Genomic DNA, 487,587 nt, shown 5'->3' on the forward strand with positions numbered 1-487,587 from the left:
ACCTTTCATGAAAGATTTCTCTAGCATGCGATGTTGCTTGATAGCACTTTATCCATAGTAGAACTTCTTTCAAAATTGGAGCCAATCCTCCCAAACCCTGCTGCTGTTTTATCAATGATGTTTATGTAATACCTAAATCCTTTGTTGTCATTTCAACAATGTTCACAGCATCTTCACCAGGAGTAGATTCCATCTTGAGAAATTACTTTCTTTGCTCATCCACAAGAAGCAACTCCTCATTGGTTCAAGTTTGATCATGAGATTGCAGCAATTCAGTCCCATCTTCAGGCTCCACTTTTTTTTTTTTTTTGAGATAGAATTTCACTCTTGTTCCCTAGGCTGGAGTGCAATGGCATGAACTCGGCTCACCGCAACCTCCACCTCCCAGGTTCAAGCGATTCTCCTGCCTCAGCCTCCCGAGTAGCTGGGATTACAGGCATGCACCACCATGCCTGGCTAATTTTGTGTTTTTAGTAGAGATGGGGTTTATCCATGTTGGTCAGGCTGGTCTTGAACTCCCGACCTCAAGTGATCTGCCCACCTCGGCCTCCCAAAGTGCTGGGATTACAGGCATGAGCCACCATGCCTGGCCTCCACTTCTAATTCTAGTTCTCTTGCTTTTTCCACATCTGCAGTCGCTTCCTTCACGGAAGTCTTGAACCCCTCAAAGTCATTTGTGGGGGTTGGATCAACTTCTTCCAAACTCCTGTTAATGTTGATATTTTGACCTCCTCCCATGAATCACATATTTTTTTAGAGATAGGGTCTCACTAGGTTTCCCAGGCTGGAGTACAGCGGCTATTCACAGGCACAATCATGGCACACTGCAGCCTTGAACTCCTGGCTTAAAGTAATCTTCCTGCCTTAGCCTCCTGAGTAGCTAGGTGCATGCCACCGGATCTGACTTATGAATGTTCCTAATGGCATCTAGAATGGTGAATCCCTTCCAGAAGGTTTTCTATATACTTGTCCAAATCTGTCAGAGGAATCACCATCTACGGCAGCTATTGCCTTATGAAATGTATTTCTTAAATAAGACTGAAAATTTTGAAGTAAATCAAAATTACTTTTTTTTTTTTTTTTGAGACGGTGTCTCACTCTGTCACTCAGGCTGGAGTGCAGTGGTATGATCTCAGCTCAGCCTTGACCTCCCAGGCTCAGGTGATCCTCAGCCTCCCTGGCAGCTGGGACTACAGGTGCACACCACCACTTCTGGCTAATTTTTGTATTTTTTGTAGAGATAGCTTTTTGCCATGTTGCCCAGGCTGGTCTTGAGCTCCCGGGCTCAAGTAATCTGCCTGCCTTGGCTTTCCAAAGTGCTGGGATTACAGGAGCGAGCCACTGCACCCGGCCCCAAGTTACTTCTTGATCCATGGGCTGCAGAATGAATGTTGTAAGCAGGCATGAAAACATTCATCTCCTTGTACATCTTCATCAGAAGTCTTGGGAGACCAGGTGCATTGTCAAGAGCAGTAATATTTTTAGAATAATATTTTTTTCTTAGCAGTAGGTCTCAACAGTGGGCTTAAAATATTTAGTAAACCAGGTTGTAATCATATGTGCTGTCATCCAGGTTTTGTTGTTCCATTTACAGGGCACAGATAGAGTAGATTTGGCATAATTCTTAATTGCCCTAGAATTTTCAGGCTGGTAGATAAGCATTGGCTTCAACTTAAAGTCACCAGCTGCATTAGCCCCTAACAAGACAGTCAGCCTGTTTTTTGAAGATTTGAAGTCAGGCATTGACTTCTCTCTATCTATTAAAGTCCTAGGTGACATCTTTCCCAATGTAAGACTGTTCTGCCTACCCTGATAATCTGTTGTTGGCTAGCCGTGGTGGTTCACGCCTGTAATCCCAGAACTTTGGGAGGCCAAGGCCGACAGATCGCTTGAGTCCAGTTGTTTAAGACCAGCCTGGGCAACATGGCGAAACCCTGTCTCTACAAAAAAATGCAAAAATTAGCCAAGCATAATGGTACGGGCCTATAATCCCAGTTACTTAAGAGGCTGAGATGGGAGGATCACCTGAGCCCAGGAAGTTGAGGCTGCCGTAAGCCATAATTGCACCACTGTACTCCAGCCTGGGCGAGAGAGGGAGACTCTGTCTCAAAAAAAAAAAAAGAAAGAAAGAAAAGAAAAGAAAAAGAAAAAAGAAAGAAAGAAGAGAAAAGAAAATTTGGGCTGGGCCCCGTGGGTCATGCCGCTAATCCCAGCACTTTGGGAGACTGAGGTGGGCGGATCACTTGAGGCCAGGAGTTCAAGACCAGCCTGGGCAACATGGCAAAACCCTGTCTCTATGAAAAATACAAAAATTAGCTGGGTGTGGTGGCTCAAGCCTGTAATTCCAGCTACTCAGGAGGCTAAGGTGAAAGGATCACTTGAACCTGGGAGGTGGAGGTTGGAGTGAACTGAGATTGCGCCACTGCACTCCAGCCTGGGCAACAAGAGTGAAACTCCGTCTCAAAAAAAAAGAAAAGAAAAGAAAATCTGTTGTTTAGTGTAGTCTTAGATCTTTGCTAGATCTTCTAGATAACTTGCTCAGCTTCTACGTCAGTGGTTACGGCTCCACCTTGTGCTTTTATATGATGGAGGTGGCATCTTTAAACCTCACAAACCTCATGAACTAACCTCTGTTAACTTTTCTTCTGGAGCTTTCTCATCTCTCTCACCCTTCATAGAATGGAAGAGAGTTAGAACCTTGCTCTGGATTAGGCTTTAGCTGATTTAATCTTCCATCCAGATCACTAGAGTTTTCTCCATATCAGCAATAAGACTGTTCTACTTTCTTACCATTCATGTGTTCACTGGAGTAGCACTTTTAACTTCCTTCAAGAACTTTTCCTTTGCGTTTACAACTTGGCTAACTGTTTGTGCAAGAGGCCGAGCTTACAGCCTATCTCAGCCTTTGACATTACTTCCTCACTAAGCTTAATCATTTCTAGCTTTTGATTTAAAGTGAAAGACCTGTGACTCTTCCTTTCACTTGAACACTTATAGGTCATTCTAGAGTTATTAATTCACCTAATTCCAATATTGTTGTGCCTCAGGGAATAGAGAGGCCCTAAGAGAGAGAGACAGACAGGGGAATGGCCAGTTAGTGGAGCAGTCAGACCACACATAACATTTTTGGATGAAGGTCTCTGTCTTATATGGGTGCAGTTCATGGTGTCCCAAAACAATAACAATAGCACTGTAAAAGATCACTGGTCACCGTAACAGATATAATAATAATGAAAAAGCTTGAAATATTGCCTGAATTACCAAAATGTGACACAGAGACACAAAGTGAGCACATGCTGTTAGAAGCATTGTGCTGGCAGACTTGCTCAACACAGAGTTGCCACAAACCTTCAACTTGTAAAAATCACAGTATCTGCAAAGTGCAATAAAACAAAGCATGCCTGTGCCTAATATGTCCCCAGTTGTCAATAAAAGAGAAAACTTAGGGGCTAGTTTTGGTCCTTGAGCAGCATCTTACAGGGCCAATTTAACTAAAGAATTAACACTACATTCACAGCAAATCACATGAGAAGAAATAATAAATAGTGCACATATAAAAAAGATTCACACTCTGAGTTCTAATTAGGAAAATAATTATTAAAACAAAAGGAGGCTGGCTGGGTGTGGTGGCTCATGCCTGTTATCCTGGCACTTAGCGAGGCCAAGGTGGGCAGATAGCTTGAGCCCGGGAGTTCGAGACTAGCCTGGGCAACATGGTGAAACCCCATCTCTACAAAAAAATACAAAACAGCCAGGAGTGGTGACACATGCCTGTAGTCCCAGTTGCCCGAAGGGCTAAGGCAGGAAGATCACTTGAGCCCAGTAGGTTGAGGCTGCAGTGAGTTGTGATAGGGCCACTGCATTCCAGCCTGGGTGATAGAGTAAGGCCTTGACTCAAAACAAAAACAAAAACAAAAAACAAAAGGAGGATACATATATTGTAATATACTATTGTGAGAATATAAATTGGTACCATGTTTGTAGAGAAAAATTTTCTAATATAGGTTGAGCTTCCATAATCTAAAAATTTGAAATCTAAAATGCTCCAAAATCTGAAATGTTTTTGCGCATTGACATGAAGCTTATAGGTCATTCTCAAAGGAAATGTTGATTGGAGCACTTCAGATTTTGGATTTTCAGGTTAGGGATGTTCAATTGATAAATACATGCAAATACTAAACAATCCAAAATCTGAAACACTTCTATTACCAAGTATTTCACATAAGGGATAGTCTACCTATAACTACCACAATTTAAAATGCATGTATCTTTTGACCAACAATTTTATTTCTAAGAAACTGCACTCTAGAGTTTAAGGGGATACACAAAAGAATATTCACTAAAACATGATTTGAACAAGTGAAAATTGGAGTCAATGTAAAATATTTGTTAATAAAAAAGCTTCAGTAATTTGTGGTGCATTCATGTGATGGTACATTTTTATAATAATTTTATAACAAGATCCTTTATAACTATGGCCCTATATTTATTATAAAACTGTTATAAAAAATAGAATGACCAAGACTGGCTGATCACCTGAGGTCAGGAGTTCAAGACCAACCTGGCCAACATAGTGAAACCCCATCTCTACTAAAAATACAAAAATGAGCTGGGTGTCGTGATGCATGCCTGTAATCTGAGCTATTCAGGAGGCTGAGGCAGGAGGATTGCTTGAATCCAGGAGGGTTGGTTGCAGTGAGCCAAGATTGCACCACTGCACTGACAGAGCAAGACTCCATCTCAAAAAAAAAAAAAAGAATGAATTTAGGTGGTAGCATATAGGTAATATAGCGTAAAATGAAAAGAACAAATTATAGAATGAAATATAGAATATAATTTCATTTACTTTCCTTTATTTAAACAATACACATATATAGAATCTGCCAAAATTGGGGATTCCTCATCTCTCAGAGTAGGACTCTATTTTCATTTTTTAAAGAAGTCAGGAGATGAAAATTGAAGGATACATAGAGAGTGTTATGAGGGTTTTGGGGGGGGTTGTTTAATTTAAAATACACACATACACACCCACACACACACACGTCTATTTTTAGTGAGGGTGGGGGTTGCTTTGCAGTTAGACCTGGCAATGTCTTGATACCCACCACAATTACCCCTGCCCTTCTGCCTGAAGGTGGGCTTGCTCAGTGATCTGAAGAGGACTGGGCCCCACAGTGGGATCTGCTCACTAGGCAATGAGCATCAATCAACAGGAGGAACATCTCTACTTCTGCTCAACCTCCACCAAACTGAGTGAACAAATGCTCCAAGACGAAATGTTCTCATGCCTTCCATTAATTCTTTCAGGGCATAAATTGTGACCCCCCATGGTGATGGCCAACTTTGGCCTCTTACCTCATTTGGGACCCTGAAGGACAGGCAGGTTTCTGCCCAGTCTTTTGTAGAAACACAAAAAGCAGGGCTGCTTTCTATTTGAAGCAGCTTAAAGTAGAGAATTTACAGATGCTCCAGAAATTCTCCTTTATTGGCCGGGCACGGTGGCTCACGCCTGCAATCCCAGCACTTTGGGAGGCCAAGGCGGGCGGATCATGAGGTCAGGAGATCGAGACCATCCTAGGTAACATGGTGAAACCCCGTCTCTACTAAAAACACAAAAGAAATTAGCCGGGTTTGGTGGCGGACGCCTGTAGTCCCAGCTACTCAGGAGGCTGAGGCAGGAGAATGGCGTGAACCCGGGAGGCGGAGCTTGCAGTGAGCCGAGATCGCACCACTGCACTCCAGTCTGGGCGACAGAGTGAGACTCCATCTCAAAAAAAAAAGAAAGAAAAAAAAGAAATTCTCCTTTATTGCAGATTATGAGCCCCATCTTCTTGGCAGGACCACACGGATCTTGCTGTACCTTGCTGAAGAATAATAGACAATAGTTATGGCCTGCTCATCTCACCTGCTCTGTGGAAAAACAGAATCATTAAGTAACAATATTAGGGATATCATGGCCCCCCCCGAGGGGATTTCCTTAAAGATACACATAGACAAAGGTCTAGAAGGAGACACAAGAAACCATCCTTGAGGTTACCAAGAAGGAGCAAGAATAGGGAGGATGGGAGTAGGAGGGCTTTCTGTGTGTTTGAATAATTTACGAGTGATTATTACTTTCATAATTAAAACTCTTTTACTTCCGGCTGAGAATTCATGTTACATGCTCATTGTGTATATGTTAGAATGAACCCAAAAATATAATCTAAAGAAAATCTTTGCCCTGCATTTTCCGGTTCACCCCCATGGGGAAGTTGGGTGGCTTTCTATTTAAGTATGCATACTGGTTAGGTGCTTTCCTTTCAGAAAGGGCATCAATTCTCAGTTAATTATGCTTTACTACATCTTGGAACTTCCACACTTCAAGTTCTCAGAAAATATAATCTTGAATTATCTGGTGTTGAATTACTAGCAAACATTTACTTGTAAAGATCATGTTGAGGAGAACTGCCTGATAGGATGGGCTCATTCCATAGTCATCCCAAATTTTGTCAGGCTTGGAGATAGATCCTTGGAGAGATTTCTTGGATTACATTGTCTCAATATCAATACCCACCTTCCCCATGACTTGGCCCTTTGCTGACCTACATTTAGCATTTGTCCTTGAATCTATACTGAGAGGTGTTTTAAGAAATACATGGCCAGGCACTGTGGCTCACACCCATAATTCCAACACTTTGGGAGGCTGAGGCAGGCAGATCACCTGAGGTCAGGAGTTTGAGACCAGCCTGGCCAACGTGGCAAAACCCTGTCTCTACTAAAAATACAAAAATTAGTCAGGTGTGGTGGCACGTGGGAGCCTGGGAGTTCGAGACCAGCCTGGGCAACATGGTGAAACCCCATCTCTACCTGACTATAGTCCCAGCTACTGGGGAGGCCAAGGCAGGAGAATCACTTGAACCCGGGAGGCAGAGGTTGCAGTGAGCCGAGATCATGCCACTGCACTCCAGCCTGGGCAACAGAGTGAGACTCTGTCTCAAAATTAAAAAAGAAGAACAACAACAAAAGAAATACATTACATTCACCATTGTATAAACTGTAGGATAATTGTTGAGAATAATGGAACACACTACAGAGTTGGGCACAGTGGTATGCACCTGGAATCCCCGCTACTTGGGGAGGCTGAGGTGGGAGAATTGCTTGAACCCAGGAGTTGAAGTCCAGCCTGGGTAACATAGTGAGAATTTGTCTCTAAAAAAAAAAAAAAACCACCACACACTATTCCAAAATATGGCAACTTGGCATAATGAATATTTTAAGCTGAAGGAATTTGAGAAACAACATGTACAGGAAGGATATTCTGGCCTTCCCTTGAAGCAAGTCATAAGATCCTCATGTGAGAGATGCCCTCCCATACTTGGAGAAAAGGAGCATCCCTATCTCCATTGACACAGGAACACCAAAGGGAATCTGGGTGAACAGGCCATGCCATCTCCCAGTTTATTACACTTAGCTAGCTCACGCTTTTTCATTATCCTTTCACATTTCTCCATGACGCTTTACTCTTCATCAAACGTAGCATAAAAACTCTCAACCGCTTCTTCAGCTCTCATTTCCTTATGAAGTCACCTGTGTCATGTAAAACTTATATTAAATAAATTTGTGTGCTTTTTCTCTTGTTAATCTCTCTCATTCCACTGGTCCCAGCCAATGAACCTAAGATGGGTAGAAGGAAAAGATATTTTTTCTCCCCTACAAGAACATTGTCTACATATCACAATAACACAAGCAAAGCTGGTTTCTGTTCGAAAGTATCTGGTCCTCTTTTATCTTACAGACACTGTGAGTATTGTAATAGCTTTGTTTTTCCCTGGCCAGTGGGAAATTCATTCATTTATTTAAATATCTGTAATAAGTTTCCTTTGTACCAGGCATCCAGCTGGGTTCTGCAGATAACAATGATAAACAGAAATGAACATGGCCTGTGTCCTCATAGAGTTTATTATCTAGAAGTGAAGACAGACATCAATCAAATAATCACATAAATATAGTTACAGGCAATTATCAATGATGATGAGTGGGTTGGACTGCAGAGGCATCAGAACTTTTCTTGGAAGTCAGGGAAGACTTCTCTGAATTGAGATCTGCAGGATAATTAGAAGTTTGGTAGAGGATGGGGAGAGGCAAGAAGCATTTTGGGAAGTGGGAACAGCATGTGCATGAGCCATGTGACAGGAGGGCATATAGGCACTGGAGGAACTGAAAGAAGAGCCCTGTGGCTAAACGCAGAATATTTGAGGGACAGTGGCATTAGCTGAGGGTGGGGCAGAAGACAGGTGCCACTAAACCACTGAACTGTTTTAAATGACAAACCACATCAGCTATGATAAATAACTCAACCTTCCAAAGACTGTTTTCTAGGGTGAAAAGCTCTGTTCCTTAAGCACACGGTGATGCTGAACTACCTACTGAGCTACCATTAAAGCTACAAACAAACGGCCAGGCGCGGTGGCTTATGCCTGTAATCCCAGCACTTTGGGAGGCCGAGATGGGCGGATCACGAGGTCAGGAGATCGAGACCATCCTGGCTAACACGGTGAAACCCTGTCTCTACTAAAAATACAAAAAAAAATTAGCTGGGCATGATGGCGGGCGCCTGTAGTCCCAGCTACTCGGGAGGCTGAGGCAGGAGAATGGCGTGAACCCGGGAGGCGGAGCTTGCAGTGAGCCCATCGCACCACTGCACTCCAGCCTGGCGGAGATCACGCCACTGCACTCCAGCCTGGGCGGCAGAGCGAGACTCCCTCTAAAACAACAACAACAACAACAACAACAACAACAACAACAAAAAACCTACAAACAAATTTGAGCTAAACTTTCTCTAGGGAACAGCATATTGGAAATTTCCACTTACTCAGGAGGAAGGCTACAGAAAAAGGGCCTTTTGGGAGTTTTCTACATCAGTGGGGTGCAGTGTCAGGCCTGTAGTTCCAGCCACTTGGGAGGCGGGGGACAGAGGACAGGAGGATAGCGTGCGTGTAGGGGTTCTGGGATGTAGTGCACTGTGGTCACTGGGTCTCCACACTGAGTTCGGCATCAGTGTGGTGACCTCCCAGTAGTAGGGGACCACCAGGTTGCCTAAGGAGGAGTGAACTGGCCCAGGTCAGAAACAGAGCAGGTCAAAACTCCCATGCTGATCAGTAGTGGGATTGCACCTGTGAATAGCCACTGCACTCATAGTCAACATAGTCAGAACCTGTCTCCCAAAATAAAATTAAAAAATAAAATAAAAACCAAATTATGGGCTGGGCATGGTGGCTCACACCTGTAATCCTAGCACTTTGGAAGGCCCAGGCAGAAGGATCACTCGAGCCCAGTAGTTTGAGGTTGCACTAGCTATGATTACATCACTGCACTCCAGCCTGGGCAACAAAGCAAGACTTCCTCTCTAATTAAAAAAATAGGCCAGGCGCAGTGGCTCACACCTGTAATCCCAGCACTTTGGGAGGCCGAGGCAGGTGGATCACGAGGTCAGGAGTTCAAGACCAGCCTGGCCAACATGGTGAAACCCTGTCTCTATTCAAAATGCAAAAATTAGCCAGGTGTGGTGGCACGCACCTGTAATCCCAGCTACTTGGGAGGCTGAGAGGCAGGAGAATGGCTTGAACCCGGGAGGCAGAGGTTGTGGTGAGCCAAGATCCTACCACTGCACTCCAGCCTGGGTGATAGAGCGAGACTCCATCTCAAAAATAAATAAATAAATAAATAAATAAATAAATAAACAAATAAAATAAAAATAAATAAATAAAATAATGCACTGTGAAAGAACAGCCTCAGGTGTAAATAGTCCTATGATTGGTAACCTACAGGGAGCACTGTCCGCCCTACCTTCTTAAGGATTTTGTTAACATGCACAGAATACTTACAGACAATACATAAGGCACTTTCAGATATATTATTTTGTTTAATCTGCACAACGAGGTTGGGATATATTATTTTTTTCTATTTTAGAAATGAGAAAACTAAAGCCAGAGAAATTAGGTATATGACTTATTCAAAGTCATATAGCCAGAAAATCATATAACTGGGATTCAAATTCAGGTAATCTGATCCAAATTCATACAAATCACACCAAAGAGGTCTCAACAAGACTGAATGTGGCCCAGAATTGCCTATGAGACCTTCAGCTCTTCATTTCAGCCCCATGGTGGGGAGGTGGGGACTGGACCCCCCAATCCTCATTCATGAACCCAATGTAAAAGAAATCTTATCTTCTAAGAAAATGCCCTCACTTCTGCTATCAACACAGTCAGGTGAGACAGGAGAAGAAAGTAATTTACTTATTAAAGAAACTATCTCAGAAGGTCCTCAGCTTAAAAGAAGGAAGTAAAACAGATAAACCCTTTTGCCTAGAGAGATAAAAGATTCTACTTCCCCAGATGGCCTTGACAGGGAGTGGGTTCTGTGAAATCCACACTTTATAAAGAGAAGGGAAATGTCACCAGACTTTCATATCTGTAGAACTTTGTTAGAGTCTGTAAAGAGGAAAAATATAACATGGGACCAACTGTCAATACTTCTGTTTTTAAAAAAGAAAACCACCTTTGGAACAAAATGAGACCACACTGGAATAGGACATCTTAGACATGACGAGTTCTAACTTGGTGTGCGATTATTAAGAGGCAACCCCCCAATCCTGCTGAGTCAATGGGCAGAATCTATTTTCAGTTTCCAACTTGTCCTGAGACGCTCTAAGTCTCTTGCCAAGTTGAATCAGTGCAGCATCTGTGGGTACCGATTAAGAACTCTACATTACCTAGGAAGAGAGCAGCAGAGAGTGTCAGGATAAAAGCATCCAAAAGTGAAGAAAATTCGCCAGCTATCTAGTCATGGAGCCAAATCATTTGTTAACAGTAGGAAAAGGAAAGACCTGCTCTGGTCGGTCCAAATTCATATTCCCTGGGCAACTAGGTGTCTTTTTCTACTTCTTCTGACAGTCCCAGGCAGGACACTGTTTAGCCTGAGAATCAAGGTCTCCTTGGAGGCTTCTTTGCACGGGTGCTTGACTTCTGCTGCCCCTACCTCTTGCTGAGACTGCGCTCTTACCTCCTGACCACCCCTTTTACTCACTGGGTCCCTAACCCTGCCTGACTTGTGGCATGCCTAGTCTCCTAAAGCATTCTCTTTTGGGATTTCTGATCTCTTTTGTTGCTATCTGCATGCCTAGTTTCTGGCATACTCTAAATTCTGCCTGCTTTTGGCTTCTAGGTCACTAATTTGTCCTGCCCTTTGGTTCTTGGGTCTTACTCGACTCCTGTTTTTCCATCTTGCTGGCCCATTGCCTGGCCAAGACCCTACTTGCAGCTTCCTTCACCTATTTGATATTTTTAAACCTGTTTTTGCAAAGCACCATCATCATTCACAGTCCCAGAACTGACATATATTTAGAGCTTGAAGTGGAGTAATCAAGAGGAAATGCCTTTTTGGAAAGAGGAAATGCAGGATTAGAGTGGAGGCAAGTTTAGTCTTCTTTAGAACTGAATCTCAGGAAGGCAATAATGGAGAATACAAGGTGAAAAATACCTGAATTCAAATAGAAATCCTTTTATTGTTGGTAATTTAAGTAACAAAATAGTAATCATCTAAGAATAATTTAAAGTAAGAACCTGAGAGATCATTGCTTTTTTTTTTTTTTTTGAGACAGTGTCTCACTCTGTCACCCAGGCTGGAATGCAGTGGTGTGATCTCGGCTCACTGCAACCTCTGCCATCTGGGGTTCGAGCGATTCTCCTGCCTTAGCCTCCCAAGTAGCTGCGATTACAGGCGGCTGCCACTGTGCCTGGCTAATTTTTTTTGTATTTTTAGTAGAGACGGGGTTTCACTATCTTGGCCAGACTGGTCTTGAACTCCTGACCTCACCATCCACCCACCTTGGCCTCCCAAAGTGCTGGGTTTACAGGCATGAGCCACCACACCTGGCCTGATCATTGTTTCTTAATAATATTCTGTGTTTTTTTTTTGAGAGTCCGAGGATGAGGAAGAACAAAAGTTCTGTTTTTCTTTTTTTTTTTTTTAATTTTTTTTTTTTTTTCAATCAATGTGGACCAGGTTGGCCTCGAACTCGTACCCTCGCCTCCCCGAGGGCCTGAGGGCCGGTGCAACCGGCCGGAGCCACAATGGCTCCAAAGTTCTGTTTTTCATATCATGAAAATGTAGTTCCTTTGAACTGAATGTTTTTAGCTCATTATCAAATTTTGAATATATGGATTTAGGTTTTTTAATAGGTAGAATAATTTAAAATTCACAGTTATAATAATTTATTTTTAGTATCCCAAATTTGAAACCAGTGTTTAATTTAAATCTAATTGAACTGTGCTATTTTCATAGCGATTCACTGGCTCCTTTTGAAAGGTTTAATTTTAGGTTGTAGGAATTTAAGACAGATAATTCTTAAGGTACCCCTATAGTAATCAGTTCTATAACAACAACATATTTTTCTTATAGATAAATATGTAACTCACTCTTGTCCCTCCAAAAATGAATTATATGACTCTGGAGTTGTATAGTTGGAATTTTCCTTAGAATCAGAAAAACAAATCCAGTCATTTCTACATTTGCCAAAATAGTAAAATGTTTGTTTTATTTTAAAATGAATAGAGCGAAGTAGCAGAGACAGATAGGGAGTTCGCCTGTGATAGAATTCTGGGCGTGCACCTTCACAGTATGACCTTGGGCAAGTTACCCAACCTTCCCCGCCTGAGAAAGATTTTTAACCAACTCCAGCCACATACTCTGTGACTTTGAGCTCTTTCTGTGAGTCCTTATTCTTATAACTAGAGATAACTGTGCTGTGCGGGCAACTGGAAATTAAATTTTGCCTTCATACAAGTGGTGGCTATAGACCCTGACAGTCTTTGAATGGACTTCCCAGTTACCACCTCCAACCTGCTGGCCTGAATTTCAGAGTCTCTCCTTCTGAAGTACTTGATTCTGTGTCAGCTTGACTCTATCCAGCTACTGCCTAATCCAACACTGACAACTGCTTTCACGAACTATAACCTGATAACTGGAACTATTTTGAACACCTGTTGGCCCTATCAGCATCACCAAGTTCCAGTCCATCCCAGCGGATGTGTTCAATGCTGGTTTTCTTCTCCTCTCTGGTATTAGCAGGCCATACTTGGCCCACTCTGAGATGTCAGATATGTGATTCTGTATTGTATAATCCTACAGCATCAATAAATAGTTAGATTATATTCATTACAGAGTTTCATAAAACAGAGACATGGGTGTCATAGTTCAAAAAGATCTCTATTAATGTAACAATGGTCAACAGTTTTACAAGAGTTGGTGCCTTAAAGGGACTAGTTTTGTTTACTAAGAAAATTAATTTGTGTGGAAAAGCTCATTTCCCTATAACTCAAAAATTAATTTTTACCTAAAGCTTTTTGAGAAGGTTTGTTGAAGATGCTGGCTCTCCATTGATTTGTTCAATAACAAGAGTAATCAGGCTGGGCGTGGCAGCTCACACCTTTAATCCCAGCACTTTGGGAGGCAGAGAGAAGCGGATCACCTGAGGTCAGAAGTTTGAGACCATCCTGGCCAGCATAGTGAAACCCTGTCTCTACTAAAAATACAAAACAATTAGCGGGGCATGGTGGTGGGCGCCTGTAATCCCAGCTACTCAAGAGGCTGAGACACGAGAACTGCTTGAACCCAGGAGGCAGAGGTAGAAGTGAGCCGAGATAGAGCCCCTGCATCCCAGCCTGGGCAACAGAGCAAGACTCTGTCTCAAAAAAAAAACAACAACAAAAAAAACAGTAATCATATATGGCCTTATAGCAGGACATTTTAGACAACTCTTTCAGACTTCTACATGAGTCCAGTGCCTACTCTGTGCTAAGCATCATGCTGAGCACTTTATAACACATAACCCCATTTAATCCTCTTGTTGCTGAAGATGAAACTGAGGCATAGAGATTTTAAATAGCTGGCCCAAGGTCATACAGCTAAAAAGTGGCAGAACTAAACAAAGAGAGCCTATCTGTTTTCAGGGGTTCTTGTAGAGCTCCTAACCACTATAATGCAACAAAGAAACATTGAAAAGCAGGAAAAAAACTCAGGAAAAGATGAAGAATATGCTCCACAAGAAGTTTGGAATCCTTATTACATTTTCTGAACTTGTTGGTTCTAACTGGATTTTACTGGGGGTGATCAGCAAGGAAACATTTGGGTTCTCTAAGAACCTTTACTGTCATCTGAGAGAATCGAATGTTTCCTGGACTTGGATGGTTATTCTTGTGCTCAAGAAAATTGGGGAGTGCTTAGGGTTAGTCATCAGAAGGAAGAAAGCACTAGAAATCACCCAGTAAACAGTGCTCTTGTAGTGCCACCAGGTCATCTCTTGCTGCGTTATGTTTCTACCTGATTTTCCTCTTCTGTGGAGAACATGGCATATTCTTATACACAAAATTAAGAGAGTAGGGAAACCCTATTGTGAAATACTATTTTAATATTATGACATTGTCATGCTCACTTTGACAGCTCATATACTAAAAATGGAACCATATAGAGAAGAGTATCATGGCTTCTGCACAAGGATGACATGCAAATTCGTGAAGCATTCCATATTTTTAAAATCTGTATATTATGCCATTGACAGTTTATACAAAATCCCAGAGACTATTGTCAGAGACTAAAAATGTCATCAAATGGTCTCAGGACAAGTTCATATCCTCCTGAAGTCTAACCCATCACAATAAGGTGACTCCTTCAGTAACTTCCATGTGATAGGTCTCGTAAGATGTTCATTTCTGACATTATTGCTGCAGTCACTGTGAATTCTCAACGTAAGTCTTTTAGTGCAACATTTTCATTAGGAGGAATTTCAAGATCCAGAATTAAAGTGTTATGCCTTAAATCAGACAAAATCTTAGCACCAAATTATTATAGGTATTTCATTTTCTTGAAGAACTATTCCAAAAAAAAACCCAGCACTTCTTCAGGGAATGTACTGATAAGAATAAAGAACAAAATAAAGATTGTCATTCATGACTGTTTCAGATTTTGAACGCTGCTTTCAAGGTAAAAGCTCTTTTTAAAACCTATTTTATTTTTATACTTCTTATCTTCTTGGAAGCCTCACTTATTCATTCATTCTTTTATTCTCTTAAGAAATGTTTATGGATTACCTTCTCTAGGCCAACTGTTAAGGAAATAACAATAAATTATAATTTCCCTTCAAATTCTTATCATTCTTCCTCTTTTTTTAAAGCACTGTATTCTATATTAAAAGCAGATACACAAAATACCTGCCCTACTTTATAAGTTTCTTTTGTTCCATACTCTGAACAGCATTTTATAAAATTTTGGACACAATAGATTCTTAATATTTGGTGGTAGTGTTAGTAGAAAGTTAGGGAACCACTGTATTTTTAAATTCCAATGTCCAATGGGCCTTTTCATAGAAGATAAAAAAGAGCTCTGTCTCTCATTTCAGTCTATGTTCTCATGATTCAATCACAATAGATTTCATTTTTCCTGGGGTGCAAATTCAGTCACCACCTTGGCTTATCAATACTCTGCACCATCTAGTGGCCTGAGAAGGTGAATACAGACTACACAGTATATGGAAAGAATTCACTTGTCCTGTTATCTGAGGAATTTCAGGTAAAACATAGGTTCTTTTTAATGGAATCATTAATCCAGAGCCTAATCTTTCTCTATTCTCTTCACTTGCTCCTTTCTTGCTTCCCATTCTGAAGCTTCAAAGAAGCTCCTCTTTAAGTGTACTTTCCCAAGTCACTGCTATGATTTTAACTCAGAGGTCACTAAGTCAAATACCTACAGGGACCAGACGGGAAAGATAAATAAATGCTGAGGGCTGAAGCAAGAAAACTAGGAAGTGAGAGGGACTATAGCAGACCGCAGGACAAGTGCAACACAGAGGTCACACCAGCCCACCATTGGTGTGTGTGAGAGGCTTGGTTAGCTGATCTAATTTTCAAAAGCGCCAGAAATCTAGATGTTTATGTAAAATGTCCCAATTTGTAAATATTGGAAGAAACAAAACACAATCTGCCCAGGGCTGCCATTAGCAACCTGTGTTCTCATTGGTATTGAATTCAAAGCACTGAAAACACCACAGGTTTCCGAAATGTCCTTGAAGAATGTCAGTTGAGTTCTGTGATCTAACCTTACTGTCAAGGCAAAAGAGACGGGAAAGATTCTTATCAGGAGTGTGATTTGATGTTGGTCTAATTAGTACATTTTCATTAGTCTAATTAATAGGTTTCCATTCTGCAGTTTTAAAAAAATGTAATAAAGTAACTTCTTTTAGGTAAGAAAGGGGGAATGAAACAAATATATATTAAATTTTAAAAATACATATTCAATTTTGCTTTTATTTATATAAAAAATTGGCACTGGAAGGATAAATTTAAAATTAATAAAAGTGATTACCTATGAGGGGTAAGACAAGGGAGAATAATAAAATTTCTCAATGACTACTTTTAATTTAGTTTTTATTTTTGATCCAGATGAAAATATTACATATTCAAAAATTACAATAAATTTAAAAATAAAAATAAAAAACATTAAAATCACATTTTTAAAATTACCTATCATACAGAGAAGTACGATAGGTTGAAAAATAGAGACTGGGCACTGTGCCATGTATCTGTAGTCCTAGTTACTAGGGAGGCTCATATGGGAGGATTGCTTGAGCCCAGGAGTTCTAGATTATGATGAGCTATGATCATACCACAGCACTCCAGCCTAGGTGACAGAGCAAGATTAAATAAATAAATAAATTAGAAAGCATAAAAATAAAAAACTATAACGCTGTATGAGGGAAGCAGAATTATAAAAGTTCAAGAAGAAGAAAAGGGAACAATGTTATATTTCTGATAGCTAAATAAATAATCTTGTAACTTAAAGGATGATACTCTTTAAATGGTATCAAGGTGCATGGTATTTATATATATTCCACTGGATACACTTAAGAGTTGTGTGACAGTTTTTTGGGGGTTTTTTGTTTTTTTTTTTAGATGGAGTCTCGCTCTGTCGCCCACGCTGGTGTGCAGTGGTGTGATCTCGGCTCACTGCAACCTCCGCCTCCCAATTTCAAGCAATTCTCTGCCTCAGCCTCCCGAGTAGCTGGGATTACAGGCACCCACCACCACGCCTAGCTAATTTTTGTATTTTTTAGTAGAGATGGGGTTTCACCATCTTGGCCAGGCTGGTCTTGAACTCCTGACCTCGTGATCCACCTGCCTCGGCCTCCCAAAGTGCTGGGATTACAGGCATGAGCCACCGCGCCCAGCCACAGTTTTATTTTTAAATGCCAATATTTACAACACAAAACTGAAAATTACTTCCTTTACAATTGTTTAATTTTATGATAAAAATTTTGGATGTTGATATAAAACATCAGAGAATTCATATCTTTTTCAAAATTCTTTTGAGAATGTGCAAACAAGAAAGTTCAAAGACCACCAATCTTGATTTTCCTGTACTGGAACCCACTGGAGTAATTTCTTTGTCTCTGGAAGACCAAAGTTACATTACATATGATGACTAAGAGGCCACAAATTAGCACCTCTGAACACAACCATATGAATTAGTTTTGGATTAGCTAGCTTTTACTTAGAAAAACCTAAATTTTTAAGTGCCATAAGAACAGGCACCAGCACAAGTACATTTGGATGTTTGTAAAGTAGGTCCAGTGTATGATATAAAGGATGGCCAGGCCTCTGCAGTGAGAGTTCAGGAGAACATCAGACCAGAGGCAGAAAGGATCTTGCCTAAATTTGCCAAGGCCAACGTGCTTGGATCCATCTTGGGACTCATCCAAGTGGATTTATAGCCAAACTGCAAGTTCAGTGGTACAAGGGCTCACCGTACCCACCTGTATGCAAGGTCCTCAGGATGGGCCCTGGAGGGCCAGGGTCCTGGGGCATGTGAAGACAAGGGAAGCAACTCAAGTTGGAAATGAAAATCTTCTAAACTACTTTTCTCCATTCAAATAAAACATTAATTTCATTTAGTCTTGGGTGACTCTAAAAGGAAACCCGAATAACCATTTCTTCTCATTTGGTTCAAATTTTGTCCTTGGTATCCTTGTTTATATCTTTTACCGTGAGAAACACCAGACCACCATGCCTCCCTCACTTCCCACCTGACCCTCTCAAGGCTCTTCACATCACCTATTCTGAACTCTTCTCAAGACTCCCCAGTTTTTGAGGCTTTTCCACTGTGCCCTCTGTCTATCATCAGCAAAATCCTCTATATCCTCCAACGCTTCTCTAAATATCTCCTGCACCTTCTTGTCCTAACACCAACCTGGCTCATCCCTGTGGATGCTGTTGTCCCTGCAGCCTTCCCAGCGCCCTCATACCACTGGAATGGGAGGTAGGAGAGGGCTCTTCCATGCTTCTTTTAAGATATTCTTCCTCCCTCCTCTCTAATTCCTCCCCCTGCCCATTATCTTAAAACTCATGTCCTCTGATGTTGTCACTCACCTTCCTCATTCCTCACCTACTCACTCACAGATCACTGTCTTATCAAGGACTTTAGCTTTTGCTACTGACATCTTCCCCAGCACCTCCCGTCCTAAGTCTTACTGTTTTTAATATGCACGCATATAATCTGTATGACAATCTGTCCTTGACTCTCTTCCAATGATCCTGCCTCCACATCCCTTAGCCATTCACTGCCATGGTGGCATCCCACCCTAGGTTTAATCACTCCTCCATAGTCTCAATTTCATGGATCCCACTAAAATTACCACATTGTTGTGGTCACCCTGCAGAAGCCAGATGGGCTCCTCCACCTAAAATTTAATTTGGACGTTGAGACTGATGATGTTACACTTGCACCAAGAGGGTGTGAAAAGGTTTATTCACATACTGCAGCTTTCTGGGGAGAGCAGGGCAGGCTCCCAAACTGGTTCAAAAATGGCTTAAGGGAGCAAAGAAAGGAGACTATCTTAGGATGTCATGGTGGTTAAAGGGTAGGACCACGGTGAGGGCTCTCACATGGGCTGGGTCTTGCACGGTTTGAACTTCCTGCTGGCATCAAAGGCATCTAGGCTTTCTTATGTTTGCACAGAGGAAACAGGAGTGGCAGGGCTTCAAAGCTGTCAGCACATATAAGAAATGGAGTCAGACTTGCAATATAGATATATATTTAGAGACAGTGTCTCACTCTGTTGCCCAGGTTGGAATATATGGAACGATCATGGCTTGTTGCAACCTCCACCTCCTGGTCTCAAGGGATCCTCCTGCTTCAGCCTCCGGAGTAGCTGGGACTACAGATGCACATCACACTAAAGAGTTTTGTGACAGTTTTTTGGGGTTTTTAGCCATGCTTGGCTAATTTTTAAATTTTCTGTAGGAATGGGATCTCGCTATGTTGCTCAGGCTGGTCTTGCGCTCCTGGCCTCAAATGATCCTCCCGTCCCAGCCTCCCAAAGTACTGGGTTTACAGACATGTGACACTATGCCCAGCCTCAGACTATTATATACCTCCTATCTTTCCAGATCATTCTCTCTTTTCCCTAGACTCCTACAACCCCTCAACCCCAGAAGGACTTGCAATTCATCGATCCTACCACCTTTTCACTGTCCTTAAACTCTCCATATCCACTCTTCCCTCTTTAATCATCTTAAGTTCCATGGTGAATCATAATCATGCCCTTGCTTATATCCTCAACTTCCTTGTTCTCCTCTCCTTGCTCTTGCTCCTTTAGTAAAATGTGATTAAACAGAATTTCAGCCTACTCTGGACCTGCTTCCCAGGAGCTAATTATTGCTGGAGAAAGAAGCACACTCATACTAACTTGTCTCACTTAAATTCATGACCATAAACTGAAGTGGGCCCTACATGACACTCAACAAGCACACAATTATTCTCTGGTCCATTGTCTTCTCATTCTCCTAGATGACATTTCACACCTTCTCTTCCCTTTTCACATAATCTTTCCCACCTCCTCCCAGCTGATAGCATTTCTTTCTACATCTCTAAGAAAATTGAAGCAATCAGAAGAGAACTTCCAAAGATTCCTATTTACCATGCCTATCCACCTGCCTGCCTGTTTCCATAGATCAACAGTCTGTACTCGTCTACAAATGATCCTTCCACTTGTGTGTTAGTTTTCAAACGCTTTTTCCCTCTCAAGGACACCACTCCAGCACTTCTCACTTCTTGTTTCTACATGAATTTTCCCTTTTCTTCCGGATCATTCCCATTAAAAACAAGTATTTCTCCCCCCACCACCTTCTCTTTTTTTTTTTTTTTTAAAAGAAACAGGGTCTCACTCTGTCACCCAGGATGGAGTGCACTGATGCGATCATAGCTCACTACAGCCTTGACCTCCTGTGCTTGGCCTCTCCCCATTTTTTTTCAATCTTCTTTTGACTCTGCTTCTACTGTCCCAGATTTGGGCTCCCCTTTGTAAGAGAACTTCTCAAAAGAATTGTTTGTATTAGCCATCTCCAGTTTCTCTCCTCTCATTTTTTTCTTAAACCCACTCCAATCAAGTTTTTCCTCTATTGCTCCACTGAAGGGTTATCAATGGCCTCCATGTCACTAAATCCAACAGTCAATTCTCAGTGCTCACTCGCAGAGGAGCACTCCCTCTTCCTAGATCCACGAGCTTCACTCGGCTTCAGGGCACCTCACTCGGGTCTCCCACTTCACTGGCTGCTCCCTTTCAGTCTCCTTGGCTGGCTCATCCACTACCCTGTCTTAAAGCTGCATTGGTCCCCAGAGCTCCATCCTCAGTCGTCTTTTATTTACACTCACTTCCTTGGTGATCTTAGGCAGTCTCATGGCTTTAAACGCCATCTAAATGCTGATATCTCTCATATACCTCTAGCTTGGACCACGCTCCTTAATCCTAGACTCATTCATACATACAACTGCCTAATCAAGATCTCCACTTCAATTTCTAATAGATACCTTAAAATGGAACTTCTCCAAAACTGAACTCCTTTTTTGCCTCAAACTTCCTCTATTTGTAGTCTTCCCCATCTCCCTTGGTGTTTTCCCCATAACCTTTCTTAGCATTCTTATCCAATTTGATTTTATTGATTACATTTATTATTTATTGCCCCCCTCTCACATCCGCAAGCGCAAGGATTTTTGTCTGTTTTGTTTATGTAACCCAAACAACTTGAATGGTGCCTGGGTACTCATAAATCTTTATTAAATGAATGAATGAAACCACTAGGATTCATCCTTATCTTACTCAGAAATTACCGTCTCTTAACCCAAACAAAATCAATGAAAAATTGGTTTATCTGCAAGCAATAAAATAAGACCAAGTAGCTGTAGTTCCAGCTACATGGGAGGATGGCTTCAGCCCAGGAGTTTGAGTCCAGCCTAGGCAACATGGTAAGACCCCTCTCAAAAACAGAAAGAACCACCACCACAACAAAAATCACCTAGGTTTAAAACCTGTGTCTGTGTGTGGGTTGAGGGAAGGGGCAGACATGAAGGTATCTCTTCGGAACAAGGCACCTGAACAAGGCTTATGCAAAAACCAAGTGAGAATGAGTAATGGTTTGCTTCTGGGGAAACCACTTCTCAGAGCAACAGGCCGGAATGAGCTCTAACGGGCCACCTAAACTTTGTTAGCATCACGCTTAAACGTGGTAGGTGGGGTAAAAAGCAGCCAAAAAAAAAAAAAAAAAAAAAAAAAAGCTGCTTCTTCCATTACAAGTCACTTGGATCAACAGCTGTTCTCCCACTAGGGTGGCTCTTTTTTCCCTTATTTGGAACTCATTGTCAAAAGAAGGACACCACACCCTGTGTTATGTAGCCTTAACCAAGCAGCAGGCCACGTCCCAGGCTCCCTGCCTTCAGGACTGTATTTAATTCGGTGTTTTTGTTTTTGTTTTCTTTTGAAATCAGTGTTCCAGGATGGGGCCAGGAAAACTCTGAAGCTGTCTTAAAAACAATATAAACCAAAAAAGTCGGAATTTTTTTAAAAGTACATTTTTAAAAAAAGTTGTAGGCCGTTAGAGGCGAACTGGAGCGTGGTAAGGGGGCACCGAGTTCAGCAGCGGGGCGCCCTGTCCGCGTTCGAAGCTGAGCCCAGTCCTGGGGGGATGCCCCGGTCTGCGTCTCCAGCCGCGGCAGACGCCCCCTTTCCCCGACCGCCACCAAGGGCGAGGGAGGACGAGCCAGTCCCCAGGGAAGGAGCCCCAAGCTTCCCTTGAATTTCGAAACAACCCGTCCAGACACGTCCTGACTCCAGGAGAAGAGTCCATGGGGAGCGTCGGTGCTGCCGGGGCGGGTGGCGGGACGCGCAGCTGGGCGCAGCGCGGGGAGCCGGAAGCCGGAGCAGACTGCGAGGCCAGCGCGGTCCGGGGGTCGCCGCATCAGCCAGCGAGACGCACGCCCCAATCCGCGCCGAGCGTGCGACACCCCCGCTCCCGCGGCGCCCCCTCCCGCCTCCGCGCGCCTCCCCTTTAAGCTCCAGGCGCAGTCGATTTGTGTCGGCGGAGGCGAGGTGCGACTCCCCTTTATGGCGGAGTCGGCAGCAGCCTCTCTGACAGCCGCGGCGGCCGGGCGAACAGGGCAGGAGGCCGGGCCTCTGGCCTCTCGCCGCCGTCACTGCAGCCGGGCCGAGGGGAGCGCAGCGCGCGCCGCGGCGGGGGCGGGGGAGTGGGCGGGCCCGGCCGGGCAGGGGGCGGGGAGGCGGGGGGAGGCGGGGGGAGGCGGGGAGCCCGGCCGCCAGCGCTCGGGTCCGCCTCTGACTGCAGCGCGGCGGGGCGATGTGTGATTACCATGGCGAGGAGTCTCTGTCCGGGGGCCTGGCTAAGGAAACCCTATTACCTCCAGGTAGGCCGGCGGCCGCCCAGCCACCAGCTGCGGGAGCACCCGGCCGTGTGCCCTGCCGCGCCGCGCGGGACTCGCCCGCTCCCCTCCTCCCTCCCTGGGTCTGTGCCCGCCCGAACCCCGCTGCCCCCTGCCGTCCGGCACCTGGCGGCGCGCCCTCCCCAGCCCCCTCAGCGGCTCTGCCGACGCCCCCCACCGCGGCCCTCGCGGCTCCCGCGCCGCGGCCAGCCGGGCTCCAGGGCCCGAGTCGTCCCGCCCGGGTTCGCCCTCGCATCCTGAGAGCCCCGAGACGTGACCTGGGTACGACCCCGCGCTCCGGGCACTGCCCGCAGCCCTGCGCCGCTCCAGGCGGAGCTCGACGGGCCGCCTTCTCCCTGGTGTTTTCGGGGCTTTCCCCCCTCCCCCGTGGGCCCCCGCAGGTCGGCTGCCCTTGACTCAGTGTCTTGGGTCTTAAGTCGGTGGTAGGAAAGGTGGTGTAGCATTCCTCCGTGTCTTAGAAAATTATGACAATTTGTCACACCAGTGTTTCCCCAGGCTCTAAAAAGCAGCGTGTGCCTCGTGCCGAGCCCCTTGGTTGGGTCTTTCCATCACACCCAAGATTTAAATGGGAGATGGAGACCGATGAGCCTGAACCAGGCGGATGGGTGTTTGCTTTTTAAAGGAAAGGGGCTAGTGGCTGGTCTGTGGATCCCAAATACCCTAGTAATGCAAACGTAATTCTCAGTCATGTCGTGTGTACTGTTCGCGTGTTAATTTTTCATGATTTCCCGTTCCACCCTCTGTTCCGCTGCCAGTCTGTGCCTTGGAACCCTACTACTGCCTAAGTGTACTGTTTGGTCACCAGGGGGACCTAGTAGACACCGCGAGTAGCTGAGCGCAAATCCATCACTCCGATGGAAAAACAACTACAAATCAATGCCTTGCGTGGGTCAGCAGTGTTAGCCAACGCTGCATTCAGAGGACAGTATTCCTTTACCGCTTACATTAAAAGGCCAAAAGGTAGATGATTTGGGGTCAGCTGGTGCTTTTATAAATTATGAAAAAAGTTGAGAAGGTAACCATCATGAGGCAACTAAATCTTACATTTTTGTTTGAAAATTGTATGTGTAAGTCATTACCCTGAAATGAGTGACGTACTGCAAATTGGAAGCATGATTTGACAACCCATGATATTAATCGTGTACGAATAAAACTGAGTCTTTGTAGCAAGCACCACCAATAGTAATTGTGCACTTGAGTAACACTGTCACAACCCCTTCTAGAATTCAACCCAGGCCAGGTACCTCTGTGTAATCTTTTATGTGAGTTAAAAAAAAAGCTTACCGGCCAGGCGCGGTGGCTCACACCTGTAATCCTGGCACTTGGGAGGCCGAGGCAGGCTGATTCCTTGAGCTCTGGAGTTTGAGACCAGCCTGGGCAACATTGTGAAACCCCGTCTCTACTAAAAATACAAAAAAAAAAAAAAAAAAAAAAGTTGGTTGGGTGCCTGTGGTCCCAGCTACTCCGAGAGGCTGAAGTGGGAGTATGGCTTGAGCCCCGGAGCGGAGATTGCAGTGAGCTGAGATCACGCCACTGCACTCCAGCCTGGGCAACAGAGTGAGACCTTGCCTCTTAAAAACAAAAACAAAAAAACGGCCAGGCGCAGTGGCTCATGCACTTTGGGAGGCCGAGGCGGGCGGATCACGAGGTCAGGAGATCGAGACCATCCTGGCTAACATGGTGAAACCCCGTCTCTACTAAAAATACAAAAAATTAGCCGGGCGTGGTGGCGGGCGCCTGTAGTCCCAGCTACTCGGGAGGCTGAGGCAGGAGAATGGCGTGAACCTGGGAAGCGGAGCTTGTGGTGAGCCGTGATCGTGCCACTGCATTCCAGCCTGGGTGACAGAGTGCGACTCCGTCTCAAAAAAAAAAAAAAGTGTTTTACTGTGGAAATTTGTATACCTTCAGAAAACAGAAAACAATAATGAACTGTCATATGCCCATCAGCCACCCTCATCAGTATTTTATTTCATTTCACCTCCCCCTACTCCCTCTTCCAACCAAACTTATTTATTTATTTATTTATTTATTTATTTAGAGACGGGTCTCCTTCTGTTGCCCAGGCTGGAGTGCAGTGGTGCCATCTGGGCTCACTGCAGCCTGGACTTTCCAGGCTCAGGTAATCCTTTCACCTCAGCCTCCTGAGAAGCTGGGACTACAGGCGTACACCACCATGCCCAGCTAATTTTTGTAATTTTTGTAGACACGGGGTTTCGCCGTGTTGCCCAGGCTAGTCTCAAACTCCTGGGCTCAAGCAGTCCTCCTTCCTTGACCTCCCAAAGTGATGGGATTACAGGCATGAGCCATCAAGCCTGGCTGAACCAAAGTATTTTAAAGTAAAGCTCAGGCATCACATCATTTCATCTCAGTACCTCAGTATGCATTTCTAATAGATAAGGATATTTTCAGACATAATCATAATACCATTATCATGCCTAACAAAGTTAATAACAATTTATTTTTTCCCACCCCCTTCTAGATATGCATCAACCTGAGATTACTAACTAAATTTGATTTGCCATGGAGTGGGTTTACTGTGATTTGAATGGGTCTCTCTGCAAAAAGCAAAACAAAAAACCCTCCTCTTATCAGCTCATTCATGCCACAAATTCTTATGAGGGAAACTAGTTTGATTTCATGTTTTGAAAGAATGTCTTAGAATACAGATGTCTGGTTTAAGTAACTTTTCCTGTGAATGAATGTATTATTTTAATTTGGAGTGAGGGTATAACTATTCAGCAGGTATAAGAGATCTTGTTCTGTTTGGGGGGAGGGGAAGGGTAAGAGTACAGGAAGAAGTTGGATTTATTTCACAGATAGAGGGAAGAGATGGAGGGCCAGGAAGAGGAGAGAAAGGTTGCAGAGACCAGCTTTGTATACTTGCAGTTATGCTGTTTGTCTTTAACTGGATGGGGTCAAAGACCAGTTATGTCCTGAGGTGTTCAGGCCTTAGGAGCTGTGAGTTCCCTTTTTTCTGCAGTGTACAGGAGAAAACTTTTAAGCAGTCAGCTTACTTGTAAAGGAACTTCATTCTCAGTATTTTTATTAATCCAGATATCACTGTGGCATTTGGTAACGCTTTTGGAAAACTGTGGCATTACACAATTAATGATATATTTTCAGCCATAATAGACATTCATGAGCTAATGCAGGCAACTATTCACTGTTTATAGCTTTGCTTATATAGCAGAAGAGATTCTACTGCCTGTGAAGAAAAGAACTTGTGTGGTATATGCATACAACAGAATATTATTCAGCAATAAAGTGAAATGAAGTTCTGATACACACTGTAACATGGATGAACCTTAAAAACATTAAATATATGAAACTAGTCACAAAAGATCACGTATTATTTCATTCATATGAGATGTCTAGAATGGGCAAATCTATAAAGACAAAAAGATAGATTAGTGGTTGCCTGGGGGGAAATGGGGAGTAACTACTGATGGATACGAAGTGTTCTTGAGGGGGACAGAAATGTTCTAAAATTGATAGTGGTGATGGTTGCCCAAGTATGTGAATATACTAAAACCTACTGAACTTTATACTTTAAATGAATAAATTGTAGGATATGTGAATTATTAGTATATCTCCATAAAACAGTTGAAAAATAAATGAACCGAGTTTATCTCATGAAAGTCGTCCTTCTTCTCTCTGCCTTTTGCTGCAGATTCCACCAAGGTCAGCTTTTTGGTGCAGGGAGCACTTCTTCCAGGGGAGCTGGGCAGGCACACTGTTAGTCTGTGCTGCCTCTCTGTGGGCTAGAAGGACTTGTGACCTGCCTGGAAGGGCCAACAGACGTTTACCTGAGCAACAAGCTTCTCATGGCAAGGCATCTTGCCCAGAGCAAGCAAGCTAATTTACAGTTCCATGTTTTCCAGATATTTTGTTGAAACATTACTTGGGAAATAACACTTCCTGGACTGGCTAAATGATGCAGCACATTGAACAGAGTAGAATCCTGCCTCTGAGATCAGAAACTGTGGGTGTATTAACTGCTTAAACCATTTTTAGGCAGTATTTTCTTCCACGTGCCATTATGGTGCATACTACTTGTGGCCTGCTTGGGTGTGATAACCCAGAATGACACCTGCATTTGTCTTTTTTTAGCAGTGTGTTTTCTACAAACTAGGATCTACTTTGTTTAGGGTTTACTCATAGTCTGAGTGAAGCTGATAACACAGCAACCCTATAATTTGTTGGTTTTGGTTTAAAATACCTTCTTCCTTCTCACCATCGTTAAGTCCTGAAAGAATGAAAGTCAAGACAATTCAGCGTAATTCTCTGTACTTAGATTATACACATTTTCCATTCCAATCATTCTGCCTATGTGTTCTGTTGCATATGAAAAGTTGGTGCAGTTCTAATGGAATTTGAAGTCCCATGTACTTGGGTCCTTTGAAGGTTTTCAAGCCGTTTTGCTTGTAAGGGGCTTAAAGTTTTAGAAGTATCCTCTTGAAAATGACTGCCCCAGCAATTTCAGTATGTGTTCAGTAGGGTTGTTATGAGTGAATGGGTAGATGGCATGTTCTAGCTAGGGTGTTTGCACTTGTTAAACTTTTCTGATACCTGGCACTTTGGCTCATATTAGTACAATTTTTCAAACATGACTGCTGTGGATGGTTTGGTTCCTTATGAGTTAATGTGGATATTTTGTGAGATTTAGTGCCAGACAGGGTTACTGATACAGATTAACTGGTAATAGTAGTAATGTTGCCAAATGCTGTAGTAAAAATGGGCTTTTTGCCCATTTTCAGTCTCCAGGATTATTTTAAATCTAAGGATAATTAGAGCCTATGGTTGTTCTCTATCCTCCAAAGACAATAGAGGGAGAAGATCTGTAGTTTGTATAGTTCTCATTAACTTTATTAGACCTGCTGTTCAGAGATTAGCTTTTGCCTTTGCCTGAAATTTAATCTCCAGAACTATGATTAGCTTTCTGAGACTGGTATGTGTACAGAGAGCCACTTGATATTACCATTAGTTGCTTTTGAACCTTTGTTAGAAGCTCAAAGAAATGGTGAATTCTCAGGCAGATTGCATCGTTACCACATTTCTTTCGAACTGGACCATACAGTAAAAGTGTTTCTTCATTGTAGTCTTCTCAGTGCCTCAGATTTTTTTTTTTAAGTTAAAGACTTAAAAGTTTTTAGAGCCATTTTAAGTTCACAGCAAAATTGAGAGGAATGCAGAGAGATTTCCCATATACCCCTTGTCCTGACACATGAATAGCCTCCCTCCTTTTCTTTTCTTTTTTTTCCCCCCTTTCTTCTTTTCTTTTCTCTTCTTGATACAGGATCTCCCTCTGTCACCCAGGCTGGAGTTCAGTGACACAATCATGGCTCACTGCAGCCTCTACCTCCCATACTCAAGTGATCCTACTGCTTCAGCCTCCTGAGTAGCTACAGGCACATTCCACCAAGTCCAGCTAATTTAAATATTTTTTTAAGAGACAGTGGTCCCACTGCATTGCCCAGGCTGGTCTTGAATTCTTGGGCTCAAGTGATCCTCCTGCCTTGGCCTCCCAAAGTGCTGGAATTATAGGAATTAACCACTGTGCCTGGCCCCTCCCCTATTTTCATTTTTTTTTTCTTTTTTCTTTCTTTTCTTTTCTTTCTTTTTTTTTTTTTTTTTTTTGAGACAGAGTCTCGCTCTGTCACCCAGGCTGTAGTGCAGTGGTGCGATCTCAGCTCACTGCAAGCTTTGCCTCCCAGGTTCATGCCATTCTCCTGCCTCAGCCTCCCAAGTAGCTGGGACTACAGGTGCCCGCCACCACTCCTGGCTAATTTTTTGTGTTTTTAGTAGAGACGGGGCTTCACTGTGTTAGCCAGGATGGTCTCGATCTCCTGACCTCGTGATCTGCCTGCCTTGGCCTCCCAAAGTGCTGGGATTACAGGCGTGAGCCACCGTGCCCAGCCCCCTCCCCTATATTTAACATCCCCCACATAATGGTACATGTTTTACAGTTAATGAACTTACACTGACGTATTATCACCCAAAGTCCATAGTTTTACATTAGAGTTCATTCTTTGTGTTGTACATTCAGTGTGTTTGGATAAATGCATAATGACATGTATCCATCGTTATTGTATAGAGTGTAGTTTCACTGCCTTAAAAATCTGTGCTCTGCTTATTCATCCTTCTGTCCCCACTGAGCCCCCAAAAGCCACTGGTCTTTATTGTCTCCATAGTTTTGCCTTTTTCTAAAATGTCTTCTAGTTGGAATCACGTAGTATTTTAGGTAGCCTTTTCAAATAGGCTTCTTTCACTTAGTAGTATGCATTTACGTCTCCTCTATGGCTTTTCATGGCTTAATAGCTCATTTCTTTTTAACGCTGAATAATATTTCGTTGTCTGGGTGTACCACAGTTTATCCATTCACTTACTGAAGGTCATCTTAGTTGCTTCCAGTATTTGGCAATTATGAATAAGGCTGCTACATAAACATCTGTGTGCAGGTTTTTTTGTGGAGTGCCCCAGTTTTTCATCTTGATGGATTATAGTATTATTTTTTATTCTCCATAAAAGTTTTCTTTTTTTGTAGCAGTTAGGTACATTTTAATGTTTTTATTTTTAAAAGTTGTTTCTAAAAGCAACACTATATCATCCTGTTAAATACCATCATTTTACATTGTCTGATTGAAGAGGTAAGGTGTTGTCGGCTGGGCACGGAGGCTCACGTCTGTAATCCCAGCACTTTGAGAGGCTGAGGCAGGTGGATCACTTGAGGTCAGGAGTTTGAGACCAGTCTGGCCAATGTGGCGAAACCCTGTCTCTACTAAAAGTACAAAAAATAGCCGGGTATGGTGGCATGTGCCTGTAGTCCCAGCTACTTGGGAGGCTGAGGTGGGAGAGCTTGAACCCGGGAGTTGGAGGTTGCAGTGAGCCAAGATCATGCCACTGCACTCCAGTCTGGGTGACAGAGTGAGACTCTGTCTCAAAAAAAAAAAAAAAAAAAAAGAAAGAAAGAAAAGGTAAAGTGTTAATATTTTTAACATATCCATTTCTTTTATTTATTTATTTATTTATTTTTTTGTGAGACAGGGTCTTGCTTTGTTGCCCAGGCTGGTCTCAAACTCCTGGGTTCAAGTGCACCTTCCCACCTTGGACTTCAAAAATGCTAGGATTATATGTATGAGCTACTATGTCTGGCCATATTCATTTCTAGATGTTCAAATCATTTGCAAATAATTTTCCTTTAAAACTTTTTAATCTACGAAGTATGCGAGTTTAGAAAACCAGGATATTGCAATGTGCATGTTTTAATAACCCAAAATATTAGTAAATGAATTTATCTTTGAAAATAAGCAATTCCTTTTTTGTTGTTGATTGGGTATTTAATGAAATTAAATAGTTATCTTTCTTAGGTGTGATCATGGAATGGTGGTTATTTTTTTCTGTTTCATTTTTTGTTTTTTTAAATTATGGTCAAAAGCACATAAAATTTGCTATCTTAACCATTTTTAAGCATATAGTATAGTAGTATTAACTATTTTATGCACTTTGTGCAGCAACAAAGATCTGTGCAGCAGATCTCTAGAACTTCTTCATCCTGCAAAGTCGAAACTCTACCCATTGAACGACTCCTCATTTCCTCCTGCCCCTGGCCCTTGGTGACCACATTCTGCTTTCTGTTTCCATTAGACTGCTTTATACTTCATATAAGTGGAATCACACAGCATTTGTCTTTTTGTGACTGCCTTATTTCACTTAACATAATGTCACCCATGTAGATTATGACAGAATTTCCTTCTTTTTTAAAGGTGAATAGTATTCCATTGTATGTATATTCCACATTTCCTTTATCCATTCATTAGTCGATGAACATTTAGGTTGCCTCTACCTCTTGGCTATTGTGAATTGTACTACAATGAACATGGGAGTGCAAATATCTCTTAGAGATCTTGCTTTCAATTTTTTTGTATATCCAGAAGTGGGATTGTTGGATCACATGGTAATTCTATTTTTAATTTTTTTAGCAACCTTCATACTGTTTTCCAAAGTGGCTTTACCCTTTTACATTCCCACCAACAATACACAAGGGTTTCAATTTTTCCACATCCCCGTCTGCACTTCTTTTCTTTTTTTTTTTTAAGAGTGACCATTCTCACGGGCGTGAGCTGATACCTTGTTTTAGTTTTTATTCACTTTCCTGATGATTAGTGGTGTTGAACATCTTTTCATATGCTTTTTGGCCATTTGTATATCTTCTTTGGAGAAAGTTCCTTCTTGATTTGTTGTTTCAGATTGATATTTATTCAACAGGGTTATGTGTTATTGTGAGCAGAGTTCCCCTTTCTTAAGAACAGGGTAAACATGTTTGAAGATATTCTTCCAAGAGAGATTTTAATGTATTAACAAGCTTCTGAATTAGTACATCCATTTCAGATGTAGCATAGTATCAGAGTCATAGACTATTATTAGATCTTAGAGCTAGTGCCACAAGTTTTACTCCCTGTCCCCCACTGCTTGAAAATTGGGACTCCTTATTTATTTTAAATCTAGAATGTTGATCAGGCTGCCATCCTATGTACCTTTCATTGGATCCTGTATTTTTTTTAAAAAAAAGCCATAAAGGATTTTTTTTAGATTACGGGGAAATTTGAAAATGGACTACATATTGGATAGTAGTATTGTATCAATGTTAAATTGTGCTGTATGGGATAGTGTTCTGGTTTTTAGAAAATATAAACTGTAGTGTTTTTTTCAGGCAAAGTCTTGCTTTGTTACCCAGGCTGGAGTGCAGTGGCGTCATCATGGCTCAATGGTTCACTGCAACCTAGCCTTCCTGGCTCAAGCGATCTCCCACCTCAGCCTCCCAAATAGCTGGGACCACAGGCCTGTGCCACCACACCTGGCTAGTTTTTGTATTTTTTGTAGAGACCAGGTTTCACCATGTTGCCCAGGCTGGTCTCGAACTCCTGGGCTCAAGCAGTCGGCCCACCTTGGCCTCCCAAAGTCCTGGCATTACAGGCGTGAGCCACTATGCCCAGCCAAAACTAAAGCCTTTAGGGTAAAAAGTATCATAATGTCTGTAATTTACTTACAAATAGTTCAGGAAAAAAATGTTTGTATATACATATACAGAAAGCAGGGTTTCTTAATCTCAGCATTACTGATATTTTGGGCTGGATAATTGTGTGGGACTTGGTGTTGCAGGATGTTTAGCAGCATCCGTGGGCTCTACCCGTTAGATATCAGTAGCATTCCCCCAGTAGTGACTATCAGATATGTCTCCAGACATTTGTGTGTTTTTTTTTTTTTTTAAAGAGTGGCCATTCTCATGGGTGTGAGTTGGTATTTCATTGTAGTTTTAATTTCATTTTCCTGATGATAAGTTGTCCTCTGGGGGGCAAAATCATCTACAGTTTAGAATGCCTGATACAGAGAAGGAGAGGGTGGGGGGCAGGGGAGTATTTATGTACATTTAGGAAGAGTGAAAAGGCAAAGAAATTAGAACAATGTTAGCAGTTGATAAATATAGGTAGGTATAGGGTATAAGAGTATTCATTGTATTAGTCTTTTAAATTTTCTGTAGGTTTAAACATTTTCAAAATTAGTTTGGGGAAAGTAAATTAGACTGGATTTTATAGTAATTGAGTATGACTGGAAATGTATGAACTCTGTTCAAAGTTACATCTCTTAATAGAAAAATGAGATTTGACAGAGCATATTTGAAGTCACTGATTAAATAAAGAGTATTAGTTTTCCAGTGCTCCTGTAACGAATTACCACAAATTTAGTGGCTTAAAACAACGCCCATTTGTTTGTACCCTGATCTCAGAGTTTTGTTAACTTAGAAGTCAGGGCACAGTGTGACTCAGCTGTTTCTCTGCCCCAAGTTTCACAAGGTTGAAATCAGTGTCACCAGGGCTGAGTTTCTTTCTAGAGTTTTGGGAATGATTCGGCTTCCAGATTCTTTCCAGTTGTCAGAATTCAGTTACATGTGGTTGCAGGACTGAGTCTCCATTTCCTTGCTGGCTGCTGGCTGAGGATTGTTCTCAGCCTCTAGAGGCCACCTGCATTTCATGGTTCATGGTTCATGTTTCCCTTTCTCCAACTTCAAAGCCAGCAACTATGGGTGGAGTCCTTTGTTTCACATCTCTCTGCCTCCCTCTTCTGCCTCATCTTACTAACTCCTCTGCCTTCCTCTTCTGCTTTTAAGAGCTCGTATGATTGCGTTGGATCCACTCAGATAATCCAGGATAATCTCTATTTTAAAGTCATCTGATTAGTAACCTTAGTTCCACTTGCAAAGTCCCTCCTTCACAGCAGTACTTGGATTAGTATTTGAAATAACCAGAGGGTGGAAATGTTGGTGGATATCTATAGAATTCTGCCTCCACAGGAAGATATAATTGAATTCTAATAGTAAAAATAAAGTAATTATTTCTTAAAATACTTTGTTTCTTTCCTATTAGTATTAGGTTTAACGGTGGTACCAAAGCAGAGATTTTTATAAGAGAGCTATGATTATATTAATCCTTCTGGCAATAACTATGAAAGGAGTCTTGGATGTTTATTAAAGGAAGGAAAATGAAAACAGCTGCTAACAATTACATTTGGAAATACTTGTTTTTACCATAAACACTATTCTTTTTTGTTTGTTTGTTTGAGACAGGGTCTCCCTCTGTTTCCTAGACTGGAGTGCAGTGGCACAATCATCGCTCACTGCAGCGTCGTCCCAGGCTCAAGCAAGCTATCCTCCCGCCTCCCAAATAACTTTTGAATGCATCATCTCATCTTCATTCTTCTGCTGTTACTGTAATTCACATCTCCTTTTGTCTAATTAGGCCCATTGTAATAGCCCAGTCTAACCCTTTCAGATCTATCCTCCACATTGCTTCCAAAGTAATTTGTTCAGGTCTCCCTTCCTGCAGGTGAAATCCTTCAGTGGCTTCCCATTGCCTTTAGGAGTCTATGCAGAGTTCTGAGCACCGCTCTTCATTTCTTGCCCCTTCCTATATTGTCGTTCCATTCCTGCCACTACCACCTTGTGCACCATTTGCTCTATCAATCCTGAAAAACTTCCAGTTTCCAGACAACATGCTCTCTCTCATGTGTCAACGTGTCTACCCCACCTTTCCTCTTTGCCTTAGAATGTCCTTTCCCCATTTGCTCTCCATACCCATTCATCTGGTTTATTGTCTTTTTTTTACTTGTCCTTTAAGTCTCAACTCAAAGAGGAAGTGACCTTTCAGCAGTCCCTCCTTAATACTCCACAGTATTAGTGTACCTCTTCTGTGACCCAAACTGCGAGTGCATGATACCTGGCATGCTCTTCTCTTAAGCACTTAGAAGACTGAAATGTTGTCAGTGGTTTCCATATCCTTCTTCCATCCCAGACTGTGATCTCTTTGAGAGCTAAAATGTCAGTTTTCTCTGTCTTTTGTGGCTAGGGCAGAGCAGATGAGGAAAAAATATTTGTTGAATGAAATGAATCAGCATACATAATTGTAAAGATACAGAGTTTTATAGAACTGATTAGATAAACTAATTCCTTATCTGAAAGAATGTGTACACAGCAAGTCAAATAGTATAGATGAGCTTATGATACAAACTATGTTTCTCCTTCCACTTCATCCTGCCCCTAGCTTTATTCCCTAAAGGTAGCCTCTCTTTAACCATTTATATTTTTGGATTTCCTGGTTACTATGCCTCTAACTTCTATAGCTATATCTCTAAAGAAAACTGTACACATCCTGGGAGGTTCATAAGATTCTTAATTTGAGTACTGAAAGAAATTATTGCTGGGCACAGTGGCTCATGCTGGTAATCCTAGCACTTTGGGAGGCCGAGGCGGGTAGATCACCTGAGGTCAGAAGTTCGAGACCAACCTGGCCAACATGGTAAAACCCCGTCTCTACTAAAAATACAAAAAAATTAGCTAGGTGTGGTGGTGGGTGCCTGTAATCTCAGCTACTCAGAAGGCTGAGGCAGGAGAATTGCTTGAACCTGGGAGGTGGAGGTTGCAGTGAGCTGAGATTGCGCCATTGCACTCCAGCCTGGGCAACAAGAGTGAAACTCTGTCTCAAAAAAAAAGAATTATTTGAAATTTTATTTATTGTATACATTTTGGAAAGTATATTAACTTTATTAAGTTTTTTAAGTTCCCCAAATACTTCCTGAAGGAAGGTGAAGTTCTAATTTTGGGGGTGGGAGTGGGAGGGTAGAGAAGTGGGTAAGAAGAATGTCAAATCGTTGGTTCTTTATTTGTATGCTGCTTTAAAAAAATGAAGTTAACTAATCCCAGTACTTTGAGAGGCTGAAGTGGGTGGATCACCTGAGGTCAGGAGTTCGAGACCAGCCAGGCCAATATGGTGAAACCCCATCTCTACTAAAAATACAAAAAATTAGCCGGGTATGGTGGTGGGCATCTGTAATCCCAGCTACTTGTGAGGCTGAGGCAGGAGAATCGCTTGAACCTGGGAGGTGGAGGTTGCAGTGAGCCAAGATCGCACCATTGCACTCCAGCCTGGGCAACAAGAGTGAAACTCCACCTCAGGGGGGAAAAATATATATATATACACACATATATATATACACACACATATATATATACACACACACGTATATATACATATATATGTATATATACATATATATTAAATATAAAAAATATATCTGTATATATATACACATATGTATATATACGTATATATATTAAATATAAAAAAATAAAATAAATATATATATATGAATATGAAGTTAACTACCTTTTAGCTGGGTGTGGTGGCTCATGCCTGTAATCCCAGCACTTTGGGAGGCTGAGGCAAGAGGATCACTTGAGCTCAAGAGTTCGAGACCAGCCTGGGCAACATAATGAGACCCCCGTCTCTATTTTTTAAAGAAAAAAGTTAATTACCTTTTTAGAAAAGTTTTTAAAAATTATTTTTAGTTGACACATAATTGTACATATTTATGGGGTACAATGTGATATTTCAATACATGTTCCATTCCTGCCACCACCACCTCATGTACCATTTGCTCTAGCAATCCTGAAAAACTTCCAGTTTCCCAGACAACATGCTCTCTCATGTGTCAACATGTCTACCCTACCTTTCCTCTTTGCCTTGGAATGTCCCTCCCACTTTCTGTCAGCTACACTTTTACTTTTATACTGCCAAAGTTGATAACATTTATATTTTTTCCTATTGTACAACCAAGTCTCCATGTAAGTATAATGATCAAATCAGGATAATTAGCACATCTATCCCCTTAAACTTTTATCATTTCTTTAAACTGGGAACATACAAAATCCTCTCCTAGCTATTTGAAAATATGCAATAAATTATTGTTAACTAGAGTCACTCTACAGTGCTGTAGAATACTAGAACTTATTCCTCCTATCTAGCTGCACTTTTGTGTCGGTTAACCAATCTTTAGCTATTCCTCTGTCCCCCGTACCTTTTCCTACCTCTGGTAACCACCATTCTACTATCTATTTCTATGAGATCAACTGTTTTAGTTTCCACATATGAGTGAAAACATGTGGTATTTATCTTGCTGCGCCTGGCTTGTTTCACTTAACATACTGTCCTGCAGGCTCATCCATATTGCCGTGAAAGACAAGATTTCATTGTTTTCTGTGGCTGAATAGTATTCCATTACTTTGATTGATTCCCTATCTTGGCTATTGTGAATCATGCTGCAGTAAACATGGAAGTATAGCTGTCTCTCCATACTGATTTCCTTTCCTTTGGATAAATACCCAGTAGTGGGATTGCTGCATTATATGGTAATTCTGTTTGTAGTTTTTTTGAAGAACCTCCATAATCTTTCCCATAATGGCTGTACTAATTTATATTCCCACCAACTGTATATAAGAGTTCCTTTTCTCTGCATCTTTGCCAGTATTTGTTATTTTTTGTCTTTTTGGTAATAGCCATTCTAACTGGGGTGAGATGATAGCTCATTGTAGTTTTGATTTGCATTTCCCTGATGATTTTCTTATCCTTGTTTTGACCATTTGTATGTCTTCTTTTGAGAAATGTCTGTTCAGATCATTTGCCCAGCTTATATGCTTTTTAAAAATATCTTAAAATGTTTATTTTTGTATAAGAATAACTGATGATTTTCTGTATTTTGATGTATTATTATAAGTATTTCCCCGCCTTGAAAAATGCATTCAAAATTATTCTTACATACTTAAAACTTTTATTTTTGTGTAAATTACTATATACATATAATAGATGAGTATAGTCATAGTTTTACATAGAATAGAAATAACTAAATATAATTATATCAGGGATTTGTGCTTATTACTATTTTCCTGAAAGGATTGCACTATCAAAAAAATTTGGAGATCACTGCTCTACATAATAGACTTTTATGTCTGTGTGGTTTTTTTTTTTTTTTTTTGAGACAGGGTCTCACTCTGTCACCCAGGCTGGAGTGCAGTGGCACAGTCTCAGCTCACTGCCGCCTCAACATCACAGGCTCGGGAGATCCTCCCACCTCAGCCTCCCAAGTAGTTGGGACCATAGACAAGTGCCACCAGGCTTGGCCAATTTTTGTATTTTTTTGTAGAGGCAGGGTTTCACCATGTTGCCCAGGCTGATCTCAAACTCCTGGGCTCAAGCAATCTGCCTGCCTCAGCCCCCAAAGTACTGGGACTACAGGCATGAGCCATCGGGCCCAGCCTACCTCTGTTTCTTGATTTATCAAGTTTAGTTAATATTTGCTAACTTGGTGTTAAAAAATGAATATTTAGTTTTCTCACATCATTATCCCTCTCCATTGTTTGATAGTTGTAATTTTAATTTAACTTATTCTGTTGCTTAACTTGGTAACCTCAGAAATAACAACTGTTTCTTATTTTATCCACTTTTGACAGTCTTTCTTGACTCTCCTCTTTTTTAGAAGGGACATGAGAACATGTGCTCCTTTTTCTACCTGTTTTTTCCTCTCTTCTACTTCCCACTTTCTGTCAGCTACTTTTAATTTTACACTGCCAAAGTTGATAACATTTATATTTTTTCCTTTTATACAACCAAGTCTCCATATAAGTTGAATTTTGAATATGAAAACTATAAATAATATTATATTATTATGACTTGTTAATTCTTCCATAAAGGAAAATCTCCCTTATAAACCTGAAACCCATTGTCTGCAGCTTATAGTTATTTTCCTTTTATTATAGGAAGCACGTAGAATTAACAGACCTCAACAATTGCCCCTTGTTATTTAGCACATTACTACAAGGATTTGTCCCTTCCCAGAAGCTAGACCATATTTCTGCCAATAGGGAAAAGAACATGTGATGTTTGTAAATTCCCTATTAAAAAGTCCCTTGTATTTAGAAATCATGCTTGTTTGCTTTTTGACGTTTCTATTAAAAAATAATAATTTAAAACCTAGCCTTTGGGATCCCTAATGAAGTAACAGAATTATGATTTGAAATCACTGTCCATCGGCCACAGTTTCTCCCCTGAACAGTCAATATGCAGTATTTGTCTTTTGCAATAATTACCTGGTTACACTTAGCTGCAGAAAGTGGACATTTCTTCTGTCATCCGCTCCCCAAATCCAAGTGAACTGAGCTTGTTCTGGAGTTCTGGACCATTCAAATAATGAAAATGACTCTCACCTTCAGGGAGTTAATTGCAGGAAGGAACTAGGTATCATTTGATTCTGTGTTTATAGAAAATAGAAAAGGAGTGAGATACTTTTGGCCACTCTTTCTCTTAGGATCCTGAAGTTTATGTCTTGAGACCAAATACATCAAAGTTAGTTCTTGCCTAAGATGAAAGACATTTCTAATTTTAGTACCCCCTAAAATATGATTCTATAAATATTATTTAGTGCAGAGCCAACTCTATGTTAGGACTACTTTTTCTTCTTGCTAGGGCCAGGGTAATGACCCTGGGCTCTCAAAACTTCAACATTAATAGTAACTGGATCCTCTTTTCTCACACTCTATCAGTTCCTTGTAATCAGGGTACATATAAGCTTGTTTCCTGTTTGAAATGTAGCTTTTTAATGCTATTTGTCTTTTTTCCTTCCTTTTTAAAAATTTTTGCAGGGAGTTTCTAATTGCCTTCTTTTTCTGGCACCATCTTCCTTTATCATAGCCTTATTTTTTCTGTACTCTCACTTATATTTCATATTCTGTGGTGGAATCCTTCTTTTTTTTCTTCTTACCAGAAACCTCCCTCCTCCATGCTTGCGTTCCCATGGTGACCGGATGCTTTTCTAGGCCTACTACACAACTGGCTTCCTAGGATTTCCCTCTCTTCTTCTCATTGGTTGGTGTCACTGTTCTCAGGACCCTAAGTCTTTCCTTGTCCTAATCTGTGCCATCTTCTTCTTTGGCAAGGATGTGTGGGAAGTAAACTTTTTGAGTGCTTTCATGTCTAAAACTGTCTTTGGCCAGGCACAGTGGCTCACCCCTGTAATCCCAGCACTTTAGGAGCGCAAAGCAGGAGGATCACTTGAGCCCAGGAGTTTCGGCCAGCCTGTGGGGTTTTGCCATGTTGCCCAGGCTGGTCTCAAACTCCTGGGTTCAAGTGATCCTAATACAAAAATTAGCTGTGCTCCCAGCTACTTGGGAGGCTGAGGTGGAAGAATCCCGTGAACCCAGGAGGTGGAAGCTGCAGTGAGCCAAGATCGCACCACTGCACTCCAGTCTGGGTGACAGAGTGAGACCTTGTCTCAGAAAAACAAAACAAAACAAAAACTGCCTTTATTGTACCCTGGTACTTGTTCGTAGTTGGGCTCAGTGTAGAATTCTGGGCCAAAAATAATCTTCTTAGAAAATTTGCAGATGCGGCTGCTTTGACTTCTGATATCCCCTGTTGCTGACAAGAAGCTAGTTTGATTATCAATCCTTTGTGGGTGACCTGTTTTTCCTGTTCAGGATCTCTGTTTTATATTTTTATTTTGAAGTTTCCAGAGAAAATGTATAAATAGGGGTCTTTTATCAGTTGTATGGGTACTCACTGAGCCCTTTGAATCTTAAGACTTGGATCCTTTCTCAGCTCTGGGAAATTACATTATTTGTTGAATAGTTTCTCCCTTCTTTTTCCTCTGTTTCTTCCTTCTAGAGCTCTTCCTAGTCAAATGGTGGAGCTATTGGATTGGTTCTTTATGTCTTTTCTAGCTTCTCTATTATTTTTATCTTTTATTCATGTACTTTCATTGTTGAGTTTCTCAATTTTATTTTCCAGATCGTTTGTTGATTTTCTTTCCTTTTCTAACCACTTTTTAAACTCTAAGGATCTTATATTTAATTTAAAAGTTATTTGTTTCTTTTTATGGTTTCCTATTCATAGTTTATGTGGATGCACCATCCTCTTCAGTATTTTGATTATAACAATTTTATTTTTTAATGTTTTCTTATGCTCTGTAATTGTCTTCATTCCTTTCAGAGATTTTATTTTCTATATGTTTATCTTAGCTCTTCTTTTTCATGCTGCTGGACTTTCTCATGTGCTTGGTGATTGTTGGTTGTCTGTTCATATTTTAGAAAGAAGGACTAGGTAACTGGTGTGGCTTTCCTCTGCTGTTTTAAAAGTTAGTCTGTTTTCCCATTAGACCTATCACCGGAATGGATGCCTGACTGAGCCCTGTATGTAGGATGGGATGCCTTGGCTGGCCTGTTTGCTCTAGGTTGAGCCTATGCTGGGCTCTGGGGTCCCTCGTGCCAGCGGAGTACTTTACTCTTGTTGGACTATACATACCCACACTAGAAGCCTTGGCTTTCTGCAGTTTGTTCTTTCAGCTATCTGGTTTTTCGAGTAAGGGTTAATGCTAGGCTGCCTATGATCTCTGTGGGGTCGGGGAGGTGGTTGGGGGTGCCAACCAGTGCAGTTCCAGGTACAGATCTTCAATTATTCCCACCGTCTTCAACCTCACTTCTCACTGCTGCCCTCCCTTGTACCTGTTGGCTCGGAGCCCAGAGCCATCAGGTGTTCCAACTGACAGATTGGCTCTCTAGATTCCCTCTAGCATTCCAAGAAGCAGTTTGGCTTCCAGCTCCTTTTAGGTTGCCTGGTAGAGTATTCTGGGCTGTGGCTTTCTCTGCCTGCCTCATCCATCAACACAATTCCATTTGCTTTTTGAAACTAGAAATGTGTTGGATCTTTTATCCGCTGGTGAATTTCCTACTTTTCTTTCTTTCTTTCTTTCTTTCAGCTGTTAGAGATTTATTGCTTCTTTTGCCTTCCTTATTTGAGTGTGGTTTTGCAAGCTGTAAGTAGCAAACATGTATCTTTGGTCTACCATCTTAAACTGAAAGTCCTGATGTGAATTTTAAACTGCAGCATCTGTTTTCTAATATTTACCTACCCTATTTATCTTCATGACTGCAGTGTCTATTTAAGCATTACATAATTAACAAATTAGCTGGGCGCAGTGGCCCAGGCCTGTAATCCCAACACTTTGGGAGGCCGAGGCGGGCGAATCATGAGGTCAGGAGTTCGAGACCAGCCTGACCAACATGGTGAAACCCCGTCTCTACTAAAAATACAAAAAATTAGCTGGGCGTGGTGGCGGGCGCCTGTAATCCCAGCTACTCGGGAGTCTGAGGCAGGAGAATCACTTGAACTCGGGAAGGAGGCAGAGGTTGCAGTGAGCCAAGATCGCGCCACTGCACTCCAGCCTGGGTGACAGTGCTAGACTCTGTCTCAAAAATAAATAAAAATAAAAAACCTAATTAACAAATTATTTCAATAAATAAGGCGAGATAATTAGAGTAAATAACTTGAGAGGAATAAAAATAAGATGGAACTTTTTTCCCCAGAAAATCTTGTATACAGTTCATTTTGATAAAAAAGAAAAAGAAAAAGAAAAAAACTGCTAAAAGATTAGCATCTTAAATTAGAATCAATTTTGTGGTTGAGTTCAATGGGTTTTAAGTAAACAATATCCTTTCCACTTTACTCATAATGCTGTTCATACTTGGTTTTGATAATGCTTTTGTCCTATAAAAGATCTTTATATTAATGTAATGAATTGCTTAAACATTTCACCAGCTTTTAAATAGCAATTTGGTAAAATAGAAAGACTCATGAGATAATTTATTCCCCTAGGACAGAGAAGGGATAAACAAGCCTTTTCAGTCTGTGATAGCAGAATGGTTTGGTGAATTTAAAAGCCTTAATTATTATGCTTTAAGCAACAACTTAATTTGCTTCTGTCTGATTCTTAGTTTTTGAGTTCTTCCTTTCATAAACTGTATCATGTTGCTATTTTGCTGCTCATCATTTTGCTGTTTCTCTTTTCCTCATCAAAAAGTATTTACTGCTCATGTCCATATATTCCCTGTGCTGGCGGTGTTGCTGTGGGCTGTAGATGCACACTGGCTTTTTTTTTTTTTTTTTGAGACAGAGTCTCCCTCTGTCACCCAGGCTGGAGTGCAATGGTGTGATCTCAGCTCACTGCAACCTCCGCCTCCTGGGTTCAAGCAATTCTCTTGCCTCAGCCTCCTGAGTAGCTGGGATTACAAGCACGCGCCACCACTCTTGGCTTTTATCTGTACATTTGAGTGCACTTTTGGAGTATAGAGTGTGGATAGTTAAGGGAATCAATTTCTAGATTTTTGAATTCCCGATGTAGTTTTTCCTAACATTGCTCTGCCAGAGAATGTGTTTGGAATGGAGGTGCGTGCTCTGCTTTCCCACCTTCTCTTGCATCGTTATCCTTTCTCACTTTTAGAAAGGAAAGGCACACTGCTAATCCATTTTAGATATTACAAAGGTCCATTGCCCTGGATGTAAAAACTACCAGGACACCAAACAAAGGGCAATTGAAAATTTGGTGTCTGTGTTAAGATAGTGAATGTCGAGAAATACTGTCTCAGGGAATGACTAGATAACAGTTTTTTGCAATATTAGTTTCCAATATTTTGCTGTCAACAGAACTGAAAGAAGGCCTGATAGAGTTGTCTGCTAAGTAACTAATAGATCAGTAAGTATATTTTTGATGGTAGGTTACTGTTATTTTTGTCACATAACTCAAAAGATTTCCAAGAATTGAGAGATAATTGCTACAACAAGACTTCCATTTTTATCTTTTCATTTATGTGAAAAAAGTTTCTCACCACTTAAAGTTATAAAAACAAAAAATAGGGATAATTCTGTTTTTTAATAGCTGAGTCCTATTTCATTCTGGCAAGAAATAATAGTTACTGCACGTTCTTAGATGACACCAAAAGCATGGTTCATAAAGGAAAAATTGATAAATTTGATCTTATCAAAATTAAAATCTTTTTCTCTGCTAAAGACCCTGTTAAAAAGATGAAAAGACAAGCTACAGACTGGGAGAAAATATTTGCAAATCACATATCTCACAAAGGACTAGTATCTGGAATATACAAAGAACTCTCAAAACTCAGTTTTAAAAAATAATCCAGTTAGAAAGTGGGAAAAAGACACGCATAGACATTTTACCAAAGCTATATAGATGGCAAGTAAACACAGATGAAGACATTCAAGCTTATTAACCATTAGGGAATTGCACATTAAAACCGTGATGAGATATCATCAGAATGACTAAAATTAAAAATAGTGAAAACACCAAATGCTGGCAAGGACGCAGAGCAACTGGATGATTCATACATTGATGTAAAATGATACAGCCATGGAAAGCAGTTTGCAACTATTTAAACTTATGGTGAAAAATTGTAGATGTCAACTTAAAAATATGCAAGGGGGTATATAGTTTTCAAATTATTTGTGGGATCCACAAACAAAAATGCTAGAGTTTAAAACCATAATACCTCCATTGCTGAAAGGGCTACATTCCAAAAGAATGCCTTTTAAGAAATCAGAATCTTAAATATCAGAGGTAGTTGAAATATTAAGGAACTTGGCATTTGTCTGTTAAGGGGTAGAATTGTAGTACCAAAAGTCCCTTAATTAAATGATAATCACATAAAATATGGCACTAGTAAGAGTAAGAAAAAGAAGTGTTGTACTATGTTAAGATGATGTTATTGGCTTTAAATGCCTATTTTTTAAATCAAGGTCAAGGGATGTGCTCGGACAGATGTGTACAATAGCCATGTTCTAAACAGGCAAGAGAGAAAAAGGAAAGGCAGGTCAGGGGAGAGTTGTGTTTTTAGCAGTCTGTGTTGGGTAGGGCAGAGTGATGTCGGACACTCATCTCTACTCCCAGAAATCACCCTGAAAGGACTACATCAGGTTTACCTTTAGGTAATGCATGATTTCAGATTTCCTATTTCTAGCTCCCCATGTATGGAAAATCTCTATATATGCTTGTCTTCTTAAGTGGGGGATTAAGCCTTCCATTTCACCATTAGCCAGCTTAATATACAGGTACTTAAAGGATTAGTTATAGTATAAATGAATTTCAGTCATTTGATAAATATAGTTTTTTTTTTTTTTTGAGACAGGGTCTCACTCTGTCGCCTAGGCTGGAGTGCAGTGGCGTGATCTCAACTCACGGCAACCTCTTCCTCCCGGGTTCAAGTGATTCTCCTGCCTCAGCCTCCTGAGTTGCTGGGATTACAGGCATGGGCCACCACTGGCTAATTTTTGTGTTTTTTGTTAGAAACAGGGTTTCACTATGTTGGCCAGGCTGGTCTTAAATTCCTCACCTCAAGTGATCTTCCTGCCTTGGCCTCCCAAAGTGCTGGGATTACAAGCATGAGCCACTGCTTCCAGCCCTGATAAATGTAAATTTTCTATGATCATTTTTTAGTTGACAGAGAAGAATGTGGGAGGAAAGGGGTATCATTGGGTGGAAGGGGGCATATGGGAAGGTGGGGAAGCAGAGGGTTAAGCTTTGAAGTCTACAGATAGAAGCAGAAGTGAGGTATTTTAGTCTTGCTAATGTATTACTTCACATGATTTAGGAATGTTTTGGTTAATTTTTAAAAATACTGCTGACTGCTCTATTAAGAAATTTATATCCCTGAAGATTAATTAACCTAAAATATATCCTATTAAATTAGACTAATGCAAAAATGGCCTATAGCTAGATCTACCCAGTGAATGTAAAAGTCATTCGGTTATGTAGACTTCCCTCCCCAAAGGTGATAGAAATTCAGTGTACAAAATGATAGTATTTGGTTATAAATGTCTTATGTAGCAAGTATTTTTATTGAAGTAATTTTGAATTTAAAGAAAAATGGAAGGCCAGGCGTGGTGACTCACACCTGTAATCCCAGCACTTTGAGAGGCTGAGGTGGGCAGATCACCTGAGGTCAGGAGTTCGAGACCAGTCTGTCCAACATGGTGAAACCCCGTCTCTGCTAAAAATACGAAAAATTAGCCAGGCGTGGTGGCGGGCGCCTGTAATCCCAGCTACTTGTGAGGCTGAGGCAGGAGAATCACTTAAATCTGAGATGCAGAGGTTGCAGTGAGCCGAGATCACACCACTGCCTCCAGCCTGGGTGACAGAGCAGGACTCCGTCTAAAAAATAAATGATAAAGAAAAGTAGAAAGAATTCTGACATTATCCAACTTTAAGGTGAATAATATGCTTTAGCATGAGATTTCAAGTATATGATTTGACTTGTGTCAAGCTCCTTTGTCCTTCTGACCCTTATTTTTTTCATTTACCGGTGAGGTGATGATTGATAGGACAGTTTTTTCTTACCTCCCTAATAACAATTCTGGGAGAATTAATTCATTATTGAAAAAGGAATTCTTTAGCTTGCTCATAAAATGATATATCCAAAAATTATACATTTTTGAATGACTTTCCAAAAATATATTATGGCTTTCTATGTTGGACTCTTGCTATTTTTAGAATTTTTTGAAGTCAAATTAGTGAAATGGCTAGTTTCTCCTTTCAGATTAATTGTCTGTCTTTGGTATATGTTTATGAGTTGCCTTAGAGGAATCAACTTTTTTTTTTTTTTTTTTTTTTTTTTTTTTTTAGTAAAGGTCTCGCTCTGTTGCCCAGGCTGGAGTGCAGTGCTGTGATCACAGCTCATTGCAGCTTTGACCTCCCTGGGCTTAGGTGATCCTCCCACCTCAGCCTCACCTCAGCCTCCAGACTAGCTGGGACTACAGGTGTGCACCACCATGGCTGGCTAATTCTCCTGGCTCAGCCTCCCAAGTAGCTGGGATTACAGGTGTGCACCACCATGCCTGGCTAATTCTTCTGGCTCAGCCTCCTGAGTAGCTGGGACTACAGGTGTGCATCACCATGCTTGGCTAATTCTTCTGGCTCAGCCTCCTGAGTAGCTGGGACTACAGGTGTGCACCACCATGCCTGGCTAATTTTTGTATGTATTGTAGAGACAAGGTTTCACCACGTTGCCCAGGCTGCAGTTACATTTTTACTTGAGGAACGGGCCTAGATAGAATAACACAATTGAGATTTAATAGATATTATGTATATTTACTAAAGAGAGCCATATGTGATTTTTCCTCCTGAATCTATACTTTCAAGAGGCAAGTTAATAAATATATATCTAGATGGGATACCTTAATCTAAGCCTTACAGCAGGTGGGTATAGCTTAGAGTCAAGCATTGAGCCTCCTCCATGCAGAAAGTTGTAGGGATTCTAACACCACCAGCAAGCTGCTTCAACTGTATGTATATTGGCAGGGGTGCAAGTAGAAGTATCTGTAGTTCATAATTAAAGATTATGACTTTGTGTTCCTGGCCAACATGGCAAAACCTCATCTCTACTAAAAATACAAAAATTAGCTGGGCGTGGTGGTGCATGCCTGTAATCCCAGCTACTCCGGAGGCTGTGTCAGGAGAATCGCTTGAACTTGGGAGGCGGAGGTTGCAGTGAGCCAAGATTGCGCCACTGCACTCCAGCCTGGGTGGCAGAGTGAGACTCCGTTTCAAAAAAAAAAAAAAAACCTCTAACATACACATCAAGTATAGAGTTCTATAATATGGCAAATATATTTTTCCTCTATTATAAAGAATAACATTTAAATTTTAAATGACTTTTGATATTGAGTGGTTCAAAAATAAACTTTGGGTTGGGCATGGTGGCTCACGCCTGTAATCCCAACACTTTTTGGGGCCATGGCAGGAGGATTGCTTGAGCCCAGGAGTTCAAGACCAGCTGGACAACACTGGGAGACCCTGACTCTATAAAAAATAAATTATTAGCTGGGTGGTCCCAGCTACTTGGAGGCTGAGGTGGGAGGATCACTTGAGCCTGGGAGGTCGAGGCTGCAGTGAGCCATGAATGCACCACTGCACTCCAGCCTAGGCAACACAGTGAGACCCAGTCTCAGTTGATCAATCAATCAATAAACAAATAAACTGTGAAATTCCTTTTATGAAGGATGCTGTGATTGTACAACAAAATCTCAGGTCAGGGTGTGATTTTTAACTATGAAATTGACCTTTCACACAACCTGGAAGTTACTTTTTAAGTTTAGAATTTTCCAAAGTAGATGAGTAAAAGTGCTTAGTTTTTCTTTTTTCTTTTTCTTTTCTTTCTTTCTTTTTTTTTTTTTTTGAGACGGAGTCTAGCTCTGTCTTCCAGGCTGGAGTGCAGTGGCGCAATCTTGGCTCAACCTCTGCTTTTTGGGTTGAAGCGATTCTTCTGCCTCAGCCTTCTGAGTAGCTGGGATTACAGGTGTGCACCACCACACCCGGCTAATTTTTGTATTTTTAGTAGAGACGGGGTTTCACCATGTTTGTCAGGCTGGTCTTGAACTCCTGACCTTGTGATCTGCCCGCCTTGGCCTCTGAAAGTGCTGGGCTTACAGGCGTGAGCCTCCGCACCCGGCCGTGCTTAGTTTTAATTAGGTACTAGATCTGCAACTTGGGAAAGTATCTGCTAACTTAATGAAATATCTGATTAAAGATCAGAAGCTATTTAAAAATCAGTAGTCTAGTCAGTCATATTTTTCTACCAACCTAAACTTTTATTAAAGCTTTAATAGCATCCATATTAAATAATAAATACTTGTCAGGATAACTTTTGAAAAAAATAATATACCCTAGAAGAAGATTTAAAGAAATGCAGATACCTGTGCACAGTTAAGCACCTGCTCATGGCCGGGTGTGGTAGCTCACACCTGTAATCCCAGCACTTTGGGAGGCTGAGGCAGGCGGATCATGAGGTCAGGAGATCAAGATCATCCTGGCTAACACGGTGAAACCCCTTCTTGACTAAAAATACAAAAAATTAGCCTGGCGTGGCAGCGGGCACCTGTAGTCCCAGCTACCCGGGAGGCTGAGGCAGAATGGCGTGAGCCCGGGACGTGGAGCTTGCAGTGAGCAGAGATGGTGACACTGCACTCCAGCCTGGGCGACAGAGCGAGACTCAGTCTCAAAAAACAAAACAACAACAACAACAACAACAAAAAACCTGCTAAGTACCTGATCATTAATCCTTATTTTTAACAAAATTGCATAGTGTATCCATGGTTCTTCCACTATGGCCTAAGGAAAACACTCATCCTAAATTGTTGGTTCATTTGAGACCGATCTGCTGAGAACTCCGCCAAATTTCCCATGTAGCCAGTTGTTAAAAGCAGTCAAACACTTTTATTACAGGCCTATTGGTGGCATGGGCTCTCTGTTATTAATGTCCAGCTTTCATTCCATAACAGTCCAACTCCTCTATGGGTCTTTATAAAAAGAGGTGGAAAGAGTTTCTGTTCAGACCTGGCCTTCTAAAGTGACTAAACAGAAGCTAAAGAAGATGATCATCACTCCATCCTGCACAGCCCCCAGTATAACAATGAGGCAGTATAAAGTAGTAAAGAACAAAGTTTGGAAGTCAGACAAACCAGGATTCAGATCCTGGCTCTACTACATATGTGCTGACTGATCTTAGACAATGTGCTTAACCTAAATCTCTTTAACTATAAAATTATGAAAAATATAAAAAATATTATTTCATGGAATTATTATGAAGATTAAATGAAATAATATGTGATGTACTTTGTGTATAGTTCATAACAATAAGTAGGAGGAAGGAAGAAAATCGTTCATTTCTAATGCCTTTTTAATTTTTTAAATCAGAAAAGAACAAATTTGTTCTGCCAGACTATTATTAGGTTCCTAATTCTGTGAAGCTGTGACCTGGGGTAAAGGTTAATCTGTAGTTAGCTTAAAACCAGTTTCATTACTAGCCTTTACAGTATACTTTGGTATTTATCCAAGATCGGGGTGCTGGCTTTTTATGTGAAAGGCCAGAACCTTAACATTAAGTAGCAAGAAAAAGTAGTCCTTAACTTTTCATTAAAGTATAACATGAATATTGAAATGTACATTTATGCTCAAGGAACACCATTTTACCAGCATGCTAGAAGCCCCCATCATTTCTTGTCCTGTCTTCTAATGGAAGTCTAGTTTTGCCTGATTTTGTTTTTGATATAAGTGGACTCATATCTTTGGGGTCTGGCTTCCGTTGCTCAGCATTATGTTTGTGAGAATATCCTTATTGTCACATGTAGTTACATATCCTTCATTTTCATTGCTGTCTAGTATTCCACGTGTGAACATACCTCAATTTATTTATTCATTCTACTGATTTTTGTTTTTAGAGACAGTCTCACTCTGTAGCCCAGGCTGGAGTGCAGTGGCATGATCATAGCTCACTGTAACTGGGCTCAGGTGATCCTCCCACCTCAGCCTCCCAAGTAGCTGCGACTGCAGGTGCATGTCACCACACCTGGCTAATTCTTTCATTTTTTTTTTTGTAGGGACAAGATCTCACCATGTTGCCCAGGCTGGTCTCAAACTCTTGGGCTCAAGTGATGCTCCTGCCTTGACCTTCCAAAGTGCTAGGATTACAAGCATGAGCCACTGTGCCTGGCCCTCTCCAGGTTTTAGCTATTACAGATATTGAAGCTATGGATATTCTAGTACCTGTCTTTTGGTGAACATACATAAGCATTTCTGTGGAATGGAATGGCTGGGTCATAGATATACCTATGTTCTGTTTTTAAAAAATTATTTCACTTATTTTTTAAAAATTGATGTAAATTGCATATATTTATAGTGTACAATACGAAGTTTTGAAATATGTGTACATTGTGGAATTGCTAAATTGAACTATTAATAATTTACATATGCATTACCTCACATTTTTTTTGTGGTGATAACACTTAAAATCTACTTTCTTAGCAATTTTCAAGTATATGTATATTGTCATTAGTTATAACCACAATGTTATATGATAGATTTCCTGAACTTATTCCTTCTGTCTAATTGAAATTTTGTATCCTTTGCCCAACATCTCCCTCTATGTTCAGTTTTTTAAAAAATGCCCATCTTTAATTTATTTTATTTTGTTTTTAGAGATGTGGTCTTGCCATGTTGTACATGGTAGAAGCAGAAAAAAAAGATGCCAACTGCTGTGTGAAACCATTTTTTTAAAGGACTTAATATCGCATTCACCAAGGTGAAGTCTTCATGACCTAATCACCATCTAAAGGCCCTACCTCTTAATACTGTTGCATTGGAGATTAAGTTGCAACATGAATTTTGGAGGGAACACAAACATTCAAACCATAGCAAGTAGTGTATGAGAGTTTCAGTTGCTCCACGTCCTCCCCAATACTTGGTATTTCACATATTCATTTTAGATGTGCTGATGGGTGTAGAGTGATACCACGTTGTGGCTTTTTGGTTCATTGGTTTGTTTTTGAGATTGAGTCTCACTCTGTCCGCAAGCTGGAGTGCAATGACGTGATCTTCGCTTACTGCAACCTCCGCCTCCTGGGTTCAAGTGGTTTTCCTGCCTCAGCCTCCCGAATAGCCAGGATTACAGGCGCCCACCACACCTGGCTAATTTTTATATTTTTATTAGAGAGAGGGTTTCATCATGTTGGCCAGGCAGGTTTTGAACCCCTGACTTCAAGTGATCTGCCCACCTCTGCCTCCCAAAATGCTGGGATTATAGGCATAAGCCACCAGGCCCACCATGTTGCAATTTGAATTTGCATCTCCTTGATAACTAATGAAGTTGGGCATCTTTTTAGGTTTATTTTCCATTTGGATATCCTCTTTTATGAAGTCATTCAAGTTCAGGTATTTTGTTCATATTTCTATTGGTGTTCTGTATATATATTTTTAATCAACTCAGGAATTCTCTGTGCAATCTCTATGTAAATAAACCCTTTGTCAGATATATTATTGCCATATCTTCTACTTTTGTTGTCATTTTGTTCTAATATTGTGTTTTGGTGAGCAGAAGTTCTTTTTTTAAAATTTTATTTATTTATTTATTTATTTTTGAGATGGAGTCTCGCTGTCACCCGCCACCACGCCCAGCTAATTTTTTTGTATTTTGGTAAAGACGGGGTTTCACCCTGTTAGCCAGGATGGTCTTGATCTCTTGACCTCGTGATCCACCCGCCTCAGCCTCCCAAAGTGCTGGGATTACAGGAGCTACCGCACCTGGCCGAACAGAAATTCTTAATATAATCAAGTTTATTGTTTTTTTCTTTTATGATTAGAGGTTTTGTGTCCAGTTTAAGAAGACACAAATACTTTAAATATTCTAAGGTCATAAAGATATTCTATTGTTTTTCTCTGAAAGTGTTATTGTCCTATCTTTCGCATTTAGATCTGCAGTCAGTTAGGAATTGATTTTTGTATATGGTATAATTACAGTTAAAGATACATGTATTTTTTCCAATTAGATATTCAAGTGACCTGGTACTGAGATTTTTTAAAAAGCAGCATTGTCCAAAAAAGCAACTTTGGCAATAGTTGGTTCATTCACCACTAGAATGAATTCCAATCCTAGCCCAAAAGGAGGCTGAAAGATGTGTCAGAGCCTCTTTTTCTTTCCGGATCACCATTTAGTCTATAAAAAATAAAGCATGTGGGGATTTCTGTTGTGATCCCCACAAATTGAAAGTCACATCTGCAAAAGTTAGATAGAAGTATATCATGCAGTATCTGTGAAGTAATACTTGCAAGGTATTTATGATAGGTTAGTCACCAGTTAATGTGCTAGGAAGAAGTCACCATGCCCAGCTATTTTTTTAAATATTTTTTAGTAGAGACAGGGCTTCACCATGTTGGCCAGGCTGGTCTCAAACTCCTGATCTCAAGTAATCTGCCCGCTTCAGCCTCCCAAAGTGCTGGGATTACAGATATGAGCCACCATGCCCAGCCTTGGATTAGCTCTTTATGATTCCTTAATCCTTTTTTCTAGTACCTTACAAATTAATTTTTCTGTTTTACATCTGTTAAGAGACAAAGGACTTAAGTGCAATTAAATTGGACATAAAACTGGTAAGAATTTATTACATAGTAAAACTCATGATCCTATTCAATTGTAAACTCTTGGTAGCTAGTGGGTACAGGGACTATGTTTACACTTTTTGGATTTCCATAGAGTGAATGAACAGTGAATTGCATGTAAGGGTATCTGTATCTTTGTGAATTCACAGTTGTCTCAAGTAGTAGAAAAGCAAAAGTTGTTTTTACAGTTGATTTACAGTTTTCACCAAAGATCTAAATGACCTGTGTATTAAACAGGATCAAACTTCATCATCCAGGACCATGTATAACAGCACTCAATAAAGCAATAGATAAAGGGTCTTCATGTCTGATAGTGCTGTGTGGTACTTGCTATGGAGGGTCTGGCAGAACTGGACTAAAACAGCTTCTCTGAGCTTCTTTCTTTCTTCTTTTTCTTTTCTTTTTTTTTTTTTTTTTTGAGACAGAGTTTTGCTCTTGTTGCCCAGGCTGGAGTGCAGTGGTGTGATCTCGGCCCATCGCAACCTCAGCGTCCCGGGTTCAAGCAATTCTCCTGCCTCAGCCTCCTGAGTACCTGGGATTATAGGCATGCACCACCATGCCTGGCTAATTTTTGTATTTTTAGTAGAGTTGGGGTTTCTCCATGTTGGTCAGGCTGGTCTCAAACTCCCGACCTCGGGTGATCTGCCTGCCTCGGCCTCCCAAAGTGTTGGGATTACAGGCGTGAGCCACCATGCCCAGTTTCTCTGAGCTTCTTTTATGTTCTTCTGTTTTCCCTTCAGAAAAACTATACTTAGGTTTTCAAAGCCGCCTATGTAGTTAAATGAATGCAGAAAGATGTGATCCAGATTTCCATAACTTCAACTCTGTACTGCATTTTTCTGACATTGTTTTTCTTGCTGACTCTATGCAGAGCCAAATCTACAGCTTTTTTATAGTAGAGATGATGTTTCCTGTGAGGTTTTTTTGTTGTTCTTATTGTTGTTCTTTTGTTTTTCTTTTTGAGATGAAGTCTCTCTCTGTCGCCCAGGCTGGAATGCAGTGGCGTGATCATAGCTCATTGCAGCCTTGAACTCTTGGGCCCAGGTGATCGATCATCCCACCTCAGACACCTGAGTAGCTGTTCCAGCCACCAGAGTAGATGTTCCAGCCTGGCTAATTTTTATCTTCCTATTTTTTGTAGAGACAGGGTCTCGCTTTGTTACCCAGGCTGGTCGTGAACTCCTGATCCTCCCGCCTCAGCCTTCCAAAGTGCTGGGATTACAGACATGAGCCACCATGCCCAGCCATTTCCTGTGTTTTAATGTCTTTAGTTAGTTAGTTATAGAATAGTGAGGGATTTTTTTTTTTTTTTGCTCAATTACTTGAACACGTTATAATATAATAAGGATAACATAAAGATCTTATCCTTGAGTTGTCTGGAACTGTATTTTAAATGATAAAACTAATTTCAGCGACCCTGATCGACCCTGTTGATTTTATAGATAAGGAGGAAACATGTTCAGGTCACGCAGCTAGTCAGTAGCAGGGATAGCACTTAAATCCTGGTCTTGTGACCTTGATTCCAGTACCCCTCTCTGCTTTTAAATATATTGAGCCGTAATTTTTAAAGAATCTCCCCAAGTTTAAAGATTCAGAATTTATTAATTGTGTTTTAATAGTTTTAAAACCATTTCTAATCTCATTTTATTTTGGTGACTCTGGGACTTAAAATACATAGTTCTTTAAAAAACTGTTATATTAATATATAGTATCTCACAAAATAAAAGTATATTGCAATTTCCAGCAAAATACTGAACGGGAATGTCAAGTTATGAAATGACTTAGATTAAAAGAGTTTAAGACATGAGCAACACGTTCTTTTTAGTATTATTTAGACAGTAGTGTTGCTCAATAGAGAGGTGGAAATATTGAACTGGGAATCTCAAGACCTGTGTTTTGTCCTGTCACCGACTAGCTGTATGATTCTGAGCAAATGACCCACCTTCGCTGGGCTTCAGTTTGCTTGTCTGATACATAAAGGAATAGAGCTAGAATTAGAACTATCTCTTCAGTAAATAACTCTCACTGTTGCTGAATGTGAGAAGTCAGGCAGAGCACATTTGTTGTCAGAAAAGTCTTTGGACATGAAAATGATCTGTGCCTAATATTCTTCATCTTGACGCTAGTAAGTAACCACAGGCCCGCCAGCCAGCCAGCAATCAATCTCCATCTGTAGAACTTCCATTGTTGTCCATGTATAGCAGTCTGGAGAAGGGCCAGGTTTTATTTTTGCCAGGAACTCTCTTGGCAAATCTGTATCCCTAGGGATGTCTGTTTAATTTTGTGGTGCAGAGCACAGTTTAGTGAAAAAGAAGAGGAATGCTGAGCTATTTGATTCTGAATGCTTTCAGAGATAGATCATTTTCATTTGTTTCCATAGTATCTATGTTTCAAGATGTTTTGAGGGAGAAGGTGAGCCAAAATAAGATGAAAAGAGGAAGGTGAGAAACCTTCCAGTATATGCTGACTCAGGAAATACATTTGAACTATGCAAGTATGTGTCTTTCCACAAATAGAAAACTTCTGATATACATATCCAGATTTGTCATTTTAGCTTTTCTCATGCATAACTTTTTGATTTTAAACTAGTCTCCTAGATTTAAACTGTTAAGAAAAAAAAACTTTTATGGAAAATTGGCATATTCTACTAGATATTTCAAAACTGTCCCATTATCTTGCCTTCTGGAAATAAATATAAAAGTATTTGCATTTGAATAAATTCTCCACTTTTAAAATTCATTTATAAAGATCTCAGTTTACATCTAGATTTAACATTCATTTGTTCAAGAAAATTTATTTTGTGACCAAAAGTTGTATGATGAAAATTAAATACCTGAATTTCTTAAACCATAGAAATAGATCAAGTTGAGGTTGCATTTAGTTAAAATGCCAGTGTGTGTTACCACTGACCTTCGTTTTTTATTATCTAAAGTTTTTCAGTCTTTCATACCTTTAACATCTTTTTCTTCTAACTTTCATATCCATTTGTTGACAAATCCTAAGAAGTTTACTTTCATAATGTCTCTCAAATTTCACCCTTTATCTTCACTGCTGTTGGCCTATCCTAATCCAGAAGGGCCTAGATTGCTGCAACAACTTCCTAACTAGTCTCCCTTTCCTCAGTATTACCTTTAAAAGTCTTAAGCTAACATCCAGATTAATCTTCTTTAAACATCAGACTGTATATCTGTTTAGAAATCTTAAAACTTCTTCATTTAAGTCTCAATACTGTCAAGCATTTAAAGCCCTTTATGTGTGGTCCTTTCTTTTCCATCCAACTGAATTAATTCAGCAAATAGTGTTGCAAGCAGCGATATGTGAGGCACTGTGCAAAGATAAAGATAAATCAAATCTAGCTTCTTGCAGATACAGGTCAGCATTAATGTCAACACATCTGGGATTTTTTTTTCCTTTTAGAAACTTGTTCTACTTCATTCCATTCCACTTAAATTATTCTTGCCCAAGATATCAGTGATCTCCTCATTGTTAGATTGGGCAGTTTTCTTTTCCTTTTTTTAAGAAACAGGGTCTTGCTATATTGCCCAGGCTGGTCTCAAACTCCTGGCCTCAAGCAGTCTTCCTGCCTTGGCCTCCCAAAGTGTTGAGATTATAGATGGGAACCACCCCACTGGGCAGTTTCCAATATGAATTTTACTTTACTTTGTTATGGCATTATATACTGTTGACCATGCCTGCCTCCCTGATACTTCTTCCTTCTGTAGTTTTTAGGTATAGAAACTATTCACCTTTTCAGTTTCTTCTTAGAACTTTTCAAAGGAACAAAGTTTTAGTTTTGTTGATTTTTATTTTAAGTTATGTTCTGTTTCATTAGTTTCTATCTTTATTATTTCTTTCCTTCTACTTCTTGGGTTTTGGGGGTTTTTGTTTGTTTTTCTGTTCCTTCTTCTTGAGATGTATGTTTAGCTCTTTCATATTTTAAAAAATATACTTTAATTTTTAGAGCAATTTAAAATTTGCGGCAAAATTAAGCAGAGCATTGTCATATACCCCTCTGCCCCACACATGTACAGCCTCCTCCACTATCAACATCCCTCACCAGAGTGGTACATATGTTACAATTGACAAACCTACACTGACACATCATTATCTCCTGAAGCCCTTAGTTTACATTAGGGTTTACTCTTGATGTACATTCTTTGGGTTTTGACAAGTGTATAATGGCATGTGTTCACCATTATGTTATCAATCAGAGTAGTTTCACTGCCCTAAAAATCCTCGGTGCTCCACCTGTTCATCCCTCCAACCCCTAGCAACCACAGATGTTTTTACCATTGTCTTTTCTAGAATATTATATAGTTGGAATTCCACAGTATGTATGTAGCCTTTTCAGATTGGCTTCTTTCACTTAGGAATACACATTTAATCAGGTAGGGTATGTCTGACAAATAATTTTCTAAAATCTTAAAATGACTACAAAAGGAATACACATTTAAGATTTCTCTACATCTTTTCATGGCTTGATGGTTCATTTCTTTCTCTTTTTTACATTTTATACTTTAATAAAATGATAAACACTGTTACAGGTAAAAGACAGTTCAGTACATTTAGTTGGATAAGATTTTTAAAATTTTTTAATTTTTTTTTTGAGACAGAGTCTCGCTGTGTTGCCCAGGCTGGAGTGCAGTGGCATGATCTCAGCTCACTGCAACCTCTGCCTCGCAGGTTTAAGTGATTATCCTACCTCAGCCTCCCGAGTAGCTGGGACTACAGGCATGTGCCACCACACCTGGCTAATTTTTGTATGTTTGGTAGAGATGGGGTTTCACCACGTTGGTCAGACTGGTCTCGAACTCCTGACCTCAAGTTATCTGCCCGCCTTGGCCTCCCAAAGTGCTGGGATTACAGGCATGAGCCACTGTGCCCAGCCTAGTTGGATAATATTTAAAAATTTACATATTTGCGAGCTCGTAGATTCTTTACCACCATGGTATATTTTAATCTATGTAGTCAGAGTCTTCTGGAATTCCAAAAGTTTTATCAATTTTATTTTCTTCAAACCCAAATTTTCTTTTGGCCCAAGATTTTATTGCAAATATGTTATCAGTCTATCTGTTAGCAAGTACTTTATTTGCCTGATGTATTTCTTCAACAACTCGCGGGTCACATTATTTGCATTTTTCAACTTCTGCCTTTGATCCAAGAGTGAAGAATGCTCTTTGGCTAACACGGTTCACTCCTTCATCTCATGTTGGCCAATTTTAGTTTTTCTGATGCTTTTCTGTAAGTTTGCATGCTTTTGGCTTCCCTGAAACAACTGAGATTTCAGAACCTCCAATTTATATGTTCTTGCATGAAGAATTTTACTTGGAAAAGACTGATAAAAATTAGAAGTTCCAGTTCTCTCACAGTCAACCATATCATTATCAACTAAACTTTGAAGGACTTTTTTCTTTTACTAACACAGCAGTAATGCCTTTCTCTTTGGGAGCAGTCCTCTCCATGTCTTTTTTTTTTTTTTTTCAAGAGATGGCGTCTTGCTATGTTGGCCAGGTTGATCTTGAACTCCTGGCCTCAAGCAGTCCTCCTGCATCAACCTCCCAAAGTGCTACTATTGCAAGCATGAGCCACCGCACCTGGCCTTCTCCATGTCTTTTAATTGAAATACATCTTTTGTTTTAAAAAATGTTTCCATCATGCAGGCTCTCTTTTCTTCTGCACTCAGTCCTTTTTTCTTTGATATGGTATGGGCACCAGGCCTTCCAATGATGGGGTCTGCACATGGGGTGAGGGGCCAGCTCATTTCTTTTTATTGCTAAATAATTGTCCATTGTCTGATGTACCGCAGTTTATGTATCATCCACCTACTGAAGGACATCTTGGTTACTTCCAGGTTTTGCCAATTATATGAGAACTTTGTACTTTCTGTTCAGTTTTTCTGTAAACCAAAAAAAATGCTCTAAATAATAAATCTATTAATTTAAAAAAATAAGAAAAAAGAATCTGTCTCTCCATTCATTCAACAAACATTTGTCAAATATCTAATATGTGCCAAGCAAAGAATGAAGTACTAGAAGTAATCAATTACATAAGACATATTTCTTTCAAGGAGTTTAGTCTAGTGGGAAAAGTAAGTCAACAATTGGAGTGATATTTGTATTTCAGAAGTGTGTATAGAGTGTTACAGGACCCCAGGAAGGGACCATCTTAGTCTTAGTTGGTATAGGGGAGGGAGAGACAGAAAAGGCTTTTAAGAAGCCATGTTTATTGGAGACTTTTAGAATGAGTATCAGTTGACTAGATCAAAATTTGTGTGTGAGGGCATGGGCACCTTGAGATAATATTCTGTATAGAGTAAACAGTATCAGAAAAGGCATAGAAAGAAGAAACAGCGTGGCCTGAAGAGAGAACTACAAAAAGTTCTTTCCTTCGCAAAAGAAAAGATTGCGTTTGGGGGTATTCAGGTCATGAAACTAAGAGGGTAAATAATACCTTGAAGGGCCCTCTGTGTTAAATGAATTAGAATTGGTTCTATATCCTGAAGGCTAAGGAAAGTTACTGATGGTGGATTTAGTTAATATGAGAAGATTCCTCTTTTTGTCTTCTGCAAATACATAGAAATGCTGGATAAAATATAAGCTCCCTTTCTCAGTTTTTTTTTATTACTACCTAATTAAGTTTGAAAGCAAGCAAAGGAAATCTCCAGATACCAGAAATGACAAGAAAACTCAAACTCAGATATGAAAGAGAGCTAAAGCCAAAATGGCCAATGGGGACTGGGAACCATAGTTTCAAGGGCTATATGAGGTGAGGAGAAAAGACTTCAGGCTTCTGAGAGTCAGAGAATTGCAATTGACCTGTGTCTTTAAAATTGGGAGCCACAAAAGGCCATGCTGCCTTTGAGGAAGAGTATTCAACAGCATCACTCCCCTGGCTTACAAAAGCAACAAGGACCTGTAAGTGGGGTTGTAGGCCTTCAGGGAGTCAGAAACAAGGAATAAGGCTAGAGGGAGAAGATGACCAGTGACCCAAGCCTAAGCCAGTCAGCTCATAGCATTCTACTGGCCACAGTGCTTGGTTCAAGGGTGGTTATGTTTTCTAAAAATTTATTTAGTTGGAGTGAAGCCCAGGACCACGTTTGTTGGTTTGACTCTTTCTTCCTTCTCTGGTTTTGAAGATGGAAGCATGTAGCTCTGAAAGCTGGTGGTTCCATCTTGTGACAACTTGGAAAGTCAGCCAGGATGAAGATGAACCTCTGGAAGGTGGATGAAGAATCAAAAAAATTCACCCAGTATGAGACACTGAATCAAAACAACATTGATTATTTCAGCTGCTGGTGATAACATAATAGATTACTCACACTAACCTCCCAAAGACAAAGATTATTGAAATGTAGATTTAACAATTACATATATGTATTTATATATTTTAAACAGCTATTTAAAGGCACTGGAAAGGAAGTGAAAAAAAAGATAAACTCAATCTGAAAGGAAGGAACTTGCCCCTGAAGGTACTCCCCAGTCTGTGCCTGGCTCCAAAGGCAGAAATCTTAGATAACAGGGCTCAGGACTAGTAGAACAGCCAGAAACTTAGGCAAAAAATCGTGGAAGGGGAGGAGATGCAGAAAGATTAGTCCCCAAACCTGCATTTAACATCTGCCCAACTCCTTCATATGTGTGGGGAGGCCCAGGAAATGCAATGAAAAAGCAGCACCTGGAAGCTAAAAGAATGGAGAAGAGCTTTCAGCAGATGGTGATGGCAGGAGAGACAGAATTTGGAAATTGAGGCTCACCGAATTAACTGCCTGCTAGAACAAAGATCCATCTTCAGAGGAATGTTACAGAATCTAGAGTCATGACAACATATTATGCATAATGTGTAATAACCAATCCAAAAATCACTACACATGTGAAGAAACAGGAAAATGTAACCACGTTCAAGAGAAAGTAGTCAATAACAAAATATCTTCAAGATGACCAAGTGTTCATATTCGAAGTCAAAGATGTTAAAGCAGTCATTATAAATATGCTTGAGGACTATGAAAGAAAATATGTATAGTAATTGAACAAGTAGGAAACCTCAAACAGAGAAAGAGAAATTTTTTCTTTTTTTCTTTTTTTTTTCTTTGAGATGGAGTCTCACTCTGTTGCCCAGGCTGGAGTTCAGTGGTGCGGTTTTGGCTCACTGCAACCTCTGCCTCCCAGGTTCGAGCAATTCTCCTGCCTCAGCCTCCTGAGTAGCTGGGATTACAAGCATGCACCACCACGCCCAGCTGATTTTTGTATTTTTAGTAGAGTCGGGGTTTTGCCATGTTGGCCAGGCTGGTCTCAAACCCCTGAGCTCAAGCGATCTGCCCACCTTGGCCTTACAAAGTGCTGGGATTACAGGCATGTGCCACCATACCCAGCCTCTAGAATTTCATATCCAGAAAAACTAGTCTTCAGGAATGAAGATTAACTGAAGACATTTTTCAGATAAAAACAAGAATTCATCACCAGCAGACCTGTAATATAAGAAATGCTAAAATAAATACTTCAGGCTAAAGAACTAATACTAGAAATAACACTAGAAATGACACTAACTGGTAACTCATATCTTCAGAAATGAATAAAGATCAATAGAAATGGCAAATCAGTGAATAAATTTGAAAGACTGTAGATTATTTTATTAATTTCTTCAAAAGACATATTAGTGGTTAAAGAAAAATTAAAGCACTGTATTGTAGGGTTTATAACAGTAGCACAAAGGATTGGGATAAATAGAATAATGCTGTTACAAGATATCTGTATTTAGTGTTTAGTAGTACAGCATTAACTCTAAGTAGATTGTATTAGTTATGGATGTATATTTTAATTTCTAAAGCAACCAGTAAAACAAAAATGCAAAGAGTTCAGCAAAGGACAATAGAGGCCCACAAAATACTAGTTTACATCCACTAGGATGGCTATAATAAAGATAGAACAATAACAAGTGTTCACAAGGATGTGGAGAAATAGGAAATCATACACTGCTGGTGGAAGTGTACAATATTGCAGCTGCTTTGTAAAATAGTTTAGTAGTTTTTTAAGAAGTTAAATGTAGAGTTACACAAGACCCAGCAGTTCCACTCCTAGATATATACCCAATGGAAATGAAAACCCACATCCACAGAAAAACATACACATGGATGTTCATAGCAGCCTTATTTAAAATAGTAAAAAAGTAGAAACAATCCAAATGTCCATCAGCTGACGAATGGAAAAATAAAATGTGGTATATCCATACAGTGGGATATTGTTCAGCAATAAAAAGAAACAAAGTACTGATTCATGTTGTAACATGGATGAATCTTGAAAAGTTAAGTGAAAAAAGCCAGTCACAGAAGACCACATATTGTATTATATCATTTACATAAAATGTCTAGAATAAGCAGATCTATAGAGAAAGAGAGTTGATTCATGTTTGCTTTGGGCTGGGGAAATGAGGGGAAGGACAGCTAATGAGTACGGGGTTTCTTTGAAGGGGATGAAAATGATCTATAATGTGATTGTGGTGATGTTTTTCCAAACCTATGAGTATATTTTTTAAAACATTGAACTGGGCCAGGTGCAGAGGCTCATGCCTGTAATCCCAGCACTTGGGGAGGCTGAGGTGGGAGAATTGCTTGAGCCCAGGAGTTTGAGACCAGCCTGGGCAACACAGTAAGATCTCATCTCTGCAAAAAAAAAAAAAAAAAATTGGCATGGTGGCATGCACCTGTAGTCCCAGCTATTTGGGAAGCTGAGATGGGAGGATCACTTGTGCACAGAAGGTCAAGGCTGTGACCTTGTGGGACTGTGATCGCCACTGTACTCCATCATAGGTGACAAAGCAAGACCTTGTCTCAACACAACAACAACAACAAAACATTGAATTCTATACTTTAAATGGGTGAATTGTATGGTATATGAGTTATATTTCAATAAAGCTGTTTTTAAAAGACAATAAGAATACTAAAATTTTTTTTTCAGTTCACCCCAAAAGAGGAACAGAGAAACAGCAAACAGATGAGACAAATGCAAAACACTAAAATGGCCAGTCCAGCCGAATCCAGCCAAATCAAATGTAAATCAACTTAACATTACAATTAAAAGATAGAGATTGTCAAGTTGGATAAAAGCATTGCCCAACTTTAAGCTGTCTGCAAGGCATGCACTTACAAAAGATACAAAGCTTCAAAGTAAAAGGATGGGAGAGGATATACTGTGTAAACAAATAATTCGAGAGTTAGAATAGATAATTTAATAATGGAAAAGATGGACTTCAAGGAGTACTACCAGAGATAAACAGGGACATTTTATAATTTTAAAAACTCAATATATCAGAAAGACATAATCCCAAATGTATGTATGCCTAATTAGCTTCAAAATACATAAACCATAAAACTGACAGATGGAAGAAAGGATTCAAGTCCACAGTCATACTTGGAGATTTTCATATCCCTTTTAGAGCAATTAGTAGAACAACTAAGCCAAAAGTCTGTACAGATATAGAAGATCTTAATAGCCCTGTTAACCAGCTTGCCCCAGTTAATATTTATAGAACCCAATACCCAAAAAATACAGAATAAACAGTCTTTTTAGGTACCATGGAACTTTTACCAAGATAGACCATATCCAGGGCCATGAAACAAGTCTTAATAAGTTTTAGAAGATTGAGATCTAACAGAGTATGTTTTCTGATTACAGTTGAATTAAAATATAAGTCAGTAACAAAAAGATATTTGGAAAACCCCCAAAGATTTGGAAATTAGATAGTGTATTTCTGAAAATATTTTGAACTGAATGATAATAAAAAATGTGTTAGCATTTTTGGGATGCAGTTAAAGCACTGCTTACAGAGAAATTTATAGCTTTAATTGTTCATATTAGAAAGGAAGAAGTGTTAAAATGTAATATTTAAGTTACCAGAAGGTGGAAAAAAATAAGCAAATTAAACCCAAGAAAGAAGAAAGTAAAGACAATAGCAGATATCAATTAACTAGAAAATAGACAACAGAGACAATAAACAAAACCAAAATGGATTTTTTCAAAAGATCAAAAAAATTGAAAATGCCTAGAAAAAGCTTATTATATACCAATACTGATAATGAAGGAGGAGCATGATTATGTATCTGTAAACTTCAAAAAGATAATCGAATTCTAAAAACAACTTTACGCCAATAAATTTGATGCCTTCGATGAAACAAATTCCTGGAAAAATGCAGCTTTCCAAAACTGACACAAAATTAAATTTAAAAACTGAATAGTCTTGGCCGGGCACGGTGGCTCACACCTGTAATCCCAACACTTTGGGAGGCCGAGGAGGGTGGATCACGAGGTCAGAAGTTCAAGACCAGCCTGGCCAACATGGTGAAACCCCCCATCTCTACTAAAAATACAAAAATAAGCCAGGCATGGTGGTGCATGCCTGTAATCCTAGCTACTTGGGAGGCTGAGGCAGGAGAATTGCTTCAATCTGGGAGGCGGAGGTTGCAGTGAGCCAAGATCGTACCCCTGTACTCCAGCCTGGGTTGCAGCGCGAGACTGTCTCAAAAACAGAAGCAAAAAACAAAAAAACCCCAAAAAACTGAATAGTCTTTTATGTGTCAAGGAAATTCACTTTGTGATAGAAAACATTCCTACAAAGAAAACTTCAGGCCCAGAGAGTATCAAAAGTGAATTCTCAAACATTTGTGAAAGACACTGTAAAATCTAACAAACAGCTTCAGAAAATGAAGAAGAAATAACTTCTCAACTAATTTTGTGAGGCTGGTATAATTCAGATACTAAAATCTAGTAAAGACATTATGAAAAGTTAAAAATCTCTTATGAACATACATAAAGCTGTTTAACAAAATATTAACAAATTGAATCCAGCTATAAATAAAAGGATTAATACAACATGACCAAGTGGGTTTTATCCCAGGAATATAAAATTGGTTTTGTATTTGAAAATAAATAAATGTAATCCACCATATTAATGATAAGGAGAAGAAATGTAGCCATCTCAATAGACACAGAAAAAGCATTTGACCAAAATCAGCATGGGGCTTAAATAAAATCCAGCAAACTGGAATTAGAAGATAGTTTCATCAATCTGATAAAGGGCATCTACAACATGACTTCAGCTAACATCATTCTTAGTAATAAGCCCCTGAGGACTATGCCTTTAATATCTGGAACAAGGCAAGTGCAGGGAGCCGAAGGCCCATGGGACATGACCAACTCAGCATTCCACTGGAAGCTATATGATCAAACAGCAAACTGTTTATCATGAATGCAGGATATGAGCAAACTCACAAGTGCTCCTGCCGACAGAAGATTTGCTGGACTCAATCACTCCCTGACACCGACGTTATCTACTGCGACATCTAGAGCCTGTTGTTCGAAGAATGCAGTCTTGAAAGCCTACTCTGGACCGAGCAGCTGACCCCTTCTTCCACCCACCTTCTCACTATCTCTTTTGCCTAGAAATACGGAGGGCTGTGTAGAGCTCAGGGCCCTTGTCCACTAGAGGCAAGGTGCCCCCTGACTCCTTCTTCCAAATATACTGTTTTGTCTTTGTCTTTTATTCCCGCATTGACTCCCTCTTTTTTCAGTTCCCCTTGATCCGTGCGGGTTATATAGTGGCGCCCTGAACAGCGACAGAATTGGGTGCTACACAGGCAAGGATACCATTCTCAAAATTTCTACTCAACATTTTTCTGAATGTCCTTGCCAATGCAATAAGGCAAGGAGAAGTAAAAAAAAAAAAAAGATTAAAAAGGAAGAAGTAAAAGCTCCCTATTCTCAGATTATTTATATAGTAGAATATCCTGAGGAATCAATTTTAAAACTACTATAAACAATAAGTAAATTTAACAAAGTCTTGAGATACAAGGGCAATAAAAAATTAACTGTTTTTACTTAAATAAGATTTAAAAACCAATTATCTTTTAATAGCATCAAAAATACTTAAGAATAAATTTAACAAACATGCACACCTCTACACTGAAAAGTATAAAATACTGCTGAGAGAAATTTAAAAAGATTTAAATAAATGGAGAGGTATGTTATTTGAGTCCCTAAATTCTGTTTCAGTTGAAGCCAATTAGAGATAGATTTTCCATGGACTAATAACGAAAAGAGTCTCAAGTAATATGCTGGAGATTGTAGTTTCGTTTTTGTTTTGTTTTGTTTTGTTTCTAAATATTCCATCATTTCTGTGTAACACTAAGCCTGATGGTTGGATTTGAGTTTAGCAGACCTGCCCCAGATGGAAGCCTGTTAAGACACTGGGAATTAGATTAGAAGTTATGCTCATCAACTATGCAGCTGTAGATTAGAGCAGACGATTCCACTAGTACATATGTTGACAGAATGGGGCCAGTGGTGGTTCATATACCTGTTTGTTGTCAAATACCAGGTCTAGATGTTTTCCTCATCCTCAAATGAGAGATCACATAGCAATATGGGACTTATAAAACTTTCAGAACAAAGGGAACATCATTATGAAGATTTAGAGGAAGAGCAACTCTCTGAAAATTATTTATTATAGAAATGTAAGAAATTTTGAAACTTTTCTAGCATCCTTAGTTGATTCAGGAAGATATAGCCTCTGTGGAACTGAAGTATAAAAGTATAAGGAACAGGCTGAGTGAGGTGGCTCATGCCTGTAATCCTAGCACTTTGGGAGGCCAAGGCAGGCAGTAAGAAGGTCAGGAGTTCGAGACCAGCCTGGCCAATATGGTGAAATCCCGTCTCTACTAAAAATACAAAAATTACCCAGGCGTGGTGGTGGGCGCCTGTAGTCCCAGCTACTCGGAAGGCTGAGGCAGGAGAATCACTTGAACCCAGGAGGCAGAGGTTGCAGTGAGCCGAGATCGTGCCACTGCACCCCAGCCTGGGCAACAGAGTGAGACTCCATCTCAAAAAAACAAAAACAAACATACACACACAAAAAGTATAAGGAGCAAATAGGCTGAGATGAAAAGGGAACAATAAGCATGGAAAGCTACAGGTAAACTGGACATGAAATAGCAGTGAAGATATAAACTGAAGACAGTGTTAAAAGCAGGATTCACCCTGAGGTGTACTGAAGCAATGATGTGGAAAACACATTTGAGAAATTTTCTCAGAATGCAGAGGAAAAAAAGAAAGGAGATGAAAACTGTGAGGGAGATGGTAGCTATGGATGACAGACTTTTCTACAGCACCAGTGCCAGAACTTGTGAGCCAAAGTTTTCAGGGGAAAAGGTTGTGACTAGAGAGTGTTGTACTGGCTGCATTTTGTTTCATTCTCGAAGGTTACAGACATTCATGTATGCCAGGGTTCAAAATATGCTGTGCACATAGCCTTGTTGGAGAACTAAAACAAATGAACAAAGTTTTAATTGACTGAAAGACAAATCAAAATTAACTTAAGAATAGGATTTATGTTACTAAACACCTTCAGACTTCCAGAGGACTGCCAGCAAGTATAGGGCCCTCCCGAGTTCTTAGAATCCTCATCTTAGCAAACCGCATTGATTGAACCATGTCCATGGATGAGTCTACAGAAATATGGGTCGTGTTGGCATCTGGATTACACTTAAAAGCAAACAGTTCCCTCATGAGTTATTCTCCCCGGACGAAATTGTGTAGTTGGGTGCAAATAATTCGTCTGGAAAACCCTCTCCCTGAGGCATTATTTACCACAAGATCCAGAAGTTCAATTAAATAAGATTACAGTACAATAATGCTAAAAAAAAAAAAAAAGAAAAATTTCTCCAAAAAAACTGAAAAGAAATATTTCAAATGTTAAAAAATTAAATGACTACTAAGTTGTTGTGATTTTCAAATCTTCTGCTTTTGAAATGAGCATGTATTTTTCAATAAAAAAAGCTATAGATAAAGGAAAATTGATTAAAATGCTGTTAACTAAGCAAAAGGGCATACAAAATAGTGAAACGAAAGCCAAAAACAATTAAGATTTTAATTAAACAGTTAAACTAGAGAACATAAATATTATTTAAATAGTATTCGCTTAAACAATGTAAAAAGGAACATTTAAAACACTAACCTTTTTAGATTTAAAATTCTTAAATTTTAAAAACAGACATTAAGTTCTTTGTGACTGCTCTACCAGAAAAAATAAATAAATAAATAAATGTGAGGTCTTAATTTCTTTGTGCAGTAACCTCCAATCTGAGGCAAACAATTAGAGCACATTCTGATGACCTTCAAGCTTGAGGGCTTTCCAGGTAATTGTTTTTTAGGTGGAGAGCCAAGGGCTGAGGATAGAACTCCTGGTCCCTTTCCTTGTACCTTTTATAGATGACTTGCTTTCACTATCTTACTGACTACCCTGGTTTGGTACTTGAAAATAGAGGCAGGATCAAACTTTTAGCCTTCACTTTGGATCCTGTTCTTACCTACTGCCCAACTCCGAGGAGCTGGTCTTTCTCCAGACAGTACTTCCACTCCAGAGATGTCCTGCCCAAGACTGACGCACAGTTGCTCTCCCACTGAGCCAGGTTCCTCAGGTCCCACCGTCCTCCTGTCCTCAAAAGCACTTAGGATGTAGCAAATTGTCTTATTTTTTTACTCCCGACTAGCAAATTCTCCTTTCTAATTAGTAAGCCTATATATGCTACCTTATACTTATGTCAATTTTTTTGCAACACATTGCATTTTCTACATACTTCCTCTGGATTTGGTCTGATATGGTCATCTTTGTGTTCTCTCCTTTGGGCTCTCCTTTTCTGGGACATCGTTCACAATTTGTCCATCCTGAGTGTGTTTCTATAGCAATTGAAAACCAAAACACAATTGCTTTCTCAATACAGTTATAAACTCCTGAAATAAACAGTGTCTGAGGGCTGAAATTGTGTCTCACACTTTTCTTATGCAACCTAGAACAAAGCAACTTGAGATTAAAAAAAAAATACGAAAGTGTCAGTAACAGCAGCAAGTAGCATTTCTTTGGCTCTGCATTACCCTCCTAACTGTGGAAACCGGCTTCCTCCAACCCCTTCCCCAACTAGTTCAGGGAGTCCCAGGGATAGCTCAAGTTTGCCTTTGACTACAATTCTCTAGACTACTCTGTGGGTGGCCATTTCCCCCAGCCTGTATTCCATGAATGTTTTTCTCTGAGATACCATGCCCCACACCTCTTTCCTTCCTCTTACTCTCTGGCTCCTATGCAAAAATCTACTGCCACCCCCATGCTCTGATACCCAATGTTCTCTGAGACTCAGTTCTTTGGTTTGGTTCTTCAGCTGGTCTAGTTCAAGCGATGTATTGCCCTGCCTCTGCAGTACCAACCCATTGTCTTTACCCTAGCTTATGTGCTTAGATTCACTTTCCTTTAGAATGAGTTTTTTCCTAGGAGGATGCTGGAGCCACAGAACAAGTGTTCCCTGCTTCATGGACTAACTCACCAATCAACCATGTTAAAACATCTGTTAATCTTCTAAGGTAGAGTTAAGAAACTATCTTCTCCAAGAAATCCTTTCAGAATTCCCTCTGCCTGTATCACCTCCAGCTAGATATGTATCTCTTCTTTGTACCATGGTTACTCTGAACATGTCCTGGTGTATTAGTCCCTTCTCACACTGCTAATAAAGACATACTCGATACTGGGTAATTTATAAGGAAAGAGATTTAATTGACTCACAGTTCCACGTGGCTGGAGAAGCCTCACAATCATGGTGGAAGGCAAAGGAGGAGCAAAGTCACATCTTACATGGTGGCAGGCAAGGAGAGCTTGTAGCAGGGGAACTCCCATTTATAAAACCATCAGATCTCATGAGACTTATTCACTACCATGAGAACAGTATAGGGGAAACTGCCCCCATTATTCATTTATCTCCACTGGCCACGCCCTTGACACATGGGGATTATTACAATTCAAGGTGAGATTTGGGTGATGACACAGACAAATCATATCACTTGGATATAGTTTTTATCATATTAGATGGTAATTATCTTTTTACTTACCTGAGTCCCCATCTAAAGTATGAGTTGATTGAGGGAAAGTATCATGTCTCATGCATCTTTGAATTCTGAATGTTTAGCTTAGTTCTTGTCAGTTAGTAGGTTCTATAGGGTCTCAAGTTGAGCCTGTGATATACTTGTGTACAACACAATAGATTTGGCTCAAATATTACATGATGTCGATTAATGGCAGTTTTCCATTTGATAAGAATTATCTGCCAAGGCGTTCGTTTTCCTTTAAGATTGATGTCAAATCAATTTATCAAACATTTTGATGAGCACCCATGTATCCTAAGTACTGCCTTGTCCCTTAGATATATGGAAATGAGTAAGACATGGTTCCTGTGCAGAAGAAACTTCCCTGGGTCTCCCTCCCTCCATTTCTTTATTCTTCCTTCTCATTCATCCTTGTCTGGATAAATTTTTACTGAGCCTGGATTTGCATCTAATGGAGTAAATAAACGTACGGAGGTTAATTATAGCATAGTATACTCAGAGTAATAATCAAAGTGTGTTCCAGATATAGAGATAGCACGGAGGAAAGCATGATAGAATTCTTAGGGTGTACGGGGTATTCTGGAGGAGGTGACTTCTGAGTGAGTTATCAAGGGTGAAAAGACACTCTCCATGCTCAGGTCAGTGAAAGGTACTTCAAAAGAAGAAAGAGAATATGCAAAGGCCTAGAGAAGTGAAAGGACCATGTCTTCCAGAAACAATAAGTATTTTGGTATTGTTGCAGCATTAAGTTCAGTAGAATGATGATACAAGCAGTGGTGAGAGATGAAGCTAGGATAGTAGGCAATATTTTAAGTGCCAAAATATTTCTTTTATGTTTGGGTGACTTTTTAGTTAAGAGAATGGTAAGGTCTCTAATATAGCTGATGATATTTATAATCCAAACATGAAGCCGTGTATTGCTTTATACAAAGTTCTGTGGTCATCTAGCTGTATTTTAGTGTTTATTGTATAGGTAGATGAGAATAAAAAAGAAGATGCTCCCTGGAGTTTATAGTCTTGTTGAGGATACAGAATATATCCACACAGAGAGTTTAGAGCAGGGGTTCCCAACTCCCAGGCTGCAGACCAGTACCAGCCCATGGCTTGTTAGGAACCAGGCTGCACAGCAGGAAGTGAGTGGTGGGCCAGCAGCATTACTGTCTGAGCTCCGCCTCTTGTCGGATCAGCGGTGGCATTAGATTCTCACAGGAGCTGGAACCCTGTTGTGAACTGCACATGCGAGGGATCTAGGTTGCCCCCTCCTTATGAAAATCTAATGCCTGATGATCATAGGTGGAACAGTTTCATCCCGAAACATCCCCCCACCTCACCCGCACTCCCCACCCCATCTGTTGAAAAACCGTCTTCCACGAAACCCGTCCCTGGTGTGAAAAAGTTTGGGGACTGCTCGTTTAGATACAGCACTTACCAAGCAATCTACAGACTGCTGCCAACCAAAATTGTAAAGGTGGGGTATAAGCACAATCTTGATGGAGTTATAGGAATGATTAGGAGAGTGCGTAATTAGAAAGAGACAACCTGATTTTTGGCTTAAGAAAAACAAGTTCCATAAGAGCTAGCTGAGCATGGAAAATGCAAAATTGAGGAATGTATTTATAAATGAGAAATTTCTTGATGTTCTGTAGTTTACAGTAAAGAAATGGCTCCTGGCCAGGCACAGTGTCTCATGCCTGTAATCCCAGCATTTTGGGAGGCCAAGGCAGGCGGATCACCTGAGGTGAAGAGTTCAAGACCAGCCTGGCCAACATGGTGAAACCCTATCTCTACAGAAATACAAAACTTAGCCAGACATGATGGTGGGTGCCTGTAATTCCAGCTACTCTGGAGGCTCAGGTGGGAGAATTGCTTGAACCTGGAAGGTGGAGATTGGAGTGAGCTGAAATCACGCCATTGCATTCCAGCGTGGGCGACAGAGTGAGACTCTGTCTCAGAAAAAAAAAGAAATGACTCCTTACCTAGATCAACAAGTAATCATCTTTAAGCCTTGTAATATAAACAAAAAACAAATGTATTTTTCTTTATAATAAATACATTTATTTTCTTATTCTCTACTAAGGATGGGAGCCTATGTGTTATGTCTTTAGTTAACACTTATTTTCCACTATTTTTATTTGTATCTTTAGATACTCAGTTTGCCTTAGAGATTGTTTATTGTTTATATAAAATTGGTCTCTGGATTTCTGCCAAACTACTCTCAGTCCATACTACACAGGGACTGTCTTAGCCTGTCCTTTCATCTCTTTATTCTCAAAAATCCACCACAGCTTCTGCCTTTTTCCTTATGGAATGTAGGAACCCAAACCTTCTCCTTGCTCCACTAGTTCCTCCCATTCCCACAGCTCTCTGGTTGGGTATTCTTCTATTGAGCTAGTGTGGACTTTTGGCAGACCATGGGAGTTTCTATGCATACCTTCCTAGAGCCTTTGATCAGTAAATACATTTTACACTTATGTAAATTCAAACTTAGGAGGAGGTGTGTTTTAATCCTCCAAAAGAAGAATGGGGGAACCTTTCACTTTCTATTTATATAGTTTATAAATTGTTTAAGTTTGACAACGAGCATTTGCTGTTTTTGTAACTGAAAAGTAAAGATGGTTCAATTTTGAAAAATGAAATCAGGAATAGAGCCTTTTCTAACATTTCAGGTCTATTAAATGAACCTATCTATCTATATGTGTACATACTCGCACACACCCCACTACTGACGTAGTGCAAAGTAGTGTTGAAAAACTCATAATAATTTGGAAAGCAAAAGCCATAAAAATGTTGATACTGTATGACCTGAGAACTCTACTTTTGAGAAACAACTTAAGGAAATAATTCAAAAGAATGAAAATCTAAAAAATCTATATATAGCCTTGTCTAGATGCAGAAAAGTTGGGGAAAGAAAACTTTAAAGTCAACATAGGGGGAAGAGTTAGGTAAATAATGATACATCAACTAGTTAGAATATTATTGCAACACTGAAAATGACTATTATAAAAACTATGTTAACAACATTGAATGTTTACAGTACAGAGAGAAAAGAATACACAATTATATGTACACTGATTACAGCTGTGTATAAAATGAATTGCATGTGGACAACTAGAAAGGAAAGTGGATAATGAAAACAGCTGTTCTAGTGTATTGGAATTATGGGGAAGTTTTGACATTTTATTGAATGCTTTTCCAGTACACAGGAAAAATTTGAGTTTCAGATTGTCAGTTAATTTAGATTATCGTTATTCTGAGAGTTTTGCAGCAAAAAGAAGGAAGAACTCTGGAATCTGAGCCCCTTTCTTCTCATGGACCAAAATAATTACATTGTAGGAAATAAGGAAACCTCTACTTTCTTAGAGACTTATAAAAATGAACATTATCAGGGTAAATGATACTGGAATGGCCTCCTGGGGGAGATTGCAGACTCCATTTTCAGAGATTGTTAAGAAAAATCAGAAAGTGGTATTGATTGATTTATTCATATTACAAAAGATGGATTGGCCGGGTGCAGTGGCTCATGCCTGTAATCCCAGCACTTTGGGAGGCCAAGGCAGGTGGATCACCTGAGGTCAGGAGTTCGAGACCAGCCTGGCCAACATGGTGAAACCACATCTCTACTAAACATCTGAAAATTAGCTGGGCATGGTGGCGGGCACCTGTAATCCCAGCTACTTGGAAGACTGAGGCAGGAGAACCACCTGAACCTGGGAGGTAGAAGTTGCAGTGAGCCTAGATTGCGCCATTGCACTCCAGCCTGGGTGACAACAGCAAAACTCCGTCTCAAAAAAAAAAAAAAAAAAAAAAGGATCAAATCTGATCATTTTTATAACAGCTTTATTGAAATAAAATTCATATACTATAAAACCCTTTTAAAGCACACAATTCAGTAATTTTTAATATATTCACAGTTCTACAACCATTGCCACTATCTAATTTTAGAACGTTATTATTAAAATACCCATTAGCAATCATACCCCATTGCTCCCTCCCCCAGCCTCTGACAACCACTAATCTACTTGCTGTCTCTATGGATTTGCCTGTTCTAGACATTTCATATAAATGGAATCATACAGTATGTGGCTTTTTGTGCTTGTCGTCTTGTACTTAGCAAAACGTTTTCAAGGTTCATCCATGTTGTAGCATGTATCAATACTTCATTTCTTTTTATAGTTAAATAATATTCCATTGTATGGTATACCTTTTTTTTATCTACTTGATAGACATTTGGATTGTTTCTGTTTGGGACTATTATGAGTAATGCTGCTGTGAATATTTGTGTACAGATTTTTGTGTGGACATATATTTTTAGTTCTTTTGAGTATATACCTAAGAATGAAATTGCTGGGTCATGTTGTAAGCCTATGTTTACCTTTTTGTGGAACTGCCAAACTGTTTTCCAAGGTAGCTGCACTATTTTACATCCCAACTAGCAATGAAGAAGAGTTCCCAGATGATCTTTTGACATCCCCTTCCAGTTCTTAACACAGTGCTTGTTAAACAGGAAACCCAAGAATAGATGCTAACTATTCTTACTGATACTGTCCTCACTATCATTAGGGAAAGCTGATAATTACCCTGAGATACATTAACTGTATGTAAAATGAAGTTCCTGTATTATTTCCTTTACTACACTGCATCTTGCCTTTGTTATTCTCATTGATTGGTAATGGTATATATTTTAATTATATTTTATAGAGAGAGACTGTAACTGTATGTGTATAAATTTCCTCCATTTTCTGCAAATAAACTACTCGTTCATGGATCTGAAGTCTGTAAATATTAAATACACGGACTCACATGTTTAGGGCATGCCATTTTGTCCTCCTTAGTCCTGAATTGTGTGGTAGTGGAGAGAGATCTACAGATATTGCTGTGTTGTAGCTGCAGGCTATGAGAGCAAGGGAAGATAAAGAAGGAAAATGGAAACCTGGACCTTAAACACCAGGATCACTGAGGTTAGAAGTACAGGAGGGTGTGTGTGTGTGTGTCCTTTTTTTTTTTTTTTTTTTTTTTTTTTTTTTTTGACAGTCTCGCTCTGTCACCCAGGCTGAAGTGCACTGGTGCCATCTCGGCTTACTGCAACCTCCACCTCCCAGGCTCAAGAGACTCTGGTCCCTCAGCCTCCCGAGTAGCTGGGATTATAGGTGTGCACCACCACTCCTGGCTAATTTTTTTGTATTTTTAGTAGAGATGGGGTTTCACCAGGTTGGCCAGGCTGGTCTCAAATTCCTGGCCTTAAGCAATCCCCCCACCTCAGCCTCCCAAAGTGCTGGGATTACAGGTGTGAGCCACCGTGCCCAGCCCTAAGTGCCTACTTCTTTTTTTTTTCTTTTTGAGACGGAGCCTCACTCTGTCGCCCAGGCTGGAGTGCAATGGCACAATCTTGGCTCACTGCAACCTCTGCCTCCTGGGTTCAAGCACTTCTCCTGCCTCAGTCTCCCAAGTAGCTGGGACTACAGGTGCCCACCACTGTGCCCAGCTAATTTTTGTATTTTTAGTAGAGACGGGGTTTCACCATGTTGGCCAGGCTGGTCTTGAACTCTTGACCTCAAGTGATCACCCACCTCGGCCTCCCAAAGTGCTGGGATTACACGCGAGAGCCACCGTGCCTGGCCGGTGCCCACTTCTTATGTATGATCTCTCTTCCCTGTCCTCACCTCCTGTGCTGTATTTCTTCTTCCCTACTCCCTTGTTGCCTCCCTGATGTCTTCCTATTTCCACTTTAAGGGGAAGCTCATATAAAAGAACTTCACATGTGATTAATAATTAAAATGTTGATAATACAAAGACAACCTAGAACAAGCTGTTGTTTTACACTGTGGGTTTTTTTCCCCACTGTTACATTTTTTAAATGTTTTCTTTCCTTTAATGCTCATTAATCCAATTCATCTGACAGATGTCTACTGATAATCTAGTATATGTCAGGCACTGTTTTAGGTACCTGTTTCTCTTCTCCATTGCCTTTTGCTCCTAACTTTTTCTATACCCTTAGATCCTTTCCTGTCCCAAATTGGATGTCAGAGAGAGAAACAACTGAGAAAAAGAAATTGCAGTGATGGAGTGTCTATGTATATTATATTCTCTGCATATTCTAATAATCATTTCACTGATTTTCTTTGATTTCAAAATATTGTGTGCTTTGATTGAATGAATGCCTCAGAGTATGTATGGCAAGACATCCCATTTGTTTATACATTGGGTTTAAGGACTTCTTGCTGATTAGCTTACCTTTTTCCAGAATGGTAATATTGATCTATTCTTGATTTTCTAAGTCTGACAAAATGGGAAGAAAGCTCTGGCAGGAGGAGAAAGAAAGATACAGATCAGAGGAGACAGGCAGAGAGGGCCAAAATAAAAAGCTTTGCTAGAGGGAGAGCTATGAGGCAGAGAAGTTGGCTAAGGCCCCCAGGCACATAACGTATCATATACAGTATATTACTTACTGCTGCCCTCTGTGTGTCAGTTCAATAAAATACTTCAGTTACAGCTCATGGAGCAAGAAGGAACTTTAGAGATTATTTAATTTGCTTATAAAGAATGTGTCATGGAACATGCAAAGAACTCTATTTTCACCCTAATTAATACAAAAGGAGCCAATAATAGGAAAGATAAAATGGATATTTTTGCCATCTTTTATTTATTGACTGAGAATCTGTCTTCTCGAAGCAGAAATGTTCTCCAACTAGGTACACAAATGAATAGACCAGTATTTCCCCCCCCTTTTTTTTTTCACATCATGGTATAAAAGAATGATAATTTGTAAAGTACTAGAGCAAACATACAGGGCTGCTGTCAACTTAGGTGACTGACCTGGGGTTGAAGCAATCAGTAGCTTGGGAATAAATTGTGTAAACTACAGTATTGTAGTCATTAAATATTGAATTTTATCCTGCAATTAGAAAGCTAACATCTCATCTTGGTGACTTGATTTTAAAAAAGGAAGCTAACATGTTTTGGCATGAATAAGATAGCTGTAAATAATGGCCTGATTAACTCTGTTATCTTTTTTTTTCTCTCTTTTTCTTTTTCTTGGTCTTACTCTGTCACTCAGGCTGCCCACTGCAGCCCCGACCTCCTGGGTTTAAGCAATTCTCCTGCCTTAGCTTCCTGAGTACCTGGGTATACAGGTGCATGCCACCATGCCTAGCTAATTTTTTTTTTTTTAATTTCATAGAGACAGGCTCTTGCTGTGTTGCACAGGCTGGTCTCAAACTCCTGGACTCAAGTGATCCTCCTTCCTCGCCCTCCCAAAGTGCTGGGATTGTAGGCGTGAGCCACTGTGCCTGGCCTCTATGGCTTATATATATAGATACATGATGTTGTGGCTGGTAGTCTAATGTATTAGGTATAGCTCCATCAGGGAAAAAGAAGTGCATATTTTAGATTATTAAATCTGGCCTCTGACTTTTAGTTTTTTATAACCACTTGGGTTTTGGAGAAAATTTGAGTGAGAATGTTGGACTCTAAGCTCTAGATCTTTGGACTCATCAAGCCTTGGATAAGAGGGTATGTGGGGCTTGAAAGTGATCTAATATGTTTTTTATAGGTATCTAACATTCTATAGTATTTTGAAAATTACACCTATATTTTCATATAACACTTTAGTTCTCTGCATTTTCCCCTTTAGTTCTAAGGGAATTTTTTGGACCTATAATGAGAGCTCTTCTTTTAAGATTACATTAATGTTTGGCATATATATTATATATATGTTATTTGTAAGTTATGAATATAATATTTGTAAGTTATGAATCATATAAAAAACTAACACCCACGAACCTATCACAACTTTAGTGTTAAGTTAGTCTGTGTTAGTAAGTGCTGGGGATGGGGCAGCAACTTAAACATTCTCGTAACAAGTCCAGTTCTCTTCCTAATAAGTATCCTTATATCGATACATTTCATTCCTTATTTTTAAAATGTGTAGTGTTGTGATTAAAACAAATTGAAACCAATGACAACAAATGTTGGTAAGGATGTGGAGAAACTGGATCACTCATACATTGCTGTTGAGAGTATAAAATGGTATAACTACTCTGCAAAATAGTTTGGCAGTTTCTTTAAAAACTAAACGTACCCTTTTTTTTTTTTTTTTTTTTTTTGAGATGGAGTCCTGCTCTGTCACCCAGGCTGGAGTGCAGTGGCACAATCTCAGCTCACTGCAACCTCTGCCTCCTGGGTTCAAGTGATTCTTGTGCCTTAGCCTCCCAAGTAGCTGGGATTACAGGCACCTGCCACCACGCCCAGCTAATTTTTTTTGTATTTTTAGTAGAGATGAGGTTTCACCATGTTGGCCAGGCTGGTCTCAAACTCCTGACCTCAAGTGATCTACCTGCCTAGGCCTCCCAAAGTGCTGGGATTACAGGCATGAGCCACTGCGCCTGGCCTAAACATGTAAATTTCATATGACCCAGCAATTATACTCCTGAGCATTTATTCCAGAGAAATGAAAATTTAACATAAAAACCTTCATATAAATATGCATAGTAGCTTAATTTGTAATACCCCAAAAGTGGAATCAGCTCAGATGTCCTTCAGTAGGTTAAACAAACTATGGTACGTATATAATATAGAATACTATTTAACAATACCATGCAAGGAACTGTTGATACGTGTAATGTCTTAGTCTCTTCAGGCTGCTGTAACAAAGTACCATAAATTGGGCGGCTCATATAAACAACAGAAATTTATTTCTCAAAGTTTTAGAGGCTGGGAAGTTCAAGAACAAGGTACCTGCAGATTCAATGTCTGGTGAAAATCCATTTCCTGGCTCATAAAATGGTACCTTCTAGATGTGTTCCCACAGGGTGGAAGGAACAAGACAGCTTTCTGGGGCCTCTGTTATAAGAGCATTAATCCAGTTAATGAAGGCTCTGCCCCCATGTTTTAGTCACCTCCCCAAAACTCACTTCCTCATACAATTACAATGGACATTAGGTTTTAACATTAATTTTGAGAGGGCCACAGACACTCAGACCATAGCATACAACAACTTGAATGAATCTCCAGGGAATTACGCTTGCCGAAAAAAGCCAGTCTCAAAGTTTACATATTGTATGAATCCATTTATTTAACATTCTTGAAATCATAGAGATGGAGAACTGATTAACGGTTGCCAGGGAATGGGGGAGGTAATAGAGGTGGATGTGGCTATAAAAAGGCAACATGAGGGATACTAGTAGTGATGGAGTGGTTGTGTGCTTGACTGTAATAGTGGAGACATAGACCTACACATGATAAAATTGTATAAAAATAAATACATCCCCTACACCCCCCTGACAAGAGTACAAGTAAAACAGGAAGTCTGAATAAAATCAGTAGATTGTATCAATGTCAATATGGGGAAAACTGTGCAAAGGGATCTCTGTATTCTTTCTTACAGCTGCATATCATTGCACCATTATCTCAAAATAAAAAAAAATGCAATTTTAAGTAAAATTACTGGTTCAAATTTTTAAGAACTATAGCATATTTATTTTAATAATAATTATTTATTATTAAATTATTTATAAAGGAATGAAATCTTGGAATGGAAAGGACCTTTGAATGATGCACTCTAGTCACTGGCACTATTGTTGGTAGATGTTTGCTACAATCTCATTTTAGTAAACTAGACAGGTATTTCTGAGAGGTGCCTATTTAGCTTTTGTCTATACACTTTCCCCCTAAATTTAATGTGAATAACCTGAAGAGCTTGTAAGATGCATGTTCTCAGGCTTACTCCCTACGGATTCTGATTCAGTAGGTCTAGGGGTGGATCCTGGCAACGTACAGTTAAAGAATGTTATCAGCTGACTGTGATTCAAGAGATCAGTCCATTGAATTCTGACTCAAGAGATCAACAATTATGAACAATAAATCATACTTGTTATGGTGAGTAAATAAGAACCCTTTAAATTTCTCTGTGGCATAGAGGATTTGTAGTTAGGTGAGAATTTTAATAGCAAAGTACTGATAAAATTTTCCAAACACCCATGTGTTGAAGAAAGAATGTTTGACCAAACTGAAGGTTTTACTTGCTCGGAATCAACAAGAACTTTGAACACAAAGAGCTTGCCCTAGGTTCTTAGGTGGAAGGAGCCCTTCTTGTCTCTTAGCTGCCTGACCACTCGTGATTTATTTGGTACAAAGAAGGCAAAGACTCCTGCTTTAGACTGTACAAAGGGAAAGATACTAATGTGAAGAATGCCAAAGCACTTTATAAACTCTGAAAATAATCTATTCATTTAATTCCTTATGTTTTGTAAATGAGGTTCCAACTAAAGCACTTGGCCAGTCCTTTTATTCCCCCCTACACCCTGGTAGTCAAGTTACTTAAAATGATTGCTGTTATTGAAAAGCAGATACAGAGAAATTCTGTTCTACCTTTTGGGATGCCTAGGTTGCAGCTTGTTGAAATCTGAGTGACACTCTCTGCTCTACACCTAGGGCCAATAATCAGAACATCTTCGCTTGGGCTTATGTCAGAGTCCAGTCCTACTGTTTCCCCAATTCCTGGATATACATATTGAGTTGGTGAGTTGTCCTGTGAAAGCCACTCTTTCTGGGCTTGAGGCCAGGAAGCATCTCCCAACTCCTTCCTTTCCAGAGTGATCACAGGAGAACAAGTACATCTGTCCAAAGAAACCTCTGCAAATCCTCCCTCCTCTTGACCCCAGATATGACTCAGGGATGGTGAGGCATCGGAGAACCAGCCTGGACCCGTTTGGCTTTTATTGTGTGTATTTTCTGGGCACCTCATTTTGATGTACAGCTTTTATTTTATCTTTGTGCCTCATAGCACAAAGCACATAGCATTTTGTGTTTTATGTAAGTTGGTATTTTGTGTAGTAAAGACACAAAAATATATATAGAATGAGACACACTGAATTTCAGGTATTCTTCTCTGCAGATGAAGGAAAAGATGGGGAATTTATGGAGAGAGGGTTTAGGTGTAGTCATAACATTTTATTTCCTCTTAGAAAAGAGTTTTAATGTAGCAAACTGTTGACATCTGTTTACATTTAGTGGTGGGTACAGAGCTGCCTTTTATATTACTTTCCTAATTTTCTATATGGATATTTTTTCCTGAATTTGGAAATGTTTTATAATTTAAAATTATTAATAGATGGAAAAATCGATCTAGGTTACAATACTTTTTCTGCTTTAAGTTTCTCTCTCTTAATTCTGAAAGACAGAGAAAACAGAAATCATCTGGTAGAAGCTGTCCCACCTCCCCACCCTCAGATGTGCATCCATCCTTACACCCTTCCTTCTGCTCTAGGGACAGCGGAGTTGGTGTCTTTCCTTGAGTCCAAGTCCAGCCCCTTTGTCCCCTCTTTGGATCTCTCCCTTCCAACCTCTCAGGAACCTTTGTGCTATTTAGCTGTCAACACCTCACTTTTCTGTCAACATTTAAACATGTGCTAGTTTCTCTTGGCTTTAAAAAACCTCTGCCTCAAGCCTCCTAATGCTCTATGTCTGTCCACCCCTTCATAGTCTAACTTCTCTTAAGAGGTATCTACCTGGTTGTCTTTAATATCACACCTCCTACTCTTCAGCGTACTCCAGTCTGGCTTCTCTCCCATGAAGTTGCTCTTATCAAGGTCAACAATGACTTCCATGTTACTAAATCCAATGGATATTTTCCAGTCTCCAACCTTTGACACCATTGACCACTCTCTTCTCAAAATCCTTTCCATGATTTCTGTGTTACAACATTCTCGTTTTCTTCTACCCTATCTGATCTTCCATGCTCTCTTTTATTAGCTTGTCTTTTTTTTACCCAACCATTAAATAGTGAAGATTCTCAGGGGTCAGTCCTAAACCCTTTTCTCACTCTAATTTTTTTCCTCAGGTGATGACGACTACTCCCATGGCTTGTTACTTTCCCTGTGATTCCCACACCTCTACCTTCAGTTCTGACCTCTGTTTTTCCTGCCATAGACCTGTACATACAGCTGCCTGCTAAATATCACTTGCATGACTCATAGACACTTCATTCTCAACATGTTCAAAACTGAACTCATCCTTCCCCAATGTTTTTGTCCTTCAGTGTTTTTGAAAATGGCACTAGAATCCATCTAGTTACTCAAGCCAGAAACTTGGGGGTCCTACTTGATTTCTTCCTCACTATCATCCACTGAGGTGGGAGGATCATTTGAACCTGGGAGGCAGAGTTTGCAGTGAACTGGGATCATGCCACTGAACTCCAGCCTGGGTGCTAGAGTAAGACCCTGTCTCAAAAAAAAAATTTTTTTTTTAATTTTCTTATCAAGATCGAATTTACATAAAGTGAAATGCTGAGATTTTAAGTTGTACAGTTTGTTCAGCTTTGACAAATGCATTCATTAGTGTAAGCCTCATCCCTATTAAGATACAGAACAGGCTGCGCATGGTGGCTCATGCCTGTAATCCCACCACTTTGGGAGGCTGAGGCAGGAGAATCACTTGAGCCCAGGGGAGTTCAAGACAAGCCTGGGCAGCATAGCAAGACCCTGTCTCTACAAAAAAATAAAAAGTAAGCCAGGCATAGCGGGGTACACCTGTAGTCTTAGCTACTCAGGAGGATGAAGTGAGGGGATCCCTTGAGTCTAGGAGTTCAAGGTTGTAATAAGTTTTGATTGTGCCACTGTACTCCAGCCTGTGCCACAGAGCAAGACCCTGTCTCTAAAAAACTTTTTTTAATTAAAAGAAAATTAAGGCACAGAACATTTCCATCTTCCTAGAAATTTCTCTTGTGACCCTTCCCAGTCAGTCACTCTCCAAAGCAACCACTGATCTGATTCAATTTTTAAAATATTTTAATGTATTTTTAAGATAATACTGCAGAATAAAACACAAAAAGATGCTCTAAACCTTAAAAATAATTTATTGGTAGTATTCAAGTGGAGCTGCTCTAAAATATAGGACCTGTGGCATGTGATGATTAACTTTAGTTGCCCTGTTTTGTTCAACTTTAAAATTTTTACTTAGCATTATGGACTGTGCTATGGCAACATCTTCCCATCTCCTTATTATATTATTTCCCCAATTAACTTGTTTAAATCATACCTTAAGATTCCAGCAATTAAAAATATTGATTAGAAATTTTAGATTATTTTGTCATTCATTTGAATATTAAACATTTAAAGAGCCTAACTGAACCCAGACACTGACTTCTTTTGTTTATTTATAGGATAGGTGCAGTAGAGGCAGTTAAATGTGAGCTTGTTTATAATGGTCCACAATGGATTCAGTTCTAATTCAGAGGTACAATCTTTAAAGATAAGAGGTAATTTAGGCTCTCATACAAGTAGCTCAGCCCTTTCATTTACAGGTAGGCTGGTTTTAGGTCCATAGATTCTCTACGGAATTCCATGGCATCGTGAAAAGAGCAAGAGTACTAGGTATTACACTTACCTGGGAGAAACAAACACTACCAGGCCCCACATACTGTGCCTTTTTTTCACTCATCTGCATGCTTTTTTGACTGTGCATCTCTACTGGGAAATTTTTTGAGTATATCCCCCAATGTAGGTATCATTGTATTCATATTATATACATTATCATACTTATATAAATAGGAATTTTAAAATATATATTTTGTACATGATTAAATTTTATATCTGCATTTTATTGATGAAGACACTAAAACTCAAAGAAGCTTAATAACTTACTCAAGGTCACGTAACTTACTAGTTGGATGATAGTTGACAAATTCCAAACCATTTTGGGGCCTCATTTATAAAGTTACTCCAACTATGTTATCTTGAAGGCCTCTTCTAGCCCTTAACAACTTGCTCTTCTATGCTAGCTAACACTCATCTGTCTAAGACTTAGTCTCTGATTTAATATTTCTTTGCAGATATGGCCCTATTATCCATATATTAATGGCTAGTAATGTTAGGAAATAGTGGGTGGAAGAAGAGAAACTTACATTTAAAACAGTATCAAGCTAGCTTGTTCTTTGGTATAATTTTTTAAATCCTTCACAGAAATAGAAAAAAAATCCTAAAATTTATGTGGAACCACAGAAGACCCAGAATAGCCAAAGTCATCCTGAGCAAAAAGAACAAAACTAAAGGAATGAGATTACTTGACTTAGAATTATACTACAGAGCTATTATAACCAAAACAGCATGGCACTGACATAAAAACAAGCACAGAGACCAAGGGAACAGGATAGAGAACCCAGAAATAAATATATACATCTACAGTGAACTCATTTTTGACAAAGGTGCCAAGAATATACATTGGGGAAAGGACAGTGTCTTCAATAAATGGTTCTGAGAAAACTGGATATCCTTATGCAGAAGAATTAAACTAGACCCCTATCTCTCACCAAAAACAAAAATCAAATCAAAATGGATTAAAGACTTAAATCTAATACCTGAAATTATGAAACTACTACCAGAAAACACTGGGGAAATTCTCCAGGAAATTGGTCTGGGCAAAGATTTATTGATTAATACCCTAAAGTACAGGCAACCAAAGTGAAAATGGACAAATGGAATCACGTCAAGTTAAAAAGCTTCTGCACACCAATGGAAACAATCAACCAAGTGAAGAGACAACCCACAGAATGGGAGAAAATATTTGCAAACTACCCATCTGACAAAGGGATTAATAACCAGGATATATAAGGAACTTAATAGGAAAAAAATCTAATAATCTGATTTTAAAATGGGCAAAAGATCTGAATAATGTTTCTTAGAAGAAAACATACAAATGGCAATCAGGTATATGAAAAGGTACTTAACATTGCTGATCATCAGAGAAATGTATCTCACTCTAGTTAAAATGGCTTCTATCCAAAAGACAGGCAATAACGAATGCTGGCAAGGATGTAGATAAAAAGGAACCCTTGTATGTTTTTGATGGGAATGTAGATTAGTACAGCCACTATAGAGAATGGCATGGTTGTTCCTCAGAAAACTAAAAATAGATCTACCATATGATCCGGCAATCCCACTGCTAGGTATACATCCAAAAGAAAGGAATGAAGTATATAAAATAGGTTTCTGCATTCCCATTAGATTGTAGCACTATTCACAATAGCTAAGATTTGGAAGCAACCTAAGTGTCCATCAGCAGATGAACAGATAAAGAAAATGTGGTACATATACACAATGGAGTACTATTCAGCCATAGGAAAAAAAAATGAGATCCTGTCATTTACAACAACATGGATGGAACTGGAGGTCATTATGTTAAGTGAAATAAACCAGGCATAGAAAGACAAACTTCACATGTTCTCACTTATTTGTGGGAGCTAAAAATTAAAACAATTGAACTTGTAAAGAGTAAAATGATGGCTATTAGAGACTGGGAAAGGTAGTGGGGTGGATGGGAAGTGGGGATAGTTAATGGGTATGAAAATATAGTTAGAATGAATAAGATCTAGTATTTGTTAGCACAACAGAGTAATTATAGTCAACAGTAATTTATTGTACATTTAAAAATAACTAAAAGGGTATAATTGGAATGTTCATAACATAAAGAAAAAATAAATGCTTGAGTTGATGGATACCGCATTTACCCTCAGTTGACTATTATTCATTGCATGCCTGTACAAAATCTCATGTACCTCATAAATATATACACCTATAATGTACCGACAAAAATTAAAAAATTAAGAAAAATTCCATTGCCATCTTTTGCTTATAGGTATATGCTGCGTATTTAAGAGATTTATAGCAACATTCACTTAAAACATAATTTACCAGATACCTATTACCCTAAACACCATAGGTAATTCTATCAGTATATTTTCATGAGGATCTTTGGGTAATTATTTTTCAGCATTTTCCCATATGGCAAGGTGAAGCCTATTATTTTTCTCGGTACTTGTGTTGCTGTAAGTAACCACCAGTATGGAAGGTGCCTCAATTCCCTGCAATGCCACAGCAAAAACACTTTTATTTAGAAATAGCCTCAGTGCAATTTCTTTGTAAGTCAGCTGTTTCCTTCTAAGTAAAAATTGCTTTGACCAAAAGATCTGTCATTTGTCTCTGAAACATTTTCTATAAGTTTTGTTTTGGTTTTAGCCTTCTTTGGAATTTAAGAGAGAAATGAGAAGACAATTTTGGATTAACACCTGTCTGAGAAATTCCAATTAGAAATGGCCATCTGGTTTACATGTTTTGCAAAATAGGGTTTTACCATTCCAAAGAGATTTTTAGGCTCTTCTAAAAACTGCTTCAGCTATCAACATTTTACTATCAAACTGAAAACAGAATAGTTAAATAGGTGTTGGTGATGTTCATTCTAAGAAGGAAAGCTACAGTAACAACCTTTCTCTGTTCTCTGAGACACTTAGATGGGCAGTTTAAGGCCATATTTCTCATTGCCTGGGCCCACATAACCTGACGGCCTATCTTAGATTTCACTGTTATAATTATTTTAGGTCAAGCCCAAAGAATTCAAACTTGGTAGCTCTTACGATACCTGAATTTGACCTAGGTCATCCCTATGTTGAGGTTTCTTTAGATTTTGACTAGCTCTCCTGCCTCCTATAATCACTTTGACATACATTTCCTAGATAAATTCCTGAAATTCTGCATTTTAGAAGTTCTGAGTTGGTCATTCACCAGCTCTTATCAGTGCCTCACAGGTCTAAGTATAACTGGACTTTTACCAGAGTTAGTACTTAACATTAAGAGCATATTTTCAAAAATGTCAAGGCCACTGTCAAGGAAATGAAACTAAAACTGTAATTGCCTATAGAATTGGATGCTGGAGAAGGTAAAATGCAGTGAATGCTAATTGTTACAAGCATTTTAGAAAGCAGTGTAACATTAGGCTGGGGATAGTGGTTCACCCCTGTAATCCCAGCACTTTGGGAGGCCAAGGTGGGAGGATTTCTTGAGCCCAGGAGTTCAAGACCCACCTGGTCAACATGGCAAAACCCTGTTTCTACAAAAAATACAAAAATTAGCCTGGAGTGGTGGTGTGTGCCTGTAGTCCCAGCTACTTGTGAGGCTGAGGTGGGAGGATCACCTGAGGTCCTGGGAGGTCAAGGCTGCAGTAAGCCACTGCATTCCAGCCTGGGCAATAGAGTGAGATCCTGTTTCAAAAAATAAATAAAAAGAAAGCAGTGTAACATTATGTTTCAGAAATTTTTTAAACTGCAGTGCATACCCTTTGACCTAAGAATTTTACTTACTGAATATGTCTCCTGAGGAAATAATAAAAAACTCAGGCATGCTCCAAGTGACATCAGCAAGATGGCCGACTAGAAGCCCCTCGTGGTCATCATCCTCACAAAGAACCAAAACAATAGCTAAACCACATTTTAATGAAAATAACTGAAGGAGGGTACTGGAGTACATTGGAGAAATCAAAGAAACAGGTGAGCACAGGAACTTGGTAGGGCCACATAGAGAACGGAAGGAAACATCGTCCTCCACCACCCCACCCCCCAATCAGGATCAGCTGGAAACCAGGGGAAATTTCTCCCTGCAGTGAGGAGGTAAGCAAGAAGATCTTAGCAACCCCTATCAACACCTTGGCCAACTATAGTCCTCACCAATAGGGTCCCCTGCAGTTTTCACAGACACTAAGGCCAGCTGAGGGAGCCACCTAGAGTCCACATAGCTATGGTCTCCCTATAGATGAAGAAGTAGACACTGTGCTCCACTCCTTGTGGGCCTCATGGCTACTGCACTATGCCATCTTGGAACCGGTACTGTGTCTGGAGTGTGTCTTCCTCCATGGGTGAGTAGCCACAGCTCCCCTTCATCCCTGAGGCTGAGCCACTGCTGAACTACCCCAGCCCAGTGGCCACACATCCCCAAGCCAAGCTGTGATTAGCTTTTACACTCTTCCCTGTGGGAACAAGTGGAGGTGGAGCTACTCCACCTACCCCTTACCCTGCCCTTTGGGCCAGAGCTGAAGTAGTAACCTGTCTCTTGGGAAAACAGTACTTAGGCTGCTCAGACCTCCCCAGTGCCTAAGTTGAAGCAGCACTCTGCATCCCAGAAAACAATGCCTTGGCTGCCCAGAGTGGTCACGCACCTCGGTACCTAAGGTGAAGTGGCATCCTGCATCCCAGGGAAATGGTGCCTGGGCTTCCAAGAACATTCACACACTGCCCTCCCGCATCCCCCACCAGCCAATCTGAGCTGAAGTGGCACTTCACCCCCTAGGTAATCAGTACACTGGCTAAGCTGAGCAGCTGTGCATCCCAGGGCTGAGCTGATGTAATATCCTGTGTCCTGGGGAAACAGAGCAGTGGCTGAGCTGAGACATCCCACCTTATAAGCCAGACAACTTTAGTACCCTGCTTCCCTGGAACTGGACTAGCTCCCTAGAGTCTGAGCTGCTGACACCCCTCTCCTTGGGGTATATAGTCATTGCTGTGCATTCCCTGCCTCCCAGGGCCCAAACAACAGCTGTGTTCCATTATTCTGGGATATTTGCTGCCACTGCACCTGGCATCACAGAATCTGAGTTACTTCCAAATCCCACCATCTCAGGGTATACAGTCACTACTACACAGTGCCTCATCCCCTGGGACCTGAGTTGTTACTGAGCCGTATTGGCTCAGGTTTCCAAGTTGCAGCCATACCCTGCTCCTGAACCCCAAATCTCCAAAGCACCCCTTCCTCCCCAGAGTGGTTCAGTGCTATACTGTGACCCCTAGGGGTACAATCACAGCTGCAGCCTAGCTCCGTGGGCCCAAGCTGCTAGGGAGTACTTCACAATCACAGATCCTAGCTCAGTAGGCAGCCTACATCCAACCTGCCACAGAAAATGAACCTGTGCCCCAAGACCCAGCTGCTGCAATAGGTTGGCAAAACCCTGCACCTAGGACCCTGGCCTCACAGCTGCTCTGAACACCTGCTCCCAGAACCCAGCACTGCTACATCTGCTTGTAGGCCATGTCAGACCTGACACAAAAAAGGATCCCCTCAGCTAAGTCTCCCCATTCTGGGGAAAATAAGAATAGAAGGACCCCAAAGGCCCTTGATACTGAGGACATTAACAACGTATGCTGCCACCCTGCCACAACCACAGATTTCTATAGCCTATGCCATTGAGGTGTCTGCAGTTATTGCTAACATTGAACACAGCTGAAGAAGCTACACAGAGACTGTACCACTACATTTATCTGGACAGAGTCATTGTACTCTTCCTAATCAGCACACTAAGTTCCAACTATAGGTGAAAGTTTTTCTCTATGAAAACCACTTTAGAAAGTTTTCAAGAGGCAGTTGTTGCTCCAGCTGCACAAACATCAACACATGGACATAAAAAAAAAAAACATGAAAAAGCAAGGAAAGCTGAAGAAAAGCAAGGAAAGCCAGTTTTACCAAGCCAGGATCTGTATGATATACCCCTTAGCAGCTTGGGTCCACAGGGCTAGGTTGTAGCTGTAATTCTACCCTAGGGGGCAGGGCACAACACTGGCCACACTCTAGGGAGGAAGGGGTGCTCTGAAGATTTGGGCCTCAGGAGTAGGGTAGGGCTGCAATTTGGAAACCTGACACTGCCAAAGGAACATAACTCTCTAGTGACAGACCCCAATGAAAAGGAAATCAGTGAATTTCTAGAAAAGGAATTTCAAAATAATGATCTTAGGGAAACTCATTGAGATACAATACAAGAAAATACAGATAGACAATGAAATCAGGAAAACAATTCATGATATGACCAAGAAATTCAACAAAGAGATAGAATCATAAACAAGAACCAAACAGAAAATTTGCAGCTGAAGAAGTCAATGAATGAAATAAATACGTTAGAGAGTTTCAACACCAGACTTGATCAAGCAGAAGAATCTCTGGATTTGAGGGCAGATCATTTGAAATTACCCAGTCAGGGGGAAAAAAAAGTAAGAATGAAAAACAGTGAAGAAAGCCTGCAAGACTTATGGGACACCATTAAGTGAACAAATATTTGTCTTATGGGAGTTCAGAAAGAGAAAAGAAGGGAAAAGGTGTAGAAAACCTACTTGATGAAATAATAGCTGAAAACTTCCCAAGACTGAGGAGAGGTATAGACATCCAGATCAAGGAAGCTCAAAGATTCAACCCAAAATGATCCTTCCTGAGGCACATTACAGTCAAATTGTCAAAAGTCAAAAACAAAGACAGAATTCTAAAAACTCCAAGAGAAAAGTGTCAAGTCACATATAAGTGAACCCTCATTAGACTAACAGCAGATTTCTCTGCAGAAACCTTACAGGCCAGGAGAGAATGGGATGTGCTGAAAGAAAAAAAAAATAGCCAGCCAGGAATACCACACCCAGCAAAGCTATCCTTCAGAAATGAGGGAGAAATAAAGTGTTTCCCAGATAAGCAAAAATAAAGGGAATTCAACACCACTAGACCAGCCTTACAAGAAATACTTAAGGAAGTCTTATCTCTGGAAGTGAAAAGATAATCATCACTATGATGAACACTCAAAAGTAAAAAACTTGTAGAGCACGTTCATGAAGGAGAACAAGAAAAGAATCAAACCATAGCACTACAAAATACCACCAAATGACAATGATAAACATTAAGAGAGGAAAAAAGGAAAAGGAACAAAGGATATACAAAACAAGCAGAAAACAATTAATAAAATGAAGAAGCGAGTTTTCCCCTATCAATAATAAGCTTTAAGAGAAATAGATTAAATCCCCCACTTAAAAAGTATGGACTGGCTGAATGGATGAAAAAGTCATTACCAGCTATATGCTGCCTACAAGAAACTCACTTCAATTGTAAAGACACATATAGACTGAAAGTGAAGGGATGGAAAATGATATTTCACACAAATGGAACCTAAAAGTGAGCAGAAGTAGCTATGCTTATGTCAGATAAAACAGACTTTAAGTCAAAAACTATACAAAGAGGCAAAGAAGGTCATTACATAATGTTAAAGGGATCAATTCAGCCAGAGGATATAACAATTATAAATATATATGAACCCAACACTGTAGTACTCAGATATATATAAAGCATATCTTATTTGATCTAAATGGAGAGATAGAGTCTGATACAATAAAAGTTGGGGGTTTCAGCACTCCACACTCAGCATTTGGATAGATCATCTAGACAGAAAATCAACAACAGAAATGAATATAAAGTACATTTTAGGCCAAGTGCAATTGCTCATGCCTGTAATCTCAACACTTTGAGAGGCTGACATGGGAGGATATTTGAATCCAGGAGTTTGAGGTTAGCCTGGGCAACATAGGGTGACCCCCGTCTATACAAAAACATTAAAAGCAAAATAGCCAGGCATGGTGGCACACGTCTGTGGTCGCAGCTACTCGGGAAGGTGAAGTGGGAGGGTTGCTTGAGCCCAGGAGGTCAAGGCTGCAGTGAGCCATGATTGTGCCAGTGCACTCCAGCCTGGGTGACAGAGTGAGACCCTATCTCTAAATAAGACAGACTCATACCTGTAATCCCAGCATTTTGGGAAGTCAAGGCAGAAGGATCACTTGAAGCCAAGAGTTTGAAACCAGCCTGGGCAACAAAACAAGACCTCATCTCTACAAAAACAGTAAACAAATAAAAATTAGCAAGGTATGGTGGTTCACACCTATAGTCCCAGCTACTCAGGAGGCTGAGATCAGAGAATCCCTTGAGCCCAGTAGTTCAAGGCTGCAGTGACTATGTTCATACCACCGCACTCTATCCTGGATGACAGGGTGATATGTTTTGTGATATGGTTTGAATGTTTGTCCCCTCCAAATCTCATGTTGAAATGTAATCCCCATTATTGGAGATGGGGTCTGGTGGGAGGTGTTTGGATCATGGGGGTGGATCTCTCATGAATGGCTTAGCACCATCCCCTTGGTGATGAGTGGGTTATTGCTCTGAGTTCATGTGAGATCTGGTTGTTTAAAAGTGTGTAGCACTTCCCCCTTCCCCCGTTGCTCTCTTCACCATGTGACAGGCTGGCTCCCTGTCAATTTCACCATGACTGTAAGTTGCTGAAAGCCCTCATCAGAAGCTGAGCAGATGTTGGCACCATGCTTCTTGTACCTTTTACAGCCTGCAGAACCATGAGCCAATTAAACCTCCTGTTTTTTTTGTTTGTTTGTTTTTTGTTTTTTTTGAGATGGAGTCTCGCTCTGTTGCCCAGGCTAGAGTGCAGTGACACAATCTTGACCCACTTCAACCTCCATCTCCCAGATTCAAGCAATTCTTCTGCCTCAGCCTCCCAAGTAGCTGAGACTACAGGTGCACGCCACCACGCATGGCTAATTTTTGTATTTTTAGTAGAGATAAGGTTTCACCACATTAGCCAGGCTGGTCTTGAATTCCTGACCTCAAGCGATCCACCTGCTTTGGCATCCCAAAGTGTAATCCTTTTTTATGTTTTTATACATTATCTAGCCTCAGGTATTCCTTTATAGTGACACAAAACAAATTAATACACCTTGTCTCTTTAAAAAAAAAAAGGAACTTCTGATATGTTACAAACAGGAAATTAAACAGCATGCTCCTGAGTGACCAATGGGTGAATGAAGAAATGAAAAAGGAAATTTTTTTTTATTATACTTTAAGTTTTAGGGTACATGTGCACAACGTGCAGGTTTGTTACATATGTATACATGTGCCACGTTGGTGTGCTGCACCCATTAACTCGTCATTTAACATTAGGTATATCTCCTAATGCTATCCCTCCCCCCTCCCCCCACCCCACAACAGGCCCCGGTGTGTGATGTTCCCCTTCCTGTGTCCATGTGTTCTCATTGTTCAATTCCCACCTATGAGTGTGAACATGCGGTGTTTGTTTTTTTTGTCCTTGCAATAGTTTGCTGAGAATGATGGTTTCCAGCTTCATCCATGTCCCTACAAAGGACATGAACTCATCCTTTTTTATGGCTGCATAGTATTCCATGGTGTATATGTGCCACATTTTCTTAATCCAGTCTATCACTGATGGACATTTGGGTTGGTTCCAAGTCTTTGCTATTGTGAATAGTGCCACAGTAAACATACATATGCATGTGTCTTTATAGCAGCATGATTTATAATCCTTTGGGTATATACCCAGTAATGGGATGGCTGGGTCAAATGGTATTTCTAGTTCTAGATCCCTGAGGAATCGCCACACTGACTTCCACAATGGTTGAACTAGTTTACAGTCCCACCAACAGTGTAAAAGTGTTCCTATTTCTCCACATCCTCTCCAGCACCTGTTGTTTCCTGACTTTTTAATGATCGCCATTCTAACTGGTGTGAGATGGTATCTCACTGTGGTTTTGATTTGCATTTCTCTGATGGCCAGTGATGATGAGCATTTTTTCATGTGTCTTTTGGCTGCATAAATGTCTTCTTTTGAGAAGTGTCTGTTCATATCCTTCACCCACTTGTTGATGGGGTTGTTTGTTTTTTTCTTGTAAATTTGTTTGAGTTCGTTGTAGATTCTGGATATTAGCCCTTGGTCAGATGAGTAGATTGCAAAAATTTTCTCCCATTCTGTAGGTTGCCTGTTTACTCTGATGGTAGTTTCTTTTGCTGTGCAGAAGCTCTTTAGTTTAATTAGATCCCATTTGTCAATTTTGGCTTTTGTTGCCATTGCTTTTGGTGTTTTAGACATGAAGTCCTTGCCCATGCCTATGTCCTGAATGGTATTGCCTAGGTTTTCTTCTAGGGTTTTTATGGTTTTAGGTCTAACATTTAAGTCTTTAATCCATCTTGAATTAATTTTTGTATAAGGTGTAAGGAAGGGATCCAGTTTCAGCTTTCTACATATGGCTAGCCAGTTTTTCCAGCACCATTTATTAAATAGGGAATCCTTTCCCCATTGCTTGTTTTTGTCAGGTTTGTCAAAGATCAGATAGTTGTAGATATGTGGCGTTATTTCTGAGGGCTCTGTTCTGTTCCATTGGTCTACATCTCTGTTTTGGTACCAGTACCATGCTGTTTTGGTTACTGTAGCCTTGTAGTATAGTTTGAAGTCAGGTAGTGAGATGCCTCCAGCTTTGTTCTTTTGGCTTAGGATTGACTTGGCAATGCGGGCTCTTTTTTGGTTCCATATGAACTTTAAAGTAGTTTTTTCCAATTCTGTGAAGAAAGTCATTGGTAGCTTGATGGGGATGGCATTGAATCTATAAATTACTTTGGGCAGTATGGCCTTTTTTATGATATTGATTCTTCCTACCCATGAGCATGGAATGTTCTTCCATTTGTTTGTATCCTCTTTTATTTCCTTGAGCAGTGGTTTGTAATTCTCCTTGAAGAGGTCCTTCACATCTCTTGTAAGCTGGATTCCTAGGTATTTTATTCTCTTTGAAGCAATTGTGAATGGGAGTTCACTCATGATTTGGCTCTCTGTTTGTCTGTTATTGGTGTATAAGAATGCTTGTTACTTTTGCACATTGATTTTGTATCCTGAGACTTGGCTGAAGTTGCTTATCAGCTTAAGGAGATTTTGGACTGAGACGATGGGGTTTTCTAGATATACAATCATGTCATCTGCAAACAGGGACAATTTGACTTCCTCATTTCCTAATCGAATACCCTTTATTTTCTTCTCCTGCCTGATTGCCCTGGCCAGAACTTCCAACACTATGTTGAATAGGAGTGGTGAGAGAGGGCATCCCTGTCTTGTGCCAGTTTTCAAAGGGAATGCTTCCAATTTTTGCCCATTGAGTATGATATTGGCTGTGGGTTTGTCATAGATAGCTCTAATTATTTTGAGATATGTCCCATCAATACCTAATTTATTGAGAGTTTTTAGCATGAAGGGTTGTTGAATTTTGTCAAAGGCCTTTTCTGCATCTATTGAGATAATCATGTGGTTTTTGTCGTTGGTTCTGTTTATATGCTGGATTACATTTGTTGATTTGTATATGTTGAACCAGCCTTGCATCCCAAGGATGAAGCCCACTTGATCATGGTGGATAAGCTTTTTGATGTGCTGCTGGATTCAGTTTGCCAGTATTTTATTGAGGATTTTTGCATCGATGTTCATCAGGGATATTGGTCTAAAATTCTCTTTTTTTGTTGTGTCTCTGCCAGGCTTTGGTATCAGGATGATGCTGGCCTCATAAAATGAGTTAGGGAGGACTCCCTCTTTTTCTATTGATTGGAATAGTTTCAGAAGGAATGGTACCAGCTCCTCCTTGTACCTCTGGTAGAATTTGGCTGTGAGTCCATCTGGTCCTGGACTTTTTTTGGTTAGTAAGCTATTAATTATTGCCTCAATTTCAGAGCCTGTTATTGGTCTATTCAGGGATTCAACTTCTTTCTGGTTTAGTCTTGGGAGGGTGTATGTGTCAAGGAATTTATCCATTTCTTCCAGATTTTCTAGTTTATTTGCATAGAGGTGTTTGTAGTATTCTCTGATGGTAGTTTGTATTTCTGTGGAATCAGTGGTGATATCCCCTTTATCATTTTTTATTGTGTCTATTTGATTCTTCTCTCTTTTCTTCTTTATTAGTCAAGCTAGCGGTCTATCTATTTTGTTGATCTTTTCAAAAAACCAGCTCCTGGATTCATTGAATTTTTGAAGGGTTTTTTGTGTCTCTATTTCCTTCAGTTCTGCTGTGATCTTAGTTATTTCTTGCCTTCTGCTAGCTTTTGAATGTGTTTGCTCTTGCTTCTCTAGTTCTTTTAATTGTGATGTTAGGTGTCAATTTTAGATCTTTCCTGCTTTCTCTTGTGGGCATTTAGTGCTATAAATTTCCCTCTACACACTGCTTTGAATGTGTCCCAGAGATTCTGGTATGTTGTATCTTTGTTCTTGTTGGTTTCAAAGAACATCTTTATTTCTGCCTTCATTTCATTATGTACCCAGTAGTCATTCAGGAGCAGGTTGTTCAGTTTCCATGTAGTTGAGCGGTTTTGAGTGAGTTTCTTAATCCTGAGTTCTAGTTTGATTGCACTGTGGTCTGAGAGACAGTTTGTTATAATTTCTGTTGTTTTCCATTTGCTGAGGAGTGCTTTACTTCCAACTACGTGGTCAGTTTTGGAATAGGTGTGGTGTGGTGCAGAAAAGAATGTATATTCTGTTGATTTGGGGTGGAGAGTTCTGTAGATGCCTATTAGGTCCGCTTGGTGCAGAGCTGAGTTCAATTCCTGGATATCCTTGTTAACTTTCTGTCTCATTGATCTGTCTAATGTTGACAGTGGGGTGTTAAAGTCTCCCATTATTATTGTGTGGGAGTCTAAGTCTCTTTGTAGGTCTCTGAGGACTGGCTTTATGAATCTGGGTGCTCCTGTATTGGGTGCATATATATTTAGGATAGTTAGCTCTTCTTGTTGAATTGATCCCTTTACCATTATGTAATGGCCTTCTTTGTCTCTTTTGATCTTTGTTGGTTTAAAGTCTGTTTTATCAGAGACTAGGATTGCAACCCCTGCCTTTTTTTATTTTCCATTTGCTTGGTAGATCTTCCTCCATCCCCTTATTTTGAGCCTATATGTGTCTCTGCACGTGAGATGGGTTTCCTGAATACAGCACACTGATGGGTCTTGACTCTTTATCCAATTTGCCAGTCTGTGTCTTTTAATTGGAGCATTTAGCCCATTTACATTTAAGGTTAATATTGTTATGTGTGAATTTGATCCTGTCATTATGATGTTAGCTGGTTATTTTGCTCGTTAGTTGATGCAGTTTCTTCCTAGCCTCGATGGTCTTTACAATTTGGCATGTTTTTGCAGTGGCTGGTACCGGTTGTTCCTTTCCATGTTTAGTGCTTCCTTCAGGAGCTCTTTTAGGGCAGGCCTGATGGTGACAAAATCTCTCAGCATTTGCTTGTCTGTAAAGGATTTTATTTCTCCTTCACTTATGAAGCTTAGTTTGGCTGGATATGAAATTCTGGGTTGAAAATTCTTTTCTTTAAGCATGTTGAATATTGGCCCCCACTCTCTTCTGGCTTGTAGAGTTTCTGCTGAGAGATCCGCTGTTAGTCTGATGGGCTTCCCTTTGTGGGTAACCTGACCTTTCTCTGTGGCTGCCCTTAACATTTTTTCCTTCATTTCAACTTGGTCACTCTGACAATTATGTGTCTTGGAGTTGCTCTTCTCGAGGAGTATCTTTGTGGCGTTCTCTGTATTTCCTGAATCTGAATGTTGGCCTGCCTTGCTAGCTTGGGGAAGTTCTCCTCGATAATATCCTGCAGAGTGTTTTCCAACTTGGTTCCATTCTCCCTGTCACTTTCAGGTACACCAATCAGACGTAGATTTGGTCTTTTCACATAGTCACATATTTCTTGGAGGCTTTGTTCGTTTCTTTTTATTCTTTTTTCTCTAAACGTCTCTCCTGGCTTCATTTCATTCATTTGATCTTCCATCACTGATACCCTTTCTTCCAGTTGATCGAATCAGCTACTGAGACTTGTGCATTCATCACATAGTTCTCGTGCTGTGGTTTTTAGCTCCATCAGGTCCTTTAAGGACTTCTCTGCATTGGTTATTCTAGTTAGCCATTCATCTAATCTTTTTTTAAGGTTTTTAACTTCTTTGCCATGGGTTCGAACTTCCTCCTTTAGCTCGGAGTAGTTTGATCATCTGAAGCCTTCTTCTCTCAACTCGTCAAAGTCATTCTCCATCCAGCTTTGTTCCGTTGCTGGCGAGGAGCTGCATTCCTTTGGAGGAGGAAAGGCACTCTGCTTTTTAGAATTTTCAGTTTTTCTGCTCTGTTTTTTCCCCATCTTTGTGGTTTTATCTGCCTTTGGTCTTTGATGATGGTGACGTACAGGTGGGTTTTTGGTGTGGATGTCCTTTCTGTTTGTTAGTTTTCCTTCTAACAGTCAGGACCCTCAGCTGCAGTTCTGTTGGAGTTTGCTGGAGGTCCACTCCAGACCCTGGGTATCAGCAGCAGAGGCTGCAGAACAGCGGATATTGATGAACAGCAAATGTTGCTGCCTGATCATTCCTCTGGAAGTTTTGTCTCAGAGGAGTACCCAGCTGTGCGAGGTGTCAGTATCTGCCCCTACTGTGGGGTGCCTCCCAGTTAGGCTACTCGGGAGTCAGGGACCCAGTTGAGGAGGCAGTCTGTCCGTTCTCAGATCTCAAGCTGTGTGCTGGGAGGACCACTACTCTCTTCAAAGCTGTCAGACAGGGACATTTAAGTCTGCAGAGGTTTGTGCTGCCTTTTGTTTGGCTATGCCCTGCCCCCAGAAGTGGAGTCTACGGAGGCAGGCAGGACTCCTTGAGCTGCGGTGGGCTCCACCCAGTTGGAGCTTCCTGGCCGCATTGTTTACCTACTCAAGCCTCGGCAATGGCAGGCGCCCCTCCCCCAGCCTCGCTGCCGCCTTGCAGTTTGATCTCAGACTGCTGTGCTAGCAATGAGCGAGGCTCCGTGGGCGTAAGACCCTCCAAGCCAGGCGTGGGATATAATCTCCTGGTGTGCTGTTTGCTAAGACCATTGGAAAAGCGCAGTATTAGGGTAAAGTGACCCGATTTTCCAGGTGCCATCTGTCACCCCTTTCCTTGGCTAGGAAAGGGAATTCCCTGACCCCTTCCTCTTCCCGGGTGAGGCAATGCCTCACCCTGCTTCAGCTCAGGCTCGGTGCACTGCACCCACTGTCCTGCACCCACTGTCTGACAATCCCCAGTGCGATGAACCCAGTACCTCAGTTGGAAATGCATAAATCACCTGTGTTCTTCATCGCTCACGCTGGGAGCTGTAGACTGGAGCTGTTCCTATTTGGCCATCTCGGCTCCACCCCGAAATTTTTTAATTTATTGAAAGAAATGAAAATAGAAACACAATATAACAAAACCTGTGGGATACAGCAGATTAAGAGGGAAATTTATAGCAATAAACACCTACATCCAAAAAGTAGAAAGATTTTAAATAAATGAATTAACAATGTATCTCAAGGAGCTAGAAAAGCAAGAATAAACCAAACCCAAAATTAGAAATAAATAAATAATAAAGATCAACTAAAAAAAAAAAAACCACAAAAGATCAATGAAATGAAAAATTGGTTTTTCAAAAAGACAAACAAAATTGGTAAACCATTAGCTGGACTAACCAAGAAAAAAGAGAAAATACCTAAATAAATAAAATCAGAAATGAAAAAGGAGATATGACAGCTGATAACACAGAAATACAGAGTATCATTAGAGACTTTGTATCATGAAGAACTGCACACCAACAAATTAGAAAACTAGAGGAAATGGATAAATTTTTGGACATAAACATTCTACCAAGATTGAACCAAGAAGAAATAGAAAACCTGAACAGACCAATTACAAGTAATGAGATTGAATCTATGAATTTGTAATAAAATGTTTCCTATCATAAAAAGGCCCAGGACCCAATGGCTCCACTGCAGAATTCTACCAGATATTTAAAGAACTAATACCAATTCTCAAACTCTCCCAGAAAACTGAAAAGAAGGGCATTCTTCCAACTTATTCTATAATGCCAGTGTTACTTCAATACCAAAACCAGACAAGGACACCAGAAAAAAAGAAAATTATAGGCTAATATACCTGATGAACATAGATGTAAAAATCCTCAGTAAAATAGTAACAGACTGAATCCAGCCGCACACTGGAAAAATAATTTACCATGATCGAATGGGATTTATTCAAGAGATGCAAAGATAGGTCAACGTACACAAATCAGTAAATATGATACATCACATTAACAGAACCAAAGACAAAAACCTTATGGTCATTTTAATAAATACCAAAAACTATTCAATAAAATTAAACACCTTTTCATGATGAAAATTCTCAACAAATTGGATATAGAAGGAAAATACCTCACCATGATAAAGGCCATCTATGACAAACCCACAGCCAACAGGATACTGAACAAGGAAAAGCTGAAAGCTATTTCTCTAAGATCTGGAACAAGACCAGGATGCCCACTTTCACCACTTTTATTCAACATAGTACTGGAAGTCCTAGCTAGAGCAATTAAGCAAGAGAAAGAAAGAAAGGGCATTCGAGTTAGAAAGGAGTGAGTTACATTGTCCCTGTTTGCAAATGACATAATCTTATATATAGAAAACTCTAAAAGCTCTACCAAAAAACTCTTAGAACTAATCAATGAATTCAGTAAAGTTGCAGAATACAAAATCAATATACAAAAATCAGTAGTATTTCTATATATCAACAATGAACTAGCAGAAAAAGAAATTAAGAAAGAAATCCCATTTACAATAACTACAATAAATAAATAAATACATAAAACCTAGGAATAAATTTAAGGAGATGAAAGATCTCTACAAGGAAAACTATAAAACACTGATGAAAGAAATTGAAGAGGACACACAAAAAAATGGAAAGACAGCTGGGCATGGTGGCTCACGCCTGTAATCTCAGCACTTTGGGAGGCCAAGGCAGGCACATTGCTTGAGCTCAGTAGTTCAAGACCAGCCTGGGCAACATGGCAAAACCCTGTCTCCACCAAAAATACAAAATAATTAGCTGAGCATGGTGGCACATGTCTGTAGTCTCAGCTATTTGGGAGGCTGAGGTGGGAGGATTGCTTGAGCCCAGGAGACAGAGGCTGCAGTGGGTCGAGATTACATCACTGCACTCCAGCCTGGGTGACAGAGTGATACCCTGTCAATTGTTGATTTCAAAAAAAAAAAAAAAAAGGAAAGATATCTCATGTTAATGGATTGGAAGAATGAATATTGTTAACTTGACCATACTACCAAAAGCAATCTACAGATTCTGTGCAATCCCTATCAAAATACCAATGACATTATTCACTGAAATATAAAAAAGCAATCCTAAAACTAATATAGAACTATAAGAGACCCTGAATAGCCAAAGTAATCCTGAGAAAAAAGAACAAAGCCTTAGGCATCACACTACCAGATTTCAAAATATACTACAAAGCTATAATAACAAAAACAGCATGGTACTAGCCATAAAAACAGACCAATAAACCAGTGGTACAGAACACAGAACCCAGAAATAAACAGCTATCTGATTTTTGATGAAGGTGCCAGGAACATTTATTGGGAAACGGACTATCTCTTCAGTAAGTAGTGTTGGAAAAACTGGATAGCCATATGGAGAAATGTGAAAATAGACCTCTATCTTTCACCATATTAAAAGTCAACTCAAAATGGATTAAAGACTTGAATAGAAGGCATGAAATTATGAAACTATTAGTAAAAAGCATAGGGGAAACACTTTATGACAGTAGTTTGGGCAAAGATCTTATGGAGAAGACCTCAAAAGCACAGGCAAAATAGACAAATGGGATTATATCAAACAAAAAAAGCTTCTGCACAGCAAAGGAAAAAAATCAACAGAGTGAAGAGACAACATGCAGAATGAGAGAAAATATTTGCAAACTATTCATCTAACAAGGAATTAATATCCAGAATATACAAAGAGCTCAACGGCAAACCAACAACAATAACACATAATTCTATTTAAAACTGGGCAAATGAGCTGAATGGACACATCTTTCAAAAGAAGACAGGTACATGAAAAAATGCTTAACATCACTAATCATCAGGGAAATGCAAATAAAATCCACAATGAGATATCTAAACCCAGTTATAATGGCTATTTTCAAAAAGACAAAAAATAAATGATGGTGAGGATGTGGAGAAGTAGGAACTCTCTTACACTGTTTGTGGAAATGTAAATTAGTGTAGCCATTATGGAACTCAACATGGAGGTTCCTCTAAACACTGCAAATGAAACTACCATATGATCCAGAAATTCCACTACTGGGCATATATTCCAAGGAAAGGTAATCAGTATGTTGAAGAAGTATCTGTACTCTTATATTTATTGTAGCACTATTCACAATAGCCAAGATATGGAATAAACCTAAGTGTTCATCAACAGATGAATGAAGAAAATGTGATATATATACATAATGGAATACTATCTAGCTATAAAAAGCAATGAAATTTTGCCATTCACAGCCACATGGATGAGCTTGGGGGACATTATATTAAGTGAAATAAGCCAGGTACAAAAAGGTAAATGCTGCATGATCTTACTCACATGTGGAAGTTTAAAAAGTTGAGCTTATAGAAGTAGAGAGTAGAAGAGCGGTTACTAGAGGTGGGGAAGGGTAAGGGGAGGAGGGCAATAACCAAGGATTGGTTAACAGATAACAAAAGCACAGCTAGATAGGAGGAGTAAGTTCAAGTGTTCTATAGTAATATAGGGTGACTATAATTAACAATTCATTGTATATTTTCCAATAGTAGAGGAGAGGATTTTGAATGTTCCAAATACAAAGAAATGATCAACGTTTGAGGTGATGGGTAAAAAAAGAATAGTGTTCCATACTAGATTGTTATTTAATAAATTCTTACCTAATTAAAAAAAAAACTCAGGTAACTATTTATATATTTAATGCAATAGGCAGTAGAGTAGAGTGAGTGCAGGCTCTGAAGCCAGACTGCCTCCATTCAAAGCCTGCTTCTCCTAGTTATGACTAGTATGGCCTTGCTTATCCTCTGTATGTTCTCAGTTTTCCCATCTGTAAAATGACGAATAGTCCCCTACTCATAGAATTCTTGTAAAGGGATAATAGTAGTCCCCTCCAGTATCAGTTAGTTACCCCAGCAACGCTGCATAATAAATTTCCCCAAAACTTAGTGACATACCATAAGCATTTATTTCTCAATCACACATCTACAGGTCAGCTGGAGTTCCACTATTCTAGGCTTGGCTTGACTTCAGGACATCATTTTGGTTCAAGGGGCTACAGTATCATTTATTTTTGTGTGTGTCAGTAGACTAGTAGGGATCTGTTTTACTGGCAGTATCTGACGTGAAAGAGAGCAAGTCCAGTTGCATAGTTTTCTTTTTCTTTCCTTGTCTTTGCTTTTGTTTTTGAGACAGGGTCTCCCTCTGTCACCCAGGCTAGAGTACAGTGGTGTGATCATAGCTCACTGCCGCCATGACATCCCAGTCTCAATCAATACTCTCACCTCAGCCTCCCAGGTAGCTAGGATTACAGACACATGCCACTATGCCTAGCTAATTTTTTTTTTTTTTTTTTTTTTTAGTAGAGATGGGGTCTTCCTATGTTTCTCTAGTTGGTCTCAAACTCCTGGGCTCAAGTGATCCTCCTGCTTGGCCTCCTAAAGTGCTGGAATTACAGGTGTGAGCCACTACACCTGGCCCAATTGCATACTTTTATTTGCATCTAATGTTTGCACTTAGCAAACATTGACTAAAGCAAGTCACATGGCTGAGCCCAACACCAATGAGGCAGGGAAGGTGAGGCAGTGGGAGAGAATGAGTATTTGCTGAACAGTCCAGGGGTCAGCAAACTATTTCGGTAAAGAGCCAGATAGTAAATATTTTTTGCTTTGTTGGCCATATTGTCTCTGTTACAACCACTGAACTCTGCCATTATAGCATGAAAGCAGCCTTAGATAATAATGTATCGACAACTAGAGTAACTGTGTTCCAATAAGCTATATTTATAAAACCAAGCAGCAGACTGGATTTGGCTCATGGGTCATAGTTTTCCAACTCCTGACTAATTTACCACATCAGCTCATAGAGTTTTTATAAGGATTAAGTATATTAATATATAGAAAGTGCTTTTAACATTCCTCTACAGAGTAGCGCTAATAAATATTGGCTTTCATTAATATTGTTTGTTATCACTATCCAATATTATAGCACAATATTGGAAATGATAAAAATGTTCAACAATACAGATAGGGTTAGATAAGTTATGGCACACCTGTGCTGTAAAATGTTATACATCCATTTAAATACCAAAAAAAATTGATATTTAAGTGGATGTATAACATTTTACAGTATGGGTACAGTGGCTCACGCATATAATCCTGGCACTTTGGGAGGCTGAGGCAGGCCAATTGCTTGAGCCCAGGAATTGGAGACCACCCTGGGTAACATAGTGACACCCTGTCTTTATTTAAAAAGAAAATTTTTTTAATATCAATTTTTTTTTTAGACAGGGTCATGCTCTGTCGCCCAAGCTGGAGTACAGTAGCACATCATCACTTACTGCAGCCTCAATCTCCCCAGCTCAAGCAATCCTCCTGCCTCAGCCTTCCAAGTACCTGGGACTACAGGTGCAAGCCACCGTGCCTGGGTAATTTTTTATTTTTTGTAGAGACAGGATCTCACTGTGTTATCCAGGCTGGTCTCGAACTCCTGGACTCAAGCAATCCACCCACCTTGGCCTCCCAAAGTGCTGGGATTACAGGCATGAGCCTCTGTGCCCAGTCTTAAATATCAATTTTTTGAAGATATATCAAGACTATATAATGGCATAAGAACATGTTTATGTTAAATGAGAAAAAGAGATAAGTAATATGTATCATATGACCCCAACTTTATTTTTCTTAAAATATAATATATTTTTAACATGGAAAACAGCTAGGAAAGGTATATGTCAAATGGTATCATTTAGTTTTTTAATATAATTCTTTATTGTCCATTTTTTCTCCACTGGGCATAACAATCTGGCATTATTTCAATAAGAAGGATGGAATCTGAGTTCACTGAAAACTCTTCTAGCTCTAATGTATTTATCATTTTATATTCCACTTATGTTTTAATTGCTTAACAAACTAAGTATTTACCTTCAGAGATGGCTGATTAGAATGGATTAGATGGGCTGGGCATGGTAGCTCATGCCTATAATCCCAGAACTTTGGGAGGCCGAGGTGGGCGGATCACCTGAGGTCAGCAGTTAGAGACCAACCTGGCCAACATGGCAAAACCCCATCTCTACTAAAAATACAAAAATTAGCTGGGTGTGGTGGTGCACACCTGTAATCCCAGCTACTTGGGAGACTGAGGTAGGAGAATCACTTGAACCTAGGAGGCGGAGGTTGCAGTGAACTGAGACTCCAGCCTGGGAGACTGAGTGAGACTCCTTCCAAAAAAAAAAAATGAATTAGGTAGTCACTTTCCAATTTTTGTTGTTGTTGTTGTTAAAGAAATGTTGTTCTGTTCTGGGACTCCTGGAAATCTATGTCAGAGTACCAATCAATGGGAATAGCATCTCCTCACTGATTCTCAGGCTGTATCAACAGTAGCTCCTTTGGGGCCACATTCCCTGAGCAACCACAGTCCTTTCAGTGATAACAAAGGCAGAATACTGACACTTGGAGGTGAACAACCTCTTCCACCCCTCCCTGGTCTCTTCAGTATTTGGACATATACCTCTGCTTTTTTTATGTATCAAGGGGAGATTATGTTGCAATATTTAATTACCATGTGCCTAGGAGTCACATGAATAAAGACTGGAAAGGAAGCTTCAGAAACCCGTAGCCTCTTTCACCAATCTCACAGAATATTAGCAATTAAAGTTAATTATTTTTTAAAACCCTTTACAGTAATAAAGTTTTATCTAAATTAAAATCAGCCCCTGGATACTCCAAGAGTCTAAGCTGTGTTGAAAATTGTTATATTAATAAGCTTGTAAGTCCTTAGAAGTAACTACTCCAAGTAAATTTTGCCCTAAAATATGCTTTAGAATCTGAAGTATAAAAGGACCATGCATTCTCATCTCCAAGTTTAGGTAAAAGAGTTAAACTTTATTTTTAGTAATTGAATCATTAGTGAGTTTAAGTGCCAATTAGGATTCCCATCAAAGATTTGTGTATGGCTATTGTATGTTTTAGTAAGCACTAGATCCAATGTGGCATGTTAGGCCTAATCAGAGGGAGAAATGGACACCTGATTTGCCCATTAATCTTAACTGAATCTTCAGTTAAGATTCTGATGCTGGAATCTTTACTGAAATAATAAGGTAATATGAATTCTATTATATCCATATCTCAAGGAGTTGTGTTTTTTTGTTTGTTTGTTTGTTTTAAGACAGGGTCTTGCTCTGTCACCTAGGTTAGAGTGCAGTGGTGTGAACATGGCTCACTGTAGCCTTGAACTCCTGGGCTTAAGCAATCCTCCTACCTCAGCCTCTTGTGTAGCTGGGATCACAGACGCGTGCCATCACACCCAGCTAATTTTTTATTTTTTATTTTTTGTAGAGATGGGGTCTCACTTTGTTGCCTGGGCTGGTCTCAAACTCCTGAGCTCAAGCAATCCTCAGCCTCCCAAAGTGCTGGGATTATAGGTGTGAGCCACCGCTCTTAATATCATGAACGATTTCTAATACTTTGGAGTTCTTTATCATGGAACTTTGTGTACACAGCAAAAGATTTGCTGATAGTTATTGAGCCCATCATATGGAATGAGAACTGTTTTCAGTCAACTTAGGCATAAATACATGTGACTACAAATACTATTAATGGATTCTAATAGCAACTTCCAGTTCTCCTCTAAGGCAGAAGGAAGAACCCTTAATTAGAATGGCTAAGAAAGCTGTCTATTCTGGTTGAGATGTCCCCATTGCTTTTCTCCTTACCCCTAGACCCTGCTTTGCTGATCCTCTTCTGGGGTGGTAGCTAGTCTCCAAAGAAGACCCCTCAGTGAGCCATGCCTACTAGTAGTCATGCCCTTATGTGGTCCTCTCCTATATTAATTGTGAGCTGGCCATTTCTAACCAAAAGAATTCTACAGAAATGATGCAGCCTCCCCTTTGCTGTCTTGGAACACTCACTCTGAGCAAAGTCAGCCATCATGTAAGAAGTTCAATTACCTTGACACCACCAAACTTTGAAGAATCCCAGCTAGCCACATAAAGCTGTTCCAGCCACCTAAGTTGAGAGGTTGGACATGTGAATGAAGAAGCCATCTGTCTGCCCATCCAACCCACATAGTCCTTCAGATGGCTCCAGTCTTGATCACAAATGCATGAGAACCTTAAAGAGCTTAGCTTAGTCATCATCCCTCAGAACCATGAGAGACAAATAGATAGTTATTTTAAGCCTCCAAGTTTTTAGATGGTTTGTTATACAGCAATAGAAAATCAAAACACTTAGTTTTTTTACTTATCCTTGTCCTTCTGCACTGGGATGTTGAAGATCCCTATGATGAGTTCTTTTTACCTGCAATTGCAAATGCCAACATTCCTTTTATATATAGATTGCTAGTAGAGGTTGCACCTTCCTCCTATATGCTCTGTAAGATACTGGCTGTCTAATTGTTAATTAAAAGCCATCTGCATGCCTGCTTTTTTAACCCTAGAGATGCCTTTTATGTTTTCTTAGCCTTGAAGCTCTTTCAATATGTGCTTGGCCTGTGTTCTCTAAAGCAGCAGCAGCAAGGGAAAGGATTATAGTCTTCAGCTTTTGCCAGGAGAAGTCACTTCCTCAGTGGCTAAGACCTAGAATTGCACCCACCCCAGGGCATGTCTGTGACACTTCCTGTGTAAAATCTTTAGACTTCCTCCTGGCACAACCAAGTTAGAGCCAAAGCTGTTTAACATTCTAAGCCTAATATCACATCAGCATGTGGTTGAATTATATGTTTCCAAAGTCTCTTTCAAACATTCTAAGTCTATGATTTTCAGGAACATTGTATATAATATGTGGGATACACAGAGTGTCTCCTGCGGTGACTGGCACAGAATGCAGCTCCATATTATGTGGATTTTTTTTCCTTACAGAAGTTGAAGAGAAAAGTATACATTTTTAAATCTTTATATTGTTTGTATATAAAAGTATAAAGATTGCTTACTGAAAAATCAGTGGAATACTCTACAGCAAAGAAAATGAACAAACTGGCTATATGTATCAGCATGGTTAAATCTCATGATATAATGCTAAGAGAAGGATGCAAGTCGAAATAGAATATGCTTCTACTTGTGTAAAGTCCAAGCAATCAACATCAAACTCTGCATTATAGGGTTACATGATCAGTGGTTAAACTACTTAGAAAAGCACATAAACAAATGATTATCATGGTAGTCAAGAGCATGTTGGGAGGATAGGGGTCAGTGAGGGTATTAGAAAATTCTGGGGGTTTTATTTATTTATTTTTTTGAGACGGAGTTTTGTTCTTGTCGCCCAGGCTGGAGTGCAATGGCACGATCTCAGCTCACTGCAACCTCTGCCTCCCGGGTTCAAGTGATTCTCCTGCCTCAGCCTCTCAAGTAGCTGGGATTACAGGCGCATGCCATCATGCCCAGCTAATTTTTGTATTTTTAATAGAGGTGGGGTTTCACCATGTTGGCCAGGCTGGCCTCGAACTCCTGACCTCAGGTGATCTGCCCGCCTTGGCCTCCCAAAGTGCTGGGATTACAGGCATGAGCCACCACACCTGGCCAGAAAATTCTGTATTTTTACCCAAGTGGTAGTTATTTAGATATTTGCTTTATAATTATAATGTAAGCTATATTTATATATTTTAAGTAATTCTGTGTTAATATTTTACAGTTAAAAAGATTTTAAAGCATCAAGAGACTTGTAGATCTTAGAGACATTTAAATATGTACATTAAACATATATATACAAATAGTTTTTTCTAACTAAAAAAGTAATACATATTTGTTATAGAAAATTAAGAGAAGAAAAATAAAAATTATCCATAATCCCACCACCTCTTGACATTTTGAGATAACAATCCTTCATGTTTTGTTTATTTCCTTGCAGTTTCTAAAGTTTTTTGGTGATTTTCTAAAAGCCAAATTGGGAACATATCATACATGTGATTTTGAAAGCGAATTTTTTTTCACTTAATATATCATGAGCTATTTCTTTTACTTTGACACTTCTTTGAAATAGTGTTTTACCATTGAGCCTAGTCACAGGCTTGAGAGTCACCCCATGCAATGAATTCCCTAGTTGTTCTTGGCATTTTGTTTTGCGATCAGCCTCTAAGCATGTGAAAATTATCTGCTTTTTATTGAAACTTTATTTCTAGAGTTTTCATAAAATCAAAACACAGAATATGCTCCTGCAAATAAAATCTTTAAACTTGAGATCAAAGAATAATTCAGATTCTTTCTATAAATCCTAAAATTCACCTCTTAAAAAGATTAAGAATGCTAAAACTCTGACCAGTAGACTCATAATGCCTTTTTTTTTTTTTTGAGACAGAGTCCCCATTCTCAAAATTAAGAACATTTGTGTATGGAGTATTTAGGGGTAAAGTAAAAGGACTTTGTGCTTTACATGTTTATGAAAGATGCAGAGTATTAAAAATAGATAATAGAAGTAGCCTTTTTTTTTTTTTTTTTTTTTTTTTGAGACCGAGTCTCGCTCTGTCACCCAGGCTGGAGTGCAGTGGCATGATCTCGACTCACTACAACCTCCACCTCCCGGGTTCAAGCGATTCTCCTGCCTCGGCCTCCCGAGTAGCTGTGATTACAGGCTCCCGCCACCACACCCAGCTAATTTTATGGATTTCACTGTGTTGGCCAGGCTGGTCTCGAACTCCTGACCTCATTATCCGCCTGCCTCAGCCTCCCAAAGTGCTGAGATTACAAGCGTGAGCCACCGCGCCCTGCCAGAAGTAGTTTTTTTGTTTGTTTGTTTGTTTGTTTGGAGACGGAGTCTCGCTCTGTTGCCCAGGCTGGAGTGCAGTGATGCGATCTCAGCTCAAGGCAACCTCTGCCTCCCGAGTTCAAGCGATTCTCCTGTCCCAGCCTTCCAAGTGGCTGGGATTACAGGTGCACGCCACCACGCCCAGCCAATTTTTTTTGTATTTTTAGTAGAGACAGGGTTTCACCATGTTGGCCAGGATGGGCTCTATCCTTTGGCTGCATGATCCTCCCACCTCAGCCTCCCAAAGTGCTGGGATAACAGGCGTGAGCCACCGCATGGCCAGAAGTAGTCTTAAATGGCTAAATTTTGGTATGTTGCCTCTTTCTGCCTATTTTTAAAACTTAATGTAAAGTTACAAACAAGATCAAAAATTTTCAGATTTGTTTTGAAATAAGTTATCACAATGAAATCAAACGATATTTTAAAAGAAGAAAAACTATTACTATTTTTTAGAGTAGAATTGGCATTTTGTGTCATCGTGGGCTTACAATAAAATATTGGCAATCATTTACTCTAGTGATAACTGCTTCTGTTATTTCCAGACAGATGTTATTATATTTTTAAAATTACTAATATTTTATGCATTAAAGGCTAATATAAGATAAAATGCTAATGTCATACAAATTTAGCTCTTTCAACCCCACAGTTTTTGTTTTCATTTTATTGTGTAACTGTAAGTTTCTCAAACACATTTTGGGCCTGATAATGCTTTGCTGTGGGGGGCTACATTGTACATTGCAGGATGTTTAGCAGCATCTCTGGCTGCTACCCCACAAGATTTCAGTAGCAGCCTCCAGTTGGGAAACCAAACATGTGTCCAGACATTGCCAAGTGTCCCCTGTGGGGCAAAACTAAGTCCATTTGAGAATCACTGCCATAGTGTATTTACAAAAATTCTTATCATGCTTTTCAGGAACAAAATTAGGAAAAAAGCAACATACCATTACTAGCTAGGCACACAATCTGCCGAACAAAAAACTGCTGGGCAGTCATTGTGAATAGTTCAGCATAAATAAAAAGGTCAGACTACATTTCTTAATCAAAGACTACATTATCTAGGTAATTGGTACAGAACAGACCACTAGAAACATTTTAGTGAGTGGCACACAGGGAAATTAAATTGGTTAATAGCTACAGATGTAATTTATGGCTCTTTCTTCAATCATTATTTTTAAATGTGAGGCTGCAGGATCTGCAGATATTAAAGGACGCATGAAGGTCCTTTTACTACTTTGTGTTACTCCCAAATCACAGCAATTCTCAATGGCATGCTGAAAGAAAAATGTGTCTCACTCCTTTTATCATTTTGTCTACAACAGGTGATGCCCAGTGCCCTGCTGGGAACATCATCAATCTAACTTCCTCTCAAAAATGTTTGGCATTCTTTGTCATGACAAGTAGGCATCGGGCAGTCCAGTTCATAGGGTTTTTCTCCATTTAAACATATGCCAGAGGAAGTAGAAAAACGTAGCTATTTGATAGGTAGAGAAAAGAAAAATATTTAAATATTGTCACAGAACCATTATCACACCTTAAAAAACTAAAATAATCCTTTACTATCAAGTATACTGTCATTCTTAAAATTTTCAATTGTCTTATAAATGTCATTTTTTACAGGTTTTCATTTGAATCAGGACTCAAAAAAGATACATGTGTTGTAATTATTTGATATATTTCTCTCTTTTTTTGCAACAGGGTCTCTCTGTGTCACCCAGGCTGTAGTGCAGTGGTGCGATCTTGGCTCACTGCAACCTCTGCCTCCCAGGCTCAAGCAATCCTCTCACCCTAGCCTCCCAAATAGCTGGGACTACAGGCATCAGCCACTATGCTTGGCTAATTTTTATTTTTATTTTTATTTTTTGAGATGGAGTCTTGCTCTGTCACCCAGGTTGGAATGCAGTGGCACAATGTCGGCTCACTGCAACCTCCGCCCCCCAGGTTCAAGCAGTTTTCCTGCCTCAGCCTCCTGAGTAGCTGGAATTACAGGTGCATGCCACCACACTCGGCTAATTTTTGTTTTTGTTTGTTTGTTTGTTTGTTTGTTTGTTTGTTTTTGAAACAGAGTCTCGCTGTCGCCCAGGCTGGAGTGCAGTGGTGCGATCTCGGCTCACTGCAGGCTCCGCCCCCCGGGGTTCACGCTATTCTCCTGCCTCAGACTCCCGAGTAGCTGGGACTACAGGCCCCCGCCACCTCGCCCGGCTAATTTTTTGTATTTTTAGTAGAGATGGGGTTTCACCGTGTTAGCCAGGATGGTCTCGATCTCCTGACCTCGTGATCCGCCCACCTCGGCCTCCCAAAGTGCTGGGATTACAGGTGTGAGCCACTGCGCCTGGCCTAATTTTTGTATTTTTAGTATAGGCGGGGTTTTACCATGTTGGCCAGGCTGGTCTTGAACTCCTTACCTCAAGTTATTCGCCTGTCTTGGCCTCCCGAAGTTCTGGGATTACAGGCGTGAGCTCCTGGCTGGCCTTGGCTAATTTTTAAATTTTTTCATAGAGACAATGTCTCACTATATTGTCCAGACTGGTCTCAAATTCCTGTACTTAAGTGATTCTCCTACCTCAGCCTCCGAAAGTGCTGGGATTACAGATCTAGCCTAATATATATCTTAAATGATTTTTAATCTTTAAGTTTCCCCTTGCCTTTTTTTCCCTTCTTGTAATTTATTTGTTGAAGAAACTGGATTGTTTGTATTGCAGTGTTTCCCACAGCCTGGAGTTTGCTGATTATATCCTTATAGTGTCACTTACTTAAGTGTCACTTGTGTTTCTCTGTCTCATGTATTTCCTGTAAACTGGTAGCTGGAGCTAAAAGGCTTGATCAGATTCAGATTCAGTTTTCTTTTTGGCAAGTCCGAAAAGAAGATGATAGCCACTGACAGTATTGTTGGCTTCTTGCCCAGTGACTTGCAAATTGATTTAGCTAACATTTGCTGAATACTTACTATGTGCCCAGCAATATGCTTATGTTTTATAGGCATTATGTCATTTAATCTTATTTAGGTTCACAATATTAGTACATGTCGATTTCTGTCTGATGACCAAACCTCTTATTAGAGACGAGTCATCTTAAATATCTTTCAAACAAACCCCATGGTATATACCCCATTGTCTTTTATGTGATTTAATTTGGAGTTTAATCTGAACTTTCTTTTTACTTAGAGCAATACAAAAGTATCTTGCATTAAGGCACTTTTTCATTTTAATAATAAAGCTCAGAGACCTACAATTTTACTGAGAACTCATTGTACTCAAGCCTTTTGGTACAGGGATTCACCATCTGTTAACCTCACAAAGATATCTAAACCACAAATAGGGCCAATAGAATTCAGTATTTCCTGAGTCTCTTTTTCCTTTGCACTCATTGTCTTCTGCAGGTGTGCTTATGTCTCTCTCATCTCTTTCTGCTTCTTTGCATGCTCACAATGCTCACAATATCCTACTGTTCCCAGTGTGAGAAACTGGCTCGTGATTGTAAAAGCAAAACTAGCTTTTCATTGTTTGTTTACATATCTTTAATTTATTCTGCCGAATTCTCTTCATAGTCCTCAGTTCTGCTGTTTATAAAACCAGACCATGGGTGCTACAGACTCAAAAAATAAATGTCAAATAGTCTTGATCAAGTGTCACTTTTGAAGATGAAACTGTTTGATATGTAATTGATGGAAAAAAGGCATCAACCAGCCCGAGTTGCAATTAGATACAAGAGCACTGGAAACAAAACAATGCAAAGAGGATCCTATTGTGCAGCTTTACACTTTGCAAGTTGATATGCAAAGAGTAACTTATTTTTAATATATCTTAACCCTTCTCCAGTCATTTCTCCTTTAACAATTGTTAGCGTCTCCTCAGTTTCCAGAATATCTATTAGGTGAAACATTTGGTTCACTGAACAAAAGGAACATAAAGCGCTGGTGAATACAATAGGGAAATAGAAATGACGGTAGAGCTTAATTTCTTGTTCTGGTTGTCAGTATGAGACATTAGACAAATAGCCAGATTTTCTGTTCTTATTTCTTTAAAACAAAATTATTTTTATCATGATTTTCCTAAAGACCTTTAAGATTCTTATGTGAAAGAGTCTTTTGTAAGCTTCTAGTAAATAGGAATTGTACCTCTCTTTGCCTGATCTCACAAGGTGCCCAGGGTAGCATGGTACATGTGCTTGTGCCTAAAAAGTAGCTTTGGATGATGGTGGTATTTGAAAGGTTATACATCTTAAAGGATATTTTGTTCCCTTTTTCCTTGGCAGGACCAAGGAGCTTCCTTTTCTAAGACCAGTGCTGTTTGGACTCAGTGAAAGTGCACTTTGTTCTAGAATTGCCATATAAAAGCCTGGAATATATATTGAGTTGTTCCAAGAAGGGTGAGAAGTCGTGTTCTAGGACATTGAATGCTGATTTGGTGCTGAATGAATGATCGTTATGTTCTTTTTTACTCACAGGCTCGCTTCTCATATGTGCGGATGAAATATCTTTTCTTTTCCTGGTTAGTGGTTTTTGTTGGAAGCTGGATTATATATGTGCAGTATTCTACCTATACAGAATTATGCAGAGGAAAGGACTGTAAGAAAATAATAGTAAGTATTTTAAATTTCCTGCTTACTAAAAAGCCTCTTCATAACACTATATTTACTGCTTACATACTTACTAATGATGTTTTTAAAAATAAAAGTTAATTTGACATTAGAATTGTGCTAATCTTCTTAGCTTTTTGACATGACCCGTTAGTAAAGTTTTCCCCACTTTGAAAATTCCAGTGTTCAGAAATTTAAATATATAACACATAAATAAGTTAGTGTGGGGGCATCCTCAATACAAAGAAGGATTTTTATTATATATATATATATTTTTTTAATATATTTAAGTTTTAGTTTATTTCAATCAGATGAGTTTTTTAATGTTTAGACTATAAAAGCGTATTTACAGGCAGACTTTCTAGAACACATCTTTTACTCTTGAATACCAAAATTTATCTAAAAAGATTATTATTCTGTTTCTATCCTAGTGATTGGATGTATCTCAGAAAAATGACTGTATCAGTCTAAGATTTCTAGTAGTGATCATTAATTCTATAGACTTATATTTTAAAAATTTGAGAATTTCAAGTAAATTTAACTCCTTGTTTTCTACCAGTACTTTCTCTCTTTTTTTTTTTTTTTTTTTTGAGACGAAGTCTTGCTTTATTGCCCAGGCTGGAGTGCAGTGGTACAACCTCAGCCTACTGCAACTGCCTCCCAGGTTCAAGCAATTCTCCTGCCTCAACCTCCCAAGTAGCTGGAATTACAGGCTCGCACTACCACGCCTGGCTAATTTTTGTATTTTCAGTAAAGACGGGGTTTCACCATGTTGCCCAGGCTGGTCTTGAACTCCTAGCCTCAAGTGATCCGCCCTCCTTGACTTCCCAAAGAGCTGGGATTACAGGCATGAGCCACCGCACCTGGCCTCTACCAGTACTTTCTAATATAAAGAATATTAAAACACTCCATCTCAGAATTATATTTGAATAGTAATGATTTGGAGGGTTCCAATTATTATAACTTGTTAAAGATTCTATAGTTATTGAGTAGCTACTCTTTACCCAGGCCAGTGGTGTATGCATATAACAGGGAGCAAAATATCTTTGACCTTATAAAACTTACAGTGGATCAGGAAAGAAAATGAGTAATTACAGTAAGGTAAGATAAATAAGATAGCAACTGTTATGGGAACATAAGACGGAAACCTGGAGCTTCCCCAAGTTCTAAGAAAATAAAAACCAGTTTAACACGAGGTGCTTCATCAGTTAGGATACAAAAACACGTTATTCCACAGGAGTGTTACAGTCTTTTAACTAGGCAAGAGAGGGGAATGAGTTAGTAAAGAAGAGTCCTAAGTCAAGGTTCAAAGATAGCAATCCTGTGTTCATTCCAACTGGCCATTCTAGATCCTTAAGGAATTTTAAGATAGGAGGTATCTCTGGGGCCAATGTACTGGGTACTTTACATGTTCACTAATCCTTAGCATAATAGTGTACAGATAAAGAACTATGACCCAGAGAGACAGGAGAATTTGCCCAAGATGATGGAACCAGAATTTGATCCTAATTCTGTCTCTCTATGAAGCTCATACTCCTTCTGCTACCCTACATCAGAAAAGACTGACAGAAGAAGTTACAGTCTAATAAAGCTAATAAAACCCCACAAAACTCAGTTTCTAACCTTCAGTGAAGAAGGAGGAAACAGGAGGTAGATAATCAAGTTAAAAAACATACAAATAACCGAAACTATTTGAAATGTTTATTTCTCTTTCTCTAGGCCACCTTTCTCAAACTAGGTACCTTGGAGCACATTAATAGATATTCCATGGATAAAATATGTCCCTGGTCAGATGTATTTGGAAACAGAGGGTTAAATAAAGATAACAACTGACTTTACTAAGGACTTCTTAGGTTCTTTTAAATACTAATATGTGTTATGCATCTCCAAGAGAGAGCAAATATACTTGATCAGAAAAAACCATATCCCCACCACAGCCCTCCCAGGAGGACCTGTTAACATCATCTGGTAATGTTAGAAATCTAAGAGATTAAGACAAAATGAAGTGGATATGCTTTTAAATATCTTGTATCATTACAGTATCCTTCAAATGTAGGGCAAATATAGGTACATATTCTGTCATGAGTAAATTAGAGTTGAAGTGCTTCATTACTTTTCACTTTAGTTTAATTTCCCTTTAATTTATAAGAAAGGAAACCAGAACATAATTCTAGCATAATTTAATGGTTATTTTATCAAACCCTGAAGATAATGAAAGAGTTTTCTGAGTCTAAAATACATCATTTTCCTAAGACTGGCTTTTAAAAAATTATAGTTATTCTGCATTTGGGATTATGTTGTTAAAACCTATCATAAGTAGTAGTACTAAAGTCAATAGTACTAAGCTAAGATAGTACTAATATTGTATCACAATTGTGGGATTAGAACTAAAAAGCAAGCAGAAAAAATATTGTTAAAGTATATTTTAGCCAGGCATGATGGCATGCACATGTAGTCCCACCTACTTGAGAGGCTGAGGTGGGAGGATCCCTTAAATCCAGGAATTTGAGATTGCAGTGAACTATGATCCTGCCACAACACTCCAGCCTGGGCAACAGAGCAAGACTTCATCTCAAAAATAAAATAACTTCTTTAAAAGTATATTTTAAAGCCTCAAAGTGCTAACAAGATAGGGAGGAATTACTTGATCAAGACCTGGGAGAGGATAAGATTTTTTTTTTTTTTTTTGAGACAGAGTTTTGCTCTGTCACCCGGGCTGCAGTGCAGTGGTGCAATCTCGGCTCACTGCAACCTCTGCCTCCCGGGTTCAAATGATTCTCCTGCCTCAGCCTCCCAAGTAGCTGGGACTACAGGTACCCACCACCACACCTGGCTAATTTTTCTATTTTTAGTAGAGATGGGGTTTTGCCATGTTGGCCAGGCTGGTCTCAAACTCCTGACCTCAGGTGATCCACCTGCCTCGGCCTCCCAAAGTGCTGGGATTACAGGCGTAAGGCACCACGCCCAGCCGAGAGGATAAGATTTGAAAGAGGTGAGCCTAGTTTTTGTGGCTGCTTTTCACTGGTGATGTATGATCTAAAATTGAAATATACAGTCTTAAGGGGCTAGGGTAATAAAAATCTACTACATCCAACCAAGGATGGGAACACTGGCACACCATGCTTTGTGCTGAGACCTTAAAGGAATGAACCCCAGGAGTAAAGGTAAACTAAAAGAATCTCAGAATGGTGAGCTGACTTTTATGGCCTCTTTTGCCCTGGGGGGAATTTGCTGATTCTGGGCATGGGCAGGGATCTGAGAAGCAGAAACCTTATGTTGGCGGAAAGCCCCTACTGGGGACAAGAAATCAGCAGAGGCTTTGTAGAAAACCAGGGGAACCTCATGCATATAGCCAGTTATCCCGTTGGGATATTTGCCAATTCCCGGGGCTCTGCAGAATGAGAGGTTAAAAACCTCATTGGAAAGCCTTTGAAAAGCAGAACAGACTCTTTGGCAGTCTCACAAGATACAGATTAGAGTTATGAACTTGCCAGAAGGAGAAGCCCCAATGAATACCAAGCTCTCAGTTAAAAATCCTAGAGGGCTATATACCCTTGGACATAAGTAGCTAGAGCTTTACCCAGAGCTACAACCAAGTCTCAACTTCAAACAGCTCCTGATTTTGTTAAGGTGATCAGCTACCATTACCTTTGTCTGCTAGACAGAAGGAAACCCTCTCTGGAGACATTATGTAAAAATACAAAGAATGCCAAAAGACAAAATAAAATGACCAAAAACAAAGAGATAAACACAGATACTAGAAGCAGATCTCCAGATGATCCAGATATTAAGAGTTATTCAAAAAGAATGTAGAAATAACTTTATATTCATGTTCAGTTAAATAGGAATAAAGGTAGAAGAAATAGGTAAAACAATGGATAATTTCAACAGAGAATTGTAATATATAAAAAAGAATCAAGGCTGGGCATGGTGGCTCGTACCTGTAATCCCAGCACTTTGGGAGGCCAAGGTGGGCAGATCACTTGACTCCAGGAGTTTGAGACCAGCCTGGCCAACATAGCAAAAACCTGTCTCTACTAAAAATACAAAAAAATTAGCCGAGTGTAGTGGCACACATCTGTAATTCCAGCTACTCAGAAGGCTGAGGCACAAGAATCACATGAACCCAGGAGGCAGAGGTTGCAGTGAGCTGAGATCACATCACTGCACTCCAGCCTGGGTGACAGAGGGAGACTCTGTCTCAAAAAAAAAAAAAAAAAAAAAAAAGATTTAAAGAAAAAGAATCAGGAAAATAGTATGGAGGGTTCTCAAATTGTTAAACATAGAATTACCCTATGATCCAGTAAATCCACTTCTGGGTATACATACCAAAAAAATTGAAATCAGGGATTCAAATGGATTCTGGCACACCAATGTTCACAGTAGCATTATTCATAGTAGCCAAAAGGTGGAAACAAGCCAACTGTCCATCCACAGATGAATGGATAAACAAAATATTGTATATAGATACAATGGAATATTAGCCTTTAAAAAGAGTAAAATTCTGATACATGCTACAACATGGATGAATATTGGAAACATTATGCTAAGTGAAAGAAGCCAAACACAAAAAGACAAATATTGTATGATTCCATTTATATGCTGCAATACCTAGAATAACAATTACATATAAAATGGGAGAAGGATAAAGGAAGTTAAAGTGTTTAAGTCCTTACAATATTGCAGAGTAGGATAAAAGAATCAACCAGTTAACTTTAGACTTTGATAATTCAAGGATGCATATTATTATTTCTAGGATAACCTATACAATAGAAAGAGTGTACCATTTCCAAACTAACATAGAAAAAATGGAATAATAAAAGAATAAAAGAGGCCGGGCGCAGTGTCTCACACCTGTAATCCCAGCACTTTGGGAAGCTGAGGCGGGCAGATCACCTGAGGTCGGTAGTTCGAGACCAGCCCAACCAACATGGAGAAATCCTGTCTCTACTAAAAATACAAAATTAGCTGTGCGTGGTGGTGCATGCCTGTAATCCCAGCTACTCAGGAGGCTGAGGCAGGAGAATCGCTTGAACCCGGGAGGAGGAGGTTGCAGTGAGCCAAGATTGTGCCACTGTACTCCAGCCTGGTCAACAAGAGCGAAACTTAGTCTCAGAAATAAATAAATAAATAAAAGAATACAAGAATAGTCAGTCCAAAGGAAGGCAAGAAAGTAAAGAAAAAGAAACAGAACAGGCAGGATAAGTAAAAATAAATGCATAAGATGAAAGATGTCACAGATTGAATTCCCTGGAAAGCAGACTTAGAGACTAAGATTTGCCTGCAGCAAGTTGATTAAATTCGGCTCTTGGGATTAACATCTGTAGAGAGTGAGGAAGCAGAGTTAAGTCAGAGGGAAAAGTTGAACTACACTGCAGTAGTAACAAAGGCCTTAAAGGTCAACCCTACAGGGAATTCTGGAGCTGGGATGACCTTGCAAAGGTCCAGACCTTTATCCCCCTCACTGACCAGTCAGTGGAAGCAGATTCCCACCTTTACCCCAATCCATGCCAAGGAGATATGACCTTGAGCAAGGCTGTACTCTAGCTGAGGGCAGTCCTAAAGGACTCAGCTGAGAGCTGTTTACTACCTGTACTCCCAGTGCTGAAGGAATAAGTGCTCCAGTCCTGGAGAAGGAGATTTGGGTGGCTTACCATGGCATCAGATGTAGTATATTTAAACCCATATATGATGGTAATTGCAGTATGTTATCAGTGGACCAAATGATTTAGTTGAAAGACAAAGATTGTGAGGCTGTACTTAAAAATCAAAATCCAGGCTGGGCGCAGTGGCTCACGCCTGTAATCCCAGCATTTTGGGAGGCTGAGGCGGGTGGATCACCTGAGGTCAGGAGTGTGAGACCAGCCTGGCCAACATGGTGAAACCCCGTCTCTGCTAAAACTGTAAAAATTAGCCGGGCGTGGTGGTGGGTGCCTGTAATCCCAGCTACCCAGGAGGCTGAGGCAGGAGAATCGCTGGAAACTGGGAGGCAGAGGCTGCAGTGAGCTGAGATTGCACCACTGCACTCCAGCCTGGGCAACAGAGCAAGACTCTGTTTACAAAAAAAAAATCAAAATCCAGCTATAAGAGAGACATCTGAAATATATAAAGATGTTGAAAGTAAAACAATGTGAAGCCACTTATGCAAATATGCAAATTCTTGGATGTTTGGAGGAGAGCAACAGATATGTGTGTGTGTGTGTGTGTGTGTATATATATAATTCATGTAAGTTTTTTATTGCAGATTATACCTTTTTTTAAAGTCTAATCAGCCCTTCCTAACTTGAAATGTAATATATTTTAAATTGGCTTCTCCCATGGTTCAGTTTTACAATAGCTGCCTAAGTAATTACCTGGCCATTTCATGAATTATGGCAATATCCACACATACTTCTGGTCCTGGTCATTACTGTTTTGAAATGTGGAGTCTAAACCGATTGCCTCTCTCCCTCTGTATTAGTGCATGGACTGTTCTTTTTTTAAGTGGATTGAAGAGAACCAAAGCGTATAATAAAATTGCTAATTTTGAATTTTAGGTATATATATATATAACTGCATAATCTTAAAGTCATGCTTAGTAAACACATGCTCATCAAAGGATTACAATATCCTGTGTATAACCTTTGAACAGATTCCGTTCAAAATCTTCAGTCAATTTCATCTTTGTCAACTAAAGAAGATTATAAAGAGACACAGAAGATCCAAAAGAGGTTCCACAAATATTATTTGCTAAAGTTTTAAGTTTTAAAGTGTGGGTTCTTTTATTCTCTTCAAAAGTTGGCAAAATCTTTCCTTTAGCTTATTTTTCCTATTCTTAATAATTTAGTCAGCACCAGGCATGGTGGCTCACATCTGTAATCCTAGCACTTTAGGAGGCCAAGGTGGGAAGATTGCTTGAGCCCAGGAGTTTAAGACCAGCTAGGCAACATAGTGAGAATCCATCTCTACAAAAAATAAAAAGTTAGCTGGGCATGGTGGCATGCTCCTGTAGTCCCAGCTACTTGGAGGCTGAGGTGAGAGGATCACTTGAGCAAAAGGGGTCGAGGCTGCAGTGAGCCATGATAGCACCACTACACTCCAGCCTGGGCAACAGAATGAGACCCTGTATCAAAATAATAATAATAATAATAATAATAATAATAGTGTAATATTTATTTTCAAGGTAACTGTCATATAGCAATCATATAAAAAGTATAATCCATTTTAGAAGAGGTATCTATCAGTCAGTTAAATATTTATTGAACATCTACATCTAAGTTATTTTTCTAGGTGCTAGGGATATTGTGGTAAGCAAGATAGAATGCCTTAGGAGCTTTTTTTTTTTTTTTTTTTTAAGATTGAGTCTCACTCTGTCACACAGGCTGGAGTGCAGTGGCACGATCTCAGCTCACCGCAACCTCCACCTCCCAGATTCAAGCAATTCTCCTGCCTCAGCCTCCCAAGCAGCTGGGATTACAGGCACCTGCCACCATGCCCGGCTAATTTTTTTGTTTTTAGTAGAGACAAGGTTTCACCACGTTGGCCAGGCTGGTCTCGAACTCCTGACCTCAGGTGATCCACCTGCCTCGGCCTTCAAAAGTGCTGGGATTACAGGTATGAGCCACCGCACCCAGCCAAGGAGCTTACATTCTTATTGTGGAATGTGTATAATAAAAACAAAAACAAGTAAATAAATAAGGTACTGACAAGTGCAATGAAAACATATGTAATAGCAATATTTCGTAGAGAATGGCTAGGGCATGCTGTCTTAACTGGAGTGATTGGGAAAAACCTGCCTGAAAAGATGGCATTTTGAATTGGAAGGTGATGAGAGGAAGCAATTGTGTGAGAATCTAGGCAAAAAGCATTTAAAGAGAAAGGACAGTGAATGCAAATGCCCAAAGAGGGGAGCTTGAGGAACCTGATTGCTTTCATATATGGCTTATGAAAATCTGTCTTATTACTTTAGTAACACCATGTACGTTTTAAAATGTTAGATATTAGTGGTACAACCAACGCACTGTGAAGAACTTCTTGATTACTAGCAGCTAAATCATATCATGTCAGCCTGTTGGAAAAAATGCTAGGCTGAAGTGAAAGCCCCAGCCTCACTTTTTCTTGTGCTGTACTGTGTAGCTTTGAGTAAGTGATTTTATTTCATTGGCTTGCTTTAACTACACTATACAGGCTCGAGAAAAGTATCTCTGTCCTACCTGCATCACAGATTTTATGAAGATAAAGTAGAATTGAACCAATTAACCTGATAATCTAACACTGATTGATGCTCTGACATATCCGTTGAACATAGAGAAGGTTCTCAAGTCCTTGACTTTTTTCATTTGATCTGAGACAAGTACCCCATTACTTGTCATTGCTGTAACATAGCATTGTAATTCAAAAATTTCCTGGAAGATTGCTGTAGCTGTTCCATTGAGAGCATTGCCTCCAAGCTGAAATCATTGCTTAGGAGTTAGGGAGGACAGATTATCAACAAAGTGTAATAAGCAGTTTACGGCCGGGCACGGTGGCTCACACCTGTAATCCCAGCGCTTTGGGAGGCTGAGATGGGCAGATCACTTGAGGTCTGGAGTTTGAGATCAGCCCGGCCAACATGGTGAAACCCCATCTCTACTAAAAATACAAAAATTAGCCAGGCGTGCCAGTGCATGCCTATAATCCCAGCTAGTCAGAAAGCCAAGGCAGGAGAATCGCTTGAACCTGGGAGGCAGAGGTTGCAGTGAGCTGAGATTGTGCCACTGCACTCCAGCCTGGGTGACAGAGCAAGACCCTGTAACAACAACAACAACAACAACAACAACAACAACAACAACAAAGTTTATATCTGTTTAACAGTTGTGGTCTATCTTGTGTTCCATAGCTTTCTTCTCTGCATGCCTCTGTCTTTTTCTCTCTCTCTCCATTTGTGTGTGAAGGGTCCCATCCATTGTAGTAGTTAAGAGCATAAGAATTGGAGTAAAAGGGCCAGGCGCAGTGGCCCATGCCTGTAATCCCAGCACTTTGGGAGGCCGAGGCGGGCGGATCACGAGGTCAAGAGATCAAGACCATTCTGGCCAACACGGTGAAACCCCATCTCTACTAAAAAAAAAAAAAAAGAATTGGAGTAAAAGAACTTTAGGTTTCAGTTCCAGCTTTGCCATTTCTGAGCTGTATAAGTTGGGCAAATTATTTAGGCTTTGTAAATGGAGATTAATAATACTTTCATATCAGGTGGTCGTAAGGATAAAATGAGTTCATATATTGAAAGACAACACTGTGTCTGACACATGGTAAATGTACAGTAAGTTATTATTGTTATATTCTCAAGTTCCTGCCCTTCAGTCTGACTGGGAAGATAAGACACACACACACACACACACACATTATTTAATCAGGTGTATCAGTCAGGATTCAATCAGAGAAGCAAAAGTGATATAAAGAGATTTATTGTAAGGAGTTGGTTTATACAGTTGTGGGAGCTGGCTGGGCAAATCTAAAATCCATATGGAAGGCTATCAGGAAGGGCAGGCTGGAATTCTCAGGCATTGGCTGAAGCTGCTGTCTACAGGCAACATTTTTTCATCAAGGAATCCTCAGTGGCGCTCTTAAGGCTCTTCAACTGGTAGAATCAGGCTCACCCAGACTGTCTAGGATACTCTCTCTTAAAGTCAACTGATTATGAATTTTAATTACATCTGCAAAATACCCTCACAGCAACACCTAGATTGTTTGTTTTGATAACTGGGGACTATGGCCTAGCCAACCTAGTTGGCAGATCAAAAGACCATCACATCAGGTTGAAATGATTTAGTTTGTACGGTAAATAGTTGTACTACAAAAATGTAAAGAAAGAAAGGATCTATGAATAGGGAGATTATTTTAGATAGAATAGTGGGGAAAGGCTTCATAGAGGAGGTAGAACTTCTACAGGGCCTTCAAGGCCAGGTGCGGTGGCTCATGCCTGTAATCCCAGCACTTTGGGAGGCCGAGGTGGGTGGATCACCTGAGGTCAGGAGTTTGAGACCATCCTGGCCAACATGGTGAAAACCCATCTCTACTAAAAATACAAGAATTAGCCGGGCCTGGTGGCACATGCCTATAATCCCAGCTACTCAGGAGGCTGAGGCAGGAGAATCACTTGAACCCGGGAGACGGAGGTTGCAGTGAGCTGAGATCACGCCATTGCACTCCAGCCTGGGTGACAGTGAGAGACTCTGTCTCAAAAAACAAACAAACAAAAAAACCCCAGACTTTTGGAGGTTTCTTTTTATATCTGATTAACACTAGACCAGAGAATTCCCGGAACTATGTATTAGTAGCCACTGAACCACAGCCTTGGTTGGGGCTTTTAATTGCCTATAAATTAATATATTTTTCTCTTTTGTCTTTTTGTAATAAATTCTAAAAACAAACAGAATGTTGAACAAATTATATATGCATTTCGTATAAATTATGTACAGTGCGTATTAATCTATTAATCAAGTATATCGTTTCAACATTGGAAATCACTATAGAATATTAATATTATTTTCCTGAGATGTTTTCTCTAACCAATGGATAATGTTTGTTAAAAGATTTAGGGTAATGCTATAAGGTAGGAACCAGAACTGAGATTAATTTTGCACACTGTACATTAGTTTGCAATTTGAATTCAAGTTTACTGTTTTCAGTTTTAGTAAAAATATGAAACTTTCCACTGTCATCATCCATTATTTAGGGCTTGACTCTAGTGAGATGGATAATAGGCTTTTAAAACTCCAAGAAGGGAAATGGAGTGGGAATGGTACACCCAGAAAAGCCAATGTTAACTTATGAAAGTTGTAGGCAATGAGAACTGTCTAAAAATGAGAGCAACAACTAACCCCAATTAGATGGGCTTGGAAAAATCCGTTTTTTTTTCACTTGTGCTTTTTTCTTTTTCCATCAAGCTAATTATATAATATGGTGGAGGAGGGGTTGCTTTTTTTGTTTTGTTTGGAGACAGGATCCCTCTCTGCCACCCAGGCTGGAGTGTAGTGGCAGGATCATAGCTCACTGCAGCCTTGAATTCCTGGGCTCCAGGGATCCTCCCACCTCAGCCTCTCAAGTAGCTGAGACTACAGGCATGAGCTACCATGCCCAGCTAATTTTTAAAATTTTTATTAGAGATGAGTTATCACTGTGTTGCCCAGGCTGATCTCCAACTCCTGCCCTTAAGTGATCCTCCCACCTAGATATCCTGAGTAGCTGGGATTACAGGTGTGAGTCAATGTTCTTGGCTATATAGTATGTTATATCTTTTTTTTTTTTTTTTTTTTTTTTGAGACGGAGTCTCACTCTGTAGCCCAGGCTGGAGTGCAGTGGCGCAATCTCAGCTCATTGCAACCTCTGCCTCCTGGGTTCAAGCAATTCTCTTGCCTCATCCTGAGTAGCTGGGATTACAGACACACACCAGTATGCCCAGCTAATTTTTTTGTATTTTTAGTAGAGACAGGATTTTGCCATGTTGGCCAGGCTGGTCTCAAGCCCCTGATCTCAGGTAATCTGCCCACCTTGGCCTTCCAGAGTGCTAGGATTATAGGTGTGTGCCACTGTACCCGGCCTTGTTATATCATTTTTTTTTACATTTTCTCTGATTATAGAAATCACTAATTTATTCATTATTTCAGCAAATCCTATTTGGTGTCTACCCATAAAGAAATTTTACAGTTTGACTTTGTAAGTAAGATTTGTAGGTAAGATTCTCTTGACATAGCATATTTTGTTTGTTGGGTTCTTTCATAAAGGGAAAAAAAGAAGCAGAAAAGAATATTTCCCTTCTATACATTTCTCAGGACCATATTGTTTAATATTGATCTCTTCTGACATATTCCTCTATGCAAGCAAGTTCTAAGTTCCTACCTGGGTAATAATGAGGAATTACTCACTACATTACTCTAGCAAACCTTTGTGGCCATTATATGAGCACATCCTTTAAATGGAAGTATTACAAAATAAAAGGGCCTCTAAATGTTATTACAGTCTCTTATGAAATTTGATTTGTTGGGTAATGGTTTATTGCTTAAAGCAACTAACATAAGATATACTAAATTTAAGATATTTGGAACCATGTTTTCAATTAGATAGTGATATATAGCTAGCTGTATTTCATTTAGCTTTGCCTTTGCTTAGGATCAATTATTATTTAACTTGAAAAGTTTCTTTTCTGCCATTATCCTGTGTTTTTTAAATATACTGAACCAGTCCTACTTGGAACATACTGGGTTTTTTTGTTGTTTTTTTGTTTTTGTTTTTTGGTTTTTTTGAGATGGAGTCTCGCTGTGTCACCCATGCTGGAGTGCAGTGGTGCATCTCAGCTCACTGCAACCTTCACCTCCTGGGTTCAAGAGATTCTCCTGCCTCAGCCTCCTGAGTAGCTGGGATTACAGGCATGGGCCACCACACCCGGCTAATTTTTTTGTATTTTTAGTAGAGACGGGGTTTCACCATGTTGACTAGGCTGATCTTTAACTCCTGACCGACCTCAAGTGAGCCTTTCCTCGGCCTCCCAAAGTGCTGAGATTATAGGTGTGAGCCACTGCACCTGGCCGGAACACACTGTTTTAAAGTACAAGCTTTTTTCCTTTTAAGAAAAGTATAGCCCTTTTCCCTTTATACCAACTTAAGTCTTTATGAACTTATAAAAAATCTATTAAACAGATTTATTTGAAATCTTAATACACATAAACCCTATTCTAAGGAAATCTCTATTTTATTTTAATTTTTGTGGGTTTTTTTTTTTTTTGGTAGAGACAGGGGTCTTTCTATGTTGCCCAGCCTAGTCTTGAACTCTTAGCTTCAATTGATTTCCCCCGCCTCAGCCTCCCAAAGTGCTGGGATTGTAGGCATGAGCCACCACTGCCCGGCCAATCTTAAATCATAGTAGCACTTCTGGTGGCCTTCATGTCTTATGCTACACTCTCTTATATTTTGTGATATTTCTTGTAATCCTGGGACAGGCAGTATCACTGTTAGGATTAGCTCATTCCTGTGAAGCAAGAAAGAGACTAAGGGTTAAAGCCAACTTAGAAAAGACAAGCCAGCAATAAAACATTTGATTTCAGTTAAATATTTATTGTCTGCTTACTGCACTGTGCTTGAGCCTGGGGATGCAGAGATGAGAGGTATCCCTGCCCTGAAGATGCTTACAGACTAGTAGGGGATATGGAAAAATAAAAAGGAGGAGCACATAAGTGAGACTGGGATTAGGGTTGCTAGATGTAGCAAATAAAAATAAGGATGCTCAGTTACATTTGAATTTAAAATAAACTAGGACTACCTTGAGTATAAGTATATCCCAAATATTGCCAATAAACAACAATAATTTTTCAGCATAAGTGTATCCTAAGCAGTATTTTGCTCGGCATCCCTAATGAAGAAGGTCCCAGAAGGCTTTCTGGAAAAGGTTACATCTGAGCTGAATTTTGATGAATGAGCATTGCAGACAGAAGGAGGCATGTGCAAAGCTACAAACACGAGAAATAATGCTACATTCCAGGCATAGCATAGCTAGAGCAGAGAAGATGAATGGCAGTTTGCAGAGGTGAAGGAAGCAGGGTCAAACTCATAACAGACCTTGTATCTCATGGTAAGGAGTTCGCCTTTTACCTTCAGAGCAGTAGAGAGTCAGTAGAAGTTTTTAAGCAGGGAAGTGACTGATCCGATTTATGTTTTAGAAAAATTTTGCTACTTGTAGTGGAGAGGGTGGATTAGACAGGAGACAGCACAAGCAGGGGGATCTGTTTTATGGCAGTTGTAATAATCCAGGCACAAAGTGACGAGGGTTTAAACTATGGCATTGACAGTGGGAATGGAAGGGATGAAACACCCTCAAAGGATATGAAGGAAATAATTTGATTGCCAGCAATTGGTGACCAGTTGAGTTTGGGGAAATTGGGAAGAACAAGAAATTTAGGACAACTCACTGCTTCCTCTCTCGGTGCCTAGGTAGTTGATGGCACCTTCCACTGAGGCAGGCCATGAAGGAGGACAACCTTGGGACAGAGGAGGGAAGGGTGTGATGGGTTCAGTCTTTGATAGATTGAGTGTGAATTGCTTTTAGGTTATCCAAATCGAGGCAAGAGATGTTCAGGTAGCACTTGGATATTTAATTCACGAAAAAGGCCTAGGCTGGGATAGAGCCAGGATTCCTCAGAGCTATGGGAATGTCACTGATGATGGTATACAGAGAACATAAGGAAAATGGAACAAAACCCTGGAAAACACTAATACTTAAGATGGTGAGAAAGGAAGAGAATTCCATAAAGAACACTCATAAAGAGTTGCCAGACAGGTGGTTCGCTTGAGCTCAAGAGTGCAAGATCAGCCTGAGCAATATGGCGAAACCTCGTCTCTACAAAAAATACAAAACTTAGCCAGGTGTGGTAGTGCGTGCCTATAGTCCCAGCTACTTGGGAGGCCGAGGTGGGAGGATCACCCGAGCCCAGGGAGGTCGAGGCTACAGTGAGGCATAACGCCACTGCACTCCAGACTGGGCGGCAGAGTGAGACCCTGTCTCAAAAAAGATTGAAAAGAGTTGCTAGAGAAGGAGGAGGAAAATATGAAGAGAGAAGCCATAGGAAAGAGTTTTAATACAGTGTGGTCAACCAGGACAAATGCTGAAGGAGGTTAAATAATATAAGGACTAAAATTTGCAAGTCAGAGATCATTGTTAAAACTGTTATGAGTATTGGCTGAGGGCAGCAGCTCACACCTGTAATCCCAGCACATTGGGAGGCCAAGGTGGGTGGATCACTTGAGGCCAAGAGTTAGAGACCAGCCTGGGCAACATGACAAAAACCCGTCTCTACTAGAAATACAAAATTTAGCCATGCCTGGTTGTTCTTGCCTGCAATCCCAGCTACCCGGGAGGCTGAGGCACAAGAATTGCCGGAACCCAGGAGGCAGAGGTTGCAGTGAGCCGAGATCACACCATTGCACTCCAGCCTGGGTGACAGAGTGAGACCCTGTCTCAAAAAAAAAAAAAAAAAAAGAGAGAGAGAGAGAATAGAAAAGCTATTAATATATGATTATCTGAATAGATGCATTTGGCAAAATTCAATCAATTCTTAGCAAACTAAGAATAGGAGGGAACTTTCTTAACCTGATAAAAGACATTTATGAAAAACCCACAGCCAACATCATATGTAATGGTGAAAGTCTGAATATATAATCACAGATATTAGGATCAAAGCAAGGATATACATTGTCATTTCTATTCCACATATTACTGAATATCCTAGTCACTGTAATAAGTCAAGAAAAAAAATAAAAGACATAGAGATTGGGAAGGAGGGAGAGAAGGAACAGAATCCACCGATGTTTGATGTAAGTGAGGATTAAGTACCCCCATGCAACCTTATTACTAGGTTGTAATGAAAGCAATTTTTGCTAGACATGTAGACATTTATTCAGTCATAAAACATTTTATTTGCAATAAATAAATTTATTTTCAAGCAATCATGAAACATTTCATATAATCTGCCTGTAAACTTTAATAAGTTCTAACCCTGCCTTTTTTTTTTCTTTTTTTTTGAGATGCAGTCTTGCTCTGTCGCCCACGCTGGAGTGCAGTGGTACAATCTCGGCCCACTACAACCTCCTCCTCCTGGGTTCAAGCAATTCTCCTGTCTCAGCCACCCCAGTAGCTGGGACTAAGGTGCACACCACCACACCTGGCTATTTTTTTTTTTTTTGTATTTTTAGTAGAAATTGGGTTTCACCAAGTTGGCCAGGCTGGTCTCGAACTCCTGACCTCAGGTTATCCACCTGCCTTGGCCTCCCAAAGTACTGGGATTATAGGTGTGAGCCACTGTGTTCGGCCCCCAAGTCTGCCTTTTTAAGTGCTCTATCAACTTGCATGAAAGATTTAGTCAAGACAAAACCAATGATACTTCAAAGGCAGGCTTGTGTTTCCTTATAATTAGCATCAGGCCACTAGAAATTCTGAACCAATAATTCTCAGTACGCGGTCTCTTAGGCCAGCGTGGGCACTTAAAATTAATGCATATTTTCAGCCTAATCCAAGACCTACTGAGTCCAGAAACTCTGAGACAGGTCCAGCAAACTGTGTTTTCATCAGCCCTCCGTGCAATCTGAAGCTCTCTAAAGTTTGAGAACCTCTAACTGTAAAACTGTTAGCTCCAGGTACCTCCCTAAAGGTAAAGATTATAGCCTCAACTAGTTCTTAAAACCTCTTCATTAAAAGCTATGGAATATCTCATATTTCAGCCAATCCACAATGCATATCTTAGATACCTTTAATTTTACCAGTTATCATTCATTTGTAATATTTATCCATCCATTTATCATGCTATTTAACAAACCACAGGCCGGGTGCAGTGGCTTATGCCTGTAATCTCAGCACTTTGGGAGACCAAGGCAGGCAGATTGCCTGAGGCCAGTAGCTTGAGACCAGCCTTGGCAACAAATTGACACACCATCTCTACTAAAAATAAAAAATTAGCCAGGGTGGTGGCATGCACCTATAATCCTAGCTACTTAGGAAGCTGAGGTGGGAGGATTGCTTGAGCCCAGGAGGTCAAGGCTGCAGTGAGCTGTGATCATGCCACTGCACTTCCAGCCTGGGCGACAGAGTGAGACCCTGTCTCGAGAAAACGACAAATTTCACCAATAAAAGCCAGATTTCCTAATTAACAAGTCTCAGAAATTGACCAATCTTGATCAAAGTAAGGAGATAAGGAATATAGAAGCGCTTGGAGTAGCTGCCTCGAGCATTGGCTTCCTGATTACAGCTCTAGCCAAGCACCTGTGCATTCCTGATTTGGATATGAGAGACATCTGGACTATAACTTACACACATATATTAAACTGTGTGTGCTGAGGAATTTTAAAATAAATTGCAGACTCTATTATAACCGAAGGAAGGAGTGGAGAGGATGTGTGTGTTGCGGGCAGGGGGGAGAGAGATTTGAGCACTTTTAATGGCTGAGAGAGAGAGAGGATGAGAACGCGAACATGAAGAGCAAGTCTAGAAAATGGTGAAGATTTAGTATCGTTGATACGGGGAACGGGAGAGGGTGTTGACGAGAGACGTGGAAGATTTTCAGGCATTGTTAACCCAACTTAGCTATTTTTTTCCTTAGGAAAAATTGATGAGTTTGTCTGAAATACATTTTTAGAACACACATCTTAGAAAATTACTTAAAACCTAGTAGTATACATCTGTTCATTGTTATTGCCCCCTTGTGGTATAGTTTCCATAGTTCATGAAATTATTCATTCAACTCGGGTGGGTTTCGTCAAATAAGACTAAAGAGTGCCATCTCCTGGTTTGATGAGGTATGTGCAGGCAAGAGAGGCATTTAGGAGAATCACCGGAGTAAAGAACAATCTTAGGACAGGAAAAACCTTTGATGTTTTCGCTGATCATCCTATGGTAAAGTGAAACATTCTCTATAATTTCTGTGTCTTTTTATTTAGAATATCGTTTTACTGACAGTAATTACAGTTTGTGTCTGTGGCTGTGCCTGAAAAACAACACAACAAAACAAAACAGTACGTGGCCAACCATCCTTTCTATACAAGCATGTGGGAAATTTGCTTTTGGTTTTTGATGTAAGCCACAAGTGGAAGAGCCTGCTCATTGTAACTACCTCTTTGATGAAGGGTTGGCTTGAGATTTTTTCTTAGAGCTAGAATTTGTCTTGTAGCTGAATGCCAGACTAGTCTTTACTGCTTCCCAATAAGTTTACTAATGAGCTACCTGGTTTGTGCTTTAAAAAAAAAAAGTATTAAATATTATAGAAAAGTATGCACTTTAATCCTCAATGAGATTTTAAAGCCAAAGCCACTATTTATGTTGGTTATTTAATAAACATTTATGGAACACTTAAAGACCAAACTGTGCTGTGTGCTAGAGAGGAGGGGAGGTTTGAAGATGAATGTAACCAAGTATCTGCCTTCAAATCATCCAGCTTTCCACAAGGGAAGATAACTTGGACACAAATAATGTTAGATTTCAGAATATACAGAAAGAAGGGAGGAAGAAAATAGTGTCAGGAAAGAAATATAAACTCCCAAGATGATTACTGAAAGATGGTTGTGGAAAGAGTCATGTTTAAATCCTGACATTGAACAGAGTTAAGATGAAGTGTTTCTTAAGATTCAGGAGCCCAAGATCAGGACAGTGGAAGGATATCACTCTTTAAGTCCGATCCCATGAATTGTTCATGACAGAGGGCCCTACTTCCGGATAAAAACCCAGCATACACTTCATTCATCCATTTGGCAAGTGCTTTTTTATCTGTATTTGATTATGTGTCAGGCATTGTACAAAGTCCTCAGGAAATAAGGATGAAAGTCCTAGCCCTGTTGTGAGTTGCTTGTATGGAGGGAATGACCAGAGACACCTTTAGTGGGTGCACTCGGGAGGGGTATCTGACACAGTTGGTGCTAAACCTGCTCTGCATGCTCCTCTCCAACATAAATAATCCTGGTTCTGTTACTTTAGTGGTTAAAAGAACAGGCTCTGGAGGCAGACTATCTGGGCTCAGGTTCCAACTCTGCCATTAACCTGCTCTCTGTAAATTTCTTACCCTCTTCTTAACCTCTCTTGCCTCAGTTTCTTTATCAATAAAATGGAGATAATGGTAATACCTATTCCATAGGGAGATTTTGAGAATTTAAGATATATACATGCAAATCTCATAGAACAGTATTGGCATATAAAAAACAATATGACAGCCGGGCACGGTGGCTCACTCCTGTAATCCCAGCACTTTGGGAGGCCAAGGCAGGCAGATCGCCTGAGGTCAGGAGTTCCAGACCAGCCTAGCTAACATGGTGAAACCCCATCTCTACTAAAAATACAAAAATTAGCTGGGCGTGATGGCAGGTTCCTATAATCCTAGCTATTCGGGAGACTGAGGCAGCAGAATCACTTGAACTGGGGAGGTGGAGTTTGCAGTAAGCCAAGACCACGCCACTGCACTCCAGCCTGGGTGACAAAAGCGAAACTCCATCTCAGAAAAAAAAAAAAAACAATATGACAAACGCTGTGTAGCTACCACCTTCTTAACAAATCTTAACCTTTTGCCATATTTGCTTCATTTTTAAAAAGAAGTAAAACATTACAGGTATAGTTGAAGCTCTCTTATCCTGCCTGATATTCTCCTTCCTCCCTCTTTAGAGGAACCACCATCTTGAATTTGGTATGAGTTTTTGCCATGATGTTTTTCTACTTTCACTGCATGTGGCAGGGGTACATAAATACTATGTTTATGTTTGCATATATCTAAACTTTAATAAATGGTACTAAACTGCTCACGTCATTCTGAAATTGTTTCTATTTCACATTATGTTGATATGTCTGGGCCTATTTATTTCATTTTAATGACTGCATAGTATTTCGTACTATGAATATACCACTTTATTCAACCGTTCTCCTGTTGAGGGGCATTAACGTTCTTACCCATTTTCCACTCTCACAAACTGCATCTGGATGGCAAATCTCCCAGTACTGCACCTAGATGGCATGCTGCAGTCCTTCCAAGACGGTACCCTGGCCTGCATCACATCTTGTCTTGTCTTTTCTCTTCTTTTCCTTTTCTTTTTTTCCTTCCTTAAAACTAATCTCTCAAGACTTGGCGCAGTGGTTCACGCCTGTAATCCCAGCACTTTGGGAGGCCAAGGCGGGTGGATCACCTGAGGTCAAAAGTTCGAGCCCAGCCTGACCAACATGGAGAAACCCCATCTCTACTAAAAATACAAAATTACCTGGGCTTGGTGGTGGACACCTGTAATCCCAGCTACTTGGGAGGCCGAGGCAGGAGAATCGCTTGATCCCAGGAGGCGGAGGTTGCAGTGAGCCGAGATCGTGCCATTGCACTCCAGCCTGGGCAACAAGAGGAAACTCCGTCTCAAAAAATAATAATAAACAATAATAAATAAACTAATCTTTTATAGAGTTATTGGCCTGCTTTCTTTGGAAGGAAATATTTTTGGTTATTGATTCAATTTTTTATATGTATTAATCTAATTCAGCTTTTTTGTTTGTTCCTGTATGACTTTCTATTATGTATATTTTTCTAGAAAAATTGTTTATTTCAAATGTATTACCATAAATTGTTTCTATTTTTTTGCCACCACTACTCTTTTCTTTCCTAATAATGTTTGTTTCTCCTCTTTTTCTCATAATCAGTCTTGCTAAAGGTGTATCTTTTTTGGTAAAGTTTTCAAAGAGCTACCTTTTTATTTTTATTTATTTATTTATTTTGAGACAGGGTCTCACTCTGTCACTCAGGCTGGAGTGCAGTGGCACAATCACATTTCACTGCAGCCTTGACCTCCAGGGCTCAAGCCATCCTCCCACCTCAGCCTCCCAAGTAGCTAGGACACAGGTGTGCATCCACACCTGGCTAATTTTTGTATTTTTTGTAGATACAAAGTTTTGCCATGTTGCCCAGTCTGGTCTGGAACTCCTGGACTCAAGTGATTCACCCTCCTCAGCCTCCCAAAGTGCTGGGGATTATCGACTTGAGCCACCACACCTGGCCTGATTTTTTTTCCATTTATTTCTTCATTTATTATTTCTTTTCTCCTACTTATTTTGAGAGTTTATTTTCATTATTGTTGGGTTTTCTTTTTTTTTTCCTTAGAGACAGAGTCTCACTTTGTTGCCCAGGCTGGAGTACAGTGGCGTGATCGTGGCAGCCTCAACCTCATGGGTTCGAGGGATCCTCCTTCCTCACCCTCCTGAGTAGCTGGGACTGCAGGCACACACCACCATGCCTGGCTAATTTAAAAAAAAAAAATTTTTTTAGATATGAGGTCTCACTATGTTGCCTAGGCTGGTCTTAAACTTCTGGCCTCAAGCAGTCCTCCTGCCCTGATCTCCCAAAGTGCTGGGATTACAGTTGTGAGCCACTGAGCCGGTCTGTTGGGTTTTTTTTTGTTTGTTTGTTTGGTTGGTTGGTTGGTTTTTTTAAGTCTCTTTAGTTGAGCGATTATTTATATTCAGTATCTTGGTTTTTTCGTCATTGCGTTTAAATTTGGAAATTGCTATAATTTTCACTGTAAGAACTGCTTTGGCTGCCTCCCACAAGTTTTGATATATACACTTGTATTGTTGTTCACTTCTAAATATTTCTGCATTTCCATGGTAATTTCTACTTTAACCCACAAATTATTTAGGAATGTGCTTTTTAGTTTCCAAACATATGTTTGTTTTTTTGTTTTACTTTTTACTTTTTAAAAAAATTGTACAGTTTTTTGGTCATTTTTTTTTCTCTTTTCTTTTGCAATGGGCCATGTTTGAGCTATGGGACTTCAACTTGGCTTGTTTTCTTCCACTTATTTTTTATTTATTTGTGGTCAGAGAATGTAGTCTATATGATATAACTTCCTTGGAAACCCTAAACCATACCTACAGGAGCTTTCACTCAAGCTCCTCCTAATGAGGCCTCAGACTTCCCATCACCTTTGCATCAAGGAAGAAACATGCCAATGAAATTGCTGGCCATCTGCTACCAGGCAGATATGCCTAACAGATGGTTCTGCATTTTCTAAAATATCCCCAGAGGTTGACCAGATGGAAGAAAGGCATTGGGCCTCTCCCAAGTGGCCTCCCAAACTTGAGTTTAAGAACTAGATTGCTTTGCTCCTCTCCTGAAGATGAAACTTAATATTCTTAGCTACAGACAGATCTGAAAGAGAAACCAGGTGATAGCCAAGGGCTTGTCCAGGAACTTCTCCACTACTACTAGCTGAAGGGCAACAGCGCCTTGGTGTTGACACTTAACTCTGCACATGGGCAGGGCTCTTGATCTCTATCAGGACTGCCCTTATCCTCAAAGCAAACTGTAAGGAGTATTGGTAGGAGGGTACAGGAGGCAGGCCTGTGGAGCCTGTGCCATTCTGAGCAATATACAATAGTCATTAAGAGAGTGGGCTCTGGAGCCAAACTGACTGGGTTAGAATCCTGGCTTTATTATTTTGTAGTTGTGAACAAATTACATAACAGATATTTCTGTTTCTGTTTTCTTATCTTTTAATGGATATTAGGTTCCACCTCCCAGGGTTGTTGTCATGGTAATAAATGTATAGTGCTAGGAACAATGCCTGACACATAAGAAGCACCTACTATCAGGTATTATATTAACAGTTTTTATTGGCAGGCACAGTGGCTCATGCCTGTAGATCTAGCAGTTTGGGAGGCTGAAGTGGGAAGCTTACATGAGCCCAGGGATTTGAAACCAGCCTGGGCAACAAAGTGAAACCCCATCTCTACAAAAAATTAAAAAATTAACCAGGCATAGTGGCACATTCTTGTAGTCCCAGCTACTCGGGAGACCGAGGCAAGAGGATCACTTGAGCCTGGGAGGTCGAGGCTGTGGTGAGCCATGATTGTGCCATTGCACTCCAGTCTGGGCAACAGAGTGAGACTCTGTCTCAAAAAAAACAAACAAACAAAAAATCAGTTTTTATTAATTCAGTTACCTGAGCTGTTTTCATTCCAGTCCATTTCAACTGGCTTTCATGTTCCATTTCTCCATTCATCTCTTTGTTGGCTGAAATTCCTTCTCTAATCATTTCTTCAAGAGATGCTCATGGAAATTATATTTTCTGAACCTTATGTGTTCAAAAACATTTGGTGCCTACTGAAGGAAAGTTCAGCTATGTAAAATAATAATAGCTGTGATTGAGCACTTTTTAAAGTCACAGGTGATCTATACTTACACTATTTAATCCTCATAATGATGCTGTAAATTAAGACCTATTAACATCCCCTTCACAGATGAGACTATTAGGACACAGGCGAGTCTCACTTCCTTCCCCAAAGCCTCCGCTGGCATTGCACCACTGTTGTCTACTATTGAATGTGGCTATGGAGAAATCTGGGGCCAATCTGATTGGTTTCCCCTTAAAGGTGCCTTGATCTTTTTGCCTGGATGCTCAAAGGATAACTTATTTTTGAAGTCCAGTGAACCTCAGTGGGATATGTCACAGGGGTCATTCTTGTCAGTTTTTCTTGGGACATTCATTGTATGTCCTTTCAATCTATAGATTAAAGTGTTTTAATTTATGTGAAGTTTCCCTTGAATTCTACTTTGAATATTTTTTCTTTTCCACTTGTTCCCATTCTCCTTCAGTTCCCATTCTCCTTCATATGCACATGGTGGATATACTTTGTCTTTTATATCTATACATTTATCTTAAATTCATTTTATTTATTTTTAAATTTCCATTTCATTTTGCTTGCATTTCTCAACCTTGTCCTCCAAAGTTTTTTGTTGTTGTTATTGTTTTTGTTTTTTTAAGACAGGGTCTCACTCTGTCACCCAGGCTGGAGTACAGTCGTGTGGTCTTGGCTCACTGCAACCTCTGCCTCCCAGGCTCAAGCGATCCTCCTACCTCAGCCTCCCAAGTAGCTAGTACTACATATATGTGCCCCCACACCCAGCTAATTCTTTTGTATTATTTTTAGAGATGGGGTCTTGCTGTATTGCCCAGGCTGCTCTTGAACTCCTGAGCTCAAGCGATCTGCCTGCCCAGCCTCCCAAAGTGCTGTTATTACAGGGATGAGCCACCACGCCTGGCCTAGTCCTCCTAAATCTTACTGTGTTTTATCCCTGTCTGTCTTTCCCCTCATTTATAATGTGGCTTTTATTTCTAGATGTTTTATTTTCCTTCCTGTCTGAGTTCTGTTAGCTTATTTTAAACTTCCTTCTATTGCCTCATCATTTCTTCTGCTTTGAAGTCTTATTTTAAACTGGTTCAGTAAGTCCTTTAAATTCATAACAATATGTTTGGTCTGTTTCATAGCAACATTCTTCTAGAAATTTTTTTCTTTCTTTTGAGACGGAGATTTGCTTTTCTTGCCCAGGCTGGAGTGCAATGGTGTGATCTCGGCTCACTGCAACCTCTGCCCCCCCGGGGTTCAAGTGACTCTTCCACCGCAGCCTCCTGAATACTTGAGATTACAGGCATGCGCCACCACGCCCAGCTAATTTTGTATTTTTAGTAGAGGCGGGGTTTCTCCATGTTTGTCAGGCTCGTCTCGAACTCCTGACCTCAGGTGATCCACCTGCCTCAGCCCCCCAAAGTGCTGGGATTATAGGCGTGAGCCACTGCACCCTGCCTAGAAAATTTTTTTTATCTGACATTTGCTTTTCCTATTCCATTCTTCCTAATTCTTGTAGATTTGCTGTATAGATCTTTTGCTTGTTTGGTTTTGATTATTACTCATTACTGAGTGAAATGAGGTCTCCTTCAGCCAGCCATGTGCGGGAAGCAACTGGGCAGTGAACTGAGCTGGTAGTGAAGCTGCTTGTGGCCCTCTCTCCCAACTGTAGTTCATCAACAGACTGCCTCCAGCAAATAGAACATTTCTGAGGATTTTGTCATTCAGGCCTGTCTTATCTTACTATTTCATGGTGCCAAATAGAGTTCTGGGAAGTTCCCACAGCTTGTGCCCCTTAAACCTTTGTTGCAACCAGGATAATGGTTGTGCTCTGCAGATGTACCACCTACTTGGTGCTCTGCCAACTTTGTCTGAGAGTGGGGACCACAGCAGGTGTTTAATCTCAGCATACTTGTAGGCTCTGGTGTAATCTTCACTGAATTTGGCAGGTCATCCTCATTTATTGTGCCTAGGGTTTCATTGGTACCATATTTTTTCAGAGAGTGGATGGATTTTTTTTCCCTTTCTTGTTTTTGGGTGATCTCAAGGATGACAACGTGACAGAGGTAACTTTATTTTGTTATTCTAAACTTTATTTATTTTAAAACCAGACTTTTTTTTTTTTTTTTTTTTTTTTTGAGATAGGGTCTCACTCTCTCACCCAGGCTGGAGTGCAGTGGCATGATCTCGACTCACCACAACCTCTGCCTCCCAGGCTCAAGTGATTCTTCTGCCTCAGCCTCCCGAGTAGCTGGCATTACAGGCGCCCGCCACCACGCCTGGCTCATTTTTTTATTTTAGTAGAGATGGGGTTTCACCATGTTAGCCAGGCTGGTCTCGAACTCCTGACCTCAAATGATCCACCAGCCTCGGCCTCCCAAAGTGCTGGGATTACAAGCGTGAGCCACGGTGCCTGGCCTAAAACCGGAACCATTTTTAAAGATAGAGTGCCTCTATTCTTGGAAGGAGTAGGTAACATACCACCTTAGACCATGTCATGTGGGAAAAATAGTTTCAAAATTCTACGCACACCCCAGCAGCAACAAGCCTTCTCATAATCATATAGGTATAAGTAACAGAGCTTAGATTAAATCCAGGTCTGTCTAAGTCCAAAGCCTCAGTTCTTTTTGTCATAGAACTTACTCATAAAGGATATAGATATCTCTTTATGCTTCTTCTTGTGAATATTTTTCTATTAACTACTTTTTTATTTCCTGGTTTTTAGTGTGACAAGTACAAGACTGGAGTTATTGATGGGCCTGCATGTAACAGCCTTTGTGTTACAGAAACTCTTTACTTTGGAAAATGTTTATCCACCAAGCCCAACAATCAGGTATGGACATTATGAATAAACATTCCAGAATTATAGTGTACTCTAATTTTACCAGAAATTAAAGGCATTATTAAAAGAATTCTTGAACCAAAGCTTTGAGACATTATAGGTATTTCAATTTTGTATGCTTTGATTCATTCATTAAACAGACATTTATTTTATTTTAATTTTTTGAGACAGGATCTGTTGTCCAGGCTGGAGTACAGTGGTGAGATCTCTGCTCACTGCAACCTCCACTTCCCAGGCTCAAGTGAGCCTCCCACCTCAGCCTCCCATGTAGCTGGGACTACAGGCTCACACAACCACACTTGGCTAATTTTTTGTATTTTTGTAGAAACAGAGTCCCGCCATGTTGCCCAGGCTGGTCTCGAACTCCTGAGCTCAAGCAATCCACCCGCCTTGGCCTTCCAAAGTGCTGGGATTATAGATGTCAGCCACCGCACCTGGCCAGTCAAAAGATATTTATTAATCTATCCCCAGTATATTCCAGACACTGTTTTGTTTTGTTTTTGTTTTTCTGTCAGCACTTTGATGTTAGATGCTGTTTCAGTTAATGGTGATTAAGGCAACCTGGTGCGGTGCTTAATCAGTTAATGGTGATTAAGGCAACCTGGTGCGGTGGCTCACGCATGTAATCCCAACACTTTGGGAGGCTGAGATGGGAGGACCACTTGCGCCCAGGAGTTTGAGACCAGCCTGGGCAATGTAGTGAGACCCTGTCTCTCCAAAATTTAAAAAAAATGCCAGGTGTGGTGGCACACACCTGTGGTTCTAGCTACTCAGGAGGCTGAAGTGGGAAGATTGCTTGAGCCCAGGAGGTTGAGGCTGCAGTGAGCTATGGTCCCACCACTGCACTCCAGCCTGTGTGACAGAGTGAGTGAGTGTCTCAAAAAATAAAAATAAAAAAATACAAACAGCCGGGCCCGTGGCACGGGCCTGTAATCCCAGCACTTTGGGAGGCCAAGGTGGGTGGATTGCTTTAGTCCAGGAGTTTGAGGCCTACCTGAGCAACACAGCAAAACCCTGTCTCTACAAAAAATACAAAAATTAGCTGGGTGGCCAGGCACAGTGGCATACACCTGTAATCCCAGCACTTTGGGAGGCTGAGGCGGTAGGTCACTTGAGGCCAGGCATTCAAGACCAACCTGAGCAACATTGCGATACCCCCTCTCTACTAAAAACACAAAAAATTAGCCGGGTGTGGTGGCGCATGCCTGTAATCCCAGCAACTCCAGAGGCTGAGGCACAAGAATCGCTTGAACCTGGGAGGCGGAGGTTCCAGTGAGCCAAGATCTCACATCACTGCACTCCAGCCTGGACAAGACAGCGAGACTGTCTCAAAAAATATATATGTATTAGCTGGGTGTGGTGGCACACACCTATGGTCCCAGCTACTCGGGAGGCTGAGGTGGGACGATCACTTGAGCCCAGGAGGTCAGGGCTGCAGTGAGCCATGTTCATGTCACTCCAGCCTGGGTGACAGAGTGACACCCTGTCTCAAAAAAAAAAAAAAAAAAAAAACCAGACAAGATTGCTTCCCTTACAGACCTTACATGATCCCAGAGGGACAGGAGGTACAAACAGTTGATAAATAAATAAATAAATAAATAAACAAACAAAATGATTGTAGAATATGGTGTGTTCTGTAGGAGACACAGAGGGCAAATTGATAGAGAATGCAGTGTAAGGGATGGTGAGAAGTGCTTTAGAGGATGTGATCAGAGAAGACCTTTCTGAAATAATATTTGAACTTATACCTTACTAAAAAATTCATAGGCATGGGAAAAGGACAGGATGAACTAAATCACAAAAGAACTGCAAACAGCTGATGAACATAATGAAAAAAAATTCTACCTTACTTTTCATCAGAGAAACAAGAATAAAACAGTAGAATATCTAATTGGGGTAGAAGAAAATACAACGAAACATCTGGAGCAGTGGAAAATTGCATTTCAATGTTCATCTTATGGTTCCTAAATTTTCCTATATAAATATGCATTATTCTTATAGAAATTTAAACTAATTTTTCAGTTGACAGTATTAATCATGTTAAAGACAATTTCTAAAACAAAGTCCAACATTTGAGTGTCTCCTGCATGCCAGGCACTGTTTGAGGCACTGAGGGAGACAGATAAAGCCTCTGGCCTCGTGTTCTAATGTGAGATGAGACAGATAGTAATGAGCTGATAAATAAATAAATATGATAATTTTAGACAGTGCAAAAGGCTATGAGGATAATGAAACAGGGTTAGAGGTGACCTGGGGGTGGAAGAGGATCTCTTCTAGACAGGGGGTCAGGGAAGGCTTTCTAAATGCAATGTCTAATCTGAGACTTGAATGATGTAAAGGAGCCAGCCACGTGAAGATCTGGGAGAGTACATTCCAGGCAGAGCCAGCAGCAAGTGAAGCAGGTCAGGAAGCAGAAACAAGCTTCAACCTGTCACAGAAAGACCAGTGTAGCTGGGACTTTGAGAAACGGAGTACGTGGTACAAGATCAGGTTGGAGACATAGGCGAGGCTAGCTCAAATGGAGCCCAACCGGTCATGGAAAGGACTTTGGACTTTAATTGAAAGGGGAATTTATTAGAGGGTTTGGAGCAAGGCAGTGAAATAATGTTTTCTTTGGATTAATATTAAGAATTAATATGATCTTATTTATTTTTTTATGTAGAAGAGGGGCAACCTATCCTAGTGGTAAAGACCTCAGCTCTTTTCAGCATGTTACTTCACCTGTATCTGCTTCAGTTTCCCCATCAGTGAAATAAGTATAATGATAGTACCTACCACCTAAGATTGGTACAAGGATTAAAATAATAACATAAATCAGTAAAAGCCAGGTGTGGTGGCTCATACCTACAATCCCAGCAACTTGAGAGGCTGAGGCAGGTGGGTCACTTAAGGCTAGCAGTTCAGGACCAGCCTGAGCAATACAGCAAGACCCCATCTCTACAAAAAATGTTTTTAATTAGCCAGGTTTAGTGGTACATGCCTATAGTCCTAGCTACTTGGGAGACTGAGGCAGGAAGATTCCTTGAGTTCAGGACTTTGAGGCTGCAATGAGCTATGATTATGCCACTGAACTCCAGCCTGGGTGACAAAGCAAGACCCTGTCTCTAAAATAAATTAGTAGACCATAGGACATAGTTAACACTATATAATATTAGTTTGATAAATAACTAGATACTTAAATAGTAGTTAATTCTGGGGAAGTGGGATTATGGAAGTAGAATGTCTGGGAACTTTGCTTTTGCCTTACATCCTTCTCATTGGACTTTTTGAAAAATATATTTAGGCATGCATTACTCTTATAATTTAAAAAATTAGTTTAAGGAAAAAATCTTGAGTGTGATTTCAAGTTTGCAGTTCAGAAATAAAGTCACACCTTAACCTCAATGTTTGATGCTTGTTTTGTTTTGTTCAGAGGAGGAGGACCCTAAAAATATAGTGGTATATTTTTTAGAGTTTTCTACTCAGTATAATACATAACTTGCCACTCTTTTTTACATAGATGTATTTAGGGATTTGGGATAATCTACCAGGTGTTGTGAAATGTCAAATGGAACAAGCGCTTCATCTTGATTTTGGAACTGAATTGGAACCAAGAAAAGAAATAGTGCTATTTGATAAGCCAACTAGAGGAACTACTGTACAAAAATTTAAAGAAATGGTCTATAGTCTCTTTAAGGTAAGCATACCCATTCATATGTTGCTAGTGTGAAGTGGGACTCTTTAGAGGAATTGGCAGGACCTCATCCTAAGCCATTAAAGTGTTGATATTCTTTGACCTCTATCAGATTCTCCATCCTGAGGAAATAATTATAAGAGGCCGGGCGCGGTGGCTCACGCCTGTTATCCCAGCACTTTGGGAGGCCAAGGCAGGAGGATCACTTGAGCCCAGGAGTTCAAGTCCAGCCTGGGCAACATAGTAAGACCTCAGCTATATATATATATATATATATGCCAGGAGTGGTGGCATGTGCCTGTAGTCCTAACTACTTGAGATGCTGAGGTGCGAGGATTGCTTGAGCCTGGGAGGTCGAGGTTGCAGTGAGCCAAGATCTCACCACTGCACTCCAGCCTGGACGACAAAGTGAGACCCTGTTTCAAAAAAAAAAAGAAAAAGAGAAGAAATCTGTGTTGGAGAATGTTTACTTTAACATTATTTATGATAGCTAAAAATGTCCAGATATGAGGAGGGAGTTCATTAATTAATTGGAGTGCTGTACAGTTTGACATGAAAATTAATTCAAAAAAAGGTGAAATAAAATGAGTATACTCTTAGAATTGTGGCTATTAGAGGCTGGGAAGGGTACAGAGGAGAGGAGGATAAGGAGAGTTTGGTTAACAGATACAAAATTACCGCTAGATAGGCAGAATAAGTTCTAGTGTTCTATAGCACTATAGGGTAAAGGGATTAATAATTTTTGGTTATTTTCAAAAAACTAAAAGGATTGTGAATGTTCACAACACAATGATAACTGAGACATAAATATGCTAATTACCTTGATTTGATCATTACACATTGTATGTGTGTATTGAAATATCACTCTGTATCCCATGAATTTTTTTTCTATGTGCTCCCGTTCACAATACAGACAAGGCGCAGGGCCTGGGCTGAGGTGTACATGGGAGTTTACCTCCCCATTCTATACAGTCAGTATAAGAACACAGCCTGGGGTAAGCACCAGGAGGCCTGGGGATTTTTTTTCTTTCTTTCTTTTTTTAAAAGATGGTTGGTTTTTTGTTTTGTTTTGTTTTGGCAGGGTCTTGCCCTGGTGCCCAAGCTGGAGTGTGCAGTGGCATGATCTCGGCTCATTGCAGCCTCAGCCTTCTGGGTTTAAGCCATCCTCCTGCCTCAGCCCCCCAAGTAGCTGGGATCACAGGCGCACCACCGCACCTGGCTAATTTTTTTTTTTTTTTTAGACGGAGACTCGCTCTGTTGCCCAGGCTGGAGTGCAGTGGCATGGTCTCAGCTCACTGCAACCTTGCCTCCCAGATTCAAGCAGTTCTCCTGCCTCAGCCTCCCGAGTAGCTGGGATTACAGGCACCCGCCACCACACCTAATTTTTGTATTTTTAGTAGAGATGGGATTTCACTATTTTGGCCAGGCTGGTCTCGAACTCCTGACCTCATGGTGATCCACCCGCCTCAGCCTCCCAAAGCGCTGGGATTACAGGCGTGAGCCACCGCATCCAGCATTTTTTTTTTTTTTTTCAGCAGAGACGGTTTTTTTTTTTTTTTTTTTTTTTAGCATAGACACGGTTTCACCATGTTGCCCAGGCTGGTCTAGAACTCCTGAGCTCAAGCTATCTGCCCACCTTGGCTTCCCAAAGTGCTGGAATTACTGGCTTGAGCAATTGTGCCCATCAGTATCCCATAAATTTGTAGTTATTACATGTCACTAAAACTAATGGGAAAAAAAGCATAGCAGTTCTTCCTATGCAAAAAAAAAAAAAAAAAAAAAAAAAAATGGTACTCTGCAAATTATTTTTTTAATTTAAAGAAATACCAATATAGGCCGGGCACGGTGGCTCACGCCTGTAATCCCAGCACTTTGGGAAGCCGAGACGGATGGATCACGAGGTCAGGAGATCGAGACCATCCTGGCTAACATGGTGAAACCCCGTCTCTACTAAAAATACAAAAAAAAATTAGCTGGGCGTGGTGGCAGGCACCTGTAGTCCCAGCTGCTCGGGAGGGTGAGGCAGGAGAATGGCATGAACCTGGGAGGTGGAGCTTGCAGTGAGCTGAGATCGCGCCACTGCACTCCAGCCTGGGCGAAAGAGCGAGACTCTGTCTCAAAAAAAAAAAAAAAAAAAAAAAACTAATATATAGATTAAATAGAAATAAAACAAAGTTTTAGAAAAAAGTTTTATTTTCATTGCTCTTCTATTTTCACTCAAATTTTTTATTTGGCCATTTTACATGTATTTCAGACTAACGGAAATACTTTTTAATCTTCATTATTGTAATACTACTATTTGAACAAAATAATTATTGTGATAAATACAAAATAGGATAAAATAATTAGGCCAGGCATGCTGGCTCATGCCTGTAATCCGAGCACTTTGGGAGGCTGAGGTAGGAGGATCACCTGAGCCCAGGAGTTTGAGACCAGCCTGGGCAACATAGTGAGATCCCCATCTCTAAAAAAAAAGAAAATAATTTTTAGTTGACCCTTATTGTAACTTTGATGTAAGTACATTACAGTACAATTTTTCAAGTCCACATATGAGGCGGTGGTTTTTTAACGTATGAATGAGGAATAATTACATTGTTGGTTAACTATCTAAAGGGCCTGAAGGGGACAGGGGAGTTAGTGGCCATTTCCTAACAAACAGACAAGTATTTTAAAGTGGGTTTTACTGCAGTTACATAAAGCATGGTTCTAGTTCACTTACGAAGTATCATAAATATTTGGAGATATAATACATTAAGTTCCTGTATGGGGATTCAGTACCAAGATTATTTCTAGCATGGTTAATAATGCCCGTAAAGAAACTTAGTATGTTGCATGGCAGGTATTTTTCATTCCTTCTGTATAACTAGCCAAATTCTTGACAGGCAAAATTGGGTGACCAAGGAAACCTCTCTGAACTGGTTAATCTCATCTTGACGGTGGCTGATGGAGACAAAGATGGCCAGGTTTCCTTGGGAGAAGCAAAGTCGGCATGGGCACTTCTTCAACTGAATGAATTTCTTCTCATGGTGATACTTCAAGATAAAGAACATACCCCCAAATTAATGGGATTCTGTGGTGACCTCTATGTGATGGAAAGTGTTGAATATACCTCTCTTTACGGAATAAGCCTTCCTTGGGTCATTGAACTTTTTATTCCATCTGGGTTCAGAAGAAGCATGGATCAGCTGTTCACACCATCATGGCCAAGAAAGGCCAAAATAGCCATAGGACTTCTAGAATTTGTGGAAGATGTTTTCCATGGCCCCTACGGAAATTTCCTCATGTGCGATACTAGTGCCAAAAACCTAGGATATAATGATAAGTATGATTTGAAAATGGTGGATATGAGAAAAATTGTGCCAGAGACAAACCTGAAAGAACTTATTAAGGATCGTCACTGTGAGTCTGATTTGGACTGTGTCTATGGCACAGATTGTAGAACTAGCTGTGATCAGAGTACAATGAAGTGTACTTCAGAAGTGATACAACCAAACTTGGCAAAAGCTTGTCAGTTACTCAAAGACTACCTACTGCGTGGTGCTCCAAGTGAAATTCGTGAAGAATTAGAAAAGCAGCTTTATTCTTGTATTGCTCTCAAAGTCACAGCAAATCAAATGGAAATGGAACATTCTTTGATACTAAATAACCTAAAAACATTATTGTGGAAGAAAATTTCCTACACTAATGACTCTTAGTTCATTTGGACATCATTACCATTTTAAGAAACCTGCCACTTTTAAAAGAACAATTTTGAGCATTAAAAAAAAATGGCTTCAGATTCCTGCCAGTTACACAAAACTCCTTCCCCCCAGGCCTGAGAAGCCATCAGTATGTGATTACTGAAGTAATGGCAGGTGTAGGATCAACAGGTCCCCAAGATGTCATTCCTGCCCTCTTAGAAGCCCTGTTACATCTCCGAAGTACATTCATTGTGTAACTATTTTGACTGACTTTAAAAACCAATGCTGTGAAAAGCTTCATTCCATAAACATCAACAGTGAGTGATTTGTAGATTTACCTTAGCCAAAATACCAATGCTGGAAGCATTGTGTTTGCATTGAAGCTGCTGTTCAACAAGATTTATAAATTTACTAATGTCTTAGCATGGTAAAGTTTGCACATTAACAGAAATTAAGACTGCAAAGCAGGTTAAACTTGCTTCTTTATAAACAGATGTTGGGTTAATAGCATGGTTTACTGTATTAAAGACTTATACACCCATTTTTAACCTCATTCAGACATCAACTGTTATGTGTAGCTTCACAATGGTTCAAGTGGCTTACTTCAAGAAATCTTATACTTGACAGTACACCAATTTTATTGACTAAAAATGGATGAACTTTCCTAAAGATTCAAAGGGCCCATCTTAGTATCACGCAGCTGACTGAGCCCTTCAAAACTGACATCTTAAGGCCCAATCAAGATCCACATATCCTGATTTTGAACTATGTGAAAGTGGGACTGTAAGTGCAAGACTAAAATAAATTATAGCAGACTTTTTAGTAATAACTTTCCATTTTCAAACAGTGTATCCTGTGGGCCAAAGGGCTATTTCTTAAAGAGGCATGTAAATTATTTATCTAATGTTTTTTTCCCATGTAAACTTGATATACAAGGTTTAGTATTTGCTCCTCTTTCATATTATTTTCACACGTATACTCAGATTTGGCATGTACCTTTCAACATCTCCATAAAATTAAACACCTTTTGGAGAAAAGATCCACTATTTTCTGCTCAAAGGTTTCACTTACCTAAAGTGGAACATGTTAAAAATCTATGTGACCATCACTGGACAGCTTTCTCTCAAAACTTTCCTTCAACGCCATGGATTAGCACCAGTTTTGTTTACTTTAAGGTACTTTTCCCATTAATCATCTGGTTATAATAAATGGATGGAAGAAATATTTCCCAGTGATGGTTGGTCTGTTGCTGCCAAATTTTTAGGGAGAGCTGTTCATCATACAACATAAGGGATAATGACTCCTGTCAGGTAAAACAGAAGCCCAAGAAATAACTTTTTTTCTTAAAAAGTTACACTTCTTTTCTTGGAGAAAAAAACCTGTCAACTCCTTTGCTTTTCCAAAATATTTCAGGGTATTTCCTATAAGGTTCATAAGAATAAGAGCTTAACACAGAAACAGTTGCTGTTCATAAGTTTATTATCTATATCTGAAAAAATCATAGAAAATTGTTGGGTTTAGCTCTCAGCAGCCCGCTCCTGAGCTCTGAGGAAGCTTGCCTTCTTTTGAGCTACCCGATCCTTCTTCTGAGCAAGGGACATTTTGGGACGGTTCCACCTACAAAAGATAGGAATATATATTTTTTAAACTATAACTGAAGAGAACAGAATATTTAATTTAAAATTTTAATAAAATTCAATTTTGATAGAGAATATTTAAGACTTTGCAATCAGAAGGAGGTTAAATAATCCAAGTTCAAATACATTTACTTATGTATGATCTTAAGCTAACTTTCCCAAACCCCAACTTCTGTGATGTCCTACTACCATAGGGCCAAAAGTCAAATAGAAGACATGTTAGATTCAGTAATCCCACTTCTAGGTATTTGCCCAAATGTTTTGAAATCAGTTTGTCCAAGAGAGTGGCACTCCCATGTTTATTGCAGCACTATATATTAATAGCAACAGATAAATGGATAAAGGAAATGTGGTATACATATACATAATGGATTATTACCCAGTCTTAAAAATGATGGAAATTCTGTCATTTGCAACATGAATGAAGTGGAGAATATTGTGCTCAGTGAAATAAGCCAGGCACAAAAAGACAAATACTTCATATTCATATAGAATCTAAAATAATGGAACTCACAGAAGCAGAGAGCAGAATGGTGGTTACAGAGGCTGGTGGGTGCAAAGAATGGGCAGATGATAGTCAAGTATAAAATCTCCAACAGGAGGAATATGATTTTGTTTTTAGTTCTATTGCACAGCATGATGAATATAGAATATCGTACATTTCACAAGAGAATAAATTTCAAATGTTGTTGCCACAAAGTGTTAAGTATTTGAGGTGAATATGTTAAATACATTGATTTAATTACTATACATTGTATTTGTGGGCCATCACATCACTTTATGCTTACATGTTCATTAAGTATTACTTTCTATTCCATTTAAAGATCAAAACATGAAAGATCAACAAAAAGCAACTTGTCAGCCAATAAAAAAATGCAGTAACCAGTACTTAGACTGTACTAGGATAGAAAGAACCACCTCAGTAGTGTCTGAGGCTAACACATTTCCATCACCACAGTTACTTTTGCAAACCTGGTTCCCTTCGCTTCTGCCACATCACGCAGAGCTAGTGATCGAGTTTGCACAATTACACCAACAGTCTGCCCCACGTGGGAACCATTCCCAACCTGTTTTCTTGAAAAGACAAAAAAAAAGACGACATACCTCTTCTTTTTAACTTCTTTCTTGGGCTTCTTTTCATAGACTGGATTCTCTCGTATAGCAGCATGAGCTTTCTTATACATCTCCTCCATCTGAAACAAAGGAAAGCAAACAGTACTTGGTTTCATTTCATGTGCCCTACTATATTAATGCAACCATAACTTATCTTGTCCTTCTAAGCCAGATTCTCATAAGGAACTAAACTAAATCAATGTTGGTAAACACTTTAACTTCTAAATGTAACTCACCTTTTCCTAACAAATTCCCAATTTTCGCCTTATGCAATGTGAATTATCACCATAGAACTCCATCTTACTCAAGAAAAAAATCAGGCCAGGTGTGGTGGTTCATGCCTGTAATCTCAAGCACTTTGGGAGTCTGAAGTGGAGGATCACTTCAGCCCAGGAGTTTGAGACCAGCTAAGGCAACATAGTGAGACCTGTCTCCATAAAAAAACTAATTAGCCAGGTGGCAATTATTAATGGTGGCATGCACCTGTAGTCCCAGCTACAGGACTACACTTGAGTCCAGGAGGTCAAGGCTGCAGTGGCACAATCACAGCTCACTGGACCCCAGCCTAGGTGACAGAATGAGACCTCATCTCTACCAAAAAAAAAAAAAAATTAAAAAAAAAAATTAGCAGGGCATGGTGGTGCACACCTATAACCCCAGCTACCTCGAGAGGCTGAGGTGGGAGAATTGCTTGAGCCCAGAAGTCTGAAGTTGCAATGTGCTATAATTGTGCCATTGCACCCCAGCCCGGGAAACAGAACAAGATCCTGCCTCAAAAAAAAAAAAAAGTAAGAAAACAAAAAGAAAAATCTGCATGTACTTCTGAGAAATTCAGCCACACTTCTTGAGTCACTCTAAATCAAATTTTTGTCTGCAGAAACAAATATTGCGCTTCTCATTTTAAATACTGTCTGACCTAGATTCTTTCATTCAAGAACAAGTGCCAAAAGTATTAAGATATTAAGATGATGAACGTATGGGACCAAGAGTCACAACACTGACATAGCTTAACTGAGACCAAGGACTGGACACAGGCCAACAAGCAAATTCATCTGTCATCCCACAATCCCTAGACTTTTGTTTTCCATCTTTATCTCACAGGCCTTTAAAAGTAATTCCCAGCATTATGTACCAAGGACCTCTCTACCTTTCACTACCACCAATCTATCCCTAGTATCTAGTGGTAATATAAGGCCTCTAGACCAGAAAGATGTCAGAAGTTTTCCTGAAAAGCCAACCGATCAGATATTTTATTGGGCAATTTTTTGTTTTTTGACATGAAGTCTCGCTCTGTTGCCCAGGCTGGAGTGCAGTAGCGCGATCCCAGCTCAGTGCAACCTCCACCTCCAGGGTTCAAGCAATTCTTCTGCCTCAGCCTCCCGAGTCGCTGGGATTACAAGAGTGAGCCACCATGCCCAGCTAATTTTTGTATTTTTAGCAGAGACAGGGTTTCACCATAGTGGCCAGGCTGGTCTCGAACTCCTGACCTCAGGTGATCTGCCCACCATGGCCTCCCAAGTCCGGGGATTACAGGTGTGAGCCACCATGCCCCGCCAGGGCAATTTTGTTCTAAAACTCACTGAAAAAAAGAAAAAAAAATGCTGCAACTCTCTGAATATCTAATAATTATAGCCCACTACAGACTATGTCACAGTAATCCAGGTCTCTAAAATTATTCAATCCATGTGGAGATGTGATTACTACATGCATTTGCATAAAGATTATTAAAGGAAAATAATGCAAAAATGCTCACTGCATTTGAAACCTCAACTACCTATACCCATTTTGAAAGTTAATTTCCCTACCTCTTTTAGCACTCTATTATAGCTAGCTGTTCACTAACAAATAACAAATCCATTTGATGACTTCATATATAGTCATTCAACAAATCTAAGCAACCCAGTTCCTTCCAAGACATCAGACAAGCAGACATGTAGATAATGCCTGAATTGAGGTAAAGACCACCTCCTGTTGGAGACACATCAGATGTCTGCACAGGATTTCAGCAGGCACACAGGAGGATAGAGGCCACTGTAGATAAAATTAATGAGCCAGCTAGAAAAATACATTAGCCAAAAAGTAGTCTAGCTGAAGGAAGGCACATATACAGGAAAGCATTAGGAAGTAAACATCTGAAAGCACAAACTGGGAGTCTGAAAAGTTCTGAGCAAGTATGACATGACTACATAAAGATATAGGTTAGGAAGTAAATTTTGCAAGACTAGTAGAATCATAATCCAAAAGTAAATGACCTCTTTACCAGGATGAAGTCATAAGTAACAAAGAAATATAACGCAGTAAAAATTAACGTGCACCTACATTACTGATAAAAAACTACTCCTTTTCCTAACTCAGAAACTCAAGCTATTTGTTTATTCAGCCTTTATACTGTGTCCAAAGCATAGAAATAACAGAAAGTGATCATTTCCCAACTACTGTTTTTAAAATTTTTCCTAACCAATAGCTATGCGAAAATAGAAGCTACTACACACTAACGAAAAAGAACCTGGGTCAGGAATGGCTCTCATCTGTAAGCCCAGCACTTTGGGACTCATTCTTGCAAACATGGCTCCCCTCATTTCTACAACATCACGCAGACCCAGTGATCAAATCTCTTTTCCTGTGTACATGTCTGAGATAATGGGAAAGTCCAGAATATAGCACACATATGCTATGAAGAGCTTTCCTCCCAGATGGTATCAAAATAAGTGAAGTTTATTATCTAGCACCTCCTATCAAACAAAGCAGATTACAACTATGATTACAGAAATGACAACTACAAATACAGAACAGCCAAAGCATAAAAGGTAGCCAAATCTTCAGATGCTTGAAGTCTCCCACACTTGAGCATCTAAAAGATTACTAAAAGAATGTTGACAAGTCTAGCTCATGTTGTCAAGAAACACACCTATATAAGAATGTTACCTGCCCCCAAAACATGTAATAAACCTATTTCCATAAATTAACCAATACAGGCATTTTTAGGTAAATGTTTTACCATGTCTGGAGTTACGCTGTTCTTTATGTATTGAGAGAACTGTTTCTTGTAAGCATCTTCATCTTCTTCCATTAAGTAGCGCATGTAATCTGCAACATTCTGGCCCATGATGTGCTTCCGATGTACTTCTGCATTAAATTCCTTGCTTTCAGAATCATAACCAGGGAATCGTTTGGTACTAAAATAAAGTTATTCATATTTTAGTATATACTCACTTAACTTAGTTTACTAGTAAGAATTTACTTTAGTAGCTGCCATCAGTCCCGTCTTGAAACAATTATCGCATCATATGCAACCAAAGGACCAACTACTGACTGCTCAGTTAGTGGGATATCATCATTCAGCAGCTCATCTCTGAATTCCAGGACAGAAAAGAAATTCATGCTACAAAAACCTTTAAAAGCCATTACCAAGGCTTTCTACCACTACAAAATTAGTTATCCAGCACATCAGCACAGGAAGGAGTTTCAAAACTTATACTCTAAATCCTTTAATTTTCAGTGGGTACATGGGAATAAGTGATTTGTCCAAGATCACAGTTAATGAAATTGTCAAGTGAGAATGCTCTTGGTGTACTTGCAACTAACTCCCCCCACCCACCTCCACATCATAAAAGCAAAATTTCAGTTGGGTTGTATTTTAGGCTTACCAAAAATTACTATTTCTTGGTTAAATCACCAAATGCTAAAATATTCCTAAGAAGTTAATAAATCAAGATGCACAGACTCAACAACAAAAAATATCATTAAACCAATGGAACTACAAATTAACCTACTTAACTTCCCAAAATGGCCTACAATCTTATTCCTAGTTGCAGGTTTAGAAATCTTTCATAAGCCTTTTCCTCAAACTTCTTATAAAATTCTAGGATCCACCTTTTTGCATAATTCAGTAAATCATTTTTATTCTGATTGAAAAAAGAAAGTGCATGGGGAAAGAGGATGGAGTTGCTCATTTCTAATAAGAATTAAGTCATATGCAAAAGGTAGTGGTTTCAATCCCATCTCTTTCAATAACTGGCCCGAAAAACTTGGGACAAATAACTCTGGGCCTCAGACTCTTAATTTATAAAATGGGCTATAATTCCTTCCTGCCCTACTAGGTTCCTCCTGCATGGTACCTAGGCATACAGCAGGCATTCAATTGATAGCTACTTTAATTCGGTTATCTCCACAGTCCAACTAGTTAAAAACAGGGAAGTACCATGGTCCAGGCACCAAGGTCTTAAATAGTATTCTTACCTGTGAGGGATAGACAAGCCTCCATCCACAGCTCCCTTCAGGGCACCAAAAACTTTATTGCCAGTGGTAGTTCTGGCAAGGCCCGCATCCAAATAGCAGGTGAAGGCACCTGGCTGACCATCAATGCTTTCCACATTGTATTCATCACCAGTCACCTCCACTTGGCCTTCATAGATCTTGTCCATGCCAAACCTATTGAGAAGCTATTCAAGAAACCAATGTAAATGCTGGTTTCAATTATTCAAACTGCTCTAAAATTAAAATAGCTTATGTCATAAACGTAAGGACCACTGACATCTGGAAAAGAAAATTTCCTTCCACACCCACCCTTTCACCAGATCCACTTGCTCATGAATTTTTAAATGCTATTAAAAAAAAAAAACTTAAAACATTCAATTTCACTTGAAACAATTGTTTTATGACTTTTGCATCTTTGCTACATGTCCACACTTGACTTATGCAGCAATCAATGAGAATGCATAAACTTGATTTATACTTACAATGTTCCCTCCATTAAAACATGTTTATAACCAATGATGAGTGGGTTGTCATCAACCTTGCTGCACATGCTTAACAATTCCATTGCAAAACAAGGTAAAAAACTCAGATAATAAAAACAAGGCAAAATCCCATCTTCATCTACCAGGAAAAATGTTTAAAACAAAAATGAATCTTCCCGTCAATGGCCACTCTCCAAAACACTAAGATTCTCATTTTTTTTTTTTTTTTTTTTTTTTTTTTTGAGACACAGTTTCGCTCTTGTTGCCCAGGCTGGAGTGCAATGGTGTGATCTCAGCTCACTGCAACCTCTGCCTTCTGGGTTCAAGTGATTCTCCTGCCTCAGCCTCCCAAGTAGTTGGGACTACAGACACACACCATCATGCCTGGCTTTTTTTTTTTTTTCTGCTTTTTTAGTAGAGACAGGGCTTCACCATGCTGGCCAGGCTAGTCTCAAACTCCTGACCTCAAGTGATCCACCCTCCTCGGCCTCCCAAAGTGCTGGGATTATAAGTGTGAGCCACCGCGCCTAGCCAAGATTCTCCAGTTTTAATGTGCATATAAATCACTTGGTACATACTATCAAAATACAGATTCCAGAAGGTCTAGAGTGGAGTTCCCACGAGTCTGCATTTTTAATGTTTGCCAACATTCAGAATGTATACCTAAGTAGCAAGGGTCTTCATTGTCCAATTAAGTAGTCACTAGCTACAAGTGGATTTTCAAATTCAAGTTTACATACTGCTGGAACTCAACAGCTGCAGGTCGCTAGTGGCAAAACCACTGGACAGCAAATTACAGATTTGTGTCATTGCAGAAAATTTTATTGGAAAGAGCTGACCTAGATAGATCCATTAACAAAGCAGAAAACTGGAAGCAAGCACTCTCCTGAAGCACAACTGAAGCTATCTTATCCATGTACAAACATCTTGCAGAAAACTCTCCAAGCAATCAGCCACAAACTACATCAATTAAAGTCATCTTGTACATACCCTGCGGGCCAGCAGCAGGCCAGTACAATATGCTGCAGCATAATTTGTCAGGCCAACCTTCACACCATATTTTGGCAGTTCGTGTGCATACGCTGCGCAGACTATCATATCCCCCTCTATACGGGCATAAGCAATCTATAGTAAGAGAGAGACTAGGTTAGTAATCTGTTGCTTTCACTGTCTTACTACATCTTAATTATTTTTCAAGGGAATAAAAAAACATTGATGGACACAGATGAGCACCACTTAAAATGCTTAAGACTCTTAGCTGGGTTACCAGTAAATTAGAGGTGCTTAAAAAGTCAAAGAGGAATATCCAAATATTTCAATCATCTTTTGAACTAAACATAACTAAATTCAGCAAAGTCTCAGGAACCAAACGTTTAGTTATCTGAACTTGGGTACGGAGGAAGACAATGCCTTCACAATCAACAAACTATTTGCCCAGGAAACAGGTGTGCCTACCTGCTGCAAAATATCAATAAATCTTAACTCTCAGAATTTCTCCTAGTTGTAAAAGCCCAGGATTCTAGCTTTCAGAGTCCAGTGAGAATGCTCTTAGTACAAGAGCAAAACTGACACTTCCTAAAGGTCTTTCATGCGGGAGCCACCTTTGTACATTTTATTAAAACCTATTTCAAAGAATAAGCAGAACAATCTTAAAGCCCTGTTTAACTCACAACTACCTTTTCAGTGGTTAAGTGGCATATAAGGCCATATAGGAAAAATCAGGACAAACCCTATTCTTCTACTGGAATTGGGATGGGCAAGAACTTCTTACTTACTTCTAATCTCCCCACCCCACACACATAAACTAGGTTTCAGTCTCTTGCTCTGTCACCTAGGTTGGAGGGCTGGGTGTGATCTCACTTCACTGCAGCCTCAACCTCGGGGCTCAAACAATCCTCCCACTGAGTAGCTGGGACTACAGGTGCGCCCCGCCATGCCCAGCTAATTTTCTTACATTTTTTGTGAAGACAAACTCTCACTATATTGCCCAGGCTGGTCTCAAACTCCTGGGCTCAAGCAATCTTCCCGAAGTGCTGGGATTACAGGCATGAGCGCAACCAAGAGCATTTTTTAAAGTACCAAGTTCCCAGGTTCCAATTCTAGACCTACTAAAAGGAAAAATTATTCACTGGATGCTTTTGGAGGTGCTAGACAGCCCTTCTAACACACACACCATGTGCTTTGCTTCCCAAGCACAATTTCTCTAGCAATAAAAAAAGGGGAATGTCTAGAATACAACTTACCTGACAAATGATATCTCTGTTTGTTACACGAACTATCATCCTGTATTTGGGTGTGTTGTATTTATTTTTATCTTGTATCACCAAGCGTTTCCGAGCATAATAATCAGTTTTACCCTCTGAAAGAAAAAAATAATTGTAGAAAGGACACTCCACTGCATCTGCAAAGCAGATTAATATTGTAAACACAAAAAGGTGACAGTACCTCGTCGTCTTCTAAATTTCACTTGGTATCTCTTAAAGTAGGCCTTATTCTTAACAACTTTAACAAACCCCTTAAAGAAAAAAGAATGTTATTAAAACTTTGATGTCTTAGCCTATGATACTTTTGACATGAATTAACCATGTAACAAAGTAACACTTGAACTTCAAGAGTAAACAGACAACTGTCACTTGTAGAATCCCAGGTTTCACAAGCAACTAGGGTCAAGAATCTTTTTCCTCTACCTTCCATGTCACAGACTGGTAGTTTCATAAAACAATAAAAATGAATCCTTAGAGAAATATGGAATAAAAGAAACATACAAAATGCAGGCCCCAATTTATTACATTTAACAGGTATAAAATTATTGTTATATTGCTTTCAAAAGGTTTTAAACGCTTTCAATTTCCATATTTGTTTCCTCAAGGACCAGCACCGGTAATTGTGCCAAACTTTTGCGAAGCACTGCTCTAGACAGCAGTCAGTGGTGCCAAACGTCGGTCTGTTCGGAACACGCTATGTCCCACTTCGAAAACCTAGCCTCAAGTAACAACTACGTACCTCTCTCGCTTCCCACGTTATGTTTTTCAAAAGCCTAAATTACCTGCCACAAAGCTTAACTGGGCAAGAGCACATTCAGCAGTAATTCCCCCACTAAAACAGCACTGTTCCCCATCAGCTAAAGCAACATTTCATCCCACCCTTGGGGCCCTACCCCAATAATTAAAAACTCATCCGGCGACGGACTCTAGAGGAAGAGGCAGGAGGCACGTATTCCATGTTAAAGGAGCTTCCGGGGCCCAAAGACCCCTCGGCCTCCAAGCTCCACTGACAATTTTGGCTTAAAAGCCACTTGCTCGGCCCACGGGCACAAGCTTCCTAAATCTAAGACTCGCCGGCTCCGACATTCTCCTGGAAAACCCACGAAGTACTCGGTACTCGGAGGTCGAGTGGGACCCGAGGACCTGCGGCCCCTCCATTCTGGCGTTCCCCAGCTAGGCTGAGGTCGACTGCTTGCGACCTCTCACGCCCGGCCGCTTGCCAGCGCCACCTCACACTAGACGGCAGTATCCCCACTCAGGCTGTCTACTAAACTCACCCTTCTCCCCAATCCGCCATCCAAGCTCACGCAACCCTTCTTCGCCAACCCCTCCCCCAAAGTTCGCGCACCGGGCGGCAGCCATTTAAGGCCACGCTGGGAACTGCACCTAGACCAAGTCAGAGCTAGCAATCTAACGCCATCCGGCCCCTGCGACGCGCGAGACGGGCCCTAGGCTGGCATACGGGCAAGAAAAGGGAACCTCCATGCATCTAAAGCCCCGAGACCGAGGCATCCACTCACCATCCTGCGGAACAGAGACTGGCGTCCGCGGCTCGACAGAGACCTGCAGGCCCAGCGGCGCTAGGGGGTGGGAAAAGGGCCACAGCCCTTGCGCAGGCGCAGTATGTAGCGCGGACGGTCACGCCAGTGACGTGTGGAAGAGAGAGGGCGTCGGCTACAAGGCGTTTTACGTTCCGCCCCCTGCTGGAAGGAGGGTGAATGCCTGCCCAAGCTCTCAAGGTTCCAGCGCTCGGGGTATCTCACAGGATCCGTGCGGTGAGGAGGAGCAGGGAGGATTACTGGAGACTTTCGCTTTCTTTGCTACAGCGTTTTGTTTTGTTTTGTTTTGTTTTGTTTTGTTTTGTTTTGTTTTGTTCATAACAAACGTATTTTGCTTTTCTAAGCAGGAAAATAAAATAAAATTAAATAGGACAAGTTTGCTTGGGAGCCCTCTTGCCTTCTCTGGGCTACTCATCCTGGTCCAAGAGCATACGGACCCACCCTCCCATCTCACCCCCAGGAAGCCTTCCCTGAGAGCCCCAAGCCTGGGATAGGGGCCACTCCTGTGCCTTCCTACAGCAGCTTTCTACTGGCTTCAGCCCACCACAGACTGTCAACTTTTGGAGGTAGGCCCTGATGTCCACCTCTGACTCTCCAGCACCTAGCAGGGTATCAGCTGCTCACCGTTAGAGCTGGGAGAAGGGACGGCCAACCAGGATGACAGGGTTAAGTGACTCCAAAACACTGCCGCTAGAATAAATCAGAATTAGGATGCCAATTACTTCTGATTCCAACTTGTAATTCCTTATATAATAGGAAAAATAAACAGAGTTCGCTATGGCCGACGTCAACAGAGCTCTAGAGGAGAAAACTTAAAACACTTTTCACAGGAAGTGTGATTCTACTTTTGTGGAGCCACCTTTGAAAGGGTGAAGAAAGAGGTATTCAATTCGTATTTATAGAAAATATTTAAAAACCTTCATTTTGGTGGATTATCAAGTTATTAGCCTACCAAAGGTGCTCCATGTCTTGGTCAGGCCCTGCTTACACTGGAGGCAAAAGCATCAGGAAGGAAAGTCTGCCTGGAAACAGGCCGACTCCTAACTTTTGCATGTTTTAGGGCAGGGGTTCATAGGAAGACCCACATACCATTCATCTGAATATTTAGAAGTCGTGGGCCGGGCACGGTAGCTCAGGCCAGGTGCGGTGGGTCACGCCTGTAATCCCAGCGCTTTGGGAGGCCGAGGCAGGCGGATCGCGAGGTCAAGAGATCGAGACCATCCTGGACAACATGGTGAAACCCCATCTCTGCTAAAAATACAAAAACCAGCCGGGCATGGTGGCACGCACCTGTAGTCCCAGCTACTCGGGAGGCTGAGACAGGAGAATCGCTTGAACCCGGGAGGCAGAGGTTGCAGTGAGCCGAGATCACACCACTGCACTCCAGCCTGGCGACAGTGAGACTCCGTCTCAAAAAAAAAAAAAAAAAAAAGAAAGAAAGAAGTCATGAAGCAGGCTGGATGTGCTGGCTCAGGCCTGTAATCCCAGCACTTTGGGAGGCCAAGGCAGGAGGATCACTTAAACCCAGGAGTTCGGGACCAGCCTGGGAGACTTGGTGAGCCCCTGTCTCTATAAAAAATAAAATCCAAAAAAAGAAGTTACGAAACAAACAACATGTTAAATTAAATATACTTTATCATCCTTATCCCTCTCCTTCTTACCTTATAAATCCATAACAAGAAAATTAAAAATATGTATACCTATTCCCCTTGGTCACAGTCAGGGGTCTGTGGCTAGCATGGCTGGTTCAGCCAGTGCAGTTGGTGACACCAGGAGCTAGGGGGTAATTGTCCAGCATCCTCAGCCAACAGCACCTTATTCAAGTGGTAAAAGTTAAAAATCACCAATAGTGGGACGAATTAACATTATAGGTTCACACCTGTAATCCCAACATTTTGGGAGGCTGAGCCAGGAGGATCGCTTCAGCCCAGGAGTTCGAGACCAGCCTGGGCACATAAGAAGACCTCTATCTCTAGGGGAAAAAAAAAAGGAAAGGAAAGAAAAAATAAATTAACATTATATGCCTCCTGATGCACTGAGAAGAACACAAAACACTTCCTACCAAATTTACATAATCTAATCTAAAATAGTTATCTAATATGTACCAACCAAATCTAGTCATGATAAAACTACACGTAAATCCAGATTTAGATAATTCTACAAAGTAACTGGCCTGTACTCTTCAAAAATGACAAGATCATGAAAGATAAGGAAAGCCTAAACAATATTCCAGACTGAAAGAGACCAAAGTGACATGACAACTGTATGCAATGTGTGATTCCATATTGCATCCTGGACAAGAAAGGAAAAAGGGAAATAAGAAGTCTTTGTATTTCTTTTGTTCAAAGGACATTGTCAGAACAATCGGTGAAACTTTACTGAAGTCTGGATTAGGTGATAGTAATGAATCAATGTTAAATTCTGATTTTTTTTTTGAGATGGAGTTTCACTCTTGTTGCTGAGGCTGGAGCGCAATGGCGCAATCTCGGCTCACCACAACCTCTGCCTCCTGGGTTCAAGTGATTCTCCTGCCTCAGCCTCCCGAGTAGCTAGGATTACAGGCATGCGCCACTACGCCCAGCTAATTTTGTATTTTTAGTAGAGACGGGGTTTCTCCATATTGATCGGGCTGGTCTCGAACTCCTGACCTCAGATGATCCGCCCCCCCACCTTGGCCTCCCATAGTGCTGGGATTACAGGTGTGAGCCACCAAGCCTGGCTAAATTCTGATTTTCATAGGTAGACTGGTTATGAATGAGAGTTCTTTTTTTTTTTTTTAAGATAATACTCACTGAACTATTTTGGAGTAGTGGGCATTATTTCTGCAACTTAGTCCCAGTAAATGGCTTAGGAAAAAAATTACATGTGTGTATATACATATACATATATGTGCATGTAAAGAGAGAGATTAATAAGGCAAAAATGTGTTAAAATGGTGACAGTGGGGAACTTGGGAGAAGAGTATATGGAAATTCTTTGTACGGTTCTTAACCCAAGCAGTGGTTTTGAAATTATTTCAAAATAAAAAATAAAACGTTGGCTGGGTGTCATGGCTCACCCCTGTAATCCCAGGACTTTGGGAAGCCTAAGCAGGTGGATCACTTGAAGTCAGGAGTTTGAGACCAGCCTGGGCAACATGACGACTCTTCATCTCTACAAAAAATAAAAATTGTAGCTGGGCGTGGTGGTACGTGCCTGTGGTCCCAGCTACTCGGGAGGCTGAAGTGGCAGGATCACATGAGCCCAGGAGGCAGAGATTACAGCGAGTCATGATCTTGCCACTGCACTCCAGCCTGGGTGATACAGTAAGACCCTGTCTTGTAAAACCAAAAAACAAAAAACCTGCGCTAGAATGGGAGCTATTTGTTATTTATTATTCCTTCTAGAATATAGCTTTTGTTATTTGAAATGAAAGTGAACTCAGATTTGGCTGGGCACAGTGGCTCATGCCTGTAATCCCAGCACTTTGGGAGGCCCACGCAGGCAGATCACAAGGTCAGGAGTTCGAGACCAGCCTGGCCAATATGGTGAAACCCCATCTCAACTAAAAATACAAAAATTAGCTGAGCGCGGTGGTGGGCACCTGTAGTCCCAGCTACTCAGGAGGCTGAGGCAGGAGAATCTTTTGAATGTTGGGGGTGGAGGTTGCAATGAGCCGAGATCACGCCACTGCACTCCAGCCTGGGTGACAGAGCGAGACTCCATCTCAAAAAAAAAAAAAAAAAAGAAAGTGAACTCAGTTTCATCAAATATGTCAACCATACATTACAAATAGAAAATAAATCAGCAGCTCTGTCTGCTCTCCACCATGTGAGGACACAAGGAGGAGTCAGCAGTCTGCAGCCCTGAAGAGGCCTTCACCAGAACTGAACCATGCAGGCACCTTGATCTCGGACTTCCAGCCTCCTGGAACTGTGAGAAATAAATTTCTGTTGTTTATAAGTTTAAAAAAAAAATCAGCAATTTTTTGTTCTGTCACTGATGATTTATTTGATGATTTAACACAAATATGTGAAAAGATTTTAAGATATTAACTACATAGTATGATTTTGAGGTGCCTACTTACTGCCCTAATTAGCTGGTTATGTATTGAAACCAGCAACTTTCATGATTATGATCAAAGAACATCTTAATACAAAATTTCAGCTAGGGGGAATAAGTTCAAGAGATCCATTGTACAATATGATGGCCATAGTTAATAACAATGTAGAATATATTCTTGAAAATTGCTAAGAAAGATTTTAAGTGTTAAAATCTTAACACTTAATAGATTTTAAGTGTTCTCATCAGAAAAAAAAATAAGTATATCAGGTAATGCATATATTAATTAGCTCTATTTAGCCATACCACAGTTTATATATATTTCACAACATGTTGTACACAATAAATGTGTCTAATATTTATTTGTCAATCATGATATTTTAAAAATATCATGTTATTTACAAATTTTTTTTGTAATTGATTTTTGCTTTACAGGAGAGTGTATAGGGCCGTCTACTTTACAATTGAATCTTCTTCATAGATATTAATCCAGTGGAAAAATTTGAAACGTTTTCTGATACAGGGTCTTGCTCTGTTGCCAGGCTGGAGTGCAGTGGCACGATCCTGGCTCACTGCAATCTTGAACTCCTGGACTCAGGGAATCCTACCACCTCAGCCTTCTGAGTAGCTAGGACTACAGGCCCATGCCACCAAACCTCACCAATTTTTTGTTTTAAGAGACAGAGTCTTGGGCCAGGCACGGTGGCTCACGCCTGTAATCCCAGCACTTTGGGAGGCCGAGGTGGGCGGATCATGAGGTCAGGAGACTGAGATCATCCTGGCTAATACGGTGAAACCCCGTCTCTACTAAAAATACAAAAAATTAGCTGGGCATGGTGGCGGGCACCTGTAGTCCCAGCTACTCGTGAGGCTGAGGCAGGAGAATGGTGTGAACCTGGGAGGCGGAGCTTGCAGTGAGCAGAGATGGTGCCACTGCACTCTAGCCTGGGTGACAGAGCGAGAATCCACCTCAAAAAAAAAAAAAGAGACAGAGTCTCACTACATTGTCCTCGCTGGTCTGAAACTCCTGGCCTCAAACAATTCTCCGATCTCAGCCTCCCAAAGCACTGGGATTAAGGCATGAATCACCATGCCCCGCTGAAACATTTTTGTTTGTTTGTTTTGAGACAAGGCCTCACTGTCTCCCAGGTTGTAGTATAGTGGCTAAATGAAAGCTCACTGCAGCCTCGAACTCCTGGCTGGACTCAAATGATTCTCCCACTTCAGCCTCTGGAGCAGCTAGGACCACAGGCACACACCACCATGCCCCGCTAATTTTTAAATTTTTTGTAGCAACAGAATGTTGCCACGTTGCCCAGGCTGGTCTCGAACTCTGGGCTCAAGTGATCCTCCAGCCTTGACCTCTCAAAGTGCTGGGATTACAGGTGTGAGCCCCCTGACCCCGCTGAAACATTTTTAAACCTGTACTTTTATCTAGGAAAAATTAATTAGCCAAAGAAAGAGTAAATTTTGTTTCTTTTTTAAAAAATGTGTAAATCAGGCCGGTGCAGTGGTTCACGCCTATAATCCCAGCACTTTGGGAGGCCGAGGCGGGCGGATCACGAGGTCAGGAGATCGAGACCATCCTGGCTAATACAATGAAACCCCATCTCTACTAAAAATACAAAAAATTAGCCGGGTGTTGTGGCGGGCGCCTGTAGTCACAGCTACTTGGGAGGCTGAGGCAGGAGAATGGCGTGAACCCGGGAGGCAGAGCTTGCAGTGAGCAGAGATGGTGCCACTGCACTCCAGCCTGGGTGACAGTGACACTCCATCTCAAAAAAAAAAAAAGAAAAAGAAAAAGTGTAAATCTATGGTTTTTAATGGGACCGAAAGTCAGCAAAATATCAATGACAATTATGATTATGACTGGGTGTTCTGCTAATAGGCTACTGATGTTTGGATGACTAATAAAATAAAGACGTACACAATTCATAATTATAATACATGCATGTCATAAAAATTCCTTTTTGTGTCTTCATTTCAGCAAAGTTTCTTTGTTGTTATCATTAAGATATCACATAATTTATGTTCTACAGATAGTAATGCCAAATTAGATAATGTTTCTTGGGTCATTGTCATTCTTTTTGCCATGTTGCCCAGTCTGGTCTCAAACTCCTGGGCTCAAATGACCCACCTGCCTCAGCCTCCCAAAGGGCTGGGATTACAGGCGTGAGCCACCGAGTCCAACCTATTGTCATTCTTAAATAGTTTTATTATTTCCAATAAATTTTGTTCTGCCGAAGCAAGAGAAACTGGAATTTTAAATAAAATTCTTAAAGCAATACTTAGATTTGGAAACGAACCATGATTTTTATATATCACATTTAAACAATGTGATGGTATCACATACGATCATTCATTGTTTTCACAGAAACTATTACTTTATATTTTGATATTGCCATGTAAATCATTGTCACTTTGATTGCTATTTTCTTTCTTTCTTTTTTTTTTTTTTTTTGAGATGGAGTCTCACTCTGTCACCCAGCCTGGGAGTGCAGTGGCGTGATCTCGGCCCACCGCAACCTCGGCCTCCCGGGTTCAAGTGATTCTCCTGCCTCAGCCTTCTGAGTAGCTGGGACTATAGGCACGCAACACCACACCCAGCTAATTTTTGTATTTTTAGTAGAGATGGGGTTTCACCATGTTGGCCAGGATGATCTCGATCTCTTGACCTCGTAATCCGCCCGCCTCGGCCTCCCAAGGTGCTGGGATTATAGGCATGAGCCACCGCGCCTGGCCTGATTGCTATTTTCACTGTCTTGTAGTTGTATCTACATCCATTAAGGTTTTGGTAAATTCTTCTCCTTTCCAATATTTCAATGCTGGGGTATAATAAAGAAAAACAAAACTAGCAGTATGTTGCTTGATTTGTTCAAATGTCTTTTCAATTAGACTATACACTAATTTATCAGGTTCAGAAAACAATATAAAAATTAGTTTTAGGTTTATTTTTACATACGTTTTCTTCCTTACAGTTATGTAAACTTTTGTCTCCTCATTCTAATTCCCTTGTATTGAATTGGAATGTCACTTTTGTTGGTTTTCATTCAGTTTCATTCACTTCAGAAAAAAAATTTCTCTAAAAAATGTTAATTCTTTTACAATTTAAATTTATTTGAGTTTTTGAACACTTTTATTAACTTTTTTTTTTTTTTTGAGATGGAGTCTGGCTCTGTCACCAGGCTGGAGTGCAGTGAGTGGCGTGATCTCGGCTCACTGCAACCTCCACCTCCTGGGTTCAAGTGATTCTCGTGCCTCAGCCTCCCAAGTAGCTGCGATTACAGGCATGCACTACCACACCCAGCTAATTTTTGTATTTTTTGTAGAAACGTAGTTTCACCATGTTGGCCAGGATTGTCTCGATCTCTTGACCTCATGTTCTGCCCGCCTTGGCCTCCCAAAGTGCTGGGATTACAGGCGTGAGCCACCGTGCCTGTCTGTATCAACATTATTAAAAGCAAGCAAGGCTGGGTGTGGTGGCTCATGCCTGTAACCCCAGCACTTTGAGAGGCCAAGGCAGGAGGATCACTTGAGCCCAGGAGTTCAAGACCAGCCTAGGCAACATAGTGAGACCCCGTCTCTACACAAAATAGAAAAAATTAGCCAAGTGTGGTGGCGAGTGCCTGTAGCCCCAGCTACTCAGGAGGCTGAGATGGGAGGATTGCTTGAGCCCAGGAGGCCAAGGCTGCAGAGAGCCATGATAGTGCCACTGCATTTCAGTCTGGGTGACAGAGTGAGACCCCGTCTTAAAAAATAAATTAATTAAAAAGAGCAAGCAATGCCACATATCAAAAAACTAGAGAGTACACACTCAAAAAAAATCATTTTCTGCCTAGGCTCCTGATTTGCTCTTTACTTGAGCACCTTCCGTTATTTCACATTACTCTTCTAGATCATCTCATATCTTGTCTAAATCAAATCTGTTTCAACATGTTGAATGCCCTTGGAACCAGGAATTAGAACATAAAGACAAGCAAGAAAATGAATATGCTTTCTTCATTACTCAAGGCATGCTACTTTGTTATTAAAGAATCCTTTGCATTCCCATTATCAGAAAGACAGGATTTGGTAAGTTAATTTGTTTTTTCCCTATTAGGTAAAAAACTTTCCATTACTCAAACCTCCCTGCTTTCCAAAACAGCGTCCATTTCAAATGTCAACTGCAGCACAACTCCAAAATCTTCATGACATTCAGACACAGTCGCCTTTTGTTTTCAGGTCACAGCATGAGAAATGAGAAGGAGCATATCCCTAGAGCCTGGAAGGTGTTGATTTCCAGGGCAGATGCTTAGAGTTTCTGGTCAGAACTGAGTACCAAGTCCTAAGTGACAGAGGCAACCATAGCCATGCATTGTTTTTGTTTTTGTTTTGTAGCCATGCATTCTTCTTCTTCTTTTTTTTTTTTTTTTTTTGAGATGGAGTCTCACTCGTCATCCTGGCTGGAGTGCAATGGTGCGATCTTGGCTCACTGGAAGCTCCGCCTCCCGGGTTCAAGCTATTCTCCTGCCTCAGCCTCCCAAGTAGCTGGGATTACAGGGGCCTGCCACCAACCCCGGGTAATTTTTGTATTTTTAGAAGAGACGGGGTTTCGTCATGTTGGCCAAGCTGGTCTTGAACTCCTGACCTTGTGATCTGCCTTGCCTCAGCCTCCCAAAGTGCTGGGATTACAAGCATGAGCCACCGTACCCGGCCTGTAGCCATCATTCTTTAAACTTACTTTTCTGTGTGTTTGTGACATGAAGAGTTTTATAAAGTGCAGGGTCAGAGGAAGTTTCCCTCTTGCCCGGGTCAAAGGGAGATACTTCATGGAAACTTCACACCCTACAAAGATCACAATGCCTGAGCCTCTCCCTGCCGGTCTGCTGTGCTGGACTTCTTTTGTCGTTTTTTTTTTTTAGACAGGGTTTTACTCTGTCACTCAGGCTGGAGTGCAGTGGTGCAACCACGGGTCACTGCAGCCTGAACTCCTGGGCCCAAGCAATCTTCTGGCCTCAGCCTTTCCACCAGCTGGGACTATAGGTATGCACCACCATGCCTGGCCTGGCTTGTGCTAGACTTTCACTGGCTTCCACTGATCTGTTGTTGATGACTCAGACTTGATTGGGACAGTGCATGGGGAAAAGAAAGGGGGCTCCCAGATTTCTATATATTAAAAATAGTGGGCTGGACACAAATAGTGACTCGTGTCTGTAATCTCAGCACTTTAGGAGGCCAAGGCAAGAAGATTGCTTGAGTCCAGGAGTTTGAGACCATCCTGGGCAATATAGGGGGACCCCATCTCTGCAAAAAAAAAAAAGTTGTTTTTTTTTTTGAGACAGGGTCTCACTTTGTCACCCAGGCTGGAGTGTGGTGGTGCAATCTTGGCTCACCACAATCTCCGCCTACTGGGTTCAAGCGATTCTCCTGCCTTAGCCTCCTGAGCAGCCTTGTTTGAATGAGACCCTGTCTCAAACAAACAAACAAACAAACAAACAAAATAAAGATGAAACTGTAGCTAGGAAGCTGATTGTTATCTCCCAGGTCATCAGGCTTAAACTGAAGCATTACAAATCTTCCAGAAAATGAAGACTTTCAAAACTCTGATCAGTATGAACTAAGGGACATAGTCCTGTTACCAGATGAAAGCCCCTATGAATAGAAAGAAATGCCAGGCCAGGCGGTGGCTCACGCCTGTAATCCCAGCACTTTGGGAGGCTGAGGCGGGTGGATCACCTGAGGTCAGGAGTTCAAGACCAGCCTGGCCAACATGGTGAAACTCTGTCTCTACTGAAAATACAAAAATTAGCCGGGCGTGGTGGCGCACTTCTGTAATCCCAACTACTCCAGAGGCTGAGGCAGCAGAATCGCTTGTACCCGCGAGGTGGGGGTTGCAGTGAGCAAAGATTGCACCACTGCACTCCAGCCTGGGCGACAGAGTGAGACTCCGTCTCAAAAAAAAAAAAAAAGAAAGAAAGAAATATGAGGGAAGCCCTGCAAACCTAAAGAAGGCGGTCTCAGGACAACTCTGGGAAGTTAAACATCAATTTTTCAGCTACCTAATATACAAAAGTCAAAATATTTAAGTAATTCTATAATATTTAGATGGCTTCCTAGAGGTGAAGTTTACAACAAGTCATAAAAAAGAAAGTTGGAATGCCCAAGGATTGCTAAACTTTAGAGGTCAATGCCACTTTAAAAGCAGTTTTCAGCCAGGCACGGTGGCTCACACCTATAATCCCAGCACTCTGGGAGGCCGAGGCGGGTGGGTCACGAGGTCAGGAGTTCGAGACCAGCCTGGCCAACATAGTGAAACCCCGTCTCTACTAAAAATACAAAAAATTAGCCAGGCGTGGTGGTGGACGCCTGTAGTCCCAGCTACTCAGGAGGCTGAGGCAGGAGAATCGCTTAAACCCAGGAGGCGGAGGTTGCAGTGAGCTGAGATCATGCCATTGCACTCCAGCCTGGGCGACAGTGAGAGACTCTCTCAAAAATAAATAAATCAGTAAATAAAGTAGTTTTCATTCACCCTGCTTGTCTAATATATATATATATACACACACACGTATATATACGTGTGTATATACGAATATATATACGTATATACACACGTATATATACTTGTATACATATATACAAATATATATACGTATATATACACGTATATACACACGTATATATATACGTGTGTGTATATATACGTGTATATATACGTGTGTGTATATATATACACGTATATATATACACACGTATATATATATGCACACACGTATATATAGTGTGTGTGTGTGAGTTTGGGAGTGTGTTACAAGCTAGGAATCCTACCTGAGAACTAAAATTGTGAGTCTACATCTTTTCTGGAATTATTGAAAGTGATCATGGTCTTATTTTGCCAGTTCATCAAGGTTTAAAATATATGACTAATGACAAACTTTATAAATCCTTTTGAGAATCTACCTGTTAAATTACACCAATGTCTGTCTCCCTCTTCAATTATTTGGGCATATAAAGAGGACCTAAGATATATACATGAAAGCTCACCAAGTTTTTGGGAGAAACAACATAAATTATGGATTTTTCCCTTAGCACATGACAATAAAGCCAACTTCTTCAAGGAAATATTGCAAACATAAAGGTGTAATTATATTTGTTATAGACAACCTCAAAGTGATGCTCATAATGCTCTTAGTCATTTTCATGTTTCTGCATGGGGTCAGCATCTTAGAGAGTCTGTGCTTAAAGGAGTCATCGGAATGGCACTTAGCACTGACAGCACAGCCATCAGATGAGTGTTTGAATACACCGAATGACTCCAGGAGCTCCGATGGAAGAGGCAGGACAAGTACATTAAGAATACTTGATAAAGAGCAAATAACACCAGAAACCCAAGTCACCCTTGATGATTCTCTTTTTCTCAAGTTCCACATCAATATCCTAGTGGCTGCACTTTAAAATATGTATATATAAAATAGCCAACCATTTCTCATGCCCTCCACTGCTACTGCCCGGGTCCAAGCTACCATCATCATTGCCCAGGTCATTGCATTAACTTCAACAGTTCACTCTGCTTCGAACTTTGCCCTTCTACAGGTTATTCTCCACACAGCCTGACTGATATTTTAAAAATACAAGTCAGAGTATGCTACTCCTCTGCTCAAAATTCTCCAGTGGCCAAATTCCTCATCACAGCCCACAAAATCCTACATGCTCTGGACTCCACATGTTTCTCTGACCTCACCTCTTCTCCTTTCAACCTTTCCTCATTCCATTCCAAATACTGGCCTCTAGGCGCACTCCTATCTCAGAGTCGTTGTACTAGCTGCTCCCTCTGCTTTCACTAGTCAGCCACCAAATATTCATCTGGTGTGCTGCTTTACTTCTTTAGGTCTTCTTTTCAGGAAGGCCTTCCTTCATCATTACATCTAAAATAAAATACCCCATCACTCTCTCTTCCCTGTATCCTGCTTTTTCTCCACAGCATTTGTTAGAACCTAGGAATTACACATTTGTTAATTTGTTTAGTGCATCTACCCTCCCTACCCCAAACAGTCTGTGAAGTCAGGAAAGGGACATTATCTGTTGCAATCACTGCTGTATTCCCAGCATGCATAGCAGAGTTTGGTATAAAATAAATTTAATGAGTAAATGAAATGGGTATACTATTATGGCAGGCATATTATAACCTCTCACCATTTATTTTAGTTGTTCCATTTATCAGTATATAACAATCTACTTGAAAATATAGAGGCTTAAAATAATAACACTTATTTATTTATTTTGAGATAGGGTCTCACTCTGTCACCCAGGCTGTAGTGTAATGGTGCTATCGGAGCTCACCACAGCATTGATCTCCTGGGCTCAAGGGATCCTCCCACCTCAGCCTCCAGAGTAGTTGGGACTACAGATGCATGCCCCCATGCCCAGCTAATTTTTTATTTTTTGTAGAGATGGAATCTTGCTATGTCGCCCAGGCTGGTCTCAAACTCCTGGACTCAAGCAATCCTCCCACCTCCCAAAGTGTTGGGATTACAAAGTGTAAGCCATTGCATCTGGCCTTTTAAATTTTTTTGTAGAGACAGGATCTTGCTATGTTGCCCAGGCTGGTCCCGAACTCCTGGGCTCAAGTTCTCCTTCTGTCTTGGCCTCCCAAAGTGTTGGGATTACAGACGAGAGCCACTGAGCCTGGCCTTCTAATTTTTTTTTTTTTTTTTTTTTTTTTTTTTTAGACAGGGTCTCACTCTGTTGCGCAGGCTGGAGAGCAGTGGTGCGATTTCAGCTCACTGCAATCTTTTCCTCCAGGATTCAAGCGATTCTCCTGCCTCTGCCTCCCAAGTAGCTGGGATTACAGGCACACGCCATCACGTGAACCCAGCTAATTTTTGTGGGTTTTTTCTTTCTTTTCTTTTTTTTTTTTCTGAGACAGAGTCTTGCTCTGTCACCCAGGCTGGAGTGCGATGGCACAATCTCAGCTTACTGCAACCTCTGCCTCCCAGGTTCAAGCAATTCTCCTGCCTCAGCCTCCCAAGTAGCTGGGACTACAGGCGCACACCAGAACGCCTAGCTACTTTTTGTATTTTTAGTAGAGACAGGGTTTCGGCATTTTGGCCAGGCTGGTCTCGAACTCCTGACCTCAAGTGATCCGCCCACCTCGGCCTCCCAAAGTGCTGGGATTACAGGCATGAGCCACTGCTCCCAGCTTAATTTTTGTGTATTTTTATTAGAGACGGGGTTTCGCCATGTTGGCCAGGCTGGTCTCGAACTCCTGACCTCAGGTAATATGATGTCCTTGGGCTCCTAAGGTGCTGGGATTACAGGCATGAGACAGCAGGCCTGGCCTCTAGTTTTATTTGAGGTGTTTTTGTTGTTGTTGTTGTTGTTTTGTTTTGTTTTGACAAATACAGGTTTGCAGTGGATTAGGGGTAATTTGGTCTTGCTTGCAGTGCTTCTACTCACCAGAAGGAGGAGTGTGGCCAGCAAGCTGCCAGAAGATGAAGCTGTATTTCTAGGGGCAGAAAGAAAATTGGGAAATGAACAAATGACCTACTTCTTTCCATCTAAGTATACCTGAAGAAGGGTGCAGCTACTGGCTGCTGGCCTAAAATTTGGGAAGGGAAGGAGGGTATTGGTGAAAGCCTGGGAGAAGCTTGCCAAGATTCATCTGTTTCCAGTAACAGAGGGGCAGGAGCAGGTGAGTTTGAGTTTGTGTGTTTGTGGGTGTTTGGGGCAATGCCTCAGAGAGAGAAGGCGGCTAATGACAGGGTCATTAGATGTCAGTAAGTGACTTTGCAATTCAAAGTGTTGCTATCCTAAAACCAGGAAGTAAGCACAGGACCTCATGGATTGTACACAGGTCATATTCATGTGCACTTCTGAGTTTGGTCCAAAAATATGGTATAACCTGTATGTGTTCCACAACTGTCTTTTGCATTTTATCCTCTATAATACATAAATGGCCATTCTTCCTTCAGCTATGAAATTGATTTTATCTCCTAGACCCACTACCTCCTAATTCTTGCCCCTCTCTTTAACCCATGAATCCTTGCTGCCAGTCTTTGGTTGAGACAAAGACCAGCCTTGGGTGGGGACTCCTTTTTTCAAGAATGTCTGAGGCTATCAGTAGTAGTGAATTTATATATTCTCAATACCAAAAGGGGCTGAAACAATTCTTGGATGGCTTCAAGTTTGAAACTAACAAGTCAGAAAGACTCCAGACCATTTCAGCCCCCAGGGCCATGGGTAGCACCAAAGGAGAGAATGGGCTTTAGTATCCTTACAGTCTTCATTAGCACCCCCATCAATGATACAGACGATTAGTATTTTCTCAATTTTTATAAAGTGCTATGTACATGCACCTTCAAGACCTGTTCTCTCACCCTACCTCTCCACCTAGAAAGCTGCTATATGCTCCTGCTGTGTAAAAATCCTAAAGCTGTCCCTGGTTGGTCATCTGCAACGACTCATAACACTCGGCTTCCTGGAGTAGGTGCAATTGAGATTCTTTGAACTTTGCCCAATTTTAAGTGTAACACAACCAGTGTAGTTGCAGCATTTACATTGGAAAAACAGGTTCTGATCAGCATTAGTATGGGCAAAGTGGGTATAGTTTTAACTTACTTACTAAACTAGAATGTTTGCCTTTAGATCACCATGTGTACTTTCTTTGGTCATTTATTGCTGAAGTAATCATTAAACCTTGGTGTTGTCCCCATCAAAGATTAAGTAAAGGCCCAGGCAAGAAAATCTCTAGATGATTTTTTCCTTTAAAACTCACCCAATTTAGAATAATTTTTCATTCACCAATAATTTTTCATTCACCAAAAGTAGAAACTTAACATGACTTCCTAGATGAGACTTTTTAAATTTTACTGTCACCATTATTTACACACTTGTTGAAGAATATAGAATAAGTCCTCTTTTCCAGAATAAAATAAGCTTTTTTTTTTTCTATAATAGAATAGCTATATTTTTTCTTTTTTCTACTAGAATCCTCTGCTGGAGGAAATACTTGGATAAGGTGCTGCTGTGGAGGGTGAGGCCTCAAGGACTTGCTGAAGCATCAGGCTTGAAAAACTGCTATGCAGACAGCCAGGCGAAGAATTTGCTTTGCACACCTGTAATCCTAGCATTTTGGGAGCTGAAGTAGGAGGATCACACAGCTGTACTCCAGCCTAGGCGACAGAGTGAGATCTCGTCTCTCTAAAAAACAAACAAACAAACCAGGTCAACATAGCAAGACCCTGTCTCCATCAGGGGCAGAGCCGGGGGAAGAATTTGCTTTGCTTCTAAAAGGAAGTCATATGAATGAGAAGGGGGAAAGGAAAGAGAGGAGAGTGAAGCCACCGTGATGACTTTCTATGAATTGACTCTTCTCCATGATCCCACTATCTTCAGTGAAGTCTACTTAAATCCGTAAAATGTTGGTGGAAATGAATTTCCTTTGAAAAGTCATGTAGGGCTAAATTCTGGGCTGGCATGAATGAAAGAGGAACAAAAACAGCACGCCCCAAAATATGAGCTGAAGGCAGAAATGATCATGAAATTATAAGTCACTGGGAATTAGCAGGAATCCTGGTTAGGACATTGGATTTTACAGACCTCAGAAACTGAAAGATTGAGTGGAATTTAACTGCTTTTCTGAGGGGAAGAGCTTCCCTAGTTGACATCTGAAATAATTCTCAAAGGGAATTATTTTGGGAAGGTGAAGCACTGCCTAACACAAATCTTCAGGCCTGAAAATTCACGTCGCAAGGAAGGGTAACTAGTTTCTAACTTTATTATTTGGAAATTTAAAATCCATATAATAAGAATTGGTAGCCAAGCACAGTGGCTCATGCCTGTGGTCCCAGCTCTTTGGGAGGCCAAGGCAGGCAGATCACTTGAGCCTAGGAGTTCGAGGCTAGCCTGGGCAACATGGTGAAACCTCATCTCTACATACACAAATACACACACACACACACACACACACACACACACTCAAACTGAGAGTGTGTGCCTCAGAGAGAGAAGGTGGTGCCTGCTCCTGCCCCTCTATTATTGGAAACAGAGGAATCTTGGCAAGCTTCTCCCAGGCTTTCTCTATATCCTCCTTCCCTTCCCAAATTTTAGGCCAGTAAAATCGCATATTTATATACAAAAAACAATTCGCTCTGTATGATGGCATGTGCCTGTAGTCCCAGCTACTTGAGAGGCTGAGGCGGTAGGATCAATTGATCCTGGGAGGTGGAGGCCGCAGTGAGCTGTGATCACACCACTGTACTTCAGCCTGGGTGACAGAGTGAGACCCGGTCTCAAAAACAAACAAACAAACAAAAAAACCCAAACAAACAAACAAAACCAGGATTGGCTTTTCCATATCACCTTTAAGAATCTACTGGTTGTGGCTGGGCACGGTGGCCCACACCTGTAATCCCAGAATTTTGGGAGGCCGAGATGGGCGGATCACCTGAGGTCAGGAGTTCGAGACCAGCCTGACCAATAGGGTGAAACGCTGTCTCTACTAAAAATACAAAAATCAGCCGGGCATGGTGGTGAGCGCCTGTAGTCCCAGCTACTCGGGAGGCTGAGACAGAAGAATTGCTTGAACCTAGGAGGAAGAGGTTGCAGTGAGCCAAGATTATGCCACTGCACTCCAGCCTGGGCGACAGAGCGAGAGTCCATCTCAAAAAAAACCAAAAACCAAAAAACCAAAACACTCTCTCCCATCCCCAAAACTTTGCAGAAATATATCTCATTTTAAACTAATTAACTGTTAGAAAATGAGGCTTAAGACTGAAATTTCGATAAACTCGAGTCAACTTTGAGAAATCCCCCCAGAGGTAATTTATGTCATTTTCCTGCTCTATCCCTCTGCATCCTGTTCTTTGGGATGAATGTTAGCTGTACCTGTTAAGGCCTGAGCTTGAGAGTAAACAGGTTCTAGGTTTCTGCGTGGCTCCAACACTTACTACCTCCCTAAGCCCCCAATTTTTTACCCATAAAATGGCAATAGTAATAGTACTACCTCCAAGAATTATTGTGAGGATTAAATAAATGCTCAATATTCATTGTTAGAAGTAGTATTGATGGAAATAGATATGTCTTGATCTATTTTCTGCTGCTATGGCAGAATACCACAGATTGGATAACATAAAGAGTAGAAGTTTATGTGGCTCATGGTTTTGGAGACTGAGAAGTCCAACAGCATAGTCTAGTGTTTGGTGAGGATAATTCATGGTGGAAAGTGGAAGACAAGTGAGCATGTGAGACAGAGAGAAAAGAAAGCCAAACTCTCACGATAACTAACCCACTCCCACAATAACAATGTTAATTTAGTCTGGGCATCATGGCTCACGCTTGTAATCCAAGCACTTTGGGGGGCTGAGGCAGGAGGATCACTTGAGCCCAGGAGTTTGAAACCAGCCTGGGCAACACAGGGAGATCCCATCTCTACAGAAAATAAAAAAATTAGGCCAGGCACGGTGACTCACACGTGTAATCCCAGTACTTTGGGAAGCCAAGGTGGGCAGATCACTTGAGGCCAGGAGTTTAAGACCAGCCTGGCCAACAGGTGGTACCCCCGTCTGTACTAAAAAAAAAAAAAAAAAAAAAAAAAAAAAAAAGAAAGAATTAGCTGGGCGTGGTGGTGGGCACCTGTCATGCCAACTGTGCAGGAGGCTGAGGCACAAGAATCCCTTGAACCCTGGAAGTAGAGGTTGCAGTGAGCCAAGATCATGCCACTGCACTCCATCCTAGGCAACAGAGTGAGACTCTGTCTCAAAAAAAAAAAAAAAAATTAGCCAGGCACTGTGGTACGTGCCTGTGGTCCCAGCTACATGAGAGGCTGAGGCAGGAGGATCACTTGAGCCCAGGAGGCTGCAGTGAGCTGTGTTCACACCACTGTACCCCAGCCTAGGTGACAGAATGAGACTGTGTCTCAAAAAAACCCAAAAACCCAAAACATTAATTTATTCAGGAGGGCAGAGCTCTCATGACCTAGTCACCTCTTTTAAAAGAAATACAATTGACACACAATAATTACACTTATTTATAGGATACAATGTAGTATTTAGATACATATATAAATTACTTAATGATCAAACCAAGGTAATTACCATATCCATCACCTCAAATATTTATCATTTTTTGTGATAAGAATATTTTTAAATGTTTTCTATTTTGAGATATATATTATTGTTAACTCTAGTCAACCTACTATACAATAGACCATCAGAACTTAATTCTTCTATCTAACTGTAGCTTTGTACCTATTGACCAATCTCTCATCACCCCCTCCTCCTTCTTACTCTCTCCATCCACTGGTAACCATTATTCTACTCTGTACTTGTATGATAAAAACTTTTTAGATTCTAAATATGAGTGAGATCATGTGGTATTTGTCTTTCTATATCTGCCTAATTTCACTTAATATAATGTCCTCCAGGTTCATCCATGTTGTCACAAATGCCAGGCTGTCCATCTTTTTTAAGGCTGACTGGTATTCCATTGGGTATTATTTACCACATTTCCTTTATCCATTCATCCATCAATGGACACTTATCAAAATCAACTTATGTTGATTTCACATCCTATTATGAATACTGCTGCAGTAAACATAGAAGTAAAGATATCTCTCTGACATACTGATTTTCCTTCTTTTGGATATATATCCAGTAGTGGGATTGCTGGATCTTATGGTAGTTTTATCAGCAGTGTGTAAGGGTAACCTTTTCACCATAACCTTTTCAATACTTGTTATCTTTTTATTTTTTGATAGTAGCCATTTTGACAGGACTGAGATGATATTTCATGGAGTTTTGATTTGCATTTTCCTGATGATTAGTGATGTTGAGCATTTTTCACATATATGCTGGCCATTTGTATATCTTCTTTTGAGAAATGTCTATTCAGGTTTTTTGCCCATTTTAAAATCAGATGATTTGTTTGTTGTTATGGTTGCTGAGTCGTTTGAGTTCCTTACATATTTGGGTTATTACACCTTATGAGATGTATAGTTTGCTAATGTAGTCTCCCATTCAGTAGGTTATCTCTTTTCTCTGTTGATTTTTTTTTTTAAGATGGAGTCTCACTCTATTGCCCAGGCTGGAGTACAGTGGCACAATCTCAGCTCACTGCAACCTCTGCCTCTCTGGTTCAAGAGATTCTCCTGTCTCAGCCTCCCCAGTAGCTGGGATTACAGGTGCCTGCCACCACACCTGGCTAATTTTTGTATTTTTAGTAGAGATGGGGTTTCACCATATTGGTCAGGCTGGTCTGGAACTTCTGACCTCAGGTGATCCACCTGCCTCAGCCTCCCAAAGTGCTGGGATTATAGGCGTGAGCCACTGCTCCTGGCCTGTTGTTTCTTTTGCTGTGCAGAAGCTTCTGAGTTTGATGTAATCCTATTTGTCTACATTAGCTTTTGTTGTTTGTGTTTTTGAGTTTTACACACACACACACACAAATCCTTGCCTAGGCCACATAACACAGAGCTTCCCCTTCTGTGTTTTCTTCTAGTAGTTTTGTCATTTTGGGTCTTACATGTAAGTCTGTAATCCATTTTGAGTTAATTTTTGCATATGGTGAGAGATAAGGGTCTAGTTTCATTCTTCTGCATCTGGATAGCCAGGTTTCCCAGCATCTTTTATTGAAGAGGCTGCTCTTTCTCCAGTTTGTGTACTGGGCACCTTTGTTGAAAATCAGTTGACTGTAGATGCATGAGTTTATTTCTGGACTTTCTGTTTTGCTCCATTGGTCTATTTGTTTTTATGCCAGTACCATGTAGGTTGTTGGGGTTCAAGAGGTTCTTGAAAATGCCAAAGGAGTAGAAAGCTTCTTCAAAGAGATAACAGAAAGCTTCCCAAATTTAGAGAAAGATACAAATATCTTACAGGAAGGTAAAATATCACTAACCAGATCCAACCCAAATAAGTCTACCTCAAGACATGTGGTAATCAACCTCTTAAAAACCAAAGACAAGGAGAGGATTCTAATCACCTCTTAAAGGTCTGACCTCTTAATACTGTTATAATGCTAATTAAATTTCATTTTAAAAAATATTTATTTTAAATGGAAGCTGCCACCTTCCTTCCTTCCTTCCTTCCTTTTCCTTTTCTTTCCTTCCTTTCTTCCTTCTTTCTTTTTCTTTTTTTCTTTCCTTCTTTCTTTCATTTTTTGAGACAGGGTCTCATGTTGTCCAGGCTGGAGTGCAGTAGTGTGATCTCGGCTCACTGCAGCCTTGACCTCCCAGGCTCAAGTAATCCTCCTACCTCAGCTTTCCAAGTAGCTGGGACTACAGGTGTGTGCTACCACACCCTGCTAATTTTTGTCTTTTTTTTAGGGATGGGTTTTTGCCATGTTTCCCAGCTGGTCTCAAACTCCTGGGCTCAAGTCATCAGCCTGCCTTGACCTCCCAAAGTTCTGGGATTATAGACGTGACCCACCACGCCCAGCCGACAATTAATTTCACCATGAATTTTGAAAGTAACATAAACCACAGCAACATATAAGCCTAATTCCTACCTTATTATTTCACTATCATCTTAGTTTCAAGTTTATCTCTTGAAATGGATATGGGGAAAGTGTCAGTACTTGAACACAAAGAGAGTTTCTTCCGAATAGGGCTAGACATAAACAAGGCAGGCAGTGATAACAAAGAATTTCTCAGAATGACCTCAACTGGAAGGTTCCATAGCTACTAAATGCCTCCTTGGCTAATGCCTAACATCCCATAATTAGAAATCTAGTCATTTAAATGAAGGTTTTCCTTCAATGCAAATGCAAATGCTGCTAGGAGAGATAACCTTGGGATGAATAATTATTCACACAGTGGAGTGAATAATTTTAAACATTCTTTTCCTAAGAGGAAAGGTTTTGAATGAAATTAGGAAGGAGAAAGTATGGGACAATGGGCTTTTGATAATGATAAAAAGAGAAAAAACAAATAGAAAAAAGAGGAGGGTTGGCCGGGGGCGGTCAGGAAGGCGCGGTCTCGGTCAGGAGATCGAGACTATCCTGGCTAACGCGGTGAAGCCCCGTCTCTACTAAAAATACAAAAAATTAGCCGGGCGTGGTGGGTGGCGCCTGTAGTCCCAGCTACTCTGGAGGCTGAGGCAGGAGAATGGCGTGAACCCGGGAGGCGGAGCTTGCAGTGAGCCGAGATCGCGCCACTGCACTCTAGCCTGGGCGACAGAGCAAGACTCCCTCTCAAAAAGAAAAAAAGAAAAAAAAAAAAAAAAGAGGAGGGTCCCAAAGGCAAACTTGAAGAACTTGAAGGATTTAGTGATTAAAATGTTAGGAATTAAGAGAGTCCATCTTCAAAATCTTAACAGTATAGTAGATGATGAATCTGGACAATGTTAGATAAGCCAAAATGGAGAGTGGAAACTTCCCTCTGTGGGTATTGCCTTCAAAACCAGAGTAAGTGGTTAGGCTTGCCTACCTGCTTTTCATTCTTATGTTGCTTAACCATACTGTTGGAATTCCTCTGGGCTAATATCTCTGGAAGCTCACGTGGTCTTGAAGGCTAAGAACTAGAACTAAGAATCACAGTGTGTTGGCCACTCTCAGGCTTGTGGCTCTCAGCTTTGAGGCAGTTTCAGTGATTTTACTGGAGATTTGGGAACTAAGCACAGGAGATCTATTAGTTATAAAGAACTTCCTAGAACGTGAACTCAGGAATTAGACAGACTTAAGTTTGAGTACTGACTCAATGCCTCACTCATTGTGTGACTTTAAGCAAATTGCTTAACTACTCTAACCCTCAGTTTCCCTATCTGTACAATGGGATTAATAATACTACTTACCGCCGGGCACGGTGGCTCATGCCTGTAATCCCAGCACTTTGGGAGGCCGAGGCGGGCGGATCATGAGGTCAGGAGATCAAGACCATCCTGGCTAACACAGTGAAACCCCATCTCTACTAAAAATACAAAAAATTAGCTGGGCGTGGTGGCAGACGCCTATAGTCCCAGCTACTCGGGAGGCTGAGGCAGGAGAATGGTGTGAACCCGGGAGGCAGAGCTTGCAGTGAGCCGAGATTGGGCCACTGTACTCCAGCCTGGGTGACAGAGCGAGATTCTGTCTCAAAATAATAATGATAATAATAATAATAATAATGGTAATAATACTTACCTCTTCGGTTTGTTGTGAGTATTATTAAAAAATAATGATAATGATAATAATACTTACCTCTTGGGTTTGTTGTGAGTATTTAAGTTCAACTGAACTTAAATAATATAGTTCATTTGAAGTGTTTAGCCTTACACTTGGCACATAGTTATTTTTGTAATTCTTTTTATGTTAGGTATGGTGGTTAGCCTTATGTGTATTAACTGGGCTAAGTTATAATACCCAGTTATTTAATCAAGTGCTAATGCAGAAGTTGTATGAAGATATTTTGTAGATGTGGTTAACATCTACGATCAGTTGACTGAGGGTGAAGGAGATTACTCTCTGTAATGTGGGTAGGCCTCATCTAATCAGTTGGAAACCTAAAGAGTAAAATAGATCTCCTAGAGAAAAAGAAATGCAGCATAAAATTCTGCCTGGGTTTCTACCCAACCAGTCTGCCCTACAAATTTCAGACTCAAGACTGACGCATCGATTCCTACCTGATTTTCTATCTTGCCAGCCTATCCTACAGATTTCAGACTAACCAACCCCCACAATCGCATGAGCCAGTTTCCTAAAATAAAGGAATTGTGTGTAGGGTAGGCTGGATGTGTGTCTTATTGGTTCTGTTTCTCTGATACATGGGGTATACTTTGGGCATAGGTCAACACAATGTCAACAAAATCCAGTAGAGACACTAAAAGGAGGGAGATAATGCAAGAAAAGTTCTAATAAAAATAGGACCCGAATGAGAACTCCCACAGGAAATGGGAGACCCTCAACTAGTGCTCAACGCAAAGTGGCTACACAAAGCTGGGCCTGGTCCCTCCAGAGAACTTTCACTGCACTGTTACTGAGAACATTTGTCCACTATGAGTTGCTTGTTCTGCCACCTTCCTCTGTGGCCTCTGGGATCCCCAGGGAGGAGCTGTGAGAGATGCCTCTTTTCTCGTGGCTTAGGGACTTTACAGTTAGACTGCGGATCCCACTGTACCAGGATCACTGCAGGAAGACTGGCCCTCTTAGCATCCTATTCCTTACGGACAAAAGGTAAAGACAAAAAAAAAAAAAAAAAAAAGCATAGGGAACAGAAATAGCCTCCAACCTCTAAAGATTTCAAGTGATAGACCTTTCTTGGCTTATGTCATATATCAGCCATTATACGTTTCCAAAACTACTATAGATATAACATATTGATTGGGATCCAAGTTAGAAATTGCAATTTTGGAGTCCCAAAGGGCACCCAGCTATTGATTAAAACTCAGATAAACTAATTGTTACACCTGGGAAAGGAGCAGTTATGTAACCAGGATTTGTTCAGACATTACTCATATTAATGATTCAGATTTTAAAAATTGAACTTGCCAAATGATTCAAAAACTACTCACTTCACATTCTTAAAAAACACTTACAAATCAAAGCATTACTATGCTTTGAGGACCATTTGAACAAAGGAAAACCTAATAGACATAGTAGTAGTGTGGATGGTCTCAGTGAGAAACATTTTTTTGGTATTATAAATATTAAATGGCTGTCTGATTAAACATGACCAATTAAACACACTTCTAGCCTGAGCAACATGGCAAAACTCTGTCTCTACAAAAATTAGCCAGGCGTAGTGGTGCGGGTCTGTAGTCCTAGCCACTTGGAGGGCTGAGGCAGGAGGATTGCTTGAACCCAGGATGTGGAGGCTGCAGTGAGCCATGATCACACCACTGTACTCCAGCATGGGTGACAAAATGAGACCCTGTCTCAAGTAAATAAACAAACAAACACATCCTTTTATCTCACTTAAATTACTGCACCATGGATAATTTTCCAACTTATGACCAGCATTTTCTTCCTCCATCTGTTCTCCATGCTTCCATAAGTTTCACTTTTCTAAAACTCCACTTTTATCAGATCATGATTAATAATGAGCTTCCTCTAACTTCAAGTACATAAAACAGTAAGCAATATTTATTCATATTTTCTGATTAAAAATGAAATTTTCTTCCCATTTTAAAGGCATTTCCAAAGATGGTGCAAAATCATTGTAATGACAGTGGTATTTATCGGAAATTATGTTCGGAGTTGGAAAAATTACTTCCAAAAAAGTTTAGCCTAGCCGGGCGCAGTGGCTCACGCCTGTAATCCCAGCGCTTTGGGAGGCCTAGGCAGGTGGATCACCTGAGGTCAGGAGATTGAGACCATCCTGGCTAACATGGTGAAACCCTGTCTTTACTAAAAATACAAAAAAATTAGCCGGGCATGGTGGCAGGCGCCTGTAGTCCCAGCTACTCGGGAGGCTGAGGCAGGAGAATGGCGTGAACCCGGGAGGTGGAGCTTGCAGTGAGCCAAGATCGCGCCACTGCACTCCAGCCTGGGTGACAGACTCCGTCTCAAAAAAAAAAAAAAAAAAAAAAAAAAAGGGTGAGGTGGTGCAGCCTGTAGTCCCAGGTACTCGGAAGGCAGAGGCAGGAGGATTGCTTAAGCCCACGAGTTCAAGGCTGCAGTGAGCTGTGATCATGCCACCGCACTCTGCCCTTGCTGACAGACTTTATCTAAAAATAAATAAATAAAATAAAATAAATTAGCTGGGCATAGTGGCATGTGCCTGTAGTCCCAGCTACTTGGGAGGCCAAGATAGGAGGATCCCTTGAGCATGGGAGGTCGAGGCTGCAGTGAGATGTCATCATGCCACTGCACTCCAGCCTGGGTGATAGAGCGAGACTCTTTGTATTAAAAAAAAAAGAAGAAAGAAAGAAAAATAATTTGGGGAAAAATGCAGTTTTAAAGCCACAGAAAAATATTGTTCATTTGACCAAAATCTGAGTTTTAATCTTATTTGTATCTTTGCCTACTATATTATATTTCTCTAGTGAATTTCCCTTTTTTTTTTTTTTTTGAGACAGAGTTCTGCTGTGTCGCCCAGGCTGGAGTGCAGTGGTGTGATCTCCACTTACTGCAACCTCCACCTCCCAGGTTCAAGCGATTCTCCTGCTTCAGTCTCCCGGGTAGCTGGGATAACAGGTGTGTGCCACCACGCCTGGCTAATTTTTGTATTATTAGTAGAGACAGGGTCTCACCATATTGGCCAGGCTGGTCTCGATCTCCTGACCTCAAGTGATCCGCCTGCCTCGGCCTCCCAAAGTACTGGGATTACAGGCGTGAGTCACCAAGCCCAGCCTGCTTTTTCATTCTCCTAGTGTTGTAGTCCATTCTGACTGCTATATCAAAACACAATAAATTAGGTTGCTTATAAACAACAGAAATTTATTTCTAACAGTTCTAGAGTTTGGGAAGTCTAAGATCAAGGGGCCAGCGGATTTGGTGTCTGGTGTGGGCCCACTTTCTTGTTCATAGATGGTGTCTTCTAGTTGTGTCCTCACATGGTGGAACAGACAAAACCGGTCTCTGGGGGCCTCTTTGATAAGGGCATGAATCTCATTATGAGGGCTTTATCCTAATGATCTAATCACCGACCAAGGGCCTTACCTCCTAATACTATCCCATTGGCGATTAGGTTTTCATCATATGAACTTGGGTCAGGGGAGGACACAAACTTACTGAGACAACAATTTCATACCTTCTGTTTGCTCCTCAAACTGCCAATATTTCCTCTACCCTCAATCTCAGATGATGACCTTTCTTATTTCACTGAGAAATTATAAGAACAATCAGAAAAGAATGTCTACAAATTCTCAGCATATCCACACATCTACATGCTTTTGTGTACATATATCCTGCCTTCTTTCTTGTAATAACAGAGGAATTGTCCATGCTCTCACATGAGGCTGTGAGGCTAACCCTTCCACCAGTGTACTAGATCCCATCCCTTCTCACTTACTCTGTGATGTTGCTCCAGTAATTCTCCCCCTTTTCTACTGCACCCTCAATTCCCCCCTCTAATGGATTTTCCTATCAGCATGTGTATTAGTCTGTTTTTACGCTACTGATAAAGACATACCTGAAACTGGGAAGAAAAAGAGGTTTAATTGGACTTACAGTTCCACATGGCTAGGAAGGCCTCAGAGTCATGGCAGGAGATGAAAGGCACGTCTTACATGGTGGTGGCAAGAGAAAATGAGAAAAAAGCACAAGTGGAAACCCCTGATAAACCCATAAGATCTCATGAGACTTATTAACTGTCACAAGAATAGCATGGGAAAGACCAGAACTCATGATTCAATTACCCCCACCTGGGTCCCTCCCACAAGACATGGGAATTCTGGGAGATACAATTCAAGTTGAGATTTGGGTGGGGACACAGCCAAACCATATCAGCATGCAAACATGCTGTTATTTATCCCACTTTACAAACCAACAAAAAACACTCTTCCTTACAACTAACCTTCCATTTTTCTCTTTTCCTGTACAACAAAATCCTTTCAAAGATTTGTCTGTTCCTTGGACTCTACTCTCTCTCCTCCTGTTTTCTCCTGGATTCACTCCAGTCAGGCTTTTGCCTCTACCATTGCACGAAAATAGGTCCTATCATGGTCACCAATGACTACTGTGAAAGTTGCAGATAGCAGGATGAAATCACTTTTGTTATATCCAAACAAACTAGGGCTGGGAAGCCCCAGAGTAGAGGCAGTTCATGCCTACATGTCTGAGACAAAAACTGTTTCCAAGCCCTTTTTTTTTTTTAAGAGACAGGGTCTTGTTCTGTCACCAAACCTGGAGTGCTGTGGCAAAACAGGTCACTGCAGACTCAAAATTCTGAGCTCAAAGGATCCTCCTGCCTAAGCCTCCTAAAGTGCTGGGATTATAGGTATAAACCACCATACAGGCCTCTAGTACTTTCTAAAGACCCTTTCTGATCCTTTATGCATCTCCTACTTTTTTTGATTTTTAGTAGAGATGAGGTCTCACTATGTTTCCCAGGCTAGTCTTGAACTCCTGAGCTCAAGTGATCCTCCCATCTCAGCATTCCAAAGTGCTGAGGTTACAGGCGTGAGCCACCAGGCCAGCCAGCACATCCTGTTTCGATAAGGTTTATCACTAGACATTCTTTAGAACTGCAGTAACTCAGATAAGATGTTCTTGAAAGAACACTTGCCCGGCAACGGCATCTCCACCAATGAACTGACAATAACTCTGGCTTTGAACCTCTGGAACCAATGAACTCTGTTTCTAGGCAGTTTATGTAAATCTCTATTTTGCTAATAAAAGCTCCTTTCACTCGTCTCTCACGGAATGCACTGGTGGCTTGCCATTCTGTGCATTCCAGATTAGAATCCTTATTTATATTCCTGCGTAAACTCAACATATTTAGAGATCATTTTCTCTAGTGTTTTTTTCCTTTGGTTGACATTTCCATGTTGCTGAATCCAATGGTCATTTCTCTTGACCCATCAGTAGCAATGATTTTATTTTATTTTATTTTATTTGTAGAGATAGAGTCTCACTATGTTGCCCAGGCTGCTCTTGAACTCCTAGCCTCAAGCAATCCATCTGCCTCGACCTCACAGTGTTGGGATTACAGACATGAGCCACTGAACCTGGCCAACTCAATATTCTTGTAGTACCTTTTTCTGTGTACCTTTTTCTGTGTGTCTTCCCAGATACTACACTCTCCTGATTTCCCTTCTACTTCACTGGCCATTCAGTCTGTTAGCTCCTCTTTCCTCCAACCTCTGATTGTGCTCTAGTTGAGACTCAGCCTTTGAAATTCTGTTTTCCATCTATACTCATACCCTTAGGGATCTCAGATCTCATTCGATTTAATAGCTTTAAATATATCAGAAATGGCCGGGCACGGTGGCTCACGCCTGTAATCCCAGCACTTTAGGAAGCCAAGGTGGGCGGATCACCTGAGGTCAGGGTTTCAAGACCAGCCTGGCCAACATGGTGAAACCCCGTCGCTACTAAAAATACAAAAATTAGCCAGGCATGGTGCCCTGGGCTTGTAATCCCAGCTACTTGGGAGGCTGAGGCAGGAGAATCACTTGAACCCAGGGGGCGGAGGGTACAGTGAGCTGAGATTGCACCACAGCACTCCAGCCTGGGGAACAGAGGGAGACTCTGTCTCTCTCTCTCTCTCTCTCGATCTCTCACTATATATATGAGGAAGTATTATGTATTATTCCATTTTTTCATTATCCCATTTTTTGTAAACAAATAAATTATACATATGTATATACTCAGAAATGAAATAGAAAGGAAAAAGACCAAAACATCAATAGTGATTATCATTTGGTGATGAGATTAGAAGTGATTTTTTTTTTTGGAAATGGGGTCTTGCAATATTGCCCAGGCTGGAGTGCAATGGCTATTTACAGAAATGATCATAGCCACTGTGGTCAACTCCTGTGCTCAAGAGTTTCTCCTGTTTCAGCCTACCTAGTTGCTGGAACTACGGGCACCCGCCATTGGCTCAGCTAGGTTACAAGTGATTTTAATCTTTGTGCTTTTCTGTAATCACATTTTACACAATTAATATGTAATATTTCTTTAATCAGACTAAAAAAACAAAACAAAAATGATGTATGGCTGGAAGAGTGCAGAGAAACTTACCCAATGAACTTTGAAACATTTCCTTCCCACCCTAAGCATCAGAACACTTTGGAAATGAATGCGAAGCACGCAGAGTTGAAGCAATTCCTTAAAGTTGGGAGAGAAAAAGCTTTGGTCATCAAAAACTCTGCCAATTTGCGTGCATTTTCCAGGATGGGGCCTACTTATATTTCCCAGGCATTGAGTAACTGAGAGTTAGGGGCATTCCCTAAGGAAAGACAATGGGAGAACCTGAGATTCGAGAATCCCCAGTTTTGTTTTATTTTGTTTTGTTTTGTTTTGTTTTGTTTCTGACAGGGTCTCATTGGAGTTCAGTAGTGCGATCTTGGCTCACTGCAGCCTTGACCTCCCAGGCTCAAGCAATCCTCCCACCTCAGCCTCCCGGGTAGCTGGGACTGCAGGCATGTACCATCACACCTCGCTAATTTTTGTATTTTTTTGTAAAGACAGGGGTTTCACCATGTTGCCCAGGGTGGTCTTGAACTCCTGAGCTCAAGCCATCTGCCCCTCCCCAGCCTTCCAAAGTGCTGAGATTACAGGCATCAGCCACTACTCCCAGTCTCACATTAATTTTTATAAATGTTCTATGTGTGCTTTAGAAGAATGAATATTTTCAAAATGTTGGATATAGGATTCTATCTTCACATAATAAATTAAGGCTGTTAATTACTGTGTTTACAAAAATTTTAAGTATTAACAGGTGAAATGATATGCTGTCAGAATTTGCTTTAAAATACTCCAGTTCCAGGCTGGGCGCATTGGCTCATGCCTGTAATCCCAGCACTTTAGGAAGCTGAGGCAAGCAGATCACTTGAGGTCAGGAGTTCAAGATCAGCCTAGCCAATATGGTGAAACCCGGTCTCTACTAAAAATACAAAAATTAGCCAGGCATGGTGGCGCACGCCTGTAATCCCAGCTACTCAGGAGGCTGAGGCTGGAGAATTGCTTGAACCCAGGAGGCAGAGGTTGCAGTGAGCCAAGATCACGCCACTGCACTCTAGCCTGGGCAACAGAGAAGAATCCGTCTCAAAAAAAAAAAAAAAAAAAAAAAAAAATCCAGTTCCTTTCACTCACCACCTCCACCCTCTGAAAAAAATTGGGGAAATATCTGAAACAAGATTGTCAAAATGGATGGTAATACCTAGAGGTTCATCATCATATGAGGGTTTCTGAAAGTGTGGTCTTTCAACCATTAGCATCAACATTACTTGGGAACTTGCTAGAAGTGCAAATACTTGGATCCCACCTGACACCTACTAAATCAGAAACTCTGGGGACAGGACCCTGCAATCTGTGTTTTAACAAACTCTCCAGGTGATTCTGATGCATGCCAAAGTTTGAGAACCACTGTATTATACTATTCTCTCTATTTTTGTGTATGTTTGAATATTTCCATAGCAATGTTTTAAAAATAGAGTTGCTATATTTGTTCTTGGTGAATTGGTAGATTTTCATTATGTAGTTACTCTCTGTTGATTTATTGTTTCCAGTTTTTTAGTTTTTTCTAAATCCTCCAAATTAGAAATGTTTATTGTTATATAGATATTTGTTTAGGTTTAATACATGCTTATCTGTACCTTTGCTCATTAGTTCATCTCCTACCTTCCAACTAAGTGTTTTCTTCTTACCTCTTTTGCTGCTCTGGCTCTAAGGCCAGCAGCGTTGGCATCACCTGGTTAATTATGAGAAATGCAGAATCAGTATCTGATTTTAATAAAATCTCCAAGTGATTTGTATGTACATTAAAGTTTGAAAAGCACTGTCCCAAAGTATTCCTTTTAGAAATTCTCTTAGTGCAGATCTCTTGTGGTTGTTATTTATCCAAAAAGGTCCTTATTTCACTATTCTTGAATGGGCACACAATTCTACATTAACAATTATTTTTATTTATTTTCATTTCTTTCTTTTTTTTTTTTTTTTGCGACAGAGTCTCAGTCTGTCACCCAGGCTGGAGTGCAGTGGTGCAATCTCAGTTCACTGCAACCTCCACCTTCCAGGTTCAAGTGATTCTTCTGCCTCAGCTTCCCAAGTAGCTGGGATTACAGGCGTGCGTGCCACCACACCAGGCTAAGTTTTGTATTTTTAGTAGAAACGGGGTTTCGCCATGTTGGTCAGGCTGTTCTTGAACTCCTGACCTCAGGTGATCCACCTGCCTTGGCCTCCCAAACTGCAGGGACTACGGGAGTGAGCCACCATACCCGGCCTAACAATTACTTTTTGTTTTTCTTTTCTTTTTTTTTTTTTTGAGACGGAGTCTTGCTCTGTCGCCCAGGCTGGAGTGCAGTGGCACCATCTCTGCTCACTGCAAACTCCGCCTCCCGGGTTCGCGGCATTCTCCTGCCTCAGCCTCCCAAGTAGCTGGGACCACAGGCGCCCACCACCACGCCCTGCTAATTTTTTGTGTTTTAGTAGAGACGGGGTTTCACCGTGTTAGCCAGGATGGTCTCGATCTCCTGACCTCGTGATCTGCCCACCTCGGCCTCCCAAAGTGCTAGGATTACAGGTGTGAGCCACTGTGCCCGGCCAACAATTACTTTTTCTTAGCATTTTTAATGATCTTACTTTATCGTCTTCTAGCTTGCTTTATTTGCTCTTAAGTCTGCTATTCATTTATCTCAGGCTGCTGTTGAGATATTTTCTTTGATATTCTTCAGTTTTATTACAATGTTTCTAACTTTGGATAGATTCAGAATTTTTCTTGTGGTATAGGTGTGGGAAGATCTAAGATAAAAATGTAAAAGAAATAGTTATAATTAAAAAAAATAGGCTGGGTGCAGTGGCTCATGCGTGTAATCCCAGTGCTTTGGGAGGCTGAGGCAGAAGAATTTCTTGAGGCCAGGAGTTTCAGGCCAGCCTGGGCAACATAGTGAGATCCTGTCTCTACAAATAATAAATAATAAATAAATAAATTGGCCGTGTGCGGTGCTCACACCTGTAATTCTAGTACTTTGGGAGGCTGAGGTGGGCAGGTCACGAGGTCAGGAGATGGAGACCATCCTGGCCAACTTGGTAAAACCCTGTCACTACTAAAAATACAAAAATTAGCTGGGTGTGGTGGCTCGCACCTGTAACCCCAGCTACTCGGGAGGCTAAGGCATGACAATCGCTTGAACCCAAAAGGCGGAGGTTGCAGTGAGCTGAGATCGCGCCACTGCACCCCAGCCTGGCGACAGAGCAAGAGAGCGAGACTCCGTCTCAAAAAAAAAAAAAGAATGCCGGGCGCGGTGGCTCACACCTGTAATCCCAGCACTTTGGGAGGCCGAGGTGGGTGGATCACCTGTGGTCTGGAGTTCGAGACCAGCCTGGCCAACATGGTGAAACCCTGTCTCTACTAAAAATACAAAATTAGCCGGGCGTGGTGGTGTGCGCTTGTAATCCCAGCTACTCTGGAGGCTGAGGCAGGAGAATCGCTTAGAAACTGGGAGGCAGAGGTTGCAGTGAGCTGAAATTGCACCACTGCACTCCAGCCTGGGCAACAGAGGGAGACTCTATCTCAAAATAAATACATAAAAATAAATAAATGAAAGTTTAAAAAAATAAGTGGGTAGAGTGGATGGAGTCATAAGTGATCATTTATAAATGATTGTCAATTTATTGGCTACATGCAGGTGTTGGTAACTCAGATCTGTTGGGCATTCAGGCAAAATGTATTAAGTGAATTACATGGTGTTCAGAATTATTTCTAGATGTTCAGTGTGATGTGAATTAGACAATGAGACTCACAAAGCTACAGCTTTTGCTCTTTATTTATTTTTTATTTATCTTTTTAAAATTTTTACAATATTCCTGTCAAGGCATTAACTTTTTTATACTTAATTGTACTTAGGTATACTTAATTACCAGGAAAACTTTGTGGATCATACCTAAGTAAGTGTTAAGTCATTTAAAGGGCTGATGTGATGTGATATAGACAATAGTATTCTACACAATAATTTCAGGTCTACATTGATTAGATTTTCTTTTTTTGAGACAGGCTCTGTCACCCAGGCTCAAGTGCTGTGGCGTGATCCTGGCTCACTGCAGCCTTGACATCCCAGGCTCAAGCAGTCCTCCCACCTCAGCCTCCTTAGTAGGTGGTACTACAAGCATACACCACTATGCCCGGCTGATTTTTTATTTTTTGTAGAGACAGGGTCTTTCTATGGTGCCCAGGCTGGTTTCAAATTCCTGGGCTCAAGTGATCCTCCCACCTTGGCATCCCAAAGTGTTGGGATTACAGGTGTGAGCCATCACACCTGGTCATTTTAGGTTTCTTTTTTTTTTTTAATGAGACAGAATCTTGCTCGGTTGCCAGGCTGCAGTGCAGTGGCGCGATCTCGGCTGAGATCACAACTTCCGCATCCCAGGTTCAAGTGATTCTCCTGCCTCAGCCTCCTGAGTAGCTAGGATTACAGGTGCACACCACCACGCCCGGCTAATTTTGTATTTTTAGTAGAGACAGGGTTTCGCCATGTTGGCCAGGCTGGGGCTACAGGCGCATGCCACCACACCCAGCTAATTTTCGTATTTTTAGTAGAGACAGGGTTTCACCGTGTTGGCCAGGATGTCCTCGATCTCTTGACCTCGTGATCCGCCCGCCTCGGCCTCCCAAAATGCTGGGATTACATGCGGGAGCCACCGTGCCCGGCTGGCCATTTTAGTTTTAATAATTTTTATATTTTTCTAACTTAAAAAAAGGTACTAAAATCTCTTACAGCTATTATTTACGAATATAGCATTCATTATTGTTATTGTGATTATTTTGTATGTGTTTAATCTCATTTTCAATATAAGCTCCTGGAAATCAAAGATTTTGTCTATCTTATTCACCACTCTATTCTCAGTACTTGACCTTGTCTTGCATGAAACAGATATCGAATAAATATTTGTTAAATGAATGAATGAATGAAAATACTGATACCACATTTAACAATTCTACAAGTATTATAGGTTTTACCATCTAACAAATAAAATAGATTGTGTAGGGCAGAGTCACAGCCAACCTGTCATAAAAGAAAATGCAAATGAAAAATAAACCTTTGTACGTATAGCTGCTAAGATTTTGGGGCTTTTGTTAATGTAACATAACCAGCAAAAGCTCAATGATACAGCATATAGAATATACATATACAGATGGACCAGCAGATGAGATTCCAAAGATAGTTCAATAAGCATTAACTACACCCACACACTTCATTCCCTAACAGAAAGAATGGAATTCTTGTTCACTAAGATCTGCCTCAAACATTACTTACTTTGTTCCTCTGGCTACTCAAGTATTTAGTCAGAACTCTTTTCTTTCCTTTTTTTCCCAGGCTGGAGTGCAGTGATGCCATCATAGCTCACTGAAACCTCTAACTTAAGGCCCAGGGAATCCTCCTGCCTCAGCCTCCTGAGTAGCTGAGACTACAAGTGCCACCTTGGGTAACAGTCAGACTCTGTCTCAGTAAAATAAAATAAAATTAGCCACCATGCTCAGCTAAATTTTTATTTTTAGTTTTTTTAGAGACGGGGTCTCACGTTGTTGCCCAGGCTGGTCAGGACTCTTGATTGCATATGACAGAAACCCAACCCAACCTTTCAACCTGCTCCTCCCTCCCAGTCTCCGTAAATGGCAACTCCATCCTTAAAGTTGCCCAAGCCCCAAATCTCAAAGTTAACCTTGCGTTCTCTCTTTTATCTCATAGCCAGTCTGAAGGCAAATCATGTTGGCTGAAAATATATCCAAACTTAATCACTTCTCATCACTTGCACTTTCCACCATAGTTCAAGCAATCATCATCTCTCAATATCTTCCAACTGGTCTCCAGGTTTATACTGCTACCCCCTAGAGAATTTACTTCACAGCAGCCAATGCTTTTAAACATAAAACATGAATCAGAAAGCTGGGCACAGCTGCATGCACCTGTAATCTCAGCTACTTGGGAGGTTGCAGTGTGCTTTGATTGCATCTGTAAAGAGCTGCTGCACTCCAGCCCAGGCAATATAGCAAGACTCTGCCTCTTAAAACACAAACACACACACACACACACCATAGAAGTCAGATGTCACTTTGCTTATCCATCCAATTTAGAATAAAAACCAAAGTCCTAAAAAGGCCTATAGGGCCTTCTATGTAATCTGATTCTGTTTTCTCTGATTTCATATCCTAGTATTTGTCTTGCTTACTCCATTCTAACCACACCACTGGTCTCCTTGTTGTTCCTTGAATATGCCCAGTGCATTTCTGCCTCAAAGCCTTTGTACTTGCTCTTCTCTCGGTTTAGAATGCTCTTCCCTAGATATGGCTTGCTTGCCCACCGTCACCTTTTTTTTTTTTCTTTTTTGAGACCGAGTTTCACTCTTGTTGCCCAGCTGGAGTGCATTGGCACGATCTCAGCTCACTGTAACCTCCACCTCCCAAGCTCAAGCCATCCTCCCATCTCAGCCTCCCAAGTAGTTGGGATTACAGGCATGCACCACCACACCCAGCTAATTTTTGTATTTTTTGTAGAGACTAGGTTTTGCCAACTTGCCCAGGCTGGTCTTGAACATCATGAGCTCAAGCGATCCACCTGCCTTGGCCTCCCAAAGTGCTGGGATTGCAGGCGTGAGCCACTGTGCCCAGCCCCCACCACCTACTTTGTGAGGTCTTCCCTGACTGTCCTGTTTAAAATTATAATAACCACCAGGTACAGTGGCTCATGCTTGTAATCTCAGCACTTTGGGAGGCTGAGGCAGTTGGTCACTTGAGCTCAGGAGTTCTAGACCAGCCTGGGCAACATGGTGAAACCCTGTCTCTACCAAACAAACAAACAACAACAACAACAAAAACCCAAAAAATAAAAAAACCCAAACAAATGAAAAATAAAAGTTAGCTGGGCATGGTAGCATGTGCCTGTAGTCTCAGATACTTGGGGGCTGAGATGGGAGGATTGCTTGAATCCAGGAGGTTGAGGCTGCAGTGAGCTCTGATCTCATTCCACCTTGGGCAACACAGTCAGATCCTGTCTCAATAAAATAAAATAAATTTGTAATAACCTTTCTTCATACTCCCTTTCTCCTTCACTCATACCATCTCATATCATATATATTATATATGTATTTATTAATGTGTTCAACTTATTTTTTCGACTAAGTCAAATCAAGATTATTTTTCTATTTTATTTTTCTTTTCCAAGATGATCTAAATTCCCAGAAGGTATCATTTTCTTTTTTCATGTATATTTTGTTCATAGATATATTTTTAATGTATATTTTGTGGAAAAATATACGTAACCTGAAGTTTGCTGATTTAACCATATTTAGGTGTATAATTCGGTGGCATTAAGTATATTTACAATATTGATAACCACCATCACTACTTAGTTGCAAAACTCTTTTATTGCCCCACCAGAAACTGTCCATTAAGCACTAACTCCTCATTCCCTGTTCCCCCAGACCTTAGTAATCACCATTTTACTTTCTCTCTTTATGAATTTGACTACTCTAGATACCTCATATAAGTGGAAGAATATAATATTTGTCCTTTCACGATGGATTTATTTCACTTACCATAATGTTTTCAAGGCTCATTCATGTTATAGCATGTAGCAGAACTTCATTCCTCTGTATGCCTGAATAATATATTTAATTGCATCACATTTTCTTTTTTTTTTCTTTTGAGACTGAGTCTAGCTTTGTCACCCAGGCAGGAGTGCAGTGGTGCGATCTTGGCTTACTGCAATCTCTGCCTCCAGGGTTTAAGCGATTCTCCTGCCTCAGCCTCTTGAGTAGCTGGGATTACAGGTGCCTGCCACCACGCCTGGCTAATTTTTTTGTATTTTTAGTAGAGACGGGGTTTCACTGTGTTGGCCAGGCTGGTCTCGAACTCCTGACCTCAGTGTATCACTTTTTCTTTATCCATTTATTTTTTGATAGACATTTGGATTGTTTCCCCCTTTTGGCTGTTGTAAATAGTGCTGCTATGAATATTGGTGAAGAAGTATCTATTTGAGCTCCTGTTTTAAATTCTTTCAGCTTGGAGTGGAATTACTGAATCATATGGTAATTCTATTTTTAACTTGAGGAACTGCCAAACTGTTTTCCACAGTGGCTGTATCAGTTTACATTCCCACCAGCAATGCACAAGGTTTTACATTTCTCCACATCTCACCAACATTTGTAATATTCTGCTTTTTTCATAACAGCGTTCTAGTAAGTGTGAAGTGGTGTATCATTTGGTTTTGATTTGCTTGTCCCTAATCACTAATAACGCGGTGCATCTTTTCACGTGCTCATTGCATATCTTCTTTGGAGAAATGTTCAAGTCCTTTGCTACCCCCTACCCTTTTTAAATTTGAGACAGGGTCTCACTCTGTTGCCTAGGCTAGAATGCAATGGTGCACTCACAGTTTCTATGTAATAGGAATTTAGCAGCAGCTTGCTGACTGGTTCTGGCTTTTGGTTTTTCATGAGATTCAGTCTGATGTGAGCTGGTACTGAAGTAATCTGAAGGCTTGACTGGGGCTGAAAGATTTGCTTTTGAGGTGGCTCATTGGCATGGCTGTCAAAGTTGGTCCTGAATGTTGATGGGAGGCCTTAGTTCTTTTCCTTCACAGAGCTGTTCACACATGGTGGCTGGCTTCCCCTAAAGCATGCAATTTAAGAAAACAAGGCAAAAAGTGCAATAACCTAGTCTCAAAGGTTATAATTGGTCACTTTTTTTTTTTTTCTTGAGACAGAGTCTCGCTCTGTCGCCCAGGCTGGAGTTCAGTGGCGTGATCTCGGTTCACTGAAAGCTCCACCTCCCAGGTGCAAGCAATTATCCTGTCTCATCCTCCCTAGTAGCTGGAACTACAGGGGCACACCACTATGCCCGGCTGATTTTTGTGTTTTTAGTAGAGATGGGGTTTCACCATATTGGTCAGGCTGGTCTGGAACTCCTGACCTCAGGTGATCCACCTGCCTTGGCCTCCCAAAGTCCTGGGATTACAGGCATGAGCCACTACACCCAGCCATAATTGGTCACTTTTGCCATATTTTATTGGTCACACAGACAAGCCTTATTCGATGTAGGAGGGATTACACATGGATACATAAATGAATACCAGGCAAAGAGGATCACTGGGGGTCAAAAGCAAGGATCACTCAGGGTCAAATCAGAATGGCTACCACCTGTACCTATTTCCAGTGCCTAGAACAATGCCTGGTACAATATGTTAAAAAAAAGTTTGATAAGTACATGAGTCCTTCCTTCTTTCCTTTTTCCCTGCCTCCTTCTCTCCTTCCTTTGAAGGTTATGGGGGTGGTCACAGCATTAAAGAAAGATTAGAACAGCAAAGGCTTAGTAAAGGCAGGATTACTGGAACCGGGGATTTTAATATCCTCAGGATATTCTCCATCTCATTTAGCTTCTCTGAGTATAGCCAGGATCTCCTTAGAGTTTCATCCTTAGAGCTTTATAATGAGAGGGCACAGGGCTTTTACTTTTCCAGCTCTGGTTTGAAAAACCCCAGGGCAGGATTCTCCCAGGCATAACCCCTTGAATCAATCAGTATGATCAGGGAGTTAAGGTAATGTGACTGGCTTTGTTTGAGTCAGGCATCTACACCTGTTAATGGAAAAAGATGGAAGGGGGTATGGACAATAAAAATAGTACAACTCAGCCACGCTAGATACTCCCCTTTCTCTATGTTCCCACCATTATATCTTGGTACAACAGAACATATAATGTTATTGTTCATTTACTTGTTCATATGTTTGTCTTCTATACTAGACTACACATTCTTACACTAGAATGTGAACACAGGTACCACATTTTTGTAACTCCAAATGATATAGGTTTTGTAGTCAAGAGAGACTCATGGTTGCATTTTTGCTTTTTCCTTCTACTAACAATGTGACTTTGGACCAGGCATAGCTTCCCTGTCTTTTAAATGGGCCAAATAATAGTTGTGTCATGTGGAAGCACATAACATTATTTCTGACATGCTGTAGGAGCTGAAAATGTTAATTACTGTCCTTCCTCTTAGGAAAGTAGCTGACATAGTTGAATATCTTTAATATATTTGTGAATAAATGAAGGAGTAAATAAATTCAGCATTCTTGGCGACTGGCTTGGGGATTCACTTGTAAATGGGGATAACAATAGGATTATGATAAAGATTAAGTGAGATGATAGATGAAAAGCGCTTCCACAGTGCCCAGCTATGGTAAGTGCTTTAAAAGCATAAGCCATCAGCAACACGGGGGTGTTCACCTACAGTCCCAGCCATTCAGGAGGCTGAGGCAGGAGGGTCACTGGAGCCTAGGAGTTCAAGGCCAGCCTGAGAAACATAGCGAGACCCTGTCTTTAAAAAATGAAACAAAATGGGAGCCATCATGAGAGAGGTAATCCTTTAAAACCAATATATCAGATCTCCTAGAAAAGAATTGAAGAAGTGGCTTTCTCTCTATTTAGGTACCTCTCACAAGCTATATCACTTGCTTCTGTACTGCATAGTAAACTCTCAATAGCCCCTGAGTAACAAACTGCAACATCCATTAATAGAACACAACATAGCCTGCAGAATTCCAAAACCTCAGGTAAAGAATGAGAAAAAAAAAAAAAGACAAAGAGGAAAGTTCTACCAAATTAATAATTTTGTCTAGTGTCAGAAAACACCTAATTATAGAAGTTTCTAGCCAATGCCTCAGCGTCGGCACTCAAACACAATAACAATTGTAACGTCATTCTGAGATAAGTCATAGAAGGAAGGAAGGAGGGACAGAAGAAGGAAGATGGAAGAGGGAAGGAAGGAAGGAAGGGAGGGAGGAAGGAAGGGGAGAAAAGAAGGAAAGAAGGAATGAAAAACCAAAATCAATTAGCATACCTAAGACAAAAAGGCTTTGGTTTCAGCATTCCTAGTCCTCCACATTCCCAGCTCCCTACTACCTAACAAGTGTATAAGGTGGAACTGAAAGGGTGTTAAATGGGTGGATCCCAGTGGCAATGTCTTTGTTAACACTGCCTATGAGTCAGCTATAAATTCAATTCAAATCCCCAGTCTCTCTGTCTTCTCTGCTTATCATGGTTACCAACAAAATGACTGCTGCCTTTAGAAACCCTAGTGGGAAACAGGTAAATGTGTAAAACGATGTTTGATTTTATATTAAAACTTATAAAAATGTAATTGCTGTAACAGAAAGTAATTTGTTATTGAGTTAGGATTTGTATATTTCGCTTACTCTTCAAAACACAGGAACAGCTTGTTAACATTTCTTCAGTTTTATTTTAAGACTGTTATCTCATTGTACTGCAGCCATTCGAGTGATGAACAAAATTTATGAAGTGTTAGGTTTAATTCCATACCTGCAAGAAAGGTATTTTAGTAATTGGCTTTTTGTAATTCAACACTTGCCGCAATTCTCTCCTAGCTGTAATTGGCTGCTGTTTACGTTTCTTTGAATATACACATTCACAGAGGAGACCTAGCATGTCTGTATGGGCTTCACATTTCTCATATGGAGAAGAAGAAAATGACTGGTTACCATAGCATTTGTTCACAAACTCTATTTGGTGACAGTGTTGATGGTTGCATGGCCTCTCAATGATTTCAGAAGTGTTGCCTCCCGTCGTGTTTGGGAACACAGTTCATAATAAAAGCTACATAAATTTTTCTGTAAAGTATCATGTTCCTAAAATAGTTTCCTCACCTCATCCTTTTTTTTTTTTTTTTTTTGGTGGAGGTGGGAGAAACTGCTAATTAACATTAGCTAATGTTTGTACCTGGCTTTAATTAGACAATTTCACACGAAATCAAAACACATCTCACGTCGCATCTATGATTGGGACTCTTATTTTTATTTGCTTGATGAAGAGACTGAAGCTTACAGAGGTTAAAAGCCAGACTATTAGCAGGTGTCAAAATCAGGATTCTTCTAATTCAGTCTTTTTTATTTGTCTTTTTGTTTTTGCACATTGGTGTTTTGTGGCTTTGGAAAATAGCAATTACAATAGCTATTATTTTTGAATATTTGTTATACACATGGCATATATTATTCCACTTAACTGTCACTTCAGTGCTTAAGTAGATATTATTATCTCCAGTTTATGAATGAGAAGATTGGAGCTTGAAGAGCTCAAAGGGGTTGATCACGTTTTTGGCAAGAACACTTGAAATTTTAGGTCACAGTCTAGTCACTTGCATGAATGTAGAAGTTACTAGTTCCCAGATAATTGGATAGTTTAAGGGGAATTACTAACTCTAGTTCCACCAAATTTTCTCTTGCTTTAAAACAAGTATTTTGCAAAGTCAAGAAATGAATGAATTTCTCCTTTTGGTGGGTAGGCTAGAAACTGGCACACTATTGATGTCCCATTCTGGTGACTCAATTTCGAAAGTTTTTTGGGCTGACAGTGTTAATGTGTAGTATCACATATAGAAATGATGTCTGAGCTGTAGCTCCAGAGAGCTTGTTCTTTCCCATAGTCATGGCAGATCTAGTCTCCACCTGTGCACAAGTATCAAGAGATAAACAGAATTGTGTGTCTCTTAATAATGTTCTTTCCTAAGATGATGTCAGAGTCTTCTAAAGAATGCATACAGTGGAGGTAAAGTGGTAAAGTGGTGAGGTTAAAGCTATTATTTCCTTTTTTTTTTTTTTGAGACAGGATCTTGCTCTGTTGCCCAGGGTGCAGTGCAGTGCAGTGGCGTGATGTCAGCTCACTGCAACCTCCACCTCCTGGGCTCAAGTGATCTTCCCACCTTAGCCTCCCTAGTTGCTGGGACTACAGGTGCACGCCACCATGCCCTGCTAAGTTAAAGCTATTCTTATAACTCCAGTGCATGGAGGCCATAGCTTTTTATTTGAGTACCTTTCAGATTCATATTGTAGAAAGTAATGAGCCTAGTAATGAATAGCTGTCACTATTTCATTGTGAGCCTTCATTTAAAAAACAAAAAACAAAAAACCAGTTTTGAACATTAGTAGGAGTTGAAATGGAGTGTTATGTCTCCTTTTTCTTTAATAGTGCTACCAATAGGACTTTCTGATGAGTGGAAATGTTCTATATTTGTGCTGTCAGACAGTAGCCACTAGCCACATGTGCTATTATTGAGCACTTGAACTATGTGAGTGTGACTATGAAACTGAACTTTTAAGTTTATTTATTTTTGAGACAGGGCCCCACTCTGGCACACAGGCTGGAGTGCAGGGGTGTGATCTTAACTCACTGCAACCTCCACCTCTTGGGCTCAAGTGACCCTCCCACTTCAGTCTCCAGAATAGCTACAGTTGTGCCAACACACCTAGCTAATTTTTTTATTTTTATTTTTCTACAGATAGGGTCTGACTATGTTGCTCAGGCTGGCCTCAAACTCTTGGCCTCAAGTGATCCTCCTGTCTTGGCCTCCCAAAGTGCTGGGATTACAGGCATGAGCCACCATGCCTGGCTTAATTTAAGTTTAAATGTAAATAGTCACATGTTGCTAGTATCTCTAGTGGTTGCTGTATTGGACAGTGCAATCCTAGAATGTAACTGAGATGGTCTAGTTCTCTAAAAAGCTCCCAGCGTGAGGGAGGAATATTGTTCACAGTGGGTTTGACTTCTCTGGTGAGTTCCTTCTTTGTACCTTGGGTTGTTTTTTGCCTTTCAGAGGACTGTCTCCCTTGCATTTCCTTTCTGTGAACAATGGAGCTAACATGACTGACTTAAACACCTTTGGCAGTTTAGAGCACGGTGTTCCAGGGTTTAACCCTTGCCAAGTTTAGAGGGGTTCCCCTCCCAGACAGTGACCCAAATCAATGCTAAGGCTGTACAGTATCAGAACATAGAAAACTTTGAATTGCTCACTGAATTTACCGCAAATAAAACTATCTGAAGGCCAGGCGTGGTGGCTCATGCCTGTAATCCCAGCACTTTGGGAGGCTGAGGTGGGTGGATCACAAGGTCAGGAGATTGAGACCGTCCTGGCTAACATGTGAAACCCCGTTTCTACTAAAAATACAAAAAATTAGCCAGGTGTGGTGGCAGGCGCCTGTAGTCCCAGCTGCTCGGGAGGCTGAGGCAGGAGAATGGCGTGAACCCAGGAGGCAGAGCTTGCAGTGAGTCAAGATCTTGCCACTGCACTCCAGCCTGGGCGACGGAGCGAGAAAAAAAAAAGAAGAAGCTGAGGCAGGAGGATGGCTTGAATTCAGGAGTCCAAGTCCAGCCTGAGCAACATAGTGAGACCCAGTCTTTTAAATTAATAAAATAAAATGAAACCACAAACCTCAAACAAACAAAAAGACAAAACAGGATTTCAATCATTGTGAAGCTCTTGATCTAGTAGATGAGTAATGTATATAAACCAAAATATTACAATTTCAGAGAAGTGCTACAGGGCCTAATGTTTAACCACTTCTGGCATTCAACTGACTGTGTTAAAAACTCTGCCACCACTTTCCAGGGGTATAAATTGAGGTAAGTTATTTGGTATTTATTAAATTTCAGCTTCTTCATATGCAAGGGGGTTATGATAATAATACCTACCCCATGAGGACAATATGAGGATTAAACGAAATAGTGTATGTATATAGCCTTAGCCAATACCCATACATGTTGAGTGCTCAACCAGGTGTTAGCTATTAGATTTTAAAATTTTATTTAATTTTTATGGGGTTTTTTTTGTTGTTGTTGTTGCTGTTGAGACAGAGTCTTGCTCTGTTGCCCAGGCTGGAGTGCAGTGGCGCGATCTCGGCTCACTGCAAGCTCCACCTCTTGGGTTCAAGCAATTCTCCTGCCTCAGCCTCCCGAGTAGCTGGGACTACAGGCACACACCACCACGCCCAGCTAATTTCTGTATTTTTAGTAGAGATGGGGTTTCACCATGTTGGCCAGGTTGGTCTTGAACTCCTGACCTTGTGATCCACCACCTTGGCCTCCCAAAGTGCTGGGATTACAGGCATGAGCCATCATGTCCTGCCTAGTTTTTTTTTGTTTTGTTTTGTTTTTGAGATGGAGTCTCTCACTCTGTCACCTAGGCTGGAGTGCAATGATGCACTCTCGGCTCACTGCAACCTCCGCCCCCCAGGTTCAAGTGATTCTCCTGTCTCAGTCTCCCGAGTAGCTGAGATTACAGGCACACGCCGCCATGCCCGGCTAATTTTTTTTTTGTATTTCAGTAGAGATGGGGTTTCACTGTGTTGTCCAGGCTGGTCTTGAACTCTTCAGCTCGGGCAATCCACCCACCTTGGCCTCCCAAAGTGCTAGGATTACAGGTGTGAGCCACCACGCCCCGCCACTATTTTTTATAGTTTTTAAGGTAAAATGTACATTCACTGAAATGTTACCTGCATATTTTTTGATAAGTGAATATACCTATGTAACTCACATCCCTATCAAGATAGAGACCATTTTTACCACCCAGAAATTTCACTCATGTACCATCCCAGTCAATCCCCTGCCACAGGGAACCACTGTTATGATTTTTTTCACCACAGATTAATTTTGTCTTTTCTAGAATTTCAAATAAATGGAACAGTATGACACTCTTTTGTGTCATTTATTTATCTTCACATAGTTAATTCACATATTTTAAGATAAAAAAGGTACAATTTTAAACCTTTTGGGCATGCAGTAAAAATCTCCTTCCCACTGGTACCCACCAGTCACCCAGTCTTCCTCTCTCTCTCTCTCTCTTTTTTTTTTTTGAGACAAGATCTTTCTCTGTCGCCCAGGCTGGAGTGCAGTGGCACGATCATGGCTCACTTCGGCCTCACCCTTCCAGGCTCAAGCAATCCTCCTGCCTCAGGCTCCCAAGTAGCAGGACTACAGGTGCCTACCATCACACCTGTCTAAATTTTTTTTTGTATTTTTTTTTGTAAAGATAGGGTTTTGCCATATTGCTCAGGCTAGTCTTAAACTCCTGATCTTAAATGATCTGCCGGCCTCAGCCTTCCAAAGTGTTTAGATTATAGGCGTGAGCCACCGTGCTTGGCTCAGTCTTCCTCTCTTGAAGCAATCAATGTTATTAGTTTTATGTGGGCCATCCCATGTCTTACCATTATTAATTCAGGTGCTTACAAAAGGCTCTTTGAGAACTGTTTTAAAGGTTACCCAAAGAATCTTGTGACAACCCAGCTAAAATGATATAAAATCAGTTTTAACATAACTGAAGTTTTTAGATTCTGATTCCAAATGTCAGATGGTGACATTTTACCTTTCTCTGACTTTACGCCAAATTTAGTTTAAGTTCTAGCATCTATAATTTTCATTTACTGAACAAATATATATTTAACAAATATGAAAATACAACCATGAAACAAACAAAATCAAATCCTGGACTTAAGGAACTAATAGTAAAAAATTCACCAATATAACTACCCAATTACAGTTTCATGCGATGTGAAAGGAGTAAGAGACCACCATAGGGAGGTCAGAAGATGCTTCTCAGAGGTGGATACTAGAGCCGTTGTCAAAGGATGAGGACTGGGAGAACTTTCCCGGCACAGAGCAAAGCATGAGTAAAAGCTCTGTTGAGGCCAGGAAGCCGGTAAATAGGGAATAAAAGAGGCTAGCGTGGCTGGAGCACAGACAGCAGGGTGGAATTGGTCTGAGCAGTGAGAAGAGGTGGAGAGGTGGGCAAGGCACCTGGCCATTCAGGGCTTGGTTAGTTAGGAGGGTTTTTTCTAAGAGAATGGGAAGGTGTTTAAGTGGTTTAGGCTGGGAAGTGACAGGGTCACACTGTTATTTTGAAAAAGTCACTCTGCCTGTTGTGTTGAGATTAGAGAGGGGATAAAGGGAATATGGGTAAACCACAAGAAGACTAGGTCAGTAATCCCTCCACCCCCACTCCCCAGGTGAAGGTAGCCTAGACTAGGGTGGTGATGGAGGAAATAGGAGAGGACAGATTCAAGGACCATTTGTAAGGGAAAAACCAATAGAATTTGCTGACGGATGGAATATAAGAGGGGAGAGGTACATTATCAAGGATGTAGCTTAGTTTTCTTATACAAGGATTGAGTTGCAATAAAATTGTTAATTGAAATTTCTTTAAATAATGGCACAACCTAAAGTTATGCAAACATTTGCCTCAGATAAAAGTTCAAGTTTTCAAAGTTTTTAGCTGGGTGGAGGGCATGGCTTTACTTCCTATTTCTTGGTATTTCCTAATCTTGTTGAAAAAAAAGTAAGGTTTTTTTTTTTTTTTTTTTTCTGAAATGCTTAGTTCAGTGGAAACCCATCTGCGAATTCTGTCTTATAAATTTAAATTTAAAAATAGGGATATCTAATTTCTAGACAAATAATTCTGGAGTTTCTTGTGCTGCTAATTATTATAATTTTTGTCCCTTTTTTTTTTGAGACAGAGTATCGTTCTGTCGCCCAGGCTGGAGTGCAGTGGCGCGATCTTGGCTCACTGCAACCTCCACCTCCGTGGTTCAAGCAATTCCCCTGCCTCAGCCTCCAGAGTAGCTTGGCTGGGAGTACAGGCGCACGCCACGACGCCGGGCTATTTTTTTTTTTTGTATTTTTAGTAGAGACGGGGTTTCACCATGTTGGCCAGATTGGTCTCCAACTCCTGACCTCAGGCAATCCGCCCGCCTCGGCCTCCCAAAGTGTTGGGACTACAGGTGTGAGCCACCGCGCCCGGCTGTCACTTCTAAACATATAATGAAAGTAATCTGTATTGCCTTTTTACTTTTTCTTGCCTGCTTTTCCTGGACCAGAAATTAATAGGCTGTTTCCGTCCCAAAGTACTTTCCTTCTAAGAATGTCTTCGTTGACGCTGGAGGGCTGCCCGGCTGAATCTTACGTATTCGTGCCCATGTTCTGCCCCCTGCAGGAGTCTGCATAAACCCAGTGCGAAGACACGTGTAAGAGTACATTACAATTACAAGTGTCATTTACGCGTTGATTATTGTTTTTGCGAGTGCCCTAAGGCCACCTCTGGGGGAGCTCGGGGCTGCCTTCCGAAGCATGCGCGTCAGCACCGCGTGCCAGGGCCCTGGAAGTCAGGCTCCGCGTCGGTGCGGCAGCGCGAGGCCTGCAGTCCTAAGCTCGGGGTCGCTTCGGGCCCCCGAGGGGGTGTGTGTTCTACCGTTTTAACATGGAAGGGGCGGTTCAAGTGGCCGGGAAAATCGGCGACTTCCAGGACTGAGGGCTGGTGCTTTGAAAGAGAGGCGGAGGGAGAGAGCGATTTCCCCGCCTCCTCTGCACTCCGTCCAATCCCTTCGCCTTCTCCTTTTCTCGGCCGGCCCGCCCGGCCCCTAACCTGCTCCAACCCATTCTGCGGTAGAGGCTGCCGGGTCTCTTTAAGGCCCTGCCGCGCCTGCGCTTTGGGCTCTCCTGACGCGGCCGGGCCGGACCCCGGAGGAACCAGCTGGTCAGCTGGCAAGGGGCTGGCTGCGGTTCCGACAGCGGCGGTGCCGGGAGGGGTAGGTGAGGGTCGCGAGGCGGCCCTGAGCTTCTGAGTGAGCGTGGTGCTTTTGGGAACGCGGGACGGGCGACCCGTGGAGCCAGGAGCGGGGCCGAGGCGCTGAGACGCGGCGGCGCGGCTGCCGGCTGCATGGGAAGTTAATGTTTACGGCGAAGTCTACTCAACGTTTCCAAGGTGAGGGGCGCTGCGCCAGGCCGGGCGGGCCGGGAGGCCGGGCGGGCGGTGAGTCCGTGTTCCGCTGGCGCACAGCTGGGCCGAGGCGCGGCGGGCGGGGGCCGCCGCAAGTTTTGCTGTGCGAGCGGGGCGGGCGCGCCTGGCCCCGCCAGGGCCTAAGTTCCCTGCACTCGCTTCCTCGCCTGTCGCCGCCGCCGCCGCCCGCAGCCCTCCTTTTCGTGGGCGCTGGGGAAGAAACTCGTCGGCGGGTCTAACTGTGGCGTCCCAGGGCGGTGGAGGGACGGAGCAGCTTCGGGGGCACGTCCTCGTAAATCCCGTGGAGGACACTGACCCTGCACCCCACCCTCGAGGCCAGAAGTCGGTTCCCTTTGGGGACCTGAGGGGCGAGAGCGCTCGCCCCCCTGACTTGCAAAGTTGGCGTCTTTACTTGGCCTCCGGGATTCTGCGCATGGCGTGTCTCCAGGCTGCTGATGGGCAAGACAGATGTGCCAGGTCCAGAATGCACTTGAGAAGAGTTTGTAGCCATTCCTGAATCACCTTATGACTAGTGGGGCAAGCCTCAAATTAACCTCAGGATTTCCGGTAGGTTGGATTGTGGTGTTGGTGTTTGCACTCAAAAGAGTTGCTGTGATTTCCCTGTGTCTGTGTGTCTGTCTGTCTTTGGGGCTTCTTAGATCATCTCATTTGGCATCCTTTCACCCAAGCGTTAAACCAAGCCTTTTGGAATGGTTTCCTCGCTTTCCTCCTATCTATTGCTGGTAGAGCTGCTTTCGAAAAGAAGTATTTTCTTGAAGTGGTATCTTTTCTTTGGGTTACAGTGTTGAATAATAAACTCCTTTCTTTGCCGAAAGAATGAATTCCAGTGCTTACTGAAGTTAAAGAAAAGTGATCTGCTGGTAGTTTTTAATCTTTGTTCTGAGCTGATGTAAGTAACTTTTTTTGTTTTAAAATTTTGTTAGTAGAATTTCACCAGTGTACCGGAAGCTCTTTTTCTTTTTCTTTTCTTTTCTTTTTTTTTTTTTTTGACAGGGAGTCTCGCTCTGTCGCCAGACTGGAGTGCAGTGGCGACCTTGGTTCACTGCAACCTCCACCTCCTGTGTTTAAGCAATTCTCCTGCCTCAGCCCCCCGAGTAGCTGGGACTACAGGCGCGCCACCACTCCCAGCTAATTTTTGTGTTTTTAGTAGAGACGAGGTTTCACCATGTTGGCCAGGATGGTCTTGATCTCTTGACCTCGTGTTCCACCCGCCTCAGCCTCCCAAAGTGTTGGGGTTACAGGCGTGAGCCACCGTGCCCGGCCTTCTTTTTCTTTTCTTTTCTTTTTTGTTTTTTTTAAGGCTGAGTCTCACTTTGTCGCCTAGGCTGGATATATTCTCCTGCCTCAGCCTCCCGAGTAGCTGGGATTACAGGCGTACATCACCACGCCCGGCTAATTTTTTTTTTTTTTTGTATTTTTAGTAGAAACGGGGTTTCACCGTGTTGGTCAGGCTGGTCTCGAACTCCTGACCTCAAATGATCTGCCCGCCTCGGCCTTCGAAAGTGCTGGGATTACAGGCGTGAGCCACCGCACCTGGCCCAGGTGGTCTTTTTTTCTGTTCTAAAATGATAACTACGATTTCCGAGAACTTTGTGTCAAATAAATCTTAGAACTAAGTTATTGAAGTATAGAGAAAAAGTTCACAATTCTAAATGTGCAGGTGGTCTGGGTGCGGTGGCTCACGCATGTGATCCTAGCATTTTGGGAGGCAGAGGCAGAGGCAGGTGGATCACTTGAGCCCAGGAGTTTGAGACCAGCCAGGGCAACGTGGCAAAACCCCATTTTCTACTAAAAATACAAAAATTAGCTGGGTGTGGTTGTGTGCGCTGGTAGTCCGAGCTACCCAGGAGGCTGAGGTGGGAGGATCACCAAAGCCGGGGAGGTTGAAGTTGCAGTGAGCCTTGATCATGCCACTGCACTCCAGCCTGAGCGGCAGAGTGAGACCGTCTTTCAAAAAAAACAAAAACAAAAAACATTGCAGGTAATGAATTTTTACTAAGTGAACCACCAAAGATCAAGAAATAGGACATTACTAGATTGGAGTATGTATGTAGGAGTGGCATTGTTGGTTTTATAGGTACGTGGGTGATAAAACTCTAGTATTAGATATTGTTGAACATTTTCCCAAAGTGGTTCTAGCAATTAGCAGGGAATGTTCCGGTTACCCCACATCCTTGCTGGTGCTTGTCAGTTGAAATTTTTTTTGCTAGTCTAGTAGAGGTACAGTAATATATCAGTGTGGTTTCATTTTGCATTTTCCTGGTACTGAGGTTGAGTATCTTTTGTTGACTATTTATATTTCCTCTTGTGAAGTGCCTGTTAAGTCTTTTTGCCCAGTTTTCGTTGATATGCTTATTTTTCTCTGATTTATAATACTTTATTCTGGATATGAGTCCTTTCTAGGATATATATGTATTGCATTTTTATTTTTTTCAGTCTGTATTTTGCCTTTTCAGTCTTTTAATGGTGTTTTTTTCATGCCTGGAGATTCTTAATTTGTGTGTGTGTGTGTTTTTTGTTTGTTTGTTTTGTAAGATGGAGTCTCACTCTGTTGCCAGGCTAGAGTGCAGTGGCGCGATCTCGGCTCACTGCACCCTCGCCTCCCGGGTTCAAGCAATTCTCCTGCCTCAGCCTACTGAGTCGCTGGGACTATAGGTGTGTGCCACCATGCCCGGCTACTTTTTGTATTTTTAGTAGAGACAGGGCTTCACCATGTTGGCCAGGATGGTCTTGATTTCTTGACCTCATGATCCATCCACCTCGGCCTCCTAAAGTGCTGGGATTACAGGTGTGAGCCACCGTGCCTGGCCTTTTTTTTTTTTTTTTTTTGAGACAGAATCTCACTCTGTTGCCCAGGTTGGAGTGCAGTGGCACGATCACGACTCACTGCAATCTTGATCTCCCAAGGCTCAGGTATTCCTCCTGCCTTAACCCCCAAGTAGCTGGAACTACAGATGAGCACCATCATGCCCAGCTAATTTTTGTATCTTTAGTGGAAATGGGGTTTTGCCATGTTGCATAGGCTGGTCTCGAACTCCTGGGCTCAAGTCATACACCTACACCAGCCTCAGCCTCCCAAAGTGTTGTGGTTACAGGCATGAACCACTGCACCCAGCCTGAGATTCTTAATTTTAATGAAGTATACTTTATCAATCTTGTCCTTTATGGTTACTGCTTTTTGTGTCCTATTTAAGAAATCAATGCCTAACCTGAGAATATGAACATATTTTTCTGTGTTGTCTTATAGCAATTTTATTTTACTTTTTGCAAAAAAAAAATTTTTTTTTTCAGACAGGGTCTGAAGTGCAGTGGTGCAGTCTCAGAACACTGCAACCTCCGCCTCCTGTGCTCAAGCATTCCTCCCACCTCAGCCTCCTGAGTAGCTGTGACTACGACTACAGGCATATGCCACCATGCCTGGCTAATTTTTGTATGTTTTGTAGAGACAGGGTTTCAACATATTACCCAGGCTGGTCTCAAACTCTTGGGCTCAAGCAATCTGCCCTCTTCGGCCTCCCAAAGTGCTGGGATTACAGGTGTGAGCCACTGTACCCATCCCCTACTTTTTGCATTTAAGGTATATAATTTAGAGTAAATTCTTGATGAATCGCAGGGGTCAAGATTCACTTTTTAGGCCGGGCGTGGTGGCTCATGCCTGAAATCCCAGCACTTTGGGAGGCCGAGGCGAGCGGATCATGAGGTCAGGAGTTTGAGACCAGCCTAGCCAACATGGCAAAACCCTGTCTCTACTAAAAATACAAAAATTAGCTGGGCGTGGTGGCAGGTGCCTGTAATCCCAGCTACTCAGGAGGCTGAGGCAGGAGAATCGCTTGAACCTAGGAGGCAGAGGTTGCAGTGAGCCGAGATTGTGCCATTGCACTCTAGCCTGGGCGACAGAGTGAGACTCGGTCTCAAAAAAAAAAAAAAAAAAAAAAAATTTACTTTTTTTTTTCTTTGAGACAGGGTCTCACTGTATCACCCAGGCTGGAGTGCAGTAACATGATCTCCACCTGCTTTGACCTCCCAAAGTGCTGGGATTTAGGCATGACCCACTGCACCGGGCCAAGATTCACTTTTTACTATATAGACGTCTGTTTGATCCAGCACCATTTATTGCAAATACCATCCTTGTCCATCTGCACTGTGTGGCACTTTTTTTCATAAATTAGATAACAGTATGGTCAGCTAATTTATGAAATTAGTGTGGGTCTGTTTCTGGATACTTTGTTCTGTTTTATTTGTGTATTTGTCATCCTTGCACTAATATCACTGTATTAATTAATGTAACTTTATAATAAGCTTTGATATGTGGTAATATAAGCTCTCCAACTTTGAGAGGTGGGCAAAGAAAGTGGGCTGTGGGCAGGGGCTGCTTTTCATCAAACACACTTCTGTTTAACCCCTTGGCTTTCAGCCTTGAGCCTTACTTTACTTTTCTTGAGTCTGGAGTCTCACAGGTGTATTAGTCTGTTCTCATGCTGCTATGAAGAATACCCAAGACGGGGTAATTTATAAGGAAAAGAGGTGTAATTGACTTACAGTGCCATATGGCTGGGGAGGCATCAGAAAACTTACAACCATGGTGGAAAACACCTCTTCACAGGGGAACAGGAGAGCGAATGAATGCCCAGCAAAGGGTGAAGCCCCCTGTAAAACCATCAGATCTGGTGAGAACTCACTCACTATCACAATAACAGGGTGGGGGAAATTGCCCCTGTGATTCATTTATCTCCACCTGGTCCTGCCCTTGACATGTGGGGATTATTAACAATTTAAGGTGAGATTTGGGTGGGGACACAGAGCCAAATCGTATCACCAAGTCAGAGTTTCTAGAAAATAAATTTATGAGATAGGAATGGTGGCGGAGGAGGGAACCTAGACTAGAGTCCAACTGTACCTTACATAAACTTTAAACCATTTACTTTCTCTTTAGCCCCATGCCTCTCCACTGACCCTATACCTGGGAACTCCTAGGCTCCTAGATTCTGAGCCTTTCTGGGATTCTGTGAGTTAGCCAAATCAGCTTGCTTCTTTTTATTTTTTAAATTAAAAAAATTTTTATATCACTTTATCTGGCAGCCTTCTGAGCCAGAATAGGCTCAGAGAGACTCCTCAGCTTGTTTCTTGATTGTATTCCCTTTTGCAGGCCAGTAGGTTCAGCCTCCTCTACTCAGTCACTTATTTCTCCATCTCTTCTTGTTTCATGGGTGCCATATCTGTTCTTATCTCTCTGAGAATGTTAAAAATCGTTTTTTTAAACCTTTCTTTTTTTTTTTTTTTTTTGAGACGGAGTCTCAGCCACCCAGGCTAGAGTGCAGTGGCGTGATCTCGGCTCACTGCAGCCACCATCTTCCGGGTACAAGCGATTCCCCGTCTCGGCCTTCCAAGTAGCTGGGATTACAGGCATCTGCCATCATGCCCAGCTAATTTTTGTATTTTCAGTAGAGCTGGGTTTTCACCATGTTGGCCAGGCTGGTCTTGAACTCCTGACCTCAGGTGATCCATCCACCTTGGCCTCCCAAAGTGCTAGGACTACAGCTGTGAGGCGCTGCACCTGGCCTAGACCTTCTTTTCCTTGCATAGTTTCTTCCAAGTTACTTTTTTTCCTGTTTGGTATAGTCTTATTAGTAGAGGCCCTCCTCGGAAGACTGGTAATCCTTGGTTGTCTGTTCATGATTAACAGTGGGCTACTGAAAGCTGATGGGAAGTCCTGAACTTGTAAGTAGGACTTAAGGACGTGTTGTTTTACCCTGTATTCTAGAGTCTAAAGCAGTGATTCTCAGCTTCGGCTGCACATTATAATCACATGGAGAATTAAAAAAAAAAATCCCTGCTGCTAATACGTCAGAATCTCTGAGACTAGGTCCCAGGTAGCGATAGTTAAAAAAAATTAGGTGTGGCTACATACAGTAAAATGCACAGAATTTAAGTGTATAGTTTGATTTTTACCATGTAACTGATATAAGATGTAGAGCATGGCAAAAAATTCTAGAAAATTCCTTCATATCCCTTTCTTCTGTTGTCTCACTCCCAGCCTAGAGGTGACCACTATTCTGATTTCTATCTCCGAAGATTAGCACCAGTATTTTTTAAAGCTGCCAAGATAATTCCAGTGTGTAGCCAAGATTGAAATGATTGATCTGGGTGGATTGTTTGAGGCTGTCTCCACTGTATTTATCTTTCCTTTTGTCCCAGTCATATTTTCCAGAGAGTATCTTCCAGTTTTCTGCTTGGAGAGTTGAGGTCTGGTTGTCAGTATCTGGGAACTCAGGAAAAGAGGGTTGGGTAAGGAGCCATAGAACATTTAGTATATTGGGCTCACACAATCTGTCTCTATTAGGATGCCTATGTCTTCCACCTTGTATGGTTTACCCTCTTGAGAAGAGAAATCTGTCACCTGCCACATTGAGGGTGGGGCCACTCAGCAGCTTGGAAGAAATCTGGGATTCTAACTGTTCAGCATTCACTTGCTCCTTTCTTTTAGTCCCCCTTCCACTCGTTGTTCTGGCAGTTCCTGAGCCTTTTGAGGAATCTATGGCGTAAACCGGTTTGTTCTTAGTTGTCAGCATTGCTGGCTTAGAATTTGGCCATCTTTGGCGGGGTGCAGTGGCTCACCCCTGTAATCCCAGCCCTTTGGGAGGCTGAGGCAGGCAGATCATGAGGTCAAGAGATCGAGACCATCCTGGCCAACATGGTGAAACCCCGTCTCTACTAAAAATACAAAAATTAGCTGTGCGTGGTGGTGTGTGCCTGTAGTCCCAGCTACTCAGGAGGCTGAGGCAGGAGGATTGCTTGAACCCAGGAGGTGGAGGTAGCAGTGAGCTGAGATTGCGCCACTGCACCTCCAGCCTGGCGACAGAGTGACACTCCGTCACAAAAAAAAAAAAAAAAAAGATTTTGGCAACTTTGACTAGGTCAGTTATCCGGCTGCTTTCCAGCTTCCAAAATTTTGTTGCTATTGTCTCATTCTCCCTGTCGTAATGGCTTGTGTCCTAAAAACAGAACAAACAACAATAACACAACTTTCTTTATCCTTGTTTTAGTAACGTTTTGGGAGGAAGCAAAATTAGATGTGTGTGTGTTCAATCTGCCATCTCACCTTGGAAGTCCACTGTCTGCTTTCCATTATACAGAAACTTGTTGCCACCTGTCCTCCATTGTTGTCTCCTCCTTATGGGGTTATACCTTTTAAATTTCTTCATAGTTGTCTGAAAAGAGTGTCAGGAGGTAGAGGACCTAAATATTGGTCAAGCTGTCATTTCTTTAGGAGTCTCAAAATTCTTTTTAGAAGTACTCGTTGTCCCAGGATCTTATAATCTCAAGATTGGAAGTGATTTTGAAGATAATCCGGTTTAACGAGCTGTTTGATACCTTCTCTAAAGGAATTGTCCAGCCTAAAATGTGAGAAACTTGTGGTAGGAGGAGATGAGTGCCTGGAGAAATGGATTGGGCTGTAGATCTCTGCAAGGGGTCTGGAAATCCATGTGTGCATTAAATGTTGCATGAATAATAGTTCTTGCATATTTGTAATATATAATAAAATTTATTAAAAAGTCATAATGGGCCGGGCGTGGTGGTGGCTCACGCCTGTAATCCCAGCACTTTGGGAGTCTGAGGCAGCTGGATCACCTGAGGTCAGGAGTTTAAGACCAGCCTGGCCAACATAGTGAAACCCCATCTCTACTAAAAATACAAAAAATTGGCTGGGTGCAGTGGTTCACACCTGTAATCCCAGCACTTTGGGAGGCCAAGGCGGGTGGATCACGAGGTCAGGAGATCGAGACCATCTTGGCTAACATGGTGAAACCCCGTCTCTACTAAAAATACAAAAAATTAGCCAGGCGTGTTGGCGGGCGTCTGTAGTCCCAGCTACTCAGGAGGCTGAGGCAGGAGAATGGCGTGAACCCGGGAGGCGGAGCTTGCAGTGAGCTGAGGTCTTGCCACTGCACTCCAGCCTGGGCGACGAGCAAGACTCTGTCTCAAAAAAAAAAAAAAAAAAAAAAAAAAAAAATTAGCTGGCTATGGTGGTGTGCACCTGTAGTCCCAGCTACTTGGTAGGCTGAGGCAGGAGAATCACTTGAACATGGGAGGCAGAGGCTGCAGTGAGTCGAGATCATACCACTGCACTCCAGCTTGGGTGACAGTGAGTGAAACTCCATCTCAAAAAAAAAAAAAAGTCATGATGGTGTTTTCATTTAGTAATGCTTAAATCCAATCATGGGGAGAGGTAGTACTCAGAATTTTTTATTTTGAAAAAAGCTTCTAAACTAGAAAAAGTTATGAGCTATTATTAAAGATTAATAAAGTTGTGGAGATTTTAGTGTATAGTTAACATAAAGTGAATGATAAAACCACCCATTAAAGTCTCTATTTTAAATATCTCTAATAGCTTTGTTATTCTTTGACATTCTATATTTTTATTTTCTTTAAAACACTAAGTCAGTAGCTTCCCAAATGTTGCTCTTTGAGTTAGAATTTTTACCATGAAGTTCATGATGAAATAGAAATGTTATCAATGTTTATACAATTTATTCACCTTTAAATTATATCCATCCTTTTTCTGTGTTAAAATGCCCTTTTTCTTACGAAGTTGTGATTCTAGATAGTAGATAGATTTTTTCCTTCTAATATTTGGCAAAAAATAAAAACCTGCGAGCTCTACATATTGCTCTTCAAATTAATTTTTTTTTTTTTTTTGAGATGGAGTCTTGCTCTGTCGCCCAGGCTGGAGTGCAGTGGCGCAATTTTGGCTCACTGCAACCTCCACCTCCCGGGTTCACGCCAGTCTCCTGCCTCAGCCTCCCAAGTAGCTGGGACTACAGGCGCCCACCACCACGCCCGGCTAATTTTTGGTATTTTTAGTAGAGTCAGGGTTTCACCGTGTTAGCCAGGATGGTCTCGATCTCCTGACCTCGTGATCCACCTGCCTCGGCCTCCCAAAGTGCTGGGATTACAGGCGTGAGCCACCGCGCCCGGCCTCAAATTAATTTTTAACAAGTTTTATAAAATACAGAAGCCTGCTTCTCAACTGCACAAAATCCCCATTGGCCTTTTCTTTCTACCACAAGTTAGTAACAGTCAGTCATGTGTTGCTTAACAATGGGGATATGTTCTGAGAAATGAGTTGTTAGACAATTTCACTGTTGCATGAACATCGTAGAATACACTTAGACAAAGCTAGATAGTAGAGCCTACTACACACCTAGGCTATATGGTATAGCCTTTTGCTCCTAGGCTACAAACCTGTACAGTATGTTATTGTATGGAATACTGTAGGCAGTTGTAACACAGTGGTACTTGTGTATCTAAACAGCAAAGATACACCAAAAGTACTATATTATAATCTCATGAGACCACCCTCTTTTTTTTTTTTTTTTTGAAATGCAGTCTCGCTGTGTCTCGCAGGCTGGAGTGCAGTGGCGCTATCTCAGCTCACTGCAACTTCTGCTTCCTGGGTTCAAACTATTCTCCTGCCTGAGCCTCCCAGTAGCTGGGATTATAGGCACACACCACTACACCTGGCTAATTTCTACATTTTTATTAGAGATGGAGTTTCACCATGTTGGCCAGATTGGTCTTGAACTCCTGACCTCAAATGATCCACCTGCCTCAGTCTCCCAAAGTGCTGGGATTACAGGCGTGAGCCACTATGCTCAGGCAGGGACTACCCTCTTATATGTGGTATCCATTGACTGAAATGTTCTTATGCGGTGCATGACTGTATTTTACTTTTGTGTTTGTATATAAAATTCAAGATATCAATCAGATGACATGGGGAATTTTTACTATCTCTCATGGTGTTACGATAGTCCTTCCTCATTGGAAGAATGTAGATTAATTAATTGTTGTTAGAACCTGTTGATTGTGACCCCCTAAGTTTGCTTGCAAAGTGTCATCTCATTTCTCACTAGGTATTGCTATTAGCCTGGTATGTTTATTTTGCATTTTTAGCTGTTTACTTCAAGAGAGCTTTCTCTGCTTGTACTGTTTGCAGTTTATCCTTTTAAGTGGCCAAAACCAATGTGGGTTTAGTGCCTTGTTCATTGTTCTTTGTGCTCATCCAACTCACACAGTTAAACTCTCTGAAAAGTGTTCCCTAAAGTTAGTTAAACTGGCTATTATCTGGGTTTTTGTTGTTGTTTTTGCTATTTAGTGTCTTGTAAGTTTGTTATCAGGAATCCTCTTAAGTAACTGCTAGCTCCTTTGTTCTTGAAAGGGACCTTGATGAGAGATAGGAACAAAACTTGCTTTATTATGGATAATGCTTTTTTTGTTTGTTCATAGGAAAGCCTAAGCACTGAGATAGAAGGAAGGATGGGGATTTTGTCTGAGTTGGTGCTCAAATGATTATTTGCTGTTGTCTTTGGCCTGAATCTTTTGTATGTCAGAAATGAATCCAGTATGCTCATAAATTATGCTAGTGACTTTATCAGAACAGCGTTAGCAGATACTGTATAAAAGTGTAGCTTTAATGATTAATTATATAATATATTTGAATGAAATACATGAGAAAGGTAGAAGAAAAATGTCATATCTTCAGGCATACCAGAAATCAGGATAGTTTGGAAAACTGAGCATAATTTGATGGTGAAAGGACCTTGAAGTAAATTGAAAATGAATTTTGGGGATAAGTCATGAATAATGTAATATCTTTGAATACAGTAGTCCTCCCTTATCTGCAGTTTTACTTAACTGTGGTCAATTACAGTCTGAAAATATTAAATGGAAAATTCCAGAAATAATTTGTAAGTTTTTTTTTGTTTTTGTTTTTTTTTTTTTTTTGGAGACAGGGTCTTGCTCTGTTGCCCAGACTGTAGTGCAGTGGGGTGATCATGGCTTACTGCAACCTTGACCTCCTGGGCTCAAGCAATCCTCCCACCTCAGCCTCCTGAGTAGCTGGGATTACAGGTATGTGCTGCCACACCTGGCTAATTAAAAAAATTTTTTTTCTCATAGAGATGGGGTCTTGTTATGTTGTCCAGGCTAGTCTCGAATTCCTGGGCTTCAGTGATCCTCCTGCCTCAGGCTCCCAAAGTGTTGGGATTACAGGCGTCAGCCACTGCACCTGACCAATTTAATGAGTTTTGATAAAGTTATACACCTATGTGAATCATTCCTATTGTGGTTGCTGTAGTTAATCCCCATTGTTGTGATTTTTTTGTTTTGTTTTCAGAGATGAGGTCTTGCCCTGTTTCCCAGGCTGGAGTGCAGTAGTGTGATCATAGCTCAGTGCAGCCTTGAGCTCCTGGGCTCAAGCGATCTTCCTGCCTCAGCTTTCTAAGTAGTGGGGACAACAGGGTTTGTGCCACCGCACTTGGCTAATTTTTGGGGGTCTTGCTCTGTTGCCCAGTCTGGAGTTGTGATATCTTTTACCATAGATTAGTTTTTCTTGTTCTTGAACTTCACATAAGTAGAATAACAGTGTGTTTTCTTTTGTGTCTGCTTCTTTTGGTCAAAATAATGTTTTTGAAATTCATCCGTGATCTTGTACATATCAGTAGTTCTTTTTAATCCATGCATATTAATACATTGTATGAATATAATACAGTTTATTTGTCATGTCTCCTATTTGGCTATTATGAATAAAGTAGCTATGAAGTTTTTTTTTTTTTTTTTTTTTTTGAGACAGCCTGTTGCTCAGGCTGGAGTGCAATGGCACGATCTCGGCTCACTGCAACCTCTGCCTCCTGGGTTCAAGAGATTCTCCTGGCTCAGCCTCCCGAGTGCTGGGATTACAGGCATGTGCCACCACATCCGGCTAATTTTGCATTTTTAGTAGAGATGGGGTTTCTCCATGTTGGTCAGGCTGGTCTTGAACTCCTGACCTCAGGTGATCTGCCCACCTCGGGCTCCCAAAGTGCTGGGATTACAAGTGTGAGCCACCATGCCTGGCCCTTTTTTTTTTTTTTTTAAGATGGGGTTTCGCTCGTGTCGCCCAGGCTGGAGTGCAATGGTGCAATCTCGGCTCAGTACAACCTCCACCTCCCAGGTTCAAGTGATTCTCCTGCCTCAGCCTCCCGAGTAGCTGGGATTACAGGTGCCTGACACCATGCCTAGCTAATTTTTGTATTTTTAGTAGAGACAGGGTTTCACCATCTTTGGCAGGCTGGTCTTGAACTCCTCCTGTCCTCAGGTGATCCACCTGCCTCGCCCTCCCAAAGTGCTGGGATTACAGGCATGAGCTACTGCACCCGGCCGCTATGAAGTTTTGGCTGTGAGTCTTTTTGTAGACATACACTTTCATTTATTTTGGATAAATGAATAGTGGTGGAATTACTGAGTTGTAGGGAAGATGTATGTTTAACTTTAGAAGACAATGCTAAACAATTTTCCCCAAGAAATTACACCATTTTACATTCCACTCTGCCATCTATAAAAGATCTAGTTGAGTGACAAATCAGAATTGAGTTTTAGAAAGATTATTCTGGTACAGTGGGCAGGCCGGGTGTGGTGGCTCACGCCTGTAATTCCAGCTCTTTGGGAGGCCGAGGTGGGCAGATCACAAGGTCAGGAGTTTGAGACCAGCCTGATCAACATGGTGAAACCCCGTTTCTACTAAAAATAAAAAATTAGCTGGGCGTGGTGGTGTGCGCCTGTAATCCCAGTTACTCAGGAGGGTGAGGCAGGAGAATTGCTTGAACCCGGGAGGCGGAGGTTGCAGTGAGCTGAGATTGCACCATTGCACTCTAGCCTGGGCGACAGAGCGAGACTCTGTCTCAAAAAAAATAATAAAAAGAATATTCTAGTACAGTGGGGTATAAGACTTGGAATAGGTAAAATACACAGTAAAGTAATACACTTGAAAATTGATGTATTCCGGGCAGGCGTGGTGGCACATGCCTGTAATCCCAGCTACTTGGGAGGCTGAGGCAGGAGAATTGCTCGAACCTTGGGAGGTGGAGATTGTGGTGAGCCGAGATCGCGCCACTGCACTCCAGCCTGGGTGACAGAGGGAGACTCCGTCTCAAAAAAAAAAAGAAAAGAAAATTGATATATTCCTTATCCAAGGAATTGGTAGGGAGGTAGATAAGCTTATGGATTCTAGCGCTGTAAGGACATGGAATCCTTAGACTTGATATATGGGGTGAGGATAAGGTAGGGATCAGGTGACCCCTATGTATCTGTTATAGGCTGCTGGATGTTGGTATGACAATAGAGTGAACACTGTGGAGGAAAAGATTTAAAGGGAAGGAGTGATGAGTTCCATTTTGTTTGTAAGTAGTAATTGGGAGTAAAGGAAGTATGAGATATCTCTGGGAGTGTGTGTAGGAAGGATGGAATGGAATTGGAATGTTGGGGACCAGTAACATTTAAGAAATGAGCTGATGAAGAGTCTGCATAAGAACAAAAGGAGTAGCCACTATAAAAGGAAACCAAGGAAAGTGATTTAACAGAAGTTAAAAGAATAGAACTTTGAAGAGGGAGGAAGGGGCTGGAATGTTGTTAGTGTGAGTAAAAATACAGACTTCTTGCCAGGCGCTGTGGATCTCTCCTGTAATCCCAGTACTTTGGGAGGCTGAGGTGGGTGGATCACCTGAGGTCAGGAGTTCAAGACTAGCCTGGGCAACATGGTGAAACCCTGTCACTACTAAAAATACAAAAATTAGCCGGGAGTGGTGTCAGGTGCCTGTAATCCCAGCTACTTGGGAGGCTGAGGCAGGAGAATCACTTGAACCCAGGAGGCGGAGGTTGCAGTGAACCGGGATCGGGCCATTGCATTCCAGTTTGGGTGGCAGATCGAAAAAACAAACAAACAAAAAAACCCAGACTTTTGGAGGTTTCTTTTTCTTTTTTTTGAGATGGAGTCCCGCTCTGTTCGCCCAGGCTGGAGTTCAGTGGCGCGATTTCGGCTCACTGCAACCTCCACCTCCCGGGTTCACGCCATTCTCCTGCCTCAGCCTCCCAAGTAGCTGGGACTACAGGCACCTGCCACCACGCCCGGCTTATTTTTGGTATTTTTAGTAGAATCAGGGTTTCACCGTGTTAGCCAGGATGGTCTTGATCTCCTGACCTCGTGATCAGCCCGCCTTGGCCTCCCAAAGTGCTGGGATTACAGGCGTGAGCCACCTCGCCTGGCCAGTTTCTTTTTATATCTGTTAAAACTTGTAGTATTATGTTACTTGTCCCAGTAGTTATACTTTATGGAATAAATCCTAGAGAAACGTACACATGTGGAGAAATGTCTTTAACATATATTAATAATAGTAAAAAATCGGAAGCACTCCAAGTATCCATCAATAGAGGATTGGTTAAATCAAGTATAGTACATTTATATTTATATGATGGAATGCTATACAGCTGATGGAGTATGGTGTCTATACTGTGTTACTTTCCTGTGCGGCTGTAACAAATTAGTACAAACTTAGTGACTTAAAACAAATTAGTCTCTCACAGTTCTGAAGGTCAGAGTTCAAAATGTTTCACTGGGTTAAAGTCAAGACTGTAGCAGGGCTGGTTTCTTCTGGAGGCTCTGGGGGAGAATCTTCTCCAGCTTCTCGAGCTGCGTTCCTTGTATTCCTTACTTTGCATTCCTTGTCTCCATCCTCCATCTTCAAACCCAGCAGCATAGCATCTTCAAATTTTTTTCTGTTTGTGCCTTCACATTGTTTTCTCTCTCATAAAGACTTTTGTGATTATATCAGGCACAACCCAGATAATTCAAGATAACCTCCCTTCTCATGATCTTTTTTTTGTTGTTGTTGAGATGGGAGTCTCACTCTGTCACCCAGGCTGGAGTGCAGTGGTGCCATCTCGGCTCACTGCAAGCTCTGCCTCTCGGGTTCATGCCATTCTCCTGCCTCAGCCTCCTGAGTAGCTGGGAGTACAGATGCCCACCACCACACCCGGCTAACTTTTTATATATTTTTTTTGTAGAGACGAGGTTTCACCATGTTACCCAGGATGGTCTTGATCTGACCTTGTGATCTGCCTGCCTCGGCCTCCCAAAGTGCTGGGATTACAGGCGTGAGCCACTGCGCCCAGCCTACCTCAAGATCTTTAACTTAATCATAGCTGCAAAGCACCCTCTGCCGTATAAGATAACATAGTCACAGGTTCCAGGTATTAGGATGTGGAGCTCTTTGCCTGGGGCAGGTAGGGTGGCAGGGGGCGTGAGAGGAGGGAGGGAATTAATCTTCGTACCACAAATACTGACAAGGACAGAAGATCAAAGTACTTTAAGTAAAATAAATTGTCAAGGAAATATGTAAAATTTTCTAATTTTGTAAAATTTAAAACATTACATATATACCTAAATGTCATATGTATTATTAGAAAAGAAATCTTGATGAATATATACCATATTGTTAACTGTGACTGTCTTTGATAGTGAGATTACAGAGTACTTGGACTTCCATTTTCTTCTGTGATATTTGGGTTCTTAACATGTATTTTCTAATCAGAAAAATCAGAATAAAAGGAGAGAATGGTACTGGGGCGTATGTTGCAGAGAGATCAAGTTAAGATAAGGACTGTCAAGTGTTTACTTGATTTAGCAACAAAGAGATTCTTGGTAAGTAACCTCGGTTAAGTGTGGTTTCAGAAAAATGGCAGAATAGAATTTGCAATGAAAAAGTGGGAGGTGAGAAAGGAAAGAGTGAAAAGCTAAACATTTTTTGTAGTTGCTTAGCTATGGGGAAGGGAGAATACAGTGAGACACAGGGTACTTAGGGGGATGTAAGATTCAGCGAGATTTTGTTTTTGTTTTGTTTTTTTGAGACAGGGTCTTGCCCTGTCGCCCGAGCTGGAGTGCGGTGGTGCGTTCATGGCTCACTGCAGTCTTGATCTACTGGGCTCAAGCAGTCCTCTCACCTCAGCCTCCTGAGTAGCTGGGACTACAGGCATGTGCTGCCACACCCGGCTACTTTTTGTATTTTTTGTAGAGATGGGGCTTCATCTTGTTGCCCAGACTGGTCTTAAACTCCTGGGATCAAGCAGTCCACCTGCCTTGGCCTCCCAAAGTCCTGGGATTACAGGTGTCAGTCAGTCACCACGCCCAGCCAAGATTTTTAAATATGGCAGAGGAGCAGGTTTAAAAATTGAGAGCAGAAACTGGGAAGAAGGGAGCAATCACCTGAGCTCTAGGAGAGTCTAAAGAGCATAAGCTCTGACGGAAGTCTTCTGACTTTAGACAGAACACCTACTTGCCTATGGCAGGTGAGAACTAGAAAGGTGTGGATGTGTTGGAGTTGAGTATGTAACACTTTAGATTCCTTTAATATTATCAGATTTTAAAAAACCTCTTGCAGTCCTAAATGCTTTTTTGGCGTCTTCTGAAAGTCTTTTATTGTGTAGCTGTGTATCTTTAGTCTTGCTTATGTACTCTCATTGTATTGACTTGTCCCAGAAATGTCTGATTGTTTCTGTAACCTAGTATATGGAGCTCAGGGAATTAAGACCTTAGTTTTCTATTATAGTGCAGCATTTTGAGGATTTTTTTTTCCTGTTATATTTGAAACTAACCATTGCATAAAAAATTTGCTTATATGAGTTCTCTTTTTTTTTTTTGAGATAGGGTCTTGCTCTGTTGCCCAGGTTGGAGTGCAGTGGTGTGATCTTGGCTCACTGCAACCTCCGCCTCCGAGGTTCAAGTGATTCTCTTTCCTCAGCTTCCCAAGTAGCTGGGATTACAGGCGTTTGCCACCATGCCTAGCTAATTTTTGTATTTTTAGTAGAGACAGGGTTTCGCCACATTGGCCAGGCTGGTCTCGAACTCCTGGCCTCGAGTGATTCACCCGCCTTGGCCTCCCAAGGTGCTGGGATTACAGGCGTGAACCACCGTGCTCTGTCAAAAAATCTGCTTATTTGAGTCTGTATAAATTTCCTGGAATGTTACAACAGTAAAGCATTAGAATTATTGCTTAATTCAAGGAAACCAAGGTTCAAAGAGCTTAAATAACTTGTCAGAGCCATACATCTTGTTAATAGAACATGGTGCTTTACCTGGTGAGATGCTGAAGACCTTTAAAAAATTATTTTATTGATATTTAGTATATTTGTGCCAGGATTCCCTGATTTTTCACATGTATCTTTTTCCAGTTTTGATTAAGAGAACATTTTTTCCACCTCATAATTTCATCACTCTTTTCTTTTACGTATATAGTAGTTCCCCCTTATCCTCGGGAGATACATTCCAAGACTACTAGTGATACCTGAAACTGTGGATGGGACCAAATCCTATGCGTAGCATGTATTTACCTGATCATACCTACCTATGATGGAGTTTTATTTATAAATTAGGCACAGTAACAGAGTAAAGACAACAATTAATAATTATTACTAGTCAAATATTATTAAGTAAAATAAGGATTACTTGAGCACAAGCACTGTCATACAGCAACAATAGTGGATCTGATAAATGAGATGCCTACTAAGTAACTAACAGGTGGATAGCATATACAGTATGGATACACTGGGCAAAGTGATGGTTCATGTCCCAGGTGGAACAGGGCAGATGGCATATAATTTAGAATTGATGAATTGGATTTTTTTTTTTTTTTTTGAGAGGGAGTCTTGCTCTGTCTCCCAGGCTGGAGTGCAGTGGTGTGATATCAGCTCACTGCAACCTCCGCCTCCACAGGTTCCAGTGATTGTCCTGCCTCAGCCTCCCGAGTAGCTGGGATTACAGGTGTGTGCCACCATGCCCAGCTAATTTTTGTATTTTCAGTAGGGACAGGGTTTCACCATTTTGGCCAGGCTGTTCTCAAACTCCTGACCTCAAGTGATCCGCCTGCTTTGGCCTCCCAAAGTGCTGGGATTATAGGCTTGAATCACTGCGCCTGGCCGAGAATTAATGAATTGTTTATTTCTGGAATTTTCCATGTAATATTTTTGGACCAGGTTGATGGCAGGTAGCTGAAACCACGGAGAGTGAAACCTCAGATAAGGAGGAACTACTGTGCCTGTGTAGTTAAAGTAACTAAAATGGCTAGCATTAAAATAGAGTTTTTAGGCCTTTGCTATGATCTAGGCACTATTTACCCTTTTGGAGGATTATATTGAGATTCTTATTGACATTTTAGGATTTTTCAAAACAGTGGTAATTCATTATTTCACATTGGGCAGGGAATGATAGTGCTGTTGAGCATACTTAACATAGTGCTCGATATATTGTGTATACTGAAATTTAAAATTCATATAATATATGCTATATTTTAAGAGTTACTTGTTCTGAATTTGTATTTTTAAGGACTAGCATGAAACATAAGGAAACAGGTATTTTAATACCTTTGCTGCTGTCAAGAAAAAATTGTGTGTGGATATCCTTTTTTTAAAAAAACAAAATGAAACAAAACAATTTTGTGTTTGTGGCATTGGAAGGTTGAGGTTAGGGAATAGGCTTAGCTCCTCACTTGCGAGCTTGAACAGCTTAGGTATAACAATTTTAGGTGCAGCTTAAATAATCAAATTTCAGTTTTCCAGTGTTCTTATTCAATATATTTTATTAATTATTATTATTATTATTATTATTATTTTGCAGGGCCTTGCTCTGTCACCCAGCCTGGAGTGGAGTGGCATGATCATAGCTCACTGTAAACTTGAACTCTTGGGCTCAAGTAATCCCAAGTGTCAGACTTCTGACACTTGGGCAGACTCCTGAGTAGCCAGGACTACAGGCACATGCCACCATGCCTGGCTAGTTTTTAAAAGATTTTTTTGTGGATATGAGATCTCAATATGTTACCCAGGCTGATCTCGAGCTTGCAGCCTGAAGCGACCCTCCCGCCTTGGCTTCCCAAAGTGTTAGGATTACAGGCATGAACCACCATGCCCCGCCCTTTCCCCCCAGTTTTAATACAAAAGAATTTGTGAGGAAGTCAGTAATTTGGTAATACAGCAAAGTGGTTCATGTAATAATAATTCCTTCTCTATGAAGGAAGACAACTTTAGGTTTGGTAGGGAATACAGCAAAATTCTGTGTTGAAAAGAATTTGATTATAAAAAGAATTGATGCCTGGGAAATAAAGTGGCATGGTGTAGTAGAGCATGGGTTTTGTTTCGTGTCTTTGTTGTTTATAACTTTTCTGGGTCTTTTTTTTTTTAATCAGAAAAATACGTGTCTTGATATTTACTGTGTAAAGTTGGTCATGAGGAGTGGAAATAATAGCATGTAGTGCCTATAACAGTACTTGCTATATGTTTTGGTGGTCAATATAAATAGCAGCTATATTAATTTTGTGATTATGATATTAAAGGAAGGCTAAATGCATAAAGCAGCCGGTCTTGGTGGCTCACGCCCGTAATCCCAGCACTTTGAGAGGCTGAGGTGGGAGGATCACTTGAGCCTAGGAGTTCAAGACCAGCCTGGGCAACATGGTGAGACCCTGTCTCTATTAAAAAAAAAAAAAAAGAAGGAAAAAAAATGCAGAAACCTCAGATGAAATTGAAGATATATATAAGGAATGTCTGGTAGCAGAATTGATTTCAATTTTGTTGAATTACCAAATGGTTAAGTATATTACCAAAATTACCTATATGACAGTTTTCTCATGTTAATATGGAGGATTATATTGTACGCCTCATAAAACTGATGTATGTGCTTAAAAATATTAATTATTCTATTTGTTGGATGATTTAGGTTGGCCTAGTAGCAGAAAAGGTCCTGGGTTTGTATAATTCTTTTATAGATTGTGTTTACCGAAGCATATAACATTAAATAAGACATAATTTTTTGGCATGTAGGAAACTTATTTCAGATACACAGACCATGGTAATTTTCGTTATTTGTAACAAATAAATTGTAATTTGTTATTTATAGTTTTAAGGTCATTATTTCTTCATAAGAAATAAGTATAACCTAGCAATGACTATACTGGACAAATTAACTTGAAAAATCTTTTAATACTAGGTAGTAGATTAAATGGCTGGTTAAAGTATTTCATTAATTATTTTTGAATGAAGTTGCACTTGTATAGTTCAAAAGGTTTCAAATGCCAAATAAATCCTAATTCTTCAAGGTAATTGCATGCTGTATCTTGTACAGTTTTGGGTATCTTGAAATAAGTTTGGTAATCAGTATCACCAGCTGCTAACTCTGGTTTTATTGAGTCTAAGGATATGGCTGGTATTTTTCGTTACATTGGACCAGGGAGAGGAAGTTTAAGTGTTCTGTCTCAGAGTAGAAACGGAATTATGGAAAGAATTCTTGCCACACCTGTGGTCTACTATCATTTTAAATATTCCTAGATTAACAAACATTGAAAATGCTAAAACTGAGTAATACTTCATTTATTCACGTGAAATGTCTTGATGAGATAACACAAAAATATCAGCTGTACTCAGATGTTTTGAACTGTTGCAAAAATGAGTGTAGGTATGTGTGGTAACTTTGTATGTAGCTTAAGATATTTCTGAGCTGTTTAGCTGATTTAGGGGGTTTTATTTAGCTGGAGAGCAGTGCATGTGGTACTATTTAGTAAAGTTCTCTAGCAGTGAATATAAATATGTATTTGCAGCTAAAACACAAACTCATACTACTGGAGCATTAAATATAAAAAAATTAACCACAAACCTGACATTTTATATTTAGATTTTTTTTTAAACTTAAGCCCTGTAACCAACTTAGATTAGTTTGGTGTTTCTCTTACCCTTCGTAAACTTCCATTTGCCTCTGATTTAGGCATGTAATTATGATGTGGTAGCCATTGGATGCTTTTTCTCTATTAATTTTCTCTCATTTTCTCTTCTTTTCTTCCTTTCTTTAGAAACTGTTGCTTATAGTTTATGAAGTTGGAAGGTTTCCTTTCATGTAAATTTTATTTATTTATTTTTTAAGAGACTCCCTCTGTCACCTAGGCTGGAGTGGAGTGTCACAATCATAGCTCACTACAGCCTCAAACTCTTGGCCTCAAGTGATTCTCACTCCTGGGCCTCCTAAAGTGCTGGGATTCCAGGTGTGAGCCACCATGTCCAGCCCCAAATGTTTAAATTAAATTAATTAATTTAGTTTTAAAGACAGAGTCTTGTTCTTTCACCCAGGCCAGAGTGTAGTGGCATGATCATAGCTCATTGCAGCGTCAAACTCCAGGGTGCCAGTGATTCTCCTGCGTCAGCCTCCCAAGTAGCTGGGACTACAGGCACACACCACCATGCCCAGCTAATTTGGCCTCCGAAAGCACTAGGATTACAGGTGTGAGCCACCGTGCCTGCCTCAAAATGTTAATTTTAAAATCAGGAAAATTTCCGATGTTTCTGTTAGGGTTTATAGGGTTTATATTTAATATAAAAATTATCAAAATTGTTATTGATATTCTTGAGACCTTTAAACATTTATATTTTATATATGTATTTATTTATTTGAGACAAAGTCTCACTCTGCTGCCCAGGCCAAGTGCAGTGGTGTGATCATGGCTCACTGCAGTCTTGACCTCCCAGGCTTAAGCAGTCCTCCCACCTCAGCTTCTCAAGTAGCTGGGACCACAGGCATGTGCCACTACACTTGGCTACTTTTTAATTTATTTGTAGAGACAAGGGCTTCCTATTTTGCCCAGGCTGGTCTCGAACTCCTGGACTCAAGGGATTGATCCTCCTACCTTGGCCTTCAAGGTGCTGGGATTACAGGTGTGAGCCACCATGCACAGCCCCTTTTTTTTATTTTTACAGATTTAGGGGTACAAGTGCAGTTTTCACTACATGGTTATATTGTGTAGTGGTGAGGTCTGGACTTTTAGTGTAGCCATCACCTGGATAGTGTATATTGTACCCAGTAAATAACTTCTCCTTCCTTACCTGCCTCCCACCCTCCCACTCTGAGACCTTTTAAAAAATACTGGTTTTACTACATCGATGTAGCAGAAAAAGATTGAGTATAGTCTATAATAGGCTGTTTTCAGAGGAGTTGGGAATTTTCATGTGGTATGTTGATAATTTCATTTTCAAATATAATTTCTGCCTTAATATTTTAGTTAATAGAATTTCTTAAATAGGTAATAAGATTAGTTTTAGGCAGGCAATAAAATCCTCAGGGTCATGACGTATTCTGATATGCTATGTTTTGACTTTTATGTTCTACAGTTAGTTTTAGCTTACCTTCTTAGCAGTAATTTATAGTTGTCAGAACATTTAGGGCTGAATGTTTAGTATCTTGGCTCTATCATTTATTAATTAGCTAAGGGATCTTGGGTAAGTTGTTTAACCTCTATAAGCTTCAGTAAAATCTATCTCAGGGTTATGGTGAAGATTAAATAAGATAATGAATCTAAAGTCTTGTCACAGTGCCTGGCTCATAATAAAACATATAGTAAATGATGGTGGTAGCAGCAGCAGTAATGTGTCATTGTGTACATGTTTTGCATTCCTGAAATTTAGCTGTAAGGCAGGAAGGATCAGAGAGAGATAGAAATATGTTATATGCCTACAGATAATATTAACTTGGAGAAACATGCCATATAGACATCTAAGAAAAGATAATTGTCGTGTTACCATTATTTCCTCTTTTTTCCCTTTTTCTGTAATTCCTACTCTTGTGTTTTTTTATTTCTTCTGAAGCCAGTGCTCTGTGTATCTTTGCAGCTTCCATCTCTCTCTGATAGTTGTTAGCTTAAATAAGTGAAAGACATAACTTGAAATTCTTCTTTTTGGATATGTTTTAAAACCTATATTCCATTTTAATATCAAGTATTTTGATAATACTTATAATATGCAAGACATTGCATGGGCGTTTATTCCCATTTACAGAATTGGAACAACAATTCTTATAACCTGTTAAAAGATTGAAGATAGGTATTACATTTGTACTAGTCTTAAATCCTACTGTAATAAGATATTTGTACCAACCTTAAATCTTACTGGAACTAAGCCATTTGTGATAGCACACATCTGTAGTCCAAGCTACTTGGGAGACTGAGGCGGGAGCATTACTAGAGCCCAGGAGTTTGAGACCAACCTGGGCAATATAGCAAGACACCATTTCTTAAAAAAATCTTACTGGAACTGGTGTAAATATTATTTTTGACTCTCCACATATTAATTCAGTTGTATATCAGGTTTTTTATGGGCTCAGAGTTTCTAACTCCTTGAAAACTCCTTAAAGTGGGAGACATAACGATGTATGCAGGTACAAATTAATGACCTTTTATATTTGCATTGATACAGCATTTTGAAATTTGAGCAAACATTTTAGGATGTACTTCTCAGTTTGATATATTGCTATTTATTTTGGAGGCAAATAAGAAAAGAACTGTGGATGCATTTGGCGTTACAAATACTTAGACAAATACCCACTAAAAAAAATCGTGCTATAAGTCTGCACACTCTGGTTTGTAATTTTGTTTAAGCAAAGTTGCAGTTTAAATAATGATCCCTGAGATATAATTACCTGTCATTCACCTACCTGCCAATTTCCCCGAGTGTATGGTTTCTATAAAACTTACTATGAAACTTGAGGTACTTGTAATAGTCAATTTGAGACTAAAAATATAAATAATTTAAAAAAATGACATAGGTGGTAGAGCTTAGAGGTCTGTAGAAATTACCTATTCATTAATTCTTTTTTTTTTTTTTTTTTTGAGATGGAGCCTCGCTGTGTTGCCCGGGCTGGAGTGCAATGGTGCTATCTTGGCTCACTGCAGGCTCGGCCTCCCGGGTTCATGCCATTCTCCTGCCTCAGCCTTCTGAGTAGCTGGGACTACAGGCGCCCACCACTACGCCCGTTTAATTTTTTGGATTTTTTTAGTAGAGATGGGGTTTCACCGTATTAGCCAGGATGGTCTCGATCTCCTGACTTCGTGATCTGCCCGCCTCGGCCTCCCAAAGTGCTGGGATTACAGGCGTGAGCCACTGCGCCCGGCCTATTCATTAATTCTTTATGCCACCTTTTTTTTTTTTTTTTTTTTTGAGACGGAGTCTCAGTCTTCGCCCAGGCTGGAGTGCTGTGGCGCGATCTTGCGTCACTGCAACCTCCGCCTCCTGGGTTCAAGCAATTCTCCTGCCTTAGCGTCTCAAGAAGCTGGGATTACAGGTGTGTGCCACCACACCCAGCTAATTTTTTTGTATTTTTAGTAGAGACAGGGTTTTACCATGTTGGCCAGGCTGGTCTCGAACTCCTGACCTCAAGTGATCCTCCCGCCTCAGCCTCCCAGTGTGCTGGGATTACAAGCATGAGCCACTGTGCCCCGCTTCTTTTAGCCAACTTTTGTTGTTTAGTGTATACTAGCTGCTGTGCTCGTCATTATGGAGGGAAGACTAGTACCCTCTCTTATTCAGAACAGGAAAAAAGAAAAAAAGATGCTTTTAGGCTCCAGGTCAGCTCCCTTCTCAGCTGTGCTGCTAACCTGCAATCCTGACCTCAGTAATGATCTCCTGATATCTTCAGCATTGTGTTGCTCTCTCCCTTTTATTTCCTTACTTTGTATCTTTTCAGATTAGAACATATTTTTCTTGTCATGACAAAGGACTCTCCAAAAATTAATTTCCCCTCATTTATGCAAAATAAAACATATTTAACAAAATTTGGAAAACGAAGTATAAATAATATTAAAAATCACAAAGTTAATGTCTTATATTGAATTTTATTGTGGTAATTGCTTTTGGCAGTTTCTGTTACTTCTGTTCTCTTTATAGTTTAGCCAGAGCAAACTATTAAAACTCACTTTGGTACTTGTATGCTCATGTTTATAGCAGCATGATTCCCAAGAGTCAAAAGGTGGAAATAACCCAAATGTCCCTCAGCATAGAGATGAATGCATAGACAAAATGTATGTGGGGGGGGGGTATTTGTATATGTATGAATATGAATATTATTTAGCCACAAAAAGGAATGAGGTTCTGATACATGCTACAACATGGATGAACCTTGAAAACATTATGCTAAGTAAAATAAGCCAGACAGAAAAGGCTAGTTTTACATATAATCATATAAGTATGATCCCACCTATATGATATATATAGAATAGGCAAATTCATAGAGTCAGAAAGTAGATTAGAGTTTACCCAGGGATGCAAGAAAGGGAAATGGATATAGTATTTCTGTTGGGGATGATGAAAAAGTTTTGGAAAGAATGCTGATGGTTGCACAAGATTGTGAATGTATTAAATGCCATGAATCATACATTTAAAAATAATGAGAATGGCAAATTTTATATGTTTTACTATAAACATACTTTTAAAAAAAGTCTATTTGAAACCGTTAAGGACTTGTAGCTAGTTCACAGTTTTACTTCTGAGTGAGGCTTAGGTGTCTCTCTATATATTGTTCATGCTCCATCATTTTTTCAAAAAAAGTACTGATTATGTGAGTGGTGAGTTTGTTGACAATTAAATTTTCTTCTTGGTTTTCTTTTTTTCCATAAATAATGGATCACTTATAATGAAAACATTTACACATAAGAATTACTTTTTTTTCTTTTTGAGATGGGATCTCACTGTTGCTCAGGCTGGAGTACAGCGGCATGATCTCGGCTCACTGTAACCTCTGCCCCCTGAGCTCAAGCAGTTCTCCCTCCTCAGCCTCCTAAGTATCTGGAACGCACGCCACCACACCCGGCTAAGTTTTTGTATTTTCGGTAGAGATGGGGTTTCACCATGTTGCCCAGGCTGGTCTGAGCTCAAGTGATCTGCCTGCTTGGGCCTCCCAAAGTGTTGGGATTACAGGCGTGAGCCACTGCGCCCAGCTAAGAATTACTTTAAAAATAAAATTACATTAGACAGTATTTGTCTTCTTCAGGCTGCTGTCTAGTGTCTTTTTTTTTCTATCTGCTCTTGATCATCTTTCACCTTTTTTTTTTGATGCGTAGGTCTCATTCCTTAATTATGAGTTTTATGTAACCATATTGGAGATAATTAGAAAAAAGAGAAAGAACTCTCTCTGACCCCAAATTTAGTATTCTGACATAACCTTTATTTTAATTTTGATGTATTTTCTTCATGTCTCTGCCTATATCTTTGATCTAATTTGAATATATGTGTAATTTGAGTTCTTTTTTCACTTTTTGTTGCATTAACATTTTGCATGTGGTCTGCCTGATTGTTGTCTTAACCAGATTTTTTTTTTTTTTTTTTTTTGTGAGACAGGGTCTTGCCCTGTCACCCAGGCTGGAGTGCAGTGGCTGAATAATGGCTCACTGCAGCCTCTGACCTCGTAGACTCAATCAATAGTCCTGCCTCAGGCTCCTGAGTAGCTGGGACCACAGGTGTGCGCCACTATGCCCGGCTAATTTTTGTATTTTTTGTAGAGACAGGGTTTTGCCATGTTGCCCAAGCTGGTCTTGAACTCCTGGGCTCGAGCAATCCACCTGCTTTGGCCTTCCAGAGTGCTGGGATTACAGGTATGAGCCACCGCGCCCAGCCTTAACCAACTTTTTAAAACAAAATTACAAAAGGCTTACATGATACTAAAAAATTTTAAATACAGAAGTCGCTAAAGTAGGAAAGTTTTCTTTCTCTGTTTTTATTTCCCTTGCTACATTCTCACTATCTTGAGGTAGCTGTTAATAGTTTCATAGCCTATCAAAATATGATATTATATTGTATGTATATCCTATTCTTTACCTATATTTGATTGGCTCCATCAAATTGGGAACCATGTTATTTTTAATGGCTGCATCACATTCTGTTGTATGGTAGTGTCATAATTTATTTGCTTATTTTCTGATTGATGAACATTGTGGTTATTACCAGTTTTTTCTTATAAATAATTCTGTGATTTTTTTTTTTTTTTTTTTTTTTTGAGGCAGAGTCTCGCTCACTCTTTTGCCCAGGCTGGATTGTGCAGTGGCTCAGTCTCGGCTCACTGCAACCTCTGCCTCCCGGGTTCAAGTGATTCTTATGCCTCAGCCTGCTGAGTAGCTAGGATTACAGGTGTGCACCACCATGCCTGGCTAATTTTTGTATCTTTAATAGAGACGGGGTTTTGTCATGTTGGCCAGGCTGGTCTCAAACTCCTGGCCTCAAGTGATCCACCCACTTTGGCCTCCCAAAGTGCTGGGATTACAAGTGTGAGCTACCATACTTGGCCTGATTTTTTTTTTCTTTTTAAAAATAAGAGATCTACTCCAGCCTTAATTTTAGTGCATAAATCCATATACCTATACTATTTATAATAGGAAGTTATGTAGAATCATCTAAATTTTTTTTATTGTACAGATTGCCACAGCATAGGAATTCATGACTTTAAACTTACTCAAAATTTCTTCTAGAGAACAAAGATAAAACTCAAAACTGTAGAATAAAAAAAAAACCTCTTCAAAAATTAGTACTTTACATCATAAAAGACTGTTTGGCAAGCCCAAGATAAACGTTTGTTTTTGACTTATAAGCCAGTGTTAGGCCCATAATCTACCATAGGTCAAATCTCAAAATGGCAAATTGGAGTCTGTCCAAATTTTCTGTTGTATTGAATATTTTTGAAATATTTGAACTATTAGCCAGGACGTGAGCATTTTTGTCATACACGGATTTGTTGTAACTAAATTTGACACACGCACCGTCAAAGTGTTTGTTTAGTCCTCGCAGGTGTTCATGGCATATTGAAAGAGATATTCAGTCTTCCTGGTGCTGGTACCTGAAGAGTTCTGATGTCATTTGGATCTCTTTACTTTTGAATGGAAGTTTACAAAAAGCTTACCCAGAGCTTCAAGTCACAGAGCAGTCTGGGTCAGTTATTACCCTTACACATAATCACCTTTCAAAGCATGAAGTAATACAAGGGTAATGTTCATTTGTCTGAAAGCTCTGGTTATAAGAAACATTCAGACAGGGCTTAACTTCTGCTACTGTTGCCAGTGAGGGACAGCCCAATACCAGTGCGCATGTGCCCAAGGCCCTGAACACTAGTTTGGAAGCCAGGAGGACACATCTGTAGCTTGTAAGATGAGGCGTGCATAGTAGATACCATCTGCTAACAACAGCTTGGTTGATGTAGGATGGCGATACAGTGGTGAGGTCTATGTGACTGTTTGACATGCTGAGGTTGCTGAAAGTGAACTGGCTGTGAGGGCTGGGAGACTGTCTAGAACACACTTAGTTGTGCCATTTGAGGTCCTGCTTGTCCTCTCTTTGCTTCTTTCACATCATTATCATGAGCAGTCAATAGCTGTTCAGTACACGGCACTAAGAAATACCAGGAGTAAGCAGTAAGATGATGTAATGATGTAGTCTTGTAGGCCATGTTGGAGAAAGACGAAGTATAATCCTCGAAGAAGCCATACATGTAGCAGCTACTGAAGAAAGTGCATAATTTAGAAAGGGGTAATTTTGCAACAGTACTTCCAGGAAATCTGCATATTTGGCTGTGTAGTGTTTAATCTTTTCCAGGCAAATCGTTGGCCAGCCATCGTGAAGATCTGTTTTGTGTACTACTTCAGAGAGAACAAATTCAATGAAATGGGCAGCTGTTGGAAGGCGGAGGTCCATTCCACTGATAGGTTTCTAATGATAAGAGTTACACATGTAGCAAATTTTGTTTTGCTACATTCATATTAGTCATAACACGTAGGCTGTTGAGCTGTTCCAGCTTAGGCACACTATCTTCTTTTTCTTCAGATTTACTTGCTAGAAGCAGATGGGAAATTGCAGCTAAATACAGCTGCTAGATAGAGATGTCATAGCAATCCATAAATAGTTCTAGTAAATAGCAAGATGCTGGCGTAGAAAGAGCGTGACGTGATCGCTCACAATGGCAGTCAAGTCAGCAAAATACTGGCTGAGACCCAGTTGAGGGGACTGGCCTTTGTATGAGGGCAACTTCAGCTCTTTGTACCAAGTGCTCGGTGAATATTGGCAGCCAGCTCTCCTCGCCATCACTGCCTCTCCAGCTCCCTGGGACCCTGAGGTGCATGCAGCCAGACACAACAACTACAGTCCCGCCCCAAGGCCCTCACAGCCTCAGTCCCCTTGGCGTCGGCCCCACTGGTGCTGCAGACAGTTGGCTGCGAAGCGCCAGTCTCAGCTCTGGCCAAGCTCCCCCCATTGTTAAAGGACTGGCAGGCGGCTCCCAATTCTGTGATTAATTTCAGTACGTAGGTCCTTGCTTATTTGAGTATTGGGACAGATTTCTGAGTCAGCCCATCGACATGTATCATGGATACTTCCAAATAGTCGTTCTAAACAGCTGTATGAATGAATGTATTCAGCAATAATGTCTTTAAAAATACTAATTTCCTTTAGACAAATCATTAGTTTTTTTGTTTTTGGGTTTTTTGGTTTGTTCGTTTTGTTTTTAAGACGGAATCTTGCTCTGTCGCCCAGGCTGGAGTGCAGTGGTGTGATCTTGGCTCACTGCAATATCTGCCTCCTGGGTTCAAGTGATTCTCCTGCTTCAGCCTCCTGAATAGCTGGGACTACAGGTGTGTGCCACCCACGTCCGGCTAATTTTTATATTTTTTAGTGGAGACGGGGTTTCAACACGTTGGCCAGGCTGGTCTTGAACTTCTGACCTGTAGTGATCCACCCACCTCAGCCTCTCAAAGTGCTAGGATTTCAGGCATGAGCCACTACAGCTGGCCCAAAGCATCAGTTTTTTATAATGAATATTTCAGATGCAAAAAAAAAAAAAAATACCTATGTTCACATCACCCACCTTAAGAAATAAACATTATAAATGTACTTGTAAACATAATCCCCATCTTCTTTAAGATATAACATTATACTTATATGTATGTTTATAAACAGTATATCATATAAACATGCCCTTTTACATTTTCATTATTGCCCAACTTTGTGTGTTGAACATAATATGTCACATGAAGTCATTAGCCTCCAGGATGGCTGTCAGTGGTCTCCACTTCCTTATATTTATGCTGTTATGCGCTTTCTTCCCATGTTGAATAGGGCTGACTTGTGTAACCAATTGAATATTACAAAAATATCAGAGTGACTTATGAAGCTAAGTCATGTAAGCATTTTCTGTCTTGCTTTCTTGTTCTGGGGGAAGCCAGTTGCCACAAGGTGAAGATACTCAGCAGTCTTATGGAAAGGTCCACATGGTGAGAAACTGAGGACTTTTGCCAATAACTATATGAGGGAGCCATCTTTGAAGCAGCTCTTCCAGCCCCAGTCAAGCCTTCAGATGACAGCAGCACTAGCCAAGATCTTGTCTGCAAGCTCATGAGAGGCCATGAGCCAGAATCGCCCAGCTAAATTGTACTGCAGTTTCTGACATACAGAAACTGGGAGATAATAAATATTTAATGTATTAAGCTACTAGGTTTGGTAGTAATGGATGAGAGAAAGAGACTTGTAATTGTTTCCATGTTTGCCTCCCCATACTTCATTACTAGTGAGCAATTTGAAGACAGGACAGGAACCATATGTCTTACTTATTTTCCCACTCAATGCCTAGCCTTATGCCTATGTTTAGTAAGTATTTGTTGAGTGAAATTGATAGTATTCTGGTGGAGGTAAAAAATTTAGAAGGGATATTAAATCCCTAAAACTGAGATAGCCTGATGTTTGAATCATGAGTCATTGTTGGATAGCATGTAAAGACCACATTGTTTCTTCTGAATAGTAGTTAAAGTAAGCCTCTCAGCTACTAATGCTACCCTGGCTATGGGAGTATGGCATTGATTTTGAAGTTATGGCATCTGGCTTTTACTTTACTATTCTCTGGGGCTTGGGTTAGGATACAATCTTTTCTAGACGACTTTCATTTCAGACTTCCTTCTAGGCATATTAACTGAAGCTAAATTTTTTTCTTTTTCTTTTTCAAAATATGGAAGAATGTAAAAAACCTAAAGTCCTGTCAGTTTAGGATTTTGCTGGTATATGTAGCAAGAGACAGTACTTAACTATATCCTAGTGGATTGTTTTTATAGATTATGGAGAGACAGTATTACTACAGAGGATTATATCTAATTATATTCAGAAAATATATTCCAAAATTAGATTCCAAAATTAGGTATAATTTTGAGTCACACATTTGATACTTTTTAGTTCTTGTAACCTGTGTTGTTTAATATGGAGGCCCCTAGCTACATGCGATGAGTGAGCTCTTGAACTGTGACTAGTCTGAATTGAGATGTGGTGTACATGTAAAATTCATACTGAATTTCAGACTTAATATTAAAGAAAGAATGTAAAATATTACACTAATAATTTCTTCATATTCCTTATCTATTGAAATAATGTTTTGAGTATATTGGGTTAAAAATATAATTTCATTTGTTTTACTTATTTTTACTTTTTAGAATATAGCTACTAGAGAATCTTAACTGATATGGCTTGCATTTGTGGCTTGCCTTATATTTCTATTAGAGAGTGCTTTTCTATTGATTGATTGATTGGTTGATTGACTGTTTGATTGAGATGAAGTCTCACTGTGTAGCCTAGGCTAGTCTTGAACTCCTGGGCTCAAGTGATCCTCCTGCCTTGGCCTTCCAAGGTGCTGAGATCACAGGCCTGAGCCATGTCGACTGGATCAGAGTGGTTTTTAACCCATCAAAATATTCAGTTCTTCAGGGCCTTTGTACATTTTCCTTCTTTTTTTTTTTTGCCTGACTCTTTATCTGGCTTCTTCCTGCTCATTTCATAGATCTTATCTTAAACGTTGCCTCCTCAGAAAGGCAGTCCTTATCCACCCTATCAAATTAAGTTCTTTAGTGTTTTGCCCTCATGTCATGTATCCTTCTCTGCATTTATTTATTCACTATTTGTCTGACTTCTTAACTAGCTCTGTGAGGGAAAGGACCATGTCTATTTTGTTTATGATGACACTTTTAGCACCCAATAAAGTGTTCTTTTAGAAAGTAGATTCTAAATAAATTCTTGTTCAATGAGTGATACTGGTATTACTAAGCAGTGGGCTCACTGCTCGATGCTCATAGAACCCAATACTATGACACCAGCTTTTGAGAAAAGAAAAAGGGCTTTATTGTGAGCTGACTGGCAAGGAGACAGGAGTTTCAGAAAGAAAATATGGAGGAGGATGTCATAAAAGAAATTAGGAAAACAGGGCTGTGCTGCACCGCTGCCCCTCGTCATGCGCAGGTCGACTCCCCGCTCCCCACAAAGAAGGAAAAGTTCCCAGAACTGAACAACCTGCTGTGCTTAGCACTCCGATTGGTCCTTTTCTAAATTAAAAGGGCCCATTGGAGTGCTAAGCACAACAGGTGAAAAAAATATCTGTATTAAGACGTTTCATTAGGCTGGGGGCAGTGAGTGGCTCACGCCTGTAATCCCAGCACTTTGGGAGGTCGAGGCGGGCAAATCACTTGAGGCCAGGAGTTCGAGACCAGCCTGGCCAACATGGTGAAACCCTGTCTCTACTAAAAATACAAAAAGTAGCCAGGCATGGTGGCACGTGCCTGTAATTCCAGGTACTCAGGAGGCTGAGGCAGGAGAATTGCTTGAACCCAAGAGGCGGAGGCTGTAGTGAGCTGAGATTGTGCCACTGTACTCTAGCCTGGGCAACAGAGCGAGATTCCGTCATTTTATTGAATTTTCACAACTAAGGGGCTAAGGAGAAGATAGAGAAGTTCCCAGAGGTAAAGGAAAAATGGGTTAGTTAATAAAATTAGAGTAGTTACAGGCTCTTCAACAAGAATACTGGAAGCAAAAGACAATAGAGGGCAATATCTTAAAAAGTATAAGGGAAAATTATTATTATTATTATTTTAAGACAGGGTGTCTCTCTGTCGCCCAGGCTTGAGTGCAGTGGCGTGATCTTGGCTCACTGCTACCTCCGCCCCCTGGGTTCAAGCAACTCTCCTGCCTCAGCCTCCCAAGTAGTTGTAATTATTATAGGCGTGCACCACCACGCCCGGCTAATTTTTTGTGTTTTTAGTAGAGATGGGGTTTCACCATGTTGCCTAGGCTGGTTTCGAACTCCTGAGCTCAGATGATCCACCCACCTTGGCTTCCCAAAGTGCTGAGATTACAGACGTGAGCCACTGTGCCCGGTTGGGAAAATTATTTGTAATCTAAGAGTTTATAGTGCAGTCATTTTCAAGTGTAACAGTAGAAAAAGCATTTTCACATATGCAGTGTCTCAAACTCACCTCTCATGCAACCCCTTTCAGGAAGGTAGTAGAGGAGGTACTCCACCAAAATAAGAGTGTTTTGAGCAAAGGGAAGACATAGTGTTTAGGAAACAAATGATCCAACCCAAGTGAGGTGAAAGGAATACCTGGGAATCACAGTTGTGTACCAGGTGTAGAGCAACTAGTCCAGAATGGAGCAAGTCAGAAGGTTGCAGAAAGGACTTGTACAAAAATATAAGATTGATAGCACATGTGATATGCTCGAATATGTTGAGGAGATTTATATAATTGGATGAATTGGGGGTGAATTTATAAGTACAAATAAAGCTAAACAATTAGACATTTATTAACTCCAGGGAAAGTAAAAAATTGGTCCAAGAAAGTAAAAGTAATCACAGTATACCTCATAGAACAACTGTGACTAAAGTTACATAGTCATGTTAATGCATACACTGAATATTGGTGTAACCAAAAATATGTTTTTTATTTATTTTTATTTTTTTTGAGAGGGAGTCTTGTTCTGTCGCTCAGGCTACAGTGCAGTGGTGCGATCTTGGCTCATTGCCAGCTCTGCCTCCCGGGTTCATGCCATTCTCCTGCCTCAGCCTCCTGAGTAGCTGGGACTACAGGTACCCGCCACCATGCCTGGCTAATTTTTTGTATTTTTAGTAGAAACGGGGTTTTACTGTGTTAGCCAGGATGGTCTCGATCTCCTGACCTCGTGATCCGCCCGCCTCGGCCTCCCAAAGTGCTGGGATTACAGGTGTGAGCCACCGCACCCGGCCCAAAAATATGTTTTAATTACATAGGGATAATGGAATGTATGAAGTGTTTGTATGTTATGGTGGGCAAGGTTGATGATATGGATGATGGGGAAAGAACTAATTGACCTTTTTCACAGGAAGAAGTCAACAGATAAAGTATTACTTTTTTTTTTCTGGTCATAACCTCATGTAAGTGGTAAAAATTAAAAGTAAGGGGAAAAAGGCAATGGGGTAGACATTTATTATAGCCAAAGGAGGGTCAGGAATTCTACTTCTGGATCTGGGGATGATAGGAAAGTTCAAAAATTATTTGCAAAATTTTGTTCATATGTGCATGAATTTCTCAAAGGAGTTTGTGACCCCTAAAATGTCTAAAGAGTATAGTGTAGTGTGATGATTGTGGTGTTTTTCAGCGTGTTCGTGAAAGTGTTAGTTTTAGTTTTGATTCTTGATTTATTTTTATGTTTTCATGTATTCATTATCTTGTTATATGAAAGATGACTTAGTTTGGTAAAGCAAATACCATTTTTTATTTGGTTTTATATTAAAATAAACCTCTTAAGTATTGATTTGTATCTGTGCTGCCTTCTGAGTTAATGTCTTCGGCTCTTCTAGTTCATTGATTTTCTGTTTATGTCTGTTTAATTCTCTATCCCTCTGTCTTCCCCACATCTCACCTCCCTTTTTTTCCTATTTCATTTATTAAATTTTTTATTTCTATAAGTTCCACTTGGATACTTCAAAAATTTGCATGATCTTTGTTTGTATCCTATTCCTTGCTCATTTAAAAAATTCTTTTATTGCTTTAAGCATTTTAAAAGTAGTTATATATTCTGTATTTGATAATTCCAGTAGTTGAAGTGCTTGTGGGTCTAATTCTATGCTCAGCTGTCATTTATTGAGTTTTGTCTCTTGTGTGAGTTATATTTTTGAGTGGTGAGCTTATTTTCATCTGTGTCAACTTTGGTGGCTTGATTGAGCATTTTAAGAGACTTAGAGAGCAGTTATGTGAACATGAATTAGTATGGATATTTGGAAATCTGAGGCTGTGGGCCCCCTTTTAGCAGGATGTAGATTATGTGTGATAAGGTTGGATCTACATTTTAGTGACTCTTCGAGTGCTTGGCAAAGTACATTATTTTATAACACTTTCTGTGCTCTAAATGGGGAGGGAGTTTTTCCTTGTCTGAAGTTAGCATGATTTGGCTAATTAAGTGAATACTCATATTCAGTAGTTAGTACTCTCCTGCTTAACTAGGTATATATATTTATTTACATATATTTATAGATACTATATATATATGTAGAAATTACCCTTTATTCCACAGAGACATTTATTGAGCATCTGGTTTATGATAGACAAGATCTTTGATACTGGGGATATAGAGGTATTCAAGGCAGTCTCTCCTGTTGGAAAGTTAAATAGTAGATGAAACTGAACTTTGTATATATTATTAAAGATGTGCTAGAGTATCCATATTAAAAGCTTCTGAATGCCCAGGCTTATATGTTCATATTGTAGAATGGTTGCCTTTTAAGAAGTTAAAAATTAGGAGCTCCAGCTGAAGGAGGAGGTTAAGTAAGGAGAGCTCTATACCATGGCTGGTACAAAGCTAACTGCCAGCAGATGCACCAGTGGTAAAACACCCAGGAAGCAACTGGCTACAAAAGCTGCTTGCAAGAGTGTGCCCTCTACTGGAGGAGTGAAGAAGCCTTATCATCATGACTATAATACAATTTATTTGTCCTATCTCCTATCTATTTGTCTATTAAGAATAAAGTAGCTATGAAGGTTTTCTTTTTCTTTTTTTTTTTTTTGAGACAGAGTTTCGCTCTTGTTGCCCAGGCTAGAGTGCAATGGCGCGATCTCGGCTCACCGCAACCTCTGCCTCCCAGGTTCAAGTGATTCTCCTGCCCCAGCCTCCCAAGTAGCTGGGATTACACATATACGCCACCACGCCCAGCTAATTTTTGTATTTTTAGTAGAGATGGGGTTTCTTCTGTTGGTCAGGCTGGTGTCAAACTCCCGACCTCAGGTGATCTGCCCGCGTCGGCCTCCCAGAGTGCTGGGATTACAACCATGAGCCACCGTGACTGGCCAATATGTATTTATATTTTCTTAGTGTACTTGTACCTACTCATAGCACACTATAGACAAATGAAAAGATGTTTTTTTCTCAATTATTTGAAGCCTCTGTCTCCCCAAAATAAAAATAAGACTGGTATGCTGTCTTTACTGATACTCTATACTTTTAGTTTCTTGGTTTTATTTCAAGCACTGTTAAATATTTTAATTTTGTTTTGTGGGATAATGTGATATTGTTCCAGTTACTGTAGCGGTGTAACAAACCACCATGAAACTTAATGGCTTCAAATAATCATTTTAGTATGTGCTTAGATTCTGTGGGTCAGGAATTTAGACAGAGGATTATGAAGAGGACTTGTCTCTGCTTCACGTCTTTGGTCTCAGCTGGGAAGACTTAGAGTCTGGGGCTGACTCTTCACTTAGGGCCTAGAATCAGTTGGGGGTATGTTCACATTTGTGCCTGGTGGTTGAGGCTGGAACCTCAGCTGGACTGTTAGTGAGAATGCCTGTACTCTCCATGTGGTCTCTGCGTGGGCTAGTTTGGGCTTCTTGAAAGCATGGTAGCCAGATTCCAAGAGTTAAGCTCAGTAATCACTTTTGGTACCCACTTTTGGTTGAAGCAGTCAGCGAGCTTTGCTTGGGCTCAAGGGGAGGGGATGTGGACTTTACCACTCTATGGGAAGATGTGGGATGGGAAATGTGGCCGTGTTGCAGATTGGATTGTGTCCTTCAAAAAGATATGTTGAAGTCCAGCTATCACAGTACCCTTGTACCTCAGAATGTGACTTTATTTGGAAACAGGGTTGTTGCAAATGTAATTAGGGAAGATACAGTCACTGGAGGGGAGAATGTCATGTGATGATGGAGGCTGAGATCCAAGTGCTTGAAGTGCTGCAACTGCAAACCAAGAAATGCTGGTCATTACTGGCAAACCACCCAAAGCTAGGAAGAGGCAAGGGAAGATTCTCCCTACAAGTTTTAGAGGGAGAATGGCCCTGCTGACAACTTGGTTTTGGACTTCTAGCCTCCAGAACTGTGAGACAATACATTTCTGGGTGTTTTTTTTTTTTTTGGTGAGATGGAGTCTGGCTCTGTCACCCAAGCTGGAGTGCAGTGGCGTGATCTCAGCTCACTGCAACCTCCGCCTTCCGGGTTCAAACAATTCTCCTGTCTCAGCCTCTCAAGTAGCTGGGACTACAGGCACCCAACATCACGCCTGGCTAATTTTTGTATTTTTGGTAGAGACGGAGTTTTGTCATATTGGCCAGGCTAGTCTCAAACTCCTGATCTCAAGTGATCCACCTACCTCGGCCTCCCAAAGTGCTGGGATTACAGGCATGAGCCACCACACCCGGCTTATTTCTGTTGTTTTAAGCCACTCAGTTTGTGGTACTTTGTAACAGCAGTACTAGGAAACTAAGATAACAATTAGTTTTCTTGCTGCATCTGCAGGGGATTGGTTCCAAGATCACTGCCCTCATACTACCATGGATGCTTAAATCCCATATATAAAATAGTGCGGTATTTGTATATAATATACACACATCTTCCTGTATACTTTAAAATCATTTCTAGATTACTTATGATACCTAATACAATGTAAATGCTGTGTAAGTAGTTGTTATACAGTACTGTTTTTAAAAAAATCTGTATTATTTTTAATTGTATTATTATATTTTGAGTATTTGTGATGCATGGTTGGTTCAGAACCTGCAGATGTGGAACCTGTGGACTATATAGGCCATCTTTGGGAAATACAGACTTTTACAAATGTGTCATAAAAATTATTCTATAGCTTTTCCCCCGTTACTTGTATTGGGTAACAATATATAATAATATATGGTTGTTTTGCTCACTTATACTTCTTTTTTAAAAAAACTTTTTTTTTTTTTGAACCAGAGTCTTGCTCTGTTGCCCAGGCTGGAGAGCAGTGGTATGATCACAGTTCACTGCAGCCTTGACCTCTCAGGCTCAAGTGATCCTCCCGCCTCAGCATCCCAAGTAGCTGGGATCACAGACACACGCCACCATGCCTGGCTAATTTTCTTTTTAATTTTTTGTAGAGACAGGGTCTCGCTCTATTGCCCAGGCTGATCTTGAACTGCTGGACACAAGCAGTCCTTCTGCCTTGGCCTCCTGGGCTCAAGTCATCCTCCCACCTCAGCCTCCCAAGTAGGTGAGACTACAGGCATGCACCACTACACCCGGCTAATTTTTGTATTTTTAGTAGAGACAGGGTTTCACCATGTTGGCCAGACTGATCTCGAGCTCCTGACCTCAAGTGATCCACCCACCTCGGCCTCCCAGAGTGCTGGGATTTCAGGCATGAGCCACTGTGCCCAGCCAGTACAGTACTTTAAAAGTTATTTTTAGTGTGTATAGCTGCAAAGGGAATTTTGAATAGGAGATACCTTCATTGAAATGTGCTGTTTAACAATCAAAATTAATCAAAAGTCATTGAGAAAGTATTGAGTACTCACTGGTAAAAAGGAAAGGCCTTAGACACATTAAATTTAACAGAGTTTAATTGAGCAAAGAACGATTCACAACTCGGACAGCCTTCAGAACCAGAACAAGTTCAGAGAACTCTGACCTGCAATGTGGTCAAGCAGCATTTATGGACAGAAAACAGAAGCGAGGTAAAGAGACAGCTCTTTTGGTTACAGCTTGGCATTTGCTTTATTAGAACATGGGTTCAATGTTGGCTGCCTAAAGCTTGGTTGCTATGATTGATTGAGACTCAGCTATTTATTACGTAACCCAACTTAGGCTTTCAGTTAGTTTGCCAACTAAGTTAGGTTGCTCTTTGTTATGTAAGGACTCAAATACATGGGCATCCTTAGGCCAAGTTTAGTTTAACACTATTCACCAAATTTGTTTTCAGGTCATCAAGAAGATTCATGAAGAGTGTAATGAATGGTCTGTCTTTGACCTACAGGAATATATATGAAATAATGTTTTTGTTTTATTTTTCAGACAAGCTCTCATTCTGTTGCCCAGGCTAGAGTGCAGTGGCATAATCATGGCTCACTGCAGCTTTATGCTCCTGGGCTCAAGTGATCCTCCACCTCAGCCTCACAAGTGCCTCTACTACAGGTCTGTGCCACCACACCCAGCTAATTTTTTTTGTAGAGATGAGGTCTCATTATGTTGCCCAGGCTGGTCTTGAATTCTTGATCTCAAGTGATCCTCCTGCCTCTGCCTCCCAAAGTGTTGGGATTATAGGCCTGAGCCACCATATGTGGCCTGTTTTTCTTTCTTAAGGTACTGAGAGGCAGTAGTACATCTAATGGTTTATAATATAACAGTGTAAGCATAATATGGCACATATAGCACTGTGGAGATGAGGTGATAATGTATCTGAAAGTACTCAGTGAATATTATCATTATTAATGAATGTCACAATATTTAATATAAACAAGAAGTACCATAGAAGTGAAGAGAAACATGACACAGAGCACACAAACACCTTAAAGAATGAGTACCGTTGGCAACTGAGCGGCATTTCTCAGAATTTGTTTTGCAGTAAAGAGTGAAAAAGGCTGGGTGGGTGGTCCACGCCTGTAATCTCAGCACTTTTGGAGCCCGAGGCAGGTGGATCGCTTGAGCCCCAGGAGTTTGAGACCAGCCTGGGCAACATGGTGAAACCCTGTCTCTACCCAAAAAAAAAAAAAAAATTAGCCTGGCATGGTAGTTGTGTGCCTGTGGTCCCAGCTACTCAGGAGGCTGAGGTGGGAGGATTGCTTGAGCTCGGGAGGTTGAGACTGCAACAAGCCATGATTGCACCACTGCACTCCAGCCTGGGTGACAAGACCCTGTCTCAAAAAAGAGAAAAACGATTCCTGACTAGTCAAGTTTGGAAAGTAAATTCCTCTACCTTCTACTTTTGACAGCGTATAATAATGTCTGAGAATTGCTGTAATAAAAAAAGTTTTACTTAGGGACTTCAGCTTTTAATGATGTGATTCACTACATAGCTTGGAAAAACTCTTCCTCTATAAAGCACCTCAAAATGCAAACATCCTTTTAAATGCAAAGCTGTATTTTCAAGAATGTAAGAGAAATGCCCCTTCTCCAAAAACAGAGCCACTCTAGAAGCCACCAGATTGTCTTCAAGTCTGCCGTCCTCTGTGTGTGTGTGTGTGTGTGTGTGTGTGTGTGTGTATATGTGTGAGATATTTGGCATAACTATATTAATTTCAAACAAAGCAAACTTAAGAAGGAGAATTATCAGGGATAAAGACAGGCATTACATAATGATAAACGGGTCCGTTCTCAAAGAAGACAAAATAGTCTGTGAGGCAAAAACCAATAGCAATGTAAGGAGTAATAGACAAATTCACTATTATAGTTGGATGCCTCAACACCTCTCAGTAATTTATAGTGTAGCAGACAGAAAATCAGTTAGGCTATAGCTGAATAGCACCATTTATCAACTGGATTTAATTGATATATATAGACTGCTTCATCCAACAACAGCAAAAAACACATTTTTCTCAAACTCATATGGAACATTCGCCAAGATTAACCACATTCTGGGACATAAAACACATCTTAACTTGTATTCTCAGACCACGGTGGAATTAAGTTAGAGATCACTAACAATTATCTATACAACTTGTGTTGTATAGTTAGAAAGATATTTGGAAAATCTGAAAATACTTGGGAATTAAAAAACACACTTCTAAGTAACACATGAGTTGAAGTCTCAAACTAAAAATATTTTGAACTGAAGGAAAATGAAAAGCAGCAAAAGCAGTGCTTAGAGTTTGATTTATATTGAATCATATAGTAGAAAAAAAGATTCAAAAATCAGTGATTAAGCTTCTACTTTAGGGAACTAGAGATAGAAGAGCAATATAAACCTAAAGCAAGCAGAATAAAATAAATAATAAAAATTAGTAGAAATCAGTGAAATAGAAAACAGGAAAACAATTACAAAATTAATGAAAGAAAAACTGTTTCTTTTAAAAGGCATTGAAAGTGACGGACCTCTAGCCAGGGTAACAAGAACAAAAGAGAGAAGACACAAATTACTAATGTCAAGAATGAAAGGGGTAATTTCTTCCCCCAGATTTCATTGTGATAAAGTATTCATAACAAAATTTACAGTTTTAACCATTTTAAGTCTATAATTAAGTATATTCATATTGTTGTACAACCACCATCACCATCATCTCTATAATTTTTTCATCTTTCCAAAGAAACTCTGTGGCCACTAATCAATAACTCCCTATTTCCTCTTCCCATGGCAACCACCATTTTACTTTCTGTCTCTGTGGATTTGACTATCTCATAAAAGTGGAATCACACAATATTTGTCATTTTATGGCTGGCTTTTTTCACTTCGTATAATGTCCTCAGGGTGTGTTCATGTTGTGGTATGTCAGAATTTCCTTCCCTTTTTTTTTTGAGACGGAGTCTTGCTCTGTCGCCAGGCTGGAGTGCAGTGGCACGATCTTGATGCACTGCAACCTCCGCCTCCTGGGTTCAAGCGATTCTCTTGCCTCAACCTCCCAAGTAGCTGGGATTACAGGCGCTCGCCACCGTGCCCAGCTAATTTTTGTATTTTTAGTAGACACGGGGTTTTGCCATGTTGGCCAAACTGGTCTCGAACTCCTGACCTCATGTGATCCGCCCACCTCAGCCTCCCAAACTGCTGGGATTACAGGCGTGAGCCATCACGCTTGGCCCTCCTTCCTTTTTAAGGCTGAATAATAGTCCATTGTATAGAGATAGCACATTTTGTTTATCCATCAATCCATTGATGTACACTTGGTTGTTTATCCCTTTTGGCTATTGTGAATAATGCTGCTATGAATATGGGTATATAAATATCTAAGTCCTTGTTTCAGTTCTTTGGATAAATAACCAGAAGTGGAATTGCTGGATCTTATAATTCTGTGTTAAATTTTTTGAGGAACTGCCATACTGTTTTCCACAGCAGCTGTGCCATTTATATTTCCATTAACAATGTCAAAACTTGTTATTTTCCTTTTTGATAATAGCCATCAAAATGTGTGTGAAATGATATCTCATTGTGGTTTTGGTTTGCATTTTATTTAATTTTAATTAAAATTTTTTTTTTGTGAGACAGAGTTTTGGTCTTGTCGCCCAGGCTGGAGTGCAATGGCACTGTCTCGGCTCACTGCAACCTCCACCTCCTGCGTTCAAGCGATTCTCCTGCCTAAGCCTCCTGAGTAGCTGAGATTACAGGGACCCGCCACCACACCCAGCTAATTTTTGTATTTTTAGTAGAGATGGGGTTTCTCCATGTTGGCCAGGCTGGTCTCGAACTCCTGACCTCAGGTGATCCACCTGCTTCAGCCTCCCGAAGTGCTGGGATTACAGGCATGAGCTACCGTGCCTGGCTGATTTGCATTTTATTAATGATTGGTGATGTTAGCTGGGCACAGTGGCTCATGCCTATAGTACCAGCTACTCAGGAGGCTGAAGCAGGAGGATTGCTTGAGGCCAGGAGTTCAAGACCAGCCTGGGCAATATAGCAAGACCTCATCTCTTAAAAAAATTAGTAATGTTGAACGTATTTTCAAAAGCCCCTGTGATTATTGGCCATTTATATATCTTCTTTGGGGAAATGTCTGTTCAAATCCTTTGCTCATCTTTTAATCAGATTATTTGTTTTTTTTTGTGTTATTAATTTGTAGGAGTTCTTTATATATTCTAGATATTAAACCCATACAGCTATATGATTTGCAAATATTTGCTTTCATTTTTCTGGGTTATTTTTACTCTGTTGATACACAAAAGTTTTTAATTTTGATGGAGTCCAATTTATCTTTTTTTTCCTTTTGTTGCCTGTGCTTTTTGTGTTAGTCTAAGGAATCATTGCCAAATCATTGTCATGAAGTTTTTCCCTTACGTTTTCTTCTAAGTTTTATAGTTTTAATTCTATTATTTAGGTCTTCAATCCATTGTGATTTAAGAGGTCTTTTAAATGAGCTGAATCTTTGATTTCTTATCTCTAAAATGGAGACATTACCTACTTTATAGAATTATGAATGAGCACTAAAATGAGTTAATATGAAATAATGTGAAAAGTCCTAAAAAAATAAAATACTGAGTTGTCAGATCAGCCTTTATATTATAAAACAAGCTAACTCCACAGTGACAAAGAATAACCCCATCAGCCCCGTTTTCTGAATTGTACCAGTTTTTTTTTCTTTTTAAAATAAAATCAAATGAAGTTACTGTCTGTTTGAAGGCCTTTTTCGAAAATAGGGTTTGTTATGTAATAATATCCTGACTATCCTTTTGGAATCTCCAGGCTTTAGGAATTAGTCTGATTCAAGAAATCTCAAAAATAAAGGTCATTGTGGTAGGAATGGGAATATTTTGCAGCCCTTATTTCTGTATCTCTCAGATACTCCTCAACTTACTATAATCTGGTTTCTGCCTTCTTTTGGTGAAATGGACTCACTGAAGTCATTAGTGACCACATCCATTGCCAACCTTTGGTCTTGCTCATTCTTGATAGTGGTTAAGAGCAAGGAATCTCCAACCAGATTGCCTGTGTTTGACTTTTATTAGCTTTGTGACCTTATGTAAGTTGTATAGCATTTTTGTGTCATCATTTCTTCACTTGTAAAATGTGGAAAATAGTAATACCTACTTTATAGCATTTCAATAATTAAATAGATTTAATACATATAAAGTGTTTACTACAGTACCTGGTGCGATTTAAATGCTGAAAAAGTGTTTGCTGATATATTCCCCTCCTTTTTGAAACTTTGTTTCCAAACCTCTGGCACCATACAGTGGGAGTTGCATAGAATCTACGTAGAGTTTAGGTAGCGCAGAAGGCTGGTCAAAATTTCATATCAGAGTCCCTAAAAACCATACCACGTGGAAACTGTTATACTGGCTTTCAGTACTAAGTCTAAGACTGCCATACAATTAACAAAGATACTGAAGGGAGTGATAGGGATACTATTTTAGATACTTTTCTATATGACTATAAGAAATACAGGAATAATGACAGGGTAAGGTACTATCTTTAATTATAACAGTCTCCATGCTTTGCATAGTGACTTACACAGAATACTCAGTAAATATTAGTTGATTTTATACATACATGTATACAGACACACACATACACACATATGTATATCTGACATAGTAAAAGTGAGCCCAATAAAAAATAAAACCAAAATCTTGACCTGTGTGTCTTTGGTCCACTCATCTCAAGGAAGGAACATGAGATGTCTGGTTGGCAGTCCCTCATAATGGCCAGTTTTGTGAGAATCAAAGAGTGTAAGAAAATTGTCAAGAGACAAGAAACCAGAAAAGAAAAGAAAAAGCGGAGATAAAAATGAGTGTAACACAGATTAGAGGGGTGGGGATAAACAGCAGGTACTTTGGAGAAGCTAATAAGAGACGGAAAATAAAGCAGTTTTGCATTGTGGTGTGGTGGTGGAAAAGTCTCTTAGTCCTCAATAGCCCTTGAAAGTGTTTGAGCTTCTGTGTTAAAAGCTACTTGTCTCTGGTTCCTGTACTTTTTGAAGGAAGATTGTAAAATGATAATAGATAGTGTAATGTTTATATAAGCAAGCTGTATGTACACTAATGGTAACTATATTTAAAAATCATCTCATGTGTTCATTCAGTAAACAGATATGAAAAAGTATTAGGAAATATTCCCTGGCTCTAAGGAAGGGTAAAAAGATAGAACTGCAAAAATTATTGGTGAATCTTTGTGACATCTGTATATAGCTGAAGTCCTGACATTATGAAATGTGTTCTGCCGCACTGCCCTTTTTTTTTTTTTAAAGGTAACTTGACTTTTGACATTTAAAGATCTGTTGGGTTTTTGACTCTCAGTGATGGCACAGGTACCCATACTCATAGTTCCTCTTTACCCACAATAGTACCCTTTACCCAGGGGGGAATATTATACTCTAGAAATGTGATTCAGTTTCACAGTATGATTCAGGAAGTAATTAACCATAGCCATGTCCTTTTCTCCCTCATGATTTTTTGATCTAAAATCAGAATCTTTAAAAATAGATCTATTTTAGGGAAGTTAAGAGCATCCTTTTAATAAAATATAAAGTGATATAATCATGTCTGTTTCTCATGGGAGATTGTATTCAACTATTGTAATAGTATGTAACGCTTTTACTACACTTAAAAAATTGAGATATAATTTATATACCATAAATTTGCCCCTTTTAAAGTGTATAATTCAGTGGCATTTATTATATTCACAAGGTTGTGCAACCTTCACTACTGACCAATCCCAGATTATTTTCATCACCCCATAAAGAAATCCTGTACCCATTAGTAGTCATTTTCCATCCCTTTTCCCAGGCCCTGGAAATTACTAATCTACTTCTGGATTTGCCTGTTCGGAACTTTTATGTAAATGGAATCATACAATATGTGGCCTTTTTTGTGTGTGATTACTAAGCCTTTTTAATGATGGTTTTAGCATTTTCAAAGTGTGTTCGCTTTTTTTTTTTTTTTGAGACGGAGTTTCGCTTTTGTCGCTCAGGCTGGAGAGCAGTGGCGTGATCTTGGTGCATTGCAACCTCTGCCTCTCGGGTTCAAGTGATTCTCCTGCCTCAGACTCCTGAGTAGCTGGGATTACAGGCGCCCGCCACCATGCCCAGCTAAGTTTTGTATTTTTAGTAGACACGGGGTTTTGCCATGTTGGCCAAGCTGGTCTCGAACTCCTGACCTCAGGGTGATCTGCCTGCGTTGGCCTCCCAAAGTGTTGGGATTACAGGTGTGAGCCACCGTGCCCGGCCAGTATGTTCACTTTTTAAAATAAATGCATAACACCTCTATGAGATAGACAGGAACTTTGTGACATATTTGCATTGTCAGATTTGTTTATATTTATTTATGTGACCTCAATTTACCGTAGGTTGAGGAAAAGAGATTCAGAGGTGGCAGGGTGGAAGTTTGGAAAAGTAAAATTAAAGGAAAAATAGTACATGATGATATATGAAAAAATAATTTAGCCCTGTGGGATTTCTAGATTCTATGAATATTAAACTTTATTAAATTGCAGATGCAATTAAATACTCTATATTTAAGAACTTAAAACTTGAAGTTGAGTCTTTAGTAGTTATAGGCTGAATTCCATTTCAGTGAGGTCTAAAGCATGTCAGAATTGTGCTTTTGATTATTTCAGACTCTTTAAATCGAAGCCTGTTGCTACAGTGTGCAGAAGGGGTATGATATAAATTTCTTTTAATAAAGCAATTAATAGGTGTCTTTTGCTTTTGCAGCAATTAACTTACTGAGTAGGGGAGTTTAATATAATGAAAATGTAAAGCATTAATTATTGAAAATTGTAAGTATATTTGAAATTAATGTATTGGTAAAGTGTACCATTTTTCTATAAATTTTATACATTAGGTTTTCTTCCGTTTTTCTGTAAATTTTATACATTAGGTTTTCTCTTTTTAAATATTAGAGTGTGCTTTGGGGATGCGAATTTGTGCCATTTTCACAATTGAGTTTATAGTTGTTATCCTAAGATCGATAGGATAACAAATCACACAGTAGGCTATCTTAGTGCCTACTATGGCTTCTGTCATTTCGTGGCACAAATAAAGTTTTGGCTAAATTATTATTTGGTTCCTATATGGCCTTTTGCCCTGATGAGCTGTTTTCATCTATGAGTTGACAGGAAGGACTTCTTTTGCCTGGAAGCAGGCATAAACGATCACCTCATGCTTCTCTTTCTTAGGTCTCTTATGCCATTCAACTTTTCTTTCTTGGGATTCGTCTCTCAACGGTAACAGCCCACTGATCCTTTCTATAATATCATTTCTAAAGGAAGTAAGTTCTAAAAGGGGAAAATTATTGGCAAATGGAAAGAAAATGAGAGGCATCTTGAGTTTAATAAAACTCTTGCCCCTATTCAGCACTTGTAATGGAATCTTTGTCCTTTTAGATGCTCCATCCTCAGGTTAAGTGGCTTAACTATGTCCTTAGAATTGCTTTTCCATTTTATCCTTTCTGTACATGGAATTTTCCTGCTAAATTGAAGTGGAGGAAGTGGAGACAGAGAAAAAGCCATGTATATATTGAGGGCAGGAGGAAATGCTTGGGTAACCAATGAGGAGAGTGGTACCTACTACCAGGACCTGGACAGGATTTTTTTTTGTGTGTGTGTACATATGTTCATATGGATTGCCATATATAAACCAGTGTTAGCTTTGAACAGTATGTACATTTTCTTTTTCAGCTGAATTTGTTGTATACATATCTGCTTAGGAGGTTGGCATGGTTTATGACAAATATGTGAGCATATGTATAATTCGTTGAATCTTAGAAAAGAGAGGAATCTTAAAGGCTTTTTTCTTCCTGGTTAGCCACCTAAAACAGAAACTTAACCCTTAACCAACGCTTGACATTTGGCTTTTACAATTGCCACATTAACGTAGCTATTGGTAGAGAATGTACTACTCTTTCCTAGGCATCCCATTCTATTTCTGAATAAGCCAACTATTAGAAATTCTACCTTGAACCCCTCTCGTTCTATTAACCCAGCCATTTACCATAATTTTGTTCCTGGGGTGCTAGTCCCTCTTCTATAACAACACTCTTTAGTGGTTTGAAGAGAGATCAATCAAGGGCCTCACTACATTTTATTTATGCTAAATACACCCAGTTTTTGTTGAATTGTTAGTCATGTTACAGGATTTCCCTGATCATCTAATGGACATGTTTTAATTCCTTGACTTGCATATGTTTTTGACTAAAACCCCAAGAATACATTTTACATCCTCACTCAATACACCCATATACATACATACATGTAGGATGTATTTTTAAAATAACAAACATATCTTTAATTTGATATTTTTGCTCTTTTTCATTTTTGAAACATGCTGGTTGATTTTTGTCACTCCTGATGGGTCTCAGTTTGGAACACTGTTCTGATTTGTTCATGCTGCAGAACTGAAATAAACAGTTTGCAAAAGCTGGATATTAGGGTATTGTTGCTAAAACAGGTTTTACCTTTACTTCCTCAAAGAGAATATTCTGATGATGGTTATTAAGTAAATCCTAACAGAATTATTAAGTTCTCGGTAATGAATACAGTGTAACTAAAGTATATGCAACTTTTATTTTTGTCCTTAGGTGGCGACAGACAAAGTTGCAGAAAAGCTGAGCTCTACTCTCTCATGGGTGAAGAACACAGTATCGCATACAGTCAGTCAGATGGCCAGTCAGGTGGCAAGTCCATCTACTTCATTACATACCACATCCTCATCTACCACACTATCAACACCAACCCTTTCACCATCTTCCCCATCACAGTTGAGTCCAGACGACTTAGAACTCCTGGCTAAACTGGAAGAACAGAATAGGTGAGTGAGGTTGCTTGGCTTTTTTCTCTCCAATTATACAAATCCAGCCATTCATATTTACTTACACTAGAATTTTTTTTTCTATTTTTTGGTTTCTTATTTATCAAAGTTATTTACAGAAGTGTTCGTCTTTTTTGGGGGGAGATTGGTCTCAAAAGAGACTAACATTTTCTTCTGGCTCAAATAGCTTTAGAGATTTGTTTTCTTAATATAGCAAATTCCCTAAATCTTTCTTGAATTTTATCAATTTTTTAAAAAGTAAATGAAACTATAACTTTATAATTTTAAACTCTTTGAACAGTCTCCTTTGGTAAAAGCATAAAATAATTTAATCCAGTATAGATATCTGATTTGTGGTTTAGAGTGCAAAATCTTTTCATAAATTATTCATAGAAAGCAAAATATCCTTTTCTCCTAATGGTATTAAATAGAATAGTTTTCTGCTCTGCTAGGAATGCATATTCCGGACTCTGTTTGTTTCCTTACCATGTTATTGTCAGAGGCTCTTTAGGGCATCATCTCTTTTATACATTTATTTATATATATAAAATATATTATTATAATAGATTATATTATAATAATATATAATATATAAAATGTATAATATACTTTATGTTATATATAACATATATTATATTTTAATGATTATATTATAATATATATAATATATTATTGTATATTTCAATCATATAATATATATGTTATATATATTTTTGTTGAATTATAATATAATTATGATATATGTCATATATATGATAATATATGATATATATGATATATATCATATATCATATAATATTTATATATAATATATAATATAATATATACATTATATACATATGGAAGAGCACCCTTTTGTGCTCAGTCAAGCTATATAATGCTACTGGCTTAAAATCATAACAAAAATAACTTTTAACAGGTTTTTTGATGTATTGTTGTAATCAACTATGCGTACTTAAACTGTACAATTGGATACATTCTGACATATGTATACACCTGTGAAATTGTCGCCAAAATCAAGAAAATGAACATCTCCATTATCCCCGTCGCTGTCCCCAGGCAGCCACTGTAGTTTGCATTTTCTAGAATTTTGTAGAAATGGAATCATACAGTATGTAGTTTTTTTGGTATGGATTATTTCACTCAGCATAATTTTGAAAGTCATGTTATAGCACATATTGATAGTTGATTCCTTTTTATAGTATTCCATCATGTGGAAATATCATAGTTTATTCACTCACCTGTTGCTATTAAATGCCATAAACATTTGTGTTTAAGCCTTTGCATGGATATATGCTTTCATTTCTCTTGGAATGGAATGACTGGATCATATGGTAGGTATATGTTTAACTGCCAAACTGTTTTTCAAAGGGCCTGTACTTTTTGATATCCCGCCAGCAGTGTATGAAATTACCAGTTCTTCTACATCCTTGTCAACACTTGGTATGATCAGTCTTTTTAGTTTAAGCCATTTTATTAGGTATTAGTATCTCTGGTTTTAATTTGCATTTCTCTGTTGGTTTTGAGCATCTTTTTATGTGTTTATTTGTCATCTGTATATATTCTTTGATTTTTTAAAAAAAATTTGATTATTTGCTTTCTTATTACTATGTTTGGAGAGTTCTTTATATGTTTGGGGTAAAAGTCTTTTTTTTTTTTCTGTCTCTCTCTTTTTTTTTTTTTTTTAATTGATCATTCTTGGGTGTTTCTCGCAGAGGGGGATTTGGCAGGGTCACAGGACAATAGTGGAGGGAAGGTCAGCAGATAAACAAGTGAACAAAGGTCTCTGGTTTTCCTAGGCAGAGGACCCTGCGGCCTTCCGCAGTGTTTGTGTCCCTGGTTACTTGAGATTAGGGAGTGGTGATGACTCTTAAGGAGCATGCTGCCTTCAAGCATCTGTTTAACAAAGCACATCTTGCACCACCCTTAATCCATTCAACCCTGAGTGGATACAGCACATGTTTCAGATAGCACAGGGTTGGGGGTAAGGTCACAGATCAACAGGATCCCAAGGCAGAAGAATTTTTCTTAGTACAGAACAAAATGAAAAGTCTCCCATGTCTACCTCTTTCTACACAGACACGGCAACCATCCGATTTCTCAGTCTTTTCCCCACCCTTCCCCCCTTTCTATTCCACAAAACCACCATTGTCATCATGGCCCGTTCTTAATGAGCTGTTGGGTACACCTCCCAGACAGGGTGGTGGCCGGGCAGAGGGGCTCCTCACTTCCCAGTAGGGGCGGCCGGGCAGAGGCGCCCCTCACCTCCCGGATGGGGCGGCTGGCTGGGCAGGGGGCTGACCCCCCCCACCTCCCTCCCGGACGGGGCGGCTGGCCGGGCGGGGGGCTGATCCCCCACCTCCCTCCCGGACGGGGTGGCTGGCCGGGCAGAGGGGCTCCTCACTTCCCAGTAGGGGCGGCCGGGCAGAGGCGCCCCTCACCTCCTGGACGGGGCGGCTAGCTGGGCGGGGGGCTGACCCCAGCACCTCCCTCCCGGACGGCACGGCTGGCCGGGCAGGGTGCTGACCCCCCCACCTCCCTCCTGGACGGGGCGGCTGGCCGGGCAGAGGGGCTCCTCACTTCCCAGTAGGGGTGGCCAGGCAGAGGCGCCCCTCACCTCCCGGACGGGGCGGCTGGCCGGGCGGGGGGCTGACTCCCCACCTCCCTCCTGGACGGGGCGGCTGGCCGGGCAGAGGGGCTCCTCACTTCCCAGTAGGGGCGGCCGGGCAGAGGCGCCCCTCACCTCCTGGACGGGGCGGCTGGCCAGGTGGGGGGCTGACCCCCCCACCTCCCTCCCGGACGGGGCGGCTGGCCGGGCGGGGGGCTGACCCCCCCCACCTCCCTCCCGGATGGGGCGGCTGGCCGGGCGGGGGGCTGACCCCCCAACCTCCTTCCCGGACGAGGTGGCTGCCAGGCGGAGACGCTCCTCACTTCCCAGACGGGGCGGCTGCCGGGTGGAGGGGCTCCTCACTTCTCAGACGGGGCGGTTGCCGGGCGGAGGGTCTCCTCACTTCTCAGACGGGGCGGTTGCCAGGCAGAGGGTCTCATCACTTCTCAGACGGGGCGGCCAGGCAGAGACGCTCCTCACATCCCGGACGGGGCGGCAGGGCAGAGGTGCTCCCCACATCTCAGACGATGGGCGGCCGGGCAGAGACGCTCCTCACTTCCCAGATGGGATGGCGGCCGGGAAGAGATGCTCCTCACTTTCCAGACTGGGCAGCCAGGCAGAGGGGCTCCTCACATCCCAGACGATGGGCGGCTGGGCAGAGACGCTCCTCACTTCCCAGACGGGGTGGCGGCTGGGCAGAGGCTGCAATCTCGGCACTTTGGGAGGCCAAGGCAGGCTGCTTGGGAGGTGGAGGTTGTAGCGAGCCAAGATCACGCCACTGCACTCCAGCCTGGGCACCATTGAGCACTGAGTGAACCAGACTCCGTCTGCAATCCTGGCACCTCGGGAGGCCGAGGCTGGCGGATCACTCGCGGTTAGGAGCTGGAGACCAGCCCTGCCAACACAGCGAAACACCGTCTCCACCAAAAAAATACGAAAACCAGTCAGGCGTGGCGGCGCGCGCCTGCAATCGCAGGCAGTCGGCAGGCTGAGGCAGGAGAATCAGGCAGGGAGGTTGCAGTGAGCCGAGATGGCAGCAGTACCGTCCAGCTTCGGCTCGGCATCAGAGGGAGACCGTGGAAAGAGAGGGAGAGGGAGACCGTGGGGAGACGGAGAGGGAGAGGAGAGGGGAGAGAGGGGAGAGGGCTACAATTGTTTTTCTTATATTGATTCATGTATCCTGCAGCTTTGCTAAACTCAGTTATTGTTTTGGTAGTTTTTTTTTTTTTGGTTTTTGTCTAGATTCCATTAGATTTTCTATGTAGATGAGCCTATCATCTGTGAATAAGAGCACTTTTGCTTCTTTCCAATCTGGATGCCTTTTATTTATTTTCTTGACCATTGCTACTAACTGGGAACCTCCTGTATAAATTTGAATGGAAGTGGTGAACAGACATACCTGTTCTTTTTCTGATCTTAAGAAGAAAGCATTAAGCTTGATGTTAACTGTATTTTTTGGATATGGCCTTTGTCAGATTGAGGAAGTTCCTTTTTTTTTTTTGTGAGAGAAGGTCTTGCTTTGTCACCAAGGCTGGAATGCAGTGGCATAATCATGGCTTGCTGCTGCCTTGGTCTCCTGGGCTCAAGTGATCCTTCCACCTCAGCCTTCTGAGTAGCTAGAATTACATGCATGCACCACTACACTTGGTTAATTTTTTTTTTTTTTACTATTTTTGTAGAGACGAGGTCTTGCTTCGTTGCCTAGATTAATCTCAAACTCCTGGCTTCAAGGACTTGGGTTCCCAAAGTGCTGGGATTACAGGCGTGAACCACTGTGACCAGCCGCTTTCCATTTCTTTCTTTCTCCATTTCCTTCTTTCTTTCTTTTAGAGATGGGGGTCTTGCTCTGTCACTTAGGCTGCTGTAGTGCAGTGGCACAATCAGGGCTTGCTGTAGCCTTCTCCTGGGCTCAAGTGATTCTCCAAGCCCTGCCTCCTGGGATTACAGGCACGTGCCATCATGCCTGGCTAACTTTTGTACTTTTTTTTAGAGACGGGGTTTTGCCATGTTGCCCAGGCTGGTCTTAAACTCCTGGGCTCAAGTGATCCTCCTGCCTCTGCCTCCCAAAGGCTGGCATTACCGGCATTAGCTATTGCACTTGACACCTCTTTCTATTTCTTGTTTGCCGAGGATTTATGTAAAACAGATTTTGGATTTTGTCAAATGCTTTTTTTGCCTCTACTGAAATGATCATTAATGGTTTTCTTCTTTCAGTCTGATAATATGGCAAATTACATTGATTTTTCAATGTTAAACCGACTTTACATTCTTAGGATAAACCCCACTTCATATATCTTTTCTTTGTAAAGTATTGGATTCAATTTGCTAAAATTTTGTTTGTGATACAGTCTGTGCTCCATATCCACAAGTTCTGCATTTGCAGAACCACAGATGGAAAATATGTTTTAAAATAAGAAATAACATACAACAATAAAAATAATACAAATAAAAAAATACATGTAACTATTATATAATGTTTACATTGTATTAGGTACTAAAAGTCATCTAGAGCTGATTTAAAATATAAGGAGAATGTGCATAGGTCATATGCAAATACTATACCATTTGATCTAAGGACGTCACCACCCACACATTTTGGTATCTTTGGTATCTTTGGTATCAGGGAACCAATCCCTGAAGGATACGGAGAGTTGAATGTATTTGCATCTATGTTCATGAGGGAAATGGATATAAAGTTGTCTTCAAAAGTCCTTGACCTTTATCGGTAATATGTTGTCACCTTGTAATGTCTGTGTGACCTTTCTTTTCTAATAAAGTCATTTAGTGCTATATGGTAGTCCCCCCTTATGTGTGCGGGATACTTTCCAAGACACCTAGGAGATACCTGAAACTGTGGATAGTTTCAGACCTCATTGTCATCAACTGAAACGTATTTCTGTTGATGACTTCTACTCACAAATTTAATGCTGTTTTCATCTTAATTAAGCATTTATCATACATTGTGACCATAACTTTTGTAGTTTGAAGTGCAAGAATAAAATCAGTATAAATTTATTTTTCCTTCACAGTTTCACAGATAGAAGATTTATTCTTACCACAAATCTTAGCAGCCTCAGCATTCAATTTTGTTTGTTTCCTTATTAAGTAGAGAACTTTCACCTTCTCACTTGAAGGAAGCACTTTAACAGCTTCCCTTTGACATATTCAAATTGCCAGCATCACTACTTTTGTGGTTTGGGGCCGTTATTAAGTAAAATAAGGGTGGGTTGAATGCAATCACTGTGATATCGCAATAGTATATCTGATAACTGACTCAGATGGTTACTAAATATTAGCCAGCTGGTAGCACATACAGCATGGGTACACTGGGCAAGGGGATGATTCACTTCCCAGGCAGGACGGAGTAGCATGGCATGAGATTTCATCGTGCTGCTCAGAATGGTACACAATTTAAAACTTTTGAATTATTTACTTCTGGAACTTTCTGTTTAATATTTTTGGACTACAGTTGATTGTGCATAATTGAAACCATGATTCGCTGGGCCCGGTGGCTCATGCCTGTAATCTTAGCACTTTGGGAGGCCAAGGTGGGCGGATCACCTGAGATCAGGAGTTCAAGACCAACCTGGCCAACATGGCGAAACCCTGTCTCTACTAAAAATACAACAATTAGCTGGGCATGGTGGCGGGTGCCTGTAATCCCAGCTACTCCAGAGGGTGAGGCAGGAGAACTGTTTGAACCCAGGAGACAGAGATTGCAGTGAGCAGACATCGCGCCTCTGTACTCTGCACTCTAGCCTGGGCGACAGAGCGAGACTTTGTCTCCAAAAAAAAAAGAAAAACAGAAACCATGGCAAGTGAAACTGTGGATAAGGGGTGACTATTGTTGGTATATCTTTGTTGGCTTTCTGTTTACATGTTATATCAGATATTGAGAGAAGAGCAGTAACTTCAAATTATACTTGTGGATTTATCTATTTCTTTTTAAATTCTGTCTTTCATGTAATTTGAAGTTCTATTTTAGGTATATAAACATTTAGGATTGTTATATCCTCTTGTAAAATGACCTTCTTTATCTTTGGTAATGTTGTTTGCTTGGAAATCTACTTTATCTTATATTAATATAGTCACTCTAGCTTCCTTTTGAATAGTGTTAACATCTTATATATTTTCCCAGCCTTTTGCTTGTATTCTATTTTTTTTTGTTTATCTTTAACTTTTTTTTTTTTTGAGACAGGGTCGCACTCTGTCACCCAGGCTGGAGTGCAATGGTATGATCATGGCTCACTGCAGCCTTCATCTCCCAGACTCAAGCAGTTCTTCCATCTCAGCCTCCCAAGTAGCTGGGACTACAAAATTTTATTTTTTTTTTAAGAGATGGGGTCCCACTATGTTGCCCAGGCTGTTCTTGAACTCCCGGATTCAAGCAATCCTCTCACCTCAGCCTCCTAAAATGTTTGGATTACATGTGTGAGCCATCATACCTAGAAAAAATCTTTGGAGTTTGTCTGTTAGTAGCATTTAGTTGGGTTTTGCTTTTAAAAATACAGTCTGACAATCTTTGTCTTTTAATTGGGTTATTTAAACCATTTTATTTTTTTTAAAAATTAAAGTTTTATTTTTTGCTCACATTTACATTCATCTCAATTAGTAGGTTGGATACATCTTTGCTTTACTCTGCTTTGTTCTGTGACCGCAGCCGGCATCTATCTGGGATAAATCAGACTCATGACAGACAGAAAAGAGATCTAGTTGAAATACCTTAAAGCATCCCCTAGGGAGTGGTATACATAATTTCTACTTAAATTTTATTGGCCAAAGTAAGTCAGATGGCCAAACCTTTTATGAGCAAATCTAGCAGGGATGGATCTAAAATTCACACTTTTAAAGGGTACAGTTTAGTGGTTTTTAATATGTTCACAAATTTGTGCCATTATTACTACTATCCAAACTCCCATTCAGAATATTTCCATCACCCCAAAAAGAAACTCTGTACCCATTAGTCTCCTCATTTCACCTTCCTTCCAGCCCCTGGTAACCACTAATATATTTTCTGTCTCTGTGGATTTGCCTATTCTGGACATTTCATTATGATGGATACAATAAGTGGCCTTTTGTAACCGACTTCTTTCACACAACATAATGTTTTTTAGATTTTTGAGGAAAATAGATTATTTACATTTAAGGTGATTATTAATATTGTTATATTTAAACTTGTCATCTTATATTGTTTCCTTTAATTCTGCCATCTTTGACTTTATTGAATATTTTTATGATTTTGTTATAGTTCATTTATTGATTTATAAGCTATAACTGTTATTTTGGTGGTTGTGTTAAGATTTATAATATAAATCTTTAACTTATCAGTCTGACTTTGAGGGTTATACCACTTCACATGTACTGTAAGCACCTTATAATAGCACACTTGCATTTCTCCTGTCCAGTCCTTTGTACCAGTTTTGTCATGCATTTTACTTTTATATGTGTTATAAACTCTATACTACATTATTTTTTAACTCAACAGTCAATTATCTTTAAATGAGATTGAAATAATAATAAAAAACTTTTATGTGTTTACCTATTTAGTTACCATTTCTAATGCTCTTCTGTCCTTTCTTTAGATCCAGATTTCCATCTGATATTTCCTTGAAATACTTTTTCTTTAACATTTCATGTAGTTGGTGGTATTGGTGATGAATTATTTAGCTTTTGTATGTCTGAGAAGGTCATCATTTTGGCTTTGATTTTTACATATATTTCTTTGACTATAGAATTCTATTTAATAGGTTGACAGTTTTTATTTTCCAAATATTTTAATGTTGTGATTTCATTGATTTCTCTCTTGTGTTTTCAGTGAGAAATTCAATGTGTTCCTTGTCTTTTTGTTTGTTTGTTACTCTCAAGCACATTTGTTTCTTTGTATATGTCTCTTTTCTCTGCTTTATCACTGGTTTTAAGCAATTTGATTCTGAGGTGTCATTGTTTTTTCCATGTTTCTTACATTTGTGATGTGTTGAACTTATTATGGATTTATAGTTTTCTTCAAATGTGGAAATTTTGGAGCCAATGTTTTCTTCAGATAGTTTTTTGTCCCTTTCTTGCCTCTTCTTTAGAGACTCTAAGTACACACATATTAGGCCACTTGAAGTTGTTCCACAGCTCCCTGATGCTTTGTTCATTTTTTTGGAAAGTTGCTACGTATTCAAATTCACTAATACTGTCTTTTGCCATATCTAAGTTGCTATTAATCCCATCTAGTGTATTTTTTATCTCTCACATTGTGTTATAGTTTTATCTTTAGAAGCTAGAGCTGAGTGTTTTTTAATATGTCTCTATTAAACTTTGGAATATATAGGATACAGTTATAATAACTTTTAATAGGCTCTCTGGTCATTCTAACATTTGAGTTAATGCTGGTTTGCTTTTGATGGATTGATTTCCCCCCCACCTCATTATTGGTTATGCTTTTCTTCTGCTTTGCATGCCCGATTTTTTTTTTTTTTTAAACAAAATCTCACTCTGTCACCCAGGCTTGAGTACAGTGGCGTGACCACGGCTCACTGCAGCTTTGACCTCCTTGGCTCAGGTGATCCTTCGACCTCTGCCTCCCAAGTGGCTGGGACTACAGGTGTGTGCCATCATGCCCTGCTAATTTTTGTATTTTTTGTAGAGATGGGGTTTCACCGTGTTACTCAGGCTGGTCTCAAAGCCTGATAATTTTTTATTGAATACCTGAGATTGTGAATTTTATCTTGTCGTGTTTGACTATTTTCTATTTTCCTATAAATATTCTTGAATTTTGTTCTGGCATGCAGTTAAATTACTTCAAAAGAATTTGTTCTGGAGTAATACAGAACCTAGGACTATTGTTCCCCCCTACTGAGGGGAGACCCTTTTGTGTACTCTTCCCAATGTGTCTTGAAACAGTAACTTTTCCAGTCTGGCTGGTGAGGATAGGTATAATTCTCTACCATGTGTGAATGTTAGCCATGGTTACATCTAATCTTTTCTGGTGGTTGATTCTCTGGCCATGGATAGTTTCCTTACATGAATGCATTGATCAGTTCCCAGCTGAATATTTGATGGAGATCTACCTATCTCTGAAGATCTCTGTATAGTTCTTTCATCTCTGGTCGTGACCTGTGAACTCTAGACACCTTGGTCTCACTGCCATTGAGTACCTGAAATATGGTTTATCTGACTTGCAATGACTCTTCTCATCATCTCCTCAATTCAGGGAGCACACAAGACTGTATCTCAATTTTCCCCACCTGTTATAGGGCCCTGAAACTGAATTTCAAGGTGGTTAAAATGGCAGTCACAGAGTTTACTTTACTTATGTCCCGAGTCTCAGGAATTCTTCTCCAATGCTGCCTGTTGTCTAAAGTCTTTATATATATATATATATATATATATATATATATATATATATATATATATTTTTTTTTTTTTTTTTTTTTTTTTTTTTTTTTTTAAAGACAGGGTCTTACTCTGTTGCTCAGGCTGGAGTGCAATGGTGCCATCACAGCTCACTGCATCCTTGACCTCCTGGGCTCGGGTGATCCTTCCACCTCTTCCTCCCGAGTAGCTGGGACTATAGGTGTGTGCCACCATGCCCAGCTAATTTTTGTACTTTTTATAGAGATGGGGTTTCGCCGTGTTGTCCAGGCTTGTCTCGAACGCCTGGGCTGAAGCAATCTGCCCACCTTGGCCTCCCAGGGTGTTGGAATTACGGGCATGAATGAGTGTGCCAAGCCTAAAGTCTTGAAAATCATTGTTCGATATAATTTAATGTATTTTGTTCAATATTTTTTGGTTTCAGGAAAGAGGGTAAATCTAGTCTCTATTATTTAATCACGGCAAGAATGAAATAATTTTTCATATAAAGTTTTATATTTTCCTTTGGCATGGTATCGGAGGAACCAGCCCCCAGTATTTCAACGTAGGTTCTTTTCTATTTTCCCTAAGTGTCGGCCGGTCTGAGAAATAAAGAGAAAGAGTACAAAGAGATAAATTTTACAGCTGGGCCTCAGGGGGTGTCATCACATATTGGTAGGACCTTGATGATGACCCCGAGCTGCAAAACCAGCAAGTTTTTATTAGGGATTTTAAAAGGGGAGGGGGTCGAACAGGGAGTAGGTCACAAGGATCACATGCTTCAAAGGGCAATAAAGATCACAAGGCAAGGCAAAATTAGAATTACTGATGAGGGTCTATGTCCCGCTGTGCACGCATTGTCTTGATAAACATCTTAACAGGAAACAGGGTTCGAGAGCAGACAACCAGTCTGACTAGAATTTAACAGGCTGGAATTTCCCAATCCTAGTAAGTCTGAGGGTACTGCAGGAGACCAGGGCGTATTTCAGTCCTTATCTCAACCGCGTAAGACAGACATTCCCAGAGCAGCCGTTCATAGACCTACCCACAGGAATTGCATTCCTTCCCCAGGGTTATTCCTTGCTGGGAAAATAATTCAGCGATATTTCTGCTACTCACTTTCTGCAAGAAGAAAAATATGGCTCTGTTCTGCTCGACCCCGCAGGCAGTCAGACCTTATGGTTATCTTCCCTTGTTCCCTGAAAATCGCTGTTATTCTATTCTTTTTCAGGGTGCACTGATTTTATATTGTTCAAACACACATATTTTACAATCAATTTGTACAATAGTGATCCTGAGGTGACGTATATTCTCAGTTTACAAAGATAACAGGATTAAGAGATTAAAGTAAAGACATGCCTAAGAAATTATGAGTATTGATTGGAGAAGTGATAAATGTCCATGAAATCTTCATAATTTATGTTCAGAGATTGCAGTAAAGACAGGTGTAAGAAATTATCAAAGTATTAATTTTGGGAACTGATAAATGTCCATGAAATCTTCACAATTTATCTTCTTCTGCCTTGGCTCCAGCCGGTCCCTCCGTTCAGGGTCCCTGACTTCCTGCAACAGCATGGGAAGAAGTCTGAATAGAATTAGAAAAATTGATTTATATTATTTGACAATTAGATATTGGAGTTAATATCATGTATAAATATATTGTGAATGTTACTTCTGCTTAGCTTTAAAAAAATGTACTGCTGAGGTAATTATTGAAGTAATTTTATAATTTTACTGCTGAGATAATTTTTACTTTAAATAGACCTGTCCTCAGACTTGGTCCCTTCCTATTGAGATGGAGACAGACAACAGTAGCTTGAAGGAAATTCACAGGGAACAGGATTAGGAACTATAGATTTTGAGTCTGGCCTAATTGAGCCCCAGGAATAGGACCTAATATCAACTCATGCAAACCTGGTGATAGAAAATACTGCTTTCTTATCATTTCTTAGGAAGCCCTTTTAAAGGTTTTCTTTGGCTCTCAGCACTCAGTGGGTAAGGTAGAAAGCTGGGTGTGCCACATAACTTTTTGTGGGTTTAGTGTGTGTATATGTGTTTTGGTTTTAACTTTTTACCCCTTTGTTTACTACATTTGAAAGATTTTGAGCAAATCCTCTGGTCAGAAGTTTTGGGAAGAGATAATCTTTTAAAATAATATGTAGATTCTGAAAGTTTCTTGGATAAGATGAAATTAGAAGAGGATCTTGAAAGATCAAAGTGGAGTGTTAGGTTGTGTGAGGGCTGTTATGAGCAAATAGGTTCTCAGAAAAGGAAATGAAAGGGACTATTAAATAGAGCAAAAGGAGATATGTGATAGAAAAATAGTGGGAAAACCAAACACTGCATGTTCTCACTCATAGGTGAGAATTGAACAGTGAGAACACATGGACACAGGAAGGGGAACATCACACACTGGGGACGGTTGTGGGGTGGGGGGAGGGGGGAAGGATAGCATTAGGAGATATACCTAATGCTAAATGACGAGGTAATGGGTGCAGCACACCAACATGGCTCATGTATACATATATAACAAACCTGCACGTTGTGCACATGTACCCTAAAACTTAAAGTATAATAATAATAAAACTAAAAAAAAGATATTGATCAAAGGATATGAAATTTCAGTTAGATAAGAGGAATAAGTTCAAGAGATCTATAGTATAATACAGTTGCTATTGTTAATAACAGTATATTATATTCCTGAAAATTGCTAAGAGAGTAGCTTTTGTGTTCTTACCACAAAAAAAAGTATGAGAGGTAATGAGTATGTGAATTAGCTTGATTTAGCCATGTGGTACATGATAAATATATACAATTTGTATTTGTCAGCATAAAATATAATTTTAAGTAATTAAAAAAATAGTGGGACATGAAGTTGGGGCAGGACTGACAAAGTAAAGCACTTACAGACAGTGCTAAAGGGTATAAAAGATTTTTAAGTGTTCAGTTGGTTATTATATACAAGGATGAAGTAGTTTCCAGTAAAGATAACTTCTGGTATAGATTTTGTAAGTGACCAAAGTTGAATTTATTTTTATGGTTGTGATCAGTAATTACTGTGCAACTAAAATACACAAAGCATTATATTAAAATTGTTGTAGGTAAGGTGTGGTTGTAGATGAATCGCTTATTCCCATACAATTCACAATTTACCCCAGAATACCAGATGTGTTTAATATATATGTTGACAACTAAGGAATAATTACTGGAGTTTTAAAAAAAATTATTGTTATACTTTAAGTTCTAGGGTACATGTGCACAACGTACAGGTTTGTTATATAGGTATACATGTGCCATGTTGGTTTGCTGCACCCATTAACTCATCATTTACATTAGGTATTTCTCCTAATGCTATCCCTCCCCCAGCCCTCCACCCCTTGACAGGCCCCAGGGTGTGATGTTTCCCTCCCTGTGTCCAAGTGTTTTCATTGTTCAATTCCCACCTATGAGTGAGAACATACAGTGTTTGGTTTTCTGTCCTTATGATAGTTTGCTCAGAATGATGGTTTCCAGCTTTATCCATGTCCCTACAAAGTACATGAACTCATCCTTTTTTATGGCTGCATAGTATTCCATGGTATATATGTGCCACATTTTCTTAATCCAGTCTATCATTGATGGACATTTGGGTTGGTTCCAAGTTTTTGCTATTGTGAATAGTGCCGCAATAAACATACGTGTGCATGTGTCTTTATAGTAGCATGATTTGTAATCCTTTGGGTATATACCCAGTAATGGGATCACTGAGTCAAGTGGTATTTCTAGTTCTAGATGCTTGAGGAATTGCCACACTGTCTTCCACAATGGTTGAACTAATTTACACTCCCACCAACAGTGTAAAAGCATTCCTATTTCTCCACATCCTCTCCAGCATCTGTTGTTTCCTGACTTTTTAATGATTGCCATTCTAACTGGCTTGAGATGGTATCTCATTGTGGTTTTGATTTGCATTTCTCTGATGACCAGTGATGATGAGCATTTTTTCATTTGTATGCTGCATAAATATCTTCTTTTGAGAAGTGTCTGTTTATAACCTTTGCCCATTTTTTGATGGGGTTGTTTGTTTTTTTCTTGTAAATTTGTTTAAGTTCTTTGTAGATTTTAGATATTAGCCCTTTGTCAGTTGGGTAGATTGCAAAGATTTTTTCCCATTCTGTAGGTTGCCTGTTCACTCTGATGGTAGTTTCTTTTGCTGTGCAGAAGCTCTTTAGTTTAATTAGATCCCATTTGTTAATTTTGGCTTTTGTTGCCATTGCTTTTGGTGTTTTAGTCATGAAGTCCTTGCCCATGCCTGTGTCCTGAATGGTATTGCTTAGGTTTTCTTCTAGGGTTTTTATGGTTCAGGTCTAACATTTAAGTCTTTAATCCATCTTGAATTACTTTTTGTATAAGGTGTAAGGAAGGGATCCAGTTTCAGCTTTCTACATATGGCTAGCCAGTTTTCCCAGCATCATTTATTAAATAGGGAATCCTTTCCCCATTTTTTGTTTTTGTCAGGTTTGTCAAAGATCAGATGGTTGTGGATGTGCGGTGTTATTTCTGAAGCCTCTGTTCTGTTCTATTTGTCTATATCTCTGTTTTGATACCAGTACCATGCTGTTTTGGTTACTGTAGCCTTGTAGTGTAGTTTGAAGTCAGGTGGCATGATGCCTCCAGCTTTGTTCTTTTTGCTTAGGATTGTTTCGGCAATGTGGGCTCTTTTGGTTCCATATGAACTTTAAAGTAGTTTTTTCCAATTCTGTGAAGAAAGTCCATTGTAGCTTCATGGGGATAGCATTGAATCTATAAATTACTTTGGGCAGTATGGCCATTTTCACAGTATTGATTCTTCCTATTCATGAGCATGGAATGTTCTTCCATTTGTTTGTGTCCTCTTTTATTTTGTTGAGCAGTGGTTTGTAGTTCTCCTTAAAGAGGTCCTTCACATCCCTTGTAAGTTGGATTTCTAGGTGTTTTATTCTATTTGTAGCCATTGTGAATGGGAGTTTGCTCATAATTTGGCTGTCTGTTATTGGTTTATAAGAATGCTTGTGATTTTTGCACATTGATTTTGTATGAAGTTGCTTATCAGCTTAAGGAGATTTTGGGCTGAGACAATGGGGTTTTACAAATATACAATCACGTCATCTGCAAACAGGAGCAATTTGACTTCCTCTTTTCCTAATTGAATATCCTTTATTTCTTTCTCTTGCCTGATTACCCTGGCGAGAACTTCCAACAGTATGTTGAATAGGAGTGGAGAGAGAGGGCATCCCTGTCTTGTGCCGGTTTTCAAAGGGAATGCTTCCAGTTTTTGCCCATTCAGTATGATATTGGCTGTGGGTTTGTCATAAATAGCTCTTATTATTTTGAGATATGTTCCATCAATACCTAGTTTATTGAGAGCTTTTAGCATGAAGGACTGTTGAATTTTGTCGAAGACCTTTTCTGCATCTATTGAGATAATCATGTGGTTTTTGTCGTTGGTTTTGTTTATGTGATAGATTACGTTTATTGATTTGTGTATGTTGAACCAGCCTTGCATCCCAGGGATGAAGCCCACTTTGTCATAGTGGATAAGCTTTTTGATGTGCTGCTGGATTCGGTTTGCCAGTATTTTATTGAGGATTTTCACATTGATGTTCATCAGGGATATTGGTCTAAAATTCTCTTTTTTTCATCGTGTCTCTGCCAACCTTTGGTATCAGGATGATGCTGGCCTCAGAAAATGAGTTAGGGAGGATTCCCTCTTTTTCTATTGATTGGAATATTTTCAGAAGAAATGGTACCATCTCCTCTTTGTACCTCTGGTAGAATTCGGCTGTGAATCCGTCTGGTCCTGACCTTTTTTTCGTTGGTAGGGTATTAATTATTGCCTCAATTTCAGAGCCTGTTATTGGTATATTCAGAGATTCGGCTTCTTCCTGGTTTAGCTTAGGAAGGTGTATGTGTCCAGGAATTCATCCATTTCTTCTAGATTTTTCTTGTTTATTTGCACAGAGGTGTTTATTATATTCTCTGACGGTAGTTTGTATTTCTGTGGTATCGGTGGTGATATCCCCCTTATAATTTTTTTATTATGTCTATTTGATTCTTCTCTCTTTTCTTCTTTATTAATCTTGCTTGAGGTCTATCAATTTTGTTGATCTTTTCAAAAAACCAGCTCCTGGATTCACCGATTTTTTTTGAAGGGTTTTTTGTGTCTCTATCTCCTTCAGTTCTGCTCTGTTCTTAGTTATTTCTTGCCTTCTGCTACCTTTTGAATTTGTTTGCTCTTGCTTCTCTAGTTCTTTTAATTGTGATGTTATGGTGTCAATTTTAGATCTTTCCTGCTTTGTCTTGTGGGCATTTAGTGCTATAAATTTCCCTCTACACACTGCTTTAAATGTGTCCCAGAAATTCTGGTACATTGTGTCTTTGTTCTCATTGGTTTCAAAGAACATCTTTATTTCTGCATTCATTTTGTTATTTACCCAGTAGTCATTCAGGAGCAGGTTGTTCAGTTTCCATATAATTGTGCGTTTTGAGTGAGTTTCTGAATCCTGAGTTCTAATTTGATTGCACTGTTGTCTGAGAGACCGTTTGTTGTGATTTCTGTTCTTTTATATTTGCTGAGGAGTGCTTTACTTCCAACTATGTGGTCAATTTTGGAATAAGTGCCATGTGGTAGTGAGAAGAATGTATATTCTGTTGATTTGCAGTAGAGAGTTCTGTAGATGTCTATTAGGTCTGCTTGCTCGAGAGCTGAGTTCGAGTCCTGGATATCCTTGTTAATGTTCTGTCTTGTTGATCTGTCTAATATTGACAGTGGGGTGTTAAAGTCTCCTGTTATTATTGTGTGGGAGTCTAAGTCTCTGTAGGTCTCTCAGGACTTGCTTTTTGAATCTGGGTGCTCCTGTATTGGGTGCATATATATTTAGGATAGTTAGCTCTTGTTGAATTGATCCCTTTACCATTATGTAGTGACCTTCTTTGTTTCTTTTGATCTTTGTTGGTTTAAAGTCTGTTTTATCAGAGACTAGGATTGCAACCCCTGGTTTTTTTTTTTTTTTTGCTTTCCAATTGCTTGGTAGATCTTCCTCCATCCCTTTATTTTGAGCCTATGTGTGTCTTTGCACGTGAGATGGATCTCCTGAATACAGCACACTGATGGGTCTTGACTCTTTATCTAATTTGCCAGTCTGTGTCTTTTAATTGGAGCATTTAGCCCATTTACATTTAAGGTTAATATTGTTATGTGTGAATTTGATCCTGTCATTTTGATGCTAGCTGGTTATTTTGCCCGTTAATTGATACAGTTTCTTCATAGTGTCGATGGTCTTTACAGTTTGTCATGTTTTTGCAGTGGCTGGTATCAGTTGTTCCTTTCCATGTTTAGTGCTTCCTTCAGGAGCTCTTGTAAGGCAGGCCTGGTGGTGACAAACTCTCAGCATTTGCTTGTCTGTAAAGGATTTTATTTCTCCTTCACTTCTGAAGCTTAATTTGGCTGGATATGAAATTCTGTGTTGAAAATTCTTTTCTTTAAGAATGTTGAAGATTGGCCCCCACTCTCTTCTGGCTTGTAGAGTTTCTGCTGAGAGATCAGCTGTTAGTCTGATGGGCTTCCGTTTGTGGGTAACCCGACCTTTCTGTCTGCCCTTAACATTTTTTCCTTCATTTCAACCTTGGTGAATCTGACAATTATGTGTCTTGGGGTTGCTCTTCTTGAGGAGTATTTCATTAATTTCAACTTCAGTCACTGATATCCTTTCTTCCCCTTGATCGAATCGCCTATTGAAACTTGTGTATGCATCACGTAGTTCTCATGCCATGGTTTTCGGCTCCATCAAGTCATTTAAGGTCTTCTCTACACTGTTTATTCTAGTTAGCCATTCGTCTAATCTTTTTTCAAGGTTTTTAGCTGCCTTGTGATGGGTTTGAACATCCTCCTTTAGCTCGGAGAAGTTTGTTATTACTGACCTTCTGAAGCCTATTTCTGTCATCTCCTCAAAGTCATTCTCCATCCAGCTTTGTTCCGTTGCTGGCGAGGAGCTGCGATCCTTTGGATGGGAAGAGGCGCTCTGGTTTTTAGAATCGAATTGGCTATTGAAGCTTGTGCATGCGTCATGTAGTTCTCATGCCATGGTTTTCAGCTCCATCAAGTCATTTAAGGTCTTCTCTACACTGTTTATTCTAGTTAGCCATTCGTCTAATCTTTTTTCAGGGTTTTTAGCTTCCTTGTGATGGGTTTGAACATCCTCCTTTAGCTCGGAGAAGTTTGTTATTACCGACCTTCTGAAGCCTATTTCTGTCAACTCCTCAAAGTCATTCTCCATCCAGCTTTGTTCCGTTGCTGGCGAGGAGCTGCGATCCTTTGGAGGGAAAGAGGCGCTCTGGTTTTTAGAATTTTTAGCTTTTCTGCTCTGGTTTCTCCTCATCTTTGTGGTTTTATCTACCTTTGGTCTTTGATGTTGGTGACCTACACATGGGATTTTGGTGTGGATGTCCTTTTTGTTGATGTTGATGCTATTCCTTTCTGTTTGTTAGTTTTCCTTCTCACAGTCAGAACCCTCAGTTGCAGGTCTGTTGGAGTTTGCCAGAGGTCCACTCCAGACCCTGTTTGCCTGGGTATCACCAGCAGAGGCTGCAGAACAGCAAATATTGCTGCCTGATCTTTCCTCTGGAAGCTCTGTCCCAGAGGGGCACCTGCCTGTATGAGGTGTCAGTCGGCCCCTACTGGGAGGTGTCTCCCAGTTAGGCTACATGGGGGTCAGGAGCCCACTTGAGGAGGCAGTCTGTCTGTTTTTAGAGCTCAAACACCATGATGGGAGAACTACTGCTCTCTTCAGAGCTGTCAGACAGGAACATTTAAGTCTGTGGAAGTTTCTGCTGCCTTTTGTTCAGCTACGCCTTGCCCCCCAGAGGTGGAGTTTATAGAGATAGCAAGCCTTGCAGCACTTTGGTGGGCTCCGCCCAGTTTGAGCTTCCCGGCCGCTTTGTTTACCTACTCAAGCCTCAGCAATGGTGGACGTCCCTCCACCTGCCAGGCTGCTGCCTCGCAGGTCCATATCAGACTGCTGAGCTAGCAGTGAGCAAAGCTCTGTGGGTGTGGGACCCACCGAGCCAGGCGCGAGATATAATCTCCTGGTGTACCATTTGCTAAGACTGTTGGAAAAGCACAGTATTTGAGCAGGAGTGTCCCGTTTTTCCAGGTACAGTCTGTCACTGCTTCCCTTGGTTAGGAAAGGGAAATCCCCCGACGCCTTGTGCTTACTGGGTGAGGTGACGCCCCGCCCTGCTTTGGCTCGCCCTCTGTGGGCTGCACCCACTGTCCAACCAGTCCCAGTGAGATGAACCAGGTACCTCAGTTGGAAATGCAGAAATCACCCGTCTTCTGCATCGATCACGCTGGGAGCTGCAGACCAGAGCTGTTCCTACTCAGCCATCTTGGAACACGCCTCCTTACTAGAGTTGTTGAAAGATGTTCAGAAAAGAGATTTTGACAAGAACTTGAAGAAATAAAAGGAGCAGAAGTTTAAGTCACTCTTTATTCTTGTGTGGAAGTACTAAAAAATTTGAACTTTTGGGTTCAAATTTTGAGTCGCGTGTGTGTATTTTTAAAAATCATTGAAACTGTCAGGGCATGGTGGCTCATGCCTGTAATCCCAGCACTTTGGGAGGCCGAGGCGGGTGGATCACCTGAGGTCAGGAGTTCGATACCAGCCCTGACCAATATGGTGAAACCCTGTCTCTACTAAAAATACAAAAAAATTAGCTGGACATGGTGGCAGGCACCTGTAGTCCCAGCTACTTGGAAGGCTGAGACAGGAGAATTGTTTGAACCTGGGAGGCAGAGGTTGCAGTGAGCCGAGATCGTGCCACTGCACTCCATCGTGGGCGACAGAGCGAGACTCCATCTCAAAAAAAAAGAAAAAAAAATCATTAAAACTCAGAATCCATGGGAAGGATTTATATGTAGAGAATGAGTCTTGTTTTGCCTTGGGAGAACAATCCTGGTGGAAAAACATCTCTCTGACTTTAGTTAAAAGTAAAGGTTAGGTGCAGTGGCTCATGCCTGTAATCCCAGGATTTTGAGAGTCCGAGGTGGGAGAATTGCACGAGGCCAGGAGTTCAAGACCAGCCTGGGCAACATTTGCAAGACCCCATCAGTACAGAAAATAAAAGAATTAGCTGGGTGTGATGGCATGTTCCTGTAGTCCTAGCTACCTAGGAGGCTGAGGCAGAAGTATTGCTGTAGCCCAGAAATTCAAGGTTGCAGTGAGCTCTGATCACATTACTATACTCCAGCCTGAGTGACAGAGCAAGACCCTCTCTTTGAAAAATAAGATTAAATAAAGTAAAATGACAAACACTAAGCTTTAGTGCTCTTCTTCCTGTTCTGTCCTGTCGCCCCACCAACTAGTAAGTCTGGGGAAAAATTGCAAGGATAATAATTTGAATTCTCTCTACTTCTGTGGTTTGTAATATAGATATGTAAGTTATATATCTAAAGTAAAAATTATGAGATACAACTTACACTTTGTAGCATAACAAAGTAGATGCTTTTATTTAGGATTTATTCTTCCCTTCCCCAAATGTAGATGATTCTCTGGTTGTGTTCACTCTCTTTGATTCAGAAAGTATAAAAATAACAACATTTTAGAAAATTAAAATTTAAGAAACATGAAAATATCAAATTCTATGAAGAAACTTTTTTCTTTTCATAGTTTTACTGCAGCTATTACTTTTTAAAAATAAGTGCATGTAGCAACCCCAGAAAGATGTGAAGAAATGGTTTAATGTAATGTCAAAGATCTATTTGATGAAAGTTAATAATTGATAGCTTTAAAGTTGAAATCGGATAGTTTTTTTTTCCCCTTGTGTGTTAAATGTGCTTTTCTTTTTTCATTTTAAAATCACAAAGGCTTTGGCAGAGATGAATTTATGGAGGTAAGTCTCAAGTATAATAGGATTGCATTTTAATTAAGGAGGGGAATGTTGCTAATTTAAATTTTGAGTGAGCCATTATTTGCGTGGTTTAAAACTTTGGCATTGCAGCCATATTTGTTCCGTTTTATATTCTGTTATTTGGAATCATATTTTGCTTTTTAGCATATTTTGGGGGCTGAGATATGAGAATGAAGAAAAAGAAGTGGTTTATTGATTTATGAGACAGGGTCTCACTCTGTCGGCCAGGCTGGAGTGCAGTGGTGCAATCTCGGCTCACTGCAACCTCTGCTTCCTGGGTTCAAGTGATTCTCTGACCCCAGCCTCCCAAGTAGCTGGGATCACAGGCATGCATCATTGTGCCTGGCTAATTTTTGTAGTTTTTGGTAGAGATGGGGTTTCACCATGTTAGCCAGGCTGGTCTCAAACTCCTGACCTCAAGCGATTGGCCCGTTTCAGCCTCCCAAAGTGCTGGGATTATAGGTGTGAGCCACTGCGCCTGGCCAGAAAGGGTTCTTTTTAAACTAGCAAATGTATTTTATGATTTTTAAAAATATAGTCAACAGGAATCTTTGAAGACTTAATTTATGTATCTTTATATCCTACCAAAATCTAGATCTAGTATGGTCTAGTATGGTCGACCATATTGTCTACCATAAAATGAAAAAAGAAAAGGCAATACTAGACAATACTAGTATTGTGTAGTATGGTAGCCAGTAACCATATGTGGCAATTGAGTACCCAAAATCTGGCTGGTTTGACTTGTGATATACTGTAAGAGTAAAATATGTACTAGATTTTAAAACTTGATTTGAAAAAGAGACTATCTTGGTAATTGAAAAAATTTTGTTTACCTGTTGAAGTGACATTTCAACTGTATTTGATAAAATAAATTATTAAAATTAATTTCAGGCTGGGCCTGGTGGCTCACTCCTCTAATGGTAGCACTTTGGGAGGCCTAGGTGGGAGGATTGCTTAAGCCCAGGAGTTCGAGACCAGCCTCTCAAGACCCCATCTCTATTTAAGATATATCTTAATATATATATCTTATATATATATTTTTCATCTTTTTTTAAAAGCTTTTAATTGTAGTGATTAGAACATTTAGCTTTGCATAAGTGAACTGCATTATATCTCTTTTGGACAGGCTGATCTAGATGACCTAATGTCCATCTTATATTTATAATTTTACCACCATAGCATTACCTCAGTTTTCCTGAGGATACTCTCCATAAAACATCCAGCAACACCAAGGAAGTGAAGAGCTTGCAAGCAAAATAGATATTTTCAAGGCTCTATTTAAAAATTCATGTATTTTTAATCATAGGAAAGGTCTGTAGATCTTCATTTGAAGTCTTTGTTCTTATTATTTTCATTGAGGATTGTTTTAAATTTTTTTATCAGTTCTCTGATTTCCTAAAGAATTTGATGGTGTAATTAATTAAACAATTTATTATATTACCTTTTCTGTGGCAACTAGCTTAGCCTAAGATAGTCTCTTGAAATTAAGAAATCTTAAGACTGAAGTCGGCTAGGCTTGTTTTTCTGGAATGTCTGTATAAAATAATCTCCATACTATTAGTTTCTGATCATAATATTTGGGAGGAGCCTATAAACCTTCTCCAAGCCCTGATCTTAAACACAGAAAAAAAAAAAATCTATTTTTCAGAACTAGAGAAATCCCTGTCATTTAGGTATCTTTCTTCTGTGTTGTCTCTGAGTTGTTTCCTGTCCTAATTCCTTGTGTCTTCTCTGAATTCTCTCATTGTTACAGTATTTCTATTGCTCTGAGACATGAATTTGTGCTTGGTTTTGTTGATGTGAAAGGATGTGATTCCTCTCTGGGTTAGGCATGTAGTTTTGCTATGGTCTTTTTGTTACCCTCTAAAATTCATGTGTTGAAAGCTAATCCCAAAGGTGATGGTATTAATATATTGGGCCTTTGGGAGTCTGTAATCCTCATAAATGGGATTAGTGTGGTTATAAGAGGCTTGAGGGAGTCCTTTGCCCCTTCCACCATGTGAGGGCCCGTAAAGGCCTCCATCTGTGAGGAATGTCCTTATCTTATGCCAAACTTGCTGGTGCCTTGATCTTGGGCTTCCCACCCTCCAAACTGTGAGCAATAAATTTCTGTTGTTTAAAAATTACCCAGTCCAAGATATTTTGTTATAGAAGCTCAAATGGACTGAAATAAGTTTTTTGTTAATCATTTTCCATTCTTTTACCTGGCAAGTTGCTGCACATTCATATCTTGTTTCTTTGGTGTTACATTACAAAGAGATGTTTGAACCTTGTGTTTGAAAAGTTGCCTCCTCCGTAATAAATCTCTCTGCCTTTTTTTTGAAACAGGGTCTTGCTCTGTCACGTAGACTAGAGTGCAGTGGTGTGATCCTGGCTCACTGAAGCCTTGACCTCCTGGGCTCAAGCAGTCCTTCTACTTCAGCCTTCCAAGTAGCTGGGACTACTGCACTTTTAAGTGCCAGTGTATTTAGCTTCCCAGGTGTTTGTATCATACAGCGTTTTTCTTCCTTAGATCCTTTCTTAGCTCCTTATAAATTATCTTAGCAGTTTATAAATTACCAACTGGCATGTTGACCAGTTGCTGTTGTATCCTGCTTTCTGAGTTCTGGTATCCATAGGAAAACATTATGCTGAGTACAATAGGATACTCAAAAAGTTTAATATCAACTGTTTTCAGATAATTACCAGATTTTTGTTTGTGGTGTTCACCTTGCTTATGAACTTCAGATTTGTCTTTTCAACTGCTGTGCTTATTGTCTACATGGATTTTCCCCCAAGTACTTCAAACTCCAAATACTCAAAAGAGAACTCATTCTTTTCCCTTTCCTCCTTTGTATTTTCAAATCATAGTATTATAGATAAGCCTTTTTGGGGGGCTGTTTATCATCTGCATGCTGCCATACACAAGCTATTCTTTTTTCTTATATGGCCATCGTGAAGTCTGTACTCTGTCATTTTCCTTACATAGGTGGCATCTCGATAAGAAGTTTTGATTCTCAGAAGCAAAGATACGGTGAAGGTCATCTGTCTAAGATAAGACCGAGGCTATTCTCCATGCTGGAATATTTTCTTGTTCTCAACTTATTCCCCAGTCCCACCCATTAGGGAACTGGAAATGCTTTCTCCCTACAAAGTCTACCAAACTTCCAGAAGCAACCACTCCTAGACTCTCCATCTTTAATACTGTTTGGAGTCCAGTTGGTATATTGGCACCCCCCACCCCACCCCAATTTCACTATTGTGTGGCTGTAGCCAGTTTCAGTGGCTGCCCTTGGATCAGGAGCTACTCTAAGAGAAACCTGTAGTGACCCAGTTAGGAGACAGGATTGTGTGTTCCCTTGTTGATAGAAAAACAATGTCTTATGTCCTAGTCTGTCATTCTGGGAGAATGAATGAATTTAGGCCTGTGAATTATTTACTGTATAAAAGTGGAATATTAGAAATGGCCAGGAGGCTACACAAACCTATAGGGACACCTTAGATTACAATGTACAATATTCCTGCTTGGACAGTATTCTTTTTCTTTAATCTGTGATAGTCAGAATTCTTGTGTTAGAAGGAGATTATGATGGGATGGGATGGGAAGTGAGGTGAATTATTCCCCCACCATCCCCCCTGCTTTTTTATCGAGACAGGATCTCACTCTGTCACCCTGGCTAGAGTGCAGTGGTGCAGTGCGATCATGGCACACTGCAGTCTCAACTTCCGGGGCTCAGGAGATTCTTCCACCAAAGCCCCCCAGTAGCTGAGACTATAGGTGTGCGCTACCACACGTGGCTAATTTTTTGTATTTTTAGTAGAGATGGGGTTTCTCCATGTTGCCCAGTTTGGTCTCAAATTCCTGGGCTCAAGCAATCCACCTGCCTCGGCCTCCCTTTTTTTTTTTTTTTTTTTTTTTTTTTTTTTTTTGCTTTGCAATAAATCCATGTAAGGCAGTGCACCCATGTGATCTGGGAGGAGGAAAATATGTGAAAAAGTTTTAGATATACTTCTCACTAGCCCACAGACCTATGAGTAATGCTGTATTACCATTTTCCCAGCTGCCAAGCTCAAGGCTTTGTAAATTGTTGACTTTCAGGCAGTGCGCCCCTCCCCCACCATGCCAGACTACCTTAATTATACAGAAACTAGGTGGAAACCTGTTTAAAAGCCTTCTTGAGTTGTTCATCGTCACGTTTAGCAATAAGGAATAAAAATGCTTGATTCTAACTACATAGTCTATAAAGTTTACATATTCTTGAGGAACACGTAAATTATTTTTCTACATGCTATAGGAAAATACATGCTATAGTTCACTGGGGAGAGACTTCATGGTATCAATTCAAGTGTTACTACTTCTGCAAAATGTTCCGACTCTCTCACAGAGAAAGACTTCTTCATTATAAAAATTCTAAAGTTTTTCTTTAGAGAATTTTAAAATTTGCTGGAATGACCAGGAAATTTGAAAAGGCAAATATGAAGTCATGTTTATATCTTCCTTTATTTATAAAATATACCCAAAATAATCTTTTACAAAAAGTAATAGTTACGGTTTTAAAAAGTTCAGAAGGGCTTACAATAATAAAATGCAGTCATTTCTCACCGAATTTTTACTATCCCTAGTGCCATTAAATAGATAATATTTTTCACAAATATTGATGAAGTGATAAAAATTGATGAATAATATGCAGAGAAATGTGTAGTTCTTAAGTGTAGAGTTCGAATTTCAAAGAATGTATATACCTATGTATAACCCACATACCTATTAAGACTTAGAAAGTTTCTATCATGTTAGAAAATGTCCATCATCTCAGAAAATTCCTTTGTGTCCTTTCTAGCAACCCCACCCTCTGTCAAAACTTCTCTTCTACCTGTTCTTTTTTGTATAATGGCTTTATTCAGATATTCATATACCATATATTTAATTCCCCCACTTAAAGTTTACAGTTCAGTTGTGTTTTGTCTACTCACAGAATTGTGCAGTTGTCAACACAATCAATTTTAGAATTTTTTTCATCACTCCAAAAAGAAACTGCACACACATTAGCAGTCTATGTTTTCCTGACTACCTTCACTCCTACTACAGCCCTCAGCAGCTGCTGATCTATTTTCTTTCTTCTAGATATTTCATATAAATGTATTCATGGAATATGTGCCCTTTTGTGACTGGCTTCATTAACTTAACATCATGTTTTCAAGGTTCATGGATGTCATAGTGTGTATCAGAATATAATTCCTTCTCGTGGCTGGTATTCCATTGTTTGGGTATACCATGTTTTTTTAATCCATTCATCAGTTGATGGACACTTGGATTTTTCTTTTTTTTGATATCATGAATAATGTTTCTATGAATGCTTATATGTAAGTTTTTGATGGATATAAATTTTCATTTCTTTTGGATATATACCTAAGAGTGGAATTGCTGAGTCATGGTAATTTTGTGCTTATCATTTGAGGAACTGCCAGGCTGAAGTGCTTGTACCATTTTACATTCCCACAAGTAGTGTATGAGAGTTCCATTGTCTCCATATTCTCACAAACACTTAACTGTTTGTTATTTGTCATCTCGATTGTAACTATCTTAATGGTTGTAAACTATCTCATTGTGTTTTCAATTTGCTTTTTCCCGATGACTAGTGGTGTTGAACATCTTCTTATGTATTTATTGGCCGTTTTCTTTGGAAAAATGTTTATTCGGATCTTTTGTCCATTTTTAAATCACGTTATTGTTGATTTGTAAGGGTTCTTTATATATTCTAGATACAAGTCCCTTATGATTCGCAAGTATTTTCTCCCATTCTGTAGATTGTCTTTCCACTTTCTTGGTGGTAGCCAATAAAGTACAAAATGTTTTTAATTTTGATGAATTCCAGTGTATCTGTTTTTTCTTTTGTCACTTGTAGTTTTGGTCATATTTAAGGCTTTACCTAACTCAAAGTCATGAAGATTTATTCCTGTATTTTCTTCTATATTATGCTTGTTCTTGAACTTTATATAGATGGAATCATATTGTATGTACTCTTTTGCACCTGGCTTCTTTCGTTCTAACTAATATCTATCAGATTCATCCATGTTGATGCACATATCAGCAGTTTATTTCTTTTTATTGCTGAGTAGTATCACACTGAATGAATGTACCACAATTTGATCACTTATTTTTCTGAACATTTGGATTGTTTCTGGTTTGGGGCTATTGTGAATAAAGCTGCTATGAACTTTCAACTATGTCTTCTTTGTACATATGATTTCATTTTACTGCTGGACCATATGGATATGTATTTCAACTGTATGAGGAATTATCAAACAGTTCTCAAATGTGTTATACTATTTTGTACTTTTAATATTGATAGAATTGCTTCCATCCTGGCCAACATTTGGTATGGTCAGTCTTTAGAATTGTAGCCATTCTAATATGTATATAGTTTGGTTTTAACTTGCATTTCCATTGATGACTAAAGATGCTAACATTTTTCAAGTACTTATTGACCATTTGATTATCTTGTTTAGAAAGTATCAGTTTACGTCTCTTACTCATTTTTTAAAGTGTGGTGTTTGGTTTCTTAGTTATTGACTTTAAGAGTGGTTCATATATTCTGTATACTATCTTTTGTCAGATACCTGTGTTTAGACTTTTTTTTTTCTTCTTACTCTCTGGTCTGGCTTGCCTTTTCATTTTTAAAATAGTATCTTTTGAGGAGCACAGCTCTTTAATTTCGGTGAAGTCCAGTTTTTAAATCAATTTTTTCTTTTGTAGTTGCTGTTTCCTTATGTCCTGCAAACAAATTTTTGCCTACCCCAAAGGCTGTGAAGAGGTTTTCTTGTTTTTTTGTTTTTTTTTTTTTGAGACAGAGTTTCGCTCTTGTTGCCCAGGCTGGAGTGCAATGGCACGATCTCGGCTCACCGCAACCTCCGCCTCCCAGGTTCAAGCGATTCTCCTGCCTCAGCCTCCCTAGTAGCTGAGATTACAGGCATGTGCCACCATGCCCGGCTAATTTTATATTTTTAGTAGACAGGGTTTCTCCATGTTGGTCAGGCTGGTCTCGAACTCCCAACCTCAGGTCATCCGCCCGCCTCGGCCTCCCAAAGTGCTGGGATTACAGGCATGAGCCACCACGCCCGGCTATGGTTTTCCTGTATTTTGTTTTTAGGAGTTTTATAGTTTTGTTATATTTAGGCTTATCTATTTTAAACCATTTTATAAGATAAAGCAGGGACAGTATCTTTAAATAGTGTAATGTCTTGAGATATTTTATTTGTAAACGTTCCTCACAGCTTTGTATAATTGGATGTGCTATTTCAATGTTCTCGGAAGGTTAACTGCTTAATCTTCTCTAACCCACGAATGCCATGAATTCACTTGATATTTGTGCCTATCCTAGAAGTTGTATTAATAACTCAGCAATCCAAGACTTTTTGACTCTCTAAAAGCCTTCTGTTTAGGTGCTTCTTCATCTATACTTGGATTACACCTCGAACTTAGGTTTAACTTAGGAAAACCATTATTTTCTTTGAACTGCATGTCTCTGTTGATAGTGATGCAATTTAATTGAGATGTAGCAAGCAGTCAGTAAATAAGTATGGCAAATAACTAGGATTCAGGTTATTTCAGTAAAATTTGTTTCTTTATTGCATTTACAATTCTTAGGGTTTAGAATCATGTGGAAAATTACCTATGTAAACTAATTTTTCCATAAGATATATTACGGACTTACTGAAATAATATGTATTTTAAAACAGTATTTAAAGTAAAACATCATCATTAATTCTTTTTTTATCTTTTTATTTTCCTCAGAGACCTTGTTCTGAAATAATTTTTTTCAAATAAAATTATTTAGAATAATTAGTTGATGCTCACTTTGGCTGTTTGGTATGTTTTTATGTTTTTAGCAATATTTGGGAAATTTTATTTTAATTATTGTTGCCATGAAAATATATTAAATTTTCCTTCAGTAAGGATAGAATTTGTTTGTTCAGTTTATACTGTTGTGTTATTGAAAATGGCATACCTGGAATTTGGAATTTTAAAATTTGGACTTATGATTTTATTTCATTTTGATAATATACTTTGCATTGAGCTAAATGTTCTAAGGGATATAAAGATGAGTAGCATATAAATCTGGCTCTCAAAGGGTGGTTCTATAATCTGTTAAATAGGATTTGACCTCTATATGTTTATTTTCTTTCTCAGCTTTTGTATTTTATGAATTAGTATTGTGAGCTTTTGTTGTAGCCTAAGCAGACGACTTTTCCTGAAGAATTACTGGAAGTGAGTAGTAGCTATATTAAATAGTGATAGAGCTACGTTTTCCACCTTCCTTTTAGAAATAAAAGACTTAATGTAGTGATTAGTCATGGATTGGATCTTGGAAATTATCTTAACCCTTCTTTCAACAGATACGGAGGAGGCCTAACACAGGGTTGCAAGCTCAAAATTCAACAGGGACCTTATGAGTGAGGAGGTCCCAGTTTAACAGTGTAAACCTAGTAATAAATAGCAGCTGTTAGCTGGCCTGAGTTTTAGGGGAGACTGTAGGGATTATGGAAAGTGAGCAGATTAAAGTCCTTCTGCATTTGAAGGAAGAAGCTCCCACGCAGCTATATCCTGTTCTTACTGTGCAGGAATATGGACCGGTTTTGCCTTATCTTTTTATTTTTCAAGAGAATCTAGAATTATAAATAAAGTATAAATGCATATAAGCAAATATGTGAAATCCTCCAATTTTAGTATATTAGTAATAGCTCAGTTTTTACACAAACACTGCATAGGCCAAATAAATACTTTTTGTTTGGGCAGATTGGTTATGCATGTGTGAAGCAAAATGAAAAAAGAGAAGTGATTTGGTTAATTTTGGGGGCTCTGCCTTACTTTTAAGCCTTAGACACATTGTAAACGTTTTAGGATTGGTTATTTCATAGATTTGTTGTACCTCTTCCAAGTATAAGTTCTTTTTTCCTGAAGCCTACCCAAATACTTTTCTCATCAGATTTCCCCTAATTTGAATTTTTAATGGAGACGAAGGGAAATTATAATGGGGCTAGTAGCTCAAAAATTTTTAACGTAATTTGCTTTTTCAAATTTTCAAACTGCTATAATAGGTGAAAAAAATATAGCAGTAATTTTATTGATGTGACCAAAATTTATTTAAATTATGTATATTATTAAAACTATATTTTAAAACAATGGTTAAATTGCAGTAATAAAGCTCTAAGTATCATCAACGCCTCTTCTAATATCACTGTCCGATTAGATCTTGAACAGTTTTTAATTATATTTTAGATTGTTAGAAACGGATAGTAAGTCTTTAAGATCTGTAAATGGGTCAAGAAGAAACAGTGGCTCTTCTCTTGTGTCGAGTTCATCAGCCTCTAGCAACCTCAGTCACCTTGAAGAAGATTCTTGGATTCTTTGGGGAAGAATTGTTAATGAATGGGAAGATGTACGCAAAAAGAAGGAAAAGCAAGTTAAGGTATTCATGTTCTTTGTTGAAGTTCTTATTCTTATTCCATAGTGCGTCAGACATAACTTAATAGAGGATTAGGAAAAAAACCCCAAATACAACTTCCAAGCTATATATTAAAGAGGTCTGCTTTATTTGTTTTCACTTACTTGTACCACTAAAAGTTTTAATTTGTAGACATCAGTTGTTACAGAGGTCCTGATCATGTAGAAATATATAACTGAAAATTATTTTATTTACTTATTATTATTTTATAAAGACTCACTTTGTTGCTCAGGCTGGAGTGCAGTGATGCAGTCATAGCTCACTATAACCTCGAATTTCTGGGCTTAAGCTGTTCTCCTGCCTCAGGCTCCTGAGTAGCTATGACTACAGTTGTGTGTCACCACACCTCGCTAATTTTTTATTTTCTTTTTTGTAGAGATAGGGTCTTGCTTTGTTGCCCAGGCTGGTCTCAAACTCCTGGCCTCAAGCAGTCTTCCTACCTCCGCCTCTCCAAGTGTTGTGAGCTACTACACCCGGCCCGAAAATTGTTTTAGAAATTAAATTCTCTCATTTTATTGATTCAGAAATGAAGTTGTGATATCCTGCATTCTTGAATAACAGTATTTTACTTTTTTTTTTTTTTTTTTTTTTTTGCCTTCAACAGCCCTTTGAATGTTGGGTACTGTACCATCATTCACAGCTCTGCAGGTTTCAAGTCCATTACCTTAAGAGGCCACACACTGAGGTGAAATGATCATTATTAATCCCCTGACTAGAACAGGATACACCCAGGGCCCAATCTTACCCTTGACTTACAGGGTTCCCTAGTCTTATTATAAAGCTAGCTTTGTGAGTTACAAATTTAATGATGTCTTCTACTTCATTCCAACCCCCTAATAAGTCTTCCTTGGCTTGCAAGATAGGACACTTAAATAATTCATTTTTGTAATTTTATTTTATTTTTAGGAACTTGTTCATAAAGGGATACCCCATCACTTTAGAGCAATAGTTTGGCAACTTTTATGCAGTGCACAAAGTATGCCAATTAAGGATCAGTATTCAGAACTCCTGAAAATGACCTCGCCTTGTGAAAAATTGATCCGAAGGGACATTGCTAGAACTTACCCTGAACACAACTTTTTTAAGGAAAAAGATAGCCTTGGACAGGAGGTTTTATTTAATGTAATGAAGGTAAGTTTTATTTATTCATTTTTTGAAATGAAATGAATTCCTGGAAGATTGAAATTATACATTTTTCATGATGAAGCATGACCTCCCACCACAATAATCAGTTGCTTTGGCAGTGAAATTGGTTTTAGCATCATTTTTGCCTTAATTCTTATGCTGCATTACTGTCTAGTATAGAGAACTTGTTAGAACATTTACTACGTTATTTAGCATTAGTTGATGGAAATGGAATAGCTTATAAGTCACATATCATAGAGGGATCCTCATGAAAAGGAATAATTCACCATCTGTGAAGTTCAAAACCTGGGATGTGGGTTTCTCCTATCATATCTGTGTTCCTACAGTGAGCAAATTTTTCTGCTTTCTATGGCCAGCACTGTTAAGAGCACTTAGCCCTTGAAAGGTGTACCATTGTCATTTTTTCTTCAATATTGCCATTTCCCTTCCCACAGTTACTTTTTCTTTTAGCTACCTCTTTGAAATACTGATTTCTTGTTAAATCATTTCAATTTCGCCAGTCCTTTGCCTTAAACCTAGTCTAGTTTTATATACATCAATATAAATTTTACTTGAATTTTTTTTTTTTTTTTTTTTTTTTTGAGATGGAGTTGCACTCTTTTTGCCCAGGCTGGAGTGCAGTGGTGTGATCTCGGCTCACTGCAACCTCCACCTCCCAGGTTCAAGCAATTCTCCTGCCTCAGCCTCCCTAGTAGCTGGGATTACATGCGCCCGCCACTACGCCCAGCTAATTTTTGTGTTTTTAGTAGAGACAGGGTTTCACTATGTTGGCCAGGCTGATCTCGAACTCCTGACCTCAGGTGATCCGCCTGCCTCTGCCTCCCAAAGTGCTGGGATTATAGGCACGAGCCACTGTGCCCAGGTCAATTTTACGTGATTTTTAAGCCCTGTTACAAATTCCTTTATTTTATTTTATTTTATTTTATTTTATTTTAGTCTTTAGGAGCTAGCAAGTTTGGATTGGGAAATTGTCAAAATAAAATTTCATGTAATAAAACATTTGCTTTTTAAATATGTATAGGATAACATCTATAACAAGCAAGCAAGAGCTTTTCTCAAAAATAAATGGTTTTTAATCTGCCTGTCTTGCCAATTTTAGGTTTTTTGGAGAAGGAAGGTATAACTTACCATGTATTTTGAACAACTTTTTTTTACTTTTTAGGCTTACTCTTTAGTAGATCGTGAGGTTGGTTACTGTCAAGGAAGTGCTTTTATAGTTGGATTGTTGCTTATGCAGGTAAGTTAATATAAGTATTAAATGTCCAATGAAATTTTTTATTAAGTTGGATTGGAGAGTTTAAAAAGCATCTTTGTTTTATTAAATATAAGTGGATATGGGTATTTTTTCCTAGGCATAATTTGAATACAAATATTTAGTTTGCATTTTAAAAGATTAAACATGTTAAAATAACATACAGTAATATCTTCACCAAATGAAATTTCAACTTCATGATAGATACATTTTTACTATAATATTCTACTAAAGCTTGTATCTACAGTAGTTTAAAATCTTATTTGTTAACATTTAATGAAGAGTAATCTTTTTCTAACCAAGGAGGAAATAATTAAAGTGTTGGTAAGAAAATCTTATATTGTACAACATCTTTAGAGATTTATAGAGAATTTAATTTATCATGGAGCTAAAAGCTTGTTATGCATACCTCACTGCATGCCCTAAAATAGTGGTACTCAGCCACTTTTACCCCCTAGGGATATAACTTTGTTATTGAGTGTGCAGTGGGTTTGGGTGGAATGTTTTCAGAATTCAGGGGTAGGATAATCATAGCTTTGAAGGGAAATGGCATATAGTATTATCTCTTCAGCTTTGTTGAAATGTTAAGTCCGTCTTACTCTTTATTTAGTCTCAGATTTTAGTCCTGAAAAGGAATCATGGAGATACTTGGTTTGAGTCATATAGGGTGGTTTTGCAACTCAGTTCTGCACATGCTGTATGAATTTAGGCTAGATTATTTAACCTCTCTCTGAGCCTTAGTAAGATAATACTATCTACTCAGATTAGTTGTGAGGGTTATTTGAGGTAATGTATGTAGAAGCCTAGCATGGTGTTTGGCTCATAGGAGATAGGCAGTGAAAGTTCAGTGGCTTACCCAAGATCACACATCCTGGTAGATAAAAGCAAAGTAGGAATCAGAAACCGTTTCCTGATGCTTTGCTTCAGCTTCCCAACTGCTTTGAGTTTTAAAGCTCTTGTTGCTGTCAGGAGTATACGCTTTTCTAAGTAGAATAGACCTGATGTCAGAGACACTGATTTATAATAAAAATAATTTTTACTTTGTGTTACAGCATATATAAGAACACATAAGAAGTGCTCCCAGTGGTTATTGATTTCTAAGTGGAATTAGGTTATAAATAATACAATGCAAAACTAGATTTGTTAATGTTAAGGTATAGTTGTTTGACAAAATTATGATTTTCCAGCTTTGCGCAGTGGCAGTATTGTAGCCAGTGAGGTTTATCCGAGGCGCAATTATTGCTAATTGAAATTATGATTTTCCTACTTTATTTAGTATTGGTAGATCCTTCATTATTGAACTCAGACATCCTTATTATCAGTCTAGTGGTTTTTGCTGCTGTTCTATTCCTTTTATTTTCCTGTTAGCTCCACAATAACCTTTTAGTAGTCATTTCTCTTGGGCATCTAAAGAGCAGTTTTTCTCTGCTTGAGGTCTGAATCTCTCAACAGCTGACCTAGCTCTCTCGGAATCCTGTGGATCCTGTGAATCCTCTAGGAATCACAGTTTCCTTCAAGACAGGGCAAGCAGTGGTGGTAGAGATACTAACTTCAATAAGTATTATTACCAACATTGGAGTAATAAATAATATTTTGGTGATTGATCTACTTAGCTGTTGTCAGTGGCAGCAGTATATTAACACAACAACAGTAGTCACTTATGGCCCAGGGCCATAAGGTAGAAAAGCTCCTCTTTTTGTTTCTAAAGTTTATGCCCACACCTTATGCTATATTCTCCCATAACTTCAGTTTAGAAATGTAACTCAGAGAGTCTGATAAAATTTGCAAAATTAGTACATACTTTATCAAAATGGTTAGAAGTATGTATGTTTTGTATATATCTCACTCCTATAATATTAGGTATATTGTCTGCATTAGACCTTTGCAAAAGACATGGATTCTTATCAGCTCAGAGTCACAGAGAAAGTATGTAGCAGCACATTGCTCTAGGACTCAAGTGTCTTGATTTCTTTCTAATGGAAAGGAATGACTATAAAACAACTTGGTGTATGCCACTCCGTGTCACATTTTTTCATTTTGTCACCATGGTTTCAATTTTTTTGAGAAGGACCTAGTGATACTTTTTCTGTCTCCTTTTCCTCTTTTGTCAAATTACCTCAACTTATTTTTTAAAATGTTGCCATTAAAAAAAATTCTCCTCTAGTTCCCATATCAATGCTATTGCAAAGAGGAGAGGGAATGAAACTTGTTTTGATATGTTCAGAAGAGAAGAAATTGTTGTAAGACAAAAAGGGAAATTATAATTACATACTGCATAATGACATTTTGGTCAACGGTGGACTGCATGTGTGATGGTGCGCCCATAAGATTATAATACCCTATTTTTACTTTGCTTTTTCTATGTTTAGATACACAAACATGTGCCATCATGTTACAGTTGGCCTACAGTATTCAGTACAGTAACATACTATACAGGTTTGTAGCCTAGGAGCAATAGGCTATATAGCATATAGCCTAGGTGTATAGTAAGCTATATGATATAGGTTTGTGTAGGTGCACTCTATGATGTTCGCACAATGATTAAATCGCCTGAGGACATATACCTCAGTAATCTCTGTCCCCTTCCAGTGCTGTGGGAGAGAAAAGAGAAAACAACTACCTTAGGAGTGAGCCAGGTTTCAGTGTTGAAATATTCTCAGGGGAGATACAGATTTCAGCTAAAGAAAGAGAGGAACATTTGGAAAAGAGATTGAGGATATAGGTAGACTATTCTGTTGATGGTAGGATATGGGTTCCAGAAAATGCTGTGGAAAAGATTTAGGAAAGATTGGAAATGGGGTCAGATTAGGAGAACAGTAAAATCATTTAGGATGAGAGTCCTGGGATTTGGGGCTTCTCGTAGTGACTGACATAATTCAGTGGGGCTGTGGGGCTTGATAGAATTAATAGAGATAGTCTCCTAAGTAGAATTGTGGCCATCTGTGTTGAGAGGAAGGAAGAAGTGCAGGTTTTGCCAAGAGTGACTCTTGGCCCCCTGTCCGTGGCTGTGTCAAGGCCAGGAAAAATGTCTTGTTATTAGCAGCAGTCTTCAGTAAGAAGAAGGCCTGGAGATCCTTTGGGATGTTCTCTTTTGAAACACACTGGTATAACGGGAATGAATGAGAATTAGCAAATTTTATTATTTTGAGAAAGATGGTTTAACAATTTGGATAGTTATTTGCCTAAGTATTCTGAATATCTTTGTAGCTCTTTACAGAGCTTTCACATTCATTATCTTATTTGATATGATTTCCTAGTGGTTTACACATAAAATGTGAAATTGGTACCTTTAAACCCCAATTTCAGATAATGTGAAAACTTAATTTATATGTCCTTTTAATACTTGTACTATGTCATATGATTTTTTGCTCAGAATCCTCAAAAATCCCTCTCTCTCACTTAAGGTAAAAGTCGAAATCCTTACAGTGGCCTCTACAGTCCTCTGCATTTTGGTTCCCTGTTATTTCTCCTCCATGATGTAACCTTCACTCATAGTATTCTAATTTAGTAGTTCTCTATTTGCTGTTTCTTGAGCATGCCAAGTGTGATTCCATTTTAGGACCTTTGTACTCTTTGGTCTTCTGGAACTGTTCTTTCCTCAAATGCTCCCTTGCTTTCTTCAGGATTCTGCTTAACTGTTACCGTATCAGGGGACCTTTCCTGATCTATATCAATAGCCATGTGTCTCCCCAGCATTCCCTACTTTATTTTATTTCTGTAGCATCCATCACCATCTGACATATATATTTGTTGATTTATTCCATGTCTTGTCTGTCTCCCTCCATTAGAAATTCAGGTTCCTTGAGAATAGAGATTGTGTTTATTTTGTTCACTGGTGTATACCCAGAGAGAGAAAAGTATCTGGCCGTAAATCAGTATTTTGGGTTGAATTAATGAATGAGGCAAGTTGAGGCAGTTGGTTTCAGAGGTTGTAAGATTTGTTTAACTTCTCATTCTTGGTGATAGAATGGGAGACTAGAACTTTCTGATTCTTACCTCATTGCTCTTAACATTGCAGCACACAGCCACTCAAACAATGTTTATGGTTGGCTGGGTACTTAGTTTAAATATCATTGGTTTATTTGTGTATCAGAGAACATTAACCTATGTTGTTTTTTTTTCTTCCAATGTAGATGCCAGAAGAAGAAGCTTTCTGTGTATTTGTTAAATTAATGCAAGATTATAGACTTCGTGAACTTTTTAAACCAAGTATGGCAGAATTGGGCCTTTGTATGTACCAGTTTGAATGTATGATACAGGTAAAAGTGCAGTGTTGATAAAAAGGCATATTGCCTTTATATTTTTTATATCTTGTTCTGAGTGCCAACTAAGCAAATTTAATGTTAAAAGCATTAAAGCACTTGAAGAAATAAGTGTTTTAATTACATGATTGTTTTTTGGTTGGTTAATGTACAATTTGACCCTTCAAATTAGGTAGATCACAGTCTAGGACTTGACTCCAGTTTTCATATTCAATCCTTAAGCATTTCTGCCAAATGTACTATACACCCCTTACCTAAGCACATGAATTTCCTTATTATATACTATTATTGTTACGTAGTCTAAGCTCTCTTACAGGAGCTTTATGATATTACACTGACATCAGTCTATTTACTTTGAGACTGTCTCTTTGAGTCCTGTCCTCTGCCTTTTTACTTTTATTTTATTTTTATTTTTTGCTAGCCCGTAATTTTTTTTCCTGTAATGTTTTCTTATGTTGCTAGTTTAAGACTCAGGTTATCTAGTGACTGTATGAAGGTGGAGAGAATAGGAGCAGAAACAAAATCAAGGGAAAAATACCTTTGAAGTATTTTACCTTTCTGGATTTAATTTTTATATTTTATATATTTAAGTTTGCTATAATGTAAATATTTTCATTTATTTCAATTTCAATTTCAATTAAATGAGCAGAATTTAAGAAAATAGGTGAATGAATCAGCTGGCATGAGAGCCATTTTTATTAGTTTCCTCTCTCCTGGCAGCCTTATAAACTCCAGTTTTTCCCATCTGTGGTGGGAGCAAGGGGATATGTAAAATGTTCTTATATTTTATTTTTTATTTATTCATTTATTTATTTTTGAGATGGAGTCTCGCTCTGTGGCCCAGGCTGGAGTGCAGTGGTGTGATGTCGGCTCACTGCAAGCTCCGCCTCCTGGGTTCATGCCATTCTCCTGCCTCAGCCTCCCAAGTAGCTGGGACTACAGGTGCCTGCCACCACGCCTAGCTAATTTTTTGTATTTTTTTAGTAGAGATGGGGTTTCACCATGTTAGCCAGGATGGTCTTGATCTCCTGACCTCATGAACCGCCCGCCTTGGCCTTCCAAAGTGCTGGGATTACAGGCGTGAGCCACCACTGTGCCTGGCTAATTTTTTAATTGACATACAATAGTTGTACATTATGGGGTACATATTTTTTGTTTTTATATATTTTAAAGAAAAAGCCAGAATAGGTTTTGAGATGATTTTTTTTTTTCCTGAGACAGAGTCTATCTAGCTCTGTTGTCCAGGCTGAAGTACAATGACACAATCACAGTTCACTGCCGCCTTGACCTCCTGGGCTCAAGCCATCCTCCTCCCTCAGCCTCCTGGATAGCTGAAACTACAGGTGTATACCACTGCACCGGAATAGTTTTTTATCTATTTTGATTTTTTATTTTTTAATTTTTGTAGAGACAGGGTTTCACTCTGTTGCCCAGGTTGGTGTTGAACTCCTGAGCTCAAGTGATCTTCCTATCTCAGCCTCCCAAAGTGCTGGGATTACAGGCATGAGCCACTGTGCCTGGACTTGAGATGATTCTTAATTAATTCTTTTCTGAAATAGTAAGCTTGTTTTTAGCAGCCTTAAACTCTCTTAATGTTATATTTTCAATTAATGTGTCATTTATGGCTGGACGCAGTGGCCCATGTTTGTAATCCCAGCACTTTAGGAGGCTGAGGTGGACAGGTCACTTGAGCCCAGGAGTTTGAGACCAGCCTGGGCAACATGGCAAAACCTTGCCTCTACTAAAAATAAAAAAAATTGGCTGGGCATGGTGGTGTGCACCTGTAGTCCCAGCTGCCTGGGAGGCTGAGATGGGAGGATTGCTTGAGCTTGGGAGGCAGAGGTTGCAGTGAGCCAAGATCACACCATTGTACCCTAGCCTGGGTGACAGAGTGAGACCCCGTCTCAATAAAAAAAAAGTCTCATTTATGTTTTGAATTACTAGAGTTGCTGAAACATCTGTATTTTGAATATTTTTCCTATTCTTTAGGAAGGTAAGAATGGGTGATCAGTGGTAGATAGTGCCTGAAAGTATTTTAACATACCATTTATTTTCTTTTTAAACGTCTTTTTAAAATATTATAGTTGATAGAAGAGTATAGAAAATGTCAGTCACTCTTGTATCCACCAACAGGATTAAACAAATATAATTTGTTATTCAGTTTCTTTTTATTAATAAATTAAATGTTATACTCAAAATTCCAACTTCACATTCTTTCCCCCTTCTTTCTTTCCTAGATACTAGCCACTGTCCCAGATGTTTCAATGTCTATGTCTTACCTTTTCCATATGATGCTTGATCTAATCTGTGTTTGGTATAGGCTAATCTAGTATAAATATAATCTAATTTAAAATACTCAGTTTTACTGTGTTATAACTAATTATTTTCTTCTCTTTAGGAGCATCTTCCAGAGCTCTTTGTACATTTTCAGTCTCAGAGTTTTCATACCTCAATGTATGCATCATCCTGGTTTCTGACTATCTTTCTTACAACTTTTCCACTACCAATTGCAACAAGGATATTTGATATCTTTATGTCTGAGGTAAGCTAATGGGCAGACAAAGAGCAGGAGCTGAGCAAAGGGGTCACTGAGTTAGTGAGAGCAGGGCAATGAGGAGAGCAATGAAGGAAAGCCATGTGTCCCATGCAAAACTGCTTACATGGATAATCTCATTTAAACCTTATAATAACCCTATCAGGTAGATACTGTTTTTATTCCATTTGTTAGATGATAGATGAGGAAGTTGAGACTTAGAGAAAGGTTAAGTAGCTTGTCTATGGACACACAATACATAAGTGGTGTTGTAACCAGGATTCAAACATAGGCAGTTTGGAGCCTACACTGTTAATCATACCTCTTTATCACCTCCTAACTCATACAGTGAAAGTTAGTGAGAGGTAAAATTTGTCTTACAGTTAATACTGTTGAAATGCATCTGTCATCCAAAGAGTAAGAAGTAATAAGCATGTTTCTTCTGTGAACACATTGCAGGTTGTTGTCCTTTTGTCAGTAGCACATAGAGGTAATCCTTTGTTTTCTAGTCTGTGAACTCAATTACATCTTGGGAAAATCAATTTGTATTACCTATCTAAATTAGTTCAGATCACAGTTGGTCAGCTGTGATTCATGTACCAGTCAGATGGACAGATTTTTGTGCGAAATCCATTCTTCCACACCTGTTTTTTATAAAGTTTTCCTAGAACACAACCCTGCCCATTTATTTATATGTCGTGTATGTCTGCTTTAGGGTTGTAGTGGCAGAGCTGAGTAATTTTGACAGACAATATAGCCCACCAAACCTAAAATACTTGCTTTCTGACTCTTGACAGAAAATGTTTGCCAGCCCCTAGTTTAGATCCCTAAATGTTTACCTTAGTATTATTTCAAATGACTCGTTTTTGTTGATGGAAGAGTAACATAAATTTGGATTTATTTAATTTGTTTCCTCAGGGTTTAGAAATAGTGTTTCGTGTAGGATTAGCACTTCTTCAGATGAATCAGGCAGAACTGATGCAACTTGACATGGAAGGAATGTTACAGGTAAGTTCATAATTTATTTTCTTTTTTTTTTTTTGAGACAGAGTTTAGTTCTGTTGCCCAGGCTGGAGTGCAGTGGCGTGATCTTGGCTCACTGCAACCTCTGCCTCCCAGGTTCAAGTGATCCTCCTACCGCTTCAGCCTTCTGTGTAGCTGGAATTACAAGCATGCACCACTACACCTGGCTAAGTTTTGTATTTTTAGTAGAAACAGGGTTTCACCATGTTGGCCAGGCTGGTCTTGAACTCCTGACCTGAAGTGATCCGCCTGCCTTGGCCTCCCAAAATGCTGAGATTACAAGCATGAGCCACCACGCTCAGCCCATAATTTCTTGAATGTCTTTGGATTTCACTATTAACAGCACTAAGTCATTCTTATGTTTTTTTTTTTAATTGTATCTTAGCACTTTCAAAAGGTCATTCCACATCAGTTTGATGGTGTCCCAGACAAGCTAATCCAAGCAGCTTACCAAGTCAAATACAATTCAAAAAAAATGAAAAAGTAAGTATTTTATATTTTTGTTGGAAATTCAGTGGAAGTTGCAAAACATTCTAGTGATACAGTTTTCCTCCTTAGGTTATAGAACTATATTATTTTCTTCGGTGGTATTGGTTTCAATATAGCATAAAGCTAATGTTGGAATATACTGCTTTTAACAGTGGTGCATGGGACTAGCATGTACTACCTTTAAAACTTTCCTCCTTTTCCACGTTGACTAGAATTAGGAGCCTGGAATGGATATACATATATGAGGATGCTGTTATTTTTAAAACCACTTTTCTGGTGTGGTCCCATTCATTGACATTCTTTTCCTCTTAGTTTGACCCCACAGTGTCACTTAAGTTCAAAATTAGCATAACCAGCAAGATAGACATGAGGTATGGATTGAGAAATTAAAATTTTATTTATTTATTTTAGAGACAGGCTTTTGCTCTGTCACCCAGGCTGGAGTACAGTGGTGTGATTATGGCTGCTCACTGTAGCCTTGAAATCCTAGGCTCAAGTGATCCTCCCACATCAGCTTCCTGAGTACAGGAAGTACCCTGTCTCTACTAAAGCACAGGTGTACTACAGGCACACACCACCATGCCTGGCTAATTTTAAAATTTGTTTTGTAGAGACAGAGTGTCACTATGTTGCCCAGGCTGGTCTCGAACCCCTGGGCTCAAGTGATCCTCCCACCTCAGCCTCCTAAAATGTTGGGATTACAGGTGTGAGCTGCTGCACCTGGTCAAATCTTATTTTTTGTGCTACTTTCTAATGAAGCTTTTTTTGACATTCATGTCCTAAAAGTTCAAAATAAAGTCTCTGCTCATTAGTTTTATTTTTGAAACAGATAAAGTGTATTAATTAAAATAATAGCTGTGATTTCTCTAGCTTCCAGTACTTAATTCTTAGCCTGCGGTCATAGTTAGCATTTCTGATACTGTACTTTCTATGGTATAAAATGCTTTAAAATGATAACAGTACTGTATGCTAGCAGTTAGCAGTTTTTCTGCTGCAATATGAAATTACATTAACATGTACAACATACTACTCCCATGGATATTCCTACTCCACAAAGTATATTTAAATATGAGTGAGAATTAATGTTATTAAAATTAGTTAGCTTTTCCATGCACAATGATGTGTACCTGTAGTCCCAGCTACTCCGGAGGCTGAGGCAGGAGGATTGCTTGAGCTCAGGAGTTCACAATCAGCCTAGGTAACGTAGTGATACCTTATCTCTTTTAAAAAAATTAAAAAGTTAGCTCTAATTGACAAAAGCAAGCCAAGCCGATTTTTGAGCTTCAGCTTTTATTAAGTTACTTGTGATGTTTTAAATAACCACCATCATGTTGATACATTTTAAATAACTACCATGTGTGGAGACATCATATAGACAAAAAGCCGCTGTGCCTTGTAACTGATAAAAACAAATTATCTCAATTTTTGTCACCTGGTAAAACCACATTGAACTCACACTAGCCAGGCAGAGAATTTATTTTACTTTAAAAGTCTGATAGAGAATGAGGTTCCTTAACCTTCTTGGTAACTAATTCTCCTTGCATAGATCTTGTCATATGTACAATCCATTTCTGAAATTTCAATTAATCCTGTTTACTTATCAGATTTCTGGCCCTCTATTTCTTTCACTTCCTTATTCGTGCTCTCCCCATTCTGCTTTATCAAGATCTCTAGATTGAGGTTTAAAAGCCTTCTTCTGATATGAACAACTGTGCTTCCTCTGCCCTTTTGTTTCCTGTATTCATGTATCCAATTGTTATTGCATAGTTACTGAGATTGCTGACAGTAAATTATGTTTCCAGTGGCCTTCCATGTATATTTATATTGACTTTGATTAATTATCTCATTCCTCACAGTGGTTACTTCAAACCTTACCATTCTTCCCAAACTCCCATCCCCTTTTTGCCATATGTAACTCTCACCAGATTACCTTATTCCTAATTCAGCAGTCATTTCCAAACTTCCTAAACTTGCTGTCTTCCAGCTTGTAGACTTAGCTATGTTCTTTTTCTTCTCTTTTTAGAATACAGTATTTTTTTTTCCTTTATAATGCTAATTCAGAATACGTGATGTTACTCATTTCCATCTCTTCCAGGTCTTTGCTCCATTAATTATTCTTTCTCTCCTCTATCTTCAACCTCTCTCTCTGTTGTTTCATTTTCTTCAATCTAAGAAGATAATTTTGAGTTCTGACTTAGAAGCAACAAAACAAAACCTTCCTCAACATAGCATTTCATTTTCCTTTTATGAAGCTTAGCTGTGAAGGAAAGAATAGATTTTACTCATTAGCTACAGATCACATTCTATTTGCTTTTTTTCACTTGGGAAAATTTTCAGACATAACAAAAATAGAATAATAAATATCCATTGCTTATTGTCTGTATTTAACAACTGTTAATATTTTGTCATATTTATTTTTTTCAAAGTATTTCAAAGTAAATATCATTAATATTTTGTCATATTTATTTTTTTCAAAGTAAAGCTCAGAAATTGTGACACTTCACTCTTTAATACATCAGTATTCATGTCCATAAAGTAATTTGCCTCCTTTACCACATTGCTTCCACCACTTAACAGTAGTTCCATAATACTGCCTAATACTCAGTCTATGTTCACATTTCCTCAGTTGTGCCAAAAATGTCTTTGCCATTGATTTCATTGTATTCAGTTGTTCACTTACATTTTTAAAAATTTAGATCAGCACCACCTATTCCAATCTTCTTTTTTAATATATTGGCTTGTTGAAGAGACCAAGTCAGTTTTACCGAGAATATCCAACCTGAAGGATTCATCTGATTATTTCCTTGTTATCTCATTTAACTTCTGTATCTCTTGTGTTTTCTATAAACTGGGAGCTAATGTGAAGACTTAATCTAATTAAGTGCAAACATTTCTGGCAAGAATACTTAATAGGTGATACCATGTACTTTATTCATCTTAAAAGATGCATAATGTCTGTCTCACTGTTATTAGAGATGCCATGATTGGTGACTAGATTAAGGTAATGACAGATTTCTTTATTATGAGGTTATGTTTTCCCTCTTGGCACCCAGTAAGTACTTTGTAAGTTGATACTTTGGCATTGTAAGAATATCCAGTTCATTATGACCTTCCACCTCTTGGCTCAGTCTGCTCAAAAGTTATTATTGAGGGCCAGGCACAGTGGCTCACACCTATAATCCCAGTACTTTGGGAGGCCGAGGTAGGCAGATCACTTGAGGCCAGGAATTCAAGACCAGCCTGGGCAACATGGTGAAATCCTGACTGTATAGAAAAAAAAAAAGACCAAAAGTTAGCCAGGTGTGGTGGTGTACACCTTTCGTTCCAGCTACTCAAGATACTAAGTTGGGAGAATCACTTGAGAAGTCTAGGATGCAGTGAACTGTGATTGCGTCACTGTACTTCAGCCTTGGCAATAGAGTGAGACCCTGTCTCCAAAAAAAAAAAAAAGTATCATTGGGGATACTTTTCATGTTAAATTATTTCATTTAGGATAACAAAAGCATGATTTTAAAAATGTTATTCTTCTTAGATTTATCAGTTAGCTTTCTTCATAACCTTTTCTTCTTTAACTGCAGCTAACTTCATTCTACTGGAAACACATATAAACACTTCATTATTTCAGCCAGGCCTGGTGGCTCACACCCACAATACCAGCACTTTGGGAGGCCCAGGCAAGAGGATCGCTTGAGCCTGGGAGTTTGAGACCAGCCTGGGCAACAGAGCGAGACCCCATCTCTGCAAGAAATAAAATAAGCTAACCAGGTGCCTGTAGTCCTGGCTTTTCCATAGGCTGAGGTGGGAAGATTGCTTGAGTCTGGAGTTGGAGGCTGCAGTGAGCTGTGATCACAGCACTGCACTCCAGCCTGGGTGACAGAGTGAGACCCTCTCTCTTAAACAAAACAAAACAACTTCATTATTCCCTTTAATTACCAATTTCCAGAGAAAAGAGTTAGTGGGAATGGTGTTCTTTTAAATTAGTCTATTCTTTTGCAGGTGGCATTATTAACGACTTACAGCCTATATTCAGAATGTTTTAAGGTTGCAAAGTAAGCTGTGTTCAACATCACAAAATTTTGCCAAAGTGACACTAATCTATAGTCTAACCCGGCAGTGTATGAGTTCTTATTGTGGCCACGTGCAGTGGTTTAACACCTGTAGTCCTTTCACTTTAGGAGGCTGAGGCAGGCAGATTGTTTGAGCCTAGGAGTTTGAGACCAGCCTAGGCAACATGGTGAAACTTTGTCTCTACAAAAAAAGAAAAATTAGCTGGATGTGGTGGCGCCAGCACACCTGTGGTCCCAGCTACTCAAGAGGCCAAGGTGGGAGGATCACTTGAGCCTGGGCAGTCCTGGCTGCAGTGATCCGTGATTGTGCCACTACACTCCAGCCTGAGTGACAGAGTGAGACCCTGTCTAAAAAAAAAAGTCTCATTGTTCTACTTTGTCATCAATGCTTGGTTATTCTTAATTTTTGCCAATCTACTTAATTTTTACCAGTAGCAGGGGGCATTATTAAGGACTTACAGGCTTATATTCAGAATGTTTTAAGGTTGCAAAGTAAGCTGTGTTCAGCATCACAGAATTTTGCCAAAGTGACACTAATTTATAGTCTAACCCAGCAGTGTATGTGTTCTCATTGTGGCCAGTATAAAATGTCTCATTTTCCACTTAATTTACATTTCCCTGATTGTTAATAAGAGTAAGCATCTTTTCATATGTTTATTGGCCTCATGTTTTTCTTCTATTTTTTTCCTCCCTTTTCTACTGCAGTGTCTACTTCATACTGCTTTGACTTGTTAGTGATTACTAGTTGTTTATAATCTGGGTTGTAATCTTTTGTCAGCATTAAAAGATAAGTCTTGTCCATTTCTACTAAGTATCAATTTTGGAATATATAATAAACTCAACAATTGGACCTACCTCTCAAAAATGCTCAAGCTTCCTGTTGGTTGGAGGGTAGCAGCACAGAAAAGTAAATGGCTTGTTAGATGCAAATATGTAACAGATTATTAAAATTATATGTTAGAGATACCTAACCCGTATGTCTTCAGACTGGCATACACAGTCTGCTGGGTGTCAGGAAAATGTTCAGAGCTTGGTTAAGTAGACTTTCAATTTCTATCTATAGTCTTTCCTACAATTTATCTTTCTGATAACATTTCTGTAGTAGAGGTGCCTCGGTTCTTCTTCGCACCTTCCTTTTTACAGCATACCTTCTCCCACTTTATTAAAGGAAGGAAGGAAAACCTGTCACCCAACCTAGATCTTACTATGGTACCTTACTTTAGTTTATAAAAAATCTCTGTGACTCCAAACAAAATGAACAATTTCAGAAAGACTTGCTCCTGAGGGAGTATCCCCTGAGAGAGCAAAGCAAGAAAAATGGAAGTTTTCTTTATTATTATTATTATACTTTAAGTTCTAGGGTACATGTGCACAACGTACAGGTTTTGTTCAGCTCCCACCTATGAGTGAGAACATGCGGTGTTTGGTTTTCTGTCCTTGCGATAGTTTGTAGAATCATGGTTTCCAGCTTCATCCATGTCCCTGCAAAGGACATGAACCCATCCTTTTTTATGGCTGCATAGTATCCCATGGTGTATATGCACCACATTTTCTTAATCCAGTCCATCATTGATGGACATTTGGGTTGGTTCCAAGTCTTTGCTATTGTAAATAGTGCCGCAATAAATATACATGTGCATGTGTCTTTATAATAGCATAATTTATAATCCTTTGGGTATATACCCAGTAATGGGATTGCTGGATCAAATGGTATTTCTAGTTCTAGATCCTTGAGGAATTGCCACACTGCCTTCCACAATGGTTGAACTAATTTACACTCCCACCAACAGTGTAAAAGCATTCCTATTTCTTCACATCCTCTCCAGCATCTGTTGTTTCCTGACTTTTTAATGATCACCATCTAACTGGCATGAGATGGTATCTCATTGTGGTTTTGATTTGCATTCTGTGATGACCAGTGGTGATGAGCATTTTATCACATGTCTGTTGGCTGCATAAATGTCTTCTTTTGAGAAGTATTTGTTCATATCCTTGGCCCACTTTTTGATGGAGTTGTCTTTTTCTTGTAAATTTGTTTAAGTTCTTTGTAGATGCTGGATATTAGCCCTTTGTCAGATGGGTAGATTGCAAAGATTTTCTCCCATTCTTTAGGTTGCCTGTTCACTCTGGTGATAGTTTCTTCTGCTGTGCAGAAGCTCTTTAGTTTAATTAGATCCCATTTGTCAATTTTGGCTTTTGTTGCCATTGCTTTTGGTGTTTTAGTCATGAAGTCTTTGCCCATGCCTATGTCCTGAATGGTACTGCCTAGGTTTTCTTCTAGGGTTTTTATGGTGTTAGGTCTAACATTTAAGTCTTTAATCCATCTTGAATTAATTTTTGTGTAAGGTGTGAGGAAGGGATCCAGTTTCAGCTTTCTACATATAGCTAGCCAGTTTTCCCAGCATCATTTATTAAATAGGGAACCCTTTTCCCATTTTTTGTTTTTGTCAGATTTGTCAAAGAGCAGATGGTTGTAGATGTGTAGTGTTATTTCTGAGGCCTCTGTTCTGTTCCATTGGTCTATATATCTGTTTTGGTACCAGTACCATGCTGTTTTGGTTTCTGTAGCCTTGTAGTATAGTTTGAAGTCAGGTAGTGTGATGCCTCCAGCTTTGTTCTTTTTGCTTAGGATTGTTTCGGCAATGTGGGCTCTTTTTTGGTTCCATATGAACTTTAAAGTAGTTTTTTCTAATTCTGTGAAGAAAGCCAACGGTAGCTTGATGGGGGTGGCATTGAATCTATAAATTACCTTGGGCAGTATGGCCATTTTCGTGATATTGATTCTTCCAATCCATGAGCATGGAATGTTCTTCCATTTGTTTGTGTCCTCTTATTTCATTGAGCAGTGATTTGTAGTTCTCCTTGAAGAGGTCCTTCACATCCCTTGTAAGTTGTATTCCCAGGTATTTTATTCTCTTTGTAGTAATTGTGAATGGGAGTTCACTCATGATTTGGCTGTTTGTCTATTATTGGTGTATAGAAATACTTGTGATTTTTGCACATTGATTTTGTATCCTGAGACTTTGCTGAAGTTGCTTATCAGCTTAAGGAGATTTTGCACTGAGATGATGGGGTTTTCTAAATATCCAACCATGTCATCTGCAAACAGGGACAATTTGACTTCCTCTTTTCCTAATTGAATACTCTTTATTTCTTTCTCTTGCCTGATTGCCCTGGCCAGAACTTCCAACACTATGTTGAATAGGAGTGGTGAGAGAGGGCATCCTTGCCTTGTGCAGGTTTTCAAAGGGAATGCTTCCAGCTTTTGCCCATTCAGTATGATATTGGCTATGGGTTTGTCATAAATAGCTCATTATTTTGAGATACGTTCCATCAATACCTAGTTTATTGAGAGTTTTTAGCATGAAGGCTGTTGACTTTTGTCAAAGGCCTTTTCTGCATCTATTGAGATAATCATGTGGTTTTTGTCGTTGGTTCTGTTTACGTGGTGGATTATGTTTATTGATTTTCGTATGTTGAACCAGCCTTGCATCCCAGGGATGAAGCCGACTTGATCATGGTGGATAAGCTTTTTGATGTGCTGCTGTATTCGGTTTGCCAATATTTTATTGAGGATTTTCACATCAGTGTTCATCGGGGTATTGGCCTAAAATTCTCTTTTTTTGTTGTGTCTCTACCACGCTTTGGTATCAGGATGATGCTAGCCTCATAAAATGAGCTAAGGTGGATTCCCTCTTTTTCTGTTGATTGAAATGGTTTAGGAAGGAATGGTGCAAGCTCCTTTTTGTACCTCTGGAAGAATTTGACTGTGAATCCATCAGGTCCTGGACTTTTTTTGGTTGGTAGGCTGTTGATTATTGCCTCAATTTCAGAACCTGTTAATTGGTCTATTCAGAGATTCTACTTCTTCCTGGTTTAGTCTTGGGAGGGTGTATGTTTCCAGGATTTTATCCATTTCTTCTAGATTTTCTAGTTTATTTGCACAGAGGTATTTATAGTATTCTCTGATGGTTGTTTATTTCTGTGGGATCGGTGGTGATATCCCCTTTATCATTTTTTATTGCATCATTTGATTCTTCCCTCTTTCCTTCTTTATTAGTGTTGCTAGTGGTCTATTTTGTTAATCTCTTCAAAAAACCAGCTCCTGAATTCATTGATTTTTTGAAGGGATTTTTGTGTCTCTATTTCCTTCAGTTCTGCTCTGATCTTAGTTATTTCTTGCCTTCTGCTAGCTTTTGAATGTGTTTGCTCTTGCGTCTCTAGTTCTTTTCATTGTGATGTTAGTGTGTCAATTTTAGATCTTTTCTGCTTTCTCTTGTGGGCATTTAGTGCTATAAATTTCCCTCTACACACTGCTTTAAATGTGTCCCAGAGATTCTGGTACATTGTGTTTGTTCTCACTGGTTTCAAAGAACATCTTTATTTCTGCCTTCATTTTGTTATGTACCCAGTAGTCATTCAGGAGCAGGTTGTTCAGTTTCCATATAGTTGTGCGTTTTGAGTGAGTTTCTGAATCCTGAGTTCTAATTTAATTGCACTGTTGTCTGAGAGACCGTTTGTTGTGATTTCTGTTCTTTTACATTTGCTGAGGAGTGCTTTACTTCCAACTGTGTGGTCAATTTTGGAATAAGTGCCATGTGGTGCTGAGAAGAATGTATATTCTGTTGATTTGGGGTGGAGAGTTCTGTAGATATCTAGTAGGTCTGCTTGGTCCAGAGCTGAGTTCAAGTCCTGGATATCCTTGTTAACCTTCTGTCGTGTTGATCTGTCTAGTATTGACAGTGGGGTGTTAAAGTCTCCCATTATTATTGTGTAGGAGTCTAAGTCTCTTTGTAGGTCTCTCAGGACTTGCTTTATGAATCTGGGTGCTCCTGTATTGGGTGCATGTATATTTAGGATAGTTAGCTCTTCTTGTTGAATTGATCCCTTTACCATTATGTAGTGACCTTCTTTGTCTCTTTTTATCTTTGTTGGTTTAAAGTTTGTTTTATCAGAGACTAGGATTGCAACCCATGCTTTTTTTTTTGCTTTCCAATTGCTTGGTAGATCTTCCTCCATCCCTTTACTTTGAGCCTATGTGTGTCTTTGCATGTGAGGTGGGTCTCCTGAATACAGCACACTGATGGGTCTTGACTCTTTATCTAATTTGCCAGTCTGTGTCTTTTAATTGGAGCATTTAGCCCATTTACATTTAAGGTTAATATTGTTATGTTTGAATTTGACCCTGTCATTGTGATGTTAGCTGGTTATTTTGCCCATTAATTGATTCAGTTTCTTCACAGTGTCACTGGTCTTTACAATTTGTCATGTTTTTGCAGTGGCTGGCACCAGTTGTTCCTTTCCATGTTCAGTGCTTCCTTCAGGAGCTCTTGTAAGGCAGGCCTGGTGGTGACAAAATCTCTCAGCATTTCCGTGTCTGTAAAGGATTTTATTTCTCCTTCACTTCTGAAGCTTAGTTTGGCTGGATATGAGATTCTGGGTTGAAAATTCTTTTCTTTAAGAATGTTGAATATTGGCCCCCAATCTCTTCTGGCTTGTAGGGTTTCTGCCTAGAGATCCGCTGTTAGTCTGATGGGCTTCCCTTTGTGGGTAACCCGACCTTTCTCTGTGGCTGCCCTTAACATTTTTTCCTTCATTTCAACCTTGGCAAATCTGACATTTATGTGTCTTGGGATTGCTCTTCTCGAGGAGTATCTTTGTGGTGTTCTCTGTTTTTCCTCAATTTGAATGTTGTCCTGCCTTGCTAGGTTAGGGAAGTTCTTTTGGATAATATCGTGAAGAGTGTTTTCTAACTTGGTTCCATTGTCCCCATCACTTTCTGGTACAGCAATCAAATGTATATTTGGTCTTTTCACATACTCCCATATTTCTTGGAGTCTTTGTTCATTTCTTTTCACTCTTTTTTTCTCTCATCTTGTCTTTTCGTTTTATTTCATTAATTTCATCTTCAGTCACTTTCTTCCACTTGATCGAATCAACTATTGAAGCTTGTGCATGTGTCACGAAGTTCTTGTGCCATGGTTTTCAGCTCCATCAGGTCATTTAAGGTCTTCTCTATAGTGTTTATTCTAGTTAGCCAATCATCTAACCTTTTTTCAAGGTTTTTAGCTTCCTTGTGATGGGTTAGAGCATGCTCCTTTAGCTCAGAGAAGTTTGTTATTACCAACCTTGTGAAGCCTCCTGTCAACTCGTCAGACTCATTCTCCGTCCAGTTTTGTTCCCTTGCTGGCGAGGAGCTGTGATCCTTTGGAGGCGAAGAGGTGCTCTGTGTTTTGGAATTTTTAGCTTCTCTGGTTTCTCCTCATCTTTGTGGTTTTATCTACTTTTGGTCTTTGATGTTGGTGACCTATGGATGGGGTTTTGGTATGGAAGTCCTTTTTGTTGATGATGCGATTTCTTTCTGTTTGTTAGTTTTTCTTCTAACAGTCAGAACCCTCAGCTGCAGATCTTTTGGAGTTTGCTGGAGGTCCACTCCAGACCCTGTTTGCATGGGTATCAGCAGCGGAGACTGCAGAACAGCAAATATTGGTGTTCTGAATTAGAATTCAGAAAAAATTTCTGAATTAGAATTCAGAAGTAGAATTGTGATCATGGGGCAGATTATTAACTCATGTTTATTTGAATTGAAAAGTGAAGGCAACACTTTAATGACAGGAAGTAAATGTAATTTGGCTCATTGGTTTAGTAATAATGACTGCCTTTGCCAGTTAGGTCCTAGAGTAGACGTCCATAAATAAGATAAATGTCACTTAAGTTGCAGTGGAAAAATTTTAAAGTACATATAAATTACAACTGTATGTCCTTTTTAACTATATTTACACTTGAGATAAAACAAAATTTAGAAGTCTTTAAAATGTATATGAGGAAACATTCTTTTAGCAGATACATGAGCAGAAAAATAGGACCACAGGATGGCATAGGATGATGGCAGAGGAGGAAGTTTCAGGTAGTTCTCTGAAGGAGATGATACCTGAGTACAATTTTGAAGACCTTTGTTTCTTTTTTTTTGAGACGAAGTCTTGCAGGCTGGAGTACAATGGTGCGATCTTGGCTCATTGCAACCTCCTCCAAGGTTCAAGCCTCAGCCTCCTGAGTAGCTGGGACTACAGGCGCATGCCACCATGTCCAGCTAATTTTTAAAAAATTTTTAGTAGAGACTGGGTTTCGCTATGTTGGCCAGGCTGGTCTCGAACTCCTGACCTCAGGTGATCCACCCACCTCGGCCTCCCAAAGTGCTGGGATTACAGGCATGAGCCACCATGCCTGGCCAAAGACTGTTGTTTCTAATTGCTAGAGTTAAATTATGCCTGCAACAGAAAATCCCTGCTGATATGGAACTTACTGAAATACAGAAGACTGACAGAATGATATACAGTGTAACATCCATCAGTGAAAGTGCCATGAAGAAAACAAAGCCAGATAAAGGACATGGAGAGATGAGCACTCTTTTAGACAGGGCACGCAGAGATAGGGCTCACAGGCCGGTAAGATACTATTTGAGCCGACACCAGAGGGAAGTAAGAGTGCGAGTCATGGGATTATCTGGGGGAAGTGTGTCCTACAGTACAATAACAGTAAATGTAAAGACTGAGGCAAGAATGTGATTGATACATTCAAGGAATAGAAAACCAGTGAGAGGCCGGGCACAGTGGCTCACACCTATAATCCCAGCACTTTGAGAGGCTGAGGTGGGAGGATCCATTGAGCCTAGGAGTTTGAGACCAGCCTGGGCAACATAGTAAAACCCCATCTCTGCAAAAATGAAAAGGAAGAAAACCGATGGGACTGTAGTAGCATAGGCAAATAGGAGTGTGGTGAGCAGTGAAGTCAGAAACATGGTAGGGTGCTAGGGGTATTTAGAGCAATGCCACCTACTGTGGTAGCCATTACCCATATGTGACTATTTAGTCTAAATATGATTAAAATTTATTTCATCAGTTATATTTCAAGTGCTAATTAGTCACTCACATGTGGCTAATGGCTACTCTATTGGACAATACAGATCTAGCACGTTTTCGTCATTGTCAAACGTTTTGTTGGTTATTGTCCTCCTCATGGGTCAGACTTTTTCCACATCTGAGGGGAAACCAGTAGAGGATTTTGAGAAAAGTGACATGATCTGGTTTTAAAAGTTTTACTCTTTGCTGTAATGAAGGTTGGCCAGGTGAAGAGAAGGAGGGCATTTTAAGAAGAACGGTAATAGGTACAAAGGCTCATAGGTTCCCTTACTACATGACAGTTCTAAGAGTTGAATCTTAGCCTTTGACTTTTTTTTGATGAATTTTTATGTTGGTATACTTTTAAACTTAAGGGGGTACGATATACTCTTTACCAAGATTCACCAATTGTTTACATTTCATCCCATTTGCTTTATTATCCTCTCTCCTCTGTATGCGTATATAAATATAGTGTGTGTGTGTAAAATCCATTCCCATTTTGGGGGAGGTCCATTTGAGAGTAAATTGAGATATTGTGCCCTTTATCTGTAAATACTTGAATGTGTACTTCCTATGAACAACAACTTTTCTCTCCTTTAACATAAACCCAGTAGTTAATCAAAACAAGGAAATTATATTAGGTTGGTGCAAAAGTAATTGCAGTTTTTGCATTACTTTCAACGGCAAAAACCAGTTACTTTTGGACCAACCTAATAGATACAATACTATTATCTAATCCACAGTGTATGTTCAGATTTTATCACCAATATATGCTGTATATATGCTGTCCCAATAATATGCTGTATAACTATCTCCCCACCCCTCTGTCCAGGGTCCGCTCTAGGATCATGTGTAGGATTTAGGTGTTAATACCTATTTGGTTTTCTTTAATCTGATATATTTCCTCAGTCTTTGTGTTTCTGATATATTTAAAGAGTGTACAGGCCAATTATTTTGTAGAAAATCTCAAAGTCTGAGTTTTTCTGGGATTTCCCCAGGATTAGATTCAGGTTGTGCATTTTTGGCAGGTATACCCCTGATATTATATCTTCTCATTTCACCATACGATATAGATGATATTACTTTCTCTCAGAACTGGTAATGTTAGCTTTGGTCACTTGATTAAGGTGGTGTTTGCTGGGTTTTACTACTGTAAAGTTATTATTTCCCCTTTTGTAATAAGTAATTTGTGGCAGGCTACTTTGAGATTATGTAGTAACCTCTTTCTTTACCAAACTTAACCATACCAGTTTTATATCCATTTATGATTTTCCCATTCCCTCATTCTTTATTTATTAATCAGCATTCTACTGTAAGGAAGAGCTTTCCCTTCACCCTCATTTATTTATTCATTTATTTCCATCAGTGTGAATTCATGGATTATTTTATTCAGTGAGCTATAATCCATTACTATTAAATTATCCCTGATTTGTCCAGTGGGAACCCTTGCAACCTGGGTGCTTTGTTCTTTTGATATTTTTCCCATTATTCTTTGGGAATTTCCTTTCTTTGGGGCAATAAAATATTCCAGGTTCAACTTATACCTTCTTGGCTCCTGCGCAGTAATGAGCTATTTCTCCAGAGAGCTTTGATTACTTTTTTGTAAGCCTTTGAAATTTAGTCTGAAGGTGATGAGTAACCACTGACACGCTGGGTGTGGCATGATCCAAATCAACATTTTAAAAAAAGATCACTCTGTTAATAGTGTATAGAAAACATTGAGTTATGAAACTGGCCATAGAAAGAACAATTATATTTTCCAGTAATTTAGACAAATCATAATGCGGGTCTAAAAACACTATCAGTGAAGGGGGAACACATAACTTTACACTGGAAAAACCTGGTGTGTACTCCTTCAGCCAGGTGATCAAGGTCAACATCAATAGTGATGTTCTGTTGATAGTTTGTACCCCTAGTATGAGATAATGAAAATGGCATTTATGTCTGTGGTCTTCCTCCTGAAAACCCAATAACCCCAGTATAATCATGAGAAAAACATGAGACAAATCCCATTTGAAGGACGTAATGGTCCCTTTTGAAGATCACATAATGATAACTACAAAATACCTGACCAGTACTCCTCAAAACTGTCAAGGTTCTCATCAAAACTGTCATGGGCTTTAGGTAACAGCAATGTGTTAATATTGGTTCATTAATTATAACAATGTACCATACTACTGTAACATGTTAATAATAGGGGAAACTGGGATGGGATACATGGAATCTCTGTACTATCTTCATAATCTTTTTGTAAACCAAATATTTCTTTTTTAAATTAAGTTTATTGAAAAACACTATCAGTGGAGTTAAATAAGTAGGGTTTATTTTTAGGTGTATAAATGAGTGATATTTTTACATAATGCATAATGATAACTACTTCAGAGTAGTCATTTGTGAAGGCTATAAACTTATTTCAGTAGTGCAGCTGTTGAAAATGTTTTGCAGCTCTTTGGAGTCTTTAATAAATTCTGTCGGCTATCTTATAGTCTTTTAAGACAGTGGTCCCCAGCCTTTTTGACACTAGGGACCGCTTTTGTGGAAGACCATTTCTCCACTTATGGGGGCTGGGGGTATGGCTTCAGGTTGAAACTGTTCCACCTCATGTCAGATCATCAGTCATGAGATTCTCATAAGGAGCCCGCAGCCTAGATCCCCAGCATGCACAATTCACAATAGGGTTTGCACTCCTTTGAGAATCTAATGCTGCCACTGATCTGACAGGAGGTGGAGCTCAGGCAGTGATGTTCACTTGCCTGCCGTTCACCTCCTGCTGTATGACCCAGTTCCTAACAGGCCACAGACTGGTATTGGTCCACTGCCCAGGGGTTGGGGACTGCTGTTTTAAGATACACTTTAGTGAGAGACAGAGTAATGTAGCAGTCAAATCTGTGACTATACAGAAGTTTCTCAAGCTTTCTAAACCCCAGAGTGGGTATAACAACTTATATTAAAAAGTTGTTGTGAGCTAAATGAGATAAGTAATAGATTTCTGTCCTTTGAGGGAGAATTTTATTTTTGAAAGCAGCTGTAAGTTATTTGGAGCCTGGTCTGGTTTATATTTGGAGTAACCTTGGTATTGATATTTTTTGTCAAGAGCAAGATAAAAAAAATTTGGTGGTACTAATTTTTGTGTGGCCTATACATTTTTATAAGGTAATTTTAGACTTACCATAGAGTTGCATATCGTGCTTACTGTCCTCCAATCAGTGACAGACCACAGAGGTGATATGCCCTTTTCAGGACATCTTTTTTCTTTTTAAAAAATGGTTTATCACTTTCTGGGCGTTGGGGGGAAGGGTCCCAGGCTGGAGTGCAGTGGCTAGATCATGGCTCACTGCAACCTTGACCTCCCTGGCTCAAGCAATCCTCCCATCTCAGCCTCTGAGTACCTGCAACTACAGGCATGCACCCACCGCACGTGGCTAATTTTTGTATTTTTTGTAGAGACTGGGTTTCACCATGTTGCCCAGGCTGGTCTTGAACCCCTGGCCTCAAGCAATTGGCCCCCCTTGGCCCCCCAAAGTGCTGGGATTAGAGGCATGATCCACCGTGGTCAGTGTAATGTTTTAAATTATTTTTACTTTTTAATAATTTTGACCTTTATTTTAAATTCAGGGGGTACATGCACATATTTATTTCATGGGCATATTGCATGATGCTGAGGTTTGAGATATGAATGATCCCATCACCCAGATAGCAAGCATAGTACCCAATGGTTAGTTTTTCAGCCCTTGTCCCCCTCCCTGCCTTCGCCTTCTATTAGTCCTCAGTATCTGTTGTTCCCATCTTTATGTCCATGAGTACCCAGTGTTTAGCTCCTAGTTGTAAGGGAGAACATGGGTTTTTGGTTTTCTGTTCCTGTGTTAATTCACTTAACTCAGTACATCTTAACAGGGGTGCATGATGTCAGTATGTATTACTGGTGATGTTAACCTTAATCAGTTAGTTCAGGTGCAGTCTACTAGGATTCTGTACTGTAAATTTAGTATTTTCCTTTAACACTTACTAAATATTTTAGGAGAGATAATTTGAGACTATGCTTAAACTTTCACCCACTAATTTTAGCATCCATTAGTGGTTCCTCCCGCAGTAGTTATTACTGTGGAATTCTAATGGTGATTTTTATATTAACCTTATTCCTCCTATGTCTATTAATTGGAATTCTATAAGGAAGAGTTGTCCCCTTTCCCTCATTAAAATTTTCAAAGTCAATGTTGGTACCAGGATTTTTAAGTTAAGAGCCAGTTGAACCTACAGGTGTGTTTTAATTTGAGAAATAAGAATAATGGTTCATTTGTAAGTTTAGGGCTGAAAAGAATCTGTAAACTAAGTTGCATTTTGTGCTTTATACATTTCAGTTTGTAAATTTTCTTTTTGTGTGGTTTTTATTTTTGTCATTTGTAAAGTGAGTTTTTAATAAGAACTCATGAAGCCACATGATTTTTCTCACATCAAATATCTCCAAGTTATAAGCTAGAAGAAACTAAAGAAATTGTATTTTATGTTCATATGTATTTTTAAATTTTGTAAATTAATAACTACTTTTGAATGAAAACATTACCTTTAACTCTTTTTTTTTCCTTTCTTAGGCTTGAAAAGGAATACACTACAATAAAAACGAAAGAAATGGAAGAGCAAGTTGAAATTAAAGTAAGCAGTTGGGGGCTTTTTAAAGTACTGATTGATTGAAATCAATTATTGGACAGTAGATGTTTAAAGTTTGTACTTCTTATATTCATAAATGTATTTACCATCCTACTAGATTATAGTTAAAAATAGACATTTCAAAAAAGCAGAATAATGCGACTGAAGTGGCTTTCATTCCAGTGTGAAGGAGAGCAAGCTCTTCCCTTTTTCTAGATTTGTTGGTGGCTCATCAGGAGAAAACACTTCCATGGAGAAGAAAATTATCATTCCATTTAAGCATGTTTTTTAAAGTTGCGGAGAAGACAATCTATAATAACACTTTCCATGCTGAGACCAACAAGAGTGTAATCTCAGGCAAACATTAAATAGAGCACATATTACACTAGAACTAATTATGGTTGCTCTAGAGCTGCAGAAAGCTTTGACTGATACGACTTTTTCTTCTCTAAGCAAGGGTTATACTTTTGAACTACTCCTCTCCAGAAAATCAAGCAGATTTTCAATTCGAAGGGCATATAAATACCCTATATGTACCCTAAAAATATAAAATTTGTACCCCCCTCCATAAAACACGGAATTCTTGAGTTTAGGGTCTGTGGCACTGTTGGAGCTGGGACTTGAGAAAAATTGTGTTGCCTTTTATGCTGATATTGTAGGATGGGGTTGATAAGTGGAAGCATGAGTCAAAGAACTTAGTGATTGGCCAATTCACTTTCTAATCTCTTTATTCCCCTCCACCCCCTACCCCCAACCCCTTGAGAAAGGGTTAAAAGTAAAATAATTTTAATGGAGTGACTCCCTCCTCCCTTTTTAAACTTTGTGTTTGAATGTGTCTGATTTTTGACTTGGATCTGGCGAGACATTATATGACCACCTTATTTTTCTCCTTTTACAAGGAAATGGGTTCTGTTAAACTAATACTCTTTCCTGCCTTGGTCCTCCTCAAAAGCCTCTAGGGAGACAGTCTCTCCAGTTTTCTTATGTTAACTCTCTCTTATCAACTCTCCTCCCTTTTCTAGAGGTTCTATTCCCATTTCTGTCACCTTTTCCTTATCAAATGGAAGTAGATACTTACACATTTTTTATATATATAGAAAAGACCCCTGTGGATGTTTTTTCCTTCCTTTTTTTTTTTTTTTTTTTTAATTCTGTCACCCAACTGCTGCTCTGCTATTTGCTTTGCTTTTTTTCTTTTTCTTTTTTTTTTTTTTTTGAGACGAAGTCTCGCTGTGTCGCCCAGGCTGGAGTGCAGTGGTGCGATCTCGGCTCACTGCAAGCTCCGCCTCCCAGGTGCATGCCATTCTCCTGCCTCAGCCTCCCAAGTAGCTGGGACTACAGGCGCCCGCCACCACGCCCGCCTAATTTTTTGTATTTTTAGTAAAGATGGGGTTTCACCGTGTTAGCCAGGATGGTCTCGATCTCCTGACCTCGTGATCCACCTGCCTTAGCCTCCCAAAGTGCTAGGATTACAGGCGTGAGCCACCGCGTCCAGCCCTATTTGCTTTTCTTTTAGGTACTATGAGTAAGGGTACTTTTACTGCAAGTAAAAAGTACGTCATCCTGATGAGTGGGGAGAGAGTATGGGTTTTCACATACTACGAATATTCGGAACTGCAAATCAAGAATCTGAGGATGGGGAAGCCATCCTGTTCATTTCACCACACTATATTATTGAAAAAAAAATCACAGTTCTATGAACAATCCTTACTCTTGAAGAAATTTCTTATAAAATTAAGTACATGAATATAGGAATACCAAAAGGCATTTTCAGAAAACAGATTTTTAGCAGACTTTCACCTATACCTGCAGTATTTTCTTTTCTTTTCTTTTAGACAGGGTCTCCCTCTGTCACTCAAGCTGGAGTTCAGTGGCACGATCTTGGCTCATTTGCAGCCTTGACCTCCCACGCTCAAGCGATCCTCTCACCTCAGCCTTCTAAGTAGCTGGGACTACAGGTGCACACCACCATGCCTGGCTAATTTTTTGTATTTTCGGTAGAGACAGGGTTTCACCATGTTGCCCAGGCTGGTCTCGAACTCCTGAGCGCAGGCGATCCACCTGCATTGGCCTTCCAAAGCGCTGGGATTACAGGCATGAGCCACCACGCCCAGCCATTTGCAGTATTTTCTATACTTTGTTTTTTGAGGAAATATATAGTTCATATGCCTGAAGAAATGTTTTTGAATCTAGCTCCATGTGTCTCAGGCAGTTGGCATAAAATTGTCTATAGAGAAGAATTGGAAAAAAGAGTTTAGAAAGTTAGTGGAACATATCAGGTAAATAAAGTGCTGATCTCAAAGGTAGTCTGTTCTCTTTTTATAATATTGTTTCCATGTAGTTCTTTCTTATACCATTTTCATCTCTTTCTTCACTCCCCAGTTCTACCAGATAGAAAAACCAAAACAACTTTTGAATGACTATACTTTTTTTAAACTTCATATTTAGGGGTGTCTGATTTCTTTTTTCAACTGAATACTTTTTTTTTTTTTTAATTATACTTTAAGTTCTGGGATACATGTGCAGAACATGCAGGTTTGTTACATAGGTATACACGTGCCATGGTGGTTTGCTGCACCCATTAACCCGTCATCTACATTAGGTATTTCTTCTAATGCTATTCCTTCCCTAGCCCTCCACCCCCTGACAGGCCCCAGTGTGTGATGTTCCCCTCCCCTGTGTCCATGTGTTCTCATTGTTCAACTCCTGCTTATGAGCAAGAACATGTGGTGTTTGGTATTCTGTTCCTGTGTTAGTTTGCTGAGAATGATGGTTTTCAGCTTCATCCATGTACCTGCACAGGACATGAACTCATCCTTTTTTATGGCTGCATAGTATTCCATGGTGTATATGTGCTACATTTTCTTTATCCAGTCTATCATTGATGGGCATTTGGGTTGGTTCCAGGGTGTCTGATTTTTTTACTTAGACCCTGACAACTCATTCTAATCATGATCAGATGACCACCTTATTTACAATTCATTAGCCAGGTATAATATTAATTGAGCCTTGCTGTAAAATGGGAAATGCTACTTCTTACACACACTCCCTCCCTCCCGCAAAAGTCTCTTTTACAAGAGAATGGGTTCTGGTTGTAAACTAGTACTTTCTTGCCTTGGTTCTTTTTAAAAGTCCATGGGAAGATAGTTTTGTGCCATTATTTTTACAGCCCATTGGTATGATCATCAAATTGTTTGATGTTTTGATATGGAAGTATAAAATTAGCCTTTGATGTTGTGAAATGTGTTTATAAGGTCTCTGTTGTTTTTACTTTAATTAAATTATAAGACCTTTGAGGTGATGACCTTCTATTCTAAGAACTATATCTGTCAGTGAGCCCCCGGTTAAGATGCGACTTTTAAATATTTTTTCACCTCTTCCCTGAAAGTGTTAGAGGAAGATTTTGATAATAATGTCTTCATATGGAAAATCTTAAATTTTGCGTGTGAAATTTTTTGTTAATAGAAACATCTTTATCAGTATCTTCTTCCAGTCTATTGATGTTCTACCTGATTGGGAGGAGGTGAGAAATATTAAAATTCTAGTTTGGCCTGGCGTGGTGGCTCACGCCTGTAATCCCAGCACTTTGGGAGGCCGAGGCGGGCAGATCACTTGAGCCCAGGAGTTTGAGACCAGCCTGGACAACATAGCAAGACCCCATCTCAATTTTAAAAAAGAAAAAAATTATAAAACTAAAATTCTAGCTTATATTAGGGTAACCCACAAATCTTTAAAAAGGAAAAAACTTTGATTCTGATAGACATACGAACAGATAATCTAATTTTTATATTTAAATTTGTGCTTCGGGACGCAGAGATCTAAAGCCCTAAAATGGGAAGTATGAGAAATTCTGGCCAGTTTTTAGTCAAAAGTAAAGTATTTTTTCCTGTTTAAAAACTATGGTACATTTCAGATATGCTGAAAGCCAGAAAATAATATAAAAGTGCTCACATATTCACTGCCTGGCATAAAAATGAAAAAAAAAAAAAAAAAAAAAAGAGAAGTGTTATGTAAGTTGCCCAGGAATTACATTTTAACAATCAATGTGAAGTATTAGAATTGAAACTCACATTTATTTAGCCCTTAATATATGATGGGTCACTTACATGCATTATTTCCCCTTATTCTTAAAACAGCATTATTAAAGGGTTCTTATCCTTACCTGTGAAGAAATTAGGCTTCAGAAAGCTCAAATACTATGCCAGTGGTCACATTGCGAGGAAACAGAGTCAAGGATTTGAAGTCTGATTTGTGTTATTCTAAGGCCCATGTGTATTCTTCAGTATATACACTGTGCTGCTGCTGCTTTCCAAGAGAGACTTTGATATATTTGTGATGTAAGATTTGGATGCCCATTTTTGTCTGGCATATCAAACTTTTCGTTAAAAAAACTAATGGCTACATAATATCCAAGGGAGGTATGCTAGCCTGATTTATTCAATAACACTTCATTTAACAGATAATTCATAGTGCCTCCTAGATGCCCAAGCACTGTTCTAGGCACTTGAAATGTGGTTATGAAGTAGACCATGATCTGTCCTCATGGAGATTATATTTTAATATGGAAATAACAATAAACAGAAAAGTCAAATGTATGGTATTTTGGATGGTGATAAAGTCTTAAGGAGAAAAAATAACCTCAGGGAAAGGGAATGTAAAACGGTAGTGTTTGGGTGGAAAATTTAGAGAAGTTAACCAGGTGATTTTTGAAAAAAGACCTGAAGGAAGTGATGGGACTAGATATGTGACTGTCTGGAAGAATGGCAGAACCTATTCGGGGTGTGCCTGGTGAGGAGCAGTAAGGTGGCATTGTGGATGGGACAGCATGAATGATGAGAAAAGTGGTAGGAAGTAAGATGGAGCAGGTTGCAGATAATGTAGGATGTTGTCGACAGTGGTAAGGACTTTGGCTTTTACTCTGGTTAGATGGCAGTTTTCAGAAGAGAAGGACAAAATGTGATTTAAGTTCAGTAGATCATTCTGGTTGCTTTGTTAAGAGTAAATTGCAGGGATTGAGAGCATTTCTGATGAACGCTGATGTGGTAATGCGGACAAAAGATGATGGTGGGCCAGGCATGCCTACCATCAGGGTGGCTTATAATCCCAGCACTTAGGGAGGCCAAGGTGGGCGGATTCCTTGAGCCCAGGAGTTCAAGACCAGCCTGGGCAACATAGTGGGCCCCTGTCTCTACAAATTTTTTTTTTCAAATTGCCAGGCATGGTGGTGCATGCCTGTAGTCCTAGCTACTCAGGAGGCGGAGGAAGGAGGATCACTAGAACCAGGGAATTTGAGGCTGCAGTGAGCTGTGATCATGCCACTGCATTCCTTCCTGGGTGACAGAGTGAAACCCTGTCTTAAAAAAAAAAAAAAAAAAAAAAAGATGGTGGTGGCTTGGACTGAGGTAAGAAGTAATTGGATTCTGAATAGATTTCAAATATAAAGTGGACAGCTAGAATGTAGAGGTGTGTGAGGAGGAGGAACCAAGCCTTGTGGTCTGAGCAGGTAGATAAATGGTGTTCCCATTACCTGAGATGGGAAAGACTCCAGAAGGATTTGGTTTAGTGGGGATACCAGGAGCCCAATTTTGGGTATCTTGGGAATGAGATGCCTAGGAGATGTCCAGTTAGCTTCTTAAATATTCAGATCTGAAATTAAAAGAAGCCAAGCTCAAAATATAAATTTGGCAGTTATTGGCGGGGTCATAGTATTGAAAGCCATGAGAATGGGTGAGATTACTTGGGAAAGGAGTGTAGATAAAATAGAGAAGAATTCAAGAATTGAGCCTGAGAATAAACCAACATTTAAAGATGAGGAAGACAAGTAGAAAGTAGCAAACTAGGAGAAAACCAGGTAGGTGTAGTTCCTAGAAGCCAAGAGACAGTGAGAAAGAGAGAAGGATTTACCATGTCAAATACTGAAGATAGTTTTTGTGAAATGAGGATGGAGAAACAACCATTGCATTTTCCAGCATGATTATAATTTATCCTAGAAACGAGTGGAGCAGAATGGTAGGTACTAAAACCTAACTGGAATAGAAGAAGAAAAATTAGAGATATTTTTCAAGGAATTTACTATAAGGATAAAAGAAATGGGACAGTAGCTAGAGAGGGTAATTATGTTGAATTTTTTGTTTCTGTTTTCTGTTTTTTTTTAAGATAGGAGAAATAACTGCATGCTTTTATGGTGATAATCAAGTAGGAAAAATTGATCATTAAGAATGGGGGATAATTACTGGAGTCAGGAAGATACGGAATTTAGTGCAAAGTTAGAAGATGTAACTTAGTATGCTAGCATGAGTAGTTAATCCACAATAACAAGAAATCAAAATATATGGGCAAAAATGCAGGTAGGATGTAGGATGTGGTTTTGGAGCTTGTGAAATTCTCTTCTAATTGCCTCAGTTTTTTTCAGTGAAATCATAGGCCAGATTATCAACTGAGAGACAATGGATTGGAGGGTTGCTGGTTTGAAGAAAGAGGAATAGGTATGAAATAGTGACCTAGGGGGATAGAAGAAGGACATTATTATTGCTAAGAACCATATTGAATTTAGTGATCAGTAATTTAAATAAACGTCATGGTTTTGTTTTTGTTCAGTCATATTTACTGGCATAGGTACAGACTCAAAATTGTCAGATAGTTGATCCAGAGTAGTGTTTTTTTCCAGGCAGTTACACTACGAAGGGAGAGAAGGGCAAGGGGGCTTAAAAGCAAGGGAGCCGTATAATGATTGCAAATTAAACTTTGTCAAGAAGGAAGAGAGAACATCAAGGATTGAGGGACAGTGAAAAGTTGTTGGGATCACTAGACTGTCTCAGTGAAAACAATTGTTGGGGTTGGGTTACTTTGTAAACTGAGTAAGCTGGAAAGAATAGGAAATAGTGATTGAAGAGTGGGTTATTTGAAATGAGATTATCCTATTTCAGGATATAAGGTTTTCAGTTTTTCTTATTAAAAATAATGCTAATGGTTAACATCTTTGTATATAACAAGTTTTTTGTCTCCTATTATTATTTCCATAGCCAGTTATAAAAAGTAGAATTAATAAGTTACAGGATATTAGCATTTTAAAGACTTTTGATGTGTAATACGTAAATTTCCTAAAGAATGTGTCCAGGGTATGTTTGTCTTAGCAACAAGTTTCCATTTCATGACTACTTTGCCAACACTAAGTATTTCATTCTTGCTCTCACTTTTAGTCTCTTTTTTTTCTAATTTGGTAGGTCAAAAAATTGTCTCTATTTTCTTTTTCAATGTACAAGATAAACATTTGTATGTAGCTATATCTAGGTATCTTCCTCTCTGTGGTTTTCACTTTAAAGTTTAGGAAGCACTCTATTCTAGAAAATGTGAGGAAGATATTGAAGAATTATTGAGAATCAATCAGGTGGTAGATTTTAGTTATTAACCTTTCTATGTATCATCAATAAACAATTCAAAAATATACTGGAAGAAGTTCCATTTGAAATAAAAATAAAAGTATATCTAGGAGTAACCTAAATGAAAAATAGAATAGGACCTAACAAACACTGGAAAACTTTACACACAGACATTTTAAAAAGATAACTAAAGATAGACAAAAATAGCTCCATGTTATATAAAGATATGAATTTCCCAGTGATTTTTTTTTTTTTTTTTTTGAGACAGAGCCTTGCTCCGTCGCCCAGGCCGGAGTGCAGTGGCGTGGTCTTGGCTCACTGCAACCTTCACCTCCTGGATTCAAGTGATTCTCCTGCCTCAGCCTCCTAAGTAGCTGGGATTACAGGCATGCGCCACCATGCCAGGCTGATTTTTGTATTTTTAGCACAGATGAGGTTTTGCCATGTTGGCCTGGCTGGTCTTGAACTTCTGGCCTCAAGTGATCCACCTGCCTTGGTCTCCCAAAGTTCTGGGATTACAGCTGTAAACCATTGTACCTGGCCCTCAAATTCAGTGAAATTTAATTCCTTGTAAAATTCCAGGGCAATAAAAAAATCTTAAGAATAATTCTAAAAATAGACAAAAGTAGTAAAATAATATTCATGCCTAACTTCAAAACTATTGTGGGCAGTGCTTATCATTAACTGAGTATTTGGCATATATTAGGTGCTATGCTATCTCATTTAATTTTTCAGTTCCCTGTAGGTTTGATTACTCTTAATTTCTGGATGAGGAAATGGAGATTCTAAAACATTGAATGTCATGTGCAAGTGTTAATTGTAGAATGAGAATTTGAACTTAAATCTGCCTAACTTCAAAACCTAGTCTCTTAGCTACTTTAGTATACTAGTATTTGGGGTTTGGGAACAATAAACAAATGTAAGAACAGGGGATATTAGCTCTACTAGGTATTAAAACAGATAGCAAAGCTATAATTACCAAAATACTGTGATATTAATTTTAAAAAAAGAAGACAGTAACACTTGAAACGTAAAAGTAACCCTGAAATGGTCTGTATTAACTGAAAAAGTCTATTCTATTGATCAATTCCTGATGTAAATATTATACAAATGAGGAAGTGGTGATTTATTTTTTAAATGGTGTTAAGCATTTGGTTAGTTGTTTGTGGAAGAAAATCAATTTAGATTTTTATTTATAATGAAATAGATTTCAGAAGCCTTAAAAGGGGTTGGGGAAGGAAATCCAGATGAGTGTTTTCAGTTCTAGATTTTATTTTAGCATGATTTCTGTCATAACTTTATTCACTCAGTTGTCTGGTGGGAACTTAGTTTTCTAAATCTTTTAAGATAAAACATTACCTTTTGTTGATGAAATATGATTGAGAACATTTTGAGAATCCCATTTATTTCTTTGGCTCTCTAGACTTTAGCAGCATTTAATAATTGCTTATTTGTGTAGACTACTATGCTGCACACAGTAGGAGGAGCCAAGACATAAGAACATTTTCTACTTCTCAAGCTGTTATTTTGTCTGAGATTAGTTATTAACTTTCCTGTATATCATAATGTCTATTTCAGATCATCTGAATTTTAGTGAATAGAACAAGAAATCTAATTTGCCAAGTATCTTTGTAATAACTCTAAGATTTGTTTCAATTTGTGATCCACTTTAATAAGATGCAGTAATTCATAGAGTCTCTCATTTCCCTGAACTAATACTTTATATGTTATATAAAGCCATATTTAAGTCTTTACTGGCAAAATAATAGGTTGAATTGATGGAAGAATTTTCTGAGACAGACATTTTTTAGCAGAAATTTATAGGAAGGTGGGGCTGGAAGAAGGCTTGATTGAGTTCTGGAACAAATTGGTACAAAAAAGTAAGTTATCACCTTGAGGCCGGGCACAGAGGCTTATGCCTGTAATCCCAGCATTTTGGGAGGCTGAGGCGGGCGGATCATGAGGTCAGGAGATCAAGACCATCCTGGCTAACACGGTGAAACCCCCTCTCTACTAAAATACAAAAAATTAGCTGAGCGTGGTGGCATGTGCCTGTAGGTCCAGCTACTCAGGAGGCTGAGTCAGGAGAATCGCTTGAACCTGGGAGGCAGAGGTTGCAATGAGCTGAGATCGCACCACTGCATTCCAGCCTGGGCGACAGAGTGGGACAACATCTGAGGAATTTGAAAATGAAAAGATAACTTATAAAGGGGATTAATAAGCAATTATATTGGTGGATATGCAAAAATAACTTTTTAAAAATGTAGAGTGACTTGGATTTAATACTTAATGACAGTAATTAGACAAGTTTTTTGGGAACCAGGCATTGAATAATTAGGTAAAGTGCTTTTCAAAAAAATCTGGTTTTACTTTTTGAACTATGAGGAGATACTAGTAATTGGAGTTGTTTTCTCAGAAAAAATTAATAAATTCTTTGTATTTTCAGAATTTTGCAACTTGTCATCTATACTATATAATAAATGGAGACTATTGAAGTCTAAATGGGCAATTTTTTTTTTTTTAATTTGAGACAAGGTCTTGCTCTGTTGCCCAGGATGGAATGCTGTGATGTGATACTGGCTCACTGCAACCTCCACTTCCAGGGCTGAGGCCATCTTCCCCCTGAGCCTCCTGAATAGCTGGGACTACAGGCACATGCCACTATGCCCAGCTAATTTTTATATTTTTTGTAGAGACAGGGTTTTGCCATGTTGTCCAGGCTGGTCTTGAACTCAAGCTCAAGTGATCCACCTGCCTGGCTTCCCAAAGTGGATTGCAGGTGTGAGCCACTGAGCCAGGCCCTAAATGGAAAATTTGATGTTTAGCCTATGAACGTGCATTTTTTAGATCTCTTGTTTCTTCATTCAACTGACATTTGAATATTAATTATATAGGTAGGCTCTGTTGGAGGTAGGCAAGTTAGAATCTTTTTTGTCTAATGAGGATGTTAAAACACATAAGAAAATATTTGATTATGAGTCATTATGGTAAGTATAGAAATGGAAGGGCTCATTTCTATATGTACTGTAGAGTGTATTTTAAATTTAATCACAGCTGGAATGATGAATGTGAGTATTTCCTTTGCTGTGGTGTATTTATTTCTCTTTCTTTATCCCTTTCCTTTCCCTTCCTTTTCCTTTTCTTTTTCCTTTTTCCTTTCCTTTCTTCTCCCCTTCTCTCCCCTCCCAACCCCTCCCTTCCCCTCCCCTCCCCTCCCTTTTTTGGACACAGGGTTTCACTCTGTCTCCCAGGCTGTAGTACAGTGGTCCAATCTCGGCTCACTGCAACTTCCACCGCCCCCACCTCAGCCCCCACCTCAGCCCCCACCTCCCGGCCCCCACCTCAGCCCCCACCTCAGCCTCCCAGGTAGCTGGGACGACAGATTCGCACCACCATTCTGTGTGTGTATGTGTGTGCATGCGTGCGTGTGTGCATGTGTGTTTTTCATAGAGACAAGGTTTCACCCTGTTGCCCAGGCTCATCATCACCATTCCTGGCTAAATTGTGTGTGTGTGTGTAGTTTTCATAGAGACGAGGTTTCGCCATGTTGCCCAGACTCAGGCTCATCTGGAACTTCTGAGCTTAAGCCATCTGCCGGCCTTGGCCTCCCAAAGAGCTGGGATTACAGGTGTGAACCATGGTGCCCTGCCTTCTGTGTATTTCTTACTCTGAGTCTTTGACATTTGATAATGTAATCATTCCTTAGACTCCTTTCTTATTTATAAAAGGTGATACATTTTCAGGACTGTGATTTAGAAATCTTTTTTTTCCCTCTCAAAAATGCTTGCAAATAAAACTTTTTTTTTCTTGGCAGAGGTTACGCACAGAAAATAGACTTTTAAAACAGCGCATCGAGACATTAGAAAAAGTAAGTAAGTGACTACTTATGCAAGCTTCTGTTGAATGCCTAGTGTTTTTTCTGTATATTTATTAAAAATCCTCAAAAATTCTGGCACATGTCTCCTATGTTGTAGTATTGACTGCTTAGCTTGCTTACCTTACTATTTATTTAGCCAGATAACTTGTTACTAATAAAAATTGATCAGTTGTACTGGTTCTTAAACTTTAGTGTTCAGGTTTTAACTGAGATTAACAGTAACATATTGATACTATTTGTTTTCTTTACACATAATTTCTAAAAAGTATGTTCTTTTATAATTTAGTTGGGAGTCCATTCTGATATAGCATTTTAAAGATGAGTTTCAAATGTTGCCCTGGACTTTCTAGCATATTGGAAGTGTGGCAGTGATTCCTTTAAGGCCTAGGATTGCTTTTAGTCGAAGTGACTGATTCCTTATATAAAAATTCACTCTCATGTTGATTTTCAACACAAAGGAATTGTGCATAAACTTTTAGTTCTTATAATTATTTTAGTATCTACTTGTTACATTTTCTCTGTTTTATATAGAGTAACTGGGCAAATATGGAAATTTTGCATTATTTTTCATAGTGTGCTTTTGATGAAAAATCTTTTGTAGTCATTTACAGATGCTATAAGAATGAATTGAGTAGTAAAAGTATGGTTTAAGAATTTTGCTTTATTAAAAGAAAGACATCTGAATTCACAAACTCTTTTGGTGCTTTTTTCTTTTTCTTTTTTCTTTTTTTGAGACAGAGTCTTGCTCTGTTGCCCAGGCTGGAGTGCAGTGGCTCAATCTTGGCTCACTGCAGCCTCCTCCTCCCAGGTTCGAGGGATTCTCCTGCCTCAGCCTCCTGAGTAGCTGGGATTATAGGCGTGCGCCACCATGCCTAGCTAATTTTTGTATTTTTGGTAGAGACAGGGTTTCACCATGTTGGCCAAGATGATCTTGATGTCTTGACCTTGTGATCCGCCTGCCTCGGCCTCCGAAAGTGCTGGGATTACAAGCATGAGCCACCATGCCCAGCCACTTTTTTCTTTCTTTAACTAGAGATAAGAGTAAGTAGATTTAAACATACCCCTCATCATATTGCCAAGGATCTTAAAATCTTCCCTGAAAATCTACAATCAAGAAATAAATAAATGGAAATATGGATATTTTGCAGTATTTGTCGTTTGTTTGAAAAGTATTGATGATTTCATATTAAATAGAAGTGCGTAAGGACAGGATATTTATTACATGTCTGCCTTTGTTGTATAATAATTGCAGATACATCATATTAAGTCAAAAATAGTTTCCCTGTTTTTCTCTCATCATGTTAGGGTTGCTATGAGAGTAATTCTACTTTTGGTGACTCCACAGGAAGATTGAGCTTGCTTTTAAGTTGTTTTAATTATATACTCTTTTTTCCCACTAAATATCTAGCTTACAGTCAAATATGCATCTTCTTAGTTTTTTTTTTTTAAATCTTTGGAGTAAGACATTTAAACTGGGAAAGGATTATAATATTTCATTGAACCTTCGGAATGAGAATGATGCTGTAAGAAAGTGTTAAGTTTGGATTTTGCTTCTAGAAAATTAAGTTCCTTTTTTTATTGGCTTAGATGGCCCAGATGTGTCACTTAGCACTTAGAATTCTATAAATACTGTGTATCAATTGAATTCTGTAATTAAAAAGTATACTTTCTCAGTTATTGCTAAAGTTTAAGTTTAGCTCATTAATTTTATTTGTCATATTTTCCTTGCTTTGTTTCTTTGAAAGTTGTGGTTGCACAAATTGCTGTCACACTTTATAATTGGAATTGCTTACTCAAATTCCTTCTCCCTTTCATGTAAGTGGGTTGACAATATGGATTAAGTCTAAAAGATGTAAATATATCAAAAGAGGAAGAGGAAATATTTGACTGAGTGCAGTGGCTCACGCCTATGATCCCTGCACTTTGGGAGGCTGAGACAAGAGGATTGCATAAGGCCAGGAGTTCAAGATTGGCCTGGGTAACATAGCAAGACTGTATCTCTACAAAAAATTTTAAAACTAGCTACATGTGGTGGCACACACCTGTAGTCCTAGCTGCTCAGGAGGCTGAAGCAGAAGGACCAACTCCTTGAGCCGAGGAGTTGGCAGTTACAATGAGCTACATGATCATGCCATTGCATTCTAGCCTGGGTGACAGAGTGAGACCCTGTCTCTATTTTAAAAAAACAAAACAAACAAACAAAAAAATTTGCTTGTTCCAGGTAATGAAAACCCACTTGGAATTTGTGTTTGGTATCTTCTGGAAACACATGATTTTCAACCACCTATCCTTGTTTTTATATATTTTTCTTAAGGTTTAAAAATAAAAACATTCAGTAAAAAATGGTTTTAAAATTTAAATGTCCCTTTTAATTAGCAATGAAAAGTAGATGGAATTTGGGTATATTTGTTTCTTTTTTCCTAATTTTATCACTTTTATTTCTTTCTCTTATATTTCTATCTGAATTTTTCCTTTTGTAGGAAAGTGCTTCCTTGGCAGATAGATTGATACAGGTATAGTTTTTGTTTTGTTTTAGTTTTTTAAAACATCTTCTCTAACTTCTAAGGAAAGTCCTAAACCTCGAAATTCATATTTTAATGCATGCAATTTTACATGCGTTTTTCTAGAAATAATTTTTTGGGTGGTATATGTGAGTATAAATTTAATTTTTTGTAACAAGGTGTTATCTTGGTTTATTTTTGCACGTTTTAAAGCTAACCTTATTTTTTAAAGTATTTATTTCAAAATGGCAATAAGTGGATTCTGTGAAATTAACTACTATTCATTGAAAATTTTAGTCCTGCATGTACAACTCAGTAATATTGCATGAATTAAATTTTTATTGACTGAAAGAATTGTTCTTGTCAGGTGAATTTTTCGTTTAGTTTCCGAAAATTTGCTGGAGCAATAACAAGCTGCTAGCTAATGATTATGTAGGCTGTTCTATTTGCTGAGGTGACTTTTTTTTTTTTTTTAACATGTCAAAGTAAATAACTAAACCTCACAAAGGCAGTCTTTCTTGAATCTATCCTAAATTGCTTTACACACACAAAAATTATGTCCTAAGGGACAAGTGACAAGAGCCCAGGAGGCTGAGGAAAACTACCTCATAAAACGGGAGTTGGCCACCATCAAACAGCAGAGTGATGAGGCCAGTGCTAAGCTGGAGCAAGCTGAAAATACCATCAGGAAGCTCCAGCACCAACAACAATGGGTAAGGAGTCTGGTAGTGCTTTTCTCATCTTTCTCATCCCCCTTCCTTTCAATTATTTTTTTTTTCATAGCACAGATTTTGTGCTGTTGTTTTAAATAATTTTGTTTTAGACTTTGATTGAACTTTTAAATTATACAATTTTATGTTCTGTGATATTTAGGGGTCTTATTGTGGCCTAAGGACTCCTGTTCTAATTTTTTTTCTGTCTACATAGTTTTGTTAGAAATAGGTAATATTTTCTTTCCTTACACTGTGTTTTAAGTAATGGGAAATAAGCAGTGTATGTCAGAATTGCTTTTAAGTTTTTAGAAATCTGTTTTCATAATAGGTATCATTTTGCTAACAGTAATTTTTAAATCCCAACTTCAGCTAGTTTTTGTTCATTGTACAGATGAAATATTATCCAGCATGCAGAATATATGCAGTTATCTCATTTAAAGCTTCGACAGTGTGGCAATTTGTGTCTTACGAAATACTGTTGCTTAGACTTCCTACATCAAGACATTGAATTATGGGTTAAGGTGTATGCCTATATTTCAAAGGGAGAGAAGTTGCAAAGATGAAAAAGATTAACCCTTTAAAAATTATCTTAATTAACCTAGGGTGTATTTCTAATTATCTTAATCAACCTAGGGTGTGTACTAAACAGCTACTAATTGTACATCTAGCCTCAGGTATCTTTTGCAGCTTAGACATTTTCCATTGGCAAATTCAGACAAGGGCGATCTTAATCAGGAATATGAGGGTAAAAGAAAAGCCAACTGTTTATCTTTGAAAACATATTATTTCTTGTTTCAGTTTTCCATCCTCAAGTAGGCGCTAGATTGTAATAAGTAAGCAGAAGAAGTTGTGTTAATCCTGGAACTCTATGCAGATCTGGAAGGCAAATAGAGTGACTGCAAAGTAGGACGTTCTTTTTATTCAATAAAATTAAGAAACAGCATCGTCATCTCGGTACAAAAAAATCAGAAAACCAGAAGCAAAAAGAAAAATTGGCAGTTGAAAGGGTCATAAACATCTTTTTTTTTTCTGTTATTGAAGATTGCTAAGAAAAATGAATAGGAGAGTGACAAAATAATACTAAAAAGAAGGGAACTCATATTTTGCTCCACTTTTGTATGTAATGTCAATAATATCAAAGCATTAAAAAGAAAAAATAATTGTGGATTTATATTAGGAATTTACCTGAAATAAGTTACTTCAATGTGATTTTCTAAAGAAAACACAATAAGTATTGTTTGCATTTAGCATAAGCTACAGTCATAATACGTTAGAATCATGAATTAAATTTTTTACATTGTTTTTCAAATATTGAGACTTATTGATAGATGTATATCAAAGGGATAGAATGCTGGTTTATAGTGAAAAATTTAACTTGGTGAGCAAAAATGGCCAGAATAAAGTGAATGAGCATATTACGGCTAGAAAGTGAACATCTGTTGCTCATTGTTTTAATTATAGCCTTCCAATATAACTTTATGAATTCTTCAAAGTTTCAGAATAAGGGTTTTAAATTTGTATTCCAGCAGGAGGTATTGAATTACCAATATAAGCATCCACCGCCACCACTCCCTACTGCCAAATAGTGGCAATTTATATGATATAAAGAGCTTTGGATTTTATTTATGGAACTAGATTCTAGTCCTGTTTTGCCAACTATGTGATCTTGTATACTCAAAGACAGTTTTGTGTGTGTGTGTGTGTTTTTTCCCAAATGATTAAATAGGGCTAGACCTTCTCAGGTCTCTCTCTTTCACTTTTAAAATTAACTTTATTAAAGTATAATTTATATGTAATAAAATTCATCAAATGTAGGTATGTAGCTTGATGTGTTGGAAATGTATGTAGTTATGAAACACTACCACAATCAAAACAAATAATATTTCTATCATTCCCTTTATGGTTCACCACCCCCCAACCCCAGCAACCTGTGTGCTTTCTTTCACTATAGTTTTACCTCTTCTAGAATTTCAAATAAATAGAATTGTAAGGTATGTGACTTTTATGTCTGGCTTCTTTCACTTAGCATATCTATTCACTTTTTTGATGATTTTTGAAAGTTTTATTTTTAATTGACACATCAAATCAGAGTAATTAGCTAACACATTGATTGCCTCAAACATTCCTTTGTGGTGAGAACATTCAAAATCCCCTCTTCTAGCTATTTTCAAATACACAATACATTATTGTTAACTATAGTCACTCTACTGTGCAATGTAACACCAGAATTTATTCTTCCTATCTAACTGTAACTCGTACCTGTTGACCATTCTCTTCCCATCACCATGTTCCCAATTCCCTCCCTAGTCTCTAGTAACCACTATTGTATTCTCAGTTTCTACGAGATCAACTTTTTTAGATTCCACATATGAGTGAGATCATGTGGTATTTGTCTTTCTGTGTCTGGCTTATTTCACTTAACATAATGTCCTCCATGTTCATCCATGTTGTCACAAATGACAATTTCATTTTTCAAAATGGCTGAATAGTGTTATTTTTATACATTTAGGGGATCCAAGTGCATTTTGTTACATGGATATATTTCATAGTAGTGGAGTCTGGGCTTTTAGTGTAACCATCAGCTGAATAGTATATATTGTATCCATGAGTTAATTTCTCATTCCTCACCGCCTCTCACCATGTTACCTTTCTGAGTCTCCAGTGTCTATTATTCTATGCTCTATGTCCATGTGTATACATTATTTCTCATTTATAAGTGACATATGCAATATTTGACTTTCTGAGTTATTTTACTTAAGATAATATCCTCTAGTTTTATCCATGTTGCTCCAAAACACATAATTTCATTCTTTTTAATGGCTGAGTAATATTTCATGGTGTATATACACACCATTTTTTTGTATTCAGTCATCCATCAATGGATACTTAGGTTGATTCCATATCTTTGCTGTTGTGAATAAATCTGCAAGAAATATATGAGTACAGGTATCTTTGATATAATGATTTTTCCTTTGGGTAGATACCCAGTAGTAGGATTGCTGGACTGAATGGCAGTTCTGTTTTTAGTTCTTTGAGAAATCTCCATACCATTTGTCATACAGGTTGTACTAATTTCCATTCCCACCAGTAGTGTATATGTGTCCTCCTTTTTCCACATCCTCACCAATATCTGTTATTTTCTGACTTTTTAATAGCCATTCTGACTGGTGTAAGATGGTATCTCATTGTGGTTTTAGTTTTAATTTCTCTGATGATAGTGATGTTGAGCATTTTTTTCATATGTTTGTTAGCCATTTGTATGTCTTCTTTTGAAAAAGTCTGTTCATGTCCTTTGCTCACTTTTTAATGGAGTTTTATTTTTCTTGTTGAGTTGTTTGCATTCCTTGTAGATTCTGGATATTTGTCCTTTGTCTTATGTGTAGTTTGCAAATATTTTCTCCCATTCTGTAGGTTGTCTGTTCACTCTGTTGATTATTCCTTTTGCTGTGCAGAAGCTTTATAGTTTAATTAAGTCCTATTTGTCTATTTTTGTTTTTGTTGCATTTGCTTTTGAGGTCTTAGTCATGAATTCTTTGCCTAGGCCAGTGAGCAGATAGGTTCTTCCCAGGTTTTCTTCTAGGCTTTTTAAATTTTCAGGTCTTAAGTTTAAGTCTTTAATCCATATTTTTTTCCTTCTCTTTAATCCATCTTGAGTTAATTTTGTAAATGATGAGAGATATGAATCCAATTTCATTCTTCTTCATATGGCTAATTTTCCCAGCACCATTTATTGAATAGGGTGTCCTTTTCTCAGTGTATGTTTCTATCAACTTTGTTGAAGATCAGGAAACTGTAGATATGTGACTTTATTTCTGGTTTTCTGTTCTGTTTCTTTGATCTGTGTGTCTGTTTTTAATACCAGTACCATGCTGTCTTGGTTACTATAGCCTTGTAGTGTAATTTGAAGTTAAGTAATGCAATATCTCCAGTATTGTTCTTTCTACCTAGGATTGCTTTGGCTGTTCTGGGTCTTTCTTGGTTTCATATGAATTTTAGGATTTTTTTTTCCTAACTGTGAAAAAAGACATTGGTATTTTTATAGGAAATACATTGACTCTGTAGACTGCTTTGGGCAGTATGGTCATTTTAATGATACTGATTCTTCCAATCCATGAGCATGGAATGTTTTTTCCATTTGTTGGTGTCATCCGCAATTTATTTCATCAGTATTTTGAAGTTTTTCTTGTAAAGATCTTCCACCTCCCTGGTTAACTGTATTCCCAGGTATTTAAATTTTTTTGTAGCTGTTGTCAATGGAATTTACTTCTAGATTTGGATCTCAGCTTGATTGTTATTGGTGTACAGAAATGTTACTGATTCTGTACATTGGTTTTATGAAACTTTAATGAATTCTTTTATCAAATCTAAGAGCCTTTTGGAGGAATCTCTAGGGTTTTCTAGGTATAAGATCATAACATCAGCAAACAGATAATTTGACTTCCTCTTTTCCAATTGGAATATCTTTTATTTCTTTCTCTTTCCTGGTTGCTCTGGCTAAGACTGTTAGTACTATGTTGAATAAGAGTGGTGAAAGTAAGCATCCTTGTCTTGTTCCAGATCTTAGAGGAGTGCTTTCAACTTTTCCCCATTCATTATGATGTTGGCTGTGGGTTTGTTGTATATGTTTTTTATTATTTTCAGGTATATTCCTTCAATGCCTATGATATGGCTTGGATCTCCCTTCCAGATTTCATGTTGAGATGTAATCCTCATTGTTAGAGGTGGTACCTGGTGGGATGTGTTTGGATCATGGGGCAAAGACCTCATGACTTGGTGCTGTCCTCATGTGAGTGAGTCCTTGTGAAATCAGATTGTTTAAGACTGTGTGGCAACCCCCTCCCCTACTCTCTTGCTCCCACTCTCACTGTGTGACATACCTGTTCCTGCTTCGCCTTCCTCAATGAGTAAAAGCCTTCCCAGAAGTAAATGCCAGTGCTTCCTCTACAGCTTGCAGAAACATAAGCCTATTAAACCTCTTTTCTTTATAAATTACCCAGCCTCAGGTATTTCTTCATAACAATGCAAGGAGAACCTAGGTTTTTTAGGTTTTTTTTGTTTGTTTGTTTTAACGGATCTCGCTCTGTCACCTAGGCTGGAGTACAGTGGCACAGTCATGGCTCACTGCAGCCTCAACCTCCCAGGTTCAAGTGATCCTCCTGCTTTAGCCTCCTGAGTAGCTGGGACTACAAGCACACACCACCATACCTCATTAATTTTTGAATTTTTTGTAGAGATGGGTTTTCGCCATGTTACACAGGCTGGCCTTGAACTCCAGGGCTCAAGCGATCCACCTGCCTTGGCCTCTCAAAGTGCTGGGATTACAGGCATGAGCCGATGTACCTGGCGTATGTTTGGTTTTTGTTTGGTTGGGTTTTTTCTGTTTTTAATCATGAAGGGATGCCGAATTTTATCAAGTGCTTTTTTTGCATCTGTTGAGATGATCATACAGTTTTTGTTTTTAGTTCTGTTTATGTGGTGAATCACAGTTATTGATTTATTTATGTTGAACCATCCTTGCATCCCTGCAGTATGACCCACTTGATTGTGATATATTATCTTTATGATGTGCTGCTGGATTTGGTTTGCTAGGATCTTGTTGAGGATTTTTGCATTTGTGTTCATCAGAGATATTGGTCTGTAGTTTTTGTTATTTTTGTGGGTCCTTCCCTGGTATCACGGTGATGCCGGCTTCATAGAATGAGTTAAGGAGGAGTCCCTCCTTGATGTTTTTTGGAAGAGTTTCAGGAGAATTGGTACTAGTTCTTCATTGTATGTATGGTAGAATTTGGCTGTGAATTCATCTGATCCTGGGCTTCTTGTTCTTGTTGGGAGATTTGTTATTACTGATTTAATTGTACTACTCATTATTAGCCTTTTTAGGATTTCAGTCTCTTCCTAGTTCAGCCTTAGAAAGTTTTATTCTTCCAGGGATTTATCCCTTTCTTCTAGGTTTTCTAGTGTGAGTGTAGAGATGTTCATAGTAGTCTCTGTTCATTTGTATTTCTGTGGTATCAGTTGTAATGTCTCCTTTTTCATTTCTGATCACTTGTTAATTTGGGTCTTCTCTCTTTTCTTGGTTAATTGAGCAGTATATTGATTTTGTTTATTTTTTTCAAAGAACCCACTTTTCATTTCTTTGATCCTTAGTATTTTTTTTGTTGTTGTTCTCAATTTCATTTAGTTCTGCTATGGTCTTTGTTATTTCTGTTCTTCTGCTTGCTTTAGGTTCTTGTTTTTCTAGTTCTTGAGGTACGATGCCAGGTTGTTAATTTGTGATCCTTCTGGTTTTTTTATTTAGGCATATAATGCTGCAGACTTCCCACTTGGTGCTGCTTTTGCTGTATCCCAGAGGTTTTTGTATGTTGTGTCTCCATGTTCATTTGTTTCAAAAAAGTTTTAGATTTCTATTTTAATTTTGTTGCTGACCCAAAGATGATTTGGGAGCAGGTGAATTTTTATGTATTTGTATAGTTTTGAGAGTTCTTCTTGGAATCAATTTCTAGTTACATTCCACTGTGGTCCAAGAAGATACTTGATATGATTTTGATTTTTGAAAATTTATTGAGACTTCTTTCATGGGCTAAAATATGGTCTGCCTTAGAGAACATTTCATGTGCTGATGAGAAGAATGTATATTCTGTGGTTGTTGAATAGAATGTCCTGTAAATGTCTATTAGAGTCCAATTTATGTCCAGTATTTCTTTGTTGATTTCCTGTCTCAGTGATCTTTAATGCTGTCATTGGGGTGTTGAAGTCCTTCTCTATTATTGTTTTGCTGTCTCTTTTCTTAGATAGAGTAGTTTTTCTTTGGTTTTCTTTTCTTTTTCTTTTTATTTATTTTTGTTTCCAAGGCACTGTCTCAGGATGTCCTGAGAACATGTGCCCCAGTAGTAGTTGTCTTATGAATCTGGGTACCTCCTATATCGGGTACATATATATTTAGGATTGTTACATCTTCCCGTTGACTTTATCCCATTACCATTTTAAAATGACCTTCCTTGTCTTTTTTCACTGTTGTTGATTTAAAGTCTGTTTTATCTGATACAAAGATAGCTACTCCTGCTTGCTTTTGGTTTCTGTTGGTGTGGGATATCATTTTCTACCCTTTTTCCTTCAGTCTGTATTAGGTGGGTTTCTTGTAAGCAGCATATTACTGAATCATCCTTTTTGTAAGACCTGTAAGTTTTATACTTTTGTCTGTTTTTATGATGTTGAGTATTGACCTTTTGTTTACATGTTTAGAACTCACTTGAACATTTCTTGTAAGGCTGGTCTAATGGTGATGAATTCTGTTAGCATTTGCTTGTCTGGGAAAGACTTTTTCTCCATTTATGAAGCTTGTTCTAGCAGGATAAAAAATTCATGGTTGACAGGTTTTTTTTTTCTTTAATAAGTCTTAAAATGGGATTGTGATTTTTTTTCTGGCTTGTAAAGTTTCTGCCAGTATGTCCACTGTTAGTCTGAGGGGATTTCCTTTATTGGTGATTAGACACCTTTCTCTTGCTGATTTTAGGATTTTTTTTTTCCTTCATGTTGTCATTAGTCTGATGAGTATATGTGTTGCTGAAGTCCTTCTTGCACTGTATTTTCCTAGAGTTCTCTGAGCATCTTCTATTTGGATGTCTAAATCTCTAGCAAGAGTAGGGAGTTTTCCTCAATTACTTCCTCAGATAGGTTTTCCAAACTTTTTGCTTTTTCATCTCCCTCAGGAATACCTATGACTTGTAGGTTTAGACATTTTATATAACCCCTATACTTCTCAAAGGCTTTGTTCATTTTTGAAAATTATTTTTTCTTTATTTTTGTCTGACTGGACTAATTCAATAGACCTGTCTTTAAGCTCTGAGATTGTTTTTTCTGCTGGGTTTAGTCTACTGTTAAAGCTTTTACCTGTATTTTATAATTTCTTCAATGAATTTTTCATTTCCAGACTTGATTTTCAGATTTCTTGGTGTTGATATTCAGCTTTCTCTTAGATCTCATTGAGCTTCTTGGAAATCAGTATTTTTAATTCTTTATATGGTATTTCAGAGATTTCATTTTGGTTAGGATCTATTGCTAGAGATTTAGTGTGATCTTTTGAGAATGTCATAACACTGTCTTTATACTTCCAGAATTGTTCGGCTGTTTCCTTCTCATATGGAGAAACTATCTTTTCTTATTATTTTTGAATTTACTTTCATTTGGACAGGAATTTTTTTCCTCTGAAGGATATAACTACAATGTATGTTCTGGGTGCTTCCTTGGCAGAAACTCTGTATGAGTTCTTTGAATATAGATAGCCTTTGTGTGGTGGTTTTCTCAAATGCTAGTTGTAGTAGTAGTGTACTGGCTGTGTGAGTAGTATCACAGCTTCCTGCAGGGCTGGGATGGTGGAAGTCTCAAGAATCTTATCTCATTTCCCAGCACTGTGCACTTGTGTCAGCAGATTTTCTGTTGGGTTGTGCATTTCAGCCTCCAGGACAGTAGGTGGTGGTTGTGGGTAAGAGCCTGCTGCAACAGAAGCAGATGGACAGGTGCTTGATCTTTGTTTAATGGGGGAAGTTCTTTGTTGCTTCAGGCAATGGGCTGGGCTGTGGAATGTACAGTGGCTTGAGCTCTCTGCTCACCCCCTAGCAGGGGACAAGTCAGGGCAGAGATGGACAGCCAAGCCTGCCCTTGGATTCCCCAGTGATGAGCACAAGCAGCAGACCTGAGTGGGGGTGGCAGGGAAGCTCCTGGTAAGTACACTGAGGTCTCTGCAGAGAGGCAGGGAGCCACCCCAGTTCCATAGCCCGGGCAGGCAGGAATGTAATCTCTCTCCCTGTCATGCCCCTGTCCCCAAACTCAGAACACTCAAATTGGTCAGACACCACTGTCTATCTCCAGGCTGCAATGTACCTGAGAGCCATAAAAGATGACTGCCCCGTGGCTTGCTGCCAGAATGTCTTTGTTTTGGAGTCTTCTTCCTCAGTCCAAAACACACAGCTTTTTGGCTCTCCTCTCCCTTGCAGGAACGCTGCTGCTCTGCATGGAGAGGGGGAGGGGGTCCCACCTTTTGCACAAGCTTAGATATGGTGGACTGATTGCCAGTAAGACCACAGTCACCCCTGTCTGCCCCAGAAAGTCTGTGCTCTGATGCACCCATGCCAGTTTCCTATGGTATCAGCCATGGCTATGCCTACAGCAGTGGGGTTGAGGAGGAGTCCCCATCTCCATGCCTGGGTCTGAGCACTCATACTAGGTTGGCCCCTGGGATGAAATCATACTTGCAAAGCCTTGTAGAGCCAAGCACAGTGCCCACATCTTTGCTGGAGGCAGTGCAGTCACTCACAGTCCACAGGTGGTGAGCTCTTGGGCACAGGGAAGTATGTGTTCTGGTTTCCTTTGTCCCAGTGGGTGCTCCCTTGGCGTGCAATACTTGTTCTTCTCTTCGGGGCAGCAGTTGCCGAGGAACCCTGCAGCTTCCTGGGTCCAGCCATCCCTTTGCTGCTGCCACAATCTGAGCAGATGCCAGGGAATGTCTATGGGGCTCTGGTGATGTGGAGACACAAAGGCTGAGGTTCCCTGGGCAGGGTACAGACCCCTGATGGCTGTGCTCCCAGTATAGCACCCTATCGCTGCTGCTCAAGTCCGGGGGCAGAGTGAGCAACCCAGTGCAAGTTGGTAATCTGGTGCAGTGCCCTCAAGAAGTCCCCAAATCACTGCCCACACCAGTGTTTGGGTTTGCAGGGTAGAGGAGATCTCCGACAGTTCAGATACCAGTGGTTTGTCACAGGTTAAAGAGGAGCCCAAACACTCCCAACTACCCTTTTGACTAGATACCAAATCCCTCGGGGTTCCTAGCCGATCTCTGCCAGCTTCTTGCTTCCTTCTTTTTCTGTGCCCCAGCTTCTTCACATGAGTTCTCTACTAGCCTCCAGCATTCTCTGGATAGTCTATTCACATTATGGTTATTCACTTGTAACTTTGGTTCTTCTTTCTGAAGAGAACTGGCATTGGACACCTCTAGTCATTCATCTCGAACCCTCTCCCCAAGAATAGTATTTGATTGTGCATACACACCACATTTCCCTTATCCGTTTGTCTGTTGATGGATATTTAGGTTGATTCCATATCAGCTTTTGTGAGTAGTGTTGCAATAAATGTGGGAGTACAGATACCTCTTCAACATACTGATTTTATTTCTTTTGGAGCCAGCAGTGGGATTGCTGGATCTGATTTTTTTTCATTGTGATAAAATATATACGACCTAAAATTTACCATTTAAGTGTACAGTTCAGTGTCATTAAGTACATTTATAATATTGTGCAGCCATCTCCACTGTTCATTTATAGAACCTTTTCATTGTCTGAAACAGAAGCTCTGTATCTAGTAACAATAATCTTTTCCCATCTTCCCAGCCTCCGGTAACCTCTGTTCTACTTTCTGTCTCTATGAATTTGCTTATTCTGGGTAGCTCATTTAAGTGGAAGCACATAATATTTGTCCTTTTGTGTGTGGCTTACTGCACTAAGCATGATGTTTTCAAAGTCCATCATTGTTATAACAGGTATCAGAATCTCATTCATTTTTATGGCTGATAAAATTCCATAGTATGTATATACTACGTTCTGTTCATCCATTTGTTTGTTGATGGACATTTGGGTTATTTCTGCCTTTTAGCTATTGTGGATAATGTTGCTATGAACATTGCCCTATAAGTATCTGTTTAAGTTCCTGCTCTTAATTCTTTTAAGCATATACCTAGAAGTAGAGTTGCTGGATCATATGTAATTTTATGTTTAATTTTTTGAGGTTGTGTCAGACTTTTCTATAGCAACTGTACCACTTTCCATTCCCACAAGCAGTGTACAAGGGTTCCAATTTCTTAATATCCTTGCCAACTGTTGTTATTTTCTGATTTTTGTTTGTTAAGTAATAGCTATCCTAGTAGGTGTGGGGTAGTATTTCATTGTGGTTCAAATCTTTTTTTAACTTTAAAATTCTTTCAATGCGAAGACTATATCAAATAGACATTTAAATAATTTTTTGACTGAGATTTTGTTTATGGTTCCTCTCTTTCTCCTTTTCTCCAAATATAAGTAGCGGCCAATTTAGTCATGGGAAAGATAACAACTAATTTCTTTATTCTGTAATTTATTGTAAATATATCAGGTTCAATTTGTGTAAACACTTTGTATTTTCCTTAGTCCTATATGTGTTAATCTTATAATGGAATGAACTTATTCATATATTTATTTGAAAACTAATGTGCAAAGTATTGTCTTAAGTGCAGAGGGTACGATAATAGTAAACAAGAAAAATGAAGACTGCTGTTACGTGAAGTGTTCTAGTTGGGGAGACACATTAAACAGATACAATTTCAGGTGGTAATAAGGTGATGAAGAAAAATAAAAATAAAGCAGAGGAGAGGTGGTTTGTGCAGGTGCTACTGTAGGTAAGCTAGTTTTGGAGAGCTTCCCTGAGGAGCTAAGATTTGACCAGAGACTCAATGATATGAAGATGGAAACTATTTGAAGATCTGGGAAGAAACATTCCAGATAGAGCATACACTTAGTAGAAGGGCCTTTATCAAGGAATAAATTTGTGGTTTTCAAGGAACAGTAAAATGTATATTTATAAACCATAGGGAAACCACCTAAAATTTTTTTAGAGAAAAATATATAATTAGGTAGCAAATAACAGAGATAAAATTGAGTAATTTAAGAAATTATTTAATCAGGAAAAAGAAAAAAGGAACAGCAAGTAAGTGGATCAGATAGAAAATTTGGAAGATTATAGATTTTATTCCAACCATATCAATAATTATATTAAATGTAAGTATTTTAAATATACCAATTATAAGATTGGATAAAAAGTTAAAACATATCTATAAGAAATTTGCTTTAAATACAAAGATCTTGTTAGGTTAAAAGTAAAAGAATGCGCCAGCAATGAATAACTAGAGAAGGAAATTAAGAAAAAAAGTCCATTCACAGTAGCTTCCAAAAGAATAAAATGCATAAGAATAAATTTAACCAAGAAGGTAAAGACTTGTACTCTGAAAACTTGTACTCTGAAAAAAAGAATGTTTACTCATTTGTCAAAATAAAGAAGATATAAATAAGTGAAAATCTATCTCGTATTTGTATATTGGAAGTCTTAATGTTAAGATGTCAGTACTACCCAAAATCACCTACAGATTCAATCCTATCAAACCTATCAAAATTCCCATGGACTTTTGCAGAAATGCAAAAGCTGATCTTAAAATTCACATGGAATTGCAAGTGGCCTTGAATAGCCAAACAATCTTGAAAAAAAAGAACAAAGTTGGAGGACTCACACTTTCTGATTTGTAAACTTAATACAAAGCTAGAGTAGTCAAAGTAGTACTGGCATAAGGATAGACACATAGATTAATGGACTAGAAATGAGAGTCCAGAAATAAACCCATACATCTATGGCCAGTTGGTTTTCCACAAGGATGCTAAGAACATTCAATGAGGAACAAATAGTCTCTTCAACAAATGATGCTGGGAAAACTGGGTATTCTCCTGCTAAAGAATGAAATTAGACTCCTAACATACTGTATACAAAAATTAACTACAAATATTCTATAGATTTTACAGTTTTGTTTTGTTTTAGGCAGGGTCTTTCTCTGTCGCCAGGCTGGAGTGTAAGGGCACAATCAGCTCACTGCAGCCTTAACCTCCAGGGCTCAAATGATCCTCTCACCTCAGCCTCCCGAGTAGCTGAGACTACAGGCACATGCCACCATGCCCAGCTAATTTCCATGTTTTTTAATAGAGATGAGGTTTTGCCATGTTGCCCAGGCTGGCCTCAAGCTGAACTCAAGCGATCTGCCTGCCTCAGCCTCCCAAAGTGCTGAGATTACAAGCATAAGCCACTGTGCCCAGCCAACTTTATGATTTAAAAATAACATGTTTATGTTTTTAAAGCCATAAAACCCTGAGAAGAATACATAGAGATAAATCTTCATGACCTTGGATTTGTCAGTGGTTTTAGATATTGGTTCTTAGGCACCAAAGGCATGAGCAACAAAAGATAAACTGGACTTCATCTAAATGAAAACTTTTTGTGCATCAAAGGAGATTAAGAAAGTGAAAAGGCAACCTGTCGAATGGTAGAAAATAGTTGCAAGTTTTGTAGCTGATCAGGATCTACCATCCAGAATATATCATGAACTCTTACAACTCAACAACAAAAAGACAACCCAGTTATAAAATGGGCAAAAGACTTGAGTGGACTTTTCTCCAAAGAAGATATGCAGATGGCCAAAAAGCAAATGAAAAGATGCTCAACATCATTTTTCATGAGGGAAATGCAGAGCAAAACCATGATGAGGTGCCTTTTCACATCCATTATAATGGATGGCTATAATTTTTTAAGAGACATGTTGGCAATGAGGTGGAAAAGTTGAAACCCTCATACATTTCTTTTTGGTAGGAATATAAAATAAAATATAAAGCTGCTGTGGAAAACAGTTTGGCAGTTCCTCAAAAAGTTAAGCATAGAATTATCATGGTACCCTGCTATTTAACTCAGAGGTATGTACCGCAAATAAGAGAATGCTTGTACTCAAACAAGTATGTGTATACACGTTTGTAGCAGCAGCATTCACAGAAAAGTGGACACAACCCAAAAATCCTTCAGTGGGTGAATGGATTAACAAATTGTCATATACACACAATGGAATATTATTCAGCCATAAAAAGGAATGAAGTACTAATATATGGTATAAAGTAGATAAACTTCCAAAACCTTAAGCTAAGTGAAAAAAGCCAGACCCAAAAGATCACATATTGTATGACTCCATTTATAGGAAATATCTAGAATAGATAAATCTAGAGAGAACAGAACACAGATTAGTGGTTTCCAGAAGGTGGTGGTGGGGGAAAGATAAGAAACTGCTTAATAGGTAAGGGGTTTTACTTTAGAATGATGGAAATGATATGGAACTAGATATGGATGGTCATACAACATTCTTAATATACTATAAGACACTGAATTGTTCACTTTATTTTTTTATTTTTTTATTTTTATTATTATTATTTTTTTGAGACTGAGTCTCGCTCTGTCGCCCAGGATGGAGTGCAGTGGTGTGATCTCTGCTCACTGCAAGCTCCGCCTCCCGGGTTCATGCCATTCTCCTGCCTCAGCCTCCCGAGTAGCTGGGACTAAGGCACCTGCCACCATGCCCGGCTGGTTTTTTTTTTTTTTTTTTTTTTGGATTTTTAGTAGAGTCGGGGTTTCACCGTGTTAGCCAGGATGGTCTCAATCTCCTGACCTTGTAATCTGCCCACCTCAGCCTCCCAAAGTGCTGGGATTACAGGCGTGAGCCACCGCGCCTGGCCACTTTAAAATGGTTATTTGAGGCCAGGCATGGTGGCTCATGCCTGTAATCCCAGCACTTTGAGAGGCTGAGATGGGCGGATCACTTGAGGCCAGGAGTTTGAGACCAGCTTGGCCAACATGGTGAAACCCCATCTCTACTAAAGATACAAAATTTAGCCGGGCATGGTGGTGCATGGTGGGCTAGTAATCTCAGCTATTTAGGAGGCTGAGGCATGAGAATCACTTGAACCCAGGAGGTGGAGTTTGCAGTGAGCTAAGATTGCGCCACTGCACTCCAGCCTGGGCGACAGGGAGAAATTCTATACCCCCCACCCCCTCAAAAATGTTATTGACCCCCTACTTCTCCTCCAAGCACCCTTCCTGCCCCCTTCACCTTCCCTCTTGCTAGGTGACCAGGAAGGAAGAAGCAATTTAGTCAGGATGGCTAAAGGTGATCCCAAGAAACCAGAGGGAAAGGTGTCTGCTTATTCCTTCTTTGTGCAGACATGCAGAGAAGAACATAAGACAAACCCAGAGGTCTCTGTCAATTTTGCAGAATTTTCCAAGAAGTGCTCTGAGAGGTGGAAGACAGTGTCTGGCAAAGAGAATCCTAAATGTGGTGAAATGACAAAGGCAGATAAAGTATGCTATGCTTGGAAGATGCAGGATTGTGAACCAGTTAAGTGAGGCAAGAAGAAGGACCTTCATGTCTCCAAAAGAGACATGTCTGTATTCTTCCTGCACTGTTCAGAATTTCACCCCAAGATCAAATCCACAAACCCTGGCATCTTTATTAGAGTTGTAGCAAAAAAGCTGTGTGAGGTGTGGGATAACTTAAATGTCAGTGAAAAGCAGCCTTGCATCACTAAGGCAGTGAAGCTGAGGGAGAAATACGAGAAGGATGTTGCTGACTTTAAGTCTAACGGCAAGTCTGGTGCAAAGGGTCCTGCTTAAAGTTCCTTGGAAAAAGGTGGAAGAAGTAGTCAAAGAAGATGTGAGGAAGAAGAGGAGGAGGAAGAGGAAGAAGAAGGTGATGATGAATAAAAAACTGTTTATCTGTCTCCTTGTGAATACCTTAGAGTAGGGGAGGGCCATGATTGACACATCTGTTGGTTGAGAAATGTCTGTTGCCCTCATTAGGTTTAATTACAGAATTTGATCACAATCATATTGCAGTCTCTCAGAGTGCTCTAAAAATTGTCAGTGGTTTACCTGAAGTGGTCATGTGTGTCTGGAACACTCTGAAATTGTATCAAAGTTGTACATATTTCCAAACATCCCCAAAACGAAAAGATAATCTCATGTTTTCCTCACTCTATGCACTTTGCTGTTGGTGTGACAAAGCATTTAAAGATATTTCTGACATTTTTAAAAACATTTGTAAGGTGGTATTAACTATACGGTTATTGGCTAGAAATCCTGTTATCAACTGTACATATATATAGTTTATAAAAAGAACAAAACAACCAAGACAAACTCTTGGTGCTCGTTTCTTGGCACTGAGCCTGTGGGGGACAATGCCTTTTGGAGGGGTCGTAGCTTAGAGCGTGCACTGTGAGGCTAGTCCTGTTTCCCCTGCAGTGTTCAGCCATTTAGCTTCAGCTTGTCTTGTTTCTACAAACGGTAATATAACAGTCTGCTACCATTCTTAGTTGTGGACAAAGAGGGGTCAGCTGGCCTGAGAAGTGTTGGGATTTTTTTAATTAAGTGCATTGTCTATGAACTTTTTGAACAAGCTGTAGAACTATTGTCAGCAAAGTAAAGAGCCACTGCATCAATGAAAGTTCAAGAAAGAACCTTCTGTACTTAAATGTGATTTTCAGTGTTCTGGGGTTTTTTTTGTATGTTTAGAATGCTGAAATGTTTTTGAAGTTAAATAGTGTTAAAAATGATTTTAGAATTTTACTTCAATAAATTGTTTTTAAAAAGACTAAATAAATGATAATATAAAGCTCAAAGAAACTCGACACATTTAAGTGATTGCAGTAGAAGACGAGTTTATGGGAGAACGTGTGAAGTCCCTGTGCTAGAACCCATTGGTGAGGGTCAGGTTAGAACCAGCAACAAGTGATCTCGTTTGCAGGGGGAGCCTGGAAGGATTAGGAGATTCACTCAGGGCTGGGGTTGGGCATGTCTTGATCAGAGTTGTGGTTGCCTTGAGACTTATAAAGGAGAATGCAACGTGAAGTGAAGCAGAGCAGGTTGGTGGCAGCAAGAGAAGTGAGTTGCAACAGATTATCAGACCAATGACCTGTAGCCCAAAGGCAAGGGGATTTAGACGTAAGAGACATTAATTTGGAGTATCAGCATTTACTAGATTAATGGGAGAGCAGCTTGGACAAGGATGAATATGGGGGCTATTACCCACAGCTAAGATTTGATATGATTTGGGGATGTGATATTTGGATAGGATAGCTCAATTTAATGTGCCAGAGTAGAGCAGACATAAGGTTCTTTATGTTCCTCTAGTTAGAAATAAGGTTGGTCCCAAAATATCAGTGAATCTGAGCCTGTAGGTAGGGGTGAAATAGTCTCAGTTGCAAAGATTAGAAATTACAGAGGCCAAAGTAGGTTGCTGTGTAGCTATGGAAATGTGTAGAGCTTGATAGCTAATGAAAGTGACTTTCCCCCACAGTGGACTTCTAGGAGTGAAGGATCAAGATGGTCTGCCTATAATTATTGGACGTAATATTTTAATTACAACTGGAAACAAATTAAAAGGATGAAAAAGATATAATATGGAAACCTAATCAAAACAAAGCCTGGAGTGTCTGCATTAGTATCATAGACAAGGTGGACTTTAGAACAAGGAATAGCATCAAGAGTAAAGAGAACTATCTATAATGATAGTTCACCAAGAAGACATAACAATCTTATTTAAGATTGTATGTGTTTAGGAATGTATGTCACCTAATATATGTATGCTAACAGGAACAGTAACTTGAACTGATAGAACTGAAAGGTAGAGTGAACAAGTTCAGGTCTTCGACATCCCTGTCTCAGTAATTGATGAAGCAAGTAGGTAGCAGAAGACCTGAACAGTACTATCATCCAACCTGCCCTGATAGATATTTATGGAACACTGTACCTAATAACAGCAGAATACATATCCTTTCAAACATACATGGAAGATTTATGAAGATAGAACATATTCTGGGCCTTAAAAGGAACTTTATCAAATTTGAAGTAATTGAAATCATACAAAGGATCTTCTCTGACTCTAATATCATTCAATTAGAAATTAATAATAGGTATCTGGAAAATCCCCTAATATTTGGAAATTAATACATTTTTACCCATGGGTCAAAGAGGAAGTCTAAAAGGAAATTAGAACATATTTTAATTAAATGAAAATGAAGACACAATATCTAAAAATTTGTGGGACACATCTAATGCAGTGCTTAGTGGAAAATGTATTAAGTGCTTATAATATTAAGTGGAAAATGTATTAAGTGCTTATTAGGCAAGTCAGTAAGTCTCAAACCAATAATCTAAGCTCCCACCTTAATAAACTAGACATATAAAGAAATTCAAGCTAACCAAGCAGAATGGACAAATAATAAAAAGCGTAGAAATCAGTTAAATTGAAAACAAAAGTAGAGAAAATTTGTCAAACCAAAAGCTGGCTTCTAGAAATGATCAGTAAAGTTGACAGATCTGTGTCCAGACTGATGGAAGAAACAACCAATGTCAGGAATGACATTAACTTTTTACAGGTGTGGCCCAGTTGTCTTATTTCATATTCTAGATTTGTCTAATTCCTTCCTCGTGGTGTCATTGTATTTCTTGTAAACTGGACTCAGACATCTAGATTATAGATGATGTTGTAAACTTCTTTTTGCTTTAAATCAGGAAGGCACATGATATAAATTGTGCCCACTATTAGTGATGCTGAGTTTGATTTCCTTGCTAGGTTTGGTTATCCCAGTCTCTCTCCCTTGTAAAAGCTATGATTTCATGTTTGCCACTATTAAGTGATCTGTTGGAAATATTTTTGTACCAAATAACTATCTTGTTCTCCATCCACCTTTTACCTAATGGTTTTACCCTCCACAAATGATCCTTATGGAATCAGTTATTACATTAGGTTTCCAGAATGGTGACTTTCATATTCTCTCATTTTTCTACATTTATTAGTTACAAACAAGAATCTTTCTCTTTTTTTCTTTTAATATCTCTAGCTCCCTCTGACTCACTATGAACTCTTTTATGTTACTCCAGATTTATTGACTTTTGTTCAATATGTCATATAATTCTTAATAGTTTCAATGCTATTGGTACAGTGATATGCTATATAGTTATCTTACAATAGAATATTAAACTTCGAAACAGCAGTTTTTTAAAAGGTAAAGTTTATTTTTAACTAATTTTGAGTATTGGCATTATTTAACAAGTGTTTCTGCAGTTCCAGTTATAGAATGATTGTCTTTAGTAGGTCACTGCTTCCATTTTACGCTGGCACTTGGTAGTTTGAACCTAATATTGTTAGTTTTCAAAAATGATTGAAGGCCAGGCACAGTGACTCATGCCTGTAACCGTAGCTCTTTGGGAGACAAGACGAGAGGATTGCTTGAGGCCGGGAGTTCAAGACCAGCGACACAGCAGGACCCTGTCTCTACAAGAAATAAAAAAAATTAGCCAAGCATGGTGGCACATGCCTATAAGTCCTAGCTACTGGGGAGGCTGAGGTGGGAGGATCACTTGAGTGATCATTGACGATGCCACTGCACTCCAGATTGGGTGACAGAGCAAGACCCTATCTCTTTAAAAAAAAAAAAAAAGATTTGAGTTAATTTATTATTGAATTTGTATTTAGTGCACTAAATAAATTAAGTAAATAAGATCAAACTGAGATATAGATTAAACTTTCCATTTAAGTATTTTACATGCTCCATATGAGTTTTTCCAAGAAGCCCCTAGATGTAGAAATCCTCCAGTGATATTTCATACAGTTGCACATCTGACTCTTGCTAATGTGGGGTATAACAAATGTGTTTATGTTGGACAACTTTTCCTGATGAGACCAACTGTCTAAGTCTAGCTTGATCCATTTAAAAGCTTTGTGACCTACCTATGACTACTTATCATTCAGGTGTTTTTATTATGCAGTTTTATCCAGCTGTTCTTGGTCTTACCATTCAGGTATTTTTATTATGCAGTTTAGTTCATCATAAATAAGGAGGAATTTGAGTTAAAAGCTGCTGAATGCTGAAATGACTGCCGTTTGAAGTTATTGGGACCTTCATACTAGGAAGTACTTAATGGGAGGCTAGACAGGATTTCTTCTGACCTTCCCTCTCTTTTCTATAATTCTAGAGAGAACATCAAAGAATTATGTAGGACTTTTAAGAACCAAGGATTTGATATGAAGAATATAAACCCATCTTACCTGGATTAAACACATGAATAAATGTTAATAAAATAAAAACTACCTGTTTATCAGTGAAGTTGTGAATTCTTCTAGATAATGTATTTTAGAAAATGTTTGTTCAGCAGCATTTAGGAATTATTCACACCTGATATACCTGGTGGGTTTGTTTTTCTTTAGGAAAATGGAAGTTAGTTGATATAGGTCTCTCTAAAAATCCAAGATAGATAGATGACTTTACACTTATAATTTGGTAAATTCTTTAACTTTTGGTCACTATACCTATAAATCTGGACGGAGATTTTTTCCAGAACTAATTTTGACCTTAGTCTAAAGATAAAATGTTTTACATTCGTATGTGATTATATTTTCCTTTTAAATAATAAATGAGGCGTTACTTTAATGGAAATTGTTTTCTTAACATTTTCTTCAGCATTAACAACAATAACAACAAAATCTTACAGTTACACAAATAACCAGAGGTAAATGTCTTCTTAAAGGATGTAATTTTTGGATGTTGAGCACAAATCATATAAAAATTATAGATTTTTCAACAATTTTTTTTTTTTGAGATGGAGTATCGCTCTGTTGCCCAGGCTGGAGTGCAGTGGCACAATCTTGGCTCACGGCAACCTCCACCTCTTGGGTTCAAGCGACTCTCCTGCCTCAGCCTCCTGAGTAGCTGGGACTACAGGTACATGCCTGGCTAATTTTTTGTATTTTTAGTAGAGACGGGGTTTCACTGTGTTAGCCAGGATGGTCTTGATCTCCTGACGTCGTGATCCACCCGCCTCAGCCTCCTAAAGTGCTGGGATTACAGGCGTGAGCCACCGTACACCACCGCTCCCAGCCTATTTTTCAACAATTTTAGTGTAGCAAATACTTAAATAGTACAACAGTATTGCTTGGGTTTTTTAAAATCCTGTTTACAGCATGTGGTAGGGAGGATTACAAACATCCTTTTGGGGTCATATGCTGAGGGAGAAGAAGATACAACTTTTTATCTTTTTCTGCTGTGATTTTGTGGTGTAGAAACCTATTCCAGAGTACTTGCCTTGTATAACTTTTTTCAGATGCTTTTGGATATGGCGGTCCAAATGTGCCATCTTCCCACATTATTACAAATTTTGTTTCTGGAACAAATGGAAACATTGTATCATTATTTTGTTTTGGGAAAGTGGTTCAAGATTGCTACATAGGCATTTCAATTAAAAATAGATTAACCATCAGTTTTATAGATTTTTTTTTGCAGCATTCAACTTCCACTTCCTATGTTTAATGTAAATTATATAATACAGGGATTTTCTTGTTAAACCAGGAGTTAACTGATTGATTCAGCAGTTAATATTTTGCTAACCTACCTATGAAAAGCACTGTTTGGTTCTGTTAACCAGGCAGTTATTGATTTACAATGGTAAATCAGTCAAACTGTCTCCAGCATTTGCTTGTATAGTATATATAGAGATAAACATTTTAAAAATTAATCACACAATTTTTGTTTTAAATTTTACTTTTAAGTTCTGGGATACATGTGCAGAATGTGCAGGTTTGTTACATAGGTATATGTGTGCCATGGTGGCTTGCTGCACATATTGACTCATCCTCTAAGTTCCCTCTTCTCCCTCAACCCCCAGCAGGCCCTGGTGTGTGTTGTTCTATCCCCTGTGTCCATGTGTTCTCATTGCTCAGCTCCCACTTAAGAGTGAGAACATATGGTGTTTGGTATTCTGTTCCTGTGTCAGTTTGCTGAGGATGATGGCTTCTATGTCCCTGCAAAAGACATGATCTCATTCCTTTTTATGGCTGCATAGTATTCCATGGTGTTTATGTACCACATTTTCTTAATCTAGTCTATCATTGATGGGCATTTGGGTTGGTTCCAACTCTTCGCTATTGTAAACAGTGCTGCGGTAAACATATGTATGTATGTGTCTTTATAGTAGAATGATTTGTATTCTTTTGGGTATGTGCCTGGTAATGGTATTGCTGGGTCAAATGGTATTTCTGGTTCTAGAACCATGTTGGTTGAACTAATTTACATTACCATGAACACTATAAAAGCATTCCTATCTGTCCGCAGCCTCACCAGCATCTGTTGTTTCTTGGCTTTTTAATAATTGCCATTCTGATTGGCATGAGATGGTATCTCATTGTGGGTTTGATTTGCATTTCTCTAATGATCAGTGATGTTGAGCTTTTTTTCATGTTTTTTGGCCGTGTAAATGTCATCTTTTGAGAAGTGTCTATTCATATCCTTTGCCCACTTTTTGATGGGGTTGTTTTTCCCTTGTAAATTTGTTTAGATTCCCCATAGATTCTGAATTTTAGACCTTTGTCAGATGGATAGATTGCAAAAATTTTCTCCCGTTCTGTAGGTTGACTGTTCACTCTGATGATAGTTTCTTTTGCTGTGCAGAAGCTCTTTAATTAGATCCCATTTGTCAGTTTTGGCTTTTGTTGCAATTGCTTTTGGTGTTTTAGACATGAAGTCTTTGCCCATGCCTATGTCCTGAATGGTATTGCCTAGGTTTTCTTCTAGGGTTTTTATGGTTTGGGGTTTTACATTTAAGTCTTCAATCCATCTTGAGTAAATTTTTGTATAACATGTGAGGAAGGGATCCGGTTTCAGTTTGCTGTATATGGCTAGCCAGTTTTCCAAGCACCATTTATTGAATAGGAGATCCTTTCCCCATTGCTTTTGTCGGGTTTGTTGAAGATCAGATGGTTGTAGAAGTACGGTGTTATTTCTCAGGTCTCTGTTTTGTTCCATTGGTTTATATGTCTTTTTGGTACCAGTACCATGCTGTTGGGTTACTGTAGCCTTGTAGTATAGTTTGAAGTCAGGTAGCGTGATGCTTCCAGCTTTGTTCTTTTTGCTTAGGATTGTCTTGGCTATACAGGCTCTTCTTTGGTTCCATATGAAATTTAAAGTAGTTTTTTTCTAATTCTGTGAAGAATGTCAATGGTAGTTTGATGGGAATAGCATTGAATCTATAATTACTTTGGGCAGCATGCACAATTTTTTATTTAGAGTTGTGATAAGTGTTAGAAAAGAGATGAGAACAGGGTTCCATGAAATGTTTGGGTTCCTGAAAAGAGCATATAAATGTCATATCTTGAACTTAGTTAAAAGCTTAATGTATACTTAAATTCAAGCAATATTGGATACATTTGCATGGACAACACTTTTTCTAATTTCAATTTTTTTTTCACTTAATAATATGAGAAACTTCCCCCAATACAAATATTTACTTTTTACTGTATTACTCCTATTTCCTTCAAATATTGAAAATTTTTTTAATAATATGAGAAACTTCCCCCAATACAAATATTTACTTTTTACTGTATTACTCCTATTTCCTTCAAATATTGAAGATTTTTTTTAAGCTCAAGACACAAGCAAAAAGGATTACTGAGGACTTTCTAACTTACCTTTACCTTTGTAATTTTTGCAACACCAGAAAAGCACATAGGATTGAAAAGCAGACTCTGCTTACTAAAAAGAATTTCTGTCAGTTTCATTGGAATGGGATTGCTGGTATCACAGAAACATTATGAGATTCATTTACATAAATTAACTTGATGTAAGTATAGAGAAGTCATCTGTCATTTCTATGCTTTTAAATAAACGGCCCCCCTTGCTGAGACTGCCAGCCATCATAATTGTGGCAGTTGTCATTTGGTAAAACAAATTGTGTGTCTGTCCAAGTTACTCACTTGAATATGAAATGCACTCTTCTAGGAATTTCTTAATACAAGAACATTATGTGAGATCTATATGCTTAGATTTTTTTTAGAGGTTTGGATTTTTTAAATATTATAATTAATTTTTAGAACAGTATATATTAAAACAATATATTAAACTCTTCAACACCTATATGGCTTAAAGGTGAGGAACATGGGCTCTGTAATACAAACTGTCAATTAATAGCACTATCAACTGCTGTTTGACCTTGGTGTACCCTATTAGTTTCCTTATTAGTAAGACAGTAATTGTGGTGAAGGTTAAAGGAGAATATAAAGTGCTTAACATGTGTCTGGCACATAGTAAGTGGTGAGTAGATGTTAGCTGCTGTCATAATTGTCATTTCTGTCAAACATTAAAACATGTTTATAAAACTGTTTTCCCCCTGTGGAAAATAGAATAAATTGAAACTACAGTGGTTAGCTTCAGGTAATTTATAGTTCACAGCAGCATCTTTTCCTTAGACACTGTGTAATTTGCAGTATGTTAATTGGCCACCATCATGATGACCTGGGAATTATATTCTGTAAACTCTGTCAGTGGCAAAAAAATTTGCATAATACATTTAGAATTATTTTAATCCAGAAGACTAAAATAATATGTTTTAGAGTATAAAAAGCATAAGATATATATTATCCAGAATGACTTGTTATCAGAGCATTTCAGCTCTCTGTAAATTTTATTAATAAAGATTTGTGCCCAACATTACTATAGCTTTTTGTACTTGATTGGATTAGTTGGTTTATACCAATCAAGAATTCCATTCTCATATGGGCCTTTGAGTTTGATGTTTTCTTGGGGATCTTCTAATATAAAGTCTTTGCAAACAAACCTGTACTACAGTTGCCAGGGCTTTAAGTTGAGGGCAAAAAAATTCTTCCAGTACCCACGAAATAACTGTGATCTAATTAAATAAATTATGGCACATCTAGTTTGGATGTGGTCATTCCAAAAGAATGCCTTTTTCCTAATTGATAAAAGGTAAGTATTTGCTAAGATGATGTGTCTGTTGCAGATGCACTTCTCATATTGAAATATTGTTTCAATAGTATCAAAATTACTAGAAGAAATAATGTATAATGCATTGAATTAAAGTCCTCATTTGCACATCTTTTTTTGGTAACTGGGGCAGGAGAGTACCATGTATTAAGCATCTGGTTATTTTTAATAGTTTTGATTTGACATCTGTTTTGTTCCTAACATATTAAAGAGTAAAAATAACTGTGCTTTATTCATGCTAGTTCAGTAGAAGATTGTTTTTTATGACTTTATTTTGAAATTTTGAGTTGCCACATTTTCTTTACTACATAAATTAAATGTGAAGTGATAGACAATTTATTTTAGAAAGTATTTTATAATGATGAATTACATATTGCTTTTGTACAGAAGCTTTTCTATGGGCACTGGCTTAAAAATGATGACTTAAGTGTTTGCATCAATATTCATGTTTTATAGAGTAGGAAAGCAAATGGGAAAGTTGCGTGCTTCCGTGGTTAATTTCTTCGTGCAGCATCTGCGTCTTCTCTACTTCCAGCAATTATTTCTATGTGTATCTTTTTTTTTTTTTTCTTGAGACAAGAGTCTTGCTCTGTCGCCTGGGCTGGAGTACAGTGGCATGATCTTGGCTCACTGCAACCTCCACCTCCCGGGCTCAAGCCATTCTCCTGCCTCACCCTCCCTAGTAGTGGGGATTGCAGGCGTGTGCCACCATGCCCAGCTAATTTTTGTATTTTTAGTAGAGACAGGGTTTCACCACGTTGGCCAGGCTGATCTTGAACTCCTGGCCTCAAGTGATCCACCCGCCTCGGCCTCCCAAAGTGCTGGGAAACCATGCATATCTGTTGAAGAAGATTTCTACATTTCTAAGGACAAATACAATTTTGTTATTTTGGAATTTAGATGGTTCACATTATTGTAGGTACCCTGTTTTTTTTCTATTAGATTAAAATATATTTTTCAGTAATCTTTACATGTCTTCTGTAGTATATAACAGTACTATCAAATAGCAATATAATGTGTCACATAGGCAATTTAAGATTTTCTAATACCCACATTAAAAGGAGCAAAAAAAGGTAAAATTAATATTTTTATTTACCTCAGTATATTCAAAATATTATTTTAACGTAATCAATATAAAAATCATTGAGATTTTTTAAATTTCATATTAATTCTTCAAAATCCAGTTTGTATTTTATACTTATAACTTGTTTTAATCTGTATTAGCCACATTTCAAGTGTTCAGTAGCCACATGTGGCTAATTGCTATCCTATTTATTTATTTACCTTTACAGTGTAGGTCTGTAAAGTCAGAAAAAATTCTTTGTATCTGGATGGATGGACAGATAAAAGGAGATGTTTATCTTATATGAATCAGATTTGATCAGCGTAATAACTAGTTACCAAAACCCAATAATGTGGTCATCTTTATAGATGTCAAAGGTGGGCTTTTTTACTCATTGGAGAAGTTAATTGGAGGAGATACATTGGAAATATTGGGTAGATGGAACTTCTCCTATTTAGTTGCCCTTAATGTAATATAACTGTATTATGTGGTTGCATTGTTTTTATTGTATATACATGTTTATACTTTCATGAAATTTCAGTGTATGTCTGTAACCTTTAGCATAAATGCAGTTCCAACTACAACGAAGATTTTGTGCTACAGCTAGAGAAGGAATTGGTCCAAGCCCGACTGAGTGAAGCTGAGTCTCAGTGTGCATTAAAAGAGATGCAGGATAAAGTCTTGGATATAGAGAAGGTAAGAAACCTACACAAATGCAGTCATTCCCAAATTAGAGGGGATATGTGATATTTATTAAGTACTTACTGAGCAATTTAATTGACTTGGTGTTTTTATACATTAGAAGCCTTACATATTAGTTACTAAGAGGAAAAGGAAAAAAAGATTTTTAAAATTGCCAGTTATTCCTTGTTGCCTTCATACTAATCACAGCCCCATATTTAAGGATAAAAATGGAGATTAGAGCCCTTTTGGAGGAAAACGACCAGAATAATTTTCATAAAAAGAGTATCTAAATGTTGCAGAAGAGAGAAACTCAGGTGACAGAAATTAACTGTTATCATCAAATATTGCAATATTTTCATGTGGAAGAGATAGAATAGGACTAATACATAGACATTTCGGGAAAATTTCATCTGAGTGGGTGGAGCCAAGATAGCTGAATAGGAACAGCTCCTGTCTACAGCTCCCAGTGTGAGCGACGCAGAAGACGAATGATTTCTGCATTTCCAACTGCTGTACCAGGTGCATCTCATTGGGATTGTTGGACAGTGGGTGCAGGATAGTGGGTGTAGTGCACCGAGCCTGAGCCGCGAAGCGCAAGGGGTCGGGAAATTCCCTTTCCTAGCCAAGGAAAGGGATGATGGACGGCACCTGGAAAATCGGGTCACTCGCACCCTAATACTGCGCTTTTCCGATGGTCTGAGCAAACAGCACACCAGGAGGTTATGTCCTGTGCCTGGCTCGGAGGGTCCTACGCTCACAGAGCCTCACTCATTACTAGCACAGCAGTCTGAGATCAAACTGCCAGGCGGCAGCGAGGCTGGAGCGGGGGCGCCTGCCATTGCCGAGGCTTGAGTAGGTAAACAACGCGGCCAGGAAGCTCCAACTGGGTGGAGCCCACTGCAGCTCAAGGAGGCCTGCCTGCCCCTGTAGACTCCACCTCGGGGGCAGGGCATAGCCAATCAAAAGTCAGCAGAAATCTCTGCAGACTTAAATGTCCCTGTCTGTCAGCTTTGAAGAGAGTAGTGGTTCTCCCAGCACGCAGCTTGAGATCTGAGAACCGACAGACTGCCTCCTCAAGTGGGGCCCTGACCCCTGAGTAGCCTAACTGGGAGGCACCCCCCAGTAGGGGCGGACTGACACCTCACACGGCCGGGTACCCCTCTGAGACAAAGCTTCCAGAGGAACGATCAGGCAGCAACATTTGCTGTTCACCAAATACCTGCTGTTCTGCAGCCTCCGCTGCTGATACACAGGCAAACAGGGTCTGGAGTGGACCTCCAGCAAACTCCAAGAGACTTGCAGCTAAGGGTCCTGACTGTTAGAAGGAAAACTAACAAACAGAAAGGACATCCACACCAAAACCCCATCTGTACGTCACCATCATCGAAGACCAAACGTAGATAAAACCACAAAGATGGGGAAAAAACAGCAGAAAAACTGAAAATTCTAAAAAGCAGAGCGCCTCTTCTCCTCTAAAGGAACGCAGCTCCTCACCAGCACCGGAAAAAAGCTGAATTGAGAATGACTTTGACGAGTTGAGAGAAGAAGGCTTCAGACGACCAAACTACTCCGAGCTAAAGGAGGAAGTTCGAACCCATGGCAAAGAAGTTAAAAACCTTGAAAAAAGATTGGACAAATGGTTAACTAGAATAACCAATGCAGAGAAGTCCTTAAAGGACCTGATGGAGCTGAAAACCATGGCACGAGAACTACGTGACGAATGCACAAGCCTCAGTAGCCGATTTGATCAAGTGGAAGAAAGGGTATCAGCGATGGAATATCAAATGAATGAAATGAAGCGAGAAGAGAAGTTTAGAGAAAAAAGAATAAAAAGAAACGAAAAAAGTCTCCAAGAAATATGGGACTATGTGAAAAGACCAAATCTACGTCTGATTGGTGTACCTGAAAGTGACGGGGAGAATGGAACCAAGTTGGAAAACTCTGCAGGATATTATCCAGGAGAACTTCCCCAATCTAGCAAGGCAGGCCAACATTCAAATTCAGGAATTACAGAGAATACCACAAAGATACTCCTCAAGAAGAGCAACTCCAAGACACATAATTGTCAGATTCACCAAAGTTGAAATGAAGTTTTAAAAATGTTAAGGGCAGCCAGAGAGAAAGGTCGGGTTACCCACAAAGGGAAGCCCATCAGACTAACAGCTGATCTCTCAGCAGAAACTCTACAAGCCAGAAGAGAGTGGGGGCCAATATTCAACATTGTTAAAGAAAAGAATTTTCAACCCAGAATTTCATATCCAGCCAAACTAAGCTTCATAAGTGAAGGAGAAATAAAATCCTCCTCAGTCAAGCAAATGGTGAGAGATTTTGTCACCACCAGGCCTTCCCTAAAAGAGCTCCTGAAGGAAGCACTAAACATGGAAAGGAACAGCTGGTACCAGCCACTGCAAAAACATGCCAAATTGTAAAGACCATAGAGGCTAGGAAGAAACTGCTTCCACTAACGAGCAAAATATGCTCGTTATCAGCTAACATCATAATGTCAGGATCAAATTCACACATAACAATATTAACCTTAAATGTAAATGGGCTAAATGCTCCAATTAAAAGACACAGACTGGCAAATTGGATAAAGAGTCAAGACCCATCAGTGTGCTGTATTCAGGAAACCCATCTCACATGCAAAGACACACATAGGCTCAAAATAAAGGGATGGAGGAAGATCTACCAAGCAAATGGAAAACAAAAAAAGGCAGGGGTTGCAATCCTAGTCTCTGATAAAACAGACTTTAAACCAACAAAGATCAAAAGAGACGAAGGCCATTACATAATGGTAAAGGGATCAATTCAACAAGAAGAGCTAACTGTTCTAAATATATGTGCACCTAATACAGGAGCAACCGATTCATAAAGCAAGTCCTTAGAGAACTACAAAGAGACTTAGACTCCCACACAATAATAATGGGAGACTTTAACACCCCACTGTCAACATTAGACAGATCAATGAGACAGAAAGTTAACAAGGATATCCAGGAATTGAACTCAGCTCTGCACGAAGTGGACCTAATAGACATCTACAGAACTCTCCACCCCAAATCAACAGAATATACATTCTTTCAGCACCACACAACACCTACTCCAAAATTGACCACGTAGTTGGAAGTAAAGCACTCCTCAGCGAATGTAAAAGAACAGAAATTATAACAAACTGTGTCTCAGACCACAGTGCAATCAAACTAGAACTCAGGATTAAGAAACTCACTCAAAACCGATCAACTGCATGGAAACTGAACAACCTGCTCCTGAATGACTACTGGGTACATAACGAAATGAAGGCAGAAATAAAGATGTCCTTTGAAACCAATGAGGACAAAGACACAGCATACCAGAATCTCTGGGACACATTCAAAGCAGTGTGTAGAGGGAAATTTATGGCACTAAATGCCCACAAGAGAAAGCAGGAAAGATCTAAAATTGACACCCTAACATCACAATTAAAAGAACTAGAGAAGCAAGAGCAAACACATTCAAAAGGTAGCAGAAGGCAAGAAATAACTAAGATCGGAGCAGAACTGAAGGAAATAGAGACATAAAAAGCCCTTCAAAAAATCAATGAATCCAGGAGCTGGTTTTTTGAAAAGATCAACAAAATAGACCGCTAGCAAGACTAATAAAGAAGAAAAGAGAGAAGAATCAAATCGACGCAATACAAAATGATAAAGGGGATATCACCAACGATCCCACAGAAATGCAAACTACCATCAGAGCATACTATAAACATCTCTATGCAAATTAGAAAATCTGGAAGTAATGGATAAATTCCTCGACACATACACCTTCCCAAGACTAAACCAGGAAGAAGTTGAATCTCTGAATAGACCAATAACAGGCTCTGAAATTGAGGCAATAATTAATAGCTTACCAACCAAAAAAAGTCCAGGACCAGACGGATTCACAGCCAAATTCTACCACAGGTACAAGGAGGAGCTGGTACCATACCTTCTGAAACTATTCCAATCAATAGAAAAAGAGGGAATCCTCCCTAACTCATTTTATGAGGCCAGCATCATCCTGATACCAAAGTTTGGCAGAGACACGATGAAAAAAAGAGAATTTTAGACCAATATCCCTGATGAACATCAATGTGAAAATCCTCAATAAAATACTGGCAAACCGAATCCAGCAGCACATCAAAAAGCTTATCCACCATGATCAAGTGGGCTTCATCCCTGGGATGCAAGGCTGGTTCAACATAGCAAATCAATAAATGTAATCCAGCATATAAACAGAACCAATGACAGAAACCACATAATTATCTCAATAGATGCAGAAAAGGCCTTTGAGCAAAATTCAGCAGCCCTTCATGCCAAAAACTCTCAATAAATTAGGTATCAGTGGGACATATCTCAAAATCATAAGAGCTGTTTATGACAAACCCACAGCCAATATCATACTGAATGGGCAAAAACTGGAAGCATTCCCTTTGAAAACGGGCACAAGACAGGGATGCCCTCTCTCACCACTGCTATTCAACATAGTGTTGGAAGTTCTGGCCAGGGCAATCAGGCAGGAGAAGGAAATAAAGGGTATTCCATTAGGAAAAGAGGAAGTCAAATTGTCCCTGTTTGCAGATGACATGATTGTATATCTAGAAAACCCCATCATCTCAGCCCAGAATCTCCTTAAGCTGATAAGCAACTTCAGCAAAGTCTCAGGATACAAAATCAGTGTGCAAAAATCACAAGCATTCTTATACACCAATAACAGACAAACAGAGAGCCAAATCATGAGTGAACTCCCATTCACAATTGCTTCAAAGAGAATAAAATACCTGGGAATCCAACTTACAAGGGATGTGAAGGACCTCTTCAAGGAGAACTACAAACCACTGCTCAATGAAATAAAAGAGGATACAAAGAGATGGAATAACATTCCATGCTCATGGGTAGGAAGAATCAATATCGTGAAAATGGCCATACTGCCCAAGGTAATTTATAGATTCAATGCCATCCCCATCAAGCTACCAATGACTTTCTTCACAGAATTGGAAAAAACTACTTTAAAGTTGCTGTGGAACCAAAAAAGAGCCTGCATTGCCAAGTCAATCCTAAGCCAAAAGAACAAAGCTGGAGGGATCACACTACCTGACTTCAAACTATACTACAAGGCTACAGTAACCAAAACAGCATGGTACTGGTACCAAAACAGAGATATAGATCAATGGAACAGAACAGACCAATGGAACAGCCCTCAGAAATAATCCCACATATCTACAACTATCTGATCTTTGACAAACCTGACAAAAGCAAGCAATGGGGAAAGGATTCCCTATTTAATAAATGGTGCTGGGAAAACTGGCTAGCCATATATAGAAAGCTGAAACTGGATCCCTTCCTTACACCTTATACAAAAATTAATTCAAGATGGATTAAAGATTTAAATGTTAGACCTAAAACCATAAAAAGCGTAGAAGAAAACCTAGGCAGTATCATTCAGGACATAGGCGTGGGCAAGGACTTCATGTCTAAAACACCAAAAGCAATGGCAACAAAAGCCAAAATTGACAAATGGGATCTAATTAAACTAAAGAGCTTCTGCACAGCAAAAGAAACTACCATCAGAGTGAATGAACAGGCAACCTACAGAATGGGAGAAAATTTTTGCAATCTACTTATCTGACAAAGGGCTAATATCCAGAATCTACAATGAACTCAAACAAATTTACAAGAAAAAAACAAACAACCCCATCAACAAGTGGGCGAAGGATGTGAACAGACACTTCTCAAAAGAAGACACTTATGTAGCCAAAAGACACATGAAAAAATGCTCATCATCACTGGCCATCAGAGAAATGCAAATCAAAACCACAATGAGATACCATCTCACACCAGTTAGAATGGTGATCATTAAAAAGTCAGGAAACAACAGGTCCTGGAGAGGATGTGGAGAAATAGGAACACTTTTACACTGTTGGTGGGACTGTAAACTAGTTCAACCATTGTGGAAGTCAGTGTGGCAATTCCTCAGGGATCTAGAACTAGAAATACCATTTGACCCAGCCATCCCATTACTGGGTATATACCCAAAGGATTATAAATCGTGCTGCTATAAGGACACATGCGCACGTATGTTTCTTGTGGCACTATTCACAATAGCAAAGACTTGGAACCAATCCAAATGTCCAACAATGATAGACTGGATTAAGAAAATGTGGCACATATACACCATGGAATACTATGCAGCCATAAAAAAGGATGAGTTCCATATCCTTTGTAGGGACATGGATGAAGCTGGAAACCATCATTCTCAGCAAACTATCACAAGGACAAAATACCAAACACCACATGTTCTCACTCATAGGTGGGAATTGAACAATGGGAACACATGGACACAGGAAGGGGAACATCGCACCCTGGGGCCTGTTTTGGGGTGGGGGGAGAGTGGAGGGATAGCATTAGGAGATATACCTAATGTTAAATGACGAGTTAATGGGTGCAGCACACCAACATGGCACATGTATATATATTTAACAAACCTGCACATTGTGCACATGTAACCTAAAACTTAAAGTATAATAAAAGAAAAAAAGAAAAAAAAAAGAAAATTTCGTCTGAGTGTAGTTGTTAGAACTGTTCAATCTAGAACAAGTTACCTCAGGATATGTAGGAAGTTCCTTTTAGCCTGAATGTACTTACAGAAGCTAACTTCTTTTCAAGGATATTAAAGAACATCAAAGATGAGATAAGTAATGGGAATAGAAGAACTTCAGGTTTCTTATAACTTTCAGATTTAAAAGTTCTAGATTACAACCTCCGAATCTCTTGTTTCCTTATCTGTAAATTTATTGGTGGCCTGGGCTCTGTGTTGTTTGTTCCTTTTTACTCTTAGGTAATAGCTACCTACTGAATCCAAAAACCTGATAGATAATGGACATAACAGTCTCAGGTGTTTTTAACTATTTTCTTAATGAAACAGAACAAGTGTAACTAGAATCAGTAATGGAATAATTTTGCTAGAAAGCTCCTTCCTATTTTTATATTTCTGGATAATGTATTATCTCGATTCATTGAGGAAAAAAGCCAGCAAGAATGCTGAAAGAAATGGCTAACAGAATATTTGGTCTTTAACTTAGGCGTATTCTGGGTTACATGATTTAGAGCAGAATCTGTGTCTTAAATTAGAAGGATTTTGAATATTTGATAGAAGTGTATTTGGGTTCCATTCAAAAATGGATTTCATAAGTGGCTGTGTTGTTTTTCATGTTATAAAGTAGAAAGGAATTTGAAAGGTAGCATGCTTCCTATGGTAATTTCTTCCTGCAGCATCCTCTTTTTTTCTGCTTCCAGCAGTCTTTTAAATGAATATGCAGTAAATTTTTGGTTTTCAATTGAGAAAATATTTAAAGTCCATTATAAGAAAGTGTAATTGGTGAGAATAACTTCATTTCATCATCCCTATGAGCAAAAATTTGCATGTGTACCGTGAAATATTTAGAGATAGAAAATTTCATAGAATCAGGCCTTGAAATCTCAGTGTTACCTCAGTTTACCTTTTTATCTAGGGAGCTTTCCCTACGGCCTCATTTTGGATCTCTTGGTAACTCTCCAGAGAAGTTTGATACTGGGCTACCCTGTATCTTTTTTATCTTTTAATATGGTGGGAAATTGATCTAAATCTTGTATCCGTGTGCTGGGATAATTGGCTAGCCACATGTAGGAGAATGAAACTGGATCCTCTTCTCTCACGTTATACAAAAATCAACTTAAGAGATGGATTAAGGACTTAAACCTAAGACCTGGAACTATAAAAATTCTAGAAGATAACATTGGAAAAACCCTTCTAGACGTTTGCTTAGGCAAAGATTTCATGACCAAGAACCCAAAATCAAATGCAATTAGAACAAAGATAAATAGCTGGGACCTAATTAAACTAAGGAGCTTTTGCACGGAGAAAGGAACAGTCAGCAGAGTGAACAGACAACCCACAGAGTGGGAGAAAATCTTCACAATCTATACATGTGACAAAGGACTAATATCCAGAATCTACAACGAACTCAAATCAGTAAGACGAAAACAATCTCATCAAAAAGTGGGCTAAGGACACGAATAGACAATTCTCAAAAGAGGATATACAAATGGCCAAACAAACATATGAAAATGTACTAAACATCGGCTGTGTGCGGTGGCTCACGCCTGTAATCCCAGCCCTTTGGGAGGCCGAGGTTGGTGGATCACAAGGTCAGGAATTCAAGAGCAGCCTGGCCAAGATAATGAAACCTTGTCTCTACTAAAAATACAAAAAATTAGCCAGGCATGGTGGCCGGCGCCTGTAATCCCAGCTACTCGGGAGGCTGAGGCAGAGAATTGCTTGAACCCGGGAGGCAGAAGTTGCAGTGAGCCGAGATTGTGCCACTGCGCTCCAGCCTGAGCGACAGAGCAAGACTCCGTTTCAAAAAAAAAAAGAAAAAATACTAAACATCACTAATGATCAGGGAAATGCAAATCAAAACCACAATGTAATACCATCTTACTTCCACAAGATTAGCCATAATCAAAAAATCAAAAAACAGTAGATGTTGGCGTGGATGCAATGAACAGGGAACACTTCTGCACTGCTAGTGGGAATGTAAACTAGTACTGCCGCTATGGAAAACAGTGTGGAGATTCCTTAAAGAACTAAAAGTAGAAGTACCATTTGATCCAGCAATCCCACTACTGGGTATCTGTCTACCCAGAGGGAAGAAAAGGTCATTATTTGAAAAAGATACTTGCACACGCATGTTTATAGCAGCACAATTCACAATTGCAAAATCATGGAACCAACTCAAATGCCCATCAATCAACAAGTGGACAAAGAAACTGTGGTGTATATATGTATATATATGATGGAATACTACTTAGCCATAAAAAGGAACGAATTAACAGCATTTGCAGTGTCCTGGATGAGATTGGAGACTATTATTCTAAGTGAAGTAACTCAGGAATGGAAAACCAAACATCGTATGTTCTCACTGATATGTGGGAGCTAAGCTATGAGGACGCAAAGGCATAAGAATAATTCAGTGGACTTTGAGGACTTGTGGGGAAGAGTGGGAGGGGAGTGAGGGATAGAAGACTACAAATAAGGTGCAGTGTATACTGCTTGGGTGATGGGTACACCAAAATCTCACAAATCACCACTAAATAACTTACTCATGTAACCTAATACCACCTGTACCCCAATAACTTACGGAAAAATATAAATAAACCTTGTATCCATGAATCAAGTTAATTTCAGTCGTTTCATTTGAATCAATTGGTAAATTGTTTAATTTGTATTAATTTCTTGACTGTTGTTGTAAATAGTGACTAATACACAGAGATTTGATGCCTCTCAAAAATAACATGCTGAGGAAATACAACAAAAACAGATTTTGGACTACTATTTTCTATGAATATTTAAAAAGTAAATGATGTTCATGCTTTATCTGGAGTCCTGATCAGAAGTTAGTAAGTTTATTGCCATATTGAAAAAAATTTTAATCCTGTTGCTCCGTAACTCTGATGAGTATTTTATTAACAAATCAGAGTTAGATTTCTGTGTTCTCAAAATTAAGTGCAGTTCCCCTCATACATTGCTACTGGAAATGAAAAGCAGTACAGCTGCTTTGGAAAAGTTTGGCAGTTTCTTAAAAGTTAAACATAGAACAATTACCATCTGAGCCAGCAGTTCTACTCCTAAGTATATCTTAAGAACATGGAAAGCCTAAGTCTACACAAAAACTTTTGCACCAATGTTCATAGCAACATTATAATAGTCAAAAAGTGGAAACAACCCAAATTTCTATTAACTGATGAATAAATAGATTAAATGTGGTATATCTATACAGTGGAATATCATTTGGCATAAAAAAAAGATTGAACCTTGAAAACATTGTTCTAAGTGAAGTAAGGTTGTCACAGAAAGCTATAAATACATATGATTCCACTTATAAGAAATGTCCAGGTAGACAAATTCATGGAAACAAAAAGTAGATTGGTGGTTGCCAGGGGATGGGGAAGTGGGGAATGTAGAATGACTGGTGATGAGTATAGGTTTTCTTTTTTGCATGATAAAAATATTCTGAAATTAGATCATGGTGATGTTTAAACAACCCTGTAAATACTCTAAAAACCACTGGCTCTTGTGTATTTTAAAAGGGTGAGTTTCATAGTTTGTGAATTATATTTCAGTATAGCTGTATAAAATTAAATGCATTTAAGTGTGGAACACAATAGCTGTTGTGTGTGCTGTATTTTATTCCTTAAATTTAAAAATCCCAAATTAAATTTTCTTCTTCTTTAGAGGAATAACTCCCTTCCTGATGAGAATAATATTGCAAGGCTTCAGGAAGAACTCATTGCTGTGAAACTTAGAGAAGCAGAAGCCATTATGGGTTTGAAAGAACTTAGACAGCAAGTCAAGGATTTAGAGGAACACTGGCAGGTATATTAATATATTTTGTGTGCTTTTTTAAAAGAGAGTAAAACCGAAATATCCAATTTGTAAGAGTTTGAAGTACCTGATGACCTACAGTAGATGAGTTTAAAGTGAGAGAGACCCTGTTTAATGTCAAAATTGAGAGTATTTATAAACTGAAAGTGCACTTAGGCTGTTTCTCCCTCTTTAATTCTTATAATAAAATAAAAGATACAGTAGACATCAGATAATATTTTTGTCATGGTACCATTGTGCCTTGTGTAACTTTTTCTGCAAACTGTGAAAGTGTTCTATATAATACATATTTTGTCTTAAACTTTAATATTAAGTCCATTGTTGGTTAGTGTGAAACACCAGAAGGGTGACAACATTATAAATTTAATGTATAAATTAGTAACTTAGTTACCTCACCAGATAAATGACATTTATCTGGTATGTGACCACAAATTTATTCATGTATGAGGGAAATGTTGACAAGGAACAAAATACATATTCTATATAAGGACCGAAATTAGGCCTTGACATTGTCATGCCTTTTTTTAAAACATGTTTTGACAAAGTATCAGATTGCAATAAACTTGAAATTTTAAAACAAAAAAGACAAAACTTGTCTTTTATCACAGATATTTTGAGAAACACTGCCCTTAACTTCTAACATTCCTTCCTTAATGGCCCCATTTTTTTTCTAATGTATTGGGATTTCATTGAAGATAATATGAAAAATCTCTCATTAAAAAAATTACAGTGAAAATTGTAATCTTTTCAAGAATTAATCCTCAGTATATAGAGAAAAAATTTGAACTGTATTTGAGTTTATATCCCAGATCTGCACTGGCTGTGTGTGATCCTCCTAAAGTTACTTAATCACAGTGTTCATTTTCTTACCTGTGAAAAGCCAAAAATGTTTCCACACACATTGCCAAATGTCCCCTGGCGGGGCAAAATTGCCCCAGTTGGGAACCAATAATGGCAATAATGTGAATGATGCTTCCTAAAGTTGTTTAATATGGTGACCCTAGGCAGTGAATTCTAAAATTGCCTGTCTTTCTTCTCAGGTCTCTCTTTTCTCCAGTAAATTCTTTTTTTTTTTTTTTTGAAGTAGAGACTAGAGACAGGGTTTCAACATGTTGGCCAGGCTGATCTCAAACTCCTGACCTCAGGTGATCTGCCCGCCTTGGCCTCCCAAAGTGCTGGGATTACAGGTGTGAGAGCCACTACGCCTGGCCAATAAATTCTATCTTAAATATACTTAAGATCTGCAAAGGTCTTTTTATGAAACCCTTTTATTCAGATGATAATAATGCCTGATTAGTAGGATTTTCTAGGGATTAAATAAAATAATGTGTGGAAAGTGTTTTATATATCACAGGCCTGAAATAAGCGCTCAGTAATATTAGCTCTTATTTTGATACTGAGAGTATTTGTTGCAATATAATTTTTTATGCTTTAGCGCCACTTAGCTCGTACTACTGGGAGATGGAAAGACCCACCCAAGAAAAATGCTATGAATGAGTTACAAGACGAACTGATGACCATTCGACTTAGAGAAGCTGAAACACAAGCAGAAATAAGAGAAATAAAACAAAGGATGATGGAAATGGAAACACAGGTATGATGGGAAAGCCCAGTATCTTTAAAAAGTATCATTAGCTGATCAAGGGTTTGTGCACAGATTGTATCATCCCTAGAACAGAGATAAAAGGCAAAGATATGAAACTGTATAGACTGCAGTTTTCTAGCCCAAATGAAGATGGCAAAAAATTATTATATTGGATTTCAGAGATTTAATCCTTCTTTGACCCATTCAACAAAGTTCAAGGAAGTCAAATTTTATTTGACTTTTTTGGGTAAAACTCATAGCATTGCCCTGTTGCATGACTTGAGAAGGAACACCATGCAGAGCAAAATTTCTCAACCTCAACACTTAACATTTTTGGCTAGAAGATGCTTTGTTTTACGGAGCTGGTCCATGCGTTGTAGATGTTTAGCAGCATCCCTGGCCTCTACCCACTAGATGCCAGTAACGGCTCTCCTACCTCAGGTTGCGATGACCAAAAATGTTTCTGCACACATTGCCAAATGTCCCCTGGGGGACAAAATTGTCCCAATTGGGAACCACAGATGTATACTATAATGTGAATGATGCTTCCTAAAGTTGTTTAATGTGGTGACCCTGGGCAGTGAATTCAAAATTGCCCTTCTTTCTTCTCAGGTCTCTCTTTTCTCCAATAAATTCTATCTTAAATATACTTAAGATCTGCAAAGGTCTTTTTATGAAACCCATTTGCATGGTAAAGGCACATTTGGTTTTCATGTGGTACATTTGTTTGGACCATATTCTTATACTCTGTGAATGTTGTTTTTTGGCTTTTTAAGTATTTATTCAGTCAGTAGGGGGCATACTTAACTCATACATCATTCTGTATTCCAGTGCAAAATGATCATAATCTCAAACATGGTAACATGAATATGTAATTTCTTCAGAATAAATATATCTTGTTTTACATTGTTCAAAGTTATTTTCTTATATTTTTCTTGTATTATTCTATATAAAATACTTTCCACACGTTATTTTATTCAGTATAATTAAAATAGGAAGAGGTACTATTGAGATTATGAATAGTAGAAATCTTAAGTTTTACAATGGGAAGTTTTATTTTTGTAATCAGATTTTATTTTAGTATAGATACTAAAGATGAAAACACAGCTTTTAAGCCATTGTTGAGGATTTATTTCACAGTGGGTAGAGGTGAATAAATCAAATCCAGTAGACATGATTTTGAGAACTTGTGAAACACAAAGCACTGTCTCAGCCATTAAAGGACTTACACTTGAGAAATCAGGTATGCATAGACTATATTTAATATAATTCAGAAATTTAGTAAGTAGAGAGTTAGATAGGAATTGCTACGGAGACTAGGAGGGGAAAATTAACTTCAACTAGGTGGTTTGGAGAAAGATTTCCTAAGGAATTTGTATTGTGCTTAATACCATCGCTGACTAATAAGTGTGATTTTGGATGGATTTTGCTGGAAGCAGGATGGTAATAGGCACTGGTTCCTAAATGCCAGTATTTGGACTGGTGGTAATCCATGAAATTTTTACATTGATAAATGAAAAATGAATAAATAAAAACAGTATAGGGTAATGGTGGTGGTGTGTAGTAATCTAAAGATTATTGTATCAAACACCCATGTATTTAGATTAAGAAATTTGTCCATGTTTATACATGTAACTCCAGTTCTGTCATTTTAAGGACCTTTAGAAAAGTCTGTCAGTGACTATACCTCAATTTATTGATCCACTCTCCTTTTTGCTCTTGCAAACAGTGCTACTCTGAACATTCTTGCTTATGTTTCCTTGTGTATATCTTCAAGAGTTTCTTAAGTACAAAGGTTCTTACCGTTTTTGTGTTTGTGTCTGCTATCAACACTGTTGGCAGTCTGGAACCTGTGGACCCCTTCTTAAAATAATATTTTTTAATGCGTAAAACCAAGTACAAAGGATTGCAAAGCAAGCCACTTCTACTGAGGTACAGTTATCAAAATACTAAAAACATGTTTGTGCTGTAGATCACATAGAGATACAACACATTCCCATTGCTAGATTCAGGTTTTTAATATTTTAGATTTAGATTTCTTTTTTTTTTTTTAATTTTTATTTTTTAGACGGAGTCTTGCTTTGTCGCCCAGGCTGGAGTGCAGTGGCCAGATCTCAGCTCAGTGCAACCTCTGCCTCCCAGGTTCAAGCTATTCTCCTCCTCAGCCTCCCAAGTAGCTGGGATTACAGGCGCCCACTACCACGCCTGGCTAATTTTTGTATTTTTGGTAGAGACGGGGTTTCACCATGTTGGCCAGGCTAGTCTTGAACTCCTGACCTTGTGATCCACCCACCTTGGCCTCCCAAAGTGCTGGGATTACAGGCGTGAGCCGCCGTGCCCTGCCTTGATTTAGATTTCTTAAGATAAATTGTACTACATTTTTTCCCATCTTAATTTCAGTTTATGTGTTTATATCTCTGATAAACAACATATAGATGGGTACTTTTTAAAATGCAGTCTGATAAATGATTGTTCGACTCTCAATAGGCTAAAAACCACTGAATATATGTACACTTGAGGGAGGTCAATTTTATAATGTGTGAACTGTATCTCAATAAAGCTGTAAAAACTGGCTGGGTGCAGTAGCTCATGCATGTAATCCCAACATTTTGGGAGGCCAAGGCAGGTGGATCACCTGAGGTCAGGAGTTTGAGACCAGCCTGGCCAACACGGTGAAACCCCATCTCTACTAAAAATACAAAAAAATTAGCCAGGTGTGGTGGCACATGCCTGTAGTCCCAGCTATTCGGGAGGCTGAGGCAGGAGAATCGGTTGAACCCAGTAGGTGGAGGTTGCAGCAGTGAGCCAAGATCACGCCACTGCACTCCAGCCTGGGTGACGGAGCAAGACTCCATCTCAAAGAAAAACAAAAAACTAAAAACAATTTAGTCTCATAGTTTCTTTTGCTGTCATGTTTGGTCTCAGTTTTGTAATTTTACTTGGATTGATATCTGTCACCTTGCTAACTATTTTGTTTATTCCATCTGTTCTTTGTTTCTTTGTTTCTTTTTTTCTACCTTCTCTTGGATTTATTAGATATTTATTGTGATTCCATTTTTATCTTCACATTTGACTTATTTATTTATACATCTTTCAAGAGTTTTTTTAGTGGTTGTTCCAGGTTTTACAATAAATAGAGTTTACCTTCAAATAATAAATTATAAATAATAATAAATGAATAAATAACTATACACTTCATGTGTAATCTAAGGCTCTTACAACAGTGTATTTTCAAATCTTTCTACCTCTTTTGTGAAATTGTCATACATTTTACATATTGTCCAAATATGTATGCTACTAATTTTGCATTAAAGTTTTCTTTCATAGAAATTGAAAAACTTTTAATGAAATGTGTTTTTCCTTCAAGATATTCTGTTTCAGCACTCTTTCTTTGTGCAGATCCATGTTTCTGTCTGGTATCTTATCTTTTCTGCTTTAAGAAGTTCTTTTATCATTTCCTTTAGTGCTGGTTTTTGTTTGATAAAATGTTTATTTCTTCAATTTTAAAAGATATATTTGCAGGATATTGAATTCTGCCTTGACAGTTTTTTTCTTTTAACACTTTAAATCACTCTGCTATCTTCTTGTCAGAAACCATGCCAGTCAGGATTCTGTTGTAATTCTTATTTTTGTTCCTCAACATGTAATGTATTTTTTCCTCTGGTTGCCTTCAAGCTTTTCTCTTTGTTTGTAGCAGGTCGAATATGATATACCTAGATCTGGTTTTTTTTTCTCTCTTTTTTTTTTTTTCTCTGAGTTTCTTTGATTTATGGATTTGTGTATGCCATAAATTTTGGAAACTTCTTGGTTGTTATTTCTTTCTTTCTTTTTTTTTTTTTTTGAGATGGAGTTTCACTCTTGTTGCCCAGGCTGGAGTGCAATGGTGTGATCTCAGCTCACCGCAACCTCTGCCACCTGGGTTCAAGCCATGATCCCCTGCCTCAGCCTCTTAAGTAACTGGGATTACAGGCATGTGCCACCACGCCTGGCTAATTTTGTATTCTTAGTAGAGACGGGGTTTCTCCATGTTGGTCAGGCTGTTCTCAAACTTCCGACTTCAGGTGATCCGCCCGTCTCAGCCTCCCAAAGTTCTAGGATTATAGACGTGAGCCAGCACGCCCGGCCCTTGGTTGTTATTTCTTCAAGTATTTCTTCTCATGCTCCCTTCTTGAGGGGTTTCAATTATACATGTGTTAGATTGTTCAAGGTTGTCTAACAACTCTTGGTTGCTCTGTTCTTTTTGCCCCTATCATTTTTCTCTGTGTTTTCAGTTTCCATTGACTAAAACATTTTTACTGACAAATTATTAAGTTCACTCATTCTTTCCATTGCTTTGTCAAGTTGTTTGATGAGCCACTGAAGGCATTCTTTACGTCTGTTACTGTTTTTCATTTCTAGCTTTTCTTTAACAAAAAAAAAATTTTTTTTTTTCAAAGAGAAAAGGTCTCACTGTGTTGCCCAGGTCTCGAACTCCTGAGCCCAAGTGATCCTCCCATCTCAGCCTCCCCAAAGTGCTAGGATTACAGTCACGAGCCACTGTGCCCAGCTCATCTCTAGCTTTTCTTTTTGACTCATAGTTTTCATTTTTCTGCTATTACCTATCTAATCTTATGTTTTTCACCTTTCCCTTAGAGCCTTTAGCATATTAATCACAGTTATTTTAAATTCTCTGTCAGATGTTGTATTAGTCAGGGTTCTCTAGAGGGACAGAACTAATAGGATATATATATATATATATATATGGGAGTTTATTTCAAGTATTAACTTACATGATCACAAGGTCCCACAATAGGCTGCCTACAAGCTGAGGAGCAAGAAGTGCCAGTCAAAGTCCCAAAACGGAAGAGCTTGAAGTCCAGTGTTCAAGGACAGGAAGCATCCAGGATGGGGGAAAGATATAGGCTGGGCCAGTCTCTCCTTTTCACATTTTTCTGCCTGCTTTATATTCACTGGCAGCTGATTAGATTGTGCCCATCAGCTAAGGGTGGATCTGCCTACCCCAGCCCACTGACTCAAATGTTAATCTCTTTTGGCAACACCCTCACAGACACATCCAGGATCAATACTTTGTATTGATCTTGGATACGAACTCAGTATTAACCATCACAAGTCCACCCCTTGTCAGCTTGAACTTGAACCTATGCACATCTCCTGAGATCATACATAATCTTCAAATAAAGACAATAATGAGGTAATAATTACGCCTAACATAATACAACTATCCTTTGTACACCCGGAAACACACCAATCCCTGACTCAAATACTATTACATAAAGTTAACAGTACTTAAATGCTGACATGAAGTCAATAAATCTTATGTCATATGATAAAATATATTTTCTTAGTACAAATGTATACATACACAAACATGATTTTAACAAAAGAAGGAGGAAATACTCATGACAATTACAGTCCTTGTTTCTGCAGCTGGTCACGTAGTGGTATCTGGTATTAATGACTAACCTTCCATTACCCATTCTGTATTCCCTTTGCCTTCAGCAAGCACCTCAGCAGGTCATGTTTTTTTTCCTGGTGGAGTGACCCAAACCTTCATTCCTGAGGGGTCTGGGCCATCTGTAGTCCTGCCTGGATTGGGATGTTGTAGTTTCCCATTGACCTTAATCACAGGGCATGGTAATACTAAGATGCCCTGATGGATCTCCTGTATTCCATGCATACTCTTCTTTACCTCCATTGTGGATTAGCAGACTGATTTCATCTTGATAGTCCGGGTCAGTCATCCCAGCCAACACTGTAATTCCCTTCTTAGCTTGTTGACTTAAAGGTAGGAACAGCCCGAAGTGTCCAGGTGGCAATCTTAACTTGCAGTTTAATGGAGTCGTTGTTGTGTCTTCTGGTGGTAGCGTTCCTCCCTCTGGAACTAAGACCTCTAGGCCAGCAGAATTAATGTTGAGGGAATAGGAAGCAAAAATTTTGCTAGTGGGTCACTAGGGGTGATGGTGAGTGGTGCCACTTGCACTTCCACCCCTTGATTCCTGGACCCGTGAATCGTGGCTATGGGAGAAACAGTACCATATGTTGGATGCTGATTCAGAGCATACATGGCCTTCTGGAGAACTTTGCCCCAGCCCTGCAAAGTATTGTCACCTAGTTGACATTGTAATTGTGACTTCAAAAGCCCATTCCACCATTCTATCCATCCAGCTGCTTTAGGATGATGGGGAACATGGTAAGACCAGTGAATTCCATGAACGTGAGCCTACTGCAACACTTCTTTGGCCATAAAGTGAGTGCCTTAGTTAGAGGCAATGCTGTGTGGAATACCATGATGGTGTTTAAGGTATTCCGTGAGTGCACAGATGGTGGTCTTGGCAGAAGCATTACATGCAGGATAGGTAAACCCATATCCAGAGTAAGTGTCTATTCCAGTGAGGACAAACCTCTGCCCTTTCCATGATGGAAGAGGTCCAATATAATCAACCTGCCACCAGGTAGCTAGCTGATCACCATGAGGAATGGTGCCATATCAAGGGCTCAGTGTTGGTCTCTGCTGCTGGGAAATTGGGCACTTAGCAGTGGCTGTAGCCAGGTCAGCCTTGGTGAGTGGAAGTCCATGTTGCTGAGACCATGTGTAACTTCCATCCCTGCCACCATGGCCACTTTGTTCATGGGCTTATTGGGCGACGATGGGTGGCTGGGAAAAGAGGCTGAGTGGTGTCCTCAGAAGAGGTCATCCTATCCACTCAATAATTAAACTCCTCCTCTGCTGAGGTCACCTGTTGGTGAGCACTCACATGGGATACAAATGTCTTCACAGATTTTGGCCACTCAGAGAGGTCCATCCACATATGCTCTTCTCCAAATTTCTTTGTCACCAATTTTCTAATCATGCTTCTTTGAAGTCCCTGACCATCCAGCCAAACCATTGGCTACAGCCCATGAATCATTATATAATCGCACATCTGGCCATTTCTACTTCCGTGCAGAGTGCACAACCAAGTGCTCTGCTCAAAGTTCTCCCCACTGGGAAGATTTACCTTCACCGCTGTCCTTCAGGGATGTCCTAGAAAGGGGCTGTAGTGCTGTGGCTGTCCACTTTCAGGTGGTGCCTGCATATCGTGCAGAACCATCTGTGAACCAGGCCCTGGTCTTCTCTTCCTCTGTCAGCTGATCATAGGGAACTCCCCTTGAGGCCATCAGTGCAGGCTGGAGAAGAGAAGACAGGGTGGCAGGAGTGGAGACCATGGGCATTTGAGCTATTTCCTCATGAAACTTACTTGTCCCTTCAGGACCTGCTCAAGCCTGATCACGTATATACCACTTCCATTTGATGATGGAGTGCTGCTGTGCACAGCCCACTTCATGGCTAGATGGGTCAGAAAGCACCCAGTTCATGATAGGCAGTTCAGGTCGCGTGGTGACTTGATGACCCATAGTCACTTCATGACTATGATGAACAATGGTTCAGTTTCCACCAAAGTCCAGTAACGGGCCAACAGCTGTCTCTCAAAAGGAGAGTAGTTATCTGAAGAAGATGGCAGGGTCTCGCTCCAAAATCCTAGAGGTCTCTGCTGTGATTCACCTATGGGGACCATGAATCTCTGTTTTTATAATTCAAATTAGTATTTTGCTCATTTGACCTAGAAGTTTTCTGCTTGTATAAATTAAGTAGGAATGCAGCAGGCTTCCTATCAATTTCACTTCTAGGAACACCGTGATTAATTAGCCAATGCCAGAGCTCTACACAAGTCAGACTATTCTGATTGCCGCTTTGCCGCTGCTGTTCATGACAGTAGCTATGCCTACCTTGCGTTTGATGGTTGAGTGCTGCCACTTGGCCCCTGGTACCTCAGTATTCAATTATTCCCATTGTATTTAAATTTTGTAGTTGAGTAACTGCGGTTCCCACCATTAGATCTGACATACTAAGAAGAGCAATTACAGGCCTCTTCAAAGATGCAGGTGCTGCCCTCACAAATCTGTTTCAAAAGGCATTGGTCAAGAGTATGTCTTCTGGACCCTCCCAGCTGAGATGAGTAGGTCTAAAGTGACTAATCCACTCCACCATCCCAGTCTCCCTAAGCCTTTGGATTCCATCCTCTACATTAAACCAAGGGAGATCAGGCGTTTCCAGCTCTCTCACAGTGGGCCATCTTCTAATCCATCTTTCAGCTAACCAAGCAAATAAACTATTAGAACCTTCTTTAACTCCCCAAGTTGCAACATTGAATGCAGAATCCCTACTTAGTGGGCCCAAATCAATAAATTCAGCCTGATCCAACTCTGTTCCTTCCACCATTATCCCATACCCTTAATATCCATTCCCATGGTTTGTTTTCCAGATTTCTGTTTATATAAATTAGAGAACTTGGTTTTTTTCAAGTGTAGCACACCTCCTCATGGGTCACACTCAACCTCACCCTCTAGGGGCCCACTGAGACTTTAACTTAGTTATAGGTCTAGAAGCAAACAGGTGTTGGGGGTGGCTCCTGAGGAGAATCAACATTATCTTGCCTGGCAACTGCCTCAGGGGAGGGCATCAATGTTGCCTCAAGCAGCGCAGGGTTCATCTCCTCAGACAAAGGCAGAAAGGCTGATGGCAGCATGGGTTGGGGAGGGGTTGTTTCCACTACTGGGGATGGGGAAGTTGTTCCTTCTGACAAAAAAGGTTCATCAGAGTTTACAAACCTCTATGTCCCCAGCTTCATCAGGGTCCTCCCACACGTCCCCATTCCAAGTTTTAGGGTCCCATTCTTTTCCAATCAATGCCCTCACTTTTAACAGTAGACACCTGGCAAGGCTGTGCATGCATCTTTCGTTGCAGGTCAGCCACTCGCATGAAGAGCTTGTGACTGTCTACTCTCATTCAGGGCAATCTTAGCAGATTTGAGGCTTAGTATCTGCTTCTGAAGCAGGGGGACAGAATCCCTGAATTCATCATTTTCTTTCATCAATTTGTCCAGTGAACTTAGGAGCAACCAACCAACTTCATTACATTCCTTGGTTCTCCACATATAGTCAAAGGTATTATGTATAGAGTCACTAAACTGCTTGCCTCTCACAAATAGTAAATCAGGAGTGTCAAATGCATTTATTTTGCGTAACTCTCTACAAACAGTTCATGCCAAGAACTATCAGTGTGCTCCATACTGTTAGAAGTAGAGTCCTTAGCGTTTTTGGGTCTTACTGTATTAAGCAGCCAACTCCAGAAACCCCCAAACCAATTAAAGAACTCCATCCTTAATATTCTGTTCCTCTAGAACCACTCCTGGTACCAAAATCTATATTAGTCAGGGTTCTCTAGAGGGACAGAACTAATAGGATATATATAGGAATAATAGGATATATATATATATAATATAACATATAAAATACATGTATATTATATATAATACACATACATATATATAACTCATATATATATATATATATGAGTTTATTAAGTATTAACTTACACGATCGCAAGATCCCACAATAGGCCGTCTGCAAGATGAGGAGCAAGGAGAGCCAATCCGAGTCCCAAAACTGAAGAGCCTGGAGTCTGATGTTTGAGGGCAGGAAGCATCCAGCACGGGACAAAGATGTAGGCTGGGAGGCTAGGCCAGTATCTCCTTTTCACATTTTTCTGCCTGCTTTATATTCTCTGGCAGCTGATTAGATTGTGTCCACCAGATTAAGGGTGGATCTGCCTTTCCCATCCCACTGACTCAAATGTTAATCTCTTTTGGCAACACCCTCACAGACACACACAGGATCAATACTTTATATCCTTCAATCCAATCAAGTTGACACTTAGTATTAACCATCACAGATATTTTTAACATCTGTGCCATATGTAATGCTGGTTCTGTTGATTGCTTTGTCTTTTGGGAGTGCTTTGTTTTTCCTTGCCTTTTCCTATGCTTTGTAATTTTTTTGTTGAATTTCAGCTGGATATCTTGTGTAGGACTGCAGACTGAGTCAAATAGTTTTTCTGCCTGGAAATGGGCACATTTTTCCTTCTGCTAGGCCTTTAATGTGGGAGATTCAAGTTAATATAGTCCAGAGATGGGTTGAGTTTGAGGTTTGTTGTTTCTGTGGTATCATCAGTGCACCATAGGCTTCAAATTCCCTTAGCAATACCTTATTTTTCCCTTAGTAATACCTTATTTTTAGAGTAGGAGCTGTTTGCCAGAGGGATTTTGTGTCTTTAGGTCTTCCCTTTGCATAACATTTTAAAAGGGTCTGTCTTCAGCAGTATTCCATTTGTTACTTATTACAGAAGAGTTGGAGGGGCAACAGTGTTTTCTATTGTTCTGATGAAGCCTCAGTCTTAGACAGGCACAGTGGCTAATGCCTATAATCCCCAGCACTTTGGGAGGCCCAGGCAGGAGGATCACTTGAGGCCAGGAGTTTGAGACTAGCCTAGGCAACATAGTGAGACCCTGTCTTGTATAAAAATTTTTAAAAATTAGCCAGGTGTGGTAGTATGTGCCTGTAGTCCCAGCTACTTGAGAGGCCGAGATGGGAGGATCGCTTGAGCCCAGGAGTTTGAGGCTGTAGTGAACTATGACACCACTGCACTCCAGCCTAAGCCACAAAGTAAGATCCTGTTTCTAAATTAAAAAAAAATAAATGGCTGGGCATGGTGGCTCACGCCTGTAATCCCAGCACTTTGGGAGGCTGAGGCAGGTGGATGACCTGAGGTCAGGAGTTTAAGACCAGCATGGTGAAACCCCATCTCTACTAAAAATACAAAAATTAGCCAGACGTGGTGCTGTATGCCTGTAATCACAGCTACTCGGGAGGCTGAGGGAGGAGAATCACTTGAACCTGGGAGGCAGAGGTTGCAGTGAGCCAAGGTCGCACCATTGCACTCCAGCCTGGGCAACAAGAGTGAAACTCTGTCTCAAAGAAAAAAATAAATTAAATAAATAAATAAATAAATAAATTCAGTCTTAGGCTTCATTATGTCCTTTGATCTGGTGTGTTTGGTCTTTAGTGCTCCTGCCCACCCCAGATGTAGTACTAGGCACAAAACGCAGTTCTGCCCCTTCCCCAAGATGCAATGGCTTTCACCAGTGCCCCAAAGACAGCAGCGTTTCTTGGCCCTGATCCACACAGATGAAAGCATATATTCCCTAGAGGAGACAGGCAAGGTTTAGCGCCTTCCTATAGTGACTGCTATTCCCCTTCCTGAGTCCTGTACCATGAAGGTTTCTTTCTCAAGACTCACCAGTCTTTTGTGTGTGTACCCGTTGGGGTACCTGAAGAAAAGTGTGCAAGAGTTTGTGAACTTAGATTCTAAGTCTGCTGCCTCCTGAGCCTTCACACTGTCTAGCCAGCCAATACTTAGCTTCCACCAGTTTGATATTTATTCTAGCTGTATCATTCTTAGCTTGTGGCCGTATCTGCCCCAGGTGAGAAAGTGCTTAAATCCCATTGCATCTCTCCTGGAAGGCTCCGGGTTTGAACTTAGTTTGGCTGGCTTTTTTTTTTTTTTCCTTTTTTTTTTTTTTTTTGAGATGGAGTCTTATTCTGTCACCCAGGCTGGAGTGCAGTGGCGCGATCTCAGCTCACTGCAACCTCTGCCTCCTGGGTTGAAGCGATTCTTCTGCCTCAGCCTCCTGAGTAGCTGGGACTACAGGCGCATGCTACCACATCCGGCTAATTTTTGTATTTTTAGTGGAGACAGGGGTTTCACCATATTGGCCAGGCTAGTGTCGAACTCCTGACCTCAAGTGATCCCCCTGCCTCGGCCTCCCAAAGTACTGGGATTACAGGCATGAGCCACTGTGCCTGGCCTTCCTTCTTTTTTCATTGGAAGGGTAGGAGCAGTTCTTTGACCTTCTACATCCCAGATCACAAATCAAAAGTCCTGATTATGATGTATTTGTGATTGTTTTGTTTGGTACTTTTGGTTTCTTTCTTTTTTGTTCCTTTTTTCTTCCTTTCCTCCTTTTTATTGGATTTAGTTTTTTCTTTCACTTTCTCTGTACTGGTTTGACTCTTATAATTCCTTTTGTTTTCTATTAATGTTTGCTACCTGAAAAAAATTGAAAATGCTTACCTGGGTGAACAAAGTCTAAACTTAGTCATCATCTCTGTATCCTTTCCAAACATTTAGAAGGGCCTGTGAATAACTTCATGTGTTCTTCTGTCTTACAAGTTATTATTGTACATCTTTTAATACCTCCAAACTACTAGATATTATTATTATTATTTTATGGAGTCAGAGCTTATCTGGATTTGTTCACCTGTTAGTTATTTTTGCTCTGAATTCTTTTTTTTCTATTTTTTTTTTCTTTTTTAAATAGGGTCTCACTGTTTTGTCCAGGCTTGAGTGCGGTGGCTGTTCATAGGCTCCATCGTATCTCACTACAGCCTCAAGCTCCTGACCTCAAACAGTTCTCCTGCCCCAGCCTCCCAAGTAGCTGGGACTACAGGCTGCTCTCTCTTCTTATATTTGACAGTTTCTGGTTTCCATCCTGCATTCTAAATCTGTCACTCTTTTTTTTTTTTTTTTTTTTTTTTTGCGACGGAGTCTCACTCTGTCACCCAGGCTGGAGTGCAGTGGTGCAATCTTGGCTCACTGCAAGTCCTGCCTCCCAGGTTCACGCCATTCTCCTGCCTCAGCCTCCCGAGTTGGGACTACAGGCGCCCGCCATCACGCCTGGCTAATTTTTTTTTTTTTTTTTTTAGTAGAGACAGGGTTTCATTGTGTTAGCCAGGATGGTTGCAATCTCCTGACCTTGTGATCCGCCTGCCTTGGCCTCCCAAAGTGCTGGGATTACAGGTGTGAGCCACCACGCCCGGCCCACTTTCTTAAAATAAATTTACTTTTCTTTCTTGTATGATAGTTTAGCTCAGTATACTACTATAGGGTGAAGATTCTTTTTTAAGCATTATGAATTTTTGCCATTGAAATATCTGCTAGACATTTCATTACCCTTCCTTTATAGATCTCAGTTTTTCCCTTGATTTGCCTCTTTAGCATTCTAAATTTTGTTACAGTATATATTGGTGGGGATTTATTTGTTTTTATCCTGGTTGGAACTAGTTGTGTTTCCTAAATTGTAGATTTATTTCTTTTATTTCTTTTTTTTTTTGGATTTTTTTATTTTTATTTTTTATTATACTTCAAGTTTTAGGGTACATGTGCACATTGTGCAGGTTAGTTACATATGTATACATGTGCCATGCTGGTGCGCTGCACCCACTAACTCGTCATCTAGCATTAGGTATATCTCCCAATGCTATCCCTCCCCCCTCCCCCAACCCCACAACAGTCCCCAGAGTGTGATATTCCCCTTCCTGTGTCCATGTGATCTCATTGTTCAATTCCCACCTGTGAGTGAGAATATGTGGTGTTTGGTTTAATTGTAAAAAATTCTCAACTGTTACCATCTCTTAAACCATCATATCTCACTTTTTTTTTCTATTTTATCCTGCAACCCATATTAGGTATATTTTGGACCTTATTCTCTTTTCTGTGTCTAATAACCTCTTCTGGGACACTAATTATTTCTTCAGTATAGCTAATCTCCAATCTAACCCATTCATTGAATTCAGTGGCTGTATTTATAGAAATTTTCTTTGGTTATTTTTCTGATTTGCTTAATGTTTTTTTGATAGTGACTTGTTCTTTGCTTATGTTTTGGCATCTTCCTTTTATGTCATTAATACTGTAATTTTAGACATAACCTATGTTAGGTAAAGTCCTATAATTATCTCTAGAGTTCTTAAAATATATTTTTTCTGTCTGCTGTCTCTCACTCATGGTCAATTCTTGGGTTTTATGTGTATTATTTATCAACCATAATGTTGAATTATGGTCTTGTGTTCAGGGATGCAGGGAAGGGTTTTATCTATGGACATTATTTGCAGCTTATGTCAAAGATGGGTCCCTCTGAAGTGTAGTTATTTGTTTTAATGGTAGCAGGTAAGACAGTAAAAAGAGGCTGTGATACATTTTGAATACGGTACTAAGAAGTTTAGTTAATTTTGTAGACAGACTTATTTGTTGATTCAAAATGAGAAAGAGGCCAGGTGCAGTGACTCATGCCTGTGATCGCAGGATTTTGGGAGACCAAGATGGGAGGATCACTTGGGCTCAGGAGTTCAAGACTGGCCTGAGCAACATAGTAGGACCTCGTCTCTACTAAAAATAAAAAAAATTATCTGGGCGTGGTGGCACATGCCTGTGGTCCCAGCTATTCAGGAGACCGAGGTGGGAGGATAGCTTGAGCCTGGGAGATTGAGGCTACAAGTAAGCTATGATTGTGCCTCTGCACTCTAGCCTGGGCAACAGAGCAAGCTCCTGTGAGACCCTATCTAAAAAAAAAAAAAAAAAAAGAGAGAGAGAGAATGAGAATGACTAGAGTATGTGTTACAGGAAGACAAGTAAAAGTAAAGATGAAGAAAGTTCTAAGTGGTTGAAAGTTTTGGAGCTTACATCTATTAGATGATCTACATTTTTTCATTAAAACTGGAGGGGGGTCTTTTTCATAGGGCGAGGTAAAGTAGGTATAATAATGGCAACAATTGAACATTTATTAAGTATCTAAAATTTCCCGGGTGCAGTGGCTCATGCCTGTAATCTCCCAGCACTTTGGGAGGCTGAGGCGGGCGGATTACTTGAGGTTAGGAGTTCGAGACCAGTCTGGCCAACATGATGAAACCCTGTCTCTACTAAAAATACAAAAATTAGCCGGGCATGGTGGTGGATGCCTGTAATCCCAGCTACTTGGGAGGCTGAGGCAGGAGAATCACTTGAACCCAGGAGGTGGAGGTTGCAGTGAGCCAAGGTCGTGCCACTGCACTCCAGCCTGGGCAACAAAGTGAGACTGTCTCAAAAAAAAATGAAATGAAATTACATGACATGACATGACATGATTGTGTGAGACTGCTTTCATAAACTTTTCTCCCATAATCTAATCTTCACAACATAGTCTCAAAAGGCAAGTAGTACTATCTCTACTGAAATTTGGTAGGATTAAATAACTTGGCCAAGTTTTAAGAACTGTTAAATGAGAAGTTAGATTTTTACTTCTTTCTGTTATGAAAGTCCCTACTATTTCTTTCAGGCCTCTGATAGAATAATTTAGGGTTGAGAGAATTCTGGCTGGGTCATACCTGAGTGTGAAAACTACCTCATGTTAGTTCAAGGTCTATAGTTTTTTTAGCACATTCTGTAATTATAATACAATAAACAGCTAGCATTTATTGCTACATATTAGGCCCTGTTACGCATATTATCTCATTTAATTCTGAAGACACCAAACTGAGAAATAGAAACTATTTTATATGCATTTTTCAAATAAGGAAATAGAGACTCAGAGATACTAGCTTGTTTGCTTAATGACCGAATATTAAAACCAGGATTCAAAATCTGTGCTTCATAAAAAGAGACTGTGCTAGACATTGAGAACATGTAGAAATACACATATGCCGTATTGTGTGACATCAAGTTTACAGCCCAATAAATAGTGATGGTACCTTTTTTTTTCTTTCCTTTTTTTTTCTCTGAGACAGAGTCTTCTTGTCACCCAGGCTAGAGTGCAGTTGCGTGATCTCAGCTCACTGCAACCTCTGCCTCCTGGGTTCAAGTGATTCTTGTGCCTCAGCCTCCCGAGTACCTGGGATTATAGACGTGCACCACCATGCCCGACTAATTTTTGTATTTTTAGTAGATACGGGGTTTCACCATTTTGGCCAAGTTGGTCCCAAACTCCTGGCCACAAGTGATCTGCCCACCTTGGTCTCCCAGAATGCTGGGATTAGACATGAGCCACTGCACTGGCCATGATGGTACCTTTTGACTGGTTTGTGCTTTCTTTTTGGAACTGGAAAGAGGAATTAAACTCACCATTCCTGTATCTATCCATTTTGTACTCCCATTGCCAATCTTAGAAAGGAATACCTTGAAGTTGTGTATAAGAATTTTTATAGTTTACACCTATTTTTTGTATAAATGGTATATTGAGCTATATTGAGAGTCTCTAATATTGACAGTATGCATTCCTTTGGATGACTTGATTTTATTTATTTATTTATTTATTTTTAATTTTTTTTTTGAGACAGAGTCTCGCGCTGTCGCCCAGGCTGGAGTGCAGTGGCTCAGTCTCCGCTCACTGCAGGCTCCACCTCCTGGGTTCACGCCATTCTCCAGCTTCAGCCTCCCAAGTACCTGGGACTACAGGCGCCCGCCACCATGCCTGGCTAATTTTTTTTTTTGTAATTTTAGTAGAGACGGGGTTTCACCGTGTTAGCCGGGATGGTCTTGATCTCCTGACCTCGTGATCCGCCTGCCTTAGCCTTGAATGACTTGATTTTAAAGGCAGTTTTATCTTATTTTTTAATGTTGATTTTGTTGAATAACAGTGACCTATAACTAGTAACATTTTTAATAATGTTATGGTATAAAATGGATAGGTAATTTTTTTTAATTTTTAGGTCTTGTATCTATAGTCTCAGTATTTATATTTCTGATTATTAGAACCAGATCAATAGTAACCATCTTCGAAGAGCAGAACAAGAGGTGATTAGCCTACAGGAGAAAGTGCAGTATCTTTCTGCACAGAACAAAGGACTCCTTACTCAATTAAGTGAAGCAAAGCGTAAACAAGCAGAGATTGAATGCAAGGTAAATATGTCAACTAACTGATTTTGTTTTTTGTCAATATAATAATGCCTTTTTTTGTTTGTTTTATCGTGATTAGATTATCTTAAAAACAAAACAAAAAAGCTCGTCCTATTTTCTACTTTTCCTGAACTTGTTTTGGTAGTTGCCTTCAGACCAGGTCAGCTCATCTTGCTTCTGGGGTGGATTTTAGTCAAGAAACATTTTCAGTCACTTCCTTGGTTAATTTAATTTCCTGGATTGGCATTTACTAGTATTTCTTTACAGTTTTTCTTTTGACTGGTAACCCTTTAAAACCAGAGCTTTTAATGGCTTGATCAAAAAAGATGGGTCATTTAGAGAGGTTAGGGCTCCTCTGCTTTGATTGGTATCTTATTAGTGGGCAGTAATGTTAATAACATTGATACATGTTTTCTGGATAGACTAGAGAGCAAAAGAAATGTGTATATACCAGTGTGTTGGGAAAAATGGGTATATTACCCATTATTATTTTAATCAGTTATATACTTTACTTTTTTGTGAGGTATTTGGATTAAAAAAGCATCAAAAGTATTTGAATGCAAGTACATTCTTTCCTGAAATAAATTTACAATATAGCAGTGGTGAGAGAGTGGGGGAAAGGCAGTGAGATGGAAGGAGAGGAGGGAGGGTTTGGGGGGGTGTGTGTGTGTGTGTGTGTGTGAAATAACTAAAGAGATGACTGTAGACTGGGCATTAGAATGGATTACTAAAGGCAAGTTATGGGATTTAAAAAAATAAACTAGGCATCCACCTTTCCATGGTGAGATAGTAGGAATGATGCCCTTTAAAGATTCCAGCCTTATTATTGTATAAGAAATAAGACTTTTGATGGCACATGTAAAGCTGTAATTCCATCAGCTTATTCTGGTGACATTAAAAACCAAGAGTGAAGCTTGAATGGTTTATCAGTGTCACTGAAATCCAGAGATGAAATTACATCCTTATAAATATGCATGGCTGTTACAATGTATACTGACAGAAATCTGTAGGCAGTACTGAAATTCCTACTAAAAGCACAGTCACTTTTGAAGGATATGACTAAACTATAAATAAAATAATATTAAATGAGGTTGTATCAGTCTGATTTGTCATACCAATATCTGATTGAGTTTTTATGATGCTAAATTGTCTGTGTTGACATCTTATAGATAACTAAATTTAATCTTTTATTTATTATTGGTGTTAGTTTTCCTTAAACATATTTTGATAATGGTGTTACTAGATTAAATATTGCTCCTCAAATGCCTTAGTACCTGTTGAGCAAAGTAAAGTGTTCTTTGGAAATAAATCTTTGAGGAACTTGCTGTTGAAAATAATAATTTTCTTTGAACTTGTCTAAGTAATGGGCTCAGATTTAGAATATTAGAGGATTTTATGAACTAATATGGGATTTTATTTAATTTTTAATTGTTCATTAATACCTCTGTGAAGTATGTTACAGATGCAAACTCTGATATCTCCCCTATGTTTAAGCTGTGTGTTAATTTATTCAATCTTTCGTGATGCCTTTGCAGGTTTTGAGAATGACCAATGTATTGTTACCCTAGCACCTAGTACATTCTGATTAAATGTGTATGTTTTACCCTGTTATGTTGGAATGATTCGGGAACAAAGTTAATTTTTCAAGAAAGCCAGTCCTTGAATTATGTAAATCTGATTCATTTTCATTTAGTATTATAAGATTATAGCTTATGATTAATTTATAATTATTAAAGCTTTTTTATTTTTAGTTGTGTAAAATGTGTGGATATTGTTTATAATATTAATGTTATTTTCCCTCTCAACTTAATTTGAATGTTCTCACTTAAAGTTGAAATATTACAAGCCTGTGAACCCCAGTTTCAAAATGCGAAACACTCTAAAACTCTGGAGTTTTTTCATAAATTTCACACAAATTCCTTTGGAGGCAAAACTTAATTTGAATTGATATATGGCCATTTATAATTGTTATTCCACTTGATGTGAACATTTATATCTCACTGCTTCGTTGTATGTATTGAGCATATTGTTTCGTTATGGATGCTGCCTTAGACCCTGCTAGATAATACTTAATGTATGGTTTATGCAACCTATTACTTTTCTAAAATCTGAATTCCAAACACACCTGGTTTATTTTGTTTCGGTTTGGTTTACCACACTAGAATAAGGAAGAAGTGATGGCTGTGAGGCTTCGGGAAGCAGATAGCATAGCTGCTGTGGCTGAACTACGACAACACATTGCTGAGCTTGAAATCCAGGTACCATATGAAAATAATAAAGTACATGTAAAAATATAGTTTCTTCTATCCTCTTTGTCTGAATAGTAACTTACTCTTTATCCTCATGACTGTGATTCTTTTTTCAGTAATCATTCATTTCCAACTTTTTTTTTATTGTGGTAAAATAGACATAAAACTTACCATTTTAAAGTATACAGTTCTGCAGCATTAAGTATATTTGACACTGTTGTGCAGCCATCACCACCATCCATATCCAGAACTTTTTCATCCTCCCTAACTGAACCTCTTTGCCCATTAAACACTAACTTCCCATTCCCCAGCAACTGGCAACCACCAGCAACTGGCAACCACCAGCAACTGGAAACCACCATTCTACTTTGTCTCTATGAGTTTGACCACTCTGGTTACCTCATATAAGTGGGATCATACAATACAGTCATATGCTGCATAAGGACATTTCAGTGACGGACAGCATATATGGTAATGGTCCCATAGGATGATAATGAAGCTGAAAAATTCCTTTTGCCTAGTGACTATAGCCATCATTATGTTATAGTGCAACACGTTACTCATGTGTTTGTGATGAGGCTGGTATAAACAAACCCACTGCACTGCCACTCTTATAAAAGTGTAGCACATACAGTTGTGTATAGCACATAATACTTGATAATAAATGACTATGTTACTGGTTCATATGTTTGCTATACTATTTGTTGTTTTGCTATACTAATATTGCTATTTTAGAGTCTAATTCTACTTATACAAAACAAGAGTTAACTCTAAGACAGTCCTCAGATCCTTCAGGAGGTTTTCCAGAAGGCATTGTTTTCATAGGAGATGACAGCTTCATGTGTGTTATTGTCCCTGAAGACCTTCCAGTGGGACAAGATGTGGAGGTTGAAGATAGTGATATTGGTGGTGCTGACCCTGTGTAGGCCTAAGCTAATATCTTAGTTTTTAACACAAATGTTTTAATTTTTTTTTTTTTTTTGAGACAGGATCTCACTCTGTTGCCTAGACCGGAGTTTAGTGGCACAGTCATAGCTCACTGCAGACTCCAACTCCTGGCTCAAGCAGTCCTCATCAGCTTCCCGAGTACCTGGGACTACAGGCACACATGACCACACCCAGCTTATTTATTTATTTATTTATTTAGTAGCAATGAGGTCTCCCTTTGCTGGCCAGGCGGGTTTCGAACTCCTGGGCTTAAGTGATCCGCCCACCTCTGCCTTCCACAGTGCTGGGATTACAAGCATGAGCCACTGCGCCCAGCCTTAATTTTTTTTTAACTTAAAAAAATTTTTTGTTCATCAGGTGTAATGACTCATGCCTGTAATCTCAGCACTTTGGGAGGCTGAGGCAGGCAGATCTTGAGCCCAAGAGTTTGAAACCAACCTGACCAACAAAGTGAGACTCCCTCTCTACAAAAAATACAAAATAAAATTAGTTGGACCTGGTGGTGCACCTATAGTCCCAGTTGCGGTTACTTAGGAGGCTGAGGTGGGTGGGTTGCCTGAGCCTGGGAGGTCAAGGCTGCAGTAAGCCATGATCACAGCACTGCACTCCAGCCTGGGCCACAGAGTAAGACCCTGTTTCAAAAAATATATTTATTAAAAATTAAAATTAAAAATAGAAAAAAGCTTATAGAATAAAGATATAAAAAAATATTTTATACACCTGTACAATGTTTGCTAAGCTAAATGTTATAAAAGAGTCAAAAAGTTTAAAAAATTGGAAGTTTATAAATAAACTTACAGTAAGTTAATTTATTATTGAAAGAAAAACCATTTTTTATAATGTTATAGTATATTTACAAATTTTCTTCATTTTTAAAGCTGAATAATATTCCATTGTATGTATATACCACATTTTTTATCTGTTCATTCATTGATGGACATTTAGGGTGCTTCCATGTTTGAGCTATTGTGAATAATGCTGCTATGAATACAGGTGTACAAATTTCTGTTCAGGTCCCTGCTTTAACTTCTTTTGAGTACATAGAAGTGGAATTGCTGGATCATATAGTAATTGTTTAATTTTTTTAAGAAATTGCCATACCATTTTCCACAGAACCTACACCATTTTACATTTCTACCAGCAATGCATGAGGATTTCATTTTTTCCGCATTTGCACCAACACTTGTTAATTTTCTGTTGTTGTTTTTATAAGTACCATCCTAATGGGTGTGAAGTGGTATCTCATTGTGGTTTTGATTTGCATTTCCCTAATGATGAACTATGTTGGGCATACTTTCATGTGCTTATTTCGCATTTATATATCTTCTTTGGAGAAATGGCCATTCAGGTCCTTTGCTTAATTGAACCAGGTTGTTTGTTGTTTTTGTTGTTGAGTTATAGGAGTTATTTATATATTCTCAATATCACTTTCTTATCATATATATGGTTTGCAAATATTTTCTCCCATTATGTTTGTTGCCTTTTCTTTGTTGATAGTGTTTTTATCACAAAAGTTTTTAATTTTGCTGAATCAACTTACCTGGGTTTTGTTTTGTTTTGTTTTGGTGGTGTTGACTGTGCTCCAAGTCCATTTTTTAGTGAAAATTTATCATATTTCTATATTATCAAAACTATCTTCAAAAGAAAATTCAAAGCTTTAAAAATAAATATGTTTTTACAGGGCACAGTAACTCATGCCTGTAATCCCAGTGCTTTGAGAGGCCAAGGTCAGGGGATTGCTGGAGGCCAGGAGTTCAAGACCGGCCTGGGCAATAGAGTAAGACCCTGTCTCTACAAAACAATTTTTAAAAATTAGCTGAGGGCATGATAGTACACTCCTGTAGCTCTGGCTACTTGGAAGGCTAAGGTGGAACGATCCCTTGAGGCCAGAAGTAGGAGTTCCATATTACAAGGAGCTATGATCAAGCCACTGCACTCCAATCTGAGTGACAGAATGAGACCTTGTCTCTAAAAAAATTTTTTTTAATAAAAATAAATGTGTTTTGTCACTTCTTATGCCTTACTTCTTCTTGTATAATATGATAAAAGTAGTAAGTTTTCCCTATGGACAAAATACTATGTTTAAAATCTTATGTCTTTCAAAGTCTTTAATTATATTGTACTCCAAGTCACAATAGTCTTTGCTGTAACATCTAGAATTTTCTTCCCACCTGAAATTTCCTTTCGTCTTTAAATTTCAATTTAAAATGTAATTAATTTCCAAACTTACATATTATATTATAACTTAATCTTTTGATCTGGATCAAAAGTAACCACAACACATTATGATTTGTATGTTTATAAAAAGGTATCCTTTATGTTCTGCTGGTAGTAGTCCCCATAAAGTGCACATATTCAGGAAAACCTCAGACATGAGCCAACTGCATAATATATTTGTAATCAGTTGTTTAAATCATGCTATCATATGTGATTTTAGCATTAGTCTGTACTTTTCTAAACATCAAGAAAATCCTAAGAATTTGCCATATTTCTATACATCTTAATCACAAAATAGTAAAATTTAAATCACTCTTTTTGTTGATTCTGAAATATTTATTAAAACGAAGAACCTGGTATGCAGGATTTTTGTTTAAAATGAAATGTAACGTGTTACATTATTTTTGAAAAATAGAAAATTCATGGAATTTTTTTTTAACATCTTCCAATCCTTTACCCCTAACCCCGCATCTAGCCCCTGGTAACCACCATTCTACTCTGTACTTTTGAGTTCAACTTTTTGTATCCCACATGTGAGATCATGTAGTGTTTGTCTTTCTGAGCCTAGCTTATTTCACTTAATGTTCTCCAGGCTCATTCATGTTGTTGTGAATGACAGAATTTTTCTTCCTTTTTAACATTGAATAATATTCCATTGTGTATATGTAAACCACTTTTTCTTTATTCATTCATCTACTGATGGACATTTAGGTTGGTTGCATGTCTTGGCTATTGTGAATAATGCAGTGAACATGGGAGTGCAGATATCTTTTCAACATACTGATTTAATTTCCTTTGGATATATACCCAGTAGTGGAATTGTTAGATCGTATCATCTGTTTTTGATTTTTTGAGGATTTACATTTCTACCCACAGTGTGTAAGAGTTCCCTTTTCACCACATCCTCTCCAGCACTTACTGTCTTTCATCTTTTTGATAATGGCCATTCTAACAGGTGTGAGGTGATAGAATTGTTACTGTTATTATAGTAGGGGTATATTATCATCAACTGGCTCTTGATAAAGTGGTCACTGGAATCCTAATTGCCAAATTTGTTGCTATTTTTTCAGTATTTGCCTGCTCATGCTTATTGCATTTGTTGTTGACCATTTCGTCCTCCATGCATTCTCACCTCCCCTAACTTTGCTACCACCACTTACTTTTGACTCTCTTTTTTCTTGTTTAACTGTTGTTTACAGTCATCTTTATCAGTCGTGGATGTGTGTATTCCTCTGAAATCCAAGGTTTTGGCTTTTACAAACTATACCCAAATGAGGGGTCTCACTTACATGGCTTCAGGAACCATCTTTACCAGGCTTTCCCAACCCCCAGGCCACAGACAGGTATCAGTCCATGGCCTGTTAGGAACCGGGCCGCACAGCAGGAGGTGAGCGGGCAGCCAGCAGCATACTGTCTGAGCTCCACCTCCTGTCAGATCAGTGGCGTCATTAGATTGTCACAGGAGCACGAATCCTATTGTGAACTGCACATGTCAGGGGTGTTGGTTGCACTCTCCTTATGAGAGAATCTAATGCCTGATGATCTGAGGTGGAACAGTTCATCCTGAAACCATTCTCCCACCCTCTCTATGGAAAAATTATCTTCTACGAAATCTGTCACTAGTACCAAAAAGGTTGGGGACCACTAATCGTTGCAACAGTGAATCATAATTTATCTCCAGCCCCAGCCTGTTTCCCCTTACCAATAATTTTCTAAATGGTTTAATAATTTAAAAATTATGAAACATGATGTACAGAGAAGTTAATAAAACAAAGTTACATTGTATGTGTACAAATATTATACATAAAACTTCTAACCAAGGTTAAGACAGACAAAATTGCCTGTACTCAAGAAGTCTATTCAGTCACACCCTGTTCCCTATCCTGACTTTTATGACAATCACTCTTTTGCCTTTTCTTATGATTGTGTCATCTTCCTATACATTTCTGATCTATACAGTTTAGTTTTCCCAGCTTCTCAGTTTTGCATATCACCAACTCTTCAATCTTTCAAAATAGAAAAGTCTAAGTAAGTATAAAACTAAATAAAAGGTAATTTGAGTCATTTTTCAGACTTTTTTGAGTCTATAATAACATTTCTCTTTCCCTACCACTCTGTTAGTTCATCTGCTTACCCCTTACCTGAACTGTTGTTGTAACCTCCCACCCAGTTTCCTTTTCTCCAGCTTCAGCTCTTCTACAGATTAAAAAAGCTGTCTCTCTAAAACATAGAAATTTCATTGACTACCTTTTAAATACCAATCATATCGAAACTCCTTAGCATAAAATCCTTTTTATTATTGCCCAAACTGAATTTGTAGCTTCATCTCTCACCATTATCTCCCCATCCTCATCCCCTACACATACATGCTATATTCTGCCCACTGTGAATTATCCTATTCCTGCACCTATCACATTCTTTCAGAATTCTGTGCCATTCTGCATGTTGCTGCATCTTCCTAAATTGCTGTATTTTTCTGAACTTCTTACTCCTCTACTTTTGAAGTATTTCTGTTTCTCTTTCAGGTCTTAGGACTGAGTGCTTTTTGGCTAACTTGCTGTTAATTTGCTTAGTAAATGAGTTTTCAGTAGATGTCTTAAGGTTTCAAGATTTTATTATATGTATATGTCTATATAAATATAGATATATAGAGGTATATTTTTAATGCAGATTAAGATTCATAAATAGATCTTTCATTAAAACCTGAAACTTTTTTCAGTTATCAAAGTAATATATTTTAGGTTATTTTCTTAGTCATGGAAATATCTTAGATCATATTCAAGTTCCACTAGGGGGAGAACTCAACTTAGTCTAAGATTTTTGTACTTCAGATGTCTTCAGATTAACTCTTCCAATTACTGGTACTCTCTTGCGAGTAAAATTTTTTTGCACAGACCGAATTCTTTCAAACTCTTCTTTTAATAAATTATTATTTAATCTGTTATTCATATAATGAAAGCCTGCTTTTTAATGTAGTTATGAAAATTATACTTTTGTAAACATCTCATTTAGATGAGAAAATACATTACATGAAGAAATACTCATTTTTATAAATACTATAACACTGTAATATATAGATACTTACATATAGATATATAGTATATTTATATACATGCTATGTAGTATATAGATATAGGTAGACTGAAATTTATTAAATTTATTTTCAAAGATTATTCAGTCTACTTAGAACTTTTAGGTCTAATTTAAGAATTATCATCTACTGCCATGTTGTTATTCTGACAACTACATCTGTAATCTAGTTATATTGTTTATAATAATGCCTCCTCCACCACCCTGTCTTTGTATTCGCATCTTACAGTGAACTTAACCATTTTTAAGTGTAGCAGCTTTCACATTTTAGACATTTTCCTAGAACTGTTTTTAAAAGTTACTATTACCTAGTTTTCTTCTCTAAATGAATGACAATTACTTATTGGTGGGTTTTTTGCTATAAAATTATTACACTGTTGTGCTATAATGCTCAGTTGGGAACAGATTATACAACCTGTAAAATTAAGGAGTTGAACTCTAAGGTTCTATCACATATAAAACAATATTATGCCATGTATAGCATTTAAATATTTTTTGACAATTCTGAGTTACCATGAATTTTAATTATTATGTACTCATCTCACTTTATTAATACCTCCATGACTTTCTCTTTGGCCAAATTTTTACCTTAAATAACATTCCTATTCTAGTTACTAGACTCTTATGTTGGTTTATTTTTTCTTCATAACAATTATTACTTTTTTCATAAATTATACATTTCTTTTTAAATTTTAGATGTGGGGGTACATGTGAAGGTTTGTAGATAAACACATGTCATGGGGGTTTGTTGTACATATTATTACATCACCCAGGTATTAAGTTCAGTACCCAATAGTTATCTTTTCTGCTCCACTCCCTCCTCCTACGCTTCCCCCTCAACATATTTTTATTTTTAATTTTCCACATTCCCCACTAGAGCATAAGCTCCATGGGAGTGCAAGAGTGGAATTTTTATCTGTCTTATTCATTACTATATTCTCTTTTGGGCAGTGGTGGGGGAGACAAGGTCTCAAGATCACGCCACTACACCCCAGCCTGGGTGACAGAACGAGACTCTATCTCAAAAAAAAGGTCTCACTTTGTTGCTCAGACCAGAGTGCAGTGGTGTGATCATAGCTCACTGCAGCCTTGACCTACTGGGCTCAAGCAATCCCCCCACCTCAGCCTCCCAAGTACCTGGGACTACAGGAGCACACCACCACACCTGGCTAATTTTTATATTTTGTGTAGAGATGGAATTTGGCTATGTTGCCCAGGCTGATCTAGAACTCCTGAGCTCAAGCGATCTGCCCACCTGGGCCTCCCAAAGTGCTGGGACTACAGGTGTGAGCCACTGCACACAGCCTCGTTGCTGTATTGGGTGCTTACTGTATAATGTCTGGTACATAACCGTCATTCAGTAGATATTTGTATTTGACCAAATTTGACCAGTAGATATTTGAATTTTGACAATAATTCATTCATCTTCTGATGTTGTTTCTACAATAAATGATTTTTAATGTATGCAGTTGTCACTATATTCACACATGTAGCAACTTGTATACGTTCTTTTATTATTAGGTCACTACCAGTTAGGAAGGAGAAAATGAATTCAGCCTCTGTCCAAATGAATTTACCATTACAGAGTAGGAGTGACTGAGCTTAGGTCCCTTCTTTGAAATGTTTTTTAATGGAATTTAAACCTCTGAAAATTAATGTATATTTATTGTTGGTATTAATGACTGTAATAACATGCGAGAAGATGCCAACTATTATCAGAATTTTTTTTGCTATCCTCACATATGCTTTAGAACCCAGTTTTCTGTTTGAATGTCTCAGTCTAAAGGAACTTCTTTTAGTAGCCTGCAAAAATAAATATGACATATCTTAATCAGAATAAAGAGCTTCAAGAAATTTAGTTATGAAAAACAAGAGGATTTTAAAATCCTGAATGTCTCTGTGGTCCCAACTTTTTGTCTTTTTGTTTTCTTCTAATTGCTAGAGATTCTGTATTGGTTAAAAGAATGGATTTTTGAGTCCAACCTCTTATTAGCCTCTTATCTTTGACAAGTTTTTTAATGTATTCGTTGGTTCACTCATTCAAAACTGAGGATTCTAAAGCTATCTGCCTTATAGTTGTTGGGATCAAATGAGAAAACTCATGTAAAGTGTTCTTTCTTGCCTACATAATATCCAGAAAAACAGCTCATAGACCTTATGTAAAAAGTCACATTCAATATTGTAGAGTCCCCCAAATTACAACCAAACTAGAAAGTTCTGAAACTCTTTGAGTTTCCTTAAAGATAGTCTTTAACAACCTCAGATACTGAATATATATCCCTTTCCAAAAATTATATAAAGCCTGAAATTAAGAATTATCTTGGGGCCAGGTGTGGTGGCTCACACCTGTAATCCCAGCACTTTGGGAGGCTGAGGCAGGCTGATCACTTGAGGTCAAGAGTTCAAGAATTATCTTGGCTTTTTGTTTTTTCTGTAATATATACTTAAGTAAGCTTCTTTCTGTCCACCATGAAACCCTATTTAGTTACACTTCATTTTTTTGTGTATTTGCTGTATTTCGAAATATAGAGCTTATTACTTAACAACTTTAATTATTCCAGGATACTAATAATAAGAGTAATAATAGCTGGCATTACTGAACACTTGGTACATACCAGGCAGTGTTCTAAGCCATTTGAGGATATTCACATATTTAATCCTCACAAAAATCATAGGAGATATTGGTTTTGGGTTTTTTTTTTGTTGCTATTTTTGTTATTGTTTTCAAGACAGGGTCTCACTTCGTCGTCCAAGCTGTAATGCAGTGGCGCAATCACAGCTCATTGTAACCTCGACCTCCCAGGCTCAAGAGATCCTCCCACCTCAGCCTCCAAGTAGCTGGGACTACAGGCACATGCCACCATGCCCGGCTAATTTTTGTATTTTTTTTCTGTAGAGGTGGGGTTTCGCCATGTTCCCCAGACTGGTATTGATCTCCTGGGCTCAAGCAGTGCACTCACCTTGACCTCCCACAGTGCTGGGATTACAGACATGAGCCACCAAGCCCAGCAAAATATTGTTAATATCTTCATTTTATAGTTGAGAAAACTGAGGCATAGAGAAGATTTTAAAATGAGATTTTGTTGTTTGTATGAAAACCCACTTTTGAATTTTTTCCAGGAATAAAAGGAATTTCTTTTCTTCAGTATTTCAACATGCTGTCATGGTAGTTTTATAAGTTTTCTTAATAGCATATTGACAGCTTCCTGTGAATTTGCTTATTATACAACTAAAGTTACTATTAGTTCCCTGTTCATTACTTAAAATTTTTCAGTTGTTTCCCCTAGTGTTGGGGACAAAATTCAAACTCTGGCCCTCCTTGTAAGATCCTTCCTGCTCGAATTGTTGCCTACTTTTCTAGCTTTATTTCCCAGTTACCCTGACATATATATGCCCGGTGCTTGAGGCCCAGTATACCAGTTAAGAATCCTTCAAATCTGTCATCTCATTTTACTCCATGTTTTTCTCCCTCCTCCTTTGATCTTGCTTTTTATTTCAAAAGTCAGCTTTTCTTTTTATTATTATACTTTAAGTTTTAGGGTACGTGTGCACAACGTGCAGGTTTGTTGCATATGTATACATGTGCCATGCTGGTGTGCTGCACCCATTAACTCGTCATTTAGCATTAGGTATATCTCCTAATGCTATCCCTCCACCCTCCCCCCACCCCACAACAGGCCCTGGTGTGTGATGTTCCCCTTCCTGTGTCCATGTGTTCTCATTGTTCAATTCCCACCTATGAGTGAGAACATGCGGTGTTTGGTTTTTTGTCCTTGCGATAGTTTGCTGAGAATGATGGTTTCCAGCTTCATCCATGTCCCTACAAAGGACATGAACTCATCCTTTTTTATGGCTGCATAGTATTCCATGGTATATATGTGCCACATTTTCTTGATCCAGTCTATCATTGTTGCACATTTGGGTTGGTTCCAAGTCTTTGCTATTGTGAATAGTGCTGCAATAAACATACGTGTGCATGTGTCTTTATAGCAGCATGATTTATAATCCTTTGGGTATATACCCAGTAATGGGATGGCTGGGTCAAATGGTATTTCTAGTTCTAGATCCCTGAGGAATCGCCACACTGACTTCCACAATGGTTGAACTAGTTTACATTCCCACCAACAGTGTAAAAGTGTTCCTATCTCCACATCCTCTCCAGGACCTGTTGTTTCCTGACTTTTTAATGATCACCATTCTAACTGGTGTGAGATGGTATCTCATTGTGGTTTGATTTGCATTTCTCTGATGACCAGTGATGATGAGCATTTTTTCATGTGTCTTTTGGCTGCATAAATGTCTTCTTTTGAGAAGTGTCTGTTCATATGCTTTGCCCACTTTTTGATGGGGTTGTTTGTTTTTTTCTTGTAACTTTGTTTGAGTTCTTTGTAGATTCTGGATAGTAGCCCTTGGTCAGATGAGTAGAGTGCAAAAATTTTCTCCCATTCTGTAGGTTGCCTGTTCACTCTGATGGTAGTTTCTTTTGCTGTGCAGAAGCTCTTTAGTTTAATTAGATCCCATTTGTCAATTTTGGCTTTTGTTGCCATTGCTTTTGGTGTTTTAGACATGAAGTCCTTGCCCATGCCTATGTCCTGAATGGTATTGCCTAGGTTTTCTTCTAGGGTTTTTATGGTTTTAGGTCTAACATGTAAGTCTTTAATCCATCTTGAATTAATTTTTGTATAAGGTGTAAGGCAGGGATCCAGTTTCAGCTTTCTACATACGGCTAGCCAGTTTTCCCAGCACCATTTATTAAATAGGGAATCCTTTCCTCATTTCTTGTTTTTGTTAGGTTTGTCAAAGATCAGATAGTCATAGATATGTGGCATTATTTCTGAGGGCTCTGTTCTGTTCCATTAATCTATATCTCTGTTTTGGTACCAGTACCATGCTGTATTGGTTACTGTAGGCTTGTAGTATAATTTGAAGTCAGGTGGCATGGTGCCTCCAGCTTTTTTCTTTTGGCTTAGGATTGACTTGGCAATGCAGGCTCTTTTTTGGTTCCATATGAACTTTAGTTTTTTCCAGTTCTGTGAAGAAAGTCATTGGTAGCTTGATGGGGATGGCATTGAATCTATAAATTACCTTGGACAGTATGACCATTTTCACGATATTGATTCTTCCTACCCATAAGCATGGAATGTTTTTCCATTTATTTGTGTCCTCCTTTATTTCATTGAGCAGTGGTTTGTAGTTCTCCTTGAAGAGGTCCTTCACATCCCTTGTAAGTTGGATTTCTAGGTATTTTATTCTCTTTGAAGCAATTGCGAATGGGAGTTCACTCATGATTTGGCTCTCTGTTTGTCTGTTATTGGTGTATAAGAATGCTTGTGATTTTTGCACATTGATTTTGTATCCTGAGACTTTGCTGAAGTTGCTTATCAGCTTAAGCAGATTCTGGGCTGAGACGATGGGGTTTTCTAGATATACAATCATGTCATCTGCAAACAGGGACAATTTGACTTCCTCTTTTCCTAATGGAATACCCTTTGTTTCCTTCTCCTGCCTGATTGCCCTGGCCAGAACTTCCAACATTATGTTGAATAGGAGTGGTGAGAGAGGGCATCCTTGTCTTGTGCCGGTTTTCAAAGGGAATGCTTCCAGTTTTTGCCCATTCAATATGACATTGGCTGTGGGTTTGTCATAGATAGCTCTTATTATTTTGAGATACGTCCCATCAATACCTAATTTATTGAGAGTTTTTAGCATGAACGGTTGTTGAATTTTGTCAGAGGCCTTTTCTGCATCTTATGAGATAATCATGTGATTTTTGTCATTGGTTCTGTTTATATGCTGGATTACATTTATTGATTTGCTATGTTGAACCAGCCTTGCATCCCAAGGATGAAGCCCACTTGATCATGGTAGATAAGCTTTTTGATGTGCTGCTGTATTCAGTTTGCCAGTATTATATTGAGGATATTTCCATCGATGTTCATCAGGAACATTGGTCTAAAATTCTCTTTTTTCGTTGTGTCTCTGCCAGGCTTTGGTATCAGGATGATGCTGGCCTCCTAAAATGAGTTAGGGAGGATTCCATCTTTTTCTATTGATTGGAATAGTTTCAGAAGGAAAGGTAACAGCTCCTCATTGTACCTCTGGTAGAATTCGGCTGTGAATCCATCTGGTCCTGGACTTTTTTTGGTTGGTAAGCTATTAATTATTGCCTCAATTTCAGAGCCTGTTATTGGTCTATTCAGAGATTCAACTTCGTCCTGGTTTAGTCTTGGGAGGGTGTATGTGTCGAGGAATTTATCCATTACTTCTAGATTTTCTAGTTTATTTGCATAGAGGTGTTTATAGTATGCTCTGATGGTAGTTTGTATGTATGTGGGATTGGTGGTGATATCCCCTTTATCATTTTGTATTGCATCTATTTGATTCTTCTCTCTTTTCTTCTTTATTAGTCTTGCTAGCGGTCTATTTATTTTGTTGATCTTTTCAAAAAAGCAGCTCCTGGATTCATTGATTTTTTGAAGGGCTTTTAATGTCTCTATTTCCTTCAGTTCTGCTCTGATCTTAGTTATTTCTTGCCTTCTGCTAGTTTTTGAATGTGTTTGCTCTTGCTTCTCTAGTTCTTTTAATTGTGATGTTAGGGTGTCAATTTTAGATCTTCCTGCTTTCTCTTGTGGGCATTTAAGGCTATAAATTTCCCTCTACACACTGCTTGGAATGTGTCCCAGAGATTCTGGTATGTTGTATCTTTGTTCTCATTGGTTTCAAAGAACATCTTTATTTCTGCCTTCATTTCGTTATGTACCCAGTAGTCATTCAGGAGCAGGTTGTTCAGTTTCCATGTAGTTGAGCAGTTTTGAGTGAGTTTCTTTTTTTTCTTTTTTTCTGAGACAGAGTCTCGCTCTGTCACCCAGGCTGGAGTGCAGTGGCAAGATCCTGGCTCACTGCAAGCTCTGCCTCCTGGGTTCACGCCGTTCTCCTGCCTCAGCCTCCCAAGTAGCTGGGACTGCAGGCGCCTGCTACCACGCCCGGCTAATTTTTTGTATTTTTAGTAGAGACGGGGTTTCACCGTGTTAGCCAGGATGGTCTCAATCTCCTGACCTTGTGAACCGCCTGCCTCGGCCTCCCAAAGTGCTGGGATTACAGGCGTGAGCCACCGCGCCCGGCTTGAGTGAGTTTCTTAATCCTGAGTTCTAGTTTGATTGTACTGTGGTCTGAGAGACAGTTTGTTATACTTTCTGTTGTTTTACGTTTGCTGAGGAGTGCTTTACTTCCAACTATATGGTCAATTTTGGAATAGGTGTGGTGTGGTGCTGAAAAGAATGTATATTCTGTTGATTTGGGGTGGAGAGTTCTGTAGATGTCTATTAGGTCCACATGGTGCAGAGCTGAGTTCAATTCCTGGATATCCTTGTTAACTTTCTGTCTTGATCTGTCTAATGTTGACAGTGGGGTGTTAAAGTCTCCCATTATTATTGTATGGGAGTCTAAGTCTTTTTGTAGATCTCTGAGGACTTGCTTTATGAATCTGGGTGCGCCTGTATTGGGTGCATATATATTTAGGATGGTTAGCCCTTCTTGTTGAATTGATCCCTTTACCATTATGTAATGGCCTTCTTTGTCTCTTTTGATCTTTGTTGGTTTAAAGTCTGTTTTATTGGAAACTAGGATTGCAACCCCTGCCTTTTTTTGTTTTCCATTTGCTTGGTAGATCTTCCTCCATCCCTTTATTTTGAGCCTATGTGTGTCTCTGCACGTGAGGTGGGTTTCCTGAATACAGCACACTGATGGGTCTTGACTCTTTATCCAATTTGCCAGTCTGTGTCTTTTAATTGGAGCATTTAGCCCCTTTACATTTAAGGTTAATATTGTTATGTGCGAATTTGATCCTGTCATTATGATGTTAGCTGGTTATTTTGCTCGTTAGTTGATGCAGTTTCTTCCTAGCCTTGATGGTCTTTACAATTTGGCATGTTTTTGCAGTGGCTGGTATCAGTTGTTCCTTTCCATGTTTAGTGCTTCCTTCAGGAGCTCTTTTAGGGAAGGCCTGGTGTTGACAAAGTCTCTCAGCATTTGCTTGTCTGTAAAGGATTTTATTTCTCCTTTACTTATGCAGCTTAGTTTGGCTGGATATGAAATTCTGGGTTGAAAATTCTTTTCTTTAAGAATGTTGAATATTGGCCCCCACTCTCTTCTGACTTGTAGAGTTTCTGCTGAGAGATCAGCTGTTAGTCTAATGGGCTTCCCTTTGTGGGTAACCCGACCTTTCTCTCTGGCTGCCCTTAACATTTTTTCCTTCATTTCAACTTTGATGAATCTGACAATTACGTGTCTTGGAGTTGCTCTTCTCGAGGAGTATCTTTGTGGCATTCTCGGTATTTCCTGAATTTGAATGTTGGCCTGCCTTGCTAGATTGGGAAAGTTCTCCTGGATAATATCCTGCAGAGTGTTTTCCACCTTGGTTCCATTCTCCCTGTCACTTTCAGGTACACCAATTAGACGTAGATTTGGTCTTTTCACATAGTCCCATATTTCTTGGAGACTGTTCATTTCTTTTTATTATTTTTTCTCTAAACTTCTCTGCTCTCTTCATTTCATTCATTTGATATTCCATCACTGATACCCTTTCTTCCACTTGACCGAATCGGCTACTGAGGCTTGTGCGTTCATCACGTAGTTCTCGTGCCATGGTTTTCAGCTCCATCAGGTCCTTTAAGGACTTTTCTACATTGGTTATTCTAGTTAGCCATTTGTCCAATCTTTTTTCAAGGTTTTTAACTTCTTTGCCATGGGTTCGAACTTCCTCCTTTAGCTCTGAGTAGTTTGATCGTCTGAAGCCTTCTTCTCTCAACTCATCAAAGTCATTCTCCGTCCAGCTTTGTTCCATTGCTGGGTGAGGAGCTGCGTTCCTTTAGAGGAGGAGAGGCGCTCTGCTTTTTAGAATTTTCAGTTTTTCTGCTCTGTTTTTTCCCCATCTTTGTGGTTTTATCTACGTTTGGTCTTCGATGATGGTGACGTACAGATGGGGTTTTGGTGTGGATGTCCTTTCTGTTTGTTAGTTTCCCTTCTAACAGTCAGGACCGTTAGCTGCAGGTCTGTTGGAGTTTGCTGGAGGTCCACTCCAGACCCTGTTTGCCTGTGTATTAGCAGCGGAGGCTGCAGAACAGCAGATATTGGTGAACAGCAAATGTTGCTGCCTGATCGTTCCTCTGGAAGCTTTGTCTCAGAGGGGTACCCGGCCGTGTGAGGTGTCAGTCTGCCCCTACTGGGGGGTGCCTCTCAGTTAGGCTACTCAGGGGTTAGGGCCCCACTTGAGGAGGCAGTCTGTCCGTTCTCAGATCTCAAGCTGCATGCTGGGAGAACCACTACTCTCTTCAAAGCTGTCAGACAGGGACATTTAAGTCTGCGGAGGTTTCTGCTGCCTTTTGTTTGGCTATGCCCTGCCCCCAGAGGTGGAGTCTACAGAGGCAGGCAGGCCTCCTTGAGTTGCAGTGGGCTCCACCCAGTTGGAGCTTCTCGGCTGTGTTGTTTACCTACTCAAGCCTCGGCAATGGCAGGCGCCCCTCCCCCAGCCTCGCTGCCACCTTGCAGTTTGATCTCAGACTGCTGTGCTAGCAATGAGCGAGACTCTGTGGGCGTAGGACCCTCCAAGCCAGGCACGGGATACAATCTCCTGGTGTGCTGTTTGCTAAGACCATTGGAAAAGTGCAGTATTGGGGTGGGAGTGACTTGATTTTCCACGTGCCATCTGTCACCTCTTTCCTTGGCTAGGAAAGGGAATTCCCTGACCCCTTGAGCTTCCCTGGTGAGGCGATGCCTCGTCCTACTTCGGCTCACGCTCGGTGTGCTGCACCCAGTGTCCTGCACCCCTTGTCTGACAATCCCCAGTGAGATGAACGCAGTACCTCAGTTGGAAATGCAGGAATCTTTCATCTTCTGCATCACTCACGCTGGGAGCTGTAGACTGGAGGTGTTCCTATTCGGCCATCTTGGCTCCACCCCCAAAAGTCAGCTTAAGCTTGACCGGTTGTGATCAGCATTCCCTGTTAATGCCATCTTACCTGATTTCGTGTATCTCTGCTCTTCTAATACCCTTTGTTAGAGATCTTTCTTATACCATCTCACACTACTGTAGTTAATTCTTTTCAATTTTTCTGTCCACCATGTGCAGCTGAAGTTCATTGAGGGTAAGGACCATTATTTGACTTTATATTTCCAATATCGGCATATTAGCCACAGTCAAAATATGTTTATTTACTGAAATAATTTGTATGTAATAGTTTATTTTTTGAAATATCAATTAGACTTTAAATGTTATTCTAATTTTAAAACCCACATGTGAAGAACAGATTAAGTTTCTAATTTAAATGAAGTATTGGTTTCAATTTTGTAGATATTTATGGGGTACTTACTATGTGCCTGTCACTATTCTAAACACTACCTGGATTAGTGAACAAAATACAAAAATCCTTTTCCTCATTGAGCTTTATGGTAGAATGAGAAGTTAGATGAAAAAAATAAATCTTATGGTGTGAAATTTAGACAGTGGAAGACAACGGAGAAAAATGTGAGAATGAGAAGATATTGGTATTAGGGGTGGAGGACTGTTGCTATTTTCACAATGTGGTTTATAATGGTTCATTAGAAGGGGATATTTATTTAAACAAACATTTGAATCAGATGAGGCATGAAGATTTGGGGGAAGAACTACTTACTAGGAGAATAGTACAGGCAAAGGGCCTGACATAAGGAGCAAGTCTGAAGTAGAGTCTGGGTGGAGTGAGACATGGGAATTAGAGGAAGTCTGAGAGGTAAATAGAGCCAATTATGTAGGACCTAAAACTTTGACCTTTCCCGACTCAGATGGAAAATCATTGGAGGGTTTTGAGCATGGGAGTGATCAGTTAGATGACATTTAAGCTGTTAAAAAGATTTAATTGAACTGATTCAAAAAAATACTTGTAAGAATTCATAGTATTTAGTTTGGAGGGAAATGAGGTTAAAAAATTAAGTTTCCTCTTATTACTGGAGTTTTCCACCATCTAAATGCTATTTATTATTTGAAGACTTTATTTTTACATTAATACTAAATGGAGCTATCTCTAAATTCCATGGAGTAGAACAAAACATAGAAAAGTCAATTTTTTCCTCAGTTAGTTAAGGAAAATAGCTGAGAATTAAACCCAAGCCTTCTAGTATTTAACCTGGGATTGAGTTTGTATTTTGGTTATTATAAAGATAAGCATATTGATTTTTGTAACTATGTTAAAAGCTTCTGTGGGCTAAGCACATCTATAAAATTAACGCCACTTTGTTACAAGTAATGGAAAGTTTTTCATTTAAAAGAGTGTAGGTCTACTCAAATCCAACTTTTGGTTTTTTTCCTGGTACCCAGTAACATTTACCCATTTTGATTAGTTTGCCCAACAGATAACCTCTAGGGATGCCTCAGATGGGCAATACCCCAACCACTCTTGGCTTAAAAACGCCCACTCAAAATTCTGTTCTGACATAGAATGAGGGTGCTAGGTTTAAATCACTGTGCTCAGATCAGTATGTAGTTTTGACAGAGATGGAGAGGAAGTGATAAAACCTTTACCATTAACTTAAAAATATTATATTTTTTAATTATGTGAAATTACCGTGACATTACTAAATGATGGAATTTATCATAAAGCTTTGTGATTAGTTTGTACTTTCCAGTTTCCTGAGCTAACTTGTTAATAGTTTTTTTTTTTTTTTTTTTTGCCCCTGAAGCACAATCGTTTATGGCTTTCGTTTTGAGCAATTTACCTAAATATTAAAATATTTTTCATTTTTCTTTAAGGCATTTCTCAATTTTAAGCATTTTTAATTTGAAAAAATATCTTCTGTAATTGTATCTTGTCTTAATATTAATTGTCAGGAAAATACGTACATAGACTGCTTTACCTAGCTTGCTATCTAGTCATTAGGGATTGCGAGATTCTGTTTAAAAACTTTTTTCTGAAGTGTTCAGAGATTCTTTGGTGTCCAACTTCAGTACGCAGTTAAATTTAAAGGGATGAAGTATCTAGAGGTTTTTAGGATATTGCTATATCTAGAATTGAAGAACATCATTTGGATCCCCCAAGATGAGCTCATAGTAAGATCTCAGTTAAGAATTAGGGGAGTTTGGACTCTTAAGTACCATAATATATGTGCTCACTTGGTGTTATTAAAAATTAGTTTATGTACACTTAGTGCCCAGATTTTGGTTTTTAATACCATTCTCCAGTGAAGGGGACCAGGGCTTCTCACAGAAATGGCTGATTCTGTGCAGCACACCAGCATGGCACATGTATACATATGTAGCTAACCTGCACATTGTGCACATGTACCCTAAAACTTAAAGTATAATAATAATAAAATTAAAAAAAAAAAAGAAATGGCTGATTCTAGGACGGGGACAGGAAGTATAGAAGATAAGCCTGGAGCATCTTATAATGCCAATAAGTAAGGAAGTACTCAAAATGCACACACACACACACACACACACACACACACAGCCAAAAAAAAAAAAAAAACCTACATTAATTGGAGTGTGTTGAAGGGACAGAGGAGCCAACTGAAAGAGTTCCCAATGACCAAAGGTAGAACAATTTGAGAAAAAAAAAATTTTGAAGTATTATATACTTGAAATACACAAACCAAAGTATAATAACCCAAAGTAGATTATAACCCAAAGTATAAAATAAATATCCATGAGCCTATATTGATTTAAATGATGATTAAATTAATAAATGTGAGTTAAGAGACAAATATGCAGAAGAATTCTAAATAATTTTTGTAGATACTCCACCCTCAAGGAGGGGAAGTATAAATCTCCACTCCATAAGCATGGGCTGCACTTAGCAAATTCCCTCCAAAGGAAAAGTATGGGGGACAAAAAGAGTAACTTTACAGTGGAGAAACCTGACAAAGATTACCTAAGCCAGGCAATTAAGATTACCATCAACAGTCATAAATTACACTGATAGTACATACTCTTGATATCATGTGACATGATGAAAATGGCACTTTACCTCTCTGGTATTCCTCTAGATAACCCATAACCCTAGTCTTACCATGAGAAAACTATCAGACAGATTCCCCTTGTGGAGATCTTACAAAATACCTGAATAGTAATGACTCAAGGCTGACAAGATCATCAAAAACAAGCAAAGTCTAAGAAGCTGTCACAGCCAAAAGGAACCCAAGGAGACATTACAACTAAATGTAATGTGTCTTGGATAGAATTCTAGAAACAGGAAAAAAAAAAAAAAACAGGTTAAAAAACAAAGGCAAAGGAAATCTGAATAAACTAAGGACTTTAGTAGTAATGTATCAATATTGGTTCATTAATTATAACAAAGGTACCACACTAATATATTAATAATAGGGGAAACTGTGGGAGGGTATGTGGGAACTCTCTATCTTCTCAATTTTTCTGTAAATTTAAAACTTTTCTAAAAAGTATCTAATTTTTTTTAAAACTAGTTTGTGAGTCCATAGTTTTTAGGAGCCATTGGAATTATATCAAATTTTAAGTATTGGTCACAAAATTGATTTGTTTCCAATTAAATTATGATTTATGAGGAATATTTTCTACCTTTTAGACCTTGTGTGAATGCTGACTTGTTTTAAGAGAGAGAGAGTGTCTTGCTCTGTTGCCCAGGACAGAGTTCAGTGGTGCAATCACAGCGTACTACAGCTTTGAACTCCTGGGATCAAGCAGTTCTACCTAAGCCTCCCTAGTAGCTAGCAATACAGGCACACCCCACCATGCCCTGCTAATTTTTAAATTTTTTGTACAGATGGGGTCTTGCTATGTTGCTCAGGCTGATCTTGAGCTTCTGGCCTCAAATAATCCTGACTCAGCCCTGCAAAGCACTGGGCTGATTTTTTTTTTTTTTTTTTTGAGATGGAGTCTCACTCTGTCTCTTAGGCTAGAGTGCAATGGTGCAATCTCGGCTCACTGCAACCTCAGCCTCCTGGTTCAAGCAATTCTCCTGCCTCAGCCTCCTGAGTAGCTGGGATTACAGGTGCCTGCTACCACACCTGGCTAATTTTTAAATTTTCAATAGAGATGGGGTTTCACCACGTTGGCCAAACTGGTCTCGAACACCTGACCTCAGGTGATCTGCTCACCTCGGCCTCCCAAAGTGCTGAGATTATGGGTGTGAGCCACCACACCCGGCCTTGGGCTGGTATTTTTAAACTGTGCCTTTAGCTAGTCCTGTGTATATGTATATTTCTCTTCTGAAATGGAATTAAATCAGTCTTAATACTGAAAAATACTAGCCAAATATTTGATTTCTTTTATCCCTTATATATTTTTCAGATTTCATTATTGGTTTTTAAAAGACATTTATGTGTACTTTTACTTTTTCTAATTGCTAAGAAGAATATTCAAACCTTTGTCCATGACTTTAAATTACAGGAAACTGTTTCAAAAACTTATCAGTAGTACATGATATGAGTATGATTTGTTTTTAGAAGTTTCAAATGAGTCACCTTGAAGTCATGGAGAGGCTACCGCTTACCACATTTACCATTCTGATTAATTTTTCTTTTGGCAAAGTACAAATCAGTAATAACCTACTAAAGCCTAGTGGTTGCTATTGATATTTCAGTAAGGTGATGTTGATTAATCAGAGTGATTACTTACCAAGTGTTACAGATTTACTCAAATTATTGGGTTTTCTTCTACTATAGTAATTTCATATGCAGTAATAATTTGCTTAAGACATTTTGCTTCATATGTGCATTGAAAATATCAATGTAGAACTTAAAATTTGTATCCATGCTGCAAGTTAATGTGGTTGCCTCTGTGACCGTTGAACATAGTTTCATAATAAAGCCTGGAAAAAAAAAAAAGCATTATTTAACCTTTTAAACAATCAAGAGATTGCTTTTTAAATTGTCTCTAAAAAGGTTTGATTTTTTACGAAAGAGAGAGCACTTGAATATATCTTTATGTACCACAGTGTCTCTTTTTGTTAGATTTTTCATCTGTGGGTATAATACAAAATATTCTTAAAATGAAAGCTTTACGCTTGTGTTTGAGACTAAGCAACTTGCATTGTGTCATGACCCTTCTAATACCACAAACCTTCTGTAATACTACTCCCGGAGAAAAACCCACATCCTATGCATAACCTTAGATTTATTTTGAAATCTCTATGAAAAAGAACAGAGAGAGATTACTAATTGTTTCTGTTACTTCCTTTAGAGGTATGATACCTATTTGTAACCCATGTTGTAAATGTTAATAGCCAGGAGTAAAATGTTAAAATATATTAAGTAGTGGTTTCCTATCCTAAAGTTAATATGTGAAAATTTAATAACTAATTATAAGTTTCAGTTTGTTATATTAGATATCTGGAAAGAATGTAAAAAAAAAAAAAAAAAGAGAGAGAGAGAGAAGGCATTGGTACTTCCAGTAGCTTATACTTCTAATACCATTGGCCAGTACAATACTAGAAAATAATTGCAAATTTAAATAAGCCATCTTTTTAAAAATTTTATTCCTATTCTGATTTTTTCCTTCTATTTTAGATTTCTTTGTATTCTTTATGTAACTGATGAAGGTGGATGAAAAATCGAATTTTTTTTTTTTTTTTTTTTTTTTTTTTTTTGAGACAGAGCCTCACTCTGTCGCCCAGGCTGGAGCGCAGTAGCGTGATCTCGGCTTACCGCAACCTCCGCCTTCCAGGTTCAAGCGATTCTCCTGCCTCAGCCTCTCAAGTAGCTGGGATTACAGGCACGTGCCACCATGCCCAGCTAATTTTTTGTATTTTTAGTAGAGATGGAGTTTCACCATGTTGGCCAGGCTGGTCTCAAACTTCTGACCTCAAGTGATCCACCCACCTCAGCCTCCCAGAGTGCTGGGATTACAGGCATGAGCCACCGCGCCTGACCCCAAGGTTATTTTTAATATTTAGAAAAAATAGTAACTACCCATCAGTAGGAGAATGGTTACACTATAGTATATTTATACTCTGGAATATTCTGCGTCTTTCAGAAAGAATAAAGATCTACAAGACATACTAGGTGAAAACAAATTATAAGCAGAATATATATTCCCATTTGTATGTATTAAAAAGCATTTGTGAGTATATGTATTGTATTTATATATATTAAGTACATGTGCATGTTAATATGTATATATGTTACATGCATATGTACTTAAATGCATTGAAATTGGCTGCAGTGATCCTATCAAAACCGTTGAAATATTCCTTCAGGAGATAGTAAAGGGCTTGGTGCAAAAGAATAGAGGATATCAGTTCACTTTTTATTCTTTATGAATTTATATGATTATCATTATAATATTTTATGTATATTTAAATGACATTTAAAGTAACTGTTGCTAGAAAGGAAATAAGAACTAGAACTTCCGGATAATTATAGGGAAAAAGTAACAAAGGAAACTTGGGCTACCAAGCAAAAGGGCCACCTTTTTTTCTGGCCTTAAAGTCCCTGAGTGTTGTCTGGCTCCTGCCCATTTCTCTGACCCATTTTAAATGGCATTCTCCTTCACCAGTTAGTTCTAGCAACTAGTCACCTCCTTTTTGTTTCTTGAATCAAGCTCTTTCATTCCTACATTAAGGCTTTTGCTTGTGCTCTTTTTTATGATTGCAATTCTGTGCTCCCTAATCTTCCCATGACTGATACCTTCTCATCATTTAAATCTCAGCCTAGATATAAGTCACTGCCTGACCACCTTTGTAAAGTAGGCCCCTCACATTGTTACTGTGTCTCATTATCATGTCTTATATTCTTTATGGCTCTTGTCAGTGCCTGAAATTATTTTTACTTTAAAAATTAACTCTCACACCCCATGATGTTTCAGTCAACGATGGACCACATATATCATCTGGGTCCCATAAGATTATGAGACAGTATGTGTTCTGTACCTTTTCTATGTTTAAATATTTAGACACACAAATACTTAACCACTGTGTTACAGTTGCCTACAGTATTCCATACGGTAACATGCTGTACATATTTGTAGCCCAGGAACAGTAGGCTATACTGTATAGTCTAAATGTATAGTGGGCACTACCATTTAAGTTTGTGTAAATACACCCTACGGTGTTCACACAATGATGAAATCCCCTAACAACACATTTCTCAGAATGTATCCCCATTGTTAAGCGAGTCGTGACTACATTAGAACCTTGTTTGTCTTATTTACTGCTGTATGCCTGGTGCCTGGCATATCACAGGTACTCAACAAATAGTTGCTGAATGAATTTTAGGAGGGAGAAAATAGTCATGTATTGACCTTCTATGCCATAAGAGCAGGTAGCAGGTTGTAAGTACTTTCTGTGTAGAGATTCCTTTATTTAAATAAATGTTGCACCAAAGATGGCTTGAAACTCCCAGAATTACCTACCCCAACTATCTAACAAAATAGTAAATAGTTTTTTTTTTTTTTAAGCAAAAACTTGCCCAATAATCCTGAGAGGAAAAGGAACATAACCTAATGCAATAAACTTTAAAAAGTGACAGCTAACAAAAGAAGCAGACAGTGGTAGAGCAGAGAGGCCTGCCAGGGCTTGGCTTCTAACCTTGACTATCTATCCCATTTCCAGGCTGTGTAAGTCAGCAAAATCCCAAGAGAATTCATTTATATCTCACATGTGGAGAGAAGGAAAATGAGTATGTAATCTTCTGACTGAGGAGTGGTAGAAACTTCTGCAAAGGATAACCAAGTGAAAGAGATCAGAAAAGTGACACCTCACTCTTAAGTGAAGGCCCTAGGGCAACACACTGAATATGGGAAATGATCTGAATCCTAAAACTCAGGTTTTGTGATATATTCCCCCAACTAGGTAGTACAAGATATTTAACAAAATCTCAGAAGAGTAAGAAGAGCCCTTGTTTAGCTAGGTTTTTTCTTTCACTGTGCATTTTCCTGAGACTATAGAAAAGTGAGAACAAGCTTGAGCTTGGAAGGCAAAGGAAATAGATCTCAAATATGGTGGAGAGATAGTTAGTGTCATCCATATCATTAGCGTACTTGGAATATGTGGACAATCACCTAGCCATGAACATGGTGAAAAGAAATAGCACAACAATTTAGTTTATATTATTTATTAATTATTATTGATTATTATTTAGCAGAAAGAAATACCATTCACAAAACCAAAAATCCCAACCAAGAAGAAAGGTAATTCAAGGATAAGAAGAATTACAGTTGCTTCACACTGTAAAACAACTTAACATTAATTCAATAAAATTAACAGATTGAAAGATAAGATAGCCCTTTGAACAAGCGTGGCTGGTAGTCCACCCACAGAGTGCTGTGTCCAGGCCTTGTATAGACATATCTTGCAGCTGCACCTGGTTCTGCCCCCAGACATCAAAGCCCTGGGCAACCAGTGCATGAAGGACTAATTTAGGAGACATAAGACTGTTGGTTCTGACAAGGCTCAGTGTATTTGCAGGAATGGAAGGTGTATGCAGCAATGTTATGGCAAACAAGATAAAGAAAACACAAAATTCAACTGAAAAAGCATGTTTTGGCACCTCCCTCTCAGAAGAAAAACCTAATGACTTTGGTGATGTACGAATTGGATACTTACAAGAGGTGATACAAGAAACTACTAAATACAATAAGCAACTTAGTAATACTGAGCCTACAAAACCAAAATTTTAGTCTGTACAATAAAGCTTAACAAAATATGTAAAATTGAGAACCCCTTACTTTAACTATCATTGATTGGTTTTTAAAATTTATTACTTAAGCTTTGAAGCTTTTAGAATGCCTAGTGTTAATTAAATATTCTTTTATTTTTGGTTGTTATGAATGCAATATATGAATCAGGATCACTAGCAGACAATTGCAAAAGATTACAACATTATTGGAATAGCAGTGCTTGCTGGGTGCAATTTGATTTTTGGACTAAACAGGAAAGAATGACTCTAAAATGGACAAACTTCTAGAATTTTGCTGAAAAAAATGTTTACATATAAATTAGTTTTAAATGCCATTCTTGTTCAAGCATTAGCCTCATGGGTTTTCTTTAGCTTGATCAGATAAGTGTATAGCGATAATGATAGATACAAAATTCCAACAAAAATACGTTGTCATTCTGAAGGTTTCATCGTTTCTACTTTAATAATACATATATGATTATTCTTCTAAATGTTCCTTCTCCCTGAGTCATTGTTTATTCACAATGAAAGGTTAAAGAGAAGCTTGAAGATTCAGTATTATCATTTGTAAAATAGATAGTACAAACTATAATACATTTCTACTTTGTTTATTAATCACAAGCGACCGTTTAAGTTAAATAATTTAGGTTGGGCACGGGGGCTCACACCTGTAATCTCAGCACTTTGGGAGGCCAAGACGGGTGGATCACTTGAACCCAGGAGTTTGAGAGCTCATATCTTTCTTTTGTTTTTTAGTTAAAACTATTTTTTCTAGTTTTTTCCCCTCAAACATTTAGATCTTTCTATACAAAAGGTGAACTCCCATTTATAAGCTAAAAGTAATAAATAGTAATGGAGAAATGTATACAGAGGGGAAAAATGGCTATTAATAACTGTATTAGTCACAGTAAAACCAAACCATCACATCAAAATTGCTGAAAAAGGAAATTAATTTTATAGTATATTATTTCCGTGAAATATATAAAATACCATTGATATTTTTTATAGGCTGTCTTTGATTTATCTTTGTTTTATTTTTTGTACCTTGGTCTCCCTTGACTTCATATGAGAAGGGATTCGTAAGTAATTATAATCTGGTTTTCCACGCTGGCCTCCTTCCATTGGCTCTCTTATTAAATTTGAATACACTAATAGTCTGCTCAGTTGATTTAAATATTTTTTGGCAAAATAAACTCTTCATAGGCCATTCAGACAGACTAGGGAAGGGAATGGTTTATTAATAAGATGAATATTTAGGAGCCATCTGATCATCCAATGCTACAGAAGATACACAAGAAACTTTGACAGCTTTCCTTCCCAACTTTGACTTGATATCACTCTTTACAGAGGGCGCAAGAAAAGATACATGAATAACATAAAATAAGTACTGCATTTTTAGAAAAACAATTCTAGCACATGTCCTGCTATGATCTGTCTCAAATCAAAATCCTGATTTTAGGTTTAGGCTGGGTATGATGACTCACACCTGTAATACCAGCACTTTGCGAGACTGAGGCAGGAGGATCACTTGAGCCCAAGAGTTTGAGACCAACCTGGGCAATGTAGCAAGACTTGGTCTCTATTTAAAAACAAACAAACAAAACCATGGTTTATATTGGAGCCATTTATAATGATATAAAGAGTATGGGACTAAGAGTGAAACCTGGCTTCTACTCCTTGCTTTTTCCTGGCTAGTCATGTGGTCCTTGATAAGTTACTTAACCACTGAGTCCATTTTCTTTTCTTTTTTTTTTTTTTTAGACAGAGTCTTGCTCTGTCTCCCAGGCTGGAGTGCAGTGGCGCGATCTCAGCTCACTGGAAGCTCTGCTTTCCGGGTTCACGCCATTCTCCTGCCTCAGCCTCCCGAGTAGCTGGGACTACAGGCACCCGCCACCACGCCCAGCTAATTTTTTGTATTTTGTTTAGTAGATACGGGGTTTCACCGTGTTAGCCAGGATGGTCTCGATCTCCTGACCTCGTAATCCGCCCGCCTCAGCCTCCCAAAGTGCTGAGATTACAGGCGCCCGGCCGTCCATTTTAAATCTCTAGTGCTTTTGGGGCCAGGCCCAGGCTATGTTCAGTTCAAGCCACCTATGAGGATACACACAGGTAAAGAGGCCATGCCAAAAAAAAAGAGGATTTAGTATTAATTTTTCATTCCAGAATTTCTCCACACTTTAGTTTTGCTAAAAGAAAGAAATGGTGACAAGAATCCACCATATGGGGGTAATAGTTCTAGACCATAATAGTCATCAAGCTGGGAGAAGAGCATCTAGAGAAATAACAATGTGGATTAGTAGAATGACAGAAAGATGAAATAGCGTTCACATGGATCCAGAAAGGGCTTTTCAAACTAATTCTTTAAAAGTCATGGTATGCAGTGCACCACCACCCAAAAGACTTGTCAGAATCTTAACTTAATCTAGCATGACAGTGTTTATCACTAGTAAATGAAATATAGCACCATAGCTCCTTTCCTTACAGGGAAAAGACAAAAGCTACCTTGCACTAAACAAAAGCATCTGTTTAGAGTTTATGGTATCCAAAGCAAACAAAACAACAACAACAAAGCCAGAAAGCAAAAATGGGTCTAAAACTTTCACTGAGATAATCCCATGCCGTGGAATATGAAGACATTAAAATATCTGTCTAGAAGATGAATCGCATTTTCTTCAGCAACAGAATTTTCCAGCTGTGTGAGCAATGTCTCATGAGCAAAATGAAGCTTAATGAGTGGATATTTGATGCTTTCCTTTTATGGCAGATCCTCCCTTTCTTAGAGGTTTCTTTGTGACTAACCCTATGCTTTCCCAGAATTTAAAGTCATCCACCTACTCTATAGAATATTTTTTGCAAAGAGACAAATGATAGAACAGGCTGAAAGGCTTTGTTGTGTATTTAAAGTGATCCCAACAGTTTGAAGAAGGCATCTTAGGAACCGGCTTTGGTTCAGATGAAAACTTATGAAGCATTCACTAACCAGCTTTCCTCAAGACAGCCTGCTGGCCCGCCCTACTGATTCTACCCTGCAGCATCAAGTCTGACCTGGATTTCCTGGACTTCTGCCCTGCCGGCAAGCCGTACAAAAACTTCCAGGCTGCCAGTCCCTACAAGTGGTGTGAGCTAATTCCTTAAATTTATATTTCAAATCAGACCATCATATTCTGAAGTGAAAATTAAGGGAGGAGGAGAAATGGGCAGGATCCTGGGGAAGATGAGCAAGCCTTAGTCTGCCTATGCCTGACAGAACAGGAGAAGCTTCATGGGGTGAAAAGGGAAGCCTTTGTTCCTTAAAGGGAATTATATTGGGGCCCTTCTGCTGAACTGGTAGACTAACATGTATAGAGGCTGATTTGGACTTGGCAAGAGTATGGCCTAGAGTTCTCTCACCCTGTTACAGAGATAATGCCATTTTCTAAATATATTCTGAAGTCTTAAGTATCTTACAAGGTTTTTTTCATGTCCTTTTGTGGCACTCAGCACTTATTTTCATGCTTTGGACGTTACTGGCAATCGTAGCCCCAAAGCTACAAAGGGAATTCCAGGTTTCTGACAAGTTTTAAATGCTCCCCATGTTATTCCAGTGAATATTCCAGTGGTTATCATTGAACTACCAAAGATGACAATGAAAATGTAAGATTGACAAGAGGCTCAGCCATTAAGAGTTGTATCAAAGGGCTCAGATTCTTATTTTTAACTGGGAGAATACATATCACTCTTGTATTTGCCCAGCGATATAGACAGAACTAGGAACCAGAATCAGTGGGCTAGCAGTCTGTCAGATGTCTTAAACTACAGGTAAATTTGTATGTAAAAATCAGCCATTCAAAAGCCACTTCTGTACCAGACATTCTAGTAGGAATGCTGCTCTAAAAATTATTCAGTTACTTGCCTACCAGTATTTTGTATTTGACCTTTTTACTCTACCCCTGTTAGCTATCTCTCTTGATAAATTTTATCAATATTCTTCTTAATAATTTTACTTATATTTTAGTAAAAATTTAAAAATAAAGTCATGTTAAATATGGAGAGAATTCTTTGAACTTCATAGCACTGAAAGGTTAAATCTATAGGTTAGTCTCTTAATAAGAGGCAAAAAATTTAAAAATTATAACTACCAATACTTGTGTTTAACATAAGGCAAAAAAATTTAAAAATTGTAACTGCCAATATTATGTTTAACTTTTAATGTACATATACAAAATATGTATGTTAACTAATATACATATGTACACATGACATACATATGTGTAGGACATGTATACATAATATCATACATAGGACTCTAAGGTAGAATACATGTCATACATATTTACCAGTGTCTTTTAGCACTGTTCCCTATGTTTTCTGAGTCCTTCACTTCAGATATTTAAGTTTTAGTGCCCATGTCTTCTATACTTAATCCTTTGATTTACCCAACCCTTAAATATGCATTGTATTAGTTTACTCTGCTGCCTATTCGGTTTGGGAACAAGGAATAAAAACAGTATTTTATTTGGAATAATGTTGGAATGGAAAATGTTTCTGTTTCAGCTTAGATAATATACAGTCTACAGACTTGGACTCTTCAAAAAAATTAACAATAGATAAAAATTCTAAAATGCATAAGGTCAGGCAAGGTGGCTGGGATTATGCCTGTAATCCCGGCACTTTGGGAGGCTGAAGTGAGTGGATCACTTGAGGTCAGGAATTTGAGACCAGCCTGGCCAACATGGTGAAACCCTGTCTCTGCTAAAAATACAAAAATTAACCAAGTGTGCTGGTGCATGCCTGTACTTCCAGCTACTCGGGAGGCATGAGAATCGCTTGAACCCAGGAAGCAGAGGTTGCAGTTAACCAGGATCATGCCACTGCACTCTAGACTATGCAACAGGGTGAGACTCTGTCTCAGAAAAAAAAAAAAAAAAAGGCACAGGGACTCTTGTAGATTAAAAGAGGCTAAAGGGATATAATAACAAAATGTAACCATGAACCTTGGTTTGATTATGGGCAGTTATAAAATATTTTGGGTCATTTTGGGGAAATTTGAAAAAAAACTATCTGTTCAGTGATATTATGGACTTACTGTAAATTTAAGTGTTATGATGACATTTGGTTACATAGGGCAGTTCTTTATTCTTAGAGGATGCATGCTGAAATATACGGTAGTAAAATGTCATGACACCTGCAATTTACATTCCAATGGTTCAGGAAAAAAATCTGTGTGTGTGCACACATATGTACACATAGAGAGCAAAAGAACGAAAGCCCACGTAGCAAAATGGTAATTGGTGAATATAGCTGAAGGGTATATGGGTGTCATTGTACTATTATTTCTGCTCTTCTATAGATTTGAAAAGTTTGAAAACTAGGGGAAAATTTTGTAAGTTGTAAAATAATGGACTCGATGTTTTTATATTTGCCTCCTAGTCTGGGGCACTTTCTACTACTTCAGTTATGCATCTGATACACTAACTAGGTGTTAACTGATTAAATGCTCAAAAAATAAAATCACAGCTTGTAAGCAACCTGTCCAATTGTGTAGTGTATTTAAAAACCTATGGCTTGAAACATAGCTTTTAAAATCTGCTGTCTTCCTACCTAAGAAAGTTTCCAAGATAGGGTAAGTTATAACCAATGTTAAAAACACAGATTTTTTAAAAATTCATTTTTAGGACCTTATAAATTATGTATGGATTTATTTATAAACAGTTTATTATATGTTTTAAAATGTTCCCCCACTCTGTTTATAGAAAAACAAGCAAAAACAGATTAAAAAACAAGAATGGACTCTTAAGGATACCCTTTACAACTTCTCTTTAAAAATGAGCCTGACTAAATGTATGGATTTAAACATGCTTGAGATCCACTTCTTTTCTTTCTCTTACCTCTCCAGTGTTTTTCAATATTATACACTACTAAACCCCACCTTTATCCCAAACACTTGCTCAAAGCAACTTGACATTCTATTCATCTCAGTTTTGCTGCACTGTAACATGTTAAAACGATGCTGCTTAGAACTGTAGAGAAAACCTTTCTCATTTTCTCTTCAATCTCTTAGGTTGATGCACCATCACATTTAATTGTTCAACTTTTTAAGTGGTATGTTATAGTGCAGCTGATACAGGTGAAGACACCTCTGAATAAAATGCCCACTTTCTACTGTGGCCATATACACATTGCACAAATACATATTCACTTTTTATTTTCCTGTGGATTGCAGCATTTACTGATTTTTCAACAAACAGAATATGTGACACATCCTGGGCACATTCCATCTTGTCTTCATCCTTTCTCTAATTATAGCTCTCCATGATTGCAGGGATAAAACAAGTGAATGTGTGTGCGTAGGTCGTTAACAAACAATCCAGGTAATCGAACACCAGAATTACTGCTCTTAGTACAATATTCTTCTACATACTCTTATGTGTTATATTAGAAAACACAGCTTTTTACTATTACCTATATAATATATAGGTTAGAAAATAAGATTCATTGTTTCCATATTTATTGCCATGGTCTCTTTACAGATACAACGCTTTTGAGTGCTAAAAGAATTATTTTGCTGGTCCCCAAATGTTTGGGTTTTCTTTGTTCCTTAGAATGATTATCTTAGTTTTCAGTGATGGAAGTCATATATGTGGAATTTTCTCAGATCCTAAATATTTTATTTAGTTCCTCATCATATGTTACTAAACTTTAAAATAATATTTTCTGCTTGAGAGCTGGGTTAACCAAGAAAGGGATTTGAGTTCAAAATTGAACCAACCTCTGTAGACAGGGAACTGACCAGCTGAAAACTAACATGGAAATAATGTGAAGTGAAACTGATAGCAGAATTGAAAGAAATTAATTTAAGGACCCTTGACAGTTTTCCTCTATTTTTGTTTTTAGATATATTCACTCTGGAAATGTGGAGACCATTTGTAAATAAGTGTGTGAGCCTTGGTCATGGCCACATTTACCATGGTGGGGGTAGTTAAAGGAAATATTTATCTCTTTGTTATATGTAAACCTATACTAAAAATCTGTAATGAGATTAAACTTATAAAATAATATTTGAGATCCTTAGGAAATAGGATAAAAGCATTTATTATTAGCATATACATAGAATTTTGAATTTATGTTTTAAAAAATAGTTAATTTTCAAAGGTTATTCAAACCAGTACACTTCAAATGTAGGTCACTGGCTGTGTCAGAATCACTCTTTGTGTAGCTTTCAAAATACACTTATTTTCAAGTCCTGTTCCTAGATATTTAGAATTAGGAGGTCGGGGTGAGTTTCCTTAATCTGTATATTTGTAAAACTCCTAAAGTGATACTTCTCTAATTATCTTTGGGGATCACTGTTTTAAATATTTTCTAGGGTATGTTGTTCATATTACTATATTCATTTCCTTAGCCATTTAAAAAATATTTATTAGTATGTTTTTGTTGCAGATAATAGAATATCCAGTTCAAACTGGCTTAAGTAATAAAGGGGATTTATTGGCTTATATAGCTAAAAAGTCTAGAAGTAGAATATGCTTCAGAAAAAGTTTGATTTGGGCTCCAACTTGCAACTAATCATGATTCTGAAGGCTCTGCTGTTTTTGTCATTTCTATCCTCAGGAGGTTTTCCTCATTATATTAAAATGGCTAACAGATGAGCTTTATATTCATATATCATAGTGTCCAGAATAAGAAGCTGTACTCTATAATTACCAGCAAAAGTTGTGAGTCACACTATTTGAACACCCCCTGAACCCATCACTGTACAAAACAGATATGGTTATCCTGTTTGGTTTAGACTTGACCAATCAGATCCTACCCATGGAGTTAGGGTGGTATCATTCCAATCCTATCACCACTACATAATGGGGGAGGGCATATAGATCTTGAAGTAATAACCACAAAACCTACTGTAAAATATTAAAGGGATAAACTAACAGAGCCTACTCTAAAGTAATCTTTGGGGGACTTATATCTTTTCATATATGTAAATGAAGTGCAGTGTAGACCAGTGTTTACTTTTTAGCAGATGATAGGAGGAAAGAGGGGATGAATTGTTTTTCATCAATAACTTTTCCTCCCAGTATTTTACTGTGAAAAATTTCAAACATAGAATTTGAAAGAATTGTACAGTGAACACCTATAAACCCACTATCTCCACTCTATTAATATTTTGGTATATTTTCTTTTTCTGTTGCTTTATCAGCTGTTCATCTTCCATTGTAGGGATCTTATTTTTTAATGCACTTCAAAGTTACTTTGTTATACTTTACCCCTAAACACTTAAATTTGCATATCATTAATTGAGTTATTGATGACCATTTGATTAAGAACCTCATACATACAAAGCTCTCTTGGCTTAAGGCCTTAATATGAATCAGATTAGTATGGACGTTGTAATGGTAATTTCTGAAAGAATTATTCAAAGATAGAGCCAAGAGTGAAATAACGCATTTACACCTTTTACACATGTTATGTTATGCCCTCTTTATAAAGTTTCATTTGTGGTATATGACAAAACGTATGTACTTAAGGTCTCTTCAGTGAAAGTACAGAATACCAAAGTTGTTGATATGTTGGGCCTCTTTTTCTTTAAGTTTGTTACTTACCTAATTAGTTTTACTTAGGAAACCAGTTAACTGGCAATCTGTTGTTATCAGCTAGACCAAAAGAAAACCTCAAGAAAATGCAGGTTTCTGGTAAATTTATTAGTGTAGTTGACATTTTCCCACCTGCTTATCAGAAACAACCATGTGGACACTGTTTGAAAATAGAAAGTTATAAAAATAATTAGGAAAAAATTGTAAACATTAGATAATTGAATGAACTGTCCCAGAACTAAAATTAAATTGATACCCACTTAGAATATAGTAATTCATTGCTGTGTCTTTTGGTATTGTAAATATAGTTACCCTATTTTAACTTTTAAAGAGGATCCTAAAAGGCTTTGAATTAACAAGTTTAAATGAGAGCATAAAATGTAGAACATAAAAATCCCAGACTTTTGATAAATGGTTATTGATACATTTTAATTTATTAAATAGCATTTAGGACATCTCACTTTTTACTTCTGTTTTTGGAATGTCAGCTGTATTTCCTTAAGGCAGACTGTTGAATCAGAATATCCCATTCAGAGCTTTCTTTTTTTTTTTTTTTTATTATTATACTTTAAGTTTTAGGGTACATGTGCACATTGTGCAGGTTAGTTACATATGTATACATGTGCCATGCTGGTGCGCTGCACCCACTAACTCGTCATCTAGCATTAGGTATATCTCCCATTGCTATCCCTCCCCCCTCCCCCCTCCCCACCACAGTCCCCAGAGTATGGTATTCCCCTTCCTGTGTCCATGTGATCTCATTGTTCAATTCCCACCTATGAGTGAGAATATGCGGTGTTTGGTTTTTTGTTCTTGCGATAGTTTACTGAGAATGATGGTTTCCAATTTCATCCATGTCCCTACAAAGGATATGAACTCATCATTTTTTATGGCTGCATAGTATTCCATGGTGTATATGTGCCACATTTTCTTAATCCAGTCTATCATTGTTGGACATTTGGGTTGGTTCCAAGTCTTTGCTATTGTGAATAATGCCGCAATAAACATACGTGTGCATGTGTCTTTATAGCAGCATGATTTATAGTCATTTTTGGTCTGTCACACTGGTGTGCCACTAATGTGTGACAAATAAGCTGAGATAGTAATTTTCTTGCCCAGGGGTTACTGCCATAGCCTGGAGCTGCTTAATCACCCTTTCTCTTTCCTCAGTTTATCTAGTGTGCCTTAGAAGTTGTTTTCTGAGTGTGTGTGCGTGTGTTTATGTATGTGTGCCTCACCACAGAAGCAATGACTTAATGGTCATTATAGTCCAACTTTTTGTTTGTAAAAGTTTTGCGGAAGAAACCCAACATTAAGCTTTATTAAATTTTATTTAAATCTAAATAAGACAACTATATAATTGGATTTAATAAAAAATATAGTTTTCCTTTTTGAAATTCTTTTTTCCACAGTGAATAGAAGTTCAAGAAACACTTTTAAAGTTAAAAATATTCCATCTGTTTTATCATAAAGTTTCTTAGCTTCCCTGTTTTATCCATCTTTTTTGTTGTAAAATTTCTTAGCTTCACTGTTTTTCATCAAATGCTATCTTTCCTCCAAAGAAATCAAAGTGCTATTACAAAGTTTTTAGCTAGACCCTACTAAGACCCACCTTTGGAAAAAACATCTTTGGAGTCACTTGGTAGCTTTTGCGTAACAACTTTAATGATTTTTGTTTTACCAGAATTTTTTTTCATTGCAAGTTTCTCTGGAGGAAAGAATTGGTGTTAATTATTGTTACTAGTCATTCTACAGCCTTTCAAACCTAAAGTCTTTCTGCATTCTTGAACTTCTCTCTTACAATGTTAGAGTTTACTTTGGCCTTTGTCATCTTATTTGCCCTGAAAATGTTATATTATCCCACATATTATTGCTATGAGATGTCCAAAATCCTCAAGAACTTTACCTTTATTAAGGACGAGATTCAAAGATACTTTTCTCCAAGTTGGATTCCATATTGCAAACATCTAACCTTTCTATCTCATCCAGACGGGTTTCTTCCTAGTAGTGGATTTCACTTTTCATCTAACCAACCAAGGGAGTGAGTATGACCTCATACCAAAATTAGGCCCCCCCTGCCCTCGCTTCCGCCAAAAAAAAAAAAAAAAAACACCTACAAGGACAGCTGAGCATATGTATCCAAATGGGTGATTCTTATCAAATTAGTCCCCCTTGGAAGTATATCAGTTTACTGACATGCTTACTCAGACACTTCTTATGTCACATATGGGATTTGGAGAATACCTCCTATGAGAATAATGATTTTGTTTCTTTTATATGAATGAGCATTCTTCCTCGTGTTTTTTTCCCCCTTATTTCTACATTCTTCCTGTTTCACTCACTCTCTTATTCTCTGTTTGATGTCATCCTTTTCCACTTTGAGGGTATACAGACAGAACTGACAATGGAGTAAGTCCAGAGCCAAGGAAAATCTTAGGGTGAGATAGTTATGAAACAGACTGAATTTTAATGGTGAGTTTATCTTTTTTATATTACTCTTTTGTTCTTATTCTGTGCCTTTGAAATATTTCTTTTTTTTTTTTTTTTTTTTTTTTTGAGATGGAGTCTCCCTCCATCGCCAGGCTGGAGTGCAGTGGCGCAATCTCGGCTCACTGCAACCTCCACCTCCCGGGTTCAAGCGATTCTCCTGTGTCAACCTCCTGAGTAGCTGGGATTACAGGCGCCTGCCACCATGCCTGGCTAGTTTTTGTATTTTTAGTAGAGACAGGGTTTCACCATGTTGGCCAGGATGGTCTCGATCTCTTGACCTCGTGATCCGCCTGCCTCGGCCTCCCAAAGTGCTGGGATTTCAGGCATGAGCCACCGCGCCTGGCCCAAAATATTTCATTTTAAAAATGGGTGATTAAAAACAAGAGGCAGACATAAGCACATGTAAATGGTATTGGACAGCTTGTGTGTTTAATATGAGTCATTAGCTTAGTGCCATTAATGCAAGTAGCTGTAGCATTTCATCTTCAATTCTTTATATATTGTAGTTCCCATTTAAATTATCAGAGGCTAAAATAAATATTAAATACATAGACTTTTGTAACAAATCCAAGAAAGAAAATTTGCTTGATTCTTTGCATAAATCTCTATCTGCTTAATTGTTTCTCATGTTCAGAATGCTATAAATTAAGGTGAAAAATGTATTGACCATCTGTATGACTCTTAGGCAACCAGTTCACTCAATCTTTCATTTACGTTTCCTCATCTATGAAATAGGAATAATAATATTACCTGTCACACAGGATCATTGTGATGATTACACATAAGCAGCTTAGAAAACTCCTGGCACATTATAAGTGCCAGTATTTCTCCACCAGAGCTCCACAAGAGAATTAAACTCTACAGAAAATGGTTTGAGTAAACTACATTGACTCCTGAACAACACAGGGATTAAGGGTGCTGATCCCTGCTCAGTGGAAAATCTATGTATAACTTTTGACTCCCCCAAAACTTAACTACTAAGAGCTTACTTTTGACTAGAAGCCTTATTGATAACATAAACAGTTGATGAACACATTTCGTATGTTACATGCATTCATAGACTGTATTCTTAAAATAAGCTAGAAAAAAGAAAATGTTATTAAGAAAATCATAAGGAAGAGAAAATATATTATTCATTAAATGGAAGTGGATCATGGCGACAGTCTTCATTCTTATCTTCACGTTGATTAGGCTGAGGAGGAGGAGGAAGAGAAGGGGTTGTCTTGCTGTCTCAGGGTGGCAGAGGCAGACGAAAGTCCACATATTTGTGGACCTGCACAGTTCAAAGCCATGTTATGGGTCAACTGTATTTTCTCAGTTCTTCCAAGGATGGTACCTGGTAGTACTCTAGATGCACAGGCATGAAATCATACACATACAATGATGCTTTAGACGTTAGGGCTTAATCCTTTGGGAATCTCAAATGAGAAGGGCTCATAAGTGTTGTAACTGTTCAATATATAATAGCTATTATTATTTTGGTTGCAAGTGGCAAAAATCTGTATTTTTTTCTTTTTCTTTTTTCCTTTTTTTTTTTTTTTAAGATAGGTTTTTGCTGTCTCCCAGGCTGGAGTGTAGTGACATGAACACAACTCACTGCAGCCTCAACCTCACAGACTCAAGCAATCCGCCCGCCTTACCCTCCCTGGTAGCTGGGACCACAGGTGCCCATCACCATGCCCAGCTAATTTTTTTTAATGTTTTTGTAGAGACAGGGTCTTGCCATGTTGCCCAGGCTGGTTTTGAACTTGTGGGCTCAAGCAGTCTTCCACCTTGGCCTCTGAAAGTGCTAGGAATACAGTCATAAGCCACCACGCCCAGCCAGAAATTTATTTTTAAACTGGTTTAAATAATAAAGAGACTTTATTGTTCCATGTAAATGAGAAAACAGGGAAGGCCTCAGAGATTATTTGATTAGGACTCTGACTTAGTATCTCTGTTAGTTATTCTGTTAGTTCAGCCTTTTCTCTGGCAGTTGGGTCAAACTAATGTTTCTAACCAAATTTTCAAAAGAATAATATATATTTTTCCTAAATATGGGCTTGTGGCTAAAAAGCATAAGGTGTATTTTGTATATATTTTAGAAGCCTAGCATATTTGGAATATAGTAATTGTTAAATAAGACAGTTTTGGCTTAGATAACTTTATCTGATATTAGTATGTGTAAATATGCAGTTATGCATTGCTTAACTAGAATATGTTCTGAGAAATTCATACTTAGGCAATGTCATCAGTGTGTGAATCATAGAGTGTGCTTACACAAACCCAGATGGTATAGCCTACTACTCACCTAGGCTATATGGTATAGCCTATTTCTCCTAGGCTACAAACCTATACAACATGTTACTCTACTGAATACTGTAGGTGGTTGTAACACAATGGTCAGAAGTTGTGTATCTAAACATAGAAGAGGTACAGTAAAAATATGATATAAAAGATTTAAAATGGTACACCTGTATAGAGCATGGTACCATGAATGGAGCTTGCAGGACTGAAAGTTGCTTTGGGTGAGTCAGTGAGTGAATGGCCTACATTACTGCACACTACTATAGACTTTATAAACACAGTACAGTTAATCTATACTGTAAATTTATTTTCTTTTTCTTCAATAATAAATTAACCTTAGCTTAGTGTAACTTTTTCACTTTATAAACTTAATTTTTTTAACTTTTTGACTCTTATAATAACACTTAGTTTAAATATATTGTATGGCTGTACAAAAATATCTTCTTTCTCTGTGTCTTTATTCTATAAGCTATTTTTTTACGTCTTTAAACTTTTTTATTAAAAGCTTAGGCACATGGCCGAGCGCGGTGGCTCACGCCTGTAAATCCCAGCACTTTGGGAGGCCAAGGCGGGTGGGCGGATCACTTGAGGCCAGGAGTTCGAGACCAGACTGGCCAATGTGGTGAAACCCCGTCTCTAATAAAAATATAAAAATTAGCTAGGCGTGGTGGTGTGCGTCTGTAGTCCCAGCTACTCAGAAGGCTGAGGCACGAGAATCGCTTGAACTTGGGAGGTGGAGGTTGCAGTGAGCCGAGATTGTGCCATTGCACTCCAGCCTGGACAGAGGGGCACTCTGCCTCAAAAAAAAAAAAAAAAAAAAGCAGGCACACACACATTATTCTCTGCTTACGTAGGGTCAAGATCATCAGGATCACTGTCTTCTACCTCTACATCTTGTCCCACTGGAAGATCTTCAGGGGCAATAGTATTACACATGGAGCTGTCATCTCCTATGAGAACAATGCTTTCTTCTGGAATATCTCTTGTAGGACCAGGCTGAAGCTTACAGTTAATTTTTCTTGTATAAATAAAAAGAATACACTAAAATAATAAAAAGTATAGTATGTTAAATACATAAATCTGTAACATAGTCATTTATTATTGTCAATTATCCACTGTGCTAACTGTATATGCCATACATTTATACAACTGGCAGCACAGTAGATTTCTTTACACCAGCACCACCACAAACACGAGTAATGTGTTTTACTATGACATTGTACAACTACAATGTCACTAGGCATTACGAATTTCTTATTATAATCTTATGGGACCATCATCATGTATTCATTCCGCCATTGACCAAAACATCATTATGTGGAACATGACTGCATAAGAAAAAATTTTTAAGTCTATAGAAGCTGTAGTTGGGCTTTTATATCTATGCAAATGTTAATTACACTAAACCACTTCAGCAGGCCATATTCTAGTAAAAGGTTTTTAAGACAGATTGTCAAAAGAAAGAGAACAAAGCAAAACAAAAAACAGGGAGTTTTTAGGAATAAGTCAATGAAAGGAGTTGAAGAACAAACTAAGGGTAGTTAGAGATGCAATTTGGGTAGGGAGGACAGTTAACACAGAACAGCAGTGTTGTTGGAAAGATGCTTGACTCTATAGGAGTGCTACCCACTCTGTCGCTAGAACATTTCTTTTTTTTTTTTTTTTTTTTTTGCTCGGGCTGGAATGCAGTGGCGCAATCTCAGCTCACTGCAACCTGCGCCTCCCAGGTTCAAGCGATTCTCCTGCCTCAGCCTCCTGAGTAGCTGGGATTACAGGCACACACTACCACGCCCGGCTAATCGTTTGTATTTTTAGTAGAGACAGGGTTTCACCATGTTGGCCAGGCTGGTCTTGAATTCCTGACCTCAGGTGATCCACCTGCCTCGGCCTCCTGAAGTGCTGGGATTACAGGCATGAGCCACCGTGCCTGGCCTGTTGCTAGAAGAGTTCTATTTGGTACTTCCTGCCAATGATGTTAGTATACAGTATGTAGGATGAAGTTGGAGGGTAGAGTTGACCAGTCAGAGGACTAAGTCAGAGGATGTTCAAGGTCCCTTCTGACTGTGATTTTAAATATGGGAGGAATCTCCACATTGACAAATGCTTTTCACAGCAACCCATTTCTCTCAAGGTAATTGTAAGACACGTTTTAAACCTGCTTTTAAAAAAAACCTGTAAATACTTGGATATTACTAAGGTAACTCTTACAGGAATTTCAAAACTCTCTAAAGTTAGAATGTGTATCTTTCTGCTCCATATGTACTGATATTGAATGATCTTCAAGTTGTATTATTGAGAGATAATAGCAAAGTTCAGAGTAGCATACATAGTGTCTGTAGTATGGATAAACATGTGTGCATGTATTCATGTGTGTTTGATTATATATGTGTAAAATATCGTGGAAAGACTACACCAAAAAACTGTTAACAATTGTTGTCTCCATGGAAGGAAACTGGGTGATTGGCAACTGTTAAAAGTAAGCCCATACTCTTTTGGTATCAGGAGTTACTCAGTAGTTTCAGTAGATGGCTCCGGATCAGAGCTGCTTAACATTTTAAGCATCAACCCATGGCTTCCTAATTATAAATAATCTGGAGACATCAAAAACAATTCTAGTTTCACTGTTTAATAAATTCTTTATCTAGGCCGGGCATGGTGGCTCACGCTGTAATCTCAGCACTTTGGGAGGCCGAGGTGGGCGGATCACCTGAGGTCAGGGGTTCGAAACCAGCCTGGCCAACATGGCAAAACCCCATCTCTACTAAAAATACAAAAATTAGCCAGGCGCAGTGCTGGGCACCTGTAATCCCAGCTACTCAGGAGGCTGAGGCAGGAGAATTGCTTGAACCCAGGTGGCAGAGGTTGCAATGAGCCGAAATCGTGCCATTGCACTCCAGCCTGGGTGACAGTGCGAGTCCATCTCAAAAAAAAAAAAAAAAAAAAAATCTTTATCTGAAAAATAATTTATGTTCGTTTTCAGGTGGTATAAGAAAAAGTGCCTCTCTTCACCAATCTATATCCCTAGAAAATAGTCCCAGTGCTTACCTGAAACAAACTCTTAGGATCAGAAGCAGCTTTTAATCAGCTGTATCTAGGACTTCCAGTCCACATCGAGAGCTAATTAACCAGAGGAGACTCAAAGTTGTCCTCCCCTTTTTAGAGTGATTTGGACAACTTTTTCTTTTTTTTCCCCCCTTTTCTGTTCCCCAAGCAAAAGCAGATTCCCAAGAATGAAAGAATATGGGAAGCTTGCCATCTTCTTGACTAAGTATTGAATCCCTTACGGTATGAATAGAAAATCATCTGCCCTCAAAATAACTAGATAAATTACTTTGAAATTCTAGGGTAATTTTTTCATCAGTAGATCCATTCAATTACTGATTTCTGAGACTCCTTCAAAAGATATATTTTATAAATTATATTTATTATAAACAACCTTTATTAAGCATTTTTAAAGAAATAATCACACCTGAGGTCAGAAGTTTGAGACCAGCCTGACCAACATGGAGAAACCCTGTGTCTACTAAAAATACAAAATTAGCCAGGCGTGGTGGCACATGCCTGTTAATCCCAGCTACTCTAGAGGCTGAGGCAAGAGAATTGCTTGAACCCGGGAGGCAGAGGTTGCGGTGAGCCGAGATGGCACCGTTGCACTCCATCCAGCCTGGGCAACAAGAACGAAACTCTGTCTCTAAATAAATAAATAAATAAATAAATAAATAAATAAATAAAAGCATAGTTCACTATGAATTGTTTGTCAGAGGTAGTTTGAGAATGGATTTGTTCAGAATTCAGGTGATTAAAGGGTATGTGCCTATGCTTTTCCTATACCTTGAAATATTTGAGTACATGCTGTGAAAAATTGCCTCTTGTTTTTGCTTTGTTGTTTTGTCACAAAACAGAAAGAAGAAGGAAAGCTTCAAGGACAGCTTAACAAGTCTGATTCTAACCAGTATATTAGGGAACTGAAAGATCAGATAGCAGAGCTGAATCATGAGGTAAGTGATAAATTTTGATCTTCACATATTGCTTTCTTCCTTCCTCTGTATTGTAACAACACTTTATTACTGGTTATAAGACTGACACTTTCATGCTGAATATCTTCTGTGAATTATTGGTTATAATTAATAACATTTTTGAAAATTGTCTTTTTAGCAAGGATCTTCTGTTCTAATATTGGGGATTTATTTCCCTTAACCTCATTAGCATGACCTAGAATGATCAATTAATATTTTCATGGCAAATATTTTATTTTTTTATTGTGGTGTAAAAACTCTTGATAGTTTGCATAGATGTCAAAGTTACTTTAACTAAACTAAAATTTTGCTTATACCTATAGAATAGATTTGTGGTATTTACCGTTGCATGCAGAGGGAAGTCTTTTTATTCTTGTCTTCTTTTACCCCTCATGGTGGTATTACTGAGATTGCAAAAAAGGATACTTGCCTAATATCAGTTAACAGATTTCTTAGTATCTGAATGCTTTTTAAACTGGCACTACCTTGAATCTGTGAGATTCAACTCACAAAATTTTCAGTTTTACCAAGTACTATACTGAGTAATTTAAAGTATTTAGTATGTTTTGATTAGAGAGATATGTTAATGTGGCTCGAGGTCAATTTTCTTATCCTTTATTATTTTCTGTTTTAATAATAATATTTGGCTAAACACTAATGGAATACCATCTTTCTTGTTTTGAATTATTTATAAAATAATGTTTATTCACAGTGATGAGATTTGAGAGGGTAGTATAACCTTTATTTGTTTAAAAAGAAGAAGAAAGAAATTTTGACCACTAGATGAATTTAAACCTCACAGGAAAAAGTTTAGACATTACCCTTTCCTGGTATTACACCCTTCAGTTAAAGTCTGTATGTTTTGGGTAATACCTCCTGGAGGTAGTCAGTCTAAGAGTTAATTCTAAATGAAGAAGAAACAAAACATAAACAAAAACAGTAAATCTTAGATGTGGCTCAGTTTAATTTGTTTTGAAATTTGGGGAATCATTCCTGTAAATATTAATTTTCAGCCATGATAACATATGAGGGATTCAGGATCTTACATATAATCTTTACCTATTTGTGTGTATTTATTATAATTTTTTTTTTTTAGATGGAGTCTCGCTCTGTCGGCCAGGCTGAAGTGCAGTGGTGCGATCTCTGCTCACTGCAAGCTCCGCCTCCCAGGTTCATGCCATTCTTCTGCCTCAGCCTTCTGAGTAGCTGGGACTACAGGCACCCGCCACCAGGCTGGCTAATTTTTTGTATTTTTTTAGTAGAGACGGGGTTTCACTGTGTTAGCCAGGATGGTCCTGATCTCCTGACCTCATGATCTGCCCGTCTCAGCCTCCCAAAGTGCTGGGATTACAGGCATGAGCCACTGCACCTGGCCTATTATAATATTTTTAAATCGATAGCCATAGTGTGAAAGAACAAGTTACAATTAAGTGTGTTGTAGAAATCTTTATTCTTTTGAGAACCCCAGGAATTATTTATGTTCAAAAGGTGTTCTCAAAGGAAATTGTGATTAAAATAAAGCAACCTCCCATTTAAAATTTTGATGTCTCATTATAAGGAAGCTTTAATGTTGCTGAAACAAGAAAGTTACGTATAGATTGACTTTATTTCTAAAACTAATGTAAAAGTCAGTCAACAAACATTAATTTTCCCTGTCATATGCTTTGACTAAAAATAATGATATTCTGGCCAGGTGTGGGCGCACGCCTATAATCCCAGCACTTTGGGAGGCTGAAGCAGGCAGATCACTTGAGGTCAGGAGTTTGAGACCAGCCCGTCCAACATGGTGAAACCCCTATCTCTACTAAAAATACAAAAATTAGCCAGGCATGGTGGTGTGTGCCTGTAACCCCAGCTACTGGGGAGGCTGGGGCAGGAGAATCGCTTGAACCTGTGAGGCGGAGGTTGCAGTGAGCTGAGATCATGCCACTGCACTCCAGGCAGCAGAGTGAGACTCAGATAGATAGATAGATAGATAGATAGATAGATAGATAGATAGATAGATAAGATAGATTAGATAGATAGATAGATAGATAGATAGATAGATAGATAGATAGATAGTCTCATCAGGACTGCCAGAAAATAACTCACATGAAGTTTAACTTTAATGTCAGTTTTTTACATGTGGCCTAAGAAAGCAGTCTTACCTTATACAAACATGAAAAGAAAATTAATCAACAGAGTAGAATTTTCTACTGTTAAAATTAAAAGCTAGATTGTGCAGATTTAAAGAGTGGAAACTAAACTGCATCTTTTTGAAAAGAAAGGAAAAAAAACCTTTAAAGCATTTTTATTTATTAATACCCTTCCTTGTTGCAGATAGAATTAAAGAAATTTGCAACTGCTACAAAATAATAAACTACAATTTTGGGAGAAAAAGGAAAGAAAAAAACTGTAGAAATATAATATGGAAGCATGAATAAGACCATTATAAAAATGCTTACCATAAAAATATCTCTTTCCTGTAAGTGGGCCTCAGGTTTGGCTCTAAGGCTTTTAGCAGCCAACGCAAAAGAAAACCTGGTCACTTAAACATTTCAGAGTGTCTATATGATGAAAACAGACCAATTAGCTAGAAGAGCCACATCTATTCCTGATACTAAGATTAAATAACAAGTTCTCCATTGCTTCCTCACAAAGGAGACCTAGTGAGTTCCCTGGTTATTATCCTTAACATTTGAATGGCTTCATAATCATGAAAGTTAGATAAAGAACAGAAGCTTTAAAAAAAAAAAAAAAAGCTTTTGTAGGCTGGGTGCAATGGCTCATGCCTGTAATCCCAGCACTTTGGGAGACCGAGGTTGGAGGGTCACTTTAGCCCAGGAGTTCGAGACCAGCCCGAGCAATATAGGGAGACCCCATCTCTATTAAAAATAATAATAATAAAAGCCAGACCTGGTGGCATGCACCTATGGCCCCAGCCACTCCAGTGGCCGAGGCAGGAGGATCACTTGAACCCAGGAGGTCAAGGCTGCAGTGAACCGTGATCACTGAAACGTGATCACCACTGCACTCCAGCCTGGGTGTCAAAGCAAGACCCTGTCTCAAAAAAAAAGAAAAAAAGGTTTTGTATAGCAGCATAGCATACGGAGACGTGTCCAAGTCAAAAGTTTACAGCTCAATAAATTATCACAAAATGATCACATTCATGTAGGTACTACCTAGGTCCAAGAAATAGACCCAAGAGCCCTGTTCATACTCTTTCAACCCATACTCTCTCCCTTCTACTCAAAGGTAACCATGATCTCAGACTTCTAATACAGTAGTTTAACTTTTTGAACTTTATATAAATGGATTCTTGCAGTATGTTTTCTTTTGTGTCTTGCTTCTTTTGCTCAACATTGTTTGTGAGATTTTACTTTGTCATTTTAAAATGTAGCTGTAGGTTGTTCATTTTCATCACTGTGTAATTTTCCTTTGTATAAATATACCATGATTTATTCATCTACTGTGTTGGTGAACATTTGGATTATTTCCAGTTGGTCTGTTAAGAACATTGCTTTAAGTGATTTATGCCAGTTTATGCTGTCTATAAGCAGTGAAGAAAGTTCTTACTGTTCTACATCCTCATCAACATGTGGAATTGTCAGTCTTTCTTATTTTAGCCATTCTGTGACTATGAAGAGATTTCTCATTATGGTTTTAATGTGCATTTCCCTGATTATTAATGAGATTGAGTACTTTTCCCCCAGTATATAGAACAATGATGGCATGTAGTAGGTACTATGTGAAAATGTTTCTAATGAAAAAATGATGTTTGTGAAAGGTTTTGCAGATGAGGTCACATATAAGTTGCATGGGAATGCCAAGAAGCTTTTTTTTTTTTTTTTGAGAGGGAGTCTTGCTCTGTCTCCCAGGCTGGAGTGCAGTGGCACAATCTTGGCTCACTGCAACCCCTGCCTCCCGGGTTCAAGCAATTCTCCTGCCTCAGCCTCCCGAGTAGCTAGGGTTACAGGCACACACCACCATGCCTGGCTAATTTTTGCATTTTTTTAGTAGAGACGGAGTTTCACCATGTTGATCAGGCTGGTCTCGAACTCCTAACCTTGTGATCCGCCTGCCTCAGCCTCCCAAAGTGCTGGGATTACAGGCATGAGCCACCGTGCCCAGCCAGAATCCTCTTAATGTGTGAAAATCAGTGGAAAGAGCATTCCAGACAGAAGAAACAACTAGCCCAAAGACCCTAGAAGAAAATGAAATGGTTATTTTGAGAAACAATGCTAGTGTGGCTGGAGTATAGTGAAGGGTAGGAAAAATGGTATAAGATAAAATTAGAGAGGCAAGTGAGGTCAGATTGCAATTGGTCCTCTGTATCCATGGATTTTGCATCAGTGGATTCAACCAATCGTGGATCAAAAATATTTTTTAAAGACTATTGCATCTGTATCTGTACTGAACATCTACAAATTTTATTCCTTATCATTATTCCCTAAACAATACAGTATAACAGTTTATATTGCATTAACATTGTATTAGGTAGTATAAGTTATCTAGAGATGATTTGAAGTATACAGGAAGTCAGGCATAGGTTATATGCAAATATGCCATTTGATATCAGGGACTTGTGCATCCATGGGTTTTAGTATCCTTGGGACATCCTGGACCCATTCTCCCACAGATACTGAGGGACAACTGTATAGTGCTTTGTAAACCAGGGTGTATAGTGGAAAGCCTTTGGATGTTTGTTGTTGTTGTTAGGGGTTTTTTTGGTTGGTATTGTTTGGGTTTTTTTGTTTTGTTTTGCCCTTTTTTTTTTTTTTTTTTTTTTAGAGATGGGGGTCTCACTATGTTGCTCAGGCTGGCCTCTGACTCCTGGGCTCAAGTGATCCTTCCACCTTAACTTCCTGAGTAGCTGGGACTACAGGGCTGCACCACCATGCCTGCCTTATTTGGATGGTTTCATACAGAAAATTTTATAATTTCATTTGCTCTGCCTGCTGTACAGTGAACTGATTGTAGAAGAGAAAGAGTGAGAACAGGGACATTCATCAGGAGTCTGTTACAATGGTCCAGATAAGATCAAACATGGCTTAGAAGGATGGAAGAAGTGGAAATGTAATGCGGCTGTGTTAGAAGTATGTTTATCTCATAACAAAAAACATTCATTGGCTCCAGAGAGTTTTGGCTTGAGTAATTGAGTGAATGGTTGGTTGGTGCCATTGACCAGCATAGAGAAAGGTAAACAAGAGCTCTATTTTTATGCTAAGATTTGTAGTAAGGTTGAGATTCCTTACTGCAAATGAAGATATCAGATAGGCAGTGGATATGTGAGTCTGAAATTCTGAAGAGAGGTCAGGGCTAAAAATAATTGTAGCCATCACTGGCATGTGAATGGCGTTCATATATAAAGAGAAGGGTGTCCAGGAGCAAGTTCTGAAGTTCTCCCAACCTTTAGGGTCAAGAGAGCCAGGAGAGGACCAAAACCACCAGGGAGATAGGCGGGAAACTGGAGAGTATGAAGACACAGGAGTCCCAGAAGGAGGAAGGGATCATTTCAGCGTAGTTATTTAAATTAGATTTTAAACTTCCCTGATCCTTTTGAAGAATAAACTTATTAAGACAGATTTTTTGGCCAGGCACGGAGGCCCATGCCTATAATCCCAGCACTTTGGGAGGCTGAAGCAGGTGAATCACTTGAGGTCAGGAGTTTGAGACTAGCCTGGCCAACATGGAGAAACCCTGTCTCTACAAAAAAATAAATAAATAAATACAAAAATTAGCTGGGCGTGGTGGTGCGCGCCTGTAGTCCCAGCTACTTGGGAAGCTGAGGTGGGAGGATTGCTTGAGCCTGGGAACCAGAGGTTGCAGTGAGCAGAGATCACACCACTGCACCCCAGCCTGGGTGACACAGTGAGATCCTGTCTCAAGAAAAAAAAAAAAAAAAAGTTTTCTTCGGAATTTTTTATGATTTGTCAGAGAACAATGGATGATTTAAGAAAGAACTTGAAAGGAGAAATGTTCTATCTCTAAATACTACTGACTGAAACACCCTTCCTGAAGAAATTAGAGAAACAGCCCGTCATGGTGGCTCATGCCTGTTATCCCAGCACTCTGAGAGGCTGCGGCAGGCAGATCATCTAAGGTCAGGAGTTTGAGACTAGCCTGGCCAACATGGCTAAACCCCGTCTCTACTAAAAATAAATAAATAAATAATACAAAAATTAGCAGGACATGGTGGTGCGCGCCTGTAACCCCAGCTACTCAGGAAGCTGAAGCACGAGAATGGCTTAAACCTGGGAGGCGGAGGTTGCAGTGAGCCAAGATCTCACCACTGCACTCCAGCCTGGGCCACAGAGACTCTGTCTCAAAAAAACAAAAAAAGAAAAAGAAAAAAGAGAAATGTAAGCTATTTCAAGATAAAGCTGGAAAAAAAAAAAGAACTATTTTGGTATGCTATAAACAAAATAAAACTCAGGTAGATAAAACCAACTTACTTTGTAGGAATAATCATTGTATTGGTTTCTACTACCCAGAAGGTCTTCTGTCATCCTGTCTTTTTTGTTGGGAAGGCAATTTTTCTAAGTTAAATTATGTGTCACAGGAAGCTTTTTTTAAGTAGGTGATTAGGAATTTGAGTAAATAAAAAGAAATCTAAATAAAGCCTTTACTGAAGTTTGACTTAGAAAATGTTTATATAGACAGGAATGGTAGTGTGGGCCTTGTAGTTCTGGTTACTTGGGAGACTGAGGCAGGAGGCTTGCTCTGAACCCAGGAGTTTGAGGTTGCAGTGAGCTAAGATCATGCCACTGCACTCCAGCCTAGGTGACAGTGAGACCCTAACTCTAAAAAAAAAATAAAAGGGTAAGAAAAAAATTATGTGAATATTCCTTAAGTTTTTAAATTCTGATATCTGTTTATATAAACCTGAGCTATGGATTTAAATATATATCAAAAAGTATTTTTAATGTCCTAGATATTCTTAATGTAGTTTTTAATACATGTACTCATTTTGTTACTAAACTGGAATTTTTGAGATAAGGAACTTTAACAATCAGATGACAATACATTAAGTCCTCACTTAACATTGTCAGTAGGTTCTTGGAAACTGAGACTTCAGAGTGAAAGACATATAACATGTCCATGAATAATGTCGTTTTGTTTATGATGATGAGGGGAAAAATTTGGTTTCTTTATATGTCATCTTACTTAAAATGACAGTTTCCAAGAACCTATGGAAAACTTTAAGTGAGAACTTACTATATGTCCTCTTATATTTCTTTGGATTTTTTTTTCCTTATGCTTGTATTTTTCTATTTAAAGCAGTGGCTCACGCCTGTAATCCCAACACTTTGGGAAGCCGAGGCGGGTGAATCACAAGGTCAGGAGTTTGAGACCAGGCTGGCCAACATGGTGAAACCCCGTCTCTACTAAAAATACAAAAATTAGCCAGGCATGGTGGTGTGCACCTGTAATCTCAGCTACTGGGGAGGCTGTGGCAGGAGAATCGCTTGAACCCAGGAGGCGGAGGTTGCAGTGAGCCAAGATCACACCACTGCACTCCAGGCTGGGGGACAGAACAAGACTTCATCTCAGGAAAAAAAAGAAAAGAAAAAAGAAAGAAAAAAGTGGTTAATAAGATCTTTTTAAGGCTCATTCAGCATTGCTCTTCATCTAGGGATTAAAACTAAAATACTAAAGGTAGAAAAGAACTTAGTCATCTGGTTCTGTAGTTGTTGGCAGCTATTTTTTTTCTTTATTTCATACTGAATGATACTGTTTTTTGGTTTATTTAACTTCGTGCTTATTCCTTTTTTTTTTGAGACGAGTTTCACTCTGTCACCCAGGTTGGATTGCAGTGGCACAGTCTCGGCTCACTGCAACCTCCATCTCTTGGGTTCGAGTGATTCTCCTGCCTCAGCCTCCTAAGTAGCTGGGACTACAGGCACATGCCGCCACACCTGGTTAATTTTTTGTATCTTAGCAGACACAGGGTTTCACCGTGTTGCCCAGGCTGGTCTTGAACTCCTGAGCTCAGGCAGTCTGTGCCCCTCGGCCTCCCAAAGTGCTAGGATTACAAGCATGAGCCACCACGCCCGGCCATGCTTATTCTTATTTCTATTTCTACCAGTCTTTATTTCCTTTTAGGTAACACAAAGTTCCAAGTATGTTACCTAGTTTACAGAGTGGTATTCAAGAAGAGAATTAACATTCTTACTGTAAAACTTCATTGATAACAATAGTCTACTTCTAGAAACAGAAATAAGAATTAAAAACAGTGCTATCTATTTGTACTGGTGAGTGAATTTTAACTTTTAAGAAAATTTTAATGTTTAAGAAAAACTTCAGTGTATGGAGTTACAAGCTATCCTGAATATTTTTATAATAGAAAGTATTAGTTTTCCCAGTGTGGCAGCTTCTTAATAAAAGAAATTATTCCCTTAAATTTGTTATTTCTCTAATTAGAGCAGTGTAAAGTACCATGCAGAAGTTTCAGGATCTCATACAACCAAGTAAATAGGGTTTTTATCCCCCTACCCAGAAGGTCCCATGTAGATAATGAAAGATTGTATTTGCCATTCTGTGAAAATTGCTTTAAGCCCATCAAATGCGTACACTGCTTTTTAATCTTACAGCCTCCACTTATATTTTAAAAACCCATTCTTTTCTTTCTTTCTTTCTTTTTTCTGGAGACAAGGTCTTGCTGTGTGGCCCAGCTGGAGTGCAGTGGTGCCATCACCACTCACTGCAGCCTCAACCTGCTGGGCTCAAGTGATCCTCCGACCTCAGCCTCCTGAGTAGCTGGGACTACAGGTGTGCGAGACTGCACCTGGGTTGGTTGGTTTGTTTTTGTTTTTGTTTTTGTAGAGACAGGGTCTCACTGTGTTGCCAAGGCTGGTCTGGAACTCCTGGGCTCAAGGGATCTCCCTGTCTTGGCCTCTGAAAGTGCTGGGATTACAGGCATCAACTACTGTGCCCAGCAAAAACTCATTCTTAATGACTTCTTTAAATGAGTAGCTATTACTCCTTTTCCTCTTATATGTTCTGTTTTATCTTGGATAAGCAGTTTATCTTATTTGAAGTCCATTTTAGAAATTATTGTGCAGATTTTTATATTTGAAACAATAGCGCTATGTAAAATACTTAAAGCTGAGATTTAAGAATCATATTTTTTAAACCAGAAGTGTTCTTAAAATTTGTTTTTCATTTGATAAATGAGGAAGCTGAGGTCCTGGTTAAGGGACTTACCCAAAGTTACAAAGCTAGTTCGTAGCTGAGATGGAACTCATGCCTGGGCATTCTAACTTCTGATCTGCGGCATCCCACTGCCCTACCATGATCCTGCTGGCCCATTTAACGGCGACATATTAAACATAGTAGGAGTTCTATAAGCATTTGTTTAATTGAATTAAATTGAATTGCTTCTCTCAGATGAGAACCTAACATCTAGTTAGTAAAAATCTACTCATAGCTCATATTCTTTATTTTTCTTTCTGCAGCAGCTTCTGCACTTCTATTCTAAGACTGCAGAATTTGTCCAACTTGACATTCAGATTCTGCTTCAATTTCCATTTGGTGCTACTAGCATTGTAGCTTTTAAATATTTGATGACTTTCTGAAAACAGGCAACTGAGATTTCCTAGCCATGTTTGATGTTTTGAGAAACACAGAACTTGACAAAAAGTCAATCCAATTCATATATGCCTCTTATTTAGGAAATACAAGCTTATTCAAAGACACAAATTAGCTTTGCTGTTAAAAGCATTCTGTTTGAAGAGTTTGAAGTTTAACTGGTGGCAAACTTCCACCAATGTTTCCAGATTAATTTTTTTAAATCTCCAAGGCAATATGTTTCTCCATGTATTTCTTGCCATTTAAAAGAATGTATAACATACTGTAGTCTGGGAAAAACTGTAATAATCACATACAGGGGCAGGGCGTGGTGGCTCACACCTGTGATTCCACCACTGTGTGAGACCGAGGTTGGCTGATTGCATGAGCCCAGGATTTTGAGACCAACTTGGGCAATATGGCAAAACCCTCTACCAAAAAAATACAAAAATTGGCTGGGCACGGTGGCTCATGCCTGTAATCCCAGCACTTTGGGAGGCCGAGGCAGAGGGATCACAAGATCAGGAGTTCGAGAACAGCCTGACCAACATGGTGAAAGCCTGTCTCTACTAAAAATACAAAAATTAGCCGGGCGTGGTGGTGCACGCCTGTAATCCCAGCTACTGGAGAGGCTGAGACAGGAGAATCGCTTGAACCCAGGAGGCAGAGGTTGCAGTGAGCCGAGATTGTGCCACTGCACTCCAGCCTGGGTGGCAGAGTGAGACTCCATCTCAAAAAAAAAAAAAATTAGCCAGGTGTGGTGGCATGCCCCTATAGTTCCAGCTACTTGGGAGGCTGAGATGGGAAGATCTCTTGAGCCTGGGAGGCAGAGGTTGCAGTGAGCCGAGACTGTACCACTGCGTTCCAGCCTGGGTGACAGAGCGAAACCCTGTCTCAAAATAAATAAATAAATAAATAATCCCACACAGGATACCTTACTTTATTCAAGACTTTCAGACCACTTTTCAGTTTTATGTTATATTCATAAAGTATAATTGGTGTTCTACCCATTTTATGCATCTGTGTATGTAATTCCTGCAATGGGTAAAAAAAAAATTTTTTTAACTTGTTAATGAAAACATGTGCCTCTCATGATAGTAATTTCATTAAGAAACTGGGGTTAATTAATGAAAACATGAACACAAAGATCTAGTAGGAGAGGGGTAAGATGCTAGATAAGGAAACCACCTAAAAAAGAAAAAAATCGCAATTAAAAATCAGGTGAGGAAAAATATTCGAACTTTAAAAATGTAAGAAACCAAGTAAGGAAGTCTCTTAGGAATATTAACTAAGGTAGGGTATGCCTCCAGAGGGTTTGTTAAGAGATTTCTAGGAAAAAATTCGAGTGAGCAGCCAACTTAAAGAATACAGAATCAACGTAAAACAAGGGATTTGAATCTGATACTCAGAGGACCAAATAAATATCTTGAAGGGATATATCACACTGGTCAAGAAACAGAACCAGGTGGAATTGTAAAGTCAGTCTTGGATATTAAGCTGCATTATATGGAATTTTTTCTAACATTGTCCTAGACACAATGAGAAGAGTGGCCCTACTCTCAAGGAACTTTTAGTTTGGTGGGGAAACGTGGAGAAGTTAATTTGATAAAGACTATGTGGTTGGCACTGCTAGAGAGTACTTAATAGTTCAGAAATGGGAGATAACACAGCACTTAATTTCATTTATTCTAATTAATGGTTGTTATATCCTCTCTGATGTTCAGAGTCAAGCTGAATTGTGAATTTCATGACAGCAAAGATTATCTTATTCAGCCTTATATTTCTTAGGGTCTTTTGAAAGTCCTGGCACGGTAGTCTGAACTCATGAATTCAGTCAGTTCTCTTGGTGTTCATATTGTCCCAAATTTGGCCAGTGGGAACTCTTTGAAGCTGGCTCCAGTGTCTTTTTTTTTTTTTTTTCTACAGCCCCATTAGTCCTCGAACACATCTGTGTTTCCTGGCACTAGATGGCAAGTATTTTTAATAGTACTTTACATTACATGGGTAGAGCTAGATTTCAAATGTAGCCAAAAAACTGAAAAACTGTTTATTAATACTTATCAGTAAATTTCTGAAGAGATGGTCCCAACAATTACTCTTTGACAATTAGAATGGAAATATAAATCATGAGAAACCACTTCAAGGGAAACTGGAAGTCAAGGGTTTATGAAAAATAAAGGCAGATGGTGATAAGCATTTTTTGAAGGAAATGGAGCTAACTATCAAGCCTGTAGTGACAGGTTTTATAGTGTTTTACAGCAATTCTTAAGCAGATTTAATTCAGTAAGGGTGAAAGAGACTTCTATTTCTTTTAGCATTCCCAGGAAGAGACCATACTGGTAACATACTCTTACTAGGTCGCAGACATGAGAAAATGAAATATAAACATCTAAAGCCATTTTAATTATATCTAAACTTTTAGCATGACTGTAGTATTAAGCATATTTATCATTTGAGTGATACTAATAGGATGTGCTCAAATGTGTCATTCAACTTGATATACGGGATGCTAAAATGAGCTACAGTTTTAAAATCTTGTGAACTTACTCTGGTTTTAGGGCTTGAGTGTTCATTTTTAAATTTTTTTCCATTCATTCAAAAGCTGATTATTCCTACTCTTCATCTAACTCCCATTCTTTTCTTCCATTATCATGTCAGTACTTCTAAGCATATCCATAAAATGGAGAAGGGGGAGGAATAGAAATTCATGCAGTTGCCGAGCACAGTGGCTCACGCCTGTAATCCCAGCACTTAGGGAGGCAGAGGCGGGTGGATCACTCAGGAGTTCAAGATCAGCCTGAGCAACATGGAGAAACCCTGTCTCTACAAAAATTAGCTGGGTGTGGTGGTGCGCACCTGTAGTCCCAGCTACTTGGGAGGCTGAAGTGAGAGGATCGCTTGACCCAGGAGGTTGAGGTTGCAGTGAGCCAAGATCATGCCACTGAACTCCAGCCTGGGTAGCAGAATAAGACTAAGTCTCAAAAAAAAAAAAAAAAAAAAAAAAAAGAAAGAAAGAAAGAAAAGAAAAAAGAAATTAGTGCAATTTATCTGGTTCTTAATCTTAATTCTGGATTTTGGGTTTTTTAAATTTTATTTTATTTTTCTTAATATACATCTATGAAATCATTTTATTAATTAAATTAATTATATTCTTCCTAAATATTGATTTTCTTAATCTGTTGAGAACTTCAAAGAGTATATTTTAAGTTAATTGAATATATCTTTTGTTTTTCTTGTTTTATTTTATATATATATATACATATATATATATATATATTTTTTTTTTTTTTTTTTTTTTTGAGACGGAGTCTCGCTCTGTTGCCCAGGCTGGAGTGCAGTGGCCAGATGTTGGCTCACTGCAAGCTCTGCCTCCCGGGTTCACACCATTCCCCTGCCTCAGCCTCCCAAGTAGCTGGGACTACAGGCGCCCACCACTATGCCTGGCTAATTTTTTGTGTTTTTAGTAGAGACGGGGTTTCACTGTGTTAGCCAGGATGGTCTCGATCTCCTGACCTTGTGATCCTCCTGCCTTAATATATATATATTTTTAATTATACTTTAAGTTCTAGGGCACATGTGCACAACATGCAGGTTTGTTACATTTGTATACATGTGCCATGTTGGTGTGCTGCACCCATTAACTCCTCATTTACATTAGATATATCTCCTAATGCTATCCCTCCCCCTCCCCCAACCCCATGACAGGCCCCAGTGTGTGATGTTCCCCTTCCCGTGTCCAGGTGTTCTCATTGTTCAGTTCCCACCTATGAGTGAGAACATACGGTGTTTGGCTTTTTGTCCTTGCAATAATTTGCTCAGAATGATGGTTTCCAGCTTCATCCGTGTCCCTACAAAGGACATGAACTCATTGTTTTTTATGGCTGCATAATATTCCATGGTATATATGTGCCACATTTTCTTAATCCAGTCTATCATTGATGGACATTTGGGTTGGTTCCAAGTCTTTGCTATTGTGAATAGTGCTGCAGTAAACATATGTGCATGTGTCTTTATAGCAGCATGATTTTTAATCCTTTGGGTATATACCCAGCAGTGGGATGGCTGGGTCAAATGGTATTTCTAGTTCTAGATCCTTGAGTAATCGCCACACTGTCTTCCACAATGGTTAAACTAGTTTGCAGTCCCACCAACAGTGTAAAAGTGTTCCTATTTCTCCACATCCTCTCCAGCACCTGTTGTTTCCTGACTTTTTAATGATCACCATTCTAACTGGTGTGAGATGGTGTCTCACTGTGATTTTGATTTGCATTTCTCTGATGACCAGTGATGATGAGCATTTTTTCATGTGTCTGTTGGCTGCATAAATGTCTCCTTTTGAGAAGTGTCTGTTCATATGCTTTGCCCACTTTTTGATGGGGTTGTTTGTTTTTTTCTTGTAAATTTGTTTGAGTTCTTTGTAGATTCTGGATATTAGCCCTTTGTCAGATGAGTAGGTTGCGAAAATTTTCTCCCATTCTGTAGGTTGCCTGTTCACTCTGATGGTAGTTTCTTTTGCTGTGCAGAAGCTCTTTAGTTTAATTAGATCCCATTTGTCAATTTTGGGTTTTGTTGCCATTGCTTTTGGTGTTTTAGACATGAAGTCCTTGCCCATGCCTATGTCCTGAATGGTATTGCCTAGGTTTTCTTCTAGGGTTTTTATAGTTTTAGGTCTAACATGTAAGTCTTTAATTCATCTTGAATTAATTTTAGTATAAGGTGTAAGGAAGGGATCCAGTTTCAGCTTTCTACATATGGCTAGCCAGTTTTCCCAGCACCATTTATTAAATAGGGAATCCTTTCCTCATTTCTTGTTTTTGTCAAGTTTGTCAAAGAGCAGCTGGTTGTAGACGTGTGGCATTATTTCTGAGACCTCTGTTCTGTTCCATTGATCTATATCTCTGTTTTGGTACCAGTACCATGCTGTTTTGGTTACTGTAGCCTTGTAGTATAGTTTGAAGTCAGGTAGTGTGATGCCTCCAGCTTTGTTCTTTTGGCTTAGGATTGACTTGGCAATGCAGGCTCTTTTTTGGTTCCATATGAACTTTAAAGTAGTTTTTTCCAATTCTGTGAAGAAAGTCATTGGTAGCTTGATGGGGATGGCATTGAATGTATGAATTACCTTGGGCAGTATGGCCATTTCCATGATGTTGATTCTTCCTATCCATGAGCATGGAATGTTCTTCCATTTGTTTGTGTCCTCTTTTATTTCGTTGAGCAGTGGTTTGTAGTTCTCCTTGAAGAGGTCCTTCATATCCCTTGTAAGTTGGATTCCTAGGTATTTTATTCTCTTTGAAGCAATAGTGAATAGGAGTTCACTCATGATTTGGCTCTCTGTCTGTTATTGCTGTATAAGAATGCTTGTGATTTTTGCACATTGATTTTGTATCCTGAGACTTTGCTGAAGTTGCTTATCAGCTTAAGGAGATTTTGGGCTGAGACGATGGGGTTTTCTAGATATACAATCATGTCATCTGCAAACAGGGACAATTTGACTTCCTCTTTTCCTAATGGAATACCCTTTATTTCTTTCTCCTGCCTGATTGCCCTGGCCAGAACTTCCAGCACCATGTTGAATAGGAGTGGTGAGAGGGCATCCCTGTCTTGTGCCAGTTTTCAAAGGGAATGCTTCCAGTTTTTGTCCATTCAGTATGATATTGGCTGTGGGTTTGTCATAAATAGCTCTTATTATTTTGAGATACGTCCAATCAATACCGAATTTATTGAGAGTTTTTAGCATGAAGGCTGTTGAATTTTGTCAGAGGCCTTTTCTGCATCTATTGAGATAATCATGTGGTTTTTGTCTTTGGTTCTGTTTATATACTGGATTACATTTATTGATTTTCGTATGTTGAACCAGTCTTGCATCCCAGGGATGAAGCCCACTTGATCATGGTGGTTAAGGTTTGTGATGTGCTGCTGGATTTGGTTTGCCAGTATTTTATTGAGGATTTTCACATTGATGTTCATCAGGGATATTGGTCTAAAATTTTCTTTTTTTGTTGTGTCTCTGCCAGGCTTTGGTATCAGGATGATGCTGGCCTCATAAAATGAGTTAGGGAGGATTCCCTCTTTTTCTATTGATTGGAATAGTTTCAGAAGGAATGGTACCAGCTCCTCCTTGTACCTCTGGTGGAATTCGGCTGTGAATCCATCTGGTCCTGGACATTTTTTGTTTGGTAGGCTACTAATTATTGCCTCAATTTCAGAGCCTGTTATTGGTCTATTCAGAGATTCAACTTCTTCCTGATTTAGTCTTGGGAAGGTGTATGTGTCCAGGAACTTATCCATTTATTCTATATTTTCTAGTTTATTTGTGTAGAGGTGTTGATAGTATTCTCTGATGGTAGTTTGTATTTCTGTGAGATTGGTGGTGATATCCCCTTTATCATTTTTTATTGTGTCTATTTGATTCTTCTCTCTTTTCTTCTTTATTAGTCTTGCTAGCGGTCTATCTATTTTGTTGATCTTTTCAAAAACAGCTCCTGGATTCATTGATTTTTTGAAGGGTTTTTTGTGTCTCTATTTCCTTCAGTTCTGCTCTGATCTTAGGTACTTCTCGCCTTCTGCTAGCTTTTGAATGTGTTTGCTCTTGCTTCTCTAGTTCTTTTAATTGTGATGTTAGGGTGTCCATTTTAGATCTTTCCTGCTTTCTCTTGTAGGCATTTAGTGCCATAAATTTCCCTCTACACACTGCTTTAAATGTGTCCCAGAGATTCTGGTATGTTGTGTCTTTGTTCTCATTGGTTTCAAAGAACATCTTTATTTCTGCCTTCATTTCGTTATGTACCCAGTAGTCATTCAGGAGCAGGTTGTTCAGTTTCCATGTAGTTGATCGGTTTTGAGTGAGTTTCTTAATCCTGAGTTCTAGTTTGATTGCACTGTGGTCTGAGACACAGTTTGTTATAATTTCTATTCTTTTACATTTGCTGAGGAGTGCTTTAGTTCCAACTATGTGGTCAATTTTGGAATAAGTGTGATGTGGTGCTGAGAAGAATGTATATTCTGTTGATTTGGGGTGGAGAGTTCTGTAGATGTCTGTTAGGTTCGCTTGGTGCAGAGCTGAGTTCAGTTCCTGGATATCCTTGTTAACTTTCTGTCTCGTTAATCTGTCTAATGTTGACAGTGGGGTGTTAAAGTCTCTCATTATTATTGTGTGGGAGTCTAAGTCTCTTTGTAGGTCTCTAAGGACTTGCTTTATGAATCTCGGTGCTCCTGTATTGGGTGATACATGTTTAGGATAGTTAGCTCTTCTTGTTGAATTGATCCCTTTACCATTATGTAATGGCCTTCTTTGTCTCTTTTGATCTTTGTTGGTTTAAAGTCTGTTATTTATTTATTTTTTTTGAGATGGAGTCTTGCTCTGTTGCCCAGGCTGGAGTGCAGTGGCGTGATCTCGGCTCACTGCAACCTCCGCCTCCCGGATTCAAGCAATTCTCCTGCCTCAGCCTCCTGAGTAGCTGGTATTACTTGCGTGTGCCACCATGCCCTGTTAATTTTATATTTTTAGTAGAGACGGGGTTTCACTATGTTGGCCAGGCTGTTCTTGAACTCCTGACCTTGTGATCCACCCGCCTTGGTCTCCCAAAGTGCTGGGATTACAGGTGTGAACCACCACACCCAGCCTATTTTTTTTCATTTGGTAAGTTTAGTATTGTTTCCAGATTTTGTGTGTCTTTGTTCTCCGTCATACTACAGGTGATTGAGAAACTATCATCTTTATAACAGTGGACTTCAGTCAGGGGACCTGGATTCTAGTTCTGTCTTTGTCACTGATTAGCTGGGTGACCTTAGGATGCCAGTTCACTTCGTATATCCATTTAATCAGTGAATATTTGAACATCTTTTAGTTCACAGGCATGCCTTAGGCCGTGCCTCAGTTTCTTGATCACAAAGCAGTTATACTAAATGGTACTTAAAGCCCCTTCCATCCCAGTGCTGTGCTAGGTGTATAAAAGTCATAGTTCCAGTTGATGAGTTTAGACTGATAAGGAAAAGCAGTTCGTGTGGGCAGTACTGTAGTAGAACCACACGGCACCATGGCCTAGAAACATGTCAGAAAATCTCTGATCGTGGGGCTGCCTAAATCGTGTATTAGAGAAGGAGTAGAAGATTGCCAGGAAAAGGAGAATAGAGGATATTTCAAGCAGAGAGGCGTATATGCAGAGGCTTGGAGTCAAGTAAAGATTTCATAAAGGAGACTGAGAAGGATTAGTATGAAAAGTAGGAGGAAAATGAGTAGAGAGGGGCACTCCTGAAGCCAAAGTGAGAGAGAGACTTGCACTGCTCAGTTTGTTTTTAGAGTGTGGTACCGAAAATAACATTCATAGAGATTGATCTAATGGCTGAAAGTAAAGCTTTTTTAATCAAACAAGAGGAAATCTATAAAATATAATTACTTTCTTGATTGTGTTTTTAAAAATCGTTTGGAATTGTGTTACTTCTGGAGTCTTGGTCCATATGAGGTGTGTTTCAGAGCCAATCTGAATACTGTTATCCACGAAGCTACCCAATACATCATGCTTATTTTTTAATTCTCTATGTTCTTAAATATAAAAGTCTTATTTCTTTGACTATACCATGATTTTTGAAATATAGTAATTCATTTTAAAAACCTTTTTTTTTTTTTACATCAAGTAGTTTGATTTTAAAATACTAGTTTTTAAAAGAAACAGGCCAGGCACAATGGCCTGTAGTCTCAGCACTTTGGGAGGCCGAGGCAGGAGGATCACTTGAGGCCAGGAGTTCAAGACCAGCATGGGCAACAAAGCAAGACCCTGTCTCTCTTTTAAAAAATTAATTAATAATGTTATTTTTAAAAATAAACAATAACAGTATTGACAGTTTTTCAAATTGAAAATGTGCTCCACTAATTTACTAAGTATCAATTAAAGAGGAATTGATAAAAGATGAATATGTAGCTCTCTCAGATTTACAAAAACTAAAATTTTAAATTGTGGTTGGGAGTCTGTAGTACATACAGTAAATCTTGTGCTTCTTATGAACCATATCTTACAGATGCAGGTGGACACGAGATAGTCAGATTTTCACTCCCCACAAGCTGGACAGCTAGAAATGTCATGCCAATAGTACGTGTCAAAGACTTAGTGCTACTTTGCTGCCTGTCTGATTTAAGTTATTGTGGTCAGTCTGAGGAACCTGTGATATGATAAGATAGCATTCATGAGGTCATGTGGTTTGCAAGTGCCCAATCTTGACTGAGCAGCCTGTGAGCACCTCAGGAGGAGGAAGAGAGGGATACTAACTTTATTTGCAAGCTTATTTGGGTTCAGTGGCAGAATAGTGTGGGTATGTGGCTATATGTTTATATTACATATTTTAAAAATTATTTTTCTATCAGGAGTTATAATTTCTGAAAAAAAGTGAATACTACAAATGCATTCATCTCCTTCTACTTATTAATATTTCAGTCTAAACCATTAAACTTTTTGTTGCAAATATTTTCCTACAACTTCATTTTAAATTTTAAATGAAGTTGTAGGAGGTCATCACATGTCTTTTCTGTTGAGGAAAAAACTGGATGTAGAAGATTTATGTTGTTGGTGAATATTTTTTAAATATATTAAAAGTTATTTCTACATTTTCTAATTAGAAAATTACTTATTTTCAATCTGGTATCCTTTCCTTAGAAACATACAAAATGCTGTCTGATTTTATCTGTATAACAGCTTTACTGAGACATTATTTACATATGATACAATGCACCCACGTAAAGTTTACAATTCAGTGGTTTTTAATATAGTCACAGTTATGCAGCTATCATCACAATCAATTCTAGAACATTATCTCTCCGAAAAGAAATCCTATGCTCATTTAGCTTGTCACTCCCTATTTCTCTCCAAGCCTTATTCCCCCAACCCTAGGCAACCCACTAATCTACTTTCTGTCTCTACACATTTCCCAATTCTGGACATTTAATATAAATGGAATCATAGAACCTGTGGTTTTCTGTGACTGGCTTTTTTCACTTAGTATAATGTTTTCAAGGCTCATTCATGTCGTAGCATCTGTCAGTGCTTTTATTTATTTTTGTCACCTAATAATGTTCTACTGTATGGATAAACAGGCATACCTGGCTTTATTATGCTTTGCTTTATTGCGCCTCAATAAATGGTTGTTATATCCTACTGTGTTTTTACAAATTGAAGGTTTGTCGCAATCCTGCATTGAGCAAGTCTTTCAATGCCGTTTTTCCAACAGCGTGTGCTCACTTCATGTCTCTGTGTCATATTTTGGTAATTTTCACAATTTTTTAAACTTTTTCACTATTATACCTTCTGGTGATCTGTGATCATTGATCTTTGATGTTGCTATTGTAATTGTTTTTGGGTGCCACAAATTGCACTCATATAGTCAAAAGCCAGAAATGATTAAGCTGTGAGGCAGGCATGTTGAAAGCTGAGATAGCCTGAAAGCTAGGTCTGTTGCACCAAACAGTTAGCCAAGTTGTGATTGCAAAGGAAGAGTTCTTGAAGGAAATTAAAGTTACTACTCCACTGAAAACACAAATGATAAGAAAGCAAAGCAACCTCATTGCTGATATGGAGAAAGTTTGAGTGATCTGGATAGAAGATCAAGCCAGCAACAACATTCTCTTAAGCCAAAGCCTAATCCAGTGCAAGGCCATAACTCTCTTCAATTCTTTGAAGGCTGAGAGAAGTGAGGAAGCTGCAGAAGGAAAGTGGGAGGCTAACAGAGGTTGGTTCATGAGGTTTAAGGAAAGAAGCCATTTCCGTCACATAAAAGTGCAAGGTGAAGTAGCAAGTGCTGATGTAGAAACTGCAGCAAGTTAACCAGAAGATCTAGCTAAGATCGTTGATGAAGGAGGCCACCCCAAACAACAGATTTTGAATGTAGATGAAACAGTCTTATACTGGAGGAAGATGCCCTCTATGGCTTTCCTAGCGACAGAGAAGTCAATGTCTGGCTTCAAAGCTTCAAATGGCTCTCTCGTTAGGGCCTAATGCAGCTGTTGACTTTAAGTTGAAGCCAAGTGCACATTTACCATTCTGAAAACCCTAGGGTTCTTAAGAATTATGCTAAATCTACTTTGCCTGTGCTCTGTAAATGAAAAAACAAAGCCTGGATGACTGCACATCTCATTACAGCATGGTAAAATAAATATTTTAAGCCCACTGTTGAAACCTACTGCTCAGAAAAAATGATTTCCTTCCAAAATATTACTGCTCACAAACAATGCAACTAGTCACCCAAGAGCTCTGATGCAGATGTACATGGTGATTAATGTTGTTTTCATGCTGCTAACAAAACATTCATTCTGCAGCCCGTGGATCAAGGAGTAATTTCAACTTTCAAGTCTTATTATTTAAGACATCATTTCATAAGGCTCCATTACATAAAAGTACAAGTTGAAGCAGCAAGTGCTGATGTAGAAGCAGCAGGTTATCCAGAAGACATATAGTGCCATATATAGTGATTCCTCTAATGGATTTTGGCAAAGTAAATTGAAATCCTCTGCAAAGGGTTCACCATTCTAGATGTCGTTAAGAACATTTGTGATTCATGGGAGGAGGTCAAAATATCAACATTAACAGGAGTTTGGAAGAAGTTGATTCCAACCGTTTGAGGGATTGAAGACTTCAGTGGAGGAAGTCACTGCAGATGTAGTGGAAAGAGCAAGAAAACTAGAATTAGTAATGTAGTAGAGCCTGAAGATGTGCCTGAATTGCTGCAATCTCATGGTCAAACTTGAATGGACAAGGAGTTGCTTCTTAGGGATGAGCAAAAAAAAAAAGTGGTTTCTTGAGCTAGAATCTTCTCCTGGTAAAGATACTGTGAACATTGTTGAGATGGCAACAAAGGATTTAGAATATTCCGTAAACTTAGTTGATAAAGCAGTGGCAGGGTTTGAGAGCATTTACTCCAATTTTGAAAGAAGTTCTACTGTGAGTAAAATGCTATCAAACAGCATCTAATGCTACAGAGAAATACTTCATGCAAGGCTGAGTGAGGAAGTGCAGCAAACTTTATTGTTGTCTTACTTTAAGAAATTGCCACAACTACCCCAACCTTCAGTAACTGGCCAGCCTGCTGCCACCAGCATCAAGGCAAGACCCTCCACCAGCAAAAAGATCATTACTTGCTGACCACTCAGGTGATCATTAGCATTTTTTAGGAGTAAACCATTTTTAATTAAGGTATATACATTGTTTTTAAACATATACTGTTGCACACTTAACAGACTACAGTATAATGTAAAGATAACTTTTATATGCACTGGGAAACGAAATTCATGTGACTCGCTTTATTCTGATATTTGTATTTATCCATTCATCAGTTGATAGATATTTGCTTTATTCCCACTTTTTGGCTATCATAAATAATATTATTTTGAGCATTCATTTACAAGTTTCCATATAAACGTATGTTTTCATTGGTCTGAGTATATGCTTAGTAATGGAATTACTGGGTCATATGGTAACTGTATGTTTAACTATTTGAGGAACTGCCCTACTGTTTTCCAAAGTAGCAGTACCAGTTTACATTCCCACCAGCTGTGTATGAGTGTTTTGATTTATCCACATTCTTACTAACATTTATTATTTATCTTTTCGATTAAGTAGTATCTCATTATGGTTTTGATGTACATTCCTGGTGGCTAATGATATTGAGCATGTTTTCATATGCTTATTGGCCATTTATAGCTTCTTCAGAGAAATGTCTTATTTAGATCCTTCGCCTATTTTTAAATTGGATTGTCTTTTTATAATTGAATTGCAAGAGTTCTTTACATATTCTAAATATGTGTTCCTTATCAGATACATTATTTCTGATTTTTAAATATTTTTCTTCACTATATTTTTTAAACTGAAACAACTATATGACTAGAATGATTTTCAGGCTTTCTTCTATGGAACACTAAAAGTGAGAGTGGTTGACTTTATAGATTAAGCTTCTGCTTTTTTGTTTATTTGTTTTTTGTTTTTTTGAGACAGAGTCTTGCTCTGTCACTCAGGCTGGAGTGCAGTGGCACGATCTCAGCTCACTGCAACCTCCGCCTCCCGGGGCCAAGCAATTCTCCTGCCTCAGCCTCCCAAGTAGCTTGGATTACAGGTGCCTGCCACCACGCCTGGCTAATTTTTGTATTTTTAGTAGAGGCGGGGTTTCACCATGTTGGCCAGGCTGTACTCAAACTCCTGACCTCAGGTGATCCTCCCGCCTCGGCCTCCCAAAGTGCTGGGATTACAGACATGAGCCACTGTGCCTGGCCAAGCTTCTGTTTTTATAGGAAAAGGAAATGAGACTTACGGAAAAATTCATTGTCTTAGATATGACATTAAAGGCACAAGCAGCAGAGAAGAAAATAGATAAGCTGAACATCATCAAATTTAAAACCTTTGTGCTTCAAAGATCACCATCAAGAAAGTGAAAAGACAACCTAGAGAATGGAAGAAAAAAATCAAATCATTTACCTGATAAGGGGCCTGTATCTAGAATATATAAAGAACTCTTACAATTCAATTATAAAAAGATAAATAACCCAGTTATAAAATGGATAAAGGATCTGAATAGACTGTTTTCCAAAAATGATATACCAGATGGCCAGTGGACATGAGAAAATATGCCCAACATCAGTGATCAAGGGAATGCAAACCAAAATGACAGTGAGATTCCACTTCACACTTACTAGGATGGCTATAATAAAACAGATAATAAAAATGTTGCAAGGATGTAGAAAAATTGGAACCCTCATACACAGCTGATAGGAAGGTAAAATGGTACAGCCACTTTGAAAACAGTATATAGCAGGTCCTCAAATGGTTAAACATAGAGTTTCTATATGACCTAGCAGTTCCACTCCTGGGTATATACCCAAGTAACATGAAAACATGTCTACACTAAGACATCTGCATAAATGTTCATAGCAGCATTATTAATAATATTTAGAGAGTAGAAACAACTCAAATGTCAATCATCTGATGACTGGATAAATAAAATGTGGTATATCCATATGATCAATTATGAGGCAATAAAAGGAATCAAGTGCTGACACATGCCACAACATGGATGATAAATTTTTCAAAAATCAGTCACAGAAGGCCACATATTGTATGATTTCATTTATATGTCCAGAATAGATAAATTTATAGAGAAAGAAAGTAGATTAGTGGTTCCTTGGGGTTGGAGGGGAAGAGAGGGGTTTTAAGGGATGACAGCTAAGAGGTGTGTGGTTTATTTATGGCATGATAAAAATATTCTAGGATTGGTTGTGGTGATGGTTGCACAACTCTATGCATATACTAAAAGCCATCAGATTGTACACTCTAAATGGGTAAATTGTATGGAAGGCAAGTTATATCTCAAGGTCATTTTAAAAATTCATAGTCTTTCTCTTCTGGACAGTTTCCTAACCTGGGGCCCATGGATGGGGTCTATTAAAGTATTTACAAATATTTTATGTATAAACATAGGCGGATCTTTGGGAGAATGGGTTCAAGATGTTTTGGTTTTTTTTTTTTTTTTTTTTTTTTTTGAGACGGAGTCTAGCTCTGTCGCCCAGGCTGCAGCACAGTGGCATGATCTCGGCTCACTACTAGCTCCGCCTCCCGGGTTCCCGCCATCCTCCGGCCTCACCCTCCCGAGTAGCTGGGACTACAGGCGCCCGCCACTACACCCGGCTAATTTTTTATATTTTTAGTAGAGACGGGGTTTCACCAGTGTTAGCCAGGATGGTCTCCATCTCCTGACCTCGTGATCCGCCCGCCTTGGCCTCCCAAAGTGTTGGGATTATAGGCGTGAGCCACTGCGCCCGGCCGGGTTCAAGATTTTTTCAGATTTCTTGAGTGATTTGACACCTAAAAAAAAGTTTTCCTCCATCCCTCAATTATCTTGTGGGAGATATTGGGGGAATTAAGTAAATTAATGCTGGAAAAGCACTTAAAACAGAGCCTGGGACATAGTAAGGGCTAAATAAGTGCTCTTATTGTTCCAGCTATACCACAAAATACTTATGTAGTCACAGTGTGATATTATAAAGGATTAGATAAAATCTAATGACACTACTCTCCTGCCTCAGTGACTCACCCATAACCTTCGTGATAAGTTCTAATTCTTTAACATGGCATAAGATTCTTCATAGTTTAGCCCCAGCTTTCTTTCAAGTTTCATCTCTCACCTCTCATTTTGAGACCTATATCCAGCCACACCAAACCACTTGCAGTTTCCTAACACATAATACATTCTCTGGCCTTAGGCTTTTCCCCATGCCACCTGTGCCTGATTTCTCCTCCCTCCACCTCTGCTCATCCTTACAGACCCAACTCGAACATCATCATCTTCCTCCTTCCCTAAGAATTCTCCCTTCTAGCCAGTGTATTGCTTCTCCTGTGGGTTTACTTAACAGTGTGCCACCTTGGAATCAGCTGTTTAGTTTTTTTGTCTTGCCCTTCAGATTTTTAACTGAGGGCAGGAGGCTTGTCATTTGTCTTTGCCTTTCCAGCATCACAACACTTGTCACCTAAACAGTAGGTGCATATTTGGTTAATTGATTGATGGACTGAAAAAACACATGATATAGCTTTAGAGAACAAGAATTTCCTCTGAACAGAATCCAATCCAAATAGAAAAGAAGTACTTCATTTTCATGAGGGTGTTTTGCTAAAGGTTTGAATTTTTAAATGCTTCATTTTGCTGAAGGTTAAATCAAAGGAAATCTACATGGTACTTTGATGTAGCTTTAAAAGTTCAGAGTGAAACAAGTGTGAAGTGATTTATTTCCTGTAATTGGTCATAAATTTACATAGAACCTCACATATTCGTAGCCTCATCACCGTTGACCTTAGAGTACCTTCTAAATAATGTTAATGGTTTCAATTTTATCAAGATGTGTCAGCTGCCAGGAAGAAGACATTCAGTGGCAGTTTCATTTTGTTTGCCCACAATACTGAATACATCTAAGTATGCACTGTAGAAAGACTAAGAATTCTCTGTAAATGACTCCCCCTCTCTTCTTCTCAGGTAAAAAGTGTGCAGTTGTAAGTTTCTTCTATTCCAAACTTTCCTTTCCTTTCTACCCTTTTTACTTATTAATGTGGGTGCATGTTTTTTCCTTCTAAAAACGTCAGCTTTAACTATTGCATTATATACAGTTTTACATGAAATCTACAATTTTTTCATTCTAAATTTTATATTTTTTATGATTTACTTAGCTTAAAACCAAAAACATTTTCAGCATTATGTACCTAGTATTATTTCAATAAAATTCTTGAATTTTTTTTAGTTTTTTTTTTTAAGTACTGTAGATTAGAATTTTGGTTCTTGTCTGTGTAATAAAGTAATGAAGAAATCATGACCTCCAGTTGATCACTTTTACTGATTTCCTGTTCTGATTCTCTGGAAATCATTTTGTTTGTGTGGTAATTGCTAGTCTGATCTTTGTCATGTTTACAATTCAGTGTTTAAAGAAGCTGATAATTGAGAATAAATTTTGCATATCATCTCCCATTACATTTATTTTAGATTTTGAAAACAGAAAACTATTAAAGGTATTCTATAAGGAATCCAACAAAATTACTGACCAAACTCTGAGGATGGAAAAAAAAGTAAAGCCTCTAGAACTTAGAAATACAAACTATGTGATTATTAGATCTTTCCATGAAAAGTAAAATACATTGTTATTTAAAATTGTATATATTACATATCACTTACAGAAATGCTACATTTAGCTCAAAAAGCTATAGCTCTTTGTTTTATAAAGATTAATTATACAAACTCAAATGTACGAATAGGAGCTTTTATAATCTGATATGACTCAATCTTGGAAACTTACTGCAACTGTTTTGCAGTTCACTTGGTGTCACATGATTCACTTCAATGGTTTAAACCCTGTCTAGTAGTGATCAAAGTTCATTTGGTTAGGGGTTTTTTTTGGTGTGTGGATGACTTTTTTCCACTTTGTTGTGGATTGATTGTCTTTCAAAATACCCAATGCAGCCCTTCCTCTTATTCTTTTGAATCTCAGAAAGTGGTAGTTGTCTGCACAGTGCAACCTCCAGTCACACACAGGGGAAATTTTTTTTAAGTTGAAATAATATGCATGAAAGCACTTTTAACTGTAAAGCATTATATAATTATAAGATTGTATTATTAATTCCATTACCCCAATGTTAAAATTGAAGGATAACTTGTTACGTCTCTTTAAAACCAAGTGTAAAAAAAAATCAACTGTAATTTTTTAAGTTACCAGTGTCCTATGATGTGCTAAAAGAAAGCAGACACACAGCACATTGTCTCCTCTAGCCACACAGACACTTGCCCAGGTGATCATATTTTCTCGGCACAGATTTCTTTATCATTTATAAAGAACCTACATTTAAAGACTACAAAACTCTAAAACCATGACACTTCTCTATTTCACAAAAGAAATTTCTGTCTTAATATTTACTGGTTTAGCCAATAAAGTAGACTAATGAAAAATTTAAAAATACTTACGTATCCTTAATGATTATGAAGTCCTTTGGGGCTTCAGAATATTCATCTTTACAGGTTATCCCTGCTGTAGAATTTCAATGATAACTTGCGTGGAATAGCTGTAATCTTATATAAATAGTGTTTTTTTAGTGTTTGAATTTTTACTATCATACAGTAAGAAACTCTGCTGTTTCCTGTCAAAACCTTTCATCAGACTATGAACATGACAGTTTCCTGTTTTCTTATTAACTATACTGCATTTTTATGCTTTATTCTTTGTAAATTGTATAATAACTTATCGCTTTCCTTTTCTCATTACTAAATGTTTTTGGGGGGCCAGCATTGTTTAATACACACAGAGAAATTCTAAAATCCGATCTCTTTATTGATAATGCAAAGTTAAGATTCCATTAAAGTAGATTTAGATGTTATAAAAAAAGATTTTGTTAACTATTAAACTTGTGCTGAGTGTGTCAGATGTCTTAAATATTATTTAAATAAATTCTACATGTTTTTACTTTTTATACTTTGTCTCTTAATGCATAACATGATGAAGCAGTCCACATCAGGTAAGAACGAATATGTTATTTGGGTCTTGTATTGTTAGTACGCCCATCTGTCTGCTTATTAATGTTCTCCTTCAGCATTTAAAAGGGTGGGATAAATAATTAGTACCTAGGGCTTTTTCTTTTTTTTTATTATACTGTAAGTTCTGGGGTACATGTGCAGAACGTGCAGGTTTGTTACATAGGTATACACGTGCCATGGTGGTTTGCTGCTCCCATCAACCCGTCATCTACATTAGGTATTTCTCCTAATGCTATCCCTCCCCAGCCCCCCACCCCACGACAGGCCCCGGTGTGTGATGTTCCTCTCCCTGTGTCCATGTGTTCTCATTGTTCAACTCCCACTTAAGAATGAGAACATGAGAACATGCAGTGTTTGGTTTTTCTGTTTTTCTGTTAGTTTGCTGATAATGATGGTTTCCAACTCCATCCATATCCCTGCAAAGGACATGAACTCATTGTTTTTTATGGCTGCATGGTATTCCATGGTGTATATGTGCCACATTTTCTTGATCCAGTCTATCATTGATGGGCATTTGGGTTGGTTCCAAGTCTTTGCTATCATGAACAGTGCCGCAGTAAACATGTGTGTGCATGTGTCTTTATAGTAGAATGATTTATAATCCTTTGGGTATATACCCAGTAAGGGGATTGCTGGGTCAAATGGTATTTCTAGTTCTAGATCCTTGAGGAATCACCACACTGACTTCCACAATGGTTGAACTAATTTACACTCCCACCAACAGTGTAAAAGTGTTCCTATTTCTCCACATCCTCTCCAGCATCTGTTGTTTCCTGACTTTTTAATGATCACCATTCTATGAGATGGTATCTCATTGTGGTTTTGATTTGCATTTCTCAAATGACCGGTGATGATTAGCTTTTTTTCATATGTCTGTTGGGTGCATAAACTTCTTCTTTTGAGAAGTTCATATCCTTCATCCACTTTTTGATGGGGTTTTTTTTTCTTGTAAATTTGTTTAAGTTCTTTGTAGATTCTGGATATTAGCCCTTTGTCAGATGCAAAATATAGATTGCAAAAATTTTCTCCCATTCTGTATGTTGCCTTTTCACCCTGATGATAGTTTCTTTTGCTGTGCAGAAGCTCTTTAGTTTAGTTAGATCCCATTTGTCTATTTTGGCTTTTGTTGCCATTGCTTTTGGTGTTTTAGTCATGAAGTCTTTGCCCATGCCTATGTCCTGAATGGTATTGCCTAGGTTTTCTTCTAGGGTTTTTATGGTTTCAGGTCTTACATTTAAGTCTTTAATCCATCTTGAGTTAATTTTTGTATAAAGTGTAAGGAAGGGATCCAGTTTCAGCTTTCTGGATGTGGCTAGCCAGTTTTCCATTTATTAAATAGGGAATCTTTTCCCATTTCTGGTTTTTGTCAGGTTTGTCAAAGATCACATGGTTGTACATGTGTGGCGTTATTTCTGAGGCCTCTATTCTGTTCCATTGGTGTATATATCTGTTTTGGCACCAGTACCATGCTGTTTTGGTTACTGTAGCCTTGTAGTATAGTTTGAAGTCAGGTAGCGTGATACCTTCAGCTTTGTTCTTTTTGCTTAGGATTGTCTTGGCTATATGGGCTCTTTTTTGGTTCCATATGAAATTTAAAGTAGTTTTTTCCAATTATGTGAAGAAAGTCAATGGTAGCTTGATGGGGATAGCATTGAATCTAGAAATTACTTTGGGCAGTATGGCCATTGTCACAATATTGATTCTTCCTATCCATAAGCATGGAATGTTTTTCCATTTGTTTGTGTCCTCTCTTATTTCCTTGAGCAGTGGTTTGTAGTTCTCCTTGAAGAGGTCCTTCACATCCCTTGTAAGTTGTATTCCCAGGTTTTTTTTCTCTTACTAGTAGTTATGAATGGGAGTTCACTCATGATTTGGCTCTCTGTTTGTCTGTTATTGGTATATAGGAATCCTTGTGATTTTTTGCACATTGATTTTGTATCCTCAGACTTCATTGAAGTTGTTTATCAGCTTAGGGAGACTTTGGGCTGAGACGATGGGGTTTTCTAAGTATACAATCATGTCATCTGCAAACAGAGACAATTTTACTTCCTCTCTGACTAATTGAATACCCTTTATTTCTTTCTTTTACCTGATTGCCCTGGCCAGAACTTCCAACACTATGTTGACTAGGAGTGGTGAGAGAGGGCATCCTTGTCTTGTGCCAGTTTTCAAAGGGAATGCTTCCAGTTTTTGCCCACTCAGTATGATATTGGCTGTGGGTTTGTCATAAATAGCTCTTATTATTTTGAGATACGTTCCATCAATACCTAGTTTATTGAGAGTTTTTAGCATGAAGGCTGTTGAATATAGTTGAAGGCCTTTTCTGCATCTATTGAGATAAACGTGGTTTTTGTCATTGGTTCTGCTTGTGTGATGGATTACGTTTATTGATTTGCGTATGTTTAACCAGCCTTGCATCCCTGGGATGAAACTGACTTGATTGTGGTGGATAAGCTTTTTGATGTGCTGCTGGATTCGGTTTCCAGTATTTTATTGAGGATTTTCACACCAATGTTCATCAGGGATATTGGCCTGAAATTTTGTTTTTTTGTTGTGTCTCTGCCAAGTTTTGTTATCAGGATGATGCTGGCCTCATGAGTTAAGGAGGATTCCCTCTTTTTCTGTCGTTTGGAATAGTTTCAGAAGGAATGGTACAATCTCCTCTTTGTACCTCTGGTAGAATTCAGCTGTGAATCTGTCTGGTCCTGGACTTTTTTTGGTTGGTAAGCTATTAATTGCTGCCTCAATTTCAGAACTTGTTACTGGTCTATTCAGGGATTCAACTTCTTCCTGCTTTAGTCTTGGGTGTATGTGTCCAGGAACTTATCCATTTATTCTGGATTTTCTAGTTTATTTGCATAGAGGTGTTTATGGCATTCTCTGATGATAGTTTGTATTTCTGTGGGATCAGTGGTGGTATCCCCTTCATCATTTTTTTATTGCACCTATTTGATTCTTCTTTCTTTTCTTCTGTATTAGTCTGGCTAGTGGTCTATTTTGTTGATCTTTTCCAAAAAAAAAAAACAAAAAAAAAACAGTTCCTAGATTCATTGATTTTTTTGAAGGGGTTTTCGTGTCTCTATCTCCTTCAGTTCTGCTCTGATCTTAGTTATTTCTTGCCTTCTGCTAGCTTTTGAATTTGTTTGCTCCTGCTTCTCTAGTTCTTTTCAATGTGATTTTAGGGTGTCAATTTTAGATCTTTCCTGCTTCCTCTTGTAGGCATTTAGGTGCTATAAATTTCCCTCTACACACTGCTTTAAATGTGTCCCAGAGATTCTGGTACGTGTGTCTTTGTTCTCATTGGATTCAAAGAACATCTTTATTTCTGCCTTCATTTTGTTATTTACCCAGTAGTCATTCAGGAGCAGGTTGTTCAGTTTCCACGTAGTTGTGCGGTTTTGAGTAAGTTTCTGAATCCTGAGTTCTAATTTGATTGCACTGTGGTCTGAGAGACTGTTTGTTATGATTTCCGTTCTTTTGCATTTGCTGAGGAGTGTTTTACTTCCAACTATGTGGTCAATTTTAGAATAAGTGTGATGCGGTGCCGAGAAGAACATATATTCTGTTGATTTGGAGTGGAGAGTTCTGTAGATGTCTACTAGGTCTGCTTGGTCCAGAGCTGATTTTAAGCCCTGGATATCCTTGTTCATTTTCTGTCTTATTGATCTGTCTAATATTGACAGTGGGGTGTTAAATTCCCCCACTATTATTGTGTAGGAGTCTAAGTCTCTTTGTAGGTCTCTAAGGACTTGCTTTATGAATCTGGGCGCTCTTGTATTGGGTGCATATATATTTAGGATAGTTAGCTTATCCTGTTGAATTGATCCCTTTACCATTATGTAATGCCTTTCTTTGTCTCTTGATCTTTGTTAGTTTAAAGTCTGTTTTATCAGAGACTAGGATTGCAACCCCTGCTTTTTTTTGCTTTCCATTTGCTTGGTAAATAGTCCTCCATCCGTTTATTTTGAGCCTATGTGTGTCTTTGCACATGAGATGAGTCTCCTGAATACAGCACACTGATGGGTCTTGCCTCTCTCCAATTCGCCAGTCTGTGTCTTTTAATTGGGGCATTTAGCCCATTTATGTTTAAGGTTAGTATTGTTATGTGTGAATTTGATCCTGCCATTATGATGCTAGCTGGTTATTTTGCCCGTTAGTTGTTGCAGTTTCTTCATAGTGTCAATGGTCTTTACAATTTGGTATGTTTTTGCAGTGGCTGGTACCGGCTGATCCTTTCCATGTTTAGTGCTTCCTTCAGGAGCTCTTGTAAGGCAGGCCTGGTGGTGACAAAATGTCTCACCATTTGCTTGTCTGTAAAAGATTTTATTTTTCCTTCGCTTGTGAAGCTTAGTTTGTCTGTCTGGATGTGAAATTCTGGGTTGAAAATTCTTTTCTTTAAGAATGTTGAATATTGGCCCCCAATCTCTTCTGGTTTGTAGGATTTCTGCTGAGAGATCCGTTGTTACTCTGTTGGACTTCCCTTTGTGGGTAACCCACCCTTTCTTTCTGGCTGCGCTTAATATTTTTTCCTTCATTTCAACCTTGGTGAATCTGATGATTATGTGTCTTGAGGTTGATCTTCTTGAGGAGTATCTTTATGGTGTTCTCTGTATTTCCTGAATTCGAATGTTGGCCTACCTTGCTAGGTTGGGGAAGCTCTCCTGGATAATACCCTGAAGAGTGTTTTCCAGCTTGGTTCCATTCTCCCCATCACTTTCAGGTACACCAGTCAAACGTAGATTTGGTCTCTTTACATAGTCCCATATTTCTTGGAGGCTTTGTTTGTTTCTTTTCACTCTCTTTTCTCTAATCTTGTCTTCTTGCTTTATTTCATTGAGTTGATCTTCAATCTCTGATATCCTTTCTTCTGCTTGATCTGTTTGGCTATTGATACTTGTGTATGCTTCATGAAATTCTCATGCTGTGTTTTTCAGCTCCATGAGGTAATTTATGTTCTTCTATAAACTGGTTATTCTAGTTCGCAATTCATCTGACCTTTTTTCAAGGTTCTTAGCTTCATTGCATTGGGTTAGAACATGCTCCTTTAGTGCAGAGGAGTTTGTTATTACCCACTTTCTGAAGCCTATTTCTGTCAATTCGTCAGACTCAGTCTCCATCCAGTTTTGTTCCCTTGCTGGCAAGGAGTTGTGATCCTTTGGAGGAAAAGAGATGTTCTGGTTTTTGGAATTTTCAGTCTTTTTACACTGGTTTCTCCCCATCTTCGTGGATTTATCTACCTTTGGTCTTTGAAGTCAGTGACCTTTGGCTGGGGTCTCTGAGTGGACGTCCTTTTTGTTGATGTTGATACTATGCGTTTCTGCTTGTTAGTTTTCCTTCTGACAGGCCCCTCTGCTGCAGGTCTGCTGGAGTTTGTTGGAGGTCCACTCTGGACCCTATTTGCCTGGGTATCACCAGTGGATGCTGCAGAACAGCAAAGATTGCTGCCTGTTTCTTCCTCTGAAAGCTTCGTCCCAGAGGGACACCTGCCAGATGCTAGCCAGAGCTCTCTTGTATGAGGTGTCTGTTGGCCCCTACTGGGAGGTGTCTCCCAGTCAGGACACACAGGGGTCAGGAACCCACTTGAGGAGGCAGTCTGTCCCTTATCAGAGCTCGAACGCTGTGTTGGGAGATCCGCTGCTCTCTTCAGAGCTGCCAGGCAGGGATGTATAAGTCTGCTGAGGCTGTGCCCCCAACCGCCCCTTCCCCCAGGTGCTTCGTCCCAGGGAGGTGAGGGTTGTATCTATAAGTCCTGACTGGGGCTGCTGCGTTTTTTTCAGAGATGCCCTGCCCAGAGAGGAGGGAATCTGGAGAGGCAGTCTGGCCTCAGCGGCCTTGCTACCACTAGGGCTTTTTCAAGAATCCTACCGTCTTTTCAGTATAGTTCATGTGCCTGCTCTTGAAGTCTTTTAAAATGGCTTATAAAAATGCTAATAGTTTAACAATATCAGCATCATACTAGAAGACAAAAAAAGACTTTTAAAATGAAAGAAGCAGGTTTCTTGTTTGTTTTTATTTTGTTATTGGATTAGGGATTTGGTTCTGGCTAGTCTTTCTATTATTGTCTAAACGGTCAAGCTACCAATAAATGTGGAGCCATATTTGATTGTTTTATTAATCACCTTATTCTTAGAATACAACCAACAAATAATTGAAACTGAGACTGATTATGCACAGTGACAAATATTTATTTTTATATTTATACCCTACCTTGTTCCCCATAGATTTTTAGGCAGTTTGCATGAATACATATGACACAAAAATAATCAAACATTAGGTTAAACCAAAATAAATTACTGATACTTGACATTCACTTAAAAAGTGGCAATGTATGCTTCAGTCTAACAGTTAAAAGAATCATTGCTAAGGTGAAATCTGGTAAGATGAGAGTTCATGTTAGCAAACAGAAATGCATACAGTATCAAAGTAGGTCACATATTTGGTAGCCAAAGCAAAGTAAGGAGCATAATATGTTGAAGAGTGTGTCTAGTAAGACAAAGCCAAACCAGTTATTCTTTTCCTATTTCTAAACTTTGAAAGAAGTTTCTCTTTTGGGTCTATATGAAGAGGATAAGAAAATGTACTAAACAGGAAAGTGTTAGGCTAATGGTCTAACATATAAAGAGCAATTTTGTAATGGGCAAAAACAGTGGGATCTAAATACATAACTTACTGGTCATCTGGTTAGATCAAGAGGTATGCTAGTGGAAGAATGAATGGCAGTTGCATGTCTTTCCAACAATCTTTTATAGATATTATTTCTTAGACTTTTATTTAGGATACATTTTTATTGAAGTATGAGATATGTACAGAAAAATACACACCATAAGTATCTAGCTTGATGAATTATCACAAAAATGAGCATGCCCATTTAATTTCAACTCAGGTGAAGAACTGGAACATTACCAGAATTTCAGAAGGCCCTCGTTACTCCTCCCACACTCTCTCTCTCATCTCCTCATTTTCCTGACTTCTAACATGACAAACGAGATCCCTGGTTTTTAACATTTTACTAATGAAATCATATAGAATGAGTTATTTGGGGTTTTGGATCTTTCACTCAATGCTGAGGTTTACCCACGTAGTTCCATGCAGCAGTAGTCTGTTCATTTTTGCTACTGTATAGTAGTATCTCATATGAATATATTGTAGTTTGTGCATTTGACTATTGTAAACATTTGAGTTATTTCCATTTGGGGTTATTATGAATAAAACTGTTATGAGCCCTGTTATAAAATTTTTGGTGTAATGTATTTATTTCTATTTTTCATATGCCTAGGAATGGAATTGCTGGGTGACTACTATAATTGTTCAAGCCAGGACACTTTTGAGAATGAAAATAATTAAAAATTACTGTGTAACAACAGGCATAAGCCAGGACTGTCCCAAGCACACTGAAGTGTATAATTATTCTAGGTATAAAGTGTGTAGACATTCAACTTTAGTCGATACTGCGAAGCCATTTTCCAAAGTGCTTATACCAATTTACACTCCCACCAGCAATGTACAAGACTTCCTATTCCGTATCTTCACTAACATGATTGGATAGCTGAAAATTCAGTGTCGTATTTTCTATTAAGAACACAGAATTAAGTTATTCAGTGTGGTCAGTTAAGGGACCATTAATTGGCTTTGACAGTTAACTAGGCAGAAGGTAAGGTAAAAGTTCTCTTGCAAAAAGTAAGGAGCCTATTACAAACTCTGTGGAAAATGGTTTGGCAGTATTTACTAAATCTTCTTTATGACGCAGAAGTTACACTCTAGAGAAATGAGTACATATATTGACCAAAAGACATGTTTAAGAATGCTCATAGCAGCATTATATATAATAGATTGGAGACAACCCAAATGGCCATTAACATTAGAAAGGATAAATTATGATGTAATCACAAATGCAATACTATGCCACACCGGAAAAGCATAAGCTACCATGCTATATGCCAACATTGGTGAATCTCACAGACAATACTGAATAACAGGATACAGAAACAAATGCATACCATATAATCCTTTATATTAAATACAAGAATAGACAAAACTATTGTGTGATGGTAGATATCAGAATGGTGGTTACCTTTGGACAAGTGTAGGGCAGTTTCTGGAGGAAGACACATGGAAGTCTTCTGGGGTGTGGGAAATGCACTATGGCTCAATCTGGGTGATAATTTCATGACTATGTATGTAAGTAAAATTTTACCAACTTGTACACTTAAAATCTGTACATTTTGCTGTGTTATATTTCACTTAAAAATGAGCCTAAATAACAACTTTTTTTTTCTTTTCTTTTCTTTCTTTTTTTCTTTTTTTTTTCTTTTTTTTGAGACAGTGTCTCACTCTTTCACCCTGGCTGGAGTGCAGTGGCACCATCTCAGCACATTGCAACCTCCACCTCCCAGGTTCAAGCGAGTCTCCTACCTCAGCCTACCAAGTAGCTAGGAGTACAGGCGTGTGCCACCTTGCCTGGCTGATTTTTGTGTTTTTAGTAGAGACAGCGTTTCACCACTTTGGCCAGGCTGGTCTTGAACTCCTGACTTCAAGTGATCCACCTGCCTCCACCTCCCAAACTGCTGGGATTACAAGCATGAGCCACCGCACCTGGCCCTAAATACATTCTTGAAACACACATAGCCTCAAACTTTTCTCAAGCAGTTTTGCTATTAGAGCGTTATGGCCATAGGAAAAAAACACTGAACATCTTAATCAGTAGACTTTATCTTGGGGGACAGTCAGAGTTACAGAATAATTAAAAATTAAGTGGAAAATTAAGAGAGTTACTGTATGCCCCTTCAACACCTTCTGCCTTTCTCCTATAATTGACATCCTGCAGTAGCTTAATACATAAGTTACAATTGATGAGCCAACATTGACACATTATTATTAACTGAAGTCCATAGTTTACATTAGGGTTCATTCTTTGTGTTGTACATTCTATATGTTTTGACAAGTGTATAATGACATGTATCCACCATTACAGTAGAATACAAAATGGTTGCACTGCCTAACAATCCCCTGTGTTCCACCTGTTCATCCCTCTTCTCCTTCCTGAACTCCTGCAACCACTGCTTACTGTCTCCATAATTTTTCCTTTTCCAGAATGTCATGTAGTCATAATCATACACTATCTGGCCTTTTTCAGATAAGCTTCTTTTGCTTTGCAATATGCATTTAAAGTTCCTCCATGTCACTCCCCCTAACCCAAACACCCTCATACACTAATATTAAACTGCTTAACAGCTCTTCATTAAACTGCTTAACAGCTCTTCAGACCTACCATGCTCTCTTGCCTCCATATTTTAAGCACATGCTTTCTGTATCTAATTAAGCTTTTCAGATGTGACACCATGTGATAATTTCTAGCTAGAAAGAATAATTGGTGGCTGGGCACGGCGGCTTATGCCTATAATCCCTACACTTTGGGAGGCTGAGGTGGAAGGATCACCTGAGCCCAGGAGTTCAAGACCAGCCTGGGCAACATATCAAGACCTCATCTCTACAAATAATTTAAAAATTAGCTGGGCGTGGTGGCACATGTCTGTGATCTCAGCTGCTCAGAAGGCTGAGGCAGAAGGCTCACTTGAGCCAGGGAGGTGGAGGCTGCAGTGAGCTGTGATAGTGCCACTGCACTCCAACCTGGATGACACAGGGAGACCCCATCTCAAAAAAAACAAAAACAATAATAGGTAAAGATTCCATTGTTCTAGAAGCCAGAACCCTACTCAAAGTCTTGGAAAGGGCCTGCCCTTAAGAAACATATATTTCATTTGTATGTTTGTGTGTGTATACGTTTATATTAAAGCTCCTGGGTTTCCATAGAGATAATCTTCTGAGACCTATCTAAAACTGGGTTGGTATGGATATCTGGTCTAAGAAAAAAGTAAAAATAAATAAAACGGGAACATAATTACAGCAAAACTTTCCTACTGTTCTAATGAGAGCCTGGGTCCGAAAGAAGCAGTAAACTGATGGTATAATAATAGTACCAGCGTCCGATGAGCTAATCATGAAGAATGTTTTTTAAAATGTTGGCAGTGGTACCTAATCATTTTTAATCCACAAATTTCAAACAAATTATTATAAGAATATTCCAAAAGTCAACCTAAAATTACTAACCTAGTCAACAAACATCAAGATACATTAGTGGGATTTTATCAAAATAGCATTGTTGGCCGGGTGCAGTGGCTCACCCCTGTAATCCCAGCACTTTGGGAGGCCAAGACAGGTGAATCACTTGAGTCCAGAAGTTCAAGGCCAGCCTAGCCAATATGGCAAAACCCCATCTTTACTAAAAATACAAAAATTAGCCAAGTATGGTGACGTAGGCCTGTAATCCCAGCTACTCGGGAGGCTGAGCAGGAGAATTGCCTGAACCCAGGAGGCAGAGGTTGCAGTCAGCCAAGATTGTGCCACTGCACTCCAGCCTGGGCAACAGATTGAGACTCTGTCTCAAAAAAAAAAAAAAAAAAAAAAAAAAGGCATTGTCATTGGCACTGATTCTGAACTGACTCATATCTTATTATAACAAAATGTCCCTTGCAACCTACCACACACGCACACCCCGATGTATGTGTCTCTCCTATGGCTGTTGAGTTGTATTAAAAAATACTTAATCTGGCTGGGCGCCAGTGATTCACGCGTGTAATCCCAGCACTTTGGGAGACCAAGGCGGGCAGATCACTTGAGATCAGGAGTTCGAGAGCAGCCTGGCCTACATGGTGAAACCCTGTCTCTACCAAAAATACAAAAATTAGCTGGGTGTGGTGGTGGGCGCCTATAATCCCAGCTACTGAGGAGGCTGAGGCAGGAGAATTGCTTGAGTCTGGGAGGCAGAGAGCTTACAGTAAACTGAGATCACGCCACTGCACTCCAGCCTGGAACACAGTGAGACTTTGTCTAAAAAAAAAAAAAAAGTAGTTAATCTATCAGTGTCTATAAACTAAGACTATATTCCTAAGGGTAGACATGTTATTCCTTAAAGGATATGGCTTGTCACCTGGATATGAAGCTGATCCTTGGAATAAAACTTGAAGATTGACACTTAGTAGGAAGAAGAAAAGAAAAGGTTCTGATGCTGTTTCACTCAAACACACATGTTCTCTCAAGTGTAGACTGTGATTGTTGAGATGTCTAAAATTGGGTGGTGCGCTTCAGTGATGAATCCCACAAAACACCTTAATGGGCCTAGACTTGAAACTAGATGGTGAAGGTGTCTGTAAACCCCAAAGAATAGGTCATATCTTAAAGGTAATATTTACTAGCCTCATGTTTATTTTCATTTTGATTTTTCCCTGCTCTGGTTGGTTGTGTGGCCACATTTAGGCCAGAGTATTTTAAAAATATGACAGTGGACAGTGTGAAAATGGAAGTGATAAATTAACAAGGAATCTTTACATCTAAATTTATTCACCCTTATCAGATTTTCTTAACATGGTCTAATATAGTCAGTTCCCAAATCCAGTTCCTTTAGAGCAGTGTTTGGACCACCGTCTTCAGAATCACCTGGAGTACTTGTTTAAAATACAAACTCCTGGGCCTGTCCTGCTGAATTCATATGTTCGAGAGTAGGGCTCAAGAATCTTTTTTTTTTTTTTTAAATAATAAACCCAGGCAGTTTCTTTTTTTTTTTTTTTAGATGGAGTCTTGCTCTGTCACCCAGGCTGGAGTGCAGTGGCGCTATCTCGGCTCACTGCAACCTCCACCTCCCAAGTTCAAGCAATCCTGCTGCCTCAGCCTCCCAAGTAGCTGGGACTAAGCTGGGACTACAGGCATGCACCACTACACCCAGCTAATTTTTATATTTTTAGTAGAGTCAGGGTTTCACCATGTTGGCCAGGCTGGTCTCGAACTTCTGACCTCAAGTGATCCACCAGCCTCGGCCTCCCAAAGTGCTGGGATTACAAGCGTAAGTCACCATGTCCAGTCACCCAAGCAGTAATTATACATACCAAATTACTGGTGTAGAGAATTAGCAAGTCAGAAGGGTACTCTTAACATCTCTAATATTCTCACAAAAGTAAGGACTCCAGAGCGGCTCGCTGAGTTGAATAGCCAGTGAGAATGTCTCTCTGGTAGTTGTGACTCTTTGCTGATGTTATTTGGAAGATAGCAAATCTAATGAATACCTAAAATACATTATTTTTAAATGTTACAGAAACTAGAAGACATTCATTAGAAAGAAACAAAGATTGTAACATAAACTTGTTTTTACTTATTTTATATACCCGTATTTGAAGATAAAATAATCTGAAGGACTGAATTTGATTATGTAATATATTTTTAAAAAAATATATTAATAAATTTTTTAAAATGTTGAAATATAACTATTTCAACAGGCCAAGGTTGTTATTTTAAAATCCTTTTTCATTTGCTTCCAATTAAATAGTCCGTGGTTGCCAGGGTGAGGGTGAAGGGGGGATGTTAACATGGAAACAAAGTGCATATTTTAATGATTGTTAGAGCTAGGTGATGACAACATGGGGGTTCACTAAATTATTCACTGTATTTTTAAAAAAATATTCCATAATAAAAAGTTAAAGGCCAGGCACCGTGGCTCACATCTATAATTGCAGCACTCTGGGAGTCTGAGGCAGGAGGATTGCTTGAGGCCAGGAGTTCAAGACCAGCCTAGGGAGCATAGACCTTGCTTCTACAAAAAAAGTTAGTCACAGGCTAAGTTCAGTGGCTCATGACTGTAATCCCACCACTTTGGAAGGCTGAGGTGAGGGAATTGCTTGAGGCTAGTAGTTAAAGACCAGCCTGGGCAACAGAGTGAAACCTCATCTCTACAGAAATAAAATAAATACTAGTTAGTGTGGTGGAGTGTTCCTGTATTCCTAGCTACTCAGGACCCTGAGGCAGGAGGATCACTTGAGCCCAGGAGTTCAAAGATGCGGTGAGCTGTGATTGTGTCCTTGCACTCTAGCCTAGGTGACAGTGGGAGACCTTGTCTCATAAATGAATGAATGAATGTTTTAAACTTTTTACTTACCTAACTGACAAAAATGAAAAAGCAAAAAAGTGATGCAAAGTTGTAGGGAAACCAGAACTTTTCAGTGTTGTTGAGGGTGTAAATTCTTTTTTTTTTTTTTTTTTTTTTTTGGAGATGGAGTCTTGCTCTGTCACCCAGGCTGGAGTGCTGTGGCGTGATCTCGGCTAGTGAACCCCCGCCTCCCAGGTTCAAGCAGTTCTGCCTCAGCCTCCCGCGTAGCTGGGATTACAGGTGCCTGCCACCACACCCGGCTGATTTTTGTATTTTTAGTAGAGATGGGGTTTCACCATGTTGGCCAGGCTGGTCTCAAGCTCCTGACCTTGTGATCCTTCTGCCTTGGCCTCCCAAAGTGCTGAGATTACAGGCATGAGCCACCACGCCTGGCAAAGGTATAAATTCTTAGCCACCTTTCTGGAGGACAGCTTAAACATAGAAATCAAAGTTCTGTGTTCAAAGTTCAGTGTTAAAACTCATGCTGTATTTTATATTTCTGGCCATATATCTTAATGAAAGAATAAGACGGCTCTGAAGAACTGTGAGTTCAGAAACTGAGTTCATGGCAGTGCTATTGTGAGGAGATGGAAAGCTAAATTTCCAAACAAAATCAGTTAAGCAGATGATGACATGTTGCTAAATGAGATACCGTGCAGCCAGTAAAAGATTATGACAACAAGAAATGTTTGATATGTTATTAAGTGAAAAAGCAGGTTATTAAACAACATGCGTAATGACCAATCCATTTTTGAAAAGTCAATAAGGTTAGAGAAATTATCTTGAAAGCTATATTAAAATGTTAATGGATTATCTCCGGATTGTGGGTTGTAGAATTGCTTTATTTTCTAAGGTGCCTTTAGTTGAGGTATAGTTTATGTAGTAAATAATAAAACTAAAATTATATGGAAGACCATTTTTTGACAACTTCCAGTAGTTTCTTATGCTGTTAAGCTTTTAAAATGCCCTCAAAAAAAGAAGTCCATGAAATCATTGATAATTTTTTGACACTATTTGATTATTATTTAATGTCAGTCTTTGAATTTTTTTTTTTTTTTTTTTTGAGACGGAGTCTCACTTTGTCGCCCAGGCTAGAGTGAGGTAGCGCAATCTCAGCTCACTGCAACCTCCGCCTTCTGGGTTCAAGTGATTCTCCTGCTTCAGCCTACCAAGTAGCTGGGATCACAGGCACACACCACCACACCTGGCTAATTTTTGTATTTTTAGTAGAGACAGGGTTTCAACATGTTGGCCAGGCTGGTCTCAAACTCCTGACCTCAAGTGATCCATCCGCCTTGGCCTCCCTAAGTGCTGGGATTACAGGCGTGAGCCACAACACCCAGCTGTTAGTCTTTGAATTTTGGATAAAGCATATATTTTATTTCTTCTTTTGAACTGGAGGTTTTAGTTTTTTAATGTTTACATTTATCATACACATAATTTAAAAAGTCAAAGAATAATTAAAAGGCTTTTACAAAAAGAAGCAGTCTTGGCTGGGCAGGGTGGCTTAACGCCTGTAATCTCAGCACTTTGAGAGGCAAAGGTGGGTGGATTGCATGAGCCCAAGAGTTTGAGACCAGGCTGGGCAACATAGCGAAACTCCGTCTGTAAAGAAAATACACAAATTAGCCAGGTGTGGTGGCCCACGCCTGTAGTCCCAGCTACTCGGAAGGCTGTGGTGGGAGGATCACCTGAGCCTGGGAGGTAGAGTCTGCAGTGAGCTGAGATCGTGCCACTGTACTCCAGCCTGGGTGACAGAGTGAGACCCTGTCTCAAAAAAAAAAAAAAAAGAAGAAGAAGCAATCTCATACGTGCTTTTTGCAGGCCAAAGAAGAAGAAGCAATCTCATACTTGCTTTTTGCAGGCCACTATTTTCAAACTAATTTCTTTTTTTTTTTTTTTTAGACAGGGTTATCACCCAGGCTAGAATGCAGTGGTGGTGGGATCATAGCTCACTGCAGCCTTGACCTCCTGTGCTCAAGCAATCCTCCCACCTCAGCTTCCTGAGTAGTTGGGACTACAGGTACACGCCACCACGCCCAGCTAATTTTTGTGTTTTTTGTAGAGACAGGGTCTCACATTGTTGCCCAGGCTAGTCTCATACTCCTAGGCTCAAGTGATTCACCCGCCTTAGCCTCCCAAAGTACTAGGATTACAGATGTGAGCCACCATGCCTGGCCGCTAATTCTTGAGTGTTCAGTTTTGGCATCTTTACATGGGGAAAGATTTATCTCTTTTTCATTCTCCTCACCCCCACCATGAACCCACAGACTTTTTATCCCACCATGCTACTAATGTAATGATTTTTGTTAGATTAATTTACAGGATCTACATCATTAGTTTACATTTACATCATTAGAATTATATAACTGTCACTCACAACAGAACAGCAAGCTTATAGGTGCTTAAGTATGCCTCTTCTCAGGCCTCTCTTCTGGAATGGAGACTGAAGACAGGCCTGGGAAATTTTATTTTTCACAAGTTTCCAAGATGGTGTTATGAGGGGGGTTGGAAAATGATGTTCTTGTTTTTCTGGCTCTACTTTAAAAAAAAAAGCTTTATTAAGATATAACTTACATATTATAATATTTTAAGTGTAAAATTCAATGGGTTTTGCATGTTTGCATAGTTTTGCAACTATATGCACAACTTTTAGAACACCCCAAAAGAAACTGCATGCCTATTTGCGATCACCCCCTTTCTTTTCTCTCCCCCAGTCCTAGGCAGCCACTAATCTACTTTCTGTCTCTATAAGATTTGCCTGTTCTGGACATTTCATATAATGGAATCATATAATATATTGTCTCTTGTGTCTTTCACTTAGCTTTCATATTCTTTTTTTTTTTTTTTTTTTAAAGACAGAGTCTTACTCTGTTGCCCAGGCTGGAGTGCAGTGGCATGATCTCAGCTCACTGCAACCTCTGCCTCTGGGGTTCAAGCAATTCTCATACCTCAGCCTCCCAAGTAGCTGGTATTACAGGCGTGCACCACCACACCCAACTAATTTTTGTATTTTTAGTAGAGACGACGGAGTTTCCCCATGTTGGCCAGGCTGGTCTCGAAGTACCGACCTCAGCTGATCCACCCACCTCAGCCTCCCAAAGTGCTAGGATTACAGTCATGAGCCACTGCACCCGGCCAGCTTAATATTTTTGAAGTTCATCCATATATCGGCACTTCATTCCTTTTTATTGCCAAATAGCATCAGTTGTATGGAAATAGTGTCTTAATGTGAGTGTTTTGCTGGTATACATTTGCCCGAATGATTGCCTTGGTTTTTTCATTTGCTTGGTGTGTTCTTTTATGTGTAACTCTCCTCTAGTGTCACGAAATCTCCTTGTATGTGTTAATCTCCTCTATCCAAACAATTTAGGTGTTCTATGAATTTCATCTTCTTGAAGAAATCTTTCTTCTGACTGCTCCAGTCTCTAGTCTGGGCTGGATGCCTCTAGGTCTCTTGTACAGCTGTCATCTTGGGGACATTTTTCATTACCCTAGGGATTCCCTTTGCCATACTTTTGTACTGGACTTCCTCTTTCTTCCATCAAAGACAAAAGATGCTTTTTTTCCTTGATGTACTTTATTTTGGTGGAGCATATTATCTACTTTCCTGAAAAAATGGTTTATGGGAGATAAATCATAAAAAGGTTTTATTAGATTCTACATCTCATGATTGATCCAAAAGACATTTTAAAAACAAAACAAAAAAAGGCCTTGTAGGTCTTAACTCTTACTTAGCCTCACATTTATTTGATAGTTTGAATGGGTATTTTAAAAATTGAAGATGATTATAAAAATTTTAATGTAGACATTATTTTTTCTCAGAATTTTGAAGGCACTGCTCTGTCTTTTGCAGTTGGAGAGTCTGATGCCATTCTGATTCTTAAATCTTTTATATAAAACATGTTTTTGCTTTTGGCAGGAAGCTTTACCTTTTCTTTCTTTCAAATGTCCTGAAACTTCACTGTGATGTATCATGGTATAGGTCTGCTTTTATCCACTGTCCTGGACACTTGCTAGGCCTTTTCAGTCTCGAAGCTCATGACTTTCAGGTAAGAGAAATTTACGTCTAAGACCTCTTTTTTTTTTTTTAAAGCATCCCTTCTCTCTTAACTGAGTTTTTTCCCGGCTTCTCGGAGATACTATCCTCAAATTCTCTGGTAATATGTGACTCTGCTCAAACTTCAAGACTAGGGAACTAAAGACTGACAGGTGTTTTGAATTCTTGGGTAGGACTTGTTGACCTTCATTGTAGGGTGATCAAACTGAGATCCTTTTTGGGGGAATCCCAGATTCCCTCAGATAGGAGTCTTTTACTAAAAATTACAGAGAGTGCTGGTGCCTCTATTTCCTTAGTGAGTCTCAAAAATACTTCCATGCACATTCAGTGACTTTAAAAAACCCGTGTCTCATTTTACCTGGAAATATAATACTTTTTGTTTTTACTGGCATTTCACAAAAAATTTTTGTTGTTGCTCAGTGTTTGAAGATACTCATGTAGTATGTATTCAAAAATTAGGAAAGACAATGGGCCTCAAAAGCATATGCTTTGCCAGTCATGGTGGTTCACACCTGTAATCCTAGCACTTTGGGAGGCCAAGGCAGGCAGATGGCTTGAGCTCAGGAGTTCAAGACCAGCTGGGCAACAATGGCGAAACCCCGTCTCTACAAAAAATACAAAAGTTTTCCAGGTGTGGTGCCATGCACCTGTAGTCCCAGCTACTTGGGAGGCTGAAGCAGGATGATTGCTCAAGCCCAGGAGGCAGAGGTTGCAATGAACTGAGTTTGCACCACTGCACTCCAGCCTGGGCAACAGTGCCAGACCGTGTCTCCCCCGACCAAAAAAAAAAAAAAAAAAAAAAAAAGCATATAATATTGTATGTGTAATTTTCAAGTGGATAGTTTTTATCAGATTCCTGATTCCCTAATAAGCCCAAAGAGATTTCAAACAAAACCAAAATACAAACAAAAGCCATTGCCTAGAGTAGTGGTCCCTATTCTGAGATGTGCATCAGAGTTATTCAGGCTTTTTAACCATATAGGTCTTTAGCCCCTACCTCTATACCACAAGAAGAAAGTTGCAGAAAAAGTTCATTTAAACAGTTTTCCTTGTGTCAACCATCAGGTGGTAGAATTGGCCCGGAGCAGCTTGGTTGTACTACTGGAAAGATCGCATCCATTTCTACATACCAGACACTAGTCAGATGTTCATAGTTCAGAAGCACTTTTGTCCTAAATAATTAAGAGTTCCATTTCAGCTAAATCAACTTTTTTCTGTCTCAGCCCCATTTTATTTGAACCAGAGGGTCTACCACGGTGATTCTGAGAGTTTAGAGCACTGTCATCCCTTGGTATCTATGGGGGATTGGTTTCAGGATCCCTATGGATACCAAAATCCATGGATGCTCAAGTTCTGTATGTAAAATGATGTAGTGTTTGCATATAACCTACAGACATCCTCCCATATACTTTGAGTCATCTCTAGATTACTTTTAGCACCTAATCCAATGTAAATAGTTGTTATACTGTATTGTTTAGGTGATGATGACAAGAAAAGAGTCGGTACATGTTCAGTATAGAGGAAACCATCCTTTTTTCTCCTAATTATTTTGGACCCACAATTGTTTGAATCCATGAATGTGGGTCCCACTGATACAGAGATCCGACCATATTTCAAAATTTCCTGAGATGCGTGTAAAAAATGTATATTCTGGGATTTCACTTTTCAAAAGGATTCAAAATCCTTGGATCTCAAGAGGGATTCTACGTTTTTGACAGAGATCCTCAGTTCTTATGCAGATGACTAGTGGATTACATTTTGAAATATGCTAATCTCAGTTTGCTACTGATAATACCCATAAGGATTTTTTTCTTTTTTCTTTTGGAGGAAAGGGAGAGTTGGAAAGGTTGATTGTCTGCCTGCTTTTTGTTGTTGCTTAAATATAGTTTGCCCCTGAAAGTCTGGTAATAAGGATAAGCAGTATACCATTTAGATCAGATAGCCAGGACTGCACTTTAGAGGGCCCAGCTGTGGCTTTCTTCTAGCCAAACCCCTTTCCACAGGATGAGGACTCCCAGAAGACATGTCTACCTGAAGTTCATGCAGCCCCTTCTAGAACATATTCTGGGTAGTCAGTACCCTGGAATTCCTTCCCCAAATGCCCACTTCCAGACCTAGTACAGGACTCCTCCCTCATCAGATCCAGTGTGCACACACCTAAGTCTAAGGGACAGATAACCAAGGGATAGCTTCAGTTTTACCAGATAGTCGCTTACCTTCACCATTTTTTCTCTCCACCAATAAATTCCTTTACGTTTGCTATTCCATATTAACAGCTCTCAATGAGATTCCTTTGATGTTGAGGAAATGACCCTTCAACCTATAGTTAATTTTCTATAATTACATCTGATGATGAGGCTGCAGTGTTTTAATTGCAATAAATTTTGTTAGAGCAAAGGAAAGCTGCAGCTTTCCAAACAGTTGGGAAGTTGTGGTTCTTCTGCCATACTCCTCCTTTATAACAGCCAGGAAGAAGGAAGACACATGTTCCATATGATTTCTTCAAAAAGGTCTGGGGGAAAAAGAGAAAGGAAGAGATTAACTGACTTAATTTAACACTTGGAGCTATAAATTGTGTGTTGCAATATGGCGATAGGATGTTGCATCAGAACGTGGCAGTTGTAACAATGCAGTGGGTATCATAACCTTGAGGAGGCCTTTGTGGTGCTATATGCCCTTTTCCTAAAGATTCAACTCCAAGTATAGATCCCTCTGTTCTGCCAAGGAGAATGGTATTATTTAAATTACGTTGTACCTCACTATAAATTTGTCCACTTGGTCTAGGGCACAGGAATATAGTTGAAGGTCTGCTTGGGCCAGACATCATTGTTCTGAGTCCCTGCATCCCTGCTGATTCTTGTTGTCATATACAAGCAGGGAAGTGCTGAGGTTTCTTCACTTCTTCCTGGAAGTCTTTCAGGAAAGCTGGGAGGTATTATGGTGAGGCTGTAATGTCTTTATTCTCAGGACCGTTAGTTTTGAAAGTGTATGTAATATTTCCTGAATATTTCACATTGCCTTTATCTAAAGAATTGAAAGGTTGTGACTAGGAGTTTGTCCCTGAGAAACAAGGATGAGGGTAGGAGACGTGGAGCATATTTTAGCAAGATTCTTAATAGTCAGAGTAGATATTTGGTAGCTAATTCTTGTTTTTGGTTTTGGTTTTTTACTCTTCCACTTTATTGTAGGAGAAAATTCATGGTGCATGAGAGAAATGAAATAAGTGACAGAATGTCAAAATCAAACTTTAAAACATAAACTCTTAAGGGCAGAGCTGATGACTTAATTGTATGTGAGTAGAACTGGTACTATCATGGTTGTGGATTTGGGAGTTTGAGGAAACTTGAGCAAAGAAGTGGCAGATGATGAAAATAAATCAGTTTTAATTCTGATAAAACTGGTTTTGGAAAATGTGGTTTAGATTTAAATGTGGCACAATTTTTTCAATACTAAACTCTAGAATTAGTCAGACTTGCCCACCCAGTAACAGGTAGCTTTTGACCTCCTTAAGCCTCCTTATGTGAGGGTCTTGTACTATAAAACTCCAGGGATTGAGGACTAGAGCCTCATTCTAAAAGATGGGAAGAAAGGGAAAAGAGATGAGTGAGGCATACCATTCCTCTCTCCTCCTCCCCACTAAGAGAAGCCTCACCTTCTCCCCAGGGGGAGTTGGGGAGAGAAGGCAGAAATGTTATACCGGACTGCCACTCCCCCCATGCAGAAGGAAACCTCATGAGTGGGAAGCAGCATTCCTCTCCCACAGTAAGTGACGGTGATATGCTGGCCTTTGGGCTATTATAACAGGATGGAGACTCTTAGCAAAGTTTTAATGATTTATAAATCATTTTCATCATTTACAGAACTATGGAGACATTCTCTCAAGATAGTGTGTGTGATAGTATGGTTTTTAAGTTCATACCTTCTAGAAATACCAGCAAAATATTTACAGATAAACTGATAGGATGTCTGGGGTTTACCTCAAAATTATCCAGGAACAAGAGGTGTGTAATGTAAAAAGATTGTCCATGATGGGTGTTACTTGTTGAAATTAGGTGATGGGTACATGGAGTCCATTATATTATCTCTAGTATAATGAAGATTTAGTTTGAATCTAAACTTTGCTACTAGCTATATATGTCCTTAGCAAGTTACTCTTCCTGAGTCTCCATTTCCTAATCTGTAGAATGAGAAAAGTAAATACTAAAATCTATCACATAGGACGGTTGTTATTATTCAATTAAAGTAAGTTACAGGCCAGGTGTGGTGGCTCACACCTGTAATCCCAACACTTTGGGAGACTGAGGCAGGCAGATTGCTTGAGCCCAGGAGTTTGAGACCAGCCTGGGCAACATGGTGAAACCCCGTGTCTACAAAAAATACAAAAAAATTAGCCAGGCATGGTGACACACGCCTGTAGTCCCAGCTACTCAGGAGGCTGAAGTGGGAGAATCGCTTAAGCCTGGGAGGCAGAGGTTGCAGTGAGCCGAGATCGCACCACTGCACTCCAGCCTGGGTGACAAAGTGAGACTGAGACCTGTCTCAAAAAAAATAAAATAAAAATAATTATAAGCCCATTATATAACACATAGAAGGCACTCAAAAATTAGTAACTATGATTATACCTGTAAATAGAAAAATAATAAGGCACCTTCTTCCTTAAACATGGAATGTTTGCTTTTTGGCGTGTGTGTGTTTCCCCCATTTGACTATATTAACTTGGATTTTGTTTTAACAGCTCAGGTGCCTAAAAGGCCAGAGGGGCTTCTCAGGCCAACCTCCTTTTGATGGAATCCACATTGTCAACCATTTAATAGGAGATGATGAATCATTCCATTCCTCCGATGAAGATTTTATAGATAATTCCTTACAGGAAACTGGTGTTGGTTTTCCTTTGCACGGAAAATCTGGCTCAGTGTCTTTGGACCCCGCAGTGGCAGATGGTAGTGAGAGCGAAACAGAAGACAGTGTGCTGGAGACCAGAGAGAGCAACCAAGTGGTTCAAAAGGAGCGGCCCCCGAGAAGAAGAGAGTCGTATTCAACCACTGTCTGACCATCACTGTGACCTAGACTATGGATTTATTTAAGGGATCAGTTATCATATGATTAGGGCTTTTTGGAAATAATTTGTTTCATATGTACACATATATATATATATTTTACAGTCTTATCTGCCTTTTTATCTTTGCCAAATCTTTACCACTGATTTACCATTGCCATAAAGTAGACTGGTATATGGTTAATGTGTAAAACAAGGTTCTAACAGTATTACTGAATATTAATGTTTCTTGTTTAGAAAATGCAACTATATCTATTTGTGGGAACCATTCTGAAGTTCAAAACTATGGAAAATTGAATTTTCTTCAGAGAAAACTGCTCTTGTGCAATATTTTATGCTCAGTGAGCAAATTGTGTATTTATGTTTATCAATTTGTTGTCAAGGTGGCTGTCTACAGACATTTGACCAAGACATACATCTGATTTACCTTGTGTTTTGTTTTTTTTATTGTTGTTTTTTTTTTTAAGACAGAGATTCAGTCTGTCACCCAGGCTGGAGTGCTGTGGTGTGATCTTAGCTCACTGCAACCTCCGCCTCCCAGGTTCAAGCAATTTTCCTGCCTCAGCCTCCCGAGTACCTGGGACTATATGTGCGCACCACCACGCCTGGCTAATTTTTTGTATTTTTAGTAGAGATGGGGTTTCACCATGTTGGCTGGGCTGGTCTCGAACTCCTAACCTCAAGTGATCCACCTGCCTCAGCCTCCCAAAGTGCTGGGATTACAGGTGTGAGCCACTGCACCCAGCCTACCTTGTCTGTTTGTGTCTGGGAGGTTTTTTTTTTTCTATTTTTATTTTTTCATGAAAATTATTGGTGGGCCACTGAAAGTCCCCACACACAAAGCCTTTATTCTATATAATTTTATAAACACAAATTCATGATTATCTGTTTTGAGAGTTTTAAGTTTTGTTTTAATGTTTAACTTTTATGTGCATATGATGCTTCCATGTGTTGGTTACTAGAGTAGTAGGTTAACTACAGACATACTGTTTTGTTTGTACATATTTATAAATCTGTACCACCTAACATTGAACATCATTTTATATGAAGAACATACATGTTGCAAAATGACTGCTTTCAGCATCTAACAGGACTTCTGTAAATAATAAGTTAAAAGTTAAAAATAAAACACTAATGTTTTAAGAGCTTTAGTATTTTGCTTAGCATTCAATACTAGCAGATTCATAACTGATGCCTGTTCAAAAACACTGTTGGTGGAATCTTTTATTTCATGTGTATGTAACTACTAAATTTTTCATGACTGAAGAGGTTATAGCACATATTAGTTAGTGCTAATATTCTACTGAATATAATTTAAGCAATGGGCTAAGGTCCAAGAAACATAGCAATTATATCTACAAATAATCTATTAACATGATCTTCAGAATCTCTAGTTTTTGTTCTATAGATAAAGCCATAAGAATCCTTTCCTACCAGTTTTTCCTATATCATTTAGATATTATTTCCTAGAAAACAGGATGCCCGTCACTGATAAGTTAGAGAAAACACCCAAATTATACTTGCACTATGGAAAGACGACATGAATATGTTGACTGGGTACTTTCTACTCTCATTTTTGTTAGCCTATGGAAAAAAAAAAAACATTTTGTTAACCTATGGAAAAAGCCTTGGAAGAGAAAAGTAGAATTCAGTATGTATGGAGGCACAGTTTTGCACAGTATGTTGCGTGCGGCAAAAAAAAATTTATGAAATAGAGTAGAAGAGATAAAAGTAGTTTTCTGTCAAAAACTAGGAGTTAAGCCTTCAGGTACGTTGTGGACTACCTTGCTTTCCAGCAAGGTTTTTGTAGCTATTTGCTTGCCTGAGAAATGAAATTGAAAACATACCCCTGCGTGTCTGTCCTTAACACCAGGCTAAATTCTGGTGGTTAAATAACTTATCTGTGGTTACAAGCTAGTAAGTAGCAGAGCCAAGATTTTTTTTAATATAGAGACAGGTGTCTCACTGTGTTGTCCAGGCTGGTCTTGAACTCCTGGCCTCAAGTGGTCCTCCTGCCTCAGCCTCCCAAAGTGTGGGGATTACAGGTGAGAGCTACTGCTCCCAGCAAGAGCCAAGATTTTAACCTAGATCTCCCTAACACCAAAGCTTTTGAAAGGGTTCAGCTGAAGAATTTCTCAATTCTCTGCTTTGTTTTGTTTTTATTTTTGTTTTTTGAGATGAAGTCTCACTCTGTAACCCAGGCTGGACAGTGCAGTGGTACGATCTTGGCTCACTGCAACCTCCACCTCCCGGGTTCAAGCGATTCTCCTGCCTCAGCTCCCAAGTAGCTGGGACTACAGGTGCACGCCACCACAACTGGCTAATTTTTGTATTTTTAGTAGAGATGGGGTTTCGCTATGTTGGCCAGGCTGATCTCAAACTTCTGACCTCAGGTGATCCACCCGCTTTGACCTCCCAAAGTGCTGGGATTACTAGACGTAAGCCACCACACCTGGCAATTCCCTGCTTTTTTGACAACGTAATTTAAATGAATTTGATTTAAATGTTTCCTGAATATATATACAGATAGATAGATGAGTATCAACACTTACAAGCTCTACACAGTCTGTGAGTGTAGATACTACTTACTCGTAGGATTGTCTTGTGCTTTGGGGATTTTTGTTCGGAGTTCTATACTATCAGCCCAGAAAGCTATCAATGTCCAAGTGAAGTGAGATGATGCATGGCCACATTATTGCTTTGACCCTCACATCAAGAAATCTGAATGATCTGGACCAGGGGTCAGCAAAGTGCAGCCTACAAGCTATTGCAGTCAGCTGCCAGTTTTTACTTTTTTAAATAGTTGGGGAAAAAATTCCAAAGACTGATATTTTGTGTCACATGAAAATTATATGAAATTCAAATTGCAGTGTCCATAAGTAAAGTTTTATTGGGGCACACCCATGCTCACCCTTTTAAATATTGCGTATGGCTGCTTTGTGCGACAGTAGCAGAGTTGAGTCATTGCAAGGGAGACCATATGGCCCAGGTAGCCTAAAATATTTATCTGATCCTTTACAGAAAAAGTTTGCTAACCCTTGATAACAGATACTCTAAAATGCAGATTTTTCTTCAATTTAGCTCAGTGGTAGGTCAAATTGTTTGCTTTTGCTATTAAGCTTATGATTTGGAAACGTAAAATTTCATGGTGGATCTTATAGTCAGAACTATTCAAAAGGGAAAACATGCCAGCCATTTTATATGATGAAGTCTCTTATTCCATAGAAAACTGTAGAAAGATATCTGTATCTTTGGAGAAGGAGAAAGAAAGGAAAGAACTCCAGAATCCCATCACTGTTCTTTAAAGCATGCATCACAGACCTTTAAGAGTATGCTTTATTGAGTAAAGGTTATAGTTTGACTTTAAGATAAGAAATTTTCTAGAATCATGTTTGACTTCTAAACGTTGATATTCTTAAGTACCATTTCTGATTAGGAATTAGGTGTTAAAAGAATCATGGTAAGGAAACCTTAATCCGTTGAAACTCTTGTAATTTGGACAACAAAAAACTAGAAATAACCCTCTTTTCTTTGAAGATCTGATTCAAATACACCTTAGAAGAGTTTAAAATCTCCCAGGCCTTTAGGATGCAATAGGATATTATGCCCTGGTTTGACTCCTTTTCATTCAAATTAATGTAAGTATGTTGTTCAAGACTTTGAAGCATTGAACAATGTTCTCTTGATGAATTTTATTTAATTACTGACATTTTGTGATATTTGAATGTTATTAAGTTAAACACTTAGAGTTGAGTATATTCAGGGGAGAAAAGTGAATGAAATGACTCATAATAAGAAAGCTTGCTCCCTTGGGACAGTTACCTTCCTGGTGTCATTGCCATCCTGGGTTGACAAGCTGAGAGTAGAGGATACAAGTGATGTGAATAAAATGGAAATTGCATTGAGTTAATGAAACAGACACTTCTGGATCAAGAAAACACTTCAACAGCCTTTTTAGAAATTGGCACACTCCTATAGTCCCACCTACTCAAGAGGCTGAGGCAGGAGGATCACTAGAGTACAGGAGTTTGGGGCTGTAGTGTGTAATGATCACACCTGTAAAAGAATAACCACTGCAGTCCAACCTGGGCAACATGGCAAGACCCTGTCTCTTTAAAAAAAAAAAAATCCTGGGAAAAGAAATCAAAGATGTAATTTTACACAATTTCTACCCCCACCGTCTTTTTTGTTTTGTTCGTTTGTTTGTTTGTTTGTTTGTTTTTTGGCTAGATACTAGGTATTCAGTGTTTGCTGAGATGTCAGGTTTCTACTAATCAGCCAGTTATTTGGGAAGGAGAAAAACTTTTTCTCAACTCTGAACATGATGCAGCTTGTTAACTCTCCAGATAGTGCCTTTGATTGAAAATAAGGTCTACACCTTTTTAAGTATATTATTTCTGACATCGTAAGAAATAATTTAGTTCCTTATTCTCATTTATCTTTTATATAATGTACTGTAATATTCAGGTTTAAAGTAAAATAAGTATATGAATTATATTTTGGTAAAACTGTTTCATGACCAGCTTGATTAATGTATATTAACATACCAGACATTGACAGTGAACATTTCATGAAATCAGTTATTTACTTACTAAAACAATGAGTTTTAGCTTGAAAGTTACTGCTGCTCTATTATTAACAAAACTAAGTTTTGAAAATTAATTTTAATTCTACTGAAGTTTAATTTCTGGTTAAAGGTATAGTGGATGCTATTTATGATCCAAGTTTTTACATCACATCCATTGATCTGCCTATCCCTTCTTTTTACTCCAAAGAGGAGATGATAGAATAATACATTCAGTATACTACCAAGAAGCAAAGTTATAATGTGTTTCATTTTACTATTGGAATTTTTTATTGTAACATTGTATGATAACCTGAAATGTTTACTTGTGCCTTTTCTTTAAACAATTAAAGTTTTCCATTTTATAAGAATTTCTGTTTCCTTCAGCTTTTCAACTTTAAAAGAGGAGGGGCATCAAAACACTGTTAACAAATGGGTGGGGTGCGGTGGCTCACACCTGTAATCCCAGTACTTTCGGAGGCCGAGGCGGGCAGATCACTTGAGCTCAGAAGTTCGAGAACAGCCTGGCCAACATGGTGAAACCCTGACTCTACTAAAAATACAAAAATTAGCCAGGTGTGGTGGTGCATGCCTGTAGTCACAGCTACTCAGGAGGCTGACGCAGAAGAATCGCTTGAACCCGGGAGGTGGAGGTTGCAGTGAGCCGTGATCACACTACTGCACTCCAGCCTGGGCGACAGAGCAAGACTCCATGTCAAAAATAAAAATAAAAAAGGTTGGCCTGATGTGAAACGTTCATTAGCAAGGTTTGTGCTCCGAAGGTGCAGGGACTACATCCACCTGGTCCACCCACATATTTTTAGTGCTAAACAGAGAATCTGGCACGTGATTGCATTCAGTAAATTTTTTTTTTTTTTTTTTTTTGAGATGGAGTTTCGCTCATGTTGCCCAGGCTGGGGTGCAATGGCAAGATCTCGGCTCACTGCAACCTCCTCCCGGGTTCAAGTGATTCTCCTGCCTCAGCCTCCTGAGTAGCTGGGATTACAAGCATGCGCCATCACACCCGGCAATTTTGTATTTTTAGTAGAGACGGGGTTTCTCCATGTTGGTCAGGCTGGTCTCGAACTCCTGACCTCAGGTGATCCGCCCGCCTCGGCCTCCCAAAGTGCTGGGATTTCAGTCGTGAGCCACCACGCCCGGCCCAGTAAATATTTTTTAATTTAATGAAAGACCATCTTTAGTGAAAGATGTCTAGGTTTGTTTCCTTCAGGAACATGGTAATTTTTTGGAAATATCAATAGCAGTATTTTCATCTCACATTGTACTTTAGGTTATTAATTAGCAACTAATTCAATAAATACGTTCAATTATATATAATTTGAGTACACATATAGCTACTCTCATAAAAGGAAAGTTATACCTTCTGCATCTTTATCACAATGTTAATGTCATTTAGTTCACAAGCAAGAGCTTACTGTATATTCTGCTTTATTCCCAACAGGAATTAAGGTACGTTTTGTAGATACCTGAAATATGACAAGCTATATAATCCAGGGAGTCTCCACTTTGGCACTGACATTTGGAAGTAGCCAAATAATTCTGTTTTGGGAGGCCCTGTACATTGTAGGATGTTTTGCAGCATCCCTGGCCTCTACCCAGTAGATGCCAGTAACACCCCCTCCTTTAGTTGGGACAACCCAAAATGTCTCCAGACATGGGCAAATATCACCAGCAGGAAGGACAGAGAATGAAAATCACTGCTAGTTGAGAACCACTGCTATAAATTTAGAATTGGGTCATAAAAAGAGCCACTCGGGCCAAACATAAGAATATATACATCATTTGGGGTTGTGTACATGGCAGAGCAGCTCCCTCACTGCAATCTATTGAAAGTCAGCCCTTGACACAAGGGTTTGTAAAATACAAAAACATAAACTATACACACACACACACACACACATCAGCCAGGTACCGTGATTCATGGCTGTAATCCCAACACTTGGGGAAGATGACATGGGAGGATCCCTTGAGGCCAGGAGTTGGAGACCAGTCTGGGCAAGATAGCAAGCCCCAGTCTCTTTAAAAAAAAAATTATATATGTGTATATATATATATATATATATATATATATATATATATATACACACACACACACACACACACACACACACAATTATATATACACACACCCCTATTAAAGATGCATCACAAATTTGACTCTGTTTCCAGTAAGTGAAAAAAGTAGTATCTGAACCACAGCGAGGTACCATTTTACACACCTATTAGGATGGCTATTTAAAAAATGAAAATATGCCCTGTGAAAACCCGGGAGCTCAAAAGAAAAAAAAAAAACCGTTGGCAAAATATGTGGAAAAACTGGAACCCTTGTACATTGCTGCTGGGAGTGGAAAATGGTGTAGCCTCTGTGAGAAACAGTTCAGTGGTCTTTAAAAATGTTAATTGTAGAATTACCATGTAACCCAGCAATTCCACTTCTAGACATATACTCAAAGCAGTAACTCAGACAGTTCTACATCAATGTTCACAGCAGCATTACTCATGATAGCCAAAATGTGGGAACAACCCATATGACCAACAGGTGAATGGATAAGTAAAATGTGGTGTATACTACATATACAATGGAATACTATTCAGCCATAAAAAAGTAAAAGTATAATGCTACAAAATAGATGAACCTTGAAAACATGCTAAGTGAAATAAGCCAGACACATAGTATGGTTCCACTTATATGAGATATCTAGAACAGGCAAATTCATAGAGACAGAAATAGAGTAGACATTACCCAGCAATGGAGGTGAGGGAAGAGAGTTACGGCTTAATGAATACAGAACTTTTGTTTGGAATGCTGGAAAAGTTTTGGAGATGGATAGTGGTCATGGCTGCATGACACTGATTGTACTTAATGCCACTGAGTTGTGCATTTAAAAATGGTTAAAATGATTAAAAAAAAATACTAGGCATGTTAAGAATTTAGCATCAGCCAGGCATGGTGGCTCATGCCTGTAATCCCAACACTTTGGGAGGCCAAGACAGGAGGATCACTTGAGCCCAGGAGTTCAAGACCAGCCTGAGCAACATAGCAAGACCCCATCTCAAAAGAAATAAAGAACTTAAAGTCAACTTATTTACTAAAGATATTCAAATAAAGATATTTAGAAGGAAAAAAAGTAAAACCTGCGGTTATAAAATTTGCAGCGCCCATGAAATAAGAAAATGTTTAGGCGTAAAATTCTAACACTAGAGCACTAGACTGGGACTCAAGCTTTGTATTGATTAATCCTGGACAAATAACAAAAAGTTATGACCTCCTTGCTGATCCATGGACACACCAGACTCCCATCAGGACCCTGCCATTCCTAGGATGCTCAGCTAAATACCACAAGGCAGCTCCCCACCTCCACCAGGTCTCTGCTCAACCTGCACAGGAGGCCTTTTCTGATCCTTCCGTTGAAAAAGCCTCTTCCTAGCTTTACTTTTCTCCATAGCAGTGATTACAGTCTGACATCCTACCCATTTTACATATTTGTTGGTTTATTGTTTATCTCCACACCAGAATGCAAGCTTTATGAGTGCAGAGATTTTTATCTCTATCCCAGCAGTGCCTTGGCTCTCAATAAATATTTGTTGAATGAATGCATGAATAACTGAAGAAGTCATTTTACCTCAATGTCTTCATTATTGAAACGAGATAAACAACATCTGTGAAATACAAATATCAGTAGAAAGTCCAGGATTCCAATGCAGCCAGCCTAGCTCCAGAGTCCTCTAATTACACAATATTGCTTTGGCACAAGGCACAGATCAGTCACTGTTGAGGAAGCAAAGATGAACCAGACCAACTCCTACCCTCATGCATGGGGCAAGAGATATAGGAGAACAGAAGCACTGCCGTGGGAATTCAGAGGTTACCTTCAACTTGGGGGAGGGGCTTATTTTGCGTCCCTACCCCCTCCCTGCCCATTCCCCACCCTGTGTACAGGATGGTGCCCGTGACCCTGCCACAACCTTTATGTACCACGCCCCATTCTCTCCTACCCTATGACCTGCTCAGAGGTGACCTGCTGATGTCACCTAACTGGGTCTATAGCTGCATCTCTCCTGCACTCCAGATTTTACCAAGAATGTCTGAAAATGGAGCATCTTAAACCAGGCCCAGAGAACTTTTTAACTCCTCCTGAACTGACTCTCAGTTCACTAATGTGTCCACGGTGAGATCAGAAGGCTGCTGTGTCCTCACTCCCCTGTTGCCTACGGTTGGCCACCTTTTCAGAGACCGCATAGCGTCTTCTCTGAGGCTGTCCTCAGTTACAGGAGAAAGCAGGGTCAGGTGGAAAGAAACTGGTTGGCTTTAAAGATGTTGTTTCTCTGATTTTTTTTTTTTAAAGGAAATGCATACTGTACACATGAGAGACTCCAAGGCTGAGATGCTGTGGCAGTTGAGATGCACCTGGGAGCTCCTAACTGTTCCCTGCCTCTGCCTCAGAGGGCGGGACGGCAGCCATTGCACACCACCCCCTCCACAGCAAACCAGTCAAGCCTTGTCTCTTCCCCCCACCAAGGGGCTCTTCCCCTCCAGCAGAGCCTTTCCTAGTCTCTGGTGTCACCTATGCCCTTCCTGTCCCAGGACAGGAACAGATACACCCCGTTGGTGCTTGCTGTACTTCTACATTCAAGGCACAATTTTGTGTGTCCCTGCCTAACCTCAACCAGGATGACTTCGTCGTGGGTAGAAGAGATGACATCTTATTCATCAGCCTGCTTTGTCACTTTTGTATGTCTCAAGGTCCAGCATCTGTCCTTGTGCCTGTCACTGGAGTGCAGAATTAGACTAACCATGCTCCATTTACAAAGAGAGAGTTTTAAAATGTTTAGCACATGAATGAATATTTGTCTCTGCAGCCTCCTTACCACCAAATACTCTTAAGGTCAAGCTTCAGCTTCCCAGGAGTCCGTGAGCCATTTCCCTCTCCCAGCTCCCTCGGCCCGGCTGAATTCGTGCCAGAACTACAAAAGCAAACTGCTGGGTGAAGTGGTAGAAAACCAAAGCATGGGAGTCATGATGTTAAGCACAAATTTTTAAAGAACAATTTCATGCATTTCCACTTGTTAACTCTTAGTCCATTCAGAGGCTGAAGGCAGGTCCAGCTCTGCCCTTTTCTGGCAAGCTGCCTTCTAGTTGTGCTGTGGAGGGATGTTCCTGGTGGGCAGCTCCCCAGGCCAGTGCTGGGATTTGAGTAATCACAGGCCCAAGTAGGGTGTGTGGGAAGGTGTGCTGTTTGGTCTGGCTCACAGCCGCTGACACTCTGCAGCTATTTTAAACGGATCCCACAACCTTTCATTTGCTTCACTAATTTCTCTAAAATAGAATTGTTTATTTGTGGGTGAAAATTGGAGACGTTTCTTGTTCATCACCAAACTGCTCTTTGGTGAGACTGGAGACAATGCGTGTACTGGAGCCTAAAGGGTTTGGCACATAGTAAGTGTTCAATCAACAGCAGCTGCTGTTGTTAGCTGAGTTCCCTGAGAAAGATTGTGCATGGCATCTCTGAATTCCCCAGAACCAGTACAGCCTGCTTGGTAAGGAGTTATTGATGTGAATGTTCCTTCTGACTTGACTTCTCACCTGTGTCCTCTGTCCACATGGTATCTCCACATGTTTGCCGTGTGTGGCACATTGGAAGTATTGTTTGAGGTGATTGCACAAGTCTCTACTTTCTGATTGCTAGTAGTGGTAATGATAATAGTAGTTATTATTATACAGTAATATCCTGCATTAGTCAGGATAGGCTGGATTTTACTGTGTTAACAAATACTCTGAAATCTCAGTGGTTTACATCAGTTCTCACTCATGCTGTGTGTCCATCAAATGCTGGCTGTGGCTCTGCTCTATGCTGTTTTTACTCTAGGACCCAGGCTGATGATGCTACTTCTATTTTGAACATTGCTGAGTGTTGTGGCAGAGGGCAAAGGGATACAGTGAACCACATGCTCATTCCCAAAGCTTCTCCCTGGATGTGATATACATCATTTCGAGGCACATTTCTTTTTTTTTTTTGAGCTGGAGTCTCACTCTGTCTCCCAGGCTGAAGTGCAGTAGCGCGATCTCAGCTCATTGCAACCTCTGCCTCCCGGGTTCAAGCGATTTTCCTGCCTCAGCCTCTCGAGTAGCTGGGACTGTAGGAGTGCATCACCATGCGCGGCTAATTTGTGTGTGTGTGTGTGTGTGTGTGTGTGTATTTTTAGTAGAGACAGGGTTTAACTATGTTGGCCAGGCTGGTCTCGAACTCCTGACCTCGTGATCCACCCGTCTCGGCCTTCCAAAGTGCTGGAATTACAGGCATGAGCCACCACGCACGGCCAGAGGCACATTTCATTGGCTAAGGTAAGTCACATGCTAAGACATCCCAGGGAGAGGGCAGTGACTATTTGGAAACATAGTACTTACTCTGTGCCAACAAGTACTCTGAGTACATTTTAGAAACAATGGCTTTATTGCGATATAATTCACACACTATAAAATTCAGCCTTTTAAAGTGTACAATTGCATAGTACAGCACAGAGTTGTACAACCATCACCACTATCTAATTTCAGAGTATTTTCAGCATGAAAAAAGAAACCTAATACTCACTAGCAACTACTTACCATTTCCTCTTCTCAGCCCCTGGCAACCATTATTCTACTTTCTGTTTCTATGGATTTGCCTATTCTGGACATTTCATATAAATGAATCATAGAATATGTGGCTTTCTGTGTGTGCTTCACTTAGCATAATTTTTTGAGGCTCATCCATGTTGTAGCATCTATTAGTGCTTCATTGTTTTTTTCTTTTTATTTGCTGAATAATATTCTATCATATGGGTATACCTCATTTTGTTAATCTATTCATCAGTTAATGAAGACTTAGTCTGTTGTCATTTCTTTCCTATGATGAATGATGCTGCAATGAACATTTATGTACATGTTTTCATGTGGACATAGGTTTTCAATTCTGTTGGGCATATACCTAGGAGTAGAATTGCTGGGTCATATAATAATTCCATGGTTTTTTGTTTGTTTGTTTGTTTGTTTGAGACGGAGTCTTGCTCTGTCGCCCAGGCTGGAGTGCAGTGGTGCTATCTCGGCTCACTGCAAGCTCCGCCTCCCGGGTTCACGCCATTTTCCTACCTCAGCCTCCCGAGCAGCTGGGACTACAGGCACCCGCCACCATGCCTGGCTAATTTTTTGTATTTTTAGTAGAGACAGGGCTTCACCGTGTTAGCCAGGATGGTTTCAATCTCCTGACCTTGTGATCCGCCCGCCTTGGCCTCCCAAAGTGCTGGGATTACAGGCATGAGCCACCGCGCCTGGCCAATAATTCCATGTTTAACATTTTGAGGAATTGCCAAACTGTTTTGAGTGTCTGAAGTATTTTACAATCCCACCAGCAATATATGATAAGGGCTCCAATTTCTCCACATCTTCATCAATACTTACTATTTTTCCTTTGTTTTTTTTAATATTATTTAATTTTATTTTAATTGAAAAATAACATATATGTTTATAAGGTACAATGTGATGTTTTGATATATGTTTATAATGTAGAATGATTAAATCAGGCTAAACACTTTATGTCTTTTATTATTTTAACCAACCTAGTGGGTATGAAGTGGAATCTCACTGTGGTTTTGATCTACATTTTCCTAATGACTAATGGTGTTGAACATCTTTTCATATACTTATTGACCCTTCATATATATTCTTTGGAAAATGTCTACTTAAATCCTTTGCCCATTTAAAAAATTGGGTTATTTGCTTTTTATTGCTTAATTATAAGAGTTATTTATATATTCTGCATACAAATTCTTTATTAGATATATTATTTGCAAATTTTGCAAATATTTTCTACTATTCCATGAGGTGTCTTTTTACTTTCCTAATGGTGTGCTTTGAAACACAAACCTTTAATTTGATGAAGTCTATTTTATCTATTTTTCCTTTGGTTGCTTGTGCTTTTGGTGTCATATCTAAGAAACCATTGCCTAATTGACGGTCACAAAGATTCACTCCTATGTTTCCTCTAGGACTTTTATAGTTTTAGCTCTTACATTTAGGTTGATGAATCATTTTGTATATGGTGAGAGGTAGGAATCAAGTGCTTTTTAAAATAAATTTTTTGTGTTGGAATAGTTTTAGATTTACAGAAAAGTTGCAAAGATAGTAGAGAGTTTCCATATACCCTTCTCTCAGCTTCCTCTAATGTCTAATATAATCATGGTACATTTGTTAAAACTAAGAAATTAAGAATTGCACAATAGTATAAACTACAGACTTTATTCGATTCTACTAGTTTTTCCACCAATGTTTAGGCTGAAAACTTATATTTATTACACATGGAAATTTGTGATATTGAATATAATTGGGGAAATTTTCCTATTTTCCTCTCTAATCATAGGGATAGCTTCATAGATTGTAGTTATAGCATATGTTATTGCTACCATGCTTCCTACCATCCTTAGAATGGATATTATGAATTACACAGAGTTATCCTTTCTCTGGTTTAACTAAGAGCATCCCTCTCCTAGGGCCAGCATACCTGGAGATTAGAGTGGTCAGGGCACTGAGAAGAGTGAAATGGCTGAGAGCGTTCAGATACCTGGTGATTTATCATTAGCTGAATTTTAAATAAACTGCTTTGGATATAGAAAACTCATTGCCAGTTTTCACTGCAAATGAGGGTATCATCTTCCTAGTAAATGATTTGTCAAGGACTGCTGGGTAGCCAAGAAAACTTAGTAGGATTAATGACAAAAAATCATAAGTGAAATAAGTCAGGTATAGAAAGACAAATACCACACGATCTCACTTATATGTGGAATATATAAAAGCTGAACTCATAAGAGCAGAGAGTAGAATGGTGGTTACCAGGAGTGGTAACCACTCTTGGGATGGGGTGGGGTGGGATGGGATGTTGGTCAAAGGATACAAAATTTCAATAAACAGGAGGAATAAGCTAAAAAGATATGTTGTACAACATGGTGACAATTAATTATTGTCTACTAAGTATTAACTATAGTTAATAACATATTCTGTATTTGAAAATTGCTAAGAAAATAGATATTAAATTTTCTCACTACAAAATAGTAAGTATGTGAGATAATGCACATGTTGATTGGCTTGATTTAGCCTTTCCACAATGTATATATATTTCAAAATATCATGTTGTACATCATAAATATATACCATCTTTATTTACCAATTTAAATTGATGAATGAATAAAACCAAAATCTGGAATGGCTACTTGACCCATATAAAATTAAAGATTTTCTATAATTTTCCTTTGGCTCAAAAGCCATTGCTAGGAACAGTTCTTATTCTTTTTCTATTCTTTTTTTTTTTTTTTTTTTTTTTGAGACAAGGTCTCACTCTGTCACCCAGGCTGGAGTGCAGTGGCATGGCAACCTCAACTTCCTGGGCTCAACTGATCCTCCCACCTCAGCCTCCAAGTAGCTGGGACTACAGGTGTGCAACACTACACCTGGCTAATTTTTTTTACTTTTTGTAAAGATGGGGCCTTAGTATATTGTCAGGCTGGTCTCAAACTCCTGGGCGCAAGTAATCCACCTACCTTGGCCTTCCAAAGTGCTGGGATTACAGGCATGAGCTACTGCACCTGGCTCCTTATTCTTTTTTTCTTTTAATTTAATTTTATTTTAAGTTCCAGTATACATGTGCATGACATACAGGCTTGTTACATAGGTAAACGTGTGCCATGATGGTCTGCTGCACCAACCAACCCATCACCTAGGTATCAAGCATCACATGCATTAGCTATTTATCCTGATGCTCTCCCTACCCCCACTCCCACCGACAGGCTCCAGT

The 487,587-nt window shown here is 39.3% G+C and overlaps 4 protein-coding genes, 3 non-coding genes and 4 pseudogenes across 21 annotated transcripts; 5 read left to right on the forward strand and 6 right to left on the reverse strand.

Annotated features, from left to right (window-relative positions):
* Positions 1–14,465: 14,465 nt before the first annotated feature.
* On the forward strand, positions 14,466–14,572 carry LOC112207021 (U6 spliceosomal RNA). Its single transcript, XR_002941507.1, has one exon. It is a non-coding gene; the product is annotated as a U6 spliceosomal RNA (small nuclear RNA).
* Positions 14,573–22,643: 8,071 nt separating this feature from the next.
* On the forward strand, positions 22,644–146,750 carry DIPK1A (divergent protein kinase domain 1A). 2 transcript variants are annotated; one of them, XM_003308215.6, is made up of 5 exons: positions 22,644–22,785; positions 112,564–112,698; positions 138,057–138,164; positions 141,673–141,849; positions 144,729–146,750. In XM_003308215.6, the coding sequence occupies exons 1-5, from the start codon at positions 22,732–22,734 to the stop codon at positions 145,539–145,541; spliced, it is 1,287 nt and encodes a 428-aa protein (XP_003308263.1). In that variant the 5' UTR covers positions 22,644–22,731; the 3' UTR covers positions 145,542–146,750. The 2 variants fall into 2 exon arrangements, with proteins under 2 accessions (XP_003308263.1, XP_054523860.1); XM_054667885.2 differs by lacking the exon at positions 22,644–22,785 and adding an exon at positions 110,086–110,106.
* Positions 56,825–57,437, reverse strand: LOC104001541 (meiotic nuclear division protein 1 homolog). Its single transcript, XM_009425446.5, is given in 3 exon segments — positions 56,825–57,124; positions 57,127–57,379; positions 57,381–57,437. Coding segments are annotated over 3 exon segments (504 nt in total). The 3' UTR covers positions 56,825–56,930.
* On the reverse strand, positions 142,735–142,858 carry LOC112207356 (small nucleolar RNA SNORA51; annotated as a pseudogene).
* Positions 146,751–146,987: 237 nt separating the features above from the next.
* Positions 146,988–156,941, reverse strand: RPL5 (ribosomal protein L5). 3 transcript variants are annotated; one of them, XM_003308214.6, is made up of 8 exons: positions 156,800–156,941; positions 155,461–155,530; positions 155,259–155,374; positions 154,006–154,140; positions 152,516–152,718; positions 151,275–151,452; positions 148,268–148,356; positions 146,988–147,143 (listed from the first exon to the last, which is right to left on the reverse strand). In XM_003308214.6, the coding sequence occupies exons 1-8, from the start codon at positions 156,800–156,802 to the stop codon at positions 147,044–147,046; spliced, it is 894 nt and encodes a 297-aa protein (XP_003308262.1). In that variant the 5' UTR covers positions 156,803–156,941; the 3' UTR covers positions 146,988–147,043. The 3 variants fall into 3 exon arrangements, with proteins under 3 accessions (XP_003308262.1, XP_063655634.1, XP_009423715.1); XM_063799564.1 differs by having other exon boundaries at positions 148,268–148,352; positions 151,274–151,452; positions 156,800–156,930; XM_009425440.3 differs by lacking the exon at positions 155,461–155,530 and having other exon boundaries at positions 156,800–156,932.
* Positions 148,056–148,188, reverse strand: LOC112207292 (small nucleolar RNA SNORA66). Its single transcript, XR_002941724.1, has one exon. It is a non-coding gene; the product is annotated as a small nucleolar RNA SNORA66 (small nucleolar RNA).
* LOC112207227 (small nucleolar RNA SNORD21) lies at positions 151,525–151,619 on the reverse strand. Its single transcript, XR_002941683.1, has one exon. It is a non-coding gene; the product is annotated as a small nucleolar RNA SNORD21 (small nucleolar RNA).
* Positions 156,942–196,422: 39,481 nt separating the features above from the next.
* EVI5 (ecotropic viral integration site 5) lies at positions 196,423–478,116 on the forward strand. 12 transcript variants are annotated; one of them, XM_063799583.1, is made up of 21 exons: positions 196,423–196,505; positions 251,877–252,106; positions 282,235–282,424; positions 283,065–283,145; positions 283,367–283,591; positions 284,769–284,843; positions 288,992–289,117; positions 291,519–291,662; positions 292,572–292,661; positions 293,062–293,159; positions 309,720–309,780; positions 320,968–321,021; positions 323,511–323,543; positions 324,098–324,244; positions 350,297–350,431; positions 360,704–360,844; positions 362,289–362,447; positions 378,877–379,023; positions 381,183–381,278; positions 423,394–423,489; positions 472,861–474,324. In XM_063799583.1, the coding sequence occupies exons 1-21, from the start codon at positions 196,455–196,457 to the stop codon at positions 473,173–473,175; spliced, it is 2,694 nt and encodes an 897-aa protein (XP_063655653.1). In that variant the 5' UTR covers positions 196,423–196,454; the 3' UTR covers positions 473,176–474,324. The 12 variants fall into 12 exon arrangements, with proteins under 12 accessions (XP_063655653.1, XP_009423646.1, XP_009423658.1 ...); XM_009425371.5 differs by lacking the exon at positions 283,065–283,145 and having other exon boundaries at positions 196,424–196,505; positions 472,861–478,116; XM_063799575.1 differs by lacking the exons at positions 196,423–196,505; positions 283,065–283,145 and adding an exon at positions 203,348–203,958 and having other exon boundaries at positions 472,861–478,116.
* On the reverse strand, positions 231,523–247,222 carry LOC104001689 (cyclin-J-like; annotated as a pseudogene).
* LOC112206933 (U4 spliceosomal RNA) lies at positions 286,044–286,159 on the forward strand (annotated as a pseudogene).
* On the forward strand, positions 338,834–339,701 carry LOC134808943 (high mobility group protein B3-like; annotated as a pseudogene).
* Positions 478,117–487,587: the final 9,471 nt, after the last annotated feature.

This window comes from Pan troglodytes, chromosome 1 (assembly GCF_028858775.2).
Source record: "Pan troglodytes isolate AG18354 chromosome 1, NHGRI_mPanTro3-v2.0_pri, whole genome shotgun sequence".
NCBI classification, from domain to species: Eukaryota; Metazoa; Chordata; class Mammalia; order Primates; family Hominidae; genus Pan; species Pan troglodytes.

What these genes read in the sequence shown, in the direction of transcription:
- EVI5 (XM_063799583.1), top strand. Translation starts at nt 196,455, where the DNA reads ATGGTTACCAACAAAATGACTGCTGCCTTTAGAAACCCTAGTGGGAAA. An exon ending in TTGGATTGTTGCTTATGCAG is followed by an intron (nt 284,844 to 288,991) that starts GTAAGTTAATAT and finishes CTTCCAATGTAG; the next exon opens with ATGCCAGAAGAAGAAGCTTT. An exon ending in AAGCAGAGATTGAATGCAAG is followed by an intron (nt 379,024 to 381,182) that starts GTAAATATGTCA and finishes TTACCACACTAG; the next exon opens with AATAAGGAAGAAGTGATGGC.
- RPL5 (XM_003308214.6), bottom strand. An exon ending in GCCTGCTGCTGGCCCGCAGG is followed by an intron (nt 152,719 to 154,005) that starts GTATGTACAAGA and finishes TTTCTTGAATAG; the next exon opens with CTTCTCAATAGGTTTGGCAT. An exon ending in AAAGAAGTTAAAAAGAAGAG is followed by an intron (nt 147,144 to 148,267) that starts GTATGTCGTCTT and finishes TATCTTTTGTAG; the next exon opens with GTGGAACCGTCCCAAAATGT.
- DIPK1A (XM_003308215.6), top strand. Translation starts at nt 22,732, where the DNA reads ATGGCGAGGAGTCTCTGTCCGGGGGCCTGGCTAAGGAAACCCTATTAC. An exon ending in GGAAACCCTATTACCTCCAG is followed by an intron (nt 22,786 to 112,563) that starts GTAGGCCGGCGG and finishes TTTTACTCACAG; the next exon opens with GCTCGCTTCTCATATGTGCG. An exon ending in CCACCAAGCCCAACAATCAG is followed by an intron (nt 138,165 to 141,672) that starts GTATGGACATTA and finishes TTTTTTACATAG; the next exon opens with ATGTATTTAGGGATTTGGGA.